Source organism: Perognathus longimembris, chromosome 2 (genome assembly GCF_023159225.1).
Source record: "Perognathus longimembris pacificus isolate PPM17 chromosome 2, ASM2315922v1, whole genome shotgun sequence".
Lineage (NCBI taxonomy): Eukaryota > Metazoa > Chordata > Mammalia > Rodentia > Heteromyidae > Perognathus > Perognathus longimembris.
In genome coordinates, this window is record NC_063162.1 from 10,854,612 (window position 1) to 11,431,327 (window position 576,716).

General features: G+C 42.9%; 10 protein-coding genes across 18 annotated transcripts; 4 read left to right on the plus strand and 6 right to left on the minus strand.

Annotated features, from left to right (window-relative positions):
* Positions 1-27,646: 27,646 nt before the first annotated feature.
* Positions 27,647-31,571, plus strand: Vax1 (ventral anterior homeobox 1). Its single transcript, XM_048334914.1, has 3 exons — positions 27,647-27,914; positions 29,043-29,230; positions 30,993-31,571. Exons 1-3 carry the CDS (start codon positions 27,674-27,676, stop codon positions 31,569-31,571), a joined length of 1,008 nt encoding a protein of 335 aa, XP_048190871.1. The 5' UTR covers positions 27,647-27,673.
* Positions 31,572-103,199: 71,628 nt separating this feature from the next.
* Shtn1 (shootin 1) lies at positions 103,200-199,538 on the plus strand. Of its 2 annotated transcripts, none has more exons than XM_048338164.1 (17): positions 103,200-103,434; positions 117,344-117,396; positions 130,204-130,264; positions 137,812-137,906; positions 141,756-141,924; positions 144,203-144,300; positions 146,333-146,414; positions 149,677-149,771; positions 155,540-155,686; positions 157,688-157,841; positions 160,716-160,815; positions 164,509-164,591; positions 171,864-171,973; positions 175,288-175,341; positions 180,310-180,427; positions 184,370-184,562; positions 197,818-199,538. In XM_048338164.1, exons 1-17 carry the CDS (start codon positions 103,377-103,379, stop codon positions 198,038-198,040), a joined length of 1,893 nt encoding a protein of 630 aa, XP_048194121.1. In that variant the 5' UTR covers positions 103,200-103,376; the 3' UTR covers positions 198,041-199,538. The 2 variants fall into 2 exon arrangements, with proteins under 2 accessions (XP_048194121.1, XP_048194120.1); XM_048338163.1 differs by having other exon boundaries at positions 103,201-103,434; positions 180,310-180,430.
* A 3,558-nt stretch (positions 199,539-203,096) lies between these two features.
* On the minus strand, positions 203,097-225,877 carry Eno4 (enolase 4). 3 transcript variants are annotated; one of them, XM_048338173.1, is made up of 15 exons: positions 225,688-225,877; positions 222,052-222,180; positions 220,635-220,825; positions 219,351-219,496; positions 217,457-217,626; positions 217,239-217,370; positions 215,537-215,590; positions 214,157-214,213; positions 213,317-213,400; positions 210,152-210,277; positions 208,639-208,834; positions 206,222-206,289; positions 205,585-205,702; positions 203,539-203,713; positions 203,097-203,505 (listed from the first exon to the last, which is right to left on the minus strand). In XM_048338173.1, exons 1-14 carry the CDS (start codon positions 225,850-225,852, stop codon positions 203,568-203,570), a joined length of 1,782 nt encoding a protein of 593 aa, XP_048194130.1. In that variant the 5' UTR covers positions 225,853-225,877; the 3' UTR covers positions 203,097-203,505; positions 203,539-203,567. The 3 variants fall into 3 exon arrangements, with proteins under 3 accessions (XP_048194130.1, XP_048194128.1, XP_048194129.1); XM_048338171.1 differs by having other exon boundaries at positions 213,317-213,484; XM_048338172.1 differs by lacking the exon at positions 214,157-214,213 and having other exon boundaries at positions 213,317-213,484.
* On the plus strand, positions 225,691-354,719 carry Hspa12a (heat shock protein family A (Hsp70) member 12A). 5 transcript variants are annotated; one of them, XM_048338166.1, is made up of 13 exons: positions 225,691-225,771; positions 240,589-240,676; positions 328,537-328,622; positions 330,481-330,608; positions 334,344-334,530; positions 335,645-335,749; positions 338,721-338,837; positions 345,683-345,854; positions 349,689-349,775; positions 350,301-350,405; positions 351,507-351,765; positions 353,001-353,104; positions 353,817-354,719. In XM_048338166.1, exons 2-13 carry the CDS (start codon positions 240,589-240,591, stop codon positions 354,452-354,454), a joined length of 2,076 nt encoding a protein of 691 aa, XP_048194123.1. In that variant the 5' UTR covers positions 225,691-225,771; the 3' UTR covers positions 354,455-354,719. The 5 variants fall into 5 exon arrangements, with proteins under 5 accessions (XP_048194123.1, XP_048194122.1, XP_048194125.1 ...); XM_048338165.1 differs by having other exon boundaries at positions 225,759-225,853; XM_048338168.1 differs by lacking the exon at positions 349,689-349,775 and having other exon boundaries at positions 225,759-225,853.
* Positions 354,720-361,655: 6,936 nt separating this feature from the next.
* C2H10orf82 (chromosome 2 C10orf82 homolog) lies at positions 361,656-365,658 on the plus strand. Its single transcript, XM_048334924.1, has 3 exons — positions 361,656-361,710; positions 364,130-364,349; positions 365,445-365,658. Exons 1-3 carry the CDS (start codon positions 361,656-361,658, stop codon positions 365,656-365,658), a joined length of 489 nt encoding a protein of 162 aa, XP_048190881.1.
* Positions 365,659-375,548: 9,890 nt separating this feature from the next.
* LOC125342640 (pancreatic lipase-related protein 2-like) lies at positions 375,549-392,444 on the minus strand. 2 transcript variants are annotated; one of them, XM_048334936.1, is made up of 14 exons: positions 392,382-392,444; positions 392,181-392,229; positions 391,551-391,702; positions 390,135-390,260; positions 388,877-389,014; positions 388,085-388,196; positions 386,649-386,768; positions 386,336-386,455; positions 385,151-385,270; positions 383,013-383,131; positions 380,650-380,779; positions 378,407-378,518; positions 377,389-377,553; positions 375,549-375,665 (listed from the first exon to the last, which is right to left on the minus strand). In XM_048334936.1, exons 2-14 carry the CDS (start codon positions 392,227-392,229, stop codon positions 375,602-375,604), a joined length of 1,527 nt encoding a protein of 508 aa, XP_048190893.1. In that variant the 5' UTR covers positions 392,382-392,444; the 3' UTR covers positions 375,549-375,601. The 2 variants fall into 2 exon arrangements, with proteins under 2 accessions (XP_048190893.1, XP_048190901.1); XM_048334944.1 differs by lacking the exon at positions 386,336-386,455 and having other exon boundaries at positions 392,382-392,442.
* A 7,703-nt stretch (positions 392,445-400,147) lies between these two features.
* Positions 400,148-410,792, minus strand: LOC125346017 (inactive pancreatic lipase-related protein 1). Its single transcript, XM_048338174.1, has 13 exons — positions 410,705-410,792; positions 410,553-410,601; positions 409,915-410,069; positions 409,431-409,556; positions 408,666-408,800; positions 407,591-407,699; positions 406,352-406,471; positions 406,134-406,253; positions 404,618-404,736; positions 403,692-403,821; positions 401,781-401,889; positions 401,010-401,177; positions 400,148-400,262 (listed from the first exon to the last, which is right to left on the minus strand). Exons 1-13 carry the CDS (start codon positions 410,774-410,776, stop codon positions 400,181-400,183), a joined length of 1,494 nt encoding a protein of 497 aa, XP_048194131.1. The 5' UTR covers positions 410,777-410,792; the 3' UTR covers positions 400,148-400,180.
* Positions 410,793-414,913: 4,121 nt separating this feature from the next.
* On the minus strand, positions 414,914-433,573 carry LOC125346018 (pancreatic triacylglycerol lipase-like). Its single transcript, XM_048338175.1, has 13 exons — positions 433,567-433,573; positions 433,415-433,460; positions 432,215-432,369; positions 430,433-430,555; positions 427,039-427,173; positions 425,584-425,695; positions 423,407-423,526; positions 423,159-423,278; positions 422,569-422,687; positions 419,811-419,940; positions 417,558-417,666; positions 416,839-417,003; positions 414,914-415,037 (listed from the first exon to the last, which is right to left on the minus strand). Exons 2-13 carry the CDS (start codon positions 433,458-433,460, stop codon positions 414,974-414,976), a joined length of 1,398 nt encoding a protein of 465 aa, XP_048194132.1. The 5' UTR covers positions 433,567-433,573; the 3' UTR covers positions 414,914-414,973.
* Positions 433,574-442,221: 8,648 nt separating this feature from the next.
* LOC125346019 (pancreatic triacylglycerol lipase) lies at positions 442,222-456,688 on the minus strand. Its single transcript, XM_048338176.1, has 12 exons — positions 456,631-456,688; positions 455,093-455,247; positions 453,961-454,083; positions 451,330-451,464; positions 450,601-450,712; positions 449,035-449,154; positions 448,800-448,919; positions 448,181-448,299; positions 445,797-445,926; positions 444,242-444,350; positions 443,407-443,571; positions 442,222-442,341 (listed from the first exon to the last, which is right to left on the minus strand). Exons 1-12 carry the CDS (start codon positions 456,674-456,676, stop codon positions 442,278-442,280), a joined length of 1,398 nt encoding a protein of 465 aa, XP_048194133.1. The 5' UTR covers positions 456,677-456,688; the 3' UTR covers positions 442,222-442,277.
* Positions 456,689-526,529: 69,841 nt separating this feature from the next.
* On the minus strand, positions 526,530-574,567 carry Ccdc172 (coiled-coil domain containing 172). Its single transcript, XM_048334958.1, has 8 exons — positions 574,489-574,567; positions 574,189-574,274; positions 552,225-552,341; positions 550,825-550,990; positions 543,772-543,873; positions 543,293-543,395; positions 528,269-528,356; positions 526,530-526,565 (listed from the first exon to the last, which is right to left on the minus strand). The coding sequence occupies exons 1-8, from the start codon at positions 574,565-574,567 to the stop codon at positions 526,530-526,532; spliced, it is 777 nt and encodes a 258-aa protein (XP_048190915.1).
* Positions 574,568-576,716: the final 2,149 nt, after the last annotated feature.

A 576,716-nucleotide genomic window follows, 5' to 3' on the forward strand; every position in this document is an offset into this window, starting at 1 on the left:
GAGACATGCCATTTCAGGGGCCTCTCCTCCTCCTTTGTCCCCCAGAGTTTTGACTTTGTTCTGTAGATGGTGTGGTTCAACCATCTAAACTTGATCTCTTCTGGAATAGCTTGCCAGATTGGGAGGTTAATCTATACAACAAATTAAAATAATACTTTGCGGGGGGAACTAGGAGAAAAAAATGATGGAGGGGGTAATAATATTCCATAAGAAATGTACTCATTAACATTGGAAACCGTGTATACTGGTATTGGAACTAGGAAATAGAAAGGGAATACCAAAATCGATAGACACAGGGTAAAAAAAGACAAACGACTACAAAAGCAATACTTGCAAAACTTTGGTATGAATGAACTGAACAACTCAAGGAGGGGGGGAAGGGAAAGGGGGAGGGGGAGGGGGAATGAGGGAGGAGGTAACAAACAGTACAAGAAATGTATCCAATGCCTAACGTATAAAAGTGTAACTTCTCTGTACCTCAGTTTGACAATAAAAATTTAACAAAAAAAGAGAAATGTACTCATTAACTTATGTAACTAACCCCTCTGTACATAACCTTTACAATAAAATTAAAAAATCAAAAAGACTAAAACAATGCTTTGTGGATTATCTACTGTGACACCCCATTAGGTGAGGGTTAGGTTTATGCCAGTAACTGAACCCAGCTTCTGCTCCCCTAAAAAATACTAAGTTATTCAACAATTATCCATTGTATTAGGGCTGAGGATGCAATGCTATGAAAACAGCCATAACCTCTGCCCTGGAGCAGCCGACAGCAACAGAACGACAGTTGGAGTGTCACCCAGGCCAATGTACAGTTGTAACAATGAAAGTCCTGTGAAGAGAAGATGCAGAACTCTTTCCCACTCAGAAAGAGTACGAGGCGTTTGTAAAAGGCATAAGTGCTCCATGCAGAGGACACAGACTGTGCGAAGGCCACACGAGGAGACTATGCCACCAGCCACTCACTCAGCCGGCAGCTCTGGCCTGTGCCTCAGCCCACATGGGATGCAGTGTACAGATGAGAAAGACGAGCCCTGAGCAGCCCAGGAAGACAGAGACCTGAGGGAGGGAGGGCCTCCTTGGAGAGCGCTGGGCCCTAAATGAGAGCTTTTTTCTCAGCCTGCTGCTGGGCAGCCTCCCACCTCTCCTGAAGGGTCATTTGGGAGCTCATCCCTCCCAGATTGAAAGCTAACCTGGGAACTGGGGCTGTAGCCCAGTGCTACAGTACCTGCTTAGCACATAGGCCTCAGAACTGAGAAAGGAGAAAGAAAAGGAAAGAAGGAAGAGAGGGAGGAGGGAGGGAGGGAGGAAGGAAGGAAGGGGATGAGGGAGAAGGAAGAAGAGGAGATGGGAAGAAGGGAAGGGAGGAGAGGAGAGGGCAGGGGAGAAAAGAAGAGACAAGAGAGCAGAGGAGAGGAGAGGACTTTCTAATAATCATCCAAACACCAGTCTCCTTGAGCTATTTATAAACCTTGATACCAAAACTCAGCTTTCAACTTTTGTTAGTATCTCATTGAATTACAGGTTCAAGAGAAATAACTGTTCTCTGGTCTCTTCTAAACTCTGAACAAGTTATTTCTTATATTTGATCCATTGGTACTAGCATTGAATTCATGTTCAGAAGATAAGGCTCATGCTCTAGTTATTCAGCTCAGTGACAATACATGATTCAAATCCAAGTTGTTCGGGCCCTAGAGCTTCTTAGTGAAAACTCTGAGCACCAAGCAGGAAGTTGCTGGCAGAGCCCCAGTTGACTGGGCCATGGCACTTGTTGTTTACAAATGTGACATTTGGGGCTGGGAATATGGCCTAGTGGCAAGTGTGCTTGCCTCATATACATCTCATATACATGAAGCCCTGGGTTCAATTCCCCAGCACCACATATACAGAAAACGGCCAGAAGTGGTGTTGTGGCTCAGGTGGTAGAGTGCTAGCCTTGAGCAAAAAGAAGCCAGGGACAGTGCTCAGGCCCTGAGTCCAAGGCCCAGGACTGGCAAAAAAAAAAGGTGACATTTCTAGGCCTATTGCAGTATTGTGGCTTTGGTAGTCTTATGGTAATTCTGGGGGGATATACTTGTGGGCTGTATTCTGTGGGGCCTAGTTCTGCTTCTATTTATCTGTGCATGGAGGAGACAAAGTGTGTGTTGGGGGGCAGCTTGGGACAGGCTGGCTACGACTTCATGACCTGAAGGCTGGGTCTGGTGGTGGGGAGGTTCGCTAGAATGTCACTCTTACTTTTGTGCACGCTGGAAACTTCCCACAAAATGTTTTCTGAACTAAGTTCTGGGTTAAGTTCTAGAGTCTGCTTCTTCATTTCTATGTCTCATAGAAGTCCACAATTTAATTTTTTCTCCCAGAAGAGGAAGTTGTGTGTGCCTATTTCAAAAATCTGGATTCTCAAAAATGTAATGGAGGGGCTGGGGATATGGCCTAGTGGCAAGAGTGCTTGCCTCGTATACATGAGGCCCTGGGTTCGATTCCCCAGCACCACATATACAGAAAATGGCCGGAAGGGACGCGGTGGCTCAAGTGGCAGAGTGCTAGCCTTGAGCAAGAAGAAGCCAGGGACAGTGCTCAGGCCCTGAGTCCAAGCCCCAGGACTGGCCAAAAAAAAAAAAAAATGTAATGGAGTGGCCCACATGGATGAAGGGGGTAGAAGCACTGGAACTCCGGGCCTTATACCACTTGTGCACTCAGCACACGTGCCACCTAAAAGTAGAATCCCCATCCCAATCCTGTGTTACTTTGTGAGCAAGTGGATTCTCCTTTCAGACGTTCAGACCTCCTGTCTGTAAGGGGGGAAAAATGGGGCATCCCAGGTGCTGGTGGTTCACCCCTGTAATCCTAGCTACTCAGCAGGCTGAGATCTGAAGATCACAGTTAGCACCAGCCTGGGCAGGAAAGTCTATGAGAAAACTGGAAGTGGAGATGTGCCTTAAAGTGGTAGAGCACGCGCCTTGCGCAGAAAAGCCCAAGGACAGTGCCCAGATCCTGAGTTCAAGCCTATGACCAAAAACAACAGCAGCAGCAGCAGCAACAATGACAAGAATAATAATAAGAAAAAACGGGGTGCCAGGGTTTGACCACCTTGTTGAAGGGTCTCTAACCACAGCTGCCCCGTGCTGTGCGTGTGGCTGGAACTCGGGGCCCACCGGCTGGGTGAGTGCCATATTCTAACTCCTCTGTGGGTTTTGAATTATTCTCAGGGAAGCTTTGTGGAGGAGCCATCTCTGTCCCTAGGTTTTCAGGAAAGCTGCTTCTCACACAGACCGGGCAGGCGGTGTCTGGGGACTCGTGTGTGACAGTGGAATAGTTGTCTTGCTCCAGTTCATCAAACACAGGCTGCAAACGCACAGAGGGTGTGCTTGCAGTGTGGGCTGAGGACATCCTCTTATAAAAACCCAGTTGTGTTCGGCTCTCCATCACCTCTGACTTGGATGGGGGCAGGGATTCACGGGGGAGGGACAGTTTTCCTCTTCTCAGCTTCTGTGAGGGTCTCAGAGGAGCCTGGGATGGGGGCCCACTAGGGGATGGCTGTCAGGGACCACCTGTGGGGTCAGGCCTGCTGGGCCGATCACGGGAAATCCGGAGCCACCTTTAGACGGTCTCTAGAGATGAGACTGGACCCTGTGGCCAGAGCGGAGGCAGCGGCTGGAGAAAGGGGTGGTCCAGCAGGTGGACCCCCAAGGCCGAGGTGTGCACTTCCGCGCCTTGCCGCCAGGGGGCACAGAGCTCACGCAGCGCGGGACAGCGCTGGACAGCGCTGGATAGGGGGCGGCGGGTGAGCGGCCAGGAGGAGTCTCAGCCAATCTGGGCTCGGAGGGTCGGGCAATGGGGTACCCTTAGCTGGGCTGCGGGAGAAGGGAGACTCCAGATGGGTACTGAGCGCACTAGTTAGCCGGGAGAGGGCTGGTTCCGGTGAGCTAGGTGAGGGTTAGACAGCCCACAGCGGTTGCTCTCATTCTGCTGGCTGGCCTGCCCAGGTGCTAGCTTACATTTCCCGGGCAAGTGAGAGTGCCCAACGCCAATGTCCGCACTGGCACAGATCCTATGACTCCTTGGCGTCAGGACCTGGGAGCCACTGGGCCACCATCAACCTTCAGACCCAGACACCACTGAAAACCCAAGTTCCTTGTGGAGCGGTTCAGGCTCCTGCAGCCAGGAAAGGGGACCATCAGGGGCCACCTTGGCTGAGCGCCTGGCGGGGGGGGGGGGGGGCGGTGTGTGCTAAAGACATAATAGCAAGGAATCCTTACAACACACATGGAAAAAAAAAATCTGACAAGGACTGTGGAGTCACTCAAGGTCATGAACATTGGGTGGAGGCTCGCCTGGAACCTAATCTGGCTTGGAAGCCAGCCCCTCCCGTCTGCAAGATGTCCATCCAGCCCAGCCCCCAATCCTGGAGGGCCGGGAAAGGCTAGGCCTCTGCTGAAGTCCGTCTAATGCCCCAGGCACACTGAAGGAAGTCAAAGAGACAAAGGATGCATGTATGCTTTCATATATGGAAGTTAGAGCTAAGGCATGAGTGTATATGAAAACACATAGAGGATCCGTATGCCTGCATACACACAAACATACTCACTAACATAGTACACACAAGGAGGGATCTCAAAGGTGTAGTTCCTCTGAACAACCAACTTAGAGTTTAACAAAATGAGAACCAGGTAGCCAGGTTCAGGAGGGAGGTCAAGGTGGAGGGCAGGGAGACGTGGGGAGAGGAAGAGAGGGCAAACACAGGCCTAATTGTATTCAATGCATATATGTAAAAAATGGAACCAAGTAACAAGAGGATGGATGGGGTCGGGAGGCAGGGAGAGCATTGATCAAGATGTATTCTTATACTTATAAACTTACCCGTTGTATCAAAGCCCCCTTGTACAACTAAAGGTAATTTTTAAAAATCATAAAGCAAGTCTTCCTGCCTCTCCTTTGAGGAACGCAGTATGAGGCTGGAAGGGAGAACGAGGCTAGAATGGCTAGCACAGGAACTCTGGGATCTGCCCTTGGGACTCTGAAGCTCAGAGCTCCAGCCAAGCTGGCCCTTGGGGTTCAGGAGGAGTGAGCCCCCCCCTTTCCACCCCTGGTTACAGGAGCCACTGCACCACCTCCTTTCTTTGCAAAGCCTAGGTGTCAAGGAAAGAGGCCTAGGAGTTGGTGTTCATGAAGGAAGGTGCATTCCCAGCTCCTAATGAGTCCTGTGTGCAAGCGTCCCTGCCCCCCAAAACCCCCTGGGCCTGCGGCTGTGATCTGCCTGCAGCCTGCACACCCCCAGCCTGCTCCCATCAGCTGGGACCAGCCGCATCTGCCTCAAACAGCGTAGGACCCAAGTTCTCTTTGGGGAGAAGGCCTGAAGAGCAGGAAAGGAGATTGTGTACAGGCCTCAGCACCATCCTGAAGCCTTGATGTGGCCAGGAAAGCCTTTTTCCGTTCACCCAGGAGAGACCAGCCTCCAGCAGGGGCAGTTTCTGCACTGGGTACCAGGGGGCAGTGCTGCGTAGTGAATGTGGCCCTGCTTAGGCGGCCACCCTGGGTCACCAGAGCCCCTCCACCTCGCAACCACGCAGTAAACTTCCTCCCAGGGGCTTCCGACCCCAACAGCCTCCTACCCCCAAAAGTGCTCCAGGAGCCCGGGCCCCACCTCCAGTGCGGTGATCACTGTGAATGTCCTGGGCTAGTTTTGCTCTGTAAAGGCAGCTGCCACTGGCTTGATTTCAACCGTTAACTGGGCCTTAGGGAAGCACACACTGGCGCCCCTGTTCGGGATTTGCAGGCCGTGAGTGAGCACAAGGATAGGGTGACATAAAGAATGACATTGGAAGGACTTTCTCAGCCTGGATTGGAGAAAATGCAGACACAGCCTTGGCAAGCAGAAGGATCTTTCTGGATGTATGCAGAGCCAGGTCAGGGAGGTGGGGGGGGGGGGGAGGGCGAGATCAGATTAAAGGCGCAGGTCCACCCTTGACCATACAGGAGTCACCCAGGACAGCTGGATGGGGAGGGGAGTGGCCTTTCACTCAGGACTCCATCCCTGTCTTTTGGCTTTCCCACTCCAAGAGCTGCGGCCTCTCCTCTCTGACCTGTGGAGTAGGGGTAGGGGGAAACCATTCTGGCTCAGGGACCAGAGATGGGCTCAGGGGGGTTTAAGAAACAGAGAAAACAGACCTGTTTCCCTTAGGACTCGGCCTCCTTTCGCTGGGATTTTTGCATTTCTTTTCCCCCCCTCCTTAACAACCCTTTGCAATAAATAAAATAAAATAGAGACAGCTGCCTGTCGGGTGTGTGAATGCTAGTGGCTGTTTGTTCTCTGAAGAATTCACACTTTAAAATTGCCTTCTGTGAGCCCAGAGGAAGAACTTATAAACCACCTTTATGTAATTTGAAACCATCAATAGTTCCTCTGTAAGGTTGTCTTTATTGTGGAAGTCAAGGTAATGATTTTGTCGCTGTTTAATTTCATCCCAATGTACAGTGTCGCTTTTATAGCTTTTCAACTGGCAAGTGAAAGGCGTCAATCTGGGGCCCTTTCTGTGGCCGATTAACAGTTTAAACTGGTTTCCTAACCCTGTCACAACTATTGGGCTGATAAAACAGGATTTCTGTGGAGACATTAGCAAGTCTGAAAATAGATCATTTAAAAAAAAAAACTCCTCTGGCAAAAATTAAACACAGGTCCACAGGTTGTGTGTGTGTGTGTGTGTGTGTGTGTGTGTGTGTGTGTGTCTCACCTCCAAAGAGAGAGCTTTACAAATGACTTTTCAAGAGCTGTGTTGTGTGCGGGTTGTTATCATTATGACTATTACTATCATAATCTCAGGAGAAAGTGAACAACGAGTCAGAGAGGCACAGAGATGAAAATCAATGAGCTCGTGGGCACGGCACTGGCGGCCTTGTTGTAGGCCGCCCGGAGAATCCTTGGCACCACCTGCTGCTGCTGCTCCCTTTGCCCACGGAACCAAATAGCAGCATCCCTTTTGCAGGCGAGAGTTTCCCAGAAGGACCCCGAGGAGGTGAGCAGCAGAAACCAGGAGGATGGAGGTAACCCGGGGGGGCCGCCGTGGGAAAACCCACCCTCCACGGCCCTGCTCCGAGCCACTGAGAAAACTGTCCATGCTTACACATGGGAGCCAAGTGTGGAACTCGATCCTTTGGAGTTTGTTTTCCTTTCACCAGGTGTGGGCCCTGCCCACGGAGAGCGATTTCTCCTGGGTGCCGCTGCGCTGTTTCTTTGATGCCACAGAAACTAACCCCGTGGAAGACCCGCCTTGCTCCCCACCACCCAAATGTGTGGGTGCGGGGGTGGCCTCTGTCTCCCAAAGGGATCGCGAAGACGGTACCAGAAGTCAAGTTAAACGGCCCAGCTTGCTCCCCACCCCAAATTCTGGGGAAGGCGATTCCCCCCACCCCCCCCCACCCACCCAGAGGGCCGGGAACCGCTGAGACGCGCCCGGCCGGGGGGCAGCGGCCGCCACCGCGACTGCCTTCCCCGCCCCACGGAGCGGGTGGCGGGTGTTCAGGGTCCCCGAGAGGGAGGTGAGGGTGAGGAGCGGCCGCTGTGGGTTCGAACGCAGCGCCCCTTTCGTGGAGGCCGGAGGCTGGGCCAGACGCCTGGGAGACGGGACCAGCGGAACCCCCCGTGGCAAAAGGGACCCCGAAGGCGCGCCGGAAGTGGAGACGCGCAGGCCCGCAGCTCCCCGCGCGCCCGCCCGCGCCCCGGACCGGCCGGAGAGTGAGACTCCGGGCTCGGAGGTGGAGGGGACGGGCCGAGGGAGGATTGGGGCAGGCCCGGTCTCTCGCTTCGCCACCTCCCGCCCCGTGCAGAAGCCAGAACCCGACCTGCACCGGCGTCCCCCAGCCGGCAGCCTCGGGCCGGGCCGGGCCCACCGCGCCCGTGCCAGCCAGCGCCGCGCGCGCAGCCCGCCCAGCCTGGAGAGCCATCGCCCACGGGCGGGCGCGGTGGTGCGGACGGGCACCGATCCCCGCTGTCCCCCACTCCTCCAGGGCAGGGGACACCCCCCCCTCCAACAAGCTGCCGGCCACGCGGCAGCTGCCCCTCCCGGCACTGCCTAGGTCTCCCCTACCTTTCTCCGTCTCTCTGCGGGCTCAGTTCTCTCCCCACCCCGATTCCTCCCTCCGGCTGGCTTCTCCGTGCCCCCCTCTCTCCCTTCGACGATTCCTTTCCTCCAGACCCTGACCCCGGCCCCCCAACTCGACGTTCACGCAGAGTCCACTCCAACCCGTGCGCCTATCCTGTCGCTTCTAGAAAAAGGCGAAGCGACTCCGGGGTGGATTGATTGTATGTGGATCGGCTTCCCAAGGGAGTCCTCCCTTTCCCCTCCCCACCCCCCAAAAAAGAAGGTCTCCGAAATTTGAAGAGACCTCCGGCTGTGCCCTCAGGGCCATGCGGGGCTGGCGGCGTCCGGGGAGGGAGCCCCCCCGGCACCGATGGGGGATGGATGAGTCACCCCGGGCTAACACCAACCAGGACCAACGGCAGAGTTCTCCTCGGTGGATCTCAGTGCTTTGAATACAATTGCCAGGGTTGTTGTTGTTGTGGTTTTGTTTTGTTTTTGTTTTGTCTCCCCCTCCTTACCTAGATTCTTGATGTTTTCTGGGAGGAGGAGAAGGCAAAGATAAGCCCAGTTGCTTTCCCCAGAGTGAACTAGCAGCCGCTGCCACTAGCAAAAAGGAAACTATTTGTGGAAATCCGTAACCCTAGCTATGTAAGTGGGCGCAGTCATGGAAAAGAATATTGCACAGGTGAAAGGGACTTCACAATTGCTTCCCTGTCTTCATTATTTTTTCCCCCCAAATTGTCCAGAGGACTTTTCCTGAATAACAAGAAGATTGAAGGTTTCAATTTGGAAAGTTGTGGTACAACCTTAGTCGTCTTAGGATAAGGACAGTGATCACAAATTGCCTTTAAAGTGTATATTAAAGTGATCGCAACATGTTTCTTTTCTTTTTGTTTTCTGTTTCTTTTTTTTTCTCTGCAGTTGTACCCTTTCTAACCTTATCAAATAAACTTTCTTGAAACTTGAAAATGGTCTCCAATAACTTTTTCCCTGGAGATTTTTTTACATGAAACATAATGTTTCTGAGACCTTTTATTTTTAATAAATAAAAAGTAAAAAAGAGGCAGAGCTGGTGCTGGAATCTAACCTTTCTCACAGTTATCCATTTTTCTGCCAGATTCTTCCAGCGGGGTGCTCAAGATTTGCTCTGTGAATTTAGACCATTTCAGAAGAGAACTTTTGCATTCCTGAAGCACTCTGCTTTTTGACAAACCCTGGATTGATAAGAGTTTTAGGCACCCTGTGCTTAACTAGGTGGCCAGCGTTCGGTCTGTGGGAATCCCAGCAAACATGGGGCAGACTGACAAGAGGCAATATCTTCTGCCCAGAGTCATGGTGGCTGAAACAAAATTGAAAATAGTCACCTTTGTGTTTTACAGGAAGCCCCAATACTGAGAAAGAGGAAGCATGGAGATTAGAACTGCGCAGAGTCTGTGTGTCTGTGCACATTTACAGTGGACAGCCATCCCTGCGCTGGTCCTTGCTTCCCATGGCCAGCTCTTTGAGTATGAGGGTTTACCAAACAATTCTAATTTTAGCAACAACTTGAAGGAGTATTTCCTAATTCACATTCTTATACCTTCATGTTCTTTAGAAGTAGATTTTCAAATGAGATAACTGTTTTTTTTCCCCTGTCCCTAAGTAATTTTTTTCAGTTTCCTCTCACTTTGTCCCTATGTTACTAAATCTCTTTGTTTATTAGTCTCTCCATTTTTCCCCCTCTGGATGACATATTTCTGTGATGATGATTTACATCACTAGCTGCAGCTGATCCCTAACTACAATAGTTATTTTTTTTTAAATCAAGAATTACCTAATCAGTAAGGAAAGATTGATAGGGGTGGTGGTGGAGGAATCAGATACAAATAATTAAAAACAAAAACATTGTTATCGCCTAATTTGTTTTCAAAGAAAAAGTACCAGATTCTTGAAATAAAAATACATTGTCAACCCCAATGGGTACTCAAGCCAGGATCCTTGTCTACTGGAGACTCTGTAAAACATGTATAAATCACCCCAAAGTTATGTGTATAATGTCACATGCTTAATTCTATTACTGTCTTTCTGCATCCTGGTTTTTCAGGAAACCTGATCTTAGAAGGGGAAATGAAAAGTTGGAAGGACACTTGGAGTGCTGATATTAAATAATGCTCTTGTTGGAATACTTGAAGGCAACCCTAGAAGCACAGATGAGTCATTTCCAGTCCCCCGTCAGCCCCAAAGAGAGAACATTTAGAATGGGGGTGGGGGTGGGGGTCGCAGTTCCCATTTGTTTTAGTCAAATTCAATTTTTACGCCAATGGAGGAATAACTTGTAAAATGCCTCATTAATAGGAAAGATGAATTGGACCTCAACTTTCTGAATAGTTTGTGCCCTTGACAGCGATGGTGGAAGTTGGAAGAATGAAAGAATTCTTGTATTTGGACTGCTTTCCGACCGTTCTGGGGCGCGTACATGGGTTATTCCACAAAACCTTTCATTGGCTGAAAGTCTACTTTGGGCCTGAATTTTTTTTTAATTTAGTTTTGATTTTTAAAATGAAAGGACTTTGGTTCGTTCTCTGGAATTTCAAATGCTAAATCAATTCTTGCTTTTGATATGATTTAAATTCTGAGACATGTATTAGGTAGGGTCCACATTTTATATTATGTTACCTTGGGAAGAAAGAGGAGGAAAAGGTAAGCATGTCTTTCTGAATCGAATGGATTATTGGTTTCCTGCTTGAGGCGTCCCTATTGGTGCTTCAAAAATAAAGACAGAACTTTACTGATAGTGTTGGGTGGGGATGGGGGATGAGATGGAGACGGACGTGGTGGGGTGTTCTCAACTAAGAACAAGGCAGCCAGAAGCCGTGAGGGGAAGGCAGGAGCTGGAAGTTCCACATGGTTCCCTGACTCGGCCTCGGAAGCAGCAATTCAGGAACTGCAGACCTAGTGGCTCCCGTAAGCCCCTCCTGGACCCACTCCCAACTCCGGATCCACCTGTGCTGAAGCGACTCCCAAAGCAGAAACTTCCATAGCAGAATAGAAGCTGCTGGGAGGGCCCGGGTTCCAGGACCAACAGTTTTTGCTTTTAAAAGGAAGTAGTAGTTCAACCCCTTGTTTGTTTTTGCCTCAGCTTTTCCCTACCAGCGGGAGACCATTACCCACGACAATGTTCTACTCCGCTGTCATTATCTCCCACGGAACTAAAACAATGCTGTGTTTGGCCTCCTGGGCGAGGGGGGATTTGTTTGGCTCCTGCTTAAGCAGAGTTTCCGACTGAGTCTCTGACCCACTCACTTGATTTCCAGCAGGGATACCTAGCGACAATTTAAAAAAAAAATCTGTTATCTTGTGTTTTGTAATTTCATTTCTCTGAGAAATAGCTCAGAAACTCGACTCTCAATCAAGAAGACTCACATTGAGGCTAGAGGAAGAGGGTCTGCTCAAGCTGCATGAGCGCTATAATTTAAATCAGCCAGCTAAGATTTATTTATGGTTGTCTTATTGTGGTGTGGTGCTGCTGCTAGCAAACCCTGAAAGAGTTTGTAATATTATGTTGTTGAATTTCAGAGTCCAAAGGGCTAGAAACCACAGGGTCTCATATCTTCTATTAGACCATGGTGATTCCCTTCCGTTTCTTTCTGGACATATAAGCTAATTAAATAGATACTTAGATAGATAGATAGATAGATAGATAGATAGATAGATAGATAGATAGATCATACATACATACATGCATAGATCATGGATCATGGGGATAGAATAAATAGAGATACATACATACATACATACATACATACATGTATAGATAATATAGATCATGGAGATAGAATAAATTGATGATAGATGACAGACAATGGCATATTTAAATTCTTCTAACATTCATGACAAACGTTGATGAATAAGTAACTCTTTGGAGCCATTGCATCTTACTTGAGATCTTCCGCAAGAATAGAACAATCCCACAGATGATCCACCATCCTCATCTTCTGCTCCTCTGGGCACCATCCCTAAGTACTTGCTCTGGAAAATGTTCCCTAGCTTAACACAATCCTAGGGACTGAAAGCCTTGTTTGTCCTACAGCTTAAGGAGTCAGTAGGACACTGGAACTTTGTCATTGAACATGAAGCCAACTAAGTGTCAGCATCACTCCAGTTGCTGCCATCACTTTATCAGTCTTGCTTCTCTATGTGTAACCTGAGAGATCCAATGTAACAGCTGCATAGGCTAAGAGTGTAATTGTCCACAACTGGCTACCTGAGGAAATGGAGCCTCATGCCAGGGAGACCAAGGTCTTAGGCAGAGTGGTTTAGCTCTGAGAAGGTAAGGAATAGTTGGGGTTCTCAGTGGGTCCTATGGGTCGAATGTACCCTTCTCTGGAATAGGTTAGAGACCCAACCACTGGTAGTGCTCCCAGAAAGTGATTAACCACTCTGTAAGAATAGCAGACATGAAAGTACTACCAACACATTATTGTTTAAATGACCAGGGACACCACGTAAGGCTTTCAGTATTGTTATTAGCGAGCCACCAGTGAATTGTGTGTGCCATGAACACAGCTACTGATGGAAGATGTCCCATTCGTGTCCTTCTCACTAGGAGATGCTCTCTGTGGATGGACATCCACCCATGCTACTCTTCACTTAGACAGTCTGTCTGGATTACGCATGGGTGGATATGTTCTGCAAAGCACAGAGACCTTCTCAGCATAATGATTCCAGATACTGGCATAAGGCTTATTGTTGGGAATGGGAATCAACTGGGCTGTCTTTAAGCCCCCTTCCCTAAATTTCCCTAGTCATAAATTTCCTAGTTCTAAAATATCACAGGTACTTATGCTCATTACATCGGTTGGCTTGTGAAATGGTCCCATTTGACATTTATTTGTAGATAAGTCTAAGTGTTCTTTTTGCAGATAAGTGTAAGATGACGCTGACAATTGATGTTGATAACCCCTGTGGTTTCTTACAACCATTCTGAAAACATTCTTGTTTAGTCTTTTCAAGATATCAGGAGTTTAGCGTGTAAAAGCAACGTGGTGCCCAGCCCTGAAACTCTTTCATGGTTGCTCTCTTAAGCTTTAGAGTTCCATTTCTATGCCCTTCATTTTGTGTTTCCCAGAGCTGTCCAAGTCTTCCTAGCACATGAGCTGTGTTTCATAATGGCTTTTTGGATGACAGCCTAGCCCTTTAACCTCAGTACCCTGGCATCTGGTCCAGCATGGGGGTAAGTGTGCCTGGGAGAGTAAATGGTGATGGAAAGCGAGGTGCTGAATGTGATGGAGATGCTATGACGATAGTAGGTGTGCACCAGGCACTGGTGGCTCACACCTGTAATCCTAACTACTTAGGATGTTGAGATCTGAGGATCAAGGTTCAAAGCTATCCCGGGACAGCAAAGTCCATAAGACTCTTAGCTTCACCAGAAAACTGGAAGTGGTGCTATGGCTCAAAGTAGTAGAGTACCAGCCTTGAGCAAAAGAGCTTAGGGACAGTACCCAGGCCCCAAGTTCAAGCCCCATGACTGACCAACAAAGAAAAGAAGATGATGATGATAGGATGATAGGTATGGTAGCACAGATTATGCTGACCTCACCTGATCCTTCCTGCCAGCCTCACCCTCCCTCACAGGACTCTACTCAATAAGATAACTGGACAAGACAACCAGTAGATGCCTTTGTCCATTATAAATCACTATACAACAACAACAAAAATCAAAGAGGACTGGGCATGATGGCACAGGCTACTCTGAAGGTAGAGGTAGAAAGATCAAGATCCAAGGCCAAGGCTGGCCTGAGCAAAAGTGGGAGAGCCTGTCTGAGAAAAATAAGAAAAATAAAAGGAATAAGAACTGAGGATGTGGCTCAAGCGGCAAAACACTTGCTTAGCAATCACAAGGCCTTGGAAGTTGAGGACTCAAGGAAGGCCACGGGACTTCAGAGGGGAGAGGACATACAAATAGATGAACGTATTTGTATCTATTTACATGAGTCTAGTGCTCTCCAGGATGTTTGCTTTGGGAAATTATTTTCTTCTTTCGACTTGATTCCCTTCCTTCCTTCCTTCCTTCAATTGTCTACTCAGTTTTATCAGCTCAACTCAGGGCCTGGGTGCTGTCCCTGAGCTCTTTTACTCGAGGCTAAGGCTCTACCACCTGAATCAAACTCCACTTCTAGTTTTCTCATAGTTCATTGGAGATAAGAGGCTCATGATTATATAAGATGAGGCTAAACAAAATGAACTCCAAGAGATGGAAACAGGAGGATTTTATTGTTGTCGTTATGTTTACTGTACTAGGTGAATTTCCTTTGGCGTACCCCCTGTGGTCACTGAATATGATTTTGGTACACTGGATATTATATATATATATGTGCTTATCTGAACCAGGGAAGGGAAAGAAAAATGAGGGACGGTGTAATAAATAAGATAAAAAATGTACTCACTACCTTATTATGCAACTGTACCCCCTCTGTACATCACCTTGTCAATAAAATTTAATTTAAAAAAAAAAAGAGGCTCATGGACTCTCCTGCCTGGTCTGGCTTTGATCCACAATCCTCAGATCTCAGCCTCCCAAGTAGCTAGGAGTACAGGCGTGAGCCACCAATGTATCACGTACCAGTCTTTATAGAATGAGACGGCCAGTGCTTGCATTGAGTGCAGAGGCACCAGCATCATTGAAGACTCTCCGAGCACCTGCGCCCGTGGCTCCCTCTGCTTTCTCTCCTCTCCTCTGCTTCCCCAGAGGTGCTGGCTGCCAAATCTGGCACTTCTCCTCCCTAGGGCCCTTTTAAGTTTAATAATACCCTCATCATTTTTCTTGTGCTTGGTAATTCAATAAGGCTTCAAGACTCTGAGGTACTGGAATTGAACACAGGGCCTCGAGCTTGCTAGGCAGATGTACTTACACTCTCTCCCTTCCTCAGCCCTTCCAGCTCTCCTCTGTTTCTTTTGATTTATTTATTTAAATTGTATTGTAAAGATGATGTACAGAGGGGTTTACAGTTACATAAGTCAAGTAATTTTTAGTAAATTTCTTTTTGAATAGTGTCAACCCCCATCCCTCATTTTCTCCCAGATTTTCCCCTCCAGACCTGCCTCCTTCCCGCCCTCCAATTTGTATGGTTCCTTTCCAACATAGTGTCTAGTGAGTATCACTGCTGAATTGATTCACCCTTTGTCCCACTGTGTCTATGTTTCCCCTTCCCCTCCCCAAATCAGATAAACTTACATACAAGACAATTCTGCCCCAGGGACTTGGCACTTGTCTTTCCTCTTTCTGGAAAGCTTGTTCCCTGGTTTCTACATGTTTGGCCAAAATAGTGCTAGTCATACCTCTTCTGCTGTGAGAAATTATTTACTTGATTGACTGATACGCTCTGTCTCCACCGGCCCACTCTGGCTAGATGATAGAAGGCTGCATTCGCCTTTTCCATCACTGTGACTCCAGCCACTTTACAATATGTGGCAACTAGTTAGATACCCCATAAATGAAGGAGTGGGGTGAATTCACATGCTGGAAACCTGAGTCCTGATGTGCTTGTGTTTGGAAGTAGAGCTCTTAGGAAGTAATGAAGGAAGGTTAAATGAGATCATAAGGATGGGCTTCTGATCCAATATGGCTGGGATCCTGACAAGGACAGGAAGAGAAACCAGACTGCACAGGAGAGTGGTCAGCTAATGGTCAAAATCAGAGCCGGAGGCTAGGGATATGGCCTAGTGGCAAGAGCGCCTGCCTCCTATACATGAGGCCCTGGGTTCAATTCCCCAGCACCACATATACAGAAAATGGCCAGAAGTGGCGCTGTGGCTCAAGTGGCAGAGTGCTAGCCTTGAGCAAAAAGAAGCCAGGGACAGTGCTCAGGCCCTGAGTCCAAGCCCCAGGACTGGCCAAAAAAAAAAAAAAAAAAAAAATCAGAGCCAGTTGTTTCCTTTGTATGGAGTTCATTTCATGGAATATTATTTTATATGATCATCTGTCCATAGCTATTGAGCCTTCACCCCTATGCGTAGCCTCCTTTGGCTTCTATATGTTAATGACCAGGGTCCTATATAATTTACCATGTGCTGGTTTTATTTATTTATTTTGTATGTTTTCTTATTCAGTATGTTTTCTTGTAGAGTTACGGGCACATTCTAGTTAGCACCAATGAAGGAAACCATGCAGCCTATGTTTCTCTGTATTTGAGAAGGCAAGGGAGGACACATGAAAGATGGAACAAGGATGTACAAATTTAATAGTGATACTCACCAGACACAATGCAGAAAATGAACTAGACATCTTATGGGTAGGGATGAGAGGGAAAGATTGGGAGAGAGCGATGGAAGGGGAAAATGGTTCAAAAAGAATTGTACTGATTGTACCTGACTCATGTAACTGTAACCCCTCTGTAGATCAACTACACAAAAACAATTTTTAAGAAAAAGTCAGAGCCAGCACAATGCAGCATTCAGGAATTCTTTCACAGCAAACCACAACTCACCCTGATGTGCATTTTTAACTGACTTTCTTCTGATTACTCCATGGAAAAGTAGCAACTTCTCCCTTTCACTTCAAGAATAAAATAGAAAAGTGTAAAAAAAATTAGGTAAAAAAATTTACCCTCATTAAGAATGCAGTGAGGGGGCTGGGAATATGGCTTAGCAGTAGAGTGCTTGTCTCTCATACATGAAGCCCTGGATTCGATTCCTCAGCATGATATATATAGAAAAAGCCAGAAGTGGCACTGTAGCTCAAGTGGCAGAGTGCTAGCCTTGAGCAAAAAGAAGCCAGGGACAGTGCTCAGGCCTTGAGTCCCAAGCCCCAGGACTGGCAAAAAAAAAAAAAATTGCAATGAGAGATGGGGTACCCATGGCTCATGCCTGTAATCCTAGCTATTCAGGAGGCTGAGATCTGAAGATGGCAGTTCAAAGCCAAGCTGGGCAGGAAAGTCCCTGAGACTCTTGTCTGTAATTAAGCACCCAGAAAGCCAGACGTGGAGCTGTGGCTCAAGTGGTAGAGCACTAGCCCCAAGCAAAAAAAGCTGAGGGACAGTGCCCAGGTGCTGAGTTCAAACCCCAGGGGACACACACACACACACACACACACACACACACACACACACACACACACACAGTGCAGTGAAAAAGCTGGGCAATTGTGGCTCAAGCCTGTCATCCTAGCTACACAGGAGGCTAAAATGTGAGAATATGGGTTCCAAGCCAATCCAGCAGAACACTTTGCAAGACTCTTTTCTCCAAGAACTAGAAGTGTGCCTCAAGTAGCAGAGTAAAATAGGTAAGCAAAAGGTCCTGAGTTCAAGTCCCACAACAGGCACACACACACACACACAAAAAGATGCAGTGAAAGGCACTGTGGAGTGTCAGAACTATGCATATTTTAAAAAATCAAGTATTTGAATAGGCTGAAAGTCCTGATCAGCCCTGGATGTCCCCTCGTCATTCAGGATACTTGGGGGGCAGGGCATCTCCCCGCATCTCCCTGAAAGCCCCATTTTGAAAATGGGAAGGGTTTGGCTCACAAGACAAGTTTCTTTTTTCTTCCTGCTTCCATCTTCCATGGAGCTCAAATACCTCTTGCCCAGAAAAACCATTAAGGCCAAGGGGCCAGGAAGTCATAGACATGCAGGTTGCTGGCAGTCTGGCATTTGTGACTGGGTTGTGGGCCATCCATGCGGTGACTATGACATAATGTCTCCAGCCACAGCTTCTAAGGACCTCGAACACGACAGCCACACTTGGATATTTAATCCCCCACTACAGCTGTTACAGTGCTGGGTATTCCTCTTTGTAAACATTATACCTTAATTTTATTAGCTTTTCCAGAGAATTCAAACAGATTAAAGAGGCTCAATTTTCCCTTTGAGAAGTCATGCTGATTTAATTAGTTAATGTTTGTAAAGCACTTTTGAAGAGGAAAAGTGGCAAGGAGTACTAAGTAGAGGGCTAGGACTTACTCAACGCATTGGATCCGAGCATCCCCCCATCAATGCTATCTCTCTGGTTTCATCCCGTGTCTGGGTTACTGACAACTGAGGGACCATGGGTTTATTCCATAGAGACTGCTTCTGTCTCTCTTGGGGTCACACTGGGTTCTAGTGATCACAGTCACCACTTCTGTTACAGCTGAGAATCTTTTCTTTCATGTTTTTATTAACAAATATTAATTGTACAGTAGGATGTTTCACTGGGATACTTCCATTCATGCATAAAATAGACTTTGACCCTATTTGTCCCCTGTTTTCATTTTTCTTCTCGTATCTATCTTTCTTGCAATTAAAAAATATGGGTTTCCTTATAACCCTTTTATAGAAGCCTGCAATGTACTTTGATCAGATTCTGCCACCCTTGCCCTCTCTTTTCTTTCTCCCATGTCCTACTGGTTTCTGCCTTGACTACTTCTCCACTTATGCACACGTCCATTTCCTTCCTTTAGATCTAGCTTCCAAATATGAGAGAAATCATGAAGTATTTGTGTGAATCTGGTGATTTCCAATTCTACCCATTTTTCTGCAAATGTCCTAATGGCTAATATTTCATAGTATGTGCACACATTTTCTTTGTCCATTCATTTGTTGATGGACCTCTGCGTCAATTCCACACCTTGATTATTGTGAGTAATGATGCTATGAATGTATAAAGGAATCTCTGTTGTGTTTGCAGCTGAGAGTCTTGACAACTCTTAGAACAAACATCTTTCACAGATAGCTTGGGATATTTTCCGTTGTCTTCCCCGCCCCCCCCCTCCATGCAAATATGACTAAGCACCCATCATGCATCACACATAGTCTTTTTCTGGGTCTCCTTTTCCTGCCTGGGCTAATAGTTGCTAGATGACCTTGGATGAGTCCTTTCATCTCCCAGCTTTCCTTCACCCCTTTGTGTTGCAAGGGAACTCACATAAAATCACTGGGGCTAAACCTCAGCCCATGTTTAATTCTGTCATTCATCTCACCAGGGAGAATGAAAATAGGTCAGTAGTGTTACCACTCTGCTCCATCTTGGTACAGTTATGTCTTTCACCATGCCAGAGGCTTTCCCCTTCTTCTTGGTGCATATGACCTGAGTGTCATCTTTGAGCTTATTTTATATTTGAATATTTCTCAAATGTTTACCATTCTTTCTGTATCTTTCTGAAGCTCACTGTCACACTGCATTCTGCATTAAAAGCCTCGAGAGCACTTGAGGTTGTCCTCACGAGCCTCCAAGAAAAGTGAAGCTCCCAAGCAATGCGTTTTTAGAGTCACTTGGTTTCTGTCCTTCTCCAAGCCTTGCTTTTGTGGGCATTCTCGCTGTCTTCAGCACTCCTACCTCAAACAGTACTTGCCCTCAGATCTGCTATCTCTATATGCTTTTGCTGGCCAGGAAATGGAAGAATTCGATTCAACAGAATTTGGTTAAAAAAGTGGACGATGAATGAGGGACAGAGAAGGTCTTGTGCAAGCAAAGGATTCAGTCTGAAATGTACAGACTGTGATCCACAGACTTTTTAGTGTCCTTTGACTTCGTTTTCTTCCTTGTCTGGGTATGGCTGTCTTTTGGATGGAGTAAGGTATAGAGAAGAAGGGACTCTTGGCAAGTGAGCCTGCCTCTTGAAATGAAAACATGCCGCTTTTGATTCAGTTCTTCCTATTCTTGAAAACCTGCGTGGAGTAGATGTCACTACCTGCTTGTTGAATAAATGTCTCCAGCTGCTTTTCAAGCAGTAAGGAATTTTACAAAATGATAGGTTTAAAGATGCTTTGAAACACAAATGTACTCCTGTTAGAAAGATACAAATTTGTAAGACAGATTTCCTGGAAAACCTCAAGGTTCTTTGTGATCCAGAAAATGCTGTAATAAAGTCATCCTTTCTTTTTTTCCTTCTCCCAGAAAACTTCACCTGGAGAATTTCAAAGAGCAGTCTCCAGGTCCCTTAAGACCAGAATAGAACTGTTCATTTGCATCTTTGTTGGTATTATTATTATAATTATTATTATCTGTAAGTAGTTGTACAAAGGAGTTTCAATTCAACATGGCAGTGTATGAGTACCATGCCCCCCCCCCTCTGTCCTGGGGCTTGAACTCAGGACCTGGGCGCTGTCCTTGAGCTTTTGTGCTCAAATCTAGCACTCTACCACTTGAGCCACAGCTCCACTTCCGGCCTATTGGGTAGTTAATTGGAGATAAGAATCCCAAAAATGTTTCTCTGCTCAGGCTAGCTTTGAACTATATCCTCAGATCTCAACCTCCAGAGTAGCTAGGATCACAAGCATGAGCCTGGAGTGTTCTTTTTATTCATTCGGTTTACTGTGGATGATGTTTGAAACAGAGAAAGAACCCAAGTAATGTATAAACGCTTCTTCAGAACTTCTTATTTGATGAAAGGCCCTAGATAATTCTTTAGTTGCTCTCGTAGATTTTGGTGCCAAACAATCCTGGGTTGGAATCCAGGATACATTTCTTTTTAGCTACAAGAGAAGGGATTAAACCACAGGCCTTCCTAAGCCTTGCTTTCTCATCTCTGATACAGGTATTTCCATCCTCACTGTGGCATAACAAGCCTACCCAGAGCTTGGGTGTTCCAAACAAGGTCCAGCATATATTTTCTCAAGTTTTTCTCTTTGGACAGAGTTCAGCATGAGTGGTTCATGGCAGAGTTCCTCATAAGGCTATGTTCAACTGCAAGTTCACCTGGAGATGGGACATCCAGAGGGTCTCTTGAATATGAGTGTAAGGTATTATTAGCTAAGGTATTTCAATATTCCACATAGTCTCTTTCCCCTAGGAGACTAGTCTGTCTTCCTTACAGTGGAGCAGCTGGCTTCCAAGAGAAGCTATAGAACCATTTCTGGGCCTTACCCCAGGAGTCACTTCTCTCTCATTTTGTTGATTATAGTATGTTACATGCTAGTCAAATTCAGTAAAGGAGAAGTAGCCCGTAGTTCTTGATGGGAGGAATAGCAAGGAATTCCATGATGGGAGGAACAGCAAGGAATTCACTGCCATTTTTTTTAACCCAGCCCAAAAGGTGCCTGCCATTGCTCTGTTGCAAAGTGTTGTCACAAGAGTTCAATGGGATAAGGACAGTAAGTCCTTAATAAATACCTAGCTGTGTATGACTGCTATACAGTACTGAACCAATAGGGAGCCAAGAAGCTTTGCTACATACTCCCTGGACCAATCAGATATCCTGGGCTGGCTCTTAGTTCCTCATTAGTACTCTGGTTCTGGATATGCAACACTGGCCCTATAGGAAATATCGAAATAAAAACACTAATGGCAAATATTTCTTAACAGTGCTAGGCATTGGTCTAAGTACTTATTAATAGCAACTAGAGAAAACCTTATTTTCCAGACAGGTTACTAAAACACAGAGAAGAGCAATAACCTGCCTTAAGTTGTGTGACTCATTAAGTAATAGAGCTGAGATTTGAATTTATTTTACCAGAAACCTTACTCAGTCCCAAACCCACCTTTATTTGTTTATTTTTTGAATAAGTAGACCTATAGAACTAGTGAGTTTACATCAGCCTAAGATTCTCCGCCCAAATTTGTATGATACTTCATTATACAAGGTAAATAAGTAATTGATAGCATGTAGTTTCTTGGTACAAAATGCAAAGTTGGGAAACAAAGTCTAATTGCTTTAAAAATGTAAATAGAATAAATCAGTATGTCATTTTCCACACATTGGCTAATACTCTATCTGTAGCTCAAATGGGGAAGAATAATTTGGGTATATGGCTACATTTTCCATTATGGATTTTCAGTACTGGTTTCTATTTCAATTTCTTCTCTATCATCCCAATTACTTTCTGAAACATGAGGATACTACCAATCAGGTGAGAATGAATTCACTAGCAGCTTTGATTGGAGATGAAAGTCTGTTTTTACTTAATCATTACTATTAAGATCTGTTGTTAGGAAGACTTAATTTCTGGTTGCCTCATATCCTCTAGGAAAATTTTTTTTGTACTAGGGGTTGAATTCAGATCCTATTGCAAATGCTCCACCGCTTGAACCATGCCCTTGGCCCTCTTACTTTTAGTTTATTTTTTGCACATAAGGGCTCTTATATTTTTTTTGCCCAGTGGCCTCAAACCTTGACCCTCTACCTCTGCTTCCCTTGATTGAGATTTTATAAGCATATGCAACAATCCCCAGCTTTTCAAGAAAGATAGTCTCATTAACTTCCTGAACCATGATACCCCCATTTCTGCCTCAGTTGCAGCTGGGATTACAGGTATGAGCCAAAAGGTCATTTATTGACTGAAAAAAAAACAAAAAAACCCTTGGTCAGAGGGTTGAGTCAGGGCCCTACTCATGCTAAGCAGTTCAAAAAAATTTTTGTATTGTTTGGAATCCCTGGGCTTGCTAGGCAACACCACTTATCTACAACCCCAGCTCATACCTTCTTTTGTGTGTGTAAGGAATTGGGCTTGAACTCAGGGCCTGGCACTCTCCCTTCAATTTCCCGTTCAAGAATGGTGTCCTCCCACTTGAGTCACAACTCTACTTCTAGCTTTTTGGTGGTTAATTGGTGATAAGAATCTTAGGGACTTTCCTACCTTTGCTGGCTTTAAGCTGTGCAGCCTTCTGAGTAGTTAGGATAACAAGCATGTGCCGGCACTCAGCTATGCTATTGCTTTTGACATGGTGTCCCAGACAGTCAACTATGTGCTTCCTCAAACCAAGAAGATTTTTGATTTGTAGCCTATGAGGACCTTTGATTTTTTTTTTCTGTCCTACTTCTGTTCTCCTTCTTTTTCACTTCCTACTTCTTTGTGAAATTAGAGTCCTGCCTTTTGGTGCTGTGTCTGGAAGTAAGTGGGCAGAGTCAGGGAAGATGAAAATCATCCCCCAAACTCAGATTGTCATTCTGTTCATTTATACGACATCCTTTCATGCAATCCCCCAATGAACATTCTTCTTATTCTGAGAAGGTTCTGGGAAGCCTGAGGTGGGAGTGTTGCTTTGTGTCAGGAAATGGTTATTGTAGCACCGAGCCCCCCACTAACCAGTTGTCTAGTCCTTAATGAGTTGCTTTGTCTTTCCAGGCTCATTTTCTTCATCTGTCAAAGTCCAAGGAAAGTTAGTAGACGGTCTCTCCAAATCCTTGCAGCTCTCCTGTTCTATTTTGGGTCTGTCTGCAGGTGCAGCCAGCGATGTGGGGGCAGAAAGGCCACTGGGGAGGGAGGGAGGGAGGGAGGAAATTTTAGTTAAAAGAATAAAACACTTTCACCTGGAGCAGCCTTGTGTGTCCTCGTGTGTTGTGTTCGGGGTGGGGAAGGCTTGTGTTAGATTATCCAAATAATGGAGTCAGCCCCCTCCTTTCTTTGCAAGTAGACATGGAGCTTTGGTTTTTCCTGGGAGCAGCAGCTGCTTTCCTGAAATTTCCATTGCAGAGCTGTGTCCTCTGCTGTGTCCTCTCAGAAACCTGTCATGGTTTTTCTGGATGGATGCCCATAGAATTTTAATCCAGTCAGAGAGAGGGAGAGAGAGAGGGAGAGAAAGAGAGAGGGGGGGAAGGGAGGGAGGGAGGAAGAGAGGGAGGGAGAGAGGGAGGGAGAGAAAAGGGGGTAGGAAGGAGAGAGGAGTGAAGGAAAGGAAAAGGAAGAAGAAGTACTATGAAAAACTAAGAGCAAGTCCAGGTTATAGGCTGTTTTTCATTTGATTGATTTGGTAATTTCCAAGGCTTAGAGCCCAGGGGGACATCTGTAAACAGCATGGTTTGAGGCCAACCTGCAGTCAGGACTAGAGTCTAAGCGTTCCCTTGGTTAACAGTTTGTCCTTGGTGGAAGATGCAAAGGTGAAACCAGTGCTTGAGAGGCTGCCTGTGTCTTGCCCCGATGCAGACATCTCCAGACATTAGTGAAAGTCTGTTTAATTAAACCAGATGTTTCTCCAGTAATAGTTTGCATTTCAGAAAGTGATGGGGTGTCACTGCCCTCAGGGAGCTTAGTGAGCCCCCCAACTTTAAAAAAAGCTGTAATTCCCCTTTAATTTAATTTGTGAAGCATCCTGTGAAGAATGTGAATTCCCAAATGCAGTTCCAAGACATTATTCCAGCGAATTTGGGGCCCAGGAAGTGCATTTCGCTCTCCTTGAATCAACCTGGTGAAAAGGAGCAATGCTCCCGAGCTCCCGACTAGAAAAAAGCATTGCAGGGCACTGATAATGCACTCTGTAATCGTAGCTAATCAGGAGACAGAGATCTGCTGATCCACAGGTTAAAGTCAGCTGGAGTGTGAAAGTCCATGGGCTCTTATCTCTAAATAAAAGGGGAGTGGGAGATAGCTGGAAGTAGCCGCGTGGCTCAAGTGGTAGAGCACCAGCCTTTGAGTGCACAGGCCCTGTGTTCAAGCACCAGCACAAAAAAAGGAAGTAGAAGGAAGCAGGAAAAGGAAGAGGAGGAGGAGGAGGAGAAGAGGAAGAGGAGGAGGAAGAGGAGGAGGAGGAGGAGAAGAGGAAGAGGAGGAGGAAGAGGAGGAGGAGGAGGAGGAGGAGGAGGAGGAGGAGGAGGAGGAGGAGGAGAAGAAGAAGAAGAAGAAGAAGAAGAAGAAGAAGAAGAAGAAGAAGAAGAAGAAGAAGAAGAAGAAGAAGAAGAAGAAGAAGAAGAAGAAATCTATCTATCTATGAACTTCATGTTTCCAATACTATTTCATGCTGTTTGGACAAAAAACGATGAATATTGATGCTAAATAATCAGATTACTGGAATTAACATTAAGGTCCATAATCACCTGCAGATTAAAAAAAAAACAACAACAGTAACAACTCAAGGCAGGAAGGGGCTTGTAACTGTAACAGTGGCAGATCCCAGAGTCCCTAAAGATAGAGGCTGGATAATATTGAAGTTAGAACTGAGTTCAAATTCTACACTTAACCCCGAGGTTTCAGCTTCCATTCTTTCCCGCTTTGCGTGTGGTTACCTCCCCAAGAACCGAGGAGCTTAAGCGAATTCATGCATCCAGCAAAACAGTGCTCGGTGAAGAGTTCCCACGTCTAACAAAATACACCACTCCTCAGCCTCAGGGCGGAAGGAAGGAGCAGGGTCTCCTCCCCGCACAGCGCAAAGAGGAAGCAAGTGGGTTGGCTAATTTAATTTTTAAAAGACTTTCTCCCGAGTCTTTAACCAGGCAGTGCAGGTAAGGCTGGGGGCCAGGAGCCCCGGGAGGCGGCCCTCGGCCAGGGCGGTCGTTAGGGGCTCCTTAGCGAGCAGAGGGAGGGCTCCATTCTCCAGCGCAGTGCACTTGGCAGGGAGCGCTGGCCCAGGGCGCCCCAAACCCTCGCAGCGTTGCCGCTGGGGCATGGGCGCAGCTTGGGCGGCGGGGCAGCCGGCGGTGAGGTCCCTCCCGGCGACCTTTCCAGGGGACCCAGCGTTGGGGACCCCCCCCCTCCACTTCCAGGACCGCTCAGCCCGCAGGGTCGAAGCCCTCGGAGTCCCGGGGTGCCTGGGTGGGTGTTGTTCGGTGCGGGAAGTAACCGGAAAGTTGTCTGGATTTTGTCTAGCCCCCCCGTGAGCATCTCCAGAACAGGGCTGTCCTGGGGGTTCGCCTCCTCCCCGCTCCCTTCCACCGCCGCCGCGGAGGGCAGCTGGGGGTACCCCCCAAGTCTCCCCCAAATAGAAAATAAGAGCTGGGAGGTTGTCTACAGGGCCACAAATGGCCCCCACGGGGACTGATTGGGGCGGGGGGGGGGGTGGCAAGAAGCGCAGGGGTGCCGGGCGCGGAGGCAGAGGCGGGGACAGGGGGGCGGGCGGGCGGGGAGCACGGCAGCCCCTGGGGCCGCCACACACACACACAGCCCCCCTCCCCATCTCCCCACCACCACCCCCCCCCCGCCCGCCCTCCCAGACCCCCGCCCCCAGTCTCCCACTCCGCCTCCCCCCCCCCCACCCCGTCCACCCCCTCCCCATTCTTGGAATTGTGTGGAAAAATTCTCAGCCAAACCTCCCACCTCTCCTCTCCTCCTCCCCCTTCCCTTTAAAGAACCCCCTTTCCGCGGCGGCCCCTGCACTCTTTGTGAATGAGGGCAGCGAGCGCGGCCCTTCCCCCGCCCAGAAGCCACGCCAGACCGCCGCACTCAGAGGACTGTTTGTTAATAGTCCAATTAGATAATTGCCATCTTTCACTCTTTTTGCTCCGCATTTCCCATAAAGGAATGAATGGGGAGAGTAGCGTGGAGAGGGCTTCTGCCCCGGCGAGGTGACGAGAAGGGCTGGAGCATGCTCCTTGCACAAGGCCATGCGCTTGAATTGAATCATTGTAGCCTAATCAATGCTCTTATTGGATTACTGGCTGTTGCTTTTCTCAAAGATATTGTAGCAGAGACAATGAAATAGCTAGGAGAAAACTTTTTTTTTTTTTTTTTGGAAGCAGATCTCACAGTTGAGATTTTTCTCTGCTCGCTTGAGCCTCTCTCTCTCTCTCTCTCTCTCTCTCTCTCTCTCTCTCTCTTTCTCTCTCTCCTCTCCCCCCCCTTTCCCTCTCTCCTGCTGGACTCTGAGTACAAAGCTGCCCTTTGAATGGGCTTCTAGAGGTGCAGGCACGAAAGAAATCCAACTGGAACTAAATGAAGAGAGGTGGCAGTTTAAAGATGGCTGTCAGCTTCGAGGTGTGTTGAGGAGTTGTTGCTTGGGGGAGAAGCTTGGCTTCTTTTTTTTTCTTTTTTGGAGTGTGTGTGGGGGGGGAGAGAGAGACTTTCGGGGTAAACTTTTTTCTCCCTCCCTCTAACCCACCTAGAGGCAAGTGCTTTCTTCTGCTGCGGGGTGTGCGACGGGGTCTTTTCCCTCCCCCCCCCCACCCTGCCCCCCTCTCCTAGCTCTATCTGGCGAGGGGAGAGAAAGCCTCTGTAAGCCAGTACGTGAGCAGGAGGGTCAAAGGCAGCGGGAAAGTTAATAATGCCTGCTAATGGTACTAACAATTCAGGATGAATCTTGTCAAAAGTTTTTCTGGAAGTGTAGGTCTTTGATTGTGTGTTTCCTGAAAGCAAGACCAATCATTTCCGTTTATTCACTGGCTAAACCCCTACTTGATTGGGGACAAGGACAGAAACCATCCATTACGATCTGATATATTATCCAAACAATTTAGTGTATTCATGAGGTAACCGAAACGTGGGGGCTGCGAAATTACCCGTAATCAATTGCCACAGCCAGTGTGTGCGTCCCCCCGGGTGTCGGACAACTACTCGCCGCCGCCGCCGCCGTCTCAGTCGCGGGCGGGCGGGCGGGCGGGCGGGCGCCGCTGCCACTCGGAGTTGTGTGCGCCGTGGGCTCCCTGATCGCCAGGCTGGGGACATTGGACGTGCTCCGAGGACACGGGCGCTGACCAGGCGGCCTCGCCGCGCGGCTCCGCCGGGATCCGGGACCAGACCCGCCGCCGCCTCGCCGCCGCCGCCGCCGCCGCCGCGCGGCGCGCCCCTCTCCCGCCGCCGCTGACCCGCCCGCCCGGGGCTGCGGGAACCTTGCGTTGCCTTTTGCCTCCCGCCCGACTGAGCTCAAGGGCTGCGTTGTAGGGGTTTTGTCCCCCTTCGCCTTTTTTTTTTTTCCCCTCCCTTCTCCTTCCTCCTTTGTCCTTTTTTTTTTTTTCTTCCCCTTTTTGTGTGTGTCTGTGTGTTGTTTTGCCTATGTTCGGGAAACCAGACAAAATGGACGTCCGGTGCCACTCGGACACCGAGGCCGCCCGGGTGTCCAAGAACGCGCACAAGGAGAGCCGGGAGATCAAGGGCGCGGAGGGGAACCTCCCCGCCGCCTTCCTCAAGGAGCCGCAGGGCGCCTTTTCGGCGTCCGGCGCGGCCGAAGATTGTAACAAAAGTAAATCCAATTCGGCCGGCGACCCGGATTACTGCCGCCGGATCCTGGTCCGAGGTAGGGATGGGCAGGGCTGCGGGGCGCGTCCTTTGGGGGCCACTCCACGGCCCGGGCTGCGCGCGGACCCCGGCGCACGGGGAGGGGTGCTAGGTGCTACCTGGTACTTCGGAGAAAGTTGCTTCCCCGCCCCCCCCCCCTCCCCCGCACCTTCTCCCTTCCCCATCCCGGGTCCCGGCGATCGCAGGGGACTTGAGGCTGGAGCTCACCCGCGTGTGCTCTCCAGACACCTGGGTCGTCCACCCCAGCGCCGAGGGGCCCCGGCTGCGGGGCAAGTCCAGGGACTGCGGGGTGGGCCCGGCCACCGAGCTCCAGCCTCCGACCTGGGAAAGGACAGGGGACCTCCGAGAGGGTCTAGACGCGCCCTAGCCCGGGAAGACAGGCGGGGGAGCCAGCCAGCGGGCTCTGCGCCCTGGCGGGCTGAGAGCACCCAAGGGAGCACGGGGCGAGGGAGGGCAGCAGCCGATCACCCTCCCGGGCCAGTGGGCGCGCAGGGCCAAGGGCCCAGGCGCTGCGCTCCAGGCCAGGCCGCCGCGGCTCAAAGCGGCCGAGCCGGGTTGCGGAGCGGCGGCGAGCCGCCTGACTGCTCGGCTCCACCGGCCTTACGAGGGGCGCCGCGTGCGCTCGGCTCCGGCGGCAGCGGCGGTGGGGAGGCCTGGCACTGGCCGGCGCCGCCCCTACCCGCACAGAGCCAGGCCCTGTCGCCCGGGATTCCGTCCCTCCTCCTAGTGCCCGCCGGACTCGGGCCGGAGACTCGGGGTGGGTGCGGGAACCGAGGGGGGTGCAGGATGCTTAACAGTCTGGGAGCCGCAGGGCAGGACTGGGCAGTAAGGACGCTCCCAGTCTCCGAGGGACCAGGGTCTCCCAGCCCAGTCCCCCTAGGCCTGAAGAAATGGATGTATTTCTTTCTCCCCTCGCCAAAGGGTCTGCAAAGAGCAAGTCTCCTGTAGTCAGCGGTGTGTGGGAAGTTAGGCCCCTTACCTCTCCCCAACACACCCCGTGTCTTTGCCTCTCCACTGTCCACCCCCTGGGCTGCCTGCTTGAGACGGTGTACCCAAGCCCAGCCGGTGCAAAGGAGATGAAGGGAGACTGGGAGAATTCAGGTGGCTGACATTTCCCTTTCCCTAGATGCCAAGGGGTCCATCCGAGAGATCATCTTGCCCAAGGGTTTGGACCTGGACCGGCCCAAGAGGACGCGCACGTCCTTCACCGCTGAGCAGCTGTACCGGCTGGAGATGGAGTTCCAGCGCTGCCAATACGTGGTGGGCCGAGAGCGGACCGAGCTCGCGCGCCAGCTCAACCTCTCCGAGACGCAGGTACCAGGCAGCCGGGCTGCGCACACGCCCTGCACCATCCTCGTTCTCCACCCAGCTTGTTCTTTCTCCTTGCCAAACCTGGCTTGGAACCCAGCCTCCCAGGGGGAGCAGAGGCGTTGGAGGGTGTGGGTCAGGGCACAGGGAAGGCCCAAAGCTTCCCTACTTTCCACAAGTCGCCCTTTTCCCATCCACATCCCCAAGCCCTTTGGAGCCCAAGCTCTGCACTCTTTGGCCTGGAAACCCCAAATGCTATCTTTGTGGGATTATTTTCCAGGCCTGAGAATTTTTGGATAGTTTCATCTCTACAGAGCAATGGTTTAGGGGGTGGGCGCCTCATGCTGGCGAGATGCCTGGTACCGTTCCCCCTGGAGGTTCTCAGTATTCCACAGCAGCCAGGCCCATTCTGCAGGAAGTGGGATCAGAAAGGTAGAGACAACCCCACAGATCAGCTTGCCTGTGAATATCTGGCTGGCCCATCCAGCTTTGAGTTCCCTCAAGTCTGGGGTCCCAAGAAGCCCCATTCTCTCTGTCAGTGGTGTAAGGTATGGGGGTAGAAGACTTGAGATCTTGAGACCCAGATTGTGCTTTTCATCCTCTCCCTACATTCAATCCATATGATGCTCCTGGACCTAGGCATGTAAGACATGGGCCCAGAGTCACCATAGGGCTAGGAGTTTTACTCTGTGGAAGCCCTCTGGGGGCTAACCAGGACATACCAACTTGGGCTAGGCAAGGCAGTCTTCTTACTGAGGACTAGTGTCCCTGTGCTGAGCTTCAAGCAGGTGTGTGTGGGAGGGGGGAGGTGAGGCCTGAAATCGAGGCTACACGGTAGCTGAAGACCAAGGACAGAACAGATGGGAGGTTATTTTTCAGTTTGAATTGGCAAAATAGAAATCCCTATTTTGTTAGCACCCTCTTAGTTCTCCCAAATCGAGACAGAATTTTTTTTTTTTTGCCACATAGCTGCGATACTAGGTTATTCCTAGGCTAGAAGAGGTGGTGGGGGTAGGAGGAAGTGAGAGAAGAGGTTGTTGGAGAGTGGTGTTTAGTCTGCTCCAGTCCCTTGTCTTCCTCCCATGATTCCGAAGTTCCTGACGGAGAGCAGCAGATGCGTGAATTAAAAGTACCACTCAGACCCTCCAATGCCGTTGGTGGAGAGCATTCTCCAAAGCTGGGCCTGTAAAGTCCATCCTGCGTCAGTTATTCTGGCTGCAGCCACCTTCCCTGCTGGCCGCCTGTTTTGGGGGTGGGGTGGGTGTTCAAGTCTTAACCTAACGGGCCAGCCTGCCCCAGAAGTAGCGCTTCTGGGACTAAGTTTGAGCGCCACGAGCCAGGGGCGTAGACCCAGGGAAGCTCAAAACCACCCACCCAGCTTCTGGCCCCGCCGGCTCCAGGCTGGCACCCTCCCTAGGAAGGAACTTTGGGGTCCGGGGTGGCGCTGATTCACCCGTCTGTGGGTCGGGTCTCGTGAGATCCTTCCGGTCCTCCCTCCCGTTAGCTCGATGTTCGCTTTTATTGTTTTGGTAACCGGGGCCCGGCCTGCTCCTGTCACCCGGAAGAGCAGCCCAGTGGAGCGGGGTCCCCTAGCGGCGGTCCCCGGGCTTCCCCGCCCGGCCGGCCGGTCCGAAGCCCGCCCAGGGCGGCGGGGTGGGGCGGAGGCTGGGGCTGGGGTGCAGGGCGGGGGCGCCCCAGGAACCCGCTGTGGCTGACGCCCGTCTTTCCTGCCCCTGTCTGGCCACCCTCCCCGCGCCCCTGCGAGCAGGTGAAGGTCTGGTTCCAGAACCGCCGCACCAAGCAGAAGAAGGACCAGGGCAAGGACTCGGAGCTGCGCTCGGTGGTGTCGGAGACGGCGGCCACGTGCAGCGTCCTGCGGCTGCTGGAGCAGGGGCGCCTGCTGTCGCCGCCCGGGCTGCCCGCGCTGCTGCCGCCCTGCGCCACGGGCGCGCTGGGCTCGGCGCTGCGCGGGCCCAGCCTCCCCGCGCTGGGTGCGGGCGCCGCGGCGGGCTCGGCTGCTGCGGCCGCGGCCGCCACCGCCCCGGGCCCCACGGGCGCCGCGTCTCAACATCCGCCCGCCGTGGGCGGCGCTCCGGGCCCCGGGCCCGCCGGGCCGGGGGGACTGCACGCGGGAGCGGCGCCCGCGGCCCACGGCCTCTTCAGCTTGCCCGTGCCCTCCCTGCTGGGCTCCGTCGCCAGCCGCCTGTCCTCCGCCCCGTTGACAATGGCCGGTTCGCTAGCCGGAAATTTGCAGGAACTCTCAGCCCGCTACCTGAGCTCCTCGGCCTTCGAGCCTTACTCCCGGACCAACAATAAAGAAGGGGCCGAGAAAAAAGCGCTGGACTGACTTTAAGTGTTTCCCTGTATTTATATTTATAGTATCTATTGTGGTGATATTTATGGACTCACGCGCGTTAGGCGTGCAGGGATTGTACCGTGGCCTCCTGGCTCCCGCTAGGCCCCCCTGACAGCCCCGTCCTGTGCCACGAGGCTCCGGCTCCCCATCTCATTTTACTCGAGCTCTTTTCCTCTCCCTCGACCTGACCTCCGTGCTTCCCCCCACTCCCCCCCCCCCGCCCCCAGCCCCTGCCTTCTCCCCCAACTTCCTTCTCGATCCTGGAGCAATCCAAAGAATTGGGGGGAAATGCTGGAATTAGCCAACCTGACACCCCAAGCAATGCCCAGCCCTGGAGAGAGAAAAAGACCGGCTGTAAAGCCTCCGCGCGTCCGGGACGCCAGCGCTCCCCCGGGCCTGCGCGCTCGCTGGGGATCCTTCCAAGGAATATTTGAAAGAGGAACGCGGCACGCGGTTCCCCGGGACCCGAAAAGGCAGGTTTCTTTAGATCAAGAAGGAAGAGACAGTCCTTCCTCTTGCCAGAGATACCAGGGGCTTTTCGGAGACCCTGGGTCCCTCTTGGCGGACCTCAATCTATTTCCAACTTCCCTGGGCCGGGCAAATCCTGCCCAGTGTCCGCCTCTAGAGGGTAAAAACCAATCCTCCAGGAAATGATAAACGAGAACATCATAGCAGGGCAATGGTGGTAATAAAGATGATCTAATCAGCAATAAAGAGTATTAATTACTGTAGAAACCCTGAGTGGGTTTGTTTGTTGGTTTTTGTTTTTTTTTAAACAGTGGAGTTTGGAAGGTGTAAGAAAGATTAGAGAATGCACGCCTGGGCAATGCAAAATGAAAGTTCTAGATGTTGTGACTTCAGAATTAAAAGAGGGAAAAGCAGAGGAAAAGGCCAAGGTCGTTAGTGAAAGAGTATTCAGCATCTTTTCTCCAAGGCTGTTTGGGAGGCAGCCTTTTGCTTCCAGCTCCTCCCAGAGAGAAGTGAGGTGGCTGGCGACAGTCCCCAGCTGGGGCAGCGAGCGAGCGGGGCGTGGGTGCTTGGCCCCACGTCTCCTAGACGCGCGTGGCCCAGGGGCAAGATGGAAACGAATCCACACGCATGGCCTCCTCTTCGAAACCTCCCAGGTTCACAATCGCTTGCTTTCAAGCTCGCAGGAGATGCCTGGGTTTACCACGAGCCGTTTTTGCAGAAGGGAAGGGGAGGGCTGCAGTCGGGACGCTGGCTACCTGTCTGGCTGGTAGGTAGGAAAGAGATCTTCACTCCCCAAGTCCAGGGTTTCAACTGGATTACATGAGAACTTTATGCCGCGGTCCCCCATGTTCGAACCAAAATCACAGACCCAGGCCGCGAGGGGCCACAGTGTTTAGAATGTATCTGTCCATCCGAAGCGAGCGCAAAACATTTTTCAAATAGTAACTTTATTGTAAATTATTTACGTCGGAAGCTCTTATTTTTTCCTTTATTCCCCCCCCCCTTTTTTTTAGGCAAATAGTGAAGAAAATAACGATTCACACGCGGGTAGGCGTCACTGAATCATGGCTACTAACTTTGTTCTGAATGTTTTGGATATTTGAATGTTTTGTATTTATGTGGTGAGAGTGAAATATATATATCTATGAAGATAAACGAGATGTAATTTTGTCTTATATTTGAAGGATTAAAAAAATCCAAAAGCAAAAAAGAAGATCCAGCAAAGAGTGTGGGCCCGGAGTTCCTGGGAACAGGGTGCCGGGGAGGGCCCTTCGGCCTGATTCTGTGAGCTCCTGGGGTGAGGTTTGGGGTGCATTAGGTTCCCTGACAGGCCAGGACACCTGGCTCTGAGGATCTGGTCCATTTCTCTGATTGTCTCTGCCTGTCCTCAGGTGTCTCAGGCCTTCCCCTTTGACTTGCCACTCGACGTTTCAACTTGTTTACTTTAGAAGTTATCTCTGAATATCTAACGCACTCCGTTTCTAGAGTTCCTCAGCAACATGTAAGTTTGGGGGTTTGTGCAATCAAGGGGCCCCGACACAAACAAGATTTTCTTGTAACTTAGGACAAGTCTCTTTGAAGGAAGCAAATGCATGAAAGATGTTATAATGGGGTGGGGGTGGGGGTATGGGGCTGACATCGCCCTGTTCCTGGCCCCAGGACCTAAGGCATAGTGTGGTTTGGGATGGAGACTCTGCAGATAGGATTGTGGGGAAGCCCTGGGCCATAGCAGGGATGGTGGCCACAGCGCTGGGCTTTTCCAGCAGCATCTGCACATCTGGATTTGTGGGGGAAGTTTCCTTGCAGCACCCGCACAAGCCAGGCTCCTCACATTTTCCCACTCCGCTGCTGTGTACCCCCAGTTTAAAGCTTCCTGAAAGGAAGTGTGGGCAGTGAGGTACCTAAAGTGAGTTGGGGCACCCAGAGGACCTTTGCCCGGAGTTCTAGGTTTGGCTGTGAGCTGGGCAGCCACCCACACACTTTAGTTTTTCAAAGTCACTGCAGATTCGTCAGTTTTACGGGGTTCGCTTTTTTTTCCTTTTTCCTTCCAGGCTTTTTTCCCTTCCTGTCCTCCTCCTCCCTACTCCTCCCTAGCTTCCTCTCTTCTCCTCCCTCTCTGTCGCAAGCATTCACAGCACACACACACACACACACACACTTAGATTTTGAGATTCCTTCCCCCCTCTTGTCCCTGTTGTACCAGGGCCCAGGCTGTGGGTGGCTCTGACTCCACTTGCAAGGCTGGTGGCTGGAACCCTCCAGGAAGGGAGAAGTGGGAGGCAAAGGGGTGTGTGTGTGGAGAGAAGTTGGCATAATTTTACATAACAAAAAGCAACACAAAAATCCCAGCTTTGGGGTTCTCCAGAAGCCCAGCCTCCACTCCCAGGACATCCTAAAAGATCACCTAGCAAATTCTTCCAGCTCTCCCCCCCACCCCCAAGCTTCCCTCTGGCTTTCTTGGCTTTCTTCCTCCACCTGTCTCCTCTCAGCTCTCACCTCGGGTTCCTCCCCTGGCATTGGGCAGAACTGCTGAGCTCCTAGCCTGCCACTCAGGCCGTGCAATTGTTCTTAAAGAGCCTCTTCTGCCCGGAAAAAAGAATCACCGTTTTAATTAAAAAAACATTTGTAGACAATTCATTTGATTTTAGTGCTTGGGGTTGTTTTCCCAAGGGCTTCCAGCAAGCTCCCTTGGTTTCTGGAAACCTCTGGGGAGGCCTCTGGACCCCAACTAGAGACTCGCTGGCTGGGGAGGGAGGAGGCAGGTGGTTCCGGTGGCCATGGCTGGCTGGGCCTAGGGGAAGGTGGGGGAGCTCCTGGGAGTCTTCGCAACAGCTGCGGGGTGGGTGGGCTCAGAAGAATCACAGATGCCGGGCTGCACAAAGCAACAACCAAGTTGTTTGAGAGCAGAAAAGAAAAGGGAAGAAAACCTTTCAGCAAAGCCCTATGGGTTTGTTTGGTGGTCAAGTTGGAGAAGGAGGTGGGATGCGGCTTGGGGAGCTGGACTGGGCCATATGCACAGATCCACCCTGGGCTTAACCCTGAGCCACAGTCTGCTCCTAATGAGCAGCATTTAGGCAACTCTTTTTGGTTTACAAATAGCATCTCACACATGCCATTCTTTGATTCATAATGGTAGCTTTGGGAGGTCCAACCCCATTTTAAAGATCTGCAGACAGGATTGGAGCGAATGTCTTGCTCAAAACCACGTGGCACGTCAGGCCCACAGATGATAAGCTCTCCCTAGGGCCAAGCCCTCCCCTACCAGTCATTTCCCTTCCTTCCCTCTCTCTCTGTGGGTCTTCTTTCTTTCTCTTCCCAGTCTGTCGGTGAGAGGACTCAAGCTACCTGAACTCCAACTCATTTATATTCGTGTCTGTTGACTTCCATTTTCAATGCTCATTGTATGTATGTATGTATGTATGTATGTACATATGTATGTAAGTATTTGCAGTGCAGAGGATTGAACTCAGGCCTTCCCCAGATAGGCAAGTGCTCTTTATGATCGACAGCCCCAGCCAGCCCCTGCTAGCCCTCTTTCTATGCTTCCTTGGTGAGGGGTTTGAATTTCTTCTGATTTCCGTTTTCTTAGGGGTTTGAATTTCTTCTGATTTCCGTTTTCTTACCAGCTAGTAGCCAATATCCCAGCTCTTTCCTCTATGTTCCTCTACAATAATATCTGTTATTTTTATTTATTTATGTATTTATTTATTGGTGCAGGTACTGGTGCTTGAACTCAGGGCCTCATGCTCTGGCTTAGCTTTTCCTGCTCAAGGCTAGTGTTTGAGCCATGCCTCCACTTCTAGCCTTTGGCTGGTCCGCTGGACATAAGTATCTTATAATCAGTTTGATAATAAAAATTAGAAAAAAAAAGAATCTTATAGATTTTTTTTTGGTCCAAATTGTCCTTAAACCACAATCCTCAGACCTCTGCTTCCTGAGGTGCTAGAATTGTAGGTATAAGCCTCCAGTGCTCGCTCTGCTATTATGGCATCTCTAAACCCTTTGCAGACTTTGTTCTTACACTTCCTTAACATTAAAAAAAATGGAGTTATAATACCCACGATAAACATCTATATATCAGTAAAGCACATGAGGCTTGAGTATACAAGTTGAATTTTACACACATGCACATTTCAATTGTTACAATGAAAGCCTTTTTTTTTTTGCTTCTCTTTTAAGCCATTTGCTGAAACAGTCCTTCCCTGGCTAGTATCTTCCTGATGGTGTTGGTCCACAGAAAACTTCTCTAGAAGCTTCTCTAAGTTTCCCTGAAGGATTTAGAAATGATATATCTCTGCCACCCACTGGCATCCCGAGTTTAAGGGACTTCATTAAACAGCTAAGAAGAACGTCAATATTTACTAGGTCAAGTTTCTTCAAGGTTCATCAAGATACAGCCTAAAAACCATCTGCCTCAGATCATCTGGGGACTGGTTAAAGTATAGCTTCCTTAGTTTTAGTTCTACCAGAAGAACCAGAATCGTTGGGGTTGGAGTTTTGGAAAGAACATTTTAAACAACTTTCCAATGTGATTCTTTTTATCACTAACATTTGAGAGGCACTGCTTTAAATGACAAACCTTCTAAGTAGGGCAGTCCCTGGCATCTGGCCCAGGGCCTGGCCTCTGGTACAAATACAATGAATGTTTGTTAAACAAAATTAATCTATTTTTTCTGACACCGTTTAGGGTTTCTTGGACCACAGCATACTACTGTAATCTAACACCACTTTTACACCTGGAAATCTTTACATTTCACAGTCTTTTTACTTGAACTTGTTTTCATTTTGATGGAGCAGGAAATGGAAGAGGGAGCAACTTTGGTGGGTTTGCAGACTTCAGTGAAAGCCTTTTATAAACTCCCCTGGGCCATCTTGTTGGGCCTGCTGCTGCTCTTTTTCAGGTTGGGTACTTGGAGAGAGCAGGAAGTGAACCCAGGTTTGCCAAAAGGCACTCAGATTCACCCCCTGGCTGAAACTTTAGTTTAGCGCTGTTGGAGGGACAGGACACTGTGGAAGGAGCAGGATCACCAACCAGCGCCAGAGAACCTGGCGTGGAGCACACACAGAAGCTGAAAACTACTTGGTAGTCTCTGACTAATCATTGATAGAAAGCATTTTTTTCCTGTCTGGAAGTATGTTTTGATTTATTATTATTAGTTAATTTGCTTTTGGTTGGTCTGGGACTTAAACTTGGGGCCTGGTCGCTGTCCCTTAGCTTTTTCTGCTCAAGGATGGCACTCTATCGTTTGAGCCACACCTCCACTTTCAGCTTTGGGCTACTTTTAATTGGAGATAAGAGTCTTGTGGGCTTTCCTGCCTACATTGGCTTTGGCTGGGGTTTTTTTTAACTGTATTTTTTGTCTTTTCTTTTTTGGTACTGGGGATCGAACTCAGGATGTTGCACTTGCTAGGCAAGCGCTTTGCCACTGAGCTACATCCTAGCCCCCTACATTGGCTTTGAACTGCATTGTCAGATCTCAACTTGTTGGGTCACTAGGATTATAAGCAGAAGGTACTGGTGGCTGGTTTCAAAGCACACTTACTTATTGGGGCTGTGGGGCAATCAAACCTAGGGCTTCAATCATGGCAGGTGAGCACTGTACTGCTGAGCTACATCCCAGCCCTTCCTCTTACCTTGAAAACAGAAAGTATTGTGCCCTACCTGATAGTGCTGTACCCATTGTTAGGAATCAATCACATAATTTATGTACCATCTATGCTTTTTTTGTTTTATGCTGGTATCAAGGCTTGAACTCATGGGCTTGACTGCTGGTATTCTACATCTTGAGTCAGGCCTCTAGCCTGACATTTTACTGGTTAATTGGAGATGGAGTCCCAGAGACTTTGAGGCCCCAAGTGGCTTCAAATCTCCATCCTCCAGATCTCAGTCTCCTGAGAAGCTAAGATATAGACATGAACCACTAGCTCCTGACTGGTATCATATATTCTTGAGGGTTTTTTTTCATGTAAAACTTCAGATGAAAATTTATATGAAAAGTTTGTAAGAAATAGCAGCAATACTCATACACACACACACACACACACACACACACATACATACACACACACAATCCTTGAGACTCATAAAGCTGAATATTCTGGTTTGGTCCACAGAGGAAAAGCAAGTCATCTCCATGGTTAATAGTTGTGGGCTCAGATCTAGTACTTAATAGTATTCAGACACCTGCTCTAAGCCTGATCCCTTCATGTGGAATGAAAACAATAATGATTCTTACCTCATAGAACTGTCATGAATATTTCATTGGTCAGTGAACATAAAGCATCTAAGTATAAGTCTAGTATAAAGTGTCCACTCAAATATTAGCTATTCATTATAGGATTGTCAATGTGGTAGCTGATGATTTGAGGCTCTGGGTGCGTTTCCCCATCTGTAGAATAAAAGAATTGACCTAAAAGCCAACCATTTCTGAGGAAGTACTTGGAGAGTGTTTGAGCCACTCATAATGGATTTACTTCTTCCTTTAGCATGGGTACCACAGCCAATCTAAACACAGCATTTTGACCCCAAATGAGAAATTGCTGTTTTAGTGACAACCCACAGACTTCAGCTGCAGCTCTTAGCTATCAGTTTGGGGGCACTGTCTCATTTGAAGAGAACCATTTTGCTCAAATCATGTCCCCTTTCCCAGCATGGCTACTAAGGACTGATATAGAGACCCCAGACCCCTGGTCTCTGAGTCTCAACATAAGCTTTTCAAGGTCATTCCATCTCCCAAACTCCCTGAAGGATTGACTGAGATTTCTGTGGAGGATCCACTGCAGTTTGACTTCTCCTTCCATCCAGCATTGCTTTCTTTGATCTTCTTCCCACAAGTGTGGAACTAGATGAACTCTCTGGCAATCCTCCTTGCTTCTTGGGGAAGCCATCTTGACTGAAATGGTATGGGGAAGAGTGTGCTAGTCATGGATATGGGGAGAAATCCCTGAGGATCTAGAGCCTTGGATGACTGAGAGCAAACAGTGGGAGAAGAGGCAGGACCTGGAATACCAATGCAACCACATTTAGATCAAGGATGCTGCGGGGGTCACCGAAAAGTTCTCCCATGGAGATCATGGAGTCATTGTAGTTCTTATTGCAAGATGTCTGACTGTTCAGAGCAAAGTCCAGGGAAAGCAATCCAGGATTTGGAGGTAGAGACCCACTAGTGAGTCTACTCCACAGGGACAAGAGAAGGTATAGTGGTGGTGGTGCTGGATCAGTGGGACCTAGGCAGTAGAGAGGAAGAAGGACGGTGGGTTCAAGGCACTTTGCTGAGATAAAGTCGGCCTATATTAATATCAGATTGGAGGTGACTGGTGATGGTATTGATTTCCAGATTAGGCCCAAGGAGAACTTTGAAACCATCTCTTTGGGGTCAAACACGAAATGAGATGTGGAACCTGACTGGTTTGGCGGGGTGCCCAAGGCAGTGTTGGTTTGAGTCCAGAGAGGTAGCTGTGCCTCCAGCAGAGGCACAGAATGTAAGGCTGGAGGACCCACAGATATCTCCGCCTTGCCTGGCTTCTATTCTCCCCACTTGCAGCTTAATTCCAGACCCCAGCATCTGTCTGCTCTCCACCTTTCTCCCCTGTGCACCTCTGTGAGCCTGTAATTCAGCATTCATTCCATCCTTGCTGGCCTGCTGGAAACCTTCTCTTTCTTTACAGAATAAAGATCTCTAGCCCTTTATTAGGAGGCTTTCTACAATCTTTTTTTGAAAGTTCACTGAGCTGTTGGATAGGGACTACAGGACGCGGAATAGCAAGTTGGTGAATGAATGAGATAGATTTACAACAGTCTGATGTTTCTAGGATATGTTTATACATTTGCATACACACATCCCACTTGGTTTAATGTTCTTGTTTCACATAAGTTTACACTATGCATGTTATTTTCTGACTTTCTTATTTAATAGTGAGTCTCGAGATCTTGTTACATCACTGCTCACAGAAGTATGATTCCATTAAAGTTGATATAGAATTTGTGTGTGTGTGTATGATTCATGAAGCTTGAACTCTGGGCCTGGGCACTGTCCCTAGCTCTTCAGCTCAAGGCTAGCACTCTACCACTTGAGCCACGGTGCCACTTCTGATTTTCTGGTGGTTAATTGGAAATAAGAGTCTCATGGACTTTCATTTCCTGGGCTGCCTTTGAGCCATGATCCTCAGATCTCATCGTCCTGAGAAGCTAGGGTTACAGGTGTGAGCCACTGGCACCTGGCTTGATATAGGATTTTATAGTATGAGTATATAGTAAACTTATTTAAGCTGGGTGCCAGTGGCTCATGCCTATAATCCTACCTACTCAGGAGGCTGACATCTGAGGAATGAGATTCAAAGTCAGTAGGGACAGGAAAGTCTGTGAGACTCATCTCCATTTAATCACCAAAATGCCAGAAGTGGAACTGCGGCTCAAGTGGTAGAGCATTAGCCTTGTGCAAAAATGCTCAAGGATAGTACCCAGATACTGAGTTCAAACCCCAGGTCATGCACACGTGTACGCGAACACACACACACACACACACACACACACACACACACACACACACACCTTTAGCCATTCACTGACTAAATATTTATATATTTGCTCAACTCCTTCATCTCTTTCTATTCCTCTCCTCTTCTTCCTCCTTTTCTTTCCCTTTGCCTCTTTATCTTCTTCTCCCCACTCACCCATTTTTTTTTTTGAGACGGGTTCACTATGTACTCCAGGCTGGCCTCAGATTCTCAGTCTTCCTGCCTTAGTCCCGTGAGTGTTGGGGTTTCAAGTCTGTGCCTCCATGCCTGGTTACCCTCTTTTTCCTTTACAAACACATTTCTGATAGCATTCTTGAATTTTTTTTGTGCATAAACTACTGTTGCTGTAAATAGAATTATAGGGTTTGAAGAAAATATAATTATATATATAATTTTACTAAGTACGGATAAAAGTTGAATGTGGTTACAGTTTTGCTCACAGATTTTTGAAAATTAGATTATGCAATCTACTGTTAATTTGAGGCTCAGCTATACTAACTTCTAAAATGGCTGGTGTTGAAAATATATACAACATGATTCCCTGAAGTTATTGCAAAAATACAGAATCTCTTTAAATCTTCCTTCAGATCTGAAAATATTTATTTTCAAAGTTTACTACCAAGAAAAGGTAATCCTCTTTCCTCATTCTTTCCAGGCAGCTGCTTTCAATTCTTTTGGCTATTTTCCTCTTTCTCCTCCTTCCTCCCTTTTCTCTCCTCTCATCCACCTCTTCCTCTTTTTCCAGCTTCTCCTCCTCCTTTATGCCAGTACCTAGGGTCTCACACTCTTGTTTGCCTTTTTTTTTTCTCTAGAGTGGTGTCCTCCACTCCAAACATACCTCCACTTTCAGCTTTTTTTTTTCTGGTTAATTGGAAATAAGAGTCTCACAGACTTTTCTGCCCCTGCTGGCTTCAAACCACAATCCAGATCTCAGCCTCCTGCATTGCTAAGATTATAGTCATAAACCACCAGTTCCCAGCATGGAGGGGTTGTTTGACACAGATAAACGTCAGTACTTTAAGATCTTCTCTTTGGTATCAGATTCATCAGAGGAAAATTTAATCTCCTAATGGGAGGGTGTATGCCTAACTGCCAATCTGGTAGCTAAGTGTGGTAAGCGAGGATAAGAGTCTTCCTGGGGCTGGGGATATAGCCTAGTGGCAAGAGTGCCTGCCTCGGATACACGAGGCCCTAGGTTCGATTCCCCAGCACCACATATACAGAAAACGGCCAGAAGCGGCGCTGTGGCTCAAGTGGCAGAGTGCTAGCCTTGAGCGGGAAGAAGCCAGGGACAGTGCTCAGGCCCTGAGTCCAAGGCCCAGGACTGGCCAAAAAAAAAAAAAAAAGAGTCTTCCTAACCAACACATAGACTTGCACTTCTTCCTGTTTGCCATTCATTCATTCATTTGTTCATTCATTCACTCATATAATTCATTCTTTCTGGCTCACTAGATCCAGAAAACCCACCTTGAATCTGCCAAGTAATGGAAGGGAAGTCTCCTGCTACTCCAGAAGATGGGAGATGGGATTTAAGTAGGAGGGAGTTCAGTTACCTCTTTTATAGGATCATCTTGCAACCTGACACTTTGCTCAATTTGTTTGTTCTGATAGTTTATTTCATAGATTGCAAAGTGATTTCTTAGCTTTCTAAGATGACTCATGGTCCCTGGTGTAAAACAATGAGCATCGTTGGGATGGGAGAATGCAGTGAGCTTCTTTTCCTCCCTCTTGAGTACAGAACCTACTTTTTTTTTTAATGGTACTTGGAGTTGAACTCAGGACTTTGTACTTTCTAGGGAAGAACTTTACCACTTGAGTCATAACCTCAGGAAGACCTTACCATTAGATGGGATGATAACGTCTCAATTTTATTGCAAAATGCTCTCTTCTTCTAGTTGTGTGGTTAAACCAGCTGGCCTAGTGACTCTGAGCCTCAGAGAATCCTGTGGTTACAATATTGTGTGATAATTCACGAGCCATTCTCCTCCAGGTTAGCCAGCTGTTTCTCAGAAGGGAGAGATATTGGGTGAGGAAAATTCTCCACCAGGGATGAGAAAAGACAGGGAAGAACTCACTCAAGATGGAGTGACAATAGGAGGCTTTGTAAATGCCTTCCATAGCTCAGGGGACAGGCTGTTCACTGCATGTTCCCAATGATGCCCCCCCCCACCACCTCCCATCATCTATGGCATCCGCATTGCAAGGCCTGGAGGACTGCGAGACTCCGTGCTCTCCTCAAATTGCAGCCCCTGTGGTGTTTCTCGTGTATGTGCTCTAGTTCCACCTCGGCTCAAAGTTCTTCAGTGGCTTTAAGGGGATGAACATGGGGTACGTTCAGCTTCCTTACAAGACTTTCCATGCCATCGATCACCCAGCCTTGGCGATTTCTGCTCCTGCACATTTATGCATTACAGTGCAGACTTGCACGCCTTTCACACTTTGTTCAGCTCATATACAAATCCTCCCAGTGGCGGGAATACGTTGCACTATTAGCCCACTCCTCCTCCACCCTCCCTCGTGTCCTGCTTGTGGGGGATTTCCAGTCCTCTTCCAGGCCTCCAGTTCAACGTCATTTCTATTGAGAAACTAGACTGAAGATGATCTGGAAGAGATGTCTTTTCTAGAGTTCTGTACTTTTCCTGTCCTATCCACTTACCATGCTTTAACACAGTGATTAGCTTGCTTTCCCTATTTTTCTGTATGTTTTATAAGGCCAGAAATCATATCTGCATTATTCATCTTAGTTCAACCATTGACAGAGTACCTGGTTCATTAATAAGTGTTAATAAGTATTTGCTGAAAAATTAGTTTGTGTGTGTGTGTGTGTATGTGAGCACGTGCATGTGCTAGGTCTGAGGCACTTTAATATTTGGTAATTAGAATCATACCCCTCCTATATACATCCATTCTTATATGAGAAGTTTAGTGGGCAATCAAATTACAGCCCATTTTAAAGATACAGAACATGAGGCCCAAGTAATCAGTGTGCCAGGGAACAGACGACAATTTCAACTTTGTTTTCCTCAACCCTTCAATCCCACCTGAAGCTCTCCTAACACTCTTGAGTTTTGCTTATTGTCATAGGTGCTCTGTCCTTGAAATGGATCCTGTTTTTAATGGGCCAAAGTCCATGAGCACCTAGAAAATCAATTCTGTATCTGAAGCTTGAAACATTTTTTTTTTTTTTTGGTTGTGGGGCTTGTACTCAGGGCTTGGGCACTGTCCCTGAGGTCTTTTGCTCAAGACTAGCTCTCTACCACTTGGAGCCACAGTGCCACTTATGGTTTTCTGGTGCTTAACTGGAGAGATGAGTCTTATAGACTTTCCTGACCAAGCTGGCTTTGAGCTGTGATTCTCAGATCTCAGCCTCCTCAGTAGCTAGGATTACAGGCATGAGCCACGGCTCCTGGCTTGAGGATTGAAACTTTTGCCTCACTGTTTGTGCATTTGGAACAGCCATCAATAAGCAAAATCAGGTAGAAATCCTTTAGAATATAGAAAGCTGCTGGGTGGCCTGAGGTCAGGGTCCTTGGAGTCTTTATTGAAGTTCAAGGGTGCTAATCCCTCATCTCCCTTCCATTCTGGCTTGAATCAACTGGGTGCAAAGTTAGAGTGACTGCATACCATGTCCCAGATTGTCTCTGACTTCCACCTGGAATTGAATTTACCTGTCCAGTTACAGGTAGAGCAGGGGAAAAGAAGGGTGGAGAGGGATAGTACCCCAGCTAAAAAGTACCCAGAGTAGTCTAAGGATTATTGTTTCTTTGCAGTTAGAAGATTTTTCTCACACAAATTATGAGAATCAGAGGCCTGTTCACCTCTCCCAGGACTTCCCTAAGAGACAGAAGCACTGGTTAAACTGCCTTACTTATTTCTTTAGTAATTCTGGGCTTTCAACTGGGGGCCTCACACTTGCTAGATGGGTGCTCTATTGCTGAGCCATGCCTCCAGCTCTGTTTTGTGATAGGGTCTGTTTGTGGATGAGATAGGGTCTTCCTCTGTGTCTAGGCCAAGTGAGACCTCAAAGAATCTATGCTTTTCACGAAGGAAGGATGACAGGAATGCTACTGATTCCAGCTATTCGTTAAGAAGAGGTCTCATGAGCTTTTTCTTTCCTGGCTGGCCTTGGACCCTGGTCCTCCATCTCTTAGCCTTATAAGTAGCTAGCATTATAAGTGTAAGCTACAAGTGCCCAAACTGAACTCCTTTATAAATAGTGTAGTAAAGTGCTTTGTTATTGTCCCTAACTTCACAATCTCAACAAATAGGTCAAGAGTTATCACTGTTTTCTTGACTTTCTTTTTATTGCTTACATTGCCATGACCTGGTCTGATACACACGAGGCACTTCAACATTCATTCACTGAGTTGAATGATAAAGTTATTTTGTTAGGACAGCTTCTTTGAGTTCTTGTGATTTCATAAATATGAAAATATACCATAAATAACATTTTTTGATAAGGGTGAGATCTTACCACAGCTTTGATTTGCATTTCCCTGATGTTGAGTGTGTTGAAAGGTATTGAGCGTTTTTGTTTCTTTTCCTTGGTATTGAGTCATAGAAGTTCCTTACATATTTGGGATATTGGGTCTTCTATTAGGTAATTGGTTTTAGTTCTCTTTTCATTAGATAATAGATCATCTGGTCATTGCCTTTGCTGTGCAGAAACTTTTTGTTTGGGCATAGTCTGTTATTTATTTTTGTTTTCATTGCTTGTGTTTTAAGGGTTGTATTCATAAAATCATTGCTCAGCTCAATGTCAAGATTTACTCTATGTTTTCTTCTCAGACTTTTATGGCTTATGTTTATGTCTTTAATACATTTTGGGTTTATTTTTGTGTTAGAATGAGGTAAAAGTCTAGTTTTATTGTTTTTCCATATTGACATCAGTTTTCTTAACAGCATTCATTGAAAAGACCTCTCCCCTCTCCCTGCCATTGGCACTTTTGTTAAAGATTAGCCTCAAACCTGTTAGAGTGGCTATTGCTGAAAAATCAAATGTTAACAAGTCTTGGTGAGGATGTGGAGTAAAGGGAACTCTTACATACTGTTGCCCAGTTATGAATTCATAGGTATATAAATTATACAGTTACTACAACTATATAATTTATACATAAAATTTATATATAAAAGTTATAAAATATAAATTGATAGAAATAAAACTTCCATGTCATCTGTGAGGAATTGAAATTAGTAGCTTGAAGAGATAACTGCACTCACATATTTATTGCATGGTTAGGATGCAGAAACAATCTTAGTGCCCGTGGCGGATTACAGCAATGTCAATTAAGGACTTGCTACACGGTAGAGCTCACTCTATATTTTATATCCATCCATCTATATGTATATAGTCAGACAGACAAATTGTATGTGTATGTATATAGTACATAGATATAAAGAATGTAACGTGGGCTGGGGATGTGGCCTAGTGGCAAGAGTGCTTGCCTCCTATACATGAGGCCCTGGGTTTGATTCCCCAGCACCACATATACAGAAAATGGCCAGAAGTGGCGCTGTGGCTCAAGTGGCAGAGTGCTAGCCTTGAGCACGAAGAAGCCAGGGACAGTGCTCAGGCCCTGAGTCCAAGCCCCAGGACTGGCCAAAAACAAACAAACAAAGAATGTAACGTATATTGCACGTAATTTAGAAATATATATCTTCTCCTTTGATTTCATATTATCTCTACAACTGAACTTCTATAGTTCTCTCCATTCTGCAGTTCTACAGATGAGAACACTAGATGTCCTGGAGGTAAAATTTGCCCATTTGTGTATAGTTAACAATGGGTAGACAGAAGCAATCTCAAGCAAACCTTAGAAACTAAGCTCAGACCTCTGTATATTACATTACGTTAGGGCTGTTGAGATTATTAGAGGAAGTAATTGATCATGGCCTTAATCAGTGGTTGGCTGGTAGGAAAAATGAAAAGTGAAATACAGATGAAATACTTTCTGAAATGCTTTTGTGAGTGGTTGATGTGTGTCACAATTTCAGTAGGGGATTCTGGAAGGTTCTTGTAGGACAGGGAACAGAAAGAGAGACCTGAGGCCAAGACCTCGGAGTTTAAGGAGTGGCCCCATCTCTAGAAGTTCTGACAGAGTAGGGGATTGTAAGACAGCTCTGACAGTCAGCAAGGCTGTTTATGGACCTGAAGCCCACAGGGAAACTGCTGCTTACTACAGGAAAGGAAGGAAGGGAACAGTCCTTAGCGCTGATGACAGATGGCAGCTACCATTCCCTTTTCTTCTCCAGCAACCATTTATTGGGCACTTCTACAAAACAAACACTTGTCCATAATTACTTTCCATTCACAGAATACTGCAATATAGGTGTTATTGATGTTTTTTCCTGAATCAGGCTCAGAAGTAAGAGTCTTCTCCCTAAGAAATATGAGAGAGCATGACTAAGGTCTAATCCAGATCTGCCTGAATGTAGAATCCATATTGGACCACAAACCTTAGTTTAAAGCGAGGACTGCCAAGAATTCTCTGAAAATTGAGAGTAAACTTTGATGGTACATGACCATTCTGAATAGATTCTCCCAGAAATCCCAGTAGGTTCGATTACCCAAGGAATGGGGCATTGTTGTCCCAGGCTGCCAGAAAGCCCTTTACAAATGAAAATCCTGCTGCCCTAGCTTCAGAGGGAAGACAGAGGCCCAGATAAGGCTTGACTCAGTGGCACAGCCAGTATTTGAATCCCATCTGCCCCAGCCCTAGGCTACTGTATCTCTTGTTTTCACATCTCCTATTAGAACAGCAGCCACCCTGAGCATGGTGAAAGAGTTGCTGCTCACTGGACCACTCCTCCTTTCAGATATCTCTGCGAGGAGTCAACTAAGCCCCTCCAGAGAGAGATTAGTGACTTCTTCTAGAACTAGGTACTCTTTTTTTTTTTTTTGGTATTACTGATACTGGGATTTGAACTCAGAGCCTCAAATTTGCTAAGCAGGCACTCTACCAGTTGAAGTACCTTTACTTCATTTTCAGATAGGATCTCTCATTTAGCCCAGGGCTTTAGACAATGATCTTCTTATCTATACCTTTCAAGTCATTGGGATGACAGATGTATAGCCTCACATATGGCTTGTTGGTTGAGATGCAGTTTCACTAAATCTCCCCCACCCCACCCTCCCACCCCAAGCTAGGCTGGCTTTGAATCTCCATCCTCCCAATCTTTGCCTCCTGAGTATCTGGGATTATAGGTTTGAGCCATGGTATTCAGCCTTAGCTTCTTCCTAAACGTGATTCCCTACTTGTTTTTGAATCTTGGTTCTACAGCTTATAGGTTGTGTAGATTGTGTTATTGCAACCAGAGACAAACCTTTCTGATAAGGAAAAAGTCATATTGGAGTCTGGTAATGCAGAAGACAGAAGATATGCATGATGTCAAGACAAGTCCTGTGAGGGCCTGGGAGAAGGGAAAAGCCGGGCCTGTCCTGTCGGGACCACAGTGTTACTCCAGCCTGCTTCAGTGGTTCCTCAGTGTCTCTGAGATCCTATCTTGAATCTCAGCTTGGATCTTGTCTTTACAAACATTGGGGTCATTTTTCTCAGTTGGCCTCCTTTTCAGCCTCCTTCTGGGCCTCCTTCATTATTGTGAGAACTGCTCGCATTTTCCGTTGCTTTGCCTCAATGGTCTGAAGCTCTGCCAGCATTGTTGAGTGGCATTTGAAGGAGAGTTAGGATGAAAGGTGTTGGATTCTCCAAGAATAGGCCTTCTTCCCATTTATGTTACTTTTCCAGAAAAAGTTGCTGTTTCTAGATTTAAAAAAAAAACCCTCTGTAGTTTCATAGCTGATTGTGATAAATCTCCCAGGAATTAATGCCTATCTAACATTAGACCAATTGCCTAGAAATCATGACACTTATAAGAAACAGTCATCTCTTCATTGGAATGAAAACAAAGCATTTCAGAACCGATTTAAAATATATTCTTTTTAATTTTTCGAGTAAAAGAATTCTTTAAAGAGAATTGTCAACGATCAAAACTGGATGATAAATCATACTTGTAACTATGTAATTAAACATCTCCGTTCAGAGACCTGCAATTAGAGTTCTTATTCGTAATGAATCATTCTTGCTAATATGCTAAGGAAGAGGAGAGTCAGAAAGAAAATGCTTCATTTGAACTGTTCCATAATTTGGATTGAGAGGTAGGGGAAGGATGTTGCGTCTGGGAGCCAGGAGACCTGAGTTCTAATTGTTCCTGTTGTTTCTCATCCACTGTGGGGCTTTAGCCAAATCAATAAGCCTACCTGAGCCTTTGTTTGCTTGGCTCTAAAGCAGAACAGTAAGAACTACTCCAGAGTATGATGCTGAAGCCTTAATGAAAAAGGGGTGTGGTAAATGTTAAAGCATTGTGAGGGTCTAGTGCCTGCTAGGGTACTACTGTGCCTTCTTTCGTCTCTTAGCAGGTCAGGCCCTCTGTCGGTGATAGGAGGAACAGGCTTTGGTATATAACACCAGCCATTGTGTAGCTAGGATAGAGACCTGAGGAGCCAGGGGCTTTGTTGACTGAATGTGAGACCACTGGAAGTCCTGGTGCAGACACCAGGAATGAATGAAGAGAACAGTCATGTGCTAGAGGGGGTTAGGGCTTGGTGCAGGCCAGGGGTAGAGGCTCCCTAGCTCCCTGGAGTTGGGACAGATTCCGGGTCAGTGACTTTGTAGGTTCCCATTTCCTAAGAGACACTACCCATTTGGATCAAGTGGGGCTCACAGGAGATTGTGACAAGGACTTTGGGGGAGTTTGCATGGTTCATTTCTAAGTCTCAGTGTGAGGGCAAGGGTTGAGAATTGGGGCTTGAGTTCTAACAGAGTATGAGAGCTAGGATGTACCTACAGATCATCTTGATGGAAAAGAGCCTTCCTCAGACTGGCGGGCAGCATCAGGCCCACCAGGAAACTGGGGAGAAGTGCAAACATCTCCCACCCCACCCTCCACCTCCAGCCTTCCCGGAACTTGCAGAGTCAGCATTTCAGGCTTCCACAATCTGTGGTTACACAAGCCCTCGGGTGACTTCGGTGAACACCACGGCCCTTCTCCAGCCTCCTATTGTGCATCCTGAGGGACACTGAGCTGGGGCCGGGTGCACAGGAAACAATGTGTCCTCCAGCAACAGCGTTGGTGCTAGAACCCCAACTCGACTTCCAGGCTTCTGCTTGTCCCGTGACATCACCTTATGGAGTGGGCCGGAAAACTCCAGGCTTCCTGGAAGTGCTGCTCTTCTCTTCCAGCAACAGCTGCTTCCGGTGCCATTGCTAGGATGAATTTTCAAGCGGATGGTGACATAGGCCTCTCTGGTGGTGACTTCGGTGTGACATCCAAGAGAGAGTTGTGTTCTTAGGGACACAACTGGATGCACCAGAGAAGGTAGTTGTGATGATCATACTTGCTCTTTTAACTGTCAGCAAAATCCAGCATAAACGCAGGTACGGTCTACTTTTTTATGATTTACTTTCTCCATCTGTAAAGTTGAAATTAATGTGATTTTTGCCCACTGACAAATCGACAGAAACATGATAATTATAAGGTAAGAGCCTCAGGAGAAAAAAAAAGACTCTCAGCTATTAAAATTTAGTTTCATTTATTTTTGTGATGACAAATGTAATTCACATTACGTAATGCCTTTAGAAAAGCATAATGTAGAAAATTAAAAAATTACTCAGAATGTTGTTACCCAGAGAAATCACTGTTGATGTTTGATGAACTCTCTTCTGATGTGGAATTTGCTTGAAAATAATATGGAATTGAAGATACCCTCTGTGATCTTGGTGTTGGTGGCCGACACCTGTAGTCCTAGCTGTTAGGACACTCAGATCTGAAAGATCATGATTCAAGGCCAGCTAGGCCAGAAAAGTCTGCAAAAAGCAGAGCTAGAGGCCTGGCTCAAGTTGTAGAGGGCCACTCAAATGTATTCTAGCTGCTTCCAAATGTATTCTAGTCCAGTAGTATTCTAGTATTCCAGATGTATTCTAGTCCATTAGTCTAGTCTAATGTATTGGTTAGAATATGTTTAAACCTAGGTTGGGACATATATCTGGAAAAAATAGGTAATTGTACGTACTTTATAAACTGGTTTGGAAATAAAATGAGTACCTGGAGGTAGGTGCAAGTCATGGCTTCTCTCTCCCTAGTCCAGGTCCTATGGTGTAAGTGGAACTGAGGCTTCAGGGGCAGGTTTCCAGATGGTTCCTAGCTATCTGCAATCTGAGAGAGAGAGGCTGTTGGAATGATGTGGCCATTAATATCCTGGTCTTACTAGTGTTTGTTGTTGCTTTTTTTCTTGATGATACTCATTCTGAATGAGGTGCAATCTGAATAGAGTTTTGGTCTTGATCTTTATAATTGAGATGTGAAACTTTGTTCATGCACTTATTGGCTATTTTTATTATTTCTTTTGAAAAGTGTTTAGTTTATTTGTCCATTTATTATATGTGTGTATCTATCTATCTATCTATCTATCTATCTATCTATCTATCTATCTATCTATATAGAGAGACAGATGGAGAGAGAAAGAGAGAGAGAGAGAGAGAGAGCACATGTGCACTAGGCAGGCACTCTACCTCTTGAGCCAGGCCTCTAGCATCTCTTTGCTCTGGTTATTTTCTTTTTTTTTTTTGGCCAGTCCTGGGCCTTGGACTCAGGGCCTGAGCACTGTCCCTGGCTTCTTCCCGCTCAAGGCTAGCACTCTGCCACTTGAGCCACAGCGCCGCTTCTGGCCATTTTCTGTATATGTGGTGCTGGGGAATCGAACCTAGGGCCTCGTGTATCCGAGGCAGGCACTCTTGCCACTAGGCTATATCCCCAGCCCTGCTCTGGTTATTTTCAAGATAGGTTCTTGCTTTATGCTCCAGATAGCCTGGCCTTCAATGCTACTTATACTTCCTTGTGTCACTGGGGATGGCAGTCAGACACCACTGTCCCCAACCATTGTGCTCACCTGGGTTCACAGATGTGCTCTACCATACAGCCATAGGTTGAGATGCAGCCCCATGAACATTTTGCCTGGGCTGGCCTCAAGCTTCAGTCCTCTGATCTCTACTTCCAAAGTCGCTATAATTATAAGCTTGAACCACCACACCTGGCATTATTATTTGTGTGTGTGCTTAACTTTTTGAACTTTTTACAGATCCTGGATATTAATTCTTTATCAGATGAATAGCTAGCAAAGATTTTTCCCTCATTCTAGAGGTGTTTTCTTTTTCACTATGATTATTGCTTGCTATGCAGAAGTTTTTAATTCAACATAATGCTAGCATTATGTTGCAGCACTTGCTGTTATACTGTGAAATGTTTAGGTACCATTGTGCTGTTGAGATTTCTGAATTACAGGATGAGCTTCTGAACCTGAAGCACTGGCTGTGTCATTGGGGACCTGATGTGTTCACATAAATGTAACACTACCAGATGACACCTGCAGAGTAAGATTTCCATGGTTTTAAGTGTTGCCATGGGTTTGGGTATTGTGGGCAGCCTCCTGGGCAGGGAGGTAGATCTGGGTTGATCTTGGAGAAGTTGGCAGAGTTGGAGATCCAAAGAGAGGCATGTGGTGGTGATCAGAGGTGGTGGCAGTAAGACTGGAAAAGTGTGTGTTGAAGGGAAAGGCAATGAACCTGGCTAGAATCTAATCTAAGTCATGCAACTCCCACAGAGTCAGATGTACTAGAGTGGCCTTTAGGGATTATGATTATTTTGTGCCAATACTGAAGTTTGAACTCAGGGCCTTATTATCTCACTTAGTTTTTCTGCTCAGGAATGGTGTTCTGCCATTTGAGCCACAGCTCCACTTCAGGCTTCTTGCTAGTTAATTAGAGATAAGTCTCTCTCAGGTTTGTCTCCCTGGGTTGGCTTTGAACTGTGATCCTCAGATCTCAGCCTCCTAAATGTTTAGGGTTATACATGTGAGCACCAGCATCTGTCTACTTTGGAGATTATGAATGACAAATCATTTGGGAGCTGTTAGTAACAAACAACTTTTAGTGATAATTACCAGGAGTCAAGTCCAGTTTCATCTGGTCCCAATGCCCCATCTTTATCATTCCTGTGTGCCATTGGGTTGGTTTGTTTTTTAAAGTGTTTTTAAAGTCTAGGGGGTTGGTCGGGATTACCTCCTTCACCTAGCCTTCAGGGCCTGATTTCAACAGCACCTCCTTCACAAACTTTTACTTTGTCCTCAGTAGGGTTTGGGGTTTTTGTTTTGTTTTTTCTTAATAAGATTGTACCTAGCTAGGTGCTGGTTGGTTACGCCTGTAATCTTAACTACTTAGGAGGCTGAGATCTGAAGATCATAGTTCGAAGACAGCCTGGGCAGAAAAGTCCATGATACACTTATCTCCAATAAACTACTCGGAAAAAGCCAGAAGTGGTGCTGTAGCTCAAGAGGTAGGGCACTAGCCTTGAGCAAAAGAAGCTCAAGGACAGTACCCACAACCTGAGTTCAAGCCCCAGGACTGGTGCACACACAGAGACACACACATAGACACAGACACACACAGACACATAGACACACACACACAGATTGTACTTACATGACAGTCCTCCACACTGTCTGATCTGTGTGGTTATTACTAGGGTATAACAGTGTCTTACCCACTCAGAACTGCTTCTTGGCTTATGTTTGCTTAAAATATGCATCCTACGATAGGAATGAAAACTCTTGAACCCCATAACTGCTAAGACAAAACTCAGTAAAAAGAAACTCATATGGCTTTGTTCTTATTTTGTTTTCATGTGGTTTATTAGGTTCTGTTTCCATCTGGTAAGAAAAGGAACAAAAATGAAGCAAACAAACAAAGACCTCAGTTTTTAAAATCATTCTTCCAAAATAGTCCTAAGGAGGCAGCTGACAATAAATTCAGTGGCGTGGAGCTGGGTCTGGTTTTACACAGCACCAGTCGCCTTGTCCTTTAATCAGATAATAGACGTGGCTGAAAGGGCAACGGGTGCTGGGCCAGAAACGCTGAGCCCACTAACCCATTGATGACTCAGGGGTCTGTGGAGGTAAGTCCCATTAATGTTAATGGAAGTCACAAGTGTAATTCCTTCTTTTTCATCACTGAGAGAATGGAGCTTTATACTCCTGGGGGTAATTATGGTACTGGCCCTGTTAGTTTTCTCAGTTAACTTTTTCACCTGCCTTTCCTGCTTGGATCCTTAAGAAAGGAACTGAATTCTTCTGTTCAAAAAGGAAAATTGCCAAAATATCTGAGAGGTGAAACAAATGTAACCAGATCTACTTGGTAGAGGGAAAGAAAGCAAGAGAACACTGGGACAGGAAGCTCAGGGGGTCCCTGCCTGCTAATTTTCCCATCCCAGGAAGCATGCCGTGGTTTGGATTTCCTAACAAAGCAGAGCTTTTCACTGGCAGCCCATTTCCTCAGGTATTTGAAGTGAGAGGAAGAGAAGTCCCTGAACATTGGGCGGAATTAATTTTAGTGTGTGAGATTCAAACAGCAATGCCTCAGCCTTTGCAGAGTCTAATAAAGAATTAATCTTGTTCTCAGCCTAAGGGAAGTGTTTTGGTACCTGAGATTTACTTTATGGGAAGCAGAAGGAGAATTAGGTTTCTGTCCATTTGGGGTGGAATATTTACCTGTTATACCAGGTGCACTGGATAGAGCATAGAGCAAGTCATCATCTGGGTCTTTCTCTGGTGTGTGACTATTTGGGGGCTGGAACCCAGGGCCCCACACATATTAGGCAACTGTCTGTCTCCATCCTAGACCTTAGGATGGTGCACTGCCTGTTCCCTAGCTGGAGGAAGAAAGCCAGTCTCCTAGTCTTGCTGTGTAGACAACATCCTCTCTCTGTCTCTCTCTTTTCCGTTCTTCCTTTCTTTCCTTCCTTCCTGCCTTCTTTCTTTCCTTTTTTCTTCCTTCTCTCTCTTGTTTCCTTCCTTCTTTCTTTCCTACCTTCCTGCTTTTCTTTCTTCTCCCTCCCTTCCTTCCTGTCTTTCTGCCTTCTTTTTTCTTTCCTTTTCTTTATTCCTTCCTTCCTTTCTTTCCTGGGGCTTGAACTCAGTCCTGGGGCTTGTCCCTGAGCTTTTGTGCTCAAGGCTAAAACTCTACCACTTAGTCACAGCTCTACTTCTGACTTTTTTTGGTGTTTAATTAGAGATCAGAGTTTCATAGACTTTTCTTCCTGGGCTGGCTTTGAATCATAATCCTTAGATCTCAGCCTCCTGCATAGCTAGGATTATAGGTGTGAACCACCCGTGCCTGTCAACAAGTCATTTTTAAAATGGAAGGCTTCTCATTTAAAATGAGGGGCTTCCTAGAAGCCTCCATTTCTAGGTGGCTTTACTTCCACCATTTAAAAATGGTTCATTTTCTCCCCTACTGGGAAGGCAGAGGCAGACAGGATGGAAGCTTAAGGCCAGCCCAGGCAAAAAGTTAGTGCCGTCTCAATTACAAGCAATAGCTAGACATGAAGCTGGGCACCAATCATTCCAGCCAGATGGGAGGATCTCCCAGGAGACCTGCTCAGACAAAAACTGTGAGGTGTATCACATGTAATAACCTGAGGGGCAGAAGCCCCTCCCCACGTTGGTGTGATTGCCACGCCCCACTGCAGAAGAAAGAGGAGATTTCCTACCCACCCCCATGTTGAGGGGACCGGAACCTCCAGCATGGGGAGATAAAAAAGGGCAGAACATCCAGAGAAGGAAGAGAAAAAAGGAGGAAGGGCAAGGAGGAAGGAGGCGGGGAAGAAGCCCGAGTCTGGACCAACATTGAGGGGGAGGCCCAGAGTACGGACAAGTGGTACAGGAGGCCCGAGTCCAGACCGGTCGGAGGAGGAGCGGAGCAGTGCGGTGAGTGGTACTGCAGAGGTCGGAGGAGCGGGCAGAGCCGACCAGAGCCTTAGGCCTGAGGGAAGAGTTTTAGGTCTGAGGCCTGAGCGAGTCTGGAGCCTAGGGCCTGAGGAGGAGTCTTAGGCCTGAGGCCTGATGGGGAGTCTGAGGCCTAAGGCCTGAGGCCTGCGGAGGAGTCTGGAGCCTAAGGCCTGAGGGAGAGTCTGAAGGCTGAGGCTGGCAGAAAAGCCTAAAGCCTGTGGGGAGGCTTGAGGCTTAAAGCTTGAGGAGAGGCGAGGCCTATAGGAAGGAAGCTTGCTCTTCTGGAGGTCTGGAGGTTTGGAGATTTGGAGGCCCAGAGGCTGAGGTGGTTAAAAATTAAGGTGGACGGGCTGGGGATATGGCCTAGTGGCAAGAGTGCCTGCCTCATATACATGAGGCCCTGGGTTCGATTCCCCAGCACCACATATACAGAAAATGGCCAGAAGTGGCGCTGTGGCTGAAGTGGCAGAGTGCTAGCCTTGAGCAAAAAGAAGCCAGGGACAGTGCTCAGGCCCTGAGTCCAAGCCCCAGGACTGGCAAAAAAAAAAAAATTAAGGTGGAGGTTTGGAGTTCAGGTCAAGACAGGTCTCAGGTCTGGGTTCTGGGTAACTAACCCAGGATAAGGTAGTCGCAGGGAAGCGTTAGGAGGTGGAGGGTGGCTCTGGTTCTGGGTTTTAGATTGTAAATAAAACCCCTCCCCACCTTAAGTTGTGCCTCAATGGATATTCTCGCTCACAGAATACAACACAGAGTGGTCTGTCGATGTGGCTCAAATGGTAAAGCGTGCCTGCCTGGCAAGCATGAGGCCAAGAGTTCACATCCCAGTACTACCCATAAGTACTTACATAGCTTTGCAACTGTAAGTAGAAGAAAGGTACACTTTGACAAGTGGTTGTTTTCAGATTTTATGGCCATCCTTGAACTTCATATTGGAGTTTATTTGTATTGGACCTAATTCAGCCTGGTGGCACTTGCTCCCATACTTAGTGCAGAATTTAGAGTGAAGGTAAGTGATTTCAAGCAGCCAGTGTTCCTCTAGATTTCCTTTACCCCAGGACTTTATGTGATCCTTGGGACCCTGTGCTACCCTTTCCACTCACAAGCCCCTATTCTGTCCCCTTGGAACCATGCAAAAGAGTTTAGTTCCTTTGGGGTTTTTTTGGTTGAGAATTCTTCACTGGTTTCTTGGATTTAAGAATTGAGATATTTTATTGGCCTGACATGCCCATCCTAGAGACAATGATACTGTGGCTTTCAGGACCAATAGCTATTCATTCTCCAACTGTCTCTTGTCCCTTGGATGTTGAACCCTATGTTTCCACCTTGGGTTACTTCCTGAGGCTCGTCCCAGAAGGTTGGTGATCTACCCTTCTGTCATTCAAGAGTTCACAGTTAGGTTACTGGTGCATGTAGCTGCCTATTGCTGAAGCCCCATTCAGAGTAACTGTCAAAGCTTGAAGACCCAGGTACAATGTCACATAAGTTATTTTCTCCAAAATAGCCTAGTACAGTGAAAAGAAAATCAGTGGGGATTTAGAAGACCTGACTTTGAGCAACTCGTAGCCATGGACGGTCCTTATTTCAACTCTACCTCTCCTGTCTATTTTCTTACTGTGTTATGGCCAAAGTGATCCTTAAGTGTGAGTTTAAGTGTATCACATAACTTACATTCTTCAGTGGTTTTACAACCTACTTAGATGCTAGCCTAAAACCTCAAGTCCTTGCTGAGGCCCTAAAGGCCCTCTACAATGTAAGTCCATCCCACCTATGTCCACCCTCATCATCTTGTTCTGTGTTATGAACTGCCTTGGTTGGATGTGGTTTGTCCCTCAAAGGTTCATGTTTTCAAAACTTGGTCCCTAGTCTAGTGATATTAATGGGTGGTGGGCCTTTAAGAGGTGGACCCTAGTAGGAGGAGATTATTGAGCCCTTCTGTGGCTCTCTGACTGCCCTTTGATCTCTTACTCCATTTGTGCTCCATTCTGTGAGGCCTCACCAGAACCAGGTAGAAGCAAGCAGTCTGCCCTTGAACTTCAGATGCTTGGTTGCTCAGTTTCACTTAGCTAACTGAATCTCTGGGAGTTCCAGCTCAGATAACAAAAGCTTCAAAAACCTTTTCCATTATCCACTCTTGCCAAGTGAATGTCAGGGAATAAACATAATTCCAGTTTGTGCTTAGTTTTTTGTGCTGGAAATCAAACCCAGGGGATGTAATTCAGAGCTTGGAATATACTAGGCAAATGATCAACCACTAGCTATGTACTCCACCCTGGTCTGTTTTGTTTTTGGTTTTTTTTTTTGAGGCAAAATTTCACCATGTAACCCAAGCTGACCTTGGACTTGTGTTCCTTCTGCCTCATCTTCCATAATGCTGGGATTACCCACCAGCCTGTGCTCTGGAGGTATGCTTAACTTTGGGAACCCTAGGGCTCTGTGGGTAGTTGGGGAAAAACACTGGCCATGTGACCTTCTGCAGTAATCTTGTCAAAAAAAGTGGAAGAGTCCCTGTATTTACTTACTTTACAGCTTCCTGATAGATCCCGTTATGTACCTCTTGGAATGTATCCTTTCAGTTCCCTTATGCTAGCCCAGGATAATCTGACCCTATAAAAGCGGAGACCCTATGAAAGAGGAGACATCTTTGGTTTAATCATGTCTGTCAGCTAAACTCATTCCTCAACTCATGGAAGTAGTTAGAATATTAATTAGTTAATGAACAATATTCTGAGATATTACTGCATGGGCATTTCTTCATCTGTCACCCCAATATCTGCAGGATGGAACCGGCACTTAGCTTTTCTGTGACTCTTTTCATGCTGTTTATATGTAGGACCAACTACTTGCTGACTATGCAGGGATTGGTGCTCACAGCATGGACTTGAGCCTGAAACATTGGGAAGTGGCTTTAGTTCAATAGTCTTGAAGTGACTGCTGTCCGTGAAGGAAAAGAAGACAAAGGACATGTATATTTATTGATCATCTATTTCAGGATTTGGCAAGTGTGTCTGTTAAGGGTCACTGGCTAAAGATTCTAGGGTTTTGGGTCACTCAGCCTTCATGATTCAATTCTGCCATTATAGCATGAAAACAGCCATTGATCACACATATCAGTGATTTATGTAGCTGCATTCCAATAAAATTTTATTTGTAAAGGTGTGGGAAAGTGCTTGCTTAGTATGCCCAAAGCCTGGGCTCAATCCCCCAAACTGGAAAATCAGTACAAAACAGGGATGGGTATAGAGATACAAACCTGTAATCCCAGCATTTGGGAGGCAGAGACAGGAGGACTGCAGTCTGAGTTCAGCTGGGGCAAAACTAGTGAAACTATCTGAAAAACAAACAAGAAATAAAAGCCGAGGATGAACTTAAGTGGCAGAGCACTTGCCAAGCAAGCACAAGATCTTGAGTTCAATCCCTAGTATTGCCAAAAGTAACTAATACAAAGTGAAATGTGAAGACAAGGAGTTGGAGGTATGGCTCAGTTGATAGAACACCAAGCCAATGAGTGAAAGTGTCAGGTACAGAGTTCAAGTCCTGGTTTTAGGCAAGAAAAACAAAACAAAAATATAAAACAAGTGGTGTTAATGGACACTCATTGTCCCCCCAGCTCCATTTACTCAGTTACCTACCCATTTTTATGGGGGAGGCAAAGTAACTTCTTTGGAGCCTTCAGTTTGGTTAGGAACAGAGTTGGATTTGTAATTTAGGCTTCAAAGGCTAGTGAAAGGAAATGATCAATAACATTTAATTCAACCAAGCATCTACCATATCACTGAGCAACTACCACATGCTGACACTAATGTCAGACATTTGAAAATACTAGCATATTTATCTACCACTTATCTTTAATTCCTAAGAAGATTTTTAAAGTCATTTGGAGAGGTATCATGGCAGTGTGAGAGAATGTGAGTTTTAGACTCAGACAGGACATGAACCCCACTGGTTAGCAGAGTTGTGAATTGGGGCAATTATTTATGTTCTGACTTTAATATGCTGAGACTGGAAACAAATGAAATGGTATGGGTAGAAGCTTAGTCTCCACTAGGTTAATCTCCACTGAGATTTTCCATTTGAAGGGACTCACTCATATTCAGAGTGCTTGCATATGCTCAGTGGTGACTACAAGTGTGGTATGCAGGACATTTAATGGTTTGTGAAAAAGAAGCTCATGACTCATCCAGGACCGTGGTTGTTTGGAGAACTGTTTTTCAGGGTTTCTGCACATTGTGGAGACTGTTTTGACCATAGGCATCTCTCATCCCATAGTCAGGTCATTTGACAACTTCAGCATCTTAGAAACACAATGCACGTGTTCTCATTGGCTTCTAGAGCCAGAAAATGTGCTCCTCCCTTTAATGCCTGTTGAGTTGTGAGGACAATGGCATCAGGACCTTGACATGAAGCGCTTCTTCCTAGATTTTCCTCTCTAGAGGCCCCCTGGCTCAGTCTCCTCTACATCTGCTAGTGGCAGTGGAGGAACCTCAAAAACTAAGTATGTATATTCTGGGTCTTGGTTGAAAATTTTGCATTCTGTGCAGTTTTGGTCATCCACAATCTCCATTTCTTTCTGCTTTTATCAGATGAAAGACAGGGTCCTTTGGCCCTAGAAGTTGATCTGTGAACTGTGTCAAAAACTTCACAACCTCACAATGGTCCATCGTGCATTCCATTAACATAATTTACCACCCAAGGTGTAAATGTGTAATCTCTAAATGAGCACAGGGTATAGATAGTATTTACAGTGTGTTAAATGATTGTTGGTTTGACAGGTAGAGAATTTTAAGTTTGCAGAGAGAATTACTACTCTTTTTACCTTTTCTGCCAGCAACTGGGGATTGTCACACAAATTTAAATGAAGCCCTTGAGTTGGGTACTGTACTTCCACCGAATGAGACCAAGCTATTCTAGCAGGGTCCTTGGGGGTCCCTCGGACCTCTGCATAGCATAAGAATCTGACTCTCAGAAGCACTTCAGTTTGCTTAGTTAGAATGGGAAAAACAGTGTTACAATCAGTCAAGTCCAATTTCCAGGCTTCAGAGAAACAGTTTATGAACTCAAGCAGTAAACGGAGAATAGACCAGTATGAATTTCCATTTGCGCCTATTCTGAGGCGTGTGTGTGTGTGTGTGTGTGTGTGTGTGTGTGTGTGTGTGTGTGTAGCCTGGGTGTCTGGAGGACTTATGTTGCTGGCCTGAAAGCTTTGTAGGATTTCTCTATGATCACCGATCACCATGATGATCTTCCTCTTTTTTAATTCCCGAGTTTAAAATGTGTTGGAATGCCTGCCGGCCTTTCACTCCCTCCTCAATGGACCCTTTAGTTTTTCACTCCAAGGTGTCCTTCTTCAGGGTGCCAGGTCAGGCTACCAAAACAGCTTCTAGGAGAGGATTAGGACCAATTAACATCTTTGTACACAAAAGCCACTGGCAGCTGAACAGGCAGCCCAGTGGCTGCTTCGGAGCTGCATTTTAAATAGGGGCCTTCTGTACTTGGGTTCAAGTAGGAAGAGGTGGGGAAAGTTTTTATTTATAATTGGAAATGCTGTTTTTGGATAAAGTCTAATGAAAAGCAAAGCCCGGCTCAGAAGGATCTAAGAAATGCCATTTGCACGTTGGTCTGTATTGTCTGGGGTTCTAAGGAGGGTGCTCTCACAATGGAGCCCCCCCATCCTTGGCGCATACTGGGATCCACTGACGTTGGTTCCCCTAACAATTTTGTCCTCACATTCCTCTTGTTCTGTGTTTTTTGAAGGAAAAAAAAATGTTCAGCTGGATCTCAAGACACAAAAAGGAGTTGCTTCAGATGATCCATGGTCTTAAAAGGCAGTGGCCTTTTCATAAGAAACCTGTCATAAGGATACATGTACCACAAAATCTTTGTTTGGGGCAAAATAAAGTGGAGAGAGGCATTGTGTGAAAGTTGTTTGTTTGTGGACCCTTCAGTTGGAGAGGGGTCGTTATTTTGTTGTTGGTGTGGTCATTTCAGCACAATCACCAAATTGTTAGGCTCTTCCGGTTTTTACTTCTTACTGGTAGATATAGTGTGTCTTGTTTTTCACAAACACTGAGATCATTAAAGGTGTTAGAGGTAAAACAGAGATTTTTGTAATGCAAGTAATTGGGCAGTTTTGAAATGAGTTCTGGTTGGACTTTCTTAAGAAGAAGGTTGTTAAGATGTAACAGGACCTGTTTCTATAGTTGGGTGATGAGTCTAGAAATGCAATTTAAAGCTCAAGGGCAAAGTAGAAAGTATTTTTAAATTTTATTTAGTATTATGACTCTCAGCTGACTCAATTATAAGGCATGGATAGAAGGAAAGTTCTAGAGAGTGAAATGCTACTTTCAGAATCTTATCCAAAACATAACAGTAGGAATCCACCCGGGGAATTAATAACCTGAAAACAGAAATTAATTAGTAGGTGGTAGGTCCTAAGAAGGATCACACATTTACTGAACCAAGGTAGGAAGTAAGGAAATGAAATTGGGACAACCTACTATTTGATTTCCTCTCTTGTTATTTATATATTTTGTTTTATGGAAGGAAACCATGAAGTGAATAGTATGCATTTCTCTTTCAATGGCTTGAATGGAAAAAAAAAATTATTTTTGAAAAAAAAAGTCAGTCTCCTGGTCCCTAATCTAAATTATGGTCATTTTCAGTTTCCTGGGTTTTATACATAACTCTAGATTCTTCTTAGGGAGATATTTTCGAGGCAAACCTTAATACAGTCTCAATGTGTGGTTTCCCCCCTGGGCTCTGGTTTCAGATACTGTATTGTGATTCCTCAGACATGTTGAGTCCCCCTAATGTTAAATGGTAATTGCCAGAAGTATATAGGTGGGGATGGAAACATTGTTATATTTTGTTCATTTTTCACACTTGAGCAGTTACCCTTTTCTCCTTCTTGCTGGATGCTTATTAGGGTATGAAATGCAGGTGTGTGGGAAATGGCTAGCGGACATTGACAGGTTATTTTGTTGGTCCCTGCCTAATTAGTAGCATAGTGGATGCACCCTGCTAAGCTTTAGTGTAGGGACAGCAGAGCTGGTCTGTTCTAATTTCCTCACGGCTTTGAGAGATTGACGGTTTACACAAAAAGCCAAGGCCCGAAGGAGGCCTGTGGTAACAATGAGCCTTCTTGCTTGTAGACACCACAGATGTGAGAGGGAGCTAGCTAGAAACAATTGGCTGACACTGTCTAATTGTCTCTTATGTCAGCGTCATTAATGTTTTCCCATGTAAAACTGAGAAGGCCAAGGTTGCCTCCTCCCTTTATTTCCAGGCACATGATTATGTAACTTACCGAGATTCAGATTAAGTGTTAATTGTATTTGTGCAATAAAGAAACTGAAGCTACCTTGGATTGAATGAATATGTGCTTAATTAATTTTGACAGCTTTTATCTTTATTACCTTTTGAGTAATCCTTATCAGAACGAATCCCCAGTAATTAAAAATCACAACTCCCTGTAGGATAATACAGATTTTACACTTCTTTCTGAGTTCACACCAGAGAAAATAATGATGACATTTTGCTGATCTTCAGGAGGCTTCTACGAGTACGTTAAGCAAGAATGGGATGTCAACAGAGTGTTTCAAAGGACCAACTTTGTTCTAGAAATGAGAGACACAAAAGTACAAGGCCACCTGGTTTGATCTATGAAGCATTCTTAGGGATGGCTTGAAGCATTTCTTCTGAGGAGACAACTAGAGAAGTTGAAACCCTAGGAGAAATGAACAGATTAAACTGGAGTTCCACTCTTTTTATTTTTTTTTTTTAAGGCATGGCCTGTAGCTCCCTCCAGGGCTGGACAATATCACTTATTGGCCCTCTGTGACATCTGCATCTGCCAAAGCTGACCTATTAGGCGTTTTGGAGGCAGCATCTTTAACCCATCCTAGTGGTGTGGCATTGTCGGAGTAGTGGCAGAGCAACAGAGCTGTGCCTGGAAGAGACACTTGCTGATTTCTTTATGGTCTGGAGAACTCTTGGATCTAGGAAGCCCACATGTCCTAATTCTAAATTTAGGTACAATACATCCAATTTGGGACTGGGAGGCATAGCAAGTACTGAGTGTGCACGAGGCTCTAGTTCCGTTCACAGCCACACACACACACACACACACACACACACTATTTGATTTTCAAAAGTAACCTCTTTGAGCCAGGCACCGGTGGCTCACATCTGTAATCCTAGCTACTCAAGAAACTGAGATCCTAGAATCTTTGTTTGAAAGAGACTATGCAACTCTTTCTCTCCAATTAACTACCAAAACGCCAGAAGTGGAGCTATGTATGGTACAAGTGGTGGAGTGCTAGCCGTGAACATAAAAGTTAAAGAACGATGCCCAAGCTGAGTTCAAGCTTCAGTACCAGCATACTTGCACATGCGCGCGCGCGCACACACACACACACAAACACACACACACACACACACACACACACCCCAAAGTGCTTTGGCTAGTTTTCTTCAAAATCATTTTTCCCAGGAAAGCCCCACTTAGCTTCTTTCATTTGTGCAGTTTTATTACCTGAACACCTACTACTTGTGACAGGAACTGCTGGCCTTTGAGTTGGAGTTATATATGTGTGTGCGTATGTGTGTATGCATGTATGTATATAAATGAGTGTGTAAATACACATGCATGTATATATATGTATATATACATATGCATCTATACAATATCCCTGACTGGTTTTTCTGTATGCCTGCCTTCCTTGGACAATGATGCCAGGAAGCAGCACGTGGTGAAGTCCTGGCATGTTTGGCCCATCAGTTGTCCACTGTGGTTTCATAGAGATAGATAACCAAAGAAAGCCTGGGGTCGTGGAAGTGTGCACAGCCTTTGGGGACAGGTAAGTGTGAGTTTGAATCCAGCCTCAGCCACTTACTAGCTGAGAGTTCAAACATTGCCCTTCTGAGTCTCAGTTTCTCCCTACTCAAAAGTGATAATGATAATGCTTTGCATGGTGGTCAGTAACAATAATGACTGAGATTTGCGGGGCCCGGGCCCCTATGGTGGCCACCGTTATTTTAAGATGGGAACTGTTGCCTACTTCAGTATGTCTGCCTTGGGTCCCAGTCCCCTAAGGTTTCCAGTGGGTCCCTGGGAGCATGCTACTAATGCTTATTTCTCACATGTAACATGGAGATGAACTAGTACATCCTCGTGGTGTTTCTGTTAGGGACTAAGGGAGCCAACAATTTTAGTGATGATAATAATAATAGACATAATGATTACTACTGACATTTATTGAAGCAGACTCAGTAACCAGCACTGTGCTAATTTTCTTTACATTATCTCTGTCAATGCATTTCACACGGTCTGAAACATAATAAACATTTTATACATGTTTGCTGTGTTTGTAGCACTTACTGAACTCCGGCCCTGGCACTTGCTAGGTGGATGCTCTATCACTTGTGCCATGCCTCCAGCCCTCTTGTTGCATTTATTTTATTTTATTTTATTTTGTTTTTGCCGGTTGTGGGGCCTAAACTCAGGACCTGGGTGCTGTCCCTGAGCCTCCTTGTGCTCCAGGCTAGGGCTCTACCAATTGAGTCACAGCTCCACTTCTGGATTTTTGAGTGGTTAACTGGAGATAAGAGTCTCACGGGATTTTTCTGCCTGGGCCAGCTTTGGACTACAATCCTCAGATCTCATCCTCCTGAGTAGCTAGGATTATAGGCAGGAGCCATCGGTGCCCAGCTTTATTGCATTTATTTTTGAACCTAATGTGTTGTTGAATTTTAGCTCAGCCAAATTCTTCACGGATCACTGTTAAGGAACCCAGATGAAACAATTCCTCAGCCGTTTCTTTTAAAGCCGTTATCCTTAGTCCCCTTTATCTACCCCTCCCTGTTTTAAAAAAAATAAAATTCTGTTCTCTAAAGACATCATCAGAGTGACACCCTGAATAAATCCATCCTTCTTCAGAAACCAGTAATTGCTCATGTCGATTTAGTCTGGCATAGAAGCTGTCTGCATGAGCTTTTCTCTCAATGCCCTGGACCAGCTGGGCACTGCTGCCCTGTGATTGGCAGATCCTTCTACACTGGGCGCAGCCAGATGGGCCTAGAGAATGCCCTCCTCTCCCCTTTGTCTGCTTTGGCTTCACTTGCCTCAAGAGGGAATAAAGTTTTACAGTTTTTAAACACTGTGCTTACATTGGTACAGGTTGGTGTTTTTTTTTTTTTTTTTTTTTTTTTTTTAAAGGCAAGGACACACATTATTCTTACAGGTTAAGCCAACACTTTCATTTGTTCAAAATTCTAGACACAGGATATGGGAGGGTGGGAGCTAGAGAATCATAGCCCTTTACGTGGAATGGCAGGATGGTTTCTGCTAGGCTGCTTTGGTTACCCCAACTAGGACCAAAAGCCAAGCCACCAGCTAGCATTGTGCTCACTTCCTTTCTCAGGGTCACTTAAGCAAAACAGAAAATGTTCCCTAAAGATCAGTTATAGGTAAGTTACTGAGATGACTGTGGAAAGTAAGAGTCTGAACGTGGGAAGTACTGTGCCTGGTAATTGATATGTGTACAGGCATTAGTGCCACATCGGAGTTAAGTCTAGCTGCCCTGTATTAGCTTGGAGAAGATATGTGTTCTGAAATTTTCCTCAACTGTGCAAAGGAAGTGAGAACCCCAACCTCATAGAGTTATTCTTAGAATTTAGTGAGATACTGTCTGTGAAGCAGTGATCACCCGATGGATGATAGATATTAATAAGACGTAGTCTTGCTGGAGGTGGAACTGTCTCAGTGGTGGGGCTCAGGCCCAGCAGGTGTTCAATGTCCAGCATCACAAAGGAAAAGGGAAAAGAAAAGCAGGCATGGCTTCTAAGTTCCCTGGGAGAGACAGACCGGATATGAGGTCACTCCCTTGTCACTTTGGGAAGAACTCTAGGCTCCTTCCGGCAGGGGGAGAGAAAGGTTTCCTGCGGAGGACAGTTCCTGACTTTGGTCTGATACAGAAGTCCTTCAGGTAAAGTGAGTCAAGGAGCGCTGTTCTCTCAGTGGTAGGGAAAGCATAAGCAAATGTATGGTGAGCTGGTTGCAGACACTGTAAGAACGCCAAGCCGAGCTGTTCTGCCTAGCGGTCACACTGTTCTTTACATTCCTGCAGAAAGTGTACAAAGGTTTCAGTTTCCCCCCCATGAGTGCCAACACTTGTTATTTTCAGAGTAGCCATTGTCAAACATGAGCATGAGTTGGTGTCTTTCTACAATTCTGATTTGTGTTTCCCTAATGACTAATTAATGTTGAGCACCTTTTAGTGTGTCCACGAGCAGTTTGTATATCTCTGGAAGAATGCCTCAATTTATGACTTCTTTCCTTTAGAATGTGTGTGTGTGTGTGTGTGTGTGTGTGTGTGTGTGTGTGTGTGTGTGCCAGTCCTAGGGCTTGAACTCAGGCCTGGGCACTGTCTCTCAGCTTTTGTGCTCAAAATTTGAGCCACATACCACTTCTAGCCTTTTCTGGTTAAGAGTCTCATGAGCTTTTCTGCCCAGACTGGCTTTAAACCATGCTCCACAGATCTCAGCCTCTTGAGTAGCTAGGATTACAGGTGTGAGGCACTGGTGCTAGGCAAGACTCATAGATTGTTGTGTGTTATACAAAACAGACCTCATCTCATGCAAGATCATAAAAAAATTTCCCCTCCCTTTTCCTTGAGACGTTTCACAAGTTTGACTTTGGAATGTAAGTCGAGTAGTCTGTTATTCATTTCGGGTACATTTTGTTGTATGATACAAGGCAAGGGCTGACAGCACATTCACTCTCTTCAGAACTCTCCAACTGCCCAGGCAATATTTTGAAAAGATTGTCTTGGGCTGGATGGGGTAGGAAATGCCTGTAATCTTCCTAGCCAAGGGGAAAAGGTCTGGATTGTGGTCAGAGGCCAGCCCAGGGAAAAAAGAAATAACCCATCTTAACCAACAAGCCAGGCATGGTGATACATGCCTGTTATCCCAGATTGAGGAGGCATAGGAGGACCACAGTCTGCAGCTAGCCCTAAGCAAAAACATGAAATCATATCTGAAAAGTAGAGCAAAAAGGCTGGGGACAAGGCTCAAGTGGTAGAGTACTTGCAACTTGCATAGAGCCCTGAATTGAAACCCTAGTACTGCTTGGGGCTGGGAATACAGCCTAGTGGTAAAGTGCTCACTTTGTATACATGAAGCCCTGGGTTCGATTCCTCAGCACCACATAGATAGAAAAAAGCTGAAAGTGGCGCTGTGGCTCAAGTGGTAGAGTGCTAGCCTTGAGAAAAAAAAAAAGAAGCCATGGTGGGCTGGGAATGTGGCCTAGTGGCAAGAGGGCTTGCCTCATATACATGAAGCCCTGGGTTCAATTCCCCAGCATCACATATATAGAAAACAGCCAGAAGTGGCACTGTGGTTCAAGTGGCAGAGTGCTAGCCTTGAGTAAAAATAAGCCAGGGACAGTGCTGAGACCCCAAGTCCAAGGCCCAGGACTGGCAAAAAAAAAAAAAAAAAGAAGAAGAAGAAGAAGAGGAAGCCAGGGACAGTGCTCAAGCCCTGAGTTCAAGCCCTAGGACTGGCAAAAAAACAAACAACAACAACAACAAAAAACCAAACCCTAGTACTGCCAAACAGAAGTGTCTTTTACCTATAGATTTTTCTTAGCAACTTTTTTGTAAACACAATAGACAAATGATATATAAATGGTCTACTTCTAGACTTTCTTGTATACTGTTGATTTATGCCTTAGACCAATATCAGGCTTTCATTGTTGTTGGTTTTTTCTTTTTCTTTCTCTTTTTTCAGATAGGTCTCTGGCCTTGAACTCTCTACACTCCTTTCTTGGCCCTCTGAGTGTTGGGATGGTAATCACCATGTCTAGCCCAATGCCATACTGTTTTGATTACTATAAGCTTCATACTAGGTCTTTAACTTAGGTAAGTGCAAGTTCAAGATGTAATATAAGGGCTTAGATAAGTTTTCTAGCTCTTTCTTCCCCCCAAATAGTAATGGTTACTATAGGTTCTTTGAACGTCTGTGTAGATTTTGGAACTGTAAGCTCACTGGTACAAGAACTATACTCCATCTTCTCATGTCCCCACAGTGCCTCTTACCCCAACCAGCAGGGCCCATTTCCATGTTTGTTGACTGCTCTGCTATTAGGAACTGGTTGAGGATGTGAAATTCAACTCTTCGAGTTCTGGACTCTTAGGGATTAGGGTGCTCAGATGAAGACAAAGCCTACCCACCCTGTTGCATAGATCATAACACGGAGGCCCAGGGAGATGGGCTGCCTTGTCTGAGATCAAACAGCAAGTTAGAGTCAGGACTAGAACACAAGTCTTTGATTCACCTGCCCCTAACTTAGCAGTGGGCTTATATAAGTTTTAATTGTATGCAGCAGAGATAAAAGTTTGTCTTTAGTAGCAGCACTCATCAATAATATGTCAGCTCCTGGGGAAAGAGAGCAAGAGGACAAGGTACGTGTATGTTGCTGGTCTGTTAGGATCTCCTTTTGTATTCTTCAAGGAAAGTGCACTGGACTGTGTGTGTGTGTGTGTGTGTGTGTGTGTGTGTGTGTGTGTGTGTGTGTGTGTGGTCTAGGAAGTGTGTCTGAAAGGAGACCTTAGGCATGCATGCTTTAGTGGTTGACTTAAAGCAAATCAGGACCTGAGTCAACGTACCTGAGTCAACGTGATCAAAGACTCTGTCTAGAGACACAGCAATCATGCCATGCACAGAATTCTTGCAAAGTAAACAGCCAGCACATTACAGGTGCTGCCGTCTGCACACCTGTACTGGAGGACTTGCTGAGTCCAGACATTCTAACTTTTTAATGGATGGCTGTGAAATTGACAAATTAGGGGGGAGGAAATTGCATCTGTGCAAGCTTGTAGTTCACCCCAGGAGTGACTCAGCTCCTTCTTCCCTTCAGGCTATAATTTCAGTTTCTTTTCTAATGGATGCATTGATATTTTGTGGGATTTTTTTCCCCCTCACCTTATAGCCTACTGAAAATTTCCTTCAGGGGAAATAAGGAAGTCAGAAGACATAATTGGAAAAGTAGCTTTTATGTGAATCACCGCTCTCCATATTAAAATTTAGGCAATATCTTATAATGGAACATATCTAAATTTGCCACCTTACTCTGATTGAGATAATGTTTCATTCTTTTAAAGTACTTTAACCTATCATTTTCAAACAAAAACAAATGTTAATTACATTTGAAAGCATTAACATGCACTACAAATCCTTTCCGGAAATGTATTTTCCTAGTATTTTGTTGTTGGACCTCAAGTAAACAAAATTAGACTAATATGTATATATCTACATACTTATCTCCAAAGTTGCCAAGACCACAAACCTCTTATTTGTGCTTCTGGCATAGCGATGATGAAAGGTATATACCACTGCACTCGACTTGAGTGCAGTGAATTACTTGAATTACTTGAGATGAGGTCTTCTGACTTTTTTGCCCTGGCTGGTCACAAATTTTGATCTTCTGGAATTCCATCTACAGAGTGGCTGGAATGACAGGTGTGAAAGGCTGTGCTAGGCTTCTTCCAGCTGTGTATGACAGAGAAGAAATGCTGAATTACACAATATATCAAAGTGTTGCTTTTCAAGCTACTGTCAGTGCCTATGCCCTGAGTTCAAGCCCCAGTACCAGTGGAAAACAACCAACCCCCCCCCCAAAAAAAAATTCCATGGGACTCATGAGGAAAATGGTGTTGGGGGAAAAATTCTCAATAACACTGTCAGTGGCTTAGAAAAACACTAGCACAGTTTTATACATTAAATTGTTCAAAATACAATGTCACAATGTGTAACACTTTACACTGATGTTTACCTGATGTTTGGTAGGAATGTTGTGGTTCATGCTTGTAATCTCAACTACTTAGGAGGCAGAGCCAGCTGGGTAAAAGCACAAAATGCTATCTGTAAGCCACATTAAAGCAAAATGTGCTGGGTACATGGCTCAAGTGATAAATAACTAATAAGAATGTGGTACTGGGGCTGGGAATATGGCCTAGTGGCAAGAGTGCTTGCCTCCTATACATGAAGCCCTGGGTTCAGTTCCCCAGCACCACATCTACAGAAAACGGCCAGAAGTGGCACTGTGGCTCAAGTGGCAGAGTGCTAGCCTTGAGCAAAATGAAGCCAGGGCCAGTGCTCAGGCCTTGAGTCCAAGCCCCAGGACTGGCAAAAAAAAAAAAAAAAAAAAAGAATTTGGTCCTGAGTTTAAACCCAGTATCATCAAATCCATTGAATATGTACATATGACTCAATGTTTTCTTGCGGAAGTGGGTATTGGAAGGGCTATAGCTAGTGAACTATGCTACTGTGTTAGAAGGAAGGTCATCTGAATTTAGACTCTGTGTGTGTGTGCGTGTGTGTGCGTGTGTGTGCGTGTGTGTGTGTGTGTGTGTGTGTGTGTGCACCAGTTCTGAGGCTTGAACTTAGTAAGGGGTTGGGTGCTGTCCCTGAGCTTTCTTTTCTTTTTTTTTTTTGTCCCTGAGCTTTTGTGCTCAAGGCTAGTAGGGCTCTACCACTTGAGCCACAGCTTTGGTGTTTAATTGGACATAAGAGTCTTCACGGACTAGGCACCGTTATCCTCACATCTCAGCCTCCAGTAGGCTGAGGATTGTAGGCAACAGCTATCCTGGCTAACAAAAAACTTTTTAAAAAAAGTTTTTCCAACACTGATAATTCTCTAGCTACATTAAACAAGAAAAAAGCCATACAAATGGTTAATATTAGAAAGAAATGAGGAGCCATCATGACTGACTTCATGGACATTAAAAGGATTATTATGGAATATTATTAACTATATGTCTACAAATTTGATAATGTTGATAAATGGACATATCCTTTGAAAGACACAATCTTCCAAAAGTCACTCACAGAGAAATAGACACTGAATAGACTTGGACCTATGAAAGAAATGTTAATATATATTTGCCTGCATAGGGTTTATTCTTTTGTGCTTGTGTGGGGGATAATTTTCCTTCTGCCTAAAGCACCCCTACTAAAAGTGTAGGCCAAAGGTAGACACAATGGATCAGAATAAAGAAGTTCGTTTTACTCACAGGAAAGCAAGCACTGGGGGTACCCCAGGTCACCAAATCAAGTGTTATTATCACGTGTCCAGAATCTGCTCCTCTCATGGATATGAGTTGCTTTTTTTGGGGGGAGGGGCGTTGGTTTGGGGGCTTGAACTCAGGTATGAGTGCTGTCTCTGAGCGCCACAGCACCACTTCTGGTTTTCGGTGGTTAATTGGAGATAAAGACTTTCCTTCCCTGGGCTGGCTTTGAACCACGATCCTCAGATCTCAACCTCCTGAGTAGCTAGGATTATAGGCACAAGCCAGTGGCATTCAGCTGGTTATGATATTTTTAAAGCCATAGTCAATGTCAAAGGCCACTAAATACCAATTGTGGCCACAAGGTTGTATGCCCAGACCAGGAAGGTATTCATCTGTAGGAAAACGAGGGCATTGACAGGAGCCCACATCCCTGTTGACCATTTAGCTTCTTAGATGCAAGCCTGTCTTTTTGAGACCATCAGGTTATGTCAGTAGGGTGACTGTGCTTTTGTCTAATGATGAATGTGGATAACCATGCTAGGGCCTGAGCTAGACGAGTTTGATTGGCAGTCTGTTCCATCTCTTCCTGTCTGGGCAGGGATTCTTCCCATCAGCACCCCCATGGGTTATATCAATGCCCTATTGGGCTGCAGCAGTGGCCCAGTGCTCATGACAGAGGATGTCTTTAATCTAGCAGTCAGTCACCAGTCAGGTGTCCAACCAGGCATTTAAGCCATTAGCTATGGCATAAGTGTCAGTGAAACTGTGACACACCTGGACTTAATGTCTAAGGAGAAGAAGGGGGATGGCTTTCCATGTGACCCATTTGTACAGACTGGTCTTCACCACATCCATGTTCCATTGGGACCGGAGGGTTCCTGCTGCCCCAAGGATGTCATCAACTTTATTTTGGCCAAGTCACTAATAAACCAATTCAGAGCAGCTTCTGGCAACTTTTTGAAATAAGAGACCCAATGCCATGAAGCTTATGTGACTCCTACCATTTTATAGAAGGAATTTACATCAGTGAGACCCAAATCTGATGGCTTCTTTCTCCTTTCTAACAGCTGTTGGCCTCTGAGTGGGCCCAATTCAGAAGCATTTGGATGGAGTATTTCTTGTTGCTCCTGTATAAGGCATTGGGTCTCTGTATTACCCAACAGCTGGCCAATGACTGTTTCTCAAGTAAGAATGTGGTATGTGACTGAATGAGGAAGGTACGAACTTGGGGAAGACACTCTGATTAGCATAGTTGTCAGTAATAGATGCCCATAGCTCTTGGGTTTTCAGGCCTTAAGGGTAGGGCTTCTGAGGCAATTTGTTGTATCATTTATAGTGTAGCCTGCTGCTGAAGTCTCCAGCTAAAATTTGCAGGTTTTCTGCTCAAATTTTACCTAGTGTCCAATAACATGCCTGGCGAGACAGCTATTTGGTGGCATACCAACAATTCAAATGATGCCATGTATCCTTTTTCAGTAGCGAGGGGTCTATAGCTGAGTAAATTCTCATTGGCTGTAAGTTAGGGATGGATCTTTGAGCTTCAGGCTGTATTGCTTCTAGGAATGGTTTTGAGTTTCTGTTTTTCATTTCCTATTAAGATAATATTGAAATCATCCAGGGCTTTCATCTTCTGACCATCATCCATCCAGGGTGGAGGACTCTGGTCCTCAGGCTTTGATTAGCCATTTTCCTAGTCTTCCATGGGTTTTCCCCAGCTTCAAGGAGCTTGTTAGAGATTGGCTTCCATGTAGCCATTGACAAAGGAATTCAAAGTAGCAAGTGTGTTGTAGGACATGACTTGGCTCCAGCTGAAAAGTCTCTCCAAAGTTCAGAGTCACATGGGAGACAGATGGATGGCTGCCATTTACCCTCTCATTCTCTGTCATGTAGCCACAAATAGCCCGCTTCTAACAGTCTCCCAGTGAAATGACTCAAACAGTCCCTACTCAGCCGACACCTGACTTTCATTTTTCCCACCTAGGCAGCCATGGGTGCTACTTGTAACTGGTTCTCTACTTTAGTTTTGGCCCTTTCAGCCCACTTGCATGAAGCACTGAAAATTATCTTCCTAGACTCTTAATAGCCTTGTGAATCTCCTACCCAAGTTCCTTCAACATCTTTCACTGCCCTCAGGAAAAAGTCTAAGTTCTTTAACACAATTTACACAGACGTTACCATCCGGGCCCTCTTCTGCCTTTCTCTTTGCCTCATCTCCTACATATGTGGTAATGCTATGATATTTAATAAAGTTATTAATCTTTGTCCTTTCAATTCTTCCTCCGATCCACGCTTTTCCTAGCTAACTTCGGTTCTGCTTTCAGGTCTCAGTGGGACCATTCATTACAACCTTTAATATCTTTCTGACCACTCTCACCCAAGACAAGTTTACATTCGTTTTAATCTACTCTGCCCCCTAACCCTACTCCATTATCACATCGTGTGTTAATTGCCTCTTTTTTTTTTTTTTGCCAGTCCTGGGCCTTGAACTCAGGGCCTGAGCACTGTCCCTGGCTTCTTTTTGCTCAAGGCTAGCACACTGCCACTTGAGCCACAGCGCCACTTCTGGCCGTTTTCTATATATGTAGTGCTGAGGAATCGAACCAAGGCCTTATGTATACGAGGCAAGCACTCTTGTCACTAGGCCATATTCCCAGCCCCCTAATAACTAGTTTTCATACCCCACTCTACTGGAAGTTCCTTAAAGTCCAGGATTATGTTTGGTTTGCCCCCTCAATGTCTAGCAAAATGCCTGACACGAGGAAAGTATTTGTTACTTATTGAATAACAATATAATGAAGAGAATGGAAGGAAAGGGTCTTGTGCTTTCTGTGCAAGGCTGACTCAAAGCCTTTATCATACACAGTTGTTTTGTGATATACACTAGAATCACTATAAGACCCAGAGATGGAGCAAGGAATAGGAATAAATTGCCCTCTTTTGTCCAGTTGGAAAGCTAGGGGATTCTCAGGATACAGAGTATCTGCAGAGAAGCAGAGTCCTAAATAGTGTGCTGGATCTCTGCAGAAATATGACTCTGTAACAGAGACTTAAAAGCTATTTCTGGGTAACAGCACTGATTTCCTTCCCTAGGCCTTAGAATTAACTACAAGTGGAAGAAAAGCTAGGCATCCTGCATCCCTGTCTCCATTTTGTGTGTCTTTGCTCTAAGTGGCTCTTTCTGTAATGACTTTTCTATCACCTTGGAATCCAAGAAGGATATTACTCATAGAAAAGATGATTACAAAGAAGTTTGTAGAAAACTGTCCATCAATATAGAAACACCTGAACAGTGATTTAAAAAAAAATCTCTCTTGGAGGCAAGGAGTACGATTGAGGGCAGGGAGTATGATAGAAGGATTGGAATAGATTGAAATGCAGTGTAAACAAGTGTGGAGATAGAACAATAAAATCTTCCCCTGTGTAACTAATATGAGCCAATAGAACAAGGGAAAAATAACTTTTGGAAAACTCTCCACCCCAACAAATACTGGCCTAATGATCAACCAGGCCATGCTTTGATGAAGACTGTTTAATAATTTTGCACACACACCCCAATTCTTGGTCTGTTTAAACCCAAAGCTCATGTCTGTCCACTGAAGAGGAGCTGACGCACTGTCTTCCTGTGACACATCATAGATCTTGGCCACCTTTACTGCATCTCTTACATTGGTGCACAGGGGTGAGCAGCTGGGCTTGAGATGTGGAAACCCCAGAGTTCATGCCTGGAATCTAACCCTCTGCTTCCAATATCAGGACATTCCTACTAGAATGAAAAAGGTAAGCGAAAATCGTCGTACTGCCCCATTTTTTACTCAATGAGATGCATAAAATTCATTGGATCAATATTTTGATTTACAAAGTACAAAAGAGTCTTTTTTTTTTTTTTCACCTAAGATACGAATTTTTTCAATCCCTCATTCCCTGGAGGTGCTAAGGAATGACCACCCCCACCTCCACCCCTACCCCGGGAAGATTCCTCAGTCCACCGCCTCCATTTTACCCAGGGTTGCTTGTGCCATCTGCCTATCTTCCCTGCAGACATGGGAGGGCAGTACAAAAGCAGGTTTATCTTCCCTGTACTTCTTAGGTCTCTCCCTAGGTGTCATAAAAACTTCTACTCCTGCCCTGCCAAGTGCTACATTTCTTCTTCCTACCCTCACTTTCCTGTTCTTCTCATTAGCCCAACAGAAACGACACAGGTTGCTGATGTTGAAATTCTTATAGTTCCCTAAAGGATGGAATTGAATTTAGACATATCAAAATTGGGCAAGAGAGGAGCTAAGATTTGTGGTGATGCCACTAAAATTCAATACTTCCTGCGGGAGTTGTGGGTTCTGAGAATCTGATGAAAATTAAGGCTCCTCTCCCTGGGAAGATGCCATTGTGTTCAAAGTCACAACTAATTTCACAGGGTTCATAAACTCTAAGGATCTCTGTTGGATATGTTTGCTGAAGTACCTTCCTAAGTTCTGAGCTTTGAGTAACTAAGGGATGATAAGGCTTAAAGGTGTTTCTACCTATGAATTTGTTATTAAAAATGAGATAAAACTATTTTTTTAAAAGTGCACCTCATCCCAGGGTTTGATTATCTGCTTTGGCATGCGCTTTATTAATTTATGATGCTGTCAGCACAAAGGCTATTAGGGAGTACACATTAGGGTCATTTGGTATTTGCTGACAGTGGTTTGAGACCATTAGCTTTCTAATGAAAATACATGGATTCACCATTAGAAAAAAAAGAGAATTAGCTAAATTGAGCTAAAAGGGGGAAAACTATGTGCTTCAAACTAATATTTCCCAAATGCTAGGATTTTTTTTTTTAAAAACTATGGCTTTGTTCTCATCTTCAACGCTACCAGGTTCTTCCTCTGCCTTTCTCCACCCATCCCCAAAAGTCTGATCTCTTCTGTAGTGGTTGGGGGGCTTTCTAACTGAGAGTATCTGGGGCTCTGTACACTCTGTTCAATTATAATATCACAGGAAGAACAATGCCTAGAAGATGGTAGTGATGATGCTTTTCTCAAGGGCCATGATGAAGGGCAAAGACACCCTTCAAACTAGCAGGAGCAGAGTAGGCCTCTCCATGCTCCTGGACACAAGGTGGTGTAGGGGGGAAGGGCTGGAGGAATGACTGAATTGTCTTCCAGCTGTGACCTTCAGGGTTTATGGGGTTCAGGTCCTGGGGCTGCAGGACAGGCTGTTGAGAGATTAGCACACCCTTTTCTTGATGTTAGGGATCATGAATGAAATCCAACCGGGAAACAATTTTTATCCTTTTCGCCTGCAAATATTCTTCTCCCCTCTGGTTTGTGTGGCATACTGAAAATGTCTGGTAGTTTAGTGACACGCCCATTTACTGACCACTGCAGGCAATTGAGCTGCTTAGCTTCTCATCTAGAACATGAGGAAATCACAGAGTGTACCTCTGCGGGCTGTTGTGAGAGTTCAATGAAATGATGCATATAATGGCCTTAGTACAGCATCTGCTGCCAGTAAGCAGCTAATACATATTTGCACTGTTGGTAGATGGTCATCTAGTCTCCCTTACTAGAGAAAGACAATTCCTGATGCATTCTCATCTTTGCTACAGAATTTATGCCTAATAGGCTTTTAGAATTATTCCTGAATGAATTACTAAATGAATGGCTGGCTGGCTGAATGAGGGAATGAATGAAATGGGTAGGTAGGAGCTTTGGTTTCCCATTGGATGGGCAACAATATGTTTGGGGAAAACTCAGGCTGGTATCTCAGAGCTTTTATATAAGATGGACCCTTTGAACTCTGCTTACCTTTGTCTGTGTATGGCCACTAACCATTTCTCATGGTTTAACTCTTACCTTAGCACAATCACTTCAGAAGGCCCTAAATTTATGGTAGCTCTGTCCCCCATGAGCTTCCTGGTCCTCACCCCACTGGATACATTCTCTCTTCCTAGCCTTCTATCATAGCAGTTTTATTTATAAATATATAACTTATGTATTATGAATATGTGCTTACATATATTAACTATGATTATATAGCTATTTCATAGTTATTTCCTCACTTAACCATTATACAACAAACTCTTCTATAACAGAGAACTGTTTTGTTCCTTACTCCATAGATTGATGGCATGGTCTAATATGCAGAGTTAGTATCTGACACAGTCTGACTCCAGCACCTACCCTCATTCACATCTCAGCTTTGCCACTTAAAAGCTATGTGGCTGGAGATGGGTTATTTACCCCTTCTTTTATGCTTTTCATCTTCAAATTGTGGTAGTCTTTTATCACTCTTGAGATCCTGGTAACTTGGGCTATTCCCTGGGCCTGTACTGTAGAATATACATCTCTGTGCCCTGTGTCCCATCCAGCAGTCAGTTGCTGGGGCCAAAGGAATATATCTATCCTGCTTAGAGGCCTTACTTCTTATAAGTAAGAGCCCATGCAAACTGCAGAGCCAGCTTGGCTTTTGTCCAGGAGCATCCTCCCAAAGATAGACTGTAACACTAGTGAGCATGCCCAGATGCTATGGAAACCAAGTGTCTGCTGTTTGCAGAGTGAAAGGTTGGACAGAGCTTGTGTGTATGGACCAGGTTGCCCTCATCTGTTGATACTAAGCTGCTTGTGTGGTATAAGATGACGTTGCAGATCAGAAGAGTAGGGCTGGATAGGGAGGGACCACTAGAGCTCTCCACTTTATTCTTGCTGCTCTCCTGGCAAGGTTTGGTTAGGGTCAAGAAAGACCTTGTAGATGGAGGGCTAAATGGTATGCTCCACATAAAGCCCATGGACAAATGCCTGACAGAGTACGGGTGGTAAGTATATATTAACTAGTAATGATATTTCCAGTTAGTTTAGCATAGGGCCTAGTGTTTAATAGATCTTTAAGTTATTTTTGGAATACATGAATAAGCAGATGATTGGCTAAACAATGAACAATTCATTACTTGGGATCCTGTGGTTCTATTGTTATGTAAAACTTATCCAGGTATTTGAACTAAAGTTTTCTACATTGATTGTAGTCATACTTAGCTTGAAGTAAGAAATACTGATTTGACACCCACATCTTATCAAGAATAAAGTCTTGGGTAATAATTTCATGGAAAGACAGTATTTAAAAGGAGTTTCTATGAAAACTGCAAGAATTTGAATTAATATGCCCTCAGATGATTCCTGTTAGCTCCAATAGCTTTGCAATGACGTACATACTGGTAAGATTTACAACAGAATCTTAGGTCTCAAGACAACTTCAATGGCTTTATGGCTGCCAAGAACATCATTATGATAAGCAAAATGGCTGCCTGTGTTATTTTATTTGAAGTTTCCTACTCTCAACATTGTTAATTGATCCAGAGCTAAGAGCCTCATGATTTAAATTATTATGTATGTTCTTTAACAAATGTGGAAAGATTATGAGTTTTAAAGATAAATCATGAATTTCAAAGGTAAATCCTCTCAGGTACGCTCACTCCTATAATCTAGCTACTCAGGAAGCTGAGATCCGAGGGTCATGGTTCAAAGTCAGCCTGAGCAGAAAAGTTTGTGAGACTCTTTATCTCCAATTAACCACTAGAAAAACCTGGAAGTAGAGCTATGGCTGATAGAGTAGCACCAGCCTTGAGTTTGTAAAGCTGAGTTGAAGCCTGAGTTCTGAATTCAAGTACCAGTATTAGCACCAATAAAACAACAACACACACACACAAAAAACAAATCTCACATCCTTCCAAACGCCATTCCTTTCACTACCAAATCACCACCTACAGTGTCACAAGCGGATTGTCTTTGACAATACAATTACATGGATGATACTGCACACATGTATTCAAATCTGATAAATAAAGTAGTTCATCAGTGCAATCTGTTAGACATAGGAAACAGCACAATCATTGATGAGAGAAAATACAGCAGATTATTCTTTAAAAAAATAAGTGTTTAATCCCAACATTCACCTTTCTTAAACTTTGTAAAAATGCCATTTTATCAAGTGGCACTTTTTATTCATGTAAGATAATTGCTGTTTTATTGTTACAGAAGGTAGGAAAATACAAGTAAAATGTTCTAAAAATGAAGGAAATTACCTAATAGTTCTGACTTCTTGAAACCTCTCTGGGAGAGAGGAAAAACCTTCTGTCCTGTTTTGCATCTTAGTTAAACCAACATTTATAGAGCATCCATGGGCCTTGGGGACTGGGGGCTGCTAAAGACTCAAGGCCCTCTCTCCTTTTCAGGTCTAATGCCTCCCTAGATGTATTCTTCTTCTACTTCATTCCCTCTTCCACCTCCTCTTAGACAAAAAGAGAAACAGAAAAGTATGGTGGTACACACCAGTAACGTTAGCTACTTGGGGTGGGCGGGAGCAGAGGCAGGATGGTCACAAGTTTGAGGGTGGCATAGGCAAAGTTAGCAAGATTCTTATTTCAAAAGTTTAACCAAAAGGGTCGGGAGCCTTGCTCAATCTGCAGTATCAGAAGATAGAGGCTGAAGTGGGCACTTAATTCCAGTAAATCTAGGATGGCAAATCCAAGAGAAGACTTTACATTGAAGCAGGTATCTTGCTTCCACTTAGGTTACTACTGGCAGTGGAACACCATTTGGCAGAACCCAAGAGGCCCACCGGTCCCCAAAGAGAGTATGTCTTACCCGCTTTCCAAAACATAGAGACTTTAGTTTTAGTATTAGAAATAGCTCTGGGAAATGCAAATGACTCTTGAGACAGGGACCACAATGACTAAAAGTCATGATCAGGCACCGAATGACTGAAATGAGTTAAACTATTGACAGTCACTTGGCTGGTCCTATGGGAGATGAGACAAGAAGAAAATGGGAGATGGAGGAGGAGAAAAGAGCACACAGGGAAAGCCAATGGAGAGCTCAAAAGAAAATCCCCACTAGCTGTGGTTTTAGACTAGAACCCAGAGTTTTGAAATTTTTTAGTTCAAGCAATAGACTCTGACTTCGATGGGAGGAGGGGAACCCATCAGAACAGAAAAACAGAACACACCCCTACCCTTCCTTAGCAATGGTTTGCAGCTCTTTAATAAACATGTCCAGTATTGACTTCAGGATCCATTATGCATCAAGGCAGCAACCTGGATTTTTTTTTACAGTTTGATTTTTTTTAAGACTTTCCTGTAGCTTTTAGTATTATTTTTTTTGATTCATCTTCATTAAGGATTTTAAAAGCAAAGGTCTTTGCTTACATTGAAAGTGCTACTTTTTCTAGCACCATAGTTCCTTGCTAATGGGTTTCTGAATACCATTTTCATTATTTAATTTTTACAGAACTCTTCTGCCTTTATTATTACATTTGCCTTTGTAATAGGTACAATCTGTGGGCTACATGTTACGAGGCTTTAAATATTTTTCCTGTTTACCATTAATAAAAAATGGTTGCTGATTCATTTACTTTGCCGAATAAATCATTACTTTGTCCATGCTCAACAGAAAAACGGCACATATTATCTCCTGATTATATTCACTAGCTATTTTGCTCAGCTCTCCCTCTCTCTCTCTCTCTCTCTCTCTCTCTCTCTCTCTCTCTCTCTCTCTCTCTCTGTCTCTCTCTCTCTCTCTTCCTCCATACTGGTAAGGATTATAATGCTCCTTGGTTATGGAGTCAAAACAAGCAGAAAGGAGTGCTGATTGGTCTTTTTAAGTTTAATAGTAATCATGACTCGCTTAAAAGTAATACAACACTTGAGAGTTAACTTAGGGCCTCACTCATATTAACTTGTTTGAATGAATCCCAAAGGGTATCCTAATTATGATCCTGTTTTACAGATGTGACCTATACGAGCATATGATAATGGAGTGACTAAAGCTACTTTTTCTGTCTTCCAATCAGACCTCAGTTCCTATGCAGTTTCCCTAAATACTGAGATTTTATAGGGTGATAGTCTCTACTTCCGTCCCTAGCTTATCTTCTTTTCTTTTTCTTCTCCTTCCAGAGCACACTCCATTCCTCCATTCTCCTTCCATTCCTCGCTGTTTCCTCTTAAAAATGACAAGTATTGCTGATGGCTCCAAGCCTGTAATCCTAGCTCAGGAGGCTGTGATCTGAGGATTGTAGATCAAAACCAGCCAGGGCAGGAAAGTCTATGAGCTGCTTATCTCCAATTAACAAACACAAAGCTAGAAGTGGAGTTGTGGCTCAAAGACAGAGCACAATCGTTGAGCACACAAAAGTTCAAGGACAGCCCCCAGGCCCTGAGTTCAAGCCCCAGGAGTGACACCACACACACACACACACACACACACACTCACAAACACACACTACAGGTATTTTCAGCTAGGCACCAGTGGCGTGCACTTGCAATGTTAGCTATTTGGGATGCTGAATACAAGACGATCATGGTTTGGGTCAGTCCAGACAAGTTCACGGACCCCCTTTTCAATGTATATCTGGGCTCAGTTGTGCATGCTTGGTTGGTATCCCACACTCTATGGGAGGCTGAGAATAGGAGGATCACCTTCCAGGTTAGCCCTGGTAGACATGCTCATGAGACTCCATCTCTACAGAGAGAAGTTGGACAAAATGCTGTACTTCCCATGATCCCAGTAATGATGGGAAACTTAAAGCGGGCACCTTGCAGCCCAGGTGAGCTCCCAGGTAAGAAGTAAAACTATATCCTAAAAGTAATCAGCAAGAAATGAGGGCTGGGGTCATGGCTGAAGTAATAAAGTATCAACCTAGCAAATGTTACAACCCTGAAGATGGCTAAAAGGGAGGAAGGGTTGCAAATGTTTGAAATATGAGAAAAGTAGAGACAACCATGTAATAAATTCCCCTTTACCCCTCACTCAGCTTTAGCAACTGCCACACTTTGTATAATATGACATCCATCCTCCACCCCTATACACTTGCTATTACTTCAATATGTATTTTATAAGTGCTTGTAAGAATCCTAATTGCCATGCCATTCTTATATCTAAGCAGAATTAACAGCAGTTACTTAATGTCATTAAATAATGATAATTGAATCCAGATTAGAACAAGGAGTTAATGACTTTTCCCCACCTCTTCTTGAGGTATAAGGTCTTGCTGTGTTTTCTAGACAGGCTTTGAGCTCCTGAACTCCAAATATCTCCTGCTTCAACCTTCCCAATGCTGGGCTACAGGTACCCGCCATGTGGCCAACTCAGAGTTGATGACTCCTAAACAGATTTCCATTTCTAGCCTCTCCTGGCTAGGCTTCAGTATCTGACCTGTGAGAGCTCTGCCTTTCAGGCTCTTTGTGTTTCTAACTTGACTTTCTTTGTCCCCCAAACCTACCCCCTATCTTGTGCCTGGTCTCTCAGCAATGAGAAATTGGAAGTCCATCTTTGTATGTCTACCTCACCCCTCCTTCCACACCAAACACATTGCAAATGCCAGAAAACTAGAAGTGGTACAGTTACTCAAAGTAGTAGAGTGCTAGTCTTGAGCAGAAAGAGCTCAGGGACAGCGCTCAGGCCCAAGTTCAAGCCCCATGGCTGACAAAACAACAACAACAACAACAACAAATAACTTCCTGGGTTCCTTCTAACTCTCTCACATGTAGTTCATGGATGGTTTCAGTGTCATGGTGTCCACTAGTAGCCACAATAAACTCATGGTTAGAGTGTCTCGTGGTGAGTCCAGCCTAGAGCATCTGTCTTATCTAGTTCACTGAAGGTTGAATAAGAATATGTAACTTTCCACCTCCTTGTTTTGTGGCTTCTTGCAAAAAAGGGAGAAATAAGCTGGATGGAGAGAAGTTTTTATGAAGCTAAATGTTCAATTCACAGAACTGTCTTTCATTCTGAAGGGGCCCTTTTGGTGTTAACACTTTTCTGTTGAGATGTATGGTGTGGTTTTTCTATTAGTTTAGTCTCTGTTTGGAAAAAAAATTAAATATTGGACTTGGGAATCTCAAGAAAGGTCATTTTGATAAAGGTGTTCAGGCAAAGCCCAAAGGTGACAGGTAGAAAAGAATATGCCTAGGGGTTAGGGGCAGGGATCACATGTGAGATTGTCATGTGGCAAGATGGAAGTTGGAGTATTTGAAGAAATGACAGGGGCTGGGGATATGGCCTAGTGGCAAGAGAGCTTGCCTCATATACATGAGGCCCTGGGTTCAATTCCCCAGCACCACATGTACAGAAAACGGCCAGAAGTGGCGCTGTGGCTCACGTGGCAGAGTGCTAGCCTTGAGCAAAAGGAAGCCAGGGACAGTGTTCAGGCCATGAGTCCAAGGCCCAGGACTGGCCAAAAAAAAAAAAAAAAAGAAATGACAGGCAAAAAAAAGAGCGTTCCCAGCTGGGTCTTTGGAAGTGAGCAGGGACAAGATCATGTAGGAGCTTGAAGCAGCACCAAAGCATTAGCAGTTTTCTCCTATAGGAAGTGCTTTATGGCAAGTGAACACACCTAGCACTTACCTACACATTTCAACAGACCAAATTTAATTCAGGGGATATAAACTATACTTTACCCATCCTAGAGGCCTGAGAAAAATGAGAGCCCTAGAAGAATCAGATATTAATACCCCCCAACAACTTTCTACCCCATGGAGCTGGTGATACCATCCGAATGCAAAAGGACCCTGTGTTAGATGGTGAGAACATGGAATAGGGGTCCTGATGTTGAAACTGGGACCCCTAGATTCTGCTTAGCTCCTAAGGCTGCTATGTGAAGCAGATACGGTGGTGGGGGGGGGGCGTCCTCTCCCTTTTCTCTTCTGCCAATGTTTCTTATAAGCTCAGACTAATAGGATGTGTAGTTTATAGACTCTCAGCCACAGCCTGGTGAAGTGGAGGAGAGAAGGGTGGATATGATACTCAGAAAAATAATAGAGGTGAGTTGGGAAGGATAAGAATCTCTGAACTGTAAAAGGGTCAGTATCCCATTAGTGTCAAGTTCCCTTTTCTGGTGTTCACGAGTACCATCTCCATTTATGGGTAAGGAACTCTCAATGGCCTGTTGATCTCACATCTTCATTCCAGTAGGTACCTGTGATTCAGACGCGACGGTCTGGTAGCACTTGATCCCGTTTGTTAAAGATTGTAGCACATTGCAATGGCTTGGTCTATCCTCACAACGAACCTGTATGTGGAGACTGTTCTTATTTCCATTTTACAGTACAGATGACTGAGTCTGAGGGAGGCAACTTGCTAAATGTCAGTGTCGATATTTGATCTAGAACCTTCTGACCCAAAGCCTGTGCTCAATTGTTATTTAACAGCATCCAATCTAGAATTCCAGGGAGAGCTCCTCCTCATAAACTCCAAATGTAAGTTAATTCACTGGTGTCTAATTTCTTTGTTGTTGTTATTCGTGGGGGCTTGAACTCAGGGCTGGGCGCTGTCCTTGAGCTCTTTTGCTCAAGGATAGTGCTCTACCACTTTTGCCACAGTGCCACTTCTGGTTTCCTGGTAGTTAATTGAAGTATATCACAGACTTTCCTGCCCGGGCTGGCTTTGAACAGTGATTCTCAGGTCTCAGCCTTGTGAGTAGCAAGGATTACGGGTATAAGCCCCCAGTACCTGGCTTCTAATTTCTTACTTGGAAGAAAATTCCTGGTGAGATTTCTGGGTTAGCTGAGCAGCAGACACAGCACACAGGTCTTTATTTTTACCAATGACATTGAAAACCTAAGGAGAAAAAACATGTTTATTGTAAAGTAAACATTTTGTTCTACCTGCAAATTATACAGTTCTCACGGCAGAAAAAGATCTAAGATTTATCTTTGTGTTAAACTCTACTCTTTTGAGTTTCATTGTTAACCAGTTTATTATTATTATTATTTGTTGCTGTTGGAAGCACACAGTTGGGTTAAGAGATAAACCAGTTCAAAATGTTACGCAGATAATTTGATGCATTTGTAAGGCCTAGAAGGGAAAGGAATTTTTCTCAAGAGAGAGCTGCAATTTCTTATTAGTTCCTATCTGACCCTTTTCCCCCCTTTTAAGGTTAACAGCAATGCAAAAGCTAAATAGTGTTTGGAGCTCATTTAAATCTGAAGCCAATGCATAAAATACCATTATATTTTTCCTATGGTTCAACTCTGAGAGAAAAACACACATTAGTGAGTGCTATTTTCAAATGTAGCAGGAAATGTATTTTGTAGAAGTAGGCCAATTGGTTGGTGTTGACTGTTGGGTTTCTCAGAGGCTTAAGTGGTGTGGCCTGCCCTTTCTGTAGAAAAATCTATTGAAAAATGAACAGGAACCCAGACATAAAGTTTCAGGCAATATAATAACAGTGGGATTGTCTTGAATGTATGTGATAATGGCATATTAACATGGTATGAACAATGCCAGCAGACCTTGACCATTTTGCTTAAAAATGTATCCAAGCTTCTTCCAAATTAGATTCTTGTGCTAGTTCAGCATTCATTGTATTATTATTTTTTAATGAGAGGCCAAGGTCTTGGATAGACTCATCTACACAGATAAATTATGTTTTAGCTCCTGCACCAGGATTTTATTTGTTGGAGTTGTTATCTTTCCTCTATGTAATCCTATCAGAAACCACTGACAATACTAGATGGTATCTGTTGGTGCAGTTGTCTGGGAGGCCCAGGAGGCTATGCGGTGAACCTCAAGGCAGTACAGTTATCAGGACAGTTGTCTTCGCCTTGAAACAGAATGTCCTTGCTGTCCCATCTTAGGGCCTCAAGGGAGAATTCTTGGGTATTGTGCATATTTGTGATATACCTCCTTCATTGATCTGCCCAAGGCAGCTTCTATATAGACAAATCAGAGAGGAACAATATTACATTTCAGTAGCTCTCAGTATATTCATTCTGAGAAGTCAACCATGTTCCGGGTTAAATGCAACTACTCATGTCTTGCCATGGACAGAAAGAGAATGCCAATTGTTATCAATTGGCTTGGGACGGAGGAACAGTTCCCAAGGTGATTGCTTTGAGGGTGCCATTCTTAAAGTATTACTCAGGACTCCCAAAGAGCTCATGTTTTTCTCTCTTCTTTCTTCTCTTCATAAGCCACTTTACCAATTATTCCTCTATTTTTATTGAGTGATCAATATTTTATAAAGAACCGCTTAATGGTCAACTACTATTAGATGTCTTCTGATTGCTTTCCATGTACATACACTTTTACACAAATTTAAGTCAGTAAACATAATGATTTATGTTGTAATGAACAGTTTTGGATTCTCAAAAAAATTTTTTTTTTTTTTTGTCAGTCATGGGACTTGACCTCAGGCCTGGGCATTATCCCTAAAATATTTTGCTCAACGCTGGCAGTCTACCTGTTTTAGCCACAGTGCCACTTTTGGTTTTCTAGTGGAGATAAGAGTCTCCTAGACTTTCCTGGCTGGACTGGCATCAACATGATCCTCAGATCTCACCCTCCTGAGTAGCTAGGATCACAGGCATAAGGCACTGGCTCCCAGCAATCCTCAAACATTTATGCATACAAGTTTACATATATTAATATCATTTAATGGCCAGTTAGCAGTTTATGATAGCAATAGCAATCGAACAGAAGGAAGCACTTTCTCAATCAAGGGACTTTTTAAAAACTAATATGAAAGAAATAGCTAAAATCATCTTTCTACAAGTAGAATTAAAAAAATATTTACCTGGGCATATGTGACTCAGATTGACTTAGTACATCAAAATGTCAGTTATAGAGCTTTCTGCTTCTCCTCTTCTTCCTCTTTTTGTTTTTTGAATAGTAGCAAGGTTTAGAGTTTATGGCTTCATGTTTTCTTAGCTTGCTTACTCAGCTGGTGCCCTACCACATGAGCCACGTCTCCAGCCCCACTTTTCATTGGTTATTTTGGAGAGGGAATCTAGCAGATGTTTCAGCCTTGGCTAGTTTTGAATTGCTATCCCCTGAATCTCAGCCCCCTAAGTAGTTAGGTTTATAGGACTGAGCCCCTGATGCCTGGCTTAGCTAAGCTTACCAAAATCTTGCATAGATAAAAGCTTTAGTGGATAGTTGAGGAAATTGAGTCTCCCAGAGGCTGAGATAGCCAACTGGAAAAGTCAAGAGCAGAGACACATTCCTGGTCTCCCACCTCGTCCTTACTCCTGCCTCAATCTCACTGCTTCTTCATAGCTGACCATTAAATATACTTTAAAGAGGGCAAAGTCCAATTGCATAATAGATCTGCCTGTCTAAAACATGATGATTAGTGCTAATGGTTAGGTATTACCTGGCATGCCTGTGTTCGGTTTACAGTAAAGAATGTCTACTTTTTATTAACTGTCCTTTTAGATATATTAGTGACTGTCACACCTGAATTATAACAAAGAAGCACTAGAGAAATTCAATGTGGGCGGCAAAATTCTTTGAAGAATAACTAGTTATAATTGGGGAGTCTGAACACATTTCAGAGTTGCACGTTTAATATGCAGTATGGTTAATTGCACTGTAATTACAGTATTTTAGAATGCCATGCTAAGTGTTTAATCCTTTTCAGGTTTGCCCTCCAATCAGTGGTCTGCCTTCATTTTCCAGATTGATGAAGTCTGCCTCAGAAAAAGGGGTAGGTAACAAGATTGTGCCGATGTGTGTAATCAGCTGGGAAAGTTACAAAATGCGTCTTTCCTATGTGGAATTTATTTTTAATCATAGTTAGGGCCCCTGTAAGAATGAGAGTTGATTAGTTAGTTGCTGGCATAAGAAAATGATGAGTGATTATTTACCCAGATAAGTTATGCTACAGTCATTCTTTGATCTGATTGAGTTGATTTGGGGGGGGGGTGTATTTACATTACCTCAGCACACAGTCCCACTTAATTTTATTCATAATGTTAATTATATACTCCAAGAGTTACTACTGTGCTCTTGTTTATGATGTTTACCATTAGAGTTTGTTTATACTGTGGGGAGGGGGTGGTTTATGGCTTCTCTTCCCCTATGGCCTTATGTCCTGCTTACCATTATTAAGAAGCATCTGTGATTGTTGAGACCCAATCTTCCATAATTTGTTCATGGTGATCTTGATAATATTCAATTAAGAAAAGAAAACTCACTGTGTTTCAGAGTGTTATTTTGAGCTGACTTTTAACAGTTTCTTTCTTTTCCTCCTTTTTTTTAACCTTCATGCATCTGCATATTCATTTTTAGTGTCTTTCCCTGTATACCCCTGAAAACTATTATTCACCCTTTCAGATCAGGATTGAAATTCATTGTTTAAGGAAGCATATCCTAATTCTTCCAGGGAGAGTTAATCCTTGTCTTTTTCATCTTCCTCCTATGACTGAACGTGGTATAGGCCTGCATGGTACATTGCAATTGTGTGTCAGTACTGGGACTTGTACTCAGGGCTCTGTTCCTTAGCTTTTTTTTGTTTAAGGCTGGCCTCTACCACTTGAGCCAAACCTCTATTTCTAGCTTTTTAGTGGTTAATTGGAGAAAAGTGTCTCAGACTTTCCTGCCTTCTATCTCGTCTCAGATATTCAAGGCTAATCATGTCATAGCATGAATACTTCAGATCAGGTCAAATACTAGTCCACTGTGTGACTATATTGTATTTTGTTTATCCAATTTACCATTTGATGAACATTGAATTATTTTTATGTTTCGCTATCTGGAATAATACTACTATAAACATTCACTACAAATTTTTGTAGGAGTACATGTTTTCTGTCATCTTGGGTATATGTGTGCCAGTGGAATTTCTGGGTCTTATAGCAATTTTATGTTTATGTTTTATGTTTAAAACTTTTTGTGTTGCTACCAAACTGTTTCCCATAATGGCTATACTACTGAGCGTAGCGACACACATTTATAGCCCCAGCTACCTAGGAGGCTGAGGTAGGGAGACCACTGGAGTCTAGGAGTTCAAGACTAGCCTCAGCAACATAGTGAGACCTCATCAGAAAACCAGCAAACAAATACCTAATAGCCACACTATTTTACATTCCAGCTGATACCATATGCTTCCAGTTAATTCACATTCTCCCCATTTTTTTTTTACCTTGTCTGCCTCATTGGTTGTAATCATCTAAATGGTATGAAGTAGTACCTTGAATTTACCAAGTGGTTCAGCATATTGACTTTCTTTTCTGTGCTTATTGGGTTGTCTAGTTTTTGCCTTTCCATTTCCTTGATTTCTTGCAGTTGGATCTGATCTGCTTTAAGTGTAGAGCTTTTGTTATTTATTCAGTTTGGATTTTTCTGAGATGCCTACTAGATTTTCAGGTTGATGTCTGTCATTAATGCTGAAAATTGTTAGTTATTATTACTTCAGATATTTCTTAGATTCCTTCCTCTTCCTTCTGCTATTCCAATTACTTCTTTATATTTTTCTCACTGTCCTTGATTGTTGTGTTTCTTTTTTACAAGTTGCCTTTTCTTCATGCGTTTCAGTTTGGAAAGTTTTGGTTAATGCGTCATCAAGCTCATTGACTTCACCCTCAGTACATCTAGCTTATAGATAAGTGCCATCTCAGGTATTCTTCATTTCTAGTACATTAATTTTTCCTTCTAGACGTATTTTATTCTTAGTGTTTCTATCTCATCCACTTGTCCTTGTATGTTATTTACTTTTTCATATTAAGCAGTTATTTTAAATTCTCAGCCTGATAAATGCAAAATCTGAAGATGTTGGTAATGCTTATTCTGTTTTTTCAGGTTTGTAATTTTTTTTTGTCTTTTAGTATGCCTGGTAGTTTTTTGTTCAAAGCTGGAAATGATGTACTAGTTAAAAAAATAAGTGACATAAAAGGCAATTAGTGCCAGGAGCTGATGGCTCATGCCTGTAATCCTAGCTACTCAGGAGGCTGAGGATCATGGTTTGAAAAGTCCATGACCCGCTTATATCTAATTAACCACCAGAAAAACCCGAAGTGGCACGGTAGCTCAAGTGAGAGAGTGCTAGCCTTGATCAGAATACCTCAGAGGGGGCACCTCGGTACTGATTTCAAGCCCCACAACTGACCAAAACGAAAAACAGTATGAGGCTTCTCTAACTAGAAGCTAGCTTTATTATTTTTCATACCTGTATAAGTCACAGGTTAAGATTTCTTCTAATATCCTTGTTGTTGTTTTTTTTCAATTTCCTCTGTCTGTGTACCTCTCTGAAAACTCCTTAAATAAAGTCTGAGAAGTGGAATATGTTCTGTTGTAATCTCTGTTATTATATGGGAACTCTATATAATTTAGAAGTGGTGGAAATGTGTGGGGAGATGGTAAGTAGCTCATGATCCTATTATTAGGCCTTAGATTTTTAGTGAGTCTGTCCCTGTCCTGTGCCCTCATACATGTTTCTTAGTTTACCCTCTTTGGTGAGACAGAAGGCTAGAGAGGTTTGAAGCTCGGTATTTCCTTTTCCTAAATCAAAAACTACAAGGGGATGATAATGGGATAATGTGGAAGACAGGAACAGGCTGAAGTTGAGAATTTCCATTCTCCTAACTAGTGGAGCTCTGGTAAAGCAACAGTGGTTTTGGCTCTGATAAAATGCTTTCTCTAGGGCCAGGCCTTAGGTATGTTACACAAATGTTCTGGATATATTTCAAAACAACTACTTTTCTCTCTCCCTTTAGTGGAAGTATGAGGGGGAATTTTCTTCAGTCTTTACTGTGAAAACATTGGGCTCTTTTACCACATCTAGCATGTTTGTTCCAAGTTTCCATTCATGAGTTATACTTAAGTTTTCTCTACCTACTGTCCTCAGCATTACTTTTTGTTCCTGGCTTATACTCAGCAAGTTGTAATTTTTCCCTCCCTCCCTGCCTGTCTTTCTGTCTGTCTCTCTTTCTTTCATTGTCATTTATTATTATTTTGTGGAGCTTGAACTCAGGGCTCAGGTGCTGTCCCTGAGCCTTTTTTTTTTTACCCCTTAGGCCATAGCTCTACTTCTGAATTGTTTTAATTAGTTTATTGAAGATAAGTGTCTGATGGGCTTTCCTGCTCTGGCTGGCTTTGAACCTCAGTCCTCAGATCAGGTCTCAGCTTCCTCAGTAGCAGCTAGTATTACAGATATGAGCCCAAAGTGCCCAACTTTGTTATTATTAAGAAGTTGTACAAAGGGGTGCAATTCCATAAATCAAGCTATGAGTACTATGCTTCTTGGACAATGTCACCCCTTCCTTCATTTCCCCCCTCCCATCCCTGCCCCTAAGTTACATAGTTCATTTTTTTTTTTTTTTTGGCCAGTCCTGGGCCTTGGACTCAGGGCCTGAGCACTGTCCCTGGCTTCTTCCCGCTCAAGGCTAGCACTCCGCCACTTGAGCCACAGCGCCGCTTCTGGCCGTTTTCTGTATATGTGGTGCTGGGGAATCGAACCTAGGGCCTCGTGTATCCGAGGCAGGCACTCTTTGCCACTAGGCTATATCCCCAGCCCACATAGTTCATTTTTTACACAGTGTATTGTACCTACCTTTCTCTCAGTAATTTTATGAGTGTTTGCTGTAGTGACCCCAGATTTAGATTTCTGCCATGTCTGAATATTTTTAGCTTCTCTCTCTCTCTCTCTCTCTCTCTCTCTCTCTCTCTCTCTCTCTGCCAAGTCCTGGGCTTGAACTCAGGGCCTGAGTACTATCCCTGGCTTCTTTTTTTTTTTTTTTGCTCAAAGCTAGCACTTTGCCAACTTGAGCCACAGCACCACTTTTGGCCTTTTCTATATATGTGGTACTGAGGAATAGAACCCAGGACTTCGTGTATATGAGGCAAGCACTTTTGCCACTAGGCCATATCCCCAGCCCCTATTTTTAGCTTCTCTATATTTTAATTGGTTAGTTTAGAATGACAGCTTCCAAGCTTCTTATATGCTACATTCAAGGATTTCTTTTTTAAGGGAGATATTTTGCTGGATACAGAGTTCTTGATTGACGGTCTTTGTTGTTACCGTTCTTAGATTTCTTTATTATTTATTTACTATCTTTAAATAGCTATCCAAAGGGGTTTCAGTTCAACAACTCAGTTTATAAAAGCAGTCTATCTCCATCAGTATCACCCTCCCATCATTCTTCCATTGTTCCCAACCCCACCCATCCCCTCAATTTACACAATTCCATTTTCACATATGTACACTGAACATAATGACTATATACGCCTACCCTTCTCCTCCCCATTGGTCTGTCACTTATTTATTAATTCCTCCAGATTTTTTTTCTCTGAGAACCAATTATGTTCCAGCTATTGCTAGGCCATGGCATTGATGCTCATGTGCTGGGCTATGGACACCCCTTTTAGGGCCTTGTCCACAGTTGGTTGTAATCTGTTGGGGTTGGGGGCAAGCATAAACAAGCAAACAGGAAATAAAAAGGGTGGTTTCAAGTCATCCAGGGTTCTGTGGAGGAGAGTGACTGTCTTCAGAGGTGTCCGGAAACAGGTTGGATATTAGGCTCAGAAGGAGGCAGACACAGGCAGCAGCAGACACAACAACTGGATGCACACAGTGGTGTGGTAGGTATGTTTCCGTGGCAGAACAAGGGTCCATGTATCCTGAGGCACAATGGGCCATGGTATGTTTTAACCATAAAACAAGGTTCCTGTGGCCAGGATGGAGTTTGCTATGAGAGCCCAGGAAGTCCTAGGTAATGGCTTTCCTGTTGTCATAGTATCTTACTCTGATGGTAATAAAGGTTGATAGTCTTCAATTCAGTACTTAGAGACTTAGAGACATCTCCCCATTGAATCTGACCTCTATTGTTCATAATGAGAAATCAGCTGTTAATATTGCTGAGCATCTCTTTCTCTTTCCCTTTCCCATGAGGCATTGATTTTCTCTTGCTGCTTTCAAGATTTCCTGTTTGTCTTTGACTTCTTGTTTTTTGGCAGTTTGATTATGATGTATGTAGGTGAGGATTTCTGAGTTTATCATAGTAGGAGTTTTTTTTTTTAAGTCTCTTAGTATTTCTCATCCAATTTGGAGAATTTTCTTGCCATTTTTTCTTTATCTTTTTTTTTCTTTCTTCTTCTTTTTTTTTTTTTCCAGTCCTGGGGCTTGGACTCAGGGCCTGAGCACTGTCCCTGGCTTCTTCTTGCTCAAGGCTAGCACCACTGGAGCCACAGCGCCACTTCTGGCTTTTTCTATATATATGATGCTGAGGAATCGAATCCAGGGCTTCATGTATGCGAGGCAAGCACTCTACCGCTAAGCCACATTCCCAGCCCTTCTTGCCATTCTTTCTTCAGATATTCTTTTTTGCACCTTTTTTTCTTCCCCTCTGTGTGGTTACTGGTATGCTTGGTAAGGGTCCCACAGATTTGACATCCTGCTCATTTTTATTCTTTTTTTTTTTTTTTTAGCAATCTCTCTTTAGACTCTGTAATCTCAGTTGACTTCTAATCCTTTCTTCTGAGAGTTTTGCTCTGCAGTTGAGCCCCATTTTTTACCCCTGAATTTATATTTGGTCCTTTGTAGAATTTAGACTCCTGGTTGATATTCTATATTTGGTGATGTATGCATATCTTGTGTTTGTGTGTGTGTGTGTGTGTGTGTGTGTGTGTGTGCATGTACATACAAACGCGCATGTGTGCCTATCCTGGGGCTTGAACTCAGGGCTTGGGCACTGTCTCTGAGCTTCTTTTGCACAAGGATAGCACTCTACCATTTGAACCACAATTTCAACTTTGGGTTTTTTTTTTTTGTAGTTTTGTAGTTAAGGCTCAGACTTTTCTGCCCTGGCTGGCTTTGAACTGTGATCCTCAAACTGCCTCCTGGGTAGCAGGGATTACAAGTGTGAGGCACTGGCACCTGGCTATGCATGTCTTTTGACATGATATTCTTTAGTACCTTGAATATATTTTAAATTGCTGATTTAAAAAATCTATTTACATTTTCTCAGGAGCACTGTCTGTGACTGCTTTTTCAGTGTGTGTGTGTGTGTGTGTGTGTGTGTGTGTGTGTGTGTGTGTTATATTTTCATACTTATTTGTCCATCTTGTGACTTTTTGCTGAGATTTGGATATTTAAATAATACAGTGTGCCAACTTTAGAAATTGATTTTGTCCTTCTTTCCTAAGATTTATTATTATTACCATCATTATTCATAGTTATTGGCCTTGTTTCTTTAATGACTTTATTTCTGTAAAGGACATAGTCTTCATTGTGTGTGGTTCTTGAAGTTGCCTTGGCTAGCTAATAATTGCCCAGATTTATTTAAGTGACTTAAACCAATACGTCTCCCAGCTTGGTTTGGAGGCTTAGGGGCTTCTCCTGTGTTTCCTGGTCCTGTGCACTGCTCTGTTCACACATATGGCCTTCTAGACGGCTAGGAATGTATCTGTTTTTAACATCCCTATGGACCCCTCATTCCTGTCTTTTCTTCTGTGCTGGTTGGCTTGTTGGTTACCTCAACTGTTTTGTAGCCTCAGTTGCTGTTGATGGTTCTCAGAAAATACTGCTATGAAAAGACTGTTGACATCAGATGAACTCTTGAGATGGGACAAAAATAAGCCGGTGAGTGGGATTTTCCAAGTATTGGCCAGACAGATCAAATGAGAAGTGCCTAGAATGGGCACTTCCAGAAGTATCTGAAAGGGAGGCGTTCAAACCCCATGGAGACAGCTTAGGCAGCTGTTCTCACTGAGATTGCAGGGCTGTAGGTTTTAACTGGTAATGTGGGGGTGGAGAGAGAGGGATGGTGGAATATAAATTGAAATGCCACAAAGCTCATTGTTATTACCAAGATTCAGTCGTTTTTCTAAGCAAATGCCCATCAGGTTGATATATCCTTTGGATTATTTTTAGAGTTTATTTTTTAATTAAATTTTATTGACCAGGTGATGTACAGAGGGGGCACAGTTACATAATAAGGTAGTGAGTATGTTTCTTGTCATATTTGTTACACCCTCCCTCATTTTCCTTTCCTTTCCCTAGTTCAGATAAGCATATATACAATATCCAGTGTACCAAAATCATATACAGTGACCACAGGGGGTATGCAAAAAGAAATTCACTTAGTACATTAAGCACAATGACAGCAATAAAATCCTCCTGTGTCCATCTCTTGGAGTGCATTTTGCTTAGCCTTGTCTTATATAATCATATGTACATAGCTGTTAAGCTCTTGTGATCCTCTGATAGGTCTATCCTGGACTTTTTTTTTTAATGTTTATTTAGTAATTGTTTGGTTTTAGAGACATAATGTAAAGTCGCTGACCAAAACATGTGGAAATACCATTTGAAAAGAATTTTGTTATTTTACGGACATGATCTCTACTGTTCTTACCACCCCACTCCCTCTAACAACTACATATCAGAGAGACTATGCGCCTTTGTTCTCTGTGTTCTAGGCTTGACTTGCTCAACATTTGTTCAAGATCTGACCATTTCCTTGCGAATGCCATTATTTTATCATTTCTAATTGCTGCATAGTATTCCATTGTGTACAGGTACCACATTTTTGGGATCCATTCATCTGTAGTGGGGTATCTGGGTTGTTTCCATATTTTGGCTATTGTGAATTGTGCAGTGATAAACATGGTTGTACAGGTGTCTTTGTGGTATCCTGGATCCTGTTGTTCAGAATAGATGCCTAGGAGTGGTATGGCTGGGTCATAGGGTATGTCTGTGCTGAGTTTTTTGAGGAACTTCCATACTGTTCCCCTGAGTGGTTATTTTTAGAATTTCGAAAAGTTTATTTTGAATTTTTTTTTGCCAAATTTCTCATCACTTTAAAGAAGAGGATTTCTAGGGTTTGTGTTACTCTTCTCTCTCTATTCATGTTCTCCAAGACTCTTCCTAATGAATATTGCTAACTTTCAGTTTGCTTTGCAAATGAGACATTTTTATGACTTGTGAATAGGCTAGGTACCAATGTCCCTCAAAACTGGATTTTAAAAGCTTTTTGGAAGATGTCAATATATCTTTGCTAATCTTACTTAAATGATTAATTGCTCTATGATGATCTAAACACTTGCTCTTATGCTCTCTCTTTCTCTGCATGCATATATACATTAGATTCTGAATCTTAGCCAAATTTGTAAGTGACATGAGTCATTCAGAGGAATTCTATTTTCTTAGCATTTTAGTTAATCTCAAAATTTGAGCTTCCATTAAAAAATGTTATAAAGCAATGAGATTTCATGTTTTTTTTCTCCTTGTTAGGCATTACCATCAAAATATTTTGACTATTCTTTTCACCTCTTCATAGATGTTTTGGCACCCTGTGTCCAGCTTTTCAAGAAGGATTTTAGAGGTATATTTTTCAATTCTGATGTTTCTACTCTGTTATGTCAGAAAAATATTCTAAGCTGTAATGCTTTTGGCCCTGTTATTTGAGTACTTATAGGCTCCCCACTAAATTACTTCTTTGACTTCAAATTGATGTAGAAAATACTCAGTACAGTCTCAAGAATGGATGCTGTACATCATGTACTTATTGCAGTTTTGAGGAAGAAATCTAACATGGAATGTCTTACTCAGATAATACACATTGCATTATTATTATCAATATTTTTATAGTTTATTTTACTCAGTTTCACAGTCTCTTTTTTCAATATCTGTAAACTTTTTATGTAGCAGAATAGGTAAGTAATGCACATACATACACCAGAACATTATGTAGCTTTTAAAAATAAGGTAAGTTTACATGGCCATGTAGAAAGGCCTCCAAAGTGTATTAGGAAGTGAAAAAGCAGATTATAGTTGAGTATAAATGAACCCATGTGTATAAAAGTATGCATATAGTTACATGCCTTTCCACATTGATACTTGTGAGACATAGTAACTTATCCTTGAATAGAGTACATGGGTTGGTAGATAGGAAATGGCTTACTTTTAAATAGACTTGAACAAGAAAAGAATCCAAAATACTAATTTTATAGCTTACAAATAGTTTCAAAAATCAATTTTCAAGTTGACATGTGAACAATAAGCTGATCACATGATTCTAGAGTTAAACTATCCCTGGAGAACCGTGTAATTTTCATAACATTGAGATATATTTGAATTTCTCTTCTTCTTCTTCTTCTTCTTCTTCTTCTTCTTCTTCTTCTTCTTCTTCTTCTTCTTCTTCTTCTTCTTCTGTTTCTTATATGTACATGGTTTTTATTCTGTTTTTCTGTCCATTACAAAGTCTCTCTTGTGGGGGATGGGAGGGAAAAATTGGGAGTAAGAGGAAAGGGGTGGTATTGTCCAAAAAGAAATGTACTCTTTTACTTAATTTATGTAACTGTAACCCTTCTGGACATCACCTTTATAATAACAATTCTTTTAAGTCCCTCTTAGCCAGGTGCTAGTGGCTTACTCCTTACTCCTAGCTACTCAGGAGGCTGAGATCTGAGGATTCCCCAGGGGAAGGAAAGCGTGTGAGACAGCTTTCTCTATGATCATTTTGCCACTGAGCTACATCCCAGCTTGTTTTTTTTTTTTTTTTTTTTTTTTTTTGGCCAGTCCTGGGGCTTAGACTCAGGGCCTGAGCACTGTCCCTGGCTTCTTTTTGCTCAAGGCTAGCACTCTGCCACTTGAGCCACAGCGCCACTTCTGGCCGTTTTCTGCATATGTGGTGCTGGGGAATTGAACCCAGGGCCTCATGTATACAAGGCAAGCACTCTTGCCACTAGGCCATATCCCCAGCCCCTTGTTTTTTTTTTTAATAGCTGTTTTTCATCATATTAAAGAACTTCTACTGCTAGTTTGCTGAGGGTTTTTTCTTTTAATTTTAAATCTGGGTTGGTCTTGAGCATTTTTATTTTTTCTGAACCTATTATGATAATAATATAGATTTTAATTTTTATTGTTACTAGGGCAAATGCCAAGTGACTTTTAACTTATCCTGAAATAATTTTAGATTCAAAGGCAAGTTGTAATGATAGCCCAGGGTATACCTAGAACTTGTGTATTCGCCCATCCCACTGAGTATGTAACTATAGTCCATTTGTCCAAGAAATTAATACTGGCACAATACTCCTCTCTCTCTCTGTTTCTCTCTCTCTCTCTCTCTCTCTCTCTCTCTCTCTGTGTGTGTGTGTGTGTGTGTGTGTGTGAATGTTGGGGCGCTGTCCTTGAGCTTTTTTGCTCAAGGACAGCACTCTACCACTTGAACCACAACTTCACTTCTGGCTTTTTGCTTGTTCATTAGAGATGAGTTTCCTAGACTTTCCTGTCTGGACTGGCTTTGAACCATGACCCTTAGATCTCAGCCTTCAGAGTAGCTAGGATTGTGGGTGTGAGCGAATGGCAACCAGCTCTACCTAATCCTTTATTCCTACCTGTGTAGCTTTGTGGCTATTTGGGTTAGAACTCAGTGCTGGTGAGAGTGTAAAAGAACTGCCACATGGTGGGCACAAGCCACGCCAGCCACCATTGGGACATACCTTCTCCATCAGATTCCAGGGAGCCCTTCTTCCACCATTTTTCTACAACAGCCAATGGGATGTTTACATCCACAGACAAAACCATCATGTTTTTTAAAAGCGAAAATGCAAAACATCTTATAGCCTTGTGCATTTTAATAATTTTACTCATGTAAATCTATACTACTGTTTTTTAAAATTAGGTTCTACCTTTGGAGAAAAAAAACAGTGTCATTGAAGAAGAGTTGGAGTGCTCTGCTCGTCGTCTCTTTTTTCCCACGACACCTGTGGTTTTTACTGTGCAGTTTTGCATGGTGTGGTGAGTTTTAAGGACACGTAAGACATGTTGCAGCAGAAGTGATTTTAAGTCATTTTCCTAACAGTGAGAAATCTGTCTCCGGTCATCTACAGTTTATTGACTTATTTATTCAACACTGCTATACCTGGAGAGTGGTTTCAGAATTGCAAATCAATATTCCTGTGTGAGGTAAATTTGTCAAATAGTGTTTATGCACAGTTTCTTTTATCTTTAGCCTTATACCATCCAATCAAAATGTTATTATCTTAAGTTACTTAAGTCAGGTCCTTTCCCTCTCCCCTTGAGGGAGGTAATGTCATTTATTAGTAAAATGGTTACATTGTCATTCCATCCTGTCATTCTCCTATTATGGCTGACTTATGTTTGTATGAAGTCCTGCTTTTGAAGTATCTACTACTTCAGACCTTGAAAAATGTATAGAGTTATGTGTGTACCACCCAGATACTGAGCAGAGCAGGTTTGTCACCCCCTGAATTCCCTCATGTAGCCTTTTTCCATCGTCCTCATTTCCCTTAATACCAGCTAGCACTCTTCTGTTTCCCACCCCAATGCGTTTACCTCTTTGTGATAGTACAGAAGCTAACCCATGTACTACATAGCCTTCTGGACCTGGAATCTTTGTTCAGAATTTTAATGGACCTGGATTATTAAATTTAACAAAACGTATTTAAGATCTATTTGCCCTGTTGCATGAATCAGTAGCTCATTCTTCTTTGATGTGTATATTTATAGATATACCATAATGTACTGATTCACTCACCTGTTAAGGGAGATCTTCCAGTTATTGGTGATTATAAATAAAGTGTTCTTCAAGCATTTGTATACCGTTTTCAGTGTATGGAGATAAATATATTGGTATGAAATACCTGGGTTGTATGGATAAGTATATGTTTCATTTAATTTTTGGCTTTTTCAAAATTACCTTTAAGTAGTTTTGCAAATTCATCATGTCAGTGTATGAGTACCAAGCATCTTGTTCCATGTCCCCGCTTTCATGGTTCTCATCTCTCCCAATTCCATCCCTCCCCTCTTCTCAATTTATCTAGCTGCATTTTCACATATATACATTGAATATTATGACTGTATTTGTCCACTGTTCACATTTTTAAGAAAGTCTCAACCCTTCTCTCTCTATACTATATATGGATATATATGTGTGTGTACACATATACATGTATATGTATACAGGTCAAAAACACATTTTAAAGTTTTGAATTACACAATGTTTGGAGGTTAATCATGGCTCCAACATGATGCTTGCAACATAATTCCCTCTGTGTATTATTCAACAGAACAAAAACTAATTATATCATGTCTATCCTTTCCATCAATATTCATATCCTATGAATAAACCATTATGTAATGGGAACTTTGTACCTGGGGTAAGTGACTAATTGCCATCCTAATAATTCATACCATGCCCTCAGGATAATGCAGTATTGTGTTTCAGGTGGCTGTCTTAATTTCAAGGAGGTTATATGAGATCCATATCAGGAGGCTGCAATTCATTGTGGAACCAAAACTCTTTCTTGCTTGAGTCCAAACTGGGTAACTCTTTCTTAAATTCCAAAGATACTGTGCAACTACAGTATCATGGAGGGACAGTCAAATCAGTGGAACTTTGTGAGCGAACCCAGGTTTCGAGTGGACACTGCTTAAACTGGGTAGCAAGAAGAATATACTTGTAATTACCTGTGTTTGCATGGGGCTGGCTCCTCCCATTATCCAGAGTTAGGGTGGCTGTCCCAGACTGAACTACAAAGGCTAGATGGCCATGGCATGTCACCCCAATCAACTTTATTTTTTTCTTTCTGGAACCAAGTGATTTCTCTACATACAGAATACCTGGTGGCAGCATCTGTTGATATTTTCACATAGTAGAGTATGAATTGCTTCATATTTCCAGGACTTCTTCAACTCTGAGGGCTAAAATGCAACCCGGGGTAAAGACCGTGTGATCATCTCCTGGATCTTCATGGCAGTTGATCTGCAAGTATTTTGAATTATCTTAGAAACACCAGAGAGAGGATAGCATACAAAAACCTCCTGCTAAAGTGATTTTTCAAGTGTCAAATTTTTTAATTCTCTCCATTTAGAAGTACCAGCGCATTGGCTCTCTAAATCATGCACATTAAAATATTATATTGCCATGTTGGAAAAGGAGAAAGCAGTGCAACTCCCCCCCCCCCAATTTATTTTGAATTAGTTTGTAGTAATGAATACCAGATACCCATTACAGGACTTGCCAAAATGCCAGCCTCTTTTTGCTTTGTTGCCTCCTTCCTTGTCCATTTGTTCTAGAGAGGGACACAGCACAGGACTGAGGGAAGTGTAAGCCTTGGCCTATCTGAGACCTTAGGGACCCCAGTGTATCTAATTCACTTTGGGTTTACCTTGGATGCTTAATGATCAGTGTGAAGAACCTGTGCCTGTCTCAGGTTATAATTAACAACCAGAACTCTTTTCCCCAAACTGTAATCTTAAAAAAAAAAGCTGCTGACTTTGTTATTTGGTGTTTTGATCATTTTCCTTCCATGTGTATCCTTCTAACTTGGCCTGGAGGAAAAGTACTGTTATTCTTCGTGTGTGTGTGTGTGTGTGTGTGTGTGTGTGTGTGTACTTAGGGCCTGGGTCCTGTCTCTTAGCTTTTCTGCTCAAGGCTGGTGCTCTACCACTTGAGCCACAGCCCTACTTTCAACCTTTTGCAGGTTAATTGGAGATAAGAGTCATATGGACTTTCATGCCCAGACTCACTGCAGGACTTTGATGCTCAGATCTCTGGCAGGTGTTAGCCACTAATGCCTTGCCCAGCTCTTCCTGTTCTTTTTGTTTGTTTTTACTCTTATCTTTAAGTAGTTGTATAAAGGGATTGCTGTTTAACAAAGCAGTTTATGAACACAATGCATCTATATCAGTATCACCCCTTTCAACATTCCTATCCATCCCTCCCAATCCACTCTTTCCCTAATTTTGTAGCATATACATTGGATTCTTGACAACTTTCTCCCTCCTCCTCTTTATTTGTCTCCTCATACCTCATTATTAGGCTCCCCATGACCCCACCCCACTCCTTTCAAAGTACTAACTTCCTTGTGTTCTTTTTGTTAAACGTTGACTTTGTCTTCCTAAGGAAGTACACTGTGTTTGAGTTCTCTCTTGAATCTACCATATTTCATTTAATACATTTGAATACACTTGCATACCACCTAATATGTTTACTTAATATAAGCTAATTCTAGCTTCCCCATAGGAGGGAAAACATGCAACCTTTGGTTCTCTGGGCCTGGCTTATCATTTTTTTTTTTATATAACAAATCTTAACATTTCTTTACAAACGGTACAACAGCGTTATTTCTAACGGATGGGTATGAAAGTTCAAAAGATGAAGGAGCTATGAGAGGCAGCTAGCATGTGTGGTGAGCCCTGTAGTAGGGTTTGGGAATGCAGCTGACTTTGAACCTGGCAGGCCCCTCTCTCTCTCCCTTCTGGGAGGGGTTTCACCCCAGAGCTGGGTTTAAACAGCTTGGAGGACAGTTGGGAGGGAGGGCAAGGGCAATGCACTGCTGGGCTCTGCTGCCCCTGGGCCCCGTGTGACCTTGGGCACGGGGACTGAAGTGATAGTCTCCCTAGAGCTGAGGTCCTTCCACGGGGTGCGAAGGACCCCGCCCCAGGCCTCCAGACCCAGGGCTCGCGTGGCCGGGCCCACATCCCCGCCCCCTCCCACCTGGCACGGCGGGTGCTGGGGATCCGTGCCCGGCCTGTACCCCCCCACCTGCGAGGGGACGGTGAGCTGGGCGGCCGCAAGGGGGGCGGGCAATCGGGCCGTGCTGGCCTGTTGGGGTCTTCACTGTGCTCGGGGAGGTGCAGAGGGGCGGCCCCGAGCGCACCTCGCTTTCCAGCTTTACCCCGGGTCGTGTCCCAGCACGGCATTATTTGGGGTGGTGTACGTGTGTGTGCGTGCACGCGTGCGGTTCTCAGGGGGCTCCTAGGTGGGGTTCCCACAGGCACCGAAAGGCGGGGTTCTCTGCACGCGCGTCCCCGCGTCGGAGGGTGGAGACCCAGAGCGGGGCGCCCCTTCGCGGGCCTACGGGCCCCGGGTGCCGCCCCCCTCCCGCGCCCCTGCGGCCCCGCCCCTCCGGGCTCCCGGCCCCGCCCCGTCCCGGGGCGCGCGGGCGGCGCAGGTGCGCGGCGCGGAGCGAGTAGGTGCGTGGGGATGATCTCACTCGCGCGCTCGGCGCCCGAAGGAGGAGGAGGAGGAGGAGGAGGAGGGGGAGGAGGAGGAGGAGGAGGAGCGGGAGCGAACCCGACTTCCGGGTAGAGCCGCCGCACGCCACCGGCGTCTCGCTTTTTCCTTCCCCTCCCCCGGGTCCCCCTCGCCCGCTCCCTCCTTTCCTTTGATTCCCAGCCCCACCCGCCAAAATGAACAGCTCGGACGAGGAGAAGCAGCTGCAGCTCATCACCAGCCTGAAGGAGCAAGGTAGGCGGGCCTGCGGGCGCCAGGTGTGGGAGCCGCGGCCCGGGGGCGGGACGGCGTCCGGGCGCGGCGGCAGGTGGCCTTGCGGCGGTCGCCACCGGCCTGGAGGAGAAGCGCCCTCCGCGTGCGCCCTGCGCGCCCCGGGGAGCCCAGGGCAGAGGGTGGGTGCCTGGTCCCGGGGAGTCGGACCGGGTGAGGGGAGGACCGCTACCCGCCTGGGTCGGCGGTGATCGGGGGTGGGGTGGGGGGGGGCCCGGGAAAGGAACCTGCCAGCGATCGGCGCGCACCCCGAGGCCTAGCAGCCTCTCCTTCCCACGAGGAGGCCCCGCACCCACCTTTCCACGCGGCAGGAGCGGGTGGGGCCGGGCGCAGGGCGGCCTGGGGCGGCCCTCAGGCTGGCTGTGCTCCTGGCACTGGCCCCACCCTTGCACACTTGGCGCGCGCTTGCTCGTGGGGCCTGCGGCGCTGCTATTCCAGCCCTTCCATCAGTGGGTTAGGTCCAGTTCCTCTTTTCCTTAGCTGGCTGGGATTTTCAGGCCACGATGTGTTTCTGCCACTTCCCATTTTTAGCAATTTATTAGTCAGAGAGTCAACACCGCCTGTGTGGGGGCTTCCTGAGTGAGCAGGGTCTGTCTGCGCCAGGCCCCCGTGCACGCCTTTCTCCCGAGCGTGGGAACTGGGGATTATCCCTCATTAGAGAACTGCTGCTTACGGTCATTTTCATCCCTTATGACACCGAACAAAGCCAGACCAGAGAGCCCCTGTTAGGCTAACCTCACATTCCTGCAAAATTACTATCGCCTGCACTAAAAGGTGGTTTGAGAATGTGGGCCAAGAAAAGAGCAGAACCAGATTTAGGAAGTAAAAGTGTGGAGGGTCAGGTCATGCGCTTTTTGGAGTGGCTTGTTGACACCCCCACACAGGGGACAGGGCTCTGCTCCTGGCTGAGCCTCGTGGCTGAGTCCCAACTCAGCCACTTGTGTTCTCTGAACTTGGAAGAGTCTCTTTCCCTTCCTTGGATCTTTGGGTTCAAAAGCCCTACCTGACTAGACAAGGGTAAACCTGATGACTCATGAAGGAGAGTGTGGGACTCTGACCTGCTGCTGCTCGAGTCCACCCACCCCTGTGGAATCCACACTCCAGGGCAAACAAATGTCTACTGGAATGTTTACGGTGACTTTAGGGGAAGTTACTTAACCTCGTTGAAATGGCCATAACCCACTTCTCTGTGCTATCTAGCTTCTGGAAAGTACTGGCTAAGTATTATCTTGCATCTTTTACCTCCCACTCTACATTAATTTAATATCCTAGGACTAGGTACCAGTGACTGATTATAGTAGGAGTTGGGGGATGGAGCGCAGAGAAAATTCCTCAAGTCAGAGCAGAATTTTGCAAGTACCCTTTTTTTTTTTTTTAAAATAACATCACCCATTCCATAAAATAAAGACATTGATTCATATTGAAGACTTATGGAACTTCCCTTATTGATAATGGTAGTCAATAGTAGCTCTTTTCTTGGATGGCTAATTTTTGAATAATAACAAAACTCTACTCACTTTTATTCTTTATATGACTTCAAGAGTAGAATAACAATGCAGGTAATCCATGATACATTTTTACTTGATTTTAGGACATACTTTTGGTCTCTGTGTTGGATTCAGGGAGAAAAAGGGAAGATTTCTAAGTGTCTGGCCCTTCTGGTTGTTGTATTGGAAGACCAGTTCATGACATTGGTATTTTAAAAGGCATATTTCCTTGATAAAGTGCTTATTAAAGTCAATGAAACTATTAAAACTTGAAAATTTGTGTTACTTCTGAGTATGTCATAAGGATATTGAATATGCGAACACAGGTATTAGGATTTTTTTTCAGCCTATAGTGTGATTTTTATGCACCCTAAAGCCAGGGTGGGTGGGTGTGTCAGTGGATAGTAGACAGTATGAACAATTGACTTCAATAATATTTGTTATTTGGCCTATGGAACTATCTGAGAAGCTAGGAATTTGAGATGGGAACAAGGTAGCTAAGTCTTTGGGGACTTCCCAGTGTCATGACCAATTTTGTAAGTTGGCTGTGAGTCATAATTCCACCACCTCTATTTAACATGAAGGAGAACCATTTTTAAAAAGGTGTGCCCTATTTTCCTTTTTAATGCTGAGTAGACACAATACATTCATGCCTTAAACGGATACCAGGAACTTACAATGTATGACACCCATCTGGTAGACATGAGTGTTATGGAGTGTGAATCCAATAATCTCATCTCTCAGTAAATGTTTCTCCTCCTAGATAGTCATTAATCAGATAATCATACAGGTAGATGTACAGTTATCAAGTCTTTCTGGGATAGGCAGGAATGGAATTGTTGGATTAGAGGGCATGCAAGGGCATGCACATAAAGTAAAGCTTGGTTGCACGGTGCCCTCTCCCCAGTGGCTGTACCAGTTTGCAACACCCCCTCCCCCCACCCCACCCCCAGCAGTGCCCGTATCTCCACAGTACTTGCTTATTAAGCCTGACAAGTTTCTGAGTTTTTGCCAGTCTTGTGAGCAAAATGGAACCTCTAAAATTCTCTTTGTTCAGGTTATTAGTGTGGTTTGGAATCCTTTCAATGTGTTTACTGGCCAGGTAGATGTCCTCATGTGGTTCCTTCGTCTGTGAGGGTCAAAGTCTTAAAACTTGAACCCACTCCCCAGGAGCGTGCTGAGAAAGAAGGTTGCTGTCTGCGCTGCCGTGAGCGGCTGAGCTGACAGCAGTCTCGCCTATTGGGAAGCCTTCAGTGGTGTGGTGAAAGAGGTTGCTTTTGACAAAAGTTGTGAAATGTAATGACGGAGTCTGTCATAATATGAACAATCTCTAATTTCTACTTACCATTCCCTGAGCTCTATGTCTTATAAATCACACCCACTTCTGAATGACTTCAAAACATTGTATGTTCCCTTCTAGTGAATGGTGTAATTAGCTATATTATGTCTTTCTAGAAAGTTATATTATGTCCCTTTAAAAAAAATTAGCCAGTGTGTGATAGCTTATGTGCAGCAGATGTTGAGGTAATGAGGTAATTCTCCTTTTGTCTTTTCTTTTTCTGGGCTTTATTTTATTGGACTGATTGACATCTTTAATGCCCAAGAAATGGCAACTTTGGATACTATTTCCGATGCATATTTCCTAGTCACTAAAAGTGGACATTTCCCTTACAAAACATCATACAATTTTCTCTCTTTCCAGAATTCTGTTGGAAAATGATAGACTTGGTTCAGCATTTGTTTTTAAGGTGCATGATTTTCTGTGTAATTCATTCAATCCACGTGCATTGAATATTCATAGCCAGACACTGGGTTAGGCATCAGGGATAAAGAGCTGAATAAGACCTGGTCTTTGCTGGAGAGGGCATGTAAATTCTAAGAAAAGTGTCTAATTGGCCTAGTTGAAGGTCATGAATTCAAGGCATTTGGCTAGGGAGCATCTTGACTGGCACCTTCTAGAAAGACCCAGGTTGGAGGAGTTGTTGAAAATCCTTACTGAAGGAAGGGTGCAGATGATCCCCACGTAAACAACAGGTGTCCACTAGACTGGTCATTGTAATAGTGCCATGTCACTTGGAGCTTGTTGATGACATTTTGATGAGAGTGATTGCATTGCCTTTCACAATGGTGGAGGGGGAGGGAGACAAGGAAGCCGAGAAAGAGAATGCTAGAGAGAATGTTCTGTGTGTGTACAGTGTTAGGGATCGAACCCAGAGCCACGGACATGCTAGCCACTTACTTGTTCTACCACTGAGCCACAGCTCCAGGACTAGTAAAGATGTTCTTATACGAGGCCTAATAATAACACCAACCAAAAAAACATATTGGAAAAAATACTATCTAAAGTGGATTTTCTAAGGTAAGATGATTATTTGTTGTTTTTTTGCCAGTCCTGGGGCTTGAACTCAGGGCCTGAGCACTGTCCCTGGCTTCTTTTTGCTCAAGGCTAGCACTCTACCTCTTGAGCCACAGCGCCACTTCTGGCCTTTTCTATATACATGGTGCTGAGGAATCAAACCCAGGGCTTCATATATACGAGGCAAGCACTCTTGCCACTAGGCCATATTCCCAGCCCCAGATGATTGGTTTTAAAACCAAGCTAATCTGCTCTCATCTTGGGTTAGTGTCATTTTCCCTAAGCTACTAAGACGTGTAAGGTTCAGATGGAAACTAAGTCAAGCTTATTCTTAGAGCTGAGCAAGGAATTCACAGTACTTCTACTGTCCCCCCTAGCTTTGGGGTCAGAAAAGTGACTAGAGCCTAATTTTGACAAAAGAGGGTCAGGCCATGGTCTATTCCATCTAACCTATCATTTTTCTCATGGACACTTGTAGACATTTTATGTAGCATGACCGTGTGGAGGGCCACAGGCATTGAAAGATTTTGTTTTTCTTGTCTCACTCTTCCCCACCCCCAATGCCTGCTTCACCCCTATACTTCAGGTAGTAGATATAGCAGAGAGCCCCCACCCTTCAACGGGGGCTATACATCTGTGTACTCCCAAAGCTCACAGTATAAAAATGGGGATAGAGTACCTCTACAGTGGAAATACCAGAGGGAGGGAAGGCAGGAGCTCAGCCAGGTGACCCCGGCACCAGCCCTGATGAGTTGTGCTGAGAACATGATGTGGTCCTGATGTGGTACAAATGGACACATTTATCTTTGTTGTTCTCTCCTTTAAAAAACACAAAACAAAAAAAAACCAAGCCCAGTCTGCTCAGAGGAAGGTATCAGACACATTCTTCATAGTACTTGCTCAACACTCTCTAAAACTGCCAAGTTCTCAAGAAGCAAATAAAAGAATAACAACCTGTCTAGGAGGTCAAAATGGAAGAAAGTCTGCGAAACAGAGCGAGCCGGAAAGTGCCCGGGGGCATGCGATAGGTCAGAGGAATGCGGCAGAGGGGGACCTGGCACAGAAAAGCAACTTTTGGTTAAAAGTAAAGGAAGGCAATAAAATAGAGACTTTAGTTCATAATCATGCATTACTATGAGTCCACTACTGGCAACAGACATACCATATTAATACAAGACACCAGTAATGGGAGTGTATAGGAATTCTTTATGGGCTGCTCTTCAGACCCATGGGTTCCGCATGTATGCATCCAACCAGCTTCGGATTGGAAATACTGGAAGAGAAAATAGAACATGTGCAGGCTTTGTTTTTTTCTTGTTATTCTCTAGTAATAAAACAACTCTTTACGTAGCATTTACAGCGATGAGTGATCTGAAGGAGATTTAAAGAATACAGGAGTCTGCCTCACTTTATATAGAGGACAACCAGTACATATCCTGACAACCAATACCAAGAGGCCACTGTACTTGCTGTCTTTGTGGATGTATAATGCCTAACACTTACATATTTAAAACTAAATAAAAATAATAATGCTGCTGGCATTGTATAGTCACACCTGTGTAAGTGCAGCTGTGGGGGAGGAATTCTTTTACAGTGTTTATTATTATTATTATTATTTTATTATTATTTTTTTTTTGGCCAGTCCTGGGCCTTGGACTCAGGGCCTGAGCACTGTCCCTGGCTTCTTCCCGCTCAAGGCTAGCACTCTGCCACTTGAGCCACAGCGCCGCTTCTGGCCGTTTTCTGTATATGTGGTGCTGGGGAATCGAACCTAGGGCCTCGTGTATCCGAGGCAGGCACTCTTGCCACTAGGCTATATCCCCAGCCCTATTTTTTAAATTTATTAATAATTGAATGTGTGGTAAGGAAAAAATTCTTTAAAGAGGAATTGTTGGCCAGCTGCATTCCTAGCTACTCAGGAAGCCGAGGTCTGAGGATCACAGCGCAAACCCAAACTGGGCAGACAGTTCCTCTAGACTCTTCTTATCTATAGCTGACCAGCAAGGAAAGAAAATGCTGAACTGGAGTGAATGCTAGCTGAGGGTACAAAGGCCAAGTGAGGATGTGAGGCCTAGTTCAAATCCCCAGTACGTGCGTGCGTGCATGTGTGCACGCACACACACACACATTGAATATATAGAAAAGTTTGTATATTTTTAACTTCATTCTGCTTTAGGCTTTCATACTTCTTTTTGTGGTGCTGGGGATGGAACCAAGGACCTTTTGTATGGGAGCCAAGTGCTCTACCATTGAGTCACATACCTGACCCATAATAGATTTTAATTCCTTTAAGTTGATATAGACAGGCTTTACTTTGAAATATAGAAGGAACCCACTTGAAAAAAACTAAGCATTTTAAGCATTGAAACATGAGTTCTGAAACTTTTGTTTGGTATCAGGAGGAATAATTTGTTAAGATCTTTTTAGTCATTTATTTCAGCAATCCACGTCTTTCCGTCTCTTTGTTTCTCTGTCTCTGCCTCACTTCTTTCCTTCTCCCTCCCCTGCATATATAGGATTAAAAAATATGACTTTATGGGGAGTCTTAGATTTACAGAAAAGTTAATCTGAGACAGAATTCCTACGTATCACCTCACTTCCTGCCATCCCTGTGTCTAGTGTCATTACTGTTTTGATGTAATCAATGTGGTATATCTCTAAGAATTGACTCGGCATGAAAACATTGTTAACTAATACTCATAACTTACGTTAGGGTTCACTCTTTGTATTGTTCATCTATGGGTTTTAAATAATGTATGGTGTGTATCCACCGTTATGGTATTTTACAGAATAGTTTTGCTGCTCTAAAAAATCCTCTGTGTTCTGTCTAATCAGTGCTCTCTCCCACAATTCTTGGCACCCACTGCTGATCTCCATTGCCTTCTCTAGAATGTCATAGAGTTGAGATCATGCATTATGTAGCCTTTTCAGATTGGCAGTTTACTTAGCAATAGACATTTAAGTTTCTTCTTAGTATCTTTTTTTTTTTTTTGCCAGTCCTGGGGCTTGAACTCAGGGCCCACATGCTGCCCCTGGGTTTCTTTTGTTCAAGGCTAGCACTCTGCCACTTGAGCCAAGCATCACTTCCAGCTTTTTCTGTTTATGTGGTGCTGAGGAATCCATGCATGCTAGGCGAGCCCTCTACTGCAAAGCCACATTCCCAGCCCCTCTTCCTAGTATCTTCTGTGGGCTGATAGCTCTTTTGTCACTAATGAATAAAGTTCCCCTGTCTGGACGTACCATTGTTTATCTGTTCACCTGTTGCAGATCATCTTGGCCGCTTCAAGTTTGGACAGTTTTGTGTGGTGGTAAGGAAAGTGCTCGGTAGTCCTGTGACCAGACCAGAGTGATGTTATTCAGTCATTGCACCCTGACCGCGGGCTGCCACCTCTCATGTTCGTTCTCTCTCTCTCTCTCTTTCTTAGATGAGACTGGAAAGGCTAGGCTTGGCCCCCTCCCAATCCCCTCTTCCCTGCCATGTCTGTTAGGCTCCCACAATCATTTCTCTTAAGGTCAGGCCTTAAGAACAACAGCATTTCTAAGCATCTGTCAGAATGGCTCTTTTACTCCTCTACTTGCTACAAGTTGTAGAGAAATTTTCTCTAACTTGAAAAATTTCCCAGAATCCCCTCTTCTGCTGCACTGCCATCCATGGCATTTTAAACTCTTTAAACTTAGTTCAAATCCAGCCTTGGACAATTGGGCAATTACAAAGCTTTTCCTGTATTGGTGCTGGTTCTTGAGGAGATGTCCATTTGTGGGCGTCTGGTCCCATAGTTGCATCCTCTGTATCTGCCTGGAAGTTTCTCCAGTTTTGCTCATAGTGGCTTTCGTAGAGTTGTTTATATCCAGTTTTGTTTTGCTTTCTTTATTGTCATGAGGATGGAGTGAATTACAAACTCCTTATGCCAGACCGGAACTTAGACCTACCTATGAATTTCAATACTTGGTTTTCTGCTTTTCTGTTGGTCATGAGAAATTATTATTAATGTATGTTGAGTGTACTTCTTAAGCATCATTACTTCATTAACACCAGACTGTGTGTTTTACCTATTCTGAATGAATCTCAGGCTTTCCATCATTTCTTTTCTGATCTGAAATCTTACCACCTTTGTTTTTTGGATCAGCTTTTCCAGTAGTGTTTTCTCCAGCTTTATAATGACGTAATTAGCAAGTGAGATATAAATGGCTTCTCTTTTCTACTCAGGCGTTAAGAGGAAGACCCATTGGGATGAGTGCAGAAGGGGAGCGTGTCCTAATTGAGCACTGTCTTTTGTGACTCATGTTCTCATTGCCCATTAGTAAGGTCTCAAGGCTCCCCAAGTCTCAAAGATACAGACTCAATGGATGCAAATCTACATTAGAAGATCTCACGAGGCAGTGGTTTTCTGGTTGCATCTGGTAGCTATTTAAAAGTTTCATTTCAATTAATTATGTCAATGTAATGCATTCTGTGAGAGACCCTTACTATGGGGAAGAGAGTTTGAGCTTGTTCATAATCTGCTGATGTGAACACTTAAATCCATTTTTCCTTCCTCCTCAGATGAGCACATATTTTTCAAATGCGTACTCTGGATGGGGCATTGTGCTGGATGGGGGCATTTGGATGGATAGACATCATCTTCACCCTGGAGGATTGTTCCCTTCCTAGTGCTTTGTTGAATTGTATACAGTAAAAATGCTCAGGAGTGCCTGTTTTTCTCACGAATGACATTGGGAATCTGTAGACAGGTGCTGCCTCTGTTTCTGGCTGTGGGATTTGGCTAGAAGTCATATGCATTTGTGTCTTCCTTTGCAAAATGGAGGTGTTGTAATTTTCCTTAATTATTTGGCATAAAAGATAGGTAGAAATCATTCATTCAGCCTGCATGTGGACTTTGTGCTCCATATTATACCTTGCAGTAGGAGAACATGAAGAAATCAGATTGCATGCCTGTCGTTTATGGTGTTCTATGTAGGGGCTCTCGTAGAGGTACAGGCTGGACATGGATTATCCAAAATGCTTAGTTCAGATTTGGGGTCTTTTTGGATTTTGGAATATTTATATAAATGTTACTATTTGAACATTCCTACTCCAAAATTCTGAAGTCCTTCTGGATTTCAGAGTGTAAGATCAGGGATGTTCAGCCCAAATAGGAGCGGGGTACTTGTAAGTACTCACCTTGCCTGAGGTATAGAAGACAGTTGAATTGCATTGCAAACGGGGCTTGCAATGTTGCAACAGCACCTTCGGGCTGAGTGGAGAATATTTGCAAAAGGCCCCCAGGTGTGCAGGATTTGGGGGTGGTCCAGGTAGCCCTGAGACTTTGGGTGTGATGGAGTAGGTTCGTTTCTGAGCCTCAAAGACAGGAAGAGAACAGGGTTCCAGATTGTGGGGCTCAAGTCTTTGGAGGATTTTAAGCACGAAAATAAAATAAACAGCTTGCTTTGTCAGGGTGCCTAACTACCCTGTGAAGAGCGAACAAATTTGGGACAGAGAGAAACTCGGTCCTCATTGTTGAGAGACTGAATTCGGGATGAGAACATGGCTACAGGGAAGAACAGATCGGAGAGGAATTCTTTGAAGAGTTTGATGGTCCTTTGAGGTAGGAGAAAGTAGACTCAAGGTATCTATAGATGCTATCTCAGGACTGGTGACACAAGTGAAGGAATTTTCCCTGCAGGAAGCAGGAGGGTTGGGTGGAGGGGCAACGTTGAGTTCCCTGTCTTACCTGGTTGAATTTGTGGTACTTGATGGGCATCTAGATGGAGATGCACTGGATAGAACTGGCACTGGCACCTTGCTATGTTGGGGAAATTCAGTGTCCAGCATCCGGCGTGCTGTCTCCTAACCACATGCTAAAAAGGGACCTGAAGAACTTGAATTTTACATTTTACCTAATTGATTAAAATAGAAATAGCTGCTTGTGGCCAATGGCTGCCTTGCTGGACAATGTAGGTCTGTCTGGCAAATGTCTGTTGGAAATGAAGGTGTGAGAAGATGCTAGGAGAGTGACAAGGCTGCCAATGATGGAGAGGTTTGCAGGGACCAATGGTTCCTAGTAAGCTAGCTACCAACCCTTGCCAGAAGTGTTGTTAGTGGCTTATAGTTATGAACTTTAGTTGTCATATTTCTGAAAAGGAGTAAGTCTACCCAGCCGCCTCCTGGGCTGGCTATGTCATGATTTATGGCGTGGGAGGAAAACTTGGCATTAGGGAGTTAGGAAATGGAAAAACAGCATGATTCTTGCAACACGTGCTCTGCCCGATATTCTCCTCGTTTTCTCCAGCATCATCCTTTTTCTTCCCTTCCATACTGTTATGTGGTGGTTCTCTGCCTTGGTTGCACATTAGAATTGCCTGGGAACTCCTTGGGGGAAAAAAAAAGCAGTAAAGGTGCCTCAACTTCACCCCCCCCCCCCATGAGCTAAATCAGAATCTTGGGGTGGAAAGGGCCATGCGGAGAGGGGGCTGGAATCTGTGGGATTGCAAAGCCCCCCAGCTGATCCTGGGGAGGGGGAGGATTAGAAATAATGACTGTGAGGCATGCTTCCACGCCTCTGCCACGCTTCTCTAGCTCTAACTAATGGTCTGAACTTGATCTTTAGCTCCCTTTCCCCCTATCTTTTTTTTTTTTTTTTAATTGGAGGAAAGCAGTACCTTGGGTTTCAGAGACTTTTTTGGGGTTGGTGTTTCCAATCAACTATCTTTCTGACCATATGGGACAATGAAACCCAGGGCAGGAGAGGGCCTCTGATCACTGGTCATGCCCTAAGATTCAGTGAGCTTTGCTGTTTTGATAGTGAGTACTATGGCTGACATGAATAATCATGTATGTTAACTCATTTTCTTTTGATCGCAACACAAGGAGGAACCCAAGAGCCCAAAAGCAGACCTTACTTGTCCAAGTCCTCCCCAACTCCCAGTAATCCAGGCTGGGAGTTAGCCACACATTTTAATTACTATCATTTGTGACCTTACAATGCAAGGATACCATGCTGTATCTGTAAACTTGAGCGTCAAAGTCTCCCAAGAAGTGAGGGTGTTTCCTAGGGCAGACAACAAGTCAAATGGATCTCTTCTTAGGCACTGGCTTATTTGGGAGTCGCAGGTTCTCCCAAATCGCTGTGCAAGCTTTATGTTCAATATTTTTCAAACTGAGAGCCAGTTCTGAAAAAGTCTGAAGGCTTCACATGGTCACAAAAGAAGGGTTTCTCCAGTGCCATGTGGGTGGGGCGAGGCTGGCCTGCACTGTGTACATGTGTATGGATGGATGTGTATATATTTGTGTTGTCTGTGAATACATTTTGTTTAGGGTAGTGAACTTGATTTTTGAACTTCCTAACAAAGACTTTTCTTCCCTTTTATGCCTAATGGCCTAATTATCCTCTGTTTATGATCAAGTGGTCAAATTCTTCCTCTGCTTTTTTGTTTATTTTCCTTGTGCCCTGTCTTTTTAAAGTTGCATATGGTCATGAGAAAGATGTAACTTCCATTAAAATATGGTAGGTGAAGGGTTCCTCATTAATGCTTTTGATGAAGACCCAGTAATGAGAAGTTTATGATGTTTCATCTTGGGCTTATTGTTAGTATAATAGAATAGCATGGGCATTTGAAAATCTTCAGAACCATTAACTAGTGTTTTAAATTAGGAATTTCTTAATGCCAACATGGAATTATGGCTTTTTAAGCCATCATTGTTTGTGTGCATGTCTATAAAGTAGGTTGCCAATAGTAGAGTATTACATCCATTTTGATTATTTAACTTTAGTTACAAATACTTTCATGTTAAGTAATTGAAATCAGAGTCTCTCAAAGTATTTGTGCTGATTCTTGAAGCAATAGTAGATACAATAATAAGATTTGGGGGGGGCACGATCATAGACTGCCCAATGGTATAAGTACAGGTATGTAGAGTCTTATGCGTAGTTAACAAGGGGTATATCTCATTGATACATATTTGTTTTTAATTCAAGGACAGTTTAGTTTACATTCAGCTCTTGAGGTCTATGTTCAGCTGATGAGCACCTGAACTACAGGGGGCTTCAAATTGTGTGATCCATCAAATTTATGGGGTTTTTTGAAAATTAAATTTCAAAAGGGCTGTATCTTTATATGTATAAACTCAAAACTGTGTTATGAGCTACTTAATGTTCAAGGGATTTAGGGCATTATGGCCTCAATTAAATTGTCTATTGTTTTATAGTAATTGATGCTAATAAAATCTTTGGACATTGATGATATAATCCCATGAACATTTATTACTTTGAATTAGATATTTAAGGCTTTTGTGCTACTCAACAAGTATTCTAAACTCTTTAGATCACCGTTGGGAACAAAGTAAATATTTTTCCATGTTAATTGCTTATTTCTAGGTGTTCTACACCCTAATGATTAGAGTTCCATATTTCTGGAATTAATGGTCAGATTATCTGGGCTAGTTTTAGATTTTTTTGGTAAATCCTTGATTTCAGATTATGCAAAGAAATAAGAATTCCTGTTAGCTTTATTTTTTTTAATGATATTTTTGTAGATAAGTCCTAATGAAAATGTGAAAACCTTGAAGTTTAACCTATGATTCCCTGACTGGTGTGGTCTGGCAGGGGATGGGTGGGGTAAACAGCTGTTCTAGGCTGAGCTTCTGTTTTCTGCTCCATCATCCATTTTAAGTCATTGCTACAAACTTTATGGTCTTTTTGTCTTGTGCCAGTACTACGACCTGAACTCAGTGCCTCGGCACCATCTTTTTTGCACTTTTGCTCAAGGCTGGCATTCTGCTGCTTGAGCCAGAGCGCCACTTCCAACTTTTTCTGTTCATAAGGCACTGAGGACTCGAACCTAGGGCTTCATGCATGCTAGGCAAGCACTCTACCACTAAGCCACATCCCTAGCCCCATCAACTTTATATTCTTAACTGTGAAAATACTCAAAGAACAATGCTTTGGTAGGAGTTGAACATATGGGTTCTGGTTTTTTAATTTTTTTTTAAGCAATAGAGAATTTTAAGTAACAACACCCTGCCCACCACAATTGTAACTATATCTTATTTACATATATTTCTGACCTAGTGACTTAGTCAGGAGGTTTCTGGTCATTGCTTGATGACTGCTCAAAACCTGTCATTCTTTTTTTTTTTTTTTTTTTGGCCAGTCCTGGGCCTTGGACTCAGGGCCTGAGCACTGTCCCTGGCTTCCTCCCGCTCAGCAGCACTCTGCCACTTGAGCCACAGCGCCGCTTTTGGCCGTTTTCTGTATATGTGGTGCTGGGGAATCGAACCTAGGGCCTTGTGTATCCGAGGCAGGCACTCTTGCCACTAGGCTATATCCCCAGCCCAAAACCTGTCATTCTTAACTGAATGCTCATAGCATAAACTTTTGCTCTGGATAAAGTAGATAAGTGACATGGAACTAAATGAACGAACCATTTTTTTTCCCCTTAGTGGTCAATTTCCCAAGTAAATCTCCGGTTATAACAGCAGAGAACAATAGTGTTGGGAAGCCTTTCAGGGACTCCCCGTCCCCCCAACCTGAGTCTTCTCCTGGGACCAAGTGCAGAGCACTGGGGAGAAGTGGCTTGCCCCCGGTCCCTTGTGGCTCCGTGATATTCCTGTAGCGCAGGAAGAACTGAAATTTAGTTTGGTAGGACTCACATCTGCTATGATCTCTTCTTTAAAAAAAAAATCTTAAAAATAATAATGTGCATATGTGAAAGTGGAACCTGGTGACTTGAGGGGATGGGTAGGGCCGGGTAGGGTACACGGGAGGGGGAGAACGATGGAAGGGGTGGACTCCTGACGACACGCGGTAATCATGAGTGGACAGGTTGAATTGGAACCCCTTTGTACAGCTATTTAGAGATAGTAAAAACACTTGTTTTTTTTTTTTTTTAAGCAGACATTTTCTTTTTTTTTCCCTGACCCTTTTCCCACCCTATCTCAACTTAGTAAACCTAGTTGATGGGTGATGGGGAGTTGGTCCCTGGGTTTTCTCATAGTAAACTTCTGACAGAGTTGTAATATTGCTTTTCTCGTTTCTTCTTTCTTTTCTTTTAGCAATAGGCGAATATGAAGACCTCAGAGCTGAGAACCAGAAAACAAAGGAGAAGGTTTGTACTTTACTCTTCGTTTTTTGTTGTTTTTTTCTAAATCCTCTTTTCTTAATGTGGGAAAGCCTAGAGAATATAGTATGTTGTTCAGCCACGAATTTCAGCCACATGTGAATGAGAGAGGTTCTTTCCTCTTGCACGCGTGGTTCAAACTCCACACCCCGGCTAGTGGAGAATAGCAGGCATGCCACAGTAGATGCAGCTCTGGGAAATTCACCACACAGCTCAATGTCCGGCCAGGTACCAGGCCAATCAGTCCAAGACTCCCAGAATCATACTTTTCCCGAGTCAGACCTGGGATGGAATTTCCATCTGGAGATGGGAGGGAAGGTCTGAGATGTTTGCCTTTGGGACCTACTTGTGTGTATTCCATCTTGGGAGAGATCTCTGGAATTAGCCACTGGTGGTTAGCCAGAGAGCTCCATAAACCTTTTGTACATTTGCTTCCTAGCTGTGTGATTAGCATACTGGAAGTTGAACAACACTCAAAGTGAAGTGAGAGAAGCCTGCTGAGTATTTTCAGGGGTTTGGTAGTCTTATTTTGTTTTTTTTTTTTTTTTACTATTAAATAGTTCAATCGTACTTACTTTTATAAACTATATTCTTTTGGCCTCTGAAAATGTTTTCTTAAAAATTTTGAATGTTTGCTAATATATACACATTTCCTGTAAATTTAGGAAAGAGGAAAATCAGTAAGTCAGAAAAGAAGAGGGACTGAATAGAAAATGAAAAAATGGAGAGAGGATGCAGTACTCTGCCCAGTTTTGTTTTTAGATAGAAATACAATTTACTTTTAAAATTGCAGTTTTGATAGACCAAATATTTTCCAACCTGTCTCTGGTAGGAAATTAATCAGAAGGTTCCTAGTGGTTATTAAAGTGACTACCACTGCTGCCAATTGTGAAACCTTATTTTAAAAAAAATCCAGAGGAAGAACTGTTATAAAAATTGGCTATGAAGCTGGGTATGGTGGTTCACACTTGTAATCTCAGCAGTTGGGAGGTTAAGGCAAGAAAATCATGAATTTGAGGCCAACTTTGGCTGTATAGCAACATAGGGAAACTGTCTTTAAAAAAAGCAGTAACTTTTTTGTGAAATTTGTGACATATTGGAATGATTCATTGGGTTGTTTAAAATTATATTTAATTTTTCAGCTGTATTAGTTTGTTCTCTATATAGCTACAGTATGACCAATGCTAGTAGTAATAAATACTTCAGTTCAAAGCAGACTGTAATGGATTTTTTCAGGTCATTATTTTGTTAAGGCGCCATTGCTCTTTTGTAAATTAAACTTTGGTGATCTCTGAAGTTTTATTTCCTGTCGTCTTTGCTTCACACGATTTTTTTTCCAAATTTTTATTATCAAACTGATGTACAGAGAGGTTACAGTTTCATACGTTAGGCATTGGATACATTTCTTGTACTGTTTGTTACCTTGTCAATTTAGGAGTTGGTAGCTGGGAGTGATAAAAATTCCCATGTTGGAACAGATAGAAGATAAGAAAGGACACATAAACTAGTATGATAAGATAGCTAGTTTAAAAAATCATCTTGAAATAATTGTACAAAGGATACAATATCCAATTTCACCAAACTCTGCTCCCCCTCCAATCAATTACAGGTGCCCTGAGGATATTAATAGATAGATACAGTGTGCTTCCCTCCTTCCCCCTTCTTGTTCCAGTCCTGGGGCTTGAACTCAGAGCCTGGACACTGTCCTTGACCTTTTGTGCTCAAGATTAGTACTCTACCACTGAGCCACAACTCTGTTTTTGGTGGCTAATTGGAGACGAGAGTCTTGAGAACTTTCCTGCCAGGGCTGGCTTTGGACTGTGAACCTCAGATCTCAGCCTCCTGAATTAGGTGTGAGTCAACAGCACACACCAAGCCTCCTCTTTTTTTTTTTTTTTTGGCCAGTCCTGGGCCTTGGACTCAGGGCCTGAGCACTGTCCCTGGCTTCTTCCCGCTCAAGGCTAGCACTCTGCCTCTTGAGCCGCAGCGCCGCTTCTGGCCGTTTTCTGTATATGTGGTGCTGGGGAATCGAACCTAGGGCCTCGTGTATCCGAGGCAGGCACTCTTGCCACTAGGCTATATCCCCAGCCCAAGCCTCCTCTTTTTGAAGCAGATTTACTGGCTGATGCCCACATCAGAGAGCTTGGTCCTCTTCCCTCAGTTGATAACCATCATTCAGCTCCAGGAGAAGGAGGCTGAGTAATTGTTCTGCTGCCAAATTTCTCTCATAGCTGGTCCTAGCTCAAGAGGGAGAAGAGCAAAGCAAGTTGGACGGGTTAATGCAGGAGAAACATTTGACATAGAGGCAAAACAAGCCAGTGCCTGTAATTCTGACTACTTAGGAGGCTGAGACCTGAGAATCACCATCTGAAGCCACCACGAATCTCCAATCACTCCTAGAAAAGCTGGAAGTGAACCTGTGGCTCAAGTGGTAGAATACCAGCCTTGAGTGGAAAAAGCTCAATGACAGCTCCCAGGCCTCGAGTTCAAGCTCCATTACTGATACAAAAGCAACAACAACAAAAACACTAGCAAAGAGGAGAAGATGGAATCGTCCTCACCCCATTTTTTCCCTCTTTTAACCATTATTTAGGCCTATAAGGCCTAGCAGTACCCTTAAAAAACAAAAATCAGCTGGGAGCCAGTGGCTCATGCTGCCTATAATCTAGTTATTCAGGAGGCTGAGATCTGAGGATCACAGTTCAAAGCCAGCCTGGTTAGGAAAGTCTGTGAGACTCTTACCTCCAAGTTACCACCAAAAAGCTGCAAGTGGAGCTGTGGGTCCAAGTAGTAGACCAGTAACCTTGAACAAAAAAGTTCAGTGACAGCCCCCACACCTTGAATACAAGCCCTAGGACCACCACTGGAAAAACAAACACAAAAACCCTCAACCCCCAAAGCAAAACTCCCCCAAAACCGGTACTCTGTGAACACCACCTGTTGGTAGTGATGGTAGTTGTTTAACTGAGAGCAGCTTTCTGCAGTGAGGTTTTAAAGGAATCGAACCATCTTCTTATGCACATAGCATTATAGGTAAAAGGCATTTTGGTAAAAGGAGGATTATAAATTATCTCAGCCCATCAACTGTTTGCATGCTTCTCTCTCTATGCAGAGTCTGGCCTAATACTTTTGTGACATCTGTAGGCATTATTGACCTGCTTCTGTCCTGATTCTTTAAAAATAACTGTTAACAGAAGTGGGAAGAAAAGAACTGAAAGCAATATGGAATGCTATGTGGTTGGGTAAAACAAAAAGTAGAGAGGTTTTAAGTTCACTCCACTCTGTTTACCTTCTGTGAAAAGACTAGCTTGCTTATTACTGCAGATTTTTCCCCAAAAGGGGGGCCGTATTACAAAGGAGGGAAGCATATAATAAAAGCCTTTTATCCAACACAGAATGAGTAAAAGCAGCTTTAGTTCCGGAGGTGGTAAATGGAGGACACCATTTTCTCTGCGAAAGCACTTTCTTGTGCCGGGCTGGGTAAAGCTTTGTCCAGCCCACGTCAGCAAGAACACATGGCCATCTCTCCTCTGTGGCCCTAGCCCCGAGTTCAGCTAAATCCATCAGCCTTAGCCATCTAAAATAAGACTTCTTTTGTCATCCTTAATTTGATATGGGGAAATTTGGCACAAATAGGAGGGGCAAAAAAAAAAAAAAAAGGCAAAGGGCAAAGTATTTCTCCCTTTACCAATTCTTAACTGTGTCTGTTACCAGTGGGAAGAGGCAGTGGGTACGCTTGGTTTGGGTAGGATCTTCTGCCCTATTGGCCTCTCCTCCTGGGGAGGCAAGCGGCTGGACAGGAAAGGTAGTAGTGGCTTCAGAGGCTGTGTTTAAGAAGCTACTTTGGAGTTGGGTGTGGTGGTGCTAGCATGCCATCTCTGCTATTTGGGAGGCAGGTATGGCAAGATCAGGAATCCGAGGCCCAGTCCCAGGCAAATTTAGCTATAGATCCTATCTAAAAAAAAAGGGGGGGGGGGAGTGGGCCTGGAGGTGTGGCTCAAGACCCGTAAGCCTCAGCTCTGGGGTCAATCCCCAGTACTACCACTGAGAAAGAAAACCAAACTGAAACTTCTTTAGGACAGCCATGTTCTCTCATCACCCTGAGGAAATCTCCAAACAGCCGCACCAGGCCTATTTCATAGAGAAGAGCATGGGCCTCGTGAGTTTCCTGAGGTCCTCTAGGTAGTGGCAGTGTAGATTTAAACTTTGGTCTTCTGCCAGGCATGATGGCCTGCACCTTTCATCTCAGTCCTCAGGAGGCTAATGGGAGAGGCTGGAGGAGGAAGAGTTTGGGTTTAGTGGCCATCCTGGACTCCATAGCATGATTACATGTATGTGTACACACACGCATGCGTAGATGTGCTTGCACACATAGATTCTTGACCCAGTGCACTCCAAGGATAAAAGTAAGAGACATAGGGGCGGTCCACTGTTTTGTTTTCAGTGTTGTTTTCCTTTTCAGTTCTCTCTTTGGGAACAGTGGAATGTTGGCTATTTTTTTTTCTTAAATCAGTGCCTTTGAAGATAGAATCGGACTCTGAGTTTGTAAGAAAAGCTCTTCTGAAGGAAAGCCTTTTTGTTGAATACCTCTGAATGCCACATATAAAGAAACATACATTAAGGTCCTATACTCATATAAAATCTTACAAATGAGGGACACGGACTAGTGGTCAGATAGCCATGATAAATTACACTGTTCTTGTATAAGTGAGTGTCTAAAGCCTGGCATTGATGGGAGGAGAGGAGAGTAACAGGGTTCCTGCTCTTTTCCATATGACAAACTCTTCCTAACCTTTAGTACCGGGCAACTATGTCACTTATTTTTCTTTTTAAAGCCTTCTGTCACACAAGCAGCATTAGTTGCTTTTTTTTCAGGATAACAAACCATCTGTGTATTCCTATATACTTGTCACATTTACTATATATAATGTATCATTTAAAAATGTCACTCCCTTTTGTAACTAATGCCAATTAATTAAAAAAAATATCTGGGTGCCAGTGGTTCATGATAGTGATCCTAGCTACTCCAGAGGCTGAAATCTGAAGATCTCAGTTCAAAGCCAGCTGGGGTAGGAAAGTCCATGATACCCTTATCTGTAAAAACAAAACTAAACAAAACACCCCACCATAAATAGAGCTGTGATTCAAGTGGTAGAACACTACTCTTGAGTGAAAATAGCTCCCTCTCTCCCTCCCTTCCTTTCTTTCTCCTGTTCTAGGGCCTAGACACTGCCCCTGAGCTTTTTTTTTTTCTGTTTAAAATTTTTTTCTTCAAATTTTTATTATCAAATTGATGTACAGAGAGGTTACAGTTTCACACGTTAGGCATTGGGTATATTTCTTGTACTGTTTGTTACCTTGTCCCTCATACCCCCTCCCTCCTCCCACTTTGCCTTTCCCCCCCCCTGAGGTGTTCAAGGCTACGGCTCTACCACTTGAGCTACAGCTCCATTTCTGGCTTTTTGGTGTTTAATTGAAGGTAAGAGTCTCATGGACTTTTCTACCTAGTGTGGCTTTGAACTATGATTTTCTGATCTAAGTCTCCTGAGTAGCTAGGATTACAGATATGAGCCATCACAGAGCTCTCTCTCTGTGTGTGTGTGTGTGTGTGTGTGTGTGTGTGTGTGTGTGTGTGTGTGTTTTAACATCAGAATCTAAGGATTATGAAAGGATGCTACTAGTTGTAATTCTTTCTTTCTTTCTTTTTTGCCTATTGTCTTAAGTGGCATTGTCTGTAGAAAGTGAGGAAAATCAGAGAGCCTATCACAAGGACTGATGGACTCTTGAAGTCTGTAGTTTGAGTGTGGGAAGATAGACGACAGAACAGTGTGGAATCAACTGCATGGACTGTGATGCTTTGCTTGTGCTGTCCCTGAAGTCCCGTAGTCCAGTGTTAGTCAATCTTCTACTGTCGAAGGACATTCTCTGATGCCTCGATTAGGATCTTTGTCATAATCATTTGAGTTTTTTCCAATATGGGGATGGGGAGAGCTTCTTTGAGCTTTGAATTGACTAGCTTTCACATTTCTCAGGGTGGTGGTGTGCGTGTAGAAATGTGTATAATAGAAGAATGTCTACCATTAAATAGTAAGTATTTATGTGTAATGTTATGTTCAGAGATGGAGTTTTGAAATGCATAAATGTTTAAGTGGCTGATTAGAAGTCCTTTGGGTGAGCTACTCTTACCAGTGCATCAGGCACTCTGTCAGCCTGCCAGGAACAATGAATGAAAAGAGAAAAGAGACGCCACTTCCCAAGACTTAGGTTTCAAGAAGCAAGATATATGATACTGTTTGCATCCTGGCTCAGTTGTCTATTGTTAATTTTCTTCCTCATGTGTAATAGTCACAGGTGAAGGTCCCAAAGTATCTTTTTTTTTTTTTAAGACCCAATAAAGAAGCCACTTTAAAGAGAAAGATATGCTTCCATTATGCTGTTCATGCATAATACATCCACATACATGCAGTTTCTTTGAGACAGAGTGGCAAGTGGTTGTGCCAGAAAAAAAGTAATTACTTAGCAGTTTGAAAGTGAAAATGAGTCTCTTATTAACAGCAATCTATCCAGAAACAAAGAGCCAGGATCTTAGTTCTGATGACATGCGTTCCCAGCTAACACACAATACCTAGAATTTGGAGACTGCTACAAGACAGCTTGGGGTGGGGGTGGGGTGGGGGACAGCTACTTCTTCTTTATGAACTGAAAATTGGAGGGAAAGAACTCTGAATTGGAAGAAAGAACAACACCAGAAGAGAAAAAAAAAAAGAATGAAAGGAATTCCATGCTAGCGGGAATGATTGATTGCATTGCACCCTTCAGAGGTAAAGATAAGCATGTAGGAATCCAGAAAGCACAGACTTAACATATAAGGAACAATAGGATTGTGGATTATTTAAAAATGATGTGATGGTCCTCTCTGTGTACCACCGAGGATTCTGAAATTGGTAAAATTCAGATGCTATGGATGTTTAAATTGTTCAGTATTTTAACTGGATATAAAAAAGAATGAACTTGGAGAAAAATGGTGGAGGGTTAAAATTCCTTCTTTAGCGTTACTTAGTGTTACTGCCTCTGCTAGATGTTTCTCTAATGGGTCAGGATTTCTGTCATGAAGTGGCTTTCTAAGTTGCTTGTTTCATTGTCGATCTCTTTCGCTAGATTGTAAATTTTGTCTACACGTGGTGTCTGTGATGCTCCTACAACATTACCCTCTGTTTGAACAGTGCTGCCTGACAGGTATAGGTACTATATGCAAGGAAATGAACACATTTAGAGATGTCTACTTCATTAAGCTGTATTGGTATATTTGCCTGTGGATCAATCACTGTTCTGGGTAGTATATGTAGGTAGTGCATACATGTAATTGACGCAAATTGTCTTTTCTATAGGCAGGCAACCCTCTAGTGTGTCAGGGAGATAAAAATGAACATTTATATTCATGGAAGTTAGACACAGAATATTGAGATTTCTCTTGCATGAACTATACACACAGCAAAATGGAGAGCTATCTTGGTCTCTCCACTGGTTGTCCAAACATAATGGTCATTAGTGTGTCTGACCCTCTTTGGCAGGACTGCTTAGTAGAAGGGAGATTGTCTTAAGAACAGGTTCTGTTGAATAACAGGTTCCAACATCATGGCTTCTGATAAGGAGACATTTACTGTTGACAGTAATGGGTGGTAAGTGAGGGAGGAAAATCAAGCTGCCTATTTGAAGATGCTAGTTCCTACTGGAAGGACTGTCCTCTATGAACCAGTTCTCTAGTGCTGGGACATTTGGGCCGGTCTCACAGCTAGGTATGAGCCTGGATAAAGCTCAACAGGGAGCTCTGGGAAATAGCCGAGACTTCTGATAGTAAGTGTTTTCCAGACCAGCAAGGCCAACCTCCTCCGGTCAATTCATCACCTCATAAAGACTCCAGAGAGAGAGAGTGCAGAGTAACCATTCATATTACCCAGCTTGTTTACATCAGCCAGCACGCAGGCCCCTGGGTTCTACCCTTGCCTTGAGCTGTAGAACGTCGTTGAGCATCGTAATTAAGTGACGTGGGCCCAAGAACATCTGTTGCTTTTGCAGAATCTTCATGAGCAACTCTCAGAACAAAAAGAAGCAGTTTTTTCTCCACTTTTTCTTTTCTTTCTTTCTTTCTTTTCTTTTTTTTTTTTTTTTTTTTACAGATGGTGCAGCTGCATGTGCGTGGAGAGGAAAGGGTGGGCTGGGGGAGGGGCTTCTGTGTGGCCTCAAGAAGAAATGCTCTTCCAAACAGGCCCACAAGCCTCCCTAACTTCTCTCTGTTGATAGAATGTAGAGTGAGAGGGAAATGACAAGATGCATTGGATTCACCTGAAAGGATGAATGGACATTTGCAGTCTCGCTCAGTGAATGGTTACAGTCCTGCAGATTTTGATCCGTTCTGGTGTGGAAGAAGTAATTTGCAGCATGTGTAAATCCCCCTCACCCACGACACACACGCTTTTCAGCATAGCAGATGGTAAATTCAGTGGCTGCCAGTTCCATCCTAATATGGTTGCAGAAAATAGAAAGCAAAGCAACACGAAGACCCCTGATAGAACACAGCTGGGGTTGGGAGACAGCCTGTGAATCTATTGGTCTGGTAACTAGAGGGTTAGTTTGAGCTGGACTGTATAGAAACAAACCTGCATGTTGAAGACTGATGCTGAGGCCTCTTATTAAACAGAACCTGTCCTTAAGAGCAGGGAGTGTGGACATAGAGTCTCCCTTCTGAGCAGCTGGTATGGGCCTGCCAGAGATGGTCAGACGTTGCTAATGACCCGGCAAAAATGGTAGCTGTACTGGTGGTCTTGTGTGAAGTGGACAAGCCCCTGCTTCCTTTGGGAGGACTTCTAAAAGAGACCCAGGTGACGAGGTCAGATACAATGCACCTAAGGATCACCTCATGCTTTCAGAAATAGTAGACTAAGAAACAAAATCTATTTGTAAGCAGCAAAACACCCGAGCTATGTAGCCGTTGCCACTCATGACTTAGGCCTTGAGTCTAGCCAGGAATTGGGTTTCTCTTGGCGACCTAGACAAAGCACAGGTATTGTTAGTGGGGGATGGTCAAACCAGCAGGAGTTAGGGGGAAGTCCAAAGCAAACTGGAGACAGTTCTGGAAAGGAAGAGGAACGTTCTAGAAACTGTTGTCCCGCAGGCTCAGAATTACAGGCTGTAGTGTATGGAGTAGACCACTTAGGTAGGGGAAGTTTCTTTGAGAATCTAGAGCTCTGGTAAGGGGAATTTTAAACAACCCAAAGTGGTAAAGTATGGTTGGAGCTAGAAACAGTTTAGAATTGTTTTTGCTTCTGTGGATTTTTTGTTTTTGTTGTTCTTTTGTTTTTTACAGGTGGATTTATCCTTGAAACCTAAACGAAACAATATAGCCTCTGTAGGAAATGATCTTTAGTCCAGCCTGACTCATGTTGAGGGGTTGAAGTCCGAACTTGACAGCCAGCATCGCTGACTGGCCCTGCGCACCTCCTCGCGTTTGTGCTGCAGAATGAGTTGTCCTGTGAGCAGGGATGGGCTTTTAACTCTTCAGTAGTTCTTTGAAGACTAAAAATGCAGTCTGAGCTGGTTGCTTTTTTATGTTTTATATTTATATATGTTATATTTTTTAACTTAGGAAAGAGCAGAAAATAATATAAAAATACCCACTGTACAGAGTTACCTGTTATTACTTTTTTTTTCCCTCCTATGCTAGGGTCTAGGGTTTGAATGCCCACTTCCTTGCTCTTGCTCTACTGGTGCTTTTTTTTTTTGCTAGTTGTTTGGGGGATGGAATCTTGCAGACTGTTCTGCTTAGGCTGGTTTCAAACTGCCATCCTCTGATTCTGAGCCTTTTGAGTAGCTAGGATTCGCAGGCACGAGCCACCAGTGCCCAGCCTTACCTGTTTTGTTTTTAAAATTAAAAACAAATTCATGGGGCTGGGGATATGGCCTAGTGGCAAGAGTGCCTGCCTCGGATACACGAGGCCCTAGGTTCGATTCCCCAGCACCACATATACAGAAAACGGCCAGAAGCGGTGCTGTGGCTCAAGTGGCAGAGTGCTAGCCTTGAGCGGGAAGAAGCCAGGGACAGTGCTCAGGCCCTGAGTCCAAGGCCCAGGACTGGCAAAAAAAAAAAAAAAAAAAAAAAAAAAAAAAACAAATTCATGAGCCGTGGTAGTTACTAGACACTATGTTGAGAATGAACTATACAACTTGTGGGTGGGGATGGGAGGGAAAAACTTGAGAGTGTGAAGAAAGGGGTGACATTGTCCAAAAAGAAAGGTACTCTTTACCTGACTCATGCAACTGTAACCCCTCTGCACATCACCTTCATAGTAACACTGAAATTTTAAAAGAAAAACTTGTGGATACTGTGGATAAAATACAAGATTTTCTTAGTCCTATATCCTTCCTGTCTCCTAAGGGACAACTGCTGTCATAAGTCTTAATATATATCGTGCCATTTCACCTGTTCATATTTTCAATATACCATGTATAATATATATGCACATATATCATAATACATTATCTGTGCTATATATAATATAAATATGTGAAAAATCTTTGTGTACTTAAGGTATTTGATATATATTGGGCAATTTAAACAACATTATGGGTTTTGAGACTTAGTTGTATTGACATGAGTTTGATTAACTCATTTTCATTGCTGTGTAGTATATTTCATGAATATGCTGGACTTAAAAAAATTTTTTTTTGCTGATCCTGGGGTTTGAACTCAGAGGTTCAAGCTTACTTGGCGTGCTAGGCTGGCATTCTGCCACTTGAACCAAACCTCCAGCTCATCTTTTTGTTGGTTAATTGGATATGGAGTCTTGCATATTCTGCCTTGGCTGGTTTTGAACTATAGTCCTCCAGATCTCAGCCTCCTGAGTAGCTAAGAATACAGGTGTGAGCCAAGTGTGCTTGAGAACTCATTGTTATAATTGCTGAACATTTTGTATATAATTGCTGACTATTTTCTGCACATTCTTGGATGTTCCCTGTATACACTAGAAGAAGAATTGCTGAAACAGGGTGGATGGTGGATGAGTGTTTTGAATTTTGATAGTTTATTTTCTAAATAGCTTATTTTCTAAGCATAGGTACCATCCAGTTCACAACATCAACAGAAGGATGTGAACTAACAGATTTTGACATCCGATATTTTTTCAGTCCTGTTTAGTAGATGAGTCTTACTGGTTTGTTGTTGTTGTTTGTTTGTTTGTTTTGCCAGTTTAGGGGCTTAAACTCTGGGCCTGGGCCCTCCCCCTGAGTTACTTTGGCTCAAGGCTAACACTCTACTACTTAAGCCTGCCTGCCACTTCTGGCTTTTTTTTTTTTTTGGCCAGTCCTGGGCCATGAACTCAGGGCCTGATCACTGTCCCTGGCTTCTTTTTGCTCAAGGCTAGCACTCTGCCACTTGAGCCACAGCACCACTTCTGGCTGTTTTCTATATATGTGGTGCTGAGGAATCGAACCCAGGGCTTCATGTATACGAGACGAGCACTTTACCACTAGGCCATAGTCCCAGGCCCACTTCTGGCTTTTTTGTGAGTAGTTTATTGGAGATAGGAGTCTCATGGACTTTCTTGTCTGGGCTGGCTTCAAACCACGCACCTCAAATCTCAGCCTCCAGAGTAGCTAGGATTATAGACAGGAGTCACTGGTGCCCCATGATAGGCTGTTTTAACTTTGAGTTTTCAAATGACTTGGTGCCATCATAATACTTTGACCATTGAGATTTAAAATGTCCAGCAAGGCTCCATATGTGGATTCTGGCAGGTAGAATGCTTGCCTAGTGCACTGGAGGCTCCAAGGTTTGATCCTCAGCACTGCAAAAAAAAGATCTTTGTCTGACACGTTAGGAATCCAATTTAGAGTTGTGCCTTATTTATAATGTTATTTTAAAGAACAAGGCATTACTAGAAGATTCCATTCTTAAAGATTACCTTAGTAGTTTAATTTTCAGTGTCTTTTTTTTTTTAAAGGTTTAGGCATCTTTTGAAGAAAAACAGATTCCTGTTTCATACGTCAGGGTAACAGTTTAGTTCTCATAATGAATGCTTGTTTTTATATAGATCTTTACTGCTTCTAGCACTTGTTGAAATAGAAGATACATGTTTCCCTTGCCAAATACTCTAAGAAGTGTGATGCTTTGATTGTTATGCCTGCTTTCTATGGTCTTGTCAGCTAACGTATTGTCAGTGAACACCTGACCTTTTTTGAATAAAACGTCGGTTTATATTTGGGAATGTTTTACCGCCTCTCCTTTTTATTTCCCACCTTTTTCTATTCAAAATGCTGAAGACATGAAGAACACTTTTTGTCGGGTGTGAGAGGGTACACGGTGTGTCAGCTCTTTGCCTTCATTTGCTGGTCTTTCCATTTGCTTCCAAGATGACGTCAGTGTTCTGGGAGGCTAAAACCACTGTGGACCTGACCTGCATAGGAGCAGGTGGTCACTACCTTCCCTTTCCTGAAATGAAGCACAATCTTCACCCTCTGGATCAAACACGTTTCAATTCAAGGATGGCCAGTTGGTCTGTTGTTGAGACGCTGAGGGTAGGGTGTGTCATTTCCAAAACTATTGGCCAGATACAAAATAGTATCTATACCATGCTAGTTGAATAATACATAAACCACACATTCTTAGGGTTAATAAAACGTGTTTTGTTTTCAAAATAATTGCTTTTGCTTATAAGTTCGCTTTTGATGCTTGCTTTCCCAGTCTTAACATTTATGAGACAAGTTTAACAGTTTCCTCTTTTCTTTTTTTTCTCATTTCAGTGTGACAAAATTAGGCAAGAACGAGATGAAGCTGTTAAAAAACTGGAAGAATTTCAGAAAAGTATGTAAGCGTTTCAGTGGCATTACTGTAGACATGTAACTTTTGGAATGGTGTGAGTAGGCAAAGAATCTAACAGTTACATTAGACATGCAATCAAGAAGACAAAAACTGTCCATTTTCCTTGGAATTACTGTGTGTGTTAGAGAAATGCAGTAAACATTATTGTTATTATAAATGCTTGAGCCTGTTATAAGAACATTTTGCTATGTAAAAAAGCAAATAATGACTTTGTTATTTTGACTCCTTGAGAAAAGTCTCAGTGGTATTATTTTATAGTCTCATCTTTGTGGTCTTTTATTTGTCTTACATATCTTTTATAAAAAAAGAATATTTTGTAGCTTACTTTTTTTTGTAAACTGTATATTGTCATCTTTGTGTGTTTGTTGACTGGTTTTAATTGTTAATGGTTTTTCATTATATAATAGTACCATAATGCATTTATTCCATCATTGACAGTTTATTTCTTTTTTTAAAAAACTATTATAACTAATACCTCAGGAAATATTCTTACAGCTTTACAGTAATCTGAGTAGTTTCTTGGGTTAATTAGGAGGAAGGAATTACATTGGATTTCTACTGTACAGCTTTGGGTCAGTAGCTAACACAATAAGATTATATACTTACTTAAAAGTGCCCTAAGAGAGTAGATCTTATGTTAAATGTTCTAAAACAAATAAATGAATAAGGGTTGAGGATGTAGTTCAGTGCTATAGCACTAAATGAGCATGTGTCAGGACCTAGGTTTGATCCCCAACACTGCAGAATAAATAAATAAGATAGTAATGAAAATAAGTAGAGTGGGAGGAAATGCTGGAACCATGACTTTGGTAGCGATCATAGTTTCACACATGTGTACTTTGCTCAAATTTATCAAGTTATGTTACTCACAGGCCACTTACACCTCAATAAGATGGCTTTTTTTTTTTAAAGGCAAAGCAATAATGGTTTCACAGAATTTAGACATCCTAAGCGCACAAATGTTTGAAGTAGGCCTTTCCCTATGGCAAGTTTTAATCCTACAAAAGCTGCAATCACCGTCTAATAAATTTTTCTGCTATTTTTTAAATATGACATAATCTAGTATTTATCCCTTAAGATAGAACATAAGTGACGAGATCCAGAGTGTCAGATGGGAATAGGAGGTGGGCAGAGAGCCAGAGCATAGCTGGGCACGTGCGCCTCCCTCGGAAGCGAGGCCTTTCTCTGTCATTATGCATGTGCGTGCAATGCTGTATCGTCAGGCTACTCGATTCTGTCATATACTGTTGACTGGGTAAGTATACCATGAATGCTATAAAAATGCAGCATTATCGTTAAATAGCCAGTGTATTTTAGCAGCTGGCTCCTAAGCAAGAAGAATCTAAGAGCAATCTGGTTGGTATTGCTTATCTTATCTGGGAGCCCAGTGTGCCGGGACAGAAATACTCCTTATTCGTGAACTTGCAATTGTAGGAGCCTTTCTCTTTCCTAAAGCAGGGGTGATGGACTGGGCTTACACTGGTGCTGAAACCGAGCGCACCTCTGAAAGACTGATCCTGTTGCATTGTTACATGTGCTTGCATTATTGATAGTGGATTGGCGTATTGTGTGCTGTAGAGATAGTTCAAGTTTCCTGTGGTTGGATTTATCACAAGGTGTTTTGATCTAGGTAGATAGTAGGGATTTGGTCCTCCTGCATTATGTAAAATGAGTGACACTTTTTATCTATCATTTCCTTTTGTCTCCTAAGTACCTTGGGTAGTTAAAAAAAAAAAAATTTCCCCTTAGGAGCAACTCAGATTAAGACCTGCAAGGCTAGTAACAATAATGTCACTCATTTAGTTTTTACTTTTATTAAGTCTGCTTAAAAAAAAGTTTGGATGGCAGGAAAATGAGTATTCAGTCTCAAAGCAAACAAAACCAAAAAACAAAACAGCAAAAGAAAACAGAGTAAGAAAACTTCAGATATTTATTTAAAATTGTATCTGAGATAAATGGTTTATGGCTTTTGAATGAAGCATGGAGCTGGAAATCTGGGAGAGAATTGCTAGCATGTATTACTACTGAAGAGCCCTAGAACTCATGTCGTCCCAAGCCCATTTCTGCATTAGTGAAATTGGGATGTTCGACCGTGCTTTGTAGACAGAGGTTAAAATGAGAGAATGCGCACAAATAGTATTAACTCTGGACCTGGCATGTAACGAGCACTGACTTGATCTGTTTCAGTTGCTCTTGCCGCCATTTTAATCTGTGGAAACATCTACTGCCCAAACTCCATTCACTATTGATAGTTCATACCATTAACAGGAAGTTGTATTATGAGTTCATACCGTTAACAGGAAGTTGGTCCTGTACAAATTGCACATTTGCATAGCTGTGGGGGGAAAGTTGCTTTTGGTAAAGAGTTGAAATCTGAAATCTCTGTGCTTATTTACCTGGCCTAGCTTTGAGGGTGTGAGAAGAGCATGTTTAATAAGACTCAGGAAAAGCTTTGTCAAGCCATCAAACTCTGCTCACCCTAGTTTAGTCTGCCGTTTCTAGGGTAAATATGTCACTACCCATATTTCATGCCACTCTTGGCCCTCTGCCAGTTCCCCCTGAGCCAGCCTCCTAGTCTTTGTACACAAAGAACACTCCACAGAGCAAAGCCATGTGCCCCAGAGGCCAGATTCCTGTGAAAGGAGAAAGTCACTGGAGTCCTCTCTCGTTCATGTGAGCCCACAGCATTAGATCTTCTGTTCCGTTTCAGGGCGCACAGCAGACCGCCCACCACCTGGCTGCTTTCTTGCTTCATGAAAACCTTTCTCAGCGATCTGACCTTGAAGGAGAATTTGTGTTACATGTGAGGTTTAGAGACCAGTTTGGCTCCGAAAGCAACATCATTGAGGTTGACACCTTTAACTGAAGTGAAAGAGGATGATGGAAAAAGGGACTTGTCTAGAACTGGTCTTGGCTGGGCTTTCTCAGTTAAAGCTCTGTTCTTCGGAATGTTAGTTCTCTGGGCCTCAGGTGTTGTTCAGAGACAAGTGGCTATGATGAACCCCACTTTGTAGGATGCCGCGAGGATTCCTGGGAAACCCACATGATGGCTCAGCAGGAGACTGGACGCAGTCAGGCTCATTGATGGAGAGCACTCGAATAAGAGGGTGTGCATAAGCAAACGTAGCCTGATAGGTTTCTCAGTCCTTCAAACAAACATGAGTACCTTCTGGCGTTGTTCTAGATGCAAGAGAAGCAGACATGCATGAAGCAAATTTCTGCTCTAATATTCAGTGAATAGAACACAGAAATAAGTTCAAACAAACAAAACAAAACAAACACCAGTTGAACCTGCAGTGTGATCTGCATTGAGTGGTGTATATGTAGGAGTACAACACTTTGAAATCACAGAGGAGGGATTTACTGCTAATTCAGCTAGACTGAGAGAAGTGATGGTAGGCTTTTAGGTTATACTTTTGAATTCTCAGAATCTTAGTTTTTTGTTTTTTTTCTCTTGGTGCCAGTCTTAGGGCTTGAACTCAGAGCCTGGGTGCTGTCCCTGAGCTTCCTTTGGTCAAGGCTAGCCCTGTATCACCTTAGCTACAGCTCTACTTCTGCCTTTTTGTTGTTGTTGTTGTTGTTGTTGTTGTTTAGCATCTGAATCTCACACTTTCCTGCTTGGGCTGGCTTTGAACCATGAACCATGTTACGCAGATCTCAGCCTACTAAGTTGCTAGGACTGCAGTTGTGAGCCACTGGTACCTAGCTCTTCTTCTTTTTAAAATGCCAAGTGTCAAAGTTCCTCAAAAGTGAGAAAATATATGGGAACTTTCATGTGTCCCATCAGCCAACTGTAATAGTTATCAATGCAAATCTGTCTTGATCATCTGCCTGAATATCTACTCTTACCCACCTCATAGTAGTATGAAACTAATGCAAGTTATTGTATTATTTTAATATTTACTGCCTAGGAATATTTCAGCCAGAATTTCTAAAAGATTAGTTTGTTTTAAAAGTGTAATTGCAAAAAAAAAATAGTGTAATTGCAGCATTGAGTCCTTAAGCTTATCTTTGGGAAAAAAAAAAAGTAGTTCTTGTCCTCTAAAACTAAAGTGCCGTAGGCACAGTGACCATGAATTGAGAATATAATGGAGCAAGTTTACATTCAAGACCAAAATGTCAGTTAGTACATGAGCAGCCAAAGGTTTTATATTTCCTTTCCTCATTCTCATTTCCCTTCCATTTTTTTCCTTTCCCTTCCTGTCTTTTCTTTTAATTCTTTGAAAGATATATATTTTTGTTTTGTGTCATGTGACTTGACTTTTGGGTTTAGAAATGTGGTTATCCTTTTTTTTCAAGATGTAAATTGCTTTTGAAATATATTACTCCCTTCTAAACTTGGAAAGTTGCTAGGCAGGTTTTTTTGTTTGTTTGTTTGTTTTGTTTTGTTTTTGGTCAGTTGTGGGGCTTGAACTCTGGGCCTGGGGCATTGTTCTTGAGCTCTTCAAACTCAAGGCTAGCTACTACTTAAGCCACAGCGCTACTTCCTAGGCAGGTTTCTTTGCTTACCAGTTTAGCACTGGGATAATGGTGGGGTTTCTCCCCCCCCCCCCCCCACTCTTTATTCCTTTTTTTCTTCTTCTTTTTAGAAATAGGGTCTCACTGTATAGACCAAGTTGGCCTTGAACTCATAATTCTTCCTCAGCTCCTGAGCACAGGGATTAAGAGGCATGTACTACCAAACATGGCAGGTTGGGACTTAAACTAAGTGAAGCACAATTTAAGGATTTCTTCTGTTCCCCCGTTGAGAAAGAAATAAAAAGCCCACCTGATGGAGTATACCACATTAAAATTGGAGAAGATGCGAGTGAGTCCTGCCTACCCAAGTTTATCAAGTTAAATCACAGAGTAGCTTTTTTACAAAATGCTTAGAGAAATGAATGTTTCTTCCTCCCCCCTTTTCAATCTTCTTGCTAGGCCTAAACCTCACCACTGCAGAATGATTTTTCTTATTCTTTCACGAGCAAGAATGTTATTGAATAAAAAGTCAAATTCCTGTGAAAAATGCAGAGTGTTTATGTTTTTGTTATGAGAGTAGAAATACCAGATTGTGGCAGAAGATGTCAAGTAGTTAAGGCTAAAAATTCAAAGTAATATTTGATGTTGTAAAAAATTGTATAGGTTTCTTTTCTCTTTCCTTCACATTTTTGAAGAACCTACCTTGTAAACATAGTGATAAAATGCCAGGAATATTAGGATTTTAAGGAAATAATAGAGCCTATTATTTAAACTACAATATAAAAGGCAATTATATTGATGAAGAGCTACATGGGCTTTGTGTGTGTGAATAAACTTGGCCTGTGTTCAGCTTCTATTTGTTCTTCTGGCATAAACACATATTGTGTGTGATTCCACTTTAATGGGGACCCGTTTGTATGCCAAGCAGCTGCATTTTAGGACCTATTGCGTGATTTCATAGCTCTCTGAAAATTGGTTCTATTCAGAACAAGAGATAGAAGAGGACAAGGGGGGGGTGGCGTGGAGGGGGGGAGCTTCAACACACAATCATTTCTTTTCAATTGGAGCCAGAAAGGTTGATGACAACATGACCATTGTGTTATAATGATAAGACCGCTAAGGCATCTGTACCGCTCATCAAGGCTTTCACTCCGCAGCAGATACAATTTAATTCACTGCTCCGTCAGCAGCGCTGATACCATTATGCCGTCTGTCTGCACAGTTATAATCACTGTCCTCTGAGAAATGCAGTTGGAAATGATCTTGAGCAGTCAAAGAAACTCTCAATTAAGGCTGCCACTTCCAATGTGTCAGATTGTGTCTTATGCACTTGGTACAATTTTCACTTCCAATCCTGTTTATTTACAATGTCTACCAGTAATTACGCTTAACGTGTCATTTAGTGAGGGGGGCCCCTGCCAAGCCGATTGTTGGGTGCTGCTGTACCATTGAGTGGGAGTTTCTCGAAGTCAATGCCATCAGCAGCTTTTAGGCCCTGATGGGATGCAGTAGTGATGTTGATAATGCAAGTATCGTGCTCATCAAGTCATAATTAGATGCCACTCAAATGTGCCACTTGTAATAACAGTGTTGATTCATGTTTTTCTCGGTGACTGCAACTACTAATTAGTTAAGTGGTTTTTGGTTGGCCTGCATTTGCGGCAGATTATTATTACTCCTGAAAAAAAAAATGTCAAGGTTAGAGATGTTTCTGGCCATTTAGTGCTGCTTTATGAATTTGAATATTAACATAATAAGAACTTTGGGTAGACTTAGGAAGTAATACATTTTTTTTGGTATTTAATTCGGAGAGAATTTTTCCCCCCTGAGTTTAATCATAATTGCAGGTTAATTAAGCGTAAATGAAGCAAAAGTAATCTCTCTTTGTGTTATGTGAGCCCAGTGCTTTTTTTTTTTTTTTTTTTTTGCCTAACTTTGTTGGGTTTCACATTTGGGTGAACTCTAATTTTTTTTTAAGCCAAACAAATATCAATAAGGATACATGTCTACAGTATGTCTTAGAATTTTCTTTTAACTAGGAATATGGGTGGACGGAATTGACATTTTTTTTCTTACTTTATTTTCAAAGCATAGTTCAACTTCTTAACTATTGTGTAGCCTTGTCTTAATTTACATGAGCCAGCTACCAAAAAAGTCAAAGACTTAATTTTTTTATGTTTATAAAATATCAAGTAAAATTAATTTTTCTTCTACCCCTACTTATAGTCCCATGCAAAAAATGATTAGCATCTGGTTTCATCACATAGCATATAAATCTTGGCACTATACTTTTCAGTCTTGGGGTTTGAAGAAATGACAGTAGTTAATTTATTACTATTAAAGATACTTGGCTAAGTTGCCTTATTGCTATTTTAGCCATAAACTCAATTTACTTTTCTTCTATTTCATAGTAGACAACTCTTCATATTAGATCCAGATGTCAGTCATATTCTACTAAGGATGGCCACTCTATATGTGGAGGATTCTTTTGCTTAAATTAGCAGATAACTCTGAAGATATAAATAGCTACATAGAAAAGAGACTCTTTAGGCCTGGCACCAGTGACTCATGCTATAATCCTAACGACTCAGGAGGCTGGGGTCTATGGCTGGAACCCACTCAGGACAGGAAAATCTATGAGATTCTTATTTCCAATTAACCACCAAAAACGAAGAGGAGTTGTGGCTCAAGTGGTAGAGCACCAGCCTTGAGCAAAAGAGCTAAGAGACAGCACCTAGACCCTGAGTTAAAGCCCCAGTACACAAACACACACACACACACACGTGCGCGCGCGCACACACGTGCACACACACACTCTTTAAAAAAATCAAAATTGCTTTTTATAAGTATGGTATAGTAGTAAAGGTTATCTGATGTTTTTTTTTTCTTTTTGCATTCAGATATCAGCTGAGATTTAATCAGGATGGCTTCTGAGAAACTTATTTTAGTGCTGGCTAGAAGGCCTGCAAGAAATAGAATTGCAGTATTCTTAATCATGGGACGATGTGTGGGCTACTGGAATAGCTGAGTAATCTTTGAATGCTAAGACTCTTTTCCCCCTTCATTCCTAGTTTCTCACATGGTTATAGAGGAAGTTAATTTCATGCAGAACCATCTTGAAATAGAGAAGACTTGTCGAGAAAGTGCAGAAGCCTTGGCAACAAAGGTGAGCCTCTTCGAATGGATGATTTGTACCTGAGCTTTCTTATTTCACCCTGGCTGTCTTAAAAAGTGGCTTGCTTGCTGGTTTGCTTTTCTACCCATCTCGTCACTTATCTGCACTGATGAGGAAGAAAATGTTCTAGGGTCTCAGAATCTTGGAATACAATTATGTAAATACCTGCCTCCAGGCAGAGGTTACTTTGATTATAGAAGGTTCATTTGTGCTGTTCAAAGCCTGTGAAAAATGCCCCAGAGTATATAGTATGTTGGAAGACTTTCCAGATGTCTTGGTGTTTGGTTAAAATGCTACCCAAGTTTAAAACTAACCTGGTGTGACCTAAGAGTGATGAATGTTTTCTGTTTGCATCGGTTGAGAATGTCCGCCTCCAGCCTTCCATCTCAGGTGATTATTTCTGAAAGCAGAGTGAGGGCATGCGAGGGTGACCTCCGGTACGCTGCTGATTGCTTCTAGCTGATGAATTTACCAAGTGTGTAATTTTCTATATTCTATCTCATCAGAAGTGCATTATTATTAAAGAATGTTTTTATCTCTGTCTTCTGTATTTTGGGTTGGGTAAAATGCATCTGAACCGCTTCATCAGAAAATGGATTACAGCAATTTTCAACCAAATTTCATTAGTAATGCTGGTTGGGCTTCCGCCCCCTCCCCGTCCTTTCCCTCCGGTCACCCTCCTTCAAAGTATTGCTTTGGATTTGACTGAAATCCTATTCCAATAAATAATAAATAAATTTAATTCATATGCATTAGCACTATCCTTGCCCCCAGAGGTTTTGCTTAATTGTTTGCATAAAGATATTGCATTAGCATTCATAAGCTATGCAATCAGAGCCTAACTAACTTAAGAATATAAATTGGTGTGAGTAACTTCTTTCCTGTTACTTGTCTGGTGAATACATAGCAATGTGGGCCCTGTGTTGAAAACAGCCATAGCCTGAGCACACTCATCTCCTTCTTACCCTTACAGATACTGGATTTCACTGGTCCCAAGATGTTGTGTGAATTCTTTGAATTCTCTTTTCATTTCCTTTTGGAGCATACTGGCTGCTCTGAATCTTGTGTTGCCTGAGGATAGTCTCTGTATTTTCTCTTGTTATGAACAAATTCCTGTTGTGACTCAGCACAGCTGAGTGAGCACATTGACCTTTTGGAATTGGCTGAGTGTGTGGGAAGCAAAGGTTTAGGGGGCAATGTATATGCTTTATTACTAGCTATGTTGTTGGATGCATATATGGTCCTAGCATGTAAGCTCTGCTCTCTCGCTGCAGTGTCTCATTTTAGTGACAACATGGACTAGAATTAGGATTAGAGTAACTTTAGAAATGGCCTGTTGTTTTTATTCATGATGCCTTGTAATTCTTGGACCACATATGGGCCCCCTTTAAAAATGACCTAGTCTTCACTCCCCTTAACAGGTGGCTTTGGGTGACAGAATCCACCTCTTTATCGGCAGTAGCTTATTTGATCATCATATCTGTGGAGAGAGGCTATCCACAGAGAGTCTAAGGCTAACTCGGAGGAAACTTCGCTTGCTGATGGGAAAACAGACACTATAAGATTAGGTTGGAGGGCTGGGGATATGGCCTAGTGGCAAGAGTGCCTGCCTCATATACATGAGGCCCTGGGTTCTATTCCCCAGTACCACATATACAGAAAATGGCCAGAAGTGGCGCTGTGGCTCAAGTGGCAGAGGGCTAGCCTTGAGCAAAAAAGAAGCCAGGGACAGTGCTCAGGCCCTGAGTTGAGTCCAAGCCCCAGGACTGGCAAAAAAAAAAAAAAAAAAGATTAGGTTGGTTCTAGAGACAGAGAGTTTTGCTTACTGAAGTGGGTTGTTACACAGAACGATGTTACATGACCATGCACTAGTGATCCTTAGTGTTGATGTGCATCAGACTCTCCTGGGAAACCCTGGGAGAGTTCTGTGCCGGAGTTCTAGGAGGGGATTTTGTTTTGCATTTTCTTCTTAAAGTGCTCCTTTCTAGAAACATTTAGAATAGATTGTACAGCTTAGGAATTGTAAGAAAGCTCTCCTTCATGGAGGCTGTGCTGGAACGTTCATGGTTTAAAGCATCCATAATGTTTACCTGACCTTTGCATCCTGAGAAAGAGGGATTTGGAACCTCCAAGGCCTCCTCTCTTAGCCTGGACCCTGTAGTATAAAGTGGGGAGACAGAGCTGGGGCTAGAGAATGAGAACAGAGGATAAGGACTGTGTTGATTTCCCAAGGAGTGCTTTCCAGTCCTCCCAAAAGCATCGGTGTGCAAGGGTTCATAGCTATTATAAAACATTCCTCCTGATTCCCTAGAGATGTAGGGAAATCTCTTGAGCTCTATACCAGGCCACCTGGGGTACATTTAGGCCCCATATTCTATTGGGATATTGGTCATCTCCCAGATTGAAAGGGTCCTGAATTATTATGATCACAAATGAAGGGCCAAATTACCATACTAAAGTTACTCTGGTATAAATGAAGACCGAGTAGTTAGCTTCCCTATGAACTATGTTCACCTATTTCCAGTATTCTTAAATTTAGCATTTGTCTTAGTGGCCTGGCATTGGCTCTAGCAAGGAAATAAGTTTGCGTTCCTACAGCCCAGATCCCATTTTACTTAGGGAAAATAGTTTATTAGGTACTTTGATATGCATAAGAAATAGGAAACCTTTTATTTTTCAGTCTTGGGAAGAGAAGGCATTTTAGAAAATACCTATTTTCCTTCTGTGGATATTGGACCAAGTTTAATATGTAAATGTGCTTTATACTGCATATTTGTGCACATAAGCATGTTAGTTAAAGATGATGAATAGTTGAGCAACTAACATCAAAAACCCACTCATTTCTTTGTCAGGGAATAACAAATACATTAACAAATTAAGATTCCTTTTTTTTTTTTGCTGCTGCTGCTGCATTAGAAGTCTTTTTGTAGAGGTAATAGGAATGCCTTTTAAACTTCCTTCTATGAAGTATTTTTAGGGCTCTGAACAGATAGCAGAAATAAATCTTGGACTAGCTTAGGCAAAGGAAAAAGAAATGAAAGAACAGGGAATATATTGGAGATTCCCATTGGATCTGTAAGCCAGGAGCAACCTGGGACTAGGCTGGAGCTCAAGTCTGGGGCTCTGAGGAAGATCCTTTCTCTATTACTTTTCCCTGCCTCTTTGAACATGAGCCCTATTTATGGATTGACTGAGACTTTTTTTCCCTTCTTAACTCAGTAGTGGAATGTGGTCATGAGTACCACTCCAATAGTCAGACATAGAGCAATTCACTTCTGTCTTCTAGCCTTCAGATTTTTTTTTTTTTTTGGCCAAGATTGGGTCATATCTCTAATCCCCTAGATTGGCTATGACCAATATAGGATGAGAAAAATTTGTTGTATGTGTTTGTGTTAGTACAGAGAGTAGTTATAAGGGGGGGGGGGGAAGAAGGGGGAGGGTTCCACAGAAACCAGGTAAACAATGAACAAGAATTGTAATGCCCAGAAAAAAGACATCACTCTGTCAAATAGATTTGCATGACATAAAGCATGTTTGTAAAGACAGTTATGATAGAAATACTAGTGTTTCATCTGAATTCTTTATATTTCTTATTGGTTATGCTTAGCATCTCCACTTGCTGCTGGCTGTAATCCAGGTGTCAGGTTTTACTTAAAGTAATAAATTTAATATTAAAACGTATGCATAATTCTCTGTTTAATGAGTCTGCTAATTGTTACGCCCTGCTGTGAATGCTGATAAAAACCTAAGACAAAAATATACTTAATTCGTCCATTGTTTAAAAATCCAAGATCCTCATTTGACTGCTGTTAAAATAACCATTTTTGTATTTCGTCTTAGCTAAATAAAGAAAACAAGACACTGAAAAGAATCAGCATGTTATACATGGCCAAGCTGGGACCAGATGTAATAACGGAGGAGATAAATATCGACGAGGAGGATCCAGCCACCGACACAGAAGGTGCGGCCGAGACGTGTGTATCAGTCCAGTGTCAGAAACAAATCAAAGGTGAGATTCTGCACTTTACTACTGGGCACATTCTTGATGCTTCTTAATTGATTGGCCTGGGATGTGTGTGTTTGTGTGTGTGTGTGTGTGTGTGTGTGTGTGTGTTTGTGTGTGTGTGTGTGTGTTGTGGGGGGTCGTCCTAAGAATCATGACAGCTTATAACATTTGTGAATTGCTTTCTTGTTTGGGATTAGGCACTTTTGAAAGTGTTGTCTGGACAGAAGTAGTCATTTGCCACATCTTTAAACTATGTGCCAGGATATTTTTATTATGTAAAAGAAACTAAGGATAAAAACATACATGGTGAAGCCAGGTGCTAGTGGATCATGCCTGTAATTCTAGCTATGCTGGAGGCTGAAATCTGAGTTTCACAGTTTGAAGCCAGCCCAGAGCAAGAAAGTCCCTGAGACTCTTACGTCCAGACAACCACCAAAAAACCAGAAGTGGAATTGTGACTCAAAGTGAGAGAGCTCTAGCCTTGAGCAGATGTGTTCAGGGACAGTGAGTATCCAGGTCCTGAATTCAGGTCCCATGACCAAAGGAAAAAAAAAGCAAACTAAAACCATGTAGTTGATCCAGGTGCTATTAGGTGAAGACTGAGATCTGAGGACCATGATTTGAAGGCAGCCTGGCCAGAGAACTCTGAGACTCCTTTACCTCCACTGAACCAGCAGAAAGCCAGCAATGGAGGTGTGGTCCAAGTGGTAGAATGCCAGCCATGGGCAAAAAAAGCTCTCTGAGAACCTGAGACCTTGAGTTCAGGCCACATTATTGGTACACACACACAGTCTCAAACACACACACACACACACACACACACACAAATATATATGTCTCTAGAGCTCAAATTGTAGCTCAGTGGTAGACATCAAACTCAGCATGTACAATACAGCTCCAAAACATGGGCGTGTGTGTGTGTGTGTGTGTGTGTGTGTGTGTGTGTGTGCCAACATGCCATTTATGTTGATTACCTGTTGGAATCTTTAGTGAATATTCTTCTTCAGTCTCTTCCCTCCAAGACAATTCTCATTCAGCTAATAAGCTAAAAGCAATATTGAGTAATAGACAACTACCACATAGTTGCACTAAGAAAAAATTAGATATACATCCCATCTTTATTAATTGTACACAGATTGTTATTTCTACACATATAGACACTTGGCCTATGTTAAAAGAAAACCAGTTCTTGTTAAATAATTGTTGAATTGTTTAACTTAAAACACATCCCAAAGCAGTTTCTTATGTGGGAGACAAAACTTCAGATGGCAGTGATTTTACTTGATTCTTCAGCCCCTTAAACTATGACAAAATAGAATTTGTTCTGGTGTTCAAGTATTTCCTCTTGTTCATTGTTCGGTCTGGAACAATGGGATCTCATGTTCTTCCTTTTGGAATGATCCAGCCAGTGGAGAAAGTGATTTAGAACTAAATTTCAGAAGTTCTTCAAGCTGGGCTCATGTGAAAACATTTATTTCAGTTATAAATAGTCACATAGCAGGTTTCTTACTGCCACTGGAAAAAGGTAGGAAATTAAAAGCCATTAAAAATGAAGTGACAAAACCATAGTTCTAGGTATAAACGTAAGTTGTCTGTGCTAATCCGGATATTTTTAAACATTTCAGTGGCAAAAGAAGCTTTAACCCAACGCCAGAAGCTTTTGCCTGAGGGTTGCTAATACTTTCATTCTCCTAACACATTTTTATTAAAGCTGAATACTAAAAAAATAGAAACAAATTAAGAAACAAAAATACTCACATTTCTGGAGAGAAAATTACTAGAATTAACCCTTCTTGATATTTGCAAGTCAGTTGAAACAATGTTTAAGGGCTATAAATTGGCAGCCAGTCAGGATCTTTGCCTTCAACTCGAAATCTCCAAGTTATTAACTGCCCAATTGTTTGTTTATATTGTGTTGTGGCAAGAGCTCATGGTCATTATGAAATCAAAAAAGAAATTAGTACAATGCCTTAATTTGTTTTTGCTAGAAGCTTAAATGTCAGATAGATTTTTAGAATGTGGGTTAGCTAAGTTGTAAAGAAAACTTGGTCTGGTCCATTTTACATAATGAGATTGTCTGAAATAATATTATTACTGATGACAGCTATATTAGGGGCACATCCAAATGTCCCCCAAGAGTTCTATGAGCCTTTGGTTCTTCATCTTCTTAACTGTTAAATAACCTTGATTTTGAACTGCATATGGACTGACATTTTGATGTGTTTTTATCTTCTTTTAAAATAAGTGTTATGTCTACTTTTTTTTTCCTTTTAAAATGCAGAACTTCGAGATCAAATTGTATCTGCTCAGGAAGAAAAGAAGAAGCTAGCTATTGAGCTGGAAAATCTCAAGAGCAAGCTTGTAGAAGTAATGGATGAAGTATGTATCTCAGACTGAAAGGCAAAGTCTTTCATATTTTAGACTAAAAGCTAGATTGGAGACTGACTGGCTGAGTTAAACATTTGCTGTTGGCATCTAATTTCTGTTATGAGAGCCATCTACTAGTTTTCATCCCCTCTTCTCTCTCCTAGTTCAGATTTATTAAAAGGTACAGAAAATAAGATCACGAACATCATATACCCACTATGCAGGTTCATAAATAGGACACTAAACAGTACTGGCTGTGTCCTCTTGTCCCTTACTACTGCTACTTTCGGTGAAGAAGGAAGCATTTTACTTCTCCCCCGGCTGTTGGCTCAGAGAGGAAGGGCGATTCTTCGCACTTCCTACACATCCATAGATGGTTCGAGGCAGAGTGCATTCAAGTGGGGATTTGAAGAATCTTTTCGTTTTCCTCCTGAACTGTCATCTAGGACAGGGCCACACAGTTACCTTTTATTTGTACCTGCCTTCATAATCTCGATTTAACTTGCCATCCTGGTTCTCAGTGTCTGTAGCCCAGAGTTTTCCTGGGCCCTGTGTCACGCTCCCTTCCCTTATGGCGACAAGGGTGCCAGGCACCAGGTCCTGTCACTTGAGCAGCTGTGTCCTTCATTCCCACCTGCATGCCCCCCTTCTCTGAAGGTGCCACATGAGAAGGCCGGAAAGCAGTGCCACCAGCCTCCCAGCCCTTGCTGCTTTGCCTTGGTTTTGGCAGAACCTTGCACTGCTAGGGAAGCGGGAGGTGGCCATCTTGGAAAGGAGTTTCTTAGTGAACACTGTATACCACTTACTAATTTAAATCCCAAGCAAAACCAGCTCACGGCCTAGAGGTTAAGGAAGGATTCAGAGCCTCTGGCAGGACCCTTACTTAGTTTGTTTCTTGAATGAAACTTAGGAGAGAGGTGACAGCACACATCTGTCTTTTCCTTGGTCAAGGTGATTTACTGATGATTCTCTTTCACCCTTTCAGAGGTACAGTTGGAAGATAGTTTGGAAGTTACTGTTATTACTATTTCAGACAATAAAAGGATTAATGAGCATCCATAGATCTACTGTTTGCTTAGCGGTGAGACCCAGGGTCCCTCTTCCCACCTCCATTTACCTCACTCTCTGTCCAGATCCCTAAACAACCGTTACACTGAACATGGTTTTATTTTGGTTCTTGTATTTCTTTGTCTAATACAGCACATAGCATTTTGAGTATTTTAGACTATGTAAATATACCTGCTTTTCAAATGCAACATAATGTGCTTGAGGTTTATCCACCTTGATCCGTGTTACTTTATATTTAAAAAACTGTTCTTACAATATTCTCTTCCCTTGATCAAGATCAACAGTTATTTCAGAAATTTTGGTTTTGGGGGAGCATTTTTATATATATTTTATAGGAGCCCAAACTCATCAGAGTTTAAGGTATTTTTTTTCTTAATTTTCAAAGTTAATGTATAATTAGCTTAAACCAAAGGTCATCGAAGTTCAAAAGTGAACACCCAATGGGATACTGGATCTCACACTAAATGACTTGATACTTCTGGGGTAATCTGTTGTATTAAAGATAGCAATCATTGGGCTGGGAATGTGGCTTTGTGGTAGTGTGGTTGCCTCGCTTGCATGAAGCCCTGGATTTAATTCCTCAGTACCACATAAACAGAAAAAGCCAGAAGTGGCGCTGTTGCTCAAGTGATATAGTACTAGCCTTGAGCAAAAAGAGCTCAGGGACAGTGCTCAGGCTCTGCAATCGAGTTCCAGGACTGGCAAAAAAAAGTAGGAATCATTGACACTGGTAATGTGAACACTGTCCTGAAGAGGAACAAATGTCATCTGCGAATATGAGAACATGGTCAGTATTCAGTACACATCCCAACTTAAACAGCTCTCCTGCTATCTAGAGAATGGCTGAGTGACCACTGTTTACAGTGTCACTTCACATGGCTGGAGAACTGGACAAGCCCTTTGAGGGTCATACATTGCTGCCCATCCTATTTAACCATTTTGGGTGTTTTCTCTCCTCCAAATCTTGCATTTCTAGGTAAATAAAGTTAAGCAAGAGAAGTCTGTTTTAAATTCAGAAGTTCTTGAACAGAGAAAAGTGTTAGAAAAATGCAACAGAGGTATGTATATCTTTCTGGTCTTTGTTCTTGAACCTTGTATGTGATGTGTTTTCTACATTTGTATATGGTGTCATTTTACATGGGTGCCCTGCAGATCTTTGTAGCCAGCCTCCTCTCCTCACTCAGGTCTCTCCAGCAGTGAGTTCTTCTCCTTTCATGTTGTCGTTGGAGACATTTAAATGGGTTTCCCTTAAGGACATAGAACCTACTCATTTTGAAATGCTTCCTCTGTTCCATGTGTATCTGGGACCATGGGCATTTTTGCTGTCCCCACAGTGTCTCCATATTAGATAGGTTGTTTAGTAAATGAGGAAGTCTAGGTTATTTAGTAACTAGATCATTTAATAAATCCAGACTTGATTAGGACATCTACAGAAGTGCATGCGACATGGTAAGATTTCAAATGAAGAGGGTGTTTGGATGGAAAATGGTATATGGGGAAGGGAGGGAAGAGTATGACACCCAACGTGTATAGTTGCCTTGAGGTCTTGCACATTCCTTGTTTGTGTACCTGCAATCTGTTCTCAGTTGTCTGGAATCAGTACCATAAAGGGACCCAAGGCCATTTAAGTGAATTCTATAGCCATCAGGAAAGTCAGACCCGGCGGCCTCATAGAAAGATGAAAGTGTTCATCATGTCTGCTTTCAGAGGAATCTGTAGAACTTTCGCAACTGTGACCCATCATCTTTGTCAAACATGGTATCAAGTCTCCCTTGGGTGCTCCTTATTCCTCCAGTGTAGGGTAGGGAATGATGCCAAAGTGCAGTTCTGTGAAAGTCATTCTAAGGGAAGGAGCTGTATTAGTCCATTTTCTGTTGCTGTTACAAAATACCAGAGGCTAGCTCCTTGAGAAATAATAAACGTTTATTTAGCCCCCAGTTTCAGAGATTCAAGAGCATGCCCCCCAGTCTCTGGCTGTGCTGAGGCTTTCCTTGTTGGGGTCACACCATGGCACATGGCATCACAGTGGCAATGTGGGTCAGTGGGCAAGACAGGAAGTCAGTGCCTGTGGGGGAGGGGGCAGTCTTACATTTTTAATAACAACCCCCTCTGGTGAGAACTAACCCACTCCATGTGACCAGCAGTAATCCCTTTTAGGGATGCCGACTGCACCTCCATTTACCTAATCACCCTGCAGTTGGCTCCCCTCTTAAAGGTCCCACCACCTCTTGGTCCTTGCACTGGGGACCAAGCATTCAACACATGACCTCTGGGGATAAACGACTTCCAAAGCATAGCTGAGAATGAATGTGTTTCCTGATTTCCCTTTTCCCCTTGGCTACCTGGTGTAACTAGGTCGGAAGCTTGGATACTAATGGGCATCTTTCATGGTCTTTTCTTTTTTTGGTATTGGGAATTGAACCCAGGACCTTGTACTAATGAGTCAAGTCCTTTGCCACTGAGCTCCATCCCAGCCCTAGGACATCCTTTATGACCCAGGACTTTCTACATTGTCTTTCATGGTAGTGCACAACTTTTGTGTCATTCATCACCTGAGTCTTTTTAATAAAAGACCTTGTAGTTGAGAGTGGGGGTGGGTGAGGTTGTGGTGTTTCTTCAGGTCCTACCTTATTTACAGATCATAGAATTTGCTATCCTGATGCAGTGGGCTACAACAGAGGGCTGTGGGGGTTAATCATATGGCCCTTGCCTTCAGGGACCCCCCCCCCAGTCTAGGGAGAGAGGGTGTATATGAACAATACACCACAGGACTAACTTCTACAAGATCCAGGTCCACGGGACCTGGTCATGTGACATTCTCCTTTTTTATTACAGTGTTCTGGACATAGGAAAGAACATCAATTATCTAGCCCCTGGCTTCAGACAGTCAGAGTCTTCATTGTTTTCTTCACGAAATTTCTTTTTTTAAATAGGTTTGAAAATCATTTAGCTCTCAGGGCCCTATAATTCACATCCCAACCTACCACTTACATGACTTTACCTGAGTAAGACTCCTCGCCTTCCGTCTGAGGAGGCAGTAGATTTACAGAGTGCAGAGTTTGAAATTCTATGTCATTACGCACCAAACCTGTCCTTAGTCAGTTAGGCTTGAAGTGCACGGCAGAACAGTGAGTGAAAGCAACCATTAAGGGGGCCTTGGAGAGATTTGATTGCTGTGACTTGGTTTGGGATTGCGGGGAGGCCTTGCCAGAAGCAGACAGAGGCTGTACCTTCTTCCAGTTGGGCTAAATTCCTGTGGGTACCACAGCTCCCTCCTGCCTATCTGTATCAGTACTTAACAGGGTGGGCCACCAACTGTCAAATGTAGCAAAAGTCACAAGTTGCTTTGATTGACAGAACCATCCTGTTGAAGGCTTTTGTCCTCCAGTAACACTTCAGTGCAAAGCTCCATCGTGTGGGCCTGAGAGAAGCAAAGGCTGTTGAAAATGATCTTCTTTTCTTACTATTTGTCTACGAATGTACATACATATATGCACATGGATGTATATAACATATACATATATGTACATGGGTATATATATGTATATTATATATATTCTTTCTATTGGATAATGCAGTAACTGGTGGAAATTTTAAATTCAGAGGAAAAGAAAAAAATTTAACCTTTATAATGTAAAGATAAATACATTAGATTGATAGATACACATACAGTGTCTATTCTTTTAATTAAAAAAAACTGGGTATAAGCTGGGCACCTGTGGCGCACGCCTATAATCCTGGCTACTCTGGAGGCTGAGATCTAAGGGTTAGGGTTTGATGCCAGTCTAGGCAAGAAAGTCTGTACGACTCTTATCTCCAATTAACCACCAAAAAGCCAGAAGTGAAGCTGTGGTAGAGCTTTATCCTTGAGCATTAAAAGCTGAATGACAGTGCCCAGGCCCGGAAATTCAAGCCACAGGACTAGCACACACGTGTACATACATGCACACACACATCCCTATATGAGTATATATGTGTATATACACGTACATATGTTCTTAATGTATAGAAAGAAAAATAGTGCTAGTAAAAGAAATCTCTATGTCTTTCTTCCACCATACAAGTCCCTGAATGTCTCTTTCTACTCACACCCCTCCCTTGAAGTTTTTCCTTTCTCTTATGTATAGTTTTGCCAAATATATATGTATCCCTAGATAGCACATCAACTAAACTTGTTTTTCAATGGATGGAAATGGCAGCAGGGTTGGAGGAGGTGAGTAGCCTGTTGGGCTATATGGGCTTTCTTCCAGATGGTTTGCCATTCGTGTTCTGATCATCTGTGCTGCATACTGCCTCTTGTTTTTCCCTCCTGTGTTGAAGTGTCCATGTTAGCCGTGGAAGAGTATGAAGAGATGCAGGTGAACCTGGAGCTGGAGAAAGACCTTCGGAAGAAAGCAGAGTCATTTGCACAAGAGGTAAGTATGTTGTAGATACCTCCCCTTTCTCCCTCCCTCTCTCTCCCTCCCCCTCCTCTCTTTTTTTTTTTTTTTTTTGGCCAGTCCTGGGCCTTGGACTCAGGGCCTAAGCACTGTCCCTGGCTTCCTTTAGCTCAAGGCTAGCACTCTGCCACTTGAGCCACAGCGCCACTTGTGGCCGTTTTCTGTATATGTGGTGCTGGGGAATCGAACCCAGGGCCTCATGTATACGAGACAAGCTCTCTTGCCACTGGGCCATATCCCCAGCCCAACCCCTCCTCTCTTTTTAAAAGAGGCTCTGCAGGTAACATACGGCGGGGGGGGGGGGGGGGGGCGGGAGTACATTGTCAGATAGGAGGAATAAGCTCTTGTGTTCTACAGCAGAGTAAGAGAATTATAACTTACAGTGATTACTATATATTTTGTAAAGAACGAAGAGATAGGCATTTTTAAGGTACTCAATCCAAATAGTAAATGTTCAAGGAGATGGGAATGTATCCAATGTTCAAGGAGATGGGAATGTATCCAATTATCATGGTGTATGCCATAAATATGCATAATCATTATGTCAGTTAAAAATGTAAAAAAAAACCCAAACCCCACCTTTTGAGGCTGCTTGATAATTTATCATTTTAACAAAGGATCACCTGAATTAGGGAGGCAGCTGTGGCTTAGAGTCAAGTTCACCAGAGTTGATGCAGAAGAATTGGGTTGGGATTTTGGCCATGTTGGATATTAGTCACGTGGCCCCCACAAAGCTGGCTTTAGCCTCTTAGGACTTTGCTGTCACTGTAGTATGGATGCTGCTACAAATCAAACTAAGTTGACTGCAGAATCAAATGGAACAAAACATTTCATAAATGATCAAATACTCTGTATGGGAAAGGAGTTGCCTTTAGAGATAGCCATAACTTGTGGTGAAAGTCAGCTGGAAGACAGGATATTTATGGGTTCCAGATAACCTTGAGAATCAGACCACCTCTCCACGTGTCATCTTAGATCGCAGCGTGGGGGCATCAGCTAGTGTCTGCTGTTCTCATTAATCCAGCTGCTTCTTCCACCGCTTGTGGAACACTGCCGTGGTGTACAGCCATTGTGGCGACCTTTTACCCATGTAATCATTTCCTCTGCTCTTCCAGAGAAGCTTTGAGCTCCTCTGGTTACACCTGACCTTGTAGGCATGTGTAGTTGGGTATTGCGTGGCTTGTGGCTGCCCTGCAATAGGAACTCCATCCTGCACAAATACTTGGAATCCATGCCTCGTCTGGGCTGCAGGAAGTAGCTAAGGAAACATGGAGTAAGTAAGTAGTTGTCGGGAAAAGTATCCAAGACCTAGAAGGAAGATATGGGTGTAATAGAAATGACATCCGACAATCAGATTATGGTTTTGTGGAGGGGTTCTTTCTGTGCTTGAGTGTAGCTGTGCTGGCAGTGAACTCCAGAAGGTTTAGTCCAAGTGCATCTGATTTGAAGTATCCTGACTCATTTTATTCAAGGGAGTTTAAGGAAAAGTGAGTAAATGCTGTTCTTGCTTGTAAGAAAGGGAAAAGGATCCGAGTGTGTCAAGCACTGACAGGAGGATTATAAACAATGCTACTACACCCACAGTGCCAGGATAGATGGGTTGGGTAAACTGGAAGGGTAGGGATAAAGCAAGGCAGCTCCATTGCAGAATCGAATAGATCTGCTGAAATCGACCCGAATGCCAGGGTGTTATCTCAAGACATTTGCAATTTTTCATAGGTTGTTATTTCAGTGATGTTAGAATACAGAATGGCTCAAAGAAAACCATGAAGGCCATTCAGTAATTGAGAAGACAGATGGGAGAAGCAAGATTTCAGAAGGAGGGTCAGAAACGGAATGATTTCCTCAGCCATTCCCCTAGTAATGTGTTGAGCCTTGGGGATGGGTGGTGCCAACGAGACAGGCCCTCAGGTTCACCCACACAGGAAGTAGGTTTGTGGCTGAGCTGGGAAGGCTGGCGCTGCAGGGCTTAGGTTACCGCTAGCAGAGATATTTACAGTGGTGCCTGATAATTTGACAATATCTAGCTTTGGTCTATAAAATAATGAAGAGGAAGCTTTTTAAATAATGGCACTCAATTGGAACAAGGATGTTTTCCCTTTCCTGTAGATTGCAGATTCTCAGATTTGCAACATGGCTTTAAACACCCTTGCGTGCATACTTGGTTCATGGCTAGCACTCTGTCACCAGAGCCATACCTCCAGTCTAGCTAGCATTTTGTTGGTTAATTGGAAAAGTATCTCAGACTTTTCTGCCATGATCCTCCAGAGTAGTTAGAATGATAGGTGTAAGCCACTGGTACTTGGCATGTTTTTTTTTTAATTGCAAAAGGAACATACGTGTATGCATACACACACACATATTTGAAAAATGTAAACGATTCTAAGTATGTAAGGAAATAACTGAAAGTTTTTCCACTTTTACTAATATAAATTCATTAAAAACAGAACAAAGAGCACAGTCTTCTTCTTAGAAAAAAATAAAATTGTCTTCATAACTATATTTTTCCCTAACATACTCCCAATTTTTAATAAAATGTTCTTATACTTTTTAATGTATTTATCTTTCTACTCAGTATATATATTTTTTTCTTTTTAAACATACAGATGCTTTATTCAGTACCTATCCCCAGTAACCTATGAGAAACTGTTATGCAGTGGTTGTTTTTTTCCTTCTGTGTAAGTCAGATAATAGTGGAGTGTTATATTTTCAAACCAATGAATTATACATTAGCAACCTAAGATATTTCTTATCTTCACTCTTCACAAAGATTTGTGAAATTTTGATGCCTAAGGTATTATCTGATAAGAGACCTAGTTCTTCACTGTACCTTATGAGCTCAAAGCCAAGTTCTTTTCTTGAAATGCCTTTCTTTTTTTAGAAAAGGAGTTTAGATTTTTAAAAAAAGATTTTTGAGTAGCATCTATTAGCGGGAGGGGACGGTTTATGTGATAACTTCCCTATATGCATCAACTCACCATCTCTGCTCCTACCCAGGGTTCATTGTTCTGTTTACATATATGCACATAAGACACTTAGATAGTATTCCCTCTCATTCATCCTTTCTGTTGCCCTCACTCATACAGCACCTCTTTTTCCTGTCACTCATTTTCTCATCATTGGAAATGCTTGTTAGTTATACAAAGGAGTTTCACCATGATAGTTCACATACCCATATAATTCTTTATTCAGATTGATTAAATTATATTGTAGTCAGATGTATAGGTGTGTGTGTGTGTGTGTGTGTGTGTACCTCTCTACTGGGGCTTGAACTCAGGGCCTCTAGCTCTTTTTCTTTCAGTCACAGTTTTTTTGGGGGGGCTCTACCACTTGAATCTATGCCTCTACTTCAGGCTTTTTGCTATTTAATTAGAGCTAACAATCTCTTCTCATATTTGTCACCTCAGCTAGCTTGGAACTGTGATTCTTAGGTCTCAGTCTCTTCAGTGGCTAGGATTATAGATGATCTACTAGGGCCTGGCTCACACCTATAATTTTATTTTTTAATAACTTGAAGTTTAGAGATCTAAAAAACAATAGGTATTTTCTCTTTTAAATTAGCACTTTTACTCAAAGGAAGGCCTCCATTGTATGTATGTATGCATAAACACACACACACACACACACACACACTTACTTCCCCTTCAATACTATTATAAGACATTTTGCAAAACAAATTCACATGATTAATATTTCTAAGATGTGATGTCGTATGTCTTGACTCTTGTCTCCAAAGTGATGCAGACAAAGTAATTTGTATCCCTGTGATGTTGAGCAAGTGTCCAGCATGCTTGTAGGAAACTGCCCTTTTCTCACAAGAAGGAAGTGAAACCCAGGGAGGGTTGGTTTTTGCACCCCCTTCATGCAGAGATGAGGGGTGGAGTAAAGAAAGAATGTGGGCTTCCTGGACCACACAAAATGGTCTATGTGAGCTGGGTTCTGGTAGCTCACACCTGTAATCCTAACTACTCAAGAGGCTGAGGTCTGAGGATTGCAGCTCAAAACCAGCCTGGGCAGGAAAGGCCAATTAACAACCAGAAACCCGGATGTGGAGCTATGGCTCAAAGTCGTAGAGCACTAGCCTTGAGCAAAAGAGCTCAGGGGCAGTACTCAGGACCTGAGTTCAAGCCTCAATACTGGATCACCTCCCCATCTCCCCTCAAATTGTCTCTTGCCTGTTTGACTTTGCAGTGTGTTTACTTTTGTAGAGGAAAAGTTGCAGTTTCGTAGGCTTTTCATAAACCCCTGCACAGGTGAAAATCGAGGGCTCCTGCCCATTTTCCCCTTGTAAGACAGTGCACTGGGAAGGAAATATGAGAGTCTTGCTTTATTGTATTCACAATTTGATTTTTGACTTGGAAACCGATACTGGTGAAGGATTAACCTTAAGGATTGTCCAAATCACTAAAGCTGTAGTCTTGATACATGAAGGTGGTTTAAGATATTTTTGTTTTTGTCTCAAGTTTCATTTGCTGACTTTTTCTGTTATCTGATGGGTGGAATTACTGAACAAACTAATGTGCTCTACATCAAGTTGTTTTTCCATACAGATCTTACATTTAATCAAGACTATTTTTTTAATGCTGTTAAGAATATGAAAATGGGATGTTCTACTGTTCATAGACTTTACACGGGGAACATGTTTCAGAATTTGCCAAACATTTTGTGCTTGGAATCACCTGCTGACCAACTGGAGAATGGTGTAAACAAAAAAGAAATGAGATGAATAGGGAGGAATATTGGAGCTGTGTGCTTGTGGCTCACACATATTATCTAACTGTTCAAGAGGCTGAGACCTGGAGAATGGTGGTTCAAAGCCAGCCTGGGCAGAAAGATATGTGAGACGGTCACCTACAGTTTATCAGCACAATGCCAGACTGGAGATGTGGCTCAAGTGGTAGATTGCCAGCTCTGAGCAAGGAAGCAGATCTAAGAGGGCTAGGCCTTAAGTTCAAACCCTGGTATTGACACAAGAAGAAAGAAAAAAGAAACGCATGTTGGTTTTGGTCATGTGAAAATGTGAGAATTGGATGAATAATATGTATGCATGCTGCTTAATAAAATGCTCTCTATATACAAGTGTATTGCCTATCTCCTCAGCTTTCCTCTACTATGAACTACTTTTGTCATGGAGTAAAAAATGAAGTAGTTAAAAACCAAATAGTAAGTCTAATAAATAGCAGAGGCTATTAGTCAGTTGCTAAGAATATTGGCTTATAAATCAGACAGACCTACTTTTCAATCCAGATTTTTGCCATTTATATGTGTCTTTGGCAAAGTTACTGACACCCTCTGAGCCTTTCTTTATCAGTAATAGTATCCCCTTGACAAAATTGTTGAAAATACCAGATGTTGTTGTGAATATATGATTATCTCCACTGCATCTATCATAGAGTTTAGTAAATGTTTCCTGTTCATAATAGACTAAATTAACTCAGGGTTGATTAAAGCAATGCGTATGAAACGGTTAGTAGAGTACCTGGCATAAGGTAAATTTTTGATGCCTATTAGCTACCATGTTAAAGCAGTAATAAGATATTAAAAACTAAAATCTAAGATTCAGTTGTTCTGTATGCACGGCATTTGGAAATTCAATTCCAGCTCACTACTCCTACAATGGATCCACAACTCAGAAATTTCTTTTAATATCATAATAAGAACTCTGCAGCCTGCCCTTCGGCTCTGTTACAGTTTGGGGAATCGTGGGATTGAGAGATCTGTGCTTTTGTAATGACCTTTTGCAGATGTTCATTGAACAAAACAAGCTGAAGAGACAAAGCCGCCTGCTGCTACAGAGCTCAGTCCCTGACCAGCAGCTTGTGAAAGCGCTCGATGAAAACGCAAAACTTGTCCAGCAACTTGAAGAGGAGAGAATTCAGCATCAGCAAAAGGTAACAGATTTCATTCTGGAGTCATAGAGACACATTCATGTTAAAATGAGAGGAGTCAGTCCATATTTTTTTTGTCATATTCCTTCTAAGCAACTTTTAGAAAAAGAAAGCTACGGATGGAATGTAGTGTATCACCCAACGAAAATTTCCAGCATACTTTTGTAGGCTTTATAATTGATTTGCTCAAGTTCGGAACCCCCGGAAAAGATCACCAGAGACCAAGATTGATGTAAACAGCAAAGAGGCATTTATTGCGAGCTAGCTCGGTCCTCCGTGCACACAGCAGCAACTGGTGACACTGAGAGGCCCCGAGTCAAAGTCTAGTAGTCTTTTTATATCATGAAACAAACAACTCTTAAGCAATCTGGGGAAACTTCCACACAGTCAGGCATATGCTTGATTAACAATTACATCACACTAAGCAAGCAGAGGGAAATAGGCTAACCTTATCTATCGTTAACTTTGTTAGCAGAGGGCTATACCGCATTCCTTCCTAAAGTTAAGCTTCAATCTCTGTTGATATTTAACACATACATTCAGCAGTTTTTCCTCAAAAAAAATGTTTGTGCAGGCTTTCTGTGTAACCTGATTTAGGGGAGAGCAAGTTTTTATGATGGAGTCACTTGGGTCTTTTGTGTCTCTTCAATAATAATCTTGAAATTGGTTATTGAAGAAATAACTTAACAGGAGCAGGGTAAAGATACATGAGTCCAAAATTAGCTAAAATGGATGGAACCAGAAATCAAGTTAAATGAGGCAAGCCATGCTTAAAAAGTTAAGTATCAACCTGGGTACCAGTGGCTTGCGCCTATGATCCTACCTAGTCAGGAGGCTGACAGCTGAGCCTTGTGATTTGAAGCCAGCCTTGGCGGACAATCTATGAGACTCTTTTCACCAAAAAAGCCGAAATTGGAGGTGAACGAGAATACAAGTTATGATGTACAGAAAAAGTTAAACTTAAGGTTATTTACGAATCCCATACTTTGGTGCATATCTAAATTATGTAAAATATATACTTTCATGTACATATACTTTGCCTAGATGGAATTATGCCGTATATACGCTTCTATAGCCTTTTCAATTGGCACAGTGTATCTCCTCACGCTAGTATATACTAAGGTCTGTGATTTTAAATGGTTGTATAGAATTTCATTTAATGAACATATTATAGTTCATCAAATCAATAACATCGGTAGGTATTAGGTTATTTCCAGCTTTTTAATATTATAATTAGTGAATATATTTGCACATATGTCTGAATTTTTTTCTTGAGTGCTAGGGATTGAACCCAGCACCTGTACATGTTAGATAAGTGCTCTATTGCTGAGCTACAACCATAACCCCCTCTCTGAATTTAAACAAAACAAAATGATTTTCTAACAAGGGTAATACTGCATCAGTCTTTCCCTCTTTTTTTTTTTTGGAAGATTTTTGGTACTTATTAGCAAGTTATAATTATGGTTACCAAGGGTCCTTAAAAATGCTGCTAGAATTTTCTCTTGAAAATGGGTACAGAAGTATTAATCTGTTATGGGTGTGTGTGTGTGTGTGTGTGTGTGTGTGTGTGTGTGTGTGTCTTGAACTCAGGACCTAGGCACTGTCCCTGAGCTTTTGTGCTGAAAGCTAGCACTCTACCACTTGAGTCTCAGCTCCCCTTCTGGCTTTGTGATGGTTATTGGAGATAAGAGTCTCACAGACTTTCCTGTTCTGGTTGGTTTCAAACTGCGATTCACAGTTCTCAGCCTGCTGAATAGCTAGGATTACATGCATGAGCCACTGGTGCCCAACAATCTGTTTTAAGTGAAGTTTCAGTTATTATCTTATGTAAACTCTTAAGAGCTGACAGTGATTGTTAAGAATTACCAGTATTTGTAATTTGTGTGATTTTAAGATCTTTTATAATCTTTCTGCTATAAGAATGATGTCAAAAACATTTTACCCTTTCTTGTCATTGACAAAAGGTAACCTATCACCCTACTGATGTTTGTGTAAAACCTCTAGGTCAAAGAATTAGAGGAGCAACTGGAAAATGAAACATTGCACAAGGAGATACATAACCTCAAACAGCAACTGGAGCTTCTAGAAGAAGACAAGAAGGAATTGGAATCAAAATACCAGGGATCTGAAGAGAAGGCTAGAAATTTAAAGCATTCCGGTAACGTAATCATTTACCTGTAAATCTCTCATCTCCAGGACAAAACCTGGCATATAGTTAGTGCTGAATGCTATAGAAAATTGCCAAGGTTTGTATTTAAATTCCTTCATTGCTAGCTAACAAAAAGGAAGAAGAATAGTTTTGGTCATTGATTCACAAGTACTTAGGTTCCTTTGGGGGGGGGAGGCGGCGTGGGAGGGAGACTTAAGGCCTTTGTGAGCCCATATACAAAATGAAGACACAAAGGTATCAGAAGCATGGGAAGACAAAAAAAGTCAGCATATCTCAGGGCTTCAGAGACAATCATACAATAAAGAACTCTTTATTTTGTTCATTTTAGAATATGCTTTTAAAAGGAATCAAGTCTTTTTTTTTTTATAATGCTTTCGTCCTTGGTACTTACACTCCATCTTTGCATGTAATTATACCCATGAAATAATACTTCCTATGTCATGCCTAACAATGTAATGGGCAACAATATATATATTAAATGGAAAAACTTTGGAAACACCAGGGATGCTTAAGTCAAAGGATTTATTCATTCATTGTACGAAGGCTTTCCAGAATGTGTGAGTTGGATTACTGTACAGGCCTAAGTATAAGTCTTGGTGAGAAGGCAGGTAATTTATGGAGGCAGGTACATTCCCTTTTATAACAGCTTCAATATTCACTTCAGACATTTTTGGTTAATTTTATACTAGAATTTTGAAATCTGTTCAGAAGAACCCTGGTGGCTTTTTCCTCCCGTTGAAAGCATATTCAGATGTTAGACTTGATGCCTCGTGCCTGTAGTTAGTTGGAAAGCAAAAATGGGGAGGCAGAAGTTAGGAGAATCCTGGGTCAAGTCTAGCTCAGGCAAAATTTTCTTGAGAACTCATCTCAGCCAATAAAAAACTGGGCAGGGAGGTTCACATTTGTCATCTTAGCTTTAGTGAGGAGGGTTGCAGTTTAATCTGGCTTTGGCAAAAAAAAAAAACAAGGCCCTATCTCAATAGTAGCCAAAGCCAAAAGAGCTGAAGACATAGCTCAAATGCATGATGCCTGAATTCAAACCACTACTGTCAAATATTTTTTTTTAATTTTTAATGTTCTTAATTGGCAGTGAAAATTGATTATACTTTTTTTGGTCAGTTGTGGGGCTTGAATTCTGGGCCTGGGCACTGTTCCTGAGCTCTTCACCTCAAGGCTAGCACTCTACCACTTGAGCCACAGTGCTACTTCTGGTTTTCTGGTGGTTAATTAGAGAGAAGGGTCTCAGGGACTTTCCTGTCCAGGCTGGCTTTGACTGAACCTCAATCCTCATTATCTCAGCCTCCTGAATAGCAAATAGCTAGGATTGCAGGTGTGAACCACCTGCATCTACCTATACTTTATTTTGTAATTGATCTAATCTTAAGGAGCGTTCTGTTCTTTTTTAGCTAGTATCAGAGGAGCCTGTAGCCAAAGCTATCTTGTGATAACTGAAAGCAGCAGACATTGGAGATACTTCAGTTTCAGTTTGGGGTGTGTTTGTTTAGAATCTGCTGTCCTCAGCCCTACCTTGGGGTACAAAAAGAAATAGATAAGAAGAGAAGCCTTGCCTTTTATTTCCAAAGATCTCTGAATCTCTGGAGTCATAGATATATGTGTGTGCATTAATGGGAGGTTTCTTGCCCATACTGACTTGGGGTGAAAGCAAGCAAGGTCAGCCATGGACAGAGCAAACTTCTCTTGAGTATAAGTGGCATTTGGTACTTGTCACCTGTTGGCCCATATTATAGAGGTGTATTTTTTCTTTTTCTTAATACAACCTTGCTGTTATTGAGGTGTTATACAGAGGTGTTACCATTTCCTTAGTCAGGTAATAAGTATGTTGCTTTTTTTGGACAGTATCACCCCTTCCTTTGCTTCCCCCCCACATCCCTACCCACAATTTTCCATGTAATATATACTTAATAGCACAGTTGCATTTGTTTACCCACCCCTCCCCCTCCCTCCGTGCCTTCCCTTTGTCCCCCCTTAAAAAAAGCCACAACAAAAGCAGAACCAAACACCACCACCATTCACCACAACAATAACAGCAACAAAACGTGTTTCTTTTTTTCTGGAGTTCATTTTGATAAATGGTACTTTGTTTTTCAGTTTTTGCCGTGCTGGTGATTGAACCCAGTGCCTGTGCGTACTGGGCAAGCACTCTGCCCAGGCCCTGTGGCATACATTTAAATTGAGCTTCTTGAAGTCAGGAACTGTACTGTGTCTCCAGCAGCATGACTCATGAGCTCTTTCACATTGTGGGCGTACAGTAATGCCTGTCTCACTGATTGGACAAATTCTGTTTCTAGAGTGTTCTTCAGAAGAAGAGAAAGCTTTTGAGTTCCAGGCATTTAGGAATTTGAGCCTAGTTAAAATAAAGGACCCTAGTATTTGCAGTTTGTGAAGGAAATTAAGCAGAGGAGAGAAGTATGCAGCTATTAAAATTCATCACTAAATGTCATCTTTAAAAGTCAACTCGGTCTGTACGCTTTTCAAGTCAAGTCTTAACAATATCCTAGTATCTGAGTAGTATACTCTGTTGTTAGAAATATTTCTTCGACCTACTCAAATCTAACTTTCCACCCATTAGCCATTGTCTTGAATTCTTTTTCCTAGGTTGTCTGTGCAGGGAAATGATCATCATGTCATATTTAAGCAGACAGAAAGCCTCTCTTGCATTAATGCTAGACTTGATTTTTATTTTTGAAAGTCTGAAATGCTACAGTTTCATATGGAAATGCCTAACTCTGCCTTCCTAAGAAGCACTTGATCTTGAGAGAGGTTATACTTTTTCTTTCTTTCTTGTACATGTGTGAAAGTTGCTTATTTCTGTTCTCTTCCAAATGCTTGTTTCCTGGGCAGTGGATGAACTCCAGAAGCGAGTGAACCAGTCTGAGAATTCCGTGCCTCCTCCTCCGCCTCCACCTCCGCCACTTCCCCCTCCGCCTCCCAATCCTATCCGGTAAGCACAGACGGGAGCCTGCACTGGGGACTGGCCTGGCCTTTCCAGCACCAGCTCAGGATTCATCATGAGAGGGACTGTGAAAAAGTAGAAAAGATAGCAACTAGTGCTTTCTTCTCAGAAGATGCCGTGTTTCTTCTTGTAATACATGCAGTACAAAAGAAACTCCTGTGGGATCTCTGGCAGACCTTGAGCTTCTGTGTGGATATTCCACCCTCAAAAAAACTAGACACATTTTTTAAAAAATAAATTGTGGCTATACCATGAGGATTGCCTTGAACAAGAAGATCAAGGGGATTTTTGAACGTCGCTAGAATGTTTTTATCTTTTTTCTCCCACTAATTTAAATTTGAAAAGCTCGAGTTGATTCATTTATTGTTTTTTCCAAAGAAAAAAGTTAAAGCAGCAAATGAAAACCTAAACCTACTAATTGTTATAAACTAGTAATTAAACGGAAAGTGCTAATTATTTTCATCCTTATCCTGGTATTTAAACCTTGATGAATGCTGAGAGAGGAACCTTCCATGAGGAAATCAATGATGCTTAAGTTCTTGGGAAAGGAAATTATCTATGCCAACAGGAACAAAAGTGTCCCCAAGCTTGAGTCACCTAGGGGTGGCCTTACTCACATGAGCACAGCGTCCTCCAGGGAAATCTCGTGCCCCATTTTTGCCTTCTTTGTGGGTTGACACACCACCATCTAGATCTATGAGGACCACCTGCTTGCTCCGTTGACCACTGAACCTCTTCATGTCAGGATGTTAGCTTCTTTTGACTAATTTATCCTTGAACAAATAGCATTTAAACCTTTGCTCTATTTTTTTTTTAGCTTTCATTAACTCATGTGATTTGTTTAATCCTTTCACACAGAGAGGCCATTTATTCATGCTTTGCACCTTTGCTGATTTATCTGAATAGAACGTGTAGCATATTCCTCCCACACGACTAGGAAAATGGGACTTTGCTTTTTAAAAAGATTCTCATTACTGTTCCTCACTGAGTAGGGTATGACATAATCTACTTGAAGCCATTGAAGTAGTTAAGACTAAATCATTTTTACACGTGATCGATCCAAGAGTCAATTGAAAGAATTTCAGGTATTTTAAAATTATTTCTCTCCTGGGTAGCTGAATCTGTAGGCAATATTCTAAATTTGACATTTAAAATGGGAAAGTCACCACTTTGATCTCTCTCGAAGGTGTAGAATTTTGAGCTAATAAGAAAGGTCACTTGTGTAAGAAGGGTGAACTGTTAAAAAGCAATTACAACCTTGCTGTTGGCCTTTAATTTTTAGGTTCAGAAATGTGGAGAGCCCCTAGAATTAAAAGTAAAGTAAAACCTAAATAGAATTTTCCTCCACAGAGTGCTTTACTGTTACACTGAGCAATCAGTGTAAGAATGAAGATTATGTATGTTTCAAGAGTGAACTCTTTTATAAGACTCTTTAAAGAGTTTTTTTCTTGAACAATATAATAGCTTTTATTTAAATCCTATGCAGTATATTTTGCAGGCAACTTTTTTTCTGGAAAGAATACTTTCTTGTCAAGAAATCTGTATGTAATGAGTTTTGGTGCACTTTGAGCCTACTGGTCAATGTTTCCCAACTTGTTCCTGACTCACTTGTTTCCCTAACGTCCTTTAGGCCAGTGCTAGAAATGGATAGAAATGGAAGTGACAGGTAGGGAGAAGATCAAGACATTTGTAGGGCTTCTCTAAGTGGCTTTGTTGCTACTCAGGATTTCCTGCTCCTTTGATTCAGGGAACAACAGGTAGGAGAGAAGAAAGAGAGGAATAAGCATGCCATAGTCATCTTTGTTCTGAAGTAGTGATAAGGCAGGTCCTATGTAAGTGTGGGTTCTGGGGATAGAACCTGCAAGGTGTCTGTAAGATTTGGATACATAGAAATACAGTCATATGATGTATTCTGAGAAGTATGTTACTGGATGATTTTTGTTGCTGTGCAAATATCGTGGGGTGCACATACACAAACTGAGCCCTGTCTTGACAGTTGGTCTTTTTACTACAGTAGATGCTTTTTCTCTGGGTGTCACTTGTCTCTAGTTTCTGCTTGAACTCAGAACATTTTAGGGAAACATTTTCTGCCACCTACTTAGGCAGTTTACACTAATGGACACATATTCTTACCTCACATATGCAAATTCATACAAATACTGAGCAGCACAGATGAATTCTAGTCTCGTCATCTTGTATACAAGAATGTGTGCTCTCAGAAGTTCCTCTCAGAACCAGAGGTGAGCTGGTTCCGTAGATTGTAGTGACAGGGTGAGGAGAGGCCTCTTGACCAGGCGAATGTCCCTAAACCCACCCTGATAGACACGGTGATGAGTAGACACTGAATCTTCCAGTGTTAGTCCTTCAGTTGACTGAATGGAAAAAAATGAGATTTACAACGTCTCATTTCTGTAGAGCTTTGGGGTGTTTTTGTTTTTTTTCTGTGTAGTTCTAATGTCTAGTTTTTGCAAAAACAATTATTTCCATTTTGTGCCCTTGTGAGTCCAGAGATGATGATAAACCAGATGAACTTGACTTCGAGGTGAATTATTTCCCAGTTGGAAAAGTTTGGGATGGCAAAGGAGAGGCTAGAATGTGGTGGTTTCTTTTTCCTGTGCATTGTGGAAGAGATCTGTCAGTGTGTGTGACAGTTTTGAGAAAAGGCAACTAGAAAGATGATTAAAGACAAAATTAAAACATTTTTTTAAATCTAAAAATTACAGGAATTAAGAAAACACTGACTGAGCATTGCAGGTGTAGCTCTGTGGTAGAGCACTAGTCTAGCATTTGTGAGGACTTTGATTCAATGCTTAGGACTAGATAGGTAGGTAGATACATAGATGAATGGATAGATGGATGATGAATAGATATAATAGTTTGTTGTGTTTACCAAGAAAATATTAATTAATTAATTAATTAATATATTTATTTGTTCCTTTTTTGAACAGTAATGTTATTCTCTACCACTCAAGTATTTGTTTTTCATTAACAGCTTCCCAAGTTGTCTTTCTTAGGGCTGTATTGTCCAATAGGTTCACCACACTGAGGGCCACACAGTTGAAAGAATTCAGCAATTCTCAATGCATTCGTTTGCTGTGAACGTTTTATAATGGAAATGTTAACATGTATGCAGAAATGTACACACTCATGTGCAGTTTTAAAAATACAATGAAGCCAGACACTAGCTCTTGAGTGTAATCCTAGCTACACAGGAAGCTGAGATCTGAGGATTTTTACTCAAAGCCAGCTCAGGCAGAAAAGTCAGTGAGACTTTGGTTAATCTCCATTTAATCAACAAAAAGCTAGAAATAGAGATGTGGCTCAAGTGGTGGAGTACCAGTCTTGAGAGAAAAACAAAAAAGCCAAGTGAGAGTATGAGGCCCTGTGTTCAAGCCCTAGTACCTCAACAACAACAACAAAAAGTTGTTTGCATTGTGTTTCCTCTTCTTTTCTTTTTGTGTGTGTGTGTGTGTGTTTCCTCTTCTGATAGTTTTACACCCGGAAGGATAAGATACTTATTTTCTGTAAGGAAATGAAAAAAATTCACTATTACCAAGAATGGTTAGCATATGACTTAAATTCATTAGTTGGCAGGAGAGTTGGATTTCTACTGATGATTTTATCTGTGGGATTGGGAGACCTCCAGTAATCTGCTGTTCATCTTTTGTCATCTCCCCAAAGATCTCTCATGTCCATGATCCGGAAACGATCCCACCCCAGTGGCAGTGGTGCTAAGAAAGAAAAAGCAACCCAACCAGAAACAAGTAAGCAGCAGCTCATGTGTTTTCCTTTTATGGCTTGGTGGTGTATGGTTTGCAAGCAGTTCACACACTTGTTGATTTTCTTGGAGGAGAAGTGTAAAAGAGAAGCTGTAAGAAGGAACCAGCTAACCGCCATTACCTCTCCACATTGGTTGTCCATAGATTAACACGTAAACATGTCCGCTACGAAGAGAAATCTGGTCCCATTGAGAAACAAATACTTCAGGGTATAAAGGAGAGTGAGTAGTTCCAGATGAGGGAACCGACTTTTTAGAGTTGATAGCAAGAGGGCTGGCTGGCTGGGAGCCTCTTTAGAACTTAGGTGCCGCTCCAGGATCATGAATGGGAAATGCAGTGAGCCTGCCTTACTTGCAGATTTTCACACATATTTTTAGCCAAGTGTGGTAAAAATAAATAAATAAAACTTAAGCTAGGCGCCATTAGCTCATGCCTGCAATCCTGGCTACTTAAGAGGCTGAGATTTGAGGCTAGTGGTTTGAAGCCACACCCGGCAGGAAAGTCTCTTAGACTCTTATCTCCAGTTACCCAGCAAAAAAGCCAGAAGTGGAGTTGTGGCTCAAGTGATAGAATGTTAGCCTTCAGCAAAAAAGATCAGAGATGACATCCAAGATCCAGGACCAGCAAAAAAAGAGAGAAGGTTCAGGGAGGGAAGGAGAGAGAGAGAGAGAGAGAGAGAGAGAGAGAGAGCACCAAACATGGGCGGATGCAATCATAATAGTCAATGTGTATATGTGAAAATGGAACTAGGAAAATTGAGAAGGTGTGTGAGGTTGGGAAAGTTGAGGAGAGTGATGGAAGGGAAGACAGACATTGTTCAAACTGGTTATTGTAGGTTCTTTGTGCTTAAAAAAAATACATTTATGGAGGAATACAAGTGAGATTATGGCAGTGGGCTACTAGTGTCAGAAGGGGGCATTCCAGCTGAGCAGTCATGCATTTATAACACTGGTGGGGTGTTCAGTAGTGACACAGTAGGATCCAAGTTCCCGAATGAGGAAGGAACTTGCAAAAAGAGGAAGCTGGGAGGGCACTGCTATGGTAGAACATGGAAGCGGAAGCAGAAGCCGGGCTGACAATTTGGGAGCCAGATTCTGAAGACTGTGGTCAAGATTCTGGTGTTTGCGGCAGTTTTAAGTAGAGGGTTTATCCAGATAAGGTTTATCTTTTCTTAAAAAAAAAGAAAAAAAAAAAAAAGATCACTTTGGTGCAATTGGGAAGAGTCCAGACTGGGGGAGGAGGGTAGATAAGGGAGGATATTGTAGCCTTTCATATAAATGTTGGTGACTGAGACCAGGTGGTAGTGATTAGCTGTAGAAAAAGCTCAGATGAAGAAAGAAAATGTTAGGGAAGTGGAGTATGTAGGGCTGCGGAAGTCACTGGAGCAGGTGGGAAGGAGAGCGTGAGGAAATGGACTAGATGAGGACTGCAGCACCCATGGCTGGAGATCTTGGTCCTTTGGGCCTTGACACTAGATCTCAAATGAGACTTCAGTAGGTTGTTTGGCACCTGAAAGTTACGCAGCACCATTGATTCGCCAGGTTCAGGCCTGGAGTAGCAGAAGGTCCTTTGGATCTTTTGTCTCTGCTCCTTTGCATCTCACTGGCGGTGTGATATTCTCAGACCACAGGGTGGTCATTGTCCTCCATCTATGACATGTCTGTGCTTCTCACCATGTTAGACTAGAGCACTCATTCTGTAGTCTGCTTGTAGATAGTCCTTTGCTTTCACTTCAGCCCCATTTCTCACTATATCTGTCCCACTTTTTGGCTAGGACATTACCTGAAGGCCCACTGTGCATTGGCTCTTAGCGTTCCAGAATTGCCCTCCTGCCCCATCCTTCTGTGCTAGCCTTCTCAGGCAATGCTATTTCTAGTTCTACGTCTTTATGAAAATTCCAGGCAGATCACCTTTATACTCCAGGCTTCTCCTCTACCTTCATCAGCTTATTAGTTTAATAATGAGTTGCTTGTAGCATTTTGCTTTAAATTCTATTGCTTTAGGGATTTACTGTCCTGCTCCAAGTTTCCACGCTAGGCTCCATGTTTCATTGATCGGTGAGTATTCTGTGCTTCCCTGAGCAGGTGGGAAGCTCTTTGTGGGTTTGCTTTTCTCTGCAGCCCACGGCTCTGTTGAATGAGTGGCAGTTTGGACTTAGTGTTGGCTTTATCAGGAAGCTTGCAGCACATTTACAACAAAAAGCTGACTTTGTCTCTGAATGGGTTCTGTGTGCCTGTCCCCTGCTGCTCTGGAAATCTGTCCCTCTGCCTGTTTGTGGGGCTGAAGGACCCAAGGCTTTGCACAAGACATTGACCAGAACACATCTTGTGGGCCAATTCTGAGATTTCAAAGGCATGCATGCCTCTGTTGGTCATATATTTCAGTCATCATTGATGATTTTACCTCTGTGTCTCAGTTTGCTGATCTGTACCACAGGGATAATAGGATAGTATTATCTGGTATTATCTATAGTATCATCTATGTCTATGTTATTATTTTCTGTGGCTTCATTAGCCCTCAATCAATCACAATTGAAAATATTCATGGAAAATTCCAGAGATAAACAATTTCTGAGTTCAATGTAACTTAGCAATTTAAAATTGCTGTTCTAGCCCTCAGGGATGCAAATCATCTTTTTTTTTTTCTCTATCCAATTATTCCTTTCTGTGTATGCTATCCACCTTGTGGCAGTTGAGAGAAAGAAAAAAACCAAACATGTCCATATAACTTGTACTACAGTCTGTGTTACAATAGTTTTATCCTGTTATTACAAATTATGATTATGCTTTTACTATGCCTTGTTTATCAGCTAAACTTTATCACAAGTAAATAAGCATAGAAGTATATGTAAGTATATTGGTACCCTGGATATTGTATATACATGTATTGCAACTAGGGAAGGGAAGGGGAATATGAAAATGGGGAGACAAAGGATAAAAGACAAACCAATGCAATAGCAATACTTACAAAACTATATGCTGTAAACCAACTGTACAACTCATGGGGGGGTTGGGGAGGGGAAAGGTGGGGGGAAAATGGGGGAGGAGGTAACAAGTTAGATAGAAATGTACACTGCCTTATGTATGAAACTGTAACCCCCTCTATACGTTACTTTGACAATAAAGAAATAAATTTTAAAAAGAAATATATGTAAGTATAGAAGAAGTATGTTAGTAGAGAAGATTCTATAGAACATAGTATAGAATGTATGGTTGTTATTATTCAAGGATTTAGATACCCACTGGTGTTTTGGAACATATCCCCTGAAAATAAGGAAGACCTAGTGTATTTGAACAGTATTTATAGTAGGACCTAGCACATAGAAAATACTCAAAATACTGGCTGAAAGGTGGATAAGGTACCAGTTACTCACTGGGTCAAGGGGGAACCTCATTCAGCAAATTTCCACAGTACTGTAGTTAAAGAAATTTTCTTTTCAGATCTTCACTGAAATTGAAACATACTTATTAAACATAGATGGTACTTTTCTTTTGAAATGTTGTCCATCATGGTGGCATATGGTTTTAAAATAGCTTTTATTTGAAAGTCAGTCAAAGAGAAAGGTAATGCTATGGTTTAGAAATTTAGTTTCTTCTAGGTAATAATAGAAAATTTTATTGAATAACAAGGTGATGGTTTTCTTTGTAGTTTTGGTGGTTGTTGTTTCTTTTTTTCTTTTTGGAGGAACTTATTTTTCAAGTGGGTCTTAAAATTTAAGCTCCAATTAATTACATGTAGCTTTTTGATCCAAGACTGACCTTGAAGCACTAGCTCCAAGAACATTTGATTTTATTTTCTCCTGGCAGTTCAATAACATTAGACCTGTTGTCTTCATTTGTCCCTTTTCCTTAATCTGCAGTATCCTGCATATTTCTATTGTCCCCCTGATTACATGCTTTTGTGAGACAATTACCAACTGTGTGATTGCAGAAAGAATTACAAAACATACCATGAGCTCTCTGTAGGTGATTCGCGCGGGTTTATTAGAACTGCTTAATAGTTTAGAAGTTCATATAGATTGCTTTTTGCTATTTCAAAAACAGGGTCGAGGAGAGAGAGAAAGCTTATGCTGCTAACCTAGTGTTGCCCTTGTTTGGTGCCCAAGTAGGGAATCTGATAAGAGTGATTTCTTTTCCTTAAGACCAATTAAGCCTTTACATTTGAAAAAGACTGGGAAATTAAAGCCTGGTTTATAATCTGTACACAATACAGATAGTGGCACTTCTCTGAATTATCACTATGATTCTGGCAAGCAAATATAAGAAACTACTTTAAATTCCTACTATGTTAGATGCTGTAGCAGATTTGAATGGTGTTGACCATAATTCTCCATCTGTCTGCCTTAATTAGTTTTTGTATGGTGCATTTAATTGGGTTCCCGTCATTCCTTCCAGAGGGCTAATCTGTTTGTAGGCGGTGTTCCTATTGCCCAGGCTGCTCTTCCTAGTTCGCTCAAAATGGCAGTCTTTCTGAAAAAAAAAAAGCAAATGTGTTTTGAAGCGATTTTTCTCAATTCCCAGGAATAACTCTCATTCCCATACCAGGTGCTTGAATGGCAGATCTGGATTCTATCTCCTCTGATTTTGAATAGAATCAGCCAGAGCACTATGTAGGGTACAATTGATACTCAGCTATTGAATAAGTGGATAGATGGAAGGATGGATAGATGGGTGGGTGGAATTTTCCTGTCCCCCTGTTGATAATTGTGAATCATCACTGCTGCCTGGACGAATGCTACTTAAGGCCACATGGTTGGCCAGTTCAAGCCTTTGTCATTATTTGTTTACTGGTTGATGAGTTTGAACCCTGTTGACCACATTTCCCCTATTGCCTGGCAAAAGATACTTTGTTGACTTGTTTGCATATAGAGATGTTTGAGATCTCAGCTTTTCATTGGCTTCTGAGGCTGAAAACTTTACCTGAAGGCAGGACTGTATCAGGACCTGGGGTATGCAGTGAATATAGCACCAGCTCTCTTCTTTGTGGTCTGCTACAGAGGTGAGGATAATGGAAACTTCTGAATTCTGTTCATGCTCCCCTAGATACCTTTAGAAGTGGAATAGCCATCCAGAACCAGCCGTAAGTCTTCTGTGGAAAGGAAACCATGAATTGAGCCCCTATCATACAAACCCTGACACTAGTGCTAATTATCTTGGGGACACATTTGTGGTTTCCTCCATTCAGAAGCCTACGTGGGCTACTGCTGCTGAGATAGTGGAAAACTTGGTAGCCATTTAAAGCATGAACTTCACAAGTCTGTCAGTAGATAAATACTTGTTGATTGTCCATCATATGCATGCCAGGTAATATGAAACATACTAGAGATACTAATGGGAAGGTCTTTCTTAGATATTCAGACTGGAATATATTGTTTGTAGTGAGTTAAATGATGCTAAGTGCAAGACCTAACTGTTGACAAGTGTTCTGGAATGGTTCTGTTCTTTTGCTTGAGCTATTCTGCAAGAAAGGACTATTCTGATTAATAGGTTTAGATTTACTTCACTTGCATTCATTTGACATCTTAGCAGCTTGACTTGTTGTTTCTTTGAGCAGTAAAATAATTCAAAGGTTAGACAATAGACTATATATAGTCAATGAACTTTGCTGTTGGTTGGTGTTCGGGAGGGAGCCCCCGGGCCTTGCTGAAGTAGGCACTGGCCAGTCCAGTGCTCTGCCACTGAACCCAACCCACGAGTGGAAATTTTTCATCACATTTAGTCACTTAATTTAAATTATTGCTGGATGTATTTTTTTAATATGTCCAATTTTAACTTGTAAAGGATTTGCTTAAATGCTTCCTCTATGCATGATTCTTAGACAAAAGATGGCATTTTAAAAACAGGTTTTTCCCCTATTTTTTTATTTGACTTTGACTATGGATTTCTTCGAATAAGAAAACATTTCTTTGATCTCTCTGTTTTTCAGATAAGCTATGGATTGATTTATTTGACATAGGCTGTACTATAACTTCTAGCAGCATCTTTGAGGATAGGAAGAATTGACTATTTGGGAAGGAACAAAGCTGATTTTTTCCCCCTATTCCTGGGGCTTGAACTCAGGACATAGGTGTTATCCCTGAGCGCGCGCATGCGCACGTGTGTGTGTGTGTGTGTGTGTGTGTGTGTGTGTGTGTGTGTGTGTGTGTGTGTGTATGTGTGTTGGTCCTGGGGCTTGAACTCAGCCTGGGCGCTAATCCCTGAGATTCTTTTTCTCAAGGCTAGCCCTCTACCACGTGAGCCACAGAGCCACTTCCAGCTTTTTCTGAGTATTTTATTGGACTTTTCTTCCTGACCTGGCTTTGAACCATGATCCTTAGAGCTCAGCCTCTTGAGTAGTTAGGATTACAGGTATGAGCCACCAGTACCTGGCCCTGAACTTTTTACTTAAGGTTAGTGCTCTACCACTTGGGCCACAACTCCACTTCTAGCTTTTTTTTTTTTTAAGTTTATTGGAGAGCAGAGTCTCCTAGACTTTCCTGCTCAAGCTGATTTCAAATTACGATCCTCAGATCTCAGCCTCCTGAGTAGCTAGGATTATAGATGTGAACACCAGTGCCTGGCAAAAGCGGTATTTTTAAGACATGAAGATTTCCCAGTTTATTCTTTTGTTTAATGAACAAAATTGACTTTGTTAAACATAGATGAGACAATACCGGTAATAGTTTAGTTTTGCTTATTCTGTCCATAATAGTTGAGTCATGGATGTCATCAAAAGTGTATTCTTGGGCTGGGGATATGGCCTAGTGGCAAGAGTGCTTGCCTTGTATACATGAGGCCCTGGCTTCGATTCCCCAGCACCACATATACAGAAAACGGCCAGAAGGGGCGCTGTGGCTCAAGTGGCAGAGTGCTAGCCTTGAGCAAGAAGAAGCCAGGGACAGTGCTCAGGCCCTGAGTCCAAGGCCCAGGACTGGCAAAAAAAAAAAAAAAAAAAAAGTGTATTCTTGTCCATGGTGGCACTCAGACCCTACATTCTGAAGTGTTTTTATACTTCATCCCATTTACTTCTGACAAGACCTTAATTTGACCTTAATTGTTAAAACTATTTGTCTTATCAAATCCTTTATTCTTAAAAACAAATTATTTCAAAAGTGTTGCCACCTGGTAGCTGCTAACCTTGGTAAATTATTGGTGTTCTGCAACTGTCTGGGAAACGACTGTGATTAATTACATAGTACAGTCTCACTACGCCACCAAAAATAGGAATTAGCTGTTTTTCTGTAACCTAAGATGATTTATGTATGTGTTCTTTAAACAGCCGAGGAAGTCACAGATCTAAAAAGGCAAGCGGTTGAAGAGATGATGGATAGAATTAAAAAGGGAGTTCATCTTAGACCTGTTAATCAAACCACCAGACCGAAGGCAAAGGTTGGTAATGACTGCACGATTTTTCCTCCCCTTGGTCTTTTCTTTCTTTAAATGTAAAAACTTGATATATGATGAAAACTCCGTCCAGATTGCCATAGATGTGTCATAAAAGCTTTCACCTCCACACGAGCAGACTTCTGAAGGGCTTGGTTTGACCCATGGTGCACCTAAGTCCGAAGAAAATGCATCATGTTATCCAGAGTGCTGACAGCACCTCCAGAGGGAACTGATGGAATCTCTTTTAGAAGAGATCCCCTTCTTTTCTGATTCCTGGTTGGTTATGTGATTCTACGGAGTATCTACTCCATGCCAAGTCCTCGGCACATGGAAGCAAGCAGGATAGAAAGCCTCCTTGGGGCCTTAAGAGTTTTGCTGGGGGCGTCACATCATAATGGCGGGACAGAAACAAAGTGCTACAGAAATGGTAGAACTAAGATGGCTTTTTTTTTACGCTATAGAGTTTGACTCAGGACCTCAAGCTTGCTACACTGGTTCTCTGCTGCTGAGACATGCTTACAGCTCTTTTTCTGTGCTGTTATTTTTTATTTATTTATTTATTTTTTTGGCCAGTCCTGGGCCTTGGACTCAGGGCCTGAGCACTGTCCCTGGCTTCTTCCCGCTCAAGGCTAGCACTCTGCCACTTGAGCCACAGCGCCGCTTCTGGCCGTTTTCTGTATATGTGGTGCTGGGGAATCGAACCTAGGGCCTCGTGTATCCGAGGCAGGCACTCTTGCCACTAGGCTATATCCCCAGCCCTGTGCTGTTATTTTTGAGAGTCTTTGTGCCCAGATGTGTGCCCGGACTACACCTAGATGTCACCTTAGGAACTTTTCTGCCTTCACCTAGCCTAAAACCAGTCTCAAGCTCAGCCTTCCAGGAAGCTAGGATTACAGATGTGAGCCACTGACTCCTGACTAGATTATATTACCAATTTTTTTCTTTGCTTACTCTAATCCTATAGGAACAAACTGGTTCTCTTTCTTCTTTTCCTTTTTATTTTTTTTTCTGAAACCATACTGTAATGCAGTCCATCCCTCTTTAACTTCTTAAATATGTGTCTCGGTGTTACAACTACTTTATGGAAGTTTCTGGTGTCCTTTGGAAGTTGCCACTTTGTCCCAGGCAGGGCAGGTAACCAGGCACCGTGGGAGCGGCCATGGCGTGGGATGTACCTGCCAAGGGGATTGCCAAGAAACAGGGAACAGATGCTCAACTCCCAGAGCAGACTTACGTGTACGGGGCAGAAGTTTGAGCAACCGTGTAGAGTAGGCCGGTGTGTGCCAGTGTTCTAGGTCAAGAACGGAATGTGGAACCATGGGATGTGGAGCCACGAGGAAGGCTAGGATGATGATCCTGTGCACGGGGTTGAAAGAACGATGAGTCCTGGTAGGAGTTGCTGCCCGGGCAGTACCAGCAGCTGCCCCTCACTTTTTCCTGTGCAGTTGGGGAGAACACCTGCCCAACACCTGCCCTATCTGACTCACAGTCTTGTCAGGAGCAAATGGGATGAAGTATAAAAACACTTCAGAATGTAGGGTCTGAGTGCCACCATGGACAAGAATACACTTTTGATGACATCCATGACTCAACTATTATGGACAGAATAAGCAAAAACAAACTATTACCAGAGGGAAATGCAGTGTCATAAAGAAATCAAATTAGTTTAGAGGGAAAAGCTGTTGGAAATGTCTCAGACCATAAGCAATCAGCATTCTGTATGTACTTTTCATTTCCAGAACACCACTCTGTCATCTTCCTTTCTTACCATGACTCTTCCACAGTCCCTCATTATTTAATGCCAGTTCCCAATCCAGAAAACAACTGGGCAAGGTTGAGTGAACCACTGGGTTTTCCACTGGTAATCATTAAACGTGGTAGATGTAGTGTTGAGTGAATGAGCAATTAGCTCTACAACAAAAGGTCCTTGCATGCCTGAGTGCAGACCCCACACACGCTCCCCACCGCCCACCCCCAGCTCCGTGCTGGCCTTAAGCATCACAATATGGGAGGATGTGGTCCAGGCTTCAAGAGGCTGCTGCAGTCAGGACTGCTTGAGGGGCATGGCTTTCACTATGGTAGAAGGCATGGCATTTGCTCAAGATTCACCTTGTTACCTGAACGGTGTATCCATAGAAATCAGAGCTGCCTTGAGAGTGCTGGTAGAAAGGCACGTATTCTCATTTCCTTGATATTGTGGGTGGAGCTAGCCGGGTTGATGTTGCTGTCTCAGAGCTTATGACTCGCCCTGGGGGACATGTGCACTTTACAGATGAAGCTAAGAAAGTTGAATACCTTCGCCTAGTTTTGCCTCTGTCTTCCTTTAAACATGCGGAAGTAGAGTCACATTCCTGGGGTTATTTTTTGAGGTTGCTAGTAGGTTGCTATTAGTTGCTCCCTATTTCTGGATGAAAGAAAAATCTTGCCCCTATCTATCTTTTGGGAAAGGGGCTTGTATCACTGTCCCGATCTTTTTTCCCTTCGTCTCTGTCCTTTGTGAAAATGGAACAGGAAGATCCGAGGTCTGCCCTGAGTTACTTTCTCACGAAGGTCCCAGACTCCCACTTGTTCCCCAAGAGAGCCACAGAAACTGTTTCAGTGTGGCAGAGATTAGCACAATTTTATTAGAAATTAGGTTTTCTTCTTGATGTCGCTGAAAGAGAATTGGGCTTGGAATGCAAACTCCTGCCCCAAATCTCCGTACCTCAACCTGGACTTTCTTCCATGAGATAAAATACTCAGATTGCCTCCCAGTGAGGCCTCCGAGTGCTCCGCCAGCCAGGAACACCAGCATGGCCTCCCATGGTCCATGCTCTTCCCAGCCTGTTTCCTCCCACTTGACTTTACGATGAAATTTCTAAATCAGGACCTGCAGGGCTTCTGTTAGCTGGCCTTTGCCTGGAGCTAATGGAGCCCAGAGAGTTTTTTGGCCAAGGGCTTGCTTTTTGCTGGGCCATTTCCACTCTCTTCTTGTTGACAGAAATCCAACCATAGCAGTGGAGGACAGTGTGTTATGAAGAACGCTGAATAATTTGGATTCAAATCTTTAAAATCTGGTGTTTACTAAATTCTTTCCATCCATGATGCTAACTAAAAATAATGATATTTAGAGGGTAGCATGAGTCCTCTGCTTGGAATGTAGGTTCTAATTTTCTATGCATTTACCACTTAGGAACAATTGCATGGCTAAGATTTGTTTCCAAATTTTAAACAGAGACCTGCTAGCCAATATAGACTACCAACTAGTTGCCATGTAAAAATCTTTAGTATTTTAAACCTGAATTACTCAGTAACTTGTTTTGTTTTTAAAATTGTAGCCAGAATCCTCGAAAGGCTGTGAAAGTGCAGTGAATGAACTAAAAGGAATACTGGTAAGATTTAATACTGGTTTATTGTTTAGTTAATGGGGAAATGAAAAGAAGATTCTTTATGGGTTTTCTCCTGAATAACGGATTTGGGTATGTCTTGTTTCTACTTACAATTAAAGTCATTGTTGTTTGATTGTCATATGCTAATAATGTATAACTCATTGTTGTTTCTATCCTAAAAGAGTGGGGTACACTTTCACTGAAGTCCTTGCTCCCCATTCTTGTCTTAAAATCCTGGCATTGCAGCATCAACGGCAAGTGTCTGGTCATAGGTGAGGATGGGTTCATGTGTCTGAATAATAGAGCTAGAAGAGGCAGAACAGTGTTTTCCTTTGAGACATGACAGTGGATTTTGTAACACCTACATGCAAATCTGAGCTGCCCCCCCCCCCCCATCCCCAGAAGTGTTTCTCTGAGGGCCACATCCGCTTTTCTCACAGTTGACACAATTCTTTGATGAGAAATGAGAGGACAAAAGGAGTCCCTTTCTTTATGTCCCTGTTTCATTTGCTAAAGCTAACTCCTGTCCCCTAGGGAGTGGACATAATGTCCATCTCTAGTCTTAGTTCTCTTTTCCCCAAGCTTTGGGCAGCGGCTGCCCTCTCCAGCAGTCACCCTGGGAGACATTCGCCTCGTGTAGGAAGTGCTTCAGACACTGAGCTCTATTTTCAGCCCCTGTTCCAGTCCAACCCCAGTGATTATGCACAGTAAGTCAACAAACATGGGGGCGGAGGTGCAGGACTAAATACTCCCCTGTTTGTTGTTACTGTGCTAATTATGCATTGTACAGAGACATCCACATAATGATGGTAAACAAAATTATTTTCATCAAGCATGTCTTTAAACAGTAGACTTAGCTCAGAATGGCTTAATTAGTTTGCTTTAGTTTTTAAGTGAGTGGGATTAGCCCTGAAGAGGGGTATATCACTGCCTAACAGTGGTGGTCTACCTACGGAAACAAGGATTAAAACCACTGCCTGAGGATGTGGTTATTATCTAATGGCTTCTGTGATCTGAAGATTTTGTTATCCAGTGTTGTGTTAAGGAGCACTCCCTATGACAGCGCCTTTTGTTGCCTTGGCATTGTTATGCTAATTCATGTTGATGAAGATGTCCCCCGGGGCTGTGCGGGGTGCTGGCGAGCTGCTCCGCTCAGCAGTGAGAGTAAACAGTAATGAGTTAGTTCACTTAGCAAATCAGGGGCGTTTATGACGTACGTATTATAATACTCGATTATGCAAAATACTCCAGTACCTCCTCACGGTGCTTGGTGGCCGGTTTATTAATTCAGCATTACTCTGTGTGCCTGTGTGTGTGTGCGCGCGTTGGTGTGTGTAACCCAGGACCTCACGTGCTTAGGCTGGTGCTCTATCGCTGACCTATACCTCCCGCTCCAGTCTTGAGGCATTAGGTGTTTGGTTTATTTTTTTTTTTTAAGTGGAATTCGTGATCCTCTCCCTCCTCTTCTTCACCAAATGTCACCTCTCTTTTACCTTAATAGAAATTTTCCTTGAGGGATGGCAGACCATTTGTAACTCCTGGTCACACTCAGGGCTTATTATTATGCTTGTACTGCAGCAAGGCCCTAGCTCAGCCTACTTCTGGGTGCTCTTTGCAGAGCTTAGGCAACTAGAGTGATTAGAGTGAGTCGCCAGTACGGCACATCATGTCTCATCATCATGTCATGTGAGAAGCAAATACAGAAACAACCACCATGAAAGCTTAAAGTTTTATACGGAAATGGAGAACCAGCAGGAAGAACCATGTGCTTAGCTTTCCTGGAAGGCAAACACCAGGAGGCAGCTGAGAGAGGAGTATTTTTCCTGAGGAGTGGGAGCCCCCAAGCAGAGGTAGAGATTTCACCTGCTGCTCACCGTTACTGCATACCTAGGAACAGCTGATTTGCAGGAGCTGGAAAACCCTACTGTATTTTTTGAGTTGTGTAGTTTTCAAGCCAGCTTTGAAGGTGTAAATGTTTTTCTGAATTCTCTGTCTGTGTGTGTGTGTGTGTGTGTGTGTGTGTGTGTGTGTGTGTGTAGTGTTTTTAGTCAGACTGAAATTGAGTCACCATGATAATTTTTTTTTTTTTTTGGTCAGTCCTGGGCCTTGGACTCAGGGCCTGAGCACTGTCCCTGGCTTCTTTTTGCTCAAGGCTAGTACTCTGCCACTTGAGCCACAGCGCCCCTTCTGGCCGTTTTCCATATATGTAGTGCTGGGGCTTCATGTGTAGGAGGCAAGCACTCTTGCCACTAGGCCATATTCCCAGCCCACCATGATAATTTTTTAAGTCAATCTAAGCATAAACAGCAGTTTCCAACCCCTTCAAAAAATGGACACAACTTAATCTAAAAGTCTGTGTTTAAGTTCAGTTGGCTCTAAATTTTAAAAGAATAAAAGCAGCTTCACACAAATTCTCTCTCTCTCTTTTTTTTTTTCAAAGTTCAGTTCGATTCATGAGCATTTGGCAAATGTAAAGACAGACAGAGATTTGAATACAAAGAGTACCGATTTAGGGCTAGGAATGTTGCCTAGTGGTAGAGTGCTTGCCTAGCATGCATGAAGCCTTTGGTTCAATTCCTCAGCACCACAAAGTGGCACTGTGGCTCAAGTAGTAGAGTGCTAGCCTGGAGTAAAAAGAAGCAAGGGACAATGCTCAGGCCCCGAGTTCAAGTCCCAGGCCTGGAGGGGTGGGAGAGTACTGGTTTGAGAATTAGACCTAAGGTACAGGGAACCTTACCCAGTCTGTTATGGGAGTTACTGAATTTGAGTTCTTTCTGGGAAGTGAAGCAATGGTATACAATTCTTGTATTTTATTGTTCTAGTGTAAATAAATAACTGAGAGCATCTTAGTTACTCTATTAGTTGAGTTTTTTGTCATTCCAACTGAGAGTCCCACAGAAGTCTTTCTGCCCTCTACAATTGCTTATGTATTTAAATTTACTCAGATATTACTGAACCAACCACACTTAAAGGAAGAAAGAAGTTGGGACTCAGGGATTAGGACTTGAAAGATGAATTGCTTCAGTGTCCTGTGCAACAAGAGGCCAGCTCACCATAGTCAAGAGGGTGGGATGACTATTCTTTTATCCAAGTAGAAAACTAGAGAACATTGTAAAAGATAAATTCATCAGTAGAAGGTATCCTGTACCTTCTCCTTGGATTAACTCCACGTTGAGATTGTGGATGGGGTATGGAGGGGATGGGAATTGCATAGTAGACTTGAGACTTAAACAGTGTAACAGTTTTATATGTTATCTTAGTAGTGATAACCTTAGAAAATTTAAATATCAGCCAGGCGCTGGTGGCTTACTCCTGTTATCCTAGCTACTCAGGAGGCTGAGATCTGAGGATTATGGTTCAAAGCCAACCGGGGTAGGAAAGTCCATGAGACTCTTATCTCCAATAAAATACTCACAAAAGACTGGAAGTGGTGCTGTGATTCAAATGGTAGAGCGTTAGCCTTGAACACAAAGAGGTTCAGGCCCAGAGTTCCAGGATAGCAAAAAAAAAAAAATTAAAATATGTACTTAAAAATAATGCAAATGGTAAGTTTAAAAAATACAAATACAGGTGATGGGGGATGGCTGTTTTAGTGCATTCTTTCATCTACTTATCTAAAGTGGCTGTACTGTTTTCTTTGTCAGCGATAATCATTCCTCATTGTATTTCTCTTCAGTGAAGAACTTCAGACCTGCAATGTGAAATAAACAAAAATCGTCTCACTTGTAAATGACAAAATAGGCTGTCATAGTATTGCTCATAAAACAATATCATAAACTATCCCATGTGAGATTTTTTTGTGAGAACTTTTTTTGTTTTTTGTAGGCTGAAGGACGTGGTTACCATTTCTAGTGAGTAGGATATTTGGAACCCTTCTGAAAGCTGGCAGAGGTCATAAGTCCTAAGGGATAAGGTCATAAGGCAGGTCCTTGATGAGTTGAACAGGTACAAAGGGCAGAGTGCTTATCAGCCTTGATGGACAAAAGCCACCTTCTCATCTTGGCAGGAAGCCTGGCAAGTTATACTAGACCTTAAGTTCTATGTCCTGCATCTAGGAGATTACAATGCTCTTTTTGCCCCTGCTCCTGAGCCCATGGCATAGCCAAGGAGCATTTCAAAGAAATCATGGACATTTCTTAGGAAAGACTTAAGAAACAATGTTAAGCCCTCCATCTAGTTGAGGAAAAGTGTTCCACCATGTTCTGAAGAAACACTTGACTAGAAATGGAGAAGGAAGACGTTGCTCTCCTCTGTCACCTGCTTCCAGAGGGGCCAGGAGGGAACTGCAGCTAGGGCCTTTTTCTTCTTGAAACCAAGAACAGTTTCCTGGCCTCTCTTGTTTCTTTCAGTGTCTTCTGGGCACTGAATAAAATATTCATGTCTCCTCTGTTAGGTGTACAGAATTAGAGGCTGCCCTGTCTAATGATAACTTTCCTCTTCCTCATGAAAATTACGGTATACTCCACATGGCCTTTCTTTGGGTCAGCCACTGGAGACCATGACATGCCTCCCTTGCAGCTACATTACCACTGTCACTGGGCTTGCAGCTAGGGTCCCTCTCTTTCAGCCACAAGGAATTGGTTCAGTAGCTCATGGCTGCCATTTCAAGACAGCCTTCTAAGGTGAGTTTAATGTGACCACTTTCTTCTCCACCTGAACCTCACACGTCAAAATTTTCAGCATCCGTGGACCTAGTCTCTTCCTACTGCTGAGTTACATAGGATCAAGCTCATCAAGAGTGTTCCAGTACCACTCTTCTGAAATGGAGCTAGTGCCTGCACCATCAGTAGCATCTTCTTAAATGATCCTTCACATGGTGTTGTCCAGGATGTGCACATTTAAAGGCATATATGTTAATACAGAGCAATTTTTTTTGTTTCTTAAATTCTGATAATGTTTTTGTTGTTTTGCATTTTATATTTTTTTGTATATTAACCTTTTGTTCTTGTTTTGTTTTGTTTTTCACTTTAGGGGACACTTAACAAATCCACTAGTTCCAGAAGCTTAAAATCCCTTGACCCTGAAAACAGTGAAACTGAGTTAGAAAGGATTTTGCGTCGCAGAAAGGTGACGGCAGAAGCAGATAGCAGTAGTAAGCCGGTTTATGTTCTCCACAGTTCTCTTCATCTCAGAAACCTCTTCCTTTAAGTCCCTTCCTTCCTTAGCACAAAATCATCTTTGAAAGATTGTTATCAAAATGTTCATTTTTAATGTGAATGAGAAGTATTGGGTGGCCAAAGGGTACTTAGGATGGATACCTAGCAAGAATTGTTACCTATTTTATTTGTTGATATTTAAAGTTTCTATTTCCAACTAAGTAGGCATTTAAAAACACTGATTTGTTTATTGTAAAATACCCGGCATAAATATATTGCAGGTGGATGACATCACATGCAGGCTCTGGAAGTAGACTGAGTTTGAATCCTGGTTCTGTCATTTACTCTCTGCTTGTCCTTAAGCAAATTACTCAACCTTTTGCTGCCTCAGTTTCCTCATTTGTACAGTGATGATAATAAAAGCACTCCTTCATAGGATTATTCTCAAGATTCAATCAATACATGAAAAGTACTACCATCACCATACATAGTCATTTCAGTCATGGTTCCACACAGTTACAAATGTGGAGAAAAAAAATCTTACTCTCCATTTACTAGTGAACCAGTGACCACATGGGTGGGTGTTTCTAGTTTGCCTAAGAAAGGCTCTACCACCTACAGTAGACCTGAGCTCACAATGATTTGAGTTTTGTTAATGGTACCAGGGACTCAGAATCTATTCTGCAACTGAGTCTGTGTGGCTTCTGATGCTTTCACAAATTAGCAGACACCTTTATGAGATTTTCCTCTTGTGGCTGGGAAGGAGGTTGACTTTGAAAAGCTGTTGGCCACCAGACATAATGAGTTGATCACTTATATACAACTCAATTAGTCCATTCCATCTACTGAGATCTGCAACATACTGATTGATGTTGACCAGATTTAAGTCACTAGAATGGCAAAAGCTGGGATTTGATAATCAAGTTCTTGTCTGTCCACAGAAATTTAAGATGATGTCTGTGACACTGTTACTCTGATGATGTGCATCTTTTTCTGTACAGATGATTGAATAGGTTCCTTGAATCAAAATGAGCAAAATTCTCCTCTCTCTCCCTCTCTCTCTCTCTCTCTCTCTCTCTCTCTCTCTCTTTTGCCAGTCCTGGAGCTTAGACTCAGGGCCTGAGCACTGTCCCTGGCTGCTTTTTGCTCAAGGCTAGCACTCTACCTCCTGAGCCACAGTACCACTTCCGGCTTTTTCTGTCTATGAGGTGCTAAGGAATTGAATCCAGGGCTTCGCACATGCTAGGCAAGCTCTCTACCACTAAGCCACATTCCCAGCCTGAAACCTTTTGTTTTCGTTTATTAAAAAAAATTCAGTTGTTCAGTGTTTAGCTTGGCCTGCAGATTTTATTAAAGTCTTATAAGGATGTTTCTGCCCGTCCTAAAATGGCCACCTCTCAGGACAATGAAAGGGATACCCCTCCCCATGTTTTCCGAGTGCTTTGCAGTTACCAGCAGACTCCCTCTGAATCACCATTCATTTGGTGACTGGTTTAGTGATGAGCCCTTCTTCCCAGCTTCCCATCATTTAAGTTGTGATCATTTTTAAGACTTTGTAGATGACATTTTAGTGCCACGTCATTTACATGTTTTGCCTAGCAATGAGCCCTTCCATTCTTCCATCAACATTCTTACTTTGATGGAGTTGGTCAAACATGTACAACACTCAGTGTTTCAGAGGTGATTTTCAATAGAAGAAATGTGGACACATTTTCATTTTAGTCGGTAAAGAAATAAGAATAAATAAATCTAGGAGTGGAGAAACAAACACATTTTAGAAGCGTGGTAAGGATCTTTCATTTTAATGTATTCTGTTCCACCAGTGTACACACATATTTCACCGCATCACTTGAGGAAAGTTAGAAGAAAAGGTAATATACATTCGGTAGAACCATTTGTACATGAATACAGTAAGAACTGTCATTGGTGAGGTAGACAGGAAGCATGTACTGAAAGAGTAACTTATAAATGAGCAGAATGTTTCTTTGAGCTTTTTCATAGCCCCAGATAAACGAAACAAATGAACAAGCTCTTGCTCCCATCCTCTAGAAATCACACCATTTTTTGTTGTATTATTGTTCATGTAGACATTTTTCCCCTGCATCAAACTGGAAGAGCCATTTACCATGTGGATCTTTCTCTAAAGAGATCTTTTTCTCTAAAAAGTGAGAATTCCGAAGGGGGAGAAGAAGGGAAGAGGAAAAGGCTGTCGCATGGCAAGAGTCCATGGGCAAGATGAGTCCTAGATAGATTTGTGCCTTAGTGCACTTGAATCGCCAAGATTGTGCTGTGCGCACGGAAGCCTGTAGGAGGAATGATAGGGGAGGCAGGCCGAGCTGCGAGCACAAATCTCAGGTTAGCAGGAGTCTGCTCAGGGGCCAGGGATGATGCTTTTATGTGTGATGTTCAGTTATTTTTATAGGTCTAAGTGATGTTCCCTTGCTTTACCTAGCCTCAGGCCTGCCAAACTGCTATCTTAAAGAGTAGCAAGTGCCTCTTAGCAAACACTGGGTAGCCTAAGCAGGATGAAGTAATACCCTCAGACATGTTATTTTATTTTTTTTGTATGTAAGAAAAAGGAGAGCACTGACTCAGTTCCCTTCTTTTAATTGGCTTCACTTGCAAAAACAAGACCTCGGAAAGAGATCTTGCCTTTTCTTCCTACAAAATTCTTTAAAGCTATCTAGTACCGTGGTCAACAACTAACCCAGGCAGAACAGAGCTGAGCTGAAGCCAATCTTGAACTTGACTTCCTATCTATCTGTCTAGGAGCTTGCTTTCTTTACCTCTCCTTCTCTTTACTCTCACACCCCCATGCAATGGGAGGCTCCACAGAGCTGAGAAGTACAAGCCTTTTCAAACAGACTATTAAGTGCTGTCACAAACCTGCCGGCCACCAGCCCTCTAGCATAGATGAAGGTGAGAAGGAAGTCAAACATGGGTGCTTTGTACATCTGTCACATACAGAGGCAAATATGAGGCTCAAATTCCACAACTAAATACCACTGATCGGGCATCAGTTAACATTTTGGATTGCATTACCAATTAGAAAATTATCTTGGAAGATGATCTGCCTCCATTCAAGGTTGTCCTCTTCACTTTCCTTTTTAGGAAGAATTTAATTTGAGTATTTGTGATTTATTGACTCTCAACGTAATCCTGAAGTTTCAGGGCAGATCTACTCAAATCTCACTGTGAAACCTATCATATAGGATAGAATCTTTGTGCCTAAAAGCAGAGTGAAGTCACCAAGAGTCTAGTTTCAGTGACCAGGATTTTTACACTAAAATGTCAGTAACTTCAGTAACAAGCTCTATTGTACTTTTAAAATCCTGTCCCAAAGAGCAGAGAAAGTCCAAAAGGTAAACAGCCAAACTCTTTTGCCACTTAATTTTTATAATCCCATGTCTGTATTTTAAGAGGCAATAAATCCACTTACTTCTCATTCACATTAAAATGAAAATGTTCATAAAAGCTGTTTAATGCTCAAGAAGCCTTCATGAGCCTTTTAAAAGGAACCCTTTGACATTGGTCCATTTTCCGTTTCAAATGCGGAGCTGAGTTTGAGGAAGAATTAACTCTTGAGAGGCAAAATGGTTCAAGCAGGGTTGTCAAACAGCCACATTCTGAGAGAAAAAGAGAATTCCCACAATTCCAGTATTGCAAAGGACTCTGGTCAGTGAGGGACCTGTAGCCTGGATTTGTGTGGCTTCTTAAAGGTCTGTACACAATTTCTCAGCATGGTCAGGGTGGTTTCCCCAAAGCAGAGCAGTTTGTTAGTAGGGATATTTTCCAGCATGTTCTTGAAATTTCTAACAAACTTGGCCTTTTCACTTCTTGAGGGATTTTTTTCCTCCAAGTTAATCTGTTTTCAGTGCCATATTAATCAGCATCAAACTGAATTATTAAACTCCAGGTATGTGTTTGGTTTTAAGGTCCTTCCGGAATATTAGCCACGTCAGAGTCTAAATCCATGCCAGTGTTGGGTTCTGTATCCAGTGTAACAAAAACAGCCTTGAACAAGAAAACTCTGGAGGCAGAATTCAACAGCCCGGCCCCCCTAACACCTGAGCCAGGTGAAGGGTCCCGTAAATTGGAAGGATGCACAAGTCCCAAGGTTACCTTTCAGTAAGTAACGATGCTCTTTATTAAGTAGTATGTAGAAGAAATCTGTCATGACTAACCTGTGTTGCTTTGATTTGTTTCTCTTGGGAGAGGTTTTGATTTGGCTAGCCAAGATTCTTCTTCCTTTGATGAGCCAGCTTCTGCTTCTAAACTTCTAGCTTAGAGCTGCCCTTGAGATTCAAAGCACATAGTGCATCTAAAGAGAACTCCTTCCCGTAAATTGGTTTGTTCATTTTCTTCCCCTTTTACACAAAGAAGCGTCCTTCTGCACAAGAAGACAAAAGTCTGAAAAAGTCAGATGTTTAGGTCATCCCTTTAATGGTTCTTGAGCAGCCAAAGCAGGTACTAGATCTTCAGACGCCTTTGGAGGGGACCTTGGTTAAAGTTTAATTTTCTGGTCCTCTGTAAAAGATGTACCTCCATATTGCTGGATCCTAAGAATGGAAACATACTATGTAAGGAATTCTTTACATAGACCCTCTTCCAAAGTGGCACTCTGTCCGAGTTAATCCTGCAGTGGAACATGTTTCCACTAGACAGGTCTAGTGGACGATCAATATGTTTTATAACAATGGCAAGCTCCTTTTTAAATTAGTCTACACTTGAGCTTTAGTTCTCTTGCCAGGATATCAGCTAGTTTGTCACTTCAAGAAAAGGAAGAGGTGAGACAAATCAGATCAGCCGAATATTGTAATCACAGTTAATTAAACCTTGGATTTCCTGTTCTGTCAAGAGAGAAAGGCCCCCTCCGCCCCGACCTACTTTCTTTTCTTTTCTTTCTTTTTTTTGTAGCTTTGGATATCTTAAAGAGCTTAAAAGGTACAACCTGGACAAATGAAGTTGAAATTCAATTTGGATCTATTTTTACCAACGGCTTTTTTCTTCCTCTCTTGCTTTTCTCTCATTGGTACTATTAACTCCCTCCCCTCTTTGGCAGTGAATGGCCTTCTTTGCTGATTTATCTAATTTCATTGTGTTTAAAAAGCACATTTTCTCCTGCAGTCATGTGTTTCCCTTCTTTGACTGCAGTCATTTGCGCAGTTCTCACAGAAAGATGATCTATATTTATTCTTCATCTTTCCTATTAAATTTGTTTAACACCTAATTTGACATCAACAATCTGGCTGCATTTGAACCAATATCCAGACACAAAAGCAATTTGGCTGAGACAAGTTAGTTTTCTGAGAAATGCTTCAGTGTGTGTGTGTGTGTGTATGTGTGTGTGTGTGTGTGTATAGATTTTTTTCTTTACCATTTTACACAGATAATCTTAATCAGAAAATACCGCAACTCTTTCCTCCCTTTTGTCTGCCTTTTATTCTCCAAAAGTAAGTGGAAATTACATTTCCAAGAAGGAAATGAAATAATTGCAGGCCCAAGGTCTGCAAAATGTGTGCTGAATTGACAGTGAAAAGGATCCGTGTGTTGACAGACACCGTTGTTAGATGCCATAAAGGCCGAAGTGAAGCTCAATTTATTTCTCATCTTGCTTGTTCAATGACTGCTTAAGAGACACATTTCAATTTAATTTATCTACTTAAAGCACTAATATAAGTACCTGGAGCTGCTGAATTAACTTTTAAACTTTGTAACTTAATGCTTGATTATTCAGTTCTTGACATTCTTTTTAGCTGCAATAATCAGTGCCATAGATTTGTACATCGATAGTCTGTTAGGAAATAAGAATGCCTCTCTGAAAAAAATCGTGTCTCTTAAGCACAACTAGGCCAAATGAATCCAAGAATTCTGTGTCTATACAGAGTATCTGTTTACTACCCAGACGGCCACACTTCATCCCCTTAAGTTTCAACCTAGCTTTTTGATGGAGTACAAGATGTTTAACTTAACAGTTACCTGTGAGCTGTAAGAGTGAAAAACCCTGTGATTTGTTGGGCTCCCCTGAAGCTGACCTAGCTACAAAAAGGGACAGGGTGATTTTTTTAGGTCTAGTAGTTCATTCTTCACTATTAAAGTGGAGGGGTCTACGTGCCCTTGAGCTAGCAAAGCACATGGACCTCAGGTCAGTGGTTTTAAAGGTGCAGTGCTTCTTTTGCTTTGAAGAAGCATCTTTGTACTCTAGTAGTTGGCCCCTCTATTATGTTTTGTTTTTTTATTGATTATGGGGCTTGAACTCAAGGCCTAGACACTGTCCCTGAGGAAAGTGCTCTGCCACTTTGAGCCAGAGCTCCACTTCCGGTTTCCAGGTGGTTAGAGATGAGTCTCACGGATTTTCCTGCTCAGACTGGCTTTGAACCACAGTCTTCAGATCTCAGCCTCCTGAGTAGTTAGGATTATAGGTGTGAACCACCAGTGCCGGCTGCCCCCTCTGTTTTGGTCCATGGTAATGCCACCATGGTGTTACAGGTAGTGGAATGATCACTGCTTGCCAGGAATCGAGGTCAAGGAAGAGTGCCAATCATAGTGGCTCTAACACATAGATTATTGCCCCATTGTACACACATGTGCATGTGTGGACAACACGGACACACTTACTATTTTCCCCTCCTTTCCTCCTTCCCTCTCTTCTTCCCTCCCTCCTTCCCTTCCTCCCTCTATTTTGGTCCTCTTGACCAAGTCTGATAACACTGTTGGCTTTGCCTCTGCCTACTTTGGTCTTACCTGTGTCTACTTTGGTATTACCCATGGCTACCCAGCTGGCTTACCCAACTCAGCGCCTCTGTTCTTTGCTCTGATGTCACCATCTCCAGGTGGCCTCCCTGAAACAGCCTGTTTAAAGTTGTAACCATCTTCTTCCGAGCTCTGATTCCTCCATCCACTCCACAGCAGTTACCATTTCTGACATACCATATATTTTACTATATTTTTGTTTCTTTCCTTTGTTTTTCTCTCTGTGGGAATGGAAACTCCCTGAGGGTAGAAAATTTTCCTGTTTTGTTTCTGAGTGTCTCTCAAACACCTGGGACATTTCCTGCTAGGTGGTCGGCTATCAAGAAATGAATAGATGAGCACATTTTCAGTGTCAGTTACATGGTGGCTGTCAATTAATGAGAATGTTCAGCTAGCCAACATTTCTCTCGGCATTCAGCAGGTCATACACAAGCACAAATTTGATAGAAGAGGTTTTTGTTGATTGTTTGCGTTTATTTATTCATTCATTGATTTAGTGCAGAGGTTTGGACTTGAGGCCTCATACTTGCTAAGTAGGTATGTATTCCATTTTCCACTGGTTGCTTTGAGGTAGAATACTGCTTCCTTCCAGGCACGTGCCTGGACTGTAATCCCCCTAGTTTAGACTTGCTGAGATGCAGGAAGACAAGGCTGCATCCAGCTTCCTGCCATTGAGATGGAGTCTCGTGGAGTTTTCTGCCAGGACTGACTCGCCTGATCCTCCTGAGCTCAGTCTCGCTCATAGCGTAGGGTGACATGCATGTCCCTCTGCACCCACCTCTCTCAAATATTTCTGTCCAGGCTGACCATGGCTTTACCGTTTTTCCAGTAGGATTACAAGCAGAAGCCTCCAGTCTGGCATGATTTTGTACTTAAAACATTTTTAAATGCTCAGCTATCATTTACATTTAGCTCAGTCTTGCCTATCTTCTTTACCTTTGTACCTACTCAATTAGAGACCTGAGAAAACCGAGGTAGAACTCAAGATTCAGTCATGTCCACTGAACTGGTTCAGATTGACTCGAAAGATGGCTAACCCACCCAGAAAGGGTGTTAATGTGAAGATAGAATGTTTCTTTATAATGTCTTCATCATAAGTAAGTTTCCAAGCTATCCCTTGAAAATTATTTTCCTTTCAATAAACTTCTGAGATTAACCTACGTAGTCTATATACTTGAGTAACTACTGTCTTTAAATTTAAATTCAGAAATATATTAGTTCATCTTCTAGGAAACTTAGGGGAAAAATATTTTTAGTACTTAATTGTAAGGATTAATAAAAAGTCACCTGTAGAAGCAAAATAAATTTCTTTCCTTTTCCTTACCTTCTCTTCTTCCTCCCTCCTTCCCTCTTTCTGCCCTTCCTCTCTTTTTTCCCCTCTTCCCCCCTTTTCTTAACACAAAAGAAAAAATCAGAGCTTAGGGAAGCATAAAACACTCTGTTTCTACTTTAATAATAACTTAAAAATACTTTCATCCTATTACTTATAATGTCCTAAATCATAGTGAACTTGAATTTTGTCAATTCCAATTGGCTGTAGTTCATATGGGCATTATGGTTGTAACCTCCTTTTATGCTCATTGGCTTGGTGACCTTGGCCAAGTCTCTTGTCTGTTTTTGTTTTCTCTTTCTTGTGTTTCTTATCTAAAGTGGAGGCAAATAGATAAGGCATTCTTCTCAGCCTCTTTCAGCTCTAGAACCCCAATAATTCCTAACAAATAAGATCACTTGGTAAAAATGTTCACAGGATAAAGAAAAAGAGGTAAGTGCATGTTCTCAACCTACAATATGTCTTTCAGTACTACATAGATTTATGGTAAAACAAACCCAGAAATGTAACATAATGAATTTTTAAAATTACATCTGAATTTCTATGTTCACATGAACTTGGTTTGTCCTTTTGAGTAGTACTCTCAGGGTTTGACATGCTCTTGTCAGCTCTGTCACTCTTCTATTAGCGATGGCCGGTCACGGAGGAAGTAACCGTGCAGTCTTTTCTGTTTATCTCTGAGGAAGAGAAAGGATGAGCAGTAAAGACTGTTTCCGAGCCAGTCTACTGGTTCTGTAAGAGTTATTCATACTAGGGCTTATTTGTATCAACAAATGATGTGACTCTTTTTAGTTACAATTTATATGGCCAACATGTTTCCAAATGACTTTGGCTTTTTAAAAGTGGATTCCACCCTTGGCATCAGTTTGCCACCTTTGGAGTATGTACATTTTTTATCGTGCCATAGATACTTGATTGGTAGGCTCTGACCACATGTCCAGAAGAGCACTGCGCTGTACAGTCAAGCACCAGCTGCTTGGCTCTGGCCTCTCTTTTGCACGGTTGTTACATGGCCTTGTCCACACCTATCTATGGATCCATTGATTGATGACAGGTTGGCAGGAAATTTGTGTTGCAGAAACAGAAGTAGTTATGTTGAGCATAAATAAGGAAAGCCAATATACCCCATCTTCCATCTTAATCCTAAGCAGAGTACCTGAACTATGTTAACTCTGTGATCTACAACATGCATACATCTAGTTGTTTTTATTCACATCAACATAGTAACTTGAGAAAACATTGTTTTAGGAGAAGACTATGATATTCCATTTAATATTTTCTCTTAGTCTTTAGCAATCTATATTCATAATACCCTAATTGATATCTAGGAGGAAATGGACTGAAATTGCAGTAGGCTGGGAATATGTGTTGATTGCAGGCTTTTGGTAACAGAACCATTTTCCAATTTGGTTTTTCTTTGGGGGGGGGTCATTGTTTTATAACTCTTTTCCATGGTGTTCTGTTGTTTTTGTTACATTTCACTAGCATTTATTAAGCAGGTATTGTGTATGTGTGTGCACATCTGTCTGAGTATACTTTTTGGTACTAGGATTGACCTTGGGGCCTGATGCTTGCTAGATGGATGGCCTATCACTAGAACCACAGCCTAACTTTTCAGTTTTTTGTTTTTGTTTGTTTGTTTTTTGCTTTAGTTATTTTTTGGATAGGATCTTTCATTTTTGCCCAGGGATAGCCTTGCACCACAATCCTGAGCCATCATATCCAGCTTGTTCAGTTAAAATGAAATCTTGCTGTCTAGGTTAGCCTGTAATCACCTCCCTCCTTATCTCTACCTTCCAGGTAGCTGACATTACAGGTGTGTTCCATGTTTAGTCCGTTCTTGATTTGCGTCATTTAAATTTGTGCTTTCTGTGTGCTGAATCCCTCGCGATGGTTTAGGACATCTCTGTGATCAGACAGAGGGCCATTGGTCAGAAGTGAGTGTCTCACGGTCTTGCCATCTTGCTTTTTGTCTCTGACTTCATCTCATCTGGAAATAGCCCTGATTGTCTGAATTGGGTTTCATGTATCTATATATTTATTAATTTCATTTGCTATTAATTAGTTTGGGGAAGGAGAACATCCTTTCAAACAGTTATAAGCAAAGTAGTCACCTACGACCGTTTCTCATTTGATGCCTTACTTCCAAAGGAAGAGCACATTTGAAAGAGACCTTGGGCGCTACTGTAATGGCATGGTTTGTGGTGATTTCCTGTCCCTGTCATCCTCTCTCGGTCATTCTTGAAGTCCTTTTAAGCCACAATTGCCAGAGACTCTTCAATAAGTGCTTTTCAAATCCATCATACTTCTCTTCAACCCCACGGCCCCCCAAAACTGCAGGCTTTATCAAACTCTTAAATTTCCTTTTGAATCGTCAGACAGGCAGTTAGCTTTTTTGTTTGAGGGGTCAACACAGGTCACATTCTGCCCTGGAAGAATTTAAAAAACAAAAACCTACATAGCAATTATAGGACTTCAATTTCAATAGAAAAATGTCCATTTCCGGTGAGACCATTTTTATTTTAATTTGCATCTAATTTCCAGATCTATGGTATCTCTAAATACATATGACTTTTGGCCCCACGCTGATTTTATTTTTATTTTTTTTGAGAGTTCATCTTGTTTGGGTTATTCACTGAAAATACCAAAGGGTAGTTGATAAAAAGAGAAATTTTAGATGTCTCTTGGTTGGTTTGACCAAACATTTCCATAAAAGGAAAAAAAATAACCTTACTTGCCTTTCATGTTTTTACTTAAAGCTGGGATTGATTTTTTTTTTATCGTGACTTGACCTCTAACTGGTGTCTTCAGTTTTAATTCATTATTTCCAGTATAAAACTAATGGAGAAGACAAATGTTAAACTTTTCTATTTTCAGTTGGAGCTGGGGAGTCCAAGCTTTTGAAGTATGTTAGTAAATAGAAATTGCAATCCCTTAGCTTACTTTTAGAGGAACTTGGCATAAAATGATGATGCTAAGCATTGGTCTCAGCTAGAAATGTATGTGGTTGGCTGTGTAACTATTCCTTAAGAGAGGTTTGGGTGGACAGTTTTGGTCAAATGGAGACCAGGGAAGTTTTCTGTGGTATCTTTTCTTCCTTGACTCCAGCCCTTCCTTTCTTTCTCACTTCCTCTTTCATTCTTTCTCTCCTGGGTCTGTGTGTCTGCTCTCCGTGGCAGGAAGTGGGGAGGGCAGCACCTTCCCTGTTCTTAGTAAACATTTGTTTGGAAGAAGAGACTACCAGCTAGCACAATGAGTCACATGGACAGTCCAGCTTAATCTGATGCTCTTAGACAATTAAAGGATTTACTCTGCTCTAACTGTAATCTTAGTACTGCTGAATGGTGTGTGGACACTACAGGAAACGGCTCTGTTTGGCAAAGCACCACTACAATGCTTCTCCCTGTGTGCCTGTACATGGACAATTAACTTTTAACAACAAAATTAGCCGAACAACTGGATGCTCTGGAAGTTGAGATCCTTTTAGCTTCATCTTTTCTTCTTCCCGCCAAGGAGGAGAACCTAGGAATTGCCTCCCAGAAAGATCGGCTGCCGGTGTGCCTTACAGATATTCTGGGTGGCTGTACAGACAGACAGCAACTTATTTCTTCCAGACTAATTGTTCAGGATGTCTTACACCTAGAGGAAAAGCAACTGCTAACATGCTGTTGAGTAAAGCTTAAAATTACTGTGCAAGTGCCATTGGGTAATTCTCCATGCTTCAAAGAATGAATTGTTTTTTACCAGGTGCTTGTAGTTGCTAAGTGTCTTTGAGTTTACAAAACTTCGCATAAAATATATCATTCCTGTGAATTGCTTTTGGGACTTTGTGGGATTTTTTTTCCTGCTTATCAGTTGTCTCTGCCGTTTTTGTTTCCTTTTATTTGTGCAGGGTGGAATGGGGCTTTTTGTTGTATTCAAAAGAAGAAACTGACTAGAAAGTAAAAGCCATTTCCCATCTCCGAATAAAAAGATCAGACTTCTGAAACCTGATAAACATTTCCATATTTCACTTGAAATTACTTTTATATAAAAAAATATGAAAAAATGGCCAATGAGTTCCCTGTGACTTCCATCTAAACTAGTGTTTGATGTATTTAATGCAGTTCATTGAAAAAACAAAACAACTTTAAAATATATCTTGCTAAATCTCAGGCCAAAAAATGTGACCATTTTGTGCCTGGCAGCCTCCCCCCTCCCCCTTTTTTTTTTCTCTAAAGGAACCAGTATCCTACATGGTAACTGTGAGTCAAGACTTTGTTATCTTAACAGAATTCTTGTTAAATATACTAACCCTTAATTGTTGGTTAGCTTTTTAAAAATTTTGCTTAGATTTGAATGATGTTTTCATGGTGTAAAATTGTACAAAAATCACAAAAAGCCAGAAAGCAAGAAAAGTATGAGTTAATTCATATAGTATCCGCCGTGTTTTTGCAGGTGTGGATGTTTTCCTGCTTCAGAATCAGTAAATGTCCCCAGTCCGGCTTCCCCTGGTGGAATAAAGGTGCTTGCGCTATCTTTGGCCTGGCCGTGTGCACTGAGCACCGTGGGCTGCGATGTCAGCTGTGTCCCGGGCTGCCTGGGCAGCAGTTAGAAAACTAAAGGAAATACTGCTGAGCTGGGCCGCAAGGTCTTTACCCAGCCTTTGTTACCTATGATAAAAGGAATTCCGGCTAATCCTGAGAGCTGGAGACTGATGTCAGAGTTCCAAACATGGCCATGTTCTCTCCAATCATGTTAGTTTTTAATCATTAAAAAAAAAAAAAGTTAAAGCTTTTGCCACCAAGGAAAGCAGACTCAGATGAACACACTAGTATAGTCCTTGAGTTAAAATGGAGTGTTAAGAAAAGCACACAAAATCCCAATCCATCTCGCCTCAAAAGCTTTGTTCTATCGCTGCTCATACTTAAAAAAAAAAAAATATATATATATATATATATATAAACAAACTAGCAATGACATAAAAGTTTCAAGCTTATGTTGTAAACTTCATTTTGTAAAGTTTTAGATTAGTGTGTTCAGAGCTCTGAAAAGCAGTTTCAGAAAGAAACAATAAATGTTATCTGCTGAATATCACGTTCCCTTAGCTGTTCTAGAAACTGTGAAAAGGGGCTGGGGGGGGGACTTATTTTTATACTAGGGAAAATAGAAAGCTGACTTCCTCTTTGGAGATTTCCCAGGAAACTACTTTGTAAAGACAAATTTAAATCTTTCCGTTTTCTGTCCTTGAAGGTGGTAAATACGATTGTGGTTTTTTTTTTATCCATTTTTATTGTAAATGAAACAGAGTTCAGACCGTCCGGCTGTGCGTCATTTGTTGGACGGCTGCCACAGACTAATGCAGACGCCCCACTGGGAGACCAGAGAAGAGCTGTACTTTGATTCACCAGATTGTGTTAAATAGTCCAGCTGTTGCGATTTGAAAGATAGTTACCTCAGAAGTGAAATAGAAATGAACTTGGCATTTATGCCTCAAACCATTTTTATACTGTTTGGCAATCCGCTTTTCAGAGGTAGCATTTTATAAAATAACTCTCACCGCTTAAAAGTTTCATTCACTGTAATGTTCAAAATGTCCCACCTTTATATTATCAGTAAAATTAAGCTTGAGTGATATGCAGAATTTGCATGAAATAAGCATGTCCCCCTTCATTTCATGAGCTTTGATTGTATTCAATTGAGCTCAGAACCATGTCGATTAGGGCTCTTTGGAGCATTAGTTAATTGGAATTGCAGCCGAAATGTTAGCTAGAATGTTGTTGAATATAATTGGGATGTGGAAAGTTGATTTTGAAAGGAATTTCATTGAATGCAAACAATGATGTGCTTTTTAAAAATCCGAATGGTGCACTTTAGTCTCTTGTGACATAGTCTGAGAAATCTCCGAATCCCTTTCTCAAGTTCTGCTGCAGTGGAACCATTGGCAATTGTTCTCATACTTCCTGGTCCTAGTATAGTTTGGAGTCAGCTCTTTACCTTTCACCAGCAAGGGGTCCCACCTGCTACAGCCCCACCTTCTGGTTCTCCTGCAGTTTGGGAGCAGTAGCTGCTTTCTAAAAGGGCACCTACATAGATACCTGCGAGTCAAGCTCTGAAGAGTGGCATCATTTGGCACATGGTGTCCTAGTAATTTATTTTGCCTATTGGTTGGTTTCTTTGTCTTGAAATTACCTTTGAGCACCTGGTCTAAAATAGCCTGTGAAGAATATCTATTTGCGTGGATCATAAATGACTTACAAGGGTATTGTATCAAGGAAAAGGCATTGGCTAGGAGATTAGGATTCCACAGTTTGTCTTGTTTTTGCTATTTAGGTCCAAGCATTCCATCTCACTCTTCTGGAGTCTTCTTCTGACCAGCAAAGGGCTTAGACCAGTTGACATTGGAGATCCCTTGAAACCTGAGTGTTCTAGAATTCAACTCTCACTTCTTGCCACTTGTAACAGCTCAGTTTTACTTGGCAGATTTTTCCATATACAGGGGAAAGATTGCCATAACTTTTTATGCAGACTGACATTTGATTGCATATCTGTGGTCGTCCTCAGGTGCTACACTGAAGTAGACACCCTGAGAGTTAGCCAGGGGGCTTCTGTTGACACGGGCCTGCAAGTCAAATGACACATAGGTGAATCTGCAACTGACCAGCTTTAATTCAAGAAGACAGTTTTTGGGGCTTTGCGATGATTCTAGGACAGTGTCATGTGACAATACAGTTGGTGAGTTTTCAGTTCACTCAACCTGTTTATTGCTGTTGTAAAGCACGGAGAGCGCTTCCCGGAGGTGTTTGGACCCTGCCAAACACTGGCGAAGACCGCTTTCTCTAGGACACGCTCACCATCCTGCCCGCACACAGGGGCATGAAACATTCTTGGTAGTTGCACCAGTAACCAGGTTTGTATGGCTTGGTGGATGTTGCTCACTCCCAATGGCAGAATGAAATAAGGGCATCTTCTGCATGCTTCCTGCAGACTGGCTAGCTTGACACAGTCAAGCGCTCAGTCTCCAGCTGGTGAAGCTGCCTGAACGCGACCTGCAGGCTTCCACGATGGCTTTCCCCCCAAACCTAAGCAAGGCTGCAGCTTCACTTCCTAGAACTCCCTCACTCACTTGTTTCCAGTTGGCCCCAGGAGAAATTTGCATGTGATAGAGAAGGCAGAAGTGAAGTGATCATCCTTTAAAAAAAGGAAAAGAAGTCCTGAGTGTCAGCACAGGCTCTGTCCTAGCTCCTGCACGGCACCGCTGACACGCTGACTGGCCGACTTGGCACGTGGCTGTGGCTGGCCTGCTGTTCTCCAGCTCCTCCCACATCCTCTGGCTTCTCCCCATCCCAGGGTGGGGCGTCTGCATTGTGAGGACTGGTGCTTGTCGGGGATAGACACAGAAGCCCTGGTTTGTCTTCAGTCCCAGCCACTTTCAGGCCACCTTCCCTTTCTGATCTTACCCTCTAGCACCCAGGGCCTGGTTCTGTAGGTGGTCCTTTCCCAGTCCTCAGTGTCTCTGCTTCACAGGCTTTCAGATGTTGCTGGAGCCACAGAACATGGTCATAGGTACCCCTGGGGATACTACACTTCCTACCTAATGCCTAGATCAGTAGCAGGTGGCTGAGAAATGGATGGACAATGTGATGATGCTTTCTAATGAAGACACACTGGAGCCATCTTCATGGCAGCATAGGCTCCCGGGTCTCCTTCCTTTTCATCACACACACACACACACACACACACACACACACACACACACACACACACACACACGATTTGCCATGATGGCTATGTCCCTAAGTTAATCTGACCTGATAGCCTGAGAATAACTTTCAAGTATGTGGACTGAGCCTGCAGCGCAGTTCAGAAAGTGAACTGCTACGTTTGCATTCACTTGCTAGGTGTTCACCACTTTGTGGTTTTGAGTGTAAGAGACCTCCAGACCTGCTCACGCCAGCGCTTTGGTGTCTTCTGTTTGTTCTCAGCCATTCTCAGTTTGTTAGTACTTGGTCATTGGTCTCCTCTACAAACAACCTGCACTCTGTGCCAGGGATAGAATTGTGAATGAAACTTGAGTGGTGCCTCAAAGATGCTTGCATGCCATCAGAAGAGGCAACATGAAACAGTTGACAGTGGTAAGCCTAGCAAGAGAAACGGACGAGGTGTAAGAGTCCACAGGCCCATCTAGCCTGCTCAAGAGGTGAGGAGTAGCGGGAACCAACCCAGCGGCGGCGGAGAGGCCCAGCAGCTCAGCAACCCGGCACCCATCAGGAGCAGGATAGCAAAGTGCTGGCTCACAGGCAAACAGTCTCTTCCCTGAGACATAAAGAAAGCCTAGTCCTAGAGATGGCCAAGGTGCCCAGAACATTCTAGAGAGCTGTAGCTCTGTGCTCAATCTCTGGGTAACAGCAGCCTAGCACTTTTCCCCTGGTAGCTTCTGGCCATCATTTTTCAGTTTTAGGATTTGAACTCTTGAGCCCTGTGCTTGCTACCCAAGTTTCCAACCACTTGAGCCCTGCCTTCGCCACCGCACCCCCCCCCAACTTTTTTAATCTTCTGTTTTGGATAGGATTTCAGGGTTTTGCCCAGGGTTACCTTGGGACTATAATCCTCCCAACAACACATTTGGCTTCTTGATTGAGATGGGATCTTGTGAACTGTCTTCTTGGCCTGGCCTGGAATTAGACTTCGCTTGATCTCTGCCTCCCAAACTACCTCTGAGATTCATTAAGACGATGTCTCAGGAACCCAGATTGATTAAAAGTTCATGGCAACGTCGTGCTTGAGTTATTCCCTGAGCTCTCCCACCTCCCGCTTGCTCCCTGCCCTGAGCTCAGGTCTCTGCTGGCACCGCGGGCTGCAGCGCTCACCTGCCCCGTCGGCGAGGCGGGAGGGCTGCATCCTCTCTGCACACAGTCCCAGAGCTCAGCTGCAGCCAGCTGCTCTGGGGCGAGAGGAGGGGAAGGGGTTGGACTGGCTCCTTCCAGCTGAGAGTGAACCCATGGGCTTTGTACTTCCTGAGAAGAGCAAGCCATTAAGCAGGTAGGTACATTTGGCTTTCAGACACTTCCACGGTTAATCGCTTTGACTTTTCCTGCCTTCTCTCTCTTGGCCTTGTGCTCCTAACATGTAATCTGATAGTTTCATTGTGTTTTCTTTAATGGCTGGCATGTCAAAGACTACTACATGCATGTTGATTAGGGTTAGAATATCGCAGGGTGTTTTTTTTTTTTTTCTATTTGGTCTGAATCCAGGAATATGAAAGACAAATGTTTTCTCTGTCTGCCTTTTATTTCTCCCATTTAACTTTCCATCCCACAGGCCTCCCAGTAATGGTGGCTACAGGAGAAGATGCTTTGGCACTGAAACACAAGTTGAACCAGTTATAGTTTTAGATCCTGTTTCTACATGTGAACCCCAAACCAAAGACCAGGTCGCTGAAAAAGATCCAACGCAGTGTAAGGAGGAGGAAGGCGAAATTGAACCAGAATACAAAGAAGACAGCATTGGAAAGATGAGAGAAACAGACAGCTCCAACTGCTGATGGGAACCTGAATGCTGACCTGTTGGAAGTCCTTTTTCATAAGCACATGCTTTGTCTTGGTGTGTTGTCTAGGGCTATAGCCATTCTGTTCCGCTCCCTGTATTCCCAATACGTGCTTTTCTGGTATCACTTTTGTAAGTAGCAACTATAAACATAAGTAAGCAATTTAACAGCATATACATTCTAAGTAGTTTTGGGTTTGTTTTTTTCTTTGTCTTAATAAGGATAAGATTTTTCCTGATTACTATGTTAAGTATGATTTCTTGCTAAAGGCTAAGATGCAAATGCTGATCTCTTTGGAAGAATTGTGCATACCACTTATCAAATGTAATGCTGAAATTTTTGAGGGGCTTGTGAATCATTGGATAAACAGGACTGACCAATTTAACGTGGTGGCACATACCTGTAGTCTCAGCACTCAGAAGGAACCCAGGAGTTAAATGACTAGCCTAAGCAACACAGCTAGACCCCCATCACACTGTTCCTTTTCAGCCCTTTTCTAAGGAGGCTTCTGTGTGGGGTCTGCTTCTGTTTTGGTGGAGGAAACTCCAGTAGCATGAGGCCTGCTGTGGACTGTGACATACAGGTTATTTTCTAGGGCAGGCTGGGATGAACTTTGAACTCAGGCTCTGGCATTATCTAGTTGTTCTTTAGGTCAGGGCTAATTTACACAGTTTTAAAAAAATACGTGCAATTAATTTGCTCATGCCCAGTGCCTGCCAAGGACTCAGTGGGAATGTTCTGGTGGCCTGAATACAGAATTCAGGTGAAAAGTCCAAAAGCTTGAAATTCACAGTAATATCTTGATAAGCCATGTTTTCTGTACTGTGAGTTGTGTGTTCCCATTTACTAATCCAGTACGAGTACCATATTTGATCACAGTTCTTATGCACAGTGACAAGCACATGTTTTTCTGGCTTCACTGCTGTTCCGCATTACCAGTTTTTGTTTTGTTTCTCTTTTTTAAAGAAATTAAATGGTAGTTAGTCTCTAAAAATACAATGTTTCAGGCTACCACCGTGAATAAATAGAAATGTAATCAGGGATTTTTTTTAAAGAAAAAAAAACTTATGCAGCTTTTCAAAGTTGATTGTTTCAAAATTGGTGTTTATTTAAAATAAGTGGTAATGCACTTGAATGCACTTTTTTATGACAATGATTCGGTAATGGTAATTTTACTATTAAAGAAAGCGAAAGGTTTAGTTGTGTTAGCATGACTCAGCATGTAGCTGTCAGGTGTTTTGCACCTAAGGGCAAAAGAAAATGATAGTAATAATTACAGTAGTTGTGTTTTATTGTATTTTTGCACGTGTGCTACCCATAGGCTTGACAAGGTGGGGAGACAAGTGAATGGACTTACTTGGTCCATTTTGGAGACAATTCTGTTTCAGTGGGTTCACTCTGCTTGACTATTTTCCATGTTCTTCCAGTGATGGTTTGATGGTTATCTATCAGTTTACTTGTGGGGAATTAAAAAATGTAATGTTTTTCAACCATGTGTATGCCTGAGTAATTCGGCTTTGTGATATGCAAGCTCTAAACGGATGGATCCACAGATGAATTCTGTTATGCTATACTTTGAACTCTTCTCACCACAACACATTAAAAAAAAGAAAAGAGCACCAGCAGTTTCCCACTAAGGGTCAATTGTGGTTATTGTTTAATTTAGTTCTCTGGATGGACCAAGTGGACCTCCCTCCCTCCCACCTTCCCTCCCTCCCTCCTTCTCTCCTTCTCTCCCTCCCTCCCTTTCCTCCCTTCCTTATCCTTTTCTTTGGTTTCTTTTGGCTATGCTGGAGATGGAACAAGAACTCCACCACTGAGTTATAGCCCCAAAACGTAGCCAATCTTGATAAACTTTTTTTTTGTTTTTTTTGCCAGTCCTGGGCCTTGGATTCAGGGCCTGAGCACTGTCCCTGGCTTCCTTTTGCTCAAGGCTAGCACTCTGCCACTTGAGCCACAGCGCCACTTCTGGCCATTTTCTGTATATGTGGTGCTGGGGAATCAAACCCAGGGCTTCATGTATATGAGGCAAGTGCTCTTGCCACTAGGCCATATTCCCAGCCCCTTGATATGCTTTTTTTTGAGTTGATCATGTTAGTGATTTTTAATGATTGATCACAATATGGTTCACTTGGAACAGTTTTTTCCCCTTCCTTTTCCCTCCTCTCCCTTTTTCCTCCCTCCCTCCCTCCTCTCCCTCCTTCCCTTTGTCTTCAGTACTGGGTTTTATGCTCTCTGCCACTTGAGCCACATATTCCAGTCCACCATTTTTGTTTTTGTGGTCCTCTTCTAGTCTTTCATCAGTGTTCTGGTACATGTCTTACATACATTTAGGACTAAAAAAATACACATACCACTGTCCATGTTCTACCACACACATCAACACAACAGAATGACATGTTTATAAAAACAGATGCCACACCTGCAGTTCCAGCAGAAGTTAACCATTAGCTTAGATGTGCTTGCTGGACCAGCCCTCAGTTCACACCTGGTATTTTGAAAATGTTCTGCCTTCTGAATACTTTTGAAAATACACTTTTTTTTCTATGACTATAAAGCATTTTAGAAACTGTTGTGTTTCTTATGGTGCTAGGGGTTGAGCCAGGGGCTTGTGCATGCTAGGCAATCTCCATGTGCTACCACTAAGCTATATCTCTCACCTTTAGAGAGCGTTTTTAGTCACAGTGATACCAAGGTATTAGATGCACAGTGTTGACTCACCTTTTTCTTTCCTTTTTCACCTCAGCTTTGAAGGTTTACCCCTGCTGCCTAGCTGTTAACAAAGCAGTTGGGCTAGGATAGACAGACATAGGGAAACTGGTGCTTGAACACTCAAAGTGAGTTTACAGCTGTGCACAAAAACTGTGCATTCTACTTGCACCATTGTGTACCACTGTAGCTGGAAGGGAGCGCATGGTTCTGTTTTCTCTAAAGGGGCTTGCATTTCTTTTTCCTTCTGCCTTGGGAAGCATAGTGTAAGTCTGTTTCAGTTTTCTTACCTAGCATTGACATACTTTTATAGCCACTGTGAGGCAGAAGGGGAGAAGTCCTTTGTGTTGTTGTTAGTAGAGAGGAAGTGTCTCTCATCCCTTCTAGAAGAGTAAGAATGTATTGCTCATCCTGTGGGACCCTGACTCATGGAGTCACCAGGGCCAGAAGGACCCAGCCTGGGTTGGCCAGAGGGGAGAGGATGTTTGGCTCCAACTACTGGCCAGTAATTCCTTCTTTGTTTACCTTTGTTAACAGTAGAAAAAGTTACTGGAAAGGGAGAAGGTGAAGGTAAAAATGATGGCTGCTTATTTTTCTTGATCGTTTTTGGGCAGTGTGGTCAGGCAAGTGATAGTCTTTATGAGAGTCTTAAAATCAGTAGATAGGCCTGGGAATGTGGCTTAGCAGTAGAGTGCTTGCCTAGCATGCATGAAGCCCTGGGTTTGATTCCTCAACACCACATAAACAGAAAAGGCTGGAAGTGATGCTTGGCTCAAGTGGTAGAGTGCTAGCCTTGAACAAAAGAAAGCCAGGGACAGCACTTGGGCCCTGAATTCAAGCCCCAGGACTGGCAAAAAAAAAAAAAAGTGGAGATTGTTGTTCGCAAGGCATACTATCAGTGTGTCATCACTTCCATCAGAGAACAACTTCCCGTGTGTCAGCAGGTTGTAGAGAGTGGGTGACTGGCTATTGTCACTACCTGGGAAGGGTCATATGAGAGCTGTCACAGAATGAGAGTGTGTGATGTTTGCCCATCCCAAGGCCATCTTGAATCTGCACATGATTAACTTCTCTCATATCTTTTATGGACATTATATATTTTTACATATTAAATATTTTATACAAGAGGGAGAACATAAACAGTGCTTAGCACTCCAAGATATCTAAATTAAAATGCTCCCTATCAGTTGGTGAGTTGAGTCTTCAAATAAGGTTAACGTGAGAAGACCGTGTTCTGGGTTGGAATTAAAAATGCTGACCTGGTTACAGTAATAAATACCTTCTTAGGTTAATTATTTTTGCTTAGGTTTCATTAATTTAATTATAACTTATAGCACTCACAGGACACATGTTCATACGATTGGGTGTGTGCACATTTGCAAAGGCTATGTGAACACCAGTCATGTTCCTCAACCTTGAAGATGAATTTTCCATCCAGTTTCTCTTGCCTCCCTGTTTGTGGCTAAATACCTGGAGAGGCAATGGCAGCCACAAACTGTGACATCGTTCCAATTCCAAGCAGTTCTCTGCTCTATTCTCTAAGAGTCTCCTACTGAGCCAATCTCAAATTGTAGCTTTGAGAGTCAGAAGTTGATCTACTATGAAGCCATAAAGTTTTCTCATTCATATTCTTCAAAATGAAGAGGTACTCTGTGCTTAATAAAAATGTATAGACCAAGAAGCCTAAATTAAATCACCCCTGCTATGGGTCAAGATACAGCAATTTATATAACTTTTAAGAGCAGAAAATGGTAACCCTTTGAACAGAGATCCAGTCATCCAAAGCAGTGGCCATTATTGTATATATAGGCTGTCTTTGAATTTATTTCTAGTATTCTTGTCCCATAACTGCAACAGTGGCTTACGAAAGAGGTAAGTAAGTAGGTCAATATACACATTATATCATTTTTAACCTCTTCCAAACACTTGTAAAATGCTGTTAGGTAACTGATATCTAATAACCTTGGGAATATTTGCTTACCAATGTACTTACTTGTACTTGTTATCCTAAGAAGATCTGAGGAGACTCACATAGGTTAAAAAGATAAAATAATGAGCAAAATTTAAGAAAGGGGTTCCAGGCACTGGTGGCTCACACCAGTAATCCTACTTCTCAGTAGGCTGAGATCTGAGGATTGTGGTTCAAAGCCAGCCCAGGCAGGAAAGTCTGGGAGACTTATCTCCAGTTAAACCACCAGAAAACCAGAAGTGGCACTGTGTCTCAAGCCTTGAGCTGAAGAGCTCAGGGACAGTGCCCAGACCCAGAGTTCAAACCCCATGACCGTCAGAAAAAAAAAGAAAAAGAAGGGGGAGTTGTGAAAAAACAAGTTGAGTGTCAGAAAGGAAGCTGATGCTGTCCAGCTGTTCCCCAAAGTGTATGCACCCCTTTCCTTGTTCTACCCGAGGCTGGCCGTGTGTCAGCACAGAGGTAGAAAATGAACACAGAAGGAGACACCCACTCGTCACGGAGAGCTTCTTGAAGGATTCAGATTTTTTTTTTTAGAGGTGTTCTACTTTGTGATGGATGACATGTTAAAGGGCGGAATTTGGAAACAAAAATAAGTCAAGGAAAGCTAGATGGTGATCCTGAAAAAATGAGAGTGGAATTATTGTCTCCCTGATAAAGTTCATAGGTAACATTGGGGGCAAAAATTATACATATACACCAAACAGTGAGATTAAATGGATGACATGAATCACATGAATTCGTGAAATTTTTAACAACAAAGCCAACATGGAGACACATTTCAGACCTATGTGCCTAGCACTCACGGTATGGCTCTGGCCTGGAGGTCCGGCCCCATCCCAAAGATGCTCATGTTTTGGTTGAGTCCTCTACAACCTCCGTGGGGAATATGGGTTCCAGGGGAGCCAGCAGCTCACTTGGTGCAGTGGTAGGAGGCTCCAGTGACTTTGCAGCATCCTCGGTAAAGGGGAAAAAAGTGTGTTCTTCACTGGCACCTATTTAAAAACAAGAATAAAGTTTGCTGTGTGATCCAGTGGTACCAGTTCTGATGTTATGTATCACATGATTTGAAGGAGATAACCAGAAATACCCAAAGGAGTCACACTCCCATTAGAAAAGATGGCCAGTCTTCAGCTAGGCCTTATTCATGCAACCCTTGTTGCCCTTTTTAGTGTACAGGACATCGAATGTGATGTTTGGGGAAGCCTGAGGCACAGTGGCAAAGACTCAGCAGAAAAGGCTAAGAGGAAGACTATAACAGAGGAAAGGCCAGTGTGGACCGAGACAGGTCCCATGCAGACTGATTTTGCCAAAATCACCTACTCAAAAGTGGGAGAAGAGCTTTGTTTTGCGGAGCCCCTTAATATTTATTGACCAGTGCCAGAGAAATCATTGCTAAGTCTTTAATCCCGTGCCAGGGCTACACTAGCATCTTGGACCCCCCCCCCAGTCATAGGCTCTCTTTGGTGCTCTGAGTAGCTGAGTTCCTTGAGAGTCTGGATGCATGGAGCTTCTTAGTTGGTACAAACTAAGGCTAATCAAATGGTATGTACAACCATAGAGTTTGACCTACTTGACAAAAAGGCCAGTTTGTCATAAGTAAGTGGCATAATCTTAATATTTTTAATTTCTTTTCATGCCAGTAGTAAGACTTGAACTCAGTGTGGAGCTCAACTACTTGAGCCACACCTCTATCCTGCTGTTAATTGGAGATAAGAGTCTCATAGACTTTCCTGCCCAGGCTGGCATTGAACTGTGATCCTCAGATCTCAGCCTCCTGAGTAGTTAGGGTTATAGGCAAGATCCACCAGTGTCTATCAGCCCCCCCCCCTTTTTTGTGGGGCTTGAACCCAGGGCCTGGGCACTGTCCCTGAGCTTTTGCATTCAAGGCTAGCACTCTGCCACTTTGAGCCACAGCACCACTTCCAGTGTTCTGCTGGTTAATTGGAAATAAGAATCTCACAGACAAAAGTGGTGCTGTGGCTCAAGTAGTAGAGTGAGAGAGCTAGCCGTGAGCTGAAGAGCTCAGGGACAGAGCCCAGGTCCAAAGTTCCCACCATCACCACCACCACCAGCAGCAATCTCAACAGGCTTTCTTGCCTGGGATAGCTTTGAACTGCAATCCTCAGATCTTGACTTCCCGAGTAGCTAGGATTACAGGTGTGAGCCTCCCTTGCCCAGCCCAAACTAACTTTTGATTGCCTTTGCATGGCACAGGTATGGCCACCCAGTTAGCTCTTTATTTCCTAGGAATCTTTCAGTGTATATGTTAAAGATGACCAATTTCTGTCTGTCTCTTTAGATATCTCTGCATGTTAGGGCCCTCCTTTGGGCTATCAACATCAGTAATAGAGAAAACAAGAATGTATATTTAGAATATTTCCAGCCTCTACACAGAATGCTTCTATCCGCTCAAATTTTACAGCGTAAGCGATCAGTTCATTTCTCCTGTGCCCTTGGCCTTTCCAGGGTACGACATGAAAATTAACACGCTGCCTACTTGGCTGAAGTAAAACGAATTGTTTCCAACAACCATCAGCAAAACATCTGCTTTCACTTTCAGGGACAGTGCAGAGAACCTTTAAGTGTAATTTGGACCATAACAAAAGGTAGGCTTAGGGATTCCAATCAATTAATTCTACTGAAAAGCATCACACAGCCCATTCAGCAAGAAGAAGGGCGAGAGTGCTAAACATTCAGGTAAACAGATAATCCATTAAGACAACAATGAACATTGTGGCAGTGCCCTGATTTATGGTCTTCGGATTCCCCTGCCTTCCTGCTGAGGGACTTCTGTTCCCCCTCCCCCAATCTTTGTTCCCTTATTCACGGTTAAATGGAAACAAAGCAAGGAAGCAGTGCATACCCCAGGTCCCATTCTGGACAAGTTCTTCCTCTATATTCAGAAGACGATTGTACTTAGTCACTCGTTCTCCTCGAGAAGGACCCCCCAACTTGATAAACCGGACACCGAGCCCAACAGCCTGTAGAAAGAAAAGAACTTCTTTTCTATGGGGAGCGGTGTTTTGCTAAGCCACAAGCAATTCTTTATAAAGAGAAAGAGAGAAATGTCACAATGTGCTGTTGAGGATTTTCTCCTACAACTTGGTTTTCTGTCTTTATGTAAGTAAAGTGGCCTGCTCGTGCAGGGCAGGCAGATGGCAGGATTGACTGTCCATCCGGCGCTTTACTGGTCCTGTAAGCATGCTGATTTCATGTAAGAACAGGTTGGCCTTTCACCCTTCTTTTTCGGAGGAAAGATTGCTAGTGCATACCCTAGTCATTTAAGTGTACTCGTCATTTTCCCTGGACTTCAATTTTGCTTCTTTTTAAAAGTTCAAAGATTAGCTCTTTGCAAAAGGCAGCTGTCTACGAGGAAGCAAGTCTATTTCATAAAAGGTTACCTGACTTTCTTCACCAAAGGCTGCATTTCTCTGAAATACCAATTCACGATAAAAGCAGTGTTTTGGCAATTCTGCAATTGACCAGCGTTCAGCACTTACCAAATCGACAAGGCTGTCATCAGACGATTCTCCTTCTGTAGTACCAAGAATGACGATTTGCTTCTTACCTGGAGAAATGTTTCCTGTCAGTTTTGTGTGGTGTAGAAACAATCCTGATAAACATCAGAGCGTTTGGGATCAAAATTAGAAGCTTGCCGGAGTTGGCAATTCTAGCCTAAACATTTACATTCTTGTTGCCTGGATTATCTATAGTCTTCTTTCCATAGCTCAGAGGCCATAAATACTAAATGCTATGTTTCATCAAATTTAAGATACGTTGTTAGTAAGATGCAGCATTGTCCCTGAAAAAAAGGGGAAATGCTTATCCAATGGACGCATTTCTAAGGCATGATTTGGTTTCGTTGCTATTCAATCTCAATAATGTGCATCCTTGAGTTAATGAAATAGTTAAGTTCAAGGGCAGCAGATGTAGAGTTGATAGGCTACTTAAAGAAAGCTGTCTTCCTGAATGTAAGAATGATGGTGGTATTCAATTATTTGAGGGTTTATGAAATTTGTCTACAGAATCCCTCTCCCTAGTGACACTGTACGTGTTTTTAGATGAGCTGTGTGGAGTGGATAGCAGATGCCTGCCGACTGGCAGGGCACCAGAGGACAAGCCAGGGGTGGAGGCTCCTGCCAGGCCCCTCCCAGCCAGCCCTGCCTGGACCTGTCATTCAACCTCTAGCTCCTCCCTGGCCCCTGGCTGCCACTCTTGACAATGTGTCCTGCTTAGGACCTGAGACTCTCCTGTCTAGTTCCTAAGACCCATGGTATTTATGAGTCAGATGCTGTGCATATATGCACTTAGGAACTTACTCGAGTCTCATGTCTAGTGGGGGTTACCAGCTATTAAATAATCCTATGACTCATGATGGCCTTCCTATAGGGAGAAAGTAAAGGGTGCCACAAGGAAGGTTTAGAAGTAGGGGTAAGGAGGTTGGAGGCGGCATACATATCTGTAGCCTTTTCATTTAAACCTAGAGCCAAACAGGAGGAGTAGATAGCTAGGTAACAAGTACAGGAAAAGGCATTCAAAGCCAAAGGGACAGAATGTTTAGAACATGAGGTAGTAAAGCTTTTGGAACTAAAGGAAATGATGCTGTCTACTTCACAGAATTGCTGGGAGGAGTGAGTCCAAGGCTAAAATGCCTGTGGGCCTAAGCTGCTCTCCTCTAGCCAGCCCGGCCCACCAGCACTGGGCCTGCTCTTTGCTTGTCACCCCCCTGGTTCCCAGTGCTAGGATGCCACCCTTAGTTCCCAGCTTCATGGCTAAGGGCCTGCTCCCAGATGCCTTCTTTTTTTTTTGTCAGTCCTGGGCCTTGGACTCAGGGCCTGAGCACTGTCCCTGGCTTCTTCCCGCTCAAGGCTAGCACTCTGCCACTTGAGCCACAGCGCCGCTTCTGGCCGTTTTCTGTATATGTGGTGCTGGGGAATCGAACCTAGGGCCTCGTGTATCCGAGGCAGGCACTCTTGCCACTAGGCCATATCCCCAGCCCCCCAGATGCCTTCTTGATGATGCTACTCAGCCCTGCCAACCTGCATGGCAGCTTGCAGGTAGTAGGCAATGAACCTCCATCTGCCCCCAGGTCTTTGTATGGCCAAAATGCTGTTTACTCCCAATTAGGTCTTTTCGTTGTCGTTTTCCTAACTGATCAAGTTTCAAATTCTGACCCTCTTCCCTAGACTTACCCATCAGTACAAATCAAAAGGGCCCCCTAGTGTCCGAGTCTATTACTAGTGGCTAAGTTTATTTCAGTCAAGTGCTTGGGTTGAGTCTGTGTGCAAGAGTGACCTCATCTCACTTGTCCGCACAGTGGCTCCTTGATTCACAGAAGAGAAGCGACAGCACAAGGTGGGATTTTTCCGTGCCTGTGCTGCAGGCCCAACACATCTGCTCTTGCTGATCCCCAGTAGCGCTCGACATCTTACCTTTGTTGAGTACCAAGCCTTTTTCCTGAGCTAGAACACTGCCCTGTGTCAGGAAACATGGCTAAGGCCGCCACGTGGTCCACAGTCCATGACTCAAAGCAGGAGGGGCTGTAACATCCCTCTGGGCTTCTCTGAAGTTTTTGTAGCCCAGGCCAAGTAGCCCAAGCAAAGGAATAAATGTGCTCGTGGCTCTGCCCATTCAGAGGGAAGCAGACCTTGTTCTGAGAAGAAAGGCACATTCCCATTATGCAGGTGACCGGGAGGTGGCCTTTGTGGTGACATTCAGTGAGGGGATGATGTCAGCACTTGGCAAGATGAATCACCTAGCTGCAGTTTCCTTGCCAGAAAAACAAAACGGACTGACGAATGGCTTTTGAGATTTTTCTTTTTGAGATTCCTTGCTTTCTGTGATCTTTGATGTACTGCATATTTGGGGGATGTTTGTATAACCAATTCACCCTAAATCTTTGGCTGTGTTTACTCACTGTCAATAAGATTGGTTATTTCCACCATGTCAGACATGGTTGTTTGATTGGTATGTCTCAGGATCAGTCCATGGCATTTGGGGATGCTGGTGATTTGGTTCTCTAGAAGTTTTGGGATGCTCTTGGATGCAGCTCCTGCAATTATATAGCACTTGGAACCAAGTGCAGTGTAGATACTCTCCCACAGTTCAACATCCTAGGTAAATACAGAAGGGTTGGCCTTAATGTATTGAACATGATCATAAAACAGCAGCAATCAGATAGCACAGAATCAAAGAATTTTCCTTTGTTACACCTTGATGCTTTTTTACACCTGTGCCTGAATGCTTTGTGTACCATAGCCATAGGAATTAGCAAGGTTCACAGAAAAGGATTGTCAGGTGATTTCATTTGAGCTTAGAGATCCTGTGAATAAAATATTCATGCACTAAATGATGTCCTCCCACTAGTCCAGTCAAGACTCATCCCATAATGTTATTGAAGACTGGCTGGTTCCAAGATGGTTATTTTGGTTATTTCTGATAAACATAAAACTGAAAATACAAAGAACCTACAAGGGCTTTTTCCCAACACCTTATTTTTACCAGGGAGACCACTGTATAAGTTACATGTATATGTATACATGCATCTACCTATATTAGCACATACATGTATACATACACATACTTGCATGCACTTATATTTATATACATATGAAGTCATCTCAGCCACTGGACCAAATTTCACCCCTTCCCATTACAGCTGGCTGTGCAGGTACATCCTATAGTTTCTGCTGCAGACACAGCCAGAGGACTCATCGTGAAGCCAGTCTGGCTCTGAACCCAGCAAGTATCCTCTGAGAGTGCGAGAGGTAGCCTATGTTAGGGAAGGGAAGATGGGGCTGAAAGGCCCTGGGACTGCAGATGGAATCCAGTGTCCACACTGGCCTCAAGTCTACACAGTTATCTGAGAGCCCCTTCAGCATAGGAGTGGTTCTCAGTTCACAAAATCAAGCATTCCCATTTTAAGTGGGTTAGGAGGAGATACGTATTTTAAATACACATTGTTATATATATGGCTTTGTTCCTTTGAATGCATATGTAGTAACTGGATTTAGGATGAAAATGTATTTGGCCTCATAGAAGTCCTGTTTCCATGAGCACATGGAAATGATATATGATTAACCTATTGAAGCACCAGCTGGCACAGCAGGGGCAGCTTCCATCAGTCAGTTGGCTTGTAAATACGCAGGTACTCCTGAAGGGCTTGCAGAATGGCTTGTTCATTCCATAGACAGGCACACTCCTAGGTAATTGTGTTTCTGCTATTCATTTGCTTAGTAAGTGCCTTTTTCATAAATGCCAAAATAAAGCACCTCAGTCCCCTGCCCAAATTACCACATATTCCCAATGACAGAGATCCAAAAGAATGAGATTTTATTCTGTGTTTTGTTAGAGAATGAACAAGTCGAGCCCGCTTACTTTATAGCATATAAAATACAGGTTATACCATAGAAGAGGTGGGCCCTGCTTACCTCCTTCCTGAAAGGATCAATTAAGGCAATAATGGAGGGGTACTTGTTGATCAGGTCCACGTACAGGTCAACCATCTCGGTGGTGTTTTTGTAGGTGCCTCCCATCACTTCATACTTTCCCTTACTCTGACATGTGAGGAAAACGGTATAATAAAAGGACAAAGAGTGAGTCTTTTTTTTAACCATTCCAATGGTAAATATATGATTGAAATTCCTTTGTTTGTTTCATATATGTAAACAGACTCTTTTTAAGCCACCTTCCCCTGAGAAATCAATGCCTTGTCCTCTAAGTATCTATAAAACATTAACCTGGAGAAATCAAGTCTCTGTTCCTCTTCCCACAGACTTCAGATGGAGCTTTCTGCACAAAAAGCCAGTAAGTACAGAGTGGGAGGGGAATGGGTTTTTATTTAGGTTTATGACTTGGTGCCAGGGCCCCAGCTGCTTAGGTAGGTGGACAATAATATAAATTCATAAAACAACAACAAAGTGGCATTGTAGATCTGCCCACTCCGGCACTCACAGTGGACATGTAATTGTTTCCCTTACTGTAAATATTGTAAAAATCTGAGAGCAAGGCTCGCTTTCTGAGGACCAACAACCAGTATGGTATGTGTTTATGGGAGGGCATCTTTCAGGTAGTGTGCAACTTCCAGTAGGAACCATACTTCCAGGAGCCATACTGTTCTGAAAGGAGGATTCTAGTGCAGCCCCACTCATTTGAAGTCTGCCTTCATTGTGTATAATAAAATAGATGGACTCTGGCCCCTTAGCAGCTTCCTTTCAAGTCTATCTGCAGAGGTGGCACCTAGGATACTTAGGTTCTGGGAGGCTGGTAGACCAGGTAAGGGTGACTTTTTTCCTTTGCCTTCCTGCTGCTTCAGCTAATAGAATAGATTCTAGTACAGTTAACTAGATTTCTAGTTAGTCCACAACTGGATTTTATAGTAGTTTCACACTGAAAAACTTGTAGCTTTTCTAAGGCAAAGCTATCTTGTCAGTAAGGAAATGCTAATGAGTTTAACATTGTAACAATTATGAGATCTCAAGCCAATACATTAAACTGAATATATGCAATAAATACCCGTGTTTCTTATCATTGGCAGTCAGCATACTCATTGTTCTTGGTATACATTGCTGATGAAAACATGCAATTAACCAGGTACCAGTTATTTATGCCTGTAATCCTCGCTACTCAGGCTGAGTCTAAGGATCAAGGTTGGAAGCTAGGTCAGGAAAAAAAAAACAATCCACGGAGACTCTTATCTCCAATACACCACCAAAAGGCCAGAAGGGAGCTGTGGTTCAAGTAGTAGAGAGCCAGCCTTGAGTGAAAAAACTAAACAAGAGCACAAGGATGAAAGTTCAAGCCCAAGTACCAGCACCAAAAAAAAAAAAGCCCAAAACATGTAATTAATTTCATAATAGTTTGTCTGTGAGCCAGTCATTATGTGAAGAAGAGTAGGAAATGAAATACCCTTTTATGTGCTTTGTTTCTTGAGAAAAGCAAAAGGACTTCTAAAGATCAGCTAAAACACAGACATTATTCAAAATTTCTTTTATAGGTAGATACAATTACAGTTAAAGCAGGATCTGATTTTGTTGTGTCTCCTGAATGTGACATAAATGACCAATTCACTCTTAAGTGCACGTCAATATGCTGTGCATTTTATAAAGCTGAGACTTGACTTTTTTTGCATTTTGAAATGGAAAGAATGTGTGTACATAAGACCAAAACTTACATATTTCTTAACACAGATTTCCTAAATAAATTATTAATATTCTGGAGGAGAAAGAACTTGATCAGGTGTCAATAAACCTATTTTCCAACTCTTAAAAATATTTTTTTCTTCCAGGCACTGGTGGCTCATGCCTGGAATCTTAGCTACTCAGGAGGCTGAGATCTGAGGATTGTGGTTCAAAGCCAGCCCAGGCAGGAAAGCCAATGAGACTCTATCTCTAATTAACCACCAGAAAAGCAGAAGTGGCACTGTGGCTCAAAGTGGTAGAGCACTAGCCTTGAGCTGAAGAGCTCAGGGACAGCGCCCAGGCCCAGAGTTCAAGCCCCATGACCAACAAAGAAAATAAATAAATGAAACACTCTCTCTCTCTCTCTCTCTCTCTCTCTCTCTCTCTTTCTCTCTCTGTGTGTATGTGTGTGTGTCTTTTGTAAGTAGTATAATCACCATGTGATATTTCATCATTTCATAACTGAGATATGTTCTGTTCTCCTAATCCAGGCTGAGCATGAAATTTTCATGTATAGTTGAATGAAAACATATTCTTCATAAAACCTTTAACAACTTGGAAGTCTTTTTTTCTATAAAAAGAGGACTTGAGGGGCTGGGGATATAGCCTAGTGGCAAGAGTGCCTGCCTCGGATACATGAGGCCCTGGGTTCGATTCCCCAGCACCACATATACAGAATACGGCCAGAAGCGGCGCTGTGGCTCAAGTGGCAGAGTGCTAGCCTTGAGCAGGAAGAAGCCAGGGACAGTGCTCAGGCCCTGAGTCCAAGGCCCAGGACTGGCCAAAAAAAAAAAAAAAAAAAAAGAGGACTTGAGGATGTGGCTCCATCATAGAGTACTTGCCTAGCATTTGTTAAAAGCTAGGATCCCTAACCCCAGCACAACAAAAATAATAAATAAGTAAATATAAATCTGAGCCTAAGCTCTTAAGATCCAGCTATCTTAGAGGGGTTCTATCTAGAAAGGTCTGACTGGCCCACTTTATATGCTTGACAAATTCAACATTTACCAACCAAAGGATTATACTCACTCAGTAAACATACCAATACCTACTATTTTCCAATAGCTTTCATGATGTTTACATAAATTATGCAATTAAGCAAGTTCCTTAGAAATCTATAATTGAAGGGATTTTATATTTTCCCACTTGCAAAAGCACTTTTTAATTTTTTATGAAGTTTCCATATACAGGATTTCTACCTGTAATTAGGGCACTGTGTGTTATTAACTTAAAAAAATGATATGCTTATACTACCTAATTTGGCTTTCTCAACTAATTTCTATCTAGGTCCCTCACAGAATATGAATAACTAAAATTCTGTACCCCTAGAGGAAATATTCAAATAAGCTCTTCATTTGAGGTCTAATTTTAAAATTATGTATCTCAGAGGTGACCCACTTGCAAGTGGAAACTTACATAGTCCATGAGCTCCTGGCCAGCACAATTGATGGCCAGATGCAGATTCGTGCCCAGTTCTAGCCCCAGGTTTGCACAGGCTCCCTGGATGAGAAGCAGTGGTTGTTCTATTGTGTCGTAGTTAATGGTTAAACAGCCAAGGTGGGACATCTTGCCAGTGATCAGTGGCTAAGGATGAAAAGAAAATGATGCATGTCATCCCGGCCCATTAACATTCTTGGAGCTTCCTGTGATGGTCATGGACTATGACTTGATATAGCTCTCCTAAAATCCAGTTCTTCAGCTCTTGATGAATGACTTCTAGGCCCCATCCACGGGACTTTGGGCATACGATTTCCCGTATAGTGTGCCTAGGTTGCTGCTTTATTTTATTGGCTGGGCCACTCTATGGAGCTAGACTGAGCCATAGCCACCAAGTTGGTGAATGTTGAGGCTGGCCCTAAATCTGTCCATTGGTCTCTAACTCAGCCAGTCCTCTTCCTCCAAACCTGCTCTTATGTTTTGTTTTCCTCTAGGTGAACGTAATTGTTAAAAGTTAAAAATACAATTCTCCTTCCGGGAAGGTCTGATTTTTTTTTTTAAAAAAGGACTCGAGACTTCAGTGAAAAGTATACATTACAAGGGATGATTTTTAACAGATTTGGGGGCCCAAATGATCCCAGGGAAAGGCAATCACATGCCTCAACTTCAAGGTCTGTTGTGATGTACCCAAAACATAAATTGCTACTATATAAATTGAAGCACTATCAGTGATGCTGAAGTTTAAGGGTGTGTGTGTGTGTGCACACTAGTGCTTACTAAAGTGAAGAGCAGATGTGGCCAACAGAAATATGGACTTACTTGACCTCTTTTGCTTGAATCATGCCCTTTCTTTGTCTCTGCTTTTGGTGGTGGCAACTGTGGAATAAAAGATAAAACACATACCACTGGGGTTTCAAACATGCCCGTGGCAGCGAGCAGAACGTCAGCTCCTCTAGCTGTCTACTTTAACACAACCTGGTCAGCCACGCTGTGAATCTCTCTCAAACACACACACACACACACACACACACACACACACACACACACAATCACACTCCATACTCACATATAAGCACACAAATACCCTCACTTGCACAAGTCACCCTGCACTCATAAATGCATAGCCCACAATTACATAATTGGCAGTCATAAACACACACAAATATGCATGTCCTATACATAGTCACTCCCACATGTACACAAATACTGACACGATATACTCATAAACAGTCACCCTACACATATACCTCCACATGCATGCATGCAGACACAAGTACATGCACACACATACATATCCACACAGGCACGTAAGTGCACATGCATTTATATACATGTTACGCCAATACACATGCACAAAGACACACACACACATACCTACCCACCTATACTCACCTCCACACTCACATGCACATCAGCTGTGCTCTCATACATGCACACCCTATCATTAGCATGCACTCACATATGTACTAACACACACACACTGATACCCCACACAATTGCATCCATGTGCATGCAGATATCCCCACACTCGCATACAGATACTGCCACACTGACATATACACACGTACTTTATAGACACTGACATACATACACATACCCCACATGCACACCACACGCATGTACACACATATGCACACCTCCAGACACCTCCACACACACATAGGGATGATTCCAGCCATACCATGCTCTTTAAGGTCCCAAACTTTCAACTTCAGGAATGTATTCCTTTTGGTTCATCCTCAGTTTCTGGCCTGTGCACCTCTGTTCATATATGCAAAGCATGTACAAGCCATGTTTGGAACTCCTGCCTTGAGGCAGGTCCTCTTTCTGCAGAGGCTAGGCCTCGCAGAATACTCCCTACCCCTGGGGGTCTGCTTCTCTATGCTCGGCATAGAGAATATTCTCAGGGGACCAGCAGGTGGTTTGACTTTTGGTCACTAAGTCCTTGGTCAATCCAGAAGGATGGTTTTACCCCAGAGCCAGTGGCCACAGAAACCAGGATGAGATTGTTCAGTACCCTTGGAAAGCAGATCCATGGCCGGTGAGGGCTGTATAGACACTTAAGTTCATGTGGGAAATCTGAAGCAAATGAAGCCATTTTTCCATCGAGGTAACAACAATACGGATTTAATTCCAAAATGAGCTACAAGTTGGGTCCTAGAAAGGGTCAATAACTAGATGCCATGGGCTTTCACATACCGTTTCCATTGCTTTGCTAATTTGTTTCTGAATTTCCAAAAGCATCTCCACGCCCTGTAAGTAGAATAACCATGATCTTACACAATTGCAAGTGTGAAAATATACTCCACATAGTTATCCCTAATGTAGAATATTCACATTCCCATATAAGGGCCCCCAGTGAGTAGATGGGTGTGGTCAAATAGTTGAGTGTGAGAGGGTCTACCTCAGTTTCCTCAATGTTCTACCTGGTTCTATTGATTGGCCCAGGTAACTTCATTTCTTTCATGGTTTCTCAACCAGCTTGAACAAGCTTTCTCTTAATACATGTCACAGATCATCAAAATAGCCTAGATTTGAGTAGCCAAATCAGTATGAATCCTCCTTAAAAAGCAGAATGTATGCTCTGGTGTGTATAAGATCTACACATGAAGACAGCTAAAGAATGACATGCCAAATGTTCTGGCACCAAATATCATAGCAGATATTAACTACAGGAAGGATTCAGGGAACAGAATCTGACTATCTGACAGATGGTGAGTCAGATAGAAATTCTGGTCTTCTATGATTAAGAAAATGTGTGGTAATGATTTTATTTATAGAAGAAATTCTTTGTCATAGAGAAAACTTTGCATATAGTATTTTTTTAACTTACTTCCACTAACTTAGAAAAATAGCATTCATTACTAGTGGAGGTTAGAAGGAGCATCCTGTACTTTTTCTGGAAGTAGCTATTATAGAAAATAAACAATTAGGGCTGGGAATATGACCTAGTGGCAAGAGTGCTTGCCTCGTATACATGAAGCCCTGGGTTTGATTCCCCAGCACCACATATATAGAAAATGGCCAGAAATGGTGCTGTGGCTCAAGTGGCAGAGTGCTAGCCTTGAGCAAAAATAAGCTAGGGACAGTGCTCAGGCCCTGAGTCCAAGGCCCAGGACTGGCAAAAGAATAAAAAATTAAAAAAAAGAAAAGAAACAATTAGTTATTTCCCACAGTTAACTGGTACAACATTTCATGAGGACCTACTACTGTAGGTCCATATTGACTCTCCCAGGTCTCTGAAGAGCAATGGAGACAGAATACACTCCTAAGAAGTGAAGGTGGGGCTTAGGATGCATTCAGTCTACCAATACACACTAAACCAATGGCTACTTGCCAGGCAATCTGGAGTTCCCACTTAACAGAGTGGGCTGCACAATGCCAGCTCCTATTTGCTGCTGCCAGTAAATAAAGTTCATAGATGAGTAAATAAAGGTATCTTGACTGCCTTTGGTAGCAACCTTCCCATACTATTAAGGCCTTCAGAGTTGTTTGCTTCTGGCTTCGGAGGCACCAGTGTGAGCCACTGCTCAGAGGAACCAGACCTTAAAGGAGGTCTTGGCTATTATCCTTGACTTCCTAATGTTTTCTCATTTTATATTTGATTCCCTCTCCTTTACTGTTACTAGGGAGCCATATTAAAAAATCATCAGTGATGGAGGTTCTGTTTGTTTCCAGTCCTGGGGCTTGAATGCAGGGCCTGAGCACTGTCCCTGGCTTCTTTTTGCTCGCACTCTACCACTGGAGCCACAGTGCTACTTCTAGCTTTTTCTGCATATGTGGTGCTGAGGAATCGAACCCAGGGCTTCATGTATAAGAAGAGAACACTTTACCACTAGGCCATATTCCCAGGCCCTTGTTTGTTTTTAAAGAAAAGTAAGTATGAGGTAATGTAAGGTACTTGTTTGGTTGATAATCCAGGGTGGGGTATGCAAATCACTTCTTTCATTAAATTCAACTTCCCAGGTGATGACTTTCCACAGCTGACCAGAGATCCCATCAACAAAGGCATAGTCAGTGCTGCTGGCTGTTCCTGAAATTGGGAAAGTAAGGGAAATGAGAAACACAGTTCATTTGCAGTTAAACACTCCTTGCAATGGAGTGTTAACCATTACTAACCTGATTGTGCTTCAGCAATGCCATGTTTAAATACAGAGGAATATTGTCCAGTGTGGCACTGGTTTTGGCAATAGCTAGTGACACAGCCCCGATGGCCATACTGCCACAGAGTACAGCTTCAGGGGGTTCTGCAGGCGGGATGGGTTTCTCTACTAGAGTTTCCTTTCGTCCTGGAGGGGGAAAAACACAGGAAAAGATTCCTTCATAAGAAGTCTGACTATAGTCTAAAGACTGAACTTGTACATGTTGAACTGTGAGATGGGAAGGCCAGAGAAAAAGGAAGATAACTGAGAAGAAATTATTCTTCAGCTCAACCAACTTTTCTGTTGGTTTCACTTACTGGTGTTCAAATGATCCTGAGCCATAATTTTGCCTGAGAAATTCCAGCCATTTAATATTAACTCCTTAACAACTGTATGAGGTAGATGTAATCCAAGTTGTATATAGTAAACTAGGGCTTATGTGGTTAAGACACTTGAATGATATGTAGAGTGGATAAAGAGAGGATTTACACTGTTCTTGCCATTCCATGTCCTTTGTACTTCTGTGTTTCATCATAGCTATTTGTGTACCTGTTGAGTATCTTTTCATGTGTATACCTATCCTCCTCATCAACCCTAAACCAGTGTTGTTTATCATGTTTAGAAATACCACAGACCTACCGATCACTGTAACATGTTCTCAGCCACCCTGTCTGATCAGTTTATATTCTGTCATAAATCTTTAGTTCTTTGGTCCAGTTCCCACCACTACTGACCTGGCTTAAATCCTCTATGGAGATAAGATAGGTAAGCATCAAGCACATATAAAAGGCTTAACAAATTACCACTCCATTCTATATCTCTCCTTCTAGCAGTCAAAAACAGCTGCCAAATGTGCATCCACTTGTGGTCTCTACCTAGCAACTCAACCTCCAGAGAGAAGACTAGCATCATTCTTTGGTCTTTTTTGATTCTCCTCCCCTCTCTGGATCTCAGTAGCCAGAATCAATGCAAGAAGCAATCTTATTTCCAGGTCCTCCTTAGCTTCTGATCTAGTGCTTTCTTATAAGATGGAATGCACATTTATTGGGTGTTCATGTGTGCCTAGCATCATGCTAGAGCTACAGTAATAATAAATTGAATGAGGAAATGCTCTAGTTTGACAGACATGAAAACAATTACTAGGAGCTGCTCCAGGGCGAACATACCATAGGGGCTGAGGTTAGTGATCTTTTGGAAGGCATTGGGAAAAGGACAAGTTCAAGTAATAACTTCAATTATTTGTTTTAAAATAGCAAAGCTTTCTCAAGCAAATATTAATTTGTGTTTGACCTAGGACTGAGAAAAGGCCAGATGTCCATGAATGGGTTTTACTACTCTTTAAAAAAAATGGAATTTTTGGTTGTTGTTATTTTGCCAATACTGAGGTTTGGATCCAAGGCTTCACGTTAGCTTGCTCAGCTGGTGCTCAGCGATTTTGAGCCATGCTTCCAGCTGGGCATTTTGCTAGTTACTTTTGGAGAGGAAGTCTCACAAATATTTTTGTCTAGACTGGCTTCCAACCTTGATCTTTTCGATCTCAGCCTCCTGAGCAGCTAGTATGACAGGTATGAGCTACCAGTGCCTGGCTTGGAATACCCTTCTCATTACCTAGTAGGAGTAAGTTCTAATCCCCTACCTTGCCACTGTGCCACGCACTCTATTGAATAAATGCTCACCTCTGAGCCTCTGAGTAAGAAAACAATCATTTTGTTTTACAAATAAAAATGGAGGTGGGAATAACCCTATCCCTCCCTCCCCCCGCCCCAGCACAGCAGCTTCAAGCAAGGACCTAGCATGAACACCGAGGGCACCTGGCTGCGGACCAAACAGCCCCTCCCTTGCGTGGTTCTGCAGGATGGTAAGCTACCGACCTGACTTGGGGCCTTTCTTTTTGGAAGGAGGTTGAGGGAGCGGGGGCGGTATGACAGGTGGAGGGGCAGGCGCTGTAGACTCTTCCATGGTTTTCTCCAGCTCTTTCCGCTCCTTATCTTCTTGCACTTTATTTGCAAAGAATGTCCTTAATAGGAAGAAAATATGGCTTTAGAATGGGATATTTACAAATACCTCTCTGTTTTAGAGCCGATCCCCAAATGTTTCCACAATATGCTTTTTAGCTACATAAAAACAAATTGGCTTTAGTTTCCAAGGCCAAGCTTAACATATTATTAAAACTATGTTCAAGGACTGAAATTCATTTTGGCTTGGCAGTAAATATTTAAATGCTTTTTTTTATTATTTGAGCTCTTTTTGTATTTTCAAAATAAATTTGAAGACATAATTTGATTAAATACTAGATTGTCTTTTGTATGACATGCAGAAGACAGATCTATCAAAAATAAGAATACATGGTGAAATACAGCGTTTTGTGGAAAATGTCTGTTTTTATAAAAGTTGGGAGAATCTTAAGCTGAGTATTTTTGTATACATCTGTGCCAGTCCTGGAGCTTTTACTCAGGGGTGCTGTCTCTGAGCTGTTTTGCTCAAGGCTAGTATTCTACGACATGTGCGAGAGCTCCACTTCCAGGTTTTTTGCTGGTTAATTGGAAATAACTGCCTTACAGACTTTCCTGCCCAGGCTGGCTTTGAACTGTGATCTTCAGATCTCAGCCCCCTGAGTAGCTGGGATTGCAGGCATAAGCCACCATCAACCCAATTTAAGGTAAATGGTTGGTTGTTGTTGGTTTTTTTTTAAGTTCTGAGAAATCTTATTTAGGTACAACTACATAAATTTCCAAGCAAAAACTTTTCAAAAGAAGGTTTTTTTTGAATTTTAGAGTCAAAACCCACTAATCCAAAGCATGGAAGACTTGGATGTGACATGTGACTACACAAAAAATTATGAGAGGCTCCAAGGTGCATAGGAAGTGAGGACCTCTGGCTTTGTACTTTGATGCCTTTCCTGACAAACTTCTTTTGCTGAATGGTACAGAAGCTTCGTGCATGAAAAAGATCAGCAGGTGCTAGGCAACCTCCCACAGAATTTAGTAACAAGACTTGGGGGAGAAAGTGACACTTGGTGTAAAAATTGCTGCTTTACCATGTACTTCCCCAAATGGATTTCCCAACTCTACAGATTGCACAGAGCCACTGAAGTGATGGGTGAAATGGACTGACGACGGAAAACTGATGCCTCTGTTTCCGAGTGGAAGCTGCACCTGAGCACTTGGTCCACCTCGGCCTGCTTGGTGGGTATCAGGCCCTGCAGCTCCTCCGTGATGGCCTCGTTGATCCACTGCACCGCCATGTTCACCGCCATGTTCCTCTCTGCCTCTTCTGCGTCCACCAGCTCTGGCAGAGCATTCTCCAGGACTTCAAAGTCAGTGGAGATCTCCACGGAACAGATATGCTGAAAACAAGACAGATATACTCCACATCGTTCCCAAGTCTCAGAAGAAACAGGAAATGGAACTGATCCAGGTTTTAACATGTATGGTATTTTACTTTATCACAAATTTCAGTGTGTGTAGTGGTGGTGGGGAGCCAAGAATATATCACTTTTTTGAGATTAAAAAAAATTATCTTTAAAGCCAGGTGCTAGTGGCTCATGCCTGCAATCCTAGCTACTCAGGAGGCTGAAATCCGAAGATCTAGGTTCAGAGTCAGCCCTGGTAGGAAAGTCCATGAGACTCTTATCTCCAATTAACCACCAGAAAACCAGAAGTGGCACTGTGGCTCTAGTGGTAGAGCCCTAGCCTTGAGCTGAAGCGCTCAGGGACAGCGCCCAGGCCCAGAGTTTAAGCCCCACAACCCATCCAAAAACTAAAAATCTGTAAGTAGTTGTACAAAGGAGTTGCCATTTAACAGAGCAGTTTGTGAATACATCTTGGTCAATGTCACTCCTTTCAACATTTTCATCCACTCCTCCCCAACCACTCCTTCTCTTACTCTTCTTAATTTTGTAGGCTATGTATATAAGAGTCTTGACTGCTTTCTCCTCATTGAGATATTTTTATAGCTATTCAAACACTGTGAAATACTTTGGGAAAACTCTAACATTATGATCTTGTTAAAATACTCACATACAAGCCCCACCTTGAACTTCATTTCTCTCACTAACTCTTGGATCAATAGTGGCAAGATAATGGACAGATTTAACCATGATTATTCTCTACCCAGAGGCTGTAGCAAACTTATTTCTAACAAATATATAGCAATTAAGGTGAACTGTTACAAGTCCTTAAGTGAAATACTTTATTCAAATCAGCCTACATATATGTAAACATGTAACACTATAAAACTGTAAGCCTATGTGGATTTATAGGACTCATCACATTGAGTCCAAAAACTATTTTTGCCTTATTTTCCTTCTCCATCTTAGATCCTCTTCAGATTAGCATGTCATGTCTGTATCAAAATTATACTGATCATAAAAACCTAATTCATAGTTGTATGATTCATGCTTATGTGACTATAAATAATCAGTATTTTTATACATATATACATATATATACACACATACATTTTTTTCCATAAACACTGACCTTAAAAACATAAACGTCTACAGTTTAGACAAGAGTTGTTAGTAAATGCTGGGCAGAAGAGAGAGGAATACTTATTTAAACTGCTTCATACCTTAGAAAAATTTTGAATGATGCAGAATATTTCCACTTGCAGTGTGGGAAGCCCCAGTCCGTCCAGTATGCTTTTGCCCACTACTCTGCATATAGTGGGAGGCTTTGCAAGTTTGGAAAAGTAGTTTGCCTTCAACACACACAGACAAGAAAACTTTTTTAAAAAAATCAAAACACTGCATTGAATTCATCTTCAAAAGTTGATTCACATTTCCTGTACTTTACTGGGTGGCTCCATGAGTTCCCTTCCTAGTTTGGTCTAGGAGAGCAGCCCTATGAGCTCTGTCTGCTCTTGGGCTTTTGTAGGCTGAGTCTCTGGCATATTGGAGCAATGTGTTGTCTTTGACCTCTTAACAGAAACTCCCAATACCTTTCTTAATTTATGGCCTTGTGTCACTCTTTAGCAGAACTTTCTAGAGAAACTCAGCCTCCTAATGGATCCCAAGACAAAGAGCCCAAGGTAAGGACATTGGCCTCTAGAGCACTGTTATGTACTCAAGTGTAAGAATCCTAAAAGGGTTTAATGGTTTTTAGCCATATGACTTTAGTGACTGAATCTCACTTATCAAACACTTCTTCATAGTAGTTGAAGAAGCTTGTTGACATCTCAGTTTCCTAAGGTGGGAAACCCACTGCGAGAGCAGAAGGGAAATGGTTACAGGTGGTATTCTCAGCAGAGGAGCACAAACCAGAAGATGATGGGAGGAGAAAAGTGAGGGCACAACTTCCTCGCCCTCTTTGTCACCAGAGGATTGGGCTCTGTTTCCACTCAGTAGACCAGGTTTCTGGTTCAGGTAAGATCCAGTGACTTTAGCCAAGATAACAGGTTTATCTAACACCCGGAGGAATGAATGAGGCAGCTCAGGGGTGGCTCCAGCAGGTTGAAAGCAAGAGCCAATCTTCAGACCGTCATTCAGGTTAAGTAGATGCTTACAAGAATTTAGGATACTGGGAAGGGAAAATGCTATGAATGTTTACAATATGTGTTTGCAGTGAGCTCAGTTCCACAAAGCACCAGCAATGTGCCACATGCTGTGTTAAGAGGAGAAGGGAACTAACATTTTTCAAGTGCTTTCAGTGACTCACATACCACCGTGTCTGACATATATAGGAGTCTTATGTAAACCAATGAATGTCATGTCCTTGCACACTCTGTACACCTGTCATCAGATTCTCAGTGCAGTTGACGTAGGTGGTGTCATTTCCTTTTCTCAAAGGAGAAAACTGAGTGGTAGAAAGAGAAATGGTCCCAGATCACATCACCAGTGTTTTAATGAGCTACTGCTTTTAACAGTATACTCTAGAATTCCCAGTCAGGAAGCCATGTATTTGTTTGTGGTTTGGCCATCTGAATAGGACTTAACTGGGACATTCTTTTTCTGGTTGTGCCTGGGGATTCATATGCAGCTGTATCATCTGAAGGAAGGCTTGATGCGGCCAGAATATCCAGTGGTGGTGTTCACATGTCCAGTGCCTGGCCAGACATGTCTTTCTCACTGGATATGCTAGCTGCTGGACATCTGTCATGGCCTGTCTTTGCATAAGTTCTCTTTCCAGCAAACTAACTGGACTTCCTCATAGCATAAGACCTAGCTTTGGTATGCCAACACTTATTAAGCCTTTTTGGATTATACCTTAGTGATCAAAGCAGGGCAATACTAGGTCCAGAGTCCCTGTGGGCAGGACTTCCTTAAAAGCTTTTACTGTAAAGGTATGTCCACTAGGGATTGGTCAACGTAACATTCTTCTCAGTCCAAAGTCCTTTCAGCCATGACTTTTATGATGAAAGAACACACAGTCTTATCGTTGCCTATAGGGATTTCTATCTCTGCATTTATCTGATGTTTGAGAAATAGCAGAATTAATACCAAATGCGCTGAAGTCTAGGGGATCTGTACTATTTCAACAAGAAGACAATGGGGAAACGTGGAGGGTAGATACTTCAGATAGAGGGAATGAGATGCACAAACAGAAGGGAATGGGACACTCCAGGCTTCGGAGGGCAGTAGGTAGTCTAACACTGAGGAGTGGCAGGGAAGCGGTGGAAGATAATCCTGCTACTGGAGGTGGGAGCTGAGCACTCTGCCACGTAAATGATGGTGTGTGATCTGACTCTGCAAGGGGAAGGCACAGGCTTCTATGGAAAAGAGTTATGACCAGGCTTGGGTTATTACGGACATTGCTCAGGCAGCACTGCAGATAGTCTGCATAGATGAGGGAGAAACAAAGTGAAACAGGGATAAACTAGAATCGTGCTTAGGAAGTGAAAAGGAGGTTGCCTCTTTTTGTCAGTGCAATTCCTGAACACCCCTCAAAGCCCAACCCAAAGCTTTCCTGAGTATTCCCACCTACAAGGATCTTCTCCATCCCTGAAGTTCTTGGATAGGTTATACAGTGATATAGTGACCACTCTGGCCATTTAGCACACAATCATGTATCACCTTATCGTTTACTCCACTGATCACCTATCAGTGAGTTCTGTCCCTAACCATGGTATAAGCTCCATAGTACAGAGCTACACAAGCCAGTGTTCCAGCTGCCTAAGACTAGGAAAAACATTACCCTACCTAGGGGGCAAAATTCCAAATTTATAATCTTAGGTTGTATACCGAGGACCCGTGAGACAGAGCTGTCTCTGTAAACCCAGAAGAACTAGGTGACTTCAATACTTCCAGCAAGAGTCAGTGGGATTCAAATCAAGCATTCACTCATTCGTGCTACAAATAGTTGTTGAGTGTTCCTATATGTACCACATACTCAGCTAGACACTAGAGGCACAAACTTGGCTTGACTTTCCAGTCTGTCACTCACTGTGTCCCATGAGGAAAATCATTTAAATATCAGGGCTGCGGCAGCTTCTTTATTTGGAAAAGGGGACTCTTTTTTTTTTTTTTTTAACTTCGAAAGGGTCCCAAGGACGGAGATAACCTAAATCACAAGGGGCTTAACGGAACGCCATGGTCTCCTTTAAAATGGCCCACGTTTTGATGCACAAGGCCTCCTGTCTCAGCAGTTCACCAGCTGCCGGGTGGAGGACGACTCAAAGGACATAGGAAAAAACCCTAGGACTGCCCAAGGACACTTAGTCTAGGACCACGTGGGCAAGGCTTCTGGGTGAATTCTGGAGTTCAAAGGAGCTGGCCAGGTTGGGGGGGTGGGGTGGGGGTGGGGGTGGTGTCGATCACCCAGGCAAGAGGACGTTCCAACTAGATAGCGGAGGGAAACCTGGAAGCGGCGGAGGGAGGACGTCCGCTGGACGAGGCCCTAGAGGGGGGCTGGGGCTGAAGAGCAGCAAACGTCGGGGCGAGCATTCCTCCCGCTGGCAGGTAAGCCGGGCTGGGCGTCCGATGTGGGGTTGGAGAGCAACACAAGGACGAGGCAGAGGTTCCCTGGGTGTCACGCTCCGAGCTGTCGTCCCGGCTGCATCGTTTCCTCAAGCAGCCGCCTTCCCGCCTCCTTCCCAGAGGCGGACGCCTTCGCTCCAGGTCCCCCGGCGCATCCAGGCCCCGCGCGGCGCGCAGGCGCGACTCTGAGGCGCAGGCGCAGTCGGCTGCCGCAGCCCCCGGGCGGGAGGGGGGGGAGGGGGAGAGGATGGGGGGGGGGGAAGGCGGGAGGGCGCTCGTCCCCAGGTCCCTACCAGGTGCCCGTAGACGTCGGCAGGCTGGAGGTAGAAGGTGGAGTTGAGCAGCTCTTCCAGCCTGCGCGGAACGTCGTTCTCCCGGTAGTACTCCATCGCCTGCTGCTTCAGCTTCTGCAGCTCCTTAGTGATCCCACAGCTGCGGCCGCCGCCTTCTTCCCCCATGGTAGGAGATCTCGGTCTACCGTAGCCCACTTTAGTTTGCGGACCCGCGAGCGTCCTCCCGTCACTAGGCAACCAACGCAACGAGATCCCACTCCCAGATCTCGCGAGGCTTTCAGCCCCCCTGGTCGCGCGGAGCCTCTCTTTTCCCGGAGCCGAGGCTGCCTCTGACGCCCTCCGCCCTCCCTCTTCCCCACTCCCGGGCTCTCCTAGCCTGGATTCTCACCTCCGACCTCCCTTCTCCCCACGGCCCCCCCCAGATGGGGACCCGATCTCACGAAGCCCGTTCTGCGGGGTCGGGGATGCCCGAGCCCCTTCCCCGCGCGGCCCCGGGCGTGTGCGGTTAGGGCGGGGGACTCCCGCCCCGCGCTAGGGCCCCGGGCCCCAAGCGGGCCCGCTCGGCCGGGAGAGGCGCTAAGACCCGAGGGGTTCCATCGATCCAGTCATCCGGTGGGTGACACGCCGAGAGCTGTCCAGGGAAGAAACGCACGCACCCTTCCCCGGGAGATCAGTTAGGAGCGATTAAATCGATATCGGGACAATCCAACGTAGGCCAAATAAACTGGGAAGGGGGGCGGGGCGTGGAATCCTGAGGGATGGCGGTGGTTGGACCGGTCTAGGAGCCAGGGGTGATGCAGGCAGGAATTGGGGAGGTTGAGGGGTTATGGAGGAAGGCCCTAAGTGATCTCTGTCCCCTCGGCCAGGAGGCTGCAATGGCTTCATGACACCTGCCAGGTGTCCTGTGCAGCTGCACAACTTCTTAATGTGCGCCTTCTGCTCCAGGAACTTGTACTGGTGGGCCGATGTGGACAGTGACATAAGTAGATCACTTATATATAAACTCGGTGCTGTCCTTGCTCATCTGGAAAAACACGATCTGACCTGCTTCGCCCATCACTTAGAAAAATAAAGAAAGCCAGTAAGAAAACAATGTTTTCTGTCTATGGGCCATTTGCATATAGATGAACAAAAGTACACCATTCTGCAAACCAAGACATGTACCTCCTCCCTCTGAGTGCCCTCAGTGTTTTCTCCGAACCTCTTATGAAACATCTCACTTGCTAGGCAAGTGATATACATCGTCAGCAACCTGCCTTCTGGCTGGCTGCAAGTCCCTGGATGGTTGGAGCTGAGGCTGAGTCATCTTCCTGTCCACTGCAGAGCCTGGCGCTCTGCGTAGAGCGGAGATGTGCTCTGCCCATTGGGTATTGAGAGAACTTTTTTTTTTTTTTTTAACAAAACCAAACCATTCTGTTGCCCGTATTTCCACGCCACTTTTGTACCTCCCCTTGTTTACTTACATAGAAGCCATCCATGTTCCCAGATCCTGGAATGCTCTGTCTTGACTCCCATGTTTTCAGAGAGGCTGTGTTCCACTCCAGCCCTGGTTTCAGTCAGTATGTCCTTTCTTCTCAACTCTTTGCCCACTTGCAGCCTAGACCACAAAGCCTATCTCTCAGGGATGTCTTGACCCATTTGCCCTTTGTAATGGAGATTGAACTCAAGGCCTAGAACTTACTAGCCACTGAATTGCACCAAGTTAACTCTAGAGGATGTCTGTCTTGTTTACCCCTGCATTCACAGCATCAGAGTACTGCCTAACAGAATAGATTCTCAGTAAATACGGGGTGAATGAATGGGTTGGACACATAAATGGTCAAAGGTGACAAACTCATAATCTAATGTTTTAGAGTTGCATTCATAATGAGTATGCCAGTCTGGCTGGAGTGAAAGGTTTTAAGAAATAATGAGAAATCCTGATGGAAAAAAATTGCTGAGGTGAGATTGTGAATGGACTAGAATATCACTCTATAAGCATGGAAAACAGCCACAAATGGTTCAGTGATAGGGTTGGTGTATCTGGCTGTACAGTGGCAGGAGAACTAGGCAGAAATGCTGCAAGTATAAAGGCCTAAATCACAATAGGAGCTATGAGAAATAATGGATGAGAGAGAAGAAGAAGGAAGAATAAAAATACATTGGGTCATTGGGTGAGGGCTGGGGAATTGCAGCAGACCATTTAGGGTAATGTAGGATTCTGTTGCTGCTCTTAAGATAAATGAGTTGCCTGCTTTTGGTGGGATGTGGTGCAGAGGAGCTGTAGGCAAGTAGGCTTAAGAGCACTGACATCTGGGATGACTATAGGAAGGACCAGAAATGAAGATGATCTCATGGAGTTAACAGCTGATGTAAGAACAGATGTATGCTCTGTTGGAAAATGGCAGATGGACCAAGATACTGGGGAAGGAGTAGATTTAGGACATAGGAGAATAAGGAGCTATACCAAAAGACAAACAAGATCGGTTCAGAGAAGAAGAACTCTTAAATCCAAAGTGGAAGACACTTCAGGAACTGTCACACTGGAGTGTTTGTGTGTGTGCATGCATACACACAGAGCAGAGCCTGAAAAGAAGAACCTCATGAACATATGTCAATCTCAGCATCCCAGGGAGCTTTTATTTTCCTCTTTTTATATATTGTTAATATCCTATTTTTTAATATGAAGGAATTACTTGTATAACTTTAAAAACTACAATATATATATTTGGGATAAGGACATGAAGCCAAAGATCACAGGAGAATTGACTCAGGGGAAGAGACTATGAAGAGATTTAGTTGTTATAGGTTCAATCTCAGATTTTAAAAAATATTGTGAAGGTATAGAAACAGAACTATCATCTTGGTATACTTCTGTTACTCAATCAACATATATTCCTTGATTTTTTACCATGCTCCTGGCACTGGTCTAGGCACTAGGGGACGAGTAGCAAATAAAATCCATACATTTCCTCCCTTGCCAGCATTTAAATGCTAATGACACTCCAGTAGCACTTAAATGAGTCACCAAACAATAAATTGAAATAACAGACATAAAGCCTTTATGAAAACTTACTGTAGGCAGATTTATTAACAGCCTGTTAGCATTGATAGATCCAGTAAACAAAATGGTTCTTTATGAATATTTGAATTTGTTTTCTATAGATAATTAGGAGCCCTGGGGTTTTAGTCGTAAAATATACTCATGCATATGCAGATGACATACAGATTTCACATATCCCTCTAGTACCTTGGCGACTGCTTTATTCATCTCATATTGAGACTCCGTGTCCCAGGGCACTGTCAGAGCATCAGTGCATGAAAGAGGTTGGTGTGGACCTAAGCCTAAAAGTACCAACCTGGAGGGTTGGGAATGGGAGGGAAGGAAAAGCTATGATTCAGGAGGTTTACAGAATTCTAGCATATACCCTTAGAGAGAGGGTGGAACTGTGTTCTCCCTTTAACAAGGAGGAAGTAGGAGGTTGGAGGCTTGGTTCAGTTGGTAGAGTGCTAGCCAGTGAGGAAAAGCAGCAAGTACTAAGCTTGAGTCCCAGTCTCAGACCTAAAAAAGGAAGTGAGGGATAATTGGGAGGAAGATACAGCCATGTTGTTGATATCCAATGAATGAGCCTGCATGGTGTGAGGCAAGGACAATTTGGGAATGATAAAATGTACATTGGAATTACAGATGACCCTACGAGTTTTACCTCTTGAGAGAGAGGTCTGGGCTGATCCATGTTTCCTAACCTTTTTGAGTATGAAATCTGTACCCCACATATAATAGTAATTACAATATGCTGATGATAAACTCAGTAGTACTGTTAGAAGTCTTTATATTTCATTCATAGAAAAAATAGCCATCGATATATGCAAAATAATATATGTGTAGGTAAGCCCTTATTAAATCTTTTGGGGGAGTGTTTGGTTGGCATTTGCAGAGTTCGTGAACTTTCTGATGACCTTTGGTTGAGAGTCACTAAGGTCTTTCCACCTTAGATCTCTTTTCCTTTGAAATCAACACAAAATGGTGCATCAATCTATTTCAACCTGCTAAATTGAAGAGCCTTCACAGAGGAAACGAAGCACAATTCAAACAATTTCTAAGCTCAGACATTTCCTCAATAAGCAAATGTATAGAAATATAGATTTGTTTATTTTTCCTTCATCCTATCCAAGGCTTTTATTTAAATTGGAACTAGTTTGCCATGACTTTAATGTTCCAAAGTGATTATTTAGATGTTATTTTGGGGTTGCTAGTGAGTGCTTGCTAATTCTCTCTTCCTGCATTTGACATCTGTGTTGAATATCATTTTCATAGGGAGCTAATGAAAGTGATTGCAGGTGCCTTTAATCATAGAATCATAGCGATGGAATAGATGGGGAAGGATACCTTTTCCTCATCGAGAAAGTAGGGGTAATAATGCTCACCGTCTTTCCCCAGTTGTCATGAGTGACAAGTAGGATTGCCAAACTAATTGCAAATCTAAATAGCTGCAAATTACATGCTAAGTAACAAAAGTAAGGATGATTTGACTAATAAAAAGCTTTTTAAAATGTGGTTTTGTTTTACCCATGTCTCCTGGCACAATAGTAGTAAAAACAACAAAACTCACAGCCCCAGCTACTTGTGGTTGAACACTTACATGTACGTGGAGCTTTACTTATGTCATCCAGCTGAATCTGCAAAACACCCACAGAGGTAAGTGATGGTCTAAGATTACACAGTTCATAAATAGCAGAGGTAGAATTTGAACCCATGCCTAGCTGACTCCAATACCCATGCATTTCCCATCATGCATCTCTGCCTCTCAATGCTAGGACCCCATATGTGAGTCTCCTCTTTCAAGTCAGCAGTTGCTAGATTCTACATAGAAGACCTAGCTAAGTTGCTCACATTGAGGTCTCAGAGAAAGGTCTCTGAACAAATCTATTAATCTCTTGGTCATTGATTCCCAGTCTGAGCTGCACCTTAGAAACAACTGGGGATTCTGTTCTGCTAGATTTTACTTCGTTGAAGCACTAGTAGAATTTAAGCACAAGGAAGATACATACTGTCTTCTTCATTCACTGTAACCACATTGAAAAGCAGCAGTGCCTGGGCCTGTCCCCAGCCCTGTTAATCAGATCACTAGAGAATGGGATCCAGGCAAAGCTATTTTAATGTGCCACCAAGATTGAGAACCACTGCTCTGAAAGACTTCTCCTTTGAAGCTGGGCACCAGTGGTTCATGCCTATAATCCTAACTACTCAGGAGGATGAGATCTGAGGATCATGGTTTGAAAACAGCCCAGGCAGGAAAGTCCATGGACTTATATCACCAATTAACCACCAGAAAAAGCCAGAAGTGGAGGAGTAGCTCTACTCAAGTGGTAAAGCTCTAGTCTTGATTGAAAAGCTAAGTTTCTGAGTTTAAACCCCAGTACCAGCACCCATATGCCCCCAAAGGCTTCCTCCCTATACAAAAACTATGTTTGTTATCATTTGTGGGGAAGTGGACATTTGATAGTGGATGTGGCCAACATGGCCCAGAAAGTGGAGTCTTGAAATTAACCATATGGGTTCAAGTCCTGATTCTTCCAGTTTCTAACTCTGTGACTTTTTACAAATTACTTCTCTGAGCCAATTTCCTCACTGATTTAATATTTTCAGTTACATGCTGTTGCTATGAGACTAAATAAAAATACATGTAAACTTCTTCCCATCATATCTAACACTTAGTGACCATTGTGATTATTATCAAATCAATTTGATTGGAAATGTATAGCATTTGTAGTTGTTTTGCCTTATGTGTTTAAAAACCGATTCCTCTGTACAGGATTCCAGACTGAATTGAATAATGGGGGAAAGTCCCTTTAAAAAAAAAACACAAAACAATTGGTGATCTTTTGAGGTGATTAGTCTCCTGAGAAACGATTGCTTATATATTAACCTTTTGCATTTGTGCAGAATTATAAAGTCTGTGTGCTTTCCAATAAAGCAGAAAGCTGAAGATACAGCCTTAAAGAAAGTATTCAGAACTGGCGTCCCATCAAAGACTGAGATTCAACCTTCTGGTCATTCGTTCAAAGAAAGCCCTTTGACAGTGAGGACAAGAAGATACTGTTGGAGATGCTAAGCTGGCAGTTTAATTGTTGTTAAGGGAAAGACACAGTCTCTATATGGGCAGAATGAAACTAGAAGTAGAGTAATTATCCTGTGAACTCAGACTGTGAAGAGAATAGGAAAAGATCAAGCTGGGACTATGGCTTAGTGGATAGAGTGCTTGCCTTGTATATGTGAAGCCCTGGGTTTGATTCCTCAGCACCACATAAACAGAAAAGGCCGGGAAGTGGTGCTGTGGCTAGAGAGGTAGAGTGCTAGCCTTGAGCAAAAAGAAGCCAGGGACAGTGCTCAGGCCCTGAGTCCCAGCCCCAGGACTGGCAAAAAAAAAAAAAAAAGATCAAGCAAACTTAGTACTTTTAAGAAAGCTGTTTTGCTATTTTGAAATAATTTTTCTAACTTTATAGAGGTAGATGGAACTTAGGGATATTTTTGTGGCATAATACAGGGGTAGTAAAGCACATACCAGGTTTTTTAATTTGTACTTTTCAAAATAAACAAGTAGCAAAATAGGTATTATGATTGAACTTATTGTGAGTAAAGAAAATAGTAAATGTAGTCCCCATCTAGAGGGAAGCCAAGAAGAAAGAATCCTAGTTGAGATGAATTAGGTGTTTTATCAAGTTACAGCTAAAAATGCTCTCTCTGGTATTGTTAAAATTAATTGGTGAAGTTCAAATCCTGGCCCCCAGGAGTGCTATGCCTGTGATCTTGTGCTTGAATGAGAATTAATAAACCATTTGACTTGCAATTCAACTTAAGAACCTGATTGAAGGGGATTTTAACTTTCCTGAAAACATATATTAGGCTAATCTGTCATAAGAGGAATTATCTATTTATTAGCAGGAAAAAAAGTATCTTGTCATTATCATTGGTGATTTCTACAGGCCTAGCCATTAATCTTATGATAACATAAAAGCTTCAAAAATTATTTAAAGGACTTAAATCCAGTTGTTAAAGATTTGAGACTTAATTCTTTACACTAATTATTGGCTGAGTGTGAGATGGTTGTTGTTTTGTTATTTATTGTTATCTTTTTCTGTCTGGACTTGCTGTGTATCACCTATCTTGTTCTGTTTAAGAAGCTTAAGAATTCTAGTTCTAGTTCTTTCAATTATATATATATGTATACATATACAATGTATATATATAGTGTGTATATAAATCCATATATAATATATATAAATTAGGAGAGTAAATCCATATATAATATATGTGATTTAGGAGAGTAAATTTATTTTAATATACATATTATATAATATATGATATATAATTATATACATTATATAATATATATTATATCATATATTATTATTACATTTTATTATATTTTATAGTATATAATATACACTATATAATATATTATATAATTATATATTACATATATAATCATATATAATATGATCTAATATATATAATTATATATCATATAATATATAATATATAGTTATATATTATATACTATATAATATATATATAATTTATATGTTTATGTGTATTTATACATTATATATTTATATGTTTATGTCATTTATGAGAGATAGGTAAAATCATTTGAGGCACATTCCCTCGACACTGGTATCATTTTCATGTGAGGCAGTCACATAAATTATTATCATTGGCGCCCTGTGTACCTCCAAAATCAATATGACATCTGTGATGACTCTCTAGCATATGAGGAGATTAAATTTCTGAACCAAAATTTAAAACAAATTATTGAGTTATGTTTTTGATGATAAAGGATAATGTGATTGACCTATCTAGATAGTACTCAATGGTGGGTGTGTTCCCCTCTATCTTAAGTGAACTTTCTAGAAACAGTAGCGATTAGAAAGAGAAGTGGATCCAGATCAGTTTCTCAGAGAAATAGTTCCCACTAGTACTTGAAAAGTTTAGTATGGATGGAAGACTGAAATGTTATTTCTAAAGTGGAAATGCTTTTCTGGTGTCACTGATGATGCAGTTTTGGTTGGGGCTACGGTGAGTGTAACAGCACAGTAACTGCCATAGATAGGATACAAGAAAGAAAAATAAGTAAGTGCCAGGGGCTCTGGCGCCGTTGCACTCAGAGTGGAATGAAGAGTGTTCAGGTCAGAAGACTTACCTGTGGCTGGGTGCCAGTGGCTCATGCCTGTAATCCTAGCTACTCAGGAGGCTGAGATCTGAGGATTGTGGTTCGAAGCCAGCACAGGCAGAAAAGTCTCTGTGAGACTCTTATCTCCAGTGAACCACTGAAAAACCAGAAGTGGTGCTGTGGCTCAAAGTGGTTGAGCACTAGCCTTCAGCACAAAGAGTCACAGGGACAGTGCCCAAACCCTGAGTTCAGGCCCCCCAAAAAAGGCTTACCTGGGAAGGTACTTCCACTTGAAATAAACACTGAGGCTTGGGATAAAAGTGTCTGTGTGCCTTTCCTGTTTCCCATTGCTTTTGATGTGCCTAAAGATAGGTCCTGGGGTGCTACAGGCAGCCCGACCTAGGGTCCACACTCTTCCTGTCCTTGTTGGAACTGGGATCTCACAGAGGCCCCGAGGTTGCTATGCTTGTTGAGCCCTTACTGTTAGAATTTTATCAAAACCAGAGTCGATTTGTGAACAAATAAGGTATTTTCTAGACTGTTTGAGGTAACTGTCCTTCTAACGGTTCACAACTAAACTCAGCATTTTCAGAGGATATTATAAAACAAATGGGCAGAGTGGGGAATTCTGTAGAGAAGAGCCATCTTGGCTCACCCCAAATCTGTCTGTAGATTTTTTTTTTCTGCTTTTATCATTTTAGAAGCAGTGTTCTTTTTTTTTTTTTTTCCTTGGCCAGTCCTGGGCCTTGGACTCAGGGCCTGAGCACTGTCCCTGGCTTCTTCCCGCTCAAGGCTAGCACTCTGCCACTTGAGCTACAGCGCCAACTTCTGGCCGTTTTCTGTATATGTGGTGCTGGGGAATCGAACCTAGGGCCTCGTGTATCCGAGGCAGGCACTCTTGCCACTAGGCTATATCCCCAGCCCCAGAAGCAGTGTACTTGTTTGAGGGAACCATAGCCAGGTTTTTTTTTTTTGGTTTTGTTTTTACGTAAAATGAGTCCATATCACCCCTTGACTGGGATTTGCCTTAACTTGTGGCTCTGACCTGAACTTTGGTTGCCTAATCAGAAATCTTCTCTATAAAGAAAATGGTTTCTGTGCTGATTTTAAGGAAATGAAAGCCAGGACTATCATTTTTAGGGTAAGAACAAGGAATTCTAATCATAAAATGTTTATTTAAAATGATATTCAAAATAAAATGTGTGATCATCACATTATAAACTTTAGAGTGAATGTTATTCTCTGCATGCTTTACTGACAATACATCCATATTATTCTTAACTAGGATCTTTGACCCCTAGAAATGTTTTCTGTTCAATCACTAGGTTTTTCCTTTTTGGGGGGGGGGAGATGTCTGATAAACTTAATATTGAAAAATTAGTTTCTTTAGCAGGAAATGAAATCAAAATAAAGAACCCAAAACTATCAGAACTCTTTTAATTGCAATGCACTTTATCTCCTAATAGTATTTGTTATATGAGAACAAAAAACATAACTCTGTGTGTGTGTGACTATCAGAACTCTTAATTGCAATTCACTTTATCTCCTAATAGTATTTGTTATATGAGAACAAAAAACATAACTGTGTGTGTGTGTGTGTGAATGTGTGTGTATACACACACACACACTGGTTTCCTTCCCTATGAATTCTGATTTAGACTTGCTAGGGGCATACTGAAACTCTTTTCATACTTTTTTCCTAAAACCCTAATGTGAAGAAAAGCAGCACTGTCCTTGACACCAACTAGACCCTGGCTGATAGGTCACATACATGTCTACGACTCGTAGGGTCACGGCTTAGCCAGCCCATCAGAGTGGCCCATAGTTTTGTGTTTCTGATGAACTTATCTGACTTTGTAGGCCTTGGACTGGTGGTCACACCTCCAGTGCCTGCCAGTCTAAGTTTTGGACAAATGTGTAGGTAAGGGTTTGGGTTCTGTTTATAACTGACCACCTGTAACTGGTCCTGGGATTCACAGTCATACTTGCGACATCTCCATTTCAGTTGGATGTTTTCAGATCAGCTCTAACTCTGAAAGGCTATGACTGAAGGAGAGGGCTGCCATCTCCATCAGACTGAGAAGGATAGGAGGATAGTAAACTCCTTGGGCCATGCAATGCTTTCTGACTTTTGCAAGAAAAAAGGAAACCCAGCAGATGGAATTCTACAACAATTGTAGGAAGCAGAAAAAGCAGAGCAAGCCTGTTGCTGGAGGAGGGAAGGAAACATATGTCATTGTTTCAGTAATGCCTGACTTCATTGTAACCACCATGTTCCCAGTGTTCATTTGTGTGGTCTATCTCACATGTTCCACAATGGCATAAAACAGTCAAATCATTTCTTACCCTTAGCCAGTGGTCCTGTTGTTCAGTTCCCACACTACAAAGTGAAATTACCTAAGCATTAGGCCTAAAAGGAACATAGATATACCTTATAATCTGAACGCAAACATTCTTAGCATTTCTGGGTGTGCTCTTTTATCAAATGAGATACCTGTCAGTTGCAAATGAAAACACATGGATTTACTAAGTTAACAAAGTACTTAGGCTAAAATGTCTGTGGCTCTCACTGCCTAAGTCAATTCACAGGTCTGACTGAACAGAAAGTTAGTGATTGGTGCGCAGACCAACCATGCATAAGCCTGGGGTATGATTTTCATCACTATGTAGGTGAAATCACTTAGGTGTGTGTGGATGAAGGAATAATGCAACATTCTAAAATGTGTTTTTAAAAATGTTTGCCTGACATTTTCATAAACATTGTTTTCATATGGAGTTCAAACACACTTAGCTTAATAATTTATACACTGTAAAATCAGGTGATTTCAAACATGCTTACTCCACAGAGAGAAAGCTGTAAAGTCTAGTTCTGTTGTCTCTCTTGCATTGTGTACAAATAAAGGGGAAGAAGATGAAAAAGGAAGCCAATCTATGGCTGTTGGCAGATATGACATTCTCCCAACCAGGCTTGTTTGCCTTGGCTTTTTTGTTTGTTTGTTTTTGCTGTTGTTGTTTTTTATCCTTAGATATGCATTTTGTCCAGTCCAGAAAAATAAGCCTCACTCTGGTAGCTTATTCAGGGGACAGGAAAGTGTGGGGCCTCCTGTCCGCCCTTCTAGCTGTGTGTCCTTCTGCATGCTTGCACTCTGTCTTCCTGCCGGCTTCTTGGCCAGTGGGGTCTAATTGTTTCTACCTCACCTTGGCCAAGAGCTTTACCTCACCTTCCTCTTCTCTCTGACCACTTATAAGCACAGCTGCTGGATATAACTCTGTGGTTGGACTCACCAGCAAGCCATCCCTTTTTTTGTTGTTTCAAATTTCAAGTTTAAGGCGCAATTACAAATAACAGATAATCTCTAGACTTCTTATACTACAGCTCACAATTAGACTATCAGACTAACTCTCCATTAAGAAGAAATGTAACAAGGCACACGTTCTAAATGCCAGCCAGCCATTTTTAAAATTATGTTTATTTTTTAAGAGCAAGGACTCAGATTCAGAAGAACTCTGGGCTCAGTTTCATATTTTATCTGGTTCTATATTGATTTTCTAATTATGTAGCGATCTCATTCTACTTTGAAAAGTAAAAAGTTATCCTATTTTTTTTATAAGTAGAAAATGAAATTTGGGTTTTCAGCGTAATTCTTCATATTCAGGAATCAATTCCTTTTCTGTAACATCCTCTTTGATATATGAATAATGAAAAAGTACTCTTAAGTATACACAATATAGTTTGGTATAGTATGTGTAATGTCCCTCATTGAATATTTGGTATCTTCTGACAACGTAGAAAGATTTTTAAAAAATCTACTATCTCAAGACCCTAAATTCCAAGGGGGAAAAAAAGTGACAGTACTGATGTACAGTTATGGAACTCATACTATGACCTTTCACAAGATTTGCACAGAACCAGCTTCGTAATTATAAATGGTCTCTTTATAGCTCAGTTCTCTGCACCCTGTGTCAGGGAGCAGGTAGAGAGATGCCCGTTGCCTTTTTAAAGGTGCATGGTAATAAGCCTATGTACTGCCCTTAAGAGTTACCAAAAACCAAAACAAAACAGAAATCCATGGTTCATCCCGATAAAAAGTGAGTCACTTGAAGCTTGGTTCCCAAATTGGTAACCCAGGGACACAGATGTGTAGCAACTTGTTTCTTTAGATGCATCTGTACATGCAAACTGACGGCTTTAACCTGTCAGAGGAGAAGCAAATCATGGTCACAGTTCCTCGGTGGTTTGGCTGGCAGGTTCATGCTGATGATGGTGATCTCCCCCCCACCCCACTCCCTGCCCTCAGGTGAATTGTTCCCTCCCATCGACCTGGCAATGACTACTTAAATAATGTTATTTAGGAAAACTTCTCAAGTGTGGGGTCCCCATTCCGACAGCGTGTCACTGCTGCCGCCAAGTGACAAAGTCTGAAACATCATTAGACTGGAGAAACAATTAAGAACACCCATTCCTTGTAAAACTAAAGCCCCCGGGTACATTTTAGTGAGGGTGTCCTGCCCCCTTTACTGAATAATGCTGTGTAAATAAGTGTCCTGAACTAACGGCTCCTCAGAGAAAAAGGAAGGACTAAGGAAAAAAATTCTTTCTCTGGGCAGATCTATGTAGTGTTAGGGCTAACGGAATTTTGCTTTTTTTTTTTTTTTTTAAAGTTATTTGGTTTATTTCCTATGAAGTCTCCTGCAAAATTTATACCATGCTACAAGAGAGATTCTGCCTTACACACACACACACACACACACACACACACACACACACACACACACACATCAATCATACCCTTTACTTGTACCTCTGGGACCAGAGAGGTCTTTGGGGTTGTATGCAAAGACTTTTCTTCTGCCACCTCGTTCTTGAACTGGGCTAAGAGCTTTTCAATTGCTGTGACATTTTCAGCCAGAGAAAGCAGTGGTAGTTGTTGTACAGCAATGTTTTCCAGGCAATTACTTTATATGATCAATGGAGCAATTCCCCTTCCAGAAAGGAACCAAAGCGATCAAGTTAAATCATTAAAGGGAGAAAAGAGCGGGAGTAAGAAAGGATTCATCTCATTAGCAGGTGCCAGTGCAGCAGGCTCTGTGGGGAAGGCACACAATGTCACTGGCCCTTTAAGACAATGACTGCTCTCCCTAGACTACTGCCAACCCACCCCCCACACACCCCTGTAGCTGGTGACAGGTCTAAACCTCCCCAGCAGCCCATTGTGGCCTCAGTAGGAGGCACCTGCAGAAAATGTGCCAAAACCAGGCAGGGAGCTAGAGCTTTTCAATAAGCTCCGCAGCTGGAGAGGAGACGCAATACTAAACAGCCTGGCTGGGCCTGGGCATGTGATGGGAAAAGGGGTCAAGCCAGACACCTCCTATAGGCTTTCTGAACACTGTGCAGTTCAATTTGATGACATCTTCTAACTGGCTTTTCTCTATTTGCTTAATATGCGGAGGTATTTAGCTTAAAAGCACTAAATGCGCTGGTTGTGATGAGCAGGTTTTTCCCCCTTCTCCATTTACTGTTTGATATTCAGAACATTTCAAGCATTTTCTCCTCTCTTTCTGCCCCAAACTTAACGTTGTTTTCTTTTCTTTCCTCCTTGCTTCTCTTTCATGGCGAGTCACCAGCCTTTGCCATAGCACACCACTTGATTGATTTTACTCGTTTTAAATTCAGAGACAAGTAAAGCTTCTCAAATGTAAGAGTCCATGCAGCTGCGGTAAAGTATACATCCTTACTGCTTCCCAAGCACATCTGCAAGCTGGATTCTTGCATTTTCGCTCAGAAAACATTTATTTGTGCACAGGGGCTTCCAGAAATCCAGAGATAGACATGCTTACGAGCCAGCAGAAGAGCTAAATACCTAATACAACAGAAGCTTTGAGAGGTGGAATTTTCGTTCACACACAGGGCTTTGGAGCACTTACAACCCTTTTGAGAGAAAGCACAGTACAGTTGCAGGCTGGGAAAGGGCCTGGAATATGCTGGTGGCTTTGTCCAGTGTGCTTTGGGAATCAGGAGCACAAACTCTCAGCTGGAATTGGGGGCTCACACCTGAAATCATAACTACTCAGGAGGCTGAGATCTGAAGATCAGTGGTTCAAAGCCAATCAGGGCATAAAAGTCTCTAAGAATCTTATCTCCATTTAACTACCAACAAGTTGGCAGCGAAGATATGGCTCAAGTAGTAGAGCACCAGCCTTGAGCAAAAAAGCGAAGGGACAGAATCCAAGCCCTGAGTTCAAGCCCTAGTGCCAGTGCAAACACACACACACACACACACACACACACACACACACACATACACAAAGCGATTCTCAGTGTTGTCTCAAGATAAATGAGTGAGGCAAGCCTGGCATGATGCCATGATTTTGGCTGCTATTCTCTGTGTAAAACTCCTTCTACGTATACAACATTTCCAGTGCTCATGGTATTCCCATTTTGTTCATAATTGATGTAGTAAGGTATTATCTCTGTCTTTCAGATGGAAAAAAAAAACAAAAACACAACATCTCAGACTGAGGGCTAAGCATCTTGTCCAAGGCCACACAAGTAGGTAGTTAGTGCAAAGGCCCCCCACAAGAACCCAGTTTCCTCTGCTGCCTCCCTCAACTTTGGCTTCTCTTCCCACCTGGGTTACCTCTTCAGAAACTGTCAGCTGGCACAAGTGCCACAACTCAAGAGCCATGGGGGAACAGACAAAGCGGCGTGTTCATGGTGAAACTCTTTTCTCTTCCCCCCGCCCTGCAGATGGAGAGTGTTGGCGTGTATGGATTCTGTGGGTGTAAAGCAAAGAACAAAATGAAGTGTGACTCAAGGTGGGAAATAACTGCTGCAGGTAGGAAATGGATGCATTTGTGTAAGTACTGAGCCCGGATTTGAAATCATTGTTCCCAGAACTTTCATTCCTCTTGGGCAGAACCAGGCACACGAAAGACATTCATGCTATACTGCATAGCATGGTCTGTTTATGGAGAGTGCCATCAAACGGCACAGCAGCTGGAGAGAAGGGGTGCCTCGGAAGTACCCTCAAGTCAGAAAATCCCGAGCTCTGGTGTGCCTGGAACAGCTCGTGGAATGGGATCTAGCACCAGTGCAACCTTCCCCGCATAGGCCCAGCCCCTGCTCTGCTCTGCTCCGGTGGCCCTGGGCATTGCCTACGTTTGGTCTCATCTAAAGTCAGCAAGAGGTGATCTCTCGATGTTCTGAGCTTGTTTATGCTTTAACATGTCTCTGGGCTCAGAGGACTGGTCCTCTTCCTCCTCTTTCCTCAATGCTTCCCTCCAATTCTAGAGAAAACAAGTGGACTATTCATGTACAAAGAGAAAGAGTGAGAAGGGAGGAGGGGGAGGCGTGGGGTGGGGGGAGATGCCACCGACAAACTGCATTGAAAGCCACTGGCTGTTCATTTACATTCACACTTTTTAAAAATGTTAACTAATGATGTTAAATGGTTTGCCAAAGGTCCTGGCAGGTCAGTTGTAGAAGTGTCATTTCTGCCTAATTAGGACTCTTGTGACTGCCTGGGGGCCTCCCAATGCAACTGGTGACAAGCAGGAGCTGACAGCTTCAATTGGTACCAATAGGAAGGTTGGGCCGGTCATGTTTTCCAACTCAGCCAGGTGTTTGCTGAATGGGGGAGGGGCCTGGCGAGATCTGAGTGCTGCTGTGATCCTTTCTCTTTCACTAGGCCCTCCCCAGTCCTTCCCCTTTGCCTGAGTTGTCTTGTGTCAAGGTCAAGAATGGGCTTTGCTAAATCAGCCTTTTGGGTTATCTCTGGGAGGTCACATGCAATTACAGCCCAGACATTTCAAGGGGTCTCACTCCCAGATGCTAGCTATTTTTTCTTCCCCCCACCACCAAAAAAAATTAGAAAGAAGGAAAAGAAAAGGAATGCTTTAGGTTACAAACAATAGTGGAAACAAAACAAAACAACAACAAAAAAACCTGTCAGAAAGCTCTGAGTAGCCATCAGAGTTGTTAAACTCCTGAAGATGTTCCTCACAGTAAAACTCCTCAAAGAGAGACCAGCCAGCACATCTTTAAATATTCGAAAGATCTGACAGTTATGAAACCATGCCCTATCAGGCTCCATGGATTATAGAGTGCCTGCCACATAATAAGTGCTTAGCAAATAACTTACTGCTTGGTTTGATTTTCTGGGATTGAGAGACAAAGGGTGATTTGTGGAGACATTGCTTTGTGTGTGTGTGCTTATTCTGTGACTGAAATGCTCTTTGAATGTCTGGTCATCAGAAAGGGCATTATAGTTAATAGGACATGACATCTTGTTCTTCACATGTTTTGTGGGGTTTTTGCTTTTTCTTTTTTTTGTAACTGGGGCTTGAACTCAGAACCTCACACTCTTACTTGAGTTTTTTTGCTCAAGGCTGGAGCTCCATCATTTAAGCTACACCTCCACTTCCTACATTTTTTGCTGGTTAATTGGAGGTAAGAGTCCCTTGGATTTGTCTACTCAAGCTGGCTTCAAACCTGGATCCTCAGATCTCAGCCTCCTGTATAGCCACGATTATAGACACTTAATAAAAACAGTAAAACGAGCAAGATGCCCCCTATATGTGGTTCCCTGGGCTGCAGCAACTGCGCCATGAGGGAGGTGGTTCCGCGGTGATGATAAGATACCCAGGTTCAGAATTTGGTTTGATGGGATGATGGTGCTCCCTTGTCGGGCTAGAATTGAACACACACACACACACACACACACACACACGTGTGCAAGAACAGGTTGTACTAAAGCGTCTGTGAGACAACAAGGGCAGGATTGATCCCTGAGCATTTGGAAGGCAATGCTGTGTGAAGGGCAGACAAACACAAATTGGAAAAATGCAATGCCTATTTTTATAAAAATCTAAGACCAAATCCAAAGCCAGCCTGGGAAGGAAAGGATGTGAAGGGGCAGGGAAGATTCGGGGTTCTGCTTCCTTTTCTGGTCTCCTTTAATATAGAAACGGTGAGAACTGGGGCTATAACAATAGATTAGTCATGCCTGTTGGTTGCTTTTTTTTTTTTAATCAAAGGAGCTTTATGTTGATTCAACGAGATGGCCTCTATGAGCGCACCTTGAGATGTGTGGAACATTCCCCCTTGCCTTCCGGAGGCCCTCGTGGCTGGAGACCACGTGCAGTTCTGTGGTGGTGGGCTCTTTGTCTTCTATAGCAGGTGAATACTGAGCGCAGACAGAGTGGAGACTCCTTCAGTTCTGCATCTTCAGAGCCGGCCATAGAAGGCACTTGGGAAATAACTGAGCAAAGAGGTTTGACAGGCTGACCTCATGAATGATGTGTGAATACAATGATCTGGATGAATCCCCGAAGTTTCTCTGACTGTCCATACACATCCCTCCTCCCACCATGGCTTGCCCCTCTCCCCACTCCCGCACCTCCCTTGTCACTAAGTTGCTTTAAGGGATTTTTTGCCCTTTGGGTGCCTTAGCGCATGTCTTTCTTCTCTTTTCGGTGACCTTCTTTGTCTCTCTTGCTGCTCCTCTGGGCTGTTGTTTACTCAGACTGCTTTTATCCCAAGAGTTATTTCACTCTTTGGACAGTTCCAACTCCTATCTTGGCTCTGCTTTCCACACCCACCTCTATCTCTGAGTCCTGACTCGCAAAGCCGCAATAGCTGACAGGGGACCCTGAGGGTAAACGGTCCTTGCGTGGCTCTTCTGAGTGCTAGCAAGTGGCCACTTAACGATTCTCCTTGTGGCTAGGAAGACGAGGTTGAAAGATCATTCTGGAAGAGATTAGTGATAAAGAAAACTTCCTGCAGCCTCAAAGTAATAAATTTTTAGAAAGCCAATTAATTAACAGAAAGTAAAACAAAAAGCTTTCGAAGGTTTGTGAGCCCAGGAAAGATACATGGATGCTGAACTTCCCCTGCCACGTGACAATTTTATTTCTGACAACTGATCACTAGGGTGGTGACCCTGCAAAGGCACATTCCATCCTGTTCATTTTGCTTCTAGTTCCTTTACGCAAGGAGACACTGATAGGGTTATTCTATTGCTAAGGCCCCTCTGCGGCCCTTCCACATCCGCTTCTGGTTTCTCTTTGACTTTGAACCCTTACTGCGGTTGTGATGACCAACATCCCATGCTCTCAGAATCCCACCATGCATCATGTTGGAGAAAGCTCATTAGAAGAGCAGCATGAGCCCCGCGCTGGCGGTGTTGGTGGCACCTGCCTGGTGGCTGTGGCCACAGCTCTGGCAGCACCTGTACCAGCAAGAGAGGTGGCTGCCCCAGTGCAACCAAGCGGACACAGAAGCACAGCCTCCATGGTCAGGGCGGGAGGCAGGCAGCCGGAAGTGCCAGGCATGAGCGCCAGGAGGATGAGTGTCTTGTCGATGGCTCTGTGGGAGACAGAATCCATCCTGAACTTTGGGAGACAAGGGAGACTCTTGTCCAAAGAGGTGTTTGAGGAGCCTCTTTGAGAAGACTTCTCCATTGGCTGGAAGGAATAGGAGCCAAGACATGGTCTTTATGCTATTAGTAAAAGACCCATTGTATTAAGCCTTAGGATACTGTGGCCTTCGAAGGCCTGAGTGGCATGGGATTCAGAATATTTGTAAGATGAAGGCCAGCCCAAAGGAGCTTTTGTTTCCCTCAGTTGGCATTCATTCATTCATGCATTCATTCAATGAAAATCTACAGGACCCCTGTTGGGCTCTACCAACTGATCACTGTGATTGATGTCTGTATATGCGCTCATGGTCTATGATCTACCTGATTTCTTCAGCTCCCACTTCCTCTGTGTGTAAAATGAAATGTGAATACCAAGTATCCTCCCTCTCAGGTTTTAGGAGATTCAAATACGCGTGAAGCACTTTGCATAGTACCTGGCACAAATTAAGCATCCAGTTCACGTGAGCTAGGATTACATGTTGAGAGATGTACAGAGTCAAGCACTCGCTAACTGTGGTTTGTATAATGAAATGACAAAGACCTAACATGCAGCAGCAAAGACTACAGTTAGTTATCACTTGGTAGAGAAATTATAAGTGGTTTAATGACTTTTCATCTCTGGTTTTTGGGATTTTTCCCAGGGTGCTTGAATGACCTATGAGACTTTAAACCAAAAAGGGATGCAATCCCAACTGATCATGTGTTTGGTGTTTGATTAGGCCCCCTGTGCTTGATGAGCTTGGGAGCAGGGCAGCTGCCATCAGGATAGGCCGCTGTACCTGCGGGCAGGATCTTCTGTAGACTTAGCTCATGGCTTCTGACATTTCTATGTCTTTCAGCCAGTCACTCAACAAATACTTAGCCTCTCTTCATGCCAGGCAAGGGGATAAGTTCTGGGGAGAAAATGGTGAATGAAATAAGGCCATTGGCGTCTATCAATGGAGCTGGTAATTGAGCGAGATTCCCATATTGTTGTCTAATAGCGGAATGGAGAAATAATCACACAACACAGCTAATGGTGGAGGGGGTCGGGATTGACTTGGTGAGATGTGAATTGTATACTTCCAAGGGGAAGCAGGGGGTTGGGATGAGCATTCCACACAGGGGAGGATGAGTCTATTTGGGGGCCATGGTAGATCTACATCCCCTTCCAGAGGGCAGGGCTTCAATTATTTTTTGTTTTGTTTTGTTGGTCATAGGACTTGAACTCAGGGACTGGGCGCTGTCGCTGAGCTCCTTTGCTCAAGGCTAGCATTCTGCCATTTTAAGCCACAGTGCCCCTTCTGGTTTTCTAGTTGTTAATGGAGATAAGAGTCTCAAGACTTTCCTGCTTGGGCTGGCTCTGAACTGTGCTCCTCAAATCTCAGCCTCCTGAGTAGCTAGGATGACAGATGTGAGCCGTCAGTGCCCGGCTAGTGCTTCAATTCTTTGAAGAAGGCTTTTCCCCTGGAGTTCTCTTTCATTCAGCTACAGGTCAGCTGACCATGGACCTGAAACCATAAGCCCAATTTTTTTTCTCCTTTAAATCATTTCTCTTAGGTATTTATCACAGCCATGAGAGGGGCTCATCTGTTAGTTGATAGAATTTGGGTTGTTTTCATTTTTAACTATTATGAATAATGCTGATGAGAATATTAATGTACAAGTTTTTGTGAAGACATTTTTTTCATGTCCCTTAAATATGTGTATATATGTGTGTGAGTGTGGGTATATGTGTGAATATATATGAGTAGAATTGCTAGGTCATACGGTAACTCTACATCTTACCTTCTGAGACTCTGCCAGACCATTTTCCAGTGGCTCTACCTTTATATATTCCCTTTTGTGATGTCTGAGGGTTCTGGTGTCTCCCATATTCTCAACAATGCTTTATGTTGTCTTCTTTATTATAATCCTCCTTGTGCATATGAAGTGATCTTACTGATTTGTATTTCATAATATTACATAGTGTTATCATCTTACCACCTACTTATCAGATATTTTTGCATCTTCTTTGGAGAAATATCTGTTGAATTATCTATTGAATTGAGTAGTGTCTTTTATAAGAGGATGGTTGTTGTTTCAAATTGAAGTGAAATAAAATGAGGTATACCTGGATATGGTGTGATGTAGCCTCCAATTTCATTTTTTCCCATGGTATCCAGTAGTCCTAGCACCATTTATTGAAAAGACTGTTCTCCTCACCATTAGGCTGATTATAATGTGAGGCTTTATGTATAGGAAAAATGTATGCCACGTTAAAAAGAAGGAGACTCCCATTTTAAAATCTGTATTGCATGCAGCAGATTTTCTGGAAGACCTGGATGGCTTCTTCTTGCCAGGAAGTCAGGAGCTTGTGCCACTTAGTGCCCCCTCTGCGCTCTTTCAGCGACGGGCATGGGATGCTATTGAAAATTCCAGAGTTTCAGAGAAAAGGTTGCGAGTGCAGTGATCACACTGTAATTTGGTGCATCATCTGCATGGCAGTTGGTCGATCTTCTCCGCCTCCTGTGTGGGCTCTGGGATGCTGGGGCCGCCCCTCCGCCTCTAGAGAAGGCAACTGAGCCTGACTAATGGCTTCGGGGAGTGCGAAGTGTGAAGTGTTAAAGGTTTATCCAGTTTGCTGAAAACATAATGCCAAACCTTTCAGACTCTCCCCCCAATCTGAGAGATTTTAGGAAATGAAGTCTATTGTTTCTTTTTTACAACCCCCCCCCCCTTTTTTTTTGGCCAGTCCTAGGCCGTGAACTCAGAGCCTGAGCACTGTCCCTGGCTTCTTTTTTGCTCAAGGCTAGCACTCTGCCACTTGAGCCACAGCGCCACTTCTGGCCATTTTCTGTATATGTGGTGCTGAGGAATCAAACCCAGGGCCTCATGTATACGAGGCAAGCACTCTTGCCACTAGGCCATATTCCCAGCCCCACAAACACCCCTTTTTGGTAGAGGAGAAAAGAGTCATTAGATTTTCACAAGAAGGTGTTGGTAGTGAAAGTTATGACACCAATTTCGCGGTGGTCTGTAGGATTCGGTACCGTGTCCTTACCTTCCTAATTTGGGCAGTAAGCAATCTGGTCTAGAATGAGGCCCAGTCTTGCCCTTAGGTAAGGATGCAGCTGGGTAAGTAAGTGTCTGCCCGTGTAGGAGTGAGACTTGGTCAGCAGAGAAACTCTTTATTTTTATAGTTTAGTAAATGTTTCAAACCTGCCATTCATGAGAATTTGGTACAAAGTTAAGGAGGGACTTGGCTTGGTTTGCAGGTGGGTATAGATAGAAAAGGGGGCTTTCTATTTGTTGAGGTACATCATAAGAAAGCAAGATAAGCGAATGACCAGTGGCTCAAGCCTGTCGTCCTAGTCACTCAGAGGCTGAGATCTGGAGGATCATGGTTGGAAAATGGTCTGGGCAGAAAAGTCTATGAGTCTCCATCTCCAAAATAACCAGCAAAATAGCCAAATTAGAGGCAGGGATCAAGTGGTAGTTTGAGAGCTGGTACAGCTAAAACAACAATATCAATAACAACAATCAAGGATAGGCTGTAAGGAAATATCTAATGCCCTCTGTAGATGGCTTCCTAGGAGCTATTTTCAGAGCTCTGCTTACATTTTAGATTTTTTTTTATATTTCTCAAATGTCTCATAATTTTCTGGATTTTCCTCTTCTGTGCTTCCATCTAAATATTTTCTACTGACATGTCTTCACATTTATTGATCTTCTCTTCTGCTGTGTTGAATCTGTCCTTAAACTCTCTATTGACTTCTTACTTTTACTTACCATATTTTTTCAGTTTTACAGTTTTCATTTAATTATTTTAAGAAATGTGCTACTATAAGTTCTCTGTAAGTCTCCATCTGTTTCTTCCGTATTTTCTTGAACGTTCCTGGAAAAACGATTTTTAAAGTACTTCACTTCTTTGTAGTTTTCAGCGTCAAGACTAGCCATGGGAGTCTCTCCCCCGCCCCCCCCCCCCCCCGCCCCTGCCACACCCGTTGGATTTTGGTGATTTAGTTCTAGTTGCTACTAGACATGTCTAGAATTTCTGACTGAATGCCAGACATGTGTAAAAATGGGAAGAAGTTTTGCATGGGCCACTTGTGCTTTGTGGTAGATGAATTAGAGGCTTGTGGTTCTATCCCTGCCTCTCAGAGAATTAACTGTTGGTGGATAATAGCTCCCCAGGCGTCCTTTCTCCTGTGTGTCCTGGATTTTAATCCTTATTCCCTCAGCATTCCAGGACAGCAGTCTGATTTTCACAAGCTTCCTAGATGGGAGCTTGGCTCAATGGTAGTTCAAGCCCTGGTACCACTAAAACAGTAAGGGAAAGGCGCTTCTCAGCCTTTCCCCACCTGGGAAAAGTTATGGGACTTGATAAATGTCTGGTGGGAAGAGTAGAAGTGGGATCACTTTCCTAGTCTGTTAAATGGACTCACTTGTCCTTCATTTTAGAGGATTCCAGGCCCCACAATCCCTAACTTTTGTTGCCTTCTACCCCTGGTATGACTTGTAGATGTTTGCTGCCTGTCCTCTGCTAGGCCCTCCACCAGGTCTTCAGCCCCTTGCTGAGTGAGGATTAGCACTTTCAAGAGAAAGTGGCTATGGGACAGCAGCTCAGCTCCCTGGTCTGCCTTTTGTTCTGTAAATCTTGGCTGGCTCTGCAGCTCTCGGTGCTGACACGGAGGGAGGAAGCTTTCCTGCTGTTCTTATGGGCTGTGCAATGCCCCAGCCATTCCGCTGCACAGAGACAAAGTCAGTTTTCCTGAGTGTATGGAGTCCCAACGGTTTACCAGCTAGTTAGTCTCTGGATTGAGAGACAGCTGCTTGCTTCTGGAAGGTCTAAGAAGCTAGACAAGGTCATTTACACCCAAAGTTCCTTCCAGAAGGTGGAGTCTGAGGGCAGACGGCAGGAGAAGCTCTGAGGAGACTGACCAATGGCCAGGGGTCCTAGGCTGCTTTGGTGGGAACTGGTCATGTGTCCCTGGAGGCCCTGTATAGCTTCCTTCTTTGTGTCTGTCTGTCTGTCTGTCTGTCTCCTTTTATCCACTCTTTCTTTCTGGTTCTACCTGGACTCTGCTCCTCATGAACCAACTCCACTGACACTGGCATTCCCTTTCTGGAAGGAGCCAAAGCACTTTCTAGTCTTGAGGCCTTTGCCCAAGTACTGCCCTGTTGGGCCTCTTGTTGCCCACATGACTTCATTTGCCCATACATTCCCTCTAGCTGAACCATTGCCTCCTCCAGAAAGCCTTCCCTCGCCAACTCATCCTAGGAAGCTGTTTGTTTCCCCATGGCACTAACCACACCATAATTTTCTTCTTGTAGAAGTGAATCCCACAGGGGCAGGGCTAGACTTACATTTATTTTGTTCATTAATGTAGTCATCACCTCTAGCCCAGGGTTGCATACTTACTGAAGGAGTCAGTGGACGTAGGTCCTAAATTCCTAGTCTGTTAAATGGAGAGGGCCCACAGGGGAAATTTGATTAGCAGGAGAATTCTGAAACTTATGTAGCGTGTTTCATAGTGACCAGGAGGCCTTGTCTGGAGGCCAAGAAGGAGGCAGGAACTTTGTATTTATAATGTATTTCTCCATCATTTGGATTCTGCCATTTAAGGCGGGGGGGGGGGGGCACACTTTGAGAACCACAGTATTCAGGTCCTCTTGACACATATCTCTGATTTTATCTAATAATTGATATGATGCCCATGAGAGTACCATGCTTACTGAAACAGTATTATGTAAATGCCTAGGGTATTTTGAACCCTAAGTTTACTTTCAGAAAGAAAAGGGTTGGGGCAGGAGTAGAAGAAAAGGAAAGAAAAAAACCATGTCTAAGTCAAAGGGATTAATACCTATGGATGGCATTTATAAAGGCGAAGGCCAGTGAAGTGGACGTGCTTGCAAGCAGGAGACCAGGGCACCGGGCTGAGCTGGTCTCAGGAACAATGCTGGAAAATGAAGGAAGCTGTGGCTGGACTTTGGAGAGCACTTCCGGGCAGCCAGGCTTTTAATCTCCTCAGAGGGCCAACCTGGAGATTCACAATTAAGAAGGGATATTTGGAGTCCAAACCAGGGGAAAACAAAGGAAGAAACACCAGAATCCCTCCTGACTTGGTGTTTTGCCTTTGTTGGGTGGGGAGAGGGTTGCTCTAAGCCCACCCAAGAGTTCTCATTCTTCTGCGTTTTCCCTTCACAGGCCTCATTTACGTTCTCTAGCCCAGGCAGCCTTCCACAAGCCACAGTGTGCCCTCTTCTCCCCAGCGCCCCCCTCAATTAGACTCTAAGGTTGCCAGGAAACGTTTTAGGTTTACAACCATTCCTTCTAAAGATCTCCTTTCTCCCACTGGTCTTCCAGTTCTGTTTAACCCAAGAAGAAGCACTTTTTTTTTTAGGATGAGGGTCTTTGCACCTTTGTTTCAGTGCCTTCTTTTTAGGAGAGGATGCCCTCCAAGCAGATGCACTACCAAGGGCAGGCCTGGAGAGGCGCCAGAGAGCAAGAACACAGCAAATACTTGAGCCATCCAAGAAGGGAGGCGGTGTCTTCTGCTCACAGTTCTCTGGCTCACTGAAATGTGTTGCTAAGAACAGCACCACCACCACCACCATTATTATCACCACCACCAGCAGCAGCAGCATTGCTAACCCCAATAAAGTACTTACTATGTGCCAGCAATGGGCTTTTCACTTTACTGGCCTCTTTGATTTAATCTTTGTCTTATGTTGAAGGCACAAATGCTATGATTGAATCTCTCTTTTTGGAAGCAAGGTAATTAAAGACTTCAAGGAAAATTGACCAAATTTGAGCAAGAAAGAGTCAGGCGTGGCTTTGAATCCAGGAGTGTCTGACTCCCAAGCTTTTACCTTCTCGATGGCCCAGGGTATGTGAATGTTTGGTAATGAAACCCATCACCAGAGAGCTACAATTCTGAATAGCCCCCTTACTGATTTGTACTACTATCTTTTCCATGGGGAATGTCAGGGCGAACCACCACAGCAGAGCCAACTGCTGGGAAGCTGCTCTCCATACTCCCCATTCCAACTCCCTTGCTGTTCTCCCAGCGTCCTGGGAAGCAGGAGCCCTGTCTAGCCACTGCTGGAGCAAGTGGGGTGCTGGAGTGAGGGGTAGCATCATAAAAGGAAGAGGTGGGGGGAAGTATCTCCCAACCTGCCTTCCCATCCCCTCTAGCTGGAGAGGATGCTTCGCTACTGCCTAGTAGAGTACCATCAGCCCCTTCTCTACATGTCGGAGCGTGAGATGACATAGTTGAAGGCTATAGAGTGTGAGCTGCTGAGACTCAGGTTTGTAAAAGACAAGGACTGCCTGGTTGTGGAAGGCCATTTGTCCTAAACTACAAGTCAGATAAAGAAAGATGGCAGCATAATTATAGATCGTGTCATAATTTCACCAGACTGTTCTGTAGAGAAGGCTGTTCAGTGCACAGTTTTGATGACCAGTGATTAAAGCAGGTTGTGGAGATAAGCTGGAATGGCGGAAATGCTGTGTTGAAGTCCCACAGGCCTTGTGACATAATGGACTGCTTCCACTCATTGTCTATACTTCTTGGTACATGTTCCATGTTTCTGCTGCATCTAACTTTCTGGGGTCTCCATTTCATCACTGGCTTCATCCTCTCGGGGCCTACAAGGAGGGATCCTGACTGTCACAAATTTCCTGCCTGAGGGCAGGCCTTTCCTTTGATATCTGGAGGGACTTCTCCATGACCTCATAACACTGGCACTCTTATGCTAGTAAAACCAGCATCACATACATGAATGACATCAAGGGCTACTGCCAGCTCTAGTAGTAGCCAGACCTCATTGGCCTCTGAGTGTTCAGGAATTTGAGTGTGGTGAAGTATATCTCAGGGAAACAAATTCTTAAGCATCCCAGTATAAGCAGGGCACTCTTCTCTCTAAGGAAAGAGTTTCAAATACTTCACTTTTTCTCACTTTTGAACTTGCTATAGCAAAGTCTGGCCATTTCCTGAGATGCCTTCAGTGCATTTTTCCTATTGTCCTGGTGTAAAGTGTTTGGCTCCTTTGATGACACTTCACTTTTTGGATTATCTCTTCAGAAACTGTCTTCCTTACCCCAGCTTTACACCAGCTTTTCTGACCAAATTGCAAGCTTTTCAGATCGTTCTGCTCTGCTTTTTGTTCCCACTTCTCGCTGGCTAAAAGTGATCATTTTAGCTGAATTGCTGGCTAAAAGAAGCCAGTAATCACCATGCCACATGATGAATGCTAAATTTCCTTGAAATTTTCCCCACTAGATTAGTCCATCACCTTTAAACTTAACTTCACACAAAGTCTCAGGGCACAGACAAAATGTAGCCATGGCCTTTGCCAGAATGTCCAATTCCAGATAGAATCCTTATTTCCAAGGATTCTATGTGGAGAGTCTTTACCCATCACATTCCATACTGGCCTTTTGAGTTCCAGAATCACCCATTAAGTGCTTCTTACAGCATTCTACGCTTTTGCTAGTCTGCTTCTGCAAACTTTTCCAAATTCCTCCCACAAACCAGTTCCAAAGTTTTCTGAACTACACAGTCAGGGTTAATCATAGCAATACCACATCTTCTCTAGGATCCATTTTCTGTATTATTTACTCTTTTCATTATTATGGCAAGATGAATTAAAATGAGGGAAGATTTATGTCAGCTCTCATTTTCAGATGTTTCTGTCCATACTCCTTAACTCCATCAATTCTATGACAGTGGTGAGGCAGGACTTAATGGTAGGACCGTGTGGCAGATAGGAAGCAGAGCAGGAAGTAATAGGAAAGAGCCCCACAATCTGTGGTCTCAAAGCAGACACCTACTTCCTCCTATCAGGACATACTTCCAGTTTCACCATCTACCAATAAGTTTATTCAAATTCTGAATCTATCAGTGGATTAAAACACTCATTAGATCATACCTCTCAAAATCCAACTACTTCCCCAAAGCCAGGAGCATTTCATATTCAAACCATAAGTAAAACATTTCTTTAAATGCCCTAGATCCTCCTCCATTAAAGTCCCCCCAATGACAGATCTCTTTCTTCTGGGAGCTGCCACTGCCTAGCCTTCTCTACTTCCTATGTCCGCTCTTTCCTCCTTAGTGACCGAAGACTTCTCAGCTAAACTGTTAAGTATCTCCTGTCTATTCTAAACACATGTGAATTCTCTTCAAAGAAAGATGTGGCATCTTGGAACCCAGAGGACTCATGTCCTTGGAAACAACTTTGGGAGCTCTATCTATGGAGGAGATGACCAGGTAATCATTCTAAATGCCTAATAGATTGTAGCAGGGAAGACACACTTGTACAGCAATTCTGAGGTCCATGGCCTGGTGTTCCAGAGATCTGCATTAGAAAGATGAGTCTGGACTCAGTCTTTAGGACTGCCACAACTGGTTACTGTTGTCTTTCCTAGATGTGCAAGTACTGGCATGCAGAGTAGCAGAGACCTGCCATCACCAGCCTGCAACTCAGTCTAGGGAAGAGCCTGGAAGTAGAGGTGAAGGAGCAAATTGTGAGCCTCACTCTACTCCATACCTGCAGCAGAACACTCACAAAAGACTTTGTGATCCTCACGTCCCTTGTTGCCCACTCCCCCAGTTCTATTTCGTAGAGAAATAGGAATGATCTGACCCAGTGGAAATGAAACACCTGGAAACAGGTGTGCTATAAAATATACCAACTGTGCCGTCAAATAGTATTGGAATAAAATATGTCACAAAACTGATAAAATGCAACAAAGTAGAAATATTATTACTTGCATAAAAGGCTTTCACCAGTCTCATGGTATACTCAACCCAATTAAGTTTGGATGTTTTGATAAAGGGACTACTTCAAGAGATGAGAGCAGAATATAGGGTAAGGAGCTGGACCAAACGCTGGGTTAAAGGAACTAGTTCAGGGACCCAGTAGCTGAGCATCCCTTTGAGAGGGCTACTATGGGAGGAGCTGTGGCCTGTGGTCTCTTACTCACCCACACCCCAGCTTCCTGTAGAGCCAGAAGCCAAAGGCACCCACAGCTATAGAACTTCCAGTCAGCCTTCCTGAACAGAATAGAGTTGGCACATGGCCATCACATCTTACTAACTGTTAAATTTCCGTAGCTGCCTTAACAAGTGACTACGAAGTGGTTTCTTATATAATGACATAAATTTATTCTTCCAATAATCTTGTGGCCAGAAATTCAAGGTGTCAGCAGGTTCACAACCCCTCTGAAGTCTTCTGGGAAGAATTCTTTGCCTCTTTGGGATTCTGTGGCTCCATGCAGTTGTTCGCTTATGTCTGCCTCACTCAGATCTCTACCTCCATCTCCACACCACCTTCTCTTGATGTGTCCGTGTCTCTCTTATGTGTGTCTCCTCTCATAATGACATTTGTTACTGGATTTATGACCAGAGAGTCTAGGATGAAGCTTCCTATCCCTAGATCCCTAAGTGAATTGCACCTGCAAGGATGCTCAATGCAGTAACCTTCACAGTTTCTAGGCTCTGACTTTAACCTAGCTTTCTGGGGCCACCATTGTATCCATTGCATCAGCCCCACATCCAACCTTTGTTGTGGAGATATGGAAATGGGAGCAAACCATGTGCCTTTGAACAAGGACTGAGAGCTAGAGATCCTTTGCGTGTGTGTTCTAAGCAGCAGCCTTTCTTTTGGGAGAGGGGGTAGATGGGGAGGGAGAGGTAAGGATGCACATTTCCCTTTGCCTCACAAAATGATGAACATTATTATGGCCTCTCACAAATTGTGAGGCTGGTTTTACATCTTTAAAACGAAACATAAAGTTCAAGGATGTCTAACCCAGCATTGTGCTGTGCTTTCACACATGCCAGGGCTGGGCGGATTCCTGTCTGGTGGCTTTGAACCCACCACTTGTGGCCCATGACAATCCTTGGGAGTCAAGATCAAAGCCATAGGCACCTTCAAGATCTGTGGGCCACCCTGGGTTGTCATCTGCTGCCTTCAGTGGATCACAGAGAGATGGCCAAGGATGACCCCCCCCCACGTCCCATAGGCCCCAGGGCCCAAAGCCTGCTGTCTCTCTGGGGGGGGCGGGGTTGGCAGGTGTCTGACATGGTGTTCACTCTCGGATTCCCAGCCAAGCGATTCTTTAAATCCCTTCAATGTGGCAGAGTGTAAAGGTGACACCATGACACCTTTTCTAATTGTGTTTTAATCAGAAAGGCTTGATTTGATTATAGAAGCCGGTACTGTTGCCGAAGGGCTTGTTAAAACATGTATTAAGTCAGAAAGGCTGCGATGTTTTGCTGTGTAATTATGTAAACAGTCACATAAATGGAGCTGTTTGTAGTCAGCAGGAATGCCTTTCCCACCGTCGTCGGGTGGCACACTGGCATGGCTGATCGGTGACAGGTGAATTTCTTTCTTTCTTCAAGGACAAACAGAAGTTACTTTCTCTCCTCCCCGCCCCCCTCCCCCACATCAGCCAGGCTGCATTTTTCCATTTTTCTCTTTTGTGTGCCCAGGTTTCCTTGAAACCTGTTGTGATTTTAAATAGTGTTTCTATGTCCTCAAGCATGCATCTGTGAATGTTTCCTCATTAGGAAGAAAAACGAACATGATCCACATGGTTCGAATGTTCAGATTTCTTAGCAGTAGAAATGATCCAGGAATTTACCTTCTCCTCTCCCCCCTCCAATCACCCCTCAAATATAGTTTTACAATAAGCAGAGAAGGCCTTAAAATTTCCCCACAGTTTTAATACAAGTGCTCATTAAATTTACTGAGGATAAAAGAGTCATTTGCGTCCAAACCCACCACCTGTGCCTTCCCCGGGGGATTCTGCGATGCTCACCTAGCTTTCTTAAACTTCAGAGGAAGTGAAGCATTGATCAGGGCTGTCATGGAAACATGACTTCCTCACGCCTGGCACTTGTTCTCCCTCCACCCCCCGCGCCCCAGCCTCTTCTGAGCAAACAGGCCCCCACAATTGCTGTTTCCTCCAGCCCCAAGAAAATAGGCGCTGTAAATGGGCTGGGGAATTATGTGCTTCCAGTGGTTTTGAAGGGAAGCATTTACTGAGGGAGAAAATTGTTTTAATCTTATAACAACCAAGGAGGAGAGTTTGTAAAAACACAGAACACCTACACACACACTCGAGGTTGCATAGGAGCACACAGAGGCGTTTCTTCCCACCGCCTCGCCTGATGCCTTTGCTGTAGGGCCTTGCTGTGGCCTGGGCACCCGTTGGGGGGAGAATCGGGGGGGGGGGAGGGAGGAGGGTGAAGCAGGTGTTAAAGTGAGGTAGAGTTGGGATAAAATTCCAGGGAGCCAGGGAAGCTCCAGCTGGCTCCAGACGAAGGCTCTCTAGCCCTTTCTAGAAGTGGGCATCACATACACCACCCCAAGTTTGGCTTTCAGGGCCCAGCTCCCATATATTGGAACCCTTAGAGAGTCTGGCACCACCTCTGCCCAAGGCAGACAACCCAGCCTCAGTTTCTCCTTACAACTGGGATCCCAGGAAGGACTCCCAAGCCCCCAAATACATCCAGAGCTCCTGGAAGACAGTTCTAGAAAAGGGTGGGAGGAGAAAATAAGAATGTGAAATGATTTGAAAGAAGAGTGAAATGTGCCCCCCCCCCACACCTTTCTGCGGGAAAGAAGCATGGGAAAGGAGGTGGAAGGGAGGAAACAAAAGCTGTGCATGTACGCAGCCCTTGTCATGATTCGGGTGAAGCACCCAAAGGCCGTGCAGGGGTTTGCAAATGCCAGAGCAGAAGAGGGTGGGAGGGGCACCCCCACACTGCTCACTCGAGTGTGCGCCTTTGTCTAAGGGATGGGGTAGATAGTGGCTGGCCTGTGTCTTTGTGAAAAGGGATAGGAGTTGTGGAGAAGAAATGAGAAAAGGTTTGGAAGAGAATGTTCCGAGGGGCCTGGGAATCTGAAGCAAATTGGGGAAGGAGCCTTTTTGTGTGTGTGTGTGCCCTCCGCTGAGCTCACGTGCCTTTGTCTCCTCTAAGAGAACAATTGTCTTCTCCACAAACATGTGCCCTGCCCTCAAAAGAAAAGGCTGATTTCCAGAAACACAGTCACAGTCTGAAAACTTCCAAGACCCAGAACGTATCACTCAGGAAGGGATCTTGAATAGTACAGAGAGTCCCCTCTACCCAGAACAAAAGGCCCACACAATCTCCCGGCAGCATGCATTTTCCTGGAAGCTTCCATTTGAAGGGGAGGGTGACTAAGCTGTGAGCCAGGGATTTCGAGCTTTATTGGAATGCCCCAATTCAGCCTGTGGAGTGCCATGGGCATTAGATGCCAGTACCAAAGGGTACCTGGGCCTGGGACATGGGCTTTTCTCCCTCCAGGCTTCCTGTCTGGCTCTCCCATGGCTCCTCTGCACCAGGAGCTCCATGTGAATGAATACTGTGCATGTCAGCTTGCTATGCATACTCTCTCAATACCTCCGGTGAGTGTATGTGTTGTGTCTAGCATACCATCGATGAAGTCACCTTATTTGTATGTGTGTTTGTTACTGCACTTAGTAACAAACATCCCCTTTGCCCAGTGGCTTACTCTAACAGTGCTTTCTTTCTCATCTCTTAAATGGCAGGTGCATGGCCAGTCTCCTCCTCCATGGTGGGACCCACATTGAAGAGATAACTTCTGGGAGGCAGAGCCCCTGAGCTGGCACACCCATGCAGAGGCTCCAAAGCAGTCACTTTCATGTAGCTGCAACCAGATATCTGCCATGAACCACCAGAAAGAGGAAAGGCGATTGATATGAGCTGGTGGTTTCGGAGAGTGTGGCTCATGGTTACTTGATTCTGTCATGGGAACAGGATGTGTGTCAGAGGAGCCTGTTCATCTCATGGTGGACAGGAAGCAGAAGAGAGGGGGAGACAGAGAGAGAGAGAGAGAAATAGGAATAAGAATAATAGTCTGGGATAAGATATCCCCCCCCCCCCAGTGGCCTGCACTCAGTGTGGGAGTTTGGGGGGCACTTTATCTCAGACCCTAACCAGCTCTTCCATCTTATGCTCAGGCTCTGTTCACTGGCTGAGCAGTCACAGGAATGGGACTGGAGCACGGAGGGAGATCCCTCCCACACGAAGGCCCTGCTTGTCTGGCCATCGTTGGGGACGTCTGTCTGTTGCGGCTTCTTAGGAGGGGACGCGTGTGCATGCGCAGACGGGGGGCAGCCTGCCTCTCTAACCAATTGCTTGGGCTTGGTCACCTGCTTATGGAAGCCTGGTAGGACAAGCTTTCCTGGACTCCTAGGTCAAGTCTTGTCACATGTCTGAAGGCCTCCTGTCCTGCTTCCATTGTCTTCCCCTTTTCTTTTATTGCTATTGTTCTGATTATAAAAGTTAAGCACGCTCATCCTATTTATTTGAAACAAAGTAAATATGACCATTACCACTGTAAAGAACTTTCTGTCCCAGAAGCCATCATGGTGACCCATTGAGGAAGTGTCATTTCAGGTATTTCCCATACTCACAGCACACGTAACACGCAGAGACATAATTTGGAGGTACGGAGGATGCTCTGCACACATACAGTTTTGTGAACATATTTTGTACAAGCACTGCAGTAGAGATATCACCATTTGGAGCTGACTTGTTCTTTGCCTGAGTGTCTAATACTCCCTTGGCATAGCATTCCGCAGCATGCTTCTTTGCTGACTCTTAGAGTTTGCTTTATGAGTTTGCGTCTGGTTTTTTTTTTGTTTTGTTTTGTTTTCTATGACAACAGTGGTGCAAAGAACATTCCTTGTGCACACGCATGGATGGAGCTTCACACAGCTGGATTGCTCGAGGTAGGATGGCTGGGTTGGTGTGTTTTTCATTTGGGTGGATAATGGCAGATCGTTCATCTGAAAGGCAGGGCCCGCTCATGCCCTTGCTCAGTGCCTGGTTCACTCTGCCCAGCCCCTCCAGAAGTATTTTTCTTTTTCCTTTGCATTTTGAGGTTGCAAGGATAGAACAACCAATAATTTGCATAATTTCATCCACAAAATCCATACAATCAGCATACCCTTTGCCCAGCTCCCCCTTGAATAAACCACAGTACACTCATCAAACACCAGGAAATTGACTTGGTTATTTTTATTTTTATTTTTTACGAAGTTTTATATACACCCTATTTTCCACCCTCTGGCAAACAGTTCTATGAGATGTAGACTTGTCTTAAATCACGTATCTGAATTTGCCACAATGCATTTAAACTTAATACATAGCAGATCCGTTTTTAATAAATAAACATTTGATCCTGTGTGCAATTCGTTGTTGTGGCTGTGCCCTCGTTCTGAGCTCTTGCCATGGAGAGACTTCTTGACTTTACATCCTAGGTGTGGTTTTTCACTGTGGGTGACTAGATGCTAGGAATCTAACGGCCCCAGCTTTGTCTTTTTTTTTTTTTTTGCCAGTCCTGGGCCTTGGACTCAGGGCCTGAGCACTGTCCCTGGCTTCTTCCTGCTCAAGGCTAGCACTCTGCCACCTGAGCCACAGCGCCCCTTCTGGCCGTTTTTCTGTATATGTGGTACTGGGGAATCGAACCTAGGGCCTCGTGTATCTGAGGCAGGCACTCTTGCCACTAGGCCATATCCCCAGCCCCCCAGCTTTGTCTTGATCACTGGGCTCAGGATGCCCTTCTTCCTCCTCCCTCCTGACCCTTTCCCCCCTCCCCCTCACAACCTCCTGATGCAGGCAAGTGTCAGGTTAAAATGAAGCCCCAGAGCAAGCTTTCAGACTGCAGCACAATCCCTTGGGCATGCCACAGAAAACTTTGTGTGGAAAATTAATCTTTGAGAAATAAAAGACATCTCTTTTTGTTTAAAAAGGAGAAAAATTAATGTGTCTCTGTACCTCCCGTGTGCCTACCTGAGTCGATTTGCGTAGAGCGAAGCCATGGTGGGTTTGTTTGTTCTTGATGAAAGGAACCCAGCATTAGACCGGAAGTGGGATGTGTGCAAATCAATTTAATGTCAATCACATCAAACCTTTCTAAAATTGTAGGGTTTTTTTTTTAAACAGAACTTTAAAACATAGCTTGTTTATTTGGCAGAGTTTCAATGTGATGTGTGTTTGTGTAACAGAGAAAAGGAGTCAGAGCAAGTTACAGGTGTATAATGTCCCAGGACAAGGAAATATCATTTTTGCTGCACATACCCTGCTGCCTCCCCAGCCTCAACCCCTGTCCCCCTCCCCCGTGCCCCCGCAAACAGGTGCCTTGGGAGGAAAAGGAGAATGTCTCAAGATTATGTCTTTGCATGACAGTCCTCAGAGGAACGCTTTCCTCTGAATGGAGAAGGAGCTGATGCAGACCTGCAAGGTGACAGCTCCCTGAACTAGACTGCTGCTCCTCCTTTGGGCAAGGTCCGCTCTGAACCGCACCCCATTTCCTCCAGCAAAGCATCCAACGGGAGACCAAGCACAAGGCACTTCTGAGTTTCTTCACATTCAAATACGAAAAGGAGAGAATGTGAAAATCAACGAGGCACCCATGGGTGCAGCAGGGTGGCTAGAAGCCTGGGCAGGGCTGGGCAGCTCGGTGCTAGGTGCCAGGACATCAGTCTGCACTGAGGCCTGGGTCCCTGGGATGCTACACAATCACAGAACCCCCCCCCCTCATCTAATCTATTATTGAATCACAGACCCCCCCCCCATCTAATCTATTACTGAATCACAGAGCCCCCCTGTCTACTCTGTTTGCAGTGGTGACCTGGGAGTTATGACGCACACATCTCTGCCAGTTGTCCCATTGTGAAGCAAGTCTGGGATGGGGGTTGTCAGCTCTCAGAGCTGGGGTGAGTGGGTGGCCAGGCTGGTGGAGGCCCTCTGTTAGCAAGAGCCCAGTCATTCCCCCCCCCCCCAGCCACCCCCCTCCTGGCTTTGCTCTTTTGTCTCTCATTTTCTACAAGAAGCAGATTTCTATTTCATCCTCTTCCGCTGTGGGGATTAGGAGGGGGAGATGGCATATCCTGTAAGGGGAAGATGGTTTCCTAATGGATGCCTTGGGCGGGGGTGGGGGTGGGGGGAGGGGGGGAACTCCAAAACAAAAAAATGAAACCCCACAGCACCAAAAATCCTTTCCCTCCCACTTGTCCTTTCGCCCACTAGTGCCACCTAGTGGCGGGGAGGGGTTGTGTCTGTTCTTTTCACTGCTGTATTTTGGGGCACCTGAATTGAGCTTGGCTTGTCAAGTTCTCACAAGGTGTTTCTGAACAGAGCAGGTGCAATCTCTCATCAGGCAAGTGCCGTGCCCCTACTGTATGTCAAGAACTTGGAGATGGTCCTGGCCACTCCTCATGGAGCCCACAGTCCTGAGGAGATGGGGGTGGAGGGGTGGAGGGGCAAAGGGTCATTTCAGTACAGTGAGCTCAGCGTGGCCTCTTTGGAGACAGAACATGTTTTGAGGTTTCTAAAAGCTAAGAAGAGGTTTGTGTTTTCTGTTAGGAGCTTCTAGTTCCGTGTGTGTGTGTGTGTGTGTGTGTGTGTGTGTGTGTGTGTATGCGTGTGTCTGTGTTTGCTCATGTGTGTTTGCTGAGGACACACATTTAGGGTGTGGGAAGCTAGAACTTGAACTACCACTTCTTGTCCCCAAAGGCGCTGTAGAGTGGATGGAATGACAGAAGCCAGGTGTCCCGGCTTCCAGCCCTGAGCAGGTGGGGAGAGCTGAGGTCTGTGCCCCTGGCCCCGGGATTCGGCAGGGGGGCAAGGCTATAGAGACCAATCAGGGCTCAGAGGTGACCCTTGTCTGGGGCCGAGGGGCGGGGCGATGTAGATCCAGTTCATGAGCACTCGTGGGATGTATCTTTGGCCCTGGCATGGTGAACAGGCCTGCGCAGGTGGTGGAAGGGCACAGTCGGGCCCCGAGGGTGACCTGGGCCCCCCGTTTCTGCAGTATCACGCAGCTGGCCCTGCCGGCCCCTTCCTGACCGAGGCCCAGGTGGAAGAGCGTGGGGGTGGACAAGCCTGGCTGGCCAGTGTGCCGTCAGGAACTCAAGCAGAATGACATGGCGGCGTGGTTCAAGGCCAGTTCATAGGGGGATCAGATTTTATTCCAAGACAATAAGTAGAGAAACAAGACGGATTGGGTTCCAGTGCTCGTTAGTCTGTAGTCGAACCAGAACTCTGATTTGATTGAATAGGGGTTTCAGGTCAATGTGGTCATCAGCTGGGGCGGGGAGGAGGGGGTGTCCCCTTGACCGTGGAGCTGGGATGTGCACTGTGGATCTGAAGAGGGGAGCGGGATCTGGGGTGGCAGCTCAACCTCACGCAGCTCAGCCCCTGCTTTGGCTCAGGTGCCTGTGCCTTTGCATACTCTTCCTGCTGAGTCTAAAGATGCTGCTAGGCTTCTAGAACCCACTGCACAACAGCTGGTGGGGGCTGGGATCAAATGAGAAGAGTAAAGTCATAAATGGTTAGAGGAGGGACCTCGGTTGTGCCAGGTCATCAACAGGTCCACTTGGCTTAAGATTGACCTGATTTATAAAGCTAAGAGCCTCATGGCCTAGGAATCGCCTCCATCTCATGCAAACCATGATGTTGGTCACCATAGTGCCCACATAATAGAGGGCACTTAGAAGGTCACAGTGGCCTCCTAATCCTGTGTTGTTTTTTTCAGTCGTGGGGCTTGAACTCAGGGCCTAGGCACTGTTCCTTGAGCTTTTTTTTTTTTCTGCTCAAGGCTAGCACTCTCTTACTTGAGCCACAGATTACTTCCAGTTTTCTGGTGGTTCATTGCAGGTAAGAGTCTCCTGGACTTTGCTGTCTGGGCTGACTTCAAACTGTGATCCTCAGATCTCAGGCTCCTGAGTAGTGAGGATGACAGGCGTAAGCCACTGGTGCCTGGCCTCCTGTTTTGTTTTTGTTTGCCTCTACAATTGCCATCCCCTCCACCATCAGTGCTGAGGACAGTAGCTTGTGAATGTCTCCCCTGCCACAGGTCATCCCTGTCACCATAGCAACAGAGCCTAACCCTTCTGTCACCCAGCCCAGACCCAGTCCTCGCCATCCTTCCCTCCCTAAATGCCAAGCTCCCTCCTCTAAAGGTTTCTACTATGGTGCCTTGGCTTCAAGTACCCTGTCGGAACTTCTAGTAAAGCCAGTTGTCCCACTGGTCCTGTGGAAGTCTCCACCACCTGTCCTGAGAGGGCGTGGACAGATTTCCTCCCACAGGCCTCGACTGGGTGTTCATCGCATGCCTGTCTGTCCTCTTAGCCCCTCTGCGAGCGAGTGGCATCCTTGTTCGCAGCAGAGTTTTGACAAATAACTGCTAGGAACCTAAGGGTCTGACTCCTGCTATTGGTCCTTCTGTCCCCTGGCAGTCAGGCTGTTGGTCCCCTGGGCTGGAAGATGCTGATCTACAACTTAGGGATCCCAAACGAGAAAACACCGCTCAACCAGGATCTGTCTGCCCTGTGTGCCCACCAATGAAGTAGGACACACACACACACACACACACACACACACACACACACACACACAGTGGCCTTCTGAAACTAAGTGTCCTAGGACCTGCCCTCTTTCGCAGATGATCAGCATTTCAGGCTGCAGTGTTCTGGGCTCCATAGAGAAAGCTGTGGCTCCCCCTGGCGGCTGCGGGAGGTTGGTGCCTCTGCCGGCTGCAGGGTGGGGATGGAACATGTCTTTCCTCCCCCCCCCCCCCTCCCGTGGGTTTCACCTCTGGTGGGTTTCTTGGGAGGACCTTGAGGAGAGCAGCCTCAAGCAGGAGCAATCATTCAGGGAAAAGAAAAAGACAGTCCCAAGAACTTCCATCTGCTCGTCACCTTTGAAGGAAGGGGCTAATGGAGGCAGAGAGCTTTCTGAAAATGACAGATGGACATTTCCCTGAAGTCAGAGGGCCTCAGACACCCAGTCATAGTGAAGCCAGTTGCCCCAGCACAGGGCTGTGCTTGGGAACTTCGGAATCCTGTTCTCTTCCCGGGAGGAGGGTGGGCTGGCCCAGGGGCTCCGCGCTGGAAGACATGTCAGGGCTACTCAGGGCTAGCTGCCATGCTCCCAGCTCAGCAAGCAGTTCCGGGCTGGGTGTTTCCCTTGGAGGGGTTGACGCTCTGCACTGGGCTGCCCGATCTGATGGGGACAGAGAAGCAGCAGTGGGCCAGGGGAGCTGTGTCTAGGGAGAGGGGGTGTGGGACCCCTGCCCTACTCCTACAGTGCCTTGAGATTCAGTGCTCTCAAGTGTATTTGTAGAAATGTGGTTCTCAAAGCTAAGTGAGTCAAGTCCTATTCGGAATTACAACAATAACATATAAGCGTTCATTGAGTTCTTATTAAGCACTGGGGAAGGTTATGATGCTTTACAAACCAATCCTAGTATTAAGGAATTCTAATATTCTGATCCATTAAATTCTAAAAATTAATATTCTAAGATTAATTCAAGAGGTTTTTCTGCTGTATATAATTGACCTGGTCTATATAACGGTGCTATGTATGAGATATGAACTATTTGCAAAGCGTGTCTTCACTGAGTGAGGAATTCTGGCTGGACAAGTCTATGTCTCTCTCGAAGCCCAGTGCATCTTTTGCTCCGTTCGTCTCTCTCACTTCCATTCAGGCTCCATTTGGTCCTGTTGAAGGCTTCCCATGTTTTCTCCAGCTCCCTTTCATGTCTTCCTTTGGCCTAGGCTGCTCTGCAAGGTCACTCTGATGGTTAGTTGTGTGTTTCTCTTTCCTTCCCTTTGCTTGACATTTATTGGGTTGTTGAGTCCAGTGGTTGATGGCTTTTGCCAGTTCTGTAAGATTCTCAGCCCTTGTCTCCTCTCCCATCACCCCTGGCCCATTGGCCACGTTGCCCATGGAGCCTGGCATCTGTGCTGTGCCAGTGAACACCTTTGTACTTCCCAGGTTTCTCTGGAGGGGCAGTTCATCCAGGCTTCCTCCTGTGACCTGGTCTCTCAATTGCGAAGCTTTTACTTGAGTGATTATACTTTCTGGTTCTGGAAGTTTACTTTGGTCTTTTTTTTTATTTTTTGTAGTTCCTTGGTCCCTGCATGTATATCCAAATTTGTCAGTGGATGAAGGTAGTAGATTTACAATGTACGCCTTAATTGCAGCCAAGGAGAGCCACCCAGGGGCCCTTACCTTATGCAAAGGAGGAGGAGGTCTGTGTCCTCCACTAAGTGAAGGGAGCAAGAATCCTGAGACAATGCTGCCTGGTGAGTCATTTACAGTCCCCAAAGCAGCCGTCTGCGATCCTTCCCCAAGACCACGGGTGCGGGAGGCATTGAAACCACTTGCCCCACAAGTGGACAAGCTGAGCACTGTTGTGGAAATGCAGGGGAGGACAGAGTGGGGCGGGAAGGAAGAGGAGCCAGGGACTGGGGCTGAGGGAGAGTCTGTGATGACAGCCCGAATCAGGGGGAAATCTGAGGATACGGAATTACTAATTAGTAATAAGGTGGAATACTTAAGTGTATGGAATGAGATAATATGTAGCTAAAAAATAATGATAGAGCACTAGGCGTTTGAGACATGTGGACTCCAAGCAATTAACTTCTATTCTTCTTCAGAATCACATTGTGCTAATTGGCTCCTTTGCTGTGATGGGCCCGTATTAACCTTTCTGCTTTTCTCTGGAGAAGTTAAGTGTGGTGGTGAGATGTGCTGCTCCTGTGTGGAGGAAAGGTGCTTCCCTCCCCCCACCCCCACCCCGAATCATAATTGATTTGCAGTTTTCGCCCAAATTATTGCATACAGTCAGCTCTGTCAGATTTTCTTGATTCAGCTGCATGTATGGAAAAAATGATTTTTAACACCCCTGACCTCAGCTTGCAGGAACTGAGAGAAATGCTTCTGTGGATTGGCCCTGTTCCCGTATTGTGGCCTCTACACGACAACACAGCCTCCTCCTCTCCTGGAGTCAAAGGCAAACACACAGAGAAAGAATGCAGTCTCAAGGGCATGGGGGGAAAGGACGACCATTAGTGGGGTGGTCTGGGAGTGGAGGGGACCCCCGTAGCCAGGTGAGCGCAAAGCCTTCCTGGAGGAGGAACTCTTTGGAGTGAGAACGTGGACAGCTGGCTGGTGTTTCAGGCCGAGGGAGGAGCATGTGTAAAGGCCCTGGGCCTGGAGTATACTTGGAGGGCCAACATGTACAGCCATGGGACACGGCAGGACTCTGGATTGGTTTCCGGGGTGCAGCAAAGTCCCACAGAGTGAGCAGGGTCTGTTGGAGACTCACACAGGCTGTCATGCGGGGCGGGGGGGGACAGCAGCAGGTCTGGGGGTGGCCTCAGAAACGGAAGCAAGGCAGTAAGGGACAGCCCAGCATGGGAGATCTGACTCCCTGGGGACACAGAGCCTCTGGGGTGTCACGGCCAATGGGGAGGCCCCTTACCTCCCCTGGAAATGTTCCATTTGTCACCAGGCATCACTGTGGATTTTTCCTTCTTCTTTTTTTTTTTTTTTCTTGGCACAATTTTCTTTCCCCATGTCTCTTGCCCAATCAGGACTGAGTTCTCTCTTGAGTATAAATGCCCTGAGTTTTAAGGAGCATGGAGTGCTTCCCTTGGTTCCCGAGGAGCAGATTGTAGCGGGCCAGTGTGGCCCCCCGCCACCATGTTCCATTTAGGTGCTGGGTTCCCAGGGGGTCTCCAAGAGCACACCCCTGACTAGTCAGTTCTCTTACCTGTGGGAATGCGCCTGTGGGCTTATTTTCAAAATATACACGTTACAACATTTAAGATGATGAGGTAGCATGGGTTGAGTTGTGTAGAGGTCCAGGGTATTGAGGCAGAAGGAAAAAGAATCTGACTGAAAAGTAGTATAAGTCCCATGCAGTAATTCACATGGATCTCTGTTTATACATACTTAAAGAGAAGCTCACCAACATACTAGCAAAAGGCACCCATCACAGCCGAAGAGCTGCATGCACGTCTCTCTTCAACACTTTGCAGCTGTGTGTGTGTGTTTCATGTATATACATATATATATAGGTTTGTTTGGTTGGTTTTTTTGCCATACCTGAGGCCTGGACTCAGGGCCTGGGCACTGTCCCTGGCTTCCTTTTGCTCAACGCTAGCACTCTACCACTTGAGCCACAGCGCCACTTCCAGATTTTTCTGTTTATGTGGTGCTGAGGAATCGAACCCAGGGCTTCGTGCTTGCTAGGCAAACACTCTACTGCTAAGCCACATTCCCAGCCATGAATATGTATTTTGAAGGAAAAAAAACAAGCCCAATGTTTTATTTTGGTGAAAGATCTGGTTGGGAGAAAGCTCATGAACTACATTTAAGATAGGGATTTTGCATGTGCATTCTCCCTTCTCTTACTGAGTTGCCTCTTTTTCCCCTCAGAATTGTGTTGTTTTTTTTCCTTCTCTAGTTCTGAACACACAAGGGGCCTCATTGTGGACTGGCATGCACTGAATGTACCACCAGAGGGCGGTGTTCGCAGGACCTTGTGCACCCTTTGCTGCTCGCTGCTGATCTGGGTCTAATAATTTTGTAAGGTGAACTTTGGCCAGTTGAGCCAGAGCAGAAATGAGAAGTATGTCCTCCAGCTTCTAGTCTGCACTTGGACACACATTTTCCTTACTACTGCTTTCAAAGTAGCACTAAACTACACTTTCAAATGCGCCTAGGACCAGGGGGAGTACCTGTAGCACTGTAACCCTCCAAACTCCAGGCTCCACCCCTCTGTGACCTGACTCTTCATCTTAGTGCCAATAGTTTCCTAACCTTCCCCTCACTCCACTTCCTCCTTTGCACTTACCTAATCTTTTTTTTTTTTTTTTAACAATCCATATTCATGACAAAGATTCAAACAATATACAAGGGAGAAGCTGGTGAAACCCAAGTTCCCAGTTTCCTCTCCAGGTTCCCAGGTCTCCTCCCCAAAGTCGATAGCTATGAAGTGTTTTTAGAAATCTGTTTTCCCTCCAGAGATTCTAGAGGCACCTTCAGGCACTGGCATGCGCAGATGTGCCCACAGCCCTTGGGTACCCGGCTCCTCGTTTGTGCTTACCAGAGACCCTGGAAGTCTACATGAGCGCTGTCTCTGGGCGCTTTGTCCTGGCTGCAGAGGATCCTGTGATGGGGATGTGTCCTGCGTGGGGGCTTTCGCGCCCCTCCCTGCCACTCATTAGGAGCGGTGGGCACTGCGGATCTTGTGCACACAGCTTCAAACACAGGGAGCAGGGTCTGCTGAGCTCTGAGGAGTGGAGTTGCTCGCGGCACTCTTAGCTTTGGTATTGGTGCTGGTCAGCTAGTCATCATGATAATGGAGAGAAGCAAGGCCCAGGATGATGGTGAGAGGCCCGGGGACTTGGGATTTGATCCTTTTTAGCAGCAATTAAGCAGTCACCAGGGACGAGACCCGCAGACGGCCGAGGAGAGGCTGTCCTTGGCCTCACCTTGGGCCCTCAGCCCTGGGGCTCCCAGCACCGTCCCTCCCCCTCAGTGTGACTTCATTGAGATTCGCTTCTGGTGGGAGCATGTGCGCATGTGCAGTGGGAACTCTTCCCAGAGTCCTGACACTGATTAGATGGAAGCCAACCCTGGTCATGGCTACGCAGGGCCAGGGCTCTTGACAGAAGGCCAGTGGTCAGTGAACAGCTTATTATTCATTACTATTCAGCTGAACTGGACCCTAACTTTTCATTAGGAGGAAATGGAGGTGACCAGCCACTCAACTCTATGTGCACCCACGGCCCCGGCTGTTGGGGGAGATGGAGGAGACGAGTTATGACTGTGGGTAGTCACTGCTCTTCTTCGCTGCCCATGCTGGCCAGTACCCTTGGCTGACCCAGGTCCCAGCTCTGAAATGGTTTGCTCTGGTCTGATTAGTAGTCTGTAATAGGTGTTCAGCCTCATGTCTGCCTTGCCTCAGTAGATCTGAGGTCCTCTGGGGCAGGATAGCGCCTCTCATGTTCTGGGGGAGTGGACTATGGTAGCCCCCAAGTGTGTGGTGTATGGGGAGGGAGTGTCAAGCTGTGAGAATGCAGAATTCTCTAGAAAGCCTTCTAGAATCTGTCACCACCCCGTGTTCCGGGCCCCCTTTCCTTGCTACCTCCTCTTCCCTGGCCACACAGACCTCTTCCTGTTTCTGTGTTGCACGTCGGGCTCTGTGTGTGCCTTTCCCCAGCTTGCCGTGTTACCTGACTGCCGACTGTCACCCACACTCTCCCGGCCGTCTCAGTGCCATCCAGGAGAGGCCAGGGAAGAGCAGCTCAGCTCTGGGTCATCTTCACCTGGGGATGGAGGCTGGCAGGGCTGCTTCTGCCCGAGAGCTTTTCCTACCTCCTGGCAGGGAGCGAGGTCATGGCAGCCACACACCGAGTACCGTTTCCCCTGATGACTCATTAGGCAAACAGCCCTAAGGCCACACCAGGGGCCAGCTGAGGGGGATGGCGTCCTGAGGATGAAATTCTGAGTCCTTGAGGCACCCCACCTTCACCACCCCCTTTTCTGTCAGCAATTCGATCAAGTCCCTCGAAACTCACCTGACCCTTGACGGACCCCGGTGTCTCAGTGGAGATTTGTCTGACTTCCTCAGGCTGGGAACCTAGACTTGGTTCAGGTCTCGTTTTTGTTTTTTTTTTTGCTGGGTCTTTAGTGTTGGCAGATTGCCATGGCAACTGTTTCTAAGCGATCCCCTTCCCAAGTGCCCCCACAATGTGGTGATCTGTGCTGCTGCAACAGAGGCCCGTGCTGTGGAATCCCGGCTGGCTTTGGAGCCATGGCCCACGCGCGAGGGACGGAAGAACGCAAGAAGGATGCGTGGTGGCCTCACTTGAAATCACCGACCAGCACCAGAACTCAATCTATTTGCCACTCAAGAGCAAATGGACCCTTGAGCTTTACCAGAGCCTTTGTGAGGAAGTCAGGCCTGGGTGATGAGAACTGTTGATGTGTTGCCAAGACAACACGTACGCCCAGCCTTAGGGTGGCTTCTTTTAAGCTGGCTTCTGAAGGACACTGAGCCAGATAAGGAGAACTTGCGGCGGCCCTGAGCCTTTGTGCATGTTTGCTGTTAGAGCGCCACCTTGAGGATGTAATCCCAGTTGTCAGCGCCTGACATCTTGGGAGTTAACTGCGCTGTACAACACTGAGCACTTTTGAGAGACACAAAAAACTCCTAGCAGTTGGTGAGATGTGCACTTTTAAAGGCTGTATTGATTGAGAATATCATCTTGTGTCTAGCAGCAAGATAGGCTTTCCTTCCTCTCCCAGCCTCCTCTGGCCCACAGAGGCAACTCCCAGGTGATGTATTGAAGCCAGGTAAAGCAGCTCCCAAGAGCGGGCAATGCTAATTTTGCAATCTGGTTCTTGAATACAGCCATTATTAAAACGATAGTATATTACAATTGAACACATTTTTTTTTATTAAAAATAAAGGTAGTACCAAATCACCTCTGCATTAATTAACTTAGTACATCTTATCTATTCACTTAAGGTTATTTATGTCCATTATAGCAAATGTTGGAAATAACTCTGTAATGGTGCATTAGACAGCATTAATCCTGCATTACATCTCTTCCCCATTTCTTGTTCTGTGACATCATGTGGATAGCTTATAATCGGCCATGGTGAGAATCTGTGAACCACACATCTGCAAACCGCATATGGAAATGAACCAAGAGAGCCAGTTGTTAACCATGTCCCAGCACACACCTTGCCTTGTCTGGGCAAGAGACAGCTTGGGCACTGGTTCCTAGGAACTGTGTGTGGGATGGAGACGTTCATTAGATGGGGAGGGAAGGAAGAGGGGCTACAGCTTTTGCGAAGAAACCAACAACAGTGATTCCAATAGATACTTGTTAAAATGATTCCTTTCATTATTTAGATGATGTTTTATTTTGTCACTTGTCAGTGTGATGGGCCACATCTGAGTCGCCCATAGAAAGGTCCTGAGGGGGAAAAATGGAATGTGGCCTTAGACATAGCCAGAGTTTAATAGCCAGCTGAGGGTAAGGCTTTCAGACAAAAGGAGCGAGCTTCCGTTCTGTCTGTCCTCTCTCCCCCCTCGGATGACAGAGTCAAGGAGCCACTCAGTGGGATTCATTAGGGCTGCAGCCTACCCAGAGGCTTTCTTAGCTCCAATTTATTCTTTGCACTGCTTCTTTGATGCTTCAGGAGTAAATCAAATTAAAAGCAAACTTGAACAGAGTCCAAGTTATCAATCTCTCCAATTCTTGAACCTAGTCCAGATTCCTTGTACAGCGTTGAGCAATTTCTCTGATGAAGCATCCCTAAATTGTCATACTTGCATCACCCCTTTAAGGATAGCAGCACAGAAGCCATCCATTTATAAATAATGTTCATACTTCTGTGTAAATCAGATTACATTAAGCCTGGGCTAAACCAGTTTGTGGAGGCTGAACATCATATGGGAAGATAACAATTCAAACAAAATAAACCATGTATTTTTAGTTGTCCTTACATTTTAATGCTCGGTGACACCCATTGCATCAATGGCTTAAGTCCTTCAGGGAATTGGTGGGTTTCTACTAGAATAAGAAGAAATGTATTACTTAGCTTTGACAATCAAATTAAGACTTTTACTGTTGCTTTGCTTGACGAAATAAAAACGTATTGATAGCTGAGCTTTGTCAAGAGATAGAAAGGTTTACTAAATGCCACAGCTTTGCTCACACACCCCTGCCTGGGATGTGGCTAAGAGCTGAGGAGGTGACACTGTAATCACTTTGAGGGATATCAGACCAAGGAAGGCATCAAGAAGAGGAGCTGGAGACAGTCCTACTAGTTATCCATCCACCACACTGACCTGTGTCCCACCAGGGGCAGAGAGATGCCAAGACAGGGAAGGGTGGAGGCCTCAGGCCCCACTGAGGACAGGGACCTGGGAACCCGGTCTTGGATCCCAGAGAACACATGGGCAGAAGTGGAGGGGGCAGTTGCTGTAGCAGGGCTGGCGTACCTGAGATTTGCCACTGAACTGGAGGCCCCGAAGCCTCTGGGAAGCCACATGGGTGTCCTTTGTGGCTCTCAGATGCCCCGAGGCAAGTGCACCGTGTAGCCCCAGGCTGACTCTGGGCACAGTAGAAGACCCAGTTGCTCCAGGAGCCCAAGCTGGAGTGCAAGGTGTGCCCTCCTTGGGCAGTTGTTGGCACAGACACCATTAACAGGGCTTGAGGCTGCAGGGCTATTTGCTTCGTAAGGGACTGGGACTGGGCTCAAAAATCTCCATCTTCTTTCTGGGCCCAAGTCCTTTAGCTCTCTGAGCAACTGAGGTGGACCAGGCCTCTGATGCAGAGGGAAACAGGGCTCACCCCAGAATCCCTGTGAAGAAGAGAAGCACACTTTCTAGAGCCCCCTCAAAGGTTCTGGAAGTCTAGTGTCAGAAAGCCAGTTGAAGGACTGGCTTGTCCTGAATTTGGGGGCAGGGGTGAGGGGAAGGTGAACTAATACAGAAAGGGCAGGGAACAAATGCACAGACAGTATTGGATTTCCTGTTTCCAGAAAGTATTTTGGCTATTTCCAGGGATGCCCTGGTCAGGCTGCCTGTCTGTGGGGCCCCGCTTCCTCCCCAGGGCTCTACAAACAATGGGGAGCCAGACAGGCAGGAGTTCAAATCCCAGGCCCCTTCTCATGGGCTGTGTGGTCCTGAGCCTCAGCTCATCCACCTATGAAATGAGGGGTCAGGACACCCCGTAGGCAGCTCATGAGGCATGGAGATAACAGTTGGGAAGAACTCCCGTATTCCTAGCATCCATTAAGCACTTGGCATCATCCGTTTCTGGCACAGTCCCTTGGCAGGACCTGTGCCAGGCTTTTGGGGGGAACACAAAGAAAAAATGAATCATCTCCGTATATCACGCTTATAATAACAATTAAAAAATTAACACAAAAAGAGTGGATCATCAGAGATAGGCCCCAGGGTAGGCTGAAGGAGAGATGTTGCTGGAAACTGGCTGGTTGGGGGTGACCTGAGGCCTGAAAGAAGAACCGGGGGGGCGGGGGGGGGCGGTGCCTGCTGAATCTTGGGCAGCACCACCTCCAGGAAGCCCAGCTCAGGTGGAGGTGAGAAGCTGGACGAGGCAGGCAGGGGGTCAAAGGTGACCGATCTCCAGGCTCTGATGATCTGCAGAGTGGAATCTGGCCAGTGGCCACAGGGGCCAGACGTGGGCTGGGGGATGGGCTCACCACATGGTGCACCTGGGCTTTTTCTGTGATGTAGATTAGGGGGGTTACAAAAGATCCCTCAACAAACACTCTGCAGTGTTTCCTTCTCAGAGATATCATTGGACCCCAAGAGATGTACCCTTTAGGAGGGCCACATCTTCAAAGAGACTGAAGAGTTGTATCAGTAGTTCCTCTTCCCTAGGGGAGGGAAAGCAAAGCACCTAGCTGGGCCTCACCCAGAATTTCAGGTTTGGCAGATCTGCAATGGGGCCTGAGAATGCGCATTTCTATTCTGTTTCCAGTATGCTGATGATCCAGGGACTACACTTGGAAGAACCACTGAGATAATACTTGGGCCAGCATCTCCTGGCTCTCCCCCGATGAGCTCTGTGTCAGAATGTGCAGGCGCACACGCACACGCACACACACACACGTTCACACTCACACATCTATGTCAGTGCTAATCACACTCAAGATCAGAGAGGGTGGGTCAGTCCTCGGCCATGGTCAGTCCGCTGAATGGTGGTAGGAGTGAACTTGCAGGTGGGCCTGTGACTTCCAGTCCTCCACTCCTCCTCCCTGATTGTGAACATCATCTTCTTTGTCCTCACCCTGGGCACTGTGAGCTCCCCGTGGGCTGTTGGGTACTTTTTCCTCGTCCAGCGCCTGGGTCAGCCAGGGCTTCTGAACTGTCAGCTGGGGCAGTGAGAACGACCTCGTCAAGCTGCACCCGGCAGCTGTAGGCTGAAGCCCCCCTGGCCTGGTGTGTGTGTGTGTGTGTGTGTGTGGTCCCAGACCAGGACTGAGTGCACTGGGAAGGAAGATACCGGCCCTGCTTTGGTGCCAGTGTGGACCGCTTGGGCCTGAAGTGTATCCTGGGTGCTGGGTGGGGTGCGGGGTGGGGGGAAGTAGGTGGGACCAGGTAGGCCTGCTCCTGCCTCATGTGGCCTTGCTGTTCTACAGAGGAAGAGAGGGAAGATGGCGGCTCGGTGCCTGGGGTGTGGGGCAGCTGGGATTATGGGCATGAGCCAGGACTCCCAGCATTATTTATACTCGTGATGATGGTCAACCTTAGTGGACTGAGATGGAATCTCAGTGCTTCCATTTGCATTTCCTTTATGGCCAGGGATATTGAGTGTTTCTCCAAGTATAAATCTGGCTAGCTTTCACTACTTCTGCGAAGTGTCAATTTAGCTCTTTTGTCAGTTATTAATTGGGTTAATTTGTCTTGTACCAGTCCTGAGGTTTGAACTCGGGGTCTGGCTGCTGTCCCGGAAAGGTTATTTGCTCAAGGCTAGTGCTCTATCACTTGAACCACAGCTCGGCTTCCAGTTTTTTGGCGGCTAATTGAAGATAAGAGTCTGATGGACTTTCTTGCCCAGGGTGGCTCTGAATCGCAATCGTCACCTCTGAGCCTCCTGTAGGGCTAGGATTATAGGTGTGAGCCACTGATGCCCAGCTTTATTTGGGTTATTGAGTCTTTAGGGGTCTTGATTTTTTGAGCTACTTGTCTATTACGTTGAGTGAAGTAAGTCAGGCTCAGAGAGACAGAAAGCACATATTTTTTCTCGTATGTGGAAATTAGAGCTAAAGGATAAACACATGTACGTATAAAATACATATAGGGTCATATGCGTATAAACACAACCAAACCTAATTAAGTGTGGTACGTGCAGGGGCAGATTTCCATGGTACAACTCCTTTAAACAACAATTTAACAAAATGCATGGAAGGAAGCTGAAATATGTCTGAGAGGTGTAAGTATGAGGAGGGGTAGACACATGGAGAGAAGAACGCATGGTGGGCGGAGAGTCGTAATTCTCAGTGTACACGTGTGAAAGGGAACTTGGAAACTTGAAGGGACAGATGGAGTTAGGGTAGATGGGGGGATGCAGTGGAAGGGGTGACACTAGTTAAGATTCAGTGCACCCATAAACTGACCTGTTGAATTGAGACCCCTTTGTACAGCTACTTAGTTTTTCAAACAAACAACAATGAAAAGCATCATCGGCCTGCTATAGCAGAGGGATACATCATGGAACTTGAGCCAGGCAGCGCTGGGTCCCCTTCCCTCCTGCTGAAGGTCCTGTCCTGGTCGGAACATCTCTACTGCGGCCTCCTTGGTCCCAGGCGGAGCCACCAATACCCTTACTCCACCCCTGCCCCGTCTGGTGCTCTGGTCTCAGGGAAGGCCTTGGCATCTGCTGCTATGTTAGAGGGTGGATTCCAGCCTCTTCCTGGTGTCTACCCTCCACCATGTTGCCCGTCACTGGCTTCACTAAGTGTCACTCCCCTGCAAATTCAAAGCACGGGAGATATAATTGGGGGGTGTCTGGGTGCTGCCCTGGCTGGGTGGGAGTGGCCTCTGCGCCCCTGCTTGCACAGAACTTGACGCGTGTGAGGGACGCGTGGCCACCCCTGGAATTCAAGGCTCTTCCGGGGTGCCCTCAGTGGGGGAAGGAGGCCCCTTGGGAGTTGACAGGCACATTGCCCTTGAGAGAGCGAGAAACTTCCAGCACTGCAGAGAGACTCGGCCTCTCAGCTGTTTCTCTGAGCTCCTGTTACGTATGTGGGCAGGGTGGGAATCTCCAGGATGGGATTTTGAAATGACCAACCCATCTTGTTGGACTTAGTCATTCTGAAAACCTCTGACCCAACTGCTCTGTCCAGGCCCTGGAAATGACTCAGACCCCGGCTCTACCCCGGCCCCCTGTGCAGCTTTCAATAGTGCAGCGGCCCTCTTCCTCCATTCGTTCCCACTGGAGCTGGCTCAGGGTGGCTGTCTCCTCAGGGCCTGCCTCTGACCTTGAAGCTACTCTCACTGACCTTGACGCCAGGCTTGCTTCTAGGCTTCTGGTTTGGCCTTTGACTCTAGTGTCCACTGGGGCTCCAGAGCCCACAAGCTTCCTCTTCTTGCTTTCTCCTTCACTGTGAGAGACGTAGCTGAGCGGGACCATCGGGCCTTGGCCTTGGCCTGGGCCTGGGCCAGGAGAAATGGGTGGGACTTCTGAACTATGGACCGGGAGTCCCTGGTGCCTCATCACTGGACTCTTCTCACAATCTCCTTTGCAGGAGCTGCTCAGGGTTTGTAACCTGAGGCCCAAGAACACATTGGGGGATGCCCCCCCCCAGCCCCCAGCCCACTTCCAGCTCCACCTCTCCCCAGCCTGTGTAAAGGACTTTCCCCTTTTAAGAAGGAAAATCTCCTCGGAGAGAGCCAGAGCCCCTGAAGTCGGCCTCAGAGAAGGGTTTTCAGCCTCTGGACTTGGATGCTTTATGCTGATTCAGAGAAGGTAGGGGAGTGTTAAGTTGTCTTCTACCTGTATTAAAAAAAATGTAAATTACTATGCACACCAAGGCTTTGGAGAGTAAAAGACTTCTGAATTGCTGGTTTGTTTTTCCTCTGTCTTTGGCCTACAGCCAAGCGTTGTGCATCTCTAGGGGAGTTGATAACTGAATCAATAGCTGATCTGCTCTAATTTATTGAGCTCTATTGTGCAAACCTAATTAGCATGCTTCTCAGCCTTATGGAGATCAAAGTCCTGCTGGGGGGGGAGGGGGCTGGGGGGATAGATTGCCTAGCTGCTCCGAGGCCAAGCAAATGTTCAAGGGTGAGGTGGGAAGGGTGGGGAGGGTAGCCGAGGGGGACAGCAGAACCAATCTTAATGACAGCATCATTCCAAGTGAAAGTAATGGCCAGGCAGGAGGAGTTAGATTTGAGAGTTAGTTCCTGGGTGTTTCTTCGGCTTCAGCAGGGAGTTGAGGAGAAGGATTTGTAGGAAAAGCAAGGGCAGACATACGTTAGGCTTGTTTGATCATCAAGAGGAGATATTTGACGTGCAGTGTTGAGGGTCTATCCTGCCGAGTTGGCAGCTGGAGGAAGGGCAGGCCCAGGTGACGCCTGCTGGGTGGTGGCGTGGCCTAGTGACATCTGTAGTCAGAGGCGTGTCATGGCCTGATTTTTTTTTTTTTTTGGCCAGTCTTGGGGCTTGGACTCAGGGCCTACTGTCCCTGGCTTCTTTTTGCTCAAGGATAGCACTCTGCCACTTGAGCCACAGCGCCGCTTCTGGCCGTTTTCTGCATATGTGGTGCTGGGGAATTGAACCCAGGGCCTCATGTACATGAGGCAAGCACTCTTGCCACTAGGCCATATCCCCAGCCCCATCATGGCCTGATTTTTTACGTCTTGTTGTGCTGCTGGGCATGTCACCCCCTCCTCTGCACACCTGCCCTGGGGTCATGTACTGGAAGGAATGGACAAAATGGCACAGTTCAGTCAAGGCCAACACCAGCAGTGGACAGCAGAGGGCAGCCTAGAGCAGGCTGAGTCTGGATCTCTGGGGAGCAAGGCCAGTGAGTTACCAGGTGGGGCTGGGTTGGGGTCAAAGTCCAGGGAACTTCAGCAAGCTGCCTTTTAAGAACATGGAAGCTGGGGACCGGTGGTTCATGCCAGTAATCCTAGCTACTCAGGAGGCTGAGATCTGAGGATCATGGTTCAAATCCAGCCCTGTCAGGAAAGTCCCTGAGACTCTTATCTCCAACTAACCCCCAGAAAACTGGAAGTGGTGCTGTGGTAGAGTGCTAGCTTTGAGTATAAAGAGCTCAGGGGCAGAGCCCAAGTCCCAGAGTTTAAGCCCCAAGACTGACCAAAAAAAAAAAAAAAAAAAAGAGAGAAAGAAAGAAACAGAGATAGCATTTGTATAACCTAAATACTAATTTCTAGAACACAAAAGTAATCATTTTAAAGTGTTCAATTAAAAAATAAAGTGTTCCATTAAGTAACATTATTGTATATTACAGTGTTATGTAACTGTCACCCCTCATTTCAGAACATTTCTTTCTCCCCAAAGAGAAAGCCAGTACCTGCATCGGTCTCCCCTTTTCTCTCCCCTCTCCAACCCCGGCAACACCAATTTACTTTCTCTGTATAGATTTTGTCTAACATGAACATTTCATATAAATGAATCTCCTACAACATGTGGTGTTTTGTATCTGACTTAGTTAGCATGCTGTTTTCAAGGCTCATTCATGGTACAGCATGCATTTCCCTCTTTTATGGCTGCATGCTATTTTACATGAATATTCCTCACTGTACATACCCATTCACCTGGCCATGGGCATTTGACATGTGTCTACCTACTGACTATCGTGAATAACACTGCTATGAGCACGGATTACATTTTCAATTTTCTTGAATATATGCATGGGAGTGGAATGCATGGGATAGATTAGGAGATGTAACAATTCTCTACTGAAAGAGGGGCACATTGCGAACTTGGAGCTTGAAAGAGAAGAGCCTAGCGCTGAGCTTGTTTCCGCTGATCTGATCCAGGCTCCTGCCCTCCCAGCCTGGATTCTGAGGCTGGATCCAGGACCTGGCGGCTGGCTGGTGACCCCAGGGCCTGCAGGAGAAGCTTGGAGGCTGGAGAGGGAAGCCACAGGGGCTCTACTGCCTGGACTTAGATTAGAGACCTCCGGTGGTCTGGGTTTGATTCTGATGCTCGGAGCAGACTCCCTACAGTGCCCTAACTGGCTGGAAACTGGACAGTTTGCTAACAGTCAGTCCTCCCCCAGAGGGCTCTACAGACAAATACAATGCTGTCATTACCCTGTCCCACCCCAGGCTGGAATGCTGGGCTGTCCTGAGGCTGTGGGGCAGGGCAGGGTGTTGGTGAGGGGTGACCCTGCTCGAGATCACTCCCGGGAGTGGGGAGAGGGGGGAGTCATGGTCTCCTGTCTGAGGTGTTCTGCCAGAGCCGGGATTGCTGGTCCCTTCCCAGTCACAGGCAGGGGAGGAGCGTCAGGGAAGGGAGGGGGACCGGAAATAGCCTAGAGTTGGAGCGCGTGGCCTCAGCACGGTCTTGGGCCCCTCCCAGCCTCCCTGGCTGCTGCCCCAGGGCTGGGATCTCCTGGGCCAGAGCCTGACTGGACTCCGGCTCCCGCCCCAGGGGTCAGCAGCCCCCCCCAACACCCCTCCCACCAGAAGGTCCAGAGCTGGGGCCAACGGCTGCAGACTTTCACAGCAGCAGGGGGCACCTGCGCCGCGTCCCCCCACCCCCCCAACTCCCTCTGCCATGGTTGCCAGCCTGTTGGAACTTTCTGGGGATGACTGGTTCTACATTCTCTAGGGCCCTCCACATGTCAATGCTAGTTTTTTTTTCTTTGCAAATTCTTGGTATTTTCTTTGAAGGAAACCTCTCTATGCGACTGTTAGTTTATTGGATTGTGGGGGCCTGAAAAGATGAGGATGATTTAAAGGAAAGCTACAGAGGGGCACGCTTTGCTGCCAGCAAGAGTGATTCTGAAGAGAAAGATGAAAAGAATAGGGTTCCCAAGGGCCAGGCCCAGCTGATGGAATCGTGGGGAGAAAAGAACTGTCTCAGTTAGATTTTTATGTCATTTCCGGGCACTAAACCGTGGACCAAGCAAAGTACCCTGTTCTGAATGTCCCTTAGAAGATGGAGGGCCTTTTCCACACAGGCAGGAAGCCCTACCTCACATTTAGGCTGCCAGGTGCTGGGGCCCCTTGAGCTTTCTCAAGAGGGGAGGGGGATACAGACCCCCCCACCCAGGAACAAGCCTGGAGTCACTCTCCTCCGGGGTGAGGTGATGAAACGTAGAGTCTCTCTCTCTCTCTCTCTCTCTCCTCTCTCTCTCTCCTCATCTGTTGTATTTTGCTTATTTTATTTGCTAATATATATCCTAGAAATTATTCCATGCCACCTTCTAGGGATTTTCTTCTGATTCTATAGATGCATCGAATGTCAGCCAATGAATTTACCACAGCTTACATTATGACTATCGGTGTCATAACTCTAATATTTTGCAGTTAAAAGTCATTGCACGGTGCCAGTCTTTGGTATTATTATCCACATTTGTGTGTAAATTTCTACATGGATCAATGATCTCTGATGGATTGTAGATATCCACACATAATGATAATGTCCACCAATTGATTTTTTTTTTTTTTTTTTTTTTGCCTGTCCTGGAGCTTGAACTCGGCCTGGGCGCTGTCCAAAAGCTTCTTTGGCTCAAGGCTAATGCTCTACCTGAGCCACAGTGCCACTTCCTGCTTTTTCTGAGTAGTTATTGGAGATTAGTCTTGTGGACTTTCCTGCCCGGATTGGCTTTGATCCGCAATCCTCAGATCTCAGCCTCCTGGGTAGCTAGGATTACAGGTGTGAGCCACTGGTACCTAGCTCCAGCTGATTTAAAAATTAGGGGAAGTCGGGGTAGGGGGATGAGGGAGGAGGTAACAAGTTGGATAAGAAATGTACGCACTGCCTTACGTATGAAACTGTAACCCCTCTGTACATCACTTTGACAATAAAGAAATAAATTTTTAAAAAGAATTCAGCACCACAGAGGCTGCTGGGCATTTTACCACATTAATTTGCCTGTAGCCCCCAGCACAAACTTCTAGCACGACCATCCCTAGGACACAGTAGCGCTACCGAGCCCTTCTTGTGACATAGTGGTCCTGTCATCATTTAGTTCTTACCCATGCCTTTTCTTTCCTTACAAAAGCCTGCTGTTCTCCCAGCTTTCAGACAATAGCTTTCATAATTTATCGTTGTTTTGGACAAAAAATAAAGCCTCAGTGTATGCTGCTTTTAAGTCTTAACTTTCTTGGAAAACCTCAGATGACTTTTCCTATTTAGTTGAATCTCATAACCCAGAAAAACTCCCAGCCCAGAGCACATTTTGTACACGAGGAAAAGAAAAATGACCTTTTTGAGTCTGCCTGGGTGGCCTCAAGTTGGAATAGGGGCCAGGTCTTGTTTTGCCCTGGGCCAAAACCCCCTTCATAGAGTTCTCCCAGCCCCACCCTGCCAGCCACGGAAGTGGGGGGACCCGTGGGCATGGTCAGGTTGCACCCACATGTGCTCCCTGCATGGAACAAGGTCCACTGGCTTCCCGTCACCCCTGTCCCTGGGTGGTATAGTCACAGCAATTCTTTTATTGTCTTCTTTGCCTTTAATATTATCTTGTTGTGATTGAACATGATTGTCTTTCACTGGTATCATAGGAAAGTAGTTTTTTTATTTTTTAACAAAGATATTAGCTAAAGAAGATCACTTGTGCCATAAAGCTAGGGAAAAAAATAGATCCGTTCAGAAGCAGCAAGTTTTCACCAGGCATGAGTTGAAGTGGAATATTAAGTTGGTAGCGCCAACCCCCTCCCCCAAACAGGACGCTTCACAGCTCCGTCGCCATCGGCAGCGCCTCTTCGTGCATCTCCACATGCTCCAGCTGCATAGAGCGGACCGGGATGCAGTCACTGCCCCTAAGGCCGTTGAATGTCAGAGACACACGTACAGAAATCACCGCTAAGCATCGCGAGATAGGCTTTAGATAGGGAAGGGCTTCGCCTTGTCGGAGGTAGGGGCCAGGGCAACAGTTCTGGGAAATGCTTCCCACCAGAAGCCAGCTGAGGGTTGAAGAAGCGGGAAGGGTTTTTAAGGTGGAACGGACGACCACGGGCCGCCAGAGAATGATTTCCAGGCAGCGTGGAAATGGCGTATGACATGGAGAGGGTGTGTGGGAGGGGGTCACGGGGCCAGTCCAGAGGCTGCCGCATGGGCCTTGTGACTTCGTGGATATAAGGGATGGGAAAGAAGTCATGGCTTAAGAATGGGAACAAAGGGCTGGGGATATGGCCTAGTGGCAAGAGTGCCTGCCTCGGATACACGAGGCCCTAGGTTCGATTCCCCAGCACCACATATACAGAAAACGGCCAGAAGCGGCGCTGTGGCTCAAGTGGCAGAGTGCTAGCCTTGAGCGGGAAGAAGCCAGGGACAGTGCTCAGGCCCTGAGTCCAAGCCCCAGGACTGGCAAAAAAAAAAAAAAAAAAAAAAGAATGGGAACAAAGCACAATCGATTTTTATCTTATCGAAATGGCAGGATAGCAAATAGATTGTGGGTGAGGATTTGGGAAGGGAGCCTGAAAGACCAGCTGATAAAATCATCAGGTGGAAATGCTCTGAAGAGGCGTGCTCGTGGGGGACACTACTCAGATGGGGGGGTGAAGCAGGAGCAGGCTGAGTTGCTTATGCTATGCCTCCAGCTCTGTGATCTCAAACAAGGGCTATGGTGTATTTGGAGCCTAGCGTAGTTCCTGGTACATACGAAGAGCTGAATGAATATTTGTGTATAATCCATAAAGAAACCAAAGCCACCCCTCAAGCAAGCCTTCACACAATGCTGCGTTCAAATAAACACCAGCACAACAACCTAAAACAACCGAGAACAAATTACAACTTTTCTACATTTTCTTTAAATCATGCCCAGGGGACCTTCTAGAAAAAACCTTGTAAAAAATCCTTTTTCTCCCTTATTATTTGATGCTCCCACTTCTATATCTTATTTTTTATATCCATGGCAACCACCACCACCATTTCTCTTTCTTTGTATTTAGAACTTGAATCTGATGGGCTAGTTAGTGCTGTTTGGTTGCAAGCAACAGAAACTAGATCTGGCTACGGAAGCTACAGAAAAAGAATGGACTAGAATGATGTGAGCAGCTCATAGAATCACCAGAAAAGCTTATCAACCAGGCCATGGAAAAGATGGGCCCTGCGCTCAAGGAGAGATGATTCTTCTAAGCCAGAACAGCTGCTGGGGCAGCCGAAGGTTCCAGTCATACAAACCAGTGTCTACCGTAGGAGCTGTCTTCCACTCAACAAACCAAGTCTGGATGCTTTCGTAGCCTTGCTCACCTAAACTTCCTTTTCCCTCTTATTATTATTATTTTTTTCTGGAAAGGATCCTGATTTTGTTCCTTTCATAAAAAGTGATGCTGTTCCCTACATAAAACCAGCTGTCTATGCCTATTAGGATAATCCCATTGTCCTTGCCCAGGATTGGTTCCAACTGCAGAATAATCATGTGACATTGTCCAGTGGCAAGTCAGTTGACATCAGCTGGGGGCTTCTGAGGAGAAAAACCCACAGGGAGATTTCCCGTGGCCACTTCTTCCTTGGGACGCGGACGGTCTCATGGGGACACGCAGCTCTGTCGGAGTCATCTTTCTGCCCTCCTGAGGTCAAGCCAGCTGTGGAACTGGGCAGATCCAAAGAGATGGAGACATATGATTATTTTTTCCCCTCTGAAATTGCTTGTTATAAAATCAGGACTTTGTACCCTTTGCAGTTGGAGATACCTTATTGGATATACAAACTTTCCTAGATAGATTGATTCCATGTATTCTAGGGGGCAAAATGGAGACCCGTGGGAAGAAAGTTGTGAGAGGAAGAGACACTGTCACTCTGGGGAACCTGTTGAATCTTCAGGTACCATATTCCTAGCGACATTAAAGCCAACTGGTGTCAGGAATGGCAGCAAGAGAGATTTCTGCATGCAGCCCATGAATTAACATCACCCCTGAACTTTCCTTCTGACCTTGATCTTCTAGCTCCTATGGTGAGGAGCCAGGATCTAGTCAGTCCAGGCCTGGTTCCATCCTGAAGCACCTGCCACGCTCCACCTCCTCCACGTTCTTCTCACCTGACTCCATCCTACATGTTTCCTTGTCTTTAAACTCATTTTCTCTGATTCTTTGAAAAACATGAGCAAGCTCCACATGTTGCTACCTATTCTTAGTCTTTGAAAAACATTTTATAAATATATTCTCTGTCTCTAACACACCCATGCAATTATACATACACACCCATGCGCACAGCGCACTATCAGTACGCAACAAAATGATCTTCAGGCTAGGCAGGATTCTCATGGGGAAACAAGCATCCCCTCTTTGACTTCAGACCATCTTTCCAGAACCCCTAACTTGCCTGTGTCATTGTACATTCAGTAAGATGAGAGTTGGACTGGAAATAAGAAGTGTTGGGTTTGAATTCCAGCTATACTACCTCCTGGCTAGGTAGTCATATGCTCTATGAACCTGGGTGGAAGGTAGTTATCCTTGAACCTGGTGCACAGTAGGTGGCTAAGAAACAACAGGACATCGCGCAGAGGAAGTGCAGAGGCAGATGGGGTGTAAGAATGAGATGCCGTAGTGATGTTTCTCAGAAAGCAGGGTTGATTTGAAGAGTGTTTCTGTGGGTTCTAAAGAGACCAGAATCCAGGCATGAAGTCATAGGGAGAGTTACGTGAGACAGCTGGCATGGAAACAGACCTTTAGGGATAGGGAGGTCCCATTGTACATCTCGAAGCTACCGCTCCTGCATTCGTGGATTCCATTTTTAAAGAATTAGGTATCTGTTCTCTACTGATGGCAAAAGCAAATAATGTTATCTGTTGAAAACGTGGGTGGGAGGAAATGTCAAGGAAAGAGTAAAATCCTCACTCATCAGCTCACCATGTAGATGAGAGTTATTAATATTCCCTTCCAGTACATTTCCTCTCCGCTACTTATTTATTTACTTCTATTTATGCAGAGACTGAGTCAGGCTAACGTTGCCTCCATCTTGATTTCCCTGGTAGCTGGGATTACAGGTGTGTGTCACCATGCCTACTATTCTTCCAGTCGTTTAAATTCATGTACTCTATAATTAAATAGGAAACAGTGATAGGTAGATAGCGCGATGGGACCTGAGTTTGCAGAGGTGGCTTTGACCATAGCTTACTCAGTCTGGGATCAACAGTAGCTGACATTTGCTGCTCTTGCTCAGCATCAGCCGCTAATCTTTACACATGTGTTACCTCATATCATCTCTATACCCATCCCTATGGAGTCGATACAGTGATTATCCACACTTTACCGATTAAAAAATGAGTGTGCCACAATATGCCCAAAGTCATGCAGCATGGAATCAAGCCTAACTCTTTCTTCTGTCCTGCGGCCAGCCTCACCAAGACATCTTGTCCTTTCATGTGATCTGTCTGCCCAGCCCCACCCAGGGCATGTGAACTCAGTGGGGCTAACCTGTGGCTCTTTGCTGTTGACGGGAAGGGGTGTTGGAAAGTCAGGTGACCCTCGCAGATGGACACCACTCTCTACACAGGTATACTCACTGTGGCCCCGAGTGAGCAATTTCCAGTGTCTGGGGCTTGATTCTTACACTGTCACTGAGGCCTGAGGAACTTGGTCCTCTCAAGGTCAGCTTGTCCTTGGAGATTCATGTAGTTAACCCACTGGCAAAATGCAGGCATAATCCAGGGTGCCACTGTGCAGTCCACATGTGTTGAGTCCTTTTTTATTTTGGTTGTGGGGCTTGACTCAGGGCCTTGGCTCTGTCCCTGAACTTTTTTTTTTTTTTTTTTTGTTTACTCAAGGCTGTCACAGTATCACTTTGAGCTACAACTCCACTTCTGGTTTTCTGGTGGTTAATTGGAGATAAGAGTCTCATGGACTTTCTTACTGGGGCTGACTTTGAAGCCTGAACCTTAGATCTCAGCTTCCTGAGAAGCTAGCATTACAGGTATGAGCCACCAGCACCTGGCCAGTCCCTTGTTTCATAATGCAAAAACTGCAGAGTGAGTGAGCTGTTGAAGTATGACGTGTCCTCTACAGGCTCATATGCTAATCATTTGGTCCCTAGCTAGGGGTGCTGTTTTCAGAGGCTCTGGAAATCTTAGGAGGCGGAGCCTAGTTGGAAGACGTTCTACCTACTTCCTTATCACTTCCTTTTTCTCTGCTTCCTGTCAGCCATACTGTGAACATTTTCTTCTTTCACCTGTTCCCATTGCCATGATATTCTGTCTATGCATGTGGGCACAAGCAACCAGGTGCCGGCACCCGCTGACACTGTGAGCCAAATAAATATTGGCCCCATTAAGTTCTTGTCTCAGAGATTTGGCGTATATCAGCAAAAAAGCTGTAAGAAAGAAAAGAGTTTCCCTTTAGCTCCCAGCTCTAGTTGAAGGGTAGGGTCCTTGGCAGAGTCTTAGTCATGGTGGGATTAAGTTCCTACCCTCTACCACACTGGAGATTCAGCATCCAAATGAGATTTGGGCGTGGCCAAATTGGATTAAACCATAGTACATGGAGGACCCCAGCAGTTCAGAGCCCTCCTCCCATTTGCTGATCAGCTTTCCTTCCCCTGCTGAGCTATGCGGTGTCAGAGGCTGCCTTGTTCCCAGCATGAAGACTGGAGTGCACGGGCCTGGTCAGAGTCCAAGGCCTCACACACTGCCCGCCAGCCTTGACCAAGTTACTGAACCTTTTATGAGTCTTCGTGTCCTCATCTAGAACATGCAAGTGAGTTATCGCTCAGGTTGTTGGAAGATGAAGTGAATGATATCTACATTTCAATGAGTTATGCACTCTGGGAAGAGGTCCTAGAACCATTTCAGATATCTATTCAAACCAGTATTAACTTTAACACTGAGTCAGATTGACACCCAGCCCAGCCCAGCCCAACCCAACCTTGCTTCAATGTCTTCTGTCTGTCCCTAGAGACTGTCATCTTCTTAAAGGCACAGACCCCATTTTCCTAAGTTATCCTCAAGGTCTGGTGCAGAATAGTCCCTAATTCATGCTTTTTATTTGTGTGCCAGTGAGCCCATGAATGAACGAATTCCCACCATGTAGATCCATGAGCCCCTCCGAGTGGTTGGCAAACTCTGAACACCTATGAGAATCGCAAAGGGTTGGAAGACTTTTGGAGATGGGGTAGAGCGAGCATTGCTTGCAGGGGTCAGGCCTGCAGGGAGGCCCTGTGCACCTTGGCAAACAAACTCCAGGAAAAACAGACATTCTGAGCTCACTCTCTCAAATCTCTCCAGCTGCAGAAGGCCTTGGTGGGGAGCAATATTTCTTGTCCAAGTGTGATAGTCCTTGGCCCCAGCTCTCAGCACAGCACAGTGTGTTTACTCTGGTCACAAGTATTTGCTGGAGCCTGTTTGCATCTGATCTCTCTCTCTCTCTTCTCTCTCTCTCTCTCTTCTCTCTCTCTCTCTCTCTTCTCTCTCTCTCTCACACACACACACACTGGCTTTAGCTTTTAGAGCTGTAGCTTCAAGAAACAGCAATAAAAATTAGGAAACAAATCAAATGTTAAGAGCCGGAGTGATGATGAATTCAGGACACAGTCTCCTCACCCTGCCTGGAAGCAAGAGGCCAAGGTTTCCAGACAAAGTTTGGGGAAAGAAGGAGGCAGGAAAAACAAAGCCCTGGCGGAGGCCTAGAAAGGACGAGTCCCTCCCCTGTGAGTCACCACCTCGGTCTGATCTTGCTGTGCCTGCACGGATGTCATTTCACTGGGGATACGTTCTCTCTTTTCCACCTAATATTTTATATAACCGTTTCCCATGCTGCCCTACCACCTTCATTTTTGTATTTATAATTTTATTCAGTTGCCCACTTAGGTTCTAATGAATATATAGTTTTTCCTTTTCACATAGAATAATTGTGTGTGTGCTGGGGCTTGAATTCAGGGTCTGGGCACTGTCTCTGAGCTTTTTGCTTAAGGCTAGTGCTCTGCCACTTTGAACCACAGCTCCATTTCTGGCTTTTCAGTAGACTATGAACTGGAAAAGCTGGGATTCTTCCTTATGTTCTTGACCGACTGGATGAGATGGGGGAATAAGCATGATTTGTATCCTCACTGTGCAGACAGGGAGCCAGGGCATCAGAGAGACAAGGTGACCTATCCAAGACCATAGAATGAATATGTGGTAGACCCTGGTCTTGGAGCCAGGGGTCCTGAGACCAGGCCTGATGCATGCTCTCTCTGTCTCTCTGTCTCTCTCTGTGTCTCAGAGTTAGCAAGTACTCTTCTTGTGCCATGTGCCCTTCTGGGGCCTCTTGATCCTTGTCTACCCAGAAGGAAGTCTGGAGAGAGGCTGGATGCAGCCTGTGCTCGTCCAAGCCCACAGCTCTCGCTCTGGTCCTCTGGCCTCATGGCCTGTGAGTTTGCCCTGTCATCTCCTGGAATCCATGCCAGAAGCCCAACATGCCTGAGTGCTGACACTGGGCTGGGAAAGCACGGGGTGTCTGTGTCCCAGGTTCGCAGACGACCAGACTGTTGTGCTCACATGTGGCTGACATCCCTTGGCCAGCCAATCAGACAAAGCTAAGAAGCTTCATTTCCCAAATTTACATATGTTCTGAGAAGAGATTGGTTAAGAAAAACATTCGAGGGGCTGGGCAGCAAGAGTGTAGTGATTGCCAAATATGTGTGCATCCCTGGGTTTAATCCCCAGCACCTAAAAAGACAAAAGGAAAAAGATAAAAAACCCATCCAGCAGCCGGGCACTGGTGGCTCACACCTGTAATCCTAGCTACTCAGGAGGCTGAGATCTGAGGATTACAGTTCAGCCAGCCTGTGTAGCAAACTCCCTGAGATTGTCATCTCCAGTTAACCACCAGGAAACTGAAAGTGGAGCTGTGGCTCAAAGTGGCAGAGCACTTTGCCTAGCATGCTATGAGACCCTGAGTTCAATTCCTCAGCAGCACATTAAAAAGTTCAATAACCTTTTGGCTTTTATTTTACACTTCAGTGGTTTTTTAAAAAGTTTTTTTTGTTATTATAAAGGTGATATGCAGAGGGACTATAGTTACATAAGTCAGGTGATGAGTACATTTCTTTTTGGACAACATCACCCTTTCCCTCATTCCCAGTTTTTCCCTCCCATCCCAACCCACAAGTTGCATAGTTCATTTTCCACATAGTGCCCACTAAGTATCACTGCTGCATTCAATGTTTTCTTAATGTAATTTGAAATCAAAGTACATAAAGTAAGCAATGAAGTTAATCTAAACAACAGGACCGAGGAATGCTTTTATTGAGTGATTTCTTAGTAAAGAGTTTTAGATCTGCAAAAAAAAAAAAAAAAAAAAAAAAAGTGGCAGAGCACTAGCCTTAAGTAGAAAAGCTCAGGTACAGTGTTCAGGCCCTGAGTTCAAGACCGCAACCCCACCCCCCCCCCCCACCACTAAAAAAAGAAAAAAAACACACAGAAAAACCTATCCAGCAAATGTGTATATTCTTACAAAGCTGCTTTGCCACTCATACAAATTGAGGCTCATCACTGAGAGCCGGGATGGGTAATAACCAGTTATAACAGCCAGTGTTGGTGGAGAGCTTGCTTTGTTGCAGAAAGTGGGCGAAGCATTACCCAATGTAATGTTCCAGTGGCTTTTGGATGTGTGAGTTTTATCAGGCATCTTTTAGGAGATAACCAGAAGAGAGGGCTGGTGACTCACTCAGGCAAGCTGCCCTGATAGGAATGGATTTAAACTTTCCCTTCTGTAAACTTTTATTCTGTCTTCTACTTGGATCATTTGCTCATTCACTCAACAAGTTCCACGAGGCCTGGCTTTGTGTCAGGTGCCAGGCTAGATGTTGGGGACGCAGCCAGTTCAGGCTCCCTTATAAAGGCAGGATAGACCCGAGTGTTCTACCAGGACTAGATTGTGGAGGAACAAATTCTTCGTCTGCCACTTACTCCTTGGGTCACCATGGCTGAGCTGGGCGGTGGGGGCTAACACTTGGCCATAGCTCTCCCATTGGTTGTGTGATTTTGAACTCAATTCACTTCCCTGGGCCCTGGTTTTTACTTCAATTTATGTACTAGGCCACCCACTCATTTCTTGCCCCAACATTTAGCAATCATCTACGATGAGCCAGGCCTACATGAGCTGTGAGCTAGAGGAAAGAGGTCATTTTTCTCCATAGCATGGAACCTTGGATTTAGTTGCCCATGGCTGGTTGCACCCTGGTGAAAGTCCTCTTGCTCACACAATCATTTATTTCTGTTTTCCTTGTGTCTCCTACTGCACCATCTTCCTTGAGATGTGGCTTCCGGAATATCCCATCTTATTAAGAAGCAGGAGCTCTGCAGGGCCAGGGTCTGAGAAGGTCTGAGAAAGCTGCTGAGAAAGGAACCGCAGATTCCTCTGCTGTTTGAAATACTTCTGAAAAATATTTGGATAACCCTCTGTCACCTGAGCAGGCATTTCTAAAGTTTACATTGCAGGCCTGAGTGATTGGGATATTTGGAGAAATAATGTCCTCCGGCCCTTGAATTTTTGCCCTGAAAGAGTCGTGAAGCATCCCATGTTGTATATGTGAAATGTGTTTTGGAATGTTAATGGAGAGGCTGATTTACCCCAGAGGAGGTCAGAACCAAGGGAAAAAGAATGTATACACTGGCCACACCAGGACTTGCCTCTGAGGTTGGGTTTTTAGAACATACAGAAGGTCAGAGGTCAGGGAGTAGCCCACAAGCTCGGGCTTTCTCTCTAAGTTGTATTTTCTTAACACATCCCAGTCTTGGTCCTGTTAGAAAGAAGCTACTATCATGATATTCTGTTTATAGATAAAATTGTAGTGGTATATTCTGGAAGTTTCTTACATAAAAGTGGAGATTTGGACTAGTATCAGTGTTTCTGGAAGGTTAAAAAAAAATTTGGCTCGGCACTGCTGGCTCGCACCTATAATCCTTGCTTCTCAGGAGACTGAGATCTGAGGACTGTGGTTCAATCCAGCCTGGGCAGGAAAGTCCTGAGACTTATCTCTAATTAACTACCAAAAAGAGCTGGAAGTAGAGCTGTGGCTCCAGTAGTGGAGTAGTAGAAGTAGCCTTGAGAACAAAAGCTCAGAGAGAGCACCCAGGCTTGCACACACACACACACAATTACAAAGATGTTTATCAGAAAAAATATAGTGTGCGTGTGTGTGTGTGTGTGTGTGTGTGTGTGTGCACATGTGCGTGCGGTTATAGTGGGGGACGGGCATCCTGAAGCTGGAAAGCCCCCAGATCTAGCCTCAGACCCAGATCTAGCTCCTGAGCTCTGGAGCTCCTGAGCTCAATGACCTTACAGGGCTTCAATTCTGTCATAAGCACAGTGGGGTTGATGATCATCTTGACCTCAGAGTCGTGCCAAGTGCTATGGCCTCAGAGAACGTGGGGGAGGGGCAGATACAGAGGACAGAGGAGGGGCCGCTGTCTTGGAGAGCCTGGTGGTGTCCTGGAGGAAGGGACTTCCAAGCTGAAACACGCAGGAGGAAATGGGGTTGCCTGGCAACACAGTGGAGAACAGGCTCCCAAAGGAGCCACCAGGCAGGCCACAGGTATGACCAGTGTGCAGCAGACTGGGTGACTGGCTTTGGGCTGGGCTACTGTTAGGGACTCAGGTATCTAATGGCAACATGTGATGGTTGGGGGTTGGGACATTGTTCCAGCTCAAGACCTGAGCCCTGAACCTCATAGGGTGGAAAACGCTATAGTGGGCTTAAATGGGGGGGCACCATGATGGTGAGGAAGAGACGGAGGGAATCTGCTCAGGGAATCTGCTCTAGAGCCAACTCCTGCTCCTGGACAGGCCCTGAATCACAGGGCTGCAGACTCCAAGTGTCAGCCAGAACTTTGTTCAGTGGTGATGTACTTCCTTCTGGGCCAGTGGCCTTGCTGGCAAGGGCCTTGCTGTCACCTCAGCCGGTCTGTCTACCTGTAGCTTTGGTGGGAGCCTGCCCACGTGCCTGGCACTGCACGAGGGGAGTGGCAGGCCCGCAAACCTGCTCCCACAGGGCCCAGGTAAGGTCTAGTTTGAAATGAGGAGGTCTGGGAAGTGGTCATTTCCTGAAGCAGTGAGGGAGCAGGTCCCGCAATGCCCCTGGGAGGGTACACCTGGGGGAGGGGCATTCGGTCTAGTCACCAGAAGTGAGGTGGGAGAGCAGAAGGCCATGCAGGTGCCGGGAGGTCAGTCCACATGGGGTCTGGCAGCAGAAGCGTGACATGTTCTCACCCGGGGGGGCTTTGGGAGAAGAGACTCCAGGGGTTAAGGGGGGGAAGATAGGATGCAGTGTAGCTAGGAGATAGCCCTGGTCATTCTTGCTCCTCGTGGCCCCAGGAAGTCAGGGCAGGGACTGCCGGCTCTGTGCACTTCCTTTTCCTCTCCCGGGAAACAGCAAGAGCCACAGAGAGGATTAGGTCAGATCATGACAGGACCTGGCTGGTGGGATGCGTGTGTGTTCACCAGGGTGTCCCTTTGTTTCCCGGATGGTCGAGGGCAAACGCAAAGCAGAGCAGGCAGGGCCTCCGAAGCTTTGCTGGAAATCTAAACTGTCTGCCGTCTGCCCCCGGCACTGGGGCCAGCATGTCACCTCCCATCCTCCTCACGCGCCCTCGTGTCACGGCGGCTGGGGTGCTGTGGAGGGCAGATGGCGCCCAAGGCCTCTGTAGAGCGGGAGGCAGATGCGAAGGGAGGCCGTGGGGGTCCTCCTGCTTCTGACAGGCTGCCAAAGCCAATGTCCTGATCCCCAGAGCGTGGTCCCTGATGGAGAGGGACGGGGCGTTGTGAGGACAGTGAGCAGGGCACCCGGGCCAGCGTGGCAACGCGGGAGTGGCTTCCGGGACTCGGGAGGAATCATTCTGTAGGCTGCTGGTTTTGCTGTGGCACAGGCCCGGAACCCATCTCCATGTCTTTGAAACCCCAGCTTCCAGAGGTGTGTGTGGGGGCGGGGGCTGGGAGGGATTGGGAGCTGGAACTAGAGCAGGGCAGGAACAGACTCAGAGTCCTGCCAAGAGGCTGCGGCAGACTTGAGGGCGGCAAAGGATGGGGGCGCCTGGTGGAGGGGTGATGAGAAGAGGTCCGAACCACTCACTGGGACCCCCCCCCAGTAGGAAATGGACTGAATGCAGACAGACCCTGAGGGGGGAGTGCTCAGGGGAGCACCTTGGCCACCTTTATAGACATCCAGGCCCTAGGAGCCAGGGAAGGAGGGGAGGACCGGCTTGAGTAGCTTGGGAGACATCAAGGCCTGGCGTCCTGGAGGAGGGTCCGGCCCTGGGCACGGGGGAGAGCTCCCAGACAGAGGAGCCTCGAATGCCTAACTGCCTGGGCAGAGTAGAGGAGGTAAACTGAGGCATGTGGGTATGTAGAAACCCTGGGAGCCTGGGACCATGGCCCTGAAGGATGTTGAGGTTTGGGCGGATGGAGGAGAGAAGTCAAGTCTGACGTAGCTTGTAACTATGGCAGAGAAAGGGTAGGAAGAAAGGAGAGACAGAGGAAGGCGAGGAAGGCTTGGGGCTCACTGAAGAGTTGGGACTTTTTCCCCGGGGGTTTTGGGGAAGCACAGCATTGTTCTGAGTACAAGAGAGATCCAGAAGCATGGTGAAGGGCAAGCTCTCCCTCCACCCATGTCCAGGCAAGTGGTCAGGGGACACTAGCTCAGCGGATGGGGAGCTGGCGGCCATCCCTACCCTCCTACATTCTGGCCCTGCTTAGCCCAGGCAGCTCCATTTGCTAGGGAGGTAAGAGCAGAACTGGAAGGCCGTACTAGCGATGACAGGACAGGACCAGTACTCCTTCCCTGCTCCATCTCTGACCTGCTGGGCCAGCTGTTGCTCTGGACGCTGACTCCACCCTGTCCTGCCTCCTGTGTGCATTGGGGTGCTCACGCCTCTGGTCTTCTACCTAGGCCCTCATGGGAGCCCATCTGTTGAGTCTGTGTCTGAGATGGTGCCCTGTGGTCTCAGCAAGCAAGCAGCCTCGATGGGAGAACGTTCTAGGAGGGCCCTCCGTGCACCACCATGCCCAGCTGTTTAAAAGATGTTTCTGACTACACAGCTGGCCATGGTCCTCTTCAAAACACGCTTCTGACTTAATCACTCAATGCACCGTGAACTGCTTATCATGTGTTAGACCTCAAGCTAAGCAGATTTTACCTATTATCTCATCTTCTTTATTTTAATGGGTTTTCATGTTATACTGATTTCACAGATCACAATATCAAGGCTGAGAGGTTATTCAACCTGTGTACTCAACACCCAAATAGGGATTGTACAGGCAGCACCCTAGTCCATCCTCCCTCCCTCCCTCCCTCCCTCCCTCCCTCCCTCCCTCCCTTCCTTCCTTCTTTCCTTCCTTCCTTCCATTTCCTGATTGTTACGGGGTTCCTGGGGGGGGGTTCCACGTCCCCCCAAGAGTCCACCACTGAGAGACAGTCTCAAGAAAAAAGATGGATTTATTGGGGAAGCATAAAGCAAACTGCCTGGCCGGGGATGTAGCACAGACTCAGGAGCTGAAACTACACCCCTGAAAAGCAGGCTGGCCAGGGACACAGGACAGACTCCGGAGCTGCCACCGTGCCCCCAAGCAGTCCTCAAACTGGAGTTTATAAAGGTAAAGTATAGCACAGATGTAGGGGCTTGACACAGGGGATAGAGCAAGCAACATTAACAAGCAAGCATGGCACAGATGTAGGTGGTTGACACAGGGGGTAGAGCAGGCAACAGACAAGTTAAGCAAGCCATTTACAGAAGCAGAATTTTGGGGTCAGGTTGACCTAATCTACTCCCCCCCAACATTTCCTACCATGTTTCCCTAATCAAAATAGTGTCAGCCCTGCTCCCTACAACACTTATCAGTCTAGGTGTTGACCAGAGCTTCTAGAAGGCAGACGAGTACTCTACTCTTGTTCACCTTCCATCTTTTTAAACTCATTATTCAACCAGCTTCTGTGGAACAGAGCCCCCTGCCCGGTTCTGCCCACCCCACTACCCCAAGTTGCCCTTTGAGGATGCTGCCCATTGCAGGAAGGGCTCGGGGGTAGCTACCCCATGGCCCGGCGGGTCCTCCGCCCTGTCGTCCACTGCCCTATGTGATCCTGAGTTCAGCACTTGATCCGGCGTGGCCTCTGTTTCTTATCTTGCATACAAGTTATAGGGAAAGGACACAAGCACGTCAGCATTTAGCATAGTGCCAGGCACATGGGAGAGACCCGTTCGATTCTTATCACTGCCCTCCCCAACATGGGGCGTGACAGGAGGGCCAGGGTGCGTGGCCAGCCCCTGACAGTGGTGCCCGCAGAGCCACAGGACAGGGAGGGAGCAGGAATCACTCACCGGGGAAGCCTTGCATTATTAACTTGGGTATTCTCAGACTTCTAATGAATGGGCTGAGGACCCACCCAGTGTCTGGAAGGCCCAACTCAGCCTCCAAGATAAGCCCTTCCCCTGGATCAGAGGAGGATGGGAGGACTCCTGTGACAGTGCTCCCCTCGGTGCAGGCTTTTCTTTTGGTGCCTGCTTGGTGGCCACACTGGGGTCTGCGGAGCTCCGGGGCAGGGGATATGGAGCCTGGTGCGGGAGTCCGGTGTGCCCTGCTCGCTGTGGGCGGACACACTTGCCACGCAGGGCCACCCGTGGAGCCACGCACAGTGGGGAACCCAGGGACCTGCTGCCGCCAAAGCCCGGCCCGGCGCCCCTGGCGTCCCGATCCACCAGGATGCGCTGGGCCGGGGCGGGAGCCGCGCGGCTGCGGGCCTCTGCGTGGCGTGGCGGGGCGTGGCGGGGCGGGCTTGGGGCGGGGCCGAGCCGCGCGCGGGGCGGAGCCCGGGCTGCAGCGCCACTCGCTCCCCCGCGTCAGAAGGAGCCCCGGCTGCCTGCGGCTGCCGAGACTGGGCCGAGCGCTGCCTCCGGGACGCGGACTCGCACCGCACAGGCGCCGCGCCCGGGCCGGAGCTGCGGGGGACCATGGCGGACAAGGAAGCCGGCGGCGGCGGCGGCGGCGACGCGGGGTCCCGAGGTGAGCGCGGGGCACGGGCGCTGCCGCGGCGTCCCGCATCGCTGGGGAGGGACGAGGCGGGCTCGTCCCGCGCCCCGCCGCCCGTCCAAGGACCGTGGAAAAGTGGGTGCTCCAGGCCCATCCCCTGCCTCCCCGGGCCGACGCCTCGGGGGACCCCGGGCCCAGGAGGCCACCCACCAGTCCTTGGCTCGGCCTCGGCCCGGGTGCGGGCGCTGCAGTGGGGACCGCAGCCCCCGCGGGGCTCCCCGGCGGGCGGTCACCGCCCCGGGGTGGCGCCTCCGGTGTGGCCGCGTGCGGGACCGAGCGAGGGCGCTGCTCCTGTCGTCCCCGCACACGGTGCGGGGGGCTGCCCGGGGTCGCGGCGCGGCGAGGCGGGGTGGGAGCCCGAGCCCGGGGATCTGGAGGGGGCTCCCTTTCCCACCCTGCCCCGCTGGACGCACGCGCCCGGGTGAGGGGCTGCAGCTCGGGGGCCCGGCAGGTTCCTCCGCGCTCCGCACCCCTCCCCAAGGCCTGTCGGGCTTGGGAAGGGCGGAGAGGTGGGGTCCCGCTGACGCCCTGCCACGCGCGGGGCTGTCCCGGAGTTGCGGACCGGCGCTGACATTTTGCAAATATTCCAGGGCCGCGCTTTGCGCTCGGGTGCCCGCCCGGGAGGACCCGGGAGAGGGACTGCGAGAGATGAGGAGCGGGGCCCCGGGCTGGGAATCAAGGCTTCGCTCCTATAGGAGGCCCGCTGGCCGGGACTCCGGTCCTGGTCTCCCTTCCCCACCCCGTACCTCCCGAGTGGGGAAAGTTGGGCTCCGGAGGCGCCGTGCGCCCCCCGATCCGCAGAGCTGGGTGCGGACAGTCCCCCAAGTCAGAAGCCCTGGCAGAGATGTAAGGAAAATCCTGACAGAAAAGGAGCGCTCGCCTCTGCAGACACCTCAAAACCGGGGAAACTGAGTCCAGCAAAGCGCATCCTGGATTGGCGTTGTGTTCCCCTCCAGCTGTGGGCGGCCCCCCCCCCCCCCCCGCCCTCGGCTGCGTCCAGAGCCGCACCTGCCCCCTCTCCAGCCCATTGTTCCTGCAGATCTGGGAGGGGCCTCCCCACCCCCACTGCAGTGGTGGGGGAGAGCTGGGTGGGGGCTGGGGGATCCGGTCACGGCTCACTCCAGGGAGGGGCGATGCAGAGCCCGGGCGGTGCCCATACGTGCACTCCACTCCGAATCCTCCCCTCTCTCCTGACCTTCGCCCGTGGACAGACAGGACTCCGGATGGCGATGGCAGCTGTCTTTGTCTACATCAGTCAGCAACTGGATTCACTCATTTTCCTCCCCATCTTCTTTTTTCTTTACATTGGGGGGGAAAAAAAAGGAAACATTTAAGATGATCCTGCTGGACATTAGAATTGTTTAAAGTCCAGGAGTTAGCGAGCCAGCTTCTTGTCTCACACTGAGATAATGAGTGGGCGTTGTATAAAATGTAAGATTGGACACAAAATTTATCGAATCAGAATTGCAGACAGAGATGCCAACCCACTTAACCAACACCGTTCTGCCTTGTAAAATCACATTTAACACTTCTGTACTACCAACCTCCTGGGACTGGGAGAGACCTCTACCCAGGACGGGGAAGCACTAGGTGTTGGGAAGCACTGGGTGTTAGGGCACCTGCCAGTGGTCATCTGGCTCGGTTCTGGATTCTTTGCATTTTGTGAGTTCGAAGCAGCTGGTGGCAACTCGGGGTCCCTGGATTGGGGACACAGCAACCTGAAGAGCAGGCTGCCCCTGGCAACTCACTCTGTATCTCTGGCCTGACATCCTTCATCTGCAAAACGAGTGAGCAGAGTCTGCTCCCCTTCCCCCATTCATTTCTAAGATTTCAAGGTTGCATGTGCTGGTCTGGGCAATGAATATGCAGTGTTTTGTGTTTTTTTTTTAGCCCCTCCCAACAAGCCTGTTATCAGCACTCTCTTTACTGATGAGAAATTGAAGCTTAGATTGAATGACCTGTTCAAGGTCACCCAACTAGGAAGTGTGGAGTGGGACCCAGGGTTGCTGACTCTAGGGCTGGAGTCTCTCATCAGTATAGCCCAGAGATGTGCTCAGTGGTAGTCCTGTTTCAGGGCCTTCTTTCTAGCATGCTCTAGTGCCAAAGAACGAATGTCACAGGCGTGAATTCTGTTGGGACTTGTGTACAGTGATACCACCCCCCCTTCCAGGTGGTGGGAGGGTGGGTAGGGGGTGAATAGAGAGTGCTGATGAAACAAAATGGTGGACGTTGGTCATTGTTGGAGCTGGTTGGTAAGTAGGTGGTGACTCCTTTATGTTTGCAGATTTCCTTATAGGATGATTAAATTAGTTATTTTTCAAAATCTGAAGGCCCACCTCTGGTTTCTGGAGTGTTAGACATTTGAGGCTGAGATGACCCTTCTTTCTGTCCCTCCTCATGTTTTTTCCTTTTTTTTTTGCTTCATGAGGTCCTGGAGGAGGAGGTGCACTGGGCAAGGGGAGGGGTACAGGGTGGCTGGGACCGTGTAGCATCTCTGCTGACCTGGCAGGCATGAGCAATGGAAAGGGAGTCATTTTCTCCGTGTTCAGGCACCTCTGGAGGTGTTGTACTGGGCTCTGGAGATAGGACTCTTACTGTCCTGGCAGTTAATCGTGATAAAGTAAACGTTTTGAAGACTGACATTTATCGAGGACTTAGTGTATGATGAACCCTGGGAATACCAAGTTATCTCATTTAGCCCTGATGACATTTGTTGAATAAATGACTCATTGAGGGAGCCCTGTGGCCTCCATTGGGAGAGAAGGCTGACAAGTTTAGCTGTGTGTGGTTGGAAAGGCTCTGGGTGTGGAGGCTTAGGGTCTTAAGCTACCAGCTTCAGGGTCCACGAGTCCAGTTGCACAGCCTATCCTAGCGCATGCCTGGCACATTGCAGGCTCTTAGGGAATTACACTGAGTATCTGAGTGAATGAGAACATGGCTGATAGTGAGCAAGGTTCTTCTCCTGGCCACCAGACTACATATAGAAGAAGAAGGACACTGGGTGTAGTCACCAGAGGAATCAAGAAAAGGCCAAGGTGATGCTCTGGATACCCTAGCTTAGAGTTCTCTTCCTGGAATCCACTTCGGTGTCCGCACTTGCTTCTGCAACACTGTCTCCTGCATGGTGGCCTCCACCCCTACTCCCGGACCTCCCTCTCAGGGCCTTGTATTTCTCCCAGCTCTGTGATCTTCTTTGGCCCCAGATACATGCAGTTCCCTGGATTGGGGCATCTGCCTTTGCATAGTAAACTCCTGTCCATCTTTCAAAACTCAATTTGGTGTTGCTTCTCAGGGAGCCTTCCTGGATTCATACATCAGGGTGAAATCCACTTGTGAAATCCCAAAGCCCTTGGTACTTGATTTTGGTGATTCCGGGTGGTATTTACTGAGTGCCTAGGTTGTGCCAGTTTGCAAATCATACATCTCGTATCTTCTATAACCCTGTGAGGTTGATACTATTATTACAACCATTTTGCCACTCAAGCTATTGGACTCTGAGATACCAGATCATGGATGGTAGAGTTGGGCTATGGATCAGTCAGGGTGCCTAAAAGCGTGTGCCCTTTCTCACAATGCTTTTTCTCCCCACAAGGCAGAGACAGAGTCTTTCCATATTCTTAGCAAGGACCCATAGTAGGTACTCAACAAATGCCTTACTGTGTGTTGAGTGACTCAGTCAGCAAGAGCTAAGTGAACTCAGCAGTGAGGAGTGGCATCCGTATCTGCCCACTCCATGGTGGCGGGGGGGCAGGGGGGTTGCTTCTAGAAACACAGATGCTTAGAAGTGAGCCAAGCTGGAGGGGGAAGCCAGCATGGGCTCTGCGATCTCTGAAGAGATGGAGCTTTGATTCCCTCAAGACTTTAAGTGACGACTCAATCTTGTGGGGGCGAAATGCTCTCTTGTCATATAAATAGGCCTCTTTGGTAAGGGAGAAAGCTTCTTTATTACTGCTGTGCATAATTAGAATGGCAGAGAGGAATTGGAGGCTGTTAATGAATGGGCAGCATGTGGCAGGGAGGAAGAGCCTGTCCCGCATGGGCACCCTGGGCCTGAGCATTCCCAAGAGAGAGCAAGGCAGAGACACCCTAGGAGGAACAGGCAGTGCTCTGCAAGGACACTGACCCACTGGGTGGGTCCTGCAGACCTTTGTTGCATTCCTGGGCTTGCTAATGACTCTCAGTCCTGTTCTTCTCTCAGCTGGGCAGTCACATGAATGGTGGGTAGGAAAGCAAAGTGTCTTGGAATGCTAAGACTCCAGCTAGACTGTCCTTTCCTGGTCTGTGGAAGGGCCATGTGTGGTCTGCCTAGCTCTGCTGGGGGAAACAGCAGGGAGATAAGGGCTGACAGGAAATGCTTTGTCATTTACAGAGGCCTTCCTTCCTCTGCCCAGTGCCCACCAGGATACACTTTCTTTCTACAGTAGGGTAGTGAATCAAGCTGATTTGCTTTTTTTTTTTTTTTTTGGCGGGGGGTGGAGCAGATTGTTCTGGTTTTGTTTTTGTTTTCTTAGACTTGGGGATATGTGAGGATCTATTTAGGTTCAGATTCCTTTGAACCTGCACACTGTCTGAAACAAGCCTACTGGAAGTGATGTGGTTATCTTTTATGCTTCCCCACTATACACCATGCCTTCATATTCCACTGTGTGTGTGTGTATGTGAGAGAGAGTGAGAGAGAATGAGTGCATTAGAGGGCTTCCCTTGGGACTCTCTTTGGCCACTGGATGCTCTTCAGGATAGTTACCCAAGTGGCTGTCCTGTTACAGAAGCACCTGGGGACGATATCTAGGCTTTACCACAGACTGGGCACATCAACCTTTTCCCCATGGACAGCCATTGTTGCCAATCGGGGAGTCTCATGCATTTGATCAGATTTGGGGCCTGCCTTAGACTTCTCCTTGCTGTGGCAAATACTTGAGAAAAACAACTTAAGGGGAGGAAGTATTTATTTGGCTTGTGGTTTCAGAGGTTTCAGTCCCTTGTCCTTGGCTCTGTGGCTACTTAGCCTGGGTTGAGGAAGAGTGTCACAAGGAGGACCAGGTGGGAGACCAGAATGGCTCAGAAGCAGAGAGAGGAGCTAGACATAAAGAGGCCAGGGCCATTCTGACTGGAATGAGAAGGATCTCAAGGTTATTTTGGTTTGTGGTCAGCGATGTTGAACATTTATTTATCTATTTATTGGCCATTTGTACTTCTCTCAAGCGGTGCTTGTTCAGTATATTTGCCCATGTAGCAATCAGATTCTTAATTCTTTGGGAGTTCAGTTTTTTGAGCAAGTAGCTCAAAAAACTGTATTCTGCTTATTAATCTTTTGTGACATATTTATCTGGTAAAGGTTTTCTTCCACTTTTTAGTCCATCTCTCCAGTCTATTGATTATTTCCTTTGCTGTAGAGAAGTTTTTGTCAGTTCTTGCTCATTTGCTGTTCTAGTCAGTAAGTTATTTCCTGTGCCTCTATGTTACCTACTGTTTTGCCATTATGTTCTATGTTTCCCTTATTATCTCTTGCAGTAGTTTTAGTTCTTAAATTAAGATCCTTGGTCCACTTTCAGTTCATATTAGTTCAGGGAAAGAGATAGAAATCTACTTTCAGTCTTCTGCATGTGGATATCCAGTTATTTGTTGAAGAGGCCATCTTTTCCCCAAAGTATGTTCTGTGTTCTATTGTAAAAAATCAGATGGCTGTAGTTGTGTGGATTTATCTATGGCTCTTCTAGTCCATTACATTGGTCTGTTTTTATGCCAGCACCATGCTGATTTGGTTTGTGTGTGTGTGTGTGGGTGTGTGTGTGGTTTTATTTGAAGTCTGAGATCTTGATACCAACAACACGTGTTGGCGAGGTTGAGGAGAAAAAGAAACCCTGATACAGTGTTAGTGGGAATGTAAACTAGAGGAAATCAGTATGGAAGTTCCTACAAGAACTAAAAAGCTACCATACTATCTAATGATACCACCTTCAGGCATTTATCTGAAGGAATGTAAGGTCAAATATGATACCCATGTATGCCCATCTTCATTGCAATTCACAATACCTAAGCTATGGAGAAAGCCCTGATGACCTATAACTGATAAATAGGTTAAGGAAATATATACACATACACACACAATTGAGTATTAGTCCATAAAGAAGAACAAAGTTGTGTATGCCATCTGTAGGGAAATAAATGCATCTTGAAATCACTATAGTAAGCAAAGTGATCCAGTTTCAGAAGGATATAGGTCACATGTAGATGTTAGACCTAAAAGATAAACATATATAAACACATTCAAGATACAGCACCCTCTCACACACAGATACACACCACTGTACACCATGATTCTCACAACATTATATATACTGAGACTGCTTGAGGGGATTAGGAGCAGGGAAGAGAATGTTTCAGTGAACAGTACTGAAATACATTGCATCTGTGACTGGAGATGGCAAAGCCAATCAGACCAAAAGCTGCTGAATAGAGAAGGTGCGTGTGTGAAATAACGCGGAGAAGCCCCTTTGAACAATGAACAGTCCCTGTAACAAAAAATGAATATTAGGAAGATGGAACATGTCTGGACTCAAGTGGAAGGAGGGCAGCTGGGGAGAGAGTGACTGAGGGTGAGTGTGGTCAGAGCACTTGGTGTACGCGTGTGAACATGGAACCATGAAGGTTGTGAGGACTGGTTTGGGAAGAGGTGAGGAAGGGATGAGGGAGAGTGAGTGGGTAGGTCTGATCAGACTACGTCATGTGCGTATATAGACATGTCAAAATGAATTTCTTGTGCAACTGATGCAAATACAAACATTAAATAAGAATTTAAAAAGCGGTAAGTCTTAAAACCAGGTGGAGCCAGTGGGAAATGTGACTACCTGGCCCACTGGGGACCCTGCATGAGGGAAGCTGGGTGAGGAAGAAAGAATGCTCCAATAGGATTTAAACGGGGTTAGTGAGCTTGATTCTCGCCTTAGTTTTACCACTGACCAGCTTTGGGTTTCTGGGATGGTTATTTATACACCTCAGTTCCCTCATCTATGAAGTCGGAAAGGTGTAGTAGGCTTTTTATTTATTTATTTTTTGTTTTGCTTTTCTTTTTGTGCTGGTTCTAGGGCTTGAACTCAGGGCCTGTGGGCTGCCCCCTGACCTTTGCTCAAGGCTAGCTATCATCTGGGTCACAGTTCTACTTCTAGGTTTTTCTGGTGATAAATTGGAGATAAGAGTCTCATGGACATTTCTGCCCCAGCTGGCTTCAAGCTGGAGTTCTCAGATCTCAGCTTCCTGACTGGCTAGGATTACAGGCATGAGCCACCAGCGCCCAGCCTCAGAGTCAATGTTATTACTCTATAGCCTTGCTAAGTGTGAGTTTTCAGTTTGCTGTTAAGGTTGTTTATTATCCCAGATCCAGTGGAGAGGGATAAGGCAGTTATCAACAACTGCATTTTGTCCAGGAGGCTCCAGGTGAGGGATGAGGGCTGGCCTGAAGCCCCCGTGGTGAAGTAGGGGCATGGTGAAGACAGGAGCATGAGCAATCTAATATAGCTGGCCCAGAACTTTGGAGGTTTCTGGGACTGTTAGCCCCATGTGCTTTCTACTGGGGCTCTGAGATCCTCACTGATTGATGGAGAAACCAGTGGGGTTCAAGGTCCTGGATAGAGTCCAGGAATGCCAGCCTCCATGCTCAGGTAGACTCCTCTCCAATCCTCAGGCTGGTCCCATCCACAGAGCTACACCCCATACCTGGAAACATTGTAGAGCTGCATCTGCTAACCTTCTCCTCCATCAGTTTTGATTGTACCTGGAAGCCCAAAATGTTCCATGGGGCCAGCAGCCATTCCCAGCAGGATATGTCATCTGAGAAATCCTGAGCCAAGTATTTGGGGTATTATCATACCTGAAATGATTCATATTCTCTCTCTCTCTCTCTCTCTCTCTCTTTCTCTCTCTCCTTTCCTTCTTTCTGTCCCTTCTCTCCCTCTCTCTTTTTCTCCCTTTCTCTTCCCCCTCCCTTCATCTTTCCTTTCCTCCCCTACCCTCTCCACATTCTGGAGATCAGTCCCAACCCTTAGGCATGCTAGGCATGCTCTTCCATCCAGCTGTATCCCCAGGCCCTCCTCAGGGACTTCCTCAGTCAGGGTCTTGATACACCTGCTCCATGCTGTCTTCCCAGGAGCCTGGGTGGTTGATTAGTCCGGACTTTCGTTCAGTCTCCTCAGGGTCTTTGGAGATACTGTCACTCTCAGGGCTGCTGAGAGGCCCCCTTTTCAGAGGTTGGCAGCATCACTGAGACCTGAATAAAAATTTATTGGTCCCTAAGCAGGGAAAACTATTGAAGTATTAAATAATTAGTCAACAAAATGTCACATTAGATTTTTGTTACCTTTTTCACTCAAGGCTAGTGCTCTACCACTTTGAGCCACAGTGCCACTTCCAGTTGTCTGGTGGTTAATTAGAAATGTGAGTGTCACAGACTTTCCTGCCTGGGCTGGGTTTGAACCATGATCCTCAGACCTCAGCCTCCAGAGTAACTAGGATTAAAGGTGTGAGCCACTGATGCCCTGCTCCAATCCAGTATTGAATGGCTTAACACAATTGTCATTTTGTTTGCTATGGTTCTGGGGGAAGGTCTCTTCTGGGTAGGTCTCTTGCTGATCTTGCCTGTGGTTGTGTCTCATCGCACTACAGCTGTCTGGTGGCTCTGGAGGGCGGAGTCTGTCTGCGATGGCCTTACTCACAGGGTGTTGCTGGCTGTGGGTTGGGTGTTTCTTGTCCAGGAGGCCAGCTGGGGCTTCCTGGGGTGGTCCCAGGACAGTGAGAGGGAGAGAGAGGAAGCTGCAAAGCATCCTGGGAAGTCACATGAAATTACTTCTACCATACTGTGATATGTGTGTGTCACCAGGCCAGGCCGGGCACAGCCGTGGGGCACGGATGGCAAGGAGTGCGGAGCTCATAGAACTGTCTTCAGCTTGGCAGAATCAGCATGATGAAAACATGGAAAGTCTGAACCTTCTGCGAACGAACACACAGGGGTCATCTTGCACTTAGAATCCTTTATTGTACTACAACACTTATCATTATAATTGACGAGCAGGGAAAATAGGGAATGATATTGATGTATGTGAAAGCTGTATTGGTTCTGCTTTTTATTTCTATTTCATTTGTATTTTAATAGATCAAGATGAACTTTCTTAGGATTAAAGGACTCTCTTTGAGCCAGGTGGTGGTGGCTCATTACCATAATTCTAGAGGCTGGAATTTAGAGGATTGTGGTTCAAGGCCAGCTGGGGCAGAAAAGTATGAGCTCCATCTCCAAACTAACCTGTGAAAAACCAGGCTAGAGGCATGGCTCAAGTGCTAGAGTACCAGCTGAGCAAACCCCAGCAGAAAAGTCTGTGAGGCTCTGGTACTGGCAGGAAAAGGATACTATATGAAGAATTGTTTTTCTTTTTTTTTTTAAAGCTGAAAATCCATAGTCACATCTGACTAGTAAAGTTACGAATATTTTCGTGTTTCCCTCTGTCTCCACCCTTGACAGTGGGTCTAGGCAAGAGCTACTGTGACATTGCCCCTTTAAGGAAAACTCTGGGCACAGATGACACTAAGAAGGTTTGTAATATCAATGAGAATGCTTGTCTACCAAGTAAATGCTCAGAGGCCTTTCATCTCCGAGGAGCAGCAAGAAGTCCTGGGGCCAGACACGCAGTAGCTACGTCCAGGGTTCATTAGAGACCAGCCTGTTCTGACAGCTTTCTATAGGTGTCGGGTACGCGTCCCGACTCTGTTGTGCCCAGGAGTCCCGTTAGTGTGTGGTTTTACAGAAGGTGAGGATTTTCAGGAAGCTATGCTGCATGCATCATGCCATAAATGCCTATTTTTCTGCATACTTATTTATGCATACATAATATGGGCTAAATATGCATTAAAAATGAATGAGAGAGGTCTATGCCAAAGAAAGAGCCTCGGTTACCTGTTCTCTCCTCGTTTCTGAGGATGAGCCCTGAACTGTGAAGACTTTATTGCTTTTCATATGTATGCAGACGTATTGGGTAGTTTTGTCTATTGAGTTCTGATCTTTTCTTTGTTCTTTTTTCCTTTCTTTCTCTCTTTCTTCCTTTCTTTCTTTCTTTCTTTTTTTTTTTTTTGCCAATCCTGGGGCTTGTACACAGGCCCTGGGCACTGTCCCTGAGCTTTTGTGTTCAAGGCCAGTGCTCTACCACTTGAGCCACAGCTCCACTTCCTGCTTTTTGGTGGCTAATTGGATTTTCCTGCTCAGTTGAGCTGGCTTCAAACTGTGACCCTCAGGCCTCAGGCCTCAGCCTCCTGAGTAGCTAGAATTACAGGTGGGAGCCACTAGCACCTAGCCAGTATTCTCATTTTAATGTAAGTTCAGTTGATCCACTGAACACCCCAAGATCTCCAAGAGAAGTGGGTTTTGCAAGTGTCTTTGCTACCTCCACACTGATAATAAAATGATCCCGCCTTTGCTTCCCCCATCTTTTTTTTTTTTTTTTTGGCAGATGAGTCCCCAGTGTCCTGCTGGATTTTCTCAGTGATGGTGTCGGTGGTCCCTGCACCCAAACTCCCATCTCCTCTGGATCACAGAAGATGTTGGCATTTAGCCAGCCACTCAGATTTCCTTGCTCTTCAGTCAAAACCCCTCTGGCTACTTCCTCCCTTTCTTTTCTTTTTCTCATTGTTCAGGAGAGGCCATCTCTGCTGGTTGGGGTGGGAAACAACATAAATGTGCAAAGTCCTGTTCCCAGAGTGATTATCAGAAGACTGCACTCACCAGGGCACCTGCAGCCAATTAAGGTCCCCGTGGTCAGACATCATCAGGACTGGGCCCATCCTGTCATTTTATAATTGGACAAACGGAGCTCAGAAAGGAAACAGACTCCTCCAGAGCAATTACAAACTTGGGAAGAACCCACTGTGTGAATCTGACCCCTGTCACACCTTCCAGCCCAGCCCAGTAGTGACCTGGGAGTCACTTGGGACTTAGCAGCCCAGCAGCGGCTCCCAGCCAGTTGGGGAGCATCTAAACTTTATTGCATTTAGTAAATTAATGACTCATCTCTCCCTGCAGCAATTCCATGTTAAAATGGTGTTTGAGCAAGTACAAGCTTAACTTGGAGGAATGAGGTGTGACATCAGATGAAGGTGAATAATTGTCTCTATCATCGTAGCCATGGAACCTTGTTCCCGCCATGTTGTAGCTGTGTCTTTCACTTGACCTTGACCATTATGGGTGGCCTTTCTGTGCCTTGTCCTTGGATGCTATCTGTTATAAAAGGCCACTCACTGGTGCCTTAGGCTGCAGGTAACTGAACTTTGTCTTGCTAGAGGAAGCCAAAAAGATAATATTAGGGTGGGGATGCGGGGGGAATTTTGGGAACCTGGCAGTTTCTTCCTCTCTTTCTTTTTCCCTTCCAGAAGGAAGGAAATGTTTGTCATTAATTTTTGGATATAATTTTGCAGGTTTTATTTAGTAAGTGAACTTGATTATCAATATTTCCAGGACTTAGTAATTTTAAGGTTAAGTCACAAACTAGGGTAATATTCGTTATCAATTTAATATACATGAAGCTCTTTCTTTTCTCTTTTTGAAAGACAGAAAGCAATCTGACTTGTTAAAGGAAAATGTTAATAGCTCAGATGAGAGGCTTTAGTACTAGTTTAAGAACAGGTCAGTACTATTGTAGTCAGAGACAAGATGAGCTATGCTTCTGAGAGAGGGCTACCCACATACTGTGGTACACAGCAGACTCCCCCTTCCATACCATCTCATTCTGCTGAAGCCACATGCATTGTCACCACCGTGTCGTAGGGCTCTTGTTTCTTCAGGTCAGTACCTTTTCATCTGCTCCAGCTCCAGAAGCGGCACGCTTCAGTTCACAGGTGCTGTACACCTGAGAGGGTTTCATTAGAGCCACAACTGATTTCCAAATTTTGCAGTCAGTTCTGATTTTAAGGCACCAAGAAGAACCCTGTCAAGTAGCAGTCAAAGCCTCAGTGGCCTCCCGGTGCTGAGCTTGAGCTTCGCCTGGGGAGGTAACAAGTGAGGACGCCCTCCTCATCAAAGTGTCTGCCATCAGCCTACCAGCTAATCCAGGGATGGTCATCCGGGTCCCTCAGAACACTTGTGCTGTGGTGGTTTGGCAGGTCAGGAGGAGGTGATGGAGTTCCAAGTGCCTGAATCTCCCAGAGATCTGAGTGCAGGGGCTGTGCATGAGGGTGGGACAGGTGCCTCCATGCAGAAGGAGCTGGCCACGGGCTCCAGGAGACAGCAAGGCCCATGGCCCCGCCCCCACCTGCCTGGGGCCCAATGCTTCTCCCTGCTTGCTGTCCACCCTTGATTCTGCATTGTCCTGCTGCTATCCTCCCTTCTCCATTTAGACCTACCTTATGTGGTGCCCATGACGTGCTAGCCCTGTGTGCACTTCACAGTGCCCAGGGACAAGTTCTGGTTACACAGAAGACTGTCACTTCTCTGTTTCTCTGTGTTTCCCCACTCCTGCTTCCTAAGAGGACCCTTGGTTCAGGGACCCTGGAGCAGTCCTCACTGGCTAGAGGACAGGCCCATCTGGCTGGGATGTGGGGTTAAGCAGGTGCAGTGCCCAGTGCTCAGAAAGTGATTGTTTCCTACCAGTGGGGTCACATCCTGGTAGCCAGTGAGTCATGTACCGAATGTGGCTTCTCGTCAAGGAATGCACTGCACATGTGTGGAGGAGGAATGGACAGTCTGTTGAAAATGTTGCTTTTTCCTTTCTTTCTTGGAGAGAATTCCTTTCTCACATCTAAATGTCTCATGGGATAACTGGCACTGGGACCCTCGAGTGAGAATAAGGTGCTTGGTTTCCTGCTGCCCACCGGCGAGGGTTTGGCCCTGGTTGTGGAAGGGCCATGGTTAGCAGGGCTAGCCAGGTCAAGCACCAGCCTGGCATTGAGGGCACAGCAGGAGGGACATGTGACTCCTCTGATAACACCAAATGCAGCATTCAAAACAATTGTTTCAGGCTTTGGATGAACTGTGGAAACTCAACGGCAGGTGGGAGGAGCTTGCAGGGGAGGCCTGGGGTCGGGGTGGGAGGCTGTGGTGGAGGATGTGTCCTTGTGTGAATCTGCACAGGTCCACACAGCGGGATGCTGGTGTAGACTCAGGGAACAAGGCTGTGCCTAGGAGCCGGGCCCCACCCACAGTGCACACTCTTTTCAGCCCCAGTGCCTCAGTTTCTCTCCCAGAAAACACTGGAGAAGGGGAGGTAGAGGGAGTTGTGCTGGCTCTGGCCAGCAAGCTGCTGGCCTCAGTCTCTGTGCAGCTTCCTGGGGCTGCTCAGATGCCTTTGAAAGGGCCTTGAGCGCAGCTCTGAGTCTTTCAACTGTAGACCAGTCCCAGCAGGGTATTGTGAACACGGGACAATCCATCCCTTGGGTTGGCCAGGGCACATGTTAGGACAGGTGAGGTGTGGACAGGGGAGGGGAAGGGAGCCACTCAGGGCCAGGCCTAAGGAGAGGGTGGGACTCCAGGCCTCCATCGTGACCAAGTGCTAAGGTCAATCAAGTGGGTTTTGGAATGAGACAGTGCTAGGTTCAGGTCCTGGTGTCTCTTCTTACTAGTTCTACAGCTTCAGATAAATCACTTAGCTGCTTTGGGCCTCAATTAAGCATAGAAAGCACCCAACACACCATGCCTGGCTTCTAGTATAAGGTGAGCACTTGGTGGATGGAATGGGCTTAGTGAAATTAGGAAGGCCTGGCTTTCATCCTGGATTCCACACTGTTCATTCAACCAGGACTTGAACCAGTTACTCGGCCTCTATGAAGCCTGTGATCTCACGTGAAAACTACAGTTGATAACCCCTTCCACCTGGGAGTTAGATGAGGTCAAGTACACATGATATATGTATTCACTACGAAACCTTCTCTGGATTATTCGAAGCCCTCCTGACAGGAAGTGGGAGCTGAGCTGGCTAAGTATCAGGGATCCCTTGCTGGGGAGATTCTTTAAAGTCGAGTGTATTGAAGTTATATAAGGTGAAACTCCTGCTTTTCAAGTATATAGTTTCATGTATGTAGTTACACAACTCCCATCACATCCATATATAGAACATTTCCAGCTTGGGCGGCTTCTTCACTCGGAGAATTTTGTCTATGGAGTCCTTCTGGTCTGGAGAGGGCCTGCTTCACATGGAGGGAAGGTCTGCTCTAGAGGAAGCCTGAGGGGTTTACTCAGTGCCCTGTTAGCAACCTGGGCTTTCACAGTCAAGGGCTGGGAGTGGGCTTTGGTGGACCTTCTCCCGCCCCTTCTCATTGGCTGTGGAGAAGGGAGGGGTGGAGCCTGCAGGGTGGTGCCCTTCTTGATGCCCTGGGCTGGGCAGCACGACTAGGGGGAGGTTGAGAATACACTGAAATGAGAGCTGAGACATAGTCCAGGTGTGTGTGTTGTTTGTGAGTCTGTGACACACCCAGAGTATCAGGGCTTGTCTCAAAATGAGGGCCTGTGTCCCTGCTCACATATGGTCATCTCCATGGAGATGTAGGTCACTTTTCCCAGCAGCTGGTCGCTTAGTACATGAGAGATAGTAGGATGACCCCCAGAGGGGGGTGGCTTGAGAACTGGGGCCGGGGGGGGGGGGGTTGTACCTAACCACTGCCACCCTGCCTGGAGGCCCAGCACTGGGGGCGTCTTCAGTCACATAGACCTAATTTGGCACCATGCTTCTTTAGGTTGAGTATTAATTCTCCAGTGTTTGCATTACAAAGGCAGTGCCACTCTGCAGATAAAGCCCGTTGCTAAGTAAGGGACAGCAGGTTACCTTGAATTGTGTATACCATCTGACCATCTGTAGTGCTGTGCGGAGAAGGGGTCTGTGGCCATCTCTGGCTCAGTTGAAAACAATGAGGTCATTGATAAGTGCTGTGTTCCCCCAATCCAGCCTTTGGGCCACTCAGCAATGGTCTGTGATGAATGAAACTGTGGCAATCACAAAAGGTTGCTGCTGATATTCCCTTGTGCTGGAGGGCTGCATTAATAGCCTGTAGTAAATCACATCTCCAGACTCTTAATGTAGTCTTCCCCTTCTGCCTGGACCTGGGATTTAGTCATGTGACATGTGTTGGTTTCTAGGACAGCAGCAGCCATGAAGCCAGCAGAGGCTCAACCGTGCCTGTGTTAGTCAGCTTTCTATCACTGTAGCAGACTATCCAAGACAATTAGCTTACGCGGAGAAAAGTTTAGTTTTGGCTTATGGGATATTAAAAAGAATTCCAGTCTATGATAGTGTGGATTCATTGCTTTTAGACCACTGGTGGGGGTGCCAGGCAGCATTGGAAGAGCAAACCATGACTTGTCACTAAGAGGCTGGTGGGGAGGTGGAGGGAGGGAGTAAGGGAGGAAGAAACCAGGGTCCCATAATGGCCTTCAAGGACACACCCCAATGACCTATGATCTCACAGTAGGCTCTGCCTCCTGAAAGGTCCCCCCTCCCCAGCCCCACTCCCAGTACTGTCACCCAGTACTTCAGATGACTTTAGGCCCAAATGAGAAAAAAAATCCAAATTGTGGAATTCTTGTAAATAAGTGGTGATCTTTCAACACTAAACCTTAGGGTAAAACAACAAATTTGGTAACAGTAGATAACTGTCAGAGTTCTTTTTTTTTTCCTTTTGTTTATGAATTTAGTTCCCAGCAGATGCTAGGGGTACTACTACTGTTGTGGGGCCTTTGGGTCCCCCATCTGGCTGTCATTAATAGAGGGCTTTGTAGACCTTGGACAGAAGGTGGAGCGTGGGCTTGGAGTCATCAGCCTGGATTCAAGGTGGCTCTGCCTCTTGCCATTTGCAAGAGCTGTTTGTTTCATCCCTTGCCTGACTCAGTTTCCATAGAGCAGGGGGGTAAGAATGTAGTGAGAGGGCGTGGCCAGACCATGCAAGGGATGCGGCATCCATATCCCCCTCTCCGAGCTCTGACCGCTCTTTCTGAATGGCACTGGGAGTGTTTATGTGCTGACAGGCAGTAATGTACAGCTCGTGCATTTGTGCATGCGTATATAGCCATGGGTGGTGCACAGAATAATGGTTACCATGGATGTTCCTGGTCTGTATGTCTGTGTCCCTGGAGCTCATATATTGAGCTGTATATCCTGATCACTAATGTGGTGACATTAGGAGGTGGCAGTCTTTGGGAGTTGATTATGCCAAGGGGCAGAGCCATCATGCGTAGGTTTGGAGCCCTTATAAAAGAAGCTCCTGAGAGCTGCCCTGCCTGCCCCCCCCCCCGCCCCCTTCCCATGTGAGGACAGCAAGAGACACCACCTGTGATCCAGAAAGCAGACCCTCATCCATTTCTGATGCGTCTCAACCTCCTCAACTACGAGAAGTTAATTCCCAGTGTTTATAAACCATCTAGTTTATGATATTATGATATTCTCTTCTAGCATCCCAAACAGACTATGGCAGTGTTCATGCCTGAAACCTCAGAACTTTATTCATAGTAGTGAGTAACCTAAATGGCAGAAGGGGCTGTGCAGGTGTGATTAAGGTAAGGACCTGGCGATGAGGAAGGCCCTGGGAGTCCCAGGGAGCCTCCTAAGTGGAAAGAGAGAGGTGGGGGCTGGGAGGGGGGATCCGACACTGAGTTTTGAAGATTCAGCATGTCTGGCTTTGAAGATGAAGTAGGGGACATGAGGAAGGGAGGCAGATGTCTCCTGGAAGTTGAAAAGACACAGAATGGCTTCTCTGGAGTCTCGAGAGGAGTCAGCCCTGCTGACACCTTGACTTCACCCCGGTGAGATGCGTGTGCAGTGACTGACCACTGGAGCTGGGAGAGAATCAGCTTGTCTAAGCTACTAAGTTAGTAATAGGTTGTTGTAATATCCACGGGGAGTAATGTATTAATAACCACCCTGCCAATCAGGACAGAGGACAATTTCATCACTCCAGAAAGTTCTCTGTGCCTCTTCCTAGTCCCTATCCATTCCTTTGACTAGTTTTAGGTACCTGTTCCTGAACTCCACATACATGGAGTCATGGAGTACTCGTGCATTCCAGCCCAGGTTTAAAAAAATATATTTTCTGTTATTGTAAAGGTGATGTACAGAGGGGTTACGGTGCCATAAATCAGATAAAGAGCACGTTTCTCTTTGAACAATGTCCTCCCTTTACTCACCCTCTCCCCATTCCCCCCCCCTCACAAGTTGTATGGTTCATTTTCAACATAGTGTCCAGTGAGTACCACTGCTGCATTTGTTCACCCTTTGTCCCACCATTTCTCTGCCCTCCCTCCCCAAAACAGATAAATGGACAAAGGAGACAAAAGGAAATGAAAACAAAAATGACAACAAAGAAAAAAATACCCTCTTGTTTCCCCCTCCTGGAGTTCATTTCGATACATATTATTTTATATGGACAGATGCAAATAGCCATTGTGCCTATGTGATCCTCTCCTAAGCACATCCTTCTTTGTGCCTAGGCTCTTTGATTCCCACAGGGTTTGGAACTCTAGACTTCTACTGGGGACTCCAGTAGTTGGCTTCCTTTTCATTGTTGAGTAATGCATATGCTACACTTCATGTATCTGTTCTCTTGTGAACTGATGTTTGGATTATTTCCAGTTTTTTTTTTTTTTACTATTGTGACAAAACAACAAACAAATAAAAACACCCTGCTGTGAACATTCTGGAACAAATCATTTTGTGGATGCAACCAATCATTTCTCATGGGTGAAGTCCTCGAAGTGGAGTTAATGGGTCTCAAGGCTGCTGTACATTCAATCCCATACAGGAATTTCAGCATACCAGAAGAAGGCAGCCTAAATATGGGGTGCTGATGGGTTCCTTGCTTGCCTGCAATGAAGTCTAGGGGTGCACATGGGGTGAGGGGTGGGTGGCATTCTCTCTGGGCCAGAGCAGAGGGCTCAGAAGTTGTCAGGCTGGAGTTCAGTTGGAGACCCTCAGCTGGCACATGCCCTGAGGATCTGAGGCTGGGTGGAAGAACTTATTCTGTACCCTACTCTGTGCTAGAACTTTCTTACTGGTCTGCCCTGCAGTTTCTCCACAAACCTGCTAGCAGGACAGTTGTGAGCCTTGTTTATGGTTATAGGAATGGAGTCCAGAAACATTGTCCTGTCTGGGCCAGAGTTGGTAAAGGGCTCAGACAGACCTCAGAACTCTGCATCCTCAGTCCCATCCCCCACTCCTGAAGGAATGGCCCTGGGCTGTGCCTGTTTGAAGGGCAGCTATGAGGGTCAGCACCTCCCATGGGAAGGAGGAAGGCCTTTCTCCCTGCAGATTGCACAAGATAGGCTGTGCGATGGCAGATGGTTTCTCAGATGGAAGAGAGCACAGCTCAGCTGTGGAGGGAGGAGGGTGTTGTACATGGGACAATAATGATTGGAGCTGGCCAGCAGTCAGGGCCTGTGGAAGCAACTAATAGACTAGAGTTGGGTCTGATCACAGGACAGTAGAGAGCATCAGTAGACAACTGAAGCTGAGAGACACGCTACAGTTGGTGGCTAGAATGCACTGGTGGGGCAGGGTGCTGCTAGCTGGGGTGATCTAGGGTTCTCATGGAAGCTCTTCCTACCACTGTGCCTTTGCTGGGGCTGTCCCCTCAGCCAGGGGCTGAGCCATGGGCCCTCTTCTTCAAGATGGGGAGTCCCCCATCTTGTACACTCAGCACAGAAGCCCCTTTAGTTGCCAGTCAAGCATGACCTCCTTGGAGTTGCCTTCCCCTGCTGTCCTCCTGTCCTGTGATGTCAGTTTGTCCTCCCACCCAGCAGAGCCTACCCCAGAATTTGCATGCAACCTGGATATAGTGCTTGAATGCAACGCGTAAGTTGAAGATACTTGCTCCATTTTGAGAACTCACAGTGGGATTTTCCTGAATCAAGTGTGTGTTCACTGGAATAGGTCAGAGGCAATGGGGGTGGATAGGAGATGTTCACAAGGGCCTCGGTTTGTCCTACCATGTGCTTTCCATGGACTGTTGAAGTTATTAATCTGAGATGGGCTACCTGTTCCCTACTGCAGGTTCAGTCTCTAGAACCTTCTCACTTATTAACCCAGAATGTCCTCAGAATGTGTTCATGCCATTGAGGAGCTTTTCAGATGAAGTGTATAGAGAGGAAAAGTGGTTTGGAGGGTAAGGACTGGGAGAGCAGGCCTTTGAGTGTTCCTGTCACCAGTATTTTCCAAGTCTGAGCCCTTCCTGGGGACAGCTCCCAGGGTCAGGTCAGCACACAGGTTCAGACTTTCCAGGCTCAGTGGAGCCTTCAGGGAGTCAGCCTGGAAGCAGCTAGTAAGCATGACAATGGAGAGGCTGTCCTATACACAGGCCAATTGCATCCTGGGATAGGATGGACCTATGGGACAGCACTAATGAAAAACCAGAGACAGACCACCCTGGACATCCAGGATTGCCTGCCTGTTTTAGCATGGACCACTGGCCAGGCATGCATGGGAGTCAGTTCTCTGACCCCTAGTTTCACAGGGGCTATAACAAGGGATCCTGGGAGGCCACATGTCCTGAGCCTTTTCCTCTTTACACAAGGCTACCAGTGTGGCCTCTCCCTAGCCCACCGAAGCATAGTACGTATAGTATTTCTTTGTCTGCCTATGGTTCTGAAAACTGCTGTCTACCCACTGCCTCTGCCTAAAGAGCTCGAAGGGACTCCATTTGTATTCTCATGTGGTATGGAGGAGGGTTGGGGATAAGGTGTTTGGGGTTTGCTTGCTTTGTTCCTTTCAACTTGTACATACAAGAGCTTTTGTTTTGGGTGACTTTGACTTGAAATTAAAAAATGTACCAAAATTTGGTGGTTGGTTTGCCTTCTCTGGGCTGGGAATCCTATTAAAAAGAGGAGGTGGGGGAGCTTGTCTTTATTTTGTTGAACTTTGGTTTTGCCTTTCTAAGGTATTAATTTGAGCTCTTCCTTGAATCTATCATATTTCACTTAATACATTTGTTTATACTGCATACCACCCAACAAATGTACTTACAAGTTTATAAAGCTAAATCTAGCTTCTATATATAAAGGAGAACATGTATTCTTTGTCTCTCTGGGCCTGACTTACTTAAGATCGTTTTTTTCATTTCTCTACAAATGGTACACTATTATTATTTCTAATGGATGACTAAAATTCTATATATGCCATATTTTCTTGATCCATTCCTCATGGGAGGGGCATCTGGACTGTTTCCATACCTTGGCTATGGTGAATAGCACTACAATGAACATAGTTGTGCTGGTAGCTTTACCCTATCCTGATTTGTAGTCTTTTAGATAAATGCCCAGGAGTAGATGCTGTGTCATCTGGTTACTCTGTGTTTCATGTTTTTTAATTTAATTTTGTTGTCAAGGTGATGTACAGGGGGGGTTACAGTTATACATGTCAGGTAGTGAGTACATTTCTTGTCGTACTTGTTACATCCTCCCTCATTTTTCTCCCACCTTCACATCCCCCCAGCCCTCCCCCACCCCTGAGTTGTACAGATAATTTTCAACATATTCTTGTGAGTATTGCTGTTGCATTGGTTCATTTTTTGAGGACCCTCCAGACATGCAGAGTGGTTGAACAAGTTTAAATTCTCACCAACAGTGTATTAGGGTTTGTACAACTACTTAACGGTAATTTTTTTTTTTAAAGACGGGGATCTATAAGAAATAAAAAATAAAGATATTTCCACATCCTTATTTGTGGATATGGAAGAGGCTAAAGGGAATGAAGGAGGGAAATAATGGAGGGTAACAGATGGGGGTGCATATGATCAAAATATATTATGCATGTGTGAAAATGTCACATTGAAACATAGTACTTTGAAAATTTTATAGCTGCCAAAAAGGGAACTATAAAATGTAGTTGTTTAAAATTAGTAAATGCTGTTTGTCTACAGGGAGGAGGGCTCTGCCAACCTCACTGCAGCTTCTTGGCGTTGGGGTGGTCAGGGACACTCCAGTGACCCCCGGCCCCCGTGGCCTGGAGCCTGCCTCCTGCTCTGTGCTGCTAAACCCAACGCTATAGAAAGCACCTGCCTGTGGCCTTCGCCACTTCTTGGCGATAGACTTTGAGTAGTTCTGGCTCTGGGGAAAATGCCTCACTCAGTGATCTGCATCTGTTTCACCTCCCTCTTCTGCTCTGGAAGTAAAATGCTCTGTTTTATCTCCCTGAGAAGGGAGTCACTCTTGAAACTGTGCGAGGCATGCTTAACAGCATGCTTAACTTAGTCAAGTTTTAGGTTAATCAGTAACTGGACCGTTATGAATTCTTGCTTTGTAAGATAGTGCGTCCACCATTGCAGATTTTGTATTTGAAAAATAAGGAGTTGTAGGGGATGGCTTTACCTTTAAGACCTGGCTGCTGGCCACTCCCATCTCCTTCCGGGTTCTACCGGAAGAGATGCCAAACCAGCCCCACCCTCTCGTCTGCAAGAAATTGGCGCTGGAGACCCCAGAGGCCCGGTCCTTGGGGGGGCTGTGGTCTCCGCCCATAGAGGAAGTTCCGTGACATCACCGTGATGGACAGTTCATTAGCCAATCGTTAATACCCAGTTAGTCCCTCCTCTTCCTGCCGCCATTACTGTTATATAAACCCCTCCCTTGAATAAAGAACCTTTGGAAGCCGGTAGACCATCAGATGGCTCCCCCGGAATCTCCGTGTGCAGTGCCTTCTCTTAAACGTAAGGGGGGCTGGGGACGCGCGGGGATTTCGGCAGCCCTATCTCTTCTCAGCTTGGCCCGACTGGGACACGCTCTGCCCTCCTGCCGGTGGGAGCAGCGTGCAGAGCAGAGTGTCCCCCACAATTAGAGGTTTGACGTCTCCCCAGGGGGGACCTGGCGATTAAGCCCGACAAGGAGTAATTATAGTTTTAAGCCTAGGTTTTAAATCTTAGGAAGTATGTGAAATGAGGTATCGGCTCCTTCTCGAGCATCATGTGGGGAGGGGCCGTGCTTCCTATCAGGGCCACCTGTTCCGAGGGTGGGATGGGCTCCTGCGGTTGTTCCTGCATCCTGGGCAGCTGCCACCAGCCTACCCTCCAGTCTGCAGTTGACAGTCCTGGCTCATCTTTTTGTCCCTTTGAGCCTTTCTTGACATTTGCCATTTTTTTTTTTTTTTTTTTTTGGCCAGTCCTGGGCCTTGGACTCAGGGCCTGAGCACTGTCCCTGGCTTCTTCCCGCTCAAGGCTAGCACTCTGCCACCTGAGCCACAGCGCCGCTTCTGGCCGTTTTCTGTATATGTGGTGCTGGGGAATCGAACCTAGGGCCTCGTGTATCTGAGGCAGGCACTCTTGCCACTAGGCTATATCCCCAGCCCCGACATTTGCCATTTTTGTTTACCTTCTGGAACCCGCAGTTTCTGGCCCAAGCGCATAGCCGCTGTGTCTTCATGCAGGTGCAGCCTGCCTTCCTGACAAGGCAGGCCTGATGCCTGCAGGCTATTAGGCACCGTCTCCTAGCACTTATTCTCCTAGCACTCACCTGGTGGGTCAGCAGAGATGGCATCCTGAAGCGTGGGCTTTGAGAGTGGCTGCCATGCTTGTCTGGCCAGTGACTTCAGAATGTCTAAGGGAGAAGTGAAAATACAACTGAGGCCCACTCCGTGCCCAGGTTCTTACATTGTCAGGCTAGAAGGTATCTGTTAGGAGAGGCCAGTTCCAGCTGCTGCCGCGGCCCTTCTCCCAAAGTCAGAAATGACGGGCCAGATTCATGGGTGGGAAAGAAGGAGGGAGTTGTGCACAGGATATGTGGGGCATGGCTGGTGTCCATTGCCTGGGCCAGGCTATGGGCCTGAAAGCAGGTGAGGCTGGGGCCAGTTGTATTTACGAGGCTCTTTCTACCCACTCTGCCATTGACACATCACCCTACTTGGCATTTTTGAAGTACATGGTTAAGTGGCTTTTAGTGTTCACAAGTTGGTGCAACCATCGCCACCATCCAATTCCAGAACATTCCTTTAGTCTGGAAAGCACCTGGCACTCATTAGTAGTTACTCCCATTCGCATTCCGTCTGGAGCTCGCTGACTTGCAGTTGCTCTTTACTGCAAACTCCAGACAGTTACCCAGCCCTGGGAGCTTGTGGCTGGATGTGGCTGAGAGGAAGAGGCACTGGCTAGCTCTTGTGATTTTATTTTTCCTGTAGTACTGGGGATAGAACTCGAGGTGTCATCCATGCTAGGCTAGTAGTGCTCTACCTCCAGGTCCCACGTCATAAGTTCTTTTGTTTGCATCTTGTTTTTCAGATAGGGTTTTGCAGAATTTTCCTGGGTTGTGCTCAAACTCACGATCCTCCTATTTCCACCTAGGGTAGCTAGACTTACAGGCATGCGCCCCCATGCCTGGTTAACTGTGTGACTTTAAAGCTCTTCACATCTTGGTTTCTTCTGTTGTTAAACGGGGCTGATAAAATCCTATATCCTATCTCATTAGGTTATTTGTAAGGATAAAACAAGATGATACAGACAGTGTGTGCATTATTATTGTTTTCATCCTCTGTAACCCCAAGAAGTATGAGTTATTATTATTCCTTTAGAATGTATAAGGGAAACCAAACAACAGGGAAGTTTAGTAACTTGTTCAAGGTTGCATCAGTGTTTATTTCTAACATGGGGAAACCTGACTTTGTCTTGTTGAGAGAAAAATGTAATGAATTGTCCCCAGATAGGAACCCTAGAGGTCCACAGGTTCTTGAGTGTGCAGACTTGGTTCACAGAAAGTCTTGGGTGGTGGCTGCATCCGTGGGCCTGTGGGAATGGTAACCTCAGGTGTGGGCCTTCTCTTCTGCAGGTCCACCCTTTTCCCAGGGCACCTGCTGCACTGTCAGAACATTGCTTTCCCAGGAATCCACACTGAAGAACAGTGGGACACAAACCCATTCCCCTGCCTGTCCCATGATGGGCTTAGATGTCTCAGGATTTACCTCTGGTCTAGAGAGGGGTTCGTCCCCTTACTTCACTAAAATTGGGGTGTAGATGAAAAGTGAGAAAATGGAGGTAGAGTGGACAGCATTATCTACTAGGAGCCGCTAGTCGCTGAGGTGGGATTTGACTCAGCCCTCTTGTGTCCGGGCCCCTGTGCTTCAGAACACAGGTCCACAAGAACAGCTGTGGCACAAAGACAGCTCTCCACAGGGATCTTGCAGCACCCATGAGCCCGCTTCCCACTCTACTTCCCCTCAAACCTGCATTTGCTCTTCCGCAGCTCAGAGAGATATCGCCTGGCCTCTGCTTGAACTCCCAGGGATGGGCAAAGCAGTGCTTTTCTAGGCATTTCCTTCCTTGTTTTGACTGTACGTCCTTCCTTTGTACGTCTGCTTTGGTGTCAAAATTGGAAAAATTCCCCTGTAGGTGATGTCATCCTTGCATCGGGGCGTGAGTGTCAGGGCGTACGCAGCCATGCTTAGGGGCCGTCCCACAAGGCAGTGCCTCTGCTCCGTGCAGAAGCTGCACAGCTGCATGGGACAGTTCTTCCTCTAACGAGCTCTACAGAGCGGTGAGTACTCACGCCTCTTCCCTGGGGCAGGGAGTTGGAGCTTTGGTTTGTGTCTGGATTCTCCAGGCATCCCTCTCTCCCTGGACACGGTGCGGTTCTTTTCTTATTAGAGGGTTCAGCAGATGGGAGGTGAGGCAGATGTGCCACCTCTCCTGCTGTCTCCTCTTCCTTCCCCTTCCCCACGGACAGATGGTGAGGGTTTGGGAAGGGAAAGGTTCTCAGGGTGAGGCCAACTGGCAAGGAATGGCAGAGAGGCTTTCTTTAATCCCAGGACAGTGGTCGCAGCTGCGCCCTAGCCGCTGAAGGCAGAACCAATCCTACCTCATTCTCTGTCAACATAGGGGCAGGGGCAATCTTGTCCTTGGAGTGGGAGAGAGTCTCTTCATCGACCTGCTCCATTTGAAAATGGGAAACTGGGCTTCCTCTTAGAAGACAGGACGTCGAGGTCAAGGCCACGTGGCTCGCCATGTTGTCCTTGGTGGTTCTGCAAGTGTCCCACGGTAAGCAGGCAGCGGAGGGGGAAGACAGGGCCAGACGGTTTGTCACTCCTGGCAACACTGCCCCTCCACGTTTCCCATCACACAGAGTTTTCCTGAAGGTTCTATTTGCCAAGTTTCTGTCTGGTGGGAATTTTTAGCATAGATTTACAAGCCTGGAGAAGCAAACTGTAACAGAAAAGCATTTGATGACCTTGTACATAAGCGGAGGGCTCTGCCTGGCCCATGGGGGCTCTTGCTCAACCGCAGCTAGACCAATCTTACGATGATGAGGATGGCGATATAAATATAATACATGGGGAAATGACACCACTAATTTCTTGGGTACTTACCATGCACCAGATTCTGCAGATATTATTTTGTTTATCCTTCATAGCGCTTCTACAAATTATCTCACTGTGACCACTTCACTTTGTTTCCTAGGTGAGGAAAATAAAGCTCCAAGAAGTGAAATAGCTCAGCCAAGGCTGGGCTGCATTTGAGTTCTGGTTTCCTGACTCTGCACTTGGGCCTTGAACGCCTGTGTCATCCACAGCCTTTAGATGGTGAAGAAGCAATGGCTCTTGAAATGGAGACCCTGTTCGCCCAGTGAGGATTGAACTTGGAGTCTCTGAGCCTAGAGCAGAGATGCCAGCCGGGACTGGTGATCCCAGCCTGTGGGGGGCACCCTGGCTTTCCCCACACTGTCTGTGCATCTGTGAAATGAGAATTTGCATTCACATCGGCTACTCTTTGGGTCCCCAGAGCTCATGTCTTGGAAACTCAAATCTCCAATGTGATACTGTTGAGAGGTAGTCCCTTTAAGAAATGATGTCACGAATGCTTTGTCCTCCTAAAAGGAATAATGTCAGTATCCCAGGAGTGGGTTTGTATTTGGAGAAGTGAGGTCTTTTTTTTTAAAATTTAATTTATTTATTAATTGAACACAAATTTTTTGGACAGGGTGTTGTGCAAAAAGGGTACAGTTACATAGTAGGGGAGTGTGTACATTTCTTGTGATATCTTACGCCCTGTTTTTCTTTCCCTTCTCTAGGTCAGGTAGACATATATACAATATACAATGTATCAAGAACATATACAGTAGCCACGTGGCCAAGCCCAAGAAAATTCATCTAGGGCTTTAAATGTAATGTCGATATTAGACAATATGTCGACAGTAGTCTTATATGAACGTACATACATAGCTTTTGAGCTATTGTATTCCACTGAGAGGTCAATTTTTGACCTTCATGTGTTGAGTAATTGTTTGGTTTTAGTTACATACTGTTGGGTCGCTGCCCCAATCCTGTGGGAAATACTATTTGACAAGCAGTTTTTGGTTTCATAGACTTGGTAGAAGTGAGGTCTTGGTAAAAAGATGGTTTCCCTTCTTCCTGCCTTACTTCTGCTCTTTTGTCCTCCTTCCTTCTACCATGGGTGAAGGAGCAAGAAGCCCTTTGTTAGATTTACCTCCTAGGACTTGGACTTCTCAACCTCTAGACTGTAAGAAATACCTCTGTTCTCTATAACTTCCCCAGTCTCAGCTGTTCTGTTACAGCAGCACCAAGTGGACTAAGTTAGTATCTGTCTTGTGGTTGCATGGCCATGCGAAACAGCACCTGGGAGAGACAGGATGATCCTCACAGTGCAAGGTGCCTGCAGGCTTGGAGTCAGAGCTCTTGAGTCCGGACGGGCGGCTCCCTGACTGACAGTATGAGCTTCTGCCGAACTTTCTAAGCATCTCTTTTCTCGTCCCCAGAATTGGACTGAGAGTGGTAGCTCGCGGCAGGATTTCCTGCCGTGCACCGGTGAAGTGCCTCGTTCAGTGAGAGCTGATGATGATTGTTTTGCCGGTAGATACCTGCATTTGCATTTTTCTAATACTTTCAAATTGGTAATTTGAGTTTGAATAATCTTGCCAGGAGCCTAAAGTAAAAAACAGACTTAAATATCTGGCTCCGTGAAGGAATTCAGAAGATGGTGGGTGGGGCTGTTACCCCTTGGTGGAGGCCCTGAGTGTCAGTTTTCCTTTCACACGGGGAAGGCAGGCCGGAGGAGAGGCGAGGAGCTGCCTAAGGCTCACCTCTGCCTTCTGTGTCTGACATGAATGCTGTTTGTCATTGAGAGAAGCCATTTTCTTGTCCAGTGGGCCCACTTGGGTTCTGCTGCGATTCTGTAGCTGCCCTGCTTCTTAGCCACGCCCAAACTGCCAGGTGTGATGCACCTGCCATCCCAAGGCGAGGGCCAGGGCCCGAGCGTGGGGGAAACTGCTCACGTGCTAGTGCTTGCAGGAACACGCACACCTCCTTTAAGGTGTGTTCTTACAGTACAGAGGGTCACAATACGGCATCTGCCATCAGAGTTTCACTTGCCGTACCTTTCAGGACGAGAGTCGAGGGAGGGTGCCAGAGCCTTTGCGGAGACTTCCTGGCTCTCCTATACAACACTGGAATCTAAGCTAAGTAAGAATCTCTTGGTCCTTAAAGTAAGATGGCCTGCCTCTCTACAGGGCCAGGATCCCATTTCAGACACGGGGTAGGGCCTCCAGTGACCCCTGCTTGCTTCCTGGCCATCCTGGGGAGGCGTTAGTCTCCTTGGCAGTGAAATGCACAGTCCTTGCAAGCCCATAGGGACAGTGAGGGAAGTTTCCTTTCTCCCTCATCAGCTGAGATTCCCGCAGCGGTGTCTAGGCCTCTGACTTGTGCCTCTGAGTGTCCAGGCAACTCCTGAGAAACATGAGGAAGTGCTTTCTAGACTACTAGCATCCAACAGGTGGGGGTGCTCTTCCAGATCACCCCATAGATGACCCCAAGATACTTCTGCCCTTTTGTCTTCTTTCCAGAGACTCTGCTCAGTGAAGCAGGACCATGTTCTATTTTATCTCTGATTCCCCAGCTCTTAAGATGTCACAGGCACCAAGTGGATAGACAAACATGTGGCAGATAAGACAGGTGGATGGATGAATGGAAGATGCTTCCCTGTGTCATAGGCCTGGCTCAGACTCCCCACTCAGCCTTTGCGTGGTGCTATAGTTTCTGCCATGGCAAATGCTCATTTCCATAATTATTATTTAGCATTGGGAGAGTGGTTATTTTATACCCAGTGTTCTTTGTAGTGAGTGGGTCACCCTATTCATGCCAATAAAATTTCCATTTACTTTGGACATCAACCATGGTGATTTAAAAAAAAAAGCCCATGAATTATTTACTGAAATGGAAGTTCAGCTTACGGTAATAATGCATTAGTTCAGTTAGCCATGGAGCCTGTTATAGGGTAATAAAAGATTTTTTATTCTCCTTCTTCAAAGACATTTCCCAGTAACCTACACATGACCTTGAGCTGATCAATTTTCAAAGATGACACCAGAAGGGAGACATACAATAGAGAAGAGGGAGGGATATTTTTCCCCCTCAAGTAGCTTGATTTAGGCAACTGCCAGCAAATAGCTGTCATCTCACGGTGCACAGGAGAAAGAAAAAAAAATGCATGTTCCATTTTTTAAAGCTGTGAGGACCAGACCTTTAAGAAGGCCAGCCAGGGAGTCTGTCTTCATGTGGTGTATTTAGGGAGTGGGATCAATACTGCCCTCTCTCAGGTCTGCTCTTCCGCTCACAGCCATTGGCTGACTCATGTCTCCTGCAGAGAACAACAACAAGCAACTTCATGAAATGATGATGCTCTTTGAGCTTCTTTTTAGCAAGATGTTTTATGTTAAGAACATCTGCTTTGACTAAGGCCATACTAGAACTGGGAGCACGTAAAAGTGAGTCTGAATTCTGCTGGTCTAGCTGGAAACCAGATAAAGCCAACATTCCAATTATTTTCTTTCCATTTTTTTTTTTCCTTAAGCAGTACTAGGGGTTGAACTCAGGGCCTCCCACTTGCTGGGCAGATGCTTTGCCACTCGATCTATGTCCCCCTGTCCCTTTTGCCTTCATTATTTTTTGAATAGAGTCTTGCTTTGTTGCCCAGGCTCACCTGGACTATGATCTACCCGTCTGTCTATACTTCACTATAACTGGGACGGCAAGAATATGTCACTACACTCACTTTTTGTGGGTTAAGATGATGGAGTCTCACTAGCTTGTCCAGGCTGGCCTCAAACGGCCTCCCAAGTAGCTGGGGTTCCTGGTGTGAACTGTCACGTGTGGCTCCATCGGAATTCTTGTGCCAAGAGACAAGGAGACGAAAACAAACTCCCCCCTCAGTTCTACTTTTTTTTTTTTTTTTTTTTTTTGGCCAGTCCTGGGCTTGGACTCAGGGCCTGAGCACTGTCCCTGGCTTCTTCCCGCTCAAGGCTAGCACTCTGCCACTTGAGCCCCAGCGCCGCTTCTGGCCGTTTTCTGTATATGTGGTGCTGGGGAATCGAACCTAGGGCCTCGTGTATCCGAGGCAGGCACTCTTGCCACTAGGCTATATCCCCAGCCCCTCAGTTCTACTTTGGAATTCTAAGAAGTCTGGTCAGTAGGCTTGTTGGCCAAGTAATCCTCTTATTTATATCGTCTACATTGCTGCAGAACATTTTCATTTATTTGCATTCGTTTTATTCTGCAAAAGTTATTTTACTTTTTTGCTGATAGCGGCATTTGAGCTCTGGGCCTTACACTTGCTAGGTAGGTGCTTTACCACTGAGCCATGCCTCCAGCCTGCAAAAGTTATTTTGAATGTGACTTGGTTGAAGAATGCGTTAGGAGTGGGGGACTCCAGGTGAAAGAATGTATCTATAAATACTGTAGTCAACTTTTCTCTCTTTCTCTCTCTTTTTTTTGGCCAGTCTTGGGGCTTGAACTCAGGGTCTGGGCACTGTCTCTGAGCTTCTTTTGCTCAAGGCTGGCACTCTACCACTTGAGCTACAGTACCACTTGAACCACAGCTCTACTTCTAGATGTTTTGTTTTTTTGGATTTTTGGTGGTTAATTGGAGATAAGAGTCTCCCAGACTTTCCTCAGGCTTGTTTCAAACCTTGAGTCTTCAGATCTTGGCCTCCTAAGTAGCTAGGATTACAGGTGTGAGCCACCAGTGGCCACCACACTTCATTAACCTTTTTTTGTGTGTGTGTGTGTTTAATCCTAATTACTTTTTGGATACAAGAGATCTCGGGACTTTCAGAAACTGTCAACATGCCAAAAGTAACCTTTGTACTCTTCACCTATTGAAAGAGTAGGAAACATCAAGCCCATAGGCCATATCAGATGAGAGAAATTATTTGGTAGATGGATGGCTGGATCGGCATGTATTCTTCTCATTTTTCACATTGGCTACCGTTAGCTGTCCTCAGCTATCTGCCTATATTGATGAATGATGTCATACAGATGCGTCTAAAGACAGCCTACCTCTCTCTGCTTTTGAGTGAGCTTTTTACACAGAGTTTTGAAAACTACCTTGACATGCCAAAGAGTGAAGTATTTAGGATTAGCCTGAGTGCTGATGTGTCTCTACAGGCTTGTATTTTCCTGTGCAGGATTGGTGGAATTTACTGGTGGATTTAGAATATGTGTGTGTATAGCTACGGATGTGCATGCTGGGCTCACATCTATGCACACGACCCCTTTACAGCTTCTGCGCAGCTCCACACGCTGCCCGCACTGTCGCTGAGTTTTAATTCCTAATGGAAAGAATCCATGAAGTTCAGCTGCCTCTAGGCCTAGCAGTGATTAGCAAGTCAGATGGCTTATTTAATACTGCTCCAGAGGCAGTGGGAGGTGGGTGCTATGGGGAAAACCAAAATATCCTTGATTTTTGCCCTCAGAATACCTCAGCCACCCCCCAGGGTCCCAAGGCATATGTTGCGTTTGTGGCTGGAGCCATGCTATTTTGCAGATCAGTAGGATGACCCGGGACATGCTCTGAGACAGGTGGAGTGATGGGATAATTAGAATCAAGCAACGGCACGGTAGGTGGATCGTCTGTGGACCGTAGCATGTTCTCTAACTGCCAACGCCAGATTTCCTGGGCAATTAGATGTTTGGCTTCTCCCAAGGCCTTCTGTGCAAATGCGGACGCATGGCTGCAGGCCTTGCAGGTAGCAGGTGGCATGAGGGCAGCTCGCTGGGGTGGAGGGCACCGCTCCAAAGGCTGCCCTGGGGCCGAGAGCAGGGCAGAGCCATCACCAACAGGTGGTTGGGAACCGAGTTTACATCTCCACTCTCTTCAGGAGCCAGGAACCGTGGGTCCTGATAGCAATAGCAAAGCGTACACCCTCCCAGGTGAGCAACTTGGGTTTTTGATCAAACCTGCCTTTTTTTTTTTTTTTTTAACCATTTCAGTAGTTCTTTTTTTTTTTTTTTTGGTATCTTTTCCGGATTTTATTTTAGTAGCATGAATCAGTTTGTTGTACAGGAGGTTTCAGGTTGATGTGCCCATATATATATATATATATATATATATATACACAATATACACTCATCAGACTCAGCCCTTGTCATTCTTCCTCATTTCCCCTTCCCAAACCAGTCTCAATGGTCTTCATTGTTCCTTTTTCACAAGTTTACATAAACCTATTTTGACTACATTCGCTCTCCTTCACTCTTTCTGTTTACCCTCCCCCTTCCAGTAGCACCCATACCCTAACGGGACCTGGTTTAGTCCTGTCATTTATTTTTTAAGTGTATGCATTGTAACCACTTTTAAATGTTTGACTGAGTGGCATGGATTATATTCACAACATCATGCAACCATCACCACCATTTCTGAACTTTTTCCTCATTCCAATCAGAACTCTGCCCTCATTAAGCAATAACTCCCCATTCCTTCCTCCCTCTGGCCCAGCTCCTGATCCTTTCTAATCTACGTTTTGTCTTTATGAACTTGTCTATTATGGATATTTCATGTATATTATAGAATTATGTAGTATTTGTCTGTTTGGCTTCAGCTAATGGCATTATTTTTCACAGCTTAATACTATTCCATCGTATAGTTCAAGCCTTCCACAAGATAGCGGGTTGTGTACTAAGCGAGCTCCCCACCCCCATCCCCCTGGCCCCGAGTCTCCTAAATGTGTTGACCTTTGTATCTCAGAGGGAGTGCTCAGTTCTTCTCTGCTGCCCTGGAGCCCTGCCAGTCCTGGGCAGCGGGCATGCCGGCACCGGGGACCTGGGCTGCGCTGCCCAGTGACAGTGTGTTGCTTCCCCCTGGGGACCTCTTCTGGCAGGGGAGCCACTGAGCTCAGCACTCTCTAGAGCAAACATCTGTGTTTGAATCATTGAGACAGCTCTGGGGTAATGGGCAGCACGGTGCCGGAGCTGCCTTGCTCTTGGTCCTTCTGCTGTCGGACCTACGTCTCCCAGGGGCCCTCAGCTGCAGGGATGGGGGGTTGCTACAGCCTTTTTTGGTGTGGTTTTCATACTGAATGTCAAAAACCATCAGGGCCACTGGAGAGATGAGTTCATGGTGCTCTTTGGGGCCCCCAGGACAGAGCGAGGGAGGAGTGCACCTGTCTCTCAGGACACAGTTGACTACCCTTTGGGGAAAGTGTCCCATGCTCCTTTTGGGGATTCGAGGGCTGTGGCTACTGTTCCAGAAAATACCTAGGAAACCTGGCACACCCACTCGGATGCTTCAGGGCCACTGTTATCCACGGTGGTGCCTGGGCTAAGCACTGGCCCTACAGACGCATCAGCCAGAGCCTTCAGATGACACAGCAGCCTTGCTGGCCTAGTGGGGATCAGGTGGCCGGGGAGAGGCCTGGGTGGAGAAAAGCGGGTGCCTGGCCTGGACTTCTGGCTGGATTGGGGCCTGCTTGTCAGCCACATGCCTGGAAAGCAGAGCCATGCCAGCTTCACTCCTGTCCCTGGCCGACCCTTTCTACTTCTAAAGAGCTCTGGCTTTCTTTTCAGAAACAGCCCCGACATCTACGTATTCATCTCCTGCCCGGAGTCTTGGGGACACGGGAATAACACCTCTCTCCCCTTCCCACATCGTGGTAAGTGTGTGTGTGTGTGTGTGTGTGTGTGTGTGTGTGTGTGTGTGTATACCTGCTCACTCAGTTTAGGCTGATGGTAAGCCCCACACATCCACTGGGAGGAAATGAGGAGGTAAAGTCAGCCCTGTTTCAGCCACAGGAGCCCTGACAAGCCCCCCTGTGCCTGGAAAAGAGCCCTGGGCCCGCAGCTCTGGAAGATGCAAGATGCAGGATCACAAACCAGCTTCTCATTTCTGATGCACTGGCTTCCTCCACTGCAGTGGCCAGCTCGTCTGAGAGCCTGTGGCTGGGGAATTGCTTTCTGCCATGGTTGGCCTGCGAGAGAAGACCTGAGCAGGATTTGCCTGCAGGCAGGGGGCTGGAGACTGGGCTGTCTGTCCCTCGTAGGACCCTCCCCCAGACCTTGCACTATGGGGAGATGTGGCAGGCATGGGCAGCCGTTCTCAGGGCTGCATAGAACCATCTGGAATAGAGCATTGGAGAACTGCTGAGAATGTGGGAGCCACCACTCAGGAGGGAGGCCAGCTGGATTTAGTGTCCTCAAAGCTGTCCACAGTCCTGAATCCCACAAACTAGGAGGGCTGTTCATCCTGGCCAGGTTGTGTGGTCTTCAAACTCAGCATCCAGGGCTGGGAATATGGCCTAGTGGCAAGAGTGCTTACCTCGTATACATGAAGCCCTGGGTTTGATTCCCCAGTACCACATATATACAAAATGGCCAGAAGTGGCGCTGTGGCTCAAGTGGCAGAGTGCTAGCCTTGAGCAAAAAGGATCCAGGGACAGTGCTCAGGCCCTGAGTTCAAGGCCCAGGACTGGCGAAAAAAACCACACACACACACACACACACACACACACACACACACACACACACACACAAACTCCGCATCCAGTGGGAGCTCTTAGGTGGGAGGATGGGGGGCAATGGGGTTAGAGCTTAGGAGTAATGTCCTCATTCCCTGCTTCAGCCAAGAAGGCCAAATATAAAATGTGCTGGTTTTCTTGGGCACCAGTGGTGCACACCTATAATCCGAGATGCTCAGGAGGCTGAGATCTGACGATCGTGGATCGTGGTTCACAGCCAGCCCAGGCAGGAAAGTCCATGAGACTCTTATCTCCAGTTAAGCACACAAAAAAGCCAAAGTGGAGCTGTGGCTCCAGTAGTAGAGTGTTAATCTTGAGCACAAAAGCTTACGGACAGTGCCTAGGCCCTGAGTTCAAGCCCCAGGACCGGATTTAAAAAAAAAAAAAAAAAGCTGATTTTATACTTTGGAGTTTGATGGGAGCTTAAAAATTGTTTTAGCAGCCATGTTGCTTAAAAACAAAAACAATGCAATCTGGGATGGCCGCCTGCCTCAGATATCTGAGGTTCTGAGGACGTGAGGCTCTGCCGGGTCAGGCAGGGTCCCCGCGTGCCCTCTGCTCACGCGGGTGGAAGGCTGCACAGATGGAGAGGGCACCGGGAGGCGCGATGGTCACAGCTGGCAGAGTGCTTGAGGCCATCTGCGTGGGGACGCGGGGAGCCGGGGGGTGGAAGGTACGGGGAACTCCCAGGCTTCCGCCCCAGTGGCCGCATTCCTGTAATGAATCACACGCGTGCGCAGTTGGTAAGGGGAGCCAGAAGGCAGCAGTGCCCACTGCCCTTGCCCTCTCAGTTTCTTTCTGAGCCACTTTTGTGGGGGCCGACCAGCAGCTGGCCTGCACCCCCCCCCACCCCGCCCCAGGGATGGTATGTGGCAGACTTGAGTGGAAATGTGGGGGCCTCTGAGTCTGCAGTTGAGTGTCTAGCTGGGCAGGGTGGAAGTGTCTTCCCGGAGGCCATGCCGGCCCCCGACCCCAGTGCATCACCGTGTATCCACAGAATGACACTGATGCTAATGACGCAGAACAGCAGACCTTTCTCGTGGTGGTGGCCATCGACTTTGGAACCACATCCAGTGGCTATGCATACAGCTTCACCAAGGAGCCAGAATGCATCCACGTGATGAGGTGAGTGCTTGGGGGAGGGGGGAATGGAGCCGACTTGGGGGCGGGGCCAGTCCTCAACCTATGCTGACTTGGGGGTGGGGCCAGTCACTGAGTTTAGAACAACTCTAGATTCTGGTCCAGCTCAATCCAGTGACCCACTGGGCCACTTTGAGGAGCCATGTTTCTCCTATCTGTCAAAGCATGGGTTTAATTCTGATTTAGTTGGGGACTACAGCACGTTTGAAACTCAGAAGGGGTGATTTTCCTGGTATGTCCTGGGCAGGAGGGGCCAGGAACCACCCTAAAGGACAGCTGGTTGTCCAGGGGTTGATTTGGCCATTTGCTCCAGGGGTTGATTTGGCCTTTTGCTGTGTGACTTTAGGCAATTGCTGAACTTGCTAGCCCTCAGTTTCCTCGTCTGTGGAATGGGGACAAGGGCAATGCCTGCCTCACAGGGTGTCCGTGCAATTAAATAAGATGGATGTGCTCAGCGCATAAGAGAATGCAAGCAGGGAAGCGTTTTAACACTGGTGAGCGTAGACAACACCAGCTGCGGTGCCAACGGCAGGAAGCTCCAGGCTTGCGAGAAGGGAGTGGGGGTGAAGCTCAGCCCAAGCCTCTGGGGGCAATCAGGGCTGGTTGCTCCTGTCCTGCTTCTGATATACACAGCAGCCCGGTGGCTCTCATCCCCACTCATCTCCAGGCTCCAGCGCCTGCGAGGACACTGATGTGTCCCGGCTCCAGTACTGGCCATCAGAATCTTGACCTGTGACTTTCCTATGGTATCTGCACCCCACCCCCCAAGCTGAGGAAGGCTGGGGTTTACCACACCCATTCTCCATCTAGGGGACTGCTTAAGCTATGCCATAATTGGCTTTTCGTTGCCTCTCCCAGAGTGATTGTGGAATTCAGTGATCACTCCCAGAGTCAGACTTCAGGTACTTTTCTAAAGTGTCTCGTAAAACAGGGGTCGTTATAAAAGTGGCTCTCACCAAGCCTTGGTGGAGGCCCTACTTTCTCTGGAAAATCAGAGCTAGCTCAGCCAGAGGTCATTGTCACCAGAGGCTCTGGAGAATGTTGGCTTACTAGGAAATAACAGAAATCCAGTTTTACCACTACATGGCCCCCAATCCTCTATTGTACCTCTGTGAACCAGAGGTGCTGATGGTTCTGTATGGTCCCCTGAGATGGAAAACCCAGATGAAAAAATAACAGGAATATGTTGGCCAGCTTCCAGGTAGTTGTAGGAAACACTATTCCACAGGATGGCCAGGCGGCAAAAGTAGAAAAGAAAGAGTGACAATAACTTTGAACTTGTTTGCAGGAATACTTACAAAGCAGCACTTTGTGGGGCTCAGGCCTCTGGAGACATCATCTCAGTGCAGAGGCTTTGGAGGAGGGCTGAATTTTGTTTTTAATCAGGGCATATTAACATAACCATGGGACAGGCAGAGAAAGGTTTGAAGGGGAAGCCTAATCTTTTGCATTTAAATAGGAAAGAAGGAATATGGATTTGAAGGGGCAAAAGCTCCAGAGGTCATTATCCAGAGGTCATTATCCATGAAGAATGTCTCTGTGGACAGCGATCACAAGTTCCGTGGTGGAACACGGTGTGCAGAGCTGCTGCCTCGCATAAGAATTATCCTCGTGTTACCATATGGGCTCCTCTGGGACCTTGTGGGCCCCAGGGCTAGAGGTTTGCATCCTGGCGGAGCTTGACAGGGAAAGTGGCGGGCATGATTGATTCCAGAGCAGTCTGAGTGTCAGGCCTTGTTGGCGGATGGCACTTATCTGGGCTGTGATGGCCCTGCTCTTGCTTAAAGATATAATGTATGTGGGTCAGGTTTGAATCCAGCCTTGGCCACAGCCTTCTCTAGTGAACTGGGGTAGTGAGTGGCTCATTCCCCCTTTCTCTGAATCTTCACCTGAAGTTCTCAGGTCCCCTGGCCAGGGCCTGGCTGAGAAGGGACCGGCCTGGGCTCGTGGCACCCCTGCTTCTACCACTCACTCCCAAGGAGAGAGCAAGCACCAGGTCACCAGGTCACCGCTCTCCTCATCAGTCCCATCTGTCTTCTTTCCTTCTGCCTGTCAAATCGTTTGGAAATTTCTCTGAGATCCAGCCTACCCTCGTCCTGCTTCCACACCAGTCGATCTGTGTGTCTGTCTGCACCTTCCCCTGCCCTCTTGTGGCTCCTTCTCAGTGGACAGCCTTGTGCAGCCATTTTCCCCCTTGATGATTCCTTCAGTGTCTGTATCCTATCTGGTCGTTATGGTTGTCACTCCAGGTCCACTTCCTGCAAGGATCTCTTCCCCTGACTCTAGGCTTGTGCTTCTGGCCCCCTTCCTCCAGGAATTCAATTCGTCATGTTCAACTGGAGCCCCCCCACCCTTCCCTGTCCCTTGCTTCTTGGCCAGGGCTCTTAGTCCTGCGTCTGCTCTCTGCTCAATGCTCCCACACTTGGAGATTTTCGGGGCACCTGGGCTCCTGGTGACCACCAACACAGACAGTTGGGTGTCCCCCCCACCCCACCCCCAAGCATCTGGGTACCCTTCCATGACCTTGCTCTCATCCTGTGGCCCTCTCCTACCTGCTTCATTACCAGGCCTGACCTCATCTGGTCTTCCTATCCCACTCCTGGAGTCCAGTTTACTCTTAAGATCAGCAGATCTGATTGCGTCTAAGACCTTCACTGGCTCCCTGTTACTTACCAATGGAATTTCTTGAGTCCTAGAGTTCTCCTCAGCCTGGTCCCAGTCCCTTTTCCAGCCTCATTTCTTGCTCTTCCCATCTATACAGTCATTCCTGTCATCTATAGACTCCGTGTAATCTGCACTCTCTCTTATATCCATATACGATCTGTGCCTGCTCTCCTCTGAGAAGCCCGCAGTGGCCTTTGAGATCCAGTTGTCTTGCACGTCTGGTCTCCTCCAGTCCCACATTCTCTCCTCCACCCACCAGCTGGCACCTCTGCCTTCTCTGATCTCAGGTATTTTCCCTGGATCCCTTGATTTCAGCAAGTAAGGCAGAATCTATGCCTCCATTCAATTCCTACCTTGTTTTAAACAGATTCGAGCCAGCTCTATACATCTCTATTTGCGTTCAGTGCTGACAGATGAAAAACAGACAAAACTACATTACGTAGCAGACTGAGTTTCTTGAAGGCAGAGACATCAATCTTTCATTCCTATGTCACCAGCATGTGGATAAACACGGACCTTGTTACTGAGCAAGAACCTGGCACTTGCCCCTTCCGTTTTCCCTCTATCCCTCTATTTCTTCTTTCCCTCCCTCTCCTCTCCCCCTCCCCTCTATCCCTCCCTTATTCTCCTCACCTTCCTCTTTTTTCTCTCTCCCCCTCCCTCACCCACCTCTTGTGATGCTGGGGATTGGATCCAGGTCCTCTTGCAAGGTAGACAAGTTCTTTACCCTTGGGCCGCACCCACCACCCTTTTGCTTTTGTTTTGGGAATAGTGTCCCACCTGCTTTGCCTTGGCTCAGTGTCACAAACAAACTCTGGATCCTCCACCTTTTACCTCCCAAGTAGCTGGGGTTACAAGTATGTCTCCCCACACCCGGCTCCGTTTTCATTTGAACTGAGGTCCTGTCTCAGCGGCTGCTAGCCAGCTGCACTGGGGTGTTATCGGCGCCTCCACGTTTCTGACGACTATGGCGCGCACAGACATGGGGTGCAATGCTGCGCCTGAACTGGAATATTGAAAGGAAGCCCCATAACTTCTGTCCTCCTTTGGTGGCAGGCGATGGGAGGGAGGTGACCCTGGTGTATCCAACCAGAAGACGCCCACCACCATCTTGCTGACCCCAGAGAGGAAGTTCCACAGCTTCGGGTATGCCGCCAGAGACTTCTACCACGACCTGGATCCCAACGAGGCCAAGCAGTGGCTGTACCTGGAGAAGTTCAAGATGAAATTGCACACCACGGGGGTGAGTGAGCCCCTCCAGGCCCTTCCCCATGTGGGGAGCCCGCAGTCCTCCAGCCTAGAGTCGGCCTGATGGCCTTCCGTATGGATTGGGGCTGTGCTGGCGGAAGCACAGGGACTTCTTGAGTTCAGAGCTGTGGCTTTCTAGAACTTGGCCACCTTCCTGAGCCTGGGAGAGCCCAGAAGATGGGGGAATTGGGGGGAAGGGGCAGGTGAAGGAGGCACTGGCTGGGAGGAGGGGGCTTGTACAGATAGGATATGCCAGTTAGTTACTCACCATCCTCCCTGCTCTGAGGACAAAGCCTAATTCTCTAGCCTGTCTCCATCTGGAGGTCCTGCCAGTTTCCCCCTGTTTCTTCCTGGCCCTAAGGAGCTTCCTCTTCCGTTTTTCTCCCACTCTGTGTCCATCCTCCATCCCACAGGGACCTTTCTCACCACTTTTAGTGACCTCTGTCCCAACAGCATCTGGTAGCATCTGTATGAAGTTCCCAGCCCCTCCCCTCCCCCCCACCAACCATATGCAGCTGCTTTGGCTTCTGGCCTTGGAAGGGAGGCAGCCATCTTGAGCTCCCAGAGGATTAGACAAGGCAGGCCTCAAAATAGGAAGTCTTCTATTTTGGTGGCTTGGTTGACAGCTCAGCAAAGAGTGAAAACTTCATTCTGCTGTGTGTCACACGCACATGGCCACCGGTTGGCGTGATCTCCGTGTCCAGTGGTGGAAGGGCTCTGCAGGTGGACTGTGAATATTCACGCGTGGCGGTAGTATGTACATGTCAGGGGCGTGGTGCCTGCTGCCTGTTTACTCTCACTGCACTCTGCTCTTGCTCTGAAACCTCTGCTGCCAGAGGAGCCAGGGCAAAGAGAGAGAGAGAGAGAGAGAGAGAGAGAGAGAGAGAGAGAGAGAGAGAGAGAGAGAGAGAGAGAGAGAGAGAGAGAGAGAGAGAAAGGAGGGAACTGTGAAGGTGGGGCCTGGAGGGACAGCGGGGCCTCTTTTGTGGTAAGAAGCCTGTCAAACTTGGGGGAATGTAAATAGGGCTCACAGGGATTCCTCAGGCCTCCAGCCATTCCCAGAGCCCAAAGCAGGCCTCCTTCATCTCGCTGTTACTCTTTTCTACCAGGACCTCACCATGGAGACAGACCTGACGGCTGCAAATGGCAAGAAAGTCAAAGCCCTTGACATCTTTGCTTATGCCCTGCAGTACTTTAAGGAGCAGGCATTGAAGGTAGGACCCCCAACTAGTCAACTAGTCGGCTGATGTGAGGACCCGTCAGGGTTGCTGGACTTGATGGCTAGAGGAGGCGCAGCCTGCAGGGAGTGAGCCAGGCCCGGGTCACAGTGGCAGGATATGCCCTCGGCAGCTGCTGGGGGGCAGGTAAAATGGCGCCACCGCTTTGGAAAAGTGTGACAGATCCTCTGAAAGATAACCAGAGATACCGCAAGATATTGGACAGTTCTCTTCCTAGGGAGGTACAGAGAGAAATGAAAACGTGTTCCCATGAACATTTGTGTGCATGAATGTTTATGGCATTATCTATAATAACTGAAAAGGAGAAACAACTCAGCTGTCTATCAGCCGACAAAAAGGTAACCAAAAATCTATTATTGAGCCATGGAAAGGAAATGAAACGCAGATACGTGCTACAGTACGGATGCAGAAATCATGTGAAATAAAAGAAACCGATACCAAAGCCACATAGTGTATAATTCCATTTATGGGAAATGCCTAGAACAGACAAGTCCACAGAAAACAGATTGGTGGTTGTCAGGGGTGGGGGATAGGAAGGACTGGCCACTAAAGGCTGTGGGCGATGAAATGAATTCCATAGTGGGGTTGGTTGCATGGCCTTAAGGACAGACGAAAGCCTGCTGCTATCTACACGTGAAGGGCGAATCCTGTCATTTGTGAATTATAGCATAGGTTAAAAAGAGGCAGACAGGAAGCCCACTTAGTAGCTGTCTTGGGCAAATTACTCACCATTTCTAAGAATGACTTTCTTAACCTGAATAATGGTGTTGTTTTTTTTTTTTAAACAACTTTGTGATCCAGTTGATGTTACATGAAATATGGGCCATGAAGTCTCTCTCTCAGGGCCTGGTATACTGTAGAAGCTTGACAAATGGTGGCTGCTAGGGCTGTCTGTGTTCCTCCTCCTCCTCTTCTTCAGCCTCCTCCTTTCCTTCCCTCTGAGTGCCCTACCACAGCCTTGGGGAGAAGCTATCCGTTTGAGCCCCTCGTATCACCGCGGTGGCTTAAACATGTCCCTCCAAAGTTCGTGTGTTGGCGACTTAGTCCCTAAATGTATACGTTTGGAGGTGAGGCTTTTGGATGGTCACTAAGATGGGAAGAGACCATAGGCCTGGAGCCCCCATGATGGCATTAATGGCTTTGTAAGAAAAGGGACAAAGAGCCGAGCTGGCACACTCACTATCTTAGCATGTGATGCCTTCTGCTGTGTTAGGATGGATGCATCCAGAAGGCCCTTGGCCAAGCAGGTGCCAAAGTGTGTGCTTTAGTCTTCCCAGCCAAATCAACATGTATTGTTTACAAAGTTCCCAGCTGGTGGTATTAGTCACAGCAACAGATTTAAGCATAGCGATAGATTTCAGACAATCACCTTCACAGAGCATTGTGACCACTATGATCCAGAAGGCTAGAAACCTAGGAATTTGGAGTGGAATATGGCCGCTCACCCAAGGTCTCCTCTTATGGACCTGGGGTGAGTGGTGAGAATCTGATCATTTGAGAGTCCTGATGCCTTGAGCTCCTCCACACAGAATGGAGAACTTCAGAAGCAGTAGTACTGTTTGAGAACTTGTCTCCTCTGTCACAGAGGCTCCAGCCAATAGGCTGGCCTCTTCCCTTGCCAAAGCCGGAGGCACTGGGGTGGGTAGCGAAGCCCTCCCATGCCCTGGCTGGGCTTAGGGAGTCTGTGTGTTCCTGGCTGGAGGACTAGCTCGTGTGACTGGAATAGACTGCAGTGGAATATGTGCCGATGCCATTGAGTGACAAAAGTCTCTCTCACACACACACACACACACACACACACACACACACACACACACACACACGAGGCTGTCAGCCATTCCTGGAGGAGCCTGAGGCACAAGCTTCTCACTGTGGGCTCCCTTCTCTTCCAGGCACCTTTCCCACCTCCCCCTCCTCCGAGGCCTGGAAAGCGCACCACTCAGCTGTTTTTCTATTTCAGGACTTTACATTCTTAGCCTGCATGGTATCCAGAGGCCTGCTTAGAGTCCTTCCTGACACGCCACTTCCATCACCGGCCTCTGTATGTGTGTGTGCCAGTACTGGGCCTTGAACTCAGTGCCTGGAACTCTCAGCTTTTCTGCTCAAGGTTGGGTGCTCTACCACTTGAACCATACCTCCACTTCTTGCTTTCCACTAGTTAACTGGAGATAAGAGTCTCACTTTCCTGCGCAGGGCTGATTTTGAGCTGTGATCCTCAGCTCTCAGCCTCCTGAATAGCTAGGGTTACAGGTATGAGACACCAATGCCTGGCTCCTATCATTTGCATTTTAGAACACCAGGCAGACCTTCAAGAAAACAAAAACGAAAAGTGATTAAAAAAAAAGTCTGCCTATATCACCCAAATCTCAGCCGCTCAAGTAGCTAGGATTACAAGCCTGAGCCTAGCTGATGCTTGAATCAGCCAACAGACACGAAGGCCACACAGTGCTCAAAGAAGCTGGCCCCTCTCAGTCCTCTCCACAACTCTGTGAGCTAGTTGTTATTGTCCCCATTTTATAGGAAGGGAAACTGAGGGCTGGGAATATGGCCTAGTGGCAAGAGTGTTTGCCTCATATACATGAAGCCTTGGGTTCAATTTCCCCAGCACCATATATATAGAAAACGGCCAGAAGTGGCGTTGTGGCTCAAGTGGCAGAGTGCTAGCCTTGAGCAAAAAGAAGCCAGGGACAGTGCTCAGGCCCTGAGTCCAAGGCCCAGGACTGGAAAAAAAAAAAAAAAGAAGAAGAAGGGAAACGGAGGATCCAAAGACCTACAACAAGGAAACGGCCACAGCGATTTCTCTCCACCTGTCTCTCTCTCCTCTAAAGTCACATTTGGGGGAGAAGGAGGAGCTAGAACTCCCCACCTGCTGAGTCTTCAGAAAACGTGTGTCCTTGTCACTAGCGGTGCCACTCCACCTGCTGCCTCTTGTTTCCCTTGGCTTTAGGAGCTGAGTGACCAGGCGGGCTCGGAGTTCGAGAACTCCGATGTCAGATGGGTCATCACGGTTCCTGCCATCTGGAAACAGCCTGCCAAGCAGTTCATGAGACAAGCTGCCTACCAGGTGAGGGCAGAGGGTGCGGAGTGCGGACAGAGAAGAACCCAGGGTGCCCATTCGAGTCTCCTCCTCCCCCCACCCACCCCCAGGCATCTTCCAGCATCCACAGGCTGCTGGCGGAGGCTGTGATAAGGCCTCCGTGGGGAGGGATAGGCCGCGGCTCCTGGGTCAGGCTGACAACTATGGGGTTGGGCTCTGTTTCCTTTGTGCATTCCCAGGCTATGTATCCTCAGCTGATTCTCTGAGGTTCATAGACTTTCCTATAGGTGAATATAACTAAGGAATCTTCAGGAAAAGGCTTGGGAAATATTTGAGAAAGAAAAGAATACAGATGAACCATTGGCCAGGAACCAGACATTTCAGTCAGCATGGTGCAGAGGCAGAAACTATCTGCAGTGTGGAAATAAGAGCCTAGGATGGTCCCTTGCACACTTCCCAGGGGGAGCCACAGGGGAGTATGCAGGGTACTCAAAGAGGGGTGAGGGCTGCCACCCAGAAGCCTCTGAGACAGGGCCCTCCATCCCTGAGAACATCGGCGCCACAAGCCTTCAGGAAGCTTGTGCCAGGTCAGCTGGCCATGATGACCTGCTGTTCTCCTGGGGCAAACCTGGCTCTGTTGGGTTTCAGCCCCTCGGCCTAGGGCCCACTTCCAATCTCTGCGCCTTGGAGTCAATTTTGAGTCTTCACCCTTAGGCCCAGATGGGGCCCATCACCAACGCAACAGATGTCTCCTTGCCCTGTTCATCGCACAGCTCAGGAAACCTCTGGCCCGCCTTTGCAGAATCAACCCTGAGTCACAGCGTGTGCTGAAGTGGCCATGGGAACCCCAGGGTTATGTATTGCATTCAGTGCTCAGGGCTTTCTCCTCAAGCAGCACGCAGTGTTCAGCTTACAGATGGTCAAGGGCAGGGAGCGTCCCTCCCTGCGCTCTCTCCCTTTCCTGAGCTGTTTCCTCTGCTCTCCCCTCCATCCATGCAGCGTGAGAATCTGGCTCTGGGTATGGAGCTGCCAAAAATAGATTTGTTTTTATAGGACTGAAGGAAGAGGGTGGAAGCTCCAGCAGCTAGAGGCAATTTCTTCAAGAAGACAGGAAGGCAGAATGTAGTCCAGAGAAGCCCTGGGCTTGACAGAGCTTTTGCTGCAGTGTCAGCCTTCAGAGCCTGCTCTACCACCACCCGGCACTCTGGTCTTTCCCAGGGAAGGATATGTAAGACTCGGGGCTTCCACTCCCAGTTCTCAGCCCCTGGGAAGACTTCAGTAACAAATGTGTGACCCGTAAAAAGCCAAATCTTATTTTTAGCCTGAAGAAGGAAGAGGTGCTGAGATTGATCAGCTGGTCAGAGCAGTGGGAACCCCTGGCCATCTCTTTCTAAGACTGTGTCTCTGAGAGGGTGGGGCAGGAAGAGCACCCCACATTGGTTAAATCTGTGATGGAAGCCAAGCAGGGGAGAAAGCAGTGTCCTTGGCCTTGGTGGCCTAAAAGTGGCCTTTCAGAGAGTAAAGGACGGCAGCTCCCGGCAGGAATACAAGTGATCAGTGTTAAGGAATATGGGCAACTTGCTTTCTGAAGTTCAAAAACGTACCATATACAGGGCAGGTAACCTTTTCTTTGGTCCAGTGTCTTTTAGCTGGTGGTCAAGTAACTCATAATATTGAATTGCAAGAGATGTATTGGGCGCGCCATTGCCTGGCCGATGGTTCTGTAGTCTCTTTAGCTCTTTAGGAGGAGTCCCAGAAAGGAAGGAAATGAAGGTTTCTGCATCTCTCCACACCCACCACCACCACCATTGTTAATGTAGAATTGGGAAGTGACAGCAGGTCCTATGATGGTTAATTTTATGGATCAAAAGGTGCTTGTGGGCCAAAAGGCACTCGGATGTCTAGTTAAAAAAATTGTTGTTGGTATTCCTGTATGGGCGTTTTGGGTAAGTTCAACATTTAAATGATTAGACTGACTGGAGCAGATGCCCTCCTTCATGTGGGCTGGGCTGCCTCCCATCAACTGAATGCCTGAGTAGCGCCATAGGCCAAGTAAGCGCCAAGTAAGGAGGGCTTCTCCTGCCTGTGCCTCAGAGCACCGACACTGGTTTTCTCCTCCTGCCTTCCGACTCTGGCTGCAACATTAGCTCTTCCTGGTTCTTGAACTTGAATTTCTGTCTTTGGCTAAGAACACCACCACCAGACCTCTTGGGTTGGGAATTATTAGGCACCATAATCGTGAGCCAAATCCTTGCAATAATTCTCTTTATTAGTTTCTTACTGGTTCCATTTTTCTGGAGAATCCTGGCTGACACAGTACCCAAGGAAAAAAATGCATCAGTGTCAGCCTGAGGATGCCAGCTGTCCATCTCTGTGGATCAGGGTTAATGAGTAGGTATGTACTTTCTTCTACAAGTTAGCCACTGCGTGCCAATCCCTATACCCAGCCTGCCTCCAGCTGGCCTGCCTTCAGGTAGAAGATCCCGGGGAATGTGACCAAATGGGGGTGTCATCCGAACAAAGGAGGACTGGGCATGCCCACCTTATCTGCTTGGCAAACACAGAGAGACCCTCCTTCCAGACTTAGGGGATGCTGTCACCATGGTACAGTCACGTGGTGCTGAGTGTCAGGAGCAGATGTGAGATAACGCTCTTTGCAGCATCTTCAGGTCGGGAGCTGGGGGGTGGGGGTGAGCTCTGCTCAAGTCACTTCCCATGAAGGCCACAGAGCTGTCCACACAGATACGTCTCCTCCGTGGAACTTTCCAAGTTTGGACTCAGTGCTTATTGCAGAAATGGGTTGAATCTCCGTCTCTTACGAGTCACTCACACAGGACACCTATAGACCCTTTACGAGTCTCCAGGCACAGGACAGGAGCAGAAGGAACAGCTGATCCTTTTCTGAAAGCTTTGGGAAAGAAATGGAATATAGGAGAGTTTGTACTGAATCTGGGACAGGGGGGATCATGGACGGGAAATAGTCTATTTTTTTTTTCCTAAAGGCATTTTGCCTAAAATGTGTAACTCTAGTAGGCTCCAGAAACCTACTAAATAAATGATGCTACCATATGTATGGTGATGTCATCTAACGGGAGGCGAAGCAGCTTGCATTTGCCTCTCTGGCAGAACAAGCTGCCCGGGGAAAAAAAGAACCCTGTCAGGAGAGACAGAAGTGCAATATGCCCAGAACTGGTGCAGCTGGGGCCCTTTTGAACTTGACGGTAGATCTAGCAGAGCACTTACTTGATGTAGCCGTTCTTCTCAGTCGTGGACACAATCCCTTTGGCAGGTTTTCCTGGCAGAGCGAGAGAGCAGCGCTAAAAGCTGCCCCCATTCCTGGGGAGTCACGTGGGGTATAGCGTGCTCTTGCTTCCAACATTTTCTATTTGGAGAATCCTCAGGTTCCTCTGTGGCATGCTTCTGCTTGAAGGCCGGAGGAGGCAGGGTCGTCTGATTGATTGACTCAGCAGCTTGTTCCCTAGCAGCACCTAAGCCCTCAGGAAATGCGCCATTCTGTGGAGAAGCTGGGTGCGTCTACACCATCCCTACATAGTTGGGGATAGAGTATGTGAAATGCCTGGCAGGGGCCCCAGTAGAGGGAGAGCTCACATCAGTAACTGAGGTTCCAGCTCCAAAGGCGGAGCTCACAGACAGGATGTCCTATGTCCACGCAAGCAGCGAAGCTTACAGTCTAGGCAAGGAGCCCATCAGAGATGAAGGTGCCCAGGTTGGTTCTTTCACATTTTCTCCTGTTCTTAGAGGTCGTGAGTGGTTCTGGATCTTCCTGGGGAGATGGGATTTGTGCAGAGCTGGCTGCTCTCCCCCCTGCACCCCCAGTGCTCCTCCTCTGTGCCTCCTTACGAGTTTCCTGGTAATAACATGGCCCCTCAGTCTTCCTGGGGAACATGAAAGAAAATGGATCAAACAAAAGCGTCGTCCTTATTTTGTCCTGGGTTTCCCCAACACTTCTCAACACCTCCCCCCATCTTGCTGCTTCTTTGCCTCTGGAGTGGGGCTCTCTTCACCTCCATTCTCCCCTGAAGCTTCTCCCAGGTGCACTGGGGCTCTCCTATCTCTGGAGCCAAGGTCAGCCCAGCTGGGGAGGGAACAATGAAAGATGCCCTCCTGTGGTTACTGCCTGTGCTGTTTGGGGCACACTCGGGTGGCCTAAGGGTTTCCTCTCAGTGGCAGGAGGACCAATTTTTCAGGATTGTCACACTTGCACACTCATATACTCCCTCTGGTTGTGTCATTTTCCACAGGGTTTTCATGTCTCTGCTTCTTGATTTGACTTTCCATTGAAAGATTTCCCATCTAAGTCAGAGACCCTGCTCAGAATCTGAGCTCCAGGATGGGTAGAGGAATGAGGAACGGTGGGCAGCTCTTTTTCCACTCCTGTCTGCTCTACCACAGACCTGGCCTTGGTGCTGCTGTTGGCATATGGGGTCGGCTGTTGCAAGTCCTACCTGGTAGGCTGACACCCAGTAGGACATAAGATCTATAATGTGTCTTGGAGCTGGCGGGTCTGCCTGTCTTCCTTCACACAAAATCCCCAGGCTCCATCCAGGGGCCCTGTCTCTCCCAGTTCAGTGTCTAGTCTCAGTTTTGGGAGAGAGCACTGTGGAGGTATGCCCTCGTGCCCCTCTCTGGGGAAGCTGCCATTGGCTTCTATTCTCCCAGGAGGTCCTTGGCGCTACAAAGCCAGGATGGAGAGCTTAGCGCATGAGCTGTCCTAAGGGGAGGGGGATCCGTTCTGCTCTCGGCTTTGGATTTCTCATTTGGGCATCCTAAGATCTCGGATTCAGCGCTCTTATCATTTCTGTTGGCATTTCAGGTGTGTGACCCCCATCTGCTTTTCCTGGACATCTTAACTTGCAGCTGTCTTGCACACAGTATGTCTGGCAGGACCCCCGGGAGGAAGGGAAACTGGGACAGAGGGACTTTTCATTGCTTGAACAGGGAGCAGCAGAAAACCTTTCTTGCCCAAGTCATGTTCGATGTCACCTAAGGGCAGACACAGCCTCTTGGATCCATGGAGCAGGCTGATGACGAGTATGGACGCTACCACATGGGTGGAACGAGTTCACCTTTAAATCAGTGGAGAAGGTTAGAGGCACCCCGGAGTTTTGTCACAGTGCCGGGCCTGGGCGCCTGGCATGTAACTCAAGTCAGTCAGAGTAGACATCAAGAGACTTGCAGAGCCTGTGGGCTCTGTGGGCCTGGAGACGCCCTTTAACGCTGGTGCTGCCACTCCCGTTTGAGCACATGACTATGTGGTGTTTAGCGCCGAGTCTCCTGTCTCAGAATCGCTCTGTCCTGGGAAAACCAGGACCTTGCACCTTGGAGCTTGGTCTCCATCCCGACCTCGTCTACATAAAGTGAAGGAGCTGAGTGAAAAGCTCCCGAGGTCTGTGCATTCCTAGTATTCTAACCTGTGGTGGGTGGCACCCCACCCTTGCTCACCAGTGAACCCACCCAAGTCCCTCTGCCCATAGTCACAGGCTGGCAAGAAGGTTGTTGTCTACTGGTAAGGTTATTATTATTATTATTTTGTCTACTCACCCTCAGGGGTCTGGTGTGCAGCATGAGGAGGATGTGGTTGTGACACGAGAACCAACTGGTTCTCAACAGAGAAGACACACAGTAGAGGCAGGAACAACGCGCGCTGTTTTCTGTCCTGATCAGACTCTACAGTGAGACTCATGCTCTGGCTTAGAGGTGGGGGAGGCGAGCAGGGCCCCCGGTCATAGGTCAGGGCTCATCTCTCTGAGCATGCTCACAAGGGTGGCTCTGGGGCCTCTTGCATTCGCATTCCTTAGAGCCTGGGGTAGCCATGACTGGAACGGGCCCCATGCCACAGGGAAGCATTTGTGTCTTCTCTCAGCCAAGTTCACGAATGTTTGCCGGTAAAGACTGCAGACGGGAACCTGGGGGCTGAACTCTTCTATCATTAACAGTATTTATTTTGCTGGGCACAGTGATGCATACCTGTCATCTGTGCTACAATGGGAAGCCGATAATAGGTGGATCGTGGTGCAAGCATATGCCTACACAGGAAGACCTAGTGCAAATAAGTGCTAGAAGTGTGGCTTGGACATCGAATGCCTGCCTAGCACGTGTGAGGCCCTAAGTTCAAAACCCGAGTGTTGTCTAAAACCGTAAACACATATATATTAATATTTGTTATAAACATTTATTAGATATTTATTATATGTATACTTCACACTATTAAAGAAATGAAGACTTTGAATAAGATACCTGCTGATTGCCCACCCACACTCTAGGAAATGAAGAGCTCCGGGAGAGCTAGGGAGGGCTTCCTCTGGGAGCCGCTGCTCCCGTTGTCCCCAGCAGGCGGGTGGCAGAACCCCTCCCGGCATGCTGAGGACATCATGTCACATGTCCAGAGTCAGACACTGACCAAACTGAGGTCCACCAATCCTCGGGTCTGCTCTACCTCAATCAGACTGTGAGGCCCATTATAACCAGGAACGGGTCATCTCCCCTCCATCCTGTGGTGTTTTTCAAAGCGTGGGGGCCTTCACAACTCCATCCCTCTACCACTTGAGTGTGGAACCCATCTCCCCGTCCTTCTCTGTTCGGGGCCAAGAAAGCCTCAAGAGCAAGAGGTTTCGTGGCAGGAGCACCTTGTATTTCTCGAGGATGCAGATCCATCTTTCTGGACGTTCTGAGGCATTTGACGGTGCAGTAGCCAGTCACCCCTGATGTGTAAATTCTGAAGAGGCCCGTGGAGGGAATGTCCCAAGCAAGCAGAGTGAGCATCCTTGTTGGGAGTGTCAGTGTGGGGCCTGCGTGTCCTGTGAGCGGGCCTGTGTGGGCCCCGTGTCCCAGCCTCTGCTTCTCTCTTGCAGGCGGGCCTGGCCTCCCCGGAGAACTCGGAACAGCTCATCATTGCCTTGGAGCCGGAAGCGGCTTCCATCTACTGCCGGAAGCTGCGGCTGCACCAGATGATCGAGCTTAGCAGCAAGGCGGTGGTCAATGGGTACCGCGGCAGTGACACAGTAGGAGCGGGGTTTGCACAGGGTACCTCTGCTCTCTCTCTCCCTCCCTCTCTTCCCCTCCTGAGCCCTGGATGTTCTTCTATTTGGGATGATGTGAAAGACACTTAGTGCTGGGTAGAAGAATTGGGGAACTGAGGGGTAGGGACAGGGGCTTAAACTCTATGCACAACACCCCACCTGGTTCCTCTAAGGACACCAACAAAGTAAGCATTAGTTACTCCTGTTCACCATCCACCAAGTGTCTAGAGTGGGGGACTTAGCTGTCCCCAAGAACCTGACGGTGGGGGGGGGGGGACCTGGGAGCAGTTCTTGGCCTTGCATTTTACTAGGCTGTTAATCTTTCTTGCTGATTAACTGATTCTTACTCTCATGCAATTTGCCTGTTATTAATTCCTCCATTAAGCCTGTTGATTTACGGCTGACTCACTCATTGGGCTGCTTCGTGTGTGATGAGCTCATTATGGGTCCTGGCTGAGAGTGTCTAATGCAGCAGCAATGGGTGACTGGTCCCCACCTGGCCGACGTGTACTTGATTATGGGAAGCAGCGCCCCTGTGTGGAGGTCCAGTGTGGGTATTCGAAGGGGCTTTTTCTCCTTCAAGGTTACCTGCACGCAAGCTGGTCTCAGTCTTGGTCCCCAGAATGGCTTTCCTCAGTGTCCCTATTCTTTGGGGTCTATCCAGGCTTCCAGGGTTTTCAGATGGGCTAGAGCAGGGTCAGTGCCCCACTGTGAGCATGCGCGTTAGTGGGGGGTGCCGTGTCAGCCCTGAGCTCTGCCATGCTATCAGATGGGGCCCTTCAGAGCAGACATGTGTCCATCACTTGTGCCCACTCCAGGCTGGCCTGGAAGGCCCCAGGCCCATGGAGACGAGCATGGAAGACGTCAGTTAGGATTGTCCCCAACAAGCTACATCTCATGTTTTCCTTATAGCCTGTGCCATAAGCTTGAATCTCTAGTCTTCAAAGCCCACCCAGACCCACCCAGAAGCAATGCACATTCCTTCCCCATGTACTGGGGTCTTCTGCAGACCACCCATTGCATCTCATCATAGAGTGAACTCCCCAGAGGCCACGGCTTTGCATTTTAATCCCTAGAATTAGGAGTCTGTAAACCTCAGTCACCAGGTTGTGCAAAGAGCTTTGCTGGTCACCGGATTCCTGCCCCAGCCTGCCAGCCAGGGGCTCTGTTAATGATCTGACTGACTGAGAAGGAAGCAAGGAGGCTTTCCTTTAAAACTCAGAGCTGGATGACTCCCTTTCTAGCATCCTCAAAGCATACTAAGGTCATCCTTCCCAGTAATAACAACAAATGCATTAATATTTCACCTTCTCAGGACAATGCGTATATTTGTCTTTTTTTTTTTTTTTTTTTTGGCCAGTCCTGGGCCTTGGACTCAGGGCCTGAGCACTGTCCCTGGCTTCTTCCTGCTCAAGGCTAGCACTCTGCCACTTGAGCCACAGCGCCACTTCTGGCCATTTTCTGTATATGTGGTGCTGGGGAATTGAACCCAGGGCCTCATGTATATGAGGCAGGCACTCTTGCCACTAGGCCATATCCCCAACCCCTATTTAAATCTTCTTATTGGGAAAAAGTCTGGCATTTTTTTTTAACATACAAGTTCTCAGCTGCTCATATACAGAAATTCGTCAGAGTCAGCTGTCTTGCTTTGGAAATATGGCCCTTATGTTTCAGGGGGGAATCTGGTTTTGAATGACAGCCTTCCCTGAGATCTCAGTTTGGGGTTTCTTTTCCTCTAACTTGTCACATCTCCCCCTATGCCCCTGTGTGTACGGTCTGTGTGTGGGACCTGCTGTTGTGTGTGCTCAGAGGGGTTTTGTGAGTTTGGGGAACCCACGGAATTTTGGTCATAATACCTTTGCGGGGCAGGGAGGCCGGAGGTCTGGAAAATGATGGGCCTGCGCGGCCTTTATCCAAGTGCTTCTGGGCCTGCTCGCGGGCTGCCTGCCGAGGGCTCAGAGCCCAGGGGGTGTCTAGCAGGCGAGGGGAGCTGGCACCTGGGCTTGGCTGGGGGCATCACTTGACTCCTCAAGGATTTAATGAAATCGATAAAAGGATACATTTGTTCCTAACCTTGGGCTTAATCTGCCTGAAAAGTGAGACGCTACGTTGGGGGCTCAGAACACGTCCAGTCTCACCCTAGCTGCTTTTTATGAGTGCCATTTCGTGGGTTATCTAGATGTTTTGGAGAATCAGATCCTCGCTCATGAGGTCTGTAATGCATATTCATTTAGAGGGGAGGAGCAGGGGAGAAAGTTTGAGGTGCCCTCTTAGGGTGCCTCCCTCTCCACTCTGAAGAACTTAGGGCTGCCCAGACTTTCTGGTCCCCAGGAAAGTTTTTTTTTTTTTTTTTTTTTGTAAACAGTGCTTCTTGCTGAAAGAGGCAGGAGGGTGAAGAGTGCTTCGTTGGATGACCATCAATTTGATGGACAAGTTGAAAGTACTTGCTTAGGGAACTGGGAGAACAAAACCCAAACCACAGTGGTGGCGGAGGGTGGGGAGATGGGATGGGGCACTGCGTTCTTCATCTGCTCTGAATCAGTCACGGCCGGCGACCAGCAGGTCTTGTAGTAGGTGCTTTCCCTTCACTGCCACCTGCTATGTGCCGCTGTCATACCAGTTATGCATTAGAGGACCAGAATAAATTTAGAAGCAGTCCCTCCTCTGCCCATGAGAAATTGAGACCAACTAGCTAATAATACTCTCTATTTTATGAATGAGGAAACTGAGACCCAGAAGGGCTAAAAGATTGGCTTGAGGCCACCTTTTCTATGCTCTGTTGCTTCCTAAATATTTCTCAAAGCATCTTGCCCATCCCTAACCCTCATTTTATCTTGCTTTTTCCTATAAATTGCTAAAGCCCAAAGGCAAGAGGCGGTGTGTGCTGAGAGGATATTTTGGGCTGCAACACAAGAGTTGTAGGAGCAGCAAGCCCTTTAACTTCTCCTGACCTGGTTCCCTCATCTGAACATAAAGACGATCACGTGTGCCCTGGTCTAACCCACGGCAGGGGTGGCGGGCTCCCACAGAGCTTGACCCCCCCCACCCCCCACCCGGGGTTTCTTTTTTTTTTTTTTGGCCAGTCCTGGGCCTTGGACTCAGGGCCTGAGCACTGTCCCTGGCTTCCTTTTGCTCAAGGCTAGCACTCTGCCACTTGAGCCACAGCGCCACTTCTGGCCGTTTTCTGTATATGTGGTGCTGGGGAATCGAACCCAGGGCCTCATGTATACGAGGCAAGCTAGGCCATATTCCCAGCCCCCCACCCGGGGTTTCTAACTGAGCCAGGCAGTTCAAGGCTTTAACCAGGTTGGGATGCCATCTTTGGCTGAAGCGCCACCTTGTGGCTGCCGCGCACATTGGCTTGAAAAGCGTCAGGAAATGGCTCCCGGGCCATGTGTTTATCTAGGATCTAGATTAGGGGGGATATCATCCCTTATATCAGACAGAATCCCTCGACAGGAGATTGTTTTCACCGGGCGCCCTGGTTGGCATGCTGCTTCCTTCCTTGGAGCAGCAAAGTCAGGCAGTTGGCCCATTGTCATTAACCTATAGAATGGTGTCAGCAGAGCTCAGATTCTCATCTGGGTGGGTTTGCTGCTGGGCCCAGGTAAAAGCCACGGAGCAGATGAATGGGTGAAAGCTGTCAGAAAGAGCTGCTTTTTCCTGGGAAGAGCTGGGCTTTGTGATCGCTAATGCTGTGTCTTGTCATCATTTCGGTCAAGTGTCAATAGGCCTTCCATTCCTATACCTGCTCACACTCGTCTCCACTGACTGCTGATGACTGTCTGCTTTTTCATGCTTTCTTACCCATCATCATTTTCTTTCTGTCGGCCACTAGCCAAGGAACATGTACGGCGTAATCGGCAGAGCCGGACATTTTTGGTGGAGAATGTCATAGGAGAAATCTGGTCCGAGCTGGAGGAAGGTAGCGTCCTTGAACTTGAATGCTCTTTGCCCTTGTTGGATTTTTTTTTTTAATGTATGTGTGCTCCTAGGTGCTCCCCCCTCCCATTTGTTCCTTTTGTTTGTGCTTTGAGAAAAATGTTCCACATTAGTGGGGTTTAAAAGCCACTCACTCAGGCAGAGCCCTTTTGGGAGCTTCAGTTTTGCATGCTGTAAAATGACATGAACTCTTCCAAAGAAAGGTAGGGGTTGAGGCTTCCCAGTCCTGGAGACGTTTTGCATTGGACAGCAGGTACCGGGGTATGCCAGGGTGTGCTTTGGTCTTCAAGACTCGCTCATCTGGGTTCTTTATCATCTATACTCAGCTGGCCCTCCTGGACTGATGGGATTGCATTCTCTCAAGTCATGAATAACCTGCTATGTTTCTAATTAGCAAAACCACTGTGCTAATGAATGGGCTTAATGGCACTTAGCTAGGTATACCAGTTATTTTCTCTGAGATCGGTTGACAAGTGTTCTATGTAAAGGATGGCTGTTTTTCCACTAGGTGACAAGTATGTCGTTGTGGACAGTGGTGGAGGCACTGTAGACCTGACAGTCCATCAGATACGCCTACCAGAGGGACACCTGAAGGAGTTGTATAAAGCAACAGGTGAGCTTTTCTCATCCCCGACAGGGTCTCATTCTCATGTACTTCTGTTTTGTTCATTTCAGTCTTTTCTCAGTGTGTTTTTTTTCCCCCTTCCATGTCACTAGCATTTGGACTATAAGCAGTGGGAACACGCACATCTGTTTGAAATTGGAAAGAAAAGTGTAGTTAAATGTTCCTTCAAACTCATTACAACTCATTGGGTTTTGGTCAAGGGAGGGAGAGGGGGGAAAGAAGGATATATGTGTGTGTGTGTGTACATATATATATATATAGAGAGAGAGAGAGGGAGAAAGAGAGAGAGAGAGAGAGAGAGCACCCATGCACACATGCACACATGCCAGTCCTGGGGCTTGAACTCAGGATCTGGGCTGCTGTCCCTGACCTTCTGTGCTCAAGGTCAGTGCTTTACCACTTGAGCCACAGCTCCACTTCCAGCTTCATGGTGGTTAATAGGAGATTAGAGTCTCATGAACTTTCCTGCCCACATCCTCAGATCTCATCCTTCTGAGAGGTAGGATTACAGGTGTGAGCCACCAGTACCTGTAAGGGAGTTTGTTTTTGAAAGTTATTCAAGGACATGGTTGCAACCTGCTGTCATCTATGATTTAGAATAAAGTCAGGGAGGTCTCAATCACCTAGGCTTGGATCAAGATTGCCACGGCAAAGAACATGCATTAGTCAAAGGCAAAAGATTTGTGGGATCTCAAGAGAGCACACAACCTTTCCCATGCTGGTACATCATGGACATAAGGTGAGACCCACGGATTTCCCAGTCTCTGCGCTTGGCTTTCATTGGGAGCTCCAAGTTAACTACATGTATGGATCATATTGGAGATGTTACTGACTTACAACAGTCTACTGAGGAGCGATTTCTGCAGGAAAAATGTTCTCCATATTGAATGAGAGAACCTAAGGGTATTCAATAACTGTAAGTAAAAATGCTCAGCTGTGGTCTGCCTGCCAAGTTGGGCCCCCAGTTGCATTTCTTTGTGCCTTAGAGAAGAGCACGGGTAGGCTTGACTCTCACAATTGAGATCGCTTCTGGTTTTGTTGGTTTTCTTTTTTTTAACATCGTGGGTTCCTGTTTCCTTCTGCACTCAGGTGGACCCTATGGATCCTTGGGCGTAGATTATGAATTTGAAAAACTTCTGTGTAAAATATTTGGTGAGGATTTCATTGAACAATTCAAGATCAAACGTCCTGCAGCCTGGGTCGACTTGATGATAGCGTTTGAATCTCGGAAAAGAGCAGCTGCCCCGGACCGAACCAACCCGCTGAACATCACCCTGCCCTTCTCCTTCATCGACTACTACAAGAAGTTCCGCGGCCACAGTGTGGAACACGCCTTGAGGAAGAGCAAGTGAGCGATCCGGGCCTGGGGTGGGGGTGGGGGGCTGTGGACTCTGAGTTCTAATTCTGTATACCTGTGTGGTCTTGGGCGAGTGACTCAACTTTTCTGTGGTTCAGTTTTCTTTTCCTTTCTTTTTCATCCGGAAAATGGGGATGATAATCCCATCTAACCTCAAAGAGTGGTTGTGAGCATAAAAGGAACTCACTTGTGTTAGGTGCTTGGCATAGTACCTGGGACATAGTCTGGCCACTGCTGTAGTTCCAGGTCCAAAGTATGTGTTTGATAAATGCCGAATGACTCCTATGAGAATCTGGCGTGGCTTCAAGCCAGTATTCATAGCTCAGTTTGTTGAAAAGATGTTTCACAGCCCAATTTAATAATTGATAGACAAAAATCATAGATTCCTAGTGACTTAAAAAAAATAGTTTCTGAACCAGGCAGGGTAGCATGTGTCTGTAGTCCCAGCAACGAAGCAACAGAGTCAGGGGGATGTCTTGATCAAGGCCAGCCTGGGCTACAGTGAGACCCTCTCCAAACAAACTGACATTTGTTTGGTACCCCAAACTTTCCTAAATGTTTTCAGAAGTGACTGTGGCGTTTTTGATCTTTCCAACCTTCCCAAACTGTGAGGCAGGTGTGGCAGGTGCTGTCAATCACCCTTGCCTTCCGGATGGGAAGACGAGCCCTGGAGAAAGTGGAGGACAACAGGTTCAGAATTTGTAGTTACAAAGGGATGGGGCCAGAATGGAGCCTAGCCACACCACAAATCCACGGCTCTCTCCGCTCTGTACTGCTGCTGGGTCTTTGGTAGAGGCCACGAGGCCTTCCCTTAGGATTAGGCTTATCCCGTGATGTGACATTGTGCAGGGCTTAGACGCTGCACCTGAGCACACAGAAGCCTGACAACAAACATATCCTATGGGCCTTTCATGTGTTTCTATCCAACTATTGCTGGTAGTCCTCCAGAAGCCAGAGAAATCCCTCCATTTATCTCCTTGTCGCCTTCACGAGACTTTGGCCTTCATTGTGCTCAGGGAAGGTCAGTATAGTGAAAAGCTAAGGGACATGCAAGAGGCTGCGTCTCAGGCAGAAGCAGTTAGCGCTCAGCTTCCAAGGGCCCCGGTTCTGGCAACGTGCAGGGCGACGCTGCTCACACCGTGGCTCTGCCACAGCTCACGGCTAGGAGGCGAGCCTGGGTGTTGTGTAGAACTCACTGCTTGTTCCTCCCTGTGCCGTGTTTCCAGTGTGGACTTTGTGAAGTGGTCCTCTCAGGGGATGCTGAGAATGAGTCCAGATGCCATGAACGCCCTTTTTAAGCCAACCATTGACAGCATCATCGAACACCTCCGTAAGTACCGGCCAGGCCACCGGGGGCACAGCCGTAAGAATGCGGCCCCGGCATCGCCAACCAGTCAGGCTGGCAGGGCCTCTGCACATGGTGCCCACAGGCCGGCGCTGGGCGGGAGGAGGGCGGGCTTGTGCACGTCGGAGGGCGGTTGCTACACCAAGGCTCCAGAATCTGCATCTCAGATATTGAAAAGCAGCTGCGACCCTGTCCTCAGCTGAGCTAACGATTAGTTTTCTAAGTCAGAGAGCTGGGAAGCACAAATGAGGACTCCCCCCCCCTGAAGAAGCTGTCATGTGAACCAGTGAGAGCCTAGAGATGCCGGCATCCGGCTGTACTGGCCTTCATCAGGGCCATCTGGAGGCCCAAACTCCTCCTCCTCTTCCCACCCCTCACCTGCGAATCAAAAGCCCTGGTAGTGGGAGGAGAATTTACCTTGATTTACCCAACAGAATCATGGGTGGAGAAACCCATAAGAACCTTCCCTTCTGAGCCCCCCTGGTAACGTGCACCTCCTGGTAGCACTGGCGCTGGTGTGCAAAACTCTCCAGAAGACGAGCTCAGCCTAACACAGGGCTCAGGGCCCTTGGGCGTGGGCAGCCCTCCAGTTGGCCTGAGCGACTGGGTCCATTCCACACAGACTCAGGGCAGCCCGGCCGCCTTCTCCTTGCTGGTGTTTGGTGACCCGGCCTCCTCCCCTCCCCTTCCCTTGCAGAGGACCTGTTTCAGAAGCCCGAGGTGTCCACGGTCAAGTTCCTCTTCCTGGTGGGGGGCTTCGCCGAAGCCCCACTCCTGCAGCAGGCGGTGCAGTCTGCCTTCGGTGACAAGTGCCGGATCATCATCCCTCAGGACGTGGGCCTCACCATCCTCAAGGGCGCCGTCCTCTTCGGCCTGGACCCCGCGGTCATCAAGGTGCGCCGGTCCCCACTCACCTACGGGGTGGGCGTGCTGAACCGCTACGTGGAGGGCAAGCACCCGGCCGAGAAGCTGCTGGTGAAGGACGGCACTCGCTGGTGCACCGATGTCTTCGACAAATTCATCTCGGCCGATCAGTCCGTGGCCCTGGGGGAGCTGGTCAAGCGGAGCTACACCCCAGCCAAGCCGTCGCAGCTGGTCATCGTCATCAACATCTACAGCTCGGAGCAGGACGACGTGAGCTTCATCACTGACCCCGGGGTGAAGAAGTGTGGCACGCTCCGCCTGGATCTCACGGGCACCAGCGGCACCGCCGTGCCGGCCCGGAGGGAAATCCAGACCCTCATGCAGTTCGGGGACACCGAGATCAAGGCCACAGCCGTGGATATAGCCACCTCAAAGAGTGTCAAAGTGGGGATTGACTTCTTAAATTACTAACCATCCCTCCCTGCCACCTGTCCCCATGGACTGACTCATCTGCATCCACTGACCCCAACCTTAACTGTCCTTGGCCTGACCTTGACCCTTCCCATCATTGCTCACCTGAATTTCAGCAAGAAAGATGAAAACAACCAGGGTGAGAAGTAACCTTTTTTTTTTTCAAGGACACTTTGGAGTCAGAAAAACTGACAGACATTGAGATTGAGATCAGGGACTGGGACACTAGAAAAGCAGATGGTTTTCATAGGTACCAAAGTGGTTACAAAAGAAAAAAGTCACCTGACGAGATGAGGGAATCAGTACACTTCTGCAGCATGGGTCACGCTTGGCTTTGAGCAGATCCCTGTGGTGTAGGATTGAGGATACCCTACTGCCATCTTCCTAGATGGAAATGAGATCTACTGAGCAGGAAGAACTCTACAGCTGAGATCTTTTAACCTTTTGGTGGCAGACAATATGAAATGTCACCCATTTGCAATGAATTTCTTCTCACGACCACGGTGGGGTTCAAAGCGGCGATTCAGTGGGGATTTGGTGCATTGTTTTAGCTGGTGGTAGAAGGCTGCCTACACTGGGCATTATTTTAGATTCTTTAAATTCTTAAGAAGTTTGGTGGTGAATAACAGCAGCCTTGGCTAGAATCTGGGAGAGTAGGCGAGCTGACACTGTAGCTTTCCAGCAGGTAAACTCTTGCTTTGGTGAAAATGGATGTCCAAGAACTTCCGACTTGCAATACTCCTTTTCACCTGTGGGGACTCCCTTCTAAGATCACCAATGGGTGCCTCAAACTATTATATTTAGGATGCTTTTTCCTATATTCACATAGCTATGGAAAAGTTTGGTTTATAAGTTAGGCACAGTAAGAGATAAACAACAAGAACTAATGATCAAACAGACCAGTTATGAAATCATACTGCAATAAAATTCATATGAATATGGCGAATCTTTCTCAAAAACATGGTATTATACTTTTTTTGGACCATGGCTGACCATGGATAACTGAAACCTCAGAAATGGAACTGTGAGGCCAGTCACTGGTGGGTCACACTTGTGATCCTAGCTACTCAGGAGACAGATGGGAGGATTGTGGTTCAAAGCCAGCTCAGGCAGGAAAGTCTGCAAGACTTTGTCTCCAATTCACTAGTAAGAAGCTAAAAGTGGAGATGTGGCTCAATTGGTAGAGCACCTGCCTTTAACCAAAAAGCCAAGTGCGAGTGTAAGGCTCTGCATCCAAGCTCTAATGATAACAGAAAAAAAAAGGAAAGAAAGAAAGGAAAGAAAGACAAGGAAGAAAAAAAGAAAAAGAAACCAAACTGTGGGAAAAGAAGAACTAACTTACATCTTGTGATATAGTTACAAGAATGCCCAATTCTGACTTTCTGGGATCATAAGCACTTTTAGATAATCTTGGTAGGACTTCAGTTTGAAGAGATAAGGTTGCCATTTGCCTTGCTCACATAGCAAAGTCCCAAAGTCCAGAACAGCCTCTTGCCTTGAACAGCATAGACATTTTAAACTCACCCCTCCTGCCTGCTCTTCTTGGTCCCTCTTGAGAATTTGGAACATCTCTTCCCAGCTGTTGAAAGGAATCCAGTGGTGAAGCATGTAAGGAGCACCTGTTCTAGGAAGTGTTTCATGAAAATCTGCCTAACAAGAATGTGTACACCTAGTCCTGAAGAATTAGTTGGAGCCCTTAGCTGTCTGGGCAGGTTCCTGGCTCCAGGAACATTTTAACTGGAGCAGACTTGAAGAGAGGGCAGGCATTTTTAGTGCAAGTTATACGGGAGTAGAATTCAGTTGGAATGTGAGAATTACTATATTTCGATGTTGTCCAAGCTGTAGCACAGCCAGTCTGTACCTCCAGTCTTCCTATCCGAGTTCCTTTAGGAGAGGGTTTAGCTCACATCTTGTCCTTCTGGTGAGTGGGTTAGGGCTCCCCCTGGCCTCGAGCGGGGGCCGGGGGTGGGTGGGTGACCCTTTTAACCCTCACAGGAAGGATCTAGAGAGATGTATCACAACAGGAACCCAGGAAATTGACTGAGGAACCAACCCAAAGGTCTGCCTACTCCACTTTCTTATGCTCAAAGCCACTTTTCTCCAACATTCCAGAGCCAGTTGAGGATAAAGAATTGTGGATCTGATCCCCAGTCCATCTGGTCTGCTCAAAGCTGTCTTTCCCACCTGCTGGAATTCATTCTGATTTCAGATCACGGGAGGCATGCATAATGAATGAATGAATGAATGGAGAATGAGCAAATGAACGTCAGATGCAAGTTGGATTCACCAACCTATTCTCACAGCCAATATGCAGATTTTAAATAGCATTTCAGATTTCATTTTAACATATCTTCTTCTTTTTTTCACATTGCCTGCTGCAGAATTCCTTGCTAGAATGTGGAACACTATCAGATCACAGAAGTAGATGAGTCTCATAACTAAGTCAGGGGATTTTACCTCCAGGCACCAAGGTGTGTTTTCTAGGGGTCTCCCCACTGCCTGCTCTGCTTCCAAAGCTCAGTGTTACGGATCTCTCTTTGGTGTTGCCAGCCATAGTCTACAAACAAGCCTTTCAATTTCGTTATGAGGAATATAATTTTATGTACATACAATAGTAGAATCTTGTACAGAATCTTCATTTCTACAATGTTTTGTTAAAAAAAAAAGGAAATGCTCTTTAATTTTGTTGATGACATTGCTGCCTGTAAGCTTCTGGGTTTATTTTCTAACTGCTGTCGCTTATCAACCATGTGTGCCAGTACCAAGCAATGGACCATGTGTACAAGACAAAGCAACACATGGAGATGCCTACGAGTCAGAACACTGTGAACACGTGGGCCACCTCAATCCACAGCTTCATCAGCCCCTTCCACGTGCACATCCCTCCCAAAGACTCAAATGCTATACTTAAAGGAGCATATAATGTATTGATTTCTCCTGTCCAGGCTTGGAGAGCTGAATGTTTTGGTGCGGTCAGCAATATGAACCCTGAAAAGTGTCTTGAGGAACCAATCAGAAAATCCTTCTTAGACTCCTTGCATCCTGCAGGGCTGTTGACCTTTCCTGATGGGGCAAAGCGTTCACTTTGAGGACAAAGCATAGTCCACTTGTGTGTGATGTTTTAGTAAGCCAGGGTGAAATCAAGGAACCAAGTGCATAAAGCAAGCTTTCCCGCTGGGTTGAGTGTTAAGTGTGAGCAATGTAGTCAAGCCCCTCTTTTCCTGGCTAATGTAAAATGCTTCCCACCTTACACAAAGAATGCTTCCTTTCTCCTATGTCCTTTAACTGAGCTGGCAGATATCTGAAGTTGGAGAAAACTGAAGATGTAGTGAGGGGGTAATAATGCTACTGGACTTTCTTCTGGCTCCAGAGATGCAGCCCTAGTAGTTAAACTCCTTAAACAGCCCCCCTAAATTTGTCCCTTCTAGTGAAATACTCTAGAAGAAAAGCCTTGGATAAATATGCTTAGACATGCTTCCTAATCTTAGAACGTTTCTATGAGGCCTGTGGTGTGGACCCGTTACTCAGTTGTCACTGGCATTTATTATCTGATACTCATCTTACCCAAAAGGAGAATTGTTGCCTGTTGACAGCAGGCATTCACGAATGCCCAGTGCCAGACAAGCTGACAGAAGGAGGAGCCATAGGAGTGATGGCCCAGGCCAGATGACAGACTCCGCCCCAACCTTAGAATGTTATTTAGACCAAGTTTAGCTTTTAGAGTCCAGGTCTGGTTAATTGCCAGGGTAGCAAAGAATCGCATGCACCAGTATACAGAGGAGTCAAAATGCATTCTTAGTTGAAGATCGAACTTCACATTGTAGAGATGTAATGGCTGTGATTAAGCTGCACACGGAGGCTGGGGAATGGCTTAAGTGGAAGGCTAGTTTAAAGTTGTTGGCCATAATATCACTAACACCTCTCATCTGCTTGAAATATGGAACCATATTCTAAAATCCCAGCCATTTGGGGGGGGGGTCTACAGGATAAATCCAAACTTCACAGAACTTTGCAGCAGTTCACAACCAGACAGGAGAGCAAATGCTCCTGTCTTCACAGACGTTTAATAAAGTCAAACTCTGGATCTGATGTGGCCCAGAATTTCCTTTGTTTCTCTCATTGTGGGTTTGCACACGGGATTATAGATTATTAGTGATCTGTTCCACCTGGTGAGGCTGGTTTTGGGGTCCTTTCCTGGATGATATGAACATTATTAACAGTCATTCCAACAAGACTGGCCTTTGCTGGGAACCAAAGCTCCCTGGCTGCCCACAGATTTCCCTCCCAGGTGGGAACAAAGTGATCTGGTCAGAGAAAGCAAAAACTGGGGGCGTGGTGAATCATTAGAGTAGCAGAAGGCCGAAGGTGTTGCCCTGCCCTCCAGCATCCTAGCAGGCATGCAGAACTGGCTGTCTTTCTTCTAGGCTCTAAGAGCTTGCAGATGGCCTGTGATAGTGTCCCAGGAGCAGAAGAGGGGCAGAAATGATGGCTGGTCCCATCTCCTGGGAGTTTCCAGGGAGTCGAGGTAGGGATGGCTGGGAGATATTCTGCACATGTAGGCCATTGGGCCTCAGCTTCCTTCTCTGTAAGGACAGCAGCCAGGGCCAGCCAGCTGTAAGATCATTGTCACTCTCCATCTGGTTTACAGAGTAGCAGGTTGGTGCTTTGAACCCAGTGAGATGGAGACTCGGGACTCTTCCTCCCAGAGAATCAGGTTTCGTTAAAAAGGAATATGATTCAGTGTTCCTAGACATTGGGCTACATTTTGATTGAGGGCTTCTTTATGGAGCATCTCAAAAACAAAAACAAAAAACCCCTACAGCCTTTCCTAATCGGCGACAGGGATGGATGGAGGTGGAAGTTGGTAGGCCCAGGGAAGTACCTAAACTCGGCCTCTCTCCCCGGCTTCCCCTGGCCCCTCTGCTGGCCCTTTAGCCTTTGGCCAACTCGGACACCACCTTCCACCTCTCTGGCCTGACCCAGGCAGAGGGCTCTTTCAGCCCATCGGTTTCATCCAGTAACTGTGCATGAAATTCGCTGGGTCCGCTCTTCTCCTGGGGGTCACTGGTTCCAATTCTGGGAAGGTGGGTTCTGGGAGAGGGGTGGGGCCATCTGCGGCAGGGTTCTGTGCTGACCACGCCCACCCAGGGTGATCTCACAAAGACCAGTGGAGGCCGGATGGCAGGAGGCCCTCCCTACAGTAATTGGACTGTACAGGTAAGAGGTGGGGGCGGGGGCGGGGGGGGGGGAAGGTGTCAGGATGGGATGTGGGTGGAAGAGAAAGTCCTTGCTCTCTCCCTCTGGCCCCTTCCCTGCCCCTGCCTCAGGATCCTCATTTTGAAACTTCTTGTCCATTTCTTCCCGGTGACCTTGTACTGGGTCCTGCCCAAACCTCACACTTCTGGGCAATAAACCCACCGCTGAGACTTGGGGGCGGGTATCACATTTGCCCCAGTGCTCCCAAACAAGTTACTTACATCTTTCTGGGCCTTGTTTCACCCTGTCTGTAAAGCAGGAATCCCAATAAGCTATGGGGAAGTTACAGGGAGGGAGTTATGGGGGAACTAAGATGCCTTCATCACATTCCATGGCCAGTGTTCCATAACGGCCGCTGCCTTTCTCATCCTCATCTGGAAATGGGTGTAGAAGAGGTGAGGTATTTGTCATACGATTCCCTTAAGAAACCATGTGGCAAGCTGGAGAACAGTTCTTGGTCAGGCAGTGTATGTGTGCTCTCCTACTACTGGGCCAAACGAACACTTCCAGTAACTTCTGTTCCTGTGGCTTGTCCCAAGACCTCAGCCCTTGGCACACCCCTGACCACACATCCCACACGCATCTCCTGATCTCGGGCTTGGCGGGACTGGGGTGGCAGAGCCACAGAATCCAGACGCTGACTCGCTAGAGGACCACTGCGAAGCCCTGGAGTGAGCCAGGGTGGTCGTACACCAGAGACAGCATCTACGTTACTGGGACTGCAGTGGAGCCGGCTGCTCTACCCATTCCACTACCCATCCTGCTACTCCACCCATGTCACTACCCAGCCTGCTACTCCGCCCATCCCGCTACTCCACCCATCCCTCCACTCTACCCATCCCGCTGTTCCACCCATCCTGCTACTCCACCCATCCCACTACCCATCCCTCCACTCTACCTATCCTACTACTCTACTCATCCCACTACTCTGCCCGTCCTGCCGTCTACCCAGCCCGCCACTCTACCATCCTGCTACTCTACTGCTCCTACTTGGACTCCATGGCAGCCCTTAGGAACTTTAGATCCCTTCAGCCAGAACAAACTTTGTTCTGGAGCTCTTGGGTGAATCACAGGATGGCAGCCCTGAGTAATTTCAACCAAATATCTCTGGATATTGCCAGGTGTTCTGGAAGTTGGTGGCAAAAATTACCATTACAACCAGTTTCCACCTGGATTTAAGAGGAGGGGGGCATGGGGCATGGGTGCCTCAACTCTCTCCTCCTACAAGGTTCATGAAACTTTACCTAGGGCTCCTGAGTCTTACTCATTTTTTATGATTTTTTTGTTGTTGGTCATGGGGCTTGAACTCTGGGCCTGGGCCCTTTCCCCGAGCTCTTCAGCTGGAGGCTAGCACTCAACCACTTTGAGCCACAGCACCACTTCTGGTTTTCTGGTGGTTAATTGGAGATAAATAAGAGTGTTACGGACTTTCCTGCCCAGGCTGACTTTGAACCTCGAGCCTCAGATCTCAGCCTCCTGAGTAGCTAGGGTTATAGGCGTGGGCCACTGGCACCCAGCCCTTATTCATTTTTGTATTACTAACCTCTAACACATTGCATAGTTCATGAAGGAGAGAGGGATGGAGGAATGGATGGATGGATGGAGGGACAGACAGATGGGCAGACAAATGGATGGATGCGTAGATGGGTAAAAGCTTCCCAGGGAGAGAAAACACTCATGGTTGATCAGTTATCCGTACATCTGTTTTCTAAGATAACATTAAAGGTGATGGTCCTTTGGTTCCAGGTCATTCATGTTTATAAACAAAGCCACTCATGTCTATGGCTTTAAAGTAAGATGGTGGGGCTGTCTCAGCCTCATTCCCAGCCTCAAGGTCATTCTCCTCCCGGGGCCTCTTGCACATGTGCATTGCGTTCTTGAAACGAGGACTTTGGGTGAGACTATTTCATTCCTTCTTACCTTTATTAACACAGAGCGAGCAATCATGAAGCCTTCCAAGACCTTCATGAGAGAACTGCCTGTGACACCAGGCTACAGTGGTAAGTGGCAGTGCTCTGGGATTGATGTTCCTGATTTCTGTCTCTTCCCTGGCCCACTGTCTCTGTCTGCTGTGCTGCCTGAGTCAGCTTAGGTGCCTCAGAATTTAAGACGTGTACTCACAGTACCTGGGGCTGCAGATGGCTGATAGCTGGGCTATGATGAGCAGGGAGACAGGACTGCCCAGGACACCATCTGATAGGCTAGTACTTCATGTCTGTTGAGTAAGTTTGGACCAAAGGGACATAATGCTACAAGGGTAGACACAGTACATAAACATGAGCCCTTTGCTTCTCAAGTTGGGGTTTCCTGACTTTCCTTGTACTTATAATCGCATATTCCTTCCCGTGCCAGCTAGACAACTACTTTGGTTTTCCAAGAAGTGTCCTCATTGTAATACTGGAAGTCCTGTGTCCAGGAAAACCCTAGTCTATGGTGAGCTAGGACCAACGATCCCTCTCACTAAGGTTCCTCCTCCTCAGGCTTCTGGGTGACTGAGAACTTACTATGTCCCGCCTCCATAGCACATCCTATGTCCCATGAGTGGGAGTGGGGAATAGTCTAAGGTTACCCAGTCTCACCCTAGTCCTACTAACTGGATAAGTAAATAGGCTGTGGATTCTGACAAATTTAGATTGAAGTCTCTGACTGGCCATTATCTACATGACTGTTAAGAATCAATTTCTTGTGGAAAGTTAAAAAAAAAATCTTAGGGGCTGGGGATATAGCCTAGTGGCAAGAGTGCCTGCCTCGGATACACGAGGCCCTAGGTTCGATTCCCCAGCACCACATATATAGAAAACGGCCAGAAGCGGCGCTGTGGCTCAAGTGGCAGAGTGCTAGCCTTGAGCGGGAAGAAGCCAGGGACAGTGCTCAGGCCCTGAGTCCAAGGCCCAGGACTGGCCAAAAAAAAAAAAAAAAAAAAATCTTAAAGCTACTGTCACAAATTACCATAAACCTGAGTAGGTTAAGACAGTAGAAACTTAGTCTCCATTCTGGTGTCTCTTGGCTTGTGGCAGCATTACTTTCCAGTCTCGGCCTCAGTGTTCCTACGACTTGTCCCAACACCTCCTACCTCAAATGTCTCTTTTCTCTTACAAGGACACCAGTCATTGACTTTATAGCCCCCCCAAACCTGGAACAATCACACTTCTAGATAGTCTATTATAACTGCAATGGCCTCATTTCCAGTGTCACGGTCATCCAGAGTTAAGACTTGGATATATCTGGGGGGACACAGTGTACCCTTATCACATGGGATGCATACGATTTTGTGGTCACCAAAGGAATCAGGACACAGATGCACTTTGAAACATCTTCGTCTTAAGCAAAGCTCAACATAGTGAAGCTTAATAGAAGTAGATCACGTTACTGTGTGTGTGTGTGAGCTAATATGTCCTTTTATAAAACCTATGTGGATTGAAGTAGACCCTGGTGGCAGACATGCCACTGTAGAAAAGCCCTAGGGTTTCCATGATCTCCTCCATATTTGACTTTCCAGGGCTATGCAGAGAATGGGTAGAGGGTGGAGAATTTCAACACTGTCAAAGTCCACCATGGGTCAGACTCTTCCAGAATGCATGTGGTGGAGCGCAAGAGCTGAAGTATGTGTGGGTAGGGTGTGTGCCACTTTGAACCAGAAGCCAGATTTCTTGCCTGTGGAACAAAGGCAAAAACACTGGCCTCCCATACCCACAGATATATATTTATTTACCCCATGGTTTGAAGCCAAGCTCTTAACCAGTTGTCCTCATTTTTTTTTCTTTTAAAAGTGGTTCCATTGTGATAATACTCTATAGTACTTAGGATTCAGCATCCAGTTTAAATAAATAGTTGTGTTTTACCCATACTAATTGTAATGATTACATGTTATTTTGTGGAAAATGGTGAAAATTTGTCCTGGGGTGGGCCTCACAGATAATGAATTTACCTTTTTGTATAATCGGGTCCCTGCTTTTAATAAGCCTGCAATTTCTCCATGGTCCAGCAAGAAAGATCCCAAATTGCATTTGGGAAGTGTCAAGGAAAATACGCTTTCTCTCTTTAAAAAAAAAAAACGATGAATAATTTCAATTACTGCTCAGACTATCATTTCGGCCCATTAAATGCCTTCCCCATTTGCTGCTCAGGCTGACATTGAGGGCTTTGCTATCAAAGAATATGACTGCCATCGCCTTTGTTGAAACAGGCCTTCCACCCCCAGCTCCAAGGTCATTTTCTTTTTTTTTTTTTTTTCCCCTCCACGGGAGAGATCAGCCACAGTGGGGAAAACAGCCCTGCTTGGATTAATGGCCTGTGGGCAAATCCAGCGTTGTTGGCTGGGGGTGGGGGGGGGAGCTGGGGATAGGCTGTGCTGCTGGGGTTCTGTGCAGACTCCCCTGTGCCCTGGCGCTCAGGTGGCGATGCCATGGGTTGTTGCAGGCTTTGTGCCGTACCTCAGCTGCCAGGAAACCTCCAGCCAGGACAACATAGACAGCTGTATAAAAGCCTTCCAGGAGAAAACGCAGCGCCATAAAGACAACATGGATCAATTTCACTACTCAGTGGCCACCAGCCAGAAACTGAAGCCCGTCTGTTCGGAGGAGAGGGTCCTGCGGTCGCTGCATGATTATGCCCGGCTCTATCATCCCCATGACTCTGGGTATGGCCACTCCCAAACTCCTGATCCTGGCCCCAGGTTCAAATCCCAGCAGGCACACTGGGCAGCCACAGAAGGAGCAAAATCCATCACAGGCTGGAGCCCCCACCTCTGTAGGAAACCCCAAAGCTCAGTCTCTTTACAGGAAGATGAATTCCTGGGGAGACGGGGAGAGAGCAGCCCCGGGAGGGCCAGGGGGGAGGCCAACATCAGCTTGGGGATTTGGGGGTGTCATCTGTGATCATTTGTGCTCATGCACCACAGGCCTACACAGGCCTACCACGTCCAGACTGTTGTCCCCATTTTGGAGGAGTGAGGCTTCTGGCTGAGATCACTACCTAAAGCCAGCCCTGGGTTTGAAACCAGCCCCTCCAGGCACTCGCCTTGTAGGAAGAGGTTTCACGTCAAACAAGAAACACCAGGACAGATGGTATGATTAGAGAATAGTAATCACACTGGTGATTTGACCTAGATTGCTGTACTAGCTAATGTCCTATAGGAAAAGTAACAGATTGATTGTCTTTACTAAGATTACTTCAGTTCTTGGGGTGATTTTCAAGAAAATATAATTTCCAAGTGCTATGAAGACTCTCTTCACAAGTTTAAGATCTATAGCCTAGCATTGTGATCTAACGAATATAAACTGCTTCCCCTCCCTGGGCCCCAGCTTCTTCATCTAGGGAAGGGAAGGATGGACTACATGCTCCCAAGGGTGTCTTCCGGCTCTGAATTGTGAGCCTCGGTAACCACAGGAAGGTAGTAGGGGCAGGAAAAATGCCCAGGGCCATCTAGCTGGCCAGTCACAGTCATGGAGGCACGTTCTAAGTGCTGCCGAGTCTGATGCTCTCCTTATCTCCACCAGCAAGTCTTCATCTGCCCCTCCACACATTGCATTGTGGGTGTGCCATGTGGTGGGTGAGAGAATTCAATGAAATTCAACTTGGAAAGCCCTCCCCCCCCAGGTGATTGACATATACCATCATCCAGTCCTGGTGCTGCTTTTATTACCTGTAGAGAGCTAGGGATTTCTGGATCCCCTTTTGGAATGCCAGTGAGCTTCTGAGAGCTGCCTGCTGGGCGTTTCTCCAAGACCTTCAGGAAATGTGGGCGTCTCTTTGCAGAGTACAAGAATGTGAAGAAACCTCTCCATGAGCCCCCGCTCCCCGGCTGGGCAGGTTACCTGCCTAGAGCCAAGGTCACTGAAATTGGCTGTGCCACAAGGTATACGGTCATGGCAAAACACTGCTATGAGGACTTTCTGGATATCATAGAGCGGGATACAAAGGCAAAGCAGAAGACATATGAGGAGTAAGTGCGGCTTCAAGTCAGACCCATAGAGAGCAAGATCTAAGGGAGCAGAGCACAGATAAACTGGCTGAGGGTTGGGGCTACCAGGTACCCCACTCATGCTCTAGGGACCATTTTGGGTCTGATTTGCTGTTGTGTATTGCGAGCCCTTCCCAGTATACAGCCAAGTTCTAATGCCCAACTGTGCTGCTAGTGGTCTTTGTTGGTTCAGGGAAGGGGCTGGGAGAACCAACCCACAGGGCCAAGACGCCCGAGGGAGAGGGGTCGCAGGGGCCTCGGCACCCCATGGAGTGGCTCTGTTGGTTTCTTTAAAATGGGAAAAGACTCCTAGCAGAGGCCACAAGAATCAAACATGGTGCTTGCTTGGGGGAACCTATGTGAGTCATTGTTATTCTCATTTTTTATTATTTAAACTAGTAACCATGTGGCTTTGGTTCTTCCTTTAGAATGTATAAGGTCGTCTCTGAAGAGCCTCCTCATCTTTTAGATGCTCTGCAGCAGGACAAACTGCCACCCACGTGCTCAGATCTCATCGCTTCCGGTAAGTCAGGGAGGGTACATTCTGCTTCGCAGAGGGAAACGAAATGGGCGCAGAGCCCCCTCTGCTCAGCTGGCCTGGCCTGCAGCTCACATTGCGATTTTTTTCTCTTCAGGAGAAAGCTGCCCTGCCCATGGGAGACCCCTGAACAGGAACCCCAGAGGTTCCACAGGTGACTGTGCTCTGTGGCCAAACGTGACCTGCCACAGGAAGGTGCAGTTCGACGCAGAGGCCTAGGAGGTGCCCGTCTCCCGGGAGAGGCTCAGAGGCCTGCAACGCTGGCCTGCAGAATCAGCCCTCGCCCACCCCCTAGAGGGCACAAGGGGAATTGAAAGACAACTGTACTCCAACTGCTATCTGTCTTCTGTGCTGTTGGTAAGAACATGTTATTAGTGACAGAGACCTTGGTGGTCATGGTGGAATAAAGAAGATATCTGTTAGTCTGCTTATGGTGTTTGTGGGTTTTTCTAAGGTACTTTTTATTTTGTCGGTCATGGGGCTTGAACTTGGGACCTGGGTGCTGCCCCTGAGCTCTTTTTTTGGTCAAGGCTAGCATTCTACCACTTGGAGTCACAGTGCTACTTCTGGTTTTCTGGTGGTTAATTGGAGATACGAGTCTCACAGACCTTCCTGCCTGGACTGACTTTGAACCTGAAATCTCAGCCTCCTGAGTAGCTAGGATTATAGGCGTGGGCTACCAGTGGCTGGCTTCTAAGAGAAGTACTTTTTGAGAAGTGTCAAGGTGTGGTCTCCTCTTCCTAACTTGCCCAGACTCTTTGAAGCCTTGTCCCAGCCTTCTAACCCATCCATCTGCCCCAAATCTGGGGGCCTGAGGCCTACTTCAACCCTTGGTTTTCAGGATCCCAGTTCACTGGACGCTGCAGCCGGAAGGCACAGATCTCTGAGCTTTCCAGAGAGGCTTGGCAAAGTAATGCAAGCTTGGTGGCTTTGCATGACAAAAACGTCTTGTCTTATTGTTCCAGGCAGGGCCTTGATGTTGAAAGCTGAGGTGTACGCGGGGCCTCCCTTCCTCTGCAGCCTGCAGGGACACCTTGCCTGCCTCTTAGCTATGGTGGTGGTGGCACCTTTGGTGTTCCTTGTCAAGTGACTTCTGGCTCTACCTTCTTCATCAGAAATCAGAAGCAGCTCCTGGGCAAGGGGGCCATGGACATCACAAAGCTCAAACATGCACAGAGCCAGAGCTTCCGTAGGCTTCTGCTGGGCACTCTTTCCAAGGCAACAATTCTTGTTCCCTGCTCCTCTCCCTTAGGTCCCTTTAGAGACCAATGAGGAGAGGATGCAGATCTTTGTGGAAAGAAGGCCCCCATCCCCAGTGATATCAGCTCTGTAAGTAGAACTTAGAATTGCCTTCATTTCTCAATGTAATCAACTGGAGAAATCACAGTTTTGGTTTTTTTTTTGCATCATTTGTTGCAAGCAGCTAGAAACATTAATACATATCTCTGTACATATAGTAGCTATTAGAGTTACTGTATCCTGCTTTCCAACACAGTGCTACCCAAGAGAGGGAGAAAGAAACACTTGTGTGGCTGTTTTCTTGATTCCTTTTCTCTTATAACCTTACCTATTTGACTGTAGATTTTGGAAAGCGTTATTTTGAGAAGAGGCCCACAGAGTTCACCAGCGTGACCAGGGCATCCCAGAAATAGCAAAGAACCCTTGAAATGCCTAGCACCCGTGGCTCATGCCTGTCAGCCTTGCTACTCAGGAGGCCGAGATCTGAGGATTGTGGTTCAAAGCCAGCCCTGGCGGGAAAGTCTGTGAGAATCTTATCTCCAGTTAACCACACACATACATACACACACACACACACACACACACACACACACACACACACAGCTGTAAGTAGAGCTATGACTCATGGTAGAGCATCAGCCTTGAGCAAAAATAGCCAAGAAACAGTGCCCTGGCCCTGAGCTCAAGCCCCAGGGCTGGCCCACAAAAAAAAAGAGGAGCAAGGACCTCAGAAAGAGTGATTGTCCTGTAAAGCAACAACCTCATCTCTACAGGACTCAGGGTCACTGCAGAATATTATTTAAGCATCGGTATTTTAGAAGGTTACCACTATGGGGAAATATTTAAGATACAACCCATGAATGGGACAGGCCATAAAATGTCCACTAGAGCAGCAAACCTAAGTGTGTACAGCCACCCAATTGTGTTTTTCTTTTTGTTGTTGTTGTTTTTTGCCAGTCCTGGGGCTTGAACTCAGGGCCTGAGCACTGTCCCTGGCTTCTTTTTGCTCAAGGCTAGCACTCTACCCCTTGAGCCACAGCGCCACTTCAGGCTTTTTCTATATATGTGGTGTTGAGGAATTGAACCCAGGGCTTCATGTATACGAGGTGAGCACTCTACCACTAGGCCATAGTCCCAGCCCACCCAACTGTGTTTTTCTTTAGTAAAACTGGGAGGAAGAAACTCATACTTCTGATGATGATATTGGTTGTTTTTATTTGCTTTCTCTCCTCCCCCCCCCCCAATTTTCTGTAGCTAACAGGCATTACTTTCACAGTTAGGGAAAAATGTAAAAATCCTTATTTGAATTAAATTTGGGGGGGGGAGTTTGTGTTTGCATAGAAAGATCTCACATATCTCAAAAGAATGTTGTTCACATCTCTTGAAGGAGCTGAGGCCAAGTTTAGTGAATAGTCAAGCTTTTCCCAGAGATTGTGTGTGTGCGCATGCGTGTGTGTGTGTGTGTGTGTGCGTGCACACGCTGATACTTGGGCTTGAACTTAGGGTGTTGCCTTCTTACTCAGCAAGGCTGCTGCTCTACCACTTGAACCATGCCTCCATGTCCAGCTCATTTTTGCTGGCTAATTGGAGATAAGTGGCCCACTGATTAATTTGCACAGGTTGGCCTTAACCTCAATCCTCAGATCTCAGCCTCCTGAAGTAGCTAGGGCAATAGGCATGGCCCATGTGCCTGTGGGATTCCTTTCCCCTGAGGATTCTTCAATGTTGAATGAGTGATCCTATAATTCCGGAGAGGAAACTAGAACCCAGGCCCCTGGCTTAGTCACTGAAGCTCAACTGACCCCTCAGAAACGAGTGACAGGAGACCTGACTGCCGGTCCACCCCCTCCCTCAAGCTACAGTATGCAGAGCTGTAACAGTCAAGGTCATTGAAGGTCTTTGCAATGAAATTAAAAGAGGGTCAGGACAAGCGTGACTTATCATCACCCTCATCTTGCTCTTCTCTCAAGGGTACATCAGGCAGTGATATTTAAGTCCTTGACTAATTTGTTTATACCGGCTTTTAAAATTACAGCTTGAGCTGTTAAACCAAAATCATCATCAAAAAAACCCACAACAACCCCCCTAAGTACCCCCGACCCCCAAACAAAAAACAACAGCTTGATGACAGAGGCCACAAAATCAAATAAAAGCAATTTAAAAATTCTTTAATAGTATTAAATTCTCCAGCAAGTTCATGACTAAGATCGCCAAGTTCAACGTGCAATTCTCTAACTCCTTTTGTTTAAGTAGTTCCACATTGCAATTGTTCTCTTTAATCTTTATCCTTTCTGCTTCTTCCTAGCCTGTAATTTCTAGAGCCTGTCTGTCTGCCCGGGGAGGCATAGAGAGGTGATTTTACTGCTTGGCAAATTATCATTATTAGCACAAGCTGCATCCGTAATGAGCTCATTCTTGCCACAGAAAAACAATTCCATTACCTGATAAGACAAAACTCCCTGGGAAACCGGTCCCTTTGTTGGGCTAGTTTGGGCTCCGTGGTGATTAAAGTGCTCCTTTGAGGGTCTCTTCTTCTTTCTGAGCAGTAATTGACAGCTCTCCCCAGACTCTGGTGTGAGGAAGCCCTGCTAGAGTTCTGCCTCCATAGTTCACAGGGTAGACCAGTAGTCTCTGAGCAGATTTCTATTGTGGCGTTAACTTTGCTCATGGTCAGCTGCAAAGTGTGCAGGCAGGAGGCAGGCTCTCAGATTCCTAGGGTTCATCTTTCAATAGGCTTTTTTTTTTGTTTCTCTTTCAAAGTTAGCTGTGTGCCTCTAGATTGTTTTGTTAACCTTCTGAGCATCCAAATCCTACTTTGTACAGAATAAAAGAGCTTATGCAATACCATGGGTATAAAGGCTAGGGAATAGTTTGGTAGGGATCTGGATCTGCAAATATAATTTGGTGGTGGAGTGCTTGCCTAGCATGCATGATGGGAAGAAGAGAGGGTGGGGGAAGAAAGGAGAGGGAGGAGGAACAAGTGGAGAAATGCAGAATCATAGACAGTAGGAGACAGAGCAAGGCAGTCTGAGCCTGGTCTGCACCATTAACCTTCGCATCACACTATGGGTTGTCCGTTGGCCATTGCCACAGTAACATGAACTACCTGGAAGAGTGGGATGTTCACACTGGTTGGGCTCAGGAAGCTAATGATGAATCTACAAGCCAGCACCTCTGTGTTTCAGGAGCTATTATGCTTGCGGGTGTCTCATAAATGCTGAATGACCTTGAACAGGAAACGTAGCTGCTTCAAGCATCCACCTTCAGTTATAAAATGATACTAACATCTTCCTCACGAAGTTTTATTTTGGAGGACTAAGCTACACAGCACACACAAAGGGCTTAAGCTGGTGTAGCTTGCAGGCAGAAACCATGCAGGTTTTCTGATTCCCTAAGAAAACATCTGAAAGCACTAGGAAAGAAGAAGGATCACAAGGAGCAAAGGCTTTGAGCAAAGGCTTCAGGTTGGTTTAAGACTTGTCTTCCTGCCCTGCCTTTACCTTAGACTTTTTTCCTCAGCCTCCATCTTATCCCAATACTTGTAAGAGTTTGGGATCTTGGCTCTTTCCTCCCCCAAATGCCTCTGGGTTCCTTGAGCAATTCCTTCTCCTGAAAACATCCCAGGTTTTCTGGGGTGCCTGACCTAGGGTGAATACCACACAAGTGTGAGCTTTCCTTGGGCAAAGCTGCCCCATGCGGGCAGAGTCGCTGCCTGTCCGCCTTCTTAACAGGTGCTTTTTCCTGAAGAGGGCGAGCAAGACTGAGAGGCTTCCCAAAGCCAGCCCACTTTCCAGAAAAAATAGAAGTGGCAGATACGTTTTGGATGCAAGTGAGATGTGCCTATTTAGAGCCAAGCAGAACCGATCTGGATTCTCCTTAAGCTGAGGAAGAATCAAACACCTCGCCTCACCTGACCACATGGAGAAATGGCCTCCATCGCCCAGGCACCAGCCCAGTGTCCCTCAGCCCTTGTTTGTGCTAGGCGCTCTGCTGAAGGGCCACACAAGGAAATGCTCTGGGGCCTCTGGCTGCAGTGGCTCCTCTGCCAGGCACCGACTCACACCCTGGCTCTGGGGGTCTGTCAACCGGAAAGATCTCTTACCAATGCAAGTTCACCTGAAATACTGCCATCTGCTTAACCTCCAGTTTTATGAGCATTGTTACAAAAGTGCTTGTCAACCTATTGTCTAAGGACATTCTTGACAATTTTATAATGCTGTATGTACTTGTCACATGTAGCTATGAAAAGATGATTTTGATTTTTTTTCTTGTTTTCCTTGGTCTTTTCTCCTCATTATATCTACTTGTGAACAACAAGAGCTACCATGTCAAAAACAAACAATAAGCAAAAAAACCCAACAAAACAATAACTTTTTCTGTTACGTTGCCACAAATGCAGCCTTCTATTCAAGTGCCATCTCAGTTTCCTCCCTTTATGCTGCCTCCCTTTTAGTAGAACATAAAACACCAAGCCCTTCCTTTTAAGCTACAGGTGGAGCTCTTCTATACAGGGCCAGGTAATATTTTAGGACACACAGTATTTGTTCTCTGTCACAACTACATACTTCTGTCATCTGTTAGGGAAGCTGAGATGGCCATTAGCTAAAGGTCCACTGTGTTTCAATGAAACTTTGATAGACATGGAAATTTTAACTGCACACGGTTTTCTTGTATCATGAAATATTGTTCATCTTTGTAATGTTAAAGCAACTGTTAAAAAAATGTGAGCTATTCAGTGGGGCCTAACTCGCCAGCCACTGCTGTAAACCACAAATTAAGCCAAGGCTAGGGAACAGAGAGAAACTAGTTGCAAGTAATTTATTTTGCTAGAAATATGGGTCAAGAAGATACCCCTTGAGAGGTACCTTCCCAGGAGGACCCTGGATACAAGACTTCCTACAGTTCGAGCTCTCTGACAAGGGGGAGGGAAAGAAAGACTGACAGGAAGACTGAATTAGCCAGGAAAAGCCTGCAATGGCTTTTCCATTGCTTGAGAGAAAAGACAGAAAATCCTAGGAGAGGCTTTTCATACCCTGCATGAAAGTTAAAACCCTAATATAGAAGAAAATGGATGACTAGAAATTAAATATGTATGCTTGGCTTTTGTCATTAAGTTCTATCCCTGGTAACGATAGCTTTACCAAATTTATTCCCTTGGCTTGGAAATAAGGATGTGTTTTTTCGAAATTTGATTTTGTTGTTTTATAAATTGTTTTAGCTTTGTGGATAGAACAAACTCCCATTTCTGATCTGTAGCAAACAGCAGAACATTAAAGTGTTTAAGATCCAATCAAAGGCTCTCTGCCGAATGGCACAATATTAAAATAACAGAAAAATCAATTCAATTTTTTTTATTTTGAACATGATTTGTCACAAATAGCATTCTAATAGATAACACTGATTATATGTAATTTATATATACTGAGCGCCACAGCTTGAACACAGTTGTCATTAAGGAATTTGACACGTACACAGGAGAACAATAAATGTCAACTGAAATATATACCAGCCAGAGAGAAATGGAATGCTGAAATGAGTGGTGTTGACACACTCTATACTTATAAGTGATAATATGCAGTCTAAAGTAGCCTGGGTTTTCAAACAAGAACTCTTTTTTTTTATGTTGTCATTTAAAATATCGCCTATTTCTGAAGGTCAGGAATAAATGGCACTATTAGTATTAAAAGCTAGTAAAAGAGAGAAAGTACTTTGTTATTCATTTAACATCACATTTTCGGAAATAGCTTGGTAAAGTATTCATTTTGTTCCAGCCTCCTTGTGGAGGCTGAGAAGATGCGCTGCAGAGGACCAGATCCCAGTGCACGACTTTCTGTGATCACACCTTGGTTGCTGTGACTATCTTGATTCAGTAAAGTCACGATGGAATGATGCGCTGGTACCTGGGCAGCTTAGAGCTGTGAAATCAAGCTATCTATATGACTCGGGGCTCCACTGGTCCAGCAAAAGGATGCCCAGGTCTGCACCGGCGGTGCCATGTGGTTTGGGGATGATGGTGTGGTTCACTGACAGACGCGGGTCCTCAGAGGTAAGGCAGGGAGGCTCCTGCCATACATATCTCAGCAATGATGGCCAAGAAGTAAGATTGGAAGCCAAGTAGGGCCGCCCTGGGGGAGCCCGCCATCAAAGGGCATTTGAATCACCTTTCGCCTGCCACAGGACCTGAGCTCCAAATGTGGTCAAGTTCATCCACGAGGTTTCTGAGAAGCTTTCCTGGGTCCCTGGAATTGGTCGATTTTTATCTTTCTCTCTTACATTTGAATTAAAAAAAAACCACTAAACTATATTTCCCTTCATATTGATTTCATCATTATAATCATCTACAATGAACAAAAATGAACTTTAAAAAAAGTACTTCAAATCATTTGATAATGTCAAATAAGCTTACTAGTCACTTCGGGGGGTTCAGAAAGGCTCCTTGGGCTGTGCTTTCCTACTTTGGGAGCCACATGTATGGTGAGTAACATTTTAAAAATAATAACATACACAAGTGCTCACTTCCATTATCCTAGGGTGTCTTCTCATCATGACTTTCTCCTCACTAGGATATTTTGAGGCTACACTTACGTTGGGACATTTGGGTTTACTCCTTTTCTTTGCTGAAGTTCTATCTTGAGCAAATGGATGCTGCATTATTTCCTTGGCTTCAATTCTAATTCTCTGGTTTCTAGTAAGGTTGAATCCCGCCCCCCCCCCCGCCAAATTTTTTGTACCCTGCTATGATTTGGCTGAGGTTTGTGTTTGTGCTTCTAAAAAAGCTTAGTCCCCAGTATAGTGATATTAGGAAGTGGACCCCAAGAGAAATGATCAGATCATGGTAGGGGGGCAAGCACTGCTGTTGGAAGGGATTTATGTAGGTTTGTGGGACTGGATTTATGTCAGGATTGTGGGACCATGAGGTTGGGTTGTTACAAATTGAGTTTGGCTTTCTTGGGGGGTCTCTTGCTTCTTTTCCCCCTCACAAGTGCCTCTGTACAAACATGCTGTGATGTAACCAAAGGGCAACTTAGATGCCAATATCTTGTCATATGGACTATCCAACCAGCAGAATCATGAGACAAAAAGCCTTTTCTTTTTGTACATGATCCAACATCAGGCATTTTGTTGTAGCATCCTCTCTCTGAATTGCTTCATTATGTCCATTTTTATGTTGTGGTGTCCTTTCCTTCATGCCACAGCAGGATTTTTTTTACACCCCCGCCTTTTTTTGTTGGTGTGGGGTGTGAACTCAGGGTCTGGGTGCTGTCCCTGAGCCTCTTTGTGTTCAAGGCTAGTGCATTACCACTTGAGCCACAATGCTATGTCCAGTTTTTGAGCAGTTAATTGGAGTTAAGAGCCTCACGGGGAGTTTTCTGCCCAGGCTGGCTTTGAACCATGATCCACAGAACTCAGCCTCTTGAGTAGTTAGGATTACAGGCATGAGCCACCAGCGCCAGGCTATAGCTTGATTTAAAAACAAAGACAAAAACACAGAAATCATAGTAGTTTGGAATTGTGGGAGTCAAGGGATGATCTTATGTGATGTCTATCCTCCAACCATTAGGAATCAAATACTAGGTAGGTAACTCAGTGTAATTCCTTAGGCAAAGTCGAAGTTCAACAACATAAACACCAGGAAATGAGTACTTGAAAGGGGTGGGGTGGCATAGTCTTAACAGGAGAGGGGTAGATGAATGAAGAGGAGAAGGAGAGGAGAATGAAGTTAAGAAGTCAATGTATATTCTACAAAACTGAGAAAAGCGAAGGAAGGGATGGGTTGGGAAGGAGGAGTAAGAATGTTGAAAGAATGTTGATCCAGACGCATTACATTCATAAACTGTTTTATTAAATGGCAACTCTGTTGTACAACTTCTTAAAGATAAAAAAAGAAAACAATACCCTTTCTAAGCAAAGTAGAAATTCATTGCATAAGGCAATAAAATATATTTGCACAGGTCATACAAAGTACCCTGAAAGAGATGATGTAGACTACCGGGGGAAGGTCCAGGCATTACCTATGATCAACTTGGCTCCAGGCCCAATAATCATTTCCAAAATGTGACCTCTGAATATGGAGAACACCAAAGTAACACAACCATAGCCCAAGTGCATTAAAACGCTTTATTACCATAGAGACAAGAGCTGTCCCATGCTTTTAACAATGGTGAAGAGGCTGAAAGGTGTTTGTAGACACAGTCTTCTCACTGCAAAAATTATACCTGTGGAAGAAAATAGTTACAGCATGAGACTCATTTGCTGATGGAAACATGACTTTGAATGAGTCAACGGTATTTAGTACCTTCCGACAGGTTCAAGTGACTAAGAAAACCCTGTGGACGGCAACTTCCACGGGCTCTGACGGCACCAAAAATGAACTGGCTACAGCAAAGCTTGGAACTCAGGGACTCGGGTGGGGTTACTCCTCTGGCCTAGCTGTAGATTCCAAGGTCCAGCAGTGGCCTAGTTGCCAACCCGGAAAGTACATTCTCTGTTGAACCGAGATGACGGCGGAGGGTGTGGGGGGGTGCAGGGGGTCCCTCATACATTTATTTTCTGGGAATGTAAAATGTGATAACCACTTTGGAAATGATCTGACAGTTCCTCTAACAGTTAAACAAAGACTTCAGTAATCTTAGCGACTCAGGAGGCTGAGATCTGAGATCTCAGTCAGCCCAGTCAGAAAAGTCTTATTCTTATCTCCAATTAACCAGCAAAAACTAAAGTGGTAGGATGCCGGCCTTGAGCAAAAAAGCTCAAGGAGGGTACCTATGTCCTGAGTTCAAGCTTAAGTACCCACAGAATAAATCAAAATAAAGGTTAAACAGTGCTACAGATGATGAAACCATTCCAAGCCTCAGTATATGCCCAAGAGAATTAAAACAGCCCTACACACACAGGCCCTTGAATACGAATGTTCATGGCAGTATTATTCAAAATAGTTTCAAAGCAGACATAACCCAAACCTCTTTCAACTAATAAATGGGTAAAAAAATATGATATATGCATGTAATAGTCTATTATTTAACAATGGAAACAGTGAAGTACTGTTACATGCTCCTGGGAGAAATTTGAAGAGTTTGCTAAACAAAAGAAGCCAGTCACAAAGGGCCAGATAGCTTATGGCTTCCATTGATGTCCAAACTAGGAATAGCCATGGAGAAACAAAGTAGCTTAGTACATGTTCTAGGGCTCAGGGATAAGGATATGTAGATTGAGGGATGATGGTTAAAGGATTTGAGGTTTCTTTTGGGGGAGTGTAAAAATATTTTAAAATTAATTACAGCGATTATTGCATAATTCTGAGTACATCAAAAAACACCTGAGAGGTGACAACAGAATTTCCTTCAGTCTATAAAATCCCATTGTTTTCTGACTATCTCCCTTTAAGGCAGGTGTCTGTTTTTCTTTCTATATTTTGAAATATAGAATGGTCCATGGACCATTCTCTTCCCTCAGAATGAGGAGAGTTTCCCACTGAGAGCAAACTCCCACAGTCTCCAGAGAAAACCTACGGAAACTGAGAACCACTAACAAACCGAAACAAAAACTAGCAGTTTCTCCACGGTCTCCTTATATTTTGAGAGGAAATAATACACCGTATTTACCTATTTCTTGGATCTACACAGTATAGCGAATGCCCTGGTCCTGTGAAGGTGACTATTGACTAAGGACAATGATACTTAGTTTTTCAAAGTAAGTCAGATGATGAGATGGAGAGTTGAGATGAACATTTGGGAAGATGGATGGATAGACAGGAAAGTAAAGGGCGGCTGGAGATGCAGGATGAGCAGGAAGACATTTAGATGGATAGGGAAGTGGAGAAGCAGAGGCCCAGGAAAGGATAAAGGCCTGGGCAGATGGGTAGATGGTTGATTGGGCTGATGGATGGATGGTGCTAGGACAGACAAATACAAATCATCAGATGGAATAAAAGATACATACTCAGTCCCATCTCCATTTTGCACAGTGATTTGAGAAGCACCTAGTTTGTCCCAGGTGGGCAGTACCCCCAGATTTTTCCAGAGGAACTGAACCGTCTGGATTTCTCCAACATTGTGGTCCACGTCAATGACATGCATGTGCCTTGCATTTGGTTTGAGGGATCCCCTGAAAATATAGATATGAATTATCCTATCAGTCTATTGTATGAATAGATAGAGTGACAGAAATTAATTGTATCTCCAAATAATGGCTGATGTTGGCATTTTTCCTACATCTAGAGTGACTCTATGCACATCTAGAGGTTGCCCCAAAACAAATGTATATTTGCAGAAGATACATCAAGTTTCCATAGTATTAGTTGCTCCTTGAAAGAAATGAAATATTGGGTATGCACATGAGCTCTGTTTGGTAATGGGCCAATTGATGAAGTATCTTTTGTTAAAGATACTCATGGCTCCGTAGATGCCATTAGTTATCATATCAAATGTCAAAAAAAATTTAACTCACATGCTGAGGTATTAAAGTTGGGGAAAATATAGAATCTAATTTTTACCACATACCTTATAGAGCCATTCTATGCATTATTGGCCAAGCTCCTCAACATACTCAGCTCAAGCCAAAGGTTGAGGCTAACAGTGCAACACACATGTATACAGATGGAACACTGGAGGAGTTGTCATCCAGATGTCCCTCACCAAAGGAGACTTTCATGTTCCTAAAACCTAAGTCATGTGACTGAAAATCAAAACTGGGTCAGTACATGACTCATTTTAAATACTGATTTCCCCTTTCTGACTCTCAGTTCTCACTTGTAAAATGTGGTGATTGAATGAAATGTGAAAACTAACTTCCTTCTTCCCTTCCTCCCTTCTTCATTTTTCCCCTCCCTTATTTCTTTCTGACAGTCCAGGATTCATTGGTCCTGAGGAGCAGATATTCAGATTTATATAGCAATTCATACCCAGTTTTCTGCAAGTAATCTAATCTGGGAAGCATGGCGTTTTACAGTTGAGCTTACTTGAAAATTTCATACAGTCTTGATTTCCCATTGCTTCCATGCAAAGCAATATTGATGTGTCCTCTCAGCTCCTTTTTCCCGGACAGCATGACTGATACCTTATATCTCCAACCTGTCCAAAGAAATACAACCAGCTCAATGAACTTACCTTGCTGAACCAAATGACCCAGCAGAGACCTCGTTTTCCTAAGCTGTAAGGCCCCCGCAGTGAGAGATTGGAGACATTGGACTAATGGTTTCCTTCCATGGACTTGGAGAGCAGGAAAGAAAGATCCTGGGTCAGGAGGAAGACATTTAAAGAACTGGAGATGCTACCGTTCAGCTCAGCCTGTCTCGATGATGTCCCAATGAGGAAGGGCAGTCTGGTACGACACAAAGGCAAGGGAGTACGAGGCAAAGGACTCACAGGTCCCTCCAAGCCCATATGCTGAAATCCTACCAATGTGATAATAGTAGGGAGGGGAAATTTGGGGAGACAATTAGGTCACCCTCATGGATGAGATTAGTACCCATATAAAAGGGAGCCTAGAGGGCTTTCTTGGCCTCCCTGCATGCTGAGGAAGAAGACAACAAGAAGACAGCTGTAGTCACCAGAAACCTACCATGCTGGAATGCTTATAGACTCTAGGAGTCCAGAATTGGGAGTAAATAAACACTTTATAAGTCACCCAGTCTATGGTAGCCTGCTATAGCCTGAACTAACAAGGATACTTGGCTACATGTTTTAGTCACTTGCCTTGTCACTTGATAAGAAGCTTTCTCTTCCTTACATAGAAATGTAGCTTCTACCTATTTCAGTGGTTATAACGTAGCACTTAACCTATAGCATAGGTTTGTTTAGTTATTTTCCAGTTGGTAGGCATTGAGATTTTTCTTCTCACTCTTTTGCTATAATGCTGTAAGTGTGTATCATGGAGCAACGGTTATGTACAAATGTATGGAATATTCTGAGAAGCAGAGTGGCTAGAATAAAAGGATGTATGTAAGAATTTATAGATATTGCCAAGCTATTATTATTTATGATAAGTATAGATTACATGAGATGTTATAGATAAGTGTCTTACAAAATGCTATTTTTACAAATTTATTTGTGATTTGTTTTTGTGTGTATGTGTTGGCCTAGGTGCTTAAACTCAGGGCCAAGGCACTGTTTCTCAGTATTTTTTGTTCAAGGCTAGCTTTCTAACACTTGAGCTGCAGATCCACTTCTGGCTTTTGTGTGTGTATGTGTTTAATTGGAGATAAGAGTCTCCACAGACTTTGCCTAGACTGGCTTCAAATCGTGATCCTCAGATTTCAGCCTTCTGAGTAGCTAGGATTAGAGGCATGGGCCACCAGCACCTGGTTTGTAAAATACTTTTAAATAAATACTTAAAATACCTTTCATTTTTAAATAAAAGTTTTTATTTCTAAAAATGTAAATGATTTAAATTTTTTTTTTTTGCCAGTCCTGGGGCTTGAACTCAGGACTTGAGCAGTGTCCTTGGCTTCTTTTTGCTCAAGGCTAGCACTCTACCACTTGAGCCATAGCACCACTTCTGGCTTTTTCTATATATGTGGTGCTGAGGAATTGAACCCAGGGCTTCAGGTATGCAAGGCAAGCCCTCTACCACTAGGCTATATTCCCAGCCCCTATTTTTAACAATTATTATTTTTGAAACCTTAAATTACTCTTGGAAAGTAAGATAGCTCCTTGACCTCCTACCACATCCAAATGCATGGTGGGAAAGGCTACCTGGTGATTTGGACAGTGTCAGAGGCTTGTTTTTGAGATAGGGTCTTCCTAAATTTTGCCTGGGCTGGTCTTAAACAATGTTCTCCTTATTTCTTATTTTGTAATTTTAAAATGAGAAGCTGGGCAATAATAACCATAACTGTGTGTGTGTGTGTGTGTGTGTGTGTGTGTGTGTGTATAGGAGCCCAGTGTGACTGATATTCATCATTTGTTGACTTCCTGTCTTACGACAACATCGCCTCAGCTACCTTCTAAATCTGTTAGTAGACACTCTCTTCCTACCTTTGAGAGAGCGCCCATGTTCCCAGCCTGGGCCACTCCCTGTCCTTCATCAGGCTTTTCAAGGTGAACACGAGAGCCAAGGCGAATGCCATACTACTCTCCTTCCATTACAACAAAAGTTTCTTGGAGTGCAGTTTTTGTCAGATACTACCAAAGATCTGGACTCATCAGGTTCCTGCCCTTTAAACATCATTTGCAAGAATTTTTAAGTAAAATGAAAACTTACAAGTAAAGTTACCAAGCTCGCCCGTGTTCAGAAAAAAGGTTTGATACACAGTATCATTCTTCCCTTCAAATTGGTCAGCATAGTGTCCCATTCTGGGGCACCCGTTGGTTGGACAAGGGAAACAGCCATTCTAGTGGGGGAAAACACACAAAACAATGTTAGCAGTAGGTCCTTACCTCAATCAAGGCTGTCTGTCTATCTTCTATCTATCTATCTATCTATCTATCTATCTATCTATCTATCTATCTATCTATCTATCTATCATTTATGTATGTATGTATCTATCATGTATGTATATGTATGTGCCTACCCATCCATCTCTCATCCATCTTCTAATCTCCCATCCGTTCTTCCATTCATCCATCCATCTCCCATGCATGCCTGCTTCTACCTTCCCGTGTGCTCATGGACCCTGTCCAGCCTCACAACTGGGGTAGAACTGGGGTAGGCCCCATACAGTCTATGACAAATTATCTTGGAGACAGAGATTATAGTTGGGAAATAATAAAATGAAAAGATGAAAGGTGAACACAAAACAATGTATCAAAATAGAAGTAAATGGGAAAGATAGCAAGTCCTTTCAAAAGAAGAGAGGAAAAGATTTGTGCTCATCCCCATTTTAATGCCAACTGTTTCTTTACTTTATCCTCATCAAGTATGCCCTTAATGGTAATTCATTAACTGCATCTTCAATTCAGGTGAGCGCTTTATGGCACAATGTCACCACCCTTTTTTCTCACCTTATACCACCTCAGGGATGCATGGTACACAGAGCTACTTTGTGAAGCATCGGAGTGTTGGAGATCACACTACTGCTCAGGTCCCAACAACAGCCAAAGCTACTCACAGACATTGGGGATCAGAGATGAGATCCTTTTGACCATTTTCCTTTCTTTCTTTCTCTCTCTTTTGTCTGAGACTGGGACTCAAACTTTCTTTCTAACACTTGTTTTCACTCATTGGCTGGTTCTCTACCACCGGAGCCATGCCTCCAATCCATTTTTTTCTTTGAGAAAAAAATGCTTGAAATAGAGTTTTACCAACTTCAGTGTAATGCTCAGTTCATTTAAGATCATTGGTAGAAACCCAAACCTTTTACTCGGCTTAATGCTGAAAAATAATATCACCTAATAACTTACAGGGGAACAAAGTTCTTTTATATTACAGACACCTGGCTGATACCACTTTAACCAGGAATCAAAATTTATGTTATCAAATAGTAGACAATGTGCCATTAAATGATACATTGAGAAGGACTTAGCATCACCTACTGGTTCATAAAGAATAATTTCACTGAACACCTGGCTTGGAATCTTCATAAATACCTACAGCCTGTACGACCACAGACAAACAGAAAACACTTCCAGAGCAAATGAGAACAGAGAGACAAGACAATAAATGCAATACAAGGAAAAGAGAAGAAAACAGAAAGGAAAAATGAAGGAAAGAAGGTGAAAAGGAAGGGTGTGAGGAATGTATGACAGCAGGCAGTCAGATACAGTTCTAGACAATATTTGAATAATTAGAGATGCTGAATACAGACTATGTATTAGAAAAGATTCCTGTGTCAGCTGGGCACTGGTGGCTCACATCTGTACACTTAGCTACTTGGGAGGATGAGATTTGGAGGACTGTAGTTCCAGGCCAGTTGGGGGAGAAAAGTCCAGGAGACTACATCTCCATAGAAGAAACTCACTGCAATATTGTGTGTCTGTCATCCTAGCTTTGATGAAATGTAAGAAAATAGGAAGGTAGCCACCCAGGCAGGAAGTGAGACCTTATTTCAGAACAATTAGCTCAAGAGAGAACAAGAGCTTCTGCCTAGCAAGTTCAAGGCACTGAGTTCAAACCCTAGTTCCACCATATTATCATTAGTAATAATAATATATCAAAGCTAAATTTCTTGGATGCTCTTCTATAGGAGAACACTCTAAATCTTAGGAGATTAGTGTTGAAATATTTATGAGTAAAGTGTCCCAACATTTTGACTTGACTTTTGCAGAATTTAGGAACAGCGTACACATGCAAGCAACCAGTATAAAATGCTCGCAACTGGCGTTTGTAAGCACCCATTGATAGGTGTAGGCAGAACTTACATTCTCTTCTTTCGATCTCTGTGTAGGTGGAGCTCAATGAAAAACTGTAGTCCTGAGAAGGGGCTAGCACAGCTAGCTCTGTAGGGTCTCCCCAAACCCACTGTCCTCCCCACTCTTCAAGAAGAAAGCTCTGGAAACCTCAGCATCTCCATGGCCACCACTAGTTCCTGAAACCACCTGCATCTCTTTGCTCTGTTCTAAGCCACAGGGACAGAGCACGACAGCAGGGCCACTGTCACCTTCAGGGGCCTGTGTGGCATACTTTACCTTTGCAAAGTCCTTGTAGGAAGTGCAGGGGTAGCCCAGGAAGCCACCGGGGTTGAGGATACTGCTGGTGTAATACTTGTAGCTTCGTAGGTGGTTGCAAGCCACCAAGTCATCTACTCCTGGCAAAGCAAAGACCACAGAAAGTGGAGGAAGCCTTTCACCTCTGAAGTGGGAACCCCTGGACAGAGTGGGAATCTCTTCCTTACTTCATGGGTGAGTGTGGCCCTCAACATGGGGCATTTGCTGAAGAGGGAAACTCAGAGCCGGGAAACCACAGGGGAGGGACAAGTCCATGCATAGAGGGCCAGACACAACCCATGAGCCAGTCATTCCTGGATTTCACCGCTCAGGCTAAGAAAATCCCTCCACTTTATTACTCTGAGCATAAAGCTACTCTTTTCACTGCATTCTATTTACCACCTTTTGCTTTAAACCATTCATCCTTTTTTCCCCCTCTCATTTCCTAAGCTGCTTGGTACAAAGCTTGGCATGGCGTAATCCACAGTGAGTGGGGACACCCCTGGGGACCATTTGTGGGGGACCTGCAGGCAGGCCTTACATACCACCCCTTGAGAAAGGAATGTTCTCCTTGCTGGCCAGCGTGGATTCTCTCTCCCAACTTTTAGCTCTGCTGGGCCCGTAGTCCAGTGCCCTCCAACCAAGCCAGCTGGGTTCCAAATGCCCATACCAGTGCTTGTCATAAGACAACAGAACCTGTTTTAAACTTAATTGTTTCTTTCATCCAAAATTGCTGCCCAGGGACTCCATAATAGAAGAGAAAGTGGATTTAATTGTCCCCAGGCCCCAGTGGCGGAGTGACTGGAGCTTGACACAATGGGAATTCACTTCGGCACTTATGGGCCTGTTCACTGTAAATTGCTTCTTTAATTAAACCTGGATTTGCTCCTATTATGTGTGCCCTGCTCATCATTTTGGGGTGGGAACAGCTATTATTGAGATTCTGGGGCTCCTTCAGGGTGAGCAGAATGGCCATGTCCTCCCAGGAGGTTGTTAGTGTGAGGCTGAGAGGTCCAAAGCTGTTTATTTGACTGTAGACACTGCCTGTTGCTTTATCTACTCTTCTTGCTGACATTAAGTACATGCAGTATCACAAGCAACACAGTACACTTAGTACCTGCGTAGGCCAGGTCCTGAACAAAGTACTCACACAGTCCTCAGGCATGAGAAAATTCTAATAATGACAGATAAAATGATTCCTGACTTCTAGGTGCCAGTGGCTCATACTTATAATCCTATTTACTCTAGAGGCTGAGATTTGAGGATTCTGGTTTGAAGCTAGCCTGGGCAGACAAATCCAAGAGACCATTATCTCCAACTAATCACCAAAACCTAGAATTGGAACTGTGGCTCAAATGGTAGAGTGACCTTAGTTCAAGCCCCAGTACACACACACACACACACACACACACACACACACACACACACACACACACAAATGTTTACTGATTAGTGAAGCCTGGTATCAGGACAGGGGCAAGAAGAATAACCAAAGTCCAGACAGGGTAAGCTACTATAGATGGGAAGTCACTAAAGACTAGGGTATAAGTCTTTCTCTCTAGATGAACAGAAAGATATACAAGCTTCACCAGGAGACACTGTGGGCCCTCTGACCTCCAAGGCTTCCCTGGTCCCCCACTGCCTCAGCTACAACCCACAGAACACACTTCTCCTCTGCCTTCTTATCAGCTCAGTGCCCTTCCATGGCAGGACCTCAAAGCAGGAGCAGTAAAGAAGTCAAAGACTCTATTGTGCAGTTGTTCAAGGAGCAGGTAAGGTGGCCCACGTCAGAACGGTGCATTTTTCAGGGTGTCCATGCAGCACTGGCACTGACATCCTGACAATAGGAGGAGATAGTACACAGGCCAGGGCATGAGATCAGGGCCTTACACAGGGCCTAAACCAGAGTAGCCTTGGACCTGTTCTGACTCCCAGTTATTGTATTTGCAAAAGGGCACTAGCTAGAGGAAGTATCTCACAGCACTGGCATGAAAATGCCTGTTGTGGAACAAGCTCTCCATAAACGGTAGCAAGTTCGGTGTCATGGTGGCCAGAACCATACATTCTGCTTTCATATCAAACACACCAGTCAGTGTGCCTTATTTCATTCATTTCCATACCTTCCCATATTTGATTGATGTCAGTGATGCTTGGAAAGCTGAATTTCCTACATCCTGGCATCGTCACTCCTCCATTTGGAAAAAAATCCAGATGGCCCACTTTTTGCCTCATTCCAAAACCTGGAACATTTGAAGCAGAGATAAGCATGAAAACCAGTGATCCCAAAGTTAGATGCTGGCTACAATGAAATGTTCAACTAATTCCAACAAGAGAGTGGCTGCTTGGAAAGTCTGTCCCTCAGCCCAACCACCACAACCTCTAGCTCTGTAGAAAGTTCTCATAGATTGGAGCTTGGCAGGACAATGAGGGAGGTAGGGGCATAGGGAGTGTGCATGCATATGTCTGTCTGTCTTGAGGAGCTCTGGGCAATACCGATATGACCAGATATCATAAGCAGGCACGGGTAAAGCTCAATTTTATTAATTTACTCATTAAAAAAGTTTAGTGTCTACTCGTCAATATTATAGTAAGACCACATGGCATTTTGTCACTCTACGAAGAAGCACAGCATCACAACTGGGAGCTTTGGTTGTGGAAGCACATGGCTCTGTAATCAGATCTTCAAACTACTGACAAAGATCTCTTTGTGATTTTGAGCAATTCTTTAACCGGACTGAGCCACAGGTCCTCAGATGTGAAACTGTGATATCAATTTTATTAGGGTGTTCCAATGAGTTAAATATATTTAATGCATGGCAAAAACTTAAGATATCATCATTATCATTATGAAAACCATACCCTGTAATCAGCAAGTCTCTTGAGTGGTATATAAGAAAGTATTGAAAGAACATCAACTTTAAAATAATTAAATGATGAGATATATTTAGTTTACCACATGGCAAGTTTTAACCAAAGCTATGACAAAATAAAATAAAAAATCCATTGAAACTTATATTGTAATTTTAAATGTAGGTCAAATAATAAATCTACCACTTTAGATCTTGGTACACTGGGGGTGGGAGATGTAGGATTAAAGACTGACTGGTCATCTCTGTAGACTAGGAAGGGGCCCCAGGCTGATACCACCAGCATTATATTGACGGTCACATTTCCACTGGCTGTAGCCAAGCCATTCTAGTAGTCAGCCATGTTGAGTAGCCCCTTTCAGTTCATGTGTATGATGGGGGTGAAACCACCTGGATGGAATGCTATCAGTCACTAGGAGGTAGGACTGAGTAACTCACTGAGTAGGAAGGATCTGGAAGAAATATCTGTGGGACTCATATCCCCAAACATAGCATCTAATGGGTCCAGTTGAACCTCCTCAGGTGTGTCCTTGAAATATGGCTCTGCTGGATCCAGCTCTGAAAAGGAAAAGGTAGATCAGTTGTGCTCTGAGAATGACTGGGACCTAAACCCTGTGCCGTAGATGGAGCATAAGGATTTCCGGGCTAAGGGCCTTACGGTGTAGTCCCTTTCAGTTAATGTGTATGATGGGGGTGAGACCACCTGGATACAATGCTACCAGTCACTAGGAGGTAGGACTGAGTAACTCACCGCGTGAGAAGGATATGAAAGAAATATCTGTGTGAATCACATCCACAAACATAGCATCTGATGGGTCCAGTCGAACCTCCTCAGGTGTGTTCTTGAAACATGGCTCTGCTGGATCCAGCCCTGAAAAGGAAGAGGTAGACCAGTTGTACTCTGAGAATTACTGGGACCTAAACCCTGCACCCTAGATGGAGCATAAGGATTTCTGGGTTAAGGGCCTTACAGTGTAGTGGCTATGGTTCTGTAACCTGTATCTGCTTGGGAAAGAAGAGGCCAAGAAAGAATTGCTGGGAAATAGGGCACTGGTTGTTAAAGGACATTTGGAAATTGCTAATGTCTTACTTTCCATGAAGGATATGGGTGGGGGTCTTTGCTTCTCATTTTCTTTCTCCTGTCTAAACATCTGTACACATGACATCACTTGGGCACTGTTCTCAGAGGTTAGAAGCTCTTGGCCTTTGTGTCTTTTCTCACACTGTCTTGCTTTCAGCTTTTATGCCCCCCTCCATATTTCTATCTACCTAGGTCACAGGCCATCTCCTCATAGAAAATTTAATTTCTCCCTTTTCAGTTCATCTTAGCCTCTGTGTTATTTTGCACTTTACTAAATCTACTTGGATATTTATTTGCCTGCTTAATTTTCTGCTTCCTGGGGTGTCTTTCCTTAAGTTTGGTTATTCCCAGTGCATCTTCAAACAGAAGCAGAGGCTGAGGATAGTTGCTCATATTCTAACAATCCATATTCTCACCTTGGCTTGGCAGGGCTAAATATCTCTCTTCATCCAGAAAGTGGTAGTAAGGCTACGTGTCTCACAAGGTCATTGTGGAAACCTTATCGGAAGGACCTTGTCAAGTAAGGATTTCTACACAACTAGGAACAGTGTGCTACTTATTATCCTTCACTTACAGGAACCCCTCCATCCCCAGGGCTTCCAGCAAGGGGCTAGTCCTTGAACCTTAAAACAAACACTGCCAAAGTTACTTATTGGGGTGTGGCTGTACATGAATAATTATGCATATCTGTTTTTCATGATTCAGTCTGCCTAGTGATTTAGTCATCCATTCATTCCATCAGTTTTCCCTGAGCTCTGCTAAGGTGGCGGATCTCAGTCAATTTCGTTTTTTGCCTGTGATGGACAGAGCAAAAACATTCACTTAGACTTTTAAAAAGAATCGTCACATTGTACAAGTAATAACCCAGAAGTCAGGTTTCATGTGACAGTTCTGCCTTTCTTGCCTTAGAAGTGATGTGATTTATAATCATCTATTTTCTAGTTCAACTTAAGCAACACAGACAATTAGAACTTTAAGTCCAGGCATCACCTGAAATCAGCTCCGGGAGGACCCGTAGGGCTGCCCTTCGCCCTTGCACCTGGGTCTAGGCATCCACCTTCAGGACCCTAGGCCTTGCAAGCCGGGCAGGCCGGCGTGAGCCCTACCTGTGATCCTGCCCAGGCGGCCCTCCAGCCTCCTGCCGGCCTCCGCCGCCACGTGCGCCCCCAGGCTGTGGCCGATGACGTGAACGTCCTCCAGGCTGTACCCCAGTTTGCCCTGCGGAGAGAGGGTGCGTCAGCGAGCACACCAGGGTCAAGGGGGAGACGCTGCCTCCCTCCAGAAACGGGGACCGGAGCCGGCTTGACCCTGGGAGGACTTAGTCTCAGGCCCGGGGCGCCCCCAGCGTGTCCCAGCCAGGGCTGGCAGGGCTGGCGGGCTCCACGCTCTTGCACGAGGCAACAGTGCTGACCAGTGGCCACCTGGGTCAACTGCAGGCGGCAACGCAAGGCAGCGCACGCACCGCACCGCAGGGCTGGAGGGCTGGGCAGGGCCTGTTTGGGAGGGTGCGGGTCATAGGGAAGGAAGGGTGGAAAGCCCCCCCCACCCCCTTACCCCTCCCCCTTTACCCCCCCCCCCCCCCGGGCTGCGGGAGGATGAAGCTCTCAGGTGCAGTGAGGACGATTTTTAACCTCCAGAACAGCCTGCAAGGAAGGGCTTATTTCCAAAGGGAAACTGAGGCTTGAGGCCCGTGGGCCCCATAGCCTATCATAGGGAATGAAGGGAGGGAAGTTGCAGCTTCATCCAGGGATGAGAGCCTGAGCTACTGGAGCCGCAGACCAGCTCTGCCTACCTGTCCCCTCCCCCCCCCCCGCCCCCCAGCCTCTGGGCTGGGTCTCCGGGTGCCAATGGCCACCTCCCTGCCTCCCCCGGATGTGGCCCAGACAGAGATGGTTTACCGACAGCTCTTTTACTAGGAAAGCGATCTCGGCGCCCACGACCTGAGTGTTGTATACGGCTTGGGGGTAAACCGGAACCTGAGACCCATGATGCCAGTCCACACAGATGCAGTTCACCTGCTCCACCTTAAACATACTCTGAAGGAAGATGAACCAGGGAAAACACCATCAATCCATGGGGGTCCCAAGGGGCACAACCCAAAGACAGGCTCTCCATCAAGCCCCAGGTTAGTGTCTGAGGTTTAGTGTTCCCCTGGCCCTGGTAACTTGAGTCTCATTCATTTTACCTTATACATGTGGAAACTAAGGCCTGGCCTCAGGTCTCACATGTGGTTAATGACATGGCCAGGTCAAAAAGGTTCCTTACTGCTGGCGGCTCACACCTGTAATCCCAGCTACCTAGGAGCATGAGATTTGGGGATTGTGGTGAAAGCCAGCCACTGCCAAGGAAAGTCTTTGAGACTCTTATTTCCAATGAACCACCAACAAGGCAGAACTGAAAATGTGGTAGTGGTCAAGCCAAGTCCTAGTACCATCAGGAGTGCACGTGTGCATGCATATGGGAGTGGGCCCACACGTACACACACACACACACACACACACACACACACACACACACAGTGTCACTTCTAAGAACAAGGGAGAGCAAATTGACTCCTATTCCCCAAATTTTCAATTCAGTTCAGATCCTCATTTGCACTAGAAGTGTTTCAGAGGCTCACCAACCACAGTGGGTGGCTGGTGGCTTCTGATTTGGACAGCACAGAGACAGAAAATTCCCGTCATCTAGAATATTCTGTGGGATGGTGGTAAAGTCTTGTTGACTGAACTCTGGGAATCTTCAGTGTAGGAGGAGATAGCTGGTTGGTTGTTAAGGAGTATTTGGCAATGGATGCCACTGAGAGACAGGCTTTCTTTGGTGGTTTTACTTTCTCCATGGAGTATTTCCTTTCCTGGTCTTGGGGTGCGGGTTTTTTTTTTTTTTTGCCAGTTCTGGGACTTGAACTCAGGGCCGAGCACTTCCCCTGTCCTCTTTTTGCTCAAGGCTAGCACTCTACCACTTGAGCCACAGCACCACTTCTGGCTTTGTCTGTATATGTGGTGCTGAGGAATTGAACCCAGGGCTTCATGTATGTGAGGCAAGCACTCTACCACTCAGCCATATTCCCAGTCCTAGTCTTGGGGTGTTTGTACCTGGGATTTGAACTGGCTGGGAGCTGGTTGCCTCCAGAAGTGGCTAGATGAAGGGGACACCTACCTTGCACATGTCTAACAGCCACTTCTTCCCTCCGCGGTCTAAGTAGCCGTGGACAATGAAGCGTGTCTTGCGGTCCAGTCGGAAGTGCGAGGTCTTTATGGTGGTTAGGTCAGTGCCAGTGATCAGCTGGTTTAATTACAGAAATTGAATATGATATTGGCCTTTCTAAGTTGGGAGCCTGTTAGAGATACTTCTAAGTTCAATTCCAACAAAGCTGAGTCAGACAGGACAGAGTTCCTGACAGGAAGTCATGAAGAATTTAGAAAGAAATCGACTATGCTCATGAACTTCTAACTAAAGTCTAGTATTTCTTTAACCTGAAAGAATACAGGTGGCAATACCTGTCACTCCGTTCTCAGTTGAAATTGAAGACGTTTCATGTCACATTCTAGCTGCGGAAAAAAAAATCTCCAAGTCTCATTTATGCTATTAGTATTTTAACCTAGGATAGTCATTTGATCAGCCCTTAGATTGTGCTATTTAGTGGGATGATGAAGTAGCACATGTAAATATGTCTCATATTTATAGAAATTTTAACATTCAGATAACTTTCCAATGCAATTGATTTCCCTCATTTATGTACTTGGAAATATTGTCCTGAGAAGGGACCCTTAGGCTTCCTTGGGAGGCTAAAGAGGTCTCCAGCCTGGAGATGGTGGAGAACCGGTAGCCAGAAGTAGTAGTCCTGAAGGGAGGTGGAGCTTCGAGGAGCCTGAAACTTTAAAAGCCTTCTACACCTCCACAGGTCTGTTCAGCACCCTCCACCAAGCACCAGGACAAAATGTCCGATGGTCACACAACAACTATGTTCATGCAGACTCTAGGATGTTACATCAGTGGCGAGTTTGTCGCATAGAATTGTCCCACAGTGGACTCTGTCAGGGACCACAGCTTGAGCTGCTTGAATTATTCGAAACCACTTCCTGGAAACCAAACCCCGGTCACTTCTGACCACCTGGAACAAGGTTTTGCTCCTTCTCCTGGCAGGCTCTCACTTTGGAAGTTGCCCCCAGGGACCCCCCCCCTATCTCTTTTCTGGCTCACCATCCCCTCTCCTCTCTCCCTCATCTAGATCCTCAGGAAGCCATGTGCCTCATCACTCTCAATCTGAGTCAAGGGGCTTGAACTCTTTTCACTGCCTAGTAAAGGAAGGGACAGAACACCTCAAAGATACACTTGGGCTTTTTCATGAATGCAACTCCTCCTCTCTTTTTGCTTGCCCAGTGCTGGCGTAGCCCTGAGGACTGAAACATCTGATGCCTGTTTCTGGGTTGGCATTCACAGATGTCTTCAGATACTCAGGTCTAACATGGGGAACGTGCTGAAGCTTTGAATTACAACCTAGGCATTCACATGAGGGCTCCAGGATGGGGCCCAAACCTTCCCACCATAGAGTCATGCCAGGCTCGCTCTTACTTCATGGTTGTCCGGATTTTCATTTGTGTACAGGTGAAAGCTGGTACGAATAAGCGAAGGGGGCCAGGGAAATTTCAAACTGTTCGGACCCAACTCTGGGCATAGTTTGTCAACAGTAAAGCAGTCAAGATGTTCATAGCAGACTTTTTTCCCTGGGACAGACAGAAACACAAACAGGATCCTTGTGAGGTTCTGGAGTGGGGTAATGACATGTCTACGCAGAAAGACTCTCCAAGATAGAGGCCAGGGCTGGCCAAGGCAAGGGATTTACTTGTATCTTCCTCCTGCCCATCCTTCTGTGGTGATAAGAATGATCTCTGGGGGACGGGTAGAGGGGCTACAGATGAATATTATATACATGTACTCCCAGGTCCCTCCCTCAGAGCAGCTGCGATTTCGGAGCATCTGTGTCTGCATAAGAGCCCTTACCACCAGGCAAGTTTGGCCATCGCTGCTCTGCCACCTGCTGCTGGAAGTGGATGATGCAGAGAGCTCCAGCTCTCTCAAACATCAACGAATGCCAAGTAGTCACCCACTGCCTACCACGGAGATGCTATTGATTCAGGTGGGCACCTCCATCCAGCCTACCCCATCACTTTGTCCCCAGAGGGGTGGTGACAGTATCCTCACCTCTGACAGTGGCCAGCAGCAGGAGGCCAACAGTCCAGAAAGGCAGCATCTGAAAGGACAAAGGTAGACACACATACTGAACACCATAGGCACAGGTGCAAGCTTGGCAGGGGCAGAACCCAGACAGGACAGGCACCCTGGAGAATGTCCAGGAGGCTGAGGAAACAAAGGCTGTGTGGCCTGAGCAACACAAGAACTCACCCTTGGGGTGGGGACCTGAAGGCTGAGGTCTCCCAAGGTATAGGGGATTGGAGTCTCAGCACTACCCTGGGACTCCAGACTCAGGGTATTTCCCTGCAGTGGCTTCTTCTCCCTGTCCTCTTCCCCTGCAGACAGCACAGCCCCAACCCTCCCTATCCAGGAAGCACCATGACTTACTGTGTCGCACTGGGACTTCTCGTCATTCCCAGCAAGCTGGCTGTGGCCTTTATCCTTTGGACTCCTTTGAGGAAACACCAGGACAGGACAGATAGGGCTGAGTGTGCACACTTTGAGCTTGTTATCAGCGTGGGGAGGCTCTATTTATAGAGTAAAATTCTAGGAAAGAAAACCCCAACTTTGGAGATGAGAAAGTGCTCTGTTGAGCTGAGTTTACAGGTTCATTTGCCACAGGGTTGATTTGCCAAATCTCAAAGTGGTAACAGAGGAATGCCAGGCTGTAGCACCTCCCTATCTAGAGCCCTTCCGGTACACAGGACCCCATTCCCCCATCTTATCACCTGGCTGGTCTTCACAGGTTGCAACAATAGTCATTTGAAATCTTGCTCTTTCAAGGGTGTGTGTGTGTGTGTGTGTGTGTGTGTGTAGACATATACCATGGTCACTTGTGGAGTGGGGTGTGTGGCAATAGCTCCTGGCTCCAAGGAAACCAGACGAAGGCTGGAAATGAAAGCAACCATTCAGATAGAGACAAGCACACTATTATAAAATGAACCCTTTTTACATACTCATTTGCTTAGAAATAGTGTGGTTGATTTTAAAAGCACTCCCAAGTTATACTGACTGCACTTTGACTTGAAGATAAGATGTGGAGGTATCTTCTTTCCGTCAGAGCTAGGAGGAGGTCGCGGTGAGTAGTCAGGTGCCACCCTGCCATGTGCGAAAGGGCACAGATCTTACATTTACATCTCTAGCACAGTTCAATGGGTTTAGAAAATATATATTCCGGTGCCTATGCCCTGGACCAGGATTTCCAAGAGCCAGGCAGGTCTGTTAGGATTCTTTGACTGTCCTGCTATCAGGATATGCACTCTAGCCTCTAGTCCTCATGTCAATGGTTCTAGAAATATGTAAATAGAACAACACACCATGCATTCCTACACTTTTTGTCATGTATAAGACATTTCATCCCTCAGATTCTTTTATGTGTCACAAGTATTGCTTGTTGGTTCTTTTTTCTTCAAGTTGTATGATGTTGATTGGTTTCTCAGAAAAACATTATGATTATCTGTTCTGCTGTCTGTGGACATATGGGTTTTTTCCACTTTGGAGATGTTGAGAAAAACAGGGTTGGGATCAGTTCAAGTCTCGCAGTGCACACACGCACTTGTCTCTTGGGTTCATACACAGGATAATTTCCAGGGTGCTGGATGTGTGCTGGTGTGACTTTAAGAGCTGGCCAAGCTTATGGCTTCAAATCCACAGGCAGCTGTTGGATGGTGTTTCAGTGCTCCATGTTCGCCTTCTGTCCTTTGACCAATACATCCCAGAATTGCTGAGGTTGCCAGTGATTTCCTGAGGGTCTCCCCTCCTCTCTCTCTCTCTCTCTCTCTCTCTCTCTCTCTCTCTCTCTCTCTCTCTCTCTCTCTCTCTGTCCCTTCTACGGATTCTGATGCTTAAACAAGCAATGTGCCGCTGATGGAAGTTCATTCTCTGTAACTTGCCCATTTCAGATTTATGGAATGGAGAAAGCAAGGCTAAAGCTGGAGTGGGCCCATGTATGACTCAATAAAGCCAAGGCTGACATTGCTACTTGTTGCCCCTGCTGGAGGATTTAGCAGCAAGAACAAAGATGAGGCCCAAGACTTGCCCTGACCTTGCTCAGGAGTCGACCCCATGAAAGAGAGCGTAATAAGGCTGAATGGAAACCCTAGGCGCATGGAATGGAACCAGTAACTACTCATAACTCTTAGGGAATGCTTTTTGTCAATTTTGCGGGGGGTGGGGTAAATTCATCTCGATCTTGCCTCAATCATGTACTTTCCCCTTGCTCACTAAACTCCAGGTAGTCTCTTAAGAGTACACCTCTGAGATCTTTGCATATTTTGTTTCCTCTTCCTAAAACTGTTGAGGCTAGTCGTCCTATGGGGCTCAGCTAATAAGATATAGCCTCAAAAGGAACCTGTAAGCATATGGTAGCATATACTTGTAATCCAGCTACTGGACTATAGAGGAGGTAGGACAATTCCCGTCCAAGGCTGTTAAGACATAGGTACAAGACTCTATCTTAAAAAAACAACTCAAAAGCAAAAAGACTTGGGGCATGGTAGAGATTTTGTGTAGCTTGAGTTCAAACCTAAGTACTGCTGAAAGCAAGCACTCTCTAAGCCAGGCCTTCCTCAATATCTCTTATTATGTTCCTTATCGTTCCTTTCACAGAGACAACCCATGATTATTTATTTAGACCTTGCCTTGATAGCAGAGTCAAGGTCTCTATCCTCATTGCTGTACTGCCGGAGCCTAGAACCTGGCACACAGTAGGTGTCTGGGGCAGGGGGGCAGGAGGTCTGGAAAATTCTGGGGCATCCTGGCATGTGGTACTTGCTGCATGTAAGAATGAGGAATTCAAAGTTATAATTCCTTGGGATGGTGATCTGTACAGGTCTGGCTTCCCACCACCTCTCCCAGGGAGGCAAGAACCACGTAGGAAAAGGGAATTAGGTCCTGGTAGTTCAAAAGATGTCTTCAGAGAATATGGCAGTGATCATAGCCCAGCTCCTAGAAGTCCTAAATGTCCCAAAACAGTGAGCCTTGCTTCCTCTCATTTTACAGCTGAGACACCAGTGGTGCACAAAGGTTAAGGGCTTAGCCCCAGGGCGAATGGAGCGGTAGGGCTTTGACCTCAGCATTCCACCTCCTCCTGTGGTTCCATGTCCGTGGGATCTGTGCTGCTCTGTGGAAGGTGCAATTCAGGTTGAATTAGGATCACTGTCCTCATCCTAAGCTGCCCCCAGTAAGGCTAGATGCCCCTTCCACTGTTCAGAGTGGTTGGGAAAGGATGCGTTGGGTGTTCCCATGCGGTCCAAAGCCTGTCTTGTCTCTTTGCAGGGCGATCTAAGACAGGCCAGCTGGATCCCAGGACACTTTGTGAGCTCCTGCTTGCCTACCTGTGGCCAGGTCAGTTCAGTTGCCCACCGTTCTCTGGGGCAGATGACCTGAAGTTCTGCCAGCTGTCCACTGTGAGAAGGACATGAAGGCCAGCCTCCGTGGGAAATCCAAGCAAGTGGTTAGCAAGAAGCTACATCAGCCAATCGATACAGGCACTGCCCAGGGCCTAGGGCTGGCTTGGATCTTCCTTCTCTGGCATCTAAGATAGAGATTGGAATTTCTTTGTTCTCGATCTGCCCCCTCCTCACCATGCCCTTGTCCTCGCCCCCATTTGACTGGTATCACCTCCTTCTCTCTAGGCTACTTGATGTCGTCTTCTTTCCCTTCCTCTGGTCCTTCCTAGCTTTAATGTTGCAGGTAGTTCCTGGGAGTCTTCAGACGTATGGTTTACAGATTGGTATGCTCATTCATGCTCATTTTCACATGGCTGCAGTGTGCTGGATGTTCTTCTAGTGCTATGGCTTGATTCTTAAAAGACCCTCAAAGGCCCATTTGTTGAAGACTTGGTCCCCAAGAAGTGTATTTCTCACAGTTTTGGAGACAAGGAAAATTGAGACAAAGACGTCAGTGGATCTGGTGCCTCAGTAGGGCTGCTATCTGCCCCAGGTATGGCCCCTTCCCGTTCCATCCATCCTCCCGGGGTTGATGCAACAGAAAGGGACAGCAGCTGTGTCCTCACCTGGCAGCAGAGGAGGCGGTGGCAGGCAGCTCTCTGAAGTGCTTTCTCTAATGGGGGCCTTAGTTCTCTCCCTGAAGTTAGGTGCTGATTTCCTCATCATTCCCTACCCTTGCCACAAGGGGGAATAGTTCCAGTATAAGGGCACAGGCATCATAACCACATTGAATTGTGTCCCTCTCACCAAGACAGTAGGGATGTTGGAGTCCTGACCCCCTAAGTGCCTCAAAACATGACCTTATTTCAAGACAGGGTTTTTACAGAGTTAATCAGATTTCTAGAGAACGTTCCTCAAATGTTCCCACAAAATACAACATTAGAAATGTTGCCAAACATGCCTAACGTATGAAACTGTAACCTCTCTGTACGTCAGTTTGATAATAAAAATTTGAAAAAAAAAAAAAGAAGTGTTGCCAAACATATCCCATGAAGCCAGTATTACCCTGACACCAACACTGAATAAGCACAACAATAACAACTAATAGAAAACCAGGCTATTTTCTTTGGTAAGCAAATACACACACATTCTGAGTAAAATGCCTGAAAACTCAGAGCCCCGAGTTTTCTCAGTGGCCATTCCACCACTTGATTCTTGCCTCCAGCCTGTTTTGCATTCTTTCTTCTTTTTTTTAACTAGGTTCTCACTTGTTGCCCAGGTTATCCTGGATCATGATCCTCCTGTTTACAATTTCCATGTAATTTCCATGCCAAGTGTATGTTACTATGCCCAATTTTATTTTATGGGTTGAGGTGGAAGTCTCATGAACTTTTTGCCTGTGCCTATCTCTATTCACAATTCTCCTTATCCCAGACTCCCAAGTACACACAATTACAGGCATGAGCCACAGGACCCAGCTTCAATTTTAACTTTAATCTTGTTTTACAAAGTAAATAAGAGCGAATAAGCCAATTAATAAATGGGCAATGAAATTGAAAAGACAATTCTTAAAGGAAATACAAATAACAAATACACGCATAAAGCAATGTTCCCCATCTTCAGTCAGGAAGGATATGCAATCCTAACACTGAGATTCTATCTCACCTAAGTCAGCATGGCAAGGATCAAGAAAACAAGTGGTAGCAAATGTTGGTGAGGCTGTGTGTGTGGGAGTGGAAGCAGGGGTGGAATCCTCATACCCAGTAGTTCTACTCTGAGGGTAAATTCAGAGAGTACCACCCTTCCTATCTCCCCAGAGCAGCAGGTGGGGGCCAGGGTAGATGTACAGGCCTGAGTGTGGACTTGCCGGGGTGTTAGGAAGTAGATAGTTGGACTCACACTGTCAGTGGTCAGGGCCCACAATGGTGATCTTGGAACCAGCTATTCTTTGCCTTCCTGGGAGTTTTCTGCGAATTTGACGAAAGATACTTGTTCCAGGAAAGGAAGTGGGAAGAGAGAGCAAGATCCTGTACTTGCTGTTTCTTGGGGCCCCATTGGCTCTTTCCCTGGCACTTGGAACACATGGCCACTATCGGCAGGGCCTAGGTCATCCCAGGCCACCCTGAGGCCTTGGCTGCATGCAAATGGTATGGCTGACAAACTTGGGGAACTCTTCTAGCTTGTTTGCTTTCTCCATGGCTGAACACTCTTTTCAGCTTCTCTATATTTTCAAATCATTTCTCATAAGTCATCACTCATTTATGTTAGTCTGGGGAGCAGAAAAGATAAGTTGTTCTTGGTCTGGGAGTAGGGCTATTTCCCATGTCCACTTCCATTATACTATATTCCATTCGTCCACACCAGACACCTTCAGCTCCTCTTACTTCCTGTTGGCTGGCCTGCCACCCTGAAGTCTCTGAGGATGTCTTCCTTCCAGCCTGGGCTTAGAAGTACAGCTCTGTGAGGGTTTAGCATCTTGCTCATTTCTTCTCCTTGACTCTCTGTCCTGGGATATGCTTTGGTTTTTGTGTTCCAAATGCACCACGGCAAAGTTTCTTTGGGTGTAGCACTCCTACTACTCTCAAGTGCAGGGTTGGTGTCTTCTGCTTTATCTATCCGCAGTGTGACAGGTGCAGAACTAGTGTGTGAAGATTCTGCATTGCACTGACAGAGCTTTCTTGCCAGCACAGACCTGGGACAAAGGGCCCCTCACTATTAGGTAGTACTGGTGACCGAGAGCCCTCAATTCTAAGGTGATGAGTGTCCTCTACTACCATCATCATTTTTGAGACATCGCTGCTATCCTGTGCTTTGCTTCCAAACTCAAATCTTTTACTTGCCACTTGAAAAATGGCCCAGTGTTTGGATGATGGGTTTTGGGGACAAAGCAAATGATGTCTTTGGAATGCCAGCAAAATGAGGCAACTGTTGACCAGTACTTGGAAATGACTATTTATCCTTCTTCATAAATTTCAAGCTCCTTTATGTTCAGGCAAAGGATAAGACAGGGGCTCAGGGTAGGAAGGGAGCGATGAGGACCAGAGTTGGGGGCATCATCAGTGCCTCAAACAGGTTGCTAGTGATTGGTAATATGTTGATTGCTACATTTCTGTAAATCTTGACAACATGCATCTTAGTTCCTCTTATCTTGGCATCTCTAGCCTTGGAGAGAGAGATTAGGGCAGTTTCAGATAAATTAATACCCACCCCCTCCATTCTTAAATGACTACTTTGTCTATGTGCAGAGTTGAGTTGAAACAACGTGGCCCAAAGACGAACATAGCAAAAGGGGCAGATAGGATATGAAGGGAGAGGAGCCAAGCATTTCCATCCTGTTTTAGGCACCTGCTGAATACGTGCACAGGTCCAAGGCAAGAATCAGTGCTTTGAACACAAGTTGCCTTTAAGTCCCTGAAAGTAACTCAAGTGCCAGAAGTGTCATCTACTATAAGGCTAGTGAGAGACTAGTAATTGTCACTTGGCTTCAATGGCCTACAGAATCAATGACTTTTAAAGGCAACTAAGTGACAGCAGTGAGGCTAGAGGGTTCTTTGGGAGGCCTCCCCTCGGTGACCCCGCGAGGCCCTCTATTGTACTTGTTCCTTTAGGCTTGTATCCAGGAATAATCCATTCATAGTCAAGTTGGTAGCTTCATTATAGCATCCCACAGAAACAGAGGTGCTGCAACTGCCACGGGGAGACGTGTAGCCTGATGACAGAGAGCGGTCACGCTCTGGCAAAGTGGTGACCCGCTGGGGTGCTTTTGGCTCAGACTGGACCACTAAAAGACACCCACTCTTCCGTCTGTCCGTGTCAGCAGGGCCACGTGGCCTTGGCTGATGGGCCGAGGGTGGCAGTCAGAGACTCCAGCCAACGGAAGGGCGGAAAACCCCATCTGAACAATGGCCAGCATGATGCACTCCTCAGAATCCATTCCTGGGGCCATTCTCAGGACCCAGGCCCTGCCCAGGGACAACTTGTGCCCAGGAGACAAAGACAGGGCCCGGAGGCAGGCCAGGCCTGTGAGTGGGGGCTTCGAGCCTGCAGGTTCTGCACACGTCTGCTCATCACAGTCCTTGAATTCTTCATGAAGGTCCAAGGCCGTGAGATGGTTCCCTCAAATCTCCAAATCTGTCACTTCCGAGATATCACACATCCAGGGCCTTTCCATGGTCGCTCAAAGTGAGCAGTGAGTCAGAAAGGCACATGGAAAGCTGTCAGGGCCTAGCCCTAAATTCTTATAGGGTCATGAATTTGCTCTGTGAATTGGACAGCTACCTCTCTGCTCGCTGCCTCTGTTCCCCGCCCCCCCGCCCCAACCCGAACACTCACTATCTACCTCTGTTGCTGATCTCCACCCATTCAGGGATTGAGAAGACAGTAAGTGTGGGGACCACAAAAGGCGGGAATACATGGAGTGTGACAGAAAGTTAAAGGCAGGAGACCCAAGGGGACAGAAATGCGTGTGAAAATTTAAATGCCCTCTGTATATCACTTTTATAATAACAACACAATTTTAAATGTCTGATTTGCAAATGTCCCCAAGGGCTGCAGTTGGCATCTGAGACAGACACTGACTGGAAAGATGCAACCATGGATTTTATTGATGTCAGCAAGGGATCACAGTGTGCCTGGGGTTTGGCAGGGTGTGAGAGTGAGCAGAACGTCTTCTCTCACCGTGTCTTCACTACAGAAACTGTACCTGTGGAGAGAACAAAAGCTCGGTGTATGTTTGGGCCTCCTCAGGAAAGCCATCGCAATGCTGCTGGTGAGAAGGGGTGACTGCGGATTTACAACATGAAAGGCACTGAGTGGTCTCTAAGGCTGTGGCCCTGGGGAACTCAGTGTCTTGAGCTTGCAGTAAGAGAGGTCAGCGTGATCAAGGACAGGAACTCTGTTGTTCGGGAGTGGCCTCTGTGTGTGTCAGCACTGTGGTCTTCTGAGGCAGCAGCCTTCCCTCCTTCTTTCTCACAGGTCCACAGTGGCAGTAGAGTTTAGTTTACAGATGGACACTCTCTCCCTTAGTTACTCTTGGTACTGGGGAGGATGCTTTAGGAACTATAGTACACTAAGCTCTCAGCACTCACAAGCAACTATGCTACATAGTTCTCCTGTGTGAACTTCAGTCCCACCACACCCAAGTAAGGAGCTCTTCCTATTAATCCTACCTTACAAGACAGGAAAGTGAGGCACAAAGGCTCTCAACCAAGTCAAGAGCCAAGCTGCAAATGCAGGTTTACTTGCTGTGGTAGTCCAAACGTTCTATGGTACCATTCCTTGCACATCAAATGCCCTTGATCTTGCTGTCTACACTTGGGTTCAGGGGTCCTGTCAGAGCCACGGATGGGCTGATTTTCTAGCCATACTATAACTTTGTGGGATGAGTTTCCATTATAGGCAGGAACTTTTATGAGCATCCTGAGATGAGCCAGCAAAGAAAGATACGTACACTGTCTGCTCCTCTCCCTTCTGCACGGTGATGACGGCTGCACCCACTTTGGGGAAAGTTGGGTTTACCATGTGGTTATTCCAAAGAAACTTGACTTTCTCAATGGTGCCAACATCCAGCTCTGCATCAAACTCGTTGGAGTGGGTAGAGCCCGGCGTGATAAGCCCCCTTGAAACAGAGGAGAGACATTCCTGTTCATGGAAGTGCACTTTAATCACCACGGGAGGCCTCAGTATGCCGATCTTCTAACTTAGATGAATGAGTCTTCTAACTTAATCCCCAAGTAAATAATGGAGAAATAGAAAAGGCTGATACAATCTGGCAAACTCAAGCTATTATTTAAGGATTTTTTTTCAAATTCAAGTTAATTTTGCTTCAAATCTGTCTTACAAAAAGGATAGAACTCACCTTATTTATTTTTCATATCAGTTCATTTCTTTGTATTATTTACATATCTTATTATTTTAATTACTATTTTCACGTCATTTATTCATAGTACTTCTTTATATGGAAGTAATATATGTGCTAATCAGAAAATAAGATATTTGGGAGTAATGGTAGAAAATTCAAAATATGATATAATGAGAGAATAAATTAAGTAGTTGGGTTTAGATCAAAGGACTGTTATTAGCAGAAGTCTGAAATTAACCGCAGTATACAAGTAACTTAATAGCCACTGATACATAGGAGGTGGTAAGCATTTAAGTTAAGTGCATGGTTTGACATTTATGTAAGTCATAAAGTGACATGTGCCACTGGACTAAGAACTACCTGAAGATGTCATACTGGCGTGTGTTTCCCTTATTTCCGTACAGCGCGACTTTGACCTCACCAGTGACCACTCTCCCAGCCAGTGTTACCGAAACCCCATATCTCCAGCCTGTGGAGCACAGAAGAGTCCAGGTTATTCTCACATAGAGGTGGCCCAAGGCTGGGGCCTGTGCCCGTTCCTTGCCTCAAGCCATTAAAATATAAGGAATTCCACTCGATAATCCACACCTCGTACGAGGCCTTAGCGACAATATGACATGTTCAGTAGTGGCCTTCTCCCCACTGACCCTGCCCGGTAAGGGGGCCACTAGCCACGGATGGCTGCTCATACTTAAATTCAAATGGGATTAATTTTCACTTTAACTCCTCAGGTTCACTAGCTGTATTGGTAAAGATGGCATTGCCATGGGCAAATGGCTCCTGCATCCCGCAGAGCAGAACATATCCATCAGTGCACAGGGCTTTCCAGGACCACTGTGCTGGAGGCTGGCAGCACGGAGTGTCAAGGGAGAGCCAGGGGTCCCGTCAACGCGGGCCGAGAGAGCACAGGAGTGCAGCCCACAGAGCCCTGTGGGGGCTCCTGTCTGCAGCCTGAGAACTTTGGAAAGGCTCCAAGTGAGACATTGTTCCTGTCTCTTGTCCATTCAGGGTCAGGTCCTCTGTCCTATAATGCCACAGCAGCATACCATCGAACCCAACACCCTTGCAGTTGCTCAGTTTCCTCCTCTCCTGATTATATATTTCAGGAGTAGTTTCATTCTCGTCCCTCCATCCCCAGCGCCTATCAGCCCATATCCAGTGGCCAATAAATAAACGTTGGTTGAGGAATAAGCACATGGCTTTTGAATATTTACTTTGTCATTGTTAAAATATTATGAGCAAGTATTTCATGCATCACCACACCAGCAGAGGATTGATTAACCAATGTCTCCTTACAAAAGAATCACACAGATATATTTATAGTCATAGAAATATTGTGTCTTGATAGGGGAGCTAGTTATACATCTACTCGCTTGTCAAAAATCATAGAACTATACACTAAAAAGGATGGATTTTACTATATTATAAATTATATCTCAATAAACCTGACTTAGAAAACTACATAAGGCATGCATTATTTTTTTATATATACAGTCTCTGCTTTTGCTAGGCAATGCCTTCTGGAAATATTCCAGGTCTGGTTGTCACAAAGAGGTTCACATATGTCTGACCTGACCCTATGTTCAAGATAATTTAAGGGGTTTTTGGGGAGAAATGATCTCTCCTCTGACTCCCACTCCTGCTCCATCAGAGAGGCTATAGGGATGTTTGACAGAGCAGGCGGTGAGATTGGAGTTGAGCCCCCTAGGAGGCCCATCCAGGCAAACAGCAGAACTGAGAGCGTGGAATGAATAAATAGGTAACTAATGAACTAAGAAGAGACAGAGATTTGGGCAGTCTATGCAAATCACCCAATCCCATTAATTTCACTATTTACTCCTGCCCATTCATGCCATGAAAATAAAAATGGAAGAGATGCAAAATATTTTCGAATCTTAGCTGAATGTTAAATGGGACAGGTTGGATATGTCCATTTTTTAATTATTAATTTAAAAAAATGTTACTATAAAGGTGTTGTACAGAGGGGTTACTGTTTCACACGTCAGGTAATGTGTATATTTCTTTCTGAACAAAGTCACTTCTACCTTTGCTCTCTCCCAATTTTTCCCCCCCACTCCCAACCTACAAGTTATATAGTTCATTTTTAACCTAGTATCTACTGAGTACCACTGCTGCATTTGTTCAGCTGAACATGTCCTTTTCTAAGATCATCAAAACAGTTTCACAAATCTTTCAGAGTAGCAGCAAGGATACACTTGTAACAGACATTATACTTCCTTCCCCCAGGCAAATAGTGAAGGTACAACTTACGTGCAAAATTTCTGGCATCTCCTGTGTTCAAGAAGAATTTATGTTGCTCCCCACTTGTCCTACCAGCAAACTTATCAGCATAGTGACCCATCTGCGGACACCCTTGGTCTGGACAGGGAAAGCACTTGTTCTAGGAGAGAACAGAGGGCACTGTAAGGTAAGTTTGTTTTACAACCAATGTATCTGGGGGAGATGATATGTTTGACTACAGTTGCCAGTTTCTTCATTTGTCACTGGGAGTCAGAACCTGTGACCTCTCAATAACCCTCACCTTCAGCAGGGTTCCCAGCCCTGATGAACAACACATTTGAATTGCCCAGTGAGCTTTGAAGAATGCCAATGTCTTGAGTCCAAATTCCATCAAATACATTTTCCAAAAGTAGAATGCCAATGGGTGACTAGTAGCCAGTTTGGAGACAAAAAGCCCCAGTTGCTGAATTTCTCAGTTCTTATGGGCGCAAGCTCTGACCCGGGCGAATTTCATACTGCCAATAAGAAGATCTCAGGATCCCACGAGCCAGAACAGGCCTTCTTCAGGATAGCACTCTTCTGTTCGTTCCCTGCAATCAGGCTGGCACATAGAAACCTGGGGCCTGCCTATCTTTCCTTGAGGAAGATGGAGGAGGCTTCCTCTTTTCCCACATCCCTCTGTGTTTACTCTGCCTCCGACTTTCTAATCTAATCTCCGTCATTGTGCAAGCCATATTTCAAAATGGCTTCCTGTTAGAAGCCACAGGGATCTGCTCTTCTTTGATTCTGCTCTGGAATTTTTGTCATCGTCTGTTATTATTTTTTCCCCTTTTGCTTCCGTTGCTGCATAGGCCCTTAAACTCTGGGCGGCAAGGCAACGTGTGAAGTGAAGCACTGCGAATCCCCTTCCCAGCCCGGTTCATGTGCTTAGCCCTCAGGGCAGGCCAGTAGCTTACGGACTCAAAGGCCTTGTAGGAGGCGCAGGGGTATGCGGTGAACCCGTGGGGGCTGAGGATGCTCTCTGAGTAATACTTGTAGCTTCGTAGGTGATTGCAGGCCACAAAGTCCCGGGTTCCTGGGGAAACGGGAGGAAGTGGGCACCCGTGGTTGGGAGCAGGTTGTGACAGTTTGTGCGTGTCATGCTCTAAGTGTGATACTTCCAAACTGGAACTGTATTTTCAAAAATTTAAGGAAGTTCAAAAATCCACTCACAACTACAACACTGAACATACAGCAGATCCTTTGGGTGTGGCAGGGAATGTTCTGGCCACACTCTGTGCATTGTACATGGAATCTGTAAGGAGGGGAATTGTATTATCCCCTTCATAGAAACAGCCACAGATTCAGCCTTCAGTTTTCAGATTAGCTAACACAAGGTAGAACTTTAGTGCAACCCAAGACCACCCTTCAAACCTCTGTGCCATTCTGCATCCAGGACTCAGTTTGGAAGTGCTCTAGAAAGATCAGTTGTGACATAGCATAACCTCCCTGTTGTGATACAACCAGCCCTAGGACATTGTCACACTGTACTTGGACAAATCAAAACAAGAGTTGAGAAGCTCTTGGTAGCTGTGTTGGAACATCATTCTCACTCTTGTGCTTTCTCCTAACTTTCCCTGTCCCCAGAAACTCATGTCATGTGACAAATGCCACAGTGATCCTTCCAGACCTGGCCTGAACTGGCTTGGTCATTATCTCTGTAGAGTTTGGGCTACTCTTGCCCATTTTTTTTTTGCCAGTCCTGGGCCTTGAACTCAGGGCCTGAGCACTGTCCCTGGCTTCTTTTTGCTCAAGGATAGCACTCTGCCACTTGAGCCACAGCGTCACTTCTGGCCGTTTTCTATATATGTGGTACTGAGGAATCAAACCCAGGGCTTCATGGATACGAGGCAAGCACTCTTGCCACTAGGCTATATTCCCAGCCCCTGGGCTACTCTTATTAACCCAAAGATTTCTAAGGCTGTGAAAGGTAAGATGTGTGTTCTCACCCTAAGTTTTTGCTTTAAGAGCAAATGGCTTTGCCAAGGACTTCATTGGACATATTCTCACTCTGGCTACTAATGCTAATTATCTACATTTGAATCATATCACCGACTCCCAAGGGAGAGTTTGTAGCATAATTTTCTTGGTGATAGCTAGGCAATGTTGTTATGGCTGTCTATTCTCTGTTAGGGAGTTACCAATGGACCGCTGAAGTTACAGCTTTAAATCATAGTTTTCTAATTGTTTTGTGCTTATATACTCTAGAATCTCCACAGAGTTTTAAGGAATTCCAAGATCAGTAGAGCTGAGATATAGCAAGAATGTAACTATCTTTATCAGAACTAAGCCATAGGAAGAAAACATTGTGTGCTTCTAAAGGGAAATGCATTGTCACCATTAAGATTTGCTGTAAGAAGTACTGCATAGCCCAGTGAAATGATGGTGTCCTTCCTGTCCCCCACCTCCTACTGCCCCGCCCCATGGCCTTACCTGACCAGATGCCATCTATGTCCACAATCTGTGACAAGGCATTCTTCTTGCAGCCTGGCATGTTCTCACCTCCATTGGGGAAGAAGTCAAGGTGACCCATCATTTGTTTTGATCCAAAACCTGAAGTATTTAGAACCGAAACGAGCTTGGTACAACACAGAACTCTCATGGTTCAAACTCATTCACAAGTGTTCATAGCTAAGCACTGTGGAACTCACCTAAGAGTGGTATCAAGGGAGATGAATCTGTGTGAATCACATCAACAAAGACGGCGTCAGTGGGATCAAGTTGGACTTCTTCAGGAGTGCCCTCAAAGCTTGCTCCGACAGGATCCAGTCCTAAAAGAGATGGGCAGCAATGTAGAACAACAGGTAAAACTGTTGGTGCCAGAGGACTGGGGTATACAGTTGCCCAACTCAAAAGGTGCCACAGTCCTGGGTGTGAAATAAGAGGGCAAAGTTTCAATGCTGATTATTTAGAGGGCTGTGGTGGTGCAGATAGAGTAGGGCAGAAGAGTATGGCATTCAGATTTTGTCTGAGTAAGGATGTCTTTCTGCATCAAATTCTTCCATTTACTTGTGTATCTTTCATCTTTAATGTTCTTATTTGTCTTAGGCTGGATTAGGCAGTTCAAATCCCTGCTTAGCTACTCCATGCGTAAGCTGCATGATCTAGAACAAATCACTCAACCTTTTAATGACTGGGTTTTCCCATTTTAGAAAATGTTAGTAAAGTTGCCATCTATTATAGATGGTTATTATAAATTAAATAAGTTACCATGTAGCATTTAGCACAGTGCCTGCCATATAGCCACGGGTGTTTACAGAAACAGTTACCATTAATGCTTTGTTGACCATTTCTTCTTGGCAGGAAGAAGATTTCAAGATTTCAATGAGAAGATGCAAAGTACTTTCTGAAGTATTTGGGATAATCAGGCACTTCTGTTTGCCACAGTAATTACAGTAGCATTCGTGATATTATAGTACAGAGGTATATTTTGTCGCTTCTGCTATAATTCAGAAGCTTTACTTGGGTCAAAGAATGCTTTGGTGGGTTTCTTTTACTAGGGGAAAAGTGGAACATAGTTTTCAGGTTCTGCTCTGCCCTTGACTGTCATAAGGCTAGAAGGAAGAATAGTGTAGCCCCTTCGCAACTGTCTTTTTCAGGTCCACACTAGCCTTACTCTGCATTTTCCTGGGTTCCCAGTGTTGCTCAGTGAAAACTTGGATCTGAAGACGAGGGACCAGAATGGAGGCTGAAAAGGCACAGAGGAAAAGAGCCACACCTGCCTTGCCCCAGTGATGTGCTTCTTGGGGCTTCCTAAAATGTTCTATGCAGACTCCACCCAGCTAAGGAAGTGGGCCCTATTTAGGACAGCTCTAAGCAGGACTGAAGGCTCCGGAACACATCCTGGGATCCCTGGAAACAAAGTCTATGCCCTGAACCTGGGGCCTTACCAGTAATCCTGGCCAGGCCTGGGGTTCTTCTCCCTGCCTCTCCAGCTACGTGAGCTCCCAGACTGTGGCCGATGAGGTGGACGTTGGAAGGCGAGTAGCTGTAGTTTGTCTGGAGGAAAGATGGCATTTCTCAGGGTGGTTTTGTGCTGTGATGGCATAACTCTTCTGGGAAAGTCTATGCTTTCCTTGTCCTCAGGATTCAGCCTCAACTCACTAGGGTCGCCTCAGAGGTTTCCCAACTCAGTATCCATTATCCTAGCCTGTTCCAGAGCCACACTTTTTAAAGACACTGACGTACATACCATTTTCTTACCCCCTAGGCTGGGTTTGTATCCTTGTGGCCTATCTTTCCAACCACTTGGTCAGCTACCATCATAATAGCCTGCTTCCAGCCTGTCTCTACCTGGGGAAGTTTGGTGTTTTTTTTTCCTATAGTGCCTCCCATCTCCACACAATTGCCAAACCTCTACAATCTCATCCAGAACGTGAGTCACTGCAAGCCTCCCATGCACCTCCTCAAGGACCCGGTGACCTCATCCATCCTATTAACCTACTCCCATGCTCTCAAGACTGTGCTCCCAACATACAGGGCCAAGGAGCAAAGCAAACAAAGCTACAAGGTGTTGGTCTACGTTGGGCTGGGCTGTTTGTCAAATGTTTCTCTCTGACTGGCCTGTGGCGCCTCTTGTACAACTACATCAGAAGCCCCCATGCTCACAGGCCAGCAAAGTTGGCACCTGCCAATTGCACATCCTGTCTTTGGCTTTCATTGTCAATGCTATGTTTTGCCCCCCATGGAGGCCACCTATTCAGTTGTTCAGTGATGTATGGAGGAAAGTAGCTTCCTTTTCTGGTACTAGTTTCCTTATCGAAGGAATTGAAGATCATACTAAAGCCCCCACCTACTAAGTGTTAGCTCTTGCCAGCTTCTCTTCCACTAGTGTGTCAGGAAGGCAATGATCAGAGTTCGAGGAGGATGATTTGGATCCCTTTTCCTGGCTGTGTGTTTTCCTTTTTTGAAATCTATGTATCCATGAGAGAGCTTCAGGACTGCTTTCTGTGCAGAAAGACTCACCGACAAGATGTGGAGCATCTGGGCCACCTGGGCACCCACGACTCGCACGTTGTTGGCAGCCTGTGTGTAGGTGGTTTGGGAGCCTTTCTTCCAGTCCACCACAATGCAGTTCACCTCTTCCACCTCAAACATGTTCTGGTGTTGGGGAGATATCGGGTATTATAGACAGAATCCATGTATTTACAAGAAGAACAGAAGGATGGTATAGTGTGTGTGCGTGTGTGTGTGTGTGCGCGCACATGCCTTTGTCCTTCTGTGTGTGTCCTGATGGGCAGATTCTTCCCTATGCTCTCTAATTGTGGTGCTTTCTATTCTGTCACTTAAATCACCCCATCAGTCTTAGTTCTCTGTGTCTCGGAAAATGAATGCTCACGGCAACACGAATCTGACTTTTGGGGATGAGAAGATGCAAACAATGGGATAAAACCCCTTATTTGCAAAAACATAAGGATCTCTGGCTGCAAATAAGACAGAAAACACTGAGGCTTGGTTTAACCACAAAAGAGACTGCCAGAGCCTGTGGACATAGCCAAGGTCCCTGCTTCCAGTGGCAGGTGGAGTCCAAAAGTCCAGAAACAAGGGGAAGAAAGGTGCTTTGTGGGAAGGGAGGCCGTTTGGGCTCCATAGACCTACTATGGGAGGATTTCTGTCCTCAAGCTCATTTACTGAGATTGCATCAGTGGGAGCGAGGGCGCCAGTGGCGTGGTGGCGGAGGGGGAGTTGTGCCAGTGGCAGGGTAGCAGAGGGGTCAGAGCCAGCTCTTACCCTGCACATCTCTACCACCCAGCTCTCTTCTCCCTTGTCTATGAAGCCATGGATAATGAAGCGAGTCTTCCTGTCCATGTGGAAATTCGATGCCTCAATCGTGGATGGATCCGAGAGATGAAGAATCTGTGACAGACACAATGCAGCATGTTTTTGCCACTTCTTCCCACAAGCCCATCTCTCCCCTTTGCATCTCTGTCTTAACACCGTGGTCTTTCAAAGCCTAGCATGAAGCTCAGCCTGACTTCCCTTTTCGTGTTCAATCTCCACAGGCTTTCCCATACCCCACCCCTCCTCCACCACTGCATGTGGGTTATCTCTCACAGCTTTATCTTCCTGCTGGGTCTAGTTGGACAGTAAACCCTCTGGCCAAGACCAGGCCGCATAAGCAGCTGGAGGTCCTGGTAACAATAATTTGTTGCAGGCATTCCATCCGCCCTGCTCTTCCCATGTGACAGCAAGGTTATCACGAGAGGGGGCTCACCTGGAAGTTGTTTGGGTTTTCATTGGTGTAGAGGAGGAAGCGGGTGTTGATTCTCTCAGGGCTCCAGGGGAGAAGTTTCAGAGGCCTGATTACAGTGCCAGCCCAGGGCTCATTATCAGAAAAGCACCCGAGATCCCCATAGCAAATTTCATTTCCTGAGGGGAAAGAGGGCATCTATTTAAGCATTCACTCCTAGGACCAGGCTCTGGGGGTGTCCTTGCAGCCCAGGGCCAGGCTTTCTTTTGCTTGAGAACAGTGCACAGACAGGAGCTGCACAGCCTCTACTTTTCTTGCCTAATGATTACAGGTTGGCCTAGACTAGCTCTGTGGAACTCCACTAAGACACTCACCATGACTTTGCTTCAAGCTGCCACTAAAGCTTAAATGTTCAGAGTCTCCTCCTGAGTTCTGACACATTTGCTTGACTAACCCAGTAATTGGTACTGATGAGTCAAAATGTAAACCAGGCAAGTACTAGTGACAGGTGTTTAGTCACTAAGCAGGTGCCTCTCTATCTGCCCCGCCCACTTTCCCAGGCAGAGCGTGAGCTCCTAGAGCTGCTGATCTAAAGCTTCCTCCAGCTAGTGCTATGAGCTTAGCTTTATGCCCTTCACTCAGGCAGGTGTGGTGGGTCTTACCTTGGGCTGCTCCCAGAAGGAAAAGTGTGATTGTCCAGAAGATCAGCATCTACAATAGATTTAAAAATACCCAGCCTCACCAAACAATCCCAGATAACAAGCAAAGAATCTATTTCTCAGCTGGTCGGGGAAAGAATGCAAAAGTAGCTTACCCTGTCTGAGGATGTGGCTGCTCTCTTCCCCAGGACTCCTCTAAGATGGTTTTTATACTCTAGCCTTGTCATTTAGACTCTATTTGAAGAACACAGTGAGTGATGACAGCATGCGCTGTGTGTACTTAATATGTTAATCTGTACAAATACACAAAACAAGATTAGTAATGACGGGTAAATCCACAAGTCTGAGAAAAGAATGCTTGACTCAAAGAAGGAGGAAAGTCACTAAAGTTGTATCTAGGGATCTGTGCCAAGTACTTTTGGCCTGAGTGGGCCCTACTTTTCTGTTTCATTACCAAGGAGTTTGCAAGTCTCAGTACGTTAGTATTAAACCCTAATAATAGAGGAGAATTGTTCTCAGGATGGATGGAAGTGTTTCCAAATAGTAGAAAGTAAAGTTTCTGATTAATCTTTCTCTTTCTCTTCTTTCTCTCTTCTCCCCCTTCTCCCTTTCCCCTTTCCCCCACTTTCCTCTTTTTTTCTCCCTCTTTCTTTTTTAGGAACATGTGGGCACATTGAGCTCCTTTGAGCCTAAAAACTGCCCCATTTTACCTGCTCCAGTTAACTATTGCTTTGCAATAAACCAATCTGAAAAACAAAGTAGCAATTTTTGTACTGTGTTTACTAGACTTTGAATATTGTGTTGAGCTCCCCAAAGCTCCTATCACCAACCTACCTTATGTCTATTGAATTTTCCAAGCTCCTCTGAGGGCAGGCTGCACAGCTGTAAGACAGACACAGCTCCTGGTTTGCTCACAGATCTGCATACCTGTGAGCAGCCGGCAGGTTCACACACGGGGCAGATAAGACTTCACAGGCAAGCACCTCACCCTTAAGTTAAATATGCTTCCCTGTCAACTTTCATCCTTCAGAATAGCCAAGCACTGGGGCGTGGGATGAAGCGACCTTCCTGCTAAGGAAACAGGAGAGACTTTCTTCTGGAGTAATGAATAGCAACAGACAGTTTCTGTGAGATTTAAGCACTTTAATGTACATTTCCTTATTTATGTCTGGTAAAAAATCACATGAGGTGGGTATTAGCATTAGCCGCCCTTTACAGATATAGACACTGGGGCAGAAAGACAACAATATTTCCTTCAGATGCTGATATTTCTAACAGGCGATGAAGTAGAATATGGAGCAAGCTGCACAAGAGTGGAAGGAGAAACTGTTGAATATTCAACATCTTGCTACAGTGAGAAAGTGATCAACAGGATGTGTTGACCATCAGTCCCATTGACCAGAGGAGATTTGTCTGTAGCAAAGGTCATCATAGAAAATAGATTTCCCCTGAACTCAAGGAAGGCCTGGGGCATCTGGTTGACCTGGTAGAGCATAATTAGTATTTTACTCTGTACACATACACAAAACAAGATTGATAACGACAGGTATGTCTTCCCACAAGTCTGAGGAGATAAACACATGCCTGACTCAAAGAGAGGGAGGAAGCATAAAGCTAGGCATCTGAGCAGACACAGATGAGGTGTTAAGCGTTGGAAGTCAGCTCGTGGAGGCTGGGAAGACACTGGGACAGTTTGTAAAGATAGTGAAGGCAAAGTCATTTATGAATTAAAAAATTTTTTTTGACATTGCAATGCTAGATGCAAGTGAGACTTGGGAGGATCCAACGGGGGATATTCAGGTAAGTTGTTTGGTAGCAGATGTTCAATGGCCTGTCTGTTTCTCGCATCTCTTCTCTCCTGAATTCCACTTCACCTTCTCCATCAGGCTACATGGATCTCCACGGAAATGGTCAAGACCTTTCCCACCTTGAGGCCTTTGCATTTACTATTCCCATGGCCTGAAATGCTAGACCATCACAGGGATGGGCCCTTCCTGTCGTTCAACAGTGTTTAAATGTCACCTCTGCAGTTAGGTCTTTACAGGCCATTGATAAAGTCACTGCACTGAAGCCTCCTACTGTCTCCACCTCTGCTCCTAGCATCTTGCTCCTTCCTTCCTTCCTTCCTTCCTTCCTTCCTTCCTTCCTTCCTTCCTTCCTTCCTTCCTTCCTTCCGTCCTTCCTTCCTTCCTCCCGTCCTTCCTTTTCTTCTTTCTTTGTTGTCAAAGTGACGTACAGAGGGGTTACAGTTTCATACGTAAGGCAGTGAGTACATTTCTCATCAAACATGTTACCCCCTCCCTTGTTTTTCTCCCACCTTCCCCCCTCCTCAATTCCCTCCCCTCCAGTTGTACAGTTGGTTTACAGCATATTATCTTCTAAGTATTGCTGTTGCATTGGTTCACCTTTTACCCTTTGTCTCTCCATTTTGATGTTCCCCTTCCCTTCCCTAGTTCCAATAAACGTATGTACAATACCCAGGGTACCAAAATCAGTTACAGTGACATCAGTGGTAAAACCATGGGGAAGAGAAACAAAAGAAAAAGGCATAATTTCACATGGTACATTGAAAATAACACCAATGATAAACCACTTATTTCCATAACTTGGACTTCATTTCGCTTAGCTTCATCTTGTTCTTATTTACATAGCTACTGAGCTACTGTGCTCTTCTGATAGGACTATCCTAGACATGTACTAATTATTACCAATGAAGGAAACCATAGAGTCTATGTTTCTTTGGGTCAGGCTCACTTCATTTAGTATGATTTTTTCCCCCCAAGTCTTTCCATTTCCTTATGAATGGGGCATTTTTCTGATAGAAGCATAGAATTCCATTGTGTATATATACCCCATTTTGCTGGTTTCTTTCACATCATGCGACACAAGCTATAATGATCTTTTGCAGTTGTTTGCTTTGTTATTTGCAGTGGTGTTTCTCATTTACCAGGTAAAACTGTAAGGACCTGTTTGAACCTGTTGTACTTGCAACTTCTGGCACTGAAATGGTTGTGAATTAATGAAGGGAGAATGTACATAGGAAGAGTTTATTGGCCTTTTGCTTTTATCCTCAGAGTGAATTTCAAGGCTGGGAAACATGAGAAGACATGAATATATATATATATATATATATGCATATTTCAATACTAGCACATTATGGATAATGATTGGAGAAGGGTAAGTGGTTTCCATCACTTTGGGAATTTATCATTTTGTGTTGGGGATATTTAAATTCCTCTTACTAGCTATTTTGCAATATGTAGTTTATTGTTGTCACCAAAGTTATCCTACAGGACACTGAAGTTATCCCTTCTACCTAACTACAAATATAGTAGTTTTCCATCTTGTCTTTATCATGTCTTTACCCCTATACTCCTCTTTCTGGCTTCTTATAACCACTCTACTTCTATGAAGTCAATGTTCTTTTAGCTTTCACCCATGAGAACATGTGATATTTGTCTTTTTGTGCCTGGTTTAGATTTTTAACAAATTTTGTCTCAAATTCTGAGCAGAAAACATAAAGATGGAATCAGACATTCATATACTGAGAAAAATGTGTGGAAATAAAAGGGGAGAGAAAAGGAGTAGGGAGGGAGGAACTTCCCGTCACAGTGAAGGTCTGATCTTAGTGAGAGAAGGGAAGGGACATATTGGATCAAAAGAGGATGGGCAACGTCTTGGCCAGGTTGGTGGAGAGTCCCTAGAAAAGGGAGCCCTGAGCAGGGGTCTTCTTTCAGGCAAGAGTGGACTTGGATTCCTCCCCTGTGCTCAATTCGGAGGGCAGCCTGGCAGAGGGCAGCTCCCGATGAATGTCCTGATAGATGCATGGGTGGCAGGCAGCCTGTGTCGACTCTGCTCCTCCAGCAAGTTCTCTGAGTGGCTCAGCTCTGCGGCCAGCACAACATCCAACTTGGCTCCTTGCTAGTTTCTCTAAGGAATAACAGCTTGATCACTTTCTCATATGAACTAAGTCTAAATGCGCACTGCCATTGTCAACAAAGATTTACTAAGCCCTCAGTCTCATATGCAGACCGTGTCTTTGACCCAGATGCACATTTCTTTCCTTCTGGTAACCTGGTGTTGGAGCTGGTCAAGGAGATGTTTGCACAACAGTGCCAGGAAGCACAGCCATCTAGGACGATAGAGGAACTGGTAGCCAATAATCAAAGACTACTACAAATAATGAACATCGTATCGGTATCACGCTAGCAACGTTCCCAAGCTCAAGTGCTGTATCATATGTATGACTGGAAAAACTCACCAGTTATTTTGCTTCTTCACATCCTCCTATAGATTTTTGGTTTTATCAGCCTGTCCAGAAGTTTCATTAGAAATAATAAACAGTGATGACAAAAGACAGAATGTATTGATTCACTTGTGGTTTTATTAGCCGTAAGACACAGTGGCCGTGTATCAACAGGCTCCTAACAGGGGTTGAGGGTAAGCAGAACGTCCTCCCTCACGGTATCTTGGCTACAGAAGTTGAATCTGTGGAGAGAAACAGCAAAAGGTCGCTTTCTGGCACACAAGTAGAATGCTGGCTATGAGGACCATTACTGATGTCTCCCCTCACTCTTCCCCCGAGAAAGGGGGACACCCTGTGAGATGTTGAAGACATTGACAGAGACCTCTACTTAACTGAATGACTCTCCTTTCCAACTTTAACACATGGTAGTGAAAATAGCAGAGAGCAGTGCTCATGACCCCTCAATGAACAGGAAGCGCTCATTCTCCGTTTGCTATCTGTAGACTCGGTTTGTGTAACTGAAACTGCAGGAAGCAAAATCAGGAATGGGGGCCTACTGCACCTAAGAGCAGCATGTGTTTTCAGTCTAATTAATGTTTTTCTTCCCTTCACTTCCTTCCATATATTCTTTTCCTAACGTATTATATCCCTTGCCTAATAATATTTATCCTACTACTTTTTGTCATGATTGACCTGCCTTTGGAGTTGAAACTCCTAAGTTTCAACTCTGGAGTACCTGAGAGCTTTTATATCATCATCCACTTGGAAAGCTACTTTTGCTGGTGTAAATTCTCAATAATAAATTTTTATTTGTACTTTTAGAATGCTGTCCATTGCTCTATGGCTTGTGTCACTATGACAAGAAATCAGTTGTAATTTGATCTTCATTTTTTCTGTATGTAACCTGTCCAAACAAAGCACCATTCCTTGATACTTTTCCCTCTTGCTCCCACAAATGGCTACATCTCTGGTCATGGCTGTGTTGGTCATGCCTGGGTCTCTGCTGGTTTGCTCATACACATGTACTAAGTATTATGTTGAATGTTCAAGATGGCTTCTAGACCTCTCCAAGTCTCACTCTGCTGCTCTCTCTTCTCTGGCACTTGGTCTTTTGTGATCTAGCTGACTAAGATCCTCTGATTCTTAGGTCTCCTCAAATCAGCTCAGAGCATACGCTAGCCTCTGCCTGAATGTCTCCTGCCTATACCACTCTGGACGCTCTCTCAAGGCAGTCACTGGGAAGTATTAGACTCCACCTGTTTACTTTTTGCCAGACATTATTGTGTTTTATTGCCAGTTTGAAGTTCAGTGTCCCAGAAAGGGTTGTTTTGTGCATTTTGTCTAAATTTATACTGGTTTTAATTTGGAAGGTAACTGTTGTGCTTTGTAATCTGAGGTAGATGCAAGTTTTCCTGGGTCTTAATGAGTATAAATGAAGTTTGGTAACAGAAGAAGTAATCCACTCTGCCTCAGAATTCAGCTTAATTTAAAAACCCTCTTACACTAATATCACTATTGTTACGATTACATTTGGTCACCTTCCCGGGTAGTTCATAATGACACAAATCCTTATGCTCAGAATCACTCCCATTTGGGTGAGAACAAAGGGCTGGTCTGGCTCTCTTCACTAAGACCAGTTGGATAGAACGGCCTATTCTCTTTGATAATTTTATTGAGCTTGCTGATCTAAATGGCAATTTGTTGAACCCATGAAGTTTTGTTTCACACATGATATGTTATTTACACACATGACACAGGTTTATCTACCACAAATGATTTACCAAATGAGACATTCTTTTCACTTTAGGATCAAATTCTCACCGTAACACTTAATTTCTATCAGTAGAATACCGCATATCTACAAATTGATCATCATTATTTTCCTAAATTTCTATGCTTTCTCCTAAACATACAAAAACAGTGTTAGGAAGCATCTATGGCTGGGGCAAAGTAGGAAGTGTATGTATTTAAGGAGGAGAATTTTAGTGAGAATAGAATTATAAACACTACTCAATCCTTCTCATCCCTTCGGTTATTACTTACACTCTTCCATCATTTCTTTCCACTGTGATCCTTGATGCTCCCACTCTGGGCAGAGATGGGTTGATCACATTGTTATACCAAAGAAATTTAACCTTCTGCAGGTCTCCAACATCCACATCAGAGTCGACCTCATTGGTTTGAGTCTTCCCAGGTTGAAGAGAGCCTCTGAGGAGTTGAGAAGTAAACAAGAAAATGCTTGGAATGCACAAGTATATGCATTAATCAACATGCATGTAAATATATGTACATATATGTAGACATATATATTTCTAAAACCATCTTAGAATGCTTCTCTAAGTTGATTTGTCAAAACATTTGTCATTGTAACAAATTAAATTCATACCGCAGCACGTTTTATAATCAGTGATTCATATATATTTCATACAACTGCAGACACTTTAGTCACAGTCCTCTCACAGTTTAATTTATGATGACATCATTATGTCAGATTTCCCCAATCTTTTACAAGAAAAGTATTTACTGCTTATGTCCCAGATGTCAGGCATTGAAGTAAACATTCATAGTTTTCTTGAGTTATAGCAGAGAAAAATATTTAGAAGCATAGTTCTGAAATATAGTATAAGTGATAGAATATTTTTTCTTATATGTGGCAGTATTCTACTCTTGTGTTGGAACAAATAAAACAAATTAATTTACATACTCTACCTTATTCACAAACAATATGATATTCAAGAAACTCAATGTGATATTTTACTCACCTGAAAATTTCATACTGCTTAGAAGTTCCTCCATTTCCAAACAAAGAAACCAGGATGTGTCCTGTAACCTTCTTTCCAGACAGTGTGACAGCTACCTGATATCTCCAACCTGAGTGGGAAAATTTTTGCAAAATGTCAATTTATGGAGAAGATACACTGATACCTGTGTTTCTGTGTTTCTGCTCCTTGGCCTTGAACTCTGGGCCTGGGCACTGTCCCTAAGCTTCTTTTGCTCAAGGCTAACACTCTACTACTTGAGCTATAGCACTACTTCTAGCATTTTCTGTGATTCATTGGAGATGAGTCTCATGGACTTTCCTGCCTGGGCTGGCTTTGAACCACAATTCTCAGATCTCAGCCTCCTGGGTAGCTAGGATTACAGGCCTGAGCCAACGCTGCCCAGCTTGAAACCTATGTTCATTTTATTACACAATGTTGGGTAATTTTAATATGATGTTAATAGCACCATTAATAAAACAATCACAGCCATTCCAAGTGGGCAGGGAACCAGCATTGAGTGCCCAGGGAATACACAATTTCTCTAAGGTTACCTGATATTTAATTTCAAGCCAGTGTCTCCGAAATTTCAATTTAGAAATCTAGCAGTTCATAGATATATCTTTTCAATGTCTTAAGAACTTTATCCCATGTGGCCAAAAGGGAACCCTACTTCATTGTTGGTGGGAATGTAAACTGGTTCAGCCACTCTGGCAAGTGGTATGGAGATTCCTCAGAAGGCTAAACATAGAACTCCCCTATGACCCAGCAGCCCCACTTTTGGGCATCTACCCAAAAGACCACAAACAAGAACACACTAAAGTCACCAGCACAACAATGTTCATCGCAGCGCAATTTGTCATAGCTAGAATATGGAACCAACCCAGATCCCCCTTAGTAGACGAATAGATCAGGAAAATGCGGTACATACACACAATGGAATTTTATGCCTCTATCAGAAAGAATGACATTGCCCCATTCATAAGGAAATGGAAGGACTTGGAAAAAATTATACTAAGTGAAGTGAGCCAGACCCAAAGAAACATGGACTCTACGGTCTCCCTCATAGTGAATAATTAGCACAGGTTTAGGCAAGTCACAGCAGAGATCACAAGAGCCCAATAGCTAGCTATACCCTTATGAACACATAAGATGATGCTAAGTGAAATGAACTCCATGTTATGGAAATGATTGTTATATCACTGTTGTAACTACTTTCAACGTGCTATATGTAACCACAGCTTCTATTATTGATGATGTTCTTGTATCACCTTCCTGTGGTGTACCTGCACTATCTCTGTATCTTATCTGAGTACATTGGAAACCGTGTATACTGGTATTAGAACTAGGAAACTGAAAGGGAACACCAAAATTGAGAGACACAGGGTAAAAAAGACAAACTACTACAAAAGCAATACTTGCAAAACTGTTTGGTGTAAATCAACTGAACAACTCATGGGGGGGAACGGGAAAGGAGGAAGAGAGAGGGGGATATGAAGGAGGAGGTAACAAACAGTACAAGAAATGTATCCAATGCCTAACATATGAAGCTGTAACCTCTCTGTACATCAGTTTGACAATAAAAATTAAAAAAAAAGAACTTTATCCCAGGAGATAGTGGGAAAATGGCAGAGGGTTGCATCCCCATCTGTTTGGCTTATTCTTAGTGATTGCCAGTGTTCCTATTCCAGGAACTGAAAGAATGGTATTGTGACTTATCATTTTTTTTATTAACTGGAGATGTCATAAAATTTGTCCTTAGCATTTACAAAACTGCTACCCCCAGTGGTTCCCGTCATGTGTTTCTTTTCCTCTGTCATCCAGAAAAGGAACGTGGGGCTTGTCCCCAGGCCTTGCCATTTTCACATTCTGTTCTTCCCATGACCCATGGAGTCTGCCCTCACAAATGTCCTCTGAACCTGCCATCCCCGTTCCATTCCAACCACCACCTCTGCCACCACTTCTCTTGGAGATGAATCTGCTCAGTGTATTCTTTTTAGTACAAAAAGTCTAGATCAGAAGAAGTCTTCTGAATTCAGTCCTAGACTCAAATGCCTCACTAATAGTGCAGACCCCAGATTCTTCCCAGCTACTCTAATCAGTCATCGTCACCTTGAGCATAGAACTGAGTGGTTTGTTGTTTTTTTTCATATTGAGGAGGAATGTTTAAAGATTTGTGTAGGAAAGCAATTTCAGACATTATCAGTGAACATGTGAAAGTACATAAGATTTAAAGTAAATAAAATAGAGACTTACGAGCAAAATTACTCTTATCACCAGTGTTTAGGTAAAATTTCTGATATACTCCATTTGTTTTCCCAGAAAATCTGTCAGCATAATGACCCATCTGTGGGCAGCCTCCACTGGCACAGGGGAAGCACCTGTTCTGTGAGAATAAAGAAGTGACCATGAAGCGCTTTTTCTTTTAAGAGCATATCACCTTTCCGTTCATATTGCTACAAGGTTACTACAAGTGCTTAAAGCTAATTTCATTCTTGATGATAGGAAAAGGAACTGTATTAATGTTTCAGTAAAGATTGTCAATGCATCTCCTTACAGCAGAAGCCAGTCCTTCTACTGGGATTGTACTAAACACAATGAAAAACACAGAATGGAAGTATTTATAGACATATGTTTTTGTTTTCTTTTTGTCTCTTTCAGTTGCCCTAGGAATACCAAGACATTCACCTGCCAATAGGATTTTAGACTTTAGTTACTTATTTATAGAAAAAAATACAACCCAAGGCCTTGATCATGGAATCTAGGGCCTGGGCCATGTTAGGCAGGAGTTCTACCCAGGAGCTGCATCCCCAAATCTATAATTTATTTTAGAAAGATTACCTAAAGAACAGCTTCTGACATGTAAACTGGGTCCATTAGAGGAATAATAGGCTCACAAATCTGGCTTTCTCAATTTGTTTAAAATTAATTCCTGGCGGACTCCTGAACCACAGGAATCTATGATACCTAAGGCAGTCTAGAGTTGGTCCTGTAAAAAAATTAAAAAAGGACTGATCCACCAGCAAGTCATCAAAGCTGTTTGAAGGAACATTGACAGCAGGGACATCATTTTGCCGCTCAGACCCCATCTTGTGCTGTGTAATGACTCTATGAATTTGCTGACATGCCAAAAGAGTTATTTGCTGAGAAGTTACATCCTGTAACTTCCCAACTGTAGAAATAACTTCTCTCTAGAACCATGTTTGGGTCTAAAACTGTTGCATGTTGGACCAATGAGCTATAGAAATAAATTTATCCTTTATCTTCAGTAATAATTCATATAACTCCTAACCTGGTAGGTCACAGAGATGTCCCCTGAGGACCATGTTACCTCTGTCCAATGGACACATTCTGGCTTTCAATGGAACCTCTGCTCTTCAAATGTCTATTTAAGACCCCACATAAAGGCAGTTTCATCTGAGCCTCTTTGAACAATCTCTGAGGGCATTTTCTAAGCCAGAAGACGAAGAGTATGAAAGCACCTGCCTTCATGTCTAAGTGCTTGGATTGTGCCCACCAACAACATAGAAAGGGATATGGCTCAGAGTCCAAAGGAGCCAAGAGACATGCACCAATGGCCCCAGGGTTGCTCTGAGTGGGGAGCATCTGGTACAGACTGACACCTGGACGATCTCATCCAGCACCAGCCTTGACGCAAGCTGAAGAGGGTGTGGGAAGGTAAAAAGAAATCCCGAAGACCAAGGCACTGATTTTCACAAAGTACTAAGCTCCATCTAAAAAGACGGCTTATTATTGCATCAGAATTGTTTTAACTGTAGGAGATGCAAAGTGTCGGCTTTGCTTTCTTCTTTATCCATCCTTAGTTATTGGAGAAGAAGAGTTTAAGATTGAAGTTAAGTCAAAGAAAGAGAAATGGTGTTTTATGTCTTAATACATATTCTCACTGCTGTACTGTGAATAAAATATGCATAATTTCTGCATAATAGACAAAGACTATTGAATGATAATCATTACCATTTTTTTTCTAGTCTGAGTAACTCATACAAATAATTTCATTAATACCTTCAACCAAATACATTGAGTCTGCCATTATCATTTCCATAGTCGGACAAAGAAATGACTTAAAGGAGTGAAGTATTTTGCTCAGAATCATTCAATTATTTAGTGGAAAACCTGGATTTCAGTCTTCTCTCTGTATCGCTATGGCACATGTTTTTGGTAATTATTAGAGCCCCTGGGAGGCAATAACTTGATGTTTTCTTTATTTAATAACATAGGTTAAAAATTTAGATTTGAGAAAAAATTAGGGTGGTAATAATAGTTTTATAAAACAGCAGGCAATAAATGTGTCATATTGAAGAACACATATAAGAATTCAACTTAGATATCAAGAGAATACAAAACAAAATGAAAGCTCAAATACTAAGAAATGTGAGAAGTCACAGAAATTTTCACGAGTAAACTTTCTCCACATTCTTCAGTATCCTATAATTAAGTGTCCATAAAAAAAATCCCGTTACTATTGTAGTTTAGGGTTCTTTCTAAAACAAATGTGAGCATTTATCAGATACATATAATAGTGATAGAATGATCAATACAGGACATTTCATGTTCAAGTCAATTTCTCTGAAGTCTTACAGTATGTCTACGAAGTCAGGCCCAGTGGCTCTAGCTGTCTTAGCAACTTTGATGGGAGAGATTAGGGGAGTACAATTTAAGGTCCTTCCTGGGATTAAAGTTCATGAGACTTAACGTCTAACTGATGGCTGGTCGCAATGATGTGCACTTATAATCTCCAGCTGTGCACAGAAGCATAAATAGGAGTATAGCAGTATAGACAAGCCTGGACATAAAATGCAACCTTATCTCCAAAATAGCCAGCACAACAAGTGGCTAAAGTGATAGAATGCCTGGAAAGTGAGAGGCTCTGAGTTCAAATCATCACCAAATGATTCTCTGATGTATAAACAATATGAATGTATAAACTGAGTAAGCCATTCCAGTCATGAAAAATGATAATCACATAATTCTCAGGTAAAATGTGGCTACTTACTGCAGTGAAATCACTGTAAGAGGAACAAGAGAATCCAGCAAAGCCAGTAGGGTTGAGGATGCTGTCAGAATAATACTTGTAGCTTCTTAAATGATTACAGGCCACGAAGTCACGACTTCCTGTGAGATCAGGTATGATTATGCTTCAGTATATATTTGATTCTTCCAAGTTAACATCATGACAATGTAACTATTGAATAAATTTGTCCATATTCAGTGGAGGCCACAGTAAAAAAAATCATTCATGAAATACATTTTTATTTGAAATGCAATCCAATTTAAAATTATGATAGTAAATGTTATTAAATGAAATAAAAAATGACTCAAGAAGGGAAAGGTTGATCCATTCAGATATAAGGACAACTTAGTAACTGGTTTCCTGAATTTGGTCCTTAGAAGGTTGGCCATAAAGATGTATTTTCCCAAAGTCCCCTCATGTTCACTTGTCCCAGTGGGAAAGTCGGGGATCCAATTGAAAGCCCTTTGTCCTATAAAATGTGAATGCTGTTCAGTTTCGAATATTCAGCAAGATTATCAGTACCAAACAAATGTTCTCTAGTGAGATTCTCTCTGCATTCAGGATGTTTTTACCTTCCCAGATGCCGTCAATGTCAACAATCTGAGAGAGAGGGTTCTTCTGACATCCAGGCATTTCTTTCCCACCGTTTGGGAAGAAGTCTAGGTGGCCCACGGTTTGGCTCATTCCCAATCCTGAAAATGTTTTTAAAATAAGAGATGGTTTATGTTATGGTATAGTAACAAGATAGACCGGAGACACGGTGAACCACTCGACTACAGTCATCAAAAAATGCTCCAGGAGCACAAGTTGAAGCACTCACCCATGTTGGGAATCATGGGGGCGGAATCTGTATGAATGGCATCCACAAACTGGGCATCACTGGGGTCCAATCGAACGATTTCTGGTGTGTTCTGAAAGTAAGGTTCAGCAGGATCCAAACCTAAATGAATCAGGGGCGTCATTAACTATTCCAACATTCATGGATGGTCATTTTTTTCTTCACTAGTTACATACTGAATGCAAGTCACAGTCATAGTCATGATTACCTATGGAAAGAGGTAAATGAGGTTTTCTTATATTGACACATTCTAAAAGGAGATTTACTTTAAATTCACACTATTTGAATGAGATTGGATTTTCCCCTCCTTATGGATGCATTGTCTCTTGGAGAGCCCTGGTCATCTGCAGCACTTACTAGAAAAGAGGAGGTTCCTGGAGACAGTGGGCTAAATGCTGCTCAGGATAAAATCATTGCAACTAGATTGCAATGATTCAAGTGGGCAAGGACTTTGCCTTTCCTGGTCTCTGAATCCATAGCTAGGATGGTTCAGCACCTGGCTGAGCAGACTGTGGTAAAAATTGCAGCATATTAGAAAGAATATTCTGGAAGTACTTCTTTTCAACAAGTTAAGAAATAGAGGGCTGAGAATATGGCCTAGTGGCAAGAGTGCTTGCCTCGTATATATGAAGCCCTGGGTTCGATTCCTCAGCACTACATATATAGAAAAGGCCAAAAGTGGTGCTGTGGCTCAAGTGGCAGAGTACTAGCTTTGAGCAAAAAGAAGCCAGGGACAGTGCTCAGGCCCTGAGTCCAAGCCCCAGGACTTGAAAAAAAACAAAACAAAAACAAGAAATAGAAATTCAAGATGACTATCAATCCAAATATAACCAACGTCTTGAGTATCAAATCTGGAATTGCAATGAGGTTATAGTAGTCATATCTATGATCTTTGTTACTCAGGAGGCAGAGATCAGGAGAACCATTCTAGGCTGGCTCTGGAGAGTTGGGAGGCCTCATCTCAAGGAACATTTGGGCACAGGCTCTGCACCTGTATCCCAGATACAAGGGAGAGTAGCAATGAGAAGATTGTGGTTAAAGGTCAGCCGAGGCAAGAAAAAGTTCACAAGACACCATCTCAACAGAAAAATCAACAACAACGAGATAGAGTGGCACATGTCTATTTTCCCAGGTAGAGCAAGAAGCTTGAGTAAGAATGTAATGAACCAGTTCAATTGATGCTTAAATGTGAGATCCCATCTGAAAAATACCTGGAACAAAAAGGATTGGAGGTGTGGCTCAAGCTGTCTAGCAAGTATGAAGACCTGAATTCAAAACCAGAGGGTGGGAGGACAGAGAAGAAGAAGAGAGGAGAGGAGAGGAGAGGAGAGGAGAGGAGAGAGGGAGAAGGAGAGAGAAAGAGGGAGAGGAGAGAGAAATGTGAGAGAGAAAGAGAAGAGAGAGGGAGGGAGAGAGAAATGTGTGTGTGTGTGTGTGTGTGTGTGTGTGTGATAGACACAGAGAGAGAGAGAGGGAGGGAGGAAGAGAGAGAGAGAGAGAGAGAGAAACACAAGGTAACACCAGGTTAGCCCCTGGAAATTGGAAGATGGAAAGGGGAATTGGTCATTCCCCAAAATCAAGTTTGCTATAAAGGCACTGGGTTGTATAGGATCTGGATCTCCAGCACATGACTTCACGAGGCTAAGGCTTCCAGTCTGAGGTTTGTAAAATGGCTTTTAAAATCTCATTAGGAGCTGCCAGAGCAGGATTGGTAGCTAAGGGAAGCCTGACCATTTTTCTCCTTCTCTCAGCTCTGGAACTTAAAAAGTTTTGTCTCATTAGCAATTACTGCTGGAGCAGAATACAGTGAATTTATATACAGTTAAGCTCCATGGGTTAAATTCTACTTATTCTATAATAATGGAATTTATTTAACACATGACCCTTGTCTTTTGTGAAGTCAATCGTGGGAAAATAAAATGACAGTTGCTAGATGCTCTTAGTTCTCATTTTATATTCATGAAACAACTTACCTTTTAGGTAGGACACTGTAAACCAAGAATCTTTCTCAATGATGCCTCACAAGGAATGAGTTCTAATCATTCTGTCCAGTTCAGAAGGTGTGATGGGATAAAATGCATACTGCCCCATTTTCTCTCTGGATGCACACAGAGGTGTACATGGTTTAATTGTGTTACATGTAGTGAGTTGTGGCCCACCTGTGATTCTTCCAATGGCTCCATTGGTCCTTCTTCCAGCTTCCCCAGCAATATGGGAGCCCAGGCTGTGGCCAATGACGTGGACATTGGAAGGTGAGTATCCAAATTGAGACTATTGGGAAATGAAGAAAACTAGTCTTAATCATTCAAAACTATCTCTTTAACAAATATTTTGAGCTGGGAGGCAGTAAAGGAGCAATGGCAAGGATGGTTACTTGAGCTACATTATACCAGCCATCATAAGCTAGAGCAATTTCTATGAAAAAAAAGAGATAAAATTCCTTTGTCACCTGGGACTGACAAATAGGGCTGCAATGTTTGCGAAAATTAACATATTACGATAGTCCTTGCCTTCTACTTCACATTCCTTTTAGTGACAGCGCTGGTATTTACTTTCCCCAGTCCAAACCCTTTGTTCATTGTGTGTGTGTGTGTGTGTGTGTGTGTGTGTGTGTGTGTGTGCGCATGTGTGCATGCATATACACACATGCCAGTCCTGGAACTTAAACTCAGGACCTGGGTTTTGTTTCTAAACTTTTTTTTTTTTGCTTAAAGATGACTCTACCACTTGAGCCATAGCTCTACTTAGGGCTTTTTGGTGATTAATTGGAGCTAAGAGTCTTATAGGCTTTCCTTCTAGGTCTGGCTTTGAACAGTGATCCTCAGAGCTCTGCCTCCTGAGTAACTAGGATTACAGGCATGAGCTACCAGTGCCTAGCTCTTAACAAGGATTTAAAAAAAACTCGAAATCTTCTCCTTTGAGCTAAAATTAAATTATATATTCAGAAAAAATACTGGTTTATTAGCCATTCCAAAGATAAATAAATCAGAAGAGATACAATTCCATTTTTATCTTAGGTGGAAATCGTCTTCCTGATATAAATGCATAAGTAGAAGAGAATGAAATCATCTTTAATTATAAACAAGTTAGCCCCTGGGTGTCATTCAAGTTACAACCAAAATTTTGTTTCCTTTTTTGATCTGGGACTGAGTTTTATACTCAGAGAGTCATATTTTCTAGATGAGCACACTACCTTAAGCCATACCTCCAGCCTTTTATACTTATTTATGAGATAAGGTCTCACTCTTGTGTAGGCTAGAATAACATGGGTTTTTATGATTGAGATGACTCTTGTAAACTTTTTGCACAGACTGGGTTGTAACTGCCATATTCCAGATTTTTGCTTCCTGAGTAACTAGGATTATAGGTATGCACTCTGGTACTTTGGCGTAAAGCAGGGCTTTGAGGAACTAAAAACAATTGCTATTGTCTTGCAAATTGAGCTTTTACAAAGTAAATGATTGAAATATCACAAAGTACTACATGATTTTGTTCAATTTTTATGTATCAGTTAAAAATAAATTTACATAATGATCATATGTACTATTTTCTTTCAGGAAAAGTATCACAGGGAGCAACGCATATAGTCTTTAAAATAATCCAGAAGCAATTACCTTAAGGATATCCACGAAATATGCTATTTCTGCACCCACAACCCGTGTGTTCTGGGTGGCCTGGGTGTATCCAGTGCGGGAGCCTCCTTTCCAGTCCACACAGATGCAGTTGACACTTTCTACCTGTAACATGTTCTGATGGAGGAGACACAAGAAACAGGCAAGTAAATCAGGATCTTTACTGCTTTGTAGTGAACACATTTGAAGTGTGGGACAAATTAGCTCCTTGGTCTATACAATATAATGTTATTTTTTTCAAACATCTATGCTATCGGGCTGGGGATATGGCCTAGTGGCAAGAGAGCTTGCCTCGTATACATGAAGCCCTGGGTTCAATTCCCCAGCACCACATATACAGAAAACGGCCAGTAGTGGTGCTGTGGCTCAAGTGGCAGAGTGCTAGCCTTGAGCAAAAGGAAGCCAGGGACAGTGCTCAGGCCCTGAGTTCAAGGCCTAGGACTGGCCAAAACAAAACAAAACAAAACACAAACAAACAAAAAATCCCATCTATGCTATCAACAAAGAACTCAAGTACAAAATCCTCCCTGAAATTTACTACAGGTACTGAGCATCATGGGGGCAGGTTCTCGGGATTTCTGGTGAAATAGATTCAGACATTCGATTCGCAGAAAAATGGTTGAGGTAGAATCTCAATGTTGTTTTGATTTGTAAGAATGGCCATTATTAAGAAAACTAATAGCAAGCAAGAGATGCTGGTGGGATGTGGCCGAAAGGGAAACCTACTACACTGCTGGTGGGAGTGTAAACTTGTTCAACCACTCTGGAAAGCAGTGTGGAGGTTCCTCAAAAGGCTAAACACAGAGTTCCCCTATGACCCAGCAACCCAGCAACCCCACTTTTGGACATTTACCCAAAGGATTACAAGCAAGACCACACTAAAGCTAGCAGCACCACTACATTCATTGTAGCACAATTTACCATCGCTAAAATATGGAACCAAGACAACCCTCAGTAGGTGAACAGATCAAGAAAATGTGGTACATATATACAATGGAATTCTATGCTTCTATCAGAAAGAATGACAATGCTCCATTCATAAGGAACTGAAAAGACTTGGAAAAACATATACTAAGTGAAGTGAGACAGACCCAAAGAAACATAAACTCTACAGTTTCACTCATTTGTCATAAGTAGTACATGTCTAGGATAGTCTTAGCAGATGATCACAATAGCTCAATAGCTGTACCTCTGCACACATAAGATGAAGCTTAGCGAAGTGAACTCCAAGTTATGAAAATAAGTGGTTTATCATTGTTGTTATTTTCAACACATCATGTGAAATTATGCCTTTTTCTTTTGTTTCTCTTCCTCATGGTTTTACCACTGATGTCACTGTAACTGATTTTGGTACCCTGGATATTGTATATATGTTTATTGGAACTAGGGAAGGGAAGGGGAACATCAAAATAGAGAGACAAAGGGTAGAAGGCAAACCAATGCAACAGCAATATTTAAAAGACAATATACTGTAAACCAACTGTACAACTCGGGGTGGGGAGAGGGAACTGGGGAGGGGGAAAGGTAGGAGAAAAGTGAGGGAGGAGGTAACAAGTTTGATAAGAAATGTACTCACTGCCTTATGTATGAAACTGTAACCCCTCTGTACATCACTTTGACAACAAATTAATTAATTAAAATAAGAAAAAAGAAAATTCTTGAGATGTACCAGAGTTGGTTGTCTCATAGGAGCTTCATAAAGACCATTAGACTACCTTGCCCCTTACTAAAGTACAGTAGGGCATATCATAGCCTTAGTGTTTAGGATATTTTTGCCATATAGGTGATCCCTATAAATTACTGAATGAGAAGATCATTTATGTATAAAAATATATTGAAGCTAAGGAGTAATTTTTTAGTTGATAAAATCCAATCTATTTTTTTTGGGGGGGGATGTTTTCTGTTGTGTGTAACTGAAGTTGTTTCACATAGCCTACCTCATATGAGGAACTCTTATTATGAGTCTTGGTTATGGTTTCATAAAAGGTAGTTCTAGAAGGAATTGTTTGAGTATGTGTTCAGTTAGATAGATAGATAGATAGATAGACAGATAGATAGATATAGATATTCCTAGCTATTACCCTAAACACTTTGAGAACAATAACTACAATCAGAGAAATCATCTCTTTTCATTTTACAGAAGAAAAAAGTCCAAAGCAAAATACTTTTTCCCTACAGTAAACATAGAGTCAATAGTAGGATTGAGGACATTTAACCATTCAGTTTAATCTGCTAATTCCTCTATCATAACACAACTGCATTGCCAAAGCCAAATGAAATGCACACAAAACAAAGCTGTTTGGGGAATCTTAGATCTCAAACCCTACAAACATATCTAAGAAGATCTGTATTTTCTTTAAGCAAAGAATCACAGTTTCATCACTGTTGTACAAAGAGCTATTGTTGACTCCCCCCCACCTCCACAACAACTATAAAATTTAAATTGCATTAGAAGAAAAGGTATGGTTTTACTGCTACTTGTAAAACGGTGAATGGTTCAGTGCGCTCATCTGCCACCAAGATCAGACCACATGCTCTGTATGACTGGTTCTGCATTTGACGCGAGTCAAAGACAGACTGGAAAGTCATGGATTTAGCATGGCCTGGGATTCTTATCATGACAGCCCTGAAGAAATCAGAAGTGTGCCACGGCAGCCACAGAAAAACTGATGAAAATGTGAAGAAATACAGAGAAATAAGTAAGTCAATAACAGTGATCCTCGGAGACCAGCAGCTACAAGGACAATTTAGAACACTTGACTTTCTGTCTTTCAAATCCTCATGATCACTAGGAACAGAGCAAAATGTAACTTAAAAGAAAGTTAGATCACTTCTGCAGAAACAACAGCAGGAAAAAAACAACAACACCTGAGGATATCTGATTATGAAGTGAAAATGGAAGTTTGAGACAACGAGAATTCTTAGTAGTTCTTCACATAGAAATTAAAAGGGAATGAACAAAGGGGCAATCCCGTGGCCTGGTAGGCTATACCTGTGTGGCTATGTTCTTCTGAAATAGCACTACATCGACTTTGAAACTATTTTTGGCAATACTGGAGTTTGAATGCAGGGCCTATTATTGCTTATTGGCCGGCACTCTACCTCTGAGCCATACCTCTTGTCCATATTAAGTATTAAATAACCACTCTCACGAGCTATCAAATGCCAGCCAACCTCACTATAATGATTGTCCCAGAGCCCCTGCAGCCCCTCCCCCACACCGGGATCTCCCTGGGGAACCTTGGCCACAGCAGGAGCCAGGGGATCTTCCAGTGTGGTGATGATCAGCATTTGTCCTTCTTGGTTGGAGCTGTGTCTTACAGGTTGTTGATTTTTACTCCTGGGGCAACCCCAACTTTTCTTTGGGAGCTCTTACCTTGCACATATCAGCCAGCCAGTTTTCTTCCCCTTTGTCTGTGAATCCATGAACAATAAAGCGAGTTTTTCTATTTGTCTTGAAATTGGAGTTCCTGATGCTTGATACATCTGCATTGACATCCTGGTTAGGGGGGAAAAGTGTTTCAGGTGAAGTTCTTTGTAGTGCCTTTGTAACAGAGTTGGTGGTTTCATAATATAATATGATACTCTAATAAACTGTATAATAGTTTCCTAATTTTATAATTATAATATTGGGACTTTTTTTTGCTGTTGTTGTTGGTCATTGGACTTGAACTCAGGGTCTGTCCCTGAGCTTTTCTGCTCAAGGCCGGCACTCTACCACTTAGAGTCACAGTATCGTTTCTGCTTTTTTGGTGGTTAACTAGAGAAAAGAGTCTCATAGCCTTTCCTGCCCAGGGAAGGCTTTGAACTGTGATCCTTAGCTCTCAGCCTACTGAATTGCTAGGATTACTGGCATGAGCCACCAGCACTGTCTAATACTGGGATAGTTTAAGTATACATATATACAAACAAACATAGCCATATATGTAGACTGGTTAAAGAACGGGCTTATTTGACCATGATGTGGGCTTTGGTGCTAATCTTCCCATATTGTAATTTAGATTAGCAAGTCAGTACTAGAGACAGACAGCAAGAGATAGATAAATCCACTTTTTATCTGGAAAATACTCTCATGATAACTATATTAATCAATTTTGAATATAGCTTCTTTGTAACATTACAGTGGCAACTAAATGTTGGTTGTGTGTTCATGGGGCCATTGAAACCCATTTTAGAGTATTTATTAATGCTATCAGGCATATAATTTATGCATATAATGTTAGGTTAATTGAACATTTAAGAAGATATATAAGATAACATACTGATTGCTGGAAGATCTATAGAAATGCAAATTCCATAATCTGATTCGTTTTCCTCATAAAACTTGGATACTAGCTATTTTTTCTTTTTGGTTCTGGTTCTTTTTGGTTTGGTTTTGGTTCTGGGGCTTGAGCTCAGGGCCTGAGCTTTGTCCCGGAGAGTCTTTTGCTCAACACTGTAGCTCTACCCCTTGAGCCATAGCTCCACTTCTAGCTTTTTTTTTTTTTTCCGTAGTTTAGTGGAGATATGAGTTTCACAGACTTTCCTTTTCCCTGAGAGACCCAGAGCCCTACAAGGGCAAGATGGTTGGAGAGTAGGGCCTGAAACACCCTGTCTGGGCCTGTTCCCTAGAACTGCACACCACATTTCAGTTTACTGTTCCTCAGACATCCCTGCTATGGCACACGCAGGCCCGAGGCCACCCCCTGAAGAAGAAGATAAACTTGCAGTGACAGGGAGGAGGCAGCACAGAGGATCTGTACAAGGTTGGTGCTAGGTGGAGTGGCAACCTCAACTGTAGTACTACCAGCGTGCACTGTCAGCCCGGAGGAGCTGTAAGTACAAGATCCAATCTGTGAGCTGTTGCGTGGACTGCATTCTCTAATTAGGGCTGGGAGATTCAGATCCATCCCACGCCTTCCTTCTCTCTTTCTTACGTGTGTTGTCTAACAGTACATTATAGTGCAGTAAGACAGTGCTCTCTGCATGCACTGAGGATCCAGACCCCTGAGCTCTAGAGCTATCCTTGCCTTAAGAACTGTGAATTGAATGAACATCAATTTTAAAAATAATTAACCTCCCTGTGGTATTCTCTTACAAAAGTAGCACACAGGTTACAAATAGACTTCTTACATCAAAGGGATGGCACTAAGCCTGAAAAATAGATGAAAATCCTTACTTGATACTTGTTTGGATTCTCATTAGTATACAGGAGGAAGCGGGTGTTGATCACTTTTGGAGACCAGGGCAGCATTTTCAGGGGTCTTTCCACAGTGCCTCCATATGGAGCATCGTCACTGAAGCAGCCCAGTCTGTCGTAGCAGACTTCTCTTCCTGAAACGATCCGGAAGGATTTCAAGGGTATTAACATACCAAGAATTCCCCTTCTAATGGTCTCTCAAAATATAAGTAAAATGACAGCAGATGCAGATTTGTTTCCACTATTCATCTACGCTTACTTACAAAATATCTATACAGAACAATGATTTATTACAGACTAGCTGATGCTCCTCATCTCCCTCACTTTCTTCTGGTTCCTGCTAAGGAAAAGGCAGGGACTCATTTTAGCTTCTCCAAACAGCCATCCTTTGGTGATTGGTACTAAGGAATGGAGTGGCTGTGTGTGTCAAGCTTTAGTGGGAGACCACCTGGCTTTGTAGATTGGGTGGGACAGGCTTTATCTCCATTCTACACAAGCACAAAGGTATCTATCTGACCTATGTTTGAGGGTCACCCCAGATTACTGTGATAAAGCAGGTACTCACAAACAATCAAAGAAAATGTCCATGCTTGATATAACTACAGATGGCATGTTAGTGCCTAAAGTAACCCTACCATAATAGCAATGGTAAAAGCAGTAGCTGTTGGGACTACATTCCTCTAAATCTCTCTATATGCCAGATGTCAGGAAAGGTGATTTCTTTCTTACCTGAGCCTTACAGTCATCCCATGAAAGGGATGTTGTTATCCTCCTCTGACCAAGAAAAGATCGTAAAGCACAGAGTTGTTAAGTATTTTGTTTAGGATCATTAAGTTGAAGGCTTCACACCACTCCCTAGGTTCCAATATAGGGGTATCAGGTTCAGAAAAAAAATGTGCACATCAAAATTGAAATTAAGTGTTTATTAGAATGCTTTTGGGATTTATTTCCAAAATGGATAATAGCATACACTTATGTCTGTTTTAAATATTTCTAGTTTATTCAGAGCAGAAGTTGGGAGTCATAGACCTCATCTGACAATCCTGTCCCAAGCCCTGTGCCTTTAATCCTGTTTCTTCCTCACTTTACTACACAGACTTATCATGGCTGATTTTAATGTTTTGGAATAAACTGAATAATGAAGCTTTTCCTCATCTTCAAATAAGTATCTTTCCTCACCTACTACTGCTCCCAGCAGCAGTGACAATGTCCACAGCAGCAGCATCTGCAGAAAGGTAAAAATATGGCATTAATTAAGTGCATAATTCCAGCTCATGCAGACAATGAGTGAATTCTATCACATTAGCCCAGAAAACAAGTTCCTGACTCACCGTGGCGGGTCCGTTGGGTTCTTGGACAATCGGCTACTACTGAAAGTTCCTTTTATTGGGCAGCCTTATCTTTTAAAGCAGTGCCATGGAAAAGTGGCATGAAAAGAGAGAAGGCTCCAAGGACGTGGTTATAATTTTAATAGCAGATAAGCCCACATTGATAGAAACAGGCAAGGTTCTCCAAGTTGCCTGTGGAAAGATACAAAACAATAGAAATAGAATGCTTCGATCAACTAATTTGAAATTAGTAAATGTGTATGTCAAAATTTGTCAAGTAACACTTCAGTCTTTAGATAAATTAAAGGTCTGTAAAAGAGTCATATTTTTTTCTGTGTTATACAATATGGTTAAGGAAAGAAGGTAAAAGAAATGTTTAAAAAGGACCAAAGGAAGAAGTAATATAGTTCTTGGATGAGAGACCTTTCAAATTCCCACCAGATCCTTCATCTCCTAGCCTCTGCCCTCTTCAGGTGGCTTCTCCAACCCTCTTTAGGTTCGCTCACCTGGCCCTCTAACCAACTCCCCTTAACATTTCCCTCACTTGAGAAATGCCATTTAGTTCCGGGTCATAAACTGGGAGAGGGCTAAAATTCTTTGGGTCTTTTTGTCACAAGTCAGCATCTAGCCCAATTCTGGCATATAGGCCCTCAACAGGCCACTGTGAATGAATGACCACACAAAAAGGGATAAATAGAAAAAGAAGGATTTTTGCACAATTACCAGGCTAACAATATTACATATCTCCAGAGTAAAAGTCTCTAACTGGTCTTTTAAGTCAACTAAGCAGAAACAATAAAAGATTTCCAGAAGCTTCTAAGAACTGAAGTGTTGCATGTCTTTATTATTTATGCAGAATAATGCCAGGTTGCTACTGCAATCATATTCTGTCATTCTAGGTGACTCATAAGAATTCACATTGTGGGGGAATTACTATGTCACACAATATTTATGAAGTGTTATTTTAGGTGGGACATAATTTAATCCATTATGTAGGTGACGTGTGTGTGTGTGTGTGTGTGTGTGTGTGTGTGTGTATGTATAAAATGAACTCAAGTTAGGAGCATTTTACCAAGTTCTGAAACATAGAGTCCATAAGAATTTACTCTCCAATAATCCTTAATTCAATCTTGATGAAATCTTTAGCTGAGGGAGTAAATTTTCATTGACCCTGTTGTTTATCTGGACCACTCACTTACTTTTGGGGTAAAGAAAGCTGGCATCTTTCTACAGGAATAAGATCCAGAATTTCTTCCTCAATAACTCCTTCAGGGTGATGGGACCCATGCCAACTTCTGGCCATGATGCATGCATGTGTGGTTGTGCCTGAGTTGCAGTCTTGTTCCTAAAAACCCACACAAAGTCCTCCATGTGCTTATGTGTCCTTGAGTTGAAGCAGGAAGCACAGCAACCTGGAAGTCAGGTGCCAGAGATGGAAAAACTCAAAGAGGAAAGAAACCCATGTTCCCTACTAGGAGGAAAGCTCGTCAACAGTCTCACTCAGTGTCCCTCTCATAGGATTAAGAAATAAATCCCTCTTACTTCAAACCACTATAATTTTAGGTTAGGGGAAGTCACTATTATCTTAACAGATTTCTTGATTGTACCCTTTTCCTCTGACTTTCATGAATAGTTCAGATACCAAGCATCCAGTCCTGGGCTGTACATTTCACCATGAGAAGAAGATGGTCTCCATATTTAACACCAATACATTTACAAGTTTCCCCACCAACACTTGGCTTTTAAACAGTCTTTCCTGCCATCCCCTAATTAAAAAAAAATAATCCCTCAGTCCTTCACCTCACTATGGAAGAATATGAATTTAATAGACAGTTTTCCATGCAGTTCCTCCTAGGGAACCATTGTTTCATAGGCAATGTGGACTATAGGTCAAGGTCAGTGAAAATTCACCCATGTTGCCAACGCTGTAATTATTAATGTAGACTTGAAGCAGCAAGATGTTCTGCATATTCAGGTGCCTGTCTTGGAAGGTTCTCATCACCTGCCTATATTTGCAGAGGAGATAAATCTTCTCTTACGTAACATGCTGATTCTGGCAGCCTTGTGAAAGCAAAGTCCGGCAAAGGAAAGAAAGTTCCTAGAGCACCTGTGACCAGATAACATGCACATTATACAAATGGGGGATCATTTACTTGGCCTTCAGAGAGCCTGGGCTCTTTGCCCCATATAGAATTCATCCACTGCCAGGGCTGTGCTAGGAAAGGGAACACAGTTGTTTAGATTTGCAAAGCCCCCTAAGCAGAAATTACTGTGATGACAGGGGGCTGTTAGTGCTCAACACCCTCTAAAACAGTTATCTTGTCAAATATGAGGGTACCAAGTAATCCCAACCCAGGAATCAGGTGTTAGTTATCTGTTTAGTATTATTCATAGGTTAATTTCCTGAACAGAAAAACAAGTCTTCAAATTTTACATCATTATTTCATTTATGTTCCCATAATTCTGAATTTTCTATCTTATGTAAGTGACACCTTGTGCACGGTGTAGGTATTTTTCTTATGAAGTTGGTTGAAATTCAGTTTATACAATCCGTTCAGAGACATAGAGGTGATAAGTAGCAGAATTCAGCCAAGTTGCACAAATTCTTGCCACTAGCTTTAACTGAGCCAGTTTGTGTCAATACACAGAAGATTACCCTGTCCCAGGTTGTGTTTATCTAGATTTGATCTAAAAAAAACTACTCAAGAATGTGTACACAGGAGTTGTTAGTATGTGAATGTAGCCATCTGTTTAAGATGAGAAGGAATTTACTTTCCCAAATTAACATATATTTTAGGTAACCTAGGTTTAAAAAATTCTTTTTTTAGTTGTTTTCACTTCCATACAACTAGGGAATAGCAGTTTCATCAAATAAAAATAAATCTCTATGATACTGAGTATGATAAGCTTTCATTTCCTGGGCAGTATCATTAATTTTGTAACTTCTCTCTGATTTCCAGACTGTTTTCCCTTGTCTTTCCTCTATACACTGCCAGCCAGTACTAAAATGAAGACTGGCCATGCTTCTATCTGTAAAATCCTAGTTGTCTTCTCTTGCTTGTGGGTTTTTTGTTTGTTTTTTTTGTTTTGTTTTTGGCTTGGTATTTTTCAGTAGAGCTATAATGCAAATGATTCCAAAAATGTCAGGAAGGTGCTGGAATTTTAGTGGTGAAAAACACATGCCTACTATGTATTAGGCCCATGGTTAAAACCCCATTACAAAATTTCAATGAACTTCATTTTAGTAATTTATACAACCTAATACATCCAAAAAAATTATAATTTCCCTATGTGTTATGATGAATTTCAAATGAGCAATGGCTTTCTATGACAGCAGCTACCATGTTGGATAACATACTTTCTAGTTCACCTACTCTTTTAAACAACACAAATGAAGTCTTATATTACTCTTGATTAGCTTCTGTGAGGCCTATAACCTGTTTTAAAACCTCCTAACCTTCACTGACCACCCTTGGCTCACATTTGTAATCCTAGCTACTTACAGAGAAGACTGAGATCTGGAGACTGGTTTGAAGCCAGACCAGGCAGGAAAGTCCATGAGCATTAATCACAGAAAAAGCCAGATATGGCGCTGTGGTTCAAGTGGTAGAGTGCTAGCCTTGAGCAAAAGAAGCTCAGGAACAGCATCCAAGCCAAGTTCAAGCTGCAGGAATGTAAAAAACCAAAACACAAAATGCAAAACCTCCTCCCCCATTCTTCAATGTCCTTACAGTCAACTGATCTTTGACTAAAGTGGTCAAGGGTACACACTAGCAAAAGGCCAGTCTCTTCCATAAACTGGGTTGGGAAAATTGGATAGCTACATTCAGAAAGACAGAATGTGTTTCCTATCTTAAACTACATAAAAATCTATTCATAATAAGCAGACTAGTTAAATATAAGACCTGTGACTATGAAACTACTCAACAAGATTGGGACATAGTTCTTTTGTTTAAAAATATAGAAAACTGAAGCAAAAATAGATCAGTGAGATGACAAGAAACTTAAAAACTGCATAACAAGAAGAATAATTAAGACTGAAGAGCCAGGAGCTGGTAGCTCATACCTGTAAACCTAGTTACTCAGGTGGCTGAGATCTGAGGATCATGGTTTGAATCCAGCCTGGGCAGGGAAGTCTGTGAGACTCTCATGTCCAAATAGCCATCAGAAAACCAGAAGTGGTTCTGTGTCTCAAAGTGGTAAAGCACTAGCCTTGAGCAAAAAAGCTCTGAGACAGGGCCCATGCCCTGAGTTCAAGCCCCACGGCTGACCGACCAAAAAAAAAAAGAAAGGGGGGGGCGAAGAAACAAATTATAAAGCAGGAGATATTATTTTTGACTTACACGTCTGACAGAGTTAATATTCAGAATCTATTAAAAGTGAAAATAACTGAACAGGAAAAAGTTAAGTAGTTCAATTAAAGAATGTACATAAGACCCTAATAGACATTTCTTAAAATAATACACATTTCACAAATGATATACAAATGGCCAATAGGTATATAAAAATGCTAAACATCAGTAGTCATCAGGGAAATACAAATCAAAGCTATAGTAAGATATCACCTCAATTATAAGAGCTATCATTGAAAAGAGAGAAACATTAAAGATTGGGATGATGTTTTAAAAAAGGAGCTCTTACACATTTTATGCAACTGTGAATTAGTTCAGCCATTATGCAAAACAGTAAAGGAGGCTTTTCTTTTTTTGTGGATCATCAACTGTTACTTTATTATTTTATTTCATTTTTGGTGGTACTAGTGTTTGAATTCCAAGTTTCATGTTTGCTAGTTAGGCACTCTACCACTTGAGCCATGCTCCCAGCCTTTAGCCACTTTTTAGGTAGTATCTCAAGGGTTTGTGGTTTGTTTTTTGTCCATGGCCAGCTTTGGACTGTGATCTTCCTACTTGTGCCTCCTCTATAGTTGAGATTACAGGCACACATGACTAGGCTTGGCTTATTTGTTATGACTGGATCTTGCTAATAACTCTTTTGCTAGGCCGGCCTCAAACCCGGATCCCAGTTTTTGCCACCAAAGTAGTTGAGCTTATAGGACTGTCCCCACTCTGCCTGGCCCAGCTGCTATTCTTAGCTCTGGTGAAATGCTCTTCTGCAAGGAAGCCTATGGCATTAGACATGGTAGAACATAAAATGGGAATAGGGAATTCAGAGAGTTGGATTCTTCTAGAGATGACTAGGGCTGGGAACTAGCCGGATGTGTGTTTCAGTCACTTCTTGTTGTTTTTGTTTGTAAAGGGAGGGCACTGAGTGGATGACCTCTGTGGTGATTTGGGTGTGACATGTCCGAGCCTGGGTCCCTAAGCCGGTGGCACAACTGAGAGGTGATTGGATCCGAGGGTGCTGACCTCACAATAGGCTCATCCACTGATGAGTTCCCACTGCACGGGACGACGCCAGGCCGGGCAGGGAGGGCTGTGTGCCTCCACAGCCACACGTGTCAGCTGCCGAGCCGTTCTCCACCTGTGACTAAGCTGTGTTCTCGTTGAGTTCTGCGTTACAGCAGTCCAGGGTCACTCTTGAGACAGTGGGTCCTAGGGGCTGGGACTTGGTCGTCTCCATCCCCTGTGGGTTTTCTGGGCCTACCTTCCATCTGTTCTGGTGTTCTCTGCAAACGGTGTGCAGAGCCCAGTAAGGAGGCTTTTCAAAAAATAAAAAATAAAAATAGAACTACCATACGATTTAATTACCTAACTACTGGCTATATACCAAAGGAAACGAAATCAGGAACATGAAATAGATATTTGCTTTCCCATGTTTATTCTAGAAGTACTCATAAGAGCAAAGATAAGGAATCAACTGAGGTGTCCATTGACAGTCGAATGGTAAATGAATATACACAGAATGGAATACTGTTTAGCCAAAAAGGAAATCATGTCATTTGAGGCAACAGGGAGGGAACTAAGTTTAAGTGAACAAAACAGACAGAAAAGCTTGGATTTCAGAGAAGTACATAGAATAGCAGTCATTTGAAGTTAGGCAGCATAGAGAGGAGGGCGAAAGAAGAGTGACCGACACAAAGAAATGATAAAAATTTAAGGAGGCATCAATGATAATTACTCTGACTTTAATCATCGTCTATTTTATACGTTTTACCATACTGTACCCCAGCAACATGTACAATCATGTATAAATTAGAAGAAGAAAAAATAAAGTCTATCTTTTAAAATGAGAAAAAACTGGCATCTTGTTCTTACTTTACCCTTCCAGAGTTGAGAAAGTACTCATGACTCCTGTTAGTTTCACGGCACTGGCATCCTTTGTATGAATTTCATTAGAATCTCTTCTTTTTAGAACAGGAAAAGAGCCTGTGCCACCAAGCACTACTATTACTGTGCCTACAGGTGGGATATATTTGATGAGAAAAAAAAACAGTTGCAAATGAATTGGTCTTATATGATGGGTTTTGATAGAAATGGACTTGATTGTAAAAAGCAAATTATATCTTAAAAATTCTACTATAAGCCAGGTGCCTATGGCTCACACTTTGTCATCCTAGCTACTCAAGAGGCTGAGCTCTGAGAACTGTGGTTCGAACTCAGCTGGGGCAGGAAAATCCAAGACACTCATATCCATTTAACCACAGAAAATGCTAGAGGTGGCATTGTAGCTAGCGGCTAGTGTTAGAGTGCTAGCCTTGGGCCAAAGAGTTCAGGGACAGCACCCAGATCCAGAATTCAACCTCCAGGACCAGCAAAGAAACATTGTGCTAGTCTCCTTTCAGAAAAATACAGGTTTTTAAAAATGTCAACTATATCCTGAACATGCTAAAGTTTTTATGTCTAATTCAGGCTCATATCCTCTACTCCATAATCATATATCCCTTTGCTTACTTAATATGGCTGAGGTCTGATATAATATCTCAGCTGTGACAAGACGAAAATTGGCATTCTGACCTTGCTCCTAAAGTATTTCTCACTCCCAAATCAAAGCCATCTCATCCCCAAATCAAAGACAATTCCAGTTGTTAAGCTGACTAAGGAGGATGGCTCTTCATTTTTATTTAGGTACTCATTATTTCTGCACAGGGTCCATGGACATTGGGGGTTCTGGCTGCCTCACTTGTCTGAGGTTGGCCTCTGACTGACTTTAGCCAATCACTGTATTCCATTTTATTTCCAAAGGTATATCAGAGGGAATTTCTGGAGTTTTGTCAGAAAGACTGAGAAGAAAGGTATACTTTCTCCCTTACTATATATGAAAGAGGAAGTCTGCAGCACAAATTGAGGAAGATGGCTGTCCTTTGATTGTGAATGGTGTCAGTCATCACGGACAAGAGAACCAAGAAACAGGAAGAAAGTAGTCTGGAAGAGGTCAATATGCTGCTAGGCAAATAAAACCAGAACATTATATGTATTCTATACTTTCTAGTCATATGATCCAAAATGCATCCCTTTTGTGGAAACCAGCTTGAGTTGAAGCTTTTGGTTTAGAGTTAGATATCCTAATTATTGTAGGTTAATTATGCTTAGAACAAGTCTTCATTACACAGGAATGTGATGAACCATGGAACAAAGCATGTTTTGAATTTCTCATAGTTTAATATTCCTGTGCTTCTGCCTCTCTTTCCTAAATCTGAGGTACACTCCTACCACACCATCTTAGCATAACTCCTAACGCTATTGTCTTTTAAAACATAGCATAGATATCTTTCTTTCTTTTAGGTTTCTTTTTTTACAGCCTAATTTTAAATACCTGACTCTAGTGGATTCATTTCTTCTTTCTATTAGTGGTGTCATAGTTAAATCTCTCAGCAGTATTCTTAGAAATGTAATACCCTTAATATGACAAATAGGTATTATAAATGAGGTGAGAATTCATAATTACAGATGGAGATGAGTTGAGACAAAGGAGAAAACCAGTGGCTGTGGGAATGCAGGGAAAGAACGCTAAGTTAATCTGAGTTGAAAGGGAGAGGTAAGGAAAGGCTTTCTGGATAAAATAAACTCTATAGAATTCTTAAATATAAGAACTAGCATAAGTCAAACAAATGGAAGGAAATGGAATAGACAGGTAATAAAGGACATAGAAGGAAATAACAAAAGGTTGTCCAAATGAGACCAAAAGGCCCCTTTGGGAGCAGGTCCTGAATATAGAGTTCCAGCAAGAAACATCTGGGAGTTGAGAATGGAGTCTAAAATGACCAAGGCGACATGACAAGACTAAGAAATGTGGACTCTGTCCAGAATGGGGAACTCTGATTTGTGCTTGGGCAAATGAAACAGACTGCAGGGAGGGAAGAGGTGTTCAAACCACCTAACTGGGAGACCAGTTAGGAGGCGTCAGAGAGCTTCATCCTCATTCCTCACTGTGTCACCCCCCCCAATAGAGATGTCTAGTTAGGAGCAGGACTTGAGCATGGTGGAAAAGTAACACTGGTTGACGCTTTCCTTTTTGGCCTACAACAAGGGGTCACTTTGGGCCCAGAAGACTGCCTTAAATGATCAGAATGGCATCCATCATTTGAAGAGTGGACATCACAGTATCACGTAAGCAAAAGTTCCAAGATCAAATGCCATATGGTAGGGAGCGATATTCAGCAGTCTTTTGTGTTTCAACATACAAACCCAGATTTTAGATTTCTTTTGTCTTACCCAGAAGTTTCATTGGAAGTAATTAATGACAAAAGATAGAATGTATTGCTTCACAGGTGTTTTATTAGCAGTAAGACACAGTGGCCATGTGTCAACAGGCTCCTAACACGGGGTGAGGGTAAGCAGAACGTCCTCCCTCACTGTATCTTGACTACAGAAGTTGAATCTGTGGAGAGAAACATCAAAGGGTCACTCCTGTCACACAGTGGATGCTGGGTATGAGCCCAGCTTCTCTCTCTCCACCCATTCAACCCTCCTGTAATCTGAGAAAGAAGGGTACCCACTGTCCAAGGAGAGACGTTGAAAACATTGGCAAGAGACTTCTATGTCATCTTACAGCTCTAGCTTCTCTGATCCTTCTCTTACTGCCTGAATTCCTCCTGCCTGTGACCCCCATCCCTGCTCCCAGAACGCTCTCAAAGCAGTAGCTGGGGAAATTTATGGCTCCACCTATTCACTTTTTGTCTGTTAGACAGCATTGTCTTTTATTGCTTGAGGTTCTGTGTCATGAGAACTGTTGTTTCATGTACTTGCCTGAATTTGTTCTAGTTACTGTTTTGAAGTATGGTTTGTACGATCTGTTAGATGCAAGTTTTCTTGGGTTTTAATGAGAATAAGTGCAATTTAGTGACAGAAGAAGCAGTCTTCTTTGCCTCAGAATTTGGCTTGCTAATCAAAAACTTTTAAACTAATATTGCTACCATTATGAGTATTATCAGTTCCCTTTCCCTGAACATCCTTTGGATCTGAAACAGTCCAACATGGGTTCAAACAAAGGATTTATCTTCTGGATCTTTCCATGGAGATCAGTAGTACAGAATAGTCTATACTCTTCCTTGATAAGTTTAATGCCTCTTTGATAATCTAAGTGGTAATTTTTTAACCCATAAAGTTTAGGTTCACACATGATGCACATAATGTACACACATGCATAGGTTAATTTAACATTCGAGACATTGTTTACACTTTCAAATCATGAAGTTAGATTCTTATTCTACTGCTGAATTTCTGTCAGATGAATGAGCACTGATGTACAAATCTATCCAAGTTGGTTTCCTAAATTTCTATACGTTCTCCTGAAGATACAAAAAGTATAAGAAATCAGCTGGGTGGGGGGCGGGGCGGGCAGAGGTGAATCATTGTAGCAGTATATGTATTTAAGGGAAAATTTTAGTGAGAATAGAATTATAAATACTACTCAATCCTTCTCATCCTTTCGGTTATTACTTACACTCTTCCATCATTTCTTTTCACTGTGATCCTTGATGCTCCCAATCTGGGCAGGGATGGGTTGATCACGTTATTATACCAAATAAATTTAACCTTCTGCAGGTCTCCAACATCCACATCAGAGTCGATGTCTTTGATAAGAACTGCACCAGGTTGGAGAGAGCCCCTGAGGTGGTAAGAAGACAAAAGAAATGTGTGAATATTTATAAATACAAACCAAAGTAATCACAATACAATAAATCTATATCATATGTGGTCTATATGCATCCATATGTTTCTAAGACCAGCTTAAAATGTCCATATCTAAATTGATTGGTGTGTCAATCTAATCTTTGAATTAATTTTTCACATGTATTTTAGCTTAATGGATGGTTTGCTACCAATCTAATGTATGAATTAAATTTTCAATCTAATGCATGAATTAGTTCTTCACATGTATTTTAGCACAACATCTGGTTTGCCACCAATGGTCATATACTTTAGGTATCTTTCATTTAATATAAACATAAAATATAAAGATGTGTTATACATTCAACTATGTTTTAGTCTCAGTTCAATAATCATTGTATCATCTTTTCCCCACAGCTTTATGGAGAACAATTGTTTATTAATTATGTCGGACAACAAAGGAAACATTAGTTTCCTAAGAAATTATGAGAGAAGAAACTTATGAATACAATTCTGAAATGTATGTCGATGTAAGTGTGGAAAACTTTATTTTATCATATGTGATCATATTCTCATTTATGATAGCAGAAAAACCCTTTGCCAGTAATATATATTATCGATAAACTGTATTCCAACATTGAAAAGTGCCAAGAAGTGTTTTTACTCACTTGAAAATTTCATACTGCATAGAGTTTCCTCCATTTCCAAACAAAGAAACCAGGATGTGTCCTGTAACCTTCGTTCCAGACAGTGTGACAGCAACCTCATACCTCCAACCTGAGTGGGAGGCAAAATTTGAAAATGTCAGCTTTAGGAGAAAAGATACAGGAAACAGATCAATTCCCATTGCCATTGCTGAAGAACTTGGGATAATTTCTACATGATGTTGTGGTTCTTCTAATGAAAATCACAGTTTTTCCTTTATCCAAGTGTTCAGGGGACAGGCATTGGGAAACAGAAGCTGTATGGGATCTTTCCAAACTTAAACATAGTTTGAAAAGCCATGGGACAAAGATAGAAATTTTGTTTAAAATTTGCAACCTAACCATTTATTATTGAATAGTCTAATAAACTCTATGGTAAAAGGTAATTGATCACAAAACATTAGAGTCTTTTCATCTTTTTGTCTAAATACTTTACATGAATTTCTTCTGCCTCCTGTAATGTCTCAATTTAGGTAAGCAAAAGAAAGTTCCCTTGGTACTCATCAATAGGGAACCACTGGTACTGGCCAGTTATTGTTAGCCTGGGCCAAACTGGGGCTTCGATCAAAAATCTGCTTTTAGTTTTTACAATACTGTTAACCCAAATGAGTCCCTGAGAATCAATTTTTTTCCTCAATCATCCAGAAAAGAAACCTGGAGCCTATCTCTATGTCTTACACATCCTATATTTCTACTCTCATGTCTCTCTATACTCCTCTCTCTTTTTCTCTCTCTCACCTTTCATTAGTTATACAGGGGAGAATTTCACTGTTCCAGTTCCATACATGTTTATAATATATTGAAATCAATCTTACCTCCTTTATTAGTCTCCCTCAATATCGCTTGAACTTGCCAGATCCTTTCCATTCCCATCACCCCTGCTACTACCTTTCTTGAGAGTTAATTTTCTTGGTTTGAACTGAGGACCTTGGGCTTGCAGGGCTGGTGCTCTACCATTTGTCCTATGTCTTTAGCCCTGTACTTTTGCTGGTTATTTGGAAATAGAGTTTAGCAACCTTTTCCTGCCTGCACTGGCATCAGACCCCGATACTCCTGATCTCACCCTCCTAAGATTACAGGTGTGAGGACTCGTGCCTGCCAGTGGGAGGTTACTTTTCTGTTTGTACTGAAATTGAGCATTTTGTTCGAAGTTTTGGCTGAGTAAAAAGAGACTGAAGCAGAAGAAGCCTTCTAAATTCAGCACCAGGATAAAAACAAAGAAATTTGTATTTGTCACATCAATAGTCCAGGCCCAATACTCTGTTCTATGTGTGGCACTGGGAAAATTTTCCCATTGAGGAGGGATGTATAAACATTTGCATGGAAAAACAATGTTATATATTATTAGTGGACATGAGATACATAGGATTAAGAACTTAAAGTTATGGCTAGTATTGGAGCTCAGTGGTAGAACACTTGTTTGTCATATGTAAGGCCATGGGTTTGATAAACTCCACCAAGCAGGAAGGGCTGGGTGGGGAGGGGGGAGAACAACTTAAGGTTAATAAAACAAACTTACGAGAGAAATTACTCCTATCACCAGTGTTTAGATAAAATCTCTGATATACTCCATTTGTTTTCCCAGAAAATCTGTCAGCATAATGACCCATCTGTGGGCAGCCTCCACTGGCACAGGGAAAGCACTGGTTCTGTGAAAACAAAAATGTCCTGTGTGAAGTGCTCTTTCTGTTGACAGTCATCTTTCCCTTCATGTTGCTAAAAGTCCAGTATTCAAAGGCTACTTCTGTTCCTGATGGTAAAAGGATGTTAGTAATGTTAACAATGCTGCAAGATAAATCAGTGGTTTCGCTGTTAGATCACACACAACCAAGGAGAATTTGTGTGTATGCATTTGCTTTCTCATTGATCTCTATAAGTTGAACTACTTGCCTCCAAGATATTCATGTTTCTGCATGGAGGTTGGAATTTATTTCAGAACCATTGCATAAGAAAGAACAAGATGGGATAATCAGCCTCTTGTATGTAAAACAGAATGCATTGGGGGGACAATAAACTTGTAAGCCAGGTATTTCTCAAGTCCCTTAGCCTCCATTTAGTATACAAGACTACATGCTTACATCTCAGAATTCTCCCCAGGTGGAGAGGAAACAATCCAGTTGGTTATTAAAGTTTAAAGATGAGGCTGATTTCTGGAGAAAATTTATAATATGGGAAACTATCCTGTTTCCCTGGACCTAGGGAATATAGTAAGGGGAATTAAGAGAAATGAGTGGAGTTGGGCAGATGAGCATCCACTTCCCACTGTGGAGAGGAAGGTCACTCCACAGAAAAGGCACCTAGTCACCCTTTGAATCAATGGGCCTGATGATAGGCCTTATAGATTCATGCCAACATCCTATAAGCTAAGGAGAGAGAGAACCAGCCAGGAAGAAATGGATTATATAAATCCAGAGAGGACAAGCTCCAGACTTCATCTAAGAAGTTGCAGAGTGTGTATATCCAAAAGACAAATAGCAATATGACTGAGAGTTTAAAGGAATTGCAAGCCTCTGCACCAATGGACCTCCAAGTTACTCCTTCTGTAGAACAGACACTGGAGCTGGGCATCAGTGGCTCATGCCTGTAATCCTAGCCAGTCAGGAGGCTGAGATTTGAGGACTGTGGTTCGAAACCAGCCCAGGAAGGAAACCCCATGAGACTCTTATCGCCAATAAACTACTCAAAAAAGCCAGAAGTGGCATTATGGCTCAAGTAGTAGAGTGATAGCTTTGCGCAAAGAAACTGAAAGACAGTGCCTAACCCAATGACCAGCAAAGAAGAAGAAAAAAAAAGGAATATACATTGTCTAGACCACTAGTAGCATGAACAAAGTCAGTACTACCTTGAAGAGTCATTTAGAAAGGGGTATAGAGGTAAAGATTGAATGATTGTACTCAAATAAGTGCTGAGCATTTTCCAAAAGGATTGTTTATATTGTTGAATTGGACTGTTGTAATTCTATGAAATATAATTTCCTCTGCTTTGTTTATAGAATGATAAAAACAAAAAGTTATACCAAAGAGAGGCAGCAGGATGTTCAGTTCTAGTTATGTAATCAGCCTGTATGTGACTTTCCCATAATAGCTAGCATTTGTTGACTACTGATTATTATGTTTTTTTTGTTCTGGGCTAAGCAATTAATATCACATCATGAGTTCCTTTTACATGGGCATTGAGTCGGCCATTATTATTTGCATCTATAGATGAAGATGCTGTCTTAAAGCAATGAAATGCTTTACCCAGCTATTTTGTTGTTTTCCTTCTTTTTCTCATTTAAAAATTTAACCTATAAATTATAATAAACAACAGTTATTTCATGTTCAAGGTTACACAGAAGAATTCAAACTGAATATCAAGGGGCTATAAAACAAGATAGAAATTAAAAGAAATATTGGTGAATATGAAGTTGCCAAGAACTGTCTCTATGTCTGTAATTCTACAGGTTCAGAGGTCAGCATTTAAGGAAAATCTCCCATGCTCAGCAGCTGCCTTTAAACATGGCTGTCAGATAGCCACAGACTCATATTTTCCTTTGTTTGTTTGATTGGATTATTTCCAAAATGAATATGAACATTTACCTAATGTAGCAAAATGACAGGGAATAAGTTCTACAAAGGAATTTCCATTTACAAGCATAATGTCTAAATTCTTCAAATGCTTCTCTGCTACTAAAATACATATCTACAATTAGTAAACATCTGACCTATTCACGGAATAATGTCTTTGCAGTGAGCCATGATCACTACTGAGAACTAATATCCACAAAATGAAAATAGAGGGCCTTGGAGATAGAGCTTGGGGGATAATGCCTCCTTAGCATGCACAAGGCCCTAGGTTCTATCCTCAGCACTGTGAAAATGAAATTCAAAATTAAAATTAAAATTGAAGTGGAAATGTACTTACTGAAGAGAAAACATTGTAGGAAGAGCAAGAGAATGCAGCAAAGCCAGTAGGGTTGAGGATGCTGTCAGAATAGTACTTGTAGCTTCTTAAGTGATTACAGGCTGCAAAGTCACGAGTTCCTATGAAATCAGATATGATTATACATTAGTGACACATTTTTATTTTTCTAAGTCAATACTGTAATGAAAATATAGGTTTTGAATCTTTCTCTAATTAATGGGAACTCATGAAATCGTAGCATAATATCATTTATGAAATGTATTTATGATTTAAGATTCAACCAGAATTTAAGTACTATTTAAGATGATAATATTTAATGCTACTGTTACATGAGACAAAAAAATAACTCGATAAGGGAAGGATTGGCCCATATTGTTATAAGGGCAATTTAGTAATGCAGTCCCTGAATTAGGTCCTTGGAAAGCTGACCGTAAATACATTCTCTTCCCAAAGACTTCTCATTCCTACATGTGTCAGTGGGAACCTGTATCTCAAGGGTGCAACGAAGGAGTCTTTGTTATATTAAAAAAAACTGTACAATTCTAAATAATTCAGCAAGTTTATCAACATAAAACAAACTTTCCATAATGAAACCTCTCTGCACACAGGATGGCTTTACCTTGCCAGATCCCATCAATGTCAACAATCTGCGAGAGAATATTCTTCTGACATCCGGGCATCTCTACTCCACCATTTGGAAAGAAGTCAAGGTGACCTGAAGGTTGGCTTGTTCCAAACCCTGGACAATTTTTAAAATAAGAGTAGGTTTATCTTACAATAGAGGTTCAAGATATTGTAAACACTCTAAAACTGTAGACTCAACATCCTCTAGGAGGACAAATTGAGGAACTCACCTAAGTTGGGGACGAATGGGGCAGCATCTGTGTGAATGACATCCACAAATTGAGCATCACTGGGGTCCAATCGGATTAGCTCAGGTGTACCCTCAAAACAAGGCTCAGCAGGATCCAACCCTAAAACATACAGTATGTGTCATTAATTATGTCCTGTTCACATACATCCAGCTTGCTCCATGAGTTACAGACCTGAGTACAGGTCTTGGCTACAATCATGAGTTACAGATGGAAAGCAATAAATGAGTTCTTCCTGACACAACCATTTTTGAAGGGATATCTGCTCTGAGTTAGCCATTTGCTTGGAAGTGGATTTTCCCCAAACTATAAAATTGCCTCTACTTATGGATGCTTACTTAGTCTTTGAGAGAATCTTGGTCATTAGAAGCAGTTTCAGAAAAAAGTTCAATATTATTCAGAATAGAAGTATTCCAATGAGAATATAATCCCCCAAGACGGCAAAGACCTTGGGTTTCTTCACTTAGTTCACAGCCTGGCAGGGCCCAGTAAAACAGGAGAACATACTCTGGAAGAAAGGCTAGATGCTTCCATCAATCTAAATACAAAAAACTTATCTGAGTATTTCTGGGCAGCACAGAAAGTTAGAAGATAGAAGAGGAAAATGTCCGTTCCTTCAAGCAGTCATTAGCAATTGCCGCTGAAGCAGGATTACAATAAACTGTGCACATTTAAGCTCTACTGGTTAAATTCTATGTTATTTATTCCCCAAATATGGGGTAATAGTCATGTTTCTGGAGCTTCTTAACTTTCATTTTAGTCACATGTAATATATTCAATTATTATTATTATTATTATTATTATTTTGCCAGTCCTGGGCCTTGGACTCAGGGCCTGAGCACTGTCCCTGGCTTCTTTTTGCTCAAGGCTAGCACTCTGCCACTTGAGCCACAGCACCACTTCTGGCCATTTTTCTATATATGTGGCGCTGGGGAATCGAACCCAGGGCTTCATGTATACGAGACAAGGACTCTTGCCACTAGGCCATATTCCCAGCCCTATATTCAAATATTAAATGGAATGGTGAAAAACAAAGATTAGTGGCAACAAAACAATCTGCATTCTGATTTCTTTCTTTCTTTTTGTTGGTCATGGGGTTTGAACTCTGGGCCTGGGTGCTGTCCATGATCTTGTCAGCTCAAGGCTAGAGCTCTACCACTTGAGCCACAGCTATACTTCTGTTTTTCTGGAGGTTAAATGGAGATAAGAGTTTCACAGACTTTCCTTCCCAGGCTGACTTTGAACCACAATCCTCAGATCTCAGCCTGTTGAGTAGGTAGAATTACAGGTGTGAGCCACTAATGTATCATGTACCCGTCTTTATAAAACGATACAGCCAGTATTTGCTTTGAGTGCAGATGTACCAGCATCATTACAAACTCTCCAAGCACCTGTGTCTGGCTTGAACCTTCTGATTGCTAATTGTGGCACAATTCAGAACATGTGAGAAGGTTAAGAGGCTGCACCAGATTTTTTCTCCTCCATCTCCTTTTGGTCCCATAGAGGATATACATGGGCTCTAATATTGCAGGCATTGTTGTGACCAACCTGTGATTCTTCCAATGGCTCCATTGGTCCTTCTTCCAGCTTCTCCAGCAATATGGGAGCCCAGGCTGTGGCCAATGACATGGACATTGGAAGGTGAGTATCCCAATTGATTCTGTTGGAAAGCAAACCTCTTTAAAATGTTTTCAATGGTTCAGAATTCCAGGTGAACTCTAAAGAGGGATCTCATACTCTTGATTTTCAGGAAGACATGTTGCCTCTTCGAAGAAATTAGTTTTCAGAGTTTGGTGGTTGTTGTTTTTTTTTAATCACAGTACAATGATAAAAATGGAAATGGGTTTAGCTTTGAAACTAGTGGGCATAAAACTCTACTACATTGTTTACTATGTTGAAGATATCTTTGAACAATGTGAGTTAGGCAGAAATGATTAAGTGACAAATTCTAAATTCTAAACCCATAATGGAAGAAGTTATTTAAACATATTCAAGTTTAATTTTTTTATTTGGTTTCCCAATTGGTTAGCATATTGTCATTGTATCAAGTAGACATCATCTACCTAGTCTCTTGAATAAGTCCACTTAATTAAAGATAATAATTCACTTCTTGAAATAAATAGGTTACTGATGAATCCCAAATCTAGATTATTTTTTGCATTTTTATCTGAAGGGAAAGCCTATTTCAGTAGAGAAGTGTCATACCTACAATATTTTTTTGAAACAGAATCTAGAAAACAAAGTGGATGAGATTTTATATAACGTGGAAGGTATTACCTTAAGGACATCAACAAAATATGCAATTTCTGCTCCCACAACCCGGGTGTTCTGTGAGGCCTGGCTGTATGCAGCTCGGGAGCCTCCTTTCCAGTCCACACAGATGCAGTTCACACTTTCCACCCTAAACATGTTCTGATGGAGGAGACACAAGAAACAGGCAAGTAAATCAGGATCTTTATTCATTTCTAATGAATACATCTGAAGAATAGGATATATTCCCTCCCTGATCTGTACAGTATCATGTCACTGCTAATCCCAAAGCTATGAACAAAACTGTCTAAAAGGTATAGGACACTCCGGACGTTTACCTTTGGCTCCTGATTAGAGGTGTGGCCATTGTAGAAACAGGATTGTTAGGATTTCTATTGTAACAAATTACAGACACATTTGAGTCAGAAAAAAAATGTATGAGTTGTGACAGTAGTCATTGTCTCAGAGTTTCTTGAAGGCCATCAAACTACATTGTCCCTTACTAGAATGTGCAAGGACATTTTGTGTCTCTTTCACTGCTCTGTGCTCAGTGTCTACAATACTTCCTGCTTCAGAGATTCTCAATAAAAATTTACCAAACAAGTGAAAGAAAGAAAGACTGTAAGAATCCTGAAGTTTAAAGGAGTAAGAGCTTTTTGATGAACATTCTAATCGGTTTGGGGCTAAGGAAGCTTAACTGTATATTACTGAAATTATTTCACATAAAAGCCTAGTCTAACTATGTACACTGGTAACTTTGCTTTCCAGGGTCAAGTAAGCCTTTTAGAAGAGCAGTTCTCATAGAAATTATTTGTTTGAGCATATATTCTACATACTTTTTATATAAAATCTTTTTATATAAAATTAACAATATTGAAGAAATCATCTTGCACTTTTTCTATTACAGAAGAATAAAATCCAAAGAACAGAAATAATTATTCTAAGTAAGTAAAAGTGAATCCAGTTTGACTATTCTTAGATGACAGCATCGAGTTGCTACTATAGAGCATAAAACCTTTTAACACTTTAGGACACAACTTTTCACATGTTATTGTTAGCTAAAAATAGATCAGGATTGTAAGGTAGGACCTTCACCCTTCTTGTTTAATCCCTTGTTTCTCCATCACAACACATTAACACTGTTGTAATACTGTCAGTAAAGCCCAACCAAATGTATATAAAACACATCTGCTTTGGGGATCTTAGAAATAAAGTCTATACTCATAACTAAAATAATTATATTCCCTTGAATCACATTTTCCCTTCACTGCTGTACTAGAAAACTATTATTACTATCCACAATATTATCACCACCCACAATAACCATAACATTAAAGCTCTGCTTTTGTTGATGTTCCTAAACCCATGAAGGGAATGGACTCCAGGATGCTCTTCTATTGTCAGGATTGGTCAGGATCAGCCCATGTGCTCTGTAGTTGACTAGTTCTGTCTTTGGTTCCAGTGAAAGACAAGATGGAAATTGATGGGTTAAGCAGAGCCTGGGATTCTTTATATGACAGCCCTGCAAAAACAAGTGCAATCCAGCACCATGGCAGCCACGAAAGTTTGATGAAAATGTGACTAAATATACAAATAAAGGAATCAATAATAATGTCCTTTAAGTACTAGTGGTTACAGGAACAATTTCTTCTACTTGATTTTCTACCTTTTAATTCTTTGTTATCATTTGTCATAGCTAGAATCTGGAACCAACCCAGATGCCCCTCAGTAGACAAATGGATCAGGAAAATGTGGTACACAATGGAATTTTATGCCTCTATCAGAAAGAATGACATTGCCCCATTTGTAAGGAAATGGAAGGACTTGGAAAAAATTATACTAAGTGAAGTGAGCCAGACCCAAAGAAACATGGACTCTATGGTCTCCCTTATTGGGAATAATTAGTACAGGTTTAGGCTAGTCACAGCAGAGGATCACAAGAGCCCAATAGCTATACCCTTATGATCACATAAGATGATGCTAAGTGAAATGAACTCCATGTTATGGAAACGATTGTTATATCACAGTTGTAACTACTTTCAACGTCCCATGTGTATCTGTAGCTTCTATTATTGATGATGTTTTTGTATCACCTTCCAGTGGTCGTACCTACACTATCTCTGTAATCTTATCTGAGTATATTGGAAACCGTGTATACTGGTATTAGAAGTAGGAAATTGAAAGGGAATACCAACATTGAGAGACACGGTAAAAAAAAGACAAACAACTACAAAAGCAATACTTGCAAAACTGTTTGGTGAAAGTGAACTGAACACCTCAGGGGGGGGGAAAGGGAAAGGGGGAGGAGGGAGAGGGTATGAGGCACAAGGTAACAAACAGTACAAGAAATGTATCCAATGCCTAACGTATGAAACTGTAACCTCTCTGTACATCAGTTTGATAATAAAAATTTGAAAAAAATAAATAAATCTTTGTTATCACTGGGATCAGAGCCAAAGGCAAATAGAAGAAAATGAGATCACTTTTGCAGAAACAACAGACAGTGGAATTGAGAACCATCCAGTGATCACAGGCGTGACTACCAAGGGGGACCAGAGTTATCAACTGAAAGTCAATAGGAGCTTCGATTGCTAGGGTTTTGAAATGTCCACACATGAGACAACCTTAACCTTCTCTTGGGAGATCACCAGGTCTCACCCTGCACATATCGGACAGCCAGTTTTCTTCTCCCTTGTCTATGAATCCATGAACGATGAAGCGAGTTTTTCTATTTGTATTGAAGTTGGAGCTCCTGATGGTTGATGCGTCTGCAGTGACTGTCTGTTTAGGGGAGAAAAGTGTCCCAGGTGAAGTTTTTATAGTATCCTCTAGAATCACTAATATATGTCAAGAGTTGGTAGGAAGATGAAAACTAGTGGGATTGGGGATCCCTGGAAGGATTTTCCCATTACAGTCAAGGTATTCACCATCATCACTGTGTCTCTAGTTTCTATCGTCAAACAAAATCTTTGTAGCTGTTCTACTCAGATGATATGTTTTCTATAATATTTGTCGGTAAAATCTTATCTACTTTAATGGAAGTCTTCATATATATGTATGTATATGTGTATATATATATACATACACTCAACTGTATAGCTAAAACTTAATCTACATATTACAATTGTAACCTAACTGTAGCTGTAACCTAATCTACATACTTAGAATTGTAATTATCTATCGAGCAATCTATCTGTTCCCCTAGTTATGACACAGTTTTGTCAATAAATCTGGTGTAATTTGAAAGTACTGTAGGCTGAAATTGCATGGAAAACTCCCAAACTGATGAATATCATAGCTCAGTAACACATCATATTCTAGTACATCAGTTGCCAACGCTCATTATTAGTGGCTGGCTGGGATTGTGGTTCACTACTATTGCTAGTCTATTGCTAGTCCCCCAAATACCAGAATTTAAAAGATGATATCTACTAAACATGTACATTGTTTCCAACATTGCAAGATCAAAGAAACATTCATTCAAGCTACTTTAAATATGTACCCTCTGTGTATATACAATATATTACAAGAAATCATACATTTTACATCTATCTGAATGAATATGAATATGTACAAATATTTTACATCATATATGTACACATGCATCATACACATATATATGTATTACACATGTGTACACTGAGAGGGTCAAACATTAATTTCATTGCCTTAGAAGTCTACAAATGTAAGAGTACAATGCTGCTTTTTTTCTCTCTCTTTAGATTTGAATATTTAATGTACAAATTACATAACACAGACTGAACTATGTCCTGGAAAGGGGCCTTCTTACTTGATAGTTGTTTTGGTTCTCGTTGGTGTAGAGGAGGAAGCGGGTGTTGATAGATGTAGGACTCCAGGGCAGTATTTTCAGGGGTCTTTCCACAATTCCTGCCCAGGGAGCATCATCAGTGAAGCAGCCCAGTCTGTCGTAGCAGACTTCTTTTCCTGAAATCACCCAGAGGGTTTCAAGGATATTAGTGTAACCAGAACGCATTTTCAATGGTCTCTCAGGCATGATACACGTTCAATTACATCTTATGCAGATTTTCTTCCTTTACTTTCCCAGATTTCCTTTTATCACACTCTCAAAGTACCTTCATAAAGAGCAGTTACAGACAGGCTCTGGTTCCTCACTTTTACCTCAGGGGACTACCTCACTCTCCTCTTGTCTCTGCTCAGCAAAAGGTAAGGAATTATATTAGCTTCTCAAAACAGATGTTATAGTTGGGCATTTGGTGCCCAAGAATTGAGTTGCATCGTGCGGTGGGCTTAGTGGTGGTGGGACATACGAAGGTCTAGACTACCACTAGCCCCTCTGGCTTTAGAATTCAGGTGGGGTGGTTAGATTGTTTCATGCAGGGGCCCAGACTTCTGCTCTGCCCTATGGGTGAGCACGTAGGTGTCTGGCATGTATTGAGGACCATCCTAGATTCCTGTGATGAGGTAGGTACTCAACCAAAGAAAACATCCACCATTTAACACAACCTTGGGTGGCACGTGACTGCATAAAGGGAAACCTCAAAGGAAAGGTTGTGGAGCAAGGTTAAGCCCACCACACCAGCAGCACTAAGAGGAGTAGCTGCTATGGTGGCGGCATTTGTCTAGAGTTTGCCATGTGCCAGATGCTAGGCAAGGTGATTTTTTTCATCTTATCTAAGCCTTACAATCATCTCCATAACAGGGATGTCATTATCCTCATTTGACCAAAAAAATATCCCGAAGCACAGAGGTTTATGATTTTTGCATAGGATGATGGAGTTGTAGGCGACTAGTGAAGGCTTCAAATGACTCCATGGACGGAAGCTAAAGGTGCTAGGTTCAGAAATTAAATACTAATGTTAAGTTTGTACTCCAGATAAACAGTGTTGTTTAGTATAGCATCACATATTCATTGTATGTTTGAATTCTTTCTTGCTTATCCAAAATTCAAATTGAACTGAGCGTCACTGATCTTATCTGACAAGCCCACCCTAGGCCCCTGTGCTCTTTTTTTTTTTTTTTTGGCCAGTCCTGGGCCTTGGACTCAGGGCCTGAGCACTGTCCCTGGCTTCTTCCCGCTCAAGGCTAGCACTCTGCCACTTGAACCACAGCGCCGCTTCTGGCCGTTTTCTGCATATGTGGTGCTGGGGAATCGAACCTAGGGCCTCGTGTATCCGAGGCAGGCACTCTTGCCACTAGGCTATATCCCCAGCCCCCCCTGTGCTCTTAATTCTGCATCTTTATTACTTTACTCCTGGTCCTTATCATGTCTTAATTCAACCATTCCAAAGTTCTGGAAAGGGCTAAGCAGCGAGGCTTGCCCATCTCCAAATGAGTATCTTTCCTTACCGACTACTACTCCCAGGAGCAGTGACAATGTCCATGGCAGCAGCATCTGCAGAAAGTAGAAAACACGGTTGATTCAGGTGAACTAATGTGCTAAAAGATGGACACCATTCAAATTCATGCTGACCTTTGGGGATAATGAATGAATTGTAATAAACTCACTGTGGCGGATCCGTTGGGTTCTCGGACAACTAGCTACCATTGAAAGGTCCTTTTTATAGGGGAGCCTTATCTTTTTGAGCAGTGCCATGGAAAAGTGGCATGAAAACAGAGGAGGTTCCAAGAACATATTTCTAATTTTAATCACAGATAAGCCCATATTGATAGAGCTGGTAAGGTTCTGCAAGGTGTTCGTGGGAAGATGAGAAAGTGGGAGATATGGAAGGTCTCTTCCAGTGTGCTTATGTAATGCTCAGAATCACTAGGGAAGGTTGTTGTCTCTTTCCTTAGTTTAAAGTTCTCTGAACAGGTCCATTGACATGTGCCTAGCCTAATTGTTTTCACGGATTGGATAATAATCTTGAATTCAAATACAGACAGTTATATGCAGCTTTTCTACAATTTTTGCCTTCTCCTCAAACAGAACCAGTCCTTCAAAAGAGTTCATTCCTTCTAGAAAAACAGCTTGCATTTTAAGTTGAAAGGCTACAATACTTATTTCTCAACAATAACGAAGAAGAAAGAATAAACAAAGGAACTCGTAGGATTTGAGCGACTATGAGGGTGGCTCATACCTATTGCATAGGTTCCTGAAAGGCAGGGTGCGATGATTGTGAGTTCAAAGCCTGCCTGACCACATAGGGATATCATGTGTCAAAGTAAAAAGCAAAGGGAACAAAATTTTAAAAATAAAGAAGAAAGAGTAGAAGGAAAAGGAGAGGACAAGGAAAAGAGAGCCATGTATGACCACACCAAAATCAGCTGAAATAATGAATAAGAGAAAAAAAAATACAATTCAACTTGGAAAAGAATGGTCCTGGACCGGTGTATGCAAATGTTCTTGATGAAAACAACTGGGATGTTATAGTTGATGATACAGAATTTAAATAAATATTTAGAAACTATAGTCAGAGGTGATCATTCCAAGGGACCAGAGCCTTCTAGACTGAAACTGTGAAACATTTTAAGTGAGTTATTTAAACTTTTCATACTTTTAGATTAAAACTAGCCCTTTTCAGTCTCATGACAAAAATTAAAATGTACAGCAAGGAGCAACAGATGTGTGTGTGTGTGTGTGTGTGTGTGTGTGTGTGTGTACAAAGGTCAAGACAACTTGGCAAAGGATGTTAAAACAAGAATATAAGGCACAAGCAAGGCTTTCCTTGGATGGGAGCCCTGGAAAATTCCCACTGGATCCTTCATCCCTCAGCCTTTGCTCTCCTTACTGTAACCTCTCTGTACATCAGTTTTATAATAAAAACTTAAAAAAAATTACAAAAAAAAAGTCTGCTCGCTCTTTATCCCATGGTGGAGGGGGGTCAACTAGATGGACAGGTTTTAGTTCATCTCCTCATGAGGACCAGTGTTTCACGGGCAATCTGGAACCACATAATTCTGGGTTAATGTGAAAATTGCTGTCTGGTGCCCTTTAATGTGTAATTGAAGCGGCTCAATGTTCTGCATACCTAAGGGAAGCTTCAGACACAGTCGGTGAGTGGAACTACCACAAAATCTCTGCTCTCTACCAGTCTCTGGAGCTCATTCCTCACATCTCAGGATAGCAATCTTTTTTTTTTTTTTTTTTTTGGCCAGTCCTGGGTCTTGGACTCAGGGCCTGAGCACTGTCCCTGGCTTCTTCCCGCTCAAGGCTAGCACTCTGCCACTTGAGCCACAGCGCCGCTTCTGGCCGTTTTCTGTATATGTGGTGCTGGGGAATCAAACCTAGGGCCTCGTGTATCCGAGGCAGGCACTCTTGCCACTAGGCTATATCCCCAGCCCTCAGGATAGCAATCTTGATAGACAGTTTTGTGAAGGACACTAGAGCACCTCAGTTGGAAATCTCCATCCAGCTAACTGAAGGCCCTGAAAACTGAGGCTTCCACTGAAAAATCCTTCCAGTCTTCTGCAACTCAACTGAAGGTTACATAACTCAACTTTGACACAGAAACCTTGGACATTTAAACATAAAAATGACTCCCATAGGAGTTTCTTAACTGCCTATATTTGCAAAGGAGATAAATATTTCTGAGAACCTTGCAAAACCCACATCCTGGTGACGGGAAGAATGGCCCTGAAACACCCACATTCTGGTGATGGGAAGAATGGCCCTGAAACACCTGTGCGGCCAGATAACAAATGTATTAGACAAACAGGGTCTCATTTACTTAGCTGGCAAAGATCCTATGTTACCCTGCACTTAACTTGCTCCATCACTGCCAGGGCTGTCCTTGAAAGGAGGGCACATTTGCCTAGAATCCCAAAGTTCCCCGTGCAGAAAACATTGTGAAGGTCATTTGCATCTTCTAGAATAACTACTTTACCAGGGGTGAAGGGGCCACTGAGACCCAGGGAGTCATCTCGCCATTGTTCTACATGATTTAATTTGTGGGAAAGACAAAAACAGCATATCTGAACTTTATGGCATTATTTAGGTGTCCACACATTTGTTGTATTTATTTTTAAGCCCCCACCAATCCTGTGAAAGATTTAGCTCGTTTTGAAGGCAGTGAAGCCCAGCTTGTTTAAAAAAAAACTACCTAGCAATACACAACTGGCATATTCTAGAGCTTAGTCTAAAGCACAAAACTAGCCTCCATTGCCCTATTTGTAGCAATACATAAAAGATCAAGTTCTCCATTATTTGCATTACTCTAGATTGATACAAAATCATAAAAAAATGAGCCCAGAGGAGATATTAGTATGAATATGGAGATACCTGTCTATGGCTAGGTATTTGCTTTCCAAAGAAAGTTCACAAACACATTTTCAATGACCTATTATTTTGTTTCAGTCATTAGTTCTTCTTTAGTACTGCAGCAAATGGCAATTGGTGCAGACATAAAACTTCTGTTTAGGATATGGCAACCCTTCCTTTCCTGGGCCATCATAGTTGTCTTCTAATTGGTGTCCATGTCTAGATTTTTTTTCTCTTATGTCTGTCCTCTAAACACTGCCTGAGTATCAGCTCTAAAATGCAGACTGACCATGCTACCATTTTTATTAACATCGTTGTTGCCTTTTCTTACCGAAGCCTTCTTGCTCGGCACCACTAAGTAGAGATATAACGCAAATGGCGTTAAAACATAATAAGGAAAATTTGATATTAACTTTGGTAATTTACAGAATTCAATACTTCAGAAATACTATTACTTTTACATATGGTAGTAGCTTCATTTCAGATTTCCAATAGTCACTCATGGCTTGTATCTCCTCTGTTGGATAGCAAACATCAAGCTTGTTCTTCTAAATATCACAAATAATACTGCAGAGTTCTTAATGTCTTTTATTACTTTTATAAGCTGGTCAACTCAGTTGTATACTGACTTGGCCCATTTTCTCCTAGTCTAAACTCTAAAAATACAAACTCTGTGTTCAAAGATTTTTGAATAGGATTCAATGATAGAGTACTTATACGACGTGATGACAAGGGTTCCTAGATGAAATTGTTGGAGAAGGCAGTAGAAATTCCAACTTCAATGGAGACTGAGGAAAATGGAAGAGAAAACACAAAGCAAAAATGAAAACAAGTTTAACCGATAATCTGTTTTCCCAAATTCTTTTTTTCCTTATAGTTTTTGTTGTAATCTTGAATTGCTTCAAGGATGTATGTTTCCAGGGAAGATTGGTTTGTGGCTTAAGGCAATGACTGGGAAGATGTGCCTTGAACATGGGTGGCACTATCTAATATACTGAGGGCCTGAATGGAATGAAAACATAGAAGAGGAGCTAGCTTGACTCGTCCTGAAGGGTTTGCTCTGTTGCTGTCATATGTGGACATCAGACTCCAGGTTCTTTAGCCTTTAAACCTGGATTTGCACCACTGGATCTCTGAGGGACTTTCAGACTTTAGGCCCCCGCCTGGGGCTGCTTCATTGGCCTCTCTCCCCTCCTGAGATTTCTAACTTCAAACACAGCAGACTTGGTGGCATGTCCAGATTTTAGATATATTTGGAAGATAATACCGACAGTATTTATAGGAGAACATGGGAAATGGAGACAATTCCATTCGAGATAACTCCAAAATTTTGACTTGAGCAGCTAGAAAGCTGGAGTTCGTTAAACTAGGCTGCGTGGCAGTGGAGCAGGATTGGGTTGGAGTTTGAGGCATGTTGGGAATAAAATGCTTTGTAGAATCCAAGTGATGGTAGAGAGTAGACAGTTGTTGTTGAGGCCATAAGGGGGGGTTGAGGCTAGAAGTCTAAATCTGAGATTTTATCACGTTTACATAAAGACACTGGTCTAGAAGAGACCACTTAGAGAGATAACACCAGCCCTGAAGCACTCCAATGATAAAAGCACTGGGAAATGAGAAAGACATTGAGAAAGAGGAGGTGTTTGGGATGGGGAAGAATGAAAGAAAAGGACATTATCGAGATTGGTAGGAAAATATTACAGTCACACGAGGAGATCAACAGGTTCTTACATAAGAATGAGTCAAACGTAAGAATGAAGAAGGTGAATTAAAATGAACATTCATTTAGGAATGTGCAGATAAGAAAAGCTTCTCTCGATGATATGTTCATTTTCTCCTTCAGCAATCAGTAAGGGATATATAAAACATCTAATTGTCCATGGATGCTGTTTGAGATTTAGAATTCTTTGCTACTTTTTACAGTTTGATAATCACACCCTTTGTTGCTGCAAACACAGTAAGTTTTTGGTCTCTACTGATCACAGCACATCTTTTTCAGTGTGTTTTGGGGCTCATTTAATAATCATAAATTGTGGGAATTCAGTTATCAATTAGGCAGCAAAGGGGTTATGTGTGCCAGTTCCTACAGTACACATGACTGGGGCCATTCAACTGCATGGTGAGACAGCTCTCTAGAACTCCCCAAATAATTTAATACACTATGCAAATGATACAAAATAATGTCCAACAATGTCATCTGATAAGGGGATTTTTCTGATAGCTCCTTTGTTTTTCTCTCCAAAAATAATGTGCCTTACTATTATTGCGGCTGGCTTTATGTGAAAGCATGATTTACAATAGTTTTCAGTACAAGGAATGCACTTTTGAATAATGTCTACATAGTACTGGGTTGATTTCTACCTTAGTGACAAAATGAATGGATTTAGTCCTGGAAAACATTCATTTTGCTTCTACTAGGGGGAAAAACTTTATTTGAGATAATGGGTGTATTATTTGGAAGTATGAAACACTGACCCATGTCAAGCCATTGGTCCTTTCATTTTTTTACTTTCCCTAAATGAGAAAATAACCAAACAGAATAAGAATAATACACAAATGCAAAGTTAACAGATAGGAGTGAACAACTACGTATGGATGATGTAAAAGTACGTTAGTCCACAAGAACTTATCTTTGGTAAGGAAATGGTGTTAAGGCAAAATGTCAGCTTCCATCTGTGTCATAAATGGCTACCAAGGGATTTGTATGGACATCCTTACAATGTTTGCATTTCAAATGGTTTCCTCACTTGTTTCCTAGAACTGACAAGCCATCTAGATCCATTGCAAGAATAATCCAATGACTTCCCCTTTGTCTATCCATGCCTTTGCAACATGACTTTTTAATTTATTTGATCAAGAGGTAAAATGTCTTTATTCATACTTCAATTTGGCCTTCCATACCCTGTGATTTGCTTTGTCTAACAGAACATGGTGAAATTCTCTCAGAACTTTGTTAGTTCTTTCTTAGCCTAAGCTTCAATTAGTCTTCTGGATTGCATTAAACTATTTGGATCCCCTGGGAGTACAAGATCAGATCAGGCTGTCCTACTGGAAGATTCTATGGAGGAGAGCCAAACTAGATAAGGCCCTTCGAAAGCAGCCTGCCACCAAGTAACCTGCCTGCTCACCACAGATGCATGACTGAGCCCCCAAGAAAGATTAGCAAAATGTTCCAGATAAGCAGAACAGCCCACCTGTCCCCCTAGCACTAATAAATGTTTACTATTTCAAGTAGCTAAATTCTGAATTGATTTGCTACATAGCACTGACGAATCATCTATGTCCTATTTGATGAATAAAGAGAAAATTCCATGAGTGTCCTATTTTACGTTTATTCTCCAAGGCAACACTAGGGCTTAACTCTTCATAAGGCATTGTCTAAGTGTTTATTGGATTAACAAATCCATTAATTCTACAACATCACCTCCAAGAATATTTGCATTCATATATTTTTGAACATCTACTACCAGACTCTGAGGCAATAAGGGAGAGATACACACATACAATTCCCACTGCTACTCTGTCAACATAAACTACATTAGCCATAACAATCACAACAGGTACTGAAGCCAAGAATAGCGAATAGATTTTAATTTGTGCGTCCTTTCCTCATTTGCTAGTGACTTCCAGGAGCCCTGGAGTGAGGAAGATGTGGAGCTAGATAAGAAATCTTGACTTATGCCAGGAATGATGAAAGGCAGCAAATCTTTGGCTGTAGTTTTCAATTCCACCTTGCAACAATAGAACCTAAAGGCCTATATTAGTTTACTGCTGTTGTAACAAATCACCAGGAACTCAGTCATTCAAAACAAGATAAAATTTCTTATCTTTATAGTTCTGATGATTACAAGTCTGGAAAGGGTCTGGCCAGATAAAACTCAAGGTGTCAGCAGCTCTGCATTCATTCTGAAGTTTCTAGGGAGAACCTTAGTCTTGGGCTTTACCTTCTAGAAGCCACTCACACTCATAGAAGGCAACTTCCTTCCCCCTTCTAAGTCAGCCATGTTGGGCTAAGCCTCAGGAGGCCATCTAACTCATTTACCCTCTTCCTCTTCTATGGCTTCCTCTCTCATTTTTAAGGACTTTTGTGACCACATTGGGCCTGTGATGTACAGTTGTTCTTTGTTCCGCTGGGCACCATTGCTCCATTCGGGCAAATTCACAGCCCACCTCCAATCCCTCTTCCCTGACTGGGAAGAACTCTGTAGAACTCTAGTCATCGCTTGCAGATCATGATGACAAAGGTAGAAAAGATGAGGATTGGGAATTTTATCAGAATCAATGGAGTAAATAGCAGGTGTGTCCTATACCCAGAAGCTTGGGGCATTATCCTGCCCTTGTCTTTTCTAGTTGTTTACAGGTTCCCAAGCTCCTTTCCCATGATTTCCTCCTAGGAACAGAAGGCTAAGCAACTATTTCTCTGACTGCTATTTACATAATTGAATGTAGTTTTTTCACACTTTACAAAAATATTATTTTTCTTTCTATTTTTTAAAAAAAAGTATAAACAGCTTTGTCAGTTTTGAAGTGGCAGGCCGGTGGATCACAGTATGCAGACCCCTGGTCTAAAGAATGTCAAACCTTTGACTGTTCAGTTGAATGCTACTGTTCTCCAAACCTTCTACAGTGATACTGCATGCGAAACCAGATTTTCTGTGCACGAATTCCAAGTCCATCCGAAAATAAAAGGACACAACCTTGTTGCTGATGCTCTTTGTATCTCTGGCCCCATGTTACATTTTCCTCCTCTAATTTGCTAGTACTTTAGAATCTGTGTTCCTTTAATGAATAAAGCTTACAGGAGGGGCATGTAAATTAAGGTCAAGCACACAGTGGGCATTTAATAAATGTTATTATTGCTATTCATGTTATTCATCTATTCTATTCTTTTTTTTCTTTTTTCTTTTTTATGGCCAGTCCTAGGCCATGAACCCAGGGCCTGAGCACTGTCCCTGGCTTCGTTTTTGTTCAAGGCTAGCACTCTGCCACCTGAGCCACAGCGCCACTTCTGGCCATTTTCTGTATATGTGGTGCTGAGGAATCGAACCCAGGGCCTCAGGTATACGAGGCAAGCACTCTTGCCACTAGGCCATATTCCCAGCCCTCTATTCTATTCTGTTTGCACTTTAAGTCTTGCAAATTTGGGAAACCTCATTTTTTTTTCTTTTAGTTAAGCTCATGTTCTTCCCCTCATCTGCACAATAGAGTACACTTCCCATTAATACTACACACTTAAATTATAATGTGACATTTTAATTTAATTGAGAAATTAGGTACACTTCCAAGTCTAAATTAAATAAATACATATTTTGAAGTTTTACCTGTTAAAAAATAACTTACAAATATGCAATTGCATAATAAAATTATAATAGGAAACAAGGATGCCAATTACATTTCTCTCTCTCTCTCTCTCTCTCTCTCTCTCTCTCTCTCTCTCTCTTTTCATCAGTTGTAGGGCTTGAACTCAGGGCTTGGGTGCCGTCCCTGAGCTTCTTTGTGTTCAAGGCTAGCACTCTACCATTTGAGCCATAGCACCACTTTTGGTTTTAGAGTGCTTAATTGAAGATAACAGTCTCATGGGGACTTTTCTGCCCAGGCTAGCTAGGATTCTAGAGCTTGCAGCTCATTTTTTTCTTCTGTTTGGGGACAGCCTTGTCTAGAAAATATCAGACATGTAGATGAAAAGTAAATATTTCAGATGAGGCAGCCATTTAGATAATTGAGTTTCAATTCAATTTAGTTTAAAGTTAAAGTGAATTTTCTCTAAATTACTTCTTGGATAAGTAGTTAGGTAAAGAATTTCTTAAATACATAGTGTGAAGAAAATTGTATGAGTCATAAAAATTACTGGAAATGCTATCCTATTCCCTTTAATTCCTCCCTATAGCTTTATGAATGATACTATCTCTGGTCACTGCCAAGACATGACAAATACTTTTCCCAATTAAGCATTACAGGAAAGGCAAGGACATCCTGCAGAGCTATCTGTGCTAGAAGATGACTGAACACTTCTTACGTGTTGACGCACCATAAATTCTATGGTTAAATAAGACTGATTATACACTAATGCGAGTTATTTCTGTCAATTAGGATCCTGTTCAGGACATAACAAGGGATATGCTTATTGCCCCTTGGATCAGAACCGTGCTGAGTAACATTACAACCAAGAAAGATAATTGTGTCCTATGACTTGTTCTGTGGTTTGTAAGAGCTGCTCCAAGTATGTAGACCACAAATTTAGAGAAGAGATTGGTTAATTTAGATGTGCTGAATGCCATTCATGCATAATCTAGATCAGTTCAGTGACCTAGATTATTTAGAATAAGCATATTTCTCCAAAAGTTTTCTAATTTCCTCTTGCCCTGGAAAATTACTCACAGAACACTGGCAGTCTTTGAAATAATATTTGAAAACCTTTTAAATTAAAGAAGAACTAGATAATATCAGATTCTTTAGCAATTTGGCAAAACACAGCATTTTCCTGGGATGTCTCTTCAGCCACGTTGTTTTATGGTCTTGCACTGAAATCTCTCCCTAGAGTGGGGAGAATTCTTTTAACATAGGGCACATTCCTGCTACTCGGAGCACAGCCCATGGACCCCTTGGGTACCAATATGAGGCTATTAGATCTGTTGAATCAGCACCTTCATTTTACAAAATCTCTATCTAGGGAACTTTTTTTCATATTGAAGCTTGAGAGGTGCTGATCTGGATGCCTCCAATTTGACTTGTGTAAAAATGGAATATAATTTATAAAGAAGAAAGTGACGTTCATAAAATATTCATACAAGGAATAATAGCTGGGTACCTTTTGAGGTGGAGGAGCCCATCCATGGAGGAATTATTGGACTAGCGTGTGCATGACTTACATCGACTACAAATATAGTCGATGTCTGTCTTGTCCCTTTTCGAGGTTGCCCAGTTTGTTCTCACTATATGATGACTGGGGATTGAGCTATTGCCTGATTCCAGATGCTTCTAGTTTTCTCTGGGTACACAGTGAACTCATTGAATTGTGTGTGTGTGTGTGTGTGTGTGTGTGTGTGTGTGAGAGAGAGAGAGAGAGAGAGAGAGAGAGAGAGAGAGACAGAGAGAGAGAGTGAGAAATGGCACCTGACCATCTCCACAATATAACTTCTACCTCCCATCTGTGAGTCTTTGTCAGAAGCACAAGAGAAGTGTGCATGGCCCTTTGCTCTGCATGGGCTCCTCTAGTTCAGATTACGGGAGACGGTGCACCTGCAGGGCACTGATCACGCTGATCTCATTTCCTGCTTATGAGTATGGTGTGGCTATAACTCATGCCTCATATTGTTAAGTCCTTGGGGTAGGGGGTGGGGACTTCAGACTCATAGGGGAGCAGTGATATCTCTGTGTGTGTGTGTGTGTGTGTGTGTGCGCGCTGCTTCTATATGTGGGTTGGTATTAGGAGGTTTGCTATCCTTACATACAATACCTGTAGAGCAGGCAGATCCAGGATAAGCGCATACCAGCATAGGCACATACCAGCATAGGCACATTGCCTTTGTAGTGTGAATGTGCCCATAAACACCAGCTTTATGCTTGGGTCTTTGTACTGGATGAGACGCCTTTAGTAATTTCTGAAGTAAACTCTATTCTGGCATTTATGATACATGAAAATCCACATAGCTTTGTTGGGGCTTGTTTGGGAAGAAGGAGAAGAAGATGAAGGGGTGATTCTGACCAAAACACATTGTGTACCCAAATGGACAAATGAAACTCCTTTGTACAACTAATTCATGCTGATAATTTAAAAATGTAGCACACGGTCATTGTAAGGAAAATCAAATTGGCGTGTGAGATGAGAGCAACTCTAGACATCTTTGAAAATGATTCACTTGAATGTTAAAAACAAACAACAAAACAACCCAACATCTTGACTTGTCACTAACCTTTCAACTCTGGTTTTCGAATCATGTAGTCTAGAATGGAAGACATACAGGAACCACTTCCCTAAGCTAATGTGTAACTAACAGAAACATCTCCAATATGTGGCCTGTCCTACTCTAGGCTTCAGGATGGACAGATTGGTACACATCAGGGCCCCTAGCAAAGTGGGACTCCTCGGTCTACAATGGTTCCAACCAGAGAAATCAGGAAATCAGCTATGAAACAGGTAACTTATGTAGGCCCAACATATATTCTATTGCAATACATCTTCGGGGGATAAAATGAAGTTTCTTATTTTCAGATAGTCTCACACACTTGATTAATGTAATAACAACTGGGATAGAAAAATTTATTATCAATATGCTCAGTCTCATCATATATTTTAATATTGAATGCAACCTTAAAATTTAAACCTGTATGAACACCGAATCTTGAGAATTTTACTGCAATATAGATACAGGTAATGTATTTTTCATGAATAAAATGTAGTATCGCAGGCAGTCAAAGTGGGAAATAGCTCCTGTCCTGTTATACACAGATTCTTCCACCAGAGGGCCCCTCAACTAAATATATTGAAGTGGAAAGGATTTTTTTTTTCAAGAGAAAAAAATCATGTAGTATGTTTGTTGTTGTTTTTGTTGTTTTGTTTTGTTTAGATCAGAAATGTTTTGAATTGGTCTCATTACCGTGTATCATGGGAAAGTCATTTCACATGAGAGCATGCAGATAATCAATTACAGCTTTATATACTATGATCAGATGAGAGGGTCAAGAGCCCAATAAAATAGTTATCAGTGTTAGTACTGGATGTAAACATTTAAAGGAATAACAGAATAACAAATTCAGAAACATTTTCAATATTATCTTGAAGGGCAGTAGTCCTAGAACTAATCTTAGATGGTGTGTGTTTCTTAAAGCTCTAGGAAGAAAAATAATTTGTCCACATCAGTCCCTACAGTCTGAGATTATAACTCTGTCTCTCTGTAAGGTTCTCACACTACCTGACCTCTCAGCTAGGCAAGCCTCAGCTATTACTGCTGTTCCCATCCACCCATAGGTGAAGCCCTGCTTCTGCTACCATAGACCTCTGGCCTTAAATTATGTCCCAGGCTTCTCCATAATCTCCACCAGCAGGTGAATGGATTAACAAAATGTGGCATATCTATAGACACATTAATCTCATGAATGTAAAAGAGTGGCCAGCTGATGAATGCAATAATGGGATATATCTTGAAATCATCATGTGGGATGAAAAAAAAAGTCAGGCACACAAAAATACATTCTGAGTTACTCAATTTATCTAAAATGATTAAAAGATAATTTGAGGCTGTCTGGGCCCAAGAAAAAGGGAAGAATGAATCTCTGCTCACAAAGAAACTGAGTTTCAGGAAGCGTAAAGGACAAGGGTCAAGAGACCAAGCCAAGTGTTCCTTGGCTATGGCAGTGGCTTGCTAGGTTTCTACACTTGTCAGAACTCATCAGACAGCACAGTTTCACTAACAACTGATTGAAGTTCATAAATGCACACCTAAAATTCATCTTTGAATCCAGATAATTAAGGCTTGGGTTACTTTTTCAGCTGATTCTTTTTTTATTCCCCAATACTGAGTATATATGTGTTTCTGATGGAAAGGACTTTGTTACCATAGAACCCATTAGGGAAGCCTGGAAAAGAAACACTAAAAAATTACCTGCCCACATACTTTTTCTATGAACAGCTTGTCTAATAATACACAGGAAAGTCAGAAACCAAAAAGTACTAATTCCTTTACTGCTACTCCACCAAGATCATTCAGTCATTGCAAATGGTTGTTATTTTGACAAAGAAAAAGTCTGACTGGCCAGTCTACTTCTTTCTTAAAAAGTATTTTGTAAAGCTGATTTTTTGGAAAATTTTGGAAAAGTTTTGTAAACATTGGTGCACAAAGGAGTTACAAGTATGAGTCAGGTACGGAAATTTCCTTTCGTTCAGTGTCGTCCCTTCGCTTACTCTCTCCCAGTCCCCCCCTTCCAGGTTCCACCCACGAGTTATATAGTTCACTTTCATCAGTGTCTAGTGAGCTTTACTGCAGCACTTTTTCACCCATTTCCCCTCCCCCACAGGATATGCAGGCAAATAACACCACACATAAATAAAAGATGACAGAATCATCAAAAAGTTAAAAAATTTAAAAGAGCTCTCTTCCCCATATCTTGGAGTTCATTTCAATATATAAGTTGTATCTGATTTGAGGAGGGGAAGCGGAAGCACAGACACAGTGGGACAAAGGGTGAACCAATTCAGCAGTGATACTCAACACTATGTTAGAAATTAACTATACACCTTTGGAGGAAGGGAAGTCGGGAGAGGAGAAACTGGGAGAGAATGAGGGAGGGATGACACTGTTCAAAAGGAAATGTACTCGTCACCTGACTCATACAAGTGCCACCCCTCTGCACATCACTTTCACAATAAAATTTTTTTTTTAAATTATAAAGAGGCACAATTTACCTCTTAGCAGTAATGTAAAAGAAAATGTGAGCATCAAGGAACACTAAGTTACAGACGACCAGATGAAGCGATGAGGAAAAGGAGAGAGATTCAACGCAGAAAAGCCAACGTCAAAAATGTGTCATGTTGGCTGGGAATATGGCCTAGTGGCAAGAGTGCTCGCCTCGTATACATGAGGCCCTGGGTTCGATTCCTCAGCACCACATATACAGAAAATGGCCAGAAGTGGCGCTGTGGCTCAAGTGGCAGAGTGCTAGCCTTGAGCAAAAAAGAAGCCAGGGACAGTGCTCAGGCCCTGAGTTCACGGCCCAGGACTGGCAAAAAAAAAAAAAAAAAGGATCAGTACATTGACACCAACTGCTTATACGCCGCGAGAGGAGACATTCAATGCTCAGATAAGCTAGAAGGTGCAAAGAGAATAAGAGGGCAGAGACCTTCGCATGTCATGACTGATCAAGGCACTGGTGACTGATGGGATTGTAATCACACCACACAGAGACAAGAACTGGTTCTGATATAAATCAGATTAGTAATGGACAGAGCAGAGTAAATTATCTTATCCAAGGGGCCTTGTCACATCAGCTGCCTGTGAAATTTTACATAGGGATTTTAATGAGCTCTCATTATCTCAAAACTGGGCAAAAACATCAGAGCAAGAAAACATCTAAGAGCCAGAGTTTTATTTTTCAAGACATTTGATCCTGTAAGTGTCAGGTCAACCTTTGGGTGGCAGAGAGGAAAGCTGCATAGAAGCTCCTGGCAGCTATTTGCAAAGCTAGCACTGAAATCCGAATTGCTGTAGCCATTGCTATTTATAGTTGTGCTCTAAACTTATTTATTAATCAAGATATTCAAGTTGCATGTTCACTCATTTCTTTACTTATAAACCCGTGAAAATAAAGCAAGAAGTAGGGGAAGTAAGAGAAAAACCCTTTTTAGGCTTTAAACAACTATTTAAGAAATCATATTAAATTGTCGGGAAAATATACTTGTCTTAGTCTATTTGGACCCTTATAGAAAACCTCATGGAGTGGGTGGCTTAGAAACAGCAGAATTTTATTACGGTTCTGAAAGGAGGGAAGCACAAGACCAAGGCATCAAGAGACTTCTGGCTCATATGGAGTCTTCTCTCCATATGTTCTCCCTAGTAGAGGGGGCGGCCTCTCCCTAAGAACTCTTTCATGATGGCTCTCATTTCATTCATGAGGAATGTTCCTCCATGGCTCAATCATCTCCAAAAGGCTCCAATGCCTGATACCATTACCTTGAGGGTTTGAATTTCAATATAGGAACTTTACAGGGATACAAACACCCCAGACCATAGTAAATTACAATGCATGCCTAAGACATAAACAATCAACATTACTTTTTTTTTATGCTCAAAACCCTCATGAAGAGAGTTGTGGGTATAGTTCAAGGGATGGAGAAACATCCCAGCAAGGCAAAGACTCTAGATTCAATACTCAAAATAATTTTTTAAAACCTCAAAGGCAACATGACGGCACATACCTATAAACCCCAGCTGCTCAGGAAGCAAAAACAAAAGTCTTCCTCAAAGTGAAGGCCAAAATCTTCATCAAAATAATTCCCCTATGCTCTCAACATCTTTAACCTGGACTTCTGCTCCCTTTATACATTTAAAAAGAAATTCTCAATTGAAAAAAATTAAAGGCATTTAATGGTCTCTAATCGTTCCTTTCTTTTTAAGTCCCTAATTTACATAGAGTTAACTTTTTCATCTAGTATGATGTTAAGTGTCCAACTTGAAAGGTTTAACCAGTTTTCTGAAGAATTTGCTAGAAAGTTCTATTCCCACTGATGCAACCTGCCTATTCCATCATGTAACATCTTTATTTGTATGGGTCTCTGTCTTGGCTCTGTTTTGAGGATCCTTTTTCTTGATATTCATGCCTGTTTAAAAATGACTTTACTGTGGCAAGAAAACTGAACAGGAGAGCTACCATGTTCACAGATTTTTAAGTGTACACTACAGTATTATAATCTCTAGCACAATATTGTACAATAGATATCTAGAAAAGAAATACCTTGCACAAAACAGATGTCATATCACTTGATTGGCAGCTCCCCATTCCCTCCTCCAGCCTGCAGAAACTGCAATTTTCTTGTCAATACTGTTGATTTAAAAACAGATCAACAATACTTTAGAAAATCAGGCTAGCAGACTATCTCTCCAACTTGCCAATAATATCTCCCAAGAGCCAAGGCTTTCTGGTGAAAAGTAGAAACATTTTCATTGACACTAGATAGAATAAGGAAGTTTGTTTTTTAATAATTCTTCCATTTTTTTTCTGGAAGGGCTAAATTTTGTAATGCAAACATATGGCAAGCTATATGCTACATAGGATGAAGGCAATATTTCCTACTTTCATATGCTGACTACATTTATGAAAAAATACTGAAAACACTAAGAGAATTTTATAGGCTTGTGAGTTGTTGAGTTTATGTATAAAAATTAACAGGTTCAACTCTCGGAAACAGTGATAGTGAAAAGAAGAGCATCTACTTACAGAAACAGTGACAGGAAACCCCTACAAATAAAAAAAAATGACAGCCAATAACAACCACATATTGAGGCTAGAGTATTTTCTAGCAGCATCACTTAATTATCAAGGTGAACTCTGGGTTGGGGGTATTATTATAGTAATATAACTGAGAAAACGGCCTCAGAAAGGTTCACCAGTTCACCACAGTAATTTGAAGACCATGGCAGAATCAGGATCAGAACCAAAGTTCTTGTTCTTTATCACAAGAGACTTACTTTCATTCTACTTTGAGATACACCTGGCTGGTGGTAATAACTGAAAGAGGGTGACGGTGTATTATGAAGAATGGTATTCTTGTCAAGTTACATTTGGATTCAATGAAACTCCCAAAAATTCTGACTGGAATTTTTTCTTTTCTTTCGTGTGTGTGTGTGTGTGTGTGTGCACGCGCGCGCAGTACTAGAACTTGAACTCAGAGCCTAGTACTTGCCAAGAAGGTGCTATACTACTGGAACCATGCCTCCAGCCTTTTCTGCTTTAGTTATTATTCAGATAAGTTCATGTGTTTTCTTTCGGGGCTGGCTAGGTTTTGTTTTCCTGTTTACATATCCCACGTAGCTGCAATGACAAGCATACACCACTGTGCCCAGCTTTTTATCGATGACATGAAGTCTAAGAAACTTTTGGCCCTGGCTATCTTCAAACTGCAATCCTTCTAACTTCAGCCTCCTAAGTAACTAGGATATAATTTGAGAGAAAGTAAAGCTAATCTTAAAGTTACTTCTTATACTAATGGGCACATAAAAATTAAGAACATATCCACAGTATGAAAACAAAGACAATACGTAAGTTTTAAGTGGGAGAATATTTACTGTGTCCATGTATGTCAGAGAAAGAAATTAATATCTCTGATATACAAAAGATTTTTTAGAAATAAATAAGAAAAAGATAAGCCATCTGGGTAAAATAGGTAAAAACACTCAAAGAGAAAACTTAGAATATATATATATATAAAACAATAAAAATGAAAATTCTACTGAAAATATAATTAGATATAGGAATGGAAAATGCAAGTTAAATTAGACATCATTTTGATTAGAAATGAAACCCAAGCCTGTGATGACTGAAGACAGAAACTTGAATCAAAGAGCCAAGGGATGAATTCTGCAGTTTTTCTCTCTCTAGCAGTAATAAGTATTATCAGCAACATAAGCCTTCTATTCTCCAATCTCATGGGAAAACTACAAAGGGCACGCACAGCAGGTGTGCTTACATAATGAATAGTCGAAATTTATGTTGCCCAAGTGCTGGATAAACAGCTTTCCTTTATATAGACTGACCTTGTTTGACTGTATAAATCTGTAGAAATTCAATCCTGGTGCAAATTCACTAGAGGCAATATCAGGAAATTTTATTAGCTGTAATGATTTATTCGGGTCTCTAGAGTATCATTTATTTCCCAGTAGAAAAATAGTTTAGAATATGTCAGTATTTCATTATTCACTGTTTCCCCCCTAAAGTCCATTAAAAGTTCGAGTCAAAACATCTCCTGTTAGGCCACAAGCGTCCTTAGTGGCTTGCGCAGTCCTCGTGGATATTTCCACAGAAATAGTATTTGTGTGTACTGGTAATATTCGTAAAGGAACTTGTCTATATTAAAAGTATAAAAGCCCTTCCCTTCCATTTGCTACTCCTAAATGACTCTGAATTCATGATTTGGCATGATACTTAGGGGAACTGTGATTGTCAGGCAGCCTGAGGTCAAGCGCAATCGTGAATCCCAGAGCAGACTCATGCGGTGCCGCCTGCCCCCGACGCTGCGCGCTGAGGTGCTCCAGAGAGCTCTCATACCATGGCTGGGCAGCTGCTATTTGCCACCAAAGCCCATTTGTTTCCAGTTTCTGCTGCACAACACATCTCACGAGAGACCGCTATGTCCCCCTTGTCCCACTCGGGTCTCTGCTAGACACAGATAAGCACAAGAAGGAAGGCAGGTCTCAGGAAGCTGTTGTTTCTGAACATAGAGAGAACCTGCGCTGATTTGCACCTTCCCTGGAACATGGCAGGCCACCTCCATGAAGGCCGTCTCTGTGCTCGCTGCATTCCTTCCTCTCACTGCCTGCCTGCCTCACTCTGGCTTGTCCACACTGCTGATTCTTCAAAGGAAAGAAGACAAGAAGGCTTTTCCCCTGGTAAATATCCTCTGAATAAATAAATGGGCATTTGTTGAAAGTCTAAGCAACAAGGACTCCAGAGGAGTCAGTGTGGACACTGTCTCATGCCTCTTCTCTGCCTTAGGTGGAAGTGTCATTTTCAGTCCCACACATGCCTCTCCTTTCTCTCTCATCTCTCTCTCTCTCCCCCATCTCTTTCTCTCTTTCTCCATCTATCTCTACAGTAATTCCCTTCTGGCTATGCAAGCTCTGTGCTCCCATTGGTGCTGCCCTCAAGACCAAGTCCTTGCACTGTCTTTTCCCCTCCACCTTCGCTAAGTTGTCTGTGTGTGCTGGGTGGGCTATGGTAGCCTCTGAACATGCTGACACGTTTAGGACTGCATAGTATGGGATGGGGAGAGGAAAGGGATTTCCTTTCACAAGATCTTGTCAGGTCCTGCTACATAAGGAGAGGCCATGTGCTAAATCTTTAAATGGTAATAATAAGACTTCGTTAATGACACAACCTAGTGAAAAGGGACCTAGAAGGGAAAGAGGTAAAATTCATCAGGGCTAGTGAAGATAACCTGATTATTAACTTATGAGGAGGAACTAAAGGAGGAGGAGAAAGAGGAGGCAGAAGAGGAGGAGGAAGAGAATTAAGTCATCGAAGCTAAACTTGGTGCTAGTCTGCTTCTTTTGTTGTATCCTAAAGAGAGCTCTAAACTGTTTCTTTTGTTCTAAGAGAGCTCCGTGACCAGTTCTTAAGTTCCTCAACCTAGGGTGCACTTTGGACATTTTTAGAGTAAATACTGATGCTGAGATCCTCACTCCTGAGGATACTGATGTAATTGGGCTGGAAAGTAGCCCAGACACAGGGAGTTGTAAAGCTTCCTAAGAGATTTCTTTATATCATCAGCTGATGTAATGTTTGATTCAATTATATACCTGTATTAACAAGGACAACGGGTAAGTTTGGGAATGAACAGAACGGACATGGTGAGTCATAGTTGAGTCACTGTGCTATGGACATCAGTTGGTGTTTTATTCCCGCGATGAAGACTATGTGAGTGTCCGGTCATTCTTAGCATCCTACTTTGAGATGTTAAGAAAGCTTCCTCTATTCCTTGTGTGTCTATTTTGTGGCAGTGGAAAGGTGCAGAGAGCACAGGGAGAAAGATCAAGTGATGGGATATTGGGGGACAAATTATTTTCACTAGGTTTATCTTTCTTAACATTTCTAAAATTGAATCATAGCCATTAAAGTTGTGATTTCCTTCCCCTCTCCCCCCCCCAAGAAGTGAGAAGTTCTGGCTATTCAAAAGGTGTGGCACTGTGCTGGTGTGCCTCACCTCAACTCGGGATGAGACATGGTCAGGGGCAATGGCCAAGGACAGAGACTTGCGTCTGCCTCTTTCCTCATGAACACACTTTCCTCAGCCCTGGAGCTCTTTTCTTCCTTCATTTGGAATTCAGGACATACATTCTATGGTTATGATATTGTCATTGGCAAAATGTCACAATTTGTCTCCTACCGTGTTGGGCTCAGAAGGCATTTTGTGGACCAACTGTTCTTTGTGAGTCCAGCCATGCATTAACAGGCACTCTGGTGTCCCTCGGCTCCCTGGAGCCCTCCCAGCCCCTGCTGCAAACACAGCTGGTACTGTCTGTACCCATCCCAGCGCACCTTTGTCAGTTTATGGGATGACAAGCAAACCAATCATTCAGCCGGAGGCCAAGGCTGCAGTAGCAGCTTTCTGCAGTAAAAAGGACAGAAAGTCCTCAGCCACTTCTCCCTCGCACCACTTTCCATACAGCTCTATAAACTCGCAGGCAAGCACAAATGATAATAATTCCACATGGTATACTACTGATAAGATGCAACATCCAACAGTTTAACTGATAGCTTATTCTGTGTTTTCTCGAACTCTGTCCCTGACTTTGGGGCTGCCTTTACAAGCTTCTCTGTGATATTCTGCCTTGCACCTGTTTTTGCTCCAAAGAACCAAATACCAAACAATGCCAATGTATTCTTGAGTTCATCTCCTGTAGTAAACTGCATACTAGAAAACACTGTTTACTTGTCTTAAAAATACTCGATAGACTTCAACTCACTGCTATTTTCTTACAAATGTCCTGAGGAGAGCAGAAAAAAAATAACATTACTTTTGAAAAAAATGTTTATGTTCTAGGGATCGGAAGGAAGATGGAAAACGTTTTGCTGTCCAACTTCTTCCCTGTGTATTTGCAGATAACTTTGACCCAGGGTTGGGTTTGGTTTTATGTTACAATTCTGTGCTGTGATATTTACGCTGCTATTGTCAGCTCTGATTTCCCAGTTCAGTGAACCACTTTGGAACCATTGATCCTTTTAAGTGCAATTGGGAATGTAGCAAACATGGGAGTAACAACCAAATTGTGCAGATTAATAAGCTCAATTGAAGAATAACCACCACCACCCCTCCCCACCCCCTACCCCCACAAATGTGACAGTGTGCCTCAGTGGAGAAGGATTGCTCTTGGGAAGTAAAATGCTGTTGAAGCCAAATGCAGGTCCCATCCTCAGGGCACCTCCTACCATTGTTAAGAAGGGAAAAAGAGTCCCACAGAAATCACAATGGCCATTACATTTCATTTTTGTCAAGCGTACAAAAACAAGCATCGTTTCATCCTTTCATTCCTCCAAAGCAGTCAAGCTACATGATCACCCCTTCACAGAAGCCCCTTGAAGAAGCCTGGAGCAGAAAACTCCATGAGACTGTGGGTAGGTCAGCGCCCAGGTCCCTCTCTATTTATTCCCTGCAAGCTGGCCATGGGCCGCGCTAGAAGTACTTGCTGAAGGACTGGACACTCCTGTCAGCCTCAGCTAGGGAAGGCTCAAGAGGCCCCTCACCTTATCATCATCTTCCCCACTCAAGACCAGGGTGCATGTTAAAAAGCAGGAACACACACATCATATTTTCTGCCTACTCCAAGTGCACAAGGTGTAGCAGTAATGCTAGAGCCACGGATGACAAATGGTTTTTGATTTGTGTGTCAACAATAATTAACGGGTAGTGACTGCCTGGAGCACTGGAGTGAGAAGGATTCCGAGGTCACATTTGATCTCAGCTGGAAAGAGGATAGTGATCAATTAGCAGTGGGGCTTTGGGCTGGGAGTGAAAAATGGCAGCACATTGACTATGCATTTTCCATTCCCATCTCTAGTTAGTTATTTTGACAGTAAAAAGCTAAACGCTTTAAGTGCTGGTGGTGAAACTGAAGGCACCAGTAATAAAGTAAAGGAGTGATGGAGGCAAACCTTTTGATAGATTCTCCAAAATATTCCAAGGCTTCACCAGCTGATAGCCAGGTAGCCTGCTCTGTAGAGTGTACATTGAAGCTTTGGGGACAATAAGAGATAAGTTGGTGGCTTCCATACCTTGTTGAACCTCACAAGTACCTGGAGTTGTATATAATCAATTCCTCAACTGGGACCAATTAGGCATTCTGTTCTAGGGTAGTAAGCATATGGGTTCAGCATTTAAAAAAGAAATCACACATCCTTCCATATGTGGATGCATACATGGGCTTGGAAAGTGATAATAAAATCTACAAGGAAAGTAGAATTTGAATCTATCCTAGCAGGACTGCTAGGGCACGGCTTCTCAAAGCTGCTCTCTCCTGTGGGATTCTACACTGCAACACCAGGTAGTTTATTACTAGACTCTCTTGTTGCTCTGTGTGTGTGTGTGTGTGTGTGTGTGTGTGTGTGTGTGTGTGTGTGTTTATAGCCCCTGAGAATCATTACTAATGTCTTAATTCTTTAGATTTTAAAAGCATGGTATTCTAATCATATCATTTTGTTTCTGGAAAGTAAATTTGCTTCTGTTGCTTGTCTTTTTTTTTCTTTATAACTAATGACCTTGAGTTACAATTCGTATAAGAAACACAGGATCAATAATTGATTTCCCACTTATTTGTCAATTTTCAAAGTAATGGGATTAACATTCTTCAAAAGTGATCAATGTGGTTTTTTGTTGTTTTTAAGTAGCATTTTGAGCTCATGGATAAAAATATAACTAAAATGTTTCAATGCAGTGCTATATAACCACTGTTCTTTGATGCACAGTGCCTGATACCCAATAAAGAGGAGCTTTGCAAAGTCAGCTCCTTAAGTCCTTTGGACAAGGATTACTATCCTTGATTGTCTCTTTGCTTTCAGGTCTGACACAGTGTATCAGTCCTATGTTTTAGCCTGGAACTAGCAGTTCTCCAAGTAGCTTTAGTGATTTTTAGGAAGAAGGTCATTTAGAGGTCACATTTCTAGTGCTAGGGTGTTCAATTTTAATGAGATGGTCCTGTCTCTAGGCCGCTTAAGAAACAGCTTAAAAAAATTTCTCCCTCCTTCCCAGCCTTTTAAGAAAAAGATAAAAGGTAATGTAATGTATGTATTTCCAAAGTTAAATCCACAGAGCAATGTACATTCAGAAAAGTCATTTTGTCTCTGTCTTTTCCACTCTGTTTACCTCTCCACCATTGGCTATCACTAAAAAGCAAACAAAATTGGAAAATTCATCTATCCATTTTCTAAGTGTAGTTACATATCTATATGTATATATATATAGTTGATACTTCCTTCTTGTTTATAATGTTTTAGACATATTAAACTATAAATTTAAACTATGAAAGGCGTATTGTTTAGGCAATATATCCATTTTTTTTCTCCCAGCAACTATTGCTGTTGGTCAGCAAGAGAAAACAGTGCCATTGGAAGGGGAACGTGGCTGTAGGCTCCCTACCTAGCCCCCAGCCAATCCGTGCGGGGTTCCTGGAGAAGGAGCCCTGCAGTCAGCTAGCAGATGCAGATGATGACAGGTAGAAAAAGGAGACTTTCTTTTTAACTCCTTGATTTATGGACTCTATGTTAATCAAATTAATGTAAGAAATAAGAGATATATCCTGTGGGGCCTCGCAGTTCATTTTAGTCCATTATTTAAAATCCTATTCGATTCTATATGCTGCCATGCCAAGTCAGATGCACATTTTCCCAAATGGCTCCACGTTCTCTGCCTCCCCTCCACCCAGTGAACTTTAATCTTAGTTTCTCTGCCCTACTGCTATTTACTTAATTTGCATGTCATCTCCCTTCATCCATTTGGGCTTATGGTCATTCAAGTGGTTCATTACCAGCATGACTGGATTAGCAAAGATATATTCCCATTCAATGTGACCCTATGTTTTATTTTGTTAAGCGCTAAATATTTTTTTTCATTCTTCTCACTCTGCGATTCAAAATGGGTAAAGTATTTGCCTTGTAATGTTGCTGACCATAGGCAGACTGCTTGGATTCTGAATTCTATTTCCATCATTGACCTACTTACTTAACCTCTCTGTGCCTCATCAGTATGTAGTACCTACCTCACAGAGTTATTGTAAAACTAAAACAAATAAACTGAGTGGTTCATGATACATAACCAATACATTCCTAAGAAGGATATGAAAATTAATTTTTTGTCCACTCTGGGTCTTATACTCAGGGCCTAGGCACTGCCCCTGAGAGCTAGCACTCTACTACTTTGAGCTGTAGCTCCTCCACCAGTTTTTGAGTGGTTAATAGGAGATGAGAGTCTCTCATGGGGACTTCTCTGCCTGGACTGGCTTCAAACCCCATCCTCAGATCTCAGCCTCCTAAGTAACTAGGATTATAAGTGTGAGCCATCGGTGCCTGACTATGAAAAAATTTCCTGTATTACTCATTATCAGTGAAATTAAGCTTAAAGCAAAATGCAAGGGCTGGGGATATGGCTCAGTAGAAGAGCACTTGCTTAGCATGCATGAAGCCCTGGTTCTATTTCCAGCACAACAAAACAAATAAATAAGCAAGCAAGCAGAACGGAGATCATCACACACACACACACACACACACACACACACACACACACACACACACACACACACACACTTTGGCTAAAATGAAAAGGATTAACCATACTACATGTGGTGAGAATGTGAAGTCAAAATGAACTCTCAGCACTGTTGATGGGAATATAAAGGCTTTACCACGACAGGCCTTTGGCCTCCAAGGCATCCTGGGTTACACTTAGTACATACATTTAGCACATTTTCCACTTGTTGCTGTTTTTACCCATGTGTGCTTTGAGCCTCTGTCCCATTTATCCTCATTCTAGCCTCTGCAATGGCATGAAAGCCTGGCTGGTCTGCAGTGGTGTTGAAAGGGAACCCAGATATGAATTGTCCAGACAAAGGAAGGAGCCCTTGGGGTCATGAGGTACCTAGATGACAAGGGCTACCAAGACATGGATTTTCCCCTACTCAGTGCAAAGATTCGTTTTGCATGGGAGTTTTCTGTGACTCTTTTTTAATGGAAAACATGGACATTGGTCTGGGCAAAGATTTAAAAAATATGATCCCTAAATTTAACAAATAGGATGACACCAGAAAGCTCCTTTACAGCAAAGAGACAACCGAGTGGAGAAAAACCTTCAGAGTGGGAAAAATTATTTATACACTACACATTCAAGTAGATCTGTTTTTATTTGTGTTCTCAAGAGAAAAATGCAAATGATATGATTAGTAATGGGCAAATGAACTGAGTAGATAGTTCTCAAAAGAAGCTAAACAAACATCAAACAGTGAGTAAAAACTACTGAGTGCAAGAAGAGAAAACAAAAGAGAGAAGCTCAACATCACTAATCACTAGGAAATTGTAAATCAACCCAATTAGAATGCCTCTTATCAAAAAGATGCCCAAGATGTAGAGAAAGAGGAACTAGTATATATGGCTGGTGGGAAAGTAAACTAGACTATGGGAAACAGATGAAGGTTCCTCAGAAAAGAAAGTAAGAAAGAAAACCAAACCAAACCAAAATAAGAACAAAAACAACAAGAAATAAACCCTCCTTAAATAGAACAACCAAATGATCCATCAATTCTAGTAAGGGGCTTACTTCCAAAGGGAATGAAAACTGTATGCCAGACACACATCTATACTTTAATGGTTATTGAAGTACTATTCACAAAAACCAAGAAATTAAAACAATCTAAGTGTCCATCAATTAATGACTGGCTGCCGAAAATGTAGTAAACATACGTGTATATATGTATATACACATATGTGTACACATGTATGTAATGTATGCATGTATATATACACATATATGTATATATAATATTACATGACTATACATAGATGAATGGATAAAGATGTGAGTGAATCAGAGAGAAATATTATTCAGCTACAACAAAAGGAATCAAATCATGGTATTTGTGGCAACCTGAGTGAGCCTAGATTGACATTATGTTTAGTGAAATAACTCAGACACAGAAAGACAAATATCCTATTTTCTGACTTTAATGAACTAACATAGTTTCTTTGGTCTCTGGTATGTACTTCGGTGTACAAGTACTCTATACCTGAACTACATCCCCAGTCTAAAAAGTTGACCTCATGGTGAGAGCAGGAGTGTTTAGAAGGATATGGGGAAGGTGAGAGGGTGGAAAAAGCATTTCTGATGGGGGCAGAGGGGCAGGTGGATGGGAGAAGTTACTTCTAGTCTTGTATGCCACACAGTAGGGTTACTATGGCTGACAATCTCATGTTTCAAAGGAGCTTGCAGAGAGGATTGTATATGTTCCCACCACAATGGAATGAAATGTTTGAGGTGATGAAAATGCTAACTAACCTTATGAAATCATTGCATTTTGTTAACATATTTATCACATGTACTCATAAACATGTACAACTATGTATCAACTAGAAACAAAAGTTGAAACATGTACAAACACCTAATTTTACAAGCACTTGTCCTCAAACTTTCTATTGTCTTTTTGCTACATTTAGAAGAGACATTAAAGAAACTTATCCAGTGTTACCTTATAAAACTAATCAATGTAATTATTTTACTCTATTACATTCATGTTGTCCACCCTTTTCTAGACTTCTGTTCACCTCATAATATGCTCCATAACACAACCAGTGTGGTATATGGAATGGATTTGTGAATTGCTCTATTAAAACTGCAATCAATAACTGATGAATTTCTGTTTAAAAATCAGTTTTGATGATTGACTGAAATGCCTTTGTCACTTTTTAAAAATAAACCTGACCAGTTAATAGTGTTAAATTGGTTTGAAGACATAACTTAAATGTTACCCACACTTTCAGTTGCTGTTCAGCCAAGGGGAAAGTTCAATCTCTGGAGAGAAACATCTTCATTGATTACTACAGCAGCAATTACATTGAAAGAGAGGCTGGTAAGATAGTAACTTCTTACACAGCTTGATGACAGATAACTTGGAGACTCCCTCTACTCTCTTGGCCCAGATACCTGTGAGGCTAGTGCACGTTTATTACAGTTAGGGTTCCCTTTCTCTGTTACAGAGGTGCAATCTCTGTCCCAAACATGTAGGGAAAATGCAATGAGTCAGCACCCCAGTATCTTCTCTTCCTTGACTGAGAGTAATTCATGCATTTAGCAAGCACAATGAGGTGTCCTCAGTGTTTTATATAGTCCAATGCACACAGCTGCTCCAGGAGCCACAATCAATAGCCAGGGCAGGGTTGTTTGTTTGAAATGATGTTCTACCTTTAAGCATGTTATTTTTACATTTCAAGCTTGGTATAAACTAGAATTTTAGCATGAGTGAAATCAGAGTAAAAAAAATTTACTGCAAGAAAGAGAGATTTGATACATTAAAAATGTGTGAAATGTACAGTGGGTGACACAATAAACTCATTCTTCCACTAGAGGGCCCCTTAATATATTAAACTTAATATATTAAAGCAAGGCTTTCCTCATGAAAAAGACAAATCAAACTTGGAAACCATGAATTGGTACATCTGTGTGTGTGTGTGTGTGTGTGTGTGTGTGTGTGTGTGTGTGTGTACAACCAGTGAATACCATAAAAGTACAGAAATTTCTGGTTAAGGCTGTTTATAGCGAGGGACAACAGAAGAAAATACAAAGCTCATTGTGCATTAATAGACTGATTCTTTTATTTACCTAGTCATTTTGTGTATATACTCCTTTGCTTAATTCCACTAAAGCATTATATATTCTTTCTCCTTTCCTTCCTTCCTTCTTTCTTCCTTCCTCCCTTTCTATCTGTCTACCTATCTATCTATATAGATATTATATCAGTCCAAAGTGAAATAAACATCTGTTTCTGAGAGTCAAGAAAACATCATCTGCATTATTGGTTTAAAATAGTATGAGACTAGGCACAGTGGCTCATGTCTGTAATCTCAGCTACTCAGAAGTTGGAGATCAGGAGGATCAAGTTCAAGTCTAGACCAGGCCTTCCCACAAAAGAAAAGCCTAGCGAGACCTCCATCTCAATCAACAAATCAGGGATCATGCGAATGTCTTTGGTCCCAGCTATGTAGGAGACATAGGTAGGACGATTGCGGCCCAATGCTAGCCCCAGCAACAATGTGACACCTGACCTGATGAATAATTGATACAAACAAAAAGCAGAAACAGGTGTGTGAAGACCTGAACTTAAATCCTAGTACAGCTTAGAAGATAGGTGGATGATCAAGAGATAATAAGTAGATATATAGATACATAAAGTAGAATAGTATGATTTGGCTCCCAGGTACTATGTTCCATTTCCCAGATCTTGTCCCTATAGTTCCCATTCCCCAATCCTTGAGCCTGGCTCTATGTTTGGGATAACTGATGCAATTTCAGTTTTTGGCCATGCAGATCCACAAACCTCTTTGTAAGTGCTGGTGAAACTTTCATTAAGACAGCAAAAAAAAATGTTGAATTTCCCTTCTGCAGCTCCAGGGAGAAAGCACACGGCACGATGCAACATAAAAATGCCGCTGCCAATGCTATTTCTAAATGCTAAAAAGAGTTTGGCAAAGCATCTGGACTTTAGCTTGTGATGTCATAGCCTACATTTCATTTTTAAGCCAGATGGGGCTCACTACCATTTTCCTCTTCTCATTCTTGCACATGGTGTAGTAACTTGGACCAAGTTCCTATTTACCCACAGGGCCCGAAAGTCTTATCTCAGACAAATGAAAGAGCATCCAAAGCATCGCCTGTAGCCCACGTGCTATTTGAGCTGAGTCAGGAAATCATGTTTTTGTTTGCTTTTGTCTGATTTTACTTTTAAGTGACACTGTTGTCTCCACACATCTCTAGCCTTGTTATTTTCTCTGTTAAATTTGCTGTGGTTATTCGTAAGTAATGGATTGAAGTTTGGTTAATTGCATCTATCTTCATGCACAATAGTCAGTGCTCAGCAATTGACTCAGAGTCACTGGCCTGTTAGAGAGGAGCCTGACGCGAGTGGACCAGTCACGCCCTGGTGGGCTTCATCCTGAATTTGTCAGGATGGTCTTTGCTCCCCCAGCCTAGGACTCTCAAGGAAATGACTGCTCCTCTGGCCACAGATGATAGTCCATGTAATCTTGATGAACATATGTAGGTACCAATTCTAGTTCTCTCAGGCTGTGGTTACTGAAAGAAAATAGTCTTCAGAATTCCAAAATGCAATTGCTTACGACAATATATATATATGTGTAGCAACTGAGAATTTAGAAATAAAAACCTGCTGGTTTCTCTCTTTAGTAACTGCTTCTATAGCAAATCCGTGAGTTAGGGAGAAGGTCGTGGGAGAGGTGGAATTAGCAGATTCTGCTCCATGGCCCTCTTACCCTGGGCCTGTCTATGTTACAAGTCACATCATGCTGTATTAAAATAAAAAAACTCCCTTTCTGTTGCTACCTCAGCACAGCACACACCTTAAGCACTGGGACTGTATCTTGCTGTTCATGTAACTTCATTTCCTATGACTTCATTTCCTATGACCTCATTACTTTGTACCATGCCTGGCATGTAAGAATAAATTAATGTTTGTTAAGTGAATGACATTTTAAAAGCTATGAAACCAAAAATATATGACTGTGTGAAGGCTAAATGTTTGCCAAATAAAAACTCTATAAGGACAAAAATATTTGCCAAAGCAGTTTGACCCAGTCTGTACAAACTTCAAGTGTCCTTTGTTGAAATGAAATTCAGAAGAGAGACAACTCTGAGTGTAACACTTAAATCCTTTTGAGCAGAACTAGAAAGGCATGCATAAAATAAAGAACCCATCTGGTATTATAATACAAGCATGTACTTAGGGGGGAAAGGCAATAAGATAACACAACAAAAACCACACCTGTCCTTTTTATTACACAATCTATAGAAAGTAAAAATTCAAACTCTTCTTGGCCAGAGAGAGGGTCTGATTTTCTCAAGAAGAGGAGTGAAATCCCAGGGAGGGATATGAGATTTACATGTTGATCTTAACTGGAACATGGGTTTGAAAAGCCTGGGAAACAGTAACTTGGCATAAGTTATTCTTCTATTCCTGAGGCCCCCTGCTTCTTCTGAAGAGATGCAGAATCAGCAAAACCTAGGGCTGCATGAAGCAGAGGAGTTCCTATTAGTCATTCCAATTACAGGAGCCTGGGGAAGAAGCAGATGATTTCACCAGTGTCTGAATTCTTTAGTGATCATAGGAAGATTGTTCTTTTTTCTTTCAATCCTGGGCATAGTACAGAGGCCAAGGGCTTACATATAACTAGATTTCTACCCAACTCATACCCCTTACCTGTACTACAGCCAGAGAAAATCTTCCAGTCATTTTTCTCCTCCCTGTCATTCTGCCACAAGGTTCCAGGACTCTATTTGGGATAGACCTTTCCAATTTAAAACAAGTATTGCATACATGATCCTCTAAGAAAAAAATGCCACTAGCTAACTTTGCAAAAGGAGGAAAGAATGAATGAAGGTAAATGTGATCCAAAAGTTGTATATGTCTATATGAAAACAGAACAATGAAACAAGTTGAAATCATTTGAAGAAGAGTATATGACAATGGGGTGGTAGAAGGGAGTAAGTTGAACAGGGTACATTGTACACATTTATGGAAATGTTGCAATGAGACTTCCTTGTTCTACTAATGTATGCTAATATAAAGTCTTAATAAATAGAGAAATGTTATCATAATGATTGATTTGGACAAATCAATATTTTCTCTCTAGTTGGGGATTTCTTAAGTGCTTATAGCCTCCTGAAGACAGTGTTTATGTGACAAAGTCGGACTTCTCTTAGCAGGAAGGAACTGATGTACTAGAAGATAGAGAACATGACTTTTGAATAGGCCACCATCCATGGTTATGACATCATGTATTTGCCAGTTCATTCTATGCTATTCTGACAGAAATCTTGAGAACACAAAAGTGTTACCACCTGAAATGAACACTTGCACTAGAAATGCAGGGAACTAAAATATTAGGTCTTGATGTAAGCCTTTCCCACTGTACTTTGTGTGTGAATGTCAAGGTAAACTTGTAAGGATTACCAGCTAGATCGTTCTTGTATTTTTAAAGGACCATCCTAATATTTCAAATTATTATTTAAAACCCTCTATCCTAGTACTGAATATATGATGTATTGCTACAACACTGAAGAAAAAAACTAATTCTATCTTCATATGTCACTCTTCTAAAATGTAAAGCATAAAATTTGTTGTTTAGATTATATTGTTGTTTCTATCATATAATTTTCTAATTTGAATGTTTTTTATTAATTCAAATTTTTTATCTAGAAAAGGGACATATTTATTACTTTTCATATGTAAAGGTGCATATGGCAACATAATATATCTCACTAAAGAGTGAGTGTCTTGAAAAGTTTTAAAAAAGCCTTAATAAAAATGCCAAGGCTAGTCATAAACAAAACTAAGGAAACCTTAAGCTAAAAGGGGACTTTAGCAAAATATACACAGTGAACACATTTACTAATGATTCCTCGCCTTGGGTTCCTAATACAAATAGATACTACTTAGCCTATTAGAAAATTAGCAATTGTCATACATAATTTGTACTTATACATAATTTGTGACTTATGCCACTAGAAATAGCAATTCATATATATATAATTTTCAATGAATTAAAAATAGCCCTTGTGTACTCTACTGTCAATTTTTTTACTTTATTATCTTATCTAGATCTGTATTTTCTGTTAACATTTCTCACCACAAGCCAAAAAGCATCTCAAACCTAATGTTAGAAACAGAATTCATCATCGTACTCCAAACTGTTACTGAACTTAGCAAAAAGCAGTCATCTATAACCAGAATGGTCCTGAGTCTTTGCTTTTCTGGATCTTTTGTATCTACTCACCAAGTCCTGCTTTTCTTCTCCCTTGTAAGTAGCTCTGCCCTCTTTCCATTTCTACCTTGGCTATTAGAAAATCTAGCAAGTGTCCTGCTTCCAACCCTTCTCCTTTTCCATCTCTTCCTTACTCTTCCTCTGGGAGTCAACTTAAATAATCACTTTCTTTCAAAAGACTCCTGACCTGAGCTGGGAAGTTCTCCTTCATGCTCTGCACTTAACCCTGCAGGTGTAGTAGCAATCTTACTACTGGAGATGTGAACTGGGATATCACTTGCTGTCTTTTCCATTAGTCTAAATTCAAGGAAGGGACTCACAACATCATTCTTCATGGCATTCCCAGCCTGGCCCAACACTCAAAAATTCAGTAGACAATAAAAACTGCTGAACATTTAAAGTAAGTACCTTAAACTATTACTATACAACACAGTGATACTATTATGAACAAAGGAAGAAAGAGACTGTGTTTGAAAAATAACTTGATTTCCTAGTACACACAATTTTCTTGGTAAAATCTATTATAGATTTGGAAGTCTCAAAGTAGAAAATAGTTTTTAGAGACAAGAGGGACAATTTCCCTATAGTGACAGAAAATAAGAGGTAGTTAAATGTAGCTCTCCAATAAGCCCAAAATATATCATTAGATCATTAATGTGTCTTCACAGTTTAAATAAAGTAAATGCATTTAAAAAATGACTAAGTCACCTAAAGTGCCTGTTAGGCCCATGCCTATTTCCAAAGTCAACAAAAGCAACTGAAGATAAAGGAAAAACTGTTTAGTAGAATAATGGGTCTAGAGGATCTAGGCATGTTGGTACATGTGTGTAGTTCCAGCTACTTGAAAGCTGGAAGTAGGAGATTCGTGCTTCAAAGCCTGCGCTGACAGATTTATTAGAGACTCTAGCTGGAAAAGGAACTAAAAGTAGAAGGATCAGGGGTGGGGCTCAACTCAACAAGTGTTAGGCCCTGGTTCAGACCCGAGTACTGGAAAAGCAAAAAAGAGAAAGAAAACTGAGAAGAGGATATAAACAGATAATTCACAGAGGAGGAAATCAATCTACAATTGATGAAAATAGATGGTAAGTCATATTGTTGTCAGGAATACATTAATTAAAACATTAAAACTTCACAATCAGATTTTTAAAACTTAAGAGGACATGGAAATTCTCATTTGGAATTCTCATAGTGGAATTCTCATTGACTTCTGGTGCTAGTATCTATATGTATGCATATGTATGCATACACACATATATGTATATATAGAAAGAGAAAAAATGTGCATATAAAACAACAAAAAACAACTTTCAAACCTGGAGACCTCTAACTGAAGGTAGTAAGAAGACCCCTTTACAGCAGTTGCAGCCCAATTTGCAAAGAGGAAAGGAGAAAATATTATGCTCTTCCTTGTGATTAGTTGTTCCTACCACTTTTGGAGGGAAGGGAGAAGCAGAGCTGATTTGTCTGTAGTTGATTGGTTTAATTCACTGAATCATGCTGACAGGAGGTAAAACTTACATTTGTGGATGTTTTATGATTAGAAAGAGCATATAATAAATTCAAGATGAATTAAGTTTTTGATTGTATGGTTGGCCTTGGATTATATCCAGGCATGCCTTTCCTTTTTATTAACAATTGGCAGACATGTTAGACAGCCATTTGGTAATGTCTGATAAAAGTGGAAATACATACATGCTTTGATAATTTATCCTTTGATATATGCCATAAAGAAACTTTAACTAAAAGCAAAAATAAAAGAAAAAAGAGAGAGAAAGAAACTTCAACTAAGGCACACAAGGAGACTTTTAATAAGTGTCAGAATTGATTCTTAGAGCAAAAAAACAATAGAAATAAACAAAATGCATGCCAGTAGAGGAGTTCATTGTGGTTGATTTCTACAAAATAGGTACATTAATTTATATCCATTAATTTGCATCTCAAGTATTTAGATCAAGAAAGATATTTATAGCATAATACCATGTATTTAACACATATGAAATTCCTTTTCAAACTGCTCTAAGGAAGTAAATTCTTAATTTTACTTGTGTGTTTTAAAACCTAAAGTAAAATGATCAAGATGTTGACTTTTAAAAAAGTCCGGTTGGAAATGCTTGAGCAGACCTATACCCACCTAATATTTGATGAGAGCAAGAAACACAGGATGGAAGAATGGCAGTCTCTTCAACAAATGGTGCTTACAGAATTGGCTATACATGTGAAGAAAATTGAAAATATATCCTTAAATATCACCCTGAACCAGAATCAATTAAAAAATGATCAAAGACCTCAATGTAAGACCAGATACCCTGAAAATAATACTGGAAGAGACAGGGGAAATACTAACGCTCCTTGATACAGGACAAAACTTCCTAAAGATCCAGAACCGAAACAAATCAAAGAAAAACTGTATAAATGGCATTGCATCAAACTGAAGAGTTTCTGCATGGCAAAGGCCATAGCTAGCAAGATAAACAGAAAGCCCACCGAATGGAAGATCTTTACTAACTATGCATCAGACAAGAGCCGCATATCTAAAATATACTCAGAGCTCAAAAATTAGCTCCCCCAAAACAAATCTTCAAAGAAATAACAACCCAATTAATACATGGGCTAAAGACTGAAAGACAGACTTCTGAAAGAGACGTCTTTCATGTGCCTATGAAAAGATGTTCAACACATGGAAAGATTTTTCAATGAAAAGATGTTCATGACATATGAAAAGATGTTCAACATCTCAGGCCATAAAAGAAATGCAAATCAAAACATTATTGAGATTCCACCTCACTCCAGTTAGAATGGCCATTAACAAGAAAATTAACAATAACAGATAGGGAACACTACCACACTGTTGGTGGGAATGTAAACTTGTTCAACTTCTCTGGAAAGCAGTATGGAGGGTCTTCAAAAGACTAAACATAGAGCTTCCTCATGACCCAGAAATCCCTTTTGGGCATTTATCCATGTGAGTACAAACCAGGCCACAGTAATACCACCAGCACAACCATGTTTGTTGCAGCACTGTTTACCATAGTTAAGATATGGAGTCAACCCAGATGTCCCTTAGTGGACGAATGGATCAAAAAATGTGGTATATATACACAATGGAATTCTATTCTTCCATCAGAAAGAATGACATTGCCCCTTTCATAAGGAAATGGAAAGACTTGGACATATAATATTAAATGAAGCTAAAGCCAAAGAAACAGGTTGCATGGTTTCCCTCATTTATAATAACTAGAATGTGCTTCTAAATTAACAAGTAAACCCAATGGATTGTAAAAGACAAAGAAATCCCACTTGGACATGATAAATTAAACAGGATTCTAACCATTCACACAGTGAGACCAAAGGAGGATATTCTTAGAAGAGGATCACAAGGGCTCAATAGCTATGTGCATATGGTCACATAAAATGATGCTTATTGAAATGAACTCCAAGAAATGGAAACAAGAGGATTTTTATTGATCTGTTTGTGGGTTTGTTATTTTCCTGTTTTACTCTCTTTTGTTCCTGTTTCTGATTTCGGTATCCTTTGTCTTGTTTGTAAGTTTATTGATTTGGGGAGGGGAAGGAGAAACACAAAAATGATGGGACAAAGAGTGAACTAATCCAGCAGTGATACTAGATACTATGTTGGAAAATTAACCATACAACTTGGTGGGCTGGGAAGTCAGGAGGGAAAAATCTACCAAAATAAATGAGGGAAAGGGTGTCACTGTTCAAAAAGAAATGTATTCATTAGCTGATGTATGTACCTGTAACCCCTCTGCACATCACCTTTACAATAAAAATTACTTAAAAGAAATGCTTGAATGAAGACTCAAGCATTTCAGGTTTTAAACATTTATTAACCACAGGTTAGATTGCTGTAACACACCCCATCTAAAACATCAGTTTTAATGAAGGAGTTTAGTCCTATTAAAATAATAAGGACTTGTAGTTACTGGGTACTTAACATTTCTGTAATGGGCAGTGTTATGCACTTTCTGCAGACTAATACATTCTTTACAATCTCTCTTATTTTTATGTTTTTATTCTCCATATTTTACAGATAAGGGAGCTGAGCCCAGACAAATCCAAAAAAATATCTAGGGTTGTTCATCTCGTGAGTGATACAAAAATGGGAATGAGTGGGTTAGCACATTAATTTAATGATTATTTTGGTAAAGTACAATATGACACATCAAGGAAATGGGTTAATTTTTAACAAAATTAGTATGTGTATAGCCTCTGGGCCAGCTCCTTTGGGTTCTCTCTCCATGCAGCAGATTAACCTCCCTTATCACTGAATATACAGTGTCCTAAGGGTCTGTGTCTCCAGTTTTCCATAAATACTGTGATCCCTTGCTGATCACGACAGCTTCTGCGGCAGGCAGGGAAGACAGGACATTATGTGGGAAATGCCAGTGTTTGGCTGTCAAGCTGTCTAAGACCAGTAGTTGTCCAGGACACATTATGAGCAAGGACAGGAAACCCAGAGAACAGCCTGAGTGCATGCACCTGCCATGTTCTACAGCAAGAGAGAAGTGCTTATGCCTGTCCTTCCATCCACCACACTAAACCACAACGTGCTATTAAAATAAACCTCAGGAGGGAAACCCATGCTTTCTACTCTGATTGAGCCGGGGGTTAGGTCTTTAAAGCACAAGAATGCAAACCTTTCCCACTTCTCAGATATAAAATAGATTTTCTTTCTCCTTTTCATGGTGATAACCAAATGAAAAATACATTTAGTCCAGATCTGGCACCCTGTGCTTTATGACTCAAAATCAGATTTAGTATTTTGTCAGTTATTGATCTGGGTGAAACTCCTATGAGGTATCTGTGACTTCGTTCTGCTCTGTATAAATAATTACATTTTAATGAAATAATTTTCATGTCCCAAGTAAATAGTAATATGTTTTGTTGTAGCTATTGATTGGTCCAAGCTTCTCTGGACATCTTTGAAGATGACATTTAAGATATATAAATAGAAAAAAATATTCCCATAGACTTAGCCCTGTTACAAGTAGCATCTAATTACTGCATAACAAATGAACCAAAAAGCAAAATTGAATATAATCTTCAAAGGAGCTAGAATCATCAGAAAACAAAAAAGGTGTGTTAGTTATTTCAGCTCTTCAGCAATCCAGCGATGTTCAGTGCCAGCACCAGAAACAACCTACTCCTCAAAATGGCAGGTGCATTTCTTGCTACACACCGTCCTAATTTTCAACTGGCTGATCATGCTCCAAAAATTACTTTCTAATTAAATTCCACTGCAAACTATTTTTTTTTTGTTTTCAAAGATTTTGTAAGGGCTATGAAGATAAGCAATAAAAAGATAAGTAATAAAAGCATGAGGCTTGAGACTGCTTTCAACATAAAAGCAATGATTTCATAGTTCCCTTTAAAGGAAGAAGCCTCTTCTGTGAAAATAATTGCCAATTAATTGGTAGCAATTAACTGATAAATGATAACATGAATCATTTGTTAGCAAGAACTTCAAACAACAATTTCTTGAGTTAGGGGCTAGACTTTGTGTCTAGTCTTGGACAGTGTATAACATTTATATCAGGTTCCTTGGGGCTACAGAATTTTTGTGTTAATCTATAGGGGCATTCAAGTAGGGAAAATCAACAAAAGCAAATGTAGATGACTTTGTGCTTTGACATTAATATCTGCAAACACTTCTGGGATCGTTAACATAAGTGTTCTTGTTCACACAGCATCTCTATAATTAATGTTCTCTGTGTTTCTGCAGGGAAGGTTGAAAGTCCATTCTACACAAACAAAGCAGCCAGCAACATGATCCAGCAATGAACTCAAGATATGTTAAGTGTATATGTGTGGGGGGGGTATTATAAAGGATTCTAAAGACAAATTAGTTTTGTCATTTATTTTTTTAGATATCAAAATAGAGCAATTTATTTAAGATGCCAAATATGATCTGTTGATTCTCTCTTGAAACAAATGAGCTACGACACATGGTAATTTCCCCAACTCAAGAGTGTAAGGGGGTAGTTTTGTCATTTTCAAGTATGACATTCTTGCTGCCAACTGTTGGGATTAATTGCAATAATAAATAAGATGGATCTAAATAAATTTCTGCATACTGAAATTATCAAAGGATTCTAATAACACATTTACTTTATCTTACATAGCAACATTTTAAACTTAATACCATGATTATTCTTCCAAAAATTTATTCAGCTTAATCTTTAAGAAATTAGACTGGAAACTCATTTTTTCTATAATAGTGGCCACCAATAAATCACTCACTCCTTCTTAGGTCTCCATTCCTTTGCAATATAATGTTACCAAGTGGAAACAAGAGGTGGAGCCTACTTTCCATTCTTACTGCATAGAGAATCTCACTTTGAAACTTGTTTTGACCAACAGTGTTAGTGAGGACCACCAATGCACAGATTCCTAGGACCCAGTGTTAAGAGGCTTTTCTACATCCACTCTTCCTGTCAGAACCAGTTGTAATATTAGGACATCCAGGCTGTCTGGGAGAGAGAACATGACAAGTAAGAGAGAACTGAATACCACACACAATAGACACTAGTCTCAAGTCCATTTTGGACCTTTCAACGCAGCTTTGCCAAGGTTAGCCCCCAACTAGACAAACTTAACTGAGTGATCTAAATAGAACAGAAAGCAGAGCTTCGGCTGAGTCCTGCCTGAATTTGGACCCTCAGAACTATGGGTAATAAAGTGACTGCTCTTTTAAATTTTTATGGCTTGTTAGGCAATCAATAACTAAGGCAGCATAATTTTGGAAATGTAACACAGTCTCCAGAGATCAATAATTGTCATCATCATTTTTTTTTCTCTTTTTGTCTTAAACTTCTCTTACATTAGGTCGGTGTGTACGTGCGTGTGCGTGTGTGTGTGTGTGTGTATAAGGGAAAATTTCTACATTCACAATTAGTTGTGATTCAGGTACATGATCTATTAGAATACAATACTTACAATTGTATAAGTAATGATTTCTTAGTAATAAATTCAATGTAAAATAAAATATCCTAACATCTTAAAAACTCCTTCAAAGACTTACTGTTTAGTAAGACTAGACTAGTACAGTGGAGACATGTCATCTGAGGCATGTAAAGGAGTTTGGACTCCTTTTGGTTGTCCATGAGAAACTACTAAGAGTTGGTAAAAGGGAAATATTTATGATCAGATTTATGTTTTCGCAAATCTCCTTTCTGGGATGTGTAGAATGGATCTGAGAGGAGAAGATTCAGCACCTCAGTTCACCTCCAGAAATGGAAATGCGTCCGTGGGCAAGAAATGAAGCTTTGTACCATAGTTGTGGGGTGTTTTGCTACCTCATACACTTGTCAGAAGATCTGTGTCTGTTTTTAATTTTTCTAATATATTACCAAGAGAAAAATTATGAATGAGGAACATGTAAAAGAACTCAGGAAAAAAAAACCCATGAAGAAACCCAGAAACAGATAAACAAAAACCAAGAAGTTATAAATCCATAAGGTGGGAGGAAGTTTGAATCTGAAGGAAGAATGTAAATAGAAAAAAGTAGACATATATCAGTGCTAAAAAACAAAACTGATGATAAAGAGCTTGATGAGATTGGAGAAAAAAATGAACAAATGACAAGAGTTAAGTCCCCAAAGAATGAACAATAAACCAACATGCATCTGAACTGAGCATCCTCTAAACAAGAAAGAGGAAAAAACATTCATCTCATGCTCTTCAAATGCAAGGGAGAAGTTTGATTGCAGAGTAAATGCAGATTATACATAATTTTCAGGTGGCCTCAGCATCCCCTGGTAGAGCATCAAGAGATGTGCAAGTGCTTGGATCTCTGCTTCCTTCTCCAGGCTCTTCTCTGTGGCCCAGGCTGCCCTGTCCCCTACCATGAGCTTCTCCACTCTCAGCTTCTTCAGTCTTTGCTGGTCCTGGCTAACACATTCTTGTTCACTTATTTATGTTTTTGTTTCGGTTGCTGATTAGAGTATATGCTTTGTCAAGAGTAGGAACTTACTCAAGGTCACTAGTTTTATCTTCAGGGTCTAGAACAGTGGCCCATAGCAAGTACAGAATAAAATATTGTTTAAGTGAGTGACCATATTTAAAAATCTACAAAGGTCAAACATAGAGTTTACTTCACTGCACTTTAGGAGGGAAATTACTTTCAATTTGGTAGACTGTATTCTTCATAAATAGCCAGCTATATTTTATCCGTTTAGAAACAAGGAGGAAACAGGTAGGAAAAGTATTTGGTCTATAGATCTAATTAATTCATCACCACGAAGCACTCTTTTCTCTTCTGTTCTTTTTTCTTTCATACTGGGGTTTGAACTCAGAACCTGAGCACTGTCCCTTAGCTTCTTCACTCAGCCTGGCACTCTACACTTGATCCACAGCTCCACTTCTGACTTTCAGTGGTTAATTGGAGATAAGAGGCTCACAGACTTTTCTGCCTAGGGCTGGCTTCAAACCATAATCCTCAGATTTCAGCCTCCTGAGTAGCTAAGTGTGAGTCACTGGTTATGAAGCCCTCTTTTTTTTTTTTTTTTTTTTTTTGCCAGTCCTGGGCCTTGGACTCAGGGCCTGACCACTGTCCCTGGCTTTTTTTTTTTTTTTTTTTTTTTTTGCTTAAGGCTAGCACACTGCCACTTGAGCCACAGCGCCCCTTCTGGCCGTTTTCTGTATATGTGGTGCTAGGGAACCGAACCTAGGACTTCATGTATGGGAGGCAAGCTCTCTTGCCACTAGGCCATATCCCCAGCCCCTGAAGCCCTCTTTTTGTGGGAAAATGCATTTCACTTTTTAAACAACTGTCATTGGTAAGTGGATTTGGATTAGGATGATTGAAGACAGATTTACAATGTATCCAAAACTGAGACAGTGTAGCACCTGACCAAGGCAATGACCTTGGAGGGACTTTTTGGTGATGGGTTTAAAGCACCACCGAGTGGCGCTTCATATAACTACAGATCTTTTTGAAGAAATTTTCCTTTTCTGGATGCCATACATGTGTTTACTGTTTAGAATGTCAGTACTTGTTTAGGCTAACATAGAGAACATAAGCTTATCCCGTAATTCCACACATTACAATCCAAGCCCACTTAGCTATAATTTTTTTAAAAGATTTAATTCTTTGTACTATGAGGACATCAATAAACTACTTTAATTTCAACAACATGGATATTGTTCATAGCTTGTATGTATTCTACTGAATCATTCATTCACTATAATGCAGATTATACTTTCCAATTGCAGGAACAATTATTTATTATAAATACTAAAGGAAATCAATGTCTTAATCTTTAATTTCATTGTAAGTATTAACATAGAAAGTACTACATTCTTAGCTCTAAGTCTAAAGCTTTTACACACATCATTTGACCTTTACTTTTACCCCTAGTACATGGCAGTATCATTTGCCTATGATATCACCAGCCTGGAAATCTTGAATGTAAGAAAGAAAAACATGGAAAAATTTCCCCTTAAATGAGAAATGGATATTATTCAGTATGTTGTCAAAGGGTCCAAGAATGACTATAAAAATTCTACCACTTAAAACATAAAAATAGGTGGGTAATGGTTAAATCATTTGAGCCCTTTGAATATGGATAATGTCCAGATGGATGGTGTCCATAAATATGCATTAAAACTTTTCAAAGTTGATCATGTTTGGCATTCTCATTGTACGTTGAATTTATTGCCTGTTTTTAATTCAGGAATATTGACATGGAAGATACTGTCTGCTCTGAAATTGATACTTGGTTAAACAATGAACTGCACTGATCTCCTATTTCAAGTGGAAAGAAATTTAGTTAAAATATTAATTGAAAATCATTTAACATTTAATAGTTATTTCAAAACTTCTCAAAGTTCTTTAAGTATCATATTGTAAAACTGCTCAAAATTCTTTTTTAAAATGTGCCCTTAATAACCATCTTGAATACATTTTTACTAAAAATAGTTGCTGATACATATTGTGAAATGCTAAAAATTATTAGTGCATTTTAAAATGTAACATACACTTTAGTCATAAAGGGAATAAAAATGTTTGCTTTGCAAAGCAATGTTTACAAGTCAATATTGGGAAGTTGAAATTAGAATTTTAGTAAATCATTTTTTATTGTTAATAATTCAGAAAAATTATCTTATAAGTTAATATATGAGTGAATAATAGAGGTTAGAATATCATCACACAAAAGTTTAGATGGAGACATGTCAAGTGGTAAGTGGAGTGTTAGCTTAGCAAGGTCCTAAATTCAAATCCCAGTACCAGGTTAAAAAAAAATCAACCCACAAAATATAACAATACCTGACGCATAACTATATAAAATAGAACTTTATATTTCTTACCATTCATTTCATTTTTATAACTGAACTCTCAAATACATTAGAATAGTATGATTTTAAGTAATTTTTTTTGATACAAGATTTTGCTATGTAGACTGGGCTGGCCTTAAACTCATAATCCTCCTCTCTCTTCATCCTAAGGGCTGGTATTTCAGATGTGCATGACTGCACCTAATCCATAACTTTTTGTTATCAAAAGAAAAGCAAAAAAACACAAGTATGAGAAATTATATTGGAAAGAAATATTCTGATCAACAAATATCAAGTTGGATAATAGTGAATTCTGGAAATGGAAGGCAACATTTAGTCTTAAGAAATGCGATCAGAAAAGCCTGTTGAGTGACATGTTAATATTAATAAGAAATTAACTAAGTGGCAAGTTGATTTACATGGTAATTGCAGTAGCTAGCACCCCTATATGACTATGTGTTGGGTGCTGTTCTGAGCACTCTGTACACTAGCCCTTTTAGTCTTCACAATACTGCGAGGTAAGTACTAGTTTTACAAGCTATGAAGGGGGTCACTCGGAGATCAAGTAATTTTCCCCTGTAGCTAGTAAGTCCTGTAGCTGGGGTCAAAACCCTCATTGCCTTTGAAGTTAGCTGCTTCACCTCTGGGATTTCAAGTTGTGTTCTGATTATAGCATTCACTACTGATAGCACAAAAATCAGAAATGAGGTTTGCTGAGGAAGGAATAAAATGACTTCATTCACACATCTAGAAAGCATCTTTTTCCTGCTAAGTAGTACAAAGTAAGAACAAAAAGAGCTCCATCCATGGGTCTCAACAAATCCAGATGCTCTTTTATTCCAATTTTCCAGGCCCCTCTAGAACCCCTCAAACACTGCCTATATCTCTGTTTCTACATTGAGGAATCATGCTTTGTAAGGAATCTTAGTAGAAAAAGATTTGTTTGGTCTTTTCTTATCATGAGAATAGTTTCTATCAGAGAAGACTCAAGCAAGCTTCAAAGTGGCGACTGCACAAGTATTGTGGGATCCAAGCAGCACACACGGTGTCACAAAAGCCACTGAAGAGTTTCATAAAACAGCAGAGGTAAAAACAGACAGGCACCAGTGGCTCGTGCCTATAATCCTAACTGCTCAGGGGGCTGAGATATGAGGATCGTGGTTCAAAGCCAGCCTGGGCAGAAAAGTCTCTGTGAGACTCTTTATCTCCAATTAACCACCAGAAAACCAGAAGTGGCGCTGTGGCTCAAGTCGTGGAGCACTAGCCTTGGGCACAAAAAGGCTCAGGGATAGTGTCCAGTCCCTTAGTTCAAGCCTCACAACAAACAAACAACTTTTTTGTACATTTCACATTCAATCTGATAAACCCCTCTAGAATACTGCATCAAAATGAAAGTGAGAAATTCAATGAAAATGTCATCAAATCAAAAGACAGTACTACTTGGACTGCTATCACAAGGATGAAAAACAAACAAAAAAAGTCAATCCTTACACAACAGGATTAAAGGTTAAAGTAGCAATACTTCACTGAACTTTTTATAGTAACACTCTTTCAGTAGATATGGCACTTAATGGTGCCAGATCAACTCATTCTGATGACTACTTTCTGGATGGTTTCATTTTTAGTAAATTAAAAACATAACTAGTTATGAGGCAGGATACACAGATGAGGGAGTAGGGAAAATAAAGTTAATAAATATCAAAAGAGCCAGCCTCAGACATTAGAACCAACAAGTAAACCTAAATGAAACAAGCAAGGAAGAGCAACTAGCAACTTCTCAGCTACTTTTAGAAGTTACAAGAAGAAAGGGGTGAGAAAGGAGCTAGTTGTCATTTGCTTCTGCTTTTGAGATAAGAAGCTGCAAGGCTACTCAGAAAGGTTAGAGAGACAGAAAAATGAGATGCAGATCTAGGAAAAGGAATCTCTGAAACACACTTACTTTCCCCATTTTGGATAGTCCCAAATCACATGTGTTTTAGAACAATAAACAGCATCCATCTTAATGGCCCAGAATTGCTTCTAATGATCAAGTGGCTGGACTTCTGACTTAATGATGTGTATCTCCCCAGCTGAGAACACATAAAATTTACAGGAAGGCTGCCATTTTTAATTTTAGTGTCTACCCTGCCCTTCTTGCCAAAAAGAGGTGCTTTTCCTCTTCCCTTGTTTTCTCCCTACTTTACCTTGTTATACCAAAACAAATTCCTTGATAAAACTTCCACTTCGTGAGAATCTCCTTTTGTTAAGATGCCTTTGAAATGCTTGCCTTGTATGGACCTCAAGTTCCTGTGATTTTGAGGGGAACCTGGGAAGCTCAGGAAATGTTTTCACCTTCCATCTGGTGAAAGTTATGCCTGTTCTAACCTGGAAAAGCTGCAGGCACTGAAATGATTCAAGGAATGTGCAACATGTACATAGCCACTAGTCATGAGCCTATGGGATGTGGACTCCTTTTATTCTTACAGAAAGTAAAAGACTTTTCAATGAGGAAAAGATCAAGTTTATTGTACTGTACCATGTTTATCTCTGTCAATTCCTTCATTGGAGAAGAGAATGTGCTAATTAGAGTTTGCTTTTATTTTCTTATAAACAAACTCAGTCAAATTTGTATGATGTTATGGGTCACACTGGGAGAAAGCCTTAAGTATAGACCTTGACTCATTCTGATAGGTAGCAGTTGGCTGAATGAAAAGGAAATGAAAAAGAAACTTAAAATGGAAGATGAGATCACAAGGTCTCTGAGGAAAAAAAATACTGTAATTAAATTTTCCAACTCACAGGTGACCTCAGTAGAGGTAGACTGGACCTGTGAATAGGAATTTCCCAAAGAAATAGCAGAAGTACTCACCCTCCAAGGGCTACTGGTGGTGTTCTCATTCTAGAGATAACCCTCGTTTAGTCTATTGAGTGTATCTGTAACAGGTCCTTTGGCTATTTTTGCTGATGTAAATTAACTAAAAAACAGAAGAAAAGCCTGACATTTCTACCTCCATTTTGTCTCTTCTCCCCTGACCCCAGTCACTTTACAATCACCTTAGGCTCTAGGAAAGACAAGACTAAATAAAAACTATCTTTAGTAAAATGGATTGAAACTACCTCTAAGGAACAGCAGAGCTGTACAAGACAGTTAGAATTGGATATCTTCTTCCATTTTTGTTTAATTTTCCAAAACTCACTTGCTAGAAAGCTGACCTAAAGCTGTCAATAGTCCATCTTAATGTGAAAAAATCATGCATTTTGCCATAGAAATATTCAAGTGGTTGATAATGGGTGCTATTGTTGATTGTTCTGACTTTTATTTATAGTATATCTTCCATAATACTTTTCTAAATTCCCTCCCCAAATTGAATTTAGGAACCCAGCTGGCTTCAAGAACTCTGAATAAAGGATATTAAACCAGTAGCAGAAGGTTGAGAGGGCTAGCAGAGTGCTAACACATTCAGTGTATGGTTGACCACTGGCTTTTAATCTTAAGTAATGTCAGAAGCTACTGTGGGGCTCTGTGCAGAAATATGACATGGACTCACTGGTTTATTTTCCCATTAAACAACTGCCACATAGATTTATAAATTACATATCTTTTTCTTTTACAATGCACTTCTAGGATAAGAACAGATTGGAACAGGGCAAGTGTAGAGGCTGGGGGCAAAGATTTTTATATAATATAGTAGGTAAGAGGCAGTGCTTGCCAGCACATAGGTGGTAGCAACATAGGTGGTAAGAACTGCTCAGGTACTGTGTATATTTTCAAGAAAAATCCCAGAAGACTTGCTGGTAGCTGAGAGAAGATGATCAAACACTCAAAGATGAAAACGAAGCCTTTGGCTGGAGAACCTGAACTGGAAGAGTGTAACTGCCTTTAATTAAGGGGAAATTTTGAGGGGAATAGATATAATTATTTAAACTTTGGATATATAGATTTGATATAATTAGACCTGTAAGTAGAGATATCACAGAGGCAACTGTCTGTATGAGATTAAAATTCAAGGGAGTTCAAGTGGAAATACTGAATTCAAAAGTTATTCACATAAATGTTAGGTCCAAGAGACTGAATGCAAATGATTTAGCTATAAATTTGATAGACATGATATAGATGATAACTATACTATTATGATAACTGTAATTATATAACTATATTATGATAACTATAGCTACATACTATAGGTGATACTGTATTATATAGGTGATAATAATACTATTAGTTATATTAGTTATCTAAAATGAATATTAAATTGGCTATAACTAACTTATGGCTATAAAATGTAATAAAAGTATACATAATACCTAAATTTCATGTAACCATATTTTATTATAATTTTTCACTTGTTAGCTATCTCTCTTCTCAATTCTCTTCTCACCCAGATTAAAATCCATGCTCTACTATAATCTTTCTTTTGAGTGTATCTTGAATTTACCTGTTCTTACTTCACTTGGCTTAGCTATGACTCTGTTAAATCCAATAGTTCTTCCTGCCTCCACCTGTGCAGCAAAATATGCCTGAAAAAAAATACAATGCTAATGCTCACTTTTAATTTGTAGTTACTGAGCCAAATAATCTCAAACTGCCCAATCATCATGTCATATTTTCATAGGTTATTTATAAATTTCCAACACTTCCTTGCTAATCAATCTTTTTGGCTGGTGACTCTGCTTGCTATATCAAGAAGAAGACAGAAACAAAGATCTGGAGCACAACTACGAAGCTCACTGCCTATGACTGCGAACCTATACATTCTAAGAGATGAACTGTTTCTGCTCCCCACAAAAGTCAACCTTTCCTCCTATGTATGCAACTCAATTTCTTCTCACCCATGTAAAATAGTCCATAATACTCTCCTCTGTTTTACAATTTTTCATCTTTCCATTGCGTTATTCCCAGCATTACACAGAAGTGCTATTATTTCTCTCCTCCTGGCTGGCCGCCATGACGTCTGTTCCCCTTGGTTTCTGCCTGCTTGCTCTGTGGGTACTTCTGGCAGTCCTTATTAGTTCCTTCCCATCTTCTCAGTTTCTTAAGGTGAAGGTGTTCCAGAGCTCAGCTCGTGAACCTCCCGTTCTCTCCCTTGTTCATCTCTCTCTGTGTCAGTGGCTCTAAATATCACCTCACAGTGATCAGGAAAGATTCTGACCATTTCTTAATTCTGTGCTCAATAGCCCATTTAGCATTCAGAACCATGTTAGGGCAAGAAACACATGCAAAATAGAGCACAGTTCCTGGGATCTATAAAATCTAATGATAGTTCTATTACCTTCATATACTTTCTTTTTTAATGCTGTAGAGCAAATCTAGAGGTCAGAGACTAAAAATATTGAACCAGAAGTGAAAGATTGGCCATTACCACCAACTAGCACCCTGGCCTTGCATACTTAACATGTCTGTGACTGGCTTTTTTCATTTGGGAAATAAAGAACTATCATTGATTGGTTGCTTACTATTAAAATGTCCCAGATCCCAAGCGTAGCATTTTGTATGAGTTATCTCAATTATTTGTTTTTATTGATGCTTTGGCTTGTTAGATAAAGAAACTGAAAGCTTAAGTATTTATATGAAGGTAAACAACTACCAACTAGGTGAACCAAGATTCAAACTCAAGCAGGTTAAGAATTTAAACCAGTGTTTTAACAGAATACAGGTCTTAGAAAATCTCTTTTTAGTCCCAAGCCATGTCAATCAGTTACCTTGTACTTTCAGATAACGGGATTGGTCTGCGTACTTTACCTCTTTGAGCACAGACTTCTTTCATTCTACTTTGGTTTAAACAAATAACTACATGTTACTTATAGATAGGATATTGACTCAAGGTGATAATAATAGAAAAAACCTAGTCATTGCTACATAGTCATGTATATAGAGCCCATATTATAAACAGAATGTGTCAGTGAATATTGAGTTCTAGAAAAATCAATGCCCATAGATCATAATACTATACCTTCATAAAACCACATTACGAATTCAATTGTTCATTCATTAAGACATTTATTTGTTGAACATTTACTGTGAGTTAGGTACTAAAATGGAAAAGTTGATTACATTTTTCTCACTTCTTACATTTTTCACTGTTACAGATAAAAATGTACCTTAGAGGTGAAGAAACTGAGTTATATCCGGAGTTGGAACACTAGGAGGTAAGAGAGGTCAGTACAAGACTGTCTACCTACTTAGATTCTCATATTTACATCAGATTCACTCAGTATTAGGAAAATGATGCAGTTGACAATAAATAATAAAAGTATAAAAAGAGACAATGCTCATAAACATGATACTTTTAAAGAATGAAGTTAGCAGTAATTTCCAGTGAATAAAGTCAATCAATTACATTTGGATATGAATATACTTATTATTTTAAAAGAACTTACTATAAATTGTGAGTCTTACCTCTTCATGTGCAATCTAAAATTCTAAGCATCAAATTATTTTTAAAAACCCATGTAAAGGCCTTCTTGAAGATATTTACTTATGAAGTCACATCACCATAAAACATTGAGGTTTTCTTTAAAATTATATCACTTTAACATTTAAATTCTAGGTCAAGAAGAACAGAAGAATGTGTACCTCATATACCTTTGATGTTTAAGCTCTGCAAAATTAGCAATATGTATGGTGTAGTATACTCATAACTAGTGGTAAAAATTTCTGAGGTTTTGTTATTTCATTATTAGTAATATTTTGGCTAACCACTCTTAAAAGTAATATGAAGGATTTGAAATGCTAGATGGTATGTAGTTGAAAAGTAATTTTGCCAAACCAAAATTTGATAGTCTCCATACTTTTTCTTAACACGTTGAAAATAAGTATGAACCTAATAAAAATAGACCTTGATAAAATATGTTCTGAAGTTCAATAAATGAGCACATCTAATGTACCCCTTTTATCTGTGTGACAATATAGAATAGTGGTTAACATCACTGAATCTGGAGTCTCATATCTGGGTCCAAATTCTGGCTCTGCCACTTATTTAATAGTGTATGACCTCAGGCTAGGAAGTTTTGTTGTTTCTTTTGTCTCCTAAAAACAATAATGATATTAATACTATGGACATCAAGCTGTAAAAATATATAGAACAAATTTACATTTGCATATAGCTAAGCAAACACTTCCAGTATTAAGATATCTTTATTATATACTTTAATATAATAAAATCTTGCCTTTTAAACTATTGTCTTTAAAGTGATAAGTAATTCAATCCAGAAATAGTCTAACTTCCTAAGTTTTAAAATGTTCATATAAGATACCTAAAAAATATTGCTTGATTTTCCCTACTTGTTTTTTTTCCTTACCATAATAGCATTAAAATTCCAGTAATTTCTGAGGCACCCTGCCTTCTCATTCAGCCCTTGTTACATTATGAAAGAATCAGCCCCAAAGAAGGTTATAAATCAGAGTGGTTTCAAGTCGTGGGTGCTTTGTCTGGTTGAAATATTTCCTGGCACTCACAGTACCCAGTTTGCTCTGTCTAGCAGACATGCAATAAGTAGAGAAGTGGAGATTTAGCAGTCCTGATTTTGGTGCCTGGCACATCGCAGGGGTACCCAGGTCATGGGAAAAATATGCTCTAAAAGTTTCACCAGTTACAAATACATCTTCAAGAATCATTGTTTTCAGCCATGCCTGTAGGAGATTCATGAACAGTGAATTCATCATTAGTAGCTCTCAGCAGACTGCATCTTATTCGTGGCTGCATCCTAAGTGTCAAGCTCACTTTCTGGAATTCAGAATAGGCTTAATACACATTTTAAAATTAAAGATATATAAAAATTTCAATCTCCTTTTCTTTTATATTTTCATGGCACATTTCAATATATTTGCTAAGACACTGAGCATGATAAAGAATTATTGGACATTTATCTGTTAGTCTCTTCCATTAGACCAAACAATTCCAGGATCAGGCTTGGTTTTTACTCATCTCTAGGGTTCTGGCACCTATCATTGGTCTATCGTTGCTCAGTCAATATTTGCCAAAGTCATAGCATTAGATTTCACTGATTTCATATCACCCGAGACTACCATTCTGGTAATTAAAGGCTCACACATTAACAATCACCTTTAGCAAGGACCAGATACTGGTGAACCTACAGGGACTCCTGTAATCATAGCAGTTCTGTCTGAAAAATGTCACACAGAGGAGTCAACAAAAGCTTTAAAAGGTTCATCACAAACCCAATATCATATTCATCTCTTTCCAGTGCATTAGCCTAGCATTATCTACTGTCTTCTGGACCATTCTAACTGGATGCTCTATGTGAACTGTAAAAATGTCATTTCCAAATCCTAAAAAAACACTTTAGAATTCTTCTTTATGGGTTCCCTGTTTATGTTATTAGAAATGCTCATCTTTGAATCATGAGCTGGAAATGTCTATATTGTCATTGATGCTTGAAGGTCCTTGACTCCCATATTTAATGAGTTTGAGCTCTGTTGATTCTCTCTAGATGGTGTCTTTCTCATTCAGTTTTTTCCTGTTAAAATCACTGTCATAAGCCTCAGTGAGAACTTTATATCTTACTTAAAATATTGCTATCATCACAAGTTCTGTCTTGCATCATGCATCCTAGATAATACATAAACTTCTTGAGTCATGTCACTGATCAGACTCTCCTCAAATATCTCCAATAAATGAAATTCAGAATATTTAACTTAGATCAAAGACTTCCTTGTCCTATCTTTAGTCTACCTTCAAAGCCTTAAGAGTCCATGTCCCTTCATATTCATTGCCCAATAAACTTTCTGAATCTTTTACTCAGGCATTCTTTCTACCTTTATAGTCCTCCACCTTTCTCTATACTAAATACTTGAAAATAGAGATACTACATTAGAACAAATGCATGGTAAGAATACTACATCAAATAATGGTAAGAATTCACCTTTGGTACTGGTGAACATTTATTTTCAACGAGACCAAATTCTACAATATCAACCAACTCAGTATTATTCACTCCTGCTTCCATGTTTCCAAAATGGCTAGTTAGTTCAGTTTAAATGAATTTATATTCACTTAGAAGATAACTTGGGGGTAACAAGAAGACAACTGAGTTTTCTCTGTTCACAAGTCAGTGCATGAGCTGTTATAGACGGTGGAATACTGCTATTAGAGGTTTACTGAGTTCATGTTCTTACTCTCTTTACATGATAAAGCACAAATGTATTTTAACAAACCACTTACTTCCTCTAGAAAATGTTAAACTTTGCCTGACAAGGTATCATGTAGAAAAGACAACCCAATTTGACATCTGCACAGGTAGTGTGAGAAACAGCTATCTGGTCACAGAAATATGTAAATAAAGTCAGCAGAGACTTTTGATCCACTAGTTGGCTATGATCTAGGACAGTGTGCTCTTTCTGGGTCTAGATGGTCTTGTCTACAAAATCAGGGCATTGAACTTTGTGATATAATGTCCTTTGTGTTTCTAAAATAGTCTGTGTTTTGAATTTGAAAGATCACTTTCAAAGGTATTTGAATAAACTTTTCTGAAAAAAACGGCCAAATTTGGTTGTCTGCCTCATAACTGTGCTTTATCTAAACAAACAAACAAAAACCAAGAAAGTACCCCCAAAGGGGATTTCTTGTCACTTGTGCTGTCTCAGTGTTGATGACAGTAAAGAAGTAATTCTTAGAATCATCCAGAAAAGAACATCTCTTTTGTAACCGGATTTTGCATCACTGTGAAATGTTAGGAATGGAGAATGTCTTTTTTAACTGCAAATAAAACAAAGAACCAGTATGCCTGGATGTGTAGAGACTGAAAGTACCCTTACTTTCATTGTGGAAGATGATAAAGAAAAAAAAAAGAAGTTAAATACTTTTCAGCACTTCCATTAAAAATGAAGTCCCATTCTTGGGCTGGAAGACTCTAATAAAAGGAATAGACCAGTTGACAGGATAGGAAGGGCAGTGTTTAAGAATGAATCCTCTAGTAGAAAGAATTTTCCCATATTAGAAAACATTAATTGATTACTTCACTAATATACCTGATATTGTTCTTGGAGACAACACTAGATACAAATAGGGACTTGAGGATAGGTCTGCCCTCAAGGAAACTACAGTTTTGTTGATGTTATATGACATATAAATAAAAACTCTAAAATCAGGTAGTAGATAAAATTTATGAGCTGAGTGGAAAGGTAATAAATCCAATGTCACTGGCAATGTTCAGGAGAAGAAGTATGACTATTTGGGGGTGATGTAAGAGAGATTTATGCATCTGGTACAATGTTAAACTGCATGACCTTCAAGATTCTCTCCAACAAATGCGTTCTGGTTTCATTATGTCCATCAAATCTATCCTAAGGATTTTTAGGAACAAGACTGTCTGATTTTCTATTCTATTTACATCTCAGTTAGATGTTGATTTTTCTTTCTGAAGTATTGTAAGTATTTCATACTAACAACTTCCAACATTAGTTCTTAGGAAAATATTCTTAATGAATTTACTCCAAACTCATCTGAGAATTTAATCAGTTACAAAAAGCAAATAGGGATTATTACACATTATTTCTAAAAGCCAAACTCAACTTTTTTCAATATATTCATGATGTAATCTTATAAAATAAAGCTTAATTATTTTATATAATACAAAATAAAAACATGGAACTACTATAATAAGTTTTTGTATACCTATAATTTCCATTCATTCATCTTACTACTTCAGTTTTGATATTAATTGTTCAGAATCTTATTTCACAGTCGCTCAACTTTTATTGACTTCAGTATTGACAGACTTGGTACAAGTTATAAAGTCTTATGTGTAATGACATATAATTACTTTGTCTCATAACTTATATTACTACGTGCATGTCAAAGAATGCCTATTCTCCAAGGAGAACCCATATTAATTTGTTTATTGTGGGAAAGCCTATCAGGGTCATTAATTTCTTTGCCTTTGTCAGCAGCTCAGGTCAATGTTGAGAGCACTAGAGTTTCTTTGACTACTCTTCTTTGATGTGACTTCCATTCATAGTAAACTCATGTTCACCTAGCCTGATGGATAAAGTTGTCAAGGTGTAAGGACACTACATAAAAATAAAAGAAAAATGTAACATTCTAACTCTCAAAAGTAACTTTGAAAAGTTCCCAAACTACTCCCAAAGAGTTCACTAGGGGCCAAGTTCATCTATTTTATGTGCTCTTTCAAAGTAAAATAGTAATTTTCTTCCTAAGTTATCATAGTTAGTGAACTTTTTCACCATTATCCCCATTTAATTATATGTAAGTTCAGTTGAACAGTAATGGGCTCTAACCACTTTCAGAGCAATGAGTTACAAATAAGCAAGAAGCAAGGTCTCATCTGACATGTTGTTTGCAGGTCAAGCAATTTCATCAGGATACCCAAGGATGATTAGTTGCCTCACTTGATAAGAGGGTTCATTATGTGAACCAGAAGGCAGGTTCTCCAATATTTAAGGAAAAAAATTCAGTTCTGAAGTGACAAGACATTCTGATGCCTGATAATTATAATCTCTCCCCCAGCCAGATCAGCTATATTCCTTTTGGTAGATGACCAAAGTCTGATCAAGGAGAGCAAGTTGAATAATTACAACCATTGTTACCAATCTACAAAACCATGTTGCATCTATCAAAACAGCAACAATCTTCTTGAGGCAACTGATCTAGGAACATTTGCCTTGTAGACAGTACTGGAGACATGCTGACAAATTACTGTTCTGTGGACTCTATAGTTATAAACATTGTATGTATTATTCTCTTTAATATAGCCTTTCATCATCACATGATGATAGATCATCATATTGAAGCTCAGGTCAGACCATGGTCATTTATTTTAATACCCTACAAGAGCCATCTAGTCATGGATATAAGTAGAATAGCTAGATGCCAGCTCAGTCATGAATCAGCAAAACAATCCAAATGAAATTGTATATTATTATCCATGTATGCATGCATGACATTAGTAATCTTTGAAATTTTAAAATAAATGTATTGAAGAATATAAATAACTTATTATCAAAATTACTGAAGTTGTCTTTCATAATTTCTTACTCCTTCCATATCATCTTCAACTAAGAGCAATAATTTGATTTACTTAGTCTCATTCACCAAGGTAGAGTTTAAAAACATGTTATTTAACTTGCACAGATTCAAGGGATTTATGATCAGTTCTGACTCCCCAACACACATTATTGAGTTTTCAGTTACTTTCTGATTGTAGCTCTTTGTTTAATTACTAGTGTCAGACTAAAAAAGCAAATTTGAGCAAAATCAGCTGTATGTGTATCTCTGTGTGTGTGTGTGTGTGTGTGTGTGTGTGTGTGTGCACGCCATTACTGGGGCTTGTAATTAGGGTCTAGATGCTGATTCTCACTTAAGGCTGGCACTCCACCACTTGAGCCATACCTCCACTTTCAGTTTTTTAATGGTTAATTGGAGATGAGTCTTATGGACTTTTCTGCCTGGGCTGGATTCAAACAGTGATCCTCAGATCTCAGCCATCTGACTAGCTAGGATTACAGGTGTGAGACACTGGTACCCAGGCTAATCTGTACAATTTTTATAATGTATATCAGACTGATATTTCCATTTCATAAAAATGGTAAAAAAAAAAAAAAAGAAACAAAACAGCTAAGTGACCTGGTCATTCTTTGCCAAATTAGTATGTCATAGACACAGTTTACTTAAAGTAAGCAAATAAAACCATATATTTATTTATTTGTTTGTAAAGATCTTCAAAGTCTACATGTTATGATAGAGTTAACTGTAAGGGTCTGAGTACAGACTTTTTTTTTTTGGGGGGGGGCCAGTCCTGGGCCTTGGACTCAGGGCCTGAGCACTGTCCCTGGCTTCTTCCCACTCAAGGCTAGCACTCTGCCACTTGAGCCACAGCGCCGCTTCTGGCCGTTTTCTGTATATGTGGTGCTGGGGAATCGAACCTAGGGCCTCGTGTATCCGAGGCAGGCACTCTTGCCACTAGGCTATATCCCCAGCCCTGAGTACAGACTTTTTAATTTTATTTAAAAATATCTGCGGAAGTGGTTGTTGTGGTAAAAAACTGACCTAATAAGAACAAGGCCCTAAATTCAAAACCTTAGATTCACTAAAAGTGTCTAGGATAACTCTCAGTCCTCAGTTATAAAGTCCCTATAGTTTAACAGGCAACCTATATATAATTCATGAAAAGATTCCTTAAAGTATCTGAATCTTAGTCGTGGGATTTATCTGGTTCCTGTTGACAATGACTACATATTAGCGATACATTACATTTAAAAATCATACACACAAAATGAACTGAACAACTCTTGGGGGGGGGAAGGGAAAGGAGGAGGGGAGAGGAGGGAATGAGGGAGGAAGTAACAAACAGTAAAAGAAATGTTAACGTATGACACTGTAACCTCTCTGTATATCAGTTTGAAAATTAAAAAAAAATCATACACACAAAACGATTCCTGGCAAAAGATGCAATTAAAAAACCTAAATTCTATGTCTCTTGGAAAACGTTCCCTTCTTGAATTTAAGTTTTTATATTAAAACCCTGTGCATTGCAGGAGTTGAGTCACATTCACTTATTTTGACTGAACATGTTACATTTTGCAAAATGTTCTCTAAGTCAGTTACTGAGTTCCAGTCAGGGCATCCCATCTCCTGGAATAAAGAATTCCTATCCACATCACTAATTAAATATAGATAAGTAGGTGGTATTACTTATATCTGTGCTGCCATCGTCTACCAGAGAAATGCTGCAACCTACTGAACTATTTTCATACAACTTCTCTGTAAGGCTCAGCTGTCACTTGAATATACTGGCCAGCAGTATTTCCAGTAAAACCTACATTTACAAATGCTTGTCTCAGTATAGGATACTTAATTTGTGCTGCAATCTACTATGCTCTTTTATAAATTTGCCATCTAAAAAGGCTTTTGATGTCTGGAAATTCTTTTTAACTTAATTTATAATCCGGTTTATGGCACCATCAGATATTTTATTCATATTCAAAGAGAACTGCCTACTGAAAGTTCATTCCTATTTTCACTTTAAATTCTTCATCCTTTGTCTTTTCCATATATCAGTCAGCTTTCTTATAATGGTTTATTCCATAATGACCTCTGAAATTGTGGTCCTTTCAAGACAGTCTTCTTTTATTTGCATATTGCACATGGAAGAATATTTTCTACTTTGTCAAAGGAAGATCTCTTCCATTGTTCATGAATCAAGCAACCTTCATTTTCCCACGCTCAGATGATATGTGATATACAGAGCAATCATCTATTCTAGGAGAAACAAGTGCAAGTGGCAAATGAAATCAACCTCAGTGTTTGAAATAGAATAGGGAGTAATGGTGGTTGGGGCTACTGAGAGCAAATGCTCCATCGAAAGGGAATAGCTGTTGTTGATTCACACAAAAGATGGGCTGACTGCATCCATACAGGAGTGCCGGGCCAGTATTATCAGGAATGATTTCTTTAAAGACAAGCTGAAAGAAATGATTGTTTAGTTAAAATAAAAAACCAGCGTCTAGGTCAATAGGCCAGATAGAACAGATAATCAAGTTAGATTAGCCCTACAAGCAATCACGGTATAATTTCTATATTAAAGTATTTGACATTTTCATTAAATTTTACTTTTCTGGAACCCCATCAATCACCTTGAATAGGATGTTACATATCCCAATGCCTCAAATGTTTGTCAAAATGTTTTTAGACAGTACAGTGCAGGTCTCATATTTTGATTATTTCAATAGGCTTTCCTATCTGGTAGGGAGAGCTGCTGTACAGTCCTTCATCCTCAGTCATGAAAATGATGTCAGGTAAGGTAGCATAGCCATTCCTGGGGTTTATGGATCACCACACAACCCAAGCCCAGCCGGTTAGAATGTTCATCAAGTTTTTATTCAAGTAGCTGTGAAATGATTTCTTCTCTTGGAGTCACAACCTGAAATGAAGTCTAGAATTGTTTAAGGTCATTTATGCCTCTGTGTAGAAGGATAATCCACCCCAAACTGATGCCAACATGGAGGAAAACAGAAGTACCAAAAACTAGAAGAAAAGAGACAGACTGGTTGCAAACTGACTGCAGAAGAGAATGACTCAGGGAAAGGATACAGATATGAACTACAAGCAGGGATGTTTAGCTTGTATCCCGTTTCTAGTTCATTTTGTGGGCTTCAGTAAGGAGTCAGTGCCCATCAGCAAAAGCAGCTTTTCAGCACCAGTTACAAAATCTACACTTAAAACAAAAGCCCTGGTGGTAGGCCCTCATATGCCACCCACTCCTATTCACAACTGTCTGAGCAATTAACTCCAACCAGTTCAGAAACAAGTATTCCTTGTGGGCTGTGTTACTATCCTGGAACTTTCCCTATTTTGTGTTATCCTGCCCTTATCTACAGCCACTATAGGTTCAATATAAAATTTTGCTCCCTTTCCCAATTTTTCAACATAAAAATGTTCTTGATTCTTCGATCCAGTGGGCACATTTCCAACTGCTCTTCAGCCCTGCTACTGGAAGGTGTGAAATGTTCCCATCTGGTCCTTTTCTTGGTAGCATCTGTAATTGCTCACTAAACTCTTCTTTTTCAAAGAAGCTTTGGTCTCTGTGTTTGGCTTAACAATGATAACTTCCTTAAGCTCAGAGTGAATCTGGCTTGCCATTGTGCTACCAGCACCAAAGGACAGTGACTGACACTATCTTGCCACTAATTATTGGTGGATGAAAGAGGGCCTAAGGGAAAAATAAAGCTTACAGAAAATTCAGGTTACACACACACACACACACACACACACACACACACACACACACACACATAGTCATACTAGCCATTTTGTAAATTTAATATAAATTACTAAGGTTTAAAGGAAATCTTAACTATCTGTCTAGTTCTCTAGTCCTTTCCAATCCTTCTCATCTTTTTACAACCTCCTTTCTGAATTGTTTCCTTCTGTTACCAAGATCATTCTTCCTGCTTCATTGTGTCTGCTCCCAAATTTACATTCAGAAACAAATCAAGGTATTCAGAAGCACAGAGGCTTAATCTACAAGTCCCAATTCCATAACTGACTTTCACAGTAGGTAACTAGAGTTAGGAAACTCTCTTAATTGCTTGATTTTCATATATAAAGTGGAGAAATACCATCTACTGATCCAACTTTACATTTTAAAACATAATAGAAAAACAGAGCAAATAATTTTTAAATTATTATGAATTTATATGAATTTTTAGATTTTAAAATGGTTAATGTATACAATGACCGGGATTGAGCCTTTTTACCAAAATAGGTCAAATGTGCTCTAAGCATAACCACTGTAATAAATCTCTTCTTAAAATAAAATAAACTAGCCCAAGGGATTTCTGGAGGAAAGCATCAACTATAACCTAAATAACTTTCATACTATATTTTAAATCAATAATCTCATGGTAACTAATCCCAAGATGTTAATATATGGAAATGAAAAATAATATATAATTTCAAATGGTTAAACACAAACTCAGCCAATCTAAATTCAAAAAAATCCTAAATTTATACTTTAGGATGCTGTGCTCTAGAAAAACACTGGTGTTTAAAAGTAGCCTATAAAGTGATATTTTATTCTCATGTAGTCCTTTTCTTCCATTAACCTAGAGAATGAAGAGGCTTTTAGTTAAAACAAGTACCAGGTGAATAAAACAGCAGTGTATCCTCAATATATATATCAATTAAAATAATAATAATCTCAAGTTTTTGTCTTTCATCCAACAATGAACAATTCTCTTTCCACAAAATCAATATTCTCTTTAATGTGTTGCTTAGCTACTGTTGCTAAGCTTTTATAAATTTTATTTTTCTTGGAAAGGAATATTGTGTCCTATAGTCTGTGGACTCCTTTTTCCTTACTTGAACTTCTAATTCTATATACATAAAACAGGATCTTAGGAGACACATTTTTGTTTTCAGTAATTATACATGGAATTAGCTAGAATTTAAATTGTTTAAAATGTTTATAGTTGTTTGAAATCTCATAAATGGGACATTTCAACATATTGGCCAGACTATTCAGTTGCCCTATTCATTCATGTCAATTTAGAAAACATTTATATAAAAAAAAATCTGCTGGCAAAGGTAAGCCTATAATTTAGGAAATAGAAGATGAAAGTATAGTCCATTATTCAAGAAATGCAGAGCGGTAATAATTTCCAGTCATCTTCCTGTGGTTATATAAAATCAAATGTGGATCTAAATTAGTCTTTGGGCTAAGAAGACAATACCTCAAAGTATGGCCCTTTGACATGAAGAGCTAGAGAAATAGTTTGGGAACTAGTCTTTCTGACCTTTATCTTCCCTTTTGAAATTAGCTCTTGGTATTTTCCCACAACGGCTTTGCAATCCTGGGCCCAAGTGGTCCTCCTGTTTCTGCTTCCTGAATAAATGGGACTAATGGTGTCCGGAAATCTTTTTGTTTTAAGATGAGCTCTTGGGGAAACGATGATGGAGGTGAGAGAATTAGCAACCTGTGTATGCCTCAGGATTTCCTCGATGACTTTCCTTTCTGCAAAAGAAATAGAGGACGCTGAGTAGTTTCTTGCAATTGCTGATGGATTTTCATAAGATCTCCCATCATTATTACTTCACTTAGACCAGCACCTTTGACTATGAGAGTCATAACATCAGATATTGCTCAGAGATTGAAACTTCAAAACTGGAACCAAGAACCATCCATGCTGCTTCTAGTAAAGACCTGTATTCTTGCTTCTATATTTCATTTTATTTTTGCATTTAATAGATAGAAGGGGACAAGTCTATTGTGCTAATCTGCTTTCTAATTATAAAAAGTACAGAGACAACAAAATGAAAAGGTTTATTCTGCTTCACAGGTTCAGAAGTTTCATGATCAATGCTGTGGGCCAGTGGTGACATTTCACAGTGAGAATATTTGGCAGAACAAACCTCCTTCCCATGCCTGGGAAGCATCTGAGCATAGACAATAAGGACACTGCCCCAGTGGTCTCTAGGTTCTTAAAGACCCACTCCTCTCAGGACTGCCTCCTGAGGAACGTCACATGGAATCTGGGGGAATAGTAAGATCCAAAGTGCAACTCTATCATCCTAACTGCACTCAGCAATCATTAGGTCACAGTCAGTAAAAGCAACACACAATGTCAGATCTACCCTGACTGTTACTGTCTGAAGTTTTGTCTTTTTTTTTCCCCCTTTGGTACTATACTGAACCCAGGACATATGTGTTCTGGAAATGTGACCTAAGCCCTTATTTTAAAGCTTTATCTCTAAAATATAAGGATATAACGTGTACTTCCCCCCCCCCCAGGAAGTGTTATTTTGAATGAAGCTGCCAATGAGATGAAGACTTACTAATCTTACAATGTAAATGACTGGTTGTGAATGTTCATGTGGCCTTAACTATTAAAGTGCCTTACTCAAAAAGTCTAGAAAGTACATAGGCCTCTAGGAAGGTAACTATAATCAATAGACCTCAGAAATGGTACGACAGCCATGTCTAGTACTATTCTTGGAGTCTAGCAACAGTAGACTTTCTCACTCGCTCTGCTGTCTTCACCAGCATCAGAGCTAAGGTAGCTAGAAATCGTGTAGAGAACACTCAGGCATCGTAATAGCTTAGAAAAAGTTCTTGGGAAATAAGTGATGTATACAAAATAAGAATAAAGGTTCAGTAGGCTGATATTATGGCTCCATCTTAGACTCTTGAGAAGGAACACAACCCTGTTGATATTTTGATATGAATCAGGTAGAACAACCTCTTTTTTCGAATGTTTAGGACTGCAAATAATAGATGTATGTTGCTTTCAGCCATTAAATTTGTGACAGTATGTCACAGCAGTAACAGGAAACTAATGACATATATCATGATCTATATGTATAAATATGCAAGTTACAAATTACAGGTTTATATAATGTTGTTTAAAATGTTATTACACTTTCTAATTTATGTCTTGGCATGGAATATTTTAATTTCAATATGGCTTCATTAAAAGATTTGAATTTTAGGGATGCTGGTGGCAGGGAGAATGAGTACAAATGAGGGAAAGGATAACACTGTTCATAAGAAAATGTACTCATGACCTTATCTTGTAACTGTCTATTACCTTTACAACAATTCTGCAATAACTTTACAATATGTAACCACACATTACTTTTACAATATAGTTTTATAAAGTTTTGAATTTGAAGTCATGTTAAGAAAATGTATCTCCAGGATGGGAGTGTAGGGTAGAAATGGCTCCCATGTAAGTCCAAAAGTATATAGAAATGAAGTATCTAGTTTCCTAAAAGATGTTCAGTGGTATAGACAGATGAATAGTTTTTAAAAATGGTTCCCAAGCTTTTCTAAGCTATAAATGAAGCTATTTCTTTGTTCACAAATATCCAAACTACCTACCAGGAAGGGAGCTAAAATATCTTCCAGGATATAAATTATGGATTTAAAATGTTAACAGATTTTCTAAAATTACAGCATAAAGCATGCTCTTTCTCTAATTTTATAATTTTGAAATAATCCTTCCATTTAATTTTTGCAATTTGTTAGAAAATTGTTTAGATTTCACTTGCATTTTAAATTATAAATGAGTTTGAGCTTCTTTTAATATGAATATTAGCTTTTTCATCTTCTCTCTTAATTATTAATATCCCTTGACCATTTTTGTATTATTTCTTTTTTATTAAAATTTTGAAGTTCTCTCTATATTAATAATGTTAATGCTAATACTTTCTGTATCACTTCAGTGGCACAGGCAGAAGTGTAAGCTGATATCATTAACTAATGTACCATCTAAGGTGCAGAAATAGTTTATGAATTGAATGTGTGCTGTGAGGCATAAATGATGCACAGCATCCTAAACCATCATCTCATTTTAATCCAACCCTAGACAACCCCAACTCAACAGATACACACAAACAATAAACGATGAGAAAATATATTTGCAACAAGTGACACATAAAATATTACCATTTTCTATGCACACAGGTGAGACCTTGTTTCTACGAAGATAATCACATATTTTGTGAACAAAAATGTTACATTATACCTTTGAATAAAACTGAGTTTTAAAGTAATTTATACTAAGACTGGATATTATTTTGCATGAAAAACAAAAGAAAATAACATCCTTGAGAGCAACTTCTTCAAAGGAACAAAGGTATGGCAGGTGCCGTTAGCCTTGTAGTCACTGGCCTATCCCTCCCAAGATGAAAACTAATATATTCCTTCATTTCAAAGAATGATGGATGGTGACAATTTTCTGTATTCCCTTCTGTCACAAGGAAAAGGACTAACTTGCTGGGCTTGATCCATAGGCTTCATGATAAGGAAAATTTCTGAAACTTGGTATATATTTAACAGTTTCACAGGCTCCATATGAATATGGGCTAATAAAGCATTTCATGAGGAACCAAGAGAGGTCTGAAAGCCAATGACATATACGTGAAGCCTTTCAAGTGAGAGATCCTAATTATTCCTCTATTACTTACTAATAAGTCCTTTACCTACCAATGACATCTTCCTTACATGTTTTATTCCCTCTTCAAATATCTTCATCTAAAGTTTTAACAGAAAGTTCACCAAACTGTCATTAACAATTAAGCAGGTACACTGTGAGTTACACCCCCACTTTCATAAAGATCCTCAGGGGAAAGCCTCCTTCCTTCAAGTTAGGTCTATCTGAGCAAAAAATAAAAAATCAATGATATAATCTTAATTTAAAAAAAAACAATTAAGCAGGTACTAGTTAGTTTTTCTCATTTTGTCACCCGTAGTCCCGAGCACTGAGCCTTGTACAATTGTTGATGTATTTTTTGGTGAATGAATATAAATTCAGGTGCTATGCTGAGAATTATGAACATGCTTTAGTTCTTACCTGTCTCTGTTGTCCAACTTCTTTATTGAAGGCTGTATTCCTACACATCTTCAATGTTACAATGAACTGTGTTTTTCGGAAAGCTCTTAAGGCAGTCCTCACTAGTTCACTGCTGATTCTTTCTCCAGTTGACCCTGAAACTTCTGTAGTTTCTTCAAGGACTATTACAGGCTTTCATCTGAATTCACTCATTCTCCTCATGCCAATTCTTCTCCAAGTCTTTAATTATTGTCTATCAGTTGACAAGTATTTATTTCAAATCCATTTCTCTCTCTTGAATCAATTATACAATTGCCTTCAGGTTTCTTCATGTGAGTATTTTGTGAATATCCTGTATTCAAAATTGTGAAGTGGGACCACACTATTTCATACTTCTTCAACCTGTCATTGTCACACAATACCTATTTTGAAAGGTAACACCTAAACAACCTAATATTTAAGCTACAAACATATAAGACATGCTTGATTCCTCCATCTCCTTCATTCCTCCCACTTTTTTCCATTGAAATCTACTTAAAATTTCTCTTAACATTAATACATACAATTTTCTCAAATCCAACTCTTTCCAATCATCTATGACCCTGCTCTAACCTACTATTGCTTTTTACCTCTTACTACTACAATGGCCTCTGTTCTCTCTATTCTTCAGTTTTGCTTTTCTTGAATTGTAATTCCTTGTACAACCATTTAAGATCATTTTAATATGAATAAAAATTTTAAAAATGGTAGTGTGTCCACACACCCATACATATGCATACAGGTTGGGTCTGCAATTTCAGGCCAGACCAGCTTTAGATCTACGTTATATACACATATACACATACATACATATATACATACATACATACATACACACATACACATATACACACATACACATGCATACATGCATACACATACACACATACATACACACATATCCACATACATATATACACACATTTACACATACACATATATACATATACATATAAATGTATCTATATTACTTGCTCTATAAGCTGATCATAGTGATTCACACCTGTGATGCCTCGATCCAGGAGGCCATAAATAGGAATATCTAGGTATGAGGCTGACCTAGGGCCAAAAATTAAGGCCTTACCTGAAAAAATAATTGAGGCAAAAATAGGCCAGGAGTATGGTTTAAGTGGTAAAGTAAACTTCTAGCAAGCGCAAAGCCCTGTATTCAACCCCTAGAATCGCCAAAATTTGAAATAAAAATAAACAAGAGGATTTCTTAGGATCAAACTTGAACCCAAGAAACAGCCCCTTCAATTTTGTTGAATCATCTTGCTCAATGGCGGTACCACAAAACTCCAGCAGATGGCACTCATATATTCTTTCTAAATATGGTGCAAAAATAGGATTGCTTAAACTTTGTATTTAAGAGCAGAAAAACTGAATAAACCATTGAAGCAAACACATTTCAAAATTTCTTATTACCATGGAGAAATAATGCTTTTAAAGTACTCTAATGCACATTCATAGCTTGCAAGCAACTTACAATTTTCTCTTTCTATTCTAGCAGTTGATGGAAAGGAAGCATTCATAACCACTATCTGCCAATCAACTGCTTGATAATAGAGAGCTATAAGTGACCACTGAGAGACTCACAAACTTTTTCAAGGACTGAATATGGGATAATTATTTTCTTCTAGTTTATTTCCAATGCTTTTGCTTCTTTTATTTAGACTGGCTGTGAAATTAGGGACAATTATCACTTTCATTTTTTTTTCAGTATAGGGTCAGAAAGAGTAGAAAATCAAAAAGTAAGAAATCTGACCAAGAATTATTCATTACACATTAGATCCACTCAATAATGAATGAATTCAGCTTCTCTAGCCAGAAAATTAATTTATACTAACTCCTCAATTAATGAATATGATCTAAAAGAATAAATTAATTCAAATGAAATTTCAACACATATTTATTTGAATACTTCCTATATGCCAGACAGACACGGTTCTAGGCTTGAAGGAAAAATTAGTATGCAAAAAATATAACATCCCAGTTCTCATGGAACTTATGTTTTTGTGGGGATAAACAGGACTAAACAAAGATGCAAAGCTCCAAGAAAGTTGAACTTGGGTGTTGTATTAGTCAGATTTCATTTTCTGTGAGAGAACAGTTTACAGGGAAGTTTATGCTGGGTCATGCTTTCAGAGGTTCCAGTCCATGGCCAGCTGAATCCACTATTTTGAACCTGAGGCAAGATTGAACATCATGGTGGAGCTATTCGCTTCATGGTGGAGAGAAAACAGAGAGCCTTAGGAGGAACTAGGGACTAGGGATGGCTTCGAAGGCATGCTTTGAGTGATCTGCTTTCACTAGTGAGGCTCATCTCCTAAAGTTTCTACCACCTCCACTGGCTGGGAACCAAGCAAAAAGCACACGAGCCTGTAAAGGACATTTCATAATCAAATCACAAAAGATGTGTTATATAATGTGACTGTATGAGTACTTAGAAGGATTCTTTGAAGAGGTTACATTTCTGGTGATACCTGCCTGAAAGAAGCAGCCATGAACAGATGGGCAAGGGAAGAGTTCCAGCAGAGAGAATAGCTGTAGAAATTTTCCTAAGGCCAGAACAAATTTGGCGAGCAGACAGAAGGGCCATGTCACTAGCGAGAACTATGCAGGAAAGAGGAAGACAGTATAGGAGTTCTGACAGACAGGGGCCAGGATATATGAAAGAACAGAATGAAAGAAAAGGAAAGGAAAAGAAAAACAAGGAGCAAGAATGCTAAATTCAGGTTACTCAGAGGCTCTTCTACATTTTTATTTTTTGTGGAAGTTTTCTATTAGTTGACGTTCTCGCCTTGACAAGTACTAAGAATTATTTGCTATTTTAAGGCATTGTCATCCTTTAGTTATTACCTTAAATATCAATGATCACAGGATAGTTCAGAAAAAAATGTATCTGTAGAAAGTAGAACAAAGTAAGATGAATAGGTACGACTTTCAAGAAATATTCAGAAGGTAAATTCCCAGTACTACTTGACTTGAGACTCTTGTACTGACTTAGCTTTTTTTTCTCAAGGCATGTGGGAAGATATTCTCAGCTAATTAAAGAATCCTATTTGCTGATTCTGACTAATTCAACATTTTCTGGAACCAAAGGATGAGTTACATAATTCTAAAGGTCTCTTTTCTTCTAATATTCTCTTATATGAGACTTTATGATATATTTCAGAAAAACATATCTTTTGAAGTATGTTACAACAGAAGTCCAAGCAATCAAACCATAAAGGGATCCACTGCTCTGTATGACCTCACACAAATCAGATAATCAATAAGAATTTTAGTTTCTTCTGAAGAAACATATGCTTAGTCTCCAACTACAACCTCAATAAAGAGTCTTAAGTTTTGGGTAAAAATGTTTATATAATTATAACCTTGGAATTTTACAAATTGTAACTGATGCTAGATTTAAAGCTGAGATTGTGCTGGATAACTAACCCCATATCACCCATACTCAGGACATTCTTTGTTTAATGTCCATCCACAAAAACTGTCCCCAAAGGACACTGTTCAATGGTGGCTTGAATTAGAAAATACTTTCAGCAATCACAAAGCCACATTCAGGAATATTCATTAGTAACTGTATTTGCATCTATTAAATGTAGGTTAAGAGGGTTTTTATGTTAACAAGATTTTATTTCCCAACTAATTAGAATGACAATTTATTACAAGTATAAAAATAATTAACTTATTCTATTAGGATAATGTAGCTCTTTGGATTGTGAGAGAGGGAAAAAAAATTCTCCTGTTCTGTGGACCTCATTTTGAACATCTCCTTATGTCAGTAATTGTTATTAATTCCACATTTATACTTACCCTTTATTTTCCTAGACATTTGAATTCTGGTGCTATTGATTTTATAAAGGCCATTTAAAAGATAAATTTGCTACGTATCAAAAGCAGTTGTTTAAATAAGCATTCAATTTTGACAGCTTTGCGTGGGTACTTTGCCTAGTGCCAGCTGGGAGAGCCCTGCCCCAGGCATTGTGCCTTTGTTACACTTTCTTTCCTCCTCCCATCAGAGTGAGTATGGTCTAACTCCTGTTAAATGGACAGCAAACATCTCTCTTAAGGAGGAGACGAACAGTCTTATTTCCTTCCCTTCATATGGTCAGTGATGTTTCAATATTTTGTGACATACTGGAAAACTAAATGAGAATAAATTCCTCACTGGCTATTAGTACAAGAAAAAACTTATTTAACTTAAGAACAAAATGCTCAGAAAGCACAAGTGCAACTATGTATATATTTCCATTCTGAATATTTTCAAAATCACTTCACATTCTTACTCTTATATATAAAAGTGAATGAATAAATAAAACCTGTTGTCTTAAGATAAAAGGGCAATAGAACTCTGAGACTAATTCTCTGCTTCATGCTAATGATATCTTTTTTTCATTTCTGCTTCACATTCCCTTGGCAAAAAATATGTTCTGAACTACATCCTGAAATTTTTCAGGATGACAAAGGAGAAAAGAAGGGTCAAAAAAGAAGCACAAAAGTTCACCTATTCTAGATTAGCTTCAAATGTTAAGATTCTTTTGGACACTTTTGAACCACTTCAAATTATAAATGTTATACTATAAATAAATATTTAAATGATATAGCACCTTATCCTGGTATCCCCAGGATTAAAACTGTCTCATATTTATTTCTAATCATGCCACTAAACTGCTACTGTTTTCTGGGCTGCAAACAAATGATTATATTCATCATACTGTGACACAGTTATTTATGATTGATTGGTATGAAATAGAAAGGGACTTTGTCCCCAGCAAAAGCTTAGAACAGGGCTTGTCCAGTGTATGTTTTCTGTCCATCTGCAGCCAGCCAGCTAAATTACTTCTTTCCCATCTGGTAGGAGACATAATAAATTTTCACAGTATAATTCCCACTCCATAATAAATTATCAATCCCAATTTACTCTATTTTCTATGTCCTAATTAATTATAATGACCTCAACCTTATCTTAGACTTGTTGAATCTCATCATGGTTTCTGAAGTTCTGAAGGAAAAATGGGCAGGCAGGCAAAGTACTATTAAATGTTTGTTTCTTTTACAGAAGACAGCAATGTAAAAGAATTGCTATTGTCAAAATAATGATACTATAGAAATCATCCTATGTATTCCTTAAGTTTTCCCTTTTCTTTTCTTCTTCCTCTCCTTCCAAAAATAAGGATGACAAGGAAGAAAGTTCAACTCCAGTTCATGCTCTTTATCCTTTTTTCTTTATCAAACAGATCCACTAATCAACAGGAAAAAAATAAGCAGCAAACTATATATCCTATATCTCTCCATTGGGGCAACTGACAATTAGGAAGTTGCTTCTGAAAGAACTTCAGTTACATTCCTACGATGGCAAACCAGGGACTAGAGTAGTTACCAGTATTACTCTTAGTTTGCACTCTGGTTATAACTAAGGACATGGCAAATCTGATGAATTTACTTAGTGAACCAACTTTCTCTAGAGCCAAAGTCTTATATCCAGAGGAATTATATTTAGTCTGAGATGTATTTATACCCAGATATGACATTCATTCTTTAAAAAAAAAAAAAAAACAAAAAAAACCTCAGACCTAATCTACTGCTAGTACTTTATGTTGTTGATAGCATTTTAGCTTTATACACTGATTTTTATTGTTTGTTATGATTTCTTTGCTTCAGAAAACATGCTCCTTTGGTTATACAGACCCAGTTATTTTGATTGACATCACATGTCACATGGACAGTGCTTTGTATAACTCTACCGTTATAGGAAAATGAATATGTTAAAATACATATGTTAACCATTTTGAAACAATCAAAGTATTTTTTCCCAAAATCAACTCATATGAATATTGGTCTTATTTTTAATACTCAATTTACACATTCTATGTGACACATTATGTGAAAAACAGCAGTAAAGTGATAGTCTTCCCTGAATATATGCCATTATGTGTGAGTTGTACAAATAGGGAACAGATTTTTGGTACACATCAATATTTTAGTTCCAAACCAGTAATGAACCAGAACTGCTAGTAAGTATAAAGAGGTTTACATGTAAATTTATATTACATACAGTACTATAAGACTTACAATGTTGGTAGATAGTTGGTCTAAAATAAGACAGAACTGCTGGGTGCCAGAGGCTCATGCCTGTAATCCAGCTACTCAGGAGGCTGAAATCTGAGGATTGTGGTTTGAAGCCAGACCAGGCAGAAAAGTCCTTGTGATACTCTTATCTCTAATAAACTACCACAAAAAGCTAGAAGTGGTGCTGTGGCTCAAGTGGTAAGGCACTAGCCCAGGCCCTGAGTTCAAGCCCCAGGGCTGGCAAAATAAATAGAATAAGACAACTGAAATCTTTCCTAATCTCAATAACTATTTCTATTCTACATACAGGTATAAAATATATTACGAATATTTGGCAGAATTTTATTCTTAAGGAGAAGTAATTCATTAAAGTATTTAAAAATAAAAATGGAAATAACTTCTGAATATGAAAATTATTTAAACAGATGGCAATTGCTACGCATCCCAATGGAAAGTATAAGTATCCTTGTTTTTCAAAACTAAGGGTATAAAACAACACATAGCAAAAAATCAGAAACTAGACCTAGGTGTATAATATCAGTAGATCTTAGGCATTTGTGAACATTTCATATTGGACATTAAACAAATCCAGCTACAACCACAAAAGAAAACATGACTCTAACATAAAAACTCAGTACTTCAAAAATAGCATCTCCCAAGTGCATTTTGTTCCCTTCCTATACCTGTCCTAAATTAGGGTCATGATGAACAGTTTCAATACACTTTTAGACACTAGTGAATATACACTTTTCTGTCTGGTCAGGACTAGTAGCAAAGGAAAAATTAAGTGATGTTGGAAATTTGCTGCCATTCTTGTTTGATTCAGCTACAAGTATAGTTTCAGCTGGAGTGTTTCAGGCAGCCAGCAAAAATGAATCCCAATGGCCATAGGTGATTATATATACCTCCCCAAGTGGATAACATGTTTTCATTCTAACCACCACCAATATTAGACAGAAAACTGGCAAGCACAAATTGCTGGAAAGTATCTGCAAGTGCCCAGACTTCAGGTTATAGACCCAGAGAGAAAACATAGGAAACATAGCTTTTACAGATGAAAGAGCTCAGAAGAAATGTGTCAAGAGATTTACAACTGGTAAAAAGTAAGCATCTTTGTTGGTGTGGAAATGGCACTACCAAAATGTGGCCAATAATCAAACATTTTTTCCTATCTACGCTAAACTGACTTGTGATAAATTACAATGAAAAGGAAATAGGGCTGGGATATGGCTCAAGCAGTAGAGTGCCTGCCTAGCAAGCACAAGATACTGAGTTCAAACTGTAGTGCCATCAAAAATAGAAATGAAAGGAATAGATCAGAAAGAATGGATCAGTTTAAAGCTCTGAGGATGGTTAAGAGCCCTGAAGCATAGTGTCTACTTTCTTTTCTCTTCTTTACAACCACATCAGAGCACACAAGAACTTTAATTAAAGGGAGTGACAAGACAAATACATTTCAATGTGAACACAATTCTATATAGCAACAACCTCGAATATTCTGGACCTTGTGTTTTCCACAAAAACCAGTTGTAATGGGTATCAAACACAAATCCATGGCAACAATTTCATTCTAAGATGCTTTGGACAAGTATTAGTTCATCAGTTCATGAAAAGTTATTTGTTTTCCTGAAGATCTTTCTGTGCCAGTTGCTGAAAAAGAAACATGTAAGTATTTGTAAAAACAGGCTGAGCTATAACTCGTGTTGTATATGCTAAGCAACTGTGCTACCACTGTACCAACTATGCTACATCCAAACAATTCTCAACAAAAGAATTAAGTAAGATTTATGAAAATTTAGTACAGTGATAACTGGGCATTGCTGAATGGTAGTTTTGAAAGCCTATACAGAAATTACAGATCTAAACATTATTTAATATTTTTTAAACAAGAAAATATTTATAAAAAATAATTAAACAAAATTTAATATGTGAAATTAAAACTATAATTTAACAGTAAGCATATTTATATCTTGTATTAAAATGGAGCACAGACAAGAGCCCAATAGCTATACCCTTATGAACACATAAGATGATGCTAAGTGAAATGAACTCCATGTTATGGAAACGATTGTTATATCACAGTTGTAACTACTTTCAACGTCCCATGTGTATCTGTAGCTTCTATTATTGATGATGTTCTTGTATCACCTTCCTGTGATTGTATATACACTATCTCTGTAATCTTATCTGAGTATATTGGAAACCGTGTATACTTGTATTAGAACTAGGAAATTGAAAGGGAATACCAAAATTGAGAGACACAGGGTAAAAAAAGACAAACAACTACAAAAGCAATACTTGCAAAACTGTTTGGTGTAAGTGAACTGAACACCTCATGGGGGGAAAGGGAAAGGGGGAGGAGGGAGAGGGTATGAGGCACAAGGTAACAAACAGTACAAGAAATGTATCCAATGCCTAACATGAAACTGTAACCTCTCTGTACATCAGTTTGATAATAAAAATTTGAAAAAAAATAAATAAAATCAAATAAAAAAATAAAAAAAATAAAATGGAGCACAGAAACAATGTGCCTGTTTTATAAACAACCAAAGTAAGCAGTTTAAGGAATTTAGAGTGCTTTAACATAATCTGAAAGTAAGTTTCCAACAACTGAATCAAATGTTTTTGAGATTATGAAAACCTCTAATATGAAGTTTGAGAATGAAATAAAAGCATAATTTAGGCCTATCAAGAAGCTTTTAAGCATTATGATGGTAAAACTTCCTCAGTACATTAATCCTCTAATAACAGGAGAGGTTCAATCAAGGAAATTTTGTGAAGTCATATTTGGATATGTTAAAACTTGGCTTGTATAAAATTCTTATTTTATGTAACATTCAATTCTTCAGGAACTTAAAATACTTCATAGACGTATATCTTGACTTTGGTTTTGATCTTTTATTGTTTTGTTTTTTTTTTCCCTAGAGCTGAGGACCAATCTCGGGGCCTTGCACTTGGCCAGGCAGGTGCTGTTCCGCTGAGCCAGATCCCCAACACCTTGACTTTAGTTTTTATTCATTGTTGCAGTTTGCTTTTTCTAGAAATGCAAAACTCAACTTTCAACAAATGTAGCTCAGTAAAATCATTCTTATTTTTTTGGCCAATCCTGAGGCTTGGACTCAGGGCCTGAGCACTGTCCCTGGCTTCTCTTTGCTCAAGGCTAGCACTCTGCCACTTGAGCCACAGCATCACTTCTGGCCTTTTTCTATGTATGTGGTGCTGGGGAATCAAACCCAGGGCTTCACGTATGGGAGGCAAGCACTCTAGCCACTAGGCTATATTCCCAGCCCCAAGTAAAATCATTCTTATCAGCAATTAGAATAAAGCTTAAGAGTTAAAAGGTAAGGACTTACGAACTCCAAAAATTCAATTTCTGTTTGTAGAGCTTCATAGACACTTTCCATGTCATCTTCCTTATAAAGTTCTAATTCTTTTTTAAGTCTGTTTTAAAGAAACATTCATTTTATTAGTATAACAACAGTCTGTTTAAAAATAAATTTAATTACACAGAATGTAATGTTTGTAGCTTCCCAAATCAGAAATTCCTGTTAAACACAGAGTATTTCGAAATTTTTATTCACTATAAACCTATAAGGACTATATAAAAATTTGATAGAAAAAAACTCATGAAGAAAATAAGGGATATGACAATAATAGACACTCAATAATTTGAGGTTAATTACAAGATTGACACAGGTTGGTGAGATGGATATAGTACTATGTCTAGAGACCTCTGCTTCAGTTCTGGCCACTAAACTGAACAAGTCTGTTTAAATTACTTAGCATCTCTGGTCCTCACCTGAAAAATCTTAAGTACTAAAAAAGACCTCAGCCATTTCTTCCTGTTCTAAAGTTAAATAACTTTAAAATACACATACATAAGTAAAATATATTTTGAGAGATAGAATGAATGTGTTTCTTTTCCCCAAGTAAGTTTAAATTCTGCAAGAAATTGAGTTCTTTTAAAAATTATTTTATGCCTTTATTTAATGTATAAGATAATGAGGAATGATCTTCCATTCCTAGCAAAATGACTGTTTTCTTAAATATGCACATGGTTTACAAGGGGGTTGCAAATATACAATGCATCTTGATTAGAGATGCCCTCTCCATTCTCCCCTACCATTACTCCTGTGCCACTGGGTCACATCAAGTTCCCCACTTCCTTTATCACATGCACGGATTGAATATTATGTCCGTATTTGTCCACGGTACCCTTTTTCATACATCCACCTTTTTCTCATTAGTAATCCCTCAATTCAAGACATGTTTCAGCTTCTTGATATTCATTTTGTTAAGCCATCTGTTAGTTGTTCGAGAGTTTTAGACCATGGAGTTTCGCTTTGTTTTTCTGGGCCTGGCTTACTTCACTCAGTATGATTTTTTCCAGATCCTGTAAATGACATAATTTCATTCTTCTATGGATGAATAAAATTCCATTTTGTGTGTGTGTGTGTGTGTGTGTGTGTGTGTCTCCAATTGTTGGCTGTTGGGCATCTGGGCTGTTTCCATAACTGGGCTACTATAAATAGTGTTGCAACAAACATAAAAGTGTAGGTGGTCTTTCAATCATTTGGATAAATGACTAAGAGTGATATTATTTGATCATAAAGAAGCTTTGTTTTTAATATTTTGAGGAACACCCATACCAATATCCATAGTGGTTGCACTAATTTACATTCTTTTAAAAGGAAAAACAATAGGACTCCAGGCATTCACAGACAGTGAGACCAGAGGAGGAGGAACACAAAGGGACAAGCCTATGTGTTTCTGATCATATAAAATAATACTGATCAAAATGAACCCCAGGAAATGGAAACAAGGTTTTTTTTTCTTTGTTTTTGTCTGCTTTTCTTTTGTCTTATTTGCTTATCTAATCTGTGTTTGGAAGGATAAGGGTAGCACAGAAATGGAGGGGAAAAGGCGAACAAACACAGCAGTGATCACAAGGATGGAAGAAAGACACAAGACAGCCTCTTCAACAAATGGTGCTGGCAGAATTGGCTAAATGTGTGTAGAAAACTAACCAGATAATTATATATCACCTTGCACCAGAATCAATTTCAAATGGATGAAAGACCTCAAGATAAAAGCAGATGCCCTCAAAGTATTACAAGAAGGAATAGGCTAAACACTAGAGCTCCTTGGCACAAGGTTGGAACTTTCTCAATAAAGACCCAGAAACATGGCAAATCAAAGAAAAGCTAGACAAATGGGACTGCATTAAGCTTCAGAGCTTCTGTGTGGCAAAGACCTTAGCTAGCAAGAAACATAAAAAGCCCACACACTAGAAGAAGATCTTCACTAGCCATACAAGAGACAAGAGCCTATATCTAAAATGTACCTACAGCTCATGAAATTAAATACCCCAAAAAACAAACCTCCAAATAAACAACCACTCTATCAACAAACTTCTCTGGAGAGGAAATACAAATAGTCAAGAGATAACATGAAGAAATGCTCTGGGGCTGGGAATATGGCCTAGTGGCAAGAGTGCTTGCCTCATATACATGAGGCCCTGGGTTCGATTCCTCAGCACCACATATACAGAAAACGGCCAGAAGTGGCGCTGTGGCTCAAGTGGCAGAGTGCTAGCCTTGAGCAAAAAGAAGCCAGGGACGGTGCTCAGGCCAAAAAAAAAAGAAATGCTCTAACCATAAAAGAAATGCAAATCAAAACAACATTGAGATTCTACCTCACACCAATTAGAATGGCCATTATCTGGAAATCTAGATATAGATGCTGGTGGGGATGTGGCCAAAGGGGAATACTACTACACTGTTAGTGTGAATGCAAAATGGTACAACCACTCTGGAAAGCAGTATGGAGAATCCTCAAAAGCCTAAATATAGAGCACAAACATGTTCATTGCAGTACTTACCATTGCTAAAATATGGAACTAACCCAGATGCCCCTCAGTAGATGAATGGATCAAGAAGATGTGGGATACAACACACACACACACACACACACACACACACACGAGTTCTATGACTTCATAAGAAAGAATGACATTGCCTGATTCATAAGGAAATGGAAAGACCTGGAAAAAAATTATATTAAGTGAAGTAAACCAAACTCAAAGAAAAGTAGTTTCCCTCATACGTGAGAACTAGATGTCTATGATGTTCTTAACAGAGGATCTCAACAACCCAATTGCTTAATACATAGGGCCATATATAATGAGGTATACCAACATGAACACCAAGATGTGGAAACAAGAGGTTCTTATTATGTACTGTATGTAGTTTTTAAATTTATTATATTTATTTATTTATTTTTAGTCTTTCACCTCTCTTAATTTTCTGTACCTTGTGTCTTGTATATAAGATTATTCAACCAGGGGAAGGGAAAGGGAATCACAGAAACAGCAGGTCAAAGGATGAACTAATTAATACAACAATGATACTCACTTAACAATAGGTTGGATGTCAACCTTACAACTTGGAAGGGAGGGAAACAGGAAGGGGTAAGTGGGAGAAAATGAAGGACACGGTAACACAGTCTAAAAACAAATGTAATCACTGCCTTACTTATGTAAATGTAACCCTCCTCCCCACTCATCACCTATTCAATAGAGACAAAAATTTTAAATAATAAAATAAAAAATAGAAAAGGAAAGGGGGAGAGGGAGAGAGAGAGAGTAATGTAGAGAAAAACAGAGACAGAGACATTTATAGCTGCATTTCTTAGGAGGGAAAAAAACGTATTCTGGCCAAGGATATTCCAGCCTCATTTACTTTTAACTTACCTATGACTTTGTATTAAAAGGGACTTTTTGGGTAGAAAAGTAATATAATTACCTCTGAAGCTACTGAAACGAGCTTTGAAAATATAACATATACCTGATTAAGAACATTTAATAGAAATCTGAAAGAATGGATACTATGTTTTTTACAATAAAAACATATGTAAAAAATATGTGAGAACAGAAGTAAGCATATTATTTGCAGGAGAGATATTAGAGAAAATTTCTTTTAGGTCAGGAACTGTGATGATCACTGCCTCTATTACTTCCTAATGTTTTGTTAGAATGCCTTGCTATTGAAAATAGAGAAAATAACTAGAGTTATAAGAATTTGAGAGAAAAAAGCAAGCAACTTCAATTGCCAAGTGACATGACAATGCATCTGGAGAATAAATAATAAAATAAACTCAAGGAATAAAATTATTTACCACAGCAACAAAACATAAAATTGGCCTACAAAAATAAGGAACATTTATATTTGTCTATAATAACTAACATATTTTTTCTTTGGATTGAAAATCATAAAATGTTAATAATTCTAAAATAATAAATCAACTAAATGTGATCCCAATATTAATATGTTTTTACCCCTGCAGCTAAGGAAAACTGTCCTAAGGTCCATATGAAAAATATAAACATTCAAGGAAAGCTGTTGGATATTTTTCTTTTCAGAAAAATCCTGGAAAAGAAATCAAGTGGAAGAGTACTTGTCTAGCAAACATGAGGCTCCAAGTTCAAATACTAGTATAACTAAGAAAAGATAAAAGAGAAACGAAACAAAACAAAACAAAAAGGGGTGAGTGACCTATCAGATATTAAGTCCTATCTTAAGTTCAAGCCCTAGGACAGGAACAAAAATTATGCAAATTAAAACAGTGAAATACTGGATTGTTGATATAGCGGTAGGACATAAAACAGAAATGGATACATAACAAATGGCCCTTTTGTGTATGATGAAGGTGACACCTCACATCATTAAGAATAAAATAATGTTGGAGCAACTGCATACTCATTTACAAACAGTTTTGAATGTAAATAGATGCTCTGAACTAAAATTAGATTTTAATCCATAGTACCTCCACTCTAAGTGGGTTAAATATTTAAATGTTAAAAAGCCAAAACCATACATGGGGAAGATGAAAGTAATGATAAATTAGTTTACAGGCTGGGTGTGGATAGTTTTACTATGGTTCAAAATACAGCTGTAGTTTTAAAGAATAGATTCTAAAATTCAACTGCTAACAAGTCTGCATAGCACAAACATACAAATAAGGTCAAAGATAAATTATATTCTGGGAGATAATATTTGCTGTATATATAACAGGTAAAGACTAAAGCTCATAAAGAAATTTTCTAGCCAAGTGGGAACAAGTCCAAAACCCTGACAGAAAATAGGGAGAAGTTACAACATGATATTCAAATTTTAAAAATCACAGAAAATGATACACAAATGTATCTTAAAGAGACTAAAAATGTTCAAGCTTCACTCATAATACTGATTTGTAAATACTCAGGCATATTTATGTAGCGTTACTTGTAATCACCACAAAATATGACAAAGCATTCCTCAAAACGTTAGAAGAGGTAAAGATCACCTCATATTAACACAGAGACCAATCCGTCAAAAGGAGGCAATAATTTTAAACTTCTATGCAACAGATTCTGGTATATCCAATTTCATAAAACAAACACTAGTGGCTATACAGAAACACATAGATCCAGATACAATAACAGTAGTAATTTCAATACCCTATTTGCATTGGTAAATAATACAGAGAAAGGATCAGCAAAGTCACCTCACTCCAGAGAAAAAAATTGCACTAGAGACCAAAGGGCATCTACAGAACATTCCATCCAATAGCCATATTGGACAGTCTCCAAAATAGATACATTTTGGGTCATAAGTTAAGTCTTGTGAAATAAATAATTGAAATATATCTCATATCTCACCAAATCATAATGGAATAAAATAATAAATCAATACCAAGGGAAACTATAGAAGCACATGAGGTCGAGAGGGGGGAAAAACTGGGAGAAAATGAGGGAGGGCGTGACACTGTTCAAAAAGAAATGTACTCAATACCTGACTTATTTAACTGTAACTCCTCTGTATATCACCTTTACACTCAAATTTACAAATAAAAAAAAAGAATCTGGGGCTCGGGTGGCTCATGTCTATAATCCTGGATACGCAGGAGGCTAAGATCTGAGAAGAAAAATTTGACACCAGCCTGGACAGACTAATCAACAAGCTTCTTATTTTCAATTAACCAGCAAAAATCTGGAAGTGAAGGTATGAGTCAAGTAATGAGTGGAAAAGCCAATAGAGACTTCAAGCCCAGAACTGGAACAAAAAAAATTTAAATAAATTAAATAAATAATCCTGAATGAATGCTTAATTTAAAAAGAGAATAAGCATGAATAAGAATAATCATGATCATTTTAATTTTGTTTATACAAGCATGAAATTCTTGTAATATTTTTCAAGAGTGCATGGAAAGTTAAATAATGGATCAACAATGCACTGTGGTTGGTATAATATACCTAGATGCTGCTGTTACAATGTAATAACAGTCACCTTTTAATATATTTGTTTTTTCAAATAAAATGGTAGGGGACTTTCTCCCTACTATGCCATTAAAACTTGTTCTTCCCCATTTTAGTTCACATGGACTATATATTCTCTCAGGTACTTTATGCATATCAGGATTGGGTGGTGACCACTCTCCATTTTACTATCCTAATAATAAGCATGAGAGCCTTGAAATTGAGGAAGACATTCAGAGCAAATTATAGGAAGCATTTCCCTATTCAGAATATAATCAAGATGTAGAATTTAGAATTGCACTTAAAGGTTGCTATTCCTAGCTTTAAAATAGACTAAATGATAATGGTATGAATATTAATATATTTGTAACTTGCCAAAGCAATATATGGTAAGCAGAAATCATGCTTCAGTGATTAGACTGATTGCTTAAAGGAGTTCCTTCAACCACTACACAATAACTAAGAGTTGCTTGCATTGGCTATTGTTACTTTCATTATTTGAGTTACCAAATAATGTCCAGGATGAGTTAATATTGTTAGTTTACAAACAGTATATTCTATGTAGTTTAACAAGTTCCTGCACAATTCCAAAACTATTCCCAGTTACGTCTCAAAAACAGAAAAACCTAAACTAACGGCACACTCTCTATAGCTATTGAATTGTATATTACAATAGTTTAAGAAGAAAGGACAAATTTTGTCCAAAGTTCTAGGGCTCCAACTCAAATGCTTTTGAATTTTAGGCATACTTTGTCATTAGTTTCTACCTAATTGCAATTACATAATTTTGGTTTTTCCTTTTGTTTCTTGTACCACACAATTTCCCCAGTATACTACATATGCTAATTAATATCATTTAAAATAAACACATAGTAGTCTAAGTGGCAACACCACAGTTAGTTATTCATTTATAGTAGAGAATTTGAGTTGTTTCTAATTCTTCTACAATAAATAACATTATCGTGAACATTTCTGTGTTCAAAGCTTGCTCTGTATTTGGAGTAGTTTTTATTGGGACAGACTTCATAAGTAGATCATTGGGTCAAATGTACTAATACATACAAATGCATTTTAAGTTTAAAAGCAATTTAAATTGCATTCCAAATATTTGCAATGTATATTGATGGCAGGAATCTATTAATGATCTCTGCGTGGCACCTTTGCCCATTTTGAATCATTTAAGAATGTCTTTCAGCTGGGAGCCAGTGGCTGAAATCCTAACCTGTAAACCTACTTAGAAGGCTGAGGCCTGAGTATCATCACAGTTTGAAGCCTGCCCAGGCAGGCAAGTCCATGAGACTTTTATCTCCAATTATCAACCAGAAAGCCCCAAATGGATGTTACTCAAAGTGGTATTGAGCAAAAAAGCTCAGGAATAGCATCCAGTCTCCGAGTTCAAGCCTCAGAACCAGTGTGTACACACACACACACACACACACACACACACACACACACACCCCACATATACACACACACAGATAATAACATTAAGTGCTTTAATTTGCCTTCCACTGATAAGCAGTATACCTAAATTACTTTGTTTATTCATTTGAGTACAGTCAGTAACTAATAGTATACGATACAATGGTGGTATTTAATGTCTGTTTGTTGGATAAATACACAAGCGGAAAACTATTGATTTGAATGTTGTTTTATTGATTGATTATTTGATAAGCTATTTTTTGTTTGTCATAATAACTGTAATCTTTACACAGTTTAACACTATAAGTTGGTAACATTATATATAGCTATTTTGGCATAAGAAATTTTAAATCTTACCTGTGAATGTGTTAATCTTATGTGTTAAATCCTGTCCTCTTTTATTTACTTCATTACATTATCTATTTAGCATGTAATATTTATTAAAGTAACAAATTTCTACTCATTTTTCAATGGTTTGATTTTCTTAATATTATTTCTCTATGCTAATTCATATGAAAGTTGTTTTTGGTGCTATTTAAACACAAAATTACTCTTTAGGAGTAATTACAGTAATATAGTTGCTCCTCTTTTATATATCATTTATTTCAGAAAGTGAATGTGTGACATTAGAATGAGAAAGATAGACAACGGTGCTTTTCCACATTCCAGGCCACACATGGCAGGCAAGATAGTTCACGGGTTCCACAGGCTCAACCAGAGGAGTCTTCCGTGGATCTGTCAGACAAGCGTTCCTCTTACTCTAAATCCTCGGTTATCTGGGTAGGCATATCCTTTTACCACTTTTCCTGTCATCATCCTCACTTCCCCACTAAAAGGAATTTGTTTATAAACATATGAAAACGGAAAAAAAACCTGAATGATAATATCAGTAGATTTAGAAAATAATCACTGATTATCTCTAATACTCATTTTCTCCAACACTTATGAGAATGGATCGGAATATAACTTTAAAAATTGAATCTATCATCAAAATGACCCCTGTATTTCCTCAGAGGGTTTAATAACTGTACCATGTGCCAAGAATTAAAAAGAACAACACAGGAGATTTCTATTAGCTTGAAGGCTATATAATCAATGCTGCAAGGACATTTCTGTGTGAATAAATGATGATGTTCTACCAGAAAAAATGCAGAGTCAATAGAAATATTCATGACCCTGGAACAAAAATGAAGATTTTTTATTAGTATTTATTGGTATAGAACAAGATATTGCAGATTAATGTTACAGATTAGCCTAGGATAAAAACATAATTATTTAGCATTTCAAGACTTTAGAGCAAAAATAATCTTAAACTTCTCCATTTTGAGTTAATTCTTATTGAAAATAGTCAAGTCAACATGTGCTATTTTCTAAATGTTTTCTTGATAACAGTCTGTTACTATATTATAAAGAATGTTACAGAAACACTCCTTATAAAAATATGTCTAATTTACAGGCAGCCAATGACGTTTTTAAAATGAAGTTGATCAGTGCAAACTGATGTGGAAAATATCTACAACTGCTAAGCAAGCAATGAAACAAACTGCACACAAGTACATTATCATTCTCATTTTTCTAAATAAATATGAATACTCCAGCATGCATGTGCATGTGTTAATGCACACACACACACACACACACACACACACACACACACACATACACAAATAAATCCTGATAGTATACACACCAAACTTTTAACAACGGTTTTAACTCTGGCATGGGAGTGAAGTGATGAAAAGGGGGATTCTGATGTTTTACATCTTCATGGTGTTTTTTTCAATCAATAAGTATATTCTACTCTCATAAATATATACAGATACCTTTAATGAAATAAAAAATTCACATGTAAAATCTGTATTTACCAGTGTATCTTTTAGAGCAGTTGGGATGTTTTAGTACTATAATGTTTATGCCTTCTTATAAATCTAAGGATCATTAGTGTGACCCCTATGACCGGCTTTTCACAGGAGAGGTAACAGCACTGCTTTACTACTACCTCTAAATGCATTTTGGAACATCTCAGTAGCAGCCGTAGATTAATTTTTTGCACAGTTTCCATTGCAAATATGCCCTTCACACAACCCTTCTATCTTTTAAGTGTTCAGAATGAAAATCTCCTGCTGTTGACTTTGCAGATTTTTTTTCTGATTAAGTTTCCTGTTGTATCAAATACACACAAAAATTGGTAACATAAGATGTAACATATCACTCTAGAAAGGAGTTTGGTAGGTATTAAAATGTGTAAAGTTGTCTCTTATGTTACTATTTGTAGTAATTAAAAAAGTACAATGCTAAGCATGGTGTGACACATGCCTGTAATCTCAGCATTGGAGAAGTTGAGGAAGGAGAATCATGAGTTCTAGGCCAGCCTGGACTACCTACAGAGATCCTATGCCAAACCAAACCAACCAAAATACAATATCCTACCGTCAAGAACTGTTTTGGTAACCTTGGAATTGAATAATAATAGATTTGAGGAATTCACACGGACTCAACATATAACATGCCTTCCTGAATTAAATCTCTCCAACTGAAATATAATGAAGGAAGAAGGGGCAAAACTATCCCACTTATTACTGATATAGCAGATGCTGGAAATGTGGTTTATCTTTCCAGGACAGCATTTTCTAATATTGAAACCAAGAATTAGAATAACCTACCTGCTATCATTCAAGATGGCACCAGACCCCATATGCTTTCTCTCACAGAATCCCAACACTGCAAAGCCCACAGCAGAAGGGAAAGCAACTTTTCAAAGTGACAGGGAAAAGAAAAAGGCTTGGCTCCTCAATTTACTCTTCCAAATTCTGGTCAGATAGAGTCATTTCTTGTCACAGGATAAGGAGTGTGGCAGCAGTTGGAAATCTGGAGAATTATACTAGTACAATTTTTCCACACTGAAGGAGAAAGACCATTTCATTGCCAACTGACGCTATCTTGATGGTATAATACATCATGACTTTGCAAATGTTAAAATGTATGAAGTTTTACTTTTATGGAGTAAAAGCTCAATCATATGTAGACATAACCACTGGCTAGATAAAGAAAATGAAAGATGAACATTCCCAGTGTAGTGAAGTAGATTGACACAGAGCTGCCATGGGCTAATAAAACACAATTACAGGCTGGCGCTGGTGGCTCACATCTACACTCCTAGCTATTCAGGAAGCTGAGATCTGAGGATTGGGGTTTGAAGCCAGGCTGGGCAGGAAAGTCCATGAAACTCTCATCTCCAAGGAAACACAGAAAAAGCCAGTGGTGCTGTGGCTCAAGTGAGAGAGTGCTAGCCTTGAGCAAAAGGAGCTCGGGGACAGTGCCCAGGCCCTGAGTTCAAGACCAAGGACTGGCAAAAACAACAACAAAAAAAAAAAAAAACCAGAAAAGAATCATGGACACGTTCTCAGTGAACACAGAAAACTGAAAGGTAAAGATTTTTAAAAAGTAAATCTTTTTGTAATTTATTACATTTATTTATTCAGCACCTACTATACTCTAATCTCTAACAAAGTGTTATGCCATAAGCAGAGCAGCCTTCTTACTGAGCACATGGTAGAGACAGATATTAAAGATATAAATACATAAATACGCAATACAACATGGAACAGATTCTATAAAGGAAAAATAAAGAGTTCTATTAGATAAAAATAACAGAAGGTTACACGATTTCAATTACAGGTAAGAAAAGGCTATTTTTTTTTTGTCAGTGTGGGGCTTGAACTCAGGGCCTGAGGCCTGGGCACTGTCCCTGAGCCTCTGTGTGCTCAAAGCTAATGTACTACCACTTGAGTCACAGTGCCACTTCCGGTTTTTTGAGTGGTTAATTGGAGATAAAAGACTCATGGGGACTTTTCTGTCCCAGCTGGCTTCAAACCGCAAAGTTCAGATCTCAGCCTCCTGAGTAGCTAGGATTATAGGCATGAGCCACCAGCACCTGGCTAGAAATGGCTTCTCTAAGTAAACATATGCCTAAAATCCAAGGATGAGCATTGACCTATCAGGCCAGTTGAAAGGCAGACAGAGTAGAGAACAAATAATTTCAAGAGTCAAAAAGATAGTTGCAAAAGCTTTTAGTTGACAGTTTGGCAGGTTGAAAAAGCAGAGTGAGAAGAGGATCCTGATGAAAATAACATGATGAAGATGGTCAGAGGCCATATGGTGAAGAAGAGTCAGAGGCAACATAAGGATATGAGAGAGTGAAAGGAGTGAAGAGATTTTATTGAGACATAGGTAAAAAAAAAAGAGTAGCTATAACTTACACAGAAGTAACAGATACAGAGAAGTAAATTCAAAACATATATTTTGTAGGTAAAACTAACAAAATCTGGCAAGGAATTGGATAGGCTAGAGTGAGGAGATCTGTGGACATATTAGAATTGTCTGCTGCATTTTAGACTTAAGCAATGCCTAGAAGAAAAAGATACATGCACTGGGCTTTGAAGACCGAATAGGATCATAGCTCAGGAAGAATGGCAAACAGGGAGGTATGAAGACCTGTGAAATACCCAGAATAACACAAACATTATTCTGATGCTCTAAGCAGCATAGTTTGCAATAAAAATGAAGAAAGTAGATAGGCAGAGAGTTTGAAGACTCGAGCTTCAGATACAGATTTTTTTTTTGTTTAATTGAGGCAGCATCAATTTGGATTCATGTCTATGTTTTAATTATTTTTAGGACTTCAACATTAGAGATCAAGAAAGAAAGGCTCTGGATAAAGATTTGGAAATTATCCTTGATGACGACTATAACCACTCAACTATGTGAGATACCCCATGGAGTGTGCAAAATAAAGAAAGAACCAATGCTTAACCTTTGGGAAACCTTTGCATTTAAAGCACTGGCAGAAAAGTAAATTAGAAGAAGATTGAATGATGACATCTTCATGGATGACATGAAGGAAAACCAACACTGTAAGTAGTTAGAGCTAAATATTAAGTATTTATGTTACTACCTTTAGAAATGTATTACAGTTCACTTTATAAATTAGGTATAATAAGAGATTAACAATCGTAACTAAAAACAGACAATTATAACAATATACTATAATAAAAGTTTTGTGACAGATCCTGGCATGGTGGCCCATGCTTGGAACTCTGTCTACTCAGGAGGAGAAGATTGATTTTAAATCACAATCTAAAACCAGTATGGACAAAAGTTAATGAGACTTCCCATCTCAATACATGAGCTAGAAGTGGTGGTACATGCTTGTAATCCCAGCTTCATGGGAGGCATAGGTAGGAAAATTTCAGCCTGAAACTGGCTCCAGGCAAACACATGAGATCTTACCTGAAAACAAACTAATGCTTTAAAGATTTAGTGCTGACTAAAGTGATAAAACACCTGCCTAGCAAACTCAAGGCTCTGAGTTCAATCACTAGCACCACTATCATACTAAAGGAAGTATGTGAATATGTGAATGTGGCCTCTCTTCATTAAAAAAAATCAAGAAAAGTATTAATACTTTCAGCTGGGTGTGATGGTACACACCTGCTATGCTACCATCTGGAATTAAGGCAGGAGGATCACAGCTCCAGGCTGTCCTGCCCTGCATAGTGGCATTCTATCTTGAGAAAATAGAAACAAAAGCAAAACCTTTCCCCAAATTTCAGACCACAGTTTATGATGAGTAACTGAAAACAAGGAAAAGAAAACTGGATAGGAGAGGATAACTAAAGAAACCATCTCATGGTGATTAATGGATATTGGGGTATTCTTGTGTAATGTCTTTCTTACTGGTTAGAATTCAATCAAGGCAAAGGTATAATGATGATAATCTTAAAATAAATGAGTTTCTCAACTAAGGGTGGTTTTGTTGCCCTTCCACTGTGGCTACGGAAACATTTAGCATTGAGTGGAGACATTTTGGTTGTCACAGCAGAATTGGAGGTGTATTACTTCATCAGTGGGCAGAGACTATTGAACACCTTACACAGGCCAGCCACTCTTAACAAAGAATAATCTGACCTAAAATTCTAAGTACCAAGTTTGAAAAATCCTGTTTAAAAATAACACCTATTGCAATATAGGTCAAACCTACTGAAAAAATTAAGAAAAATGCAACTATGATAGCATTCACTATACTTCTGGAACACTTTGATGAAAGACTATTCTATCCCAGAATTTTAAAACAAAATCAATTTAATTTTGGCCTTCATCTAAATGTCATATAATTTGTTGTCATCATTAGTTTCTTGTTACACTAACAATAAGAATGATATTTTTCTATGAAAACCTTTATATACAATACCTTAATTTTGTTCTTCACACTTAGGAAAACTTTTGTGATGTATACAAAAGAGAAACTAAGTACACATATCAAACAATTTAAAATGAGAATTGATAAACATTAGTCTGCCGTTAATAAGTGTTTAAATCAAAGAATGACCAGATAATAGACTGATATTCGATTTGAATTTGCTTTGTCACTATTTATGAAGGAAAATCATTCTCTAAATGATTTTTGTGTGTTTAATCCTAACTCAGGGAAAAATTATGACTGAGTGATAAACCCACAAAACTGGAGTTCATATTGGGAGCCTTCATACTACTAAGTATAATGATACCACTGGGCATGCCCATTTTTAAGAATGTGAAAAAATCAATGAGCAGATTGTCATTAAAGGACTCATTCTGCATCACACACATCACCCAAGAGATTGATATTTTATGCTTATAAAACCTAACATAAAATTAAATTGCAAGTATTCTCTCACTGTCTCCTAAAATTATGGCCTAAGGCAATACACTGCTAATATGAAACATTTGTTCAGCTCTAGTGGACATATTTCCTGTATGATTTATGTAAAAGAAGGCTTCATTTACTTCTTCATGAAGTCAGTAATGAGGTTTACTTTCTCATATTAATCCTGGGACATATAGGAATTTCTTAAAATAAAGCCAGAAAAATATGACTATGAATTATCAGTAATAGTAAAAATATTTAAAGCAAAGATCTTTTCTCCTTTTATGAGTATTTCATTCCAAATATCAGCCATTGTTGAATACACAAAAATGTAAGTAAATATTCAGCACCAAAACCACAAATCAATTCTTCAAGAACTGAACTAGAATAGCAAATTTCAAGTAAAGCAATAGATTATAATATTTAACCCTTAGAAATATAGAAAGATTATTAGAATTTCAATTGTTTCCCCCTCAAAATAAAGGAATAAGAGAAAAGAGAGTTAAATTATCTGTTGAGATGCTAATAACAGAACATGAAAGATGAGAAAAGATTAAAAACTGATTTTTCTATTGCCGATCCAAGGAACTTAACATTGTACTTTCTAGTCAGTGAACTGTTAACTGTTTGGTAAGATTTAGAATACACAAAGAAGCAAATAATATCTCTAGATGGAACTTTTAAAATCGATTGCATTTGACTTTGTGCTGAATTTTTTTTTTTTTGCCAGTCCTGGGGCTTGGACTCACGGCTTGAGCACTGCCCCTGGCTTCTTTTTGCTCAAGATCAGCACTCGCCTCTTGAGCCACAGCACCACTTCCGGCTTTTTCTGTGTATGTAGTGATGAGGAATCAAATCCAGGGCTTTGTGCATACTAGGCAAGCACTCTACCGTTAAGCCACATTCCCAGCCCTGAAATCTTTTTAACCTACAAATTACCATATTTTATAGAAAAGCATGGTAGCTAACTCTTACCTTAAACATTCAGCATCACTTTGAGGCTTTTTGTTGATTTTTATTTTTTCTGCTTCTAGATACTTGGTGGTACAAATGGCTCCATTCTCTTCATCTTGAAGAGCTAGACAATTTAAAAAAGTCTTACATTCTTAATAATTAAAAATAAAGGTTATATATTTTGCTCATATGAAAAAATACTCTGATTTTTGGTGTAGCATATCAAATACACATACTGTTTTCATAGTCTATTCCAATGTAGCAATTAAAGACATAGAAAGATCTTCACAAAATTTGTGACATTAAGAATACTAGCTCTACACCATTGTGTTATATGTTGTGTGTATTCCTTTTTTATACCATGTGAGCACTATATCTCAACAGGTTAGCTCATTTTGAAATGATGATGACGATGATGATAATGATGACGATGATGATGATGATGATGATGATGTGCATAATGCAATATTGTCTGCAAAATGAACTCATAATAAGGTTACCTTTAAGTTTTTTTTGAAGATTAAATAATTCTTGCATCAATTCACTCTTTTGTTTTTGAAGTTCATTTAACTGGTTATTATCATTTTTCATTAACTTTATTTCTAGAAATAAATATAGCAACATCCAAAAATTACTTAGAGAGAAATTTAATCAGAATGGTAAAGATCTGCACACTGAAAACTGTAAAATGCTTATAGAAGAAACTGAAGTAGACAAAACTAAACAGAAAGTCATCCCATGTTCATGAATCAAAGAATTAATATCGTTAAAATGTCCATGCTACTCAAAGCAATAAATAGATTCAATGCAGTCCTTACCATGATTCCAATGGCATTCTTTACAGAAATAAAAAGCAAATTATCTTTTTAATATAGACAGACATTCTTGGAAAAGCATTTAATCAAAGGTTAAGTTAATCCAAGTTATTAAGACAGGACTTTTCTGTTTAATAATATTTTTCTCTTATGACAGAGTAAACATGAATATCTCCAAGTTTCCTGTGAGTTCTTAGAGTTATTCATCTTCTACTTCTGTTCACTAGTACTTTTCCTTTCTACTGGTTCCATTAGCCAAAGACTCAAGGAAACTTCTATACAAATTTCTACAACTTTTTCCTTGTGTGAACTTATCTTCTCAAGAAAAGTAAAAAAAATTCTAGTTGTCTTGGCCTTCCTGAAATCCAAACTTTGTGTCTTCAGCCCAGTCACACTACTTTGTGTTGTTTAAGTTTCTCCTCCTCGTGTTTGTGTATATAAACTGCATCCTGGCAGAATCTTGGGGGGATAAAAGAACTTTACTCCATTTGCTTCTCCTCTATCACAGATCACAATCCTGAATTGTTTCTTGTCCTCACTATTTAAAACCAGTTTTACATATTTTTTTCTCCTCTTTTCTGGGAAAATTTCATAAAATTACTCCTTTGTGATCATATGTTAAGGTTATCTACATAGCGTATTTAATATATCCTTTTATTTCTCACTCTTCCACACTAAACCATCAGCTCTTTGAAAACAACTACGCTACAAATTTCAATTCTTGAACCTCGTATAGTATACACAGAGCACATAGTGTATAGTATGCACAGAGCTCTTACATAGCATACAGTATATACAGATAGTATATGATACAGAGCTCCCAAAAGTCTGTTGAATATAAAAAGATATGTATTCCAGACTATCCTGACACAATCTTTGCCTACTTTTAAATAACATTTTAGCCAGGTGCTGTTGGCTCACACCTGTAATCCTGGCTACTCAGGAGGCTGGGATCTGAGGATTGCTGTTCAAAAGCCAGCTTGAGGAGGAAAGTCCATGGGACTGCTATCTCTAATCAGCCATTAGAAAACAGGTAGAGCTGTGGCTCAAAGTGATAGAATGCTATCCTTGAGCAAAAGAGCTCAGGGACAGCACCAGGCTCTGAGTTTAAGGCTTGCAATCAATAAAATAATAATAATAAATTTTATATATTATCAGATACCCTATAATAAAGGATCTTTATAAAGGCAAGAATGATAAATTTTATAAGTACTGTGTGCTAACCGATTACGCCACTGGAGCTCCAAGAATGATAAATTTAAATACTGCTGAGACAGAGGACACATTAACTAATTAGTTTGTCACATTAAAATTTTATTCATTTTTAATCCTGATTCTAGGCTAAAAAGTAAAGAATAAAACATCTGGGCACTGGTGGTTCATGCCTGTAATCTTGGCTACTCAGGAGGCTGAAATCTGAGGGTCCTGGATCAAAGCCAACCTGAGGATTCCGGTTTAAAGCCAGCCAAGGGGAAAAAAATAAAGAAAACGTCCCTGAGACTCTTTTTTTTTTTTTTTTTTTTTTTTTTGCTGGGAATGTGGCTTAGTGATACAATGCTTACCTAACATGCATGAGGCCCTGGGTTCAATTCCTCTGTACCACATAAACACTAAAAACTGGAAGTGGTACTGTGGCTTAAGGGGTAGAATGCTAAATGACCTTGAGGCAAAAGACGCTCAGGAATAGTGTCCAGGCCCTGAGTTCAAGCCCCAGGACTGGCAAGAAAAAGAGACTCTTTTGTTGTTGTTCTCAGTCATGTGACTTGAATTCAGAGGCTAGGAGGTATCCTTGAGCTTTTTTGCTCAAGGTTAGAACTCTACCACTTTAAGCCATAGCACCAGTTATGTTTTTCTTGTGGCTAACTGGTGTTGAGTTTCACAGCCTTTTCTGTCTGGGCTGGCTTCAAACCTCAATCTTTATATCACAGCCTCCTGAGTAGCTAGAATTATAGCCACGAGTCACCAGCACCCAGCTATGAGACTCTTGTCTCCAATAAACTACTCAGAAAAAGCCAAAAGTGGTGCTGTGGCTTAAGTGGTAGAGCAAGAGCCTTGAGCACAAAAGGGGCTCAGGGACAGTGCCCAGGCCCTGATTTCAAGCCCCAGGACCAGCAAAGAAAAGATGATTAAAATAAACTGCACCAGTGGCTCATACCTGTAATCCTAGTTACTCAGGAGGCTGAGATCCTTAGATCTCAGTTCAAAGCCAGCCTGGGCAAGAAAGTCTGCGAGACTTTATCTCCAATTAACCACCAGAAAACTGGAAGTGGCTTGTGACTCAAGTAGTAAAGCACCATCCTTGAGCTGAAGAGCTCTGAGACAGCACCCAAGCCCTGAGTTCAAGCCCCATGACAGACCAAAAAAAAAATTTGAGAAAAGAAAAAGGAAAAAAATAAATGAATCATTTGCTAATATAGCCTACATAACTGAAAGGATAAATGTGCTGATAGTGAACTTGCCCCATTTTTCTGTTGTTTTATTTTAACTTTGCTATAGTTTTAATTCATAATTTTACAAAGGTATAATTGGTATGGTGATTACTTTTATTCCTTCTACTGTTAAAATTCTAATGTTTTAGTCAATGGACAGGTTTTATGTTTTTGAATATTAAATCAAATTAACATAGTCAAAATATTCCCATCTTTTAACATGAGCTGTCCTTCGCACATGTACGCTATCTATTGTTAATGACTATTGCTAAGCAAAGAAACAAAAATGTATATATCTAATTTCACCTCTGAAAAAAATACATATCTCATTCACCAACTGGGAGACATGTGTAAGAGGAACATTTTGAGAAAAATGTTAAAATAAACATATTAAGATAGTCACAATTCCAAAGCCACAATGATGAACTATTTATCTTAAATTATCCATGTTTAAAATGAAAAAATATTTAGTCATCTCACAAATACATGATTTCATATTCTCTTAATTGCTCTGGAGTCAATTTTAAAATCTTTTCTTTTTCTTACACCTTCATTACAAAACTCCACTCATCTATATTCAGCATTTGAGTACATATGGTATTCCTATTGCTATAACCCTTATCCAAGCTAAGGTCATCTCTTGTGTGGATTACTGCCATTGTTTTCTGCTTCCCTATTCTTGCTTTTACCTTTTCTCAAAATGTTCTCAGTAATAACCAGAGTAATTGGTAAAATGTGAAACCTTTTATTCTTTGCTCAAAATCCTCCATTGTCTTCTGATTTCATACCCCTAATAGTTATACTCATCAGAATAGCCCAAAAGATATTGAGTGATTTGGATTCTTGTCACTTTCAACTACATAACTCCCTCCCCCTCTTATTTGAAGATATTAGGCTCTACGCTTTAATTCTAAGAATGACCAGGCATAATAACCTTTGGGGGACTTTACATTAGCTAACTTCTGTGAAGTACTCTTTAACCCAGGTACTTATGTGGCTCACTTGCTTAGCTTTTTCATGTCTTATTCAAAAGTCATCTTTTTATCAATGAAACTTGCCCTAGACATCTAAAACTATACCACTTATCCCATTCTAATAGTTCCGCTCTCTAGACTTCTTCCCTCATCTTCTACTTGCTTCCTTCTCTTCCTATGTCCCCTACTTAAATATAAGTGCCATGAGGACAAGGATTTGTTTTCTTTTTCTTTTCCTTTTGGTCACTTCAGTAACACCAATGTTCATATCATATCATACACATAAAAGTGCACAGTAAATGTCACTGAATGAAGGAATATAGTAAGTGATCTTCAAAAATGCATTTGTGAGCCAGGTACCAAAAGCTGTTGCCTGTGAATCTAGCTGCTCAGGAGATTGAGATGTGAGGTTCAAAGCCAGCCCAGGCAGGGAAGTCTGTGAGACTCTTATCTTTGATTAACCAACAAAAAGCCAGAAGTGGAGCTGTGGTTCAAATGGTTATAACAGTAACTTTGAACGAAAAAGCTCAGCAAAGTGCCCAGCTTCTAAGTTTAAGCTCCAGAACAGTCACACAAAAGAAACACATTTATGAGCAAAACATAGCTCCTATCCTCACAGAAAGGTGTACTGTAGTGGAGAGGTAGACATGAATCAATAAGTAAGTATCAATTACATTGCTATGAAGAAAAACTATAGAAAACTATGAGAGACTATAACCAGAGAAACGGAGCTAATATGGAACTTGAAGAGGCAGTAGCAGGGAATTTCCTGAGGAAATTTGAGATCAGGTTTGAGATCAGAAGAATGACCAACTTAACTAAATAAAAGATAAGAAAAGACTTCTGAATTCAAAGTCCCAAGGCAGGAAGCATTGCCCAACAAGGAAACAAGAGATTGCCCTGTGCACTGTTAACACCAAGGGCAAAAGCTGCTGAGCCAGACTGGAAGATAGAGAGATACCACACTGTGGGAAAAAGGCAAAACATGTTGAGAAACTTGATTTCTATGTTGATCATGACATTTTCAAACAGAGACTAACAAGAGATTTTTAAATAATGCATAAGAATCCTGATATAATAAATAATAAAGTATAAGGGGCTTGATAAAACATGCATTGGTAATGCTTAAAAATCATATAAACGATAATGTTCTAGAAAATCTTAAGGTATGAGAACTCTGGGGTTAAAAAATAATAAATCAAGGCTGGTGCTGGTGGCTCATGACTGTAATCCTAGCTATTCAGGAGGCTGAGATCTGAGGATCATGGTTCAAAGCCAGCCTAGGTAGAAAAGTCCATGAGACTATTATCTCCAATAAACTACTCAGAAAAAGCTGAAGTGGTGCTGTGGCTCAAGTGGCAGAGGGCTAGCCTTGAGCAAAAGAAGCTCAAGGATAGCACCCAGGCCCCGAGCTCAAGCCCCATGACTGACAAAAAATAATTCATAATAAACAAAAGCACTTATGTAGTAGAAAGTAACAGAATCAGCTATGAAGGGTTAAAGAGATTTTTTTTTCCCCCAAAATCCAATGTAACTGGATGACTAATCAGTTGCCATCAAAAGCAGTGGGAAAGGTCAGAGGGAGAAGCCAAGGGTAGAGGGAGAGAGGAGAAATTCAAGTGGCAGGAAATAACAGATGTGGTGGCACGAATTAGTAGAGGGAATGGAAGAGCAAACACTGACAGGAAAGAAGACAAATGGAAACTAAAACTGCCCTGGGAAAGTAGCTCTGAAATCTGGACAAATTTGAACAACTCCCTGCCCTACTAGGGAGAAAAAGTCACCACAAACTCTTTCTTGAAGGAACAGATAATTTTAGTATTTATATTTTCTAATTTGAGAAAGGAAACATTCAAATTCTTTGTGAAGTCAAGATAACTTAGGAACACAAGACCAAGCTCATTTATAAATACTGATGCAAAAGTCTTAAAGAAACAGTAACAACAGTATTTAGCCGTATTAGAACACACGAGACCACAACTAAGTAAGGTTAGTGATAAAGTATTAATTAATAAAATTTACCATTATAATACATTAAAATAGAAAACGAATATGATCATTTACAAAGATCAGGGGTAGGAAGGAAAGAAAGAGAGGGTAATGATCTGCAGTTTGACCTCATGATTACTAACAGAGCTTCTGAAGTATTTCTGTAAAAATTAGCAAAAAGGAAAGTACTATCAACAACATCTAACAATGTTCCAAGGCATCAGCCAATTGGCTGAGAAGAAAACCACAAGATAGCTTTTATAGAAAAGAGACTGGAAGCAAGAGGAAAGGGCAAACCATGTGCCATACAGAATCATCTCCAAGTGAGAGGATAACTGAGATCTAATAAAGAACTTTTTAGTATTTCTATAGCTGGACTTCAGAATTGCTACAAGACACTGACACTGACTGGTTTTTATTCCTGTATTTTCCCTGTCAGCCATGTGCCCTAGCAAATACCCTCTGTCTAGTCATTATAATATAGTAAACATGTGAGTAGATAATTGCTTTCTTTACTTTGAGGTATTTGGAACAACAAGAAATATACTCAAGGATTACACAGGACCCTCGTTTGCAATTGGACATGTCAGATACTAGATTTTAAGCTAACCTTATGATCGAATTTCTCAAATTTGAAAACAGTGATTTATGTTTGATTTTCCCAATCTCTAATTAGAATCCTATCATTCTTCTTCAACATTTCCTTAACTCACGCCCTTCTTTCTTTGGCAATGGAATTCTGTATATGATCACAGACAAAATAACTTTTATACTAGTTATGTAAATAAAATTTGCCCCATCACATGCTAACTTGTTTTCTAGCTTATAGTAGATTAATGGTAAGATAAAATTCACAGCACCAGTCTTAGCCACTATTATACTTTCCTTCACTTTGTACTGTAAATACTACTTCCATATTTACTCCTCACACTTTTTACTTCTACACACCTAGGATCTAAAACAGTATCTATCAAATAACAAGTAGAAATATATGTACATATACACACACATACGTACAAATATATATAGGGTGAATGGTAAAATGCTATGTCACATGAACTTTTAACGAATTTGAAACTGCTGATACTAATGTGTATATTACATATACATCTATATAGATATGTATATACACATATGTACACATATGTGTATATGTATAGACATATTTGCATATGCATATATATTCATTAGAAAATTTAAGACAGAAGCAAAAGAATTATGCAACAACTCAGTCTGCTTATTAAGAAGTTAAATTTCTATAAAATTCATTTATTCACTAATTCATTCATTCAAGATAACTTATTTCCACGAACAGCAAATAAATGAGTGAGTAGATGTATTCATACCACTTTCCAAAATGTTTGCTTGATTTTCTAAATCAGATATTTCAATCTTCACATTTTCTTTAATCAAAAGGTCTCTTTTCTTTGATATTTCAAACTCATTATTAAAGTCTGTAATTTCCTTAATAAATTTTTCCTCCTCATCTGTCATGCTTTTCTTTATAGCCTCCTGAAAAACAGAAATTAGAAATAAGATACAGATATAGGTTGCAATATTTTTCTTTAATGATGAAAATTAAAATAGGATTATTAGCAACAAGGTTATCAGTTAAACTTCTTTGTATTACAAAAAATGCTTACTGCTTTAGCAATGTTATTTTTTTAACTGGTTATTATAAAATAACAAAAAACTCTCCTTAAAGTTTTGAGGTAATTATTCAGGTAGAAATACTATCAGTCATCATTATATTTGTGTTTATTTGTGAATTAAAACTCTATAATCATATATGCCATCCTATCATTACAATATAAAATAGGTGACAGAATAATGACCAAACTTGAAAATTAAAATCTATGCAAAAGAGTTACTGCTTTATTAGAAAAATATAAACAAGCTAGCACATCCAAAGAAACCTTTCAAATGCAAACTGATGAAGGAAAAATTATATATTCATTTTGAAATAAGATCTAACATAGTTAACATATTATTAAAAATCAACAAGGCATGGAAATAAAATTTTTTTAATTTGGACAATGCAAAAAAAACCACACTTTTTAAACAATGCTACAGTTGAAATACTATTGCACTATAATTTTTAAGAGTTAAGTAATTCTGAGCCAGGTTATTCAAAATGCCTAATTTTTGGTATTGACATTTGTTTTAAATATTACATGTATTTTCTTTACAATATCACAAGCTAACATTCAAACCTTGATCCAGTGTTGTGTCTGACATAAGCTAGAATAATCTTTGCACCCACATCCGTAATTATGCCTAAAACATGAACCTCTTGAAGACTGAGCACTTTTCTTTTTAGTCTCATGACAACTACTTTCAGGCAGTTGAAGTTTACTCCTGAAATCCTAGCTCATCAGAGAGCTGAGATCTGGAAGATCACTATTTAGAGACAGATTGGGCAGAAAGGTATGCAAGATTCCATCTCTAAAATAACTAGTGAAAAAACAGGCTAACAGTGTGGCTCAATGAAGAGTATCAGCCACTAAGCCAGCTAAGAAAGCACAAGGTCGTGAGTTCAAACCTCTGTGCTGACAAAACAAACAACTGTATTACATCCTTGCCAATAGAACTCTTTCAATTTATATTACTCGGCCACTAATTTTAAATAGGGCTTAACATTTTTCTTATGTGACTGTACTACCTGCCAATAGGCATACAGATAGTTTTCTAAATGTATACGTTTTAAGCAACTGAAGTAGATTTTTCAAAATGGTTGGAGACTTACAAAGGTTTCAAGAAGCCTATTCCTTTGGTTTGTAATTTCACTGTACTGTCTTTCCAGAGCATGTTCATGAGTTTTTGAAAGCTGCAAGAGGAAGGATTTTTCAGATAACTGCTGAACCTTAAAGTAAAAACAAAAAACAACAACAACAGGAATTAGGAAAGAGCAATTAATTTAACATCTTAAGGTATCAAACCAATAGAATACATATGTATAGTATAAATTTTCTTCTGTATTAAATCTTTAAGCCACCGAATAAAATTCACACTAAACTACTTAAATATGTACCATCTATAAGCACTGTATAATTAGAATGTTATAGTCTCTTTTCCCTGAAAGACTATTGGCTTCTCATGGAATAAAGTTATGTTTTCTTTTTCCTCCCTATATTTAGCACAGTTCATTCCTTATATACTAAAGCTTTCTCACAATATACAATAAAATTGTTCCAGAGAGCTCACTTGAAAACAACACATGTAGTCTCATAACTTATAATGGGTGGATAAACCAGTCCTATAATATAATTAACAAAATGAGATATACAAAATAAATGTAAAAACTTAGTTGTATGACTATAATTATATCAAATAAAAAATAAATGTGGTTAAATTCCTCAAAGTTTGTTATTTTGATTGTACTGAGTTTTAAAATCAAGGACTTACTACTTGCTAAACAGGTGCTCTACCACTTGTTCCAAGCCCCCAATCCTTTAAGCTTTCACTTTTTTGGGGGGAGGGGGAGATAGGGTTTCATACTTTTGTCCAGGGCTGGCCTCAGCTCACAGTTCTAGCTCTGTCTTCCAAGTAATTGAACTGTGCCTGACTTCAAGTAGGCTTGGGAAACTCACTTTTTACTTCATTTATTTATTTTGAGGGGAAGTCTAATTTTATTATCAAAGACTGCAACAGTTGGTTAGTAATGCTATCTAAGTTAAGTTTAATTTGAAGACATCCTTACCTACCTTCTAGGCATTCAACCAACAGATTCCTTGTAAACAATATCAGAGACTACAGGGATGTGTTTTAAATGTATATGAGGAAAGAGGACTTCTCCTATTCCCTAGTCCACATAAGAACTCGTTTATTTTAATACTTCACTTGGTTTTCAAGAACAGGTAATATAATAAACATTAATATCAGGTATGTAACTATTTCATTTGGACTTAAAAACGGTAGCTCCTGATATATGGGTATGAAAAACAGCCTGATATACAAAAGCTAAGACTAATGTTAGACTGAAAATAATTTTTCTACAATTTTCAGTACTATCCCTCATAAAAACGCATCACTTCTAGTTTGGGGCTGTTCCCATCTCTACAGAGAAAAGAAAAAGGATATAAATTCACCTCAAATTGCAGAAAGCAAGATTTATGCTAGTTATAAGCACTTCTCAAGGTGAAAGGTGGATTGTGAAATCTCTGTCCCAGAAGATATTGAATAGTAAAGAGTACTGGAATAGTCTAGTCTAGAAGCAAATGGTAGGCTTAAAGACATTTATGAAATATTGCTACAAAGTCTTAAGAATACTGGCATTCAAAAAAGCAATTGAAATAAAATAGAAAATATGGATCTTATATTTATATAATATTAGAGTATATCTTCCCAAACATACAGTACACAGTGTTGTTCTCATCAATTCATTTTTTAAAGATATTAATAAAGAAAAGTACAACTTAGGTTATCAAAGGAATTGAACTAATACTTGAAAATAATTGCAAAGTTGGTATAGTACTATATGAGAAGACAGACATTAGAATACATGTATCCATATCTATAGAAATCGGCAACAAGAGAAAATAAATGTTGATCCTGAACTGTAAATATTTGTTTAGAATAAGAAATTCCATCAGGACTATTTATTTAGCTCTTATTATATAAGTGAGAATAAAACGAACTCCAGAGAAGTACAATACTATAGTAAAGGGTATACAATTAAGAATAAATTAAAGAATAAAATCTGTCTTTTGATTTCCATGTTTTCAAAATCATGATAGTAACACAGAAATATCAAAATTAATTCAAAGGAATGAAACGGTCATCCTGAAGCTATGAACGGACTTTAAGTAGAATAAGTTCAACTTATATAAATTTAGGCCAGGACTTGGTGGCACACACCTGCAATGCTAGCTAGTCAGGATGGAGAGTTGGTCAGATTACTATTTGAGGCCAGCCTAGGCAAAAAGTTAATGAGGCAATTCAAGCCTGAAATAAATGAAGGAGCAGGAAAGAAGTAAAATGAAAGAAGGTTATTTTTTTGGTAAAAAATTAAAAGACTATGAAGAGAAAGATAAGAAAATCTGATTACAAAATAAAGAACAAATACATAAATGAAGCTAGATAAAGGTAAAAAGAGAAATGAAAACATGATCACTCCAGATGTCCCCTATTTTGTGCACTGGCGTGATGCAAAAGTCCAAGCCTAGAAGTGTACCGATGTACCAGAGAGTCGGGCAGCATAAGGTGCAATGAAATTTGCCCTGGAGGAAACAGGAAACCCAGCACTCTGTCAGTCTCAGTGCTTTAGGACCTGCCTACTGGTAAACTACCCTGCAAGAAACCAGAAAGGAAGAGAGGGACCTGGGCTCACAGTTCTAAGTCCTACCCAACAGCAAGCACAAGCATCAAAGAGACATCCATAAAAGCCAAGCTCAGAGCTTTCCAGTTTCCGCAGTAATTCTCAAGGAAATGAGGCCCACTCCTTGACATGCAGGGCAGACCCATCAACCCATTGTCATTCACAACCTGACCTCTTTGCTGCTTAAACTTCTCAGCAGGTTTGTGTCTGACTCTTCCCTCCCTAAGACTGGTTCTCATGGCTGTTTTATAGCAGGGTATCCCTGTACTCCCTGAGATATAACTGTTTCTTGTTTTCAGATCCCCAGAGAAACTCAAGTCTCAGACCAAAGTCTCCTCTCAAAATAGTGCTGAACTGTAGCATGCAGATGTTGGGAATAACAAAATGGATTTCTTTTCCAATGTTTTTCTGCAGTGCAGGAGGAATCACTGTCTCACCAAATCCTTGTATGTGACTTAAGGTCTTCAAAAACCATAGGTTTTTCTCTCTGGCTAGGACCACCAGTCTGTTGCTACTGATGCTGCCCTGGCTTGTTGTGGTTGTAGCTTTGACTTGCCTTTAGGAAGAGCTGGTGTTGCAGACTGTTTCCTACTTTTCTTTACATAGCCTTTTGTTTCTCATATTTTCTAGCTTTTCTGTCACTTCTTTCATAATTACAGATGTTTTTCTTTCTCCCCTTGGAATATAATCTTCCCTTTATTTAATGACTCTTTCTCCTATCCAAGGGATGAAATGGAAGAAGCTGCTTATCTTTCACTTTACCCCAGGAGTCTATATTATTCCTTTTATTTTCTCCATTATCCTAGTTCACTTTTTCATGCTCCTATTTTTGCAAATCAGACCCACTGAATATGTAAGTTCTAAGTAAACATTCAAAATATAATTCTGAATATACTAACGGGACCAAACACTCCATTAGAAACTTCTTACTTCTGTTACAAAGGTGATGGGTGAGGATCATAATGAGACTATACAAGAAATATTAAATTGTACCATAAAAACTATTATGAAATATATATATTTGAATCAAATTTGAACTGAGGCACTAAAATACTTGTGTTAGCATGAATCATTTAATTTATAATAACCAGAAACTGCAACTAATGACTGTGTACTAAATTATCAAAAAATCTCAGGGGCTACAAACAATGGAAAGAAAAAGGGTAGAACGTTTCTAAGGACAGGTATAAAAATTTCTCTTTCTCTTCTTTCTCTGTCATCTGACTAGACCTGAAAATGTTTACATGCAGGCTTAAAGTTGCATTCTAGGATCAGATGGCCAAACTCTGTCAGAAAATACTGCTGTTTTAGGAAAGTTTAATTTATAGCAGTGGTTAATTCTGCTTCTCTCAGCAATAAAGATTTTTTTTTTCCTTCCCCTGTTTGTTCCTCTTGGGATACTTGATTTTTTAACAGAGCTTATAGTTTTCCCAGTGCTGACTTATCTGGTCAGCGAGGTCAGTTTTCAATAAAGCTATGATTTGTGACTCTTCACTACTCTTGCTGCCTGGGTGCCTTTAGGTATTTTTCTACCAGAAGAATCTGAAAATTGAAAATGACTGAGGATTTAAAATTAATGTTTAGGCCCAAGTAAGCAAAATGTAGAGCTAGTCTTTGTTGTAGCTACTGCTGTTAAAAATAATTTCATCCTTGAAGAACTGACATTTTGCTGATTAAATGCTCTGTGCAGTAGCATAATAGGACACTTTACATGAAAAAGCACAAAGGGACTTATATAAAAGATTTCACATTCCTAAAATCATAACCAAGACAACAAACATGGTTATAACAACTATGACAGAAGACATTGTAAACACTAGGGCACATCAATGAATATTCTAGCGTAGCAGATATTATCACTTTATAAAAAACAGATTTTTGTAAGTATGTTTCTAAACCACAGATATAATGTTTATAAAGAACACCTCTCTATGGCATAGGAATTCTGATATGCTAAGCAAGGAAGTTTAACTATTAGGAAGTTTTAGTCCTTATGATGACATTTAATTCTTTACATGACTTGTAAATCTTATCAACATTCCAATCATGTCTCCTATCAGTCTTTCTTTGCTTCCTTCTCTGACCCATGGGCCTCCCAGATGTTCCTCAAACAAACCACCTATGTTTGTTCCTTTTTCAAGCATTTGAATAGGACCTATTCTACGCCTAAAAATCTTGTTCCTCAGATTCTCCATGCTACTAGAAAAGATATGACTTAAAAATTGTATAGTAGGACAAGCTTTCTCAAACCTGGAATGAATTCAGAAGGAAACATATTAAACTGTTAAATTATAACAAGTCAAACAATTATAAACTCTTGCTAGAAAAACATGGTGATACACACCCGTAAGGCTCACACTAATTTGGCAGAGGCACCTTGAAATATCAGTTTAAAGCCAACCAGCACTACAAGGTAAGACCTAGTTTCAAAAAAGAAATCCACAAAAATTCAAGATACAAATAATTCAACTTACCGCAAATGACCCAAAAATATAAAATAAAATAAAAAGGGTAATAAAATAATAATAAAATATAATAAAAATAAAATAAGGGTAATAAAATAAAAAGGGTAACATATAAATGCTACAAGTCAATAAGAAAAGACAAAAAGGGATAAACAGATAAAACATAAATACAAATAAATGAAAGAATACTGTAAGTTAACTTAAAAGTCAAATTAAAAGCATAAAAAGACGACAATGGCTTTTATTAGCAATTCTACCTACTTAAAGGCTGATCCAGTGGATCACAGTTCAAAGAGCCTGGGCAAGAAAAGACTACAAGACTGCCCTCTTTTCTAACAAAACCCAAGCTGGAGATGGAACTCAAGTGGCAGAGTGCCAACTGCCCTGAACTCAGGAATGAATATAATTATATATATATGTGTGTGTGTATATACATACACATGCATATTAGTGACAATATTTGGGAATTACAAACTGGAATAACCTTTCCTTAAGACAACTTCAAAATTGAAAATTATATACTCACTAGTATATCTGATTTACGAGACTTGCTCCTAAAAAAATTTGGATGCATGTACAGTGATATAAGTAGACTGTCATCACAATGATATGAACAGTAGTAACTTAGATATATGTGTACTGAAATACCTAAGATATAAAAATCATATATTATCCAAAATACAATAAAAATAAATTATTTAAAAATACATACATGAGGGCTGGGGATATAGCCTAGTGGCAAGAGTGCCTGCCTCGGATACACGAGGCCCTAGGTTCGATTCCCCAGCACCACATATACAGAAAACGGCCAGAAGCGGCGCTGTGGCTCAAGTGGCAGAGTGCTAGCCTTGAGCGGGAAGAAGCCAGGGACAGTGCTCAGGCCCTGAGTCCAAGGCCCAGGACTGGCCAAAAAAAAAAAAAAAAAAAAAATACATACATGTTTTAAATTTGGGAGAAAAATCTACTAAAATGTTAACTTCACAGTGGAGTAATTTTCATTTTGAGTTCTTCCTGTTTTTAGAATAATTTGTAATAAACATGCATTGCTCTTTAAAGTTGAAATAATAGTTATTTTAATTTGGAAGAAAACTCTATGTTCAGTGAAGATAATGGTAGAAGGTCTTCAGAAGTCTCTAGAAATACGACCCACTCTTTCCCACATGGAAATAAGCAAGACTCCCGTAGAGAAAAACAAGAGCGCATAATAATTTTTTGAAAACCTACTTTAAAATAAGAATTTTACCTATTTTTTCAGTGTAACGGAAATATCTTTCCCTTTACTTCCTCTTTTATCTCTTCTTCAGGAAGGAATTGATTAGAATTTCACCCTAGACAAGACTATGTTTGTGGCTTTGGCTTTCAATTTACCTTGAAATATGAATTCAGGCAATAATAAGTCCTAAGACATTGCAAACAAAAATTGTAAAAATATGAGAAATTGTACCGAGAAGTTTTAGGATTACAGGAAGAGGATCCAGTTTTCCTTTTATCTTTTTTATCACTTTTTTGAACTCATCTGGGTGTTCAAAAGTTCCTACAACCTACATCTATCCTTTTCAGAAATAACGCCTTCATTACAACTCCTATTCCTGAGAACCTGTCAGTCTCAGCTAGATATTAATTTGTTAGGGAAAGAGCATTGAGCGAACTCTGATAGGCCAAGAAATTCTGTGACAGTTTTTTTTAATCTGAAAGCCTCTGGGGAGCTGCTTTGCATTAAGATGACTTCTTTGTTCCTTGATCCCCAGGTGACAGTGCCTTGCCCATAACCTTATGTACCTATTCTGTCAATGCAATGCTAAAGAAAAGGTTTTCTAGATAGAAGAACTATTCAATACCACTGATTCTTTAAAATACATTTTTTTCTCCTCATAATTAAAAAAAAAACAACACCCATGGTACATGAGCAAGAAAAAAAGTCATCCTCATCTCACCCAAGTAAAGCTAAACCACAAGAACACTAGATATTGGTTAAGATTATATCAACTCAACCAGCTTTAGCTCTGAGAAGACAATTCTTCAAAAACTCAAGAAAACAGGAACAAGTGAAAGAACATGTTATTTATCTTATTTGTTGGCAAATGGTGAGTCTAAACAGATCTTGCAGAGTACAACATGAATCCAATGGAGGGAAAACAGGTTTCAAAGAAGAGAAAGAAGAATTATTAGATAAATTTCAGACAGAGCACTGTGTCACTGTAATATTTTACTACAAGATGACAAAATGTGTGGACATCAACGCTGATGTACACAGAAGATGCTAATAAAAGACTGTTTATGGAAAAAAACAAAAACAAGACCAACTATGGGTAATAAGGGAAAAAGTAAAAATAGAAGCTGAGATTAAAAGGAAAACAGATGGGGCTGGGGATATAGCCTAGTGGCAAGAGTGCCTGCCTCGGATACACAAGGCCCTAGGTTCGATTCCCCAGCACCACATATACAGAAAAAGGCCAGAAGCGGCGCTGTGGCTCAAGTGGCAGAGTGCTAGCCTTGAGCCGGAAGAAGCCAGGGACAGTGCTCAGGCCCTGAGTCCAAGGCCCAGGACTGGCCAAAAAAAAAAAGGAAAACAGAAAAAATTTTAAATGTGAAAAGAAGGCAACCTGAAATTTAAATTTGCAGAAAGCATTAAATAGCAAAACTTTACTATGGAAAGTGGAGTTGATAATAAGAGGTATAAAATAAACCTCTCAGATTGCTAAGGATCAGCAATCAAATAGCAGAAGATAAATATTCAGAAAACAGAGATCTAAACTATGTAAGTGGAAGTGCTTGAAAAAAATCAGAATATAATTTTAATGTCAGCTTAAAATGGGAGGATAATCCTTGTTCCAGATAAAATAGGTACATCTATGCAAAACCTAAAATTGTAGATTTAAAAATTTTAAAGCAATCAGAGAAAATTGAACAAAATAGTTTATCTAAAAATAATTTTTAAAATCAGGCTTCAGTACTTCTTTTCTGTACTAGTAACTTTAGAAGACTCTAGTGCTGAATTCACAAAATTTTATAAAAGAACAGGTCTGACTCAATCTGTATACAAATGTATGAAAAAATGAAGATAACAGAAATAAAATTCAGATATTACTGCCTCAGAAAATTATCATTCACATATTTTTCTTATAACTTCTTGAACAATTACACAGTTCACCAAAATCTAAATTAAAAATAAAACCTCATGAATGAGAAATTTAAGACATTAAAATTTTTGAAGTAATATTATTAATATGGCACTATTTATATTGTAAAGGACCTACCAAATATATAAAAATGCTGAATAAAATATAAGCATATATATTGTTTCACCCCGGTCAATTCAAAGGACAAGAAGAAAATTTTCATTCCAAAAAAGAAAGAGATAGCAATAAAATAAGACCAATTAAAATTCAAGCCCACAGAAATATTGTTCAGAAAGGACACAGGCATTAGGGTCTAATGACATCTGACCAGTAATTAAGGCCACAGGAAGCTGAAATGAGCTCATTGCACAGTTAAAAAGTCTCCATTGGCATATCCTAGAGTGGCTATGGAAACTATAGAACTAGAATAACAAAACTCTACCCATTGGTCTAGAGATGTGTCACTTAGTAAACTGCATCTCATTCAACCAAAAATGGAAGAGTAATACAAGAAAACTGGAGCCCCAACCCAGAACTGCTCATGGATGTTTAATCTCTCTTATTCCTCAAGTGTAAAAATTCTGAGCTTGGACAGCAACAGTAAGGATGACCTCAACAGGGAAAATGTGCAAGGCCTTGGTGGCGAGGGTAAAATTACTTCTTAGGGACATCTTTTCTGTCAAGGGAATGTGTTGGGCTGTCAGGAAAGATAAGCTCTACTACCAATAAATAATTAAAATAAACACTTAGCACCTGTAAAAAAAAAAAGGCGGGGGGGGGGGGAATCAAACAGCATAATGGCCAGAACAAAAGAGTTCTTTGATCATACGTTTTAGATGAATCTTTAAAAAAGATACTGTTAGCTAGATGCTGGCAGCTCATACCTAGAACCCTATTTGGGAAGCTGAGATTAGGAGGATTCCAGTTCAAAGGCAATCTGAGCCAAAAAAAAGCTCACAAGACCCCTTTTTAACTGAGAATTAGGTACAATGGCACATGCTTGTTAAGGTGTGTCTCATCCAGGCACATGTGCTCAGGCAGGAAGCATGACCAATAATCAGCAAAAGGTGGGGCTTTGAAGGCATAGCTCAGGCCTAAAATCATCTACTTGCAAGAATTAGGCCTTGAGTTCAAACTCTAATGCTAAAAAAAATCCTAGTACTAAAAAAAAAAAAGTAATTCTTTTGTAGACTTTTATGGGAATACCAAACTAAAACCAAACCTCATGCTTTCTGTATACTGAGAACAAATTTACTGTTCATTAATTGAGGATCATTCCTGGGTTTATTTTTCCTATTTAAACATTTCAGATTAATCAATTTATTTAGAGTAGTTCTTTTCCAAAAAGAAAAATAATAACCATTCAATTTTAAAATTAGAAACAGTGCAGTGTATTCTACACTGTATTCTTCCTGGAACCAAGCCAGAATATGTAAAACTTTTATAATTATAAATACTTGCAAACAGAAATGTGGTTTCATTCATAAAGTGCTATACTTTGCTCTAAACTCCTTTTTGTTTGTATATTTTCTTTAATTAAATTTTATTGACAAAGTGATATACAGAGGGGGTACAGTTACATAATAAGGTAGTGAGTACATTTCTTGTCATATTGTATACCTTGTCTCCCTCATTTTTCTTTCCCTTCTCTAGTTCAAATAAGCATATATACAATATCCAGTGTACCAAAATCATATACAGTGACCACAGGGGGTACACCACAGGAAATGCACCTAGCTATCTGTATATTTTCTTATAATCATGAGAAAAAAAAACTTGAGGAAAAGGAGTTCAATACATGCTACACATGGTGCTATCACTTTACTTAGAAATGCAGTCATTTCAGCACTATTAATATGAAGAATTGCTATTTCTAGGACAGGTTTCCTCATTAAATAATCACATCCATGAGCATGACTAATAATTAAGGAGATTATGTTAAGAATAAATATGCTGAATGGCCAATAAGCAACTGAAAAGAAGTTCAATTTTAATGATTAGGTAACTGAAAATACCCAAAGATACCATTTCACGCCACTAAGATGGCTTAAAATAAAAAACATTAAAAAAAAAAAAAAAAAAAACCACAAGGGCTGGGGATATGGCCTAGTGGCAAGAGTGCTTGCCTCGTATACATGAGGCCCTGGGTTCAATTCCCCAGCACCACATATACAGAAAATGGCCAGAAGTGATGCTATGGCTCAAGTGGCAGAGTGCTAGCCTTGAGCAAAAAGAAGCCAGAGACAGTGCTCAGGCCCTGAGTCCAAGCCCCAGGACTGGCCAAAACAAACAAACAAAAAAAAAAAAACACAAAAATTTGCAAGTATTAACAAGAACATAGTGACACTAGAATCTTTCTACATTCAGATAGTTTGCCATTTTCTCAGCAAGGTAAACCCAGAGTTGATGGTAAAAAACAAATAATTACACTTGGACATGATTAAAAAGCACTCACACAGTAAGAACAAAGGAGGATATAATTAGGAGAGGAACACAAGAGCTCAATATCTATGGGCATATGATCATATAAAATGATGCTAATTGAAATGAACTCCAAGAAATGGAAACGAGAGGTTTTTTTATTGTATTGTTTGCAGATGTTTTTTCCTCTTCTTTGGTTTATTCCCTTTTGTGGCTGTTTTTGATTTCTGAATCCTTTGCCTGACATGTAAGTTTATCTGATTTGAGGAGAGAAAGGAGAAGCACAGAAATGGTGGAACAAAGGGTGAATCAATTCAACAGACACTACGTTGGAAATGAACTTTACAACTTGGCAGGGGAGGGGGTGTCAGGAGGGGAAAAACTGGGAGAAAATGAGGGAAGGGGTAACACTGTTGAAAAAGAAATGTACTAATTATCTGACTTACGTAACTGTAACCCCTCTGTACATCACCTTTACAATAAAATTTTTTTAAATCCCAGAGTTATCATCTAATATATAAATTTCATTCTCACATAGAATACTCAAGAGATTTCAAAATTACATTCTGACAAATGCTTGTGCATAAATATTCAGGGCAATATAATTCAAAATAGATAAAATGTAGAAAAGGTCAACTGAAGAATGACACACAGAAGTGATGTAGTTGTTTATGTCTATGTATACCCATATAAATCATATATTAATACATGTTATTGTACTATATGTACATATACACAATATACATACAAAACATGTATGTATAATATATATGCAATAAAGTACTGTTCCTATATGTAAGAACAAATGAAGTCCTGATATTTGCAACAACATGGATACACCTTGATAACATGATCAATGAATAAACCAGTTACAAAAGGCCACTACTGTGCAATTCTATTTGTTTGACATGTCGAGACAAAAACTGGATCAACTGTGGCTTAGGGATGGTAGAATTTGGAGTGGGTTAGGGGGATGACTGTAAGATTTCTTTTGAGGGTGATTAAAATGCTCTGGGATTAGTCATTGTTGCATAACCTACAAATCACTACCATGAAAAACTTCAAACATAGTTCTATTTTTGTAAAGTGACCTAGAGGTTGTGTCCCCACCTCCAGCTTAAGAAATAAAGCTTTACCTACAAGCTCAAATGCCCTGTATACCCTTCTCTGATTGCAGCTATCTTCCGCCCCTAAGAAAGATAATCACTATCTTGATGTGCTATCTATCATCCTCATGCATGTCATTATGCTTTTCCAATATTTATATATTCCTCACAAGATATCCTTTTGCTTTGCATATTTCAAATGGTATTACACTTAGGCAACTTCCATAGTTTGCTTTTAATCACATTATGTTTTAGAGATTTGTTAATTATTTTAAAGCATCCTTAAGTGAAACTAACACTTGAAATTCTGAGGTCATACTTCCAGGAATGGTAACAAAGTCCATTAAATGTCTTTGTCTTCCTTTTTATCAATTCAATCAGAGAATTTCTCTAAGCATCTTAAACTACCAATAATGTTTTATCCAAAGTTAAGAGAATTTACAGTACATTTGAGGATTTGCAAAGCTTTTTAAGGTTCTCAACATAAAATAAATCCTTTTTAAATGAGGGTTAATTTAGAGGGAAATCTCGCATTATATTCTATCATATATGATAAATTGTGCTGAGTAAATGATAAAGCATTATCAGCAATGGAGCTGAAATATCTGAACCATCTACAAACACTCTCTGCCTGAACATTCTGATTTTAATCACAAAAACCTTTTCTGGGGCTGGGGATATAGCCTATCGGCAAGAGTGCCTGCCTCGGATACACGAGACCCTAGGTTCGATTCCCCAGCACCACATATACAGAAACCGGCCAGAAGTGGCGCTGTGGCACAAGTGGCAGAGTGCTAGCCTTGAACGGGAAGAAGCCAGGGACAGTGCTCAGGCCCTAAGTCCAAGGCCCAGGACTGGCAAAAAAAAAAAAAAAAAAAAAAAAAAAAAACCTTTTCTGTAGGCAGTTTGCCTACCTCATATACATTCTTCCTATTTTTGGTAACTAATTATAGTGTTTTGGGGGAACTGCACAATCTCTGAATAACCCACTGAATTTGAAAGACCATAGTTAATGGTTCAGAGGCATTTGTAAGTCACAATTTATACAAATGAGATGGAAGAGAAAAATTATCTATCTGCCAAGACTCTGGAAAAGGCAGGCCCATAACTTTTCAGAGATCACTTCTAGTAACATCCTTCTCTCTGATTTTGGACAAAAAAAGCATATGACCCTGAGAATTGTTAGTAACTCTTTGGGGAACACAAGGACAGTCAGCCACTTTACTAATCTACTTCAGTAATAAAGTTCAAATACCATTCAGTGTAAAATAATGTACTGTTAAAAATATACTCCCAGATTTCATGTGGCAAAATTTGAATCCTGGAAATGCAGGCCTAAGTCCTTGAAAAGGACTTCCCTTCCCCTAAAACAATATAAACTTAGACTAGCATTCTACTACTAGGAGCCAATGTGCCATTTCTGTTCTTCTTGTGGTTGTGTGGAGAAGTCTCATGAACTTTCCTGCCTGGACTGGCTTTATACATTGATCCTCAGATCTCAGCCTCCTGAGTGCTAGGATTATAGGTGTGAGCCATGGGCACCTGGATGGGAGAGGCCTTTCTTCACTTTCATCCTTTCTCTTTTTCCAGGTCAAATTTAGATATAATACCTTGGGTGAAATAGCACTTGTGCTTCATAAAGATAAAAATCACATGCTCAAAATGGTGGAACAGAAGAGAGAATATGCTGTGGTTGTTGTGATCTCATTAAGCAATTTAATAAGTAGTCCTGGACTTCCTTCTAGATGAACAAAAATGATGTCTTTACTAAAGCTAGATTTTTGTAATTAACAACCTGCTGCAATGACAATGGATATAGTTAGACAGATACAGATATATAGAAATATAGATATACTGAATTAAATGCTGTTTCCTATTACATAAGTCAGTAAATTCCCAGTGTCATTTAAGCCACTTTGAACTGAATTTCTATTACTTGCAACCAAAAGCATCATAAGCTAACAGAGCCTCTTTTTTGAGGCCAGGATAATATCCCTAAGTCCTTCAAGGACAAGTACTACATATTATTATTCATATTCATCTTACTAACTGGCTCTCTGAAATGAGTCTTCAGTACAGAGTAGATACACAATTACATGGAAATCTTTCCAAAAGAATGTTAGTGTTGGGGCTGGGAATGTGGCTAAGTGGTAGTGTGCTTGCCTAGCATGCATGAAGCCCTGGATTCAATTCCTTAGGACCACATAAACCGAAAAAGCTGGAAATGGCGCTATGGCTCAAGTGGTAGAACGCTAGCCTTGAGCAAAAAGAAGCCAGGGACAGTTCTCAGGCCCTGAGTTCAAGGCCCCCAGGACTGGCAACTAAAAGTAAAAAAAAAGAATGTTAGTGTTACCATGCTTATTTAAGAAAATTCAACTGACAAAACAGAGGAACAAAGAAATGGCACATTTATTAAAATCTACTTTAAACATACAGTTGCCAAACTGGTTGGCACAAGGTTAGGAGACAACTTTTAGAGAGTCATACCACTGATTTGCTGTCACTAAGACTTTAAACTTCCCTGTGCCTCCTTTCCTTTTACATTGTAGTATAATGTTTCAGGCTGAGGGATTTCTAGGCAGCCAGTACAGATTCAAATCTTAGATGCACTATGTACCATTTATGTGAACGCATGAAAATTCCTCTATTTCTCAATTCCCTTAAATGTCTAATGAGGATAGTACTGCCCAACCACATAGTGCTTATGTGAACTTTATGAAGTTCTTACCTTATATTCTATATCCTATTCCCCCTTCTGCCTCCTCAGGGACTCTCAAAATTAAGCCAAATTACTTAAAGAAATATAATATGAAGACAAAGAGATTGTAGGCAATAAAGTATACCTACCCCCAAAATTTGATTGGTCATACCATTGCATATGTAAGGATTATTTGATTTTTATAAAACACAATTTCTACTCAGTTTTCTAAAATTCAGATTAAATATTTCAAATATTTTTCAAATGCTAATTAGAGAAGAGAAATAATGCCCTTCTTTTACCCAGGTTTTAAAGCAAATTATAATCAATAATAAAATTAGATTTAGGCAGGATGTAAAATTTACTCTGACCAAAAACAAATTAAGGAAGTAAAAATACCATCTGAAGTACAAAATTATATTTCAGTACTACAAATTATAATAGTTTGAGTTTCTATTTTCCCTAATTAAGTAATACTGTACTCAAGGATATGACTTTGCTGATTTATGATAAAGTTTTTAACTACCACCAACTAAAAAAATGAAATCTGCTGCCAGTGGATGCCCTTTGGTGAGCTGGGCAGTGATGGTTCACTCTTGAAATCCTAGCTACTCAAGAGAGCTGAGATCTTAGGATTTTAGTTCACAGCCAGCATAGACAGGAAAATATGTGAGACTCCTATCTCCAATGAACCAGCACAAAACCAGAAGTGGGGCTGTGGCTCAAGGGGCAAAGCACCAGCCTTGTGTAAAAAAAGCAAAGAGAAGATACCCAGGTTCTGAGTTGAAGCCTCAATACTGACACCAAAAGATGTAATTTCTCTGTTTTTTAATTCCTATTTTTTTCATACCTAGATAAATGGAAAGCAAAATAAAAACTGAACAACAGCCAAAAGACATTTTATGGAAAATCAGATTCATGAAGAAGATAATTGTAAGAGATTTTCAAATAGACAACCGATGATGCTCCATGTGTTATTCGGGCAGAAGGGCGAACTTTATTCAGTTGAACTGCTGGCCTGCTACTAAATCCAAGGCAGGTGTGGTAGGCTCTCGAGCCTCTCCCGGGTGATGCTTGATCGAGGGCAGGGCGTGGGAGGTGTGTCCAGGTGGATTAGGGTGTGACAGCAGAGGAGAAGGGAGGTAACTGCCTCCAGGTATGCCAATTACCTAGATAACTGGGATGAGATTTAAACAGGACGAGGCATCTGCGTGGAGCCATCCTGGGAGTGGACCTTGCAATAATAACACTGAAAAAATATGATTTTCTATAAATTTATTTTTGCTATGTACATATTTTTAACTTAACTGGAATATTTCACGCAGGTGAGTACCTTCATCATCACATTTATAGGGTAATAGTAAAAATAAATCAAATCAAGCCTGGCACTGGTGGCTGGCCTATAATCCTAGCTATTCAGGAGGCTGAGGTCTGAGGAGGACAGTTTGAAGCCAGCCAGGCACGAATGTATGTGAGGGAATCATCTACAAGAAACTCCTCAGAAAACAGCCTAGGATTCCTAGAATCCTAGCTCCTCAATAAGTCTGACAGCTGAAGATTACTGTTCAAACCCAAACATGGCCAAAAATCTGTGAGACTTTGGAGGATCCAGAAATTAGTGTTGTGCCTCAGGTGGCAGAGCACTAGCCTTGGAAAAAAACACCCCAGGTACAGATCCCAGGCAGTCCCAAGCCCAAACCCAGTTCAGCTCAAATTAAAAAGGGAAGGACAGAAGGAATGGAGGAAGGCAGCCAGGAAGGAAAGGAAGAAGAAAGGGATGATGAAGTGAGGGAGGGAAGAGACACAGGGAGGGAACAAGGAAGGAAGAAAGGAAGGAAAGGGAGGGAAAGAAATATAGAGACAGAATTTCCAGAGGTCTTTGTGGGTGCTATAACATTTGGCTAGGTGCTCTTCTTGTATCCTTTGCAGGCTCAGGACAGTGGAACATCAGTTGGAATGTCTTAAGTGATTAAGGTATAAGGGAGGAAAGTGTTTTTGTCCATTACGTTTTACATTTCAAGAGAACCTGGACAGTGTGCATCTAGCCTTTAATCCTATAACTTAAGATCAAAACCAGCATTTGAATTAACCTCTTGCCACACCCAACCAAGAAGTGTAGGGTGTGGCTCAGAAATCCCATTAGGATCTAGCTGCTGTCTGATTGGTAGATATGTAATGGTGAGGGTGGGGTTGGGAGTATAAAGATGTCCAGGGATCACAGAACAGCAGCAGAGTCCTGGAGTCTGAAGTCAGTGCCTGGCCCTGGGGGTATTCAGAGAGCCCAGCACACCTGCTGATCCACATCTGATCCATCAAGATGAGCACCACCATCTGTGCTCCAGCATCTGGCCATGCAGAGTCTTGTGAGCAACCAGCCCTTGTCCATCTCTTCCCTGGGAGAATCTTCCTGTGTTGCTGTTCCCTTCGTTCTTCATGGAGGTGTATGCTGGGGGCCACAGAGAAGTGCTGAAGGCTATGGTGCAGACCTAGCCCTTTCCCTGCCTCCCCCTGGGGGACCTGGCAGAGTCACCAGACCTGGAAACCTTCAAAGCTGTCCTGGATGGCCTCGATCTGCTACTTGCTAAGGAGCATCCCAGTCACTGGAAACTACAAGTGCTTGGTCTGTGGAAGGAGCACCCAGAGATCTGGACACAGGACTACAACTCCATCGCCCAAATCTTCTAGCCAGACATTGACTGACAAGCTAACAGTGAGTTGCTGTTCTGGGATGTGTAAACAACAGCCCTTGATGATAGTCATGGACCTGACCATCAAACAAGGCACCCATAATGCTCTCCAATCCTACCTGCTCCAGGGGGCCGGGAGAGGAAAGAACGAGCCCAGCTGTGCTTGAGGAAGTTGAAGCTTCTGTCTGACTCCTTCTGTGAAACCCAGAAGGCTCTGCATATGGGGAGGCTGGAGTCCATCCAGGAACTGGCGGTGTGGGAACTCTGGAATCCAGACACCATGAAACAACATGCTCCTTATCTGAGCCAAATGAAAAACTTTCACATCCTAAACATTTCCAATAGGTTTGACCACATCTACAGTTTCCACAAACGGCCTTACAAGTCTCCCTGGAAACTGACAGCACAGTTATGCCATCCACAGCATGTATAAGAGCTTCATATGGAAGGCATCACTTTCTATCCTGGAAAGTTGCCTGCCGTCACCAGGAGCCTGTCCCCATTGAAGTACTTGTCTCTGCATGTTGTTTTCTGGATGAAGTCGACCTTGGTTCCTGTCCCAGTGTCCACACACCAGGCAGCTCAAGCACCTGCTTCTGAGACATTTGTCCATGAATATCTTCAGTCCTGAGCCCCTGAAAAGTCCTGCTGGAGCTCAGGGCTGGCACCCTGGTGACTCTGGTCCTAGACCTCTGTGTCGTGACTGATGGCAAGCCCTATGCCATCCTGCCTGCCCTGAGCCAGTGCTCCCAGCTCCGCTGTTTCTTCAGTTTCTATGGAAACCGAATCTCCTTGGACACCCTGCAGGACCTCCTGAACCTCAAGGCCAGGATGGGCCATTTGAGAAGGAGGCTCTATCCTGCTTCTCTGGAGAGCTATGAAGATCCAGAAGATAGCGACCCAGACAATAACAGTCCCAGAGGATATTGACCCTAGAAATTTACAGATGTTCTGGCTGGGTGGGCACTGGCATTGAGAGAAATGAGGATATCCCAGAAGGTCCAAATTGATGGTGATTATTGTCCTGAAACAAAGAAGTACCAATTCTATGTAGCCTGGAGCCTGATGGTTCTTGGGTGGTCACAGAGGAGGAACTCCTGGCCTTTATGATCTGCCTGTGTAGTCAGGCACCTCTCTCCTGGAATCTCTTTGTAGCATCAGAAATTAAAGCCAGCACAGAAGTGCATTCTCCAGGACACACATGTTATAAATTCAGTGTAAATGGATGAAATAGGTGTCTGGAACTGAGCTTTTCAGTTCAACCACAGCTCTGGAGCCCCAGGAGTTTCTGGGTTCTTTGGGAGTACATGTGTCCTGTGCACACACTATAAGGAGTCTGGAGTAAATTCAGCTTGGAAAGAACTGGAACCTGATCTTGTTCTTAATCACTGCTTACAAGCAAACCTCTAAGTTGTGGGACAATGCCTTACTACCTGTAATTTACTGTATCTATTAATCTAAAATAAAAAGGTTGGAAAAAATGAAATCTGTACATCTTAGAGAAGGAAATGGTGCCATCTTGTTACTTCTTTATGTCAATATAATTTTCCTTAACATTTTTGTAAATTATTTTTATCAGTGCTGTGCTACTTATGCAGTGAATTAACATGGAAGCAGAAAAATATTGACATCCATAAACAGCCTCAGATGGTTCTCCATTTTCTCCATCTTAAGGGAGTATGAAATTATATCTGACTTTAGATAATACAAGGATAAAAATTAAATGTCCAATTTATAACTACATAACCAGTTTTGAAGAAAACTTTCCAGACACTTAAAACAAACTACAATAGTTCGGTGAGTCCTTACTGTAGTTTGCTGTCATTAGCAGCGTAAAACTTTTCCTTGACTATTGGAAACTATAGGTGTACTACTAGGCATTAGTGCTGTTCCAAGATAGGTTCTCATCTTTCTGTTTTTTTGTATTACCAAACCTAACCAGGCATACTGTAGCTGTCCAATTCACGAAGTACTCATACTCTATAATCTGAGACTTCTCCAACCATTTATTTTAAAGGACTCATTGAGCCCTGAAAGGCAAATGCGATCATTCAAGTTCTAATTACATGCTACCTGGGTTTTACAGAACAGGAAAAAAAAATGAATACTATACTTCCTAAAATCGTTTTTTGACCACAAGCAACCTCCAAAATAAATGCTCAAATATCTTCTGAATATATGACTGTGTAATAGCACTATGTATCAAGATTATCCTATTCAAATTATGTTCTACTTTTTCTTATGCTACTTCTGTTTGCTAAATGAGTCAATAAATGCCAAGTCAAATAGTCAAGTAAGTATATTTTCATGGTTATTGACAGGCATAATTAACTCTAAGAATAAAAGAAACAAGAAATCAATTTATGATTACTTCTTTAGTTCTTCCCATTAGTCATTTACATTACAATGGTAGTTCCACTTTTAAAATCTTTATACACACACCATCTTGACTGTAATTATAAATCAAATGATTTCAATTACAAATTAGTGTTGTATGAACTGTGCCCCTCATATGTTAATTTTATTAGTATGATACAATTGCATTATTACCCATGAATATGAGCTGATTAAAAAGCAATGCACATTTATAAGCCTATATTAATTAGTAATTTCAACAAATGTTTCCAAGCTATGTTAGAGATGTGCTGAACATTTTCCTTATGTGTGTGATATATCAACAAATAAAATGTTCATTTTTAGGCAAAATAGGCTGCTATCAAAGAAAATACTACAAAGCACACATTTTTTACAAAGAAAATATTACAAAGTGTGCAAACCTTTCATTAAAAAAAATAGTTACTGTCAGGTCACTATATTTACCAACCCAGAAAAAAATGCATCTTATTCAAAAACTTACCAAACTTTGAAAGAGACCTTTAAAAAATATTGCTCTAGATGCAGGCTTTGGATACATTATTATATGTCACAAAGAAAAATGTTTAAAATGAGTTCAAGAAATAAGTTTTAATAAAATATTATTTTCATTATGGTAGTTTAGTTGGTTTAAAACTATATATCATAGACAAGTCATTTAACCTCTCTTTTCCTCACCTACAGAAAGAACTGATGATGGTAGCTTAGTATAGGATGCCTGTTAGAATTAATGTTCATATAGGTGAAGCATCCTGAACGGTGCTCAGCATTTAAGCATTCACTAAAAGTATGGCCTACACATACACACACACACACACACACACACGCGCGCGCACACACACATGCGCACACACACATATCTTCTATTACCAGTCTTACTGTTTCTAATTACCAGTCATGATAGTATTGTAATTACTTCTCAAGGAAAACTTACATCATGATATTTTTTGTGCTTGGCCCAGGTCACCAGCTTTTACCACTGTTACTATGAGGTAGTTTATCTGTTATTCATAGGCAAAATAGGAAGTAAGATCTTATGGAAAAACAGTTCCAGATTCTATTTTAAAAGACAGCAATCTCTGTCAGTAGGGAAAGAGGAATGGATAAAGATTGATCAATGTTCACTTAGTTGAAGTTAGAAAAAAAAAATCTGGAGTTCTATTGCACAAGATGATTATAAATATCGTGTACTATAAATTTCAAAAAAGCTGTAAGAAGAGTTTGTAATATTTTTGCCACAATGAAATAAATGGCTGATGAAACATGCTTACCACAAAATGTAACTTGTAGAGAAACATAACATGACACCCATATATATGCACAATTTTATGTGTCAATTACATTAAAAAGACAGCAACTTCCCTAATATCTACCACACCAGTATTAACTAACCTATTAAATATGCTAATGTATATTACACTCCAAACAATAACTATAATAAGAATAAAAGATGTGTAAGGGAAGAAATCCTAAATATGCAACAGAAAATAATGGAGGCCACAAACACAAGTACATCTTTTTGTTTAAAAAATAAGTCTAAGTAGGGCTTTATGGATAATGTTTGAGCACGACATGGAAAGAAGAGCTGAAGCTCACCAGATGAAGGTTTTAGGATTATTAAGCAAAAACTGAATTTCCTCATAATGATAAGTTGAAATAAATGTACTTAATATAAATAAAATGGTTTAAACAGGATAACCATTCATGACTGCTTGCTTAGTTCATTGTTAGGTACTAAATATTTTTAAATAACTTCTCCATCTTAGCGTATCCTTCACTGTAATCTACTACTTGTTCCCATACTACAAACCAGAGTTTTTTTTCCTAAAACCTTTTTTGATCACATGATCAAAAACCATTAATAATTTCACCTAATCCTAAATATCAACCCTCTACTTTTGACTACATTTCACTTCAATGTGCCTGGGCTACAGATGTTTCCAAGTATTTCTCTTTGTTCCATAACTCTGCCCATTCTTCAAAATTCTTCACGAAGTCATCAGTCTACCTTGCTCCTATTTTAACTAATAGAACTTTGCAAATACTACAGAAAGCAGAAAAATACTATTGAAAAAATATATTTTTGGATAAAAGACATGTACAAACTGGTAGAGAACTGGAAAACTAAAGGCAGAGACTCATCTGAGAGTTACATTCAATCCATTACATCCACACAGCACACTTAAATTATTTATTATTCAAAATTTATGGACCTCACTAACTACTTATTGAACAATTATTCTTCCAACGACATTAGGCTCTTATAAAAACTTAACCATCCCACAAAATGGACAATGAATTCTCCATTACTTAAACTCATTTCTTTAGAGTGAGTTCATGTTAGAACTCATGTTAGAAGGTATCTCGGATTGAACTTTAAATACCCTGAACAGCATGCAACAACACCCAAGTCCCGTGCTTTCCAATTGAAGAATAAGTAGTTAAATAGTGAAATATCTCCCCACAAAGCCAAGTTAAGGCTGAGTTTTTCAACGAATAATCTGCGTGCTTTATGCAGCCATACCTTAGATTCCAACTTGGTTTTCTCTTCACTCAGCTTCTCGGTGGCCTTCTTAATGTTTTCACGACATCTTGTTATTTCTGACCTCACTGTAACACAAATTAAACACAAATTAAAACACACTCATCTTTCTCAAGTCCCCCCCCCTAGGTAGCATGTGGTACGACACTTCTCAGACGTCTTTCCTGCAGTGCGGAAAGCAAACTTCCCTCAGTGGCCTTTGATCAATTCCTTCTGGGCTTCTCCCATTCTGCTCCAAGCACCTACCACGTGCCCCAGGGGAAAGGCTGAGAAGCACCTGACCTTCTCGCATCAACCGGCGACTCTCCTCGGCCTTATGCTCGGTGAAGATGATGTGCTGGAACAAGGACTCTAAACTCATCTTGGGCCGGGGCTCCTGCGGATCCTTCTCTTACCGTTGAATATTTTATAACCGAGGCTGAGGATCCTGGAAAGCACAATGAAGGAGTCTTCCAGCGCAATGCCCGGCTGCCTCCAATGCCTGCCCCCACCCACGTGGCACGGGGAGCTGGGGCGGACTCAGAGCCCCGGGGGCCCACACCCCTGACTGGGGCCCGGTCCCCCCTCCTAGGGCACAGACCTGGGGCTTCTCTGCCAGGCCCTCCGACCTCAGGTTCAAGTTCCGCCTTTATCCCGGCCCAGGCCTCGGCTCCCCTCCGTGTTGGTTTTGCTCTGGAGGAAGTGAGAACGGAGGCTTCTGACGATCAGCCTTGTTCCCCCCGTCCTCGTCTTCTTAGGAATACAATCTTCGAAGTCATTTTGTCTCAGCAGAACCCAGCCTGCTAGCCCTCAGCGGGCCCCGAAACTTCTCAGGCCAACGCCTGGGCCTGCCAGGCCTCGATTGGATTGGCGGGAATCCAGCAAGGTCTCGCGAGAACTGACACTACGGTGACTCTCTAGGCCCAGGCTGCACCCGGGGTGATTTCATCTAGGCAAATCCTCAAAGACTTTTTAGGCCTCTCTAGAGTTGGGGGCTCTTAGACACCAAGGCACAAACACTTGGGGTCTTGGAGTACAAAGGACCGATGGTTCTAAATATAAACCTTTTTTTTTTGCTAAGTCTTATCCTTTGAGGATGGCAAAGACTACTATAAATGTGCAACGTCTGACATTCCGCCTTAATCATTCCTTTGTAATCAGGGCATATCTTTTTTGTCTCCTGTAAAATTAATCATTGCCTTTTGTAATCAAGCGGCAGTAATATTAAACACTCAAATATCTGCACAATTTGTGTCAGAGACCAAAGTGGTTGATAATTAAAGCTTACATAGGAAAGGCACCTTTGGGGCTTTTGCAGGTTTGTTGTTGTTTTGTTTTTTTTTAAATTAAAAAAACATATTTTACTTTTAGTAGGTCAAAATATTGACATTATAATAAACATTTGACTTTCCTTCTAATGTGAAATTATCTTGGTTAAAATTTAACATGTAGTTTCAAAATTAGAATTTATTTAGAATTAAGATAAGGTAAATGTAAACTTTTGCCACATCACAATAAGCTTAATTAATATTTCATTAATTCCATAGTATAATTGCTGAGGAATTTTAATTTATTCTAAGTTTCTGTCTTAATTTCCATTAATTCATGGCTAAGATCTAATTTTTTAACTTTATTGTAAAATTATATGCATTGAAAATGGTAATAAAACAGAAAAGGGTTACCCCTAAGCATATTCAGAAGCAAATGCAAATTAAATTTTGACTGTTATCTTTCACTTGAAATTATTGTGAATAAACAATAATGAAAAGTCATTATTTATTTTCATATGCTAATAATTGTTAAGTAATACTTTAATGATGCACATATTTGCTAATATTCTGAGCACTCTACATACTTTTGAGATTAATTTTGTCATTTCCTGTATGGTTAGGTAAACAGAGACACAAAACAATTTAATGAACAAATTGAGTGTAATAAACAATTCAGTACAATCACCATCTGAGAACTTGATGTATGTTCTTTTACTCCACCCAACAATTCTATGAAGTCAATAATTTTGTTACTTGGAGGACTAAAGTAGAAAGAAAGAGTCTGGCCAAGATCACTTTCAATACTTAGGAAGAACTATTGAATTAGAATTTGAACTCTGTAGCTGATCAAGGTTGCATATCTAATATATAGCAGAGATCTGAAATTAGTAAATCTCAAATTAGCCAGGCATGGTGGCTCATACTTGTAATCCTGAGGGCACTGAGGTTTGAGGATCATGGTTCAAAGCCAGCCTAGGCATGAAAATCCATGAGACTCTTATCTCCAATTAAGCACCAAAAAATCTGAAAGTGAACAAGTGAAATTGTGGCTCAAGTGGAAAAGTGCTAACCTTATACAAAACTGCTCAGGGATGGTACCTAGGCACCGAGTTCAAGCCCCAGGACCAGCACACACAAATACAAAAGAAATCTCAGATCACAAATCATGAATTCAAGTTTGGATTCTACTCTTTACCCCTTCTTATTACAAGCATTTTACCATTTCATTCAAAATCCTTTGGTAATATATTTTTGTAATAT

Bases quoted from the DNA above. Each gene is read 5' to 3' on its own strand.
- Vax1 (XM_048334914.1), top strand. From the start codon at position 27,674: ATGTTCGGGAAACCAGACAAAATGGACGTCCGGTGCCACTCGGACACC. The intron at 27,915-29,042 runs GTAGGGATGGGC...CCCTTTCCCTAG, and splicing joins CCGCCGGATCCTGGTCCGAG to ATGCCAAGGGGTCCATCCGA. The intron at 29,231-30,992 runs GTACCAGGCAGC...CCCTGCGAGCAG, and splicing joins TCAACCTCTCCGAGACGCAG to GTGAAGGTCTGGTTCCAGAA.
- Shtn1 (XM_048338163.1), top strand. From the start codon at position 103,377: ATGAACAGCTCGGACGAGGAGAAGCAGCTGCAGCTCATCACCAGCCTG. The intron at 130,265-137,811 runs GTATGTAAGCGT...CTTCATTCCTAG, and splicing joins ACTGGAAGAATTTCAGAAAA to TTTCTCACATGGTTATAGAG. The intron at 144,301-146,332 runs GTATGTATCTCA...TTGCATTTCTAG, and splicing joins TTGTAGAAGTAATGGATGAA to GTAAATAAAGTTAAGCAAGA.
- Hspa12a (XM_048338165.1), top strand. The intron at 345,855-349,688 runs GTACCTCTGCTC...GTCGGCCACTAG, and splicing joins AGGAGCGGGGTTTGCACAGG to CCAAGGAACATGTACGGCGT. The intron at 349,776-350,300 runs GTAGCGTCCTTG...TTTTTCCACTAG, and splicing joins CTGGTCCGAGCTGGAGGAAG to GTGACAAGTATGTCGTTGTG.
- Eno4 (XM_048338171.1), bottom strand. From the start codon at position 225,852: ATGGGGGAAGAAGGCGGCGGCCGCAGCTGTGGGATCACTAAGGAGCTG. The intron at 210,278-213,316 runs GTAAGTTTCCAC...CTCACATGTCAG, and splicing joins GCCAGGAGCTCATGGACTAT to AGTAAGGGAAAGTATGAAGT. The intron at 205,703-206,221 runs GTAAGTGCTGAA...TTCTTTCTACAG, and splicing joins ATGACAGCCTTGTCGATTTG to GCTGTTGGGCTCGGTGTCCG.
- C2H10orf82 (XM_048334924.1), top strand. From the start codon at position 361,656: ATGAAGCCTTCCAAGACCTTCATGAGAGAACTGCCTGTGACACCAGGC. The intron at 361,711-364,129 runs GTAAGTGGCAGT...GGGTTGTTGCAG, and splicing joins TGTGACACCAGGCTACAGTG to GCTTTGTGCCGTACCTCAGC. The intron at 364,350-365,444 runs GTATGGCCACTC...CAAGACCTTCAG, and splicing joins TATCATCCCCATGACTCTGG to GAAATGTGGGCGTCTCTTTG.
- LOC125342640 (XM_048334936.1), bottom strand. From the start codon at position 392,229: ATGCTGCCTTTCTGGACTGTTGGCCTCCTGCTGCTGGCCACTGTCAGA. The intron at 388,197-388,876 runs GTAAACCATCTC...CTCTCTCCGCAG, and splicing joins TCCTAGTAAAAGAGCTGTCG to GGCAAACTGGGGTACAGCCT. The intron at 378,519-380,649 runs GTAAGTTTTCAT...TTCTTTGGACAG, and splicing joins CGAGCTTGGTAACTTTACTT to GTTGGAGATATAAGGTATCA.
- LOC125346017 (XM_048338174.1), bottom strand. From the start codon at position 410,776: ATGACAAGGCTAGAGTATAAAAACCATCTTAGAGGAGTCCTGGGGAAG. The intron at 410,602-410,704 runs GTAAGCTACTTT...AATCTATTGTAG, and splicing joins CAGCCACATCCTCAGACAGG to ATGCTGATCTTCTGGACAAT. The intron at 403,822-404,617 runs GTAAGCTACTGG...GTTCTCTCCTAG, and splicing joins CCTACAAGGCCTTTGAGTCC to AACAAGTGCTTTCCCTGTCC.
- LOC125346018 (XM_048338175.1), bottom strand. From the start codon at position 433,460: ATGCTGCTGCTGTGGACATTGTCACTGCTGCTGGGAGCAGTAGTAG. The intron at 423,279-423,406 runs GTGAGTGCTTCA...AAACATTTTCAG, and splicing joins CCCCATGATTCCCAACATGG to GATTGGGAATGAGCCAAACC. The intron at 417,004-417,557 runs GTGAGTAAAATA...TCAACTCCTCAG, and splicing joins AAGCAGTATGAAATTTTCAG to AGGCTCTCTTCAACCTGGGA.
- LOC125346019 (XM_048338176.1), bottom strand. From the start codon at position 456,676: ATGCTGCTGCCATGGACATTGTCACTGCTCCTGGGAGTAGTAGTCG. The intron at 450,713-451,329 runs GTAATACCTTCC...GCTTTCCAACAG, and splicing joins ATTTTGTTGATGTCCTTAAG to AATCAATTGGGATACTCACC. The intron at 448,920-449,034 runs GTGAGTTCCTCA...AAAATTGTCCAG, and splicing joins CCCATTCGTCCCCAACTTAG to GGTTTGGAACAAGCCAACCT.
- Ccdc172 (XM_048334958.1), bottom strand. From the start codon at position 574,567: ATGAGTTTAGAGTCCTTGTTCCAGCACATCATCTTCACCGAGCATAAG. The intron at 574,275-574,488 runs GTCAGGTGCTTC...TTTGTGTTACAG, and splicing joins TCGCCGGTTGATGCGAGAAG to TGAGGTCAGAAATAACAAGA. The intron at 526,566-528,268 runs GTAAGTCCTTAC...TTTCTTTTTCAG, and splicing joins AAATTGAATTTTTGGAGTTC to CAACTGGCACAGAAAGATCT.